Raw genomic sequence first — 552,097 nt, forward strand, 5'->3', positions numbered from 1 at the left:
ACCTAAACAGTCTTTTTTATCTTAATTTTTGTCTCCTTGTGAAAGGGGAACTGAGCACACCAATCTTCCTTCTCTGTTACCTCAGACAGGGGCTGGCACATACTGGTTGCTCCGTTTGTACTCAGCTTTAAGCCTCTGCAGGAAAAGCAAGCCAGGCACAAGTGACAAGCTAAAGGGAACAGATCCCACTGCTGTGGCACCTCTGTGCTTTGAGATATGTGGATGAAATATCTTCCCCCTGCGGCTCTGGGTCACCTGTGGCTGGGGGAATGCCCAGGAATGAAGTGACAGGGATCTCTGAGATCCTATCAGGACCACACTTCAGGCGTGTCTCTCAGCTGCATGGCCCCTACTTCCCCTTGGGAGTGGTTTGGAAACGTTTAACACGCGTTTTTCAGCTGGAGAATATGAGAACTGGTAACACTTACAGGGTGCTCAGGAATGTGTCCAGCATTAATCGTTACCCATTGTCATTCCCGAAGTAGGGCTGCAGCCAGAATCCTTCCCTCTCCAGCTCTCCTCCCCGCCTCTGACTTGTCACAGTGTCACTGCAATAGGTCAGATTGAAGTAGCTCAGCTCTCAGTTTGCATTTACATGTGAAAACGATTTGATGTAAAGGGCACTCGCGACTTTGAACGGTTAATCTTTGACTGTATGACAACACAGGCAGTTGGCTTGGACTCTGGTTATCGAATTACTAATTCATGCAGGAGCTTTAGTTCGCATGGCACTAAAAAGGTCAATCCAGAAGAGAGCAATAAGGAAGAGAGTAGTGTGGAATAACTTACCTGGAAACAAGCTTAGCAGACGGGTTAGTACAGTGAGGAGGAGGAGGATGTACTGAGGGAAACATCAATTCCCATTAGTTTCCCCTTGGCTAAAGAAGAAGGAGTTTTGAGAAGGAATCAGTGACTGATGGAGATAACAGGAAAAAAATATGGAGCCAAGAGACAATATATTAAGTGTAAAACCTCCAGGCTCTGATTTCGTGTGCTTTTGTGACATTAGCTGGAAAGCAATGTGACAAATAAATATGGAATTTGTGAGATGGGTTATGGTATGCTAGGGGGGGTGGAGTATGAGAAAAAGGAAAGGAAAAGGAGGAAAAGGAAAACTGTCTGCTACCCTTCTCTGCTAGAGCAGCATCCCTGTGTTACAGTCTGAGTTAAACGAGGAGGATAAGCCACCTCAGAGAGCTGAACAATTTCAAGATAAGAGGTGCTGGTGGGCAGAAAGTACCTCTGTAACACTGCTCTCACATCTTCCTAGATCAGCTGTGGATATCCTTTTGGATATCCAGGAAACCTCACTGTAATCACAGCATTGACTATTATCCAGAATTTTTTTTTATTCCCCTATCTGCCAAAATGCAGGAAGACTTGTCTGGGTTTAGCTACAGGGATCTACAGTTTGGGGGCCTCCAGGCTGAAGTTTTTCCTTCTTAGAGTAAACAAAACAAAACAAAAAAGCTTTTCCCTTTGAAATCTGTGTGTCCCCCAGCCAGCTGCTGAGACTTTGTGTCTCCAGTCCTCCCTCACTTCATTAACTCTCTGCACAATCAAGATGCCGCTGAATTGTGACTGCAGTGGCAGATTACAGTCCTCTATAATTACCAGGCATAGATGCAGCATCATACAGCCTTGACCTTTAGCCACAGAGCTCTGCTACAGACCTCTGCCCCAGCATTCACACACAAAATAGCAGCTCCCCAGAATAGCATCCATCAGGGCTGTGCACTGAAATGAAATACTGCCTAGAAATTCTGCTTGCTGCACATACTTGAGAGAAGTTGCATTCTATAGATTTCCAAGTTTAAGAGGGCAGGTTTCCACCCTCTGTGCACTCCAACATTCCTTGAGGAGCTGGAGTGCTGTCCTGAGCAGCACAGTGAATCTGGACCAAGCTGTTAAGCCCATGAGATGCAATGCAAGGTCAGCAATCTCGGTGTTCTGCTACCAATAAATATATTCATCTCTTCCTCTCCACTCCTCTTGCAAACTCCCTGCTTTGGTTATGATTTTCCCTTCTTGTCCTAGAAGTCCCTTAATATTGAATTCATCTGGAATTTCTATCCCAAAGCTTTGACTCGGCCAGTGCAGTTGGGAACTGCAAGTAGAGGACAAAGCAGGCAGGGCCTGGCTCCAGCCAGAGCTTGTGTTTCCCCTCCACTGACCATGATCCATCTGCTCATCCTTGTCAAGGGGCTCCCAGTGCCCAATATCCTACAAGATTCAACAGAGTTCAGTTCAATGACAGGGATAGATTTCTGTGGCTGCCCCATCCCTGGAAATGTTCAGGACCAGGCTGGACAGGGCTTGGAGCAACCTGGGATAGTGGAAGGTGTCCCTGCCCATGGCAGGGGGTGGAATGAGATGAGCTTTAATGTCTCTTCCAAAGGTCCCAAACCATTCTATCATTCTATGATTCTCAGAGAACCAATGATTTGTTAAAGTTTCTCCCTTGTTGCACAAATGCAAGGGGCACACTTAGGAAATTGGGGGTTTGTTGAGCTATTTCAAGTAACATGGTCCTTTGTACTTGTAGAGAATCTTGAATTACTATGACTGATTGACAGGATATAATACTGAATTAATTTTATCATGGGTTGCACAACCTCAAAACTGAGATGTTTCTAGACAACTTTTCTTTTAATAGAGAAAAAAACTAAACCAATTCCTACACGGATTCAATGATAAAGTGCTATAACATTAAATTCAAACACAAGTAAAATTAACAAAGCCATCTTGAATTTCGTTATAAATTTAAAAAATTAGATGCAGGATTTTTAGTCTGTCTCAGGGATAAAACATAATGAGAAGGAGCAAGTTCCTTCCATTAGGAGAACACTCTCTGCTATTTCTACCATTTCTACCTGGAAGAAGGATAGCAGGGCTGATGGGGAATGGTACTTGCTCATCACATTCCACTACCCCTGTTTTCTCTGCCCAGTTCATCCTGCTGCTCCATGGGCAATATAATTTTGGAAAACAGCTCCTTTTTCTGTAGCAAAGCAGGGGAGTAAGGTCTGCTTTAATGCTGATTAAGCTCTATATACTCCTTTACAGGGAAACTACACAGAGCCCGTTGCAGGCTGCTGTAACAGAGCCAAGGGGGAAAAAGCCAAGAGGAGCTCAGGCATGAGCAAACAAAGAAACCCACCACTTCAAGGATACAGGACCTTAACAACAACAACAGCAACACCCTAAGTTCATCAGCAGTTAAAACACAAAAGCCCAAACCTCACAAGGTGCTCAGTTACATTCTTTTCCTGCAGCATAAACCCTCGGTCGTGCAAAAATCCAGCTCTCCTTGAGCACACACACCACTGGCAACTGAGCCTCCTGTGCCTTCACTCCACAGCTGAGCCTTCCTGGGAACACCCAACCCACCTTGGAGCACCCCCCTGCAGCCCCCAGGACCCCCTGACCCACAGCCTCAATATCCCAGGGAATGTGGGGCTCAAGATATAAAGCTGTCAGAGTGTCCAAAGGAGAGCCATGAAGATGGGGAAGGTTTTGGAGGGACCATAGGAGGAGCACCTGAGGGCACTTGGTTTGTTCAGCCTGGAGAAGGAGAGACTGAGGGGCGACCTCATTCAAGTCTTCAAAATCTTCATGAGGGGCAGTGGAGGGGCAGGCACTGACTTCTGCTCTCTGTGACCAGTGACGGGACCTAAGGGAGCAGCTGGAGCTGTGTCAGGAGAGGGTTAGGTTGGATTTTAGGAATAGGTTCTTCCCCCAGAGGGTGGTTGGGCACTGAATAGGCTCCCCAGGGCAGTGGGCACAGCCCCAAGGCTGCCAGAGCTCAAGGATGATGCTCTCAGGCACAGGGTGTGACTCTTGGGGATGGTCCTGTGCAGGGCTAAGTGTTGGACTCGATGATCCTTGTGGGTCCATTCCAACTCAGGATATTCCATGATTCTATAATTCCCAGTTTTACCCCACACCAAATTAGACATCAACATTTTTCTCTTCCAGGCTTCCTCCAGGAAGAGTTAAAAACCACAGTAGCTTATCTTGCTTATGTTTTAGTAACATATGACCAAATACCTTCATACATAATAAATAAATAAATAAACAACCTTCTTTATCATGTCTGCACAGCCCTAAACCTCCAAGGTGGAAGAAACAACATTTTAAGCTTTCCTACTCATTTCAATACTGAGAAACAATGATTCTCCAGCAGGATCCTTCTGTCAGACAGGACATTCCTGAAAACATGTCAGGAAGGTGTCCTGTGCTAAAATCTCTTTAAATCCAACAAATAACCCATTAAATAAGTGGGTTTTTTTCCTTTAGACTAGACATTGAGAATGAGCTCTTTGATCTGTTGCCTCAAATTTCACTGTCTCTCTGAAACAAAAGAAAGAAAAAAGCCCACAATTTTTTACATGTCTCACAAGAGGACAGTATTCAGCTCAGACTAGAAATTATGAAGTCGTATATTTTTAATATTCCTGTCTAGCCCTCTGCAAACCACAGAACAATGCAACATCCATCATCATAAAAGCTGTGACAGTAAATTAGGAGGACAGCATATTTTGGGGCATTTTTAAAGAAAAATAAATATTCCTAATGGGAAACTTGAGAGAAATCATTAAAAATTACTGTGGTATACATCACAGGAGAACGAAATCAATTAGGTCTTAATCTCAAGTTATTTATGAAAGGAAGAATGAAAGAGAGCTTCTTTATTATAGGCATTTTTCTGACTGTTAGATTCTGTTGCAAAACTTCAATTTGCTTTGGGTCCTAAACAAAGTAAGTGAAACCTCTCAAAAGTAAAACAAATAGAAGTAAAATGCTGGTTTTGTGACATCAGCTAATGGTATTAGATAGAGCAGTCAGCCCATAATTATATATCTTTCATGCAGTTTAACTTAGGCCATTACATAATTAAATTTAGACCAATGAGCCCTCAAAGTTATATTTTTACATAATAACAAACAAGAAAATTATATATGTGCTCCCAGTAGCATTACAAGTTAAGTATAGATTTGGCACCACTTTACAGTAAGTGGGCATTCATTACTAATTCCTCTGGTATTCATTGCAACAACATTAGTCACGAAGAACTAATGTGGATATAATACCTGAGCACTGGGTTATTCCTCTAGAAATTGGAATTCTGGAACTCACTGGTGGCTCCCTTTCCCTGACATCACTGCAATGCTGTGGAGGACATGGCTGCTGTTGGGGGATTATGGGGAAGACAGGTTTAGACTGGATATTAGGAAAAGTTTCTTCCTGGAAAGGGTGGTCAGGCATTGGCACAGCTGCCCAGGGCAGAGTCACCATCCCTGGGGGGATTTAAAAGCTGTGTGGATGTGGCACTTGGGGACATGATTTATTGGTGGCCTTGGCACTGCTTCTCTTAGAGGGTTTTTCCAGTCTAAATGATCCTACAGACAGTGAGTTGGAGCCCCTCTGCTCTGGAGACAGGCTGGGAGAGCTGGGGATGTTCACCTGGAGAGGAAAAGGCTCCAGGGAGAATTCAGAGCCCCTTCCAGGGCCTAAAGGGGCTCCAGGAGAGCTGGAGAGGGACTTGGGACAAGGGCCTGGATGGACAGGACAAGGGGGAATGGCTTCCCACTGCCAGAGGGCAGGGTTAGATGGGATATTGGGAAGGAATTGTTGGCTGTGAGGGTGGTGAGGCCCTGGCACAGGTTGCCCAGAGAAGCTGGGGCTGCCCCTGGATCCCTGGAAGTGTCCAAGGCCAGGTTGGACAGGTCTTGGAGCAACCTGGGCTAGTGGAAGATGTCCCTGCCCATGGCAGAGGTGGGACTGGATGGTCTTTAAGGTCCTTTCCAACCCTAACCGTCCTGTGACTCCATGATTTTTTTTCATACCAAATTGCCTTGATAATTTCCTCAGCTATGAAATGGCACAGTCTGTCTCCAACATATTTCCCTGTCTCCTTCTGCCATGACACAATTCCAGAGGACAACCCAGCTACAAAACCAGACTCCTGTCCTAACAGTGGTTTCTGTTCAATTCCCTGACCACGGTTATATATCATAATTAATTTAATGACTGCTGAGGGACTTTTCTTTTAGACACCATTATCAGGTAATCAGAAGACTAGCCCACATTCAGACTGGACACCACTCCCCTGAGCACACTTTGGCCACGGTTTTATTAACTTTACCCACATTATCCCATAAGAGGATATAGGGGGATAAAAAGTGCTCACTTTAGGGACCAAAAAGTTCTAAAAAAACCACAGAAACAGGAAATAGAAATGAAAGTCTCCCCATTCTTCAAGCACAGCTTCAAGAGCTGCACATTACAGAGTGCATTAACAGATGGCCCAAGGAAGAAGGGGAAGGTCTTCAAAGAGGTTTTTTGCCATTTTCTACTGCCAATTTCTCAAGCCAGTTGCAGACTTGCAGTAATTCTAGAACCTCAGAGCAGCCTCCATGTAATAGGTGTTTGCATGAGCACCTTCCTATAATTATATGTTAACTAAAGTCTAGTCATTGTAAGATACTGCAGGAGATAAAAATATTTTAAAACATGAAGTCTAAAAATACAGCACTGTGACCAATTTTTTTTTAAAAAACAACCAAATTTCTGCAACTAGGAGCTCTTTTACATTTTCCTATCTATGCAACACAATCCTCAAGAAGTTCAATGCACTTTTGCTATTTTATATCATTTTGTATAACTGTGTGTACCATGAGAAAATTTGTGCAGCTTCATCTCCCTTTTTCTTCCTTTTTAGTCACTCTGCAGCTGGTAGAGAGATGATACACCTCGTTATCTTATTCTGTGGGTCATCTTAAATGGATATTAAGTAATTCTCCCTCCTACAGCTTTGGTACGGAGCCAAGGAGAACTAGGAAAAGTAAGATTCCTGACCTAAAAAAGAGGATGTTTTATATTCTCAACGTAGAAATGTGTTTTTACATAGAATCACAGGATGGTTTGTGTTGCGAGAGACCTTAAAGTTCATCTCATTCCACCCCCCCTGCCATGGGCAGGGACACCTTCCACTAGCCCAAGTTGCTCCAAGCCCTGTCCAACCTGGCCTTGGACACTTCCAGGGATGGGGCAGCCACAGTTTCTCTGGGCAACCTGTGCCAGGGCCTCACCACCCTCACGGGGAGGAATTTTTTCCTAATATGCATGACATGCTTCCTCCAACAGTTTTGTCACAGCTAAACAGACATTGCAAGTGACAAACAATGATCTCCCGAGGTACCTCCAGGTAGCTCAGGTGGCAGACAAGTTTCTCTTCCAGAGCCCAACACACCAGCACATCATTATTGATGGGCAGACTGGCACCACTCCAGGAGCAACACAGGCTCCTCTCTCTAAGTAAGGATTTTGGGCAAGAATTTTTGTGATCTTGATGTCAGTAGACACATATTTAAATGTAAACTTAGTTAATATTTTCAGACACACATCGAGTTTGTCTACCTACAGTATATTTGAAAGATTTTCATTAGCTTTGTTAACCAGGATCTATTTTTATTGCATTTCAGTTTGTGCCACTGTTAAAATAAACCCCCTTTATTCAGAAGGCTGTAGATGGGGAATGGTCCCAGCTGGGGTTGGGACTTCTCCAGCCCCCCTTGCCCAGTGTTGACCTGTGGCCAGGGCAGTGGGGGAGCACAGTGAGGGCATCTCACAGGCATCCAGCCCACCCCCAGCCCAGCAAGGAACCACTGAGTGACAAACTACACTGGCTGGAGTCACAGAGCTGGAAATATGACCCTGTGGGACAACCTTGCATCCTGATTTACTCTGGCAGTGAACAAGTGGCCAGTCAATGCTCCTGAAAAGATAATTACCCACCCATCAAAGCACACAGGCATGTCTGTCCCTCAAGTCAAGGGGGCAAACAGCCCTTCAGATGAGGCAAGCTGGGGTATTTTTAGCCATGGAGATCTTACTGTGATGGCTGTATCAGGGAACAGTTTCCTCTGGAGAGAGCTGCCAGAAACTTTATCCCTGCTTTTGTGTGCTGTTTTCCTTGTAAATCAGCTCTCTCACAGAAAACATTACACTAACGTGACCAATTCCAGATACTCAACAACAAAACCCCTAAAAAGTCTTACCCAGACATTCTCCTCATCCATCTGACCAGCTGAGTAAACTCAAAGAAGTAATTAATGACTTGCATACACATACACAGGAAAATATTTGGGTTTAAATAAATCCCCAGAACACTGTAACTCTCAGTGCTTTACCTTACAATGACTTTCAGCCCTTAATGAGGCATTTCTGTCAGATGAAATTAATGATGCCAGCAAGCAAACAAACACCATGTCTTGCACACCTAAACCACTGTGTGTTCCCCATGTGGGCTTCATTTCCCATAACGAAAAAATTCCAACCCTATGGAGAGGCTTTGTGTTCTGGAAGGACAATACAAAGTCCATGTGTTGACAAAGCTACACAGGCTCTGTGCCTTAACACCCCCAAACCATTTCAACATCTCTCCCCAACCAACACTGATTATTAAAACCTGCTCTACAGGCAGGTACAGAGCAGCAGTGAGAGAAGAGATGACCCAACAAATATGACCAATGGCTATTACCAGATATGTTAATCCTTGTAGAGTTGTCCCAGCAGGAAATTTGTCCCTCCTGAAGACACAGCTGACACTCGGGGACTTTGAACTCAATCAGCAAGTTTTTCCAATAAGAAGGAAAATTCCAGAGTTTGACCAGTGTTGGTGATCTCCAACTCTTTTATCTGATGGTAAATGCTTTTTATTTTGAAGTACTTGCAAGCCCAAAGTGAAGTCACAGCACTTTTCCCTTAACTCTAAACTCCATTAAGCTGCTGCTGCTTGTACAGGGCTATGCCTGTGAGGCTCCTGTTTTTGTGAAGTAATATTTTCCTGTACCATCTATTTTCTACCACAATGACTGAATTGTGGAGCTGAAATGAATGTCAGAATTGTTTGTTGGGTACCTTCTTTTCTCAGGTCCGGAAAGAGAGAAATTAGGTTTGCAACAGAGATAGTTTTCCATTTTCTGAATCAAAGGTTTCACATCATGTAAAACATTCCCAGACAGTGATTTGCTTCATGCATTTTCCTCAATAGTTATACTCCCAAGCTTATTTATACAAGAGAATCTCCATCTCAAATTGCCATGTATTTGTCCTGAAGATTTTGAAAATTCTATTTAGAGAGAATAAAAACATTTGGAAATATCCGCTATACAAACACAAAAGATTTTTTGAGTAGTGCACTGGCTTAAGGCTGTGAGATGAGCAAGGGGAGGTGAGGATGCAGCAGGTTGGTGTGGTATCCCAGACCCAATAACAGCAAAAGTGAGAGGAAACCAGGTCAGTTGAGATGTTGAGGACATCAGGAGGGCCAGAATATCAAGGAGCAAAAACCCACCTGAAGCCTGTGCTCTCCATCCCATAAAATACTCACATCATTCATTTCCTCACGAGGATCATCTGGGTGCCATGATTTTTAAGGAGGATCAGCTCCTCTGATATTCCCAGCCAGAGAGTGAGAAGCATATCAAATATACCTGTATATTTACATATACAGTTGGATGGGCACAGAGTAGGGATACACTATGGCAGCTGGATAAAGCCATCTCCCTTGAATTCCTGGGCATCCCTGCAGGACAAACGCCTGATTTCTGTGTAAAATACTCTTATTCCCTTCCACTCTGCCAGACAAGAAGTGGGAAAAGCTTTGGGGCTCTTTTCTGGTGGCTCTGGGTGTCAGTCCCACACCTGGGGACATCCCTGACAGAAGAAGTATCTTGTTGTGTCCTTCACGGATACTGAATTCCAAACGCTTTTTCTCCATGCCAAAACATCTTGCTGTGGCTCAAGGGTGAGATTACAATCAGGATTAATGGTATAAAGTAAAGCAGCTTTAAATGTATATATGATAATTCTCTGGATATGACATATGTACAGGAAATAATGCTCCTGAATGGTTCTGACTTCATGAACCAAAGCTGCATTTCTCTGAAGTCAAGAAATCAGAGACTAAGCAACCAAGGGGGAGAAATGCTCAGTTCCTCCTGAAATCAAAGGAGATTTGGGCATTGATTCTATAGGAAATGCCTCTAACTGTTGTAGTGATCTAGAACCAGATGAAAGCTTGAAATATAATCTTGCAGATTCAGTCTAGTAGACCATGTGGGTGTGTGCATGTCTGTAATTTATCACTCTGTGCTGGAGACCCAGGAGTGCACCACAGAGAGAAAGACCCTCCTGTTTGAGGCAGGCAACGTGTTCTTCCTGGAGAGCAGCAAGAGGGATCAATGAGCCCTCAGGAGAGCAGATCTACCATGGAGCTGAGCTGCAAAGCTTGGAGGATGCTGCTCCTTCTTGGAGTTCCTTTTACAAGTTCTGCTTTGAGTTATCTGTGGTCCAGATTTCACTTTGGTTTCCAGTAAAGCTCTGCTTGCTTGGTTAAAAAGACCTTTTTTGGGGAAGAACCCTGGTAGTCTCTTCCTCACAGCCGGCATTACCTTGCCTTCCATGTCCTCTACATTGTGTTGAACTACTTGATGAATTTTTGAAGATACCTATCTGGAATGCAACATATTTGTTCAATAGGTCTCTGTCTTCTCTGTGAGCAAAAATTAACGTTATTCCTATGTTAACTGAAACACAAAAAGGCTAAATGATCCAACGAAGACAGAGCACAAAATACAAGCAGGTCCCTTGTGTCCAACACAGGTCGCACAGCTGGAGGATGTTGCAGTGGCCAAAGCCCAGCTCACAAACATCCCTCTTCCAAAAAAACTGACCTTCAATCTCAGCCTAGATTAGAAAAATAAAGCAGAGATATCAAAGGTCAAATTCCAGCCTCCTTCAAGCACACTCAATCAGGGGTTGGGGCAACAAAGATTAACACTTGAAATGATTTTTACTATATTTTATACCACAGGGTTTGTGGGTACAAAAACATGACTTCTCCAGCAGTTTCAATAATTGTGTTATATTTAACAGTACCAAATAAAAACAGAACAGTTGGATCAATATTACACTCACACTTTATTCCATAAATAAACTCCATTGGTTTGTAAGCTGCTTGTTTTTATTTCCAGAATGTACAAATAAAGATTTAAATATTTTTGGAGGAAACATTACAGATGGTTTGAGTTTTGTGCAGTTTTGATGCAAATATACTTCTTGGCACCACTTCTTAATATGCCATTTCTATAAATACTGAATGCTCACAGAAGTGGAGTAAAATATATATTACAATGCAAAACATGAAAAAAATGTGTTATAAACAAATCTTTGAATATTGCTCTTTAATTGGTAATGTTGGTAGGTCAGTTCAATATATGAACAGAAGTAGAGTCCTTCAGAAAGCTGAAATATTGTTCCCTTTTGGTATGTTAAGTATTAATGTGAAACTGCCGCTGCTATGATTATGTGGTAATGCTATTTCAACTACTTTCTAAACATAACAAATAACAATATTCATTTTAATTTACTTCAAGGATTTCACTCACAGGACATCAATTAATAGAATACTTCAGAGAAATCAGTTTTCCACGTCTTACAAACTCTCTTCTATTGCCACAGAGAAGAACACTTTTCAAAAGATTAACATAAATAATACCGCCGTAATTCAATATTTGCATTAAAAATTCTTAAAATTATTTCCTCTGGGTAAGCTGACCAAAAGGTGATGCTCCGAAACAGCTGTGTTCCTTTTCAGGCTGTCTTTGATTACTTGAAAGTTGCCTTAAAATTTCAATTGAAATACAAATGATCTTTCTTCATTTAAAGAGTCAAAGATAAGAAAAATACCTCCAGGTAATTGAGATAACAGTTAATTTATGGCTTATCTAGCAGTCAAAGGCATTCAAGATCCAATTAGTACGATGGGCAAGAGACTCCTTTGTCACTCTGTGTTTCTGTGAAGGAGCTGGTCCAGTAATTGCTAAAAAAGAAGATGAAAAACAGTTTTAAGATACTGTTAAAATACATGAGGTGGTAGAAAACTTCAGTGATACGGGAGGTGAGATGGAATTGGCATTCTCAGACTTCAAATATACTCATTATGTTGTTCAAAAAATAACCAAATACTGCAGGCTTTTCCATCTCGGTCAGGAAGGGTGTTGTTAGAGGGAGGAATAGAGCATTTAATAAGGAGAAACTGGTACTTGTCTGCAATATGGAGCATGTTGGGAATGCCTCCAGTCTGCACCTGCAGCTTTCTATCATAACTAATTACTAATTTTTAAAAAATAAAAGTCTGAGGTGCTCGGAGAAACTTGGTCTAGTGGAAGGTGTCCCTGCCCATGGCCAAGGAGATGCTCTTTAAGGTTCCTTCCAACCCAAACCATTCCATCCTTCTGTGAAGGTTCAGCTGTTAATTCAAGTTTAAAGAAGTGCCTCAACCCAAGAATACAATTTAAAAGCCATCTCCTGCTCTCAGGGTTTGCACATGGTGAGCACGGTCTCCCCAGTGCTTCTACAGACCCATTTGCAGGGTTACAAAACTCTACTTGGCTTTCACAGTAAATCCTTACCTTTTTAAACGTCTCCACCCGCAGCCTGTTACTCTGCATGATGATCCTTTTCTGCTTTTCTTCTTGTTTCTTTTTAACTTCAGGTAAATTGTCATAAATCCTGTAATGAATTCAGAAAGTGAAGTTCACATGTCGTCTGTCGGACTCCTATGGGAAATGTTTGCCTTCGATGCAATATTTGTCATTAATGGCATCTCTAAGTACCTGAAGTAGACTTATAGCAGGGGAATTATAAATTATTAACAACAATGGTTTTATATTAAATCTGATTTGTTGAAAATCTTGTTGGAAATTCTAATATTGGAATGAAAAAAAGTAAAGAAAGAGATGTGATCAGGTTATCTCAATGCATCAGTGTAACTGCAGTAGCTTCTAACGAGCTCAGTGGAGTTGGTTCCAATTTATAGCAACATAATTCAAACCAGAATTTGGCCTGTACACTATTTCTTTTTAATTTATGTCACAAAATTAATACCAAGCAATCATTTCCAAGTATTTTTCTAAAATACAAGAAAACCATCATTATAAGACTGTAGACTGTTAACATTTTTTCACTGTCATTAGGAACTCTTTTTACCAGGAGAACAAAATCTTTCCATTTTCAAAATAACAAGAGTTGCCTTTAAAAAAGGTGACTTCTGGTCTGATCTTTTTCCATTAAAATCAACGATAAAATTCAAAGGAGTTTGGAAAGAAAGCTGGACCTTCCTTCCCAGCAGTCCTGTTCTTTGCATGCACAAAAAGCCTGTTCAGTTCTGATTTTTCCTCATGATATTTGGCAATACCGAGTTCTCGAAGGAGCCTGTTTGGGCTGGAGATTGTATATTGGAGGAGAGGAATGGGACACATATTGAGCACTCTTAAAATCAGGATAAATTCCACGTGGTGGCCCTTCGCAGCTTTCCTTGCTGCTCATGAGGGCACAAAGTGCAATGCAGTTAAAGATCAGACACCACAAAAAAAACCCCCACCAAAGTGACTGCACTGCTTCCACTTTGTAATTTCCTACAGGAGTTACCTGTTGGGGACTTAGTTTTCATGCCAGGCTGGCTGAAACTGGTAGAAAAGTGGTGCTCAAAGGGCAGGGTTGCACTAAATCTATCAAAGTGATACAGTGGAAGAAAACCAAGAGTGAACTCTAAGCTGGAGAGATTTTTACCTTTTAGATCTCATATGCATCTCCTTCTCAGGAATGTACCTTTCCTTTGGTTTGAAGAGGTTATCTAGCAGAGGGAAAACAAAGTTAATACTGGAGAAATCTGCATTTATTTAAATCTTAAATGTCCTGTTCCATGTAGCCATGATGTGCTACTGCTGGTTGAAGTTTTGAAAGCTTAAGGCCGGATCCAAACCTCCTCAGGTCAGTGGAAAGATATTTAACAGCTTCATCTGGAGCTGTGTTTGATCCTGAAGCTGCCCTACAGAATGAGGAGGTTGGATAAGACCCACAGCAACCACCTTCATTACAGAGTTCATTTATTTTAATGGCATATGGGTTTTGTCATTGCCACATGTAGCTGTGTATGCCCTTTATTCAGATTAAGAACCAGTGATGATTTCTGCTCTCTGAAGTGATCTGCCTTCCCCACATCCTTGTGCCACATTGCCATGTCCTCAACTGGTGTGTGTTGGTAACTGGTACCATCATTTCTGATTCAATTTACATCTGTCTGGAAGGGCTTTGAATAATTATGCCCAGTGTTAGAAGGAGGAAAATTACGTTACTCTTCTCTGATCAAATATGAAGAGATCTGTGATAATTCCAATCAGCATTTCCCCGGATAGAGGAAAATAATTACTGATCTTAGCAGTCAGTGATTCTCAAGAATAGGTGATTTTAACACCTTCTCTGCAAAAAATGGTTTCTGAATGGGAAAGGATGGTGCTCATACAAGGTGGGAGTAAGCTGTATCTCTGTGTAAACTTCACAGGATCATGGAATCGTGGAATGGTTTGGGTTGGAAGGGACTTGTTGTTCCACCACCCTGCCATGGGCAGGGACATCTTCCACTAGCCCACATTGCTCCAAGCCCCATCCAACCTGGCCTTGGCAGCCACAGCTTCTCTGGGCAACTCGTGCCAGGGCCTCACCACCCTCACAGCCAAGAATTTCTTCCCAGTATCCCATCTAACCCTGTCCTCTGGCAGTGGGAAGCCACTGCCCCTTCTCCTGTCCCTCCAGGCCCTTGTCCAAAGCCCCTCTCCAGCTCTCCTGGAGCCCCTTTAGGCACTGGAAGGGGCTCTGAGTTCTCCCTGGAGCCTTCTCTTCTCCAGGCTGAACAATCCCAAGTCTCTCAGCCTTTTCTCATAGGAGGGATGTTCTATCCCTCTAATCAAAAATAAAAGGGAGCTTTGCAACAGTTTCTGTTCTGAACTGGTGCAGTTTTCCAAGCACAATTTGAGAAAGGAGAGAGGCTGTGAAGCCTCCTCTGCCTCAGGACTAACTTTTCTCCACTCAGTAGTTGCCTACACTTAATCATTCTTATTAAATCCTCAGTACACACCATCAACATGCCCAATTTGCTAGGAAAACATAATTTGTCTTTTATTTATTAGTGTTTTAATGTTCATTTATATGTTGATTAACTCAAATAAACACTTGGATGCTATTGCTGTCCAAATAACCCTGAAACTGAAGGGAGCAGATTTTGCCTGTGACCCAGAAAGTCCTGGTGCAGGATTGAGGTCCAGGTGATTTTCTGGGAGCAGTGTGGATCCCAGCATATTCCAGAGGAGGCTCAGCCTCCCTTGCTGCTCAAGGTTCACACCTCATCCTGACAGCTCAGGGCTGCAGGAGGCATCCCTTCCCAACAAGGCATGTCCTCCAACCCGGAGAATGGCACAGGGTAAGTTTGAAATCACATAAAACCATCACTGTGGGTTCTCTGCAGTGCAAAACAAAACCAGGAGGCATTTAATGCTGCACAGCAAATCCAGGCATCTTTTTGTCTGTATGGTAGTATGGTCCTCAGTACTAGATCCCTGATGTCATAGCCAGTTCCTTGCACGTTCCCCAGTCCTTGGGCACAGAAGAGCAGCTGAGGGCACTAGAAATGACACCCCAGCACAAACCTGCACTGCCTGCATGAATTCCTCCCACAGTAAGTGAAGGCAGACCTCCCTAGGGGTGTGATACAGTCAGAGAGTGTGACTGACCAGCAGAGCCTGGGTTTGTATCCTCTCCTGTGCACTGTGAGCAACAGCTGCTCAAATTGGTGAATTTTTACTCCAGGAATTCTCAGATGTAGGTTTTCTACAATAAAACTAATTGTTTTAGGGATCTCCCCTCCTCTTTTTCCTAAATAAAAGCTGTTAATTGCAGAATCACAGAATGGTTTGGGTTGGAAGGGACCTTAAAGACCACCTCTTTCCAAGCCCCTGCCATGGGCAGGGACACCTTCCATTATCCCAGGTTGCTCCAAGCCCTGTCCAACCTGGCCTTGGACACTTCCAAGGGTGGGGTATAAAGACACATAAACACTTCCAGACCCCTGTGCACAGACACCAGAATGAGCAAAACCCACGTGGGGATCTGCAGCCCCTCGACCTTTTCTGTGTACAGCACCAAAAGCTAATCTGTATTTTTCCTATGAGCCCCTAAGACAGCCTGGGCTCTGTGTTGGAGTGCTGGGAAGCACCACAGAGGCCAGGAGCTGTGCAGGTGCTCTTCCTCCAGAATAATTCTCTCCTGATGGCACAGAAACGATCTCGAAGGGCATCAGACCCACCACTGCCCACAGTTGTGCCTGGAACAAGGTGTGTGGCTGTGCAGGGCTTTGAAGGAATGGATTTAAAAGGGAGTCAGGGGAAAATCCTCCAAGAAAATAATCAATCCACCTTGGTTACAAAAATATCCTTTGTGAAGCAGTGTGGAGTCAAAAGGCTACTGTCATGGCTAAACATTCATGGTGTCTCTTGGCTCCTCTCAGGTTGTTATGTGTGAGTAAAAAACACACATGCAAACATCAGGCAGAAATAAGGCTAATCCTTGAAAGATTTTAGGATTGGAATTCAAAATTTAAGTGAAAACTAAATAAAAACTCGGTATAAATGAGAAATTAAAAATTATGTCTGCCTTTAAATATTACTAATACTCAATACTGGGAAGAAAGTGTATTTTGAAGTGGAAGAGCAGCACACATTCAGAGCTATAATAACCTGCCAAGCACATCATACAGACCTGAATTAAGGTTCTTTCCCACCAAGCAAAGATCAAATGGGGCATAAGGTGGACAATTCCCAAAGCTGATAGTCTTCTGAATTGCATTTTAGAAGTTCTTTATCAAAGCTCCTTATCAAATTTCATAGCCTTGTATCACTTTTGGAGACAACTATTGTGAATGATAGAAAACAAGGGATTTCAAAGCAGATATCCAGCATTTCCAGAGATGCATCACAGTTAAATAAAGGTACAGATAGAGAGGCATGAAACACTTTGTTGTTGTTTTATTCAAACCACGTGAAACTACTGAGTTTCTGCTATTTCCACCAATCCTGTGTGCACCAGGTCTGACACTTCCACAGTGGGAGAAAGAAGCCACTTCAGCAAGTTGTAAATGAATGTAAATGGGTCAGCTTCGTAATACATTTTAATAAATGCTGAACTGCACCTCCAACAGGATGAGTAACTTCCCTGCTTGGGAAGTTAGTAAATGTTTAGACAGAGAACAGATGAAATGATTGTGTCGGAACCAGCCCCTGACTTCCTATTTACCACTAAATCATTGAAACACTTAAAAGAGAAAATCAGTGGCAAAATTTATCAAAATATACAGAACATACATACATTTTCTCCTAACACAAATGTAAATTCTCAAACTTTTTAGGACTTAAAACATGTGTTCGAGGATGTGTTGCCAGTCCCTGAAGAGCAGTGGTGGTTCTCTAATTTAACTGCTTTCTTTACTGAACTGAAAAAAATAATTGCCCGAAAGCCCATTTGCCCAGAGAAGTCCTAAGATACAAACCATTTTTTTAAACAACGCTTTTTTTAAATCAACAGCCCCCTAAAAAATAAATTAGGCTTGAATCTAAGATAAATGTTGAGGTGATGTTGAGATTTGCGTGCCCATAGCACTCGACTGGGAATTCATCCAGAGAATATAAAGCAGTGCCTACACCCAGGGGTGCTGCCCAAACTTTGCACATCCCATGCCAATGACTTCATGCAATGAATTCCTTCAGCTGCAGTCAACAGATGACATTTTGGTATTATTTATAAAAAATGCAATAAGCCATTAGTTAAAGGTTTGAAGGTGAGACTGCCTGAGCTTCTGCTCATCTCAGAGAAATGCTGAAGCTCCCAAGAGGTCCTTCCCCCAGGAGGACCCACAGGAAGGTGGTTCTCAGGCTTTCCAGCTGTTCAGGTCCTACTCTGTGGCTATTGAGACTTCTGACCCTCCTTAATACTTCAGTCTTAAAAATCACTAATACCTCTGAAAAAGCTGATAGGTTTATGAAAACATTTGCATACTAAATGAATTCTGGGGACGACACAGGAGATTTCAGTCCCCTCTGTCCAAATGCTACTTAAATATTCATGGAATTTATCCAGAAAAAAAAATCAATTAGCGTCTCACCTGGCCTTCCTAAATCGTTTTCATTTCATTAGAGAATATAGTCTTGAAAAGCATAATTTCTTTTATTTAAAAAATAGCAGTTAATGAAGAAGGTATGACAGAGCTTGGTAAATTCATCGAACTTTAAATAAATCTTCAGTAAAATTTGCACCAGCTTCTTAAAGCTGACTTCTTTAGCTTCAATTTCTAATCATGGCTGAAATCGGACCTTTTACTCCTGGGTTAAAAAGTTGAGGATCAAAAATTCAGTTTTCTGTTTGGCTGCTCCAAGGCCCCCCCGAAATGATCCCCAGCAAACTGACTGAGCCCCGTGAGTCACCCACTGTGAGACACGTTGTTTCCTATCACCCACACAGAAAACTCTCCATATTTGAAGATTTTCCAATTTATTGCCCACTTCCTTGCACAGGGGCTGCCTATTTCCTCCTCATCCCGAGGATGAGGTCATGGAGGGGACATGCTGATCACCCTGTTCACTCTCACCTCCTCCCCTTGTCCCCAGGGATCCACTATCACCCACTGCCAGTGACCTCTAGTGTGCTGCCGTGTCCAGCTGACTCACAGGCACTGACCTAATCCGTGTGATGAGCAATAATATCCCAAAAATAGGTCATTCCACTCCCTAATTCAATTACCTGGCTGCGGCTTAGTCTTTATTCAGAACTGTCAGCCTTAAACAAGACGCCAGTGCCCAAAGGATCAGTGGCACAACTGCTGGCTCTGAGTTTTGATGGTGAAAAGAGACCTGAGAAGTGACACAACTAAAGTCACACATAGGCTGCTGGTGGCTGCAAACATCTCATCAGCCACCAATGTGGCTGTGAAAACCACAAGGGTGTACCTTAGTGGTGCAGGATTATTCTCTGATTGCCACCTTCTGCTCCGTCAACAGTCTAAACAAAAACCTCCCTGGCACGGAGCTGCTCGAGGAACCTTGAAAACCCAAACCAACAGCAATCCTCACCCTCCAGGCTTCTGCAGCTACAATGAAGCTTTTTGGAAGAGTTTGGATCCACGACTGAGGAGATATAAACTTGTTTCCAAAATATTACTAAAGATGGAGGATTTGGATACGGATCCAGAAGAACAGAGCAGGCACTGTGGTGGGGTTGAACTGTAACATTCAACTTCTATTGCCACTTCCAATGAACCACCAGCCTCTCAGAGGTATGGAAGGTATGAAAAAACCATATGTGCCTGAGAAATTTTGTTAAACCTCTCAAAGTGCTTGTGTACACCAAGATCACAGGGCTGTTCATTATGCAGATTTAAAGGCCTATAAACAGCTGGTAGTCCTGTCACTGAAGTAATTACATTACGGTTTTGGAGATTTAAATCCAGTTATTTGAACATTGTTTCTATTCAGTTCGTCACAGTGGGATCTCTAATTTGCCTGACATAGTAAACAGCAGAGTAGTCTATCTTGGACTAATTAGCACTCTCGAATTTAGCAGTACCCATTACCCAGCACAAAGGCTAGAGTGAGAGTTGCAGGTTCTTTGCCTTCAAAGAGCTCTTGTGACGATAAAAATCTTCTGCAGGATAAACATTTTCATTTTTCTGAGATTACTTTCAGCACTTCGTAAAACCCAGCTCGTGAATCACAATTAAAAAAATGGTAAACAACTTGGGTTTCTGAGGATGAGAAGGTAAATGGAAAGTTCACAGATGTTGGTATTTATATGGAAATGGTGATGAATGCCAATTATTTCTTTCTCTTACAAGAACCTAAACTTGTAACAACACTGTCAAAACATAAGGAAACCATGCTAATAATTTCATATTACCAATAAAGACATTTTAGGCTGATAGAATAATCCCAGGTAGAGAAAAATCTCTGCAGATCATTGCTCTGGGTGTAAATTATTTTACTGAAATAAAAGCTGCAAGGCCAGAGAACAGCACATGTAACAAGCTTATTTCAGAGAGAAATAAGTGCAGCAAACTTGTCAAGCACTGAGGGAAACACCTCAGGCTGCAGTTTAACCCTCATTTACACCTGAATAAAATGGGCATTCACTTCTCCCTATCCTGTACCACCTTCCCATGTGATCACATGGAGAATTGGGCAGGGAATGTCCTCTTGTGGTGGAAAACTAGTTGGATAACTAATGTTAAAGTCAGTGCTTGAGGCAAGTGAGCTGCAGGGACTTGCTCCTGCTGCCCAGCCACAGATGGGCTTGAATCCATGCTGGGCTCACTCTGTCAGGGCAGTGGAAATTAAACTCATCAGCCAACCTGCTCTTACGAAAAAGACCATTGGAAAATGTATGAGGCTGTTCTGGCAGTGATCCCTGTGAACCTCAGAGCCATAAAGACCTTTACCTCCACAAATCCCAAACACATCAGGAAAGAGGAAAAACAAGAAAGGAGGAAATGATCAGACTGAACCAAGCAACTCCAAGATCACCCTCTGGAGCCTACAGGTGCCATCAATACGAGCCTGAATGCTTAAACGCATTTCCAGGTCATCATTTTACCCTCCTGGGTTCTTAGTTTCCAATACTGTTTCATTGTGTGTTGCTGTGAAGGAGCAGCCTGATTCCTGAGCCCAGGAAACCTGAGGGAGGGTTGCACTGGGCACAGATTCTTTGAGACTGGAGGGAGAACAGGGTGCCCAGAGAAGCTGTGGCTGCCCCATCCCTGGAAGTATTCAAGGCCAGGATGGATGGAGCTCTGAGCAACCGGGTCTAGTGGAAGGTGTCCCTGCCCATGGCAGGGGGTGGAACTGGATGAGCTTTAAGGTCCCTTCCAACCCAAACCATGCTATGATTTTGTGATTCTATAAACCAGTAGCACCAGTACCAAACAAAACCCCCATGGCTGTGGGACGTGGCAAATCAACTGCCCTGCCTGTACAGAAGTGTTTGCTGTCCAGGTCCCTTGACTTCTAATGGTGGCTGAGGTCTCATATGTGGTATGGACATGGCACCACTGGGAGGACATGAGGTAGGTCTCTGCCCTTTGCTGCCCAGTGCAACTGGACCATACTCTGGAGAGCAATGGTTATGATAACACCACACTGACCCTCAGCCATCAGCCCCTGTACCCAGCCTTGGTGTCACAGCTCACAACTCCTGAGTCCACAACTGGCTCACAACCAGGTATAGATGGAGATGGAGCTGGAGTCAGGACTTTCTGTCTTTGGATATACAAACATGTTTTTCCTCTTCTGGCTGCTTCGTGTCTTTCATAAACTCCAGGTTCTTCACCACTTGAAGAGCCAGCTTTGAATCAGGTCAGGGAATTCTAATTTTAATCCTAATTTAAACAAAAACCTCAAAATTTATTAAAAAACAGTTTCTTGTAAATCAGCTCACTGATCTCAATAAAACAGAGGGGCACAGATGAGCATGTGCAGCGACAGAGCAGGAGGTGACACTGCTGCTTGTGCCCACAGCTCCCCTTGCACCAGGGAAATGGTATCCTTAAATCACCAGGATTTGGGTGTCCACTCCCCACCTCAGAAAATGAAACTGTGCTTGCATCCCTTCCTGGAATACAGCTGCATTTTCCTTTCACTTTGGTTTTCAAAACCACACAGTTCTTCATTGCTTTAAAAGTGCATTTTACATGATAAAACGGCTACTCCAGAGATCACAGAATAATGATGACAACAAATGATAACTTCTCTCCCTTCCAGCTTTGGGGGCTGGCAGAAGGGAAGGAGAGGGCTGAGACATCAGGACAGAGGCATCCAGTGCCCTGGGTGAGCACGAGGGAGAAGGCCTTGCAGGAAACAAAGATCCCCCACTCTGGGTCTCACTGATGACACAAATCCTTCTGCACAACAGCATCCACCAGGGCAAATCCTAAAATATCAACTGTCAGGACTCAGAGCAAATTAAATATGCTCAGCACACTCCTACACAGCCCTCTGTACTGCAGCCTACAGAGCTGGGCTTTGTCCATGGATCTTGGATTTCCAATATTAACTGCAGTTCTGCTTAAATAACAGACATCTGACACTTCTGTCATTATAAAAATATTGGAATCTCAGAAACAGAAAATTACCTGTGGCTACATGAAGGCAGATCAGTTACAGAAACTAAAGATTCTCCTTAGACAAATTTGCTTTTAATCACCAGCCACTGACAGAGGGAAATAGTCATTTAGTTGAATAATTAATTAATATATTTCAATAGTATGCTTTTATTAATCATTAAACAAGCATAAAGACTAAACCTTCATTATAATTTAAGGAGAAATAGGTTTAGCCATTCTTTTTGTTTGTTTGTTTGTTTCATAAAGTGTTTGCAGAGTGGTTTGGGGGACTTTCAAAGATGATAAAAAAGGGGGGAGATTTTTGCCACTTCTTCTAAGATAGGTGACAAACTCCTGGCCTGTGCCATGGCTGCTGGAAGAGCTTGTAGCACAGCCTGAGTTGAGGACATCAAATATTCCCTTTCCTGAATCTTCCAGGTGTCCCTTCTGGTTGTTTAATGTTTTCAATTGATTTACTTTTCAGTGGAATAATGTATCTTCAAACAGGCACAGGTTTCAAATCAAGCTATAAAGAGGAATGCCAATCAATCAAATAAATCTTTTTCTTTAGTCAACTGAGTTAATTAACACCCAGATGGCAATTAAAAAAAAAAAAAGAAAAGGAAAAAAAGAAAAGAAAAAGAAAAGCAATTTAACATCTTGTGCTTAGATAATATTTACAGAGGAGCTATAGAGAGGGAGCTGCTCAGAACTGCTTTGCTCACTGGGTGTTGAGACTGTTCATCTCTGGGGTAATAAAACAACAAAGTCATCTTGAATCAGGAAATCACAGAGTTTAGATGCCTCGATTTAGCAGCCTTGTACACAGCCAGAGTTCTTTCACAGCCCACTCACTGCCATGGGCTTCCTGAGTCAAATGGTAAACCCACATCTGAAGCTCCTGAGAAGATTGGATTGGGCCTCCTAAACCCAAATCCCACCTTGTCTCTCTGCCTGTCACCCAAACTGGTCACCTGTGAGAGGGATGAAATGCCATTTATTGCTGTCACCTCCACAATTAGTATCAACTCTGAACATGACTGCGTGTGACAACAACAAAAAGTCCCCAAGGAGGTCTCCTCCTGCTGCCACAGACCACAGACCACTCCTCATTCCCACTATCCCACCTCTGTGCTCCTGATTCTTTCTGCTGGGAGTATCTGGACGGACGCTGGAGCACAGAGAGGTGAAACAGGAGCAGCAGGCCTCGTGTTTTTTCCACAAGTTAATATGGAAATACTACACATGTGGCAAGATTACAGACCCGCTGCTGGTCACAATTAAACTCACCACTGAGAGGGTCAGGAATGGTGTAGTGCTTTTTCCTGCTGGAAGTGGATGTTGAGGAGAGCTTGCGAACGAGCGCTCCCGGGCTGCTCAGAGGAGCATCACCCTGCTGGGCTTTCCTCAGCTGGACCATGTGTTCCAGTCTCTTCAGCCTTTCTTGGGAGCGAGAGATGAACTGAGGATTGTGGATTTCTAGGGCTTCCTAAAAGAAACAGAAACCCCACTTTATTTTAACATAATCCAAAGGAAGAAAAAAAGCGTGACAGGCATCAACATAGGTTCAGTAGGAGATTATTGAAGTGATGAAAATTGCTCATAGAATGGCTTGGATTGGAAGGGACTATACAGACCATCTAGTTCCAACTCCCTGCCATGGGCAGGAACACCTTCCACTAGCCCAGGTTGCTCCAAGCCCCATGCAACCTGGCCTTGGACACTTCCAGGGATGGGGCAGCCACAGCTTCTCTGGGCAACCTGTGTCAGGGCCTCCCCACCCTCACAGCCAAGAATTCCTTCCCAATATCCCATCTAACCCTGCCCTCTGGCAGTGTGAAGCCATTCCCCCTTGTCCTATCAAGTTTATACATTTATATGTTTTGAATTACATATTTTTATAAGTTATCCAATTCAAGTTCTTGATGTTTTGCCTATTTCCTTGTCTCACCTCATCGCTGAAGCAGCTTGTCACTGACAGCTCACAAACTTCCCTGTTTATTTAGATTGTCATGCAGGTCTACTAAGAAAGAAAACACTTTCCAGTCAAAGGCTGCTTCAACATTTAGGAATGTCTTGGGACAGAAGACAAGGCAGAGATTGCTCTGCAACATGTGCTGGAGTTAAAGGCAGGAAAGTGCATCTGCTGGTGGTGGTTGGTACCAACCTGGGGCCACGTCCACACCTAGAGCTGGTGCTTGTGGTGCTGGACATTTGGGACATTGGAAAGCTGTAAAATCCCCAAATTTTAACATGTTCCTCTGTAGGAATGGCAACTGGGGCTCAGAACAGGGAGCTCGGACAACCAGACAACCAAGTAAGTCTTGGTAGTGGATACAAACTACCAAAACTTCACTGGAAAGGAGAAAAATCGAGGAAACAGGAACTTCTGCCTGCAGCCAGTTCCCAGGAAGCAAACACCATCCATGGGGGGAAAACAACAAAAAAGGGAAAAAGGAAAAAAAAAGTGAAAAGGAAAAAGAAGTGAAAAGAAGTGAAAATGGAGGAAAAAAGGAAACAAATCGATACTTTACCTGCAGTGTCCATGGGGCTGCTGGAATTTCCTCCAGCTGGGAGTTGGTTTCTGGCCAGGTGAGCGCATTGTTTTTCTCCCCAGTCACACCTGGCCAGCGAGCTGTGGACAGTGTCACCCTCCTGACTTGCTCCCACTCATCCTTGAGCTCCTTTATTCTGTCACCTGAACCACAGAATTCAGAATCACCTTGGAGAGATTTAAATGTTCGTTAAGAGTGCATGGTTAATTTTTTATTGGGTTCTCCACCTCATTAGACTCAGAGGGCAATTTCTGAAATAAGAATGCCAAGGTGTTATTAACAGGCCTCATTAAGCAGAATAGATCAGATCTAATCATAGGTACTACTCCCTGCCCTGTGACACCCAGAGGATCTTTCACATTAAGCCAGAGCTCACACTGAAGTATAATTGTAATTAAACCTCTTGGACACTTAGATCTGTTTGCTGGTCTTCCCTTCCCAAAAGCAAGACACAGTTGCACCATGGAAAGCAAAGGATATCATGCTGTGACCTTAATAAATTGTTCACTCCAATTGTTTACTCCAATTTATTGCACAAAATAACATATTGTTATGGACTTTAATCACATATAATTTCCCTTTGACTACTTTGAGACTTTCATAAACAATACTAGGGTCTTTTGCTTTGCTGATACTACTGTTTGCTTTCTATCATTTCTACATATTCCTAAGTCAGTGGAAAGATTTCATGAAAAAATTAATCAACAAAGTTTAATATGCATTATAGCATATTATTATGAAAGCTGTCAATTCACATTGAGAAAAAGAGATTATTTGCTACAATTATAATTTTAATGCTCACTGGCTGCTACTCCTTGCACAAATTAGGACCAAAAGAGGCTCTGTGCTCAAAAATCAGAGTTGACAGGATTCTCATTTGGAGGACAGAATGACTCCAAAATAACAAAAGAACTTCGGAAGAGCTCCATATGAACTATTTTGAAAAGTCACACTGAAGTACTTCTTCTTTGCCAAATAAATTGATTTCTAGCACTAAGTATCTGGGAATAAAGCCCGTTACTGTTTTATTTCAATTTTTGGTTACAATAAACTTCAAATATTTTCCTCTTTATGACATATTGTACATATTATATTGTACTTAAAAAACATATTAAAATGATCTGTGTTGGGTACATTTGCCTTATAAAAGCCTGAGCTGTATTTCCTCCCTAATACTGTTCTTAGTAACATTTTGGAATAAACCTTGAAACCTGTGAACATGAAATTAAACTCCTCAATAAGCCAGGTTTACAGAGGTGTGGATTAACTTGGTCTTTGACAGATCTCAGTGGATCCTTCACTTTTTGTAAAACAAAACTCACTTCCAGTTAGGAAAATTTAACTTCAGGCACTGAGAGCAGAATTTAGGCTTCTCCCAGCTAAATGAGTGTTACATTCAGTAGCTTTATAGTCAATAATGAAAAGGTTTTGCCTACCTGTCTACAAAAAACTATTAAGAAAAAAAGGGTGTATGACCACAGCGTTTTAAGGAATAAATTTCTCACAAACATATTGATATTAAAGCCAAATTAATCTCAGTTTTCTTCTGCAAAAATATCTTATGCATGAATACAGCTGCTTGTGTCACCTCCAGTTTAGCTGTGAGAATAAATGTTGGAAGTAAGACATCCCAGCCGCTGCTGAACTAGAGGAAATTATGTTTTACATGCTGAAACCTTGTTGATAATCACAGTTCAGGCTGTTGAGTCAAAAAGAAAAGGTTGCAGAAGTGAAAGAAAGGTATCAGAACGAGGTTGTAAAAATAACCTCACTTCTGGTGCTTCTTGGTTGGACTGGGGCTGCTTGACTTTGCAATTTTAATGCTTTTTCAAGATTTTCTTGAACCTTCCTTACAAAGCAAGCCTATCCTTCTCATTTTAATCTTGTTTTCTATTAACCATAGCAATGTATACAGTCAGATTAGCTGATTGATCTCTCACCAGATGACTCATACTCTGCACTTAAAGCTGGACAAAAATGGCCTGACTTTCCATTATTTCACATTTTTCTTTGAGGCTGATCTCATCGTATTATTGAAACCATATTCCTGACAACCCCAGCAGGATTTGTACCTTACTTTTTAGGAGCTGGTTTTGCCTGTGAACGTTTTCTTCCGAGAGGATCCTTGATGATGTTTTTATATTGCACATACAGTTGGAGACAGACAGTTTTGGTTTGAGGATGCCCCGTGCTTGGATCTCTTTGGATTTGGAGGTGTCTTTGGAGGGATCTCTCCTTTTTGATGAGCCAGCAGCAGTGATTGCCTCTCTGGATGCTGCATCTGGAAGAATGCAGCTCCTCCTTCTGCTTCCCAACAGCATTTGTGTTCCTGTAAAAAACAGAAAAAACCCCACCCAAATCCTATATCATGGCAATACTACTTTTTTCACAGTCCACGTGATTTTTATTTCCTGCAAAACTGCTTCCAGGAACATATTTTAAAAGTTGTAACTGATACAAGTTTTATCAGGATTGCTGTGCAGCTGTACTGTAACAAAAAGTTATTGACAGAAATAATCACAGAGGGTATAAACAATCTCAGAGGGCACTATTCAGAAAAATACACTACCCTTCTAAAAAATACATACACACTCTGACGGACAGCATGGAAGAGTCAAGATATCTCTGACAAAAAACTGTGTTATGTGTCTTTGTCTTGCCTGTTATTTGCTTAAGAGGAAGGACATGGACCCCTTGGAGTAAGTCCAGAGGAGGCACCAAGATGATCAGAGGGCTGGAGCAGCTCTGCTGTGAGGAAAGGCTGAGAGAGTTGGGATTGTCCAGTCTGGAAATAAGAAGACTCTGGGGTGACCTAATTGTGGTCTTCCAGGACCTGACAGGAGCCTGCAGGAAACATGGAGAGAGATTATTTACAGGGCCTGGAGTGACAGGACAAGGGGCAAGGGCTTCAAACTGAAAGAGAGTAGGTTTAGATTTGATATTAGGAAAAAGTTCTTCCCTGTGAGGGTGGTGAGGCCCTGGCACAGGTTGCCCAGAGAAGCTGTGGCTGCCTCATCCCTGGAAGTGTTTAAGGCCAGGTTGGATGGGGCTTGGAGCAACCTGGGCTAGTGGAAGGTGTCCCTGCCCATGGCAGGGGGTGGGAATGAGATGATCTTTAAGGTCCCTTCCAACCCAAACCACTCTAGGATTCTATGATTTAAAATTGATTAAACCAAATGTCCATTTACAAAGGTGCATTTTAGGCAGAGTTTGGAAGGGAGAAAAAGTAGAGTAGCAAAAAAAAAAAAAAAAAAAAGAATATCAGGAAATTATATCCAAGAAATTAGGGACAGCATGGAAAGGGCATCAGGATCAGCAAGGAGAGAAAAGAGGAGCAGATGGGAATTGTTTAATGTCCCTGTAAGCCCCTGGGCAGTGGTCCCTTGTAGCAGCAGCCCCATGGCCATGCACACAGCACAACTCTGCTCCTCCTTTTTAATCCTGTGCATGAATGGCCTATTGGCATTCAGTTATAGGCTGGATCAGACCTAGAGATTTATGTAGGGGGGAATGATCAATGGCTATTTAAAATCTCTGAAAAAAAATGCAACTGAGACATTTAGGTGGTACAAGGGGAAAAAACCCAACTGGTTTCAGGCCTAACCACAATGCCAAACAAACCAGGTAGGGATTGTCCTACTCTATAATGTGGACACAAAACATTCAATAAATGACTAGTGTTTCAAATACAAAGACTTTTTAAAAGTAGATTTAACATAATTCCTTTCTCTGCTGACTCACTGTCAGCGACTGCTCCTTTCTAAACACTTCTTTCCCATGTCTTGGTTGAGGACAGAGGGAAGATTAGAAGTGTTTTTCTCCTCTGAGCCAATCCATGAGAAAGGATGAGATGGCACTGGTGGTATTTAAAAGCCTTTGTAGACATGGTACTTGGGGACATGGATTAGTGGTGGGCTTGGCAGTGCTGGGGCAATGGTTGGACTTGATGGGCTCAGAGGGCTTTTCCAACCTAAATGATTCTGTGTTTCTACGATTCTATGATTCTATCTGAGACACTTTCTTATTTTACAGTCATTCACTAAAGTCAGATCTTGCAGTGTAGCAAGTTTTCAGTTCACTTTCCCAATCCTTAACCCACTCAAAACAGATGAGAAATATTCTTGCCACAAAATGATGTTCTCCTATGCATTTTAGTGGTCTGGGTGGCTCTTTTTGACTACCCTGTATTTCTGAGGAAATCAGAGCCATTAAGACACAGCATTTACTGGTTTTCCCTTACCATGCAGATCAGAAAGTTTTGAACACAGAATCACAGAATTGTTTAGGTTGGCAAAGATCTCTAGGATCATCAACTCCAATCATAACATCTAAAGTTCCTCTCTGTAACTGTTCATACAGGGAGACAACTTCTCAGGGGATCCTCTAATGAGGGATCCCTGAAGATCAGCACAGACAGAAAAAACCCAGCCCTTTATTTCACTGATTGAGATGAACCCCATCCTAAGCAATTCCACAGCCTTACAGGAAACCTGCTCAAAGCAAGGAGGTGCATACAGAGCTCTCACATTCTGGGGTAGCATCCAAGCTTTCCCTCTCCTCTCTGATATAACTTATTTTTCTCCTTGCTTTTCATGCATTGCAAATATTTGCCTTATCTTTTGTCAAAACTGATCTCTCTTCTCAGAGGGAAATAGTTTTGATGCAAATGCTCTCAGCAGACTGGACAGACTCAATTCTGTGCATACACTCAGAGTTCATCCATATACAGTGACCTGTTCCTTCAGTCCCTGACTCATCCTGTGCCTGCAGTCACACGCTGTGTTGCCATGAATATCTTAGGATATATAGAGAGGAAAAAATATTGGGACAGATTAATGGGGTCATGGGCATCACAGAGTGTTTGTGGGAGAAGGTAGGAACATGCAGTGGGGTAGGAGAAGATGAAGAAAGCAGCAGGTAGCATTAACTGCAGAGGAGGAAGTCCTTTCACTAGGGCAGCCAAAATGTTAGATGGATAGAGGGGAAAAAAAAGAGGGGAGCTAAGCCACAGAAAGAACATGAATGGAAAACAAATTATCTCATTAAATCACCTTTTAAATTGAAAGAGTTTACTGGCCAGCAGACAACAGAGAGAAGAAGAAACTGGAAATGAGAAAAGTTTCTGCTCGTCCATGGCTACATCAAAGTAGGAGATAATTTGCCTTCATATCAAGAAATGGTCTGTGCAACAAATGTGTGTGTGTTGTGAAGCCAAACAGCTTCTTCACTGAGACAGTCAGACAGCTCAAAGCATGGTTGTGTCCCCAGGAGGGACTGTTTGCTGCTGCTGGGCATCGGTACCCAAAACTCCAGCTGGAATCGTCAGGGTGGTCAAAATGGGCTGTAAGGAAGAAGGATAAAACAGGAGAGACCAGAGTGAGTGAAGGAACAGACTCTCACATCTCTCCTCTCTAACTTCTTAGTATATTGATCTGAACAAAAGAAAGAAGAGTATTCACACTCCATTTACTCCTAACTACCAGACCAGTTATTTGTAAGTGGTGTAAGTGGTGTAAGTACAGGAACCTTCAGGAAGTGAGAATCAAGCTCCAAGAAATGCCTGACACGCGGTGCAAATGGAGACAACCCTCCCTCCCCACTGCACCCCTTCCCTGCTAAAAGAAATGCCACCAATGGCATTCACCTCACAAGGTCTGGGGAATACCTATAAAGACATGGATTAGGAGAGAAAGAAATGCACCAACAAAACTAGGAATGGGGTCTCAAATTAGAAAAAGTTGATGGATGTTTCTTGGTGTTTTGTGACAACAAAAGGATGTCTAAGAAAGAACTAAAACCAGCACAATTCCTCATGAAATTCAGGTATAAAACCACCACATTCCTCCTGCATGAAAACTGTCTTCCTTAGATCTTGTTCTAATATCATAACTAAATCTTAATCCTTATTAGATTCACAGTATGAGGGGATTTTTAAATTTTTTTTTAGTTAATTAAGGTGATAAAAAAGGTGTGTCTTGTTCTTGTCTAACACTGAAGGCAATCAGAATAATAACAGAGTCAATTTGCTAAATTCTTTCCTCCAACTCCCTCTTGAATTAACCTTTCTGTTCAAAAGGTGCACCCAGGTGCAGTGAATCCACAGGAAAACACAGCACAGCAAACCAGACAAGGGCTCCAAAGATCAGCTCCCTCATCCTCAGGGCAGCTCTCAATTACCTTCACTAACCAACACAGATGCAAATGATATTGAGAAAAAAAAAAAAGAACAAGGCAAAGGTACTTAAAGGTAAGATCACAATGTTTCACTCTGTACATTCTGGACCCATTTTTGACATATTGTGTGGGGAATTAGGACTGTTACTCTCATTAAGACTATCTGGAATTGTATATCTAAATCCCCACGAACAAAACTTGAAATGTATATGCCCCTCTGAGAGCAGCTAGAATTGCAACTGGATGACTAGAAATATATGGTTTTCCTATTATCCCAGCTGAAGAAAGACTTTAAAACTAATGAACAAAGACATGAAAGTGTAATGCTTTGGGAGATACAGGAGAGCAAAACTCAAAGAAACAGAGAACAGAATGACTCCATTAATAAAATTCAGCAAGTACAGATGCTAGTTGTAAAAGTTCAGGAGAAAATTTAAGGAACAAAGTCATAATTACATTTGGAGAAAGGTCATTTTTGTCCTGTGCAAGAAAGAAGATGACAACAGCTCAATTTTTAAATAATGGCTTAGTGAAAACCATACCACATTGGAGGAGTTAAAAATATTCTGTGAAACCAAGGGTAGGTTTTCAAAAACTCCTTAAAAAAAAAAAAAAAAGAATCCTTGATCTCTGAGAAAAAGAAGTATATTGTTTTACTGTAAAGTATCTTTTTACATTCTCCCTCCTCTCCCTTCAGGGGGTTTTGCTAACGGGAAGTGACCCTGCGTTACAGCAGGTTAAACTTGCCTTTCCTCGAGACACACACAATCCAGGCAAACATCCCCTTTGCCATTGTTACTGCCTTTTTTCCCCCCCCCCCTTTCACTTTACAACAGGATAATGCAGCTTTTCATACTTGCACAGAAGACTCTTCACAGTGTTTCAGTGGGGATTTTTGACGATTTGTGACAAAGTGCTCCTTTGAAATTGGCCGAAGTTCATTTTAGCAGCCGCAGCACCAGGAATCCTCCCCGACCACCAAGTCAGCCTGACACAAGGTGGCTGGGAAGGAGACACACAGTGCTGATCCACTGTGTGTCATTAATGAGATCAGACATCCCCACTGTAGGTAGGCTTTCCGTTCCAGACCACCCGTTGGGTTTTTTTATTTTAATTTAATAAAAGCCCCATGTCCTGAGCTGCTGAGCTCTTCTGGACCTCCACGGTGGGAGCCGATGCTGCCAATACCCCAAGCAGAGAGAGCAGCAGCAATTAACATTCCTCAAATATGAGAAACTTCTGCTTTCTTCAAGATTTAGACCCAGGGACGTGTAGGAGTGGGTTGTACAGAGCCCACACGTGCCTCAAGCAACGATCCCTAATCCAAAGCAAGACTCCCGATGACAAAGATGGATGACTCAATTCTTATCATGAATCAAGGATTGCCACAGCTAAGCCACACGATCTTAGACATGAGTAAACAGCCCCCATCATCTCGGCAGCCTGGTAACACAGAAAGATGGAAACACTGAGAGCAATGACAGTATTATTCGTTATTTCAGTGTTTGTCAAGGGATGCAAGATAGGACGGATAATTTATTTCTCACATCGCTGCCGAGGAAAAGGCATCACTTTTAATCAGTCAACAGGCTGCAGTTGGCAAGGAGTGCTACAAAATTCAGATGATTTTACTAAACTTTCTGCTGACCAGCAATGAGCCCCATGTCCCAAACTGCCTCCTGATGTTTGTCAAATGACTCATTTACAAGAGACAGCATCAGCTGCTGCTCAGCATTAGCATCCATGGAAACTACCTGAATTGCTGGGAATGTAGCTCTGCCCGTGCTCCCTATGCAAAATGTGATGCTAAACAAGGTCTTGATTTACCTTTCAACAAAAACCTGAGGTTGGATCCTGAGAAACGGGGCTGGGTCATGTCCTCAGCTCCGTTCCCAGAATTGTCAAGATCCAAAGTCAAGGTTACTTTGCAAGCTTGAAGCAAGAGAATCAGACAGCCCATTACTCCCAAAGAAAGTGTCATTGTACCTGCACTAATTCTTTTTCAAACAGCTCTGCCTGGTGGGGATAAAGCTTAATTATCTCAGCTATATCAATAAAACCTCAAGCTAAGAGTCTAGATTAAAAAATTATCTCTAACAAAAAAAAGGTTACCTTTTTCCTAGCTCTCTCTTTTGGGTTTTCTTTAAACCATGTTGACAGCTGTGGACGCATTTCTCAGAAGGAAAAAGGCTTTCTTTTGGCAAAAACTAATATTTGACTCTAGGAAGTTGTAATCATTTATAAGAGAAAGCTTATCAAGTGTACCTAGGAGCTGTTAGGCTTCAAACCTTATAATCAGTCCAAAGTAGGAAAGCTTCTTGATGTCAAGAAACTGTTTACAGAAGGCTTTTGGCAAAACTAGTGTAGTCCACACTTGGCTTCAGAGCAAACAACCCCATAACCAGCTAATCCACAACCCCTCACAATAAGCCTCTCCGTGGTGATGGCTAATTTATTTTCTCTAAACACTTCACAAATAACTAACTGACCTTCTTTCTTGGTGTCAAACAAGGGAATGACACTTATTTCAGGGAGGTCATGGGTACAGATGTGCTACTGAGGATGGGACGTGGCACCGACTCCAACTGGCACAGAGATGTTCAGTGGAAAGAAGGATTTGCAAGGGCTGCACCAAGGCTGCCACTTTGGTGCAGTTCAATGGCCTCAAGTTGCACCAAAGGAGGTTCAGGTTAGACATCAGGAGGCATTTCTTCACTGAAATTTAAGTTAAGTGATATAGTTCAGTGAGCATGACGGTGTTTGGTTAAAGGCTGGACTTGATAATCCTGGAGGTCTTTTCCAACCTTAATGATTCTATGACTCTATCAATGGCACCTGCAGGAGATCATCTTACACTCCAAATGATGACAGTGTATTGTTGCTGCAGAACATTTCAGTGGGCAGCTAATAATCCACCTCCATGATTTGATTTGACCGCTTGCACCAGTGAGCTCCCAATATCCAGCTGGTCGACTACAGTGTTTCCATGTTTTGCTAACATTTTACCCCTTTGCTTCCCATGAGCTGGGACAGAATAAAAGGAAAAATATTTCCTTTTCATTAAACCTTTCATAATTTGGAGGTTGGTCAAGCACCTGGTAATTATTTTCTCATTTAAGATAATCAGTCTTAGGTTTTAGACTCATGCTTTGAATCATCCTAATTTTTCTTGCCTTGTTTATTTGACCATGCTGTGCCAGACCTGTGTCTTTAACAGACCCAACACTCCCAAGCAACTGGTCCTTAGAGTGAGAGGATGTGTGTTCATATTGTTAAGAACCATGGAAACAGTTATTGAAAAATACTTTGAAATTTGCTGCTGTACTTATGAGACATTCCCAGTAACAGCCACGAACCAAAAACCTCGGAGTCAGAAATCCATGTTTGCATTTCCAGGATGTCATGCTAGAAGCTATCAGGCACTACTGTAATGACTCAAGGAGTAATCTGATGCAGTGTGATTTTAAAAAAAAAATGTTCAGGACGATTCAGAACATTTAAATGGTGATTTGCAGGGTAAGAAATGTATCGACCACTTGTTATTCTCATCATGTCCAAGGCACCTAGTTCAGCTCTTTCTGATAATTTACCGCAGCCAGGCTGAGCCAAGTATTCATTTCACAGACTGCAGAAGGGTTGTTCCTGGTTTAAACCAAGTGTGAATTAGGGTAAAATGAGGCCCTTTACTCCAGTGGCATAATGCAGTCACTGAATCCACATAGCCCATCTCTTTTAATCATTATTTTAATGATTCCAGTATTCCGTCTGCTGCCGCTTGCCCTGAGTGCTAACGAGTGACTTGCACCCTCCAGAGTCTTTCACTCCAAATTGTCTCACATTTTTACCAACTCTGACAGCTCCAGATAGAAATGTCATAGAATCACAGAATCATAGAATTGTGTAGGTTGGAAAAGATCAAGTCCAACATAACCAAGATGGAAAACAGCAGAAGAATCAAATCCTTAACTTTCACAAGCCAAAACAACTTGGATCTTCAGACAATATGAAGATCTTTGGGAAAATAATTCTAATTCATGTGTTTCACTCACAGAAATATGTTCCATAACATCATTAACAGAGCAGACATCCCTCTGTCTTCTTGAGAAACAATGGCCTTTCTATCCAACACATTCATTGCTATGTCCCATAACATAAAACTGAGCCTTTAATCCCCAAAAGACACCTGAAGGTGAGGAGTTCCTTCAACTGCAGCCAAATTATTTTATGATCATGCCCTCAGACAAACAAAAGCATCCACCAAAAAATCCCAAACAAAAGAAAAACCAGGAAAACCCAACCACCCCCTCAACCCTCCCTGACTGCTCCTTGCCTTAAACCACAGAGAAATCATTAAAGAACAATCATATCTATAGGAAAATAATCTCAGCCTGGGCCACTGTGACATCACAGTGACATCATTGAAAAACAGCTTAAGGGCAGCTTTGACTAACACAACTTGAACATCATCCATCCCTCTTGCTTTCATCTGTTGTCTAAGATCTCCAAGGGTATTCATTTATCCATACGAAGGGCAGAAGGCCACACAGCTCTTCTGAGTCCCATAGTTTAAATAAATGGAATAATAAATACCCCTCCACGCTGATCCCTTACTTCTCTTACACCCGAAGACATCATCACTCCTTCCTTGGTTGCATCAGATGATGGGGAAACCAGCAGCAGGTAACTGAAACAATGAGCAAAGCTCATGAGCTTGGTACTCCATAAATGTGAAAGGGCCCACCAGAGAAGAAGAGATGTCTTCTTACTTCTAAAAAATCAATAAAAAAGCTCCAGGATAAACACAGACAACTGCTATTGCCCATCACACAGGCTGGGGTCTGTCTCGAAGGCTGGCAGCATCTTCCAGAGTCACCCGGAACAGGACTGCCAATTCCCCACCGAGTTTTCTGCATCTGAAAGGATCGAATTCTCAATTTCTGAGTGTGTGACGCAGTACATGAAGGTCACATTGCAGTGTGACACAGACCCAATGACACAAAATGTCTAGACTAAGGAAAATTGACAGCCTCCTCCATTTTAAATTTATACCAGATGAAGGCAAACATCAAAGGAGCGCTTTTTAATGGGCTTTTTGGCATGTGGTGCTTTGTTCTTAACAAGTCGGCACCAGCTGCTGTGTCCATAGTGCCAAGTCAGTAACGTCCCTGGCCAGATTCTGGGCTGATGTAAATCAGTGTCACCCTTCTGAAGGCAGATATTTCTATTGGTTGACATCAGCTGAAGATTTGGCTCTCTGTGCTTAGCAGGTGCAAGCTAAAGTAAAATCTTGTGTGCCATATTTCATAATTCTCCTGTCTTCACCATCCCTGCTGCTGTACACATTCACAGGCTGGAGAGTTAATTGGCATCAGCTGGAGCTACTCAAGTTTCTATACAATAAATTCCATATTGTAAGGAACAGCTTTCCTCTAATTATATCTTGTTCATGTACATATATATATATATATTTATTATTTACACACACACACAAATCTTGTGCTCTGCCTTATTGCATGGTGACTTTCCCATAAACAGAAGATGAGGTGAGAACACCAGATAGGCCACATTCTTTCACCATAACATTTCAAATACTATTTAATAATGGAAAGTAAATACTACTTATAGTCTTCACATTTCCTAGTTAGCCCATTCTGATTACCAGGAGTACATATTAGTCTAAAGGTGATCTATAGGATTTTTGTGATGCACAAACATCTCAAGTATCAGGGGCTCTTCAATGTGTATTTAAAGCACAAATATATTTTTATTTTGCAGGTAGAAGTACCTCAAAGTCCCACAACACCAGCTGTTCTGCTTTTACTCCAGTAGGAGTATGTACATACATATCTGAGCACTGCATAAAGAAATTAAAATAGCTCTTGAAACAAATTAAAATCTAGCTATTTACCCCTTAGAAAACATGCTGCTGACTTCAGCACTTGTTAATAAAACTCTTGTCTAAGAAGGAAACAAGCCTGTAATCATCTGGGGCCACTGAACACCCCAAAAGCCCAGGTCCCATCTCAGTTTTCCCCCTTCACTGACTCGGGTTGTTTTAATTAAGTGAATTATGCTTTCAAGTCACCTGCCATTCTCTTTGGGAAAAGATATAAGCAACTCCATTACCAGCTCTCTGATCTGTCCTGTTCACTGATGTAAACGTTTTCTTCCCCTCCTGAGCATTTCATTCCGGAGTTCTGCAGAAGGAACACAGGCAATGCAACTCCCCTGGGCACGCCCACTGGTTCCCAGTGCCCACAGCTCCTGCTAACAACCATCCCCTGTCTGTGTCATTCACCTTCCACTGCTGACTCACTCATGAATCGTTAAGGTTGGAAAAGACCTTTAAGGTCATTGAGTCCCACTGTTCCCCCAGCACTGCCAAGGTCACCACTAACTCACATCTCCAGGAGTCACTTCTACACAGCTTTTAAATCCCCCCAGGGATGGGGACTCTACCACTGCCCTGGGCAGCTGGGCCAGGTCTGGACAACCCTTTTGGTTTCCTATTTTCCAGTCTAAACCTTCCTCAGCACAACTTGAGGCCATTTCCCCTTGTCCTGTCCCCTGTTCCCTGGTAGCAGAGTCCGACTCCCCCATATACCCCCTCCTGTCAGGGAGTTGCAGAGAGCAAGAAGGTTCCCCCTGAGTCTCCTTTTCTCCAGGCTGAGCCCCCCCCGCTCCCTCAGCTGCTCCTGGTGCTCCAGATCCTTCCCCAGCTCCATTCCCTTCCCTGGACACACTCCAGCCCCTCAATGTCTCTCTTGTTTGAGGGGCCCAAAACCGACCCCAGGATTTGAGGCTTGGCCTCACCAGAGTCCAACACAGGGGGACAGTCACTGCCCTGGTCCTGCTGCCACACCAGTGTTGATACATATCCCATAATCCTGATGTTTACATAGGAGTGTGATTCATGACATGCCCTTTTTTCATCTCCCCTCACCCTCCTTGACCATCTTCTGTATCTCAACATAGAGCTGAGGAAGCCAGCACAGCACCCACCATCCAAACTGGATTTACTCTCCACCTCGGTGGTTCTTCCTTAATAGGACTGCACAGCAGTTTTGGGTATGACAACAAAAGAAGAACAAAACTGTAGCTGTTAGCAGAAACTATTTTGGTTTAGAAAGTAGCTGATGTTTGTGAAGGTGCTCAGGTATCAAGAGGTTTACAGTTATTTAAGCTTAAACAGATAAATTCAGACGTTGGCATTTATAATCTTCCATAGAAAAGTGATGATACTGTTTAATCAAGAGGTCAAAAGGAATTTAAAGTTGTCCCATTTTCTTCTCTTTGCCCCTTTTTAATAATTCAACATAGAGCCCAGTAGGTAATAGATTGTAAAAGATGGATGGAAAACTAGATATTCATGTGGAATATACACTCACGAAATGTAAGTGAGAAATCAAGATTAAAAATGTTCCTGTCTTCAGCAGAAACAAGACTAATCTTTTCATTTTTAACTTACCTTGTATTTATGAGACATCAGCTGCAGACAGTGAAGGAAATTGCAGCATTCCCTGAAAAGCAGCGTTAGCAGGTTCTGACAGCTTGTTAAAAGCTGTGACCAAAGGGAGGGTGATGCACATCCATCACCCTTGACAAGGACCCCATGGAGCCTGGCCAGGGTTTCCTCTTGGCCATGCTCTGAGGTGGGTCCTGTGGCTCTCAGTGGGCCACTTCACACGCTCCTCCAGCTGCCCAGGGGATGTAAATGCTGGTCACTCACTAAAATAAACACATTTAAGTCCCACGACTCTACGTCCTCCCACAGTTCAAGTCTGACTTCACGTGTAACATGGATTTTGCAGCACTTGGAATTCACTTTCTTGCCAGATGATGGATGTAGACACCCAAAACAATGGAGACGGTAGAAGATACAGTCCATAGTGATGAAATCACAGGATCATATTCCATCCTTGGGATGCTACAGCATGAAACACGGCTTTGAACACTGAGTCTGAGAGATTTGGATTTCTACATATAATTATGAGCACCCATGAGCATAGCCCAAAATTTACATTTCATTTATAATCCTAAAATATCCTTTTCATATGTGGTACATGGTGGAAATACATAACTCTGGAGATCACCTGGAGGAGCCTCCTGCTGAAAGCAGGGCCTTAGATTAGGTTATCCAGGTCTATGTAAAGCCAAGTCTGGAATACTTGGGTTTGAACACGAAATAGTATGAACAATCCTGTAAGTAGAGTTATCATTACTTTAGTGAAGTCACACAAAAAATTAGGAAAAAGACATTCCAAAGAGGTTGTGACTCAACTGGCCCTTTAGGAGACAGAAAACCTGGCCCCAGCACCTGTAAAGCAGAGAAGTATTTGGGTGCTCATTCCAATTCAGATCCTAATAAAGCAGCCTGTACATCCTGGAAACTACATTTACAGATTTCATACACAGAAGTGTAGCCTTGAAAGTAATTTTTCTTCTTTTTTTTTTTTTTTTTTAACCATAGTGATGTTATTACCACTTGTATTTCTGCTGGCAGGAAGGTATTGCCTCCAGCTGCAAACCAATATAAACTCCAACTTTCTGGGTCATCAGAAATGTGATGGACAAAGTGCTTTCTGCAGTTCCTTCAGCCAATAAGATAACTATGTTAAAGTACTAACATGGTGTCAAAAGTTGTTTGCTGCCCCTTCTTTGCTAGTTCTTCCTTCTTTTTAAACATTTCATTTCACAAACATTTAATTGCATAAACATTTAGCAGATTAAAGCTTAACATGAGTGGATTTGAGCTAGTAAATACTGGAGGGAAAAATATCTAAAATAATTGGGAATATGTTGTCATATGAAATTTCTTCCCCAGAAAGGTGGAGTCCCCATCCCTGGAGGGAATTTAAGAGCCATGTGGATGTGGCACTTGGGGACATGGGCTAGTGGTGGCCTTGGCAGTGCTGGGGGATGGTTGGACTTGAAGGCCTTTTCCAACCTTAATGATTCTGTGATTAATCTCATATTAATCACTTCTCTCCCTCATTTGACCCAGAACTAAAGGGGACTCACTTTGTCACTCCTCCCAGGTTAAAATCATACCAATTGTCTTTCATTTTAACGAGCAGTGTGGATGTCTCTTGTGTTCAACCAGGTTTCTCATGATTGTCACATTTAATGGTTGATGGCAGTGCAAGACCTCATTACTTCAGTGATCCTGGGGAGAAAGGCTGTTGTTTTGCAGCATTATTCTGGTTGTTTATACAAATTTCACACAGGAAAGTTGTAGTAAGCTGATAAACACCTTCTTATATGTTACAAAGGGTTTGAGCAAGAGAAATATATATCTTTACATTCTACATTATTGCTCACACAAAAGGTGGAAGCAGTTAAAAAGGTAACACTTCCCATGTTTATTTACACCTATATTCTTATGTACACAAATGGTGGAAGTCCTTTTTCAGAAACCAGTATTTCTCAGCTTCTTACCTCACTGATTTCCTCTTTTCAGTAAAACTGTGGAACCATGAGCAGTGTCCCATTTCACTTTCTAATTGCTTCTGGTACAAGCAATTCTTCCATGGCCACCATGGTATTACCAAGCCCAGGGAAGGCTCAGTGTTATTTTATTCCTTGTTTCAGTGGAATATCACAGAGACACCTTAGATGGTTTTGAACAAAGCCTTGAATACGTGACACTCCCTATGGAAACTTCAGGAGGACATTGTTATTTGAAATTGGGATGTATGCAATGAAAAGCTTAATTTGATGCTGTCATCCCTTTACAGTTCTCCCTCCAACCCTTTAGCACCGGTTGGCATCTTCCCTCTCCTGCTCCCCCTCTGTGCCATGTCCCCCCCAACAACATGCAGCCTGGATTATGCTTGGAAAACACAAAGGAATATTTTCTCTCATGTGCTGCTCCTGCATCCCTGTAGCTGCAGGATCAGTGTCATTGATTTCAGGCATGGGAAAGGGAGAGCAGCAGTAACTTCAAGGAATTTGTACCTTGTCCAGCCCTCAAGACAAGATGCAGCTTCTCATCTTTTTTTCCATGTGCACACTGGGAAGATGAAGCTACAGAGGAATCTTAGGAAGTAGCTTATGTTCATACACTGACCCTTAGATCAAAAAGACCATATAAGAACAAGGTAATTGCAATTAAATGTAGCCCAAGGTCATGGGATACATGGGGGGTAAGTTTTAATCATTGTGCTTTTGCTGAAAAATAGACTTGCTCATTGACATTCCTCCCATCCACCTTCCCTTCTTGGAAAGTCAATAAACTCAGCTGTGGTTATCCAAATGTGCTGGAAAAAAGCTGCACTGTAAAATACCCAGTGCAGCAGGAGCTGTACCACTCTGGGCACCAAGCAATCCCCAGGGCACCTCTCCCTTCCCTAAGAACAATGTTGCAAAGGAAATTTTATGCTTGCAAAATGCTTGGAAATGTTGGAAACAAATATGTTCAAGATTTGCAAACCATTTACCTGGATCCACTAGTTATAAAACCCTGGGCTTGTTACTGTAGCCTTCTAAACTAAAAGCTGAAAACAAGAGCATTTTTGATTGCAAGGAGCACAAAACCGAGCTCAGTGCAGTCATCTTCTGAATTTCACACCTTGAAATTCAGCCCTTATTCCAAGAAAGACCTAATTATTTTCAGGGGATAAGCACTTGCATGTTGCTGGGAGAAAAAAAAAATTACAGTAATAAATGGTTAAAAATAGAGGTTTAGTGCAGAAAACACAGGTGGAGTTTTCCCTATCAGCTGATGAGCAGCATGGCAAACATTCATGGCAGTCCTGGAAGTGAAAGCTGGGCTGTGCTCTGACTCACTGTGCCTTTGCAGAAACAAGCATTACTGTTATCTGCTCACACAAAATCACTGTGGTGGGTCTGTTCCAGCCTGAACCTCTGCTCCACCAGACTGAGGTTTATGGAAATTACTTACCTGGCTCATCACTTGAATTAGGAAGTTGGAGGGAAAACAGAGTGTGAGAGCTGCCAGAACGCTCATCATCTTCCTTCTTTGTTGCTACTACGTTATTATGTCCTCTGGGTATATCCACAAATGCTGGAAGTTCTGAGATAAGGACACTTTGCAAAGGGTATTTGCTACCCAAACAGCCTTCCTTTGTTTTCACTTTATTAATTACCTTATTTTCTGTGAAGTCTGCACTCAAGTCTGATCTGAGTGGAGTCTTGTTTGCTCCTGGGAGCTTTGTTGGAGCTGTCTCCTCCATGGGCTCTCCATTAGCTATGCCATCTACTCCATCTGCTGTTAATCTGGACAAACTGCACTTTATATTGAAGGATAACGTGGATCTGTATGTTTTTTGGCATTTAATTTGAGGTTGGTCAATGCACACATCGAGGGACTTGTCTAAATAATAGATGGTACTTGGGCACCGCTGAGAAACCTGGAGGTGGACCCAGGAGAAGAATGAAGGTTGTACTTTCTCCATCCCATCACTGCTTTGAAGGCCCAAGCCAGTCTCCTCGATTCCAGGGTCAAAAAGCTGCTTTTGTGGCTCTTCACCTAATCTTGGGCAAGACCCAGAAACCTTTCCTGGAGAGGCACGCTGGTGTGTGTGGCCTGGTGGAGGCCATTGAGGGAGGAGAGTAGGGACTCTGCTGGAGGTGGGGGACACAATGCTGGGGTCCTGCACAGCCCCAGGGCCACATGCTGTGTCCCCAGAGCCCACAGCCACACGCCTGGCTGTCACAGTTATGGAGGCAAACCCGTTCTGCTGCTTTGGACACCGTTCTTCCTCCGTGACGTGAGAGTCCAATGGTGACTTGGTGTCTCCTAAAGATGCCTGAACCTCCAGTCTGCTGGCAAGTACCAAAAATGCTCTGGTAACCTTGACTGACCCATGGTTAGACAAAGACTGCTTCGTGTGACAAGCACTGGGCTGGGGGATCATGGACTGCATAGGCAAGGCAGGCTGCTTTCCTTTGGATTTATTCCCATCAATCATCTGTGAAATGATTACTGGTGAAGTCAACGCTGTATTTTGTGAAGAGAGAGATTCCTGCAAATGAAAAGATTCAAATTATCAACATACTCTATGTGCAACTGTTTCTCATCTACCGGCTATCACACCAGTTTTGTTCAACCACAGACAGTTTTGTTCAATATCTCTTGTTAATTTTCTACTCATATTAAATTTTTTTGTCACTTAAGAACACGTTCTTGAAATCAGCTCTGAATTGTCTTGCAGGCTTCAATGAAAACCATATCACTGGTGAAAAAAAAAATTAAAGTTTAAATTGTGTATTCCACACTATTATTTTGAGTATTTATTCTGTCGCCACATTTGGGATTTGTAGCTGTTTAAAAATGGACATGGCAAAGGCAAGTGCCAGTTTCAGACTCTAAACCTCTCTTTCATGATGGTCTGCTGGAATCTGAAGTACATTTAAATATATTATGGATCATTATGCATGACATCACATGGTGCAGAGAACCTGAGGGCATGAGGGTCATTGCAGCTCTACAACCTCATCAGTTATAAGCATGGAAAAACTTCTCCATGATCCCTCCCACAAAAGTGGTACCATTACTCAGATAGGAGTTCTGGGTACTATTTTATTTAATTAGATCCCTCTTGCTTATGATTACTTGGTGATACCTACCAATGATATAAAAACATCTATGTCCAAGATTGATTGACAGCGGCCCAGATTCATTTTCCCTCCACAACAATAAACATCTATCTTGATATTCCATATGTTACTTCACTTGAGGTGTCAAAGGAGGTGCTTTCATGTTCCAGCTCTCTGACAAAGAGTAAACCTGAGTTTAAAACCTCCTGCTATTATTATCCACGTGGCTGGTCACATAAGTCACACGCAATAAAGCATCTGGCCTAATCTCATTGCTGCTGTAAAGTGGCTGATTAGATTGCTCCTGCCCTGTGCTCCCAGATCTTTTGATCCTAAGAGAAATAAAAAACCCAAACACTGAATTGGCATGCAGGATCTGAGGATCAGCTCCATAATGAAAGCTCAGCCCATGTTTAGGTGCCATTTACTCCTGCTTGTTATGAGCTCACCCGAGTCCTATCTGGGGGTCTCTCATCTGATAATCAGTACCAGGGCTCAACAAGGGTTTCATAGAACATAATATTATTCAGACTGTGAGGGTGGCAGGTACCAGACAGGTACCAGGGTCATCCTTGTCAGGGCTTTGGTGCCAGAGCTGGGACACTGCACCAAACCACATGGGGAGATGATCTTTAAGGACCCTTCCAACCCAATCCTGAGATCCTATGAGAGCATTCCTGTGTTCCTGTCTTCTGTGCAGGGAAACACCACCGAAACTGGGCTCCTTTTTAACTCTTTGGAAGGAGCTGATTGGGAACCCAAATGGGTAGAGGTAGATCAAGCGTTTATTAACGAGGTGAAATGCCAAATAAATTTTATCAACTCTTTAAACCAGCTGCCTGTGGTTTTGACAATTCAATAATTTCACAGCCCCAGGGAAAGCATTTTCTTCCTTCTCTGTTTCTTTCATGGTTTGTAACAACATTTGCCTCATATTTTCTGCACTTCATTTACTTCTGCCTCCAGGTTTAAGACCTTTGCATGCCGTCCAAAACTCTCGCCTTCCCCAAGATTTCTACAGGGCACCAAAGAAGAATGTTCCTTGAGAGACTTTATTTTGGATGCATCTCTCATGCTCCAGTAGTTAATTTGACATTTATTCCTTTTGTTAAGGGCTGCACAGATGGAGACATCCTGCAAGAGTCCAAAGGCATGTCAAAAACGCTCCTGATTAGCTACAAACTCCTGCACCAGTATTTTAAATAATTTGCTTTTCCTTTTTCTGCTTGGATATTTGTATTATTTCCTCCTCCCAATCTTTGGCAAAGAAATGGATCCTTAAGGTTTGACCAGCAGATCCTTTGCTCGTTGGGAGCTTTCAAGCTTCACTGCACCCTGTGAGAAAAATCCGCACTTAACACAAAGTAATTGTGGGGATGTGAAAGCTTCAGGCTTTATCTTGAGAACATCTCAGGCAGAGTGTACTGATATTTGGGATGCCACTTGATTTAGTCTCCTGGGGTGTTTTTAACAACTTCTTTTCCCCAACAAAACAGACAATTTTCCCCCCTGACCAAGAGCGCACAGAATCACAACACTTAGCCATCATTTTATTTGGTTTTTCTGCTGCCTAAGCTAAGCCTAGCTAAACAAAACCAAGTCCAAACACACTGCTCAGCAATCAGTGATTGTTTTCTAAACCCTCATGCGTTCTGCTGACTGCTATCCAAACAGAATTTATTTATTTTACCTTGGTAGAGCTCGATGTTCCCCCCCCAGCCCTCTCCTGCTGAAGGCCTGAGCATGTCCTGTGACCGTCAGTGCTCCATCGCTTCTGTGCCACCCCTGGGGAAAAACACAGAGAAAGGAACATTATTTCCAGTGTTCTGGAGGAGATGAGTTAGAAAATGTGCTTTTAAATGGAGTGCAAGCAGGAGGGAAAGAGCTCCTGTAAATGATCTGGTTGCCCTGAGATCTGTTTCTCCCGCTTCTCAGGAGAGGCACTAGAACCACCCCTGGGATCCTGTTGCAAGGATGTGGACAGTCTCACAACGTGTTCAGGGCTGATCCAAAGCTCCAATATCTCTGCTTTTGATTTCCAAAGCTTCAGGCATGAGTGTGGAGGGATCAGGGAAGATGGGAAACGCAGATTCCAACAAACATCCCTTTTGTGCTGTCTGCAGAACAGGGAGCACAAACCAGCTCAGGAACGGGCTGGACACTGTGAGCTTGATTTCATTTGCACTAAGTCACCTTCACGTTTAAAGAACTGCAGTAATTTCAAGCCATATCACCAATTCTTTTACATCAGAACGTTTCTAGTTCAGGGTAACTATTACACCGGTACATCAGCCTCTGCTTTTGTTATTTTTTTTTGTTTTCTGTGAGCTCTACTCTCTCTGCAGCTTTTTACATGGAGCTAATTTCCATTTAACACACAGGCTGGGCCATTGCAATGATGCATTACATCTGCTGTCAACCCCTCTGCCAGAAATTACGTTACTTTCTATTTTGTATCAAGCATCCAAAATTAATTTTCAGAAATTCTCCATTTGGACTGAAATCTCTTGGCATTCCTGGCTGTTGCTTTACAGTAACATGTCACACCACTGCTAAGCGCTTTTGTATTATTTTTCTTTCACCTAGACAGCCTGCCACAGAAGTTTTTTGCTAAGTAGAATTTCAGTTTATATGTAACAATACATTAACAAAGGAATGTAACTCAGCTCCACTTCAAGAAGTGTTTTTTAAAGCATACTCACCATAACAGGCTTCATGGCTTTGTCTCCTTGGGTGAAGGGAAGAGGGGAAAGAAGAGATCAAGAGATCTCCTTCAGTCCCAACACATCTCAAAACACTTAGAGGATGTTTGATGAACCTTTTTTTTTAATAAAGTACACTAAAATATACTTTCACACTACTAGCACAACTCGAAGATGCCAATGGCACTGTGTTTATCCATAGCTGGCATGAAAAAAATAAGTTGTTTTTTGTCATTGAGCAACAGAGAGTCCTTAGCAGCAGAGCAAACAGCTGGACTCATTAGCCACAGCATGGGAAAAAAAGAGAATCCAGAAAACAGCCAGAGCAGAGGGCCCACGACATGTTTTTTTGGCAAAGAAATAATGCAGAGTTGCAATCAGTGAACCTGATCTAATGCTGGTAACTGTTGGCACCAAACATGGGCAAGATGCCCTTGGAGCACCTCACCTTGTCGTGGGGCACAGAGAGGAGCACAAAAACAGCAAGGGGAAAAAATCCATCAGGATTCACGAGCAGTGGGACAGGGATAACTGCTGGGGGAGCCTCGTGGAAAGGTTATTTTCAGTGTGTCAGTAATGTGATGAGTTACATGTGAATGCCATCAGGATGAAGAGCTGCTACATGTGCTGTCTTATTCACTTTTTAAAACAGCTAAATAGAGAATAACTTGCAGAGAAGGATAAAGAAGAAATTCTTGGATTGAGTTATGACAAGATCTTAAAAAATCCAAAATTTTGTTTAAAAAAACCTTATGTAATAAAGCAACAAATTCCACTGAGTTATCAATATTTTCCTCAAACGCTTTACAGTAAGAAACACACAGTTGTCTCGGATCAAGCAGGAAACTACAACAGGAGAACATCAACTTGTGAATGTCAACCAGTGCACAAGGAAATCCAGAGGGCTGGCCAGAGATAAATCAGATCCAGACAGGCTTCTTTTACCAGATGGTTTTCCATGAATTTCATTCAAATGTACTTCCAGCACAAAAGACTGACACTAAAAAGCCAAAGGAGAACAAGTTGTCAAAGTCCACATTGCAGATTTCATATAACAGGTAAAATATTCTTATCAAAGTAATCTCCTATGATTAGCAATAATCTGTAGGTAGAAACTTCCAATTTCCTACAGATCCCTTGGAATAGATTGGTTAATCCTTGCTTATCTGACTTTAAAAAGTAGCTGTTTCTGGAGCAGAAAAGATGGGAATAATTGAGGTGGGAAGAAGAAGAGGAGGAAATATTTACGTTCTTTTCTAAATCATTCACAGTGGAGTTTTGCACTGCCTTTTTTACCATATCCTGTACAATGACATTCTCATATTACTATAGGAATCCTATTGTTGGAAAACACTCAAACTTTTGGCAAGTCATTTGATCTCATTGCTGAGACAGATTAAATGGCATTGGTGGCAAAAGCACCAGTATTTTTCCTGATATTATTAAATCCATTCCTGGAAGCTTCACATCTGTTAATTCATGTCACCAGAACAAGCAAAGGAAAAAAACCTAAACCTTTAAAAAGAGCTTGAGTCTGTGTTTGAAATGAAGACGCTACAGGGAGCACAAGGCTTTAGCTGAGATGTGTCACATACCAGGTTTTCAAATTCTCCTTGCTGACAAAACACATTGCACTGGAACTCTTGTTACACAACGAAACGCAAAGTTCAGTTTTTCCCTGGTGCGAAAGCACGAAAGAAATGGCATTTCAAGTACTTTCCATCTCTGTGGGGAGCATGAGAAACTTATTTCTATCCAAGCTGAAATCCCGTGGATTTGTTTAACCTCCCCAGACCTTCCCTTCCCACCATGATGCACCTCTCCAGCTTGCACTAAGGGGAGATGAAACGAGGAATAGAGAAGCAACTGCTGGCAGGTGACCTTTGTCCTGTTACATCTTCCCTCTTTTTCTTTTTTTTCCCCTCTCAAAACACTGTTTGTTGAACCAAATGATAGGCTCCTTGGCAAGGCATCTGGACATCCGGCTCCAGACCAGGGTTTTCCTAATTACGGAGTGCAGCTGGAACCGATTCTCCCAGTCTCGAGTGCCTGGATCTCTGCCTCGGGCCAACTGGCAGCCGGCTCAGATAATGATTCAGAAAAGATGTACTTGTAAATCAGCTCGCTGAAACACAGATCGATTGCAAAGGTGAGGGTGCTGCTGAAAAACAGCGTCCTCCGAATATTTGGCGTGCACAGGACAGCCCAGTGTGGAGCCAGCTGAGGTTTTGTACAAAACTTGAGACACACAGAGAAACAGTCCATGGAAAATGCTGGTTTACCAGTGTTTCAGGTGTTTTCTAGACATATACAGGCTGCCTGCTGGGGGATGTTGTTTGATGATAACCTACAAGAAGGACACTGAGGGGCTGGAGTGTGTCCAGGGAAGAGAACGGAGCTGGGGAAGGATCTGGAGCACCAGGAGCGGCTGAGGGAGCTGGGGGGGCTCAACCTGGACAAAAGGAGGCTCAGGGGGGACCTTCTCTCTCTCTGCAATTCTGTGACAGGAGAGGGAAGCTGGGGGGGAGGTCAGGCTCTGCTCCCAGAGAACAAGGGACAGGACAAGAGGAAATGGCCCCAAGTTGCATCAGGGGAGGGCTAAATTAGAGTTTAAGGAAAATTTCTCGAGCAAAAGGGTTGTCAAGCGTTGGAACAGGCTGCCTGGGGAAGCAGTAGTACCACCATCCCTGGAAGTGTTCAAAAAACCTGTGGAGTGGCCCCTGGGAACATGGGTTAGTGATGGGCTTGGCAGTGCGGGGGAATGGTTGAACTTGATCTTAGAGGGCTTTTGCAACCTAAACAATTCCATGATTGACACCCAGAGTGACACTGGGCAGAGGTAGAATGACTTCAGACCACTGGCCCTGGCCTCATCTCCAGTTTTTGTCATGAAAGTTGCATATTCCATTCATTTACTATTCACATGCTGACAAATTTCAAATGTGTGTCAGCACTTCTGGTCTCCTCTGCTCTGCTCCAAGCCCTGCTTGCTCTGCACCGCTCACATCCCCCGTCACCGCTGAGCCACCAGCATCACCTCCCAATGAACTCCTCCAGAGTCTCCAGGAACCTCCAGCACTTCCCTCAAAATGCCATAAAACAGCACTGCAGAACATGAACACTGTCTGAAAAGAAGAAAACTTCTCCACTTTACAGAAAAATTATCTTTTTGGCTGAACTTAGATGATCATCTGTGAGAATGGTGAAGGAAGTTGGGCTCCCTCCCATGTCCATGGCAGCCAGGATTCCCACAGCCCCCTAGTCAGCACTGTTGATTATCCAAAAATGCTCAAATTCCCTATTTGGAACCTGGGAGCAAAAGGACACCACTGGCTTGGCTGCAGGGTCAGGCATCAGAGCAACCACCCTGTTAATACAATACCTTTAACATCATTAAACCTTCTTTTTAAAGCCTTTTCCCCCTTCTGTGCATTATTCCTACTGGAGGAAGTAATTTATACTTCCTTCTGTTTAAAACATTAAAACTGCTTAAATTTCCTTGTGACTTCTTTAATTCAAATACCTGAGGAAGCCTTGAGGACAGAAGTGTCATCATTAAAGATTCATCATGCTCCCTCTCAGAAAGGGCTGGGAGAGATCATCACTCGCTCCTTCAGATCTGAAGTGAGTCATCCAGAAAAACCATCCGGACGTTTCAGATACATCTGAGATGAAAGCCAAGGCAGAACGAACACCGGAACCAAATCCATGTCTTCTGGTCTTCTTCATGTGTCATAAAGAAGGAATATCATAAGACTGCAGAGACTGCTGTCATCTAAAATAGAACTGAACACTGAAGCTGAAGTTCACATGCTTGATATTAAAAGCGGAGACAGATGAATGCTGAAAATTCCAACTTTTATCAGAATCCCTGATGATATTAAATCAATTTATACGATATACCAGCAAATGTTGTGTCTACTTGTTAGTGGAGATAGTGATGCATCTCCAGAAAGCCTTGGAACAGGCACAGAATGGTTTGGGTTGGAAGGGACCTTAAACACCATCTCATTCCACCCCCTGCGACACCTTCCACTAGCCCAGGTTGCTCCAAGTCCTGTCCAACCTGGCCTTGGACACTTCCAGAAATGGGGCAGCCACAGCTTCTCTGGGTAACAAGTCTTGTTGTCCTTCAAGGACATTACCCTGAGCCTTCAGAAGGGATGGTAAACTCCAGGAAGAGGGGAGGTGTTGCACAGACAATGATCCAAAGGCAGTAGCCCAGTGAAGGTGGGACCGAGCGGGGCAGGGAGGCAGCCCCACAGCCACACGAGGATTTTACTCCCTTACAGTCCCACAACAATACACCTGACATTCACCTCTGAAGGATTTGACCTTTAACAACTTTCCTGTAAGACCAGGCAGCAATTTTCACCAAGATGCTTGAAGGAGCACAGGGTGCCACCCAGAGAGCTCAAACACAGCTAAAATCCACACAGTGCGTGCTCATCAAGAGAGGATGACACAGGGACAGTCTCCCAGTCCTCTCAAAGAATCTTTGCAGAACTCATAAGAAGTATCCTGCACATCCTTACAATGGAGGTCAAATGATTCAGGCTTAAAGAAGGAAAAAGCAGCTGCCAGCTCTTTATTTGAAACCTTTCTTGTCATGAAAAAAGCCAAACCAATACAAACAAGCACTTTGCCACAAAGGAAAGCACTTGAACACAGTGGCACAAAGATGACAGTGTTTTAAGGCAGCTTTGTTGGGAAGGCTTTCAAATCAGAGTAAGCAAAACAGCCTGAAATCATTTCAGCCTGAACAGGATTCATTATGTAAACAAACTAGAAAAATATTTTTTCTAAGATGTCAGGATGGATTTTCTTCTGTTACAAGTGGCATCGTGAGATTTTGATAAGTGAATTATCTTTCCCTGCTCACACACCTTGGAGCTGTAGCTGCTGCCTGCAGAGATGATTACAGGATCCACCATGGAAGGGACAAATGAGTCCTGCTCTGCTATCAAAAAGCCAGAAGTCATAAATCTCTCATTATCCTTGCCATTAGAAACGAGGTGCCCATCAGGGGGCTGGAAGGAGCACAAGAATTATATCTTCAAGTCCATGCAAAGGAGAAAAAGAAATGTGTTTTCATTATGCATTGCTATTATTCTTTATCTTCAGTTAATAATTTAAAGGGAGGAATCACCCCCAGCAAATCCATCACACACATAGAGATAAAATTAAGAAAATCCTTTACTTTCTCCCTTTTCTCTTTCTCCTCCTCGAAGTTTTATTTTTATTATAAATTAAACATTTATTTTGTTCAATTTTCAGAGGTGGGGGGAAGAACACAGTCCTACATTTCTTTAGGGACCATAGGCTTATGCTAACAAATCTCAGTCCCTAGAAGCAGTGACTAACTCACTGAACCTTCTAAAGCCCAACTGTGTGGACATAACTCAGGCCAAGGGCTCAAATGGGAGTGCATGGGAAAATTTAACTGGTACAGGTTTGATTTCTTCAGTGTAAACAACATGGGCTGTCCCTGGAACTCCCTGATGGAGCTCTGCTGGCATCTTTGTAAAATGTGGTAGGAGGGGAATGTGGAGCTCAAAAACAGGGTATGGAGGGACGATATCAAGAACTGGGGTGGATCGTGAGGGATAACAATGTTCAATAGTCAAATAATTCTCTTTCATAGTTTTTTTTTCAGCAGTTTCACTGTAGAAACGGAAGAGATGCCATAAATGTCACAAGTTCCTGTGTCAGGGAGAGGAAAAATTAGGGACAAGGAGCAAGTCATCAAGCTCCCCACTGCCGATGAACAAGAGATGTCTTGAAGTTCCGTGGTTCCTCCGCTTTGGTGGGACTGGCTTCCACCCATCCCTTTGTCCTGCTGAAAGCAATCCCATATTTCCATACATTTCACCAGGATCCTGTGAGACAGTTTCTGTAACTGAGACACAAAGATTTGGCAAAGCAGTCGGAGGCTGTGCATGAGCAGCAACAGAACCCAAATTCTCCTTGGAGAAAAGGAGTCCTCTCTGGGTAAAACTGGGAAGTTCTGGTTCCTGTATGAGGTGCTCTCTGCTCACACCAAGGCAAGGGGCAGCACAAGGGAGGTGACACTTTTGGTTTTTTGCCAAAATTCCTGTTTCAGGGCCATCCTATTCTTTTGGAAAACTGTACGAAAAAGTTATTTGGGATTGCCTGAACAAGCCCTTCTGTGGGGTCAGGAATCACAGGAAGGGGTTTTGTCCTGAAGGTGATATTTGGGACCACGTGGGACCAGGCAGATGGATGGCAATCAGAGGTGGAGATGACAGGTTGACAGGCTTTGAAAGTGTCTTCAATGTGGCACAGGAGGCAGGAGAGGAGAAAAACCAAGAGCAAGGCAAACTCTGGAGTTCCTTCATGTCAGAGATACGTTAGGGTTAGAAAAATTTGAATAAAACATTTAAATATGAACACTAGATGTGTCAGAAAAGAAAGCAGCCAGGAGATAGAGTCAAACAAAGGAGGCAAGTCCAAGCTAAATCCAAATTTAAATTTTCCGGTTTCCACTTCTCTCCAATATTAAGGCATTCCGAATACAATTCCTGCTTCAGAGCCTTGCACTGGGATTCCTTAGTACCTGCTGTCACATTATTTGGTTTATTGACCACCTAATGTCCTTTCAAAAGAAATTTAACTAACAGAAACATTTAGTACAGAAGGAGCTGATGGAAGGACTCCTCCAACCCCTCTCAGAGTCCCCTTCCCAGCACATCATTAAGGCACCCATATTTTAGGGTCCACGTCCATTTCTGGAAGTTCAGGAATGCTTGAGATGGCCAGAAAATTCTTAAGTGACTGTAAACATGACAAACACAATGCATAAGCAAACAAAGGAAAAGTAGTTCTGCAGCCAAAAAGTATATTTATGAAGAGTTATTTTGTGCTATTATGTATATTTATGTAAAGGTCATAACCCGCAGAGACTTTGATGGTACAAATGGATTCTGTAAATAAAAATTCCACCCGTGTTCCTCAGAACTGGTGGCAAATACAAAATGCACACATTAGCCCAGAGCTGCTTGTGCATAATAAGAAATAAGAGCTCGAGGTAATTGTTTGGCCTCGGGGATTCAATATTTCCTACATTTACCTACTTTTGAAAGAGCTTAACTTTAAGACAAGAAACTGTAGGGAGGACAAGAGAAAACCTGTGCACTGTCTCTTACGCATTTTATGACTCAATATATGTCCTGCTGCAGGGATTTTTTCATGATGCTTTGGCTTAACAATGGTATTTATTGATTTTTTTTTTTCCCTTTTAATACTCTTAATACAGTGGTGAGTCCAGAAAAATGATGTGTGCTGCGGGTACAGATGCTTTTGTCGAGGCATCAAAGCAGTGATTCCAACACACACCTCTATTACTCCCATTTTGTTCCCAAAACAAAGGAACAAGATGTTCACATGAGCCAAATTTGACACCGAATGATTTGTACGACAAAACTAAACTCAGTGGAGCACCAGCCATGCCAACTTTAACAGAGACTTTTCATGCTACTTCTGTGCAATAGAAGCATTTGGTTTTGTGTAATACTTGGGATTATTATTTCTTTCTGGAAAGTCTTTCCCATTAAGTGCTGTGATTACAGACATCAGAAACTGCCTGATGATAGGGGATGATAAAACCAGGTTAAAAAAGTCAGCATTCACAATAGCTAAGATTTAAATAACTATGAAGCCTAAAAAGTTCTCTTTCTAAGTCACTAGTTTGATCACAAATAAATAGTTTTATTTTGCATAATTTAAGAATTCCATGCAGCTCTCCCTAGCTTATTTGAGTTGCCATTGACCTGCCTCATTTCTAAAGCTAACAGCTCTTCACACAGCTGAACTTAGTAATTATTCCACCACATAAAACTTTTCAGTTGGTGAATTATTACCTACATTTACCTTTTGAAGGGAAAGTAAAAAAACCAAATCTCTATTCATCACATGCTTTTACCGCGCATCCATGACTTCTTTGATCTTGGAATTACCCCTTTTGAATTCCATGACAACAGGTTTAGAAACACAGATCATGCCAGAGATTAAAACAAAAACGTTGTCATATGTACATAAAACAGGGCATGGTGGATTTTGGGTTTATCACGAGACTCAACAGAAGATAATTGGCAATCGCCTTTTTCCTTTTCTTCTTTAATCACTCAGGCTTTCAGTTCAGAAATAGAGGTGCAGAAAAGCTTGGGATTGATGCTTAAACGTTAAAGCCCTCAAAGCTTTAACTCTGCATCTTTTAAATGCCGGAAAAGTAGAATTTTCAAGCTCTCTTTGGCTGTGGGTGTCACCTGGATGGGAAGGAGCCAGGTTGGGAACTGTCTGCACCCACCAGCCCCATCAGGCTGCTTTTCAAGGAGCACTAACCTGCTGCCTAGCAACCACCACAACTGATGATTGTTTGTATATTCCATTTCTTGTGCAAGACTAAAAGCTCAGATCCCAAATTATTGCATTCAGCAACATCAGAGCTGTGACTGATTGAGAAGAAAACGCATTTTCCTTTACTTGCTGCAGGTCTTCCTCGCTCTCCAGGGTTGCATTTGTAAAATATCCACACACGCCCCAACACACTTTGATGCAAGACCAATTGGAAAAATATTTCAATATGTGACTAGTTATTTTCAAAATATTCATCCTTTAGAGGATACTTCTGTGAATAAAGTCATTCACATACCTTTACATTTTAATGATGATGTCCCTAAGACTGATACAGGAACAAACACAAAGGGCCATGTTCTCCTGGGCATGAGGATGTTGCATAGCATGACACAAATGCGCTTGCAAAAAACTTGTCTCTGTGTTTTAGAAGTCCTGTTTTTTTCCTAACTATTATTATTTTTCCTAATTATTATTTACTGCATGTGAAACACTTAAAGAAAAACAAATGCACAGAACAAAAAATCTGACAATCCTTTTGCACTGTGCCCTCTGCTTGGATCAGATTTTAGCCTGATTTCCAAGAGGACTTTGATTTATGCCCTTTCCTTTTTTATGCCCAGCCTTGGGCTTTTGAGCTTGTGGCCTCTTTCAAACGTGACAGAAGGGTCGATAGCTCATCTCCAACGAGCTCCCCATGAAAATCAATGACTTTGTAGAAATGAGAGGATGCCACAGGGAGAGGTTCACTGGGTTTCCCGTGTTTGATCCATGGACACTCCTACCAGCTGGGCAGGACACATCCCTCATGGGGGGTGTTGCTCCTCGTCCTGGGAGCAACGAGGAGGGACGGGGGGCAGGTGGAAGAGGGAATGGCCAAGGAGACAGGGGAGGAGGGAGGAGCACCAGTGTGATATTTGGGTCTTGGCTCATGGGCTCTGTCACAGAATCACAGAATGTGCTGAGTTGGAAGGGACCCACAAGGATCATCCAGTCCAACTTCTGGTCCTGCACATGACCCTTCCAAAGAGTCACACCATGTGCCTGAGAGCATCATCCAAACACTCCCTGAGCTCTGTCAGCCTTGGTGCTGTGCCCACTGCCCTGGGGAGCCTGTTCAGTGCCCAACCACCCTCTGGGGAAAGAACCTTTTCCTGAGATCCAACCTAAACCTCCCCTGACACAATTCTGGGCAATTCCCTGGGGTCCTGTCCCTGGTCCCCCCAGAGCAGAGCTCAGTCCCTGCCCCTCCGCTGCCCCTCCTGAGGAAATTGTAACTGCAGTGAGGTCTCCCCTCAGTCTCCTCTTCTCCAGCTGGACACACCAAGTGCCCTCATGAAATGACCTCTTTCTTTTTAGCCTGTATTTTCAATTTAATATTTTTGCTTTCAGTCTCTAAATATATATTGAATCTCATGCTAAGATTATGAAAATTATGGGGCTTAAAAGTTGGTGCTAGAGGCCAATCTAATGATGCCATAACTGGTACCTTAGACATAATCATGTACAACATCTGTCCCGTTTAAAGTCACGTAGCAAATCACTACTAGTCACCCTCCTAAATATGCCTATGATAGGCACAGCATTGGATACCCAGATTTTATCCCAGAGAATACACAGAATAATGCAGTGAGAAGGAATAACTGAACAGCTCAGAGTAACCAAATGCTGAAGTGACCCCCTCTCAAAGGCAGAATTAAGTGGTTGTGGATGGTTCCCACCACCCCCACTTGGTTTGTCCCACAGTTGTTCTTTTCCATGACGATCTCTGATCCAGAGCCAGCACATAAACCATTAAATAATTTAGCTGCACTCTTCATCCAGCACTGCTCCCCAAGCCAAATCCTGGCCCTTCTCAGTTTCAGCATTTCCACTGAGTGCTTTGGGACAAGGATTGATCCCAAAGGTCTCTTCAGGTCCACCAGTTACACGAGAAAGGCTTTGCTGAATGTGCTTTCAAAAACCTCTTCGGTCATTATCGATATTCTCTCTAACATTAACTGCCATTAAATCCTGCAGCTGGAAGCTGCAAAATGACCTGTAGGACATTCCCAAGCATTTTCAAGCTTAACAAAGAGCATGTTAAGAGCTGCTGGTGACACCAGTGCTTTGGTGGGATGTGACCAGTTGATGGTCTGTCTGAAGCCCAGGGCAGTGAACTTTGCACTGGGAGTGTGCAGAGAGCCAGGATGCTTTGGCAGAAAAGAAGCTCAGGTGGAGTTTTCTTTTAGGAAAGTTTCAGCTGGAAATTAGGATATAAAATTCTACAGCCTGTCTACACTGCTACAGCCCTCAATTTTGACATCTCCCGTCTCCATTTAGGGCTGGCTTCCAGCTGAACTCTCTCATGATGCAACACGACTCTTCCCCCTCACCTTCTCAAAGCCAAGCAAAAGCACCAAAGAAAAATTCCTTGGAAAAAGTGGGCATGTTGTGGAATAGGCTGTAATTATTAACCTGAGCTCCTTGCAATGGACACACACTGTGCCAGTGGATTAGTCATTGCCAGTCACGTTAACTGAGTTGGTAATTCTTTGTATCAGCAACACAGTGCCCAGTTCTACCTGACTCCTGAATCCCGGTGCAAATACAGCTCCTATCCTTTTCCAGCCAGGGTGAGCTCAGGTAACTAACACATAACTACTGTGGGGACACCCTTCCCTGTCACTCAGCTGCTGGTCCCACATTTACCCACTTTAGAACAGTGTCCTGGCTGAATTCTCAGCCACAAACCCACTGCAGTTGGTGTGAGAGGCCAGGGAAGTACTTCGTTGCCACCAACTGTGCTGTCCCTCCTTCCAGAAATAACAATTACACTTCCCCTCTGAGCAGCACGTCCCCTTCCCCCTCCTTTCTACAACTACATCTTCTTTTTTCTCCTGATTTTCTTGGACCGATAGGCTTAGGTGGATGTCTTTATTGGATTACTTGGACTTAATTTGGTTAACTTGCAGGGGTTTTTTTAGGAAGAGATGGGCTTTTGGCTGTTTTGTTTGCTACTTTTTTATTTTGTAATGGACCTTTTTTACATCTGCTCAAAAAAGTTACCTTGGTGACTTTTATATCCAAAGGGAAAATGGAGAAGAGCCTGGTCTTTGCTGGGACACATATAAATGTGTGCTGGGAGCACTCCAAGAGCTGTCCCACCATGAGGAGGAAAACAAGCCAGTTTTATTTCAAACCATGGGCCATGGAGCTTAGTGATCCTGTATTTTCTTTCCCATAACACTTCCATGCAGTCTGGATGGTGAGAATGATAAACAGATGTGTACACACAGGGATTGAATCTAGAGAGCACTGCATTATTCAAGAGAATTGAGGAGAAAAGGCCAAAATTTACAAGAGCAGTATTTACTGTAAATTAAAATCCAACCATTTGCAGCCAACTTGAGAGAGAAACACTGCAGGGATACCTGCAAGGCCATTGGGTTAAAGATTTTGTCCTCCTTACACAGATTAAAACCCAGGCTTTCAGGATAGTGCCTTTTTAAAAAGCAAAAGAAAATTAAAGTACGCTCAGAAGTATGTATATTTTGTGGGTGCTTAGTGGGAGAGAAGTTATCTATGACATAAAAAAAATAAAACAAAAATTTCAACCACTCATTTTAAATAAAAGGGCAAAAATGTTTCTTATACTCTAAACTGAAACCACCATTTTGGAAGATCAGTCTGCTCTATGTCACACTGATTTAGAACCATCTTATTGCTCCAAATGTGTCACTGCATTAGTTAGAGAAATGTTGCAATTAACACCTTGGCCAGAAATTCAATGCTGACAGATATAAAAACGTAGATTTATATTTTTCATTCAACATTGAAGACAGTTTATTAATCCACAAGCAGGTGGATTTTTCTAATTTATCTAGGTCTTTTTATATTTAAATAAAATACTGAAATGAGCTCAAAATGTTTCTGTACCCTGGGTATACCTTGGTGTTTCTGCCTGTGGTAGCCATTGTAAGAACACTTGGGTTTTCCCAGGATTTCCAAGGTAGAGGGTTTGGGGTTTTGTTGTGGTTTGAAAGAGTTTTTTGTCTTTTGTTTTTGGGTTCCAACCCCCCCCCCCCCCGAGAGCACTACCAGGTTAGGTCCCTGTTGCTTTTTAAAAAGTAGTGTTATTGACTTCCTTGCAACTAGACAAGGAAAAGTTCCACCATTTCCAAACCTTATTCCTCCCAGCCTCTTCTTTTCTAACAAAGCTCCCAGTTAGTGGTTACTTATTGGCAGAGCTGGATTAAGGTTTTATATAAACTAAACCCAAATTATTCACGCTTGGATTCCTGGCATAAACTCCTCCTTCTGGGAGCCAACCCCAAGCTCCACTAGGCTGGGTCAAAACTACTAGAGGAAGAAGCAGGGAGGAGAGGTTATGTGGTGTGAAGCAGTGCTGTAATAAAATACAAGATTTCCCTGCCTGAAGAGTTCCCAATACCTGTGCCTGCAGCAGGTTATGATAACAGCCTCTGCTTTGTGTGAAGAAATAAACAGCTTTGTGTTCCTGACCTCTAGCACATGTAACCATGAAATCAGAGTGCAATTGTAGTTATTTGCTGCTTTTTAGATATTCATTTCTCTTCCCTGGTGCTTAAAAGGGCTGGCTGAAGGCAGCTTATACTAGATTAGGCTTCCACCACTTTTCATGCATTACAGACTCCAAAGGCATTTTTTCCCTCGCAGAAGGTGAAAGTGTTGAGTCATTTCTTTTAAAGATCTGTTGGGGTTATTGCTCATAAAATGAGAGGCAGCACTCAAGGCAGGGCTAAGTGAGGCACAGAGTCCAGCTGCAGCTCCCACATTCCCCTGGACTCAGGGCCCGGCTTTCCTCCCTCACTCTGCTCACCCTTCCCTGGCTTAAACCAGCCAGGCACCACCATCTTATCCCAGATCATAACGTGGATTAACAAGGGCTCATCGGGATGGAACCGGGTGCCAGGAATAATTAGGGTTTAAAATGCAAGAGCCTGGCAGGAAGGGATTGTCATTTGTGAAGCCAGTCCGTTTAATGGAGAAATAACCCATGTTTTACAGGAGCGGATAATTTGGCAGTCACAGTCTCAGGGGCTCAGAGACATAAAATACAACCTCATCAATGTGTAAGATTAGGAGTAATTAGCCCCTATATGGTAAAGTCATCAGTTGGAAACTCGACTCTGTCTGGGGACTTTTTGTAATGATGCCTCAGGGACAAGTGAGATGGGACCTCTGACTTCTGTGATTTGGAAGGGACTGAGACCTAATTAAATCTGCAAAGATGCAGTAACTGTATTAAAAGGGATTTTTAAATATGAAGCATATTCCCTTTCACTAAACAAACTAGGTATAATACACCCTGGAACAGGGAGAGAATTAATCAAAAGACACTGAGCCAACAGCTGCTGTGAGGCTGCCAAATGGAAGATGATACAGGATTATCCAGAATTGAAGAACATTTAATAAGAATTGAAGAATATTTATAAGAATTGAAGAATATTTATAAGATTTGAAGAATATTTGTAAGAATTGAAGAATATTTGTAAGAATTAAAGAATTTATTTTTTTTTTTAAGGATAAGGTTTTATTTCACTGTGGTGAAAATCAAGCACATCACGCTCATTGTAAACCCAAGAGAGTATGGTTTTTTCCAAATCTGTTTCTCTAAGTCCATAACTTATAATAAACATTGATTACATAAATAAAAGCTAATTCTCTTGCAAAAATAATATATAATTCACTTTTCACTCATTACAAAAAACCCCACATTTGCATAAAGGGGATTCACAGACCTATTATATTTCTGCTACTGAGTTCCATAAAGCACTTCACATCTTCCATTTCCTTTAAAAGGTTTGGCTCTTTGTACTGGAGAAATGAAGGATTTTAAGTGAGCTTCTCAGCAATGATTGCCTCATTTACATGATCTATCTTCTCCCAAGACAAAAAAAAAAAAATCCCTGGATGTTATTAACATTTTTCTACCATAACTCAAACACTCTGCACTGTGTCAATGAAGAGCTGGATCATCAAAGCCTGGAAGTTAAGAAGAAAAGTATTTTAAGGGCATGAACTAAGAGTGGACCAACAGAAATATACTGATGGTAAAGAGAAAAAAGTACTGAGATGACACATATAAGTTCACACACTTCATCATGCTGCTTAAAAAGGAATAATTAAAATGGCATCAAACTCATGTCTAGGCAGGTCACTGCTGGAAGAATTTGCCATTTGCCCAAAACCTTCAATATGACTTTTTTCTAAAGTCTTAGAAGCAATTTGATTCTTGCATGTGTGATGGTGGTGGGGCTATATTTTTAATGTATTTGTTTCATAAAAGAACCACCTTCTGCCATTTCTGCCTCGATTCAGTGTTAATTTCCTGAAATTATCCACCATTTGGGATTGCCTGGAGAACTGGGAACTCAAATCCATATTTCAGCTGAACTTGGTGAAAGGATATCAAACCAAACCAATGAATACATTATCACAGACAACACACCCACAGCCAGCTGTACAACTAAAACCATGTTATTAACATGAATACCAAGACAATTCACTCAAGAAAAAGCACCTCATGCAAACCAGCCCCCAAAATTAAAGAGGTCACCCTGTCACCTCACTGGGGATATGGGTTTGAGTTAATCATTCAGAGACTGTTATCATGGAATGATAAATTTGTTTGGATTGGAAGAGACCTTAAAGCCCATCCCATTCCACCCCCTGCCACGGGCAGGGACACCTCCCACTAGTCCAGGTTGCTCCAAGCCCTGTCCAATCTGGCCTTGGACACTTGCAGGGATGGGGCAGCCACAGCTTCTCTGGCCTATGTGCAGAAAAACTCAAACACTCCCATGGGCTGTGAAAATGAATCCCCCATCATAAGCATTGATAAATGGATTAGTGCTTTCCTTTAATTACAGCACATACATGAAATGGTTTCTCCCCTGCACCATTTGGTCAGTGCAGTTCCACTGGCAGCCATATGGAAAAATTTTTTGCAAGAAAAGAAAACGTAACCAGTTACTCTGTTTTTAGCAGAAGAGCATGATGAGCTTGATGGCCAGTCAATCACTGTGAGAAAAATCAACAGCAATCTAAATGCTCCGATATTTCAAGCCTTCAAGTGACCTTTCGAGAGGATTTCAGTTTGAAAATACAATATGAGGAAAAGCTCTGATTGCAGGATTCATCTTATATCCAAAGCCTTTACTAAATGTCTCTTGCTAGAAATGTAAAATAAACAGCTGGGGGGATCAAAGGTAGGGAAAAAATGAAAGAAAGTAAAGGTGGGCTGGTGCTTTATCTGGATCAAACTACATATATAAGTATTTGTCTTCGATTATGTGTGTTGGAAATATCCCTCAGCTTTTGGGAGGAGATCAATCTCTCCTCAGGTAGTCAGACAAACTGGGAAAGACAAGGTGGATACAGGAAAAAAAACAAGAAACACTGTCACAGGAAAAAAAACAATCCCACTCCAACAGCACAGTCCCTGTGCTGGAAAATGCAAGGGAAAGTAGGAAAATAGAGAAGTTTACTGGGAAAACCCTGGAGAATAAGGAGGAGGCTGCAAAGAAAGCCTTGCCCACCTACACCAGAACAGAACAGCACAGTTAATGCTTTTAAAGTTGAGAGAGTTTTCTTGGATGGTTTTTTTTCATGGGTTTTTGTGGGGGTTTTTTCATGGGTTTTTATGTTTTTTTCCCCCAACTAAAAGCTGGAGAAAAGTTGGTTATAAAAGCCTCTGTATTTTTGGTCAGAATGGAGAGAGAAAATCTCAGGTTTAAAAAAAAATAATTTGAAAGAACAGTGAAGACAAGGAAAGCTGCATTTGTACCTGAAGCATAAAAATAGCAACCAAAGCAATACAGTGTGTGAGTTCAAGTAAGAACATATAGTATAGAAATGCTGAGTAATCCAGAATGCCAGCTTAATTTGAAAAAAAAGATATGATATCACAGGCATCTCAAAAATATGATGGGATTAAGGTACATCAGTGGACAATATAAAAAAATAAACTCAATATAAATTATATGGAAATGACGAAAGACCAAGTTGACAAAGGAGCACAGCCAAGAACCAAGGAAAATATACAGTAAACCAGGTAAATAAATAAAATACAGCAGTGCCTCTAAATCCCCTTAAACACAGTTTGCATCCTAAAACAGCAGGACTATACTAAGAACCAATATTTTCCCAGAATGGCCCAGAAATGGGAACATTAGTGCAAAATACTGGCACTAAATAAGTTGGGACTTGTCAGCAAAAGTCAAAAGAGAGGGAATAGGGTAGAGATGGACAAGAATAACAAACATCCTGAAAAGATGCATAGGAAGAGATGTGGTAATGTTACGAGATAATTTTTCTGCACAACATGCAATGAAATTATGAACCTGAATGACCAGAATCAGGATAAGGCTGTAACTGGATCCTTGCTCTGGCCCAGTGCTGTTATTGTGTTCCCATCACTATATAAAAGACACTGTTGGCATCCTTCAGAAATAGTTAGGAAAATAGGACCTTAAGAAATAATGCAAAGATGGATTTGGAGAGGAGTTTTGTTGTTGTCTTGGGAATTTGGGGTGGGATTTTGTTTGTTGGTTTGGGGTTTTTAATTTGCTTTTTTGCAGGCCATATATACACAGTTAATTGTGTACTACAAGGATTCATGAATGTGAACAACTGCAGTGTTTCACCATGAGAGGACACAGTTTGGGAGAACATAAAATCAAAGAATAGTTTGGTTTGGAAGGGACCTTAAAGCCCAACCAGTTCCACCCCCTGCCATGGGCAGGAACACCTTCCACTAGACCAGGTTGCTCCAAGCCCCATCCAACCTGGCCTTGGACAACCCCCTTTTGACATAAAGAGAATTTCAAAGAAAATTCTACCCTTCCCAAGGAGTAAATTGATCCAATAACTCCATTACACAATTATTTATAGTGTATAAATCACGAAAAAAAACCCACAACAAAAGCAGTTCAGAGCTGCAGTTCCCTTTGATGCATATTTGCAGAGAAATTATATAAATTAACAAAACAGAAACGAGTTTAGAGGTTCCCCCTCACACTTACTGATGCCAAAACAACATACACTGGGCTGAAGAAGAAACCTCTGCTCTAAAACACAAGCTAAGCTGTTTATTGAAACAAAAAGCAGCAAGTCAAGGCTTTTGCCCATCCCATATTCTGGGATGAGTCTAGAGAGCAAGGTCAGAAGTTTAATATTCCTATTGATGTTAGGAAACAATGACAGATTTATTGTAAAGATTTGTCAGCAACAGCAGTGAGGTCACAGTGCCCCAAGACACAGGAAATGTTCATCTACCTGTACCCCCATTACAGCTGCAGGATAAACATTCCCTTACCCAAGCATTTGGCTTGAGAAAACATGTATTTACCTTACAAAGCTGCAATTCTGCATCAATATTCAGCTAATTGGAGGTTTCCTGTCATTAATTTGGATAATATCCATTCATCTCACATAAATAGCTTCTAGCAGCTTCTTTAATTTAACCTTGCTTTTAGCCTTCTTTTTTTTCCCTGTCACGCAACCAGTAATTCAGTGCTCACAAATGACCTCCCGTGCCACGGTCATGCCATAACAATCAATGGTAGGGTTTTCATAAAACAGATTAAATTCTACAGCACTGGCTTTGGTGAATCAGGAGAATGTGTTCCTTTTAGCTGCTCAGAGTTAATGTTTGATTTTTAGCTGAGTGCGCTGCGTTGGAAAGAGTAAACTGGGGACACATTGTATTTTTGTTACATATTTTTGTTACTTACATGGCTGAAATGGAAATAGAGCCATAGCATCCATGACACTAAAGCTGACTTTTAAAGATTTTAGCCTCTTATCTCAATACTTAAAATAATACATGAGGAGAAACTTCCCATGACAAAGTGTTTCTGTATAAATTTTGAGATTATTACATTATACTCTAATGATTATACTTTCTACCTTGTGTCACATCAGATCAGAATGAGGCAGAGCTGAGGATAATGTTCCCACAAAGATTTAGAGGTGGCAGATGATTCCAAAGTAAAAAATTACCTCCATCACAGCAAATCACATAACATGTTTTGTTCAACACTAAATTATTATTTGCCATTTAAATTAAGGATTGCAAGGGAAATTCATTCTGAGCCTTTTCCATTTCCCTCATATTCACAATTTGGCTAATGAACCAAGAAACCAATTAGTGAAACATCTCAATTTATAGCAGGTTGAGGTAATCCTTAGCCAGGGCACAGTTAAAAATCCTGCACTGTGAAAAGAAGACTTTTCATCTTCAGAAACAGTGCTGGGGAGTTAATGAGCCCTCTTGAAACAGAGCATCAGTGATGCCATTTATGGCTGCCCCATCCCTGGAAGTGTCCAAGGCCAGGTCGGAGCAACCTGGGCGAGTGGAAAGTGTCCCTGCCCATGGCAGGGGGGTGGAATGAGATGAGCTTCAAGGTCCCTTCCAATCCAAACTATTCCATATTTCTATGACTCTTTACAGATTTTATGATCCACAGCTCAGTCCTTCTTAATAGGTGTCTCAGGTAGTTTCTCTAATTATACATAAATGGCTCATTAAAGGGACAAAGAAACAGGAGATGGACTCTAGACCTGAGATTCAGAAGTGTATTTTCCTGTTCCCAAAACAAACCCATTAGCTGGGTGGGAGGGTGAGGCAGGGAAACAATAGAGGGTTCATAGGATGAAAGACAGCACATAAAGGAATAGGGAAGGCAACCCACTGCTCGAAGGAATTCTTTCCTCAAGGAGCTGCTCATGCATTTAGGACAACAAAAATGTTAATGTACTTTAATAAAGTACATTAAAACATAAGAGCCAGGAAGTGCAGCCAAGACATTCCCTCTGCTGTTGTCAAACCAGAGGAGGTAACATGGAATACAACCTTGTTTGCTAAACCCTATTTCTTCCATGAGGTTTCCATCCCATTGCCACTTGTTTTTAACATTGTGTTATGACCCTTGGTCAGACTGATTAAACAGATATATTTTTTCCTGGAGAAGATTTGTGCACAAGTGCCAGACATGAATCAACTGCTTCTTCCTCTATTAAACTGAGTCAAATCCTTACATCCTTACCCAGGACCCTAAAATATTTCCCATCTCCCAGCCTCCCTATCATTTCTCTCATATCTCAATCCTTGACATCCCGAAGTCAAATCCATTCTCACCTCTCCAGACATCAGCCCAAATGCAACTAACTGGAGTGTCTCAGAGGGGGAGACACCTGAGCTGGAAGAGGGGCAGAGTCATAGGAGTGTGCAGGGACCTCTAAAAGATATGGAATTTTTTGGAGACACTGCCTGAATGGAGGCATTTCCCTCCTGCAGCTCAGTTAAGCACTTCCATAAGTCATTTGGGAACAACTCATCCCATATTCCAGTAGATCTGTGTGTGCACTTCACAGTTTCCCAGATTTAGAGGAATTTCATTTCAACAGGAGAGCACTTCCAGAGATGACCCTCTGCTGATACCCCTTCTGGCAATCAGGCTGTGCAATCCCAGTTGGAAAAGCAGAGAAGCAAGAGAAGGGAAATACTTACAAGGGAAGTGGAGCCTGCTTGACACATTTGAGTGCCCGGGTTGGACACAATTCAGGAATTGTGTACAGACACACTCAGATCACTACAGACAGCAAGTGTAAGGAATAATTGGAACTACTCAGACATTATTGAGCTGCAATCAACTAATCTCTTGGGAAAGAAACCAGGAGTCACCAACAGCTTAAGGTAAACATCTTCTCAGCACGTGAGAATAGGGAAAAAGGAAAACAAGGATTAGGGTGTGTAAGGAAGAGAATGCATTATGGAAAATACAGTAGCAATAACATAATCTAGTGATGCCCTACAGTGTTGTGTGTAGTACTGATTTGTGTCTGTGAAATTTTAAGAGGACCTAAGTTGATTAGATATATTTGTTATTTTAATCCTTGATGTACTAGGTACTCCTATAGCAACAATTTGGGAATGGCCAATAAGCACAGGAAGCTCGTTTATTAAACTCAGTGCATCAATAACCACAATTTTGCTGAAAAAATATTTAATTCAAATGCAATAAAGAGCTCATCTGAGGCTTGGGCTCAATTTGATGCTAGGTGGTAGAAGTTCATCCTCTCCCTTTTCCTTAGAATAGTAAAGAAGAAGGAGAATGAACTTGACTTTATATACAGCAGTGGTAATTTATGAGAAGCATGAGACAGTAATTGAGCCAGGAGTAGAAGTGGAAGTCTCCCGTGACAGCCTGTAATTGTCAGAGCTCCAGTGAAATGCAGCAGACACGGATCAAGCAATATTTTGAATGCCTGGATGTACCTGCATCAAACCTGGCCTCCAGACCTCTGGAGATCTGCTTCTCACTGCAGTTTGGTCCTTCCACTTTAATACAGAAAACATTACCCATACATCTTTCTGGTTATTTCTCCACTTTATGCTGAAAATATTTCATAAAGAAGTGCATAAAAAATTCCATCCCCTTAGCAACTGGGAGACTCCTGCTTGAAGCAGTGATGGGAAAGATGGGGCTCTGGGAATGTTAGAGGCAAGCAAGGATTCTGTGGGTGTGAAATTGTTGGCAATTATGTCTGATCGCTGGCTGCACATGTTTTTGCTGAATGTGTTCAGACTTACTGTGGAAATTGGCCTGAAGTATTACGGAATTTTGGAAACCCTGATTAAAATAAATAGTGTTCAAGACACTTGTACTGTAGAGAGACTCCGGAGTCCAGGGAGAGCTCTGTATGAGCAGGATGTGTCAGACACCAGAACAACGAATTAAAGAAAGGAATCAGCTCAGGAAATATTATTGCTGGTTTCTGAAAACAAGCTGAGACGCAGTTGCTACCTGAGGAGCACAAAGGGGAAGAGAAAGAACATGGGAAGTAATAAAGCAGAGTTTGGATGTAAGAGGCAGAGCGGCTCACTGAAGATCCCAACAGTACATGAGCACAGGTGATTGAGACTAAATCACTCCACGACCCTCTAGGCTGGGAGGGTTGGAAAGGCAGTACCAGCACGTGAGAAAATCCCCCTTCCTCACTCTTCCCTTATCTGCCTCTCCCAGACCCAGGGCAGGACTTCATTTCCCAGTCTGTAAAACACAGGCAGCAGCCCAGGTTTCCTTGCAGCTCACTGAGCTGTTCCTCAGGTTTCTCCCTGCTGGCTCTTTCTGACCTTTCTGCTTCCCAAGCTCCTGGAAGGAGCCACTGAAACAGCTCTTTCACTTTCCACAAGCCTATCAACCCTGCATTCAGCCCTGTTCCCTTGGAGGCTTCCACAAGCCTTCCCAGTGCAGTCCTGTTCAATCTGGAAGAGGTTTGCAGGGAATGACAAAATTTAGGAGTCAGACTTGCCTCAAAGAGGCACTGCAGGAATCACAGAATCCCAGAATGGTTTGGGATGGAAGGGACCTTAAAGATCATCTCATTCCACCCCTCTGCCATGGGCAAGGGCATCTTCCACTAGCCCAGTGCTCCAGGAGCTGTGGCCCTGCCCCGTTGCATCCCTTACTCCTTGTTCCAGCCTCACAGGGTGAAAGCAGCATTGGAAATGCAAGTGGGGGCCCTTCTCACAACCCCCCATGGGCCCTGAGCAAGAAAATCCCCCCTGGTTTTATGGAAGAGGGCTCAGAGACCCCTTTACAAGCCCTCTTATCTTTCCACCTGCGAGAGAAAAGGGACCTGCAGCGGTGTTTGGCTCCCGCATCCTCCTCCCACGTACAATAACCAAGCCAGCCCACATTTCCCACAGGACAGAAGTACATGAAAGCTATTTCTAATAACTCAGCTGCTGGTGGAAGGCTTTGTGTGCTGCTGAGGGAGGTTTTGGCTGTGGGCAGGATGGCAGCACAGAAATTGTCATCAACCACTCAAAGGGGAGTCAAGAGACCAATGCAAAACTCGGTCTCCTGCCTCCACAGAGGATGCAAAAAGAAGATGAAACTTTATTTAATGGTCTTGTGGCGCCACTGTGAATGTAGGTATCAAGGAGACATAAGTGTGTTGTATCAGGGATGACTCCCTGGGCCATGGCTGAATGTTGTGTTTAAGGCACATCTTCAGCCCTTTGGTGGAGGAATAGGTTGTTTTCCCAAACATAAAAGTACTTCTCCTTTGAGCACAGAAGCATTTCTCTGTTACCTTACCCATAAACATTTGGATTAAGCTGCTGTTCTAAAATGTTTCTAGGTAATATCATGACAGTTTCCTTTAAAGTGTTTTATTTCACAGCTAAACTGCTGGCTTGTATTTCAAAATCTCAGCTACAAGGTTCCGCAGATTTTGGAGGGTCTTTAGGATTAATGTGCTAAATTTCTGCCTCTCACACTCTCCTATCTCCTTTTTTCACTCATCCTGCTCCAAGGCATTTCTCCAAGAAGGTGATTTTCCTTCCTGCTCTGGTAGAAAATGCGTTGGAGTTAACTAATTAAGTACAGTTGTACTGTACATCAAATATCAGTAATAATATCAGGCAGTAACGTTATGTCGGCTGTGAGAACAGGTTGCAAAAACATCATACCTGTCATACATCACTGGGATAATGATTTGATGCATCTGTGCTGTTAAATCCTTCCTTGGCAGTGATTAGCAAGCAACAGGGTCTGGCAAATATCTATGGGAAAGAGGATACTGTAATGGTGAAGGCAAGGATCCTCCCCCATGGGCTGTCCTTCCCTGGGTTTCTCCCAGCCACAAAATCTAGTGTGTCTCAGAATTTCAAGACCTAATCTGACCAATCCTAAACCAGCTTACGTTTTTATAGATGCTTCACAAGCTACAATCGTAGAATGATTCAAATTAAAGCCTTTCTCGAGTTTAGCTTTAATTCTGGTGGAATTAATTTCATTGAAGACATATTGATAACTTGCCTTCACTACCCATTTCGGGGAGTTAAAAAAGGGAAATCTTAGCTAAGCAAAATAGCAAAATATCCACTGATAGAGGAATCTGTGAGATGCTCAAAATGCAGTACATGCAGCCAGTGTTTCTCCTCAAGTGCAGAGAAATGAATAAAGAGATGTTTTTGTGAATAAAGTTCACAAAACTCTCTTGGAGCATGTAAAACCCAATACCCTGCTCATCAAGCTGTGATCTCCACCACATGTATAATACCTACAGTTCTCAATGCCCCACTTGTCTTCTAATGTCCACAATTCCCAAAAAATTGTAATGAAAAGAGGTAAAAAATATTAAGTATAATAATAGAAATATAAGTATAATAATATATATAAAAAACCCCTAGACATAACCTCCTATAAATTGTCAGTGCCCATGGCCAGGTTCACTTGGGCACTGGGGGATGCAAACACAAGACTCACATCCATCTCCATTAATATTTTTAGTCAAAGGTTAAAGAACAGTAAAACAAACTAAGCTGTCAGAGAAAACACATATTAGCATTTAGATTAACAGTTATTATCTCCATTTCCCATCACCAGACAACAGTGAAATGTGTGATGATGGGTTTAGATATTTTTTCAGAGAGGTTAAGAGGTCCCTGAATTCAAAGGGCTGGGAAACACTGGCCTGTGAGATAAATGGCACTGGCTCTGGCATGTGCTGTGTATCCTCAATACATCTGGACTCCAGTTGGAATTAAAATTCATATTGCAGCAGCAATTAAAAGACAGAAGTAGGTCATGAGCTGTTGTTCAAGGCAATATGCAGAGAGAAAAAGAAGACTGAAAGCAGAAAAAAAGGGAAAAAACCTGAAGCAGGCAGCATTTGCCTTAAAAAAAAATCAGCCTTGAGAAATTCTGAAATAAAAGATAACAAAAAGAGGATAAAATAGGGAAATAAGAGTTTGGGTTATTTAGTTATGGGCTCCCCAAGCAAAGATTGTTGCCAGTAGGCAGTTCTCAGGCTGCATAATGACATCAACTCTTTTATTCCACATGGGAAGGATTGTACAAGAGATCCATCCTCAATGCCCTCCCTGTATATCACACCCAGTGCCACGATGCACACTGGAGTGTCCACATCCAATTCCAGACAAAAGAAGTGAGAAGGAAATCCCATTTCTTCCATTCCCTTTTTAAAAATGGAGATATTCTGTGCAGTTACCTGCAGGCTGGCACAGACCCTCCCTGCAGACAGCTCCTCTGCTTTTGCAGTACTGCACAGTGTCACTAATGAAGGTCAGGAATTTACTGGGTGTCTCATTTTTATTCAGTCACATGAGCAAAAAGATAGTTGAACAAAATTTTAGCAAAGTGAGAACCAGCCACATAACATTGATTAAACCTTGTTTTCAGTATAATCTACCCTTAAAGGTGACCTGTTAACAAAAACTTACTACACACACAGAAAAATACCCCCTTCCTGTAAGGCTTTGCAGAGGAACATTGCCTGTTAAAGTTTGATACTATCAAAAAAAACTTTAAAATAACTTTAAATGCTCCTCCTCAGCACCCAAAAAGCATCAGTTGGTGGTTTCAGAAGACACAGCAGGCAGAAGAGTGTAGAGAGCATGTCTCTGTGTGTGGCCATGGGCTGTGCCTTGCCCTGCTTTCCCATGGGAACTCCCAAGCCAAGCCATGCCAGGTGTCTTCCCAATCTTCCCAGACGTTTTGTACTCGACCTCCCAACTGTATTTTATATGTTTGCATCTCTAAGAGACACCAGAAGTCTAAATCAATGGAAGCACAGAAATAAATTTAATCCATTAAAATCAAACAGATTTGAAACACAAACCCTGAGGTGCTTCAAAGCACCCACAAAGACCTCCAAGATCATTGAGTCCAACCTTTGACCAGCCCTAATCCTGACAAAGAGAGACATGAGAATGTCATGTCAGGGATCACAGAAAACACGTTTGTATGCACCATAAAAAACAACCCAGGCTGCTCCACATGGCTGCACACGTGATTTTTGATACCAAATGAGCTGAACCCTTCTGGAGCACATTTTGGCCAAGTTTTAAGGATTTTTCAATAAATTTGCATGAAGACATTGTGCAGTCAGTGTTACTTCCTGCTCTGTCTTCTGCTGCTAAAAACACTTCTCTTTTTCCATATGTTTATCCTGTGCTATACTACAGACACAAGGGAAATTGTATCCACATTCTCTTGACTCAATTCTTCAGCTTCCAGAAGATGGTAAAAGTAAATGGTAATAATTTCATCCCTGCTTATTGTGTGTTTGTTCTGCACCATTATGTGCTCTGTCCCTTATAAATCCTGCACTGATGGTCTTGAATCATCAGGAGAGGTTTGTATAAAGGCAGCAAAGGCATATTTTCAGTTGTTTGTGATACATCCCTATGCAGGAACCTAATTATTAATGGTAACATACTATCAACAAGATACAACACTCAAAGAGAGCTGTTTATACTTTGCACAGAGGGGAGGAAAGATAATCCATGTTCAAAATAGTGGTCATTGCATATTCCTGACAGTAGTTTCCCAAAATTTTCCCAGCTGCTCCCAGTGGAGCGTCAGGTGTGTGACTGACGTGTTACACCATCACAGGACTGTGATTAATGAGTGTTGCACATCACTGATGGAAATCTGAGGCATGTTTGAGCCTGGGATCACACATAGAGAGAGGTTTGAGTGTGACTGTCCTCTGCCCACCTCTCCCTCTCTGCAGAGATACAGAGGCAGAACCATCTCAAGAAACAAGAGCAATGTTTCAACACCCTTGAAACCTGCCCAGGGGGGACACTAGTGTGGGTTGTGCTGGACCACAAACAGGGTAAGGACTGTTACTAACTCTGCTCCTCCAGGCCTGGCTGCTCTCAGACTGGGATTTACAGCAAAGGAACACATGGAGAACCAGTAAAAACCTTTATTTTAAGAATGTGCATTGCAGTTTTACCTGTGCTGTTGCCACATGTTAAAGTGTGACATGTACAGTCACACCACCGCAGCTTTTCCGCTTCGAATCCCAGAATCATTGAGGTTGGAAAAGACCCCCAAGATCATCGAGTCCAACCTGTGCCCGATCCTCACCTTGTCACCCAGCCCAGAGCACTGAGTGCAATGTCCAGTCATTCCCTGGATACCTCTAGGGATGGGGACTCCACCACCTCCCTGGGCATTCCTCGTGCCACTAGGAAGCTGCTGATAAGCCTTTAATTAAGGTAGTTATGTTGGTTTAATCTTTTGTTAAGGTTAAAGACCAGAGTGAGTTATCCACGACATCTTGAGGTTCCCTTCTGCTGTGACTGTTCCCTGGTCACACACACACGGCACTGCTGTCCCCAAGGTCCTACACACAGCAAACATGGCAAGTCCCATCACAAGGACAGGCTGGACCACGGGACACATCTTCCTCTCCACAGCCAGTGTCCACACCATGCTGTGTTAGATGAAGTTTGCCACGTGGCTGTGACCTGGGGGACCAATCAAGTCAGTGGTTGATGTTCCCAGGACCACACTCCCAGACCTTGCTCAATCCAGACCCTGTGCAGGCTGCACCCTGGCTTTTCCAGTCCTCCTGCTTTCTCTGCCACAGTTTCTCAGCTGCAAAACAACAGCACACTCAGAAATTTGCTCTCACAGAGATTCCAACCTGTGGAAATAGCTGAGACTACACATCACCCCCTGCCTCGTGTGAGAAGCAGGGAGACATGAGCATCCTCTAATCCTGGAATCAGTCAGGTTGGAAAAGACCTCCAAGATCATCCAATCCAACCTTCAACCAAATACCACCAACCCTAACCCTAATGAAGAGAGACATGAGAATGTCATGTCAGTGATCACAGAAAACACCTCTTACACACACACACACACACACACACACACACACACACACACACACACACACACACACACACACACACACAAAACCCCAACTCAGGCTGCTCCACATCACTACCCACATGATTTTTGACACCAAATGAGCACATTTTGGCCAAGTTTTAAAGACTTCTCGATAAATTTGCACGAACAACCACCTCTACAGTTCACAAAAGGTAGAAAAATTTAAAATAGGCACTTGACCTCTGCCCGTTGCCAGAGGGAGATCTTTAAACAAAAATAGCTGCCTGTGAGTTTTTTTATACAATTCAATAAAGGAGAATGGATGGATAAAAAGGTACCCTCCAAACTGTGGTTATAAAATTCAAGTTGATGTGCTACCAGTGCTTGTGGGATTCTCCAAAGATTAGGAATTGACCACATGGGCAGGGTTCAGGGGACAGAAGGGAACTTGCCTGGAGAGACTTAATGCTCCTGCTGGGATTCTATATGGAGTAAGAGAAAGGAAATGCTGCTGCCAAGGACCACTCCAGTCTCTCCCTGGCAGCAGCTGCCAATCTGGCCTTCCAGCCTCTTGGCACTGGGGACATTTTACTGCCCCCAGCACTCTCATGTCCATGAGAGCCATGTAGTCTCAGCACCAAACTGTTCCTGCATCCTATCTCTGTGCAAATAGACACTGAGAATCCACTGTACCTCATTTTCAAATATAAACCACCAAAATCTTCACCATGTCTTTGCCAAAATCTTACAGTAGATGAAAGAAAATCAGCTCATTCTTGACATCCCACTGCAACCAAAAAAAAAAAAACCAAAAGGGTACTTAATACCAACTTCACTTAAGTTTTTTGATACTGTCTGGAACCATTGCATTTTTACTTCACTTCTATTTTGGCCCCTTCAGGGTGCACACAAGAGAATATTCCACCACAGGAAGCATCTTAACAGAGCAAGGACTGCAAAGGGTGACACCCATACCCACACCACCACTGCTGGCATCAGCACAGACACAGCTCCACAGCTTGCAGGGCACCACGAGCAGTTCATGACTATTTATACTTCTCAACACCATTGTGCTGAAAGCTTTTAAGTAATTAGTTTCCCTCATTAACAGATGCACTGCCTGGGGAAGGGCACACAGTTGCTCCCAAGCCCCATCCTGGATTACAGGGCAGCAGGACACGGGCTGGAAGGGGAGAGCTTGGAAATGCTGAGCTGGGCTGATAAAAATGGGCAACACAACCCCCACATCTAAACAAAAATGGGTTATTTCCACAGCAGAACTGCAGGTGTTATTTTAGCAAGACCACAAACCATAACAGCAGCAAAAATATTCACAGGACATTACCACAAATCCCATGTATTAAAATCAGATAAACAGCATTTATCAACATCACATTTAAGAGATACTTAAGAGATATCAGGTGTCACGGTGGTTTTTTTGCTCAAGTTGCAAAAAAAACCCCCTAAAAAAAGCAAAGTTTATATCTCTCATGGACCAAAAAGTGATTTGCAAATGTGGTCAACAGGGTGAGCAGTGCTATTCCACAACTCTAATAAAACTCGTGGGGTTTGTACCTTCTCCCTGACACATCTAATCCATTATTCCATTTTTCTCTTTCATACTTTCAGAGGGAAAACCGGACGTTTGGTAGAGTCTAATTTAATATTATTATCACTAATGCATTCAAACACATCACTAAAACCCGTGTTGCTAAAATTGCACTGCAGACAAAACCAGGTAAAACACTGTTATCTCCCTGGAAAAGCTGGGCCTTGTGCTACAGCACCTACTGATGGGAGGCTATTCAAAGCAACAGGATTACTTTTCTGAGTAAGGATTACTCCCATGATTAAGGAGTGCAGGATTACATCCATTGTTTGCATATCTGCTGTTGTTTACACATCCCTATTTTCACCTCTTGGATTTTTTTTTTTTCTTAAAACACAGGGCATTTAATTACTGTCAGCACTAGATATCATTATGCTGTACTTTTATCCCTTCAAAATTTTGGCTGGTTTTTGGATGCCAAATAAAATGCCTTTGTGATCAAAACAAAGAAAATAAAGCAGAAGCAGCAGAATCTGGACTCTGCAATTAAAAACAAATAAAAAAAGAGAGAAAGCCTTGTTATCCACAATCGACTCATTCATGATTCATTTCACGTTCATGCTCCTACCCGTGGCCTCTGCTCTGGGGAGCTGATTGTTTTTATATCAGTTTTTTAATTGTACCAAATACTGAGTTACCTGAGAGCTCTCAGGCACTGCTGACAATATCACTACTGGAAAATAACAGAACTCAGACAACTGAAACAAACAATACAGGTAGGTTTGCTGATAATGATTAATAAAGCAAAAGACTTGGAAGTTTTTCACTTTATAAAGAAGTGGTGAAACTTCCTTTAGTTCATCGCTGCCATACAAAATATATCTCCTTCCTCTCCTTAGGAAAACCACGTTACCAAAGTTTTTCCACTATTTTATGACACAACAGAATATCTAATTCATGGTAATGTTTTAATGCAGGTCTCAGTTCCTGTTCCCAACCCAGTCAGGAATGTATTTAACTGAATAAAGAGCAACAATACAAGTTACACTTTCAACAGGGAACTAACATTTTTTTATGGAAAATAAAACTCCTTTCAGATTCTTGCATGTGACACTGAATTACGTTAGTCTCAGTTTGGAAAAATCAGGCTTGGAACATAAATATACCTTATTTTAGTAGCATGCTACAGGGATTTGAAAATTTAATTAGTACAAGATAATTTAAGAAGGCTTGATCATAACTTTTGTGTCCGCTCTGTAGGTACTCCTTACATACTTTCTGGAGTTAAAATTAAAGGTATTTCCTGCCTTTTTAGGCTTCCTTTAAAATCAGAAAGAATGCAGAGTGTATTTAGAAAGACGTGTGAAAAGAGAAAAGAGTTTACAGCAGGCTCAGAAAACATCAGAAGTTGCAACAACTTACCAAAACAAGCAGTTTTCTCCCAAGAAGCAAAGTTTATGGTCAGGTACATCTGAGTTACAAAGGACTGTGTTCCCCCAGTCGGTTTTGCACAGGGCTTAACCTGGAAATCCAGCCGGGCGTGTCGGGCACAGCGGGGTTGCGGAGCTGCTCCCTCTCCCGAAGGCATCCCGGGCTCTCCAGGGCCAGGGGATGGGGACAGCCGCCACTTGTTGCGGCGGTGACAGGGAAAGCCAGGATGTGCCAGCTCGGGCTGCCGAGGGCATGAATAATTCACCCTCCCACCTCCCGCATCAACGCGCTGCTCTGGCAGCTCCAATGGAGCAATTCATTCCAGCCTTTGTCTCCGGGAAAAAGAAAAAAAAAAAAAAACAAAACAAAACACAAAAACAACTCGCTGGTTTAACAAGGGTTATCTGCGATGATAAAGCCTGGGCCTGCTGATTTATTTAGTCTGATTGGGGAGAATTTGTATCCCTAAATGCACGGAATACAAATTCAGCTGTGCCTCCTCAACCTGTTTGGCTGCAGCAACAATATCTGCCTAAGGCACATGAATGTTTCATTTTCTTCACTTCAATGTTGAACTGGGCTCCCTGTTTCCAAGTGCTTCCCGAGGAGATCTCCAAGTGCACACATATTTCTGGAATGACCTCTTGGACTTTTAAATAGCTAACACCTGGCTTCCAAAATGTTCCTGTTTCGAGTACAAGACATGGGAAAAAAAAAAAAAAAAACTACAATGAAAGCCAGCAAATTCATAATTCACTTTAAAAAAATAGCCATACATTGGAGCATTTTTTTAAAAGGTTTTGAAGGTGATATTTTAATTTTTATAGCAAGTATTTTAAATAATCAGCAGTAGCACTGTTATTTTCCTCAGCATTTGTCTGCAAATCTACAATAACTGAAAATAATAACAAAATAATCTTCCTTCTGGTTAGTTGATCATGAAACTAATAATTGAACACAACGAAGGATTTTTAATCAATTACCTATTTAGTTATATAACGCATTATAAAAAATATTTATATAATTTTATCTGACACTGCTAACAGCAGCACTGGAATATTGTATTTCAGCCTTCCTCTTCTAAACAGAGTTGTAGGAAAGAGTTATTTGAACTCAGTAAGGGAAAAAAGTCTTAAAAATATGTGATTCAAGCTGGTTTGCTCTCAAAAAAGATATTGAGAGTTAACTTGATTACAGTGCACCAAGGGCTTTACAAGGAGAAAATACTTCAGACAGAAGTACTTTTGAGGTACATAGTTTTTTGGAGACACTGATTACCTACTTCAAAAATGTCCTGAGTACACCGGTGACCTCTACATTTCTGAGATACCTTTCTAGAAAATATGCCTTTGCCAAACAAACAGCAAAAAAATGACTGGACTCAGAACTTAAAATGCAGGGAACATAAGGACAAATTCCTTTAAATCCTTTCAGCATTGTGTTGTGCTCATGTGGTTCATTGAAGTTTCCAGCATGTACCTTCCTATCAAGCTGCATGGAGTGATTTTAGTAATCTCTAAATCAAAAAAATTTGCCATGATTTCAAGATTTCACCCAGAGAACCATTACATTGTAATGCAAATGAGGCTGATGAATGTTTCATGGCAGACTTCAGAATGTTTGCTGCTGAGCCTTTCTAGAACAACCCAGGTAGATGCACTTTTCCTCCCACCTTTTTCTCATTATTCCAGTTTAGACAAGAAAGAAAAACAACTTGGGGCACAAGGACATGAAATAATTTGATGTTGCCTGAGAACTTAGAAGTAAAACGTATTTCTACTTCTGATATTCTGACTCTAGATTGGTTTAGACTGAGAAAAACACAAGTTTAATTGGTGTTTGATACAGATGGGACTGAGTGACTTTTAAGACTTTGATCACCGGCTTAAAACTGCAGCAGGGACAGAAGGGTTTGTGATTATCTGCTAGATTTTGGCACAAACCAGGATCTGCTGTTTCCTCCAGATTGCAGGTGCAGTAGGGTTTCGAGGTGGTGATTACAGAGATCACTGCTGAGGTCACCCCCTCCTGTGGTGGGCTTGTAACAACAGCCAACAAATATGTTTTCACCTGCACTAAATGTTGGAAATGACCTTTAGGATATGTGCAGCTTTGAAGGAAAGGTTATGCTGAAAGGGAGGAGATATCCAGGTAGATATTGGTCAACTCAGCCTTTGGAAATGTTTCCTGTCAGAGATGGAATTTGCTGCTTGCTCTGTCCATATAATGATATCTCTGGCTGCAGCTGGGAAGGGGATTATGCAGGTCAATATGAGCAGAACAGCTTCAGCAGGGAAGTTGGCATGTCCTGCAGCTCCTCCAGAGGTCTCCAGGTGGATGGTGAACAGGAATGAGTGCAGGAGGTAGAGAAGAGGACAGGGAATAGCTCTCTAGTGATGCTATGGGAGTTTTGCCTGCAAAAAAAAATGATTGACACAGTTGTAGCTCAGACTCCCTATTCAGACAATGTCACATATGCAAGTCAGTGACAAATTATGCTTGACTGTGCTTGAAAGCTACAGAAATGTTGAGTAGGACGAGCAGGAAGATGGGGCTCCTATCCATTGCCATCAAAATATCATCTTTTAGTGCTGTTGACAGTTTAATAGCTACTTCTGTATGTTGGAGAGAATTGTGAAGTACTGCCACTGTATTATTAACCTAGGCTGGAGCTTTCCTGCAAATGCAAAGCAAAAAACCACACAAATGGAGCTTCTGAAATAGTTTAAGATTAAAGGTGTGCTGTTCACAACATGAATAGGATCTCTCTAATTGCGTTTCAGGAAGACTCAACAACACCTTAACCCCTGATTACGTTATCATATATTTTCTGAGATCATAAATTCATTAAGGTTGCAAAAGACATCTAAAACCATTAAGTCCAACCATTAACCCAGCACTGCCAGTCCCTCCACTAAACCATGTCCTCTGAGCACCACATCTACATGTTTTTTGAACCTTCCAGGGACAAATTGATTCTATTCCATTTAAAACATCCAGATGATGAAATTCCATTCAAATCCAGCATTTTTAATTCATCTTTTTTTCCTCTAGGCAGCTGAGATGGGATTTGAATGCAGGGCAGCTATGCAGCCTCCTGCTGACCTGTAGTGCTCCAGTGGTGACTCTCAGAGCTCCATCCTTTAATAAATCTCCACTGCTCATAAAAAAAAAGCCTTTGTGCCAAGTTGCATCCATGTATGTAATTGCTTGAAATCATTCCTGGGATATCCTAAGCTGCACCATACCTTGGAAATACTTGGTTTGTACAGCCCCAATCTGTCACGGTTCAAAGCAGACGTGTGATATCACAGAACTTCAGCATATTGTGGAGCTGAGGAGGGACAGGGTGGCTGTGTGATTATGGAAAAGATTTGGGAATCAAGAGATTGGAGTGTGACTGTCTATTGATACCTTTAAATTAGCTATCACTGTAGTATCTGGTTTCTGTCAGGGTACTGCAGAAAATCAGTGAGATGCATCTCAGAGGTTGGTGAATCGATTCCCTGCTCTGCCAGGGGCTGACCCTTCCCTCTTGGCTGTCTCTCAGCTTGTCACCTCAGTTATTTGGCTTTTCTTTCTTCTTGTTCCTTGGCACCATTGGCAGGCCATGTGTTCCCTGTTGAGAGACCTATCTACAGCTGCCACCTCCCTGAGGTGACTGAGCTGGCTTTGGGACTAGATGTTCATCATTTGCCCTCTGTACTCAGAACTGGTGATGCTGCACCTTCAATCCTGTCTCCAGGTTTGGGCCCCTCATGACAAAAAAAGACATTGAGGGGTTGAAGCATATCCAGAGAAGGGAATGGAGCTGGGGAAGGGTCTGGAGCACCAGGAGCAGCTGAGAGAGTTGGATGGGCTCAGCCTGGAGAAAAGGAGGCTTGGGGGGACCTTCTGGCTCTCTGGAACTCCCTGACAGGAGGGGGGAGCCAGGGGGGATTGGGCTCTGCTCACAGGGAACAAGGGACAGGATGAGAGGAAACAGCCTCGAGCTGCACTAGGGGATGTTCAGGTTGGATGTCAGGAAGAATTTCTTCTTGGAAAGGGTGTTCAGGCATTGGAAGGGGCTGCCCAGGGAGGTGGTGGGGTCCCCATCCCTAGAGGTGTCCAAGGAACGACTGGACATGGCACTCCAGTGCTCTGGGCTGGGTGACAAGGTGGGGATCAGACACGGGTTGGATTTGATGGTCTTGGAGATCTTTTCCAACCTTAATAATTCTGTGATTCTGAGACATCAAATTGTGGCTTTTCTGGCACATGGTACCAGGAGGGGCAATGCTTCAAGAGGACTCAGGACAACACCTTTAACCAGCCCTGAGAGCTGTGGCAATGGGGTGGCAGACTTGCCAAAGCCAGGGTTACACATTCTGCTGTCTCATTACTCCCCATCTGGATTTTTTTGAAGTACCAGAAAAACAAAGCATTACAAAAACTTCAAGCTGTGAAAAGAGAAGTCAAAAGCCAGGATATTCCAAGTTAATGCTGACTCCTTAACTCACAACATTAACTCAGAGCCATGCCTGAAGCCTGGGCAGTAGCCTGAGCTCAGCTCTTGCTGGTATGTGTAACCAGTTGAGGATTGGCACATCTGAGGGGAACAGGGCTGAATTAAGAGACTGGATGTCACTGAAATGAGGAAAAAGAGGAGCAATCAAGAGACAGATTTCTGAGAAATTAGGCAGGGGAAGGGAGGGGAGAGAAGAGATAAGGTCATTCTGGAGAAGAAAAAGAAAAACTAAGGACACTGACAAATGAGGAATCCGAGAGTGATGACATGAGTTAAAAGGTGGGCAGGGAAAGACAGGTACCCAGACAGGGAGTGTGTGGGTACTGTGGAAAAGTAAAGACAACAGGGAATGAGAGGACAGAGACTTGGATTGGGCTCTGGTATCGATCTGGCACAAGGATGGGGACTGCAGTGGAAATGCAGGGAGAACAATGGTCTCTCAGAGAGGAAGAAACTAGGACTGGGAGAGACTGGAGAAGAAAAATGAAGAGGGGAAAAAAGCTCCTGTCTGGTGGCAGTGGACAGAAGACTCAGGTCATGTTAGACTTGTTCCTCTTTTGTAGGCAGAACAGGATTCCAGTCTCCATTCCTCTCCCTGCCCAAGGCACGCTGCATATTGATCGTGCTGGCTGAGTCCTGCCCTTAATTCCTGCTTATTATTTCAGAAATTCAAATTACACATAAGAAATAGAGATTAAAACAGTCATTAAGGCTGCAAATGAAATACCCCAGAGTAAGAAAATTCTAAGAAAACTGAGGGGGGACGTTTTTTGCTAACCCTGTGATATAAATATATATATTATATATATTGCTCTTCTGTTCAAGATCTTAAAGCATTTTGGCTCTTTGAAAATACAGACAGCTGGATACTTACATTTAATTAAATAGTTTTTAAGATAATGGCTACAGCAGCTTCAGCATAATTCACAGTTAAAAGCAATCAAACCCAAAATTCAAAACTGCTCTTACTCAAATATCTACCATCAGTAACAGCCTCTATAGTTCTCGATGAAATGGGAGCCATAAAACTACATTCCAGAGTTTACAGTTGCAATAAGTGCAGATTTATGGGCAATAAGAAGTGTCTGTGTGTACCTTCTTGTGCCTCTCATTTATTAGGCCAAAGCTGAGACATCCCCAAAAATGTCTTTAATTAGTTCAAACACTTAATTTAACAAAACAAGCAGTTTAAACAAATATAAACCACAATTCTCCAACCACCATGTACAGAAAACAACTATTATTTTTGCAAGATTAATAAAGTCACAGGTGATTTTATAATGACCTAATTAAAGCATGATTTAAACCTAAGGGCAAGGATGGGTTTTTTGCATCAGCACTGAATCAAGGGAAAGAAAATATTATGTTAATAAATACCACAGTACTGTTTTTGTAGAATTCCTCTATGTTTGTAATGTGTATGAAGACACTTTAAAGACATGCAGTAAAAACACTTGTGTAATTTTTCCCTTGCCTAGACAAGAACATATTTTTTGTTCTGTCATGTAATCTAAGAATTAAGAACAGGACAATGATGAGAGAAAATTGAACTTAGAAAGTTGGGGAAAAGAACTGAGAAGGGGACTGAGGGGATAGTTTGCTGGCTCGCAAAAAGTGACTAAATATCTATATGGAGTGTAATTAACTTTCCCTCCCTACAGTAGAACATGACACTGCAAAATACTGAGCACGTCCAACAACACAGAAATCAGTGGCAAACACAGAGACTCAGAATTTTCCTCAATACAAGTCAGAGCCCTTTTGGCTGCAGCCCAGTATTGGATCTCTAAAAAGCTCTCTGTCACAGGCAGGGGTTTTCAAGAGAGGAACATGGGCTCAGAATTCCCATAAGTGGACCTGACTATGAATCCTAAATATCCGCAGCCTTTTGCAGCCATAGAAGCACAGGATGGTTTGGGTTGGAAGGGACATTAAAGGTCATCTTGTTCCACAGCCCTGCCATGGGCAGGGACACTTCCACCAGACCAGCCTGCTGAAATTTCTTTACTTATCAGCAGACAATGCTCAAACTGGATTAATTGTAAAAGAAGAAGGGAGTGACACTGCAATTTTGCAAAATCACCAAGAAAACGTGGGTAGCAAATGTCTCTCTGATAAACATTCTACAGCAACAGGGAGATGAACTGTGTATTATTTGTCCTTCACAATGTTGTAGCAGTTTTTCCCACAATGGTTTCCTCTTATCATTATTCATTATATTATTTCTCTAAACTTCCCTTAGATATCATTCTGCGAAAATCATTATATTAAGAATATAAATAGTGATTAGTAATTTCAAATATTTTTTTGTATGGATTTTAGAATTCTAAGCATTGCTGAAGTATTTACTGCAGTTAAGGAGTTCTTTCCCAGAGGTCTACTACAACACAGGTGAAATCTTGGCTTTTTGAGAGGCAATAGGAGACCTACATGCAACTTTATAGGTGACCAGACTACCAGAAGCCTTATTTGCCCCCTTTTAATGCTATTCATTCATTACTCAGATATGAGGGTTATCTTTCAGACCTCCACAGTGTCCATCCCTATGGGCCCTCAGTCATTGTTTAATATTTACCGAGTAAATCATTAATAATAGAATCATGGACTGGTTTGGGTTGGAAGGGACATTAAAGACCACCCGGTTCCACCCCCTGCCATGGGCAGGGACACCTTCCACTAGCCCAGGTTGCTCCAAGTCCCATCTAATCTGGCCTTGGACACTTCCAGGGATGGGGCAGTCACAGTTTCTCTGGGCAAGCACCGCCTCAGCTAAAAAGACATCAAGGCTGGTGGTAAACAAGAGCGAGAGAAGAGCAAGAGAAGTTGCAGTTGCCTTCAGCTGCAGAAGAAGGACCTTGAGAGACACAGACCCAGCTCCTCATCTGACATCCACCACAGAGACCCAGATGGCCAAGGGAGACCCAGTGGAACTGCTGGTGTGGAACAAGGAACAAGGTGGGGTGACTCACATCAAATTTACTGTAAACTGTGCTAAAGAATAATATCATATTTACAATAGGAGAGAGAAACAAGAGAATTTGTTTAATAAGAAAAAGCTTTTGCTTTTTTGACTCATTTTTGTTTCTCATAAAATATAATAAAGAGACTCATAAATTGGTGTACCAAGTATCTAAACTGAGAAAGCACCTGTAATAGCCTTTTCCCTCAAGCATTTGTCTCCCAAGCTTTTTTAATATTTAAACATAAGCTATTTAATTGCTAACAAGCCATTTGATATTAATTGGGCTCAAGTAGCAAAATACAAATGTCTTCTGTAACTGGCTGTGCTGTCCATGAGTCGTGAATAGCAGGACTGCTGGACTGGGATTGTATCATCAGCACTGTATCACCAACAGTTTATCCTAAATAATTTAATGGGAATAAGGAGAGGGAGATGAAATTATGATCTCTTATGTAGATGCAATCATTTAATATTGCCTTTGCTTCCCAGAAGCAATATTATCCAAGTTTATCAGAGAATCACAGGATGGTTTGAGTTGGAAGGGACCTTAAAGTTTATTTAATTCCAGCCCACAAAGAAGACAGAGGTCCTACAATCAGTTTATGTCATTTGATGTAAGCTCTGCTGGAGTTGAAGTCAAATTCTGTGCTTTATCCTGTACAACATTTCTAAGGTCTTTCTTAGACAACAAATGTACAAATTTTGCTTCTTAACTGCACATTGCAAAGTGCTCATATTGGTCTTGATTAACCTCTGTCGTGGGCTATTAGAAATCTCTCTGTGACCCTGACAAATCCCAAACCACCTCACTTACAACCATCCTTCTTCATAGATAATTTTTCTGGCTCATTGCTCCAGCAGAATGAATTCCCTGCTCGCAGCCCTGTGCTGGCAGCTCTTCCCTGCTGCTTCAAACACAAACCATCACAGGGAGGCTGATCCCGGCCTCTGCTCCACCACTGGCACAGCCCTGGCTGCTGCAGGGTCATACCTTTCTCTTTGGAATTGCATTCCATGCCAGGCTTAATGGACTGAAACAATTCCCCTCTCAGAATCTAAAAGGAGACTTGATTTTCCTCTCTCCTCAGAGGTCACCTCTGTTGTCACTCCTGCAGAGAATAAAACACCAAACACCTCAATAATGGTCAAGGAACTGAAGTCCTGGGGCAGCCCTTGTGATCCTCACAGTAACCTTGTATTTCTGTCAACTTTGGTGAGAGTCACCCATGTTTTCCCAGCTTTTACCTCAGCAGTAAATTCTCTGGCACTGCTACATTTCAGTCTCCGTTCAGTGCCCGCCTTGATGAGCTGGGTTGCCTGGCCAGTGCTGCAAGACAGATGGGACTGTGACTCTCAGCTTGGCAGCCACACCAAAATAAATAGATCATTCCAGACAGGATCAACTTGATGTTTTCCCTTTCATATTTTCAGGGGCTCATTCAGGACTCTCAGAGGTCAGCCAAAAAAAAAAAAAAAAAAAGAAAATGTGGTACACATGAATTAGTAGCAAGCCTCTATAATATCTGTAAAATGTCTCAGTAAAATATCTTCTCCACACAGTTCACAGGATTCTGAGATAACCCCAGTGGGAAGGGGCTCCAGAGGGCTTAGGTCCAACCCCTGCTTCATCTCCAGAGTCAGACCTGGCTGCTCAGGGCTTTCCCCCAGCAGCCCTTCAAACCCCCAAGGATGGGGATGGCACAGCCTCCTGGACAGCCCATCCTGCAGCTCCTCTGCCCTCCATCCTGGTAAACCCACAGATCCAGCTGCTTTGCTCAGAAACACACAGATCTGCAGCCTGAGAGGCTGCACTGATCTCTAACACAAACCTACAGGATTAAAAATAAAAAAGAAGAGACAAAACATTCTGTTAGCCCACTACAACTTTGGAATTGCCTAGATAATGGAATAGCAGCAGATCACAACCTTAGAATTACCTGTGCTGTTCAGTTCTCCCATTACAGCTTAAACCCAGAAGTGATTATTTTTTCCAAATAAGATTATGAAAACACAGGTGCTGCCACAAAGTATGAGAGTAAGCCCAGGACTGCACTCTCACCTCTGAGCACCATGTCCTGCTGCTGAAACATTTCTTTGGGTCTGTTTTAGGCAGAACCTCTTCAAAACCATTCTGGGTGAAATCTTAGCCTCAGTGGAGCAGATGGAAAATCTCCCATCAGCTGCTGAAGGTACAAACCCTGTATCATCTCTGCTTTCCTGTGGGAATTTCTGAGGCTCCCAAGGTGAGCAGGGTTTGATTACTTTGTTGTCTGCAGCAAGTGGGTCTTATATAAAAGGAATTTACAGGCACAGTAACCTGCTTGACCTGCAACAACGAGCAACAAGAAGCAATTTCATTGTGTGTATGGGGTTGCACACCTTCCCTTTGGCCACTTCCCAATTCAGGTAAGTAAATTAATTCCCAGGTACAAACTTACAAAGGGCTCTCTTCACTTCTCGGTGTCTTGCTGCTTGATTTTCTAAGAAATTCATGATCTTCATAAATAATTCAAAAGGGAAGGATGAACTGGGAGATGACAGGAGTTTATCTGACTGCAGGTGTTGCTGGGAATGGTGTTTTTTCTGGAGCGTTCACAGTAATGGAAGATCTCTACAAAATCAAAACTTAAAAAGGTCAACAGGGTTGATGACTCCAGTTATGTGCTGGAACATGGGAAAACACAGCACTGAGAAGGATAACACAAATGTTATTCCCATCTCTAAGTTGTAGGTGACTGCATTTTAATTTTTGTCTCATGATAAAGCACATGAAAATATCTTCTGCAGAAATTATAGGCAGAGGGATTTGTTAGCTTAAGAAACTGTGCTGTGATTCCATCTTCAAATTCTGCTGCACTTAAAAGAAAATTATTACATGTCAGGAAAGGAAGGAATTAGTATTTCACAGGAGCTGGCCCACAGATTGTGTCCACTCAGATCAGTGTGGGAAGACACTTTTGGTCCAGAGGCCTGACAGCTCATTCTCATAGGGATATACATTTTTAATGAACTTTTGCAGTGTACATTTTCTTTGGGACAAAGTTCATGCCAGGTTGTCACATGAAAGGCTGATGGACCATTCAAGAGTGAAATATATATTAGAGGGCTAAGTGTGCGGTATTTTTATATATAAATGTATATTATAAAATATATATAATTACATAAATGCATTAAGTGGGAGATAAATATACATAACATACCCGTTCTGAAAACTTCAGGTTGATTAAACATTTTAATTTAATTACATACCAACAAAATAACTTTCAGCCTTGCAAACTTCTGTCTGTGGGTTGTGAGCCTGCTGTATATGGGGCTGGAAAGCTAAAGGGGGATCAGATCTGGGACCCCGTGGAACATCTTCCATCGGATCATGAAGGTAAATGTACAAATGCAAAGAAAAAAATTCCTTATCACTTTTTAAGACCTCACATCAATTTGTTATAGGAACAGAACAGGCTTTAACCTTGTCTGCTCTTGCAAGAGTTCTTTAATTAAGTGGTTCTCCTTAATGCACTGTTTCAGCTGCTGTTGGTATTGAGCAGGTCCTTCCCAGAGAAGCAATCACGGGCTGTGGGATGGGTTTACTCAGCTGTGGCACTTCTAAGCTGATTTAAGCAGTCTGTCAAAATTGAGTGAAATTAATTAATTCACTGGAGAGCTTTGCCTTCTCCAAACTTAAGTAAAAAGAAATGCAAACTAGCAGTAATCAGATCCACATTTTTCCAGGCAAAGTGATCTGAATTATTTTAATAATGTTGAAACATGTTCTGTTTCTGCAAAAAACAGGAGAAGGACAATGTTAGTCCTATCATCCTGGAATATATTTCCTCCTTAGTGGAAGCTTCCGCATTTTGGGTGTTTGGTTGCACCTGCAGACTCCATTTAACAGCCCAAACTGTTGCAGGGCTGTGAAGAGCTTAGAAAGAATGGAACAAAAGGCAATTGTAGCTGGATTGTGTCCATGCCCCTGTCAGAGATGCTGAAGCAGACAATTGCCTTCTGCTCCTTACTGAGGCTTTTCCAGGTCTGAAGTGCTCCATGGTATCTTGGAGCACAATTAGAGGTGGATTAGAGACAGTGGCAATAGGGTATTTTTGGTCTAATCTGCTCTCAATTGTTAATTCATTAAAGGAGTTCTTTCTCTTCATTATAAAATAAACACAAACCACATCTTAGAAATGAGTGGTTTCACTTCTTAGCTATTTAGTCCTGATTTTTTCCAACCATTTTCTTTTCATTTTTTTTTTATATTTTATTTTAGGAATGATGCCAGATACCAGGAGGCCTGTGAGAATAGGAGACAATCCCAGAAGAAACCAAGGTAGGAGCATGGCACACATTCCAACCAGGAGAGGAATGACCTCATCTTTGACTTCATCACATTCAGAACTGGCTGCAACGCCTCCATCCTCGAGTTTGTTTTACTTTAATACAATTGTCAAACTCTTCCACAAAAAGAGAGCAGAAAAACTACAAAGTAATCAAGCCATTTCAGCCAGAAACTGGGAAAAAGGGGGTTACAGGATTATTGTTTCATCTGAAAACCTGAGAAAGTTTCTAGTATCTCTGATAAAGCTCAAATTCCAGTACAGTGGTCCTATGGCCATGCCAGCATGGATTTGGTGATGAGATATGACCAGCTGGCTGTTCTTCTTACAGCCTTTCAGCATCTCACTGCACAACCACAAATCTTCAGCTTTTTTGCATTATTTTAAAGATACCCTTGATGTGAATTATGAGAGTTTGCCATAGAGAGGATTGCTATGGTGGATGGTTTCATAGACAAGTTGCAACCTTTTACTGCAAAGCAGACATTGAGTTGACATTTATTACATACTCAGCCATGATTTACAAGAGGGATTTTCCACCTTGATTCGGGAAGTTCCCTCAGTAGGAGCCATTTGGCAGAAGATGTTTCTTTTTGGCTACTCAGAGTGAATCTCTGTATAAATACATTTATACATAAATAAATAATTTCCTCCCTAAACAAGGGGGAATGGCTTTAAAGTGAAACATAGTAGGTTTAGATTGGATATTGGGAAGAAATTGTTCCCTGTGAGGGTGGTGAGGCCCTGGCACAGGTTGCCCAGAGAAGCTGTGCCTGCCCCATCCCTGGAAGTGTCCAAGGCCAGGTTGGACGGGGCTTGGAGCAACCTGGGATAGCGAAAGGTGTCCCTGCACATGACAGATGAGCTTTAAGGTCCTTAGGAAGAGGCAATAAAGCCCCTCTAACACTATCATTAGGAGCATACCTGTAATAAGGTGCAATGATCAGGCATCAAATCAGATGCCTTCTTGTCAGTGGGATTAACTCTGGTTAATTTAACTCACTAGTTGAAAAAAAACCACCTTATCTTTTAGAATAATAATGAACACAAGAAGATGTCCCAGTAATTCGTGACCAGCAGCCTCCATGCAAACCACCACTATGTGCTGAGCACACACAGGGGCAAAGATCTCTGAGGCACTTTGGGAAGAAAAGAAAGACAAAAATGGGAGAAACAGCAAGAAAAGGCAACAAGGAAACACCACTGAGGGACACAGAAAAGGGAAAGCTAAGAAAACAGTGCTGGTACAGAACACTGGGTAGAGGGGGAGCTGAGGTGAGTGGTCTCCTACAGCTCCAGCCCTGCTGGAAATGGGAAATAGGAGTGAGAACGTGCCCTGGAAACAAATAGGGGCTCACCAGAGGACCACACAACTCCATCATCACTGTCTCTTCCTAATGGAAATAACCTGCAGGACACCAAATATTGGCTCAGTGCTGGGAACAGAAGGATAACAAAGTTATCAGGCAGAGCCATACCTTTAACTGAGAGAGTGCATTTTCTGTGATTGCTTCCCAGACAATAACTTTTTTGGTTTCTGATGCCCCAGGTAGGGGAGAAAAAATGAATGCTATTACAGATGTGAAAACACCTGGGGTCACCACATACATGAGAAAAGAAAGGGAAAATAAATGCACCACAGGCAAAATGATAAGCAATAAATAAGTAATAAATGCACCAAAGGCTCAAATGGTAGGGCAGAGGTACCAAAGCACAGTTTATAGTAGTGTAATTTATATTTATAAAATTATACCTCTGTTATAGATTCGATCTACCTATATATATATAGATAGATAGATACACAAAATAAGGAAAACAGTCTTGGAGAGACCTTTGAAAATAGCTCAGATTTTGGTTCCCAAATGGGAAAAAACAGAAGAATAAGCACTTCACAGCAAATCAGAACAAACCCATGACATCTCTGTCCTCAAACCACTTCCAGGTCACCTGCTCAAATCCTGTTTTTCAGAGAAAAACTGTAAATCCAGAAAGTTGCCTTGTTTTAGCCACAAAATGCTACGCAAAGTGTCTGCTGAGCATCAAAGGGTGTTGAGTTCTGGACGACACCCGGTGAGGTGCAGCAGCAGATCAATCTGGAGCTCCTCGGCATCACCTTACAGAGGTGGGATCTGTTACAGGAGCTGTGTCAGAGCTTCTTTATCTCAGGCTGTATTTCCAGCTCCTTCTCCTGATAACAGTATCTCAAGGACTTGGACTATTACACTTATCTGACAGTGATAATCGTTTTCTCTGCAGGGAGTCCAGGATACACTCCCCCTCCTCCCCTCCTCCCAGCCTCCTCTTTGTTGATGCCTCTCCATCCATCTCTGCAGTTTCATGCCAGCTCCACCTCCCATTACCTCTTTCTGTGCGTGTTAATTTTTAAAGGCACCTATCTCTGTCTGTTAGTTCACCTCCGTCTGCAGTATCCCCTCATTTCACTGTAGGGTTGCCATAAAATCATCTCCTAATGCCTGTTTGCTGTCCAAACACCTGCTGTGTGTTCCCAGCCCAGCCAATCTGCATTTTGCTTTGCCTCTCTTATTCCATCCCTCCCCTGCTTCCTATGCTGACACTTTTTCCCTAATTATTTTATTTACCCATATACCTTTTCCACTGGGTGCTCCCATCTTTACAAATCCCTGTCACAGATTCACTTTCACTTCAAACTTCACTTTAAATGTATGCAAGAAGATCTTGAATCTTTGCCTGTTTCTGGGTGTAAATAAGGCGGCAGGATGTGCTGCCCAGTTTGTGTAGACTGATTAAGAGGAGCCTTCTTAATCTGATATCACCAACATGAGAGAGTCAACTGTGGCATTCACAGTTAAATGCAAAATTAAATGAGGACAGTTTATCAGTTTTGAAGGAAAATTTGAGAAATCAAATCATCCGTAATTACTTTTTTGTGTGAGAGTGCTGTAGGGGTCAACTGAGAAGTCTCCAGGTCTGATAGTGGACACCTTTGAACACAGTCTTGTTTCTGGTTGGCACCCCTCTGCTCCCACAACACAGCATGAAACTACTATGAAACAGTCAAAATGCAAAATTATCCTCAATTCTCAGAGAAAATAAAAACTGATAAAACATACATTAAAAAAACTCAACCTCCTTTCTTCTTCTAGGCTGTGGTTCCACATCTATGTCCTTTATGGTCCAAGGAAAGCTGAAATCATCCCTGAATCTGTGGGTGCTGCTGCTGCAGCATCTCCCCTGGAGCACGGGAGTGACGGGAGAGGCAACAGTTCCCTGACTCCCTTCTCACCACCAGCCTCTTGTAAAGGCCTCGATAAGCAACTTCCTCATGGATAAGCAAGGAATGAAGCTTGCAGCAGGTCCCAAGCCTGCTGCTTCCAGGTGTGACACCTGTACCAGCTCAAGTGAGCGGCAGCTTAGTGGGAACCAGGAGAACACGCCCTTGCTGTGAGACAGTGCTGCTGGAGCCTGGTCTAAAAGCCACTGGATAACTATGTGCCTGAAATGTAATCCCAAAGCTAAGGCAAGGGATGCATTTTCAGCCTTGATTTATTTGCAGGCCCTTCTAAATTAATCAGGGCAGGGAGCCCTCACCTCCCCGCGGGCAGCAGGGCAGAGGTGCCTGGTGTGGCAGCCACTCACCTCCTTCCTCCACATGGGCACAGCCAGGATCCCAGCCCTCCTGCCAGCAGCATCTCCTCACTCAGTCAGGACCTCAGGGACAAATTCTGCACCACTCCAATGAAGTCCTTCAGTTGTGTGTCCTGTATTAGTGCAGTTCCTCTCTGGAGCCAGATCTCCAGCCACCTCACCTCGCTATCCCCATCTCTTGCTTGCAACCCAAGGGGAGCAAGAGCAGTTGTGGTTCCTCCTGTCCTTCTTGCTGGAGTGCCAGCTGGGCACTCTAAAGTTTCCTAAGCTCTGTCCCAGACAAAAATCCTCCCTTGATTCTCCAGGGCCATTTCTGAGTTCCCTTAGAAGGATGCTGGCTGTGAGGGGCAGCATTAGCCTAAGGGTAAAATGTCTTCTTCAGGAGGAAGAAAGCCTACAGCATGTGGACTTACCAGCTTCAACTTCCTTGGTAGAGTTCTTAGGACTAGAGGATGGAGAAAACCCAAATTAGATAGGAGAAATCACTCCAAAGAGTCTCAAGAGCATTCTCTTGATGTAGACCAGTGCAGGAGCCCTGAAGAAATCCCCTTTCTCCCTCCACCTCTCTTCATAGTTCCCATATGTGCTCCCTCCACAGGATATCTGCCGGAAAATCCAAAGATGTAGACCAATCTTCCACGAGGAATGTGAAAGCCTTAACATCCTGCATAGCCAAAGGCAGAGGTGACAAACCTCTAAGAAAAGAGGAAAAGATCCAACCCCACCACAGAGAGCAACTCTGAATTGTGACAAGCTGCCATCCCAGCTCCCTAATTACACCTCTCCATTAAGTACAGCAGCCAGCAGCTGTTCTGAGAAGCTTTTTTTATTTTCTCCCCAGGAATTATTTCTCCTTGGTTAAACATGCTGGTGGATGGAAGGAAAGAGAGATTTTTTCAAAAGAGAAAGAGAAGCCACAGCTAAAGTTCAAGCGAGCTCAGCCCTCACATTCCTGGTAACATGTCTGCGCTCTGGGTTGCTCCTGGATGTCAAAATAAAGACTCTGAGTCTGAGCTTAATAATTTCCCTGGAGCACCATTGTCCTGCAGAGGCAGTTTGCCTCTCTGTTCTCCACTGCTGCCAAGGGAGAGGTGAGGGAAGTGAACCACTTTATTTATTGAGTTGCTTGTTGTAACAATTTAAACTGAGCTCAGCATCACCGGCTGCTGCTTTGGGGTCGGTTCCTGGAATTAGAAGGTTTCCCTTTAGATCTGCATAGCAGAGTCTCTCTGCTTTTATAACACAGCTTTGTCCCAGTTTCAAATACATCTTCTGACCTGAGAAAAGATTACTCCACCTTTGATACCCCAATTAAAATGGCTCAGGAGGGGGAAGGAGCCATTGATCCTTCAGCCCTCGTGCTGATCTGCTCAAAGTGCTGACTTATGCCCACGAGCACAAACACTGAATCACAGGGATCAATAAACAGAGCTGGAGTGGTGCAACTGCTGCAGGCTGCACGTTAGATTTGTACTGGCAATTACAGAATCTGGGTTGCCTTTACAACTGCCTCAACAAATGCCCTGTAACTCTGATCCTTCCCATGCAAAAAAACCCCTTAACTGTCCTTTGAATTGCCAAAATGGTACATTCATCTGCTGCTCTCAAGCAAAACATACCTCGATTGCTTGGTAAGTGCTTATAGCTCTGTGTTATAAACATTTTCTTGTTAAACTCACAGGTATTAAGACAGTTGTTCTTAAATCTACAGAGCTGGATGTGCTGTGTAGAGGAGGTTTATAAATGAATAAATGATTCATCTTTTTCCTTTCTGATGCTGCAGGCAGGCAATTAAATGGGATTGAACCTGATAGTTTAGGAGTCTGGAAGTTCTTAATATAAAAGATCACAACTACAAAATACTTATGAATTATAAAGGAGGCCAAGGGACAGACCACTATAGATTTTATTACTCTAATGGCGCTTTAAAAAAGTGCCTACAGGAGACAATATTGTGGTTTTCTTGGCTGGGACCTCACTGAAAAGGATCTAAAGGGTAAAGGCAAGTAGAGGAGGATGCGTGTCACATTTTGGGTGTGTTGGTGGAGAGTGAACACATCCTCAGATTGCTTTAATCTACATTTTCCTCTCTGCAAAATCAGAGGACTAGAGGCTGAAGTGAGTAAGTGTGATGTTTGTTGACTGTAAGACAAAGACAAAGTATCTTCTTCATGCTTAGATCAGCTTTGCAGGTCAATATTTACATCCCTTTGCAAGAGTCAACATCAAATATTTGGGATTTGTATTTCATTGGTAAATATCAATAGCAAATATTTGGTTAAAACATCCCAACAATTCTACTGCCTGCAGCTCAGAATATGATATTTAATGTTTTAAAAATCATCTTTAATTTTTCATGGGTTTTTTTGGCATGAAAAACCAAGCAAGTTGTCGTTATGTTTTCTGATTGAAACTCCACATTTTCAACCCATCCCAGCTTTTTCAAAATTGAATTAATTCTTTAAATCAGATATTCACCCAATAAGCCACATCAGCTCTTCTTCTGTGTAGGAATTTTATCTGTTGGCTTTAGAATACAAGGAAAACTGAATATGAGATCAGGGTCCATCAAATCACCGAGGAGAATCTTTTCATCTGATAAAGCTCCCCTGATTTGTTCTTTTCATGGGTTTTTCATCTCTTTTTTTCATCTTTCAAATAATTTTCATTCATTTACCAAAATTGTTGCCATGAAAGATTTCACCCATAGACCTGAGAGTTTTAAGAGCTGAATATTTTGCCCTATAAATTCCACTGCTTGCAGCTCTTGGGTTCTGTTGATTTTTCCCATGACAGAAGGTTATGTGGTTTTAATGGAATATTAGTAGAGTGGCTACACTAAATGCCATTCAAAACCTCTTTCAAATTGGTATTGACTGTGTTGAAATGGGACTATGCAGATATGGGAAATAGGTATGAATATTGCATTTTCATCAGAGGTGGAATTTTCAAACTGATAGAGAAATGATCATATTTTTCTGAGTGGATTTGCTTTTCTATACAAAAGAGCTAAATATGAAGACCACCAAAAAAAAGAAAATTCTAAGTAATTATCAACTATCAGCACATGTTGAAACACCATTTTGTTCCATGGCTGTTCCAATCAATACACTATTTATTTTCAAATAACCATGCACTGAGGACCATTTGGACATAGAGCCCATAAATACACATTACCTCATTATCGACCCTTTCTGGCCACTGCTGCATTATTAACATTGCACTAAAAGAAGCAATCAAGCAGTAAATAGTAGGAATTTCAAGCAACTCTTACATGGTTATTCTTCTCCCAAACATTTTTGGAGGGATGACGAGTTATCTATTAGGGAGGGCCAGACCTGAGATGTTGCCCCCAGGATTTTTTTTTCTCTGTGACATTCTTTACAAAGAAGAATATGTAACCAGCAAGGCAGTGAAATGGGAAGAAATACAATATTTGAAAAGAGGGAATGTACACAAGACAGTTAAATTGCATTTTTTATCCAAGGATTATCACTTGCACATACATGAGAATGCTGAACCTCAGTTCCAAAAAAACCCTATTGTTTTAATCCTATAAATCCAATTTCTGCAGTTGCTCAGTAGCCTGGAAAAGAAACCAAGCAGCCAAGCAAACCCTGGGAGCAGAATTGTTTCCTCTCTTTGCTCAGGGTAGTACAGCAACGTGCAGTGCCATCTTTATGCAGCTCATGCAGGGCAATGATCCTCCCCCGGTATTGTGGGATGACTGATGGCTTCCTCATAAAGGACGATCTACTCGGGGCAATATCAAAGGCTGCAGTGGCAAATTGCCAAGAGCTTGAGGGCTGCACCTCATTTGCATGTAAATTTACATCAGTTTTAAAGCCAAGAAGGAATGCAGGGATAGGACTTGAATATTTCTTGATGGGTTTAACAGCGCTGTGATGGCCAGGAATAACAACCTGGATGTGATCGGCTTTGTCACCTTTGAATGCTCTGATCTCAGTGCAGGGTGCTCAGCACCCCACAGGACCCCCACTGTAAGAGCCTGAGCTGCAATCCCTGATCCCCAAACCTTCACCTTTATGCTGTTTAATATCATTGCACCAATCCATCACCAAAGGCAGGTGTCGTGCCCATCACAGACCCGGGGAGTTCCATGCCCAAATCCTGCCCCTCGAGGTAAGCCAAGCCTAAAGCAACCTCACTGGTACCATAGTAATAAAATTGTTTGGGCAGGGAGACTGTATTAATGTGCTGAGTTTGCCAAACACACCTGCATGCCCATGATCTGTAGTAGGGAAGAAAATCATGAGCATTAGGCAGGTTTGAATTGGATACTGGGAAGGAATTGTTGGGTGTGAGGGTGGTGAGGCCCTGGCACAGGTTGCCCAGAGAAGCTGTGCCTGCCCCACCCCTGGAAGTGTCCAAGGCCAGGTTGGACGGGGCTTGGAGCAACCTGGGCTAGTGGAAGGTGTCCCTGCCCACGGCAGGGGGTGGGACTGGATGGGTTTTGATGTCCCTCCCACACCAAACCACTCTTTTATTCCATGACATATCTGCATTCCTGCATCACATTCACTGGGACAGGGGTGCAACTCTGGGAGGATTAAGTCCATTTTGCATAAAACCAATAAGAATTACAACAAGTGAGGGCAGAAGGTGTGTGGGGGTGCAAAGTGGAAAATTACTGAGGGAGGGAAAAGAAGATTGAGAGGACAGAGGCAGGTCCCTGTGCCAGCTGGTCTGCAGAGGGAGAAATTGGAAGGATGAATTCCAATCTTTGGATTTCAGATTTGGACTGAGGATAGGGATAATGCAGAAGCTTCCTGGCAGAGTGGGCATCTGACCACGGGAGCTGCAGTCAAGGTGATCTTCTGAGGAGCTGCTGTATTCACTTCATTTCCAAACCTTACATTCATGCTCCTTCTGTCAATAAAAATCCCTGCTTGAATAGATAAGCTGAAGCCCCGTATCTCATTAAGCCTGAGAATTCAATCCTCTGCTTCAAGCTCCGTGCTTCTATGTTACTTTATATCATTAGGAAATATTGTCCAAGCTGATCCCCTAAATCCTTGTATTAGCCAGTACAATTAAAGCTAATACAGAGGGAAAAATGGGAGCTAGTGGGACTTCTCTGTGGTGTGAATTCCAGGTACATCCCCACGTATGTAATTGAAAAGTGCACAAGCAACAAGTTGGAAATGAAGATACTTATAAGCCCTAAGTCATTCTATTTTAAGTTGCTTAAGAAAATGCTCAGAGCTTCTCAAGATGAATTGTGGAATACCTTGAAGTGAAACCATAAATCTCAGTGCTGTCACTCTTTTTCTCCGAGGAGTTATTAAATGAAGCATCCAAAATAAAAAGTCAGGCTGTTGAGCTTCCAGAGGTTTATTTCCCTGTCAGATGTAAACTTGGTGCCTTCTGAGTTTTAAAACAATGTCCTAAACACTCCAACCATTAGCAGTGATACTTAATGAGATTCTCAGATAACCCCTTAACAGAATATGTAGTGATTAAGTCAATTTAAATGATTCATCTCCACTGCAGCCTGTGAGACTTGTACATAACAGCCATTTGCATAGCAATAAAAATCTCCATCTATCCACACAGGACAGGTTTATAAGGATATTTCCAACCTTAATAATGCCTGCATTTGTTTGTTGGAAGTTTTTCTCACTACTCTTTTTTTTTGCCAGGTGCTTATCCCGATAAAAGAAAACAGGAGATCTCAGGGCAAAGTGCCACAAACGAGTCACTTAGCAGCATCATTCCCAGCCTGGCCGTGAAGAGCTCTCCCAGCCGAGGCTCCGGGGTGAATTTTACTTATGTGACATTCCTGCAATTGGTCTGTGGCCAGGGAATTACCATCAGCGCCGCACTTTGACACATGCATGCACCACATCCACACCCGGAGGAGCCGGGGATGCTCTAACGAGCCCGGTCCCAAGCGCGGTGTCAGCCCGCGTTAGCCCGGGATCTGAGCTCCAGCCCCGCCCCCGGGGAAGGGAATTGCTAAACTCCCTCCGACTTCAAAAGGTGCAAGATCAGATCCTTCCATCTGAAATAAATCAAAGGGGAAAAGCTCTGCCAAGCGAAGCGCGCTGGCAAGTTCTGAGTTTTCTGGAAGATCTCGTTCCCCGGCCGGCCAAGGCGACACCGCAGGGTTGTGTAACACCTCCTGCTCCCCCCCCCTCCCCCCAGACAATTAATGGCTAATTGAAATTGCTTCTCCCCAGCTGACCTGGAGCCACACGGATTAAAACAGATTTCTGGATGCTAATTACACTACATCATTTTTCCAATTATTCTTAAAAATTGGATTATGTACCGGGAGATGGGATGTTTGAAGCAGCCACTAATGAGCAAATCATGCATAAAAACTTGTTTGTTATGTTGGTGATTGAACAAAATAAGGTTGCAGGCATGAATTTGTGTCCAAACAAACAAGGGAAACCAAAGAGATTCCATGAGTGGCACCAAGCTGTGATTTTGGGATCTTCAAAAGCTGTGGTAAAGCCAGAGAATGGGTTTTTCTTCCTTTTTCTCTTATTTTCCAGTGATGGTTAATGCTATTCCTGGGTGATTGGGGCTTTCAGGGTATTTTCCCAAGAAATGACTGTTACCTAAGTGACCAAGTTTCTCATAATCCGTTTTCAGAAGTTGATGAGGAGCTTAAGAACATAAATCTGATTATCGAAGAGACTCCATCATTCCATTTTTCTAAGTGTTTGCCCCACATTTCTGATAGAATCAAGAGTAACAGAGCAATTTAATTGCTGCAAATAGTCCATATATTGCAGGAGCCAAAAGTCTTTGGATTCCCTGCACAAATGTTAAAAAATCTAGTTTTAGTCCCTTCGTACATTTCTGGCTGAACAGTTTTGCTGTGATTCCAGGGCAGTTCATGAGAATATTCCAAATGGGTTTCCAATCCCTGATTAAATCTATCAATCCATCTGCTTACTTATCTGTCTGATTGTCTTCCTACCTACCTTCAAGTGGCCATCCCTGCATGAAAAGATTCATTGCTAATTTATCCCCTACATTTTCAAAATTCAATTTCAGTGCTCTATTTTTTTTCCCTCATGGAATTAAGACATTTCCTGCTCCAAAAAAACAACCAGAAAACCCAACAGAAACCAAGCCATGTGTGCAGAATATAAAAAATGAAGATTCTGGGTACTTACTCCAAAGCTTCAGGTTTAAGTTTACAGATAGGAAGTAAGACTCACTTCTCATCAGTCCAGAGTGTTTAAATCAAAATGGGCTTAGCTTTAAATCTAATTTTCTGAGTATCATTCCTAACAGAAAATTCTGAGCTCTTTACATCATTTGAAATAACAGTTTTTTATTCTACAAAGGACATAAGTAAAAAAAAAAAGGCTATTCAAAAACTCTGGCTATTTTTAGTCCCTGGATTGATAATGCCAGTGAGTTGTGCACCATTCTTTCCTCATTCAGAAGTCTCCTTCCCATTCTTAAGACTTCCATTGCACACAATTTTTATAAAAATCTTGTATAATTACTGAGATAATTCTTTTTAGACGCCAAAATTCTGTTATAACTTTGAAACTTATGTCGCAAATCTATTATGACATTGAAAAAAAAAGATATATAGCAAGGAAAGAATGAAATCATGATGCACTTTGTAGAAACAGTCAATATCTTTGAGTCAATCTCCCATTTACATTTTTTAAACTCTTTTCTCTGGTAAACCTTAAGACAAGACTTCCATAGCAACAGAGAAAAGGACTAGCTCACATTGCAGGGAATGCCAACAAAATTGCAATAAGAAAAGAACAGTGGTAGATTATTTATTTTTAAGGTATTTGAATGAGGCACCGTTATAACCTCAATGGAAAAAAAAAATCCAGGGTTTTTCTTGAGCCTGGCCATCAATCAAAACTTAAATTATATATTCTCTTAATTGCTCTTTGTTATTCTCACAGTTTCAGTGGAGTGCAATGGTAGAGAGCAATTCCTGTTGGGTTGTTTGTTTGGGGTTTTTTTTTTTGGTTTAATATTGAGATAGAAAGTTTAGTTTCCTCCTGACTAAATCCTGACCCCTCTGAAACAGCAAAAGGAAAGTCAGAGTTTTCTGCCACCAACTTCAGTGGCCAAGGCTTGACCTAGAAGATGCATTTGCTTCATCACCTCATCTTCTGGGCTCTGGTACCCAGAGAACCATGTGAGTGCCCAGGAATGTGTCCAGAAAGCAGCAGCACTTCCCCAGATTTCATCCTGAATGTATTAAGGGAAATTAATTGGCAGCAAGAGCATAAAGGACTGCAGTGACCCACGATGGGCAAAGCCACAGCCCTCTGCAGCTCAGTGCTTCCATCTCCAAGCACGTCCCTGTCCTGCTGCACCAGGGGCAGCCACCAAGGCCCCTGAGGCTGGAGCTGAATTCCCAACAGGATTTTCTCTGATCTTAACACTTTTCTGGAGGTTCAGCAGCAGAATCCAGGCACTGGCACTGAGTTATTATCAGCAACTAACATAACACAAGCAGCCTGGTCCAGTAGAAGGTGTCCCTGCCCATGGCAGGGGGTTGGAACAAGATGAGCTTTAAGGTCCCTTCCATCCCAAACCATTCTGGGATTCTGTGGTGAGATTCCTTTGACTCAGTGTGTGGCACTGGCAGTGCTGGTTGCCTTTGACAGTGAGTTTTGGAGAAGAGCAAAGCAGTCCCAATAATTAAACACCTCTAATAAAATGTTTTGGGGGTCCTTTTTCCTCACTAATAATTTCAGTTTGCACAGTTTCAGGTTAATGACTGGCAGGTCTTGGGGTTCTTAAAGCTGCTGCAGGAATGGGAGCAAAAAGTCTGCTTGAACTGTATCAACCCTTTACCCGGGTTCACATTCGAATAATCCGCTGAGACATCACTTTCTACTTCAGAAAATGCATATTCCTTTCATTTCAGGATTTGGATGTTGGATTTTTTTTTTCCTTCTGAGTTACAAAACAAATACTTTCATCCTTTCTATTCCTGTGAACTGTGGATGACTGAAGGCAGGAAAGTAACACTAAGGAAACCATGAGCCTTTTCCTGTTTGTACCTGCCCAAATCCATTGACACAGAGTCATCTCTTGAGTTTTATTAAAGGCATGATGTCCAGAGGTTCCAGAGTTAGAAATCTGGCTCATCATCACCAGCATTGGGTGGTCTCTAGACCATCAATGGGGGTGCTGTCAGATCCCCCCCACTGACATGTTTTCCCACAGGATTTAGTTTTTCCTGTTCTGGTGACTTTCATGGAGCTCATTCCTGAGGATTTCTTCGAGACACATGAGATGAAGACAGTGGCACAGCATCAGTGTCAATGCCACCATTTTGCATCCACTTAGAGGACAGTCACCTCTTTTTTTCCCCCTCCTTCCTTCACTCTAGTATTTCTCCTCTTTGTTCCTAGTTTAGTTTTTAAATTATATGCTAAATAATTGTGTATGAAACCCCTACAAATGCTCTTTTCCCCTTACATTTTACCTTCTAGCCAACATTCCTTTTCTTACCTTTCCAGTCATACTTAAAAAAATTCCGCCGTTTGAGGCACTCACAGTTCCTGAGACTCTTAAAAAGGAAAAAAAACCCAGAAGAGCTATTGCTACCTGCAGTTCCTTCCCTGCATGTAACTTCTCTGCCCCTAATGTGCTCTTTCTTGTACCTACTGAATCAGAACTTGGCCAAATCAGGCCAAGTAGACCTGGAGCAGTGAGAGCAGGGCCCTACAAAGGCACGAAGTTCCCAGTCACCAGCAGGGGAGAGGTTGTTGCTGTAACAAGAAGTTGCATGACACTGGTCCCATCCAAGGAACAGAGCTGGATTTGCAGATGATTTTTGCTGACACACTGAAGGGGTATCACTGGCCATATAGCCCTCACTTGTGTCACTCTATTGCACTGACACCAGTGTGCTGCCACAGCTATTTTTTAAGTGGTTTGTAAGAAAAGCTTGTCATCAATATTTAAAATTAATTTTTTTGCATGAAAATTTAATTGTGTGCTTCAGTGATTTTAATCTAATCTAGTCAGCAATCTTCTCATGGTCCCAAAAGTCAGCGAGAGCATCCCAAGTGACCAATTTTTTCTTGCATTTTCTCTGCTTGTAACTGCTTTATCATTCAAAAATGTTTTGTTTAGAAACCCAAATTTACCTTATGCCTCGTCATTGCTGTTACATTGTGATTTTTATGTATAAACAGAGTGGACTTCAAAGAGCATATATAATTATTAATAGTTAATAAGAGAAATGGAAATAAAAGCTCCACAAGCTGGTCTTGTAGCGAGGAAGCAATTCCCTGCGCTTTGTGGGAAAGGCTTTCCTTTCTGTTCTACATCTTTCTGAGATGAGATGAGATGACTCTCTTGCAGGGACATAAAAACAACCTCCTGTTATTGCACTCACTGGATATATAATCTTCAAATAATGAGTATCAGGATGAAAACAAGTCCAAAAGGTATCCTGGAGCATTTTCCCCCTGTCTTGCTAAGGACAGCAGTTTTCCTTGATGAAGGGTTAGAGGCTCAGAGTCCCAGTAAGCTGTTAGCTGTGGAATTGAATCCACGATCCACTCCTGCTCTCCCCTGAGCTAACTCTGTCTCAAAATGAACCTGGGATATTGATGACTTCAAAGGAACTGCAAAAATGAAGTAACAAATCGTGATCAACCAACACTTAAACACTCTATGACACGAATAACTTTTGAGGGGGAAGATTTTGAGTCTGTAGTATTTTACTACAAGGTGTAGTGAAGCTTGCAGGGTCCTATGCCCACTGTGCACAAAGCAGCAGCATGGGAGAGGCAAAATCCTATTTATTTCCATCTTTGTTAGCAGTTATTAGCTCAGCAGGAGACGCTGTGTTTAATTTATCATCCAGCTCGCTGTGGGTGGTGGCCACAGGCAACTGAGCGGAGTGAACTTTTGACTCCAGCAGCCCCCACGAGCCCCAGGACTTGTGTGGTTTCCAGCAGCAGCTCCTCGAGGCCCCCCCGGGAACAGGTCCCCTGGTGCTGGGCAGTGCACAAACGTTTGTATAAACGACATTTCGGAGGGTGAATTTTCCAGTGCACTGCACCACACACTCATTGCCATGCAGTGGACAGACACAGCCAGGAACCAAGCTGTCTGTTATCTCCTCGGGACTCCAGCAGAAGTCCTTGATCAGAGGACAAATACCTTTGTATTTAGTGATTCCCTAATCATTCTCTTGGAAAGCTTTAACACCAGCATATGTCTTGGGTGATGGGATATTTATTTAGCTGTCTATATGGCTCTCTTCACACTAATGACATGCTGGTTTTCCTTCTACTTAATTAAGACTATCTTCAAAGAGACCCTTTTATAAACAAATTAGGGCTATCTGACTCAGAATTTAAAGTGGTGCAGTGTTTGATCAATATAATTGATTGAAGAGATCAAAATCCATCTCTGGGATACTCTGTTTCTGTCTTGGAAAGTTTTTAATGCCTTGCTTAAGCAGAGGTTGAAAGGCAGGACGGTCTCATGGCCTCCTACACCGTTAGCTGAACACTTTTAAAGGAAAGGAAATACCCCTGGAAAACCTTCCAGTGGAGCCATTGCCTTTAAATAACAGTGTGTGAAAGGGAGGTGGCAAACATGTCAAGATTTTAGAAAGATTTGGGATCATGGAGAAAATGATGCTGATGACAAGACAAATGCTCATGTGTTTTTAGCTTCCACAAGATGCTGTTTGGCAGCTAAAAAGGAAATCACAGAACCCTTTATTTACCCACCCATTCAACCATTTATCCATCCATCCATCCATCCATCCATCCATCCATTCATCCATCCATCCATCCATCCATCCATTCATCCATCCATCCATCCATCCTTGCCAAGTTGTGCACCAGTTGAACTGGAAACAGCTTTAATTTGTCTTTCATGTCAAAATTCAGATCAAGCACGTGAAGATCTATGTAGCTTCAGATCTACACTAGGAGATGTTCTATTAATTTATATTTCTTACATGGAATGATGACAGTGGAGTCATCAATCTCATTTGAGAGGCTTTGATATAGGACTTTTGAGGCTTGCCCTCATTACAAATGATGTAGGGATTGAAGTAAATCAATGAATTTAGAGAATTTTTAATTATCTCATCCAGAACACCTTCTCATATTGGTGCAAGCTAAACATTTTATGTGTATGTGTGAACTTCCTAACCAGGGAATCTCCATTTCTACATTTTCTTATCTTCTAACTTGTATTTAAAAAGCCTAATTTCACTGCAAACCCACAAGAAAATTCAGCCTAAAGAAGCAAAAATCAAGTACCTGAAGAGTTACCAGATACATAGAAATTACATCTTTGTCTCACTAATTCAATTCTGCCACCAAATTATTAACAGTAACTACCAATTTCACGGTGTTATCCACAGCTCACCAGTAAACTCAGTATTCTGAAAAAAAAATTAGTCATGTTTGCTCCTGAGTAGGCTTAGAAAAATACTTCCCATGTCTTGACATCTCTAGTCTCTTGTTTCTCTTTCTTTGCTAAAGGAAAATAAGAGTTTATGGATATACTTCCTCCATTTCCAACATCTGGCTGTAACAGAGGATTCTGGCTCAGGCTGCACTGGGATCCATTTCTACCCCGTGACAGCAATCATTTCACCATGATATTGATAACATAAACTTTTGGACAGTTAATTCAGTTCAAATTTATCTGTGCCAAGATATCAAGCTGATAATTGATCTCCAGCTTTGTTCTGCAGCATTAATTAAGTTTTAGAAGAGCTTACGGATCAATTTATTTGAGTTAATGCAAATCTGCACCTAGAACAACACAACTCAGATATTTATCACTCTGCTGTGATTCCCCTTTCATGCTTCAGCAATTCAGGTTTACGTCTGGTTCAAGTTTTTCTAATCTAAACTAAACCAGCATGAAAAAGCATTTGATTTCTCATTTAGATTCTCGATAGCCTTTTATTACAAAGATAATATCCCTTGTCCGATTTTAAATGGTAGAATTGTCAGGTCAAAAATAATGAATAAAAACGTTGCCACTCCAGAGTTTTTACAAATAACCTGAATTTTATGTCTTAGGAAAAAAAAAAAGTAAAAGCAAATTGGGGTTTTCCATGGACAAGATACTGTGACATTATTTAAATAGCATAGATTTGCACGTGGTTTCAGCTTGCATTTTAATATTTAGAGGGTCTTTAATGTATTTTAATGCACGGGGGCCAGACTGAAATCAGTATTTAGAAAGACTCTGCTGCTGTTGCTGCGCTGGGATGAATTACTTTACACAAGGTGGCTTTTCCAGTGGCTGTACCCAGCCCCTGCCTGTTATTCACCTCAAATTGACACAACAAACGTATTTCACATGCATAAGAGACTTTACAGCAGTAAGCTGGCAGCTGCCAGGCCCCTCTTGCAGGAGAAACTGCCTCTCCTGTAACCTCTGTGTACTGGGTTCAAATGGGGTGTCCTGGCTTGTTTCAGCCAGTCAGGCCATAATCAAGACTAATTTCTTTGCTCTGACAGCATTGACTTCAAAGGTATTTAAAAGTTGATGTGAAAAATTCCTCACCATCAGGATCTGACTTGACTTTGCTCTTGCAAAGCCCTTCAGGTGTGGGCAGAGATAAAAACAGCTTGGACTAAATCAAATCAGCTACAGGAGCATCAGGTTTATAGTGTTTTCTTAAAAAGCAAAAGGTGGTTGTTTTCAGGTGGATTTATCATAAAATCACAGAATGGTTTGGGTTGGAAAGGCCTTCAAAGCCCATCTTGTTCCACCCCCTGCCATGGGCAGGGACACCTTCCACTAGCCCAGGTTGCTCCAAGCCCTGTCCAACATGGCCTTGGACACTTCCAGGGATGGGGCAGCCACAGCTTCTCTGGATAACTTGTGCCTCATCACCCTCACAGAGAAGAAAGAATTCTTCCTTAATACCTAATCTAAATCTACTCACTGCCAGTTTAAAGCCGTTCCCCCTTGTCCTGTCCCTCCAGGCCCTTGTCCAAAGTCCCTCTCCAGCTCTCCTGGAGCCCCTTCAGGCACTGGAAGGGGCTCTAAGGTCTCCCCAGAGCCTTCTTTTCTCCAGGCTGAACAATTTCAGCCTGTCCTTGTAAGAGGATGTAGGTCCTGCACACGGATCCCTGCCTACAGAGGCCTTTTGTTACATTTTTGAGTTCAAACAAAGCTTCCATTTGCTTCAATCAGGTGCTAAAGAGTTACAACTACAAATCATCCCTCGATTTTCCCACAACTCCCTTTGCAGAGTCACTGTTTTCTCAGTTTTGTTTCAGACCATTTAAACACATTTAAAGCTGAGCTGGTCACAATGACCTTTCAGCACAGCGGGCAAAAATTCTGAGTCCAAGCTTTTCCCTGTAACCCCTGATTTTACCCAGCGTTGCACATTTCCCAAGTACTCAGTTCAATATTTTGCAGCATTTCTCTGGCAACAAATCTGCAGTATGGAAATTACCCATCTCCAAATTTTTGCTGGAGGCAACTTAGATTTATGCTCAGCCTGGATCTGGCGTAATTCGCTATCGAGCACTATAAAGGGCAGGATAAAAAAGAGTTTGTAGAACATGAACTCTCCCTACTTTTCATGGGAGGATTTTATGTACATTGTGTTATGCCAATGAGGTGTGATTTTTTGCATAATTAACAGAGCAGGATACTACTAATTAATCAGATGAGATACAAGCCAGTGGAACCCCCTTCAGCAAGAGCAGAGAAAATGTAAAAATTTTCCCAAAGGATTAGACCCTGGGGTTTGCAGAATGTGAGATGCCTCTGCCAAGCACTTGCTGTGAAACTGCAACCAGAGCCAGCACTGCCATCACTGAAGGCAAGAGTTAAAGGGAGAAAGTTTTCCTGAAGAAATTGGTGAGGTTTTGCCATGTGGTCTTGCCTTTCTATTTCACTACTTGACCTTTCCAGTGGGGTTTTTTGTTGTACAGCACAGCTCACTCATCCAAACCCCTATGTAGATTCTGCCTTGTATTGATTTTGTTCATTGTACAAAATGCTGACTGAAGAAATAGAATAAAACTCCACTCCCCTCAGCTTTTTACAACTGCCATTAGTTCAGGAAGGTCAGGGGAAAATGCCACAGCCCACCCTCCAAATGAGTGGTTGCTTGGGAACTGAAGGCTAATTTTCAGATTGTTACATACATCATGAGCTGCTGTTCAAACAGCTCCATGGCTCTGAAGAAAGACTGGCAAGACCAGCAAATTCAGGGTTTGGTTACTGATTTCGTGTTTTTCCTATCTGTGATAATTTTAGTCTGGATGTCAGGAGTGTAACTCAAGGGGGCCTCTTCACTTGGCTACACAGATCAATTGTCACAGAATCCCAGAATGGTTTGGGTTGGAAGGGACCTCAGAGCTCATCTCATTCCATCCCTGCAACAGGCAGGGACACCTTGCATTATCCCAGGTTGCTCCAAGCCCCATCCATCCTGGCCCTGGACACTTCCAGGGATGGGGCAGTCACAGCTTCTCTGGGCAACCTGTGCCAGGGCCTCACCACCCTCACAACCAACAGTTCCTTCCCAATATCCCCACTCTCCTTCAGTTCGAAGCCATTCCCCCTTGTCCTGTCACTCCAGACCCTTGTAAATAGTCTCTCTCCATCTTTCTTGTTGAATCCCTTCAGGCACTGAAAGGCCACAATTAGTCACCCCAAAGCCTTCTCTTCTCCAGTCTGCACAATCCCAGTTCTCTCAGCCTTTCCTCATAGCAGAGGTGTTCCATCCCATTAATCACCTTCATAGCCCTCCTTTGGATTCACTCTAACAGATCCATGTCCTTCCTTTGCTGAGGACCCAAGAGCTGGATACAGCACTCAACAGAAAATCAATTAAAGAACGTACCACTGCCTGCAAAGCTTCATAATTAACAAGTCCTTCTTTAGCATTCAGCTTGTGGAGTGGGTGGGAAAATAGGTACATTATGCAGCACTTTAATCTTCATGAATTAAGCTGCAATTTGTATATCCTACCTGGAATTCGAGCTGGATATTTTTTCCCCTAAATTATCTTAGCCATAGTGATGGCACAGATTCCCATGCCTATATTTGGTGGGGATTTTTAGTATGCAGCTTTAAAGCTGGGCATAAGATAGCTAAAAGCAAAAGCAAAAAAAATTATTGTAGCTTCCTCTGGCTATAATATCCAAGGGGAAGGACCCTCTTTAAAGCAATAAAGTGTTTTAGAACAGGCACGATGTTCTGAGGGAGATGGTGCAGTGCATCCTCTGCTCCTCCTCAGCTACTCCCAAACTGAGGGACAGACAGAAGGAAGAGCCCAGGCTACTCTGTCTTGAGCAAGTTTTTCATGAAAGAACATGTTATACCAAAAGAATCAGCAAAGAGACAATCCTTGCCTTTTCCTCCTCCTAAATTATAACCTTCCTTCTTGGAAAGGAAAACTCGGTTTCCTGCCCATGGCAGGGGGTTGAACCTCCTTTAACATCCATTCCAAACCATTCAGCAATTCTTGTTTTATAACATAAAATATTCTAGGGTGCTTTTTGCATTGTAGATTATAAAAAGTTGCTCTATTCTTTAGCTTTTATTGACAATTTTCTCCCTCTGGAACAAAGGACTAATTTATATTTTCCTGTTACTAGGCACATTTTTACAGTGCTTGCACAACTGCAGAAAACGGGCACCACAGCATTATTTTTATGTCTGGTTACTCAATTATTGCCATAAAAATAAGCTGTTTCAGAGATGTCTTTCAAAGTAGGTCAGGATAGAACAATATAAGCAAGTAGTCTGTAAGTACCTTTCCAAAAATAAGTGACATAGCCTGATTTGAGGGAGGTTCTGGGCATCTGAAGACCTCATTGGCTGTTGCACTGAAATTAGAGGATTGTTAATCAGGAGTGTAAAGCTAATTACTTCAGCTGCCTGCTCTGGAGCTGTAGGTGCTGCTGACAGATGGGCAGTGGTGAAGCAGCAGTTGTGATGTTAAAGGTGATAGAATTTAGACTATCCTGTTCTCTGGTTCTAATTATTTAGGGGAGATTCATCTCCTTCCTTGTCCAGGACAGTCTGTTGATGAAGCCACCAAGTGAGATGCTGAAAGATTTAATAAGATATTGACTGAGCTTGGGGGTTTTTTTGAGGAATGGATATTTTTTCTTTCAAACTTTGGAGTGTCATTGGGCATTTTAGGATCTCCACAGATCTGATCCTTGCTTTCTCTCTGTTTCAGTTCCCTGCCTGTAAAATAGATTAATCACATTTGTTCATCTCACTGGAGCATTGTATAAATTCATATATAAAAGGATTGTCAGATGTTCCTATATCATTTAACAGGAAAATATGGGTACCTAAAATAAACATCTGAAAGCCTTCCTGTCCAGGGCAGAGAAACACAAAGAATATTTTTCCATGCCAGCAGCCAGCAAGTAATTTTGAGTGTGAGTAATTCTTCCCTTCAGAGACAAGCACCAAACACATCCTCTGAGCTGTAGATTTAACTGCAAATGTGTAGTTATCAAGTGCTCTACCAAGTCAGGGGGCCCACAGGCTGAACTTGCTCATTAATCCAGGATTTGGCATAAAAGGGATCAGAAAATAGCACGTTTGTTTAATTGTTTTTTTTTCACTCTGATTCCTTTCAAGTCCATCCTTTCCCGTTAATGATGGTCTTTAAAGCATTTGGAGCCAGGCAGACACCGGGAATTAATTCCCCTGGGAATGGGGTTTGCTGGCACCAGTGTTGCCAAGGCTCACCTTGGCAGATGTGTTCCTAAAATCATGCTCCTAAAAGTGTGTGACTGTACTCTGGCCTTTCCTTTCCTGTTCTTGTTTTTTTTCCTTTATTTATTTATTTTTTTTTTTTACTTGATGATAAAAAACTCTTCCAAGCCTTGACAGCTGTGTGTGTGCTTTCAGGTTTTTTGAGTAAATGCATCCCACACACTCAAACCCCAGAGAATAATTAATAAGGCTTCATTTATTATACATCTGCATACATATAGTTATCTTAAACCTCTGATTTTTGAGCCAATAACGTTTTTGTTGTCCTGATGCTGATTTCAATGGAATTCCTGCTCTTGCTTTGTACTTCAACTACAGCTTTATTGCAAATGGAGGAAGGACAAGGAACTTACTCTTGCCTGTAGAACAGCACTGCAGAGCCAAGAATATCAGCTAAAATCTCTATTTACATTTCTGCAAAATTAAAACGAGAATTTTGTGTGGCTAACAATTAATAGAGGGTTTTTTAGGGAAGTGTGTTGTCAGTTTTCTGTATTAGAGCCACACAAAAGACTTCAAGGTCCTGGAAGTCTGAGTGAGACTTAATTAGGCTGAAAAGCTCCCTTCTGGAGTAGTTTTTCTCATGTCCACATGAGGATTAAGCCAATGACACCCTGGTACTGGGGCTTTTAAGAGGTTCCTTTACTAACTTACTAAAGCAGCATTATCTAATTTGTCTGGAGGTTTCACCAAGTTCCAGCTCATTGTGAACATTTCTATTCAATTATCAGCAATATCTCGACTTTTCAAATATTCAAAAGACTTGTGGAAAAGCCATTTACTCTTCTGTTCCCTCCCCAACTCCTCAATTCCTTACCAATCCCTCCCAGCCAGAATGAAACCAGGAATCGAGAGAAGAGGTCTCAGCTTGGGGATGTTTTGCAGCAAAGTCCTTCCTTACCTTGTCAAGCGAAATAATCATTGCACTGTCGAGCAAATGACATCTCCTGTTTCAGCCCTCCAGCTGTTTGATTTAGCAGGGGACTTGTGTAATTCAGCAACTCCCACTCTCCCTGCATCCAGCAGCCCCCACGTGCTGGGCTCATCCCACAGGATGGGCTGAGCCAGGAGGAGATTTCTCAGAGGTCAGTTTGCTGAGTTTGGAGTTAGTTTTCTCTTTTGCTGCCGATATTTTCACATCAACCCTTTCCCTGCTGCTCAAATGTAACCAGGGAGCACAGGTGAGGACCTGCACCCACCTCCCAGCCCACGGATCCTGTGGCTGTGTCCTCACTCCTCCAGTAGCTCATCCAGCCAAGGTCACTAAACCTGGAGACACAGATAAATGGACCTTTCTGGACCAGCAGGTCTTGCCTGCAGAGTACTGCACTGCCCCTCAGGACAGCAGGTGGGCTGATGTTTGGAAAGTGCTCTGACCCCACCACCAAACATCTCACAAAATGTGTCTTTTCCTTTTCTTCCTTTGCCAAAGGTCTTTTTTTCTCAGCCTTGATTTTAAATAGGAACAAGAAGGAAGTAAGAATAAATAGCCTTGACTTTAAATAAGAAGAATACTTTAAATAAGCCTTCACATTTCCCTTGGATTTGCTTCTTTCAAAATAAAAATCCACAAAACCTCACCTTTAAAGTACAGCATCCCTTTTTTTTTTTTTTTTTTGCTGCCAAATAAGGAAAAGGAACATTTTTGAACAACAAAAAAAAGCATACACATAATTTCAATCCCATTTATCAGTAAATGTTCTGTAGCAAGACATGCTATATTGGCTTTCAGGCCTATCAGACAAGGTATTAGCAAAAATTACCGTTGCACAGGTACTTGGGAAAAGCTTCCAGATCCTCATTACAGCATCTGATGAGTTGGGATTGTCAGTGCCCCACTGGAGTGCCGAATTGAGATACTTAAGGGGCTTTTTCCTTTCTTAAAATAGCCCTTCCAGGTGTCTTAAACTGAGATAAGTATGCCAAATAATTTATCTTCAAAGAGTTTGGCCTCTCAGTGTGAATTTTTATCATCCAGCACAAGTAAAATAACTTCCCAGTAATTCCTGTGGCTGGTGGATTAGCACTAAAGGCAGGTCTTCTGTCCTGACCACTTCATACCAAGATTAAAATGACTTGAAACCTTTCATTCTTTGACATTGAGAAGAAAATTTATGACAAGCCTGAAGTCTAAAGAAAGGTCATTTGTACATCACTGAGCAAGTCCCTCCCCAATAAGGGCCCTGCTGCCTTTCAAAGAGACACAGAAAGGTCTTTGAGTGCCTGTCATCTCTCAGAATAACAGCATCAATATGCAGGGAGGTTAATGCCTCACAAAGGACTTGGAATCTGCATATTACATTTATCAAAAGATGTGTAAATGAGCCATATAGGAGTCTCCTACAATGCCTTGCATAATTTATTCCGTGTACAATAAAGAGCTGATCAGATTTCACGCATGTTTACTTTTTGAAAGATAACTGCCGGGCGTGTTTGAAGGAGCTGTGGAATACAAATATGGTTCAAAGTAATGTGTTTATCTACCTGACATTTTAATCTTGAAAACTTTCTTATTCTCATTGTTTTGACAAAGCGATTCCCCTTTGTGGGAATAATCTCTCCCAAACACAAGAGGACTCGCTTTGTTTCAGACATACAAAATATCTGAGAGTTTATTAGATATGCAGGAGTGAAACAAAAGGCCCATAGTAACAGCATTTATATTTCTGATATGGTTTTATTTTCTTTCTAGAACTTTGAAGGAGAGGAAAATTAATTAAATCTGAAGCGAGATGCTGAAGTTTTAGAAATACTGTTTCATAACTCAGTGGCAACGTGCAGAGCCTCAGGCTGCAATCTCGCTCTTGGAGCAAGGTCCTTGACAAGTCAAGTTGGGCCCTTGTACATCCATTTCCTTCTCCACGGTGGCAAATAGCTCCTAATTTTAACTAGCTCACATTCATCCTCTCAGTCTGAGTATTAGCTAAAAGAAAAATGCAATTGGAACTTTTTATAGTTCAGTTTCACATCATAGAGGCATCAATTAGAGTGTCTGAGGCTTCCACCAATATCCAAACATTCCAATTTCAACAGATGGACCTTTCCCCCCACAATTCTGAATTTACCTTTGCCTTGTATTTCCTGGTTGTTATGTCTCTGTTCTCCAGTGTCTGGCAGGTGCAGGTGAACCTTTTCAGTTTTCTTTTTCAGTTATTTTCCAAAAGCTTCATTCTCACCGTAGGAACGTCTCCAGATCCTGCACAAGAGGATCAGACTCACTCTTTCCTGAGCACACCTTCGTATCACTGGAAGACTCTTCCCTGTATTGGATGCATCTGAGTTTCCCAAATCCTCCATGCTAGAGGAAATCCTGTTGCTGTCAGGGAGCTCAGGAGAGGAACAGACCCCTCTTTGTTTTCAGTTCAGGTGCTGAAGGCTCTTTGGAGCTGCTGTTCCACTCACTCATTTGACCTCCCCGCCCAATTCCTTTCAAACTGTGAGATCAGGTTTTCGAGCCTGCTGGATCTGAAGCTCCAGAGAGAGATTTTGGCATGCAAAAACTTCATCCCCAGCATGACACTACCCTCCCAAGTCCTTGGGAGCTTCGGCCAGCCCACGTTTCACCCCTTGTTTGTGGGGCTGCTCCACTGTCCCATGGTTATCAGGTATCTCCCACCAGTTGGGTTTCAAAGGCACGACCTTATTTTACACTTAGAGACTCTGAAATCAAGTATCCAACTGCAAAGCAAGTAGCTGTTCTTTTCAGCCTCAAAATTCTGATTTTAAATGATTCTTAAATGTCTTTTAGAGAGTCTACACAGCACTGGAATTTTGCAGAACTCTTTTCCTTAACAGGGTTGATAAGTAAGCCTGCATATATATATATTTACCATAAAAACCCTCTCTTTTCCTAATTTACTTCATCACAATGTTTCATCATCCTCATGAGGCTGTGTTTTTCTGCTTGTGTTGTGCCAAAGGAAACAGTGATGGCTTCAATAGGTCCAGAGCAACAAGCCCTGTCCCAGCCTTCATTAGGTGGAACTGGCTTCCTTCAAACACAGCCACCACCTCCTTCCTATGGATCATCTCATTCTCCTGTTGCAAGTCTTATACCTCTTTTTTTTTTTTTTTTTGTTCAGGAGACATGGGAATTGGGGTATAAGTAGCATTTCTTCATCTGTTCACAAAAGCTCACAAATGTGTCCACTTAATGTAGTTGCATGGCTTGAAAAATGCCAATCACTCCTGTCAAATAGATTTATGCTACAATATGAATATGTCAGTAACTCTTCATCTTTTAAAAAAAAATCAGATTTTTTTTTTTTTTTTTGCAGAGAGGGAGAGACTTCATGAGGAGTAGAATGACCTGAACTGGCAGCCATAGAAACCATATAGAGATAATGCTGTCCCAGGAGGCAAATTTATTTCTCCTCCAAATTTAGATGGCCTGTTAAGGTTTGCAGCTTCCTCCTCCAGACTGATTCAGTGGGAGATCATCCTTCCTGGCTGCACACAGACTTGGAGCTTCCGGACAACGCACGAGAGATTACACTGAACATGTATTATATACATTAAAAATAAACCCCTGTTGAGGCAGGAGCCCTGAAACACTTGCCTTTTATGTGAAAAAACTGCTACAACAGTGTTTTATTCCGGGAGCCCAATTGCCTCTGTGTGAGTCATCAGAGGAGTTAAGTCAGTGAAAACATTTGTGATAATACAATGAACCAGCAGAACAAGTTTTCCCACAATGAATGTATTCAGACAAGGCCTGTGTGCTTACACATGACGTACTCAGGGTGTACTCACAGCGAGCTGCAAGATTTGGGGCAGGTGTATGTCTTGATCCAGGAAGATGCTGGGCTATTCCAGGCTATTTTCCATGCTACAATTGAAACTGGCCTGGGAAAACCAAGCAAACAGATGAAAATACGACTTCACAGCTACAAGTCATTTGAATGGAGAAATACATTAATTCTGTTCCATAAAATTAGCAAGTTGATGATGTTAAAACCCTGGGATTTCAGTCCTAGAACAGTAGAGGAGAGAGGGTCATCTGGTGTGCAGTGGGCTTGGGGATTGTGGCTTTTGCTACCAAAGAAAATCTGGTTTTTCTGTCAAATTTTTTCATTTATAAATGTAATTTCTGTAATGGCACTGTACTTCTGCCTGTTAGGAATTATATAGCCCGGCCCCAAGATGCCCTTGGACCGAAGTTGGCATCCTGATTTATTTCAGAAGGGTGTCCAGGGAAAGGAAAGAGTTTTCCTGCCCCCTGGGAGCTGATGATACTCTTACCCCCCCCTGCTTTTTACACACTCCATTCCCAGGGCTGGCTGCTCCGTGTGGCCCTTTCCCCTCCGTGCTGATGGAAAGGCTTTCCCAGGAGCTGTGAAATGCAGTGTTTTGTTCTGCTCTAATTATGTTCTGGATCCTGGGCGGTGTTTCCGGGCTATGTCCGTATGTTCCTACTATCTGAGGAAACCAGCCAAGTGCTAACATTGGACAAGGAGCAGGGAAAAGACATCAAATCCAGGATTTGTTTTGTTCCTGAAATGAAGGGTCATATTGGGCTGTTGAAGCCCAGCCGTGTGTGAGGAGCAATTGCAGCTTCAGTGGAGAGAGAAGGTTTGTTCATAGAAATCATCATAATCCCTCAGCAAGTTAAATAAGCTCTGGGTAGGGTGCAGAGTGGGATGGGATCCCTTTCTCCTGTGCATTTCATGGGACATTCCCCACCCCTGGAAGCGTCCAAGGCCAGGTTGGATGGGGCTTGGAGCAACCTGGGCTAGTGGAAGGTGTCCCTGCCCATGGCAGGGGGTGGAATGAGATGAGCTTTAAGATCCTCTCCAACCCAAACCATTCTATGATTCCATGATTCTCCCTGGGATATCTGTGCTCTGACTGCAGCAGCAGCCTGGTGCTGCTCAGGCACTTATGGTGTGTCCATCCCAGGGGTGGCCAGGGATGGCCGAGGGGCACTGCTTTAGTTTCTAGTCCTCCTACACCTGAACTGCACCAAAAAAATATATGGACTTCCAAACCATTCTCTATCTTTCCCCATGAAAGAAGAACACACTCACTAAGTTATCTTTTAGTACATAATCAATGTATTTAAGTTCCACTGCTCGAGATTAATGTAGTCTTGTTCTTTTGCAAAGCAATAGGACTTGCAATATTTAATATGCATTTAACCGTTTAAAAATTAATTATTTAAAAGAATAAAATAACTACAGGTGCTTTATTATTATCTTATTTTATATCTATTTATTTATATATATCTATATCTATTTTATAATGAGATTAACATTCAGTGCTGTGAAAGATCTTCCACTGCAGATGATGCAGTGTTCCTGTGCTTATATTTACTGGGCTGTGTGTATCCAATAAAACATTAAATGTCAGGAAAACAGATTACTCTGAATTCATGAACTTATAACTGAGTTTCTTTCGAAATGCTGATGACATGCAGTTTTTACTCCTAGGTATGTCATGGGCATAGTCAGGTATGTGGCTTCATACAGTATCAATGTTATTTACAGTTATTTAATTGCTGCATCAGCCAAAAGTTTCTTCAAGCCTCCCCAAGCCTGCTGGGAAACAACAATTCCTTGTTTTTTCCAACAATCATGATGTGAATCAGCACCTTCTCACATCGTGGGACTCAAGGTGTGTGTTGGTACCAAACCACAACAGGTAGAGAGAAGGGATTGATATTAATTTCCACGAGAAGCCATGAACTAACTCCTCCTTGGCTTGTTGGATTCTTTTCATGGTTGAAATCCTGATGCATCCTCTGAGGAAAAGTAATGGCTTCTTGTCAGATAAATACACTGTGAACAGCTCCAGTGTAAATGACTATCATAAAATCAGAATAACTTCCTATTTTTCCTCCTTTGTTTGCCTATTAAAGAACAGGAATCTTTTAAAACTTCTAATGCTTTCAGAATTTTGAATAGAAAAGGGGGAGATTTTATCCCCTGGAGAGGATCAGCCATAAACACTAAAACCACTGAGCATTTTAAAACAAAGAGATAAGAAGAGCTTTGCTCTCACTGCTCTTGTGTGAAGCTTCAAGGGAATTCAGCAACAGCCATTACTATATTTAGGGGTTCTACTGTTTGACTTTTGTCTGAAAATACCTTCCTTTTGCACCTCTCACAAGGATTTTCCCTGAAAGATTCTGCAAATCGCCAAAAATCTCTGGGAAAAAAATGTCCCATTTCGAATCTCTGAAAAAGTTTTCTCTTCCTGAAACAATTTGGAGCATATTACGAATCCCAGGATGATAAAATGATTCTGTGTTTGCCCTCCTTGGACAAAGGCAGCTCTGTGCCAGGGAAAGAGCCAGTTGTGCAGATGGGGTGGCAGAGGACGACTGTTCCCTTCCCAAATGCAGGGTTGGGATCACAGCTCGTGCTGTGCTGCCTCTGGTCCCTGGGAAAACAACTGCTGAAATTCAGATCCAGCTGCTCTCGGTTGCTTATGTTTGCTCTGAATTAATATTATGTCACAGTGGGTTTGGATTTGGGTTTGGAGGCTGATGAAATGCAGAGGGAGGAGCCAAATGAGGCGTTGGATCTTCCTCGTCACAAAACAACCTTGTTCAAATCCCATCAAAGCACCTCATTGAATCCCAGGACTGGCCACAGCCCTTCACATGATGAATGCAATGAAATGGCTTTTAAACCAGAAATTTGGCCTCAAAATTATTTAGTTGCTGTAAATGAATCAAAACTAACCTATAAGCTCACTAATTTTCGGTGCTTTTAATCATATTTTTTTGTTCAAAAAGGAGGAAGGACTTTTTATTATCACTCATGGATTTAATTTTGTAAACTGCCTTAACCATGGCTGGTCTGAGTATATTTAGAGTATGCACACAAGTACCAAAAATGTCACTCAGGCTCAGGTTTACAAAGTCCTTCTTGCTAAGAATAAGACCCGATGCAGTGAGACATTAAGTTACAGCAAATGAGGGCAGAAGACAGAATCCCACCACTCACAGATCTTCACCATTCCACCTCAAAAGAATGAGAGAGAGTAGGTTTAGATTGGATATTAAGAAAAATTGTTCCCTGTGAGGTTGGTGAGGCCCTGGCACAGGTTGCCCAGAGAAGCTGTGGCTGCCCCATCCCTGGAAGTGTCCAAGGCCAGGTTGGATGGGGCTTGGAGCAACCTGGGATAGTGGAAGGTGTCCCTGCCCACGGCAGGGGGTGGAACCAGTTGATCTTTAAGGTCCCTTCTAACTCAAACCATCCTATGACTCTTTGAAAAGGAAAGAGTAGTTACTAAAATTGTAATGAAATGGACGGAACTGATGGACCTGCCAGTGCAGAAACCACGAGAAAATGAAGCCGAAGCTGAGTAGGAAATACAGCTGTGATCTGTTAATTGAATTAGAGATTCACATACTCTGTACCCATCTCATCTCATTAAAAAAAAATACATCTATATCAATTAAAAAAATTCTGTTGCCTACAAAGGGAATCTCTCCTGAGGCCACCCAAGCTCTGCCTCCTGCCCATGTATTGCACCTTGGCCAGTGTCAGTAATTCCAGAGACCTTTTAGTTGCCATGCCATTTTATAAAGGGCTTCCCTCTTTGGTTGTAGACACTTAACTTACTGCAAGAGTGATTTAATTTAAAATTAATTCAGTCTTTTGTGCAGTAACATTAATCACAATGACTTTATTTGTTACAAAACAGGATAGGGTGATTAAATTCACTTTCTTTTCATTCTAATTCAAAAATTAAATGAAACGCCAACTTAGAGGATTGTTTTTATTTATGGAGCTGGATATTCGAATATTTGTATGAACATGAAGGTTGTATGTCGAATATTTGGGTGAGAGGAGAAGGAATTCTAATATATATGTCCACTAGGAATTTTATCTTGCCATTTCCGTGCCATTTCCTTGTCATATTTGATATTATCTAACCATCACAAAGCTTTGTTTAGGGTATGTTTTAGTCATTGTCATGACAGAAGCTTATTTCTTTCTATGTCCAATTTACAGGGAAGGATCACAGAATCATAGAATCATGGAATGGTTTGGGTCGGAAGGGACCTTAAAGCCCATCTCATTCCATCCCTTTTTCAAGGACAGGGACACCTTCCACTGTCCCAGGTTGCTCCAAGCCCCATCCAGCCTGATGGATGAGGCTTTACTTGTGAAGGCACAAGTAATTCCAAGAAAACTCTTTCTGTTTTTCATCGACAATGTATAATTTTCTTTTTTTTAAGGATTATTGTCTGCCCTTTCTCCACATTTGCTATACAATGGTCCTGTACATGGGTTACAGCAAAACTGAGCTGACACAGGGGTGTTCCTGACACCAAGAGAGGGAGACCCAGCTCTCTGCTGTTTTTATCAAAACATTTAGATAAAATATTGTGCAGCTGTCATCATGTTTAAGAAATTCTTAAAACACTGATTCTTAAAACAGGCTCTCCATGTAACCTTTAAAGCAAAATAAATTGTAAAGAGCAGCAGGGATGAAAAATGCCAGAAGTAACTAATGCTGAGGAAAATAAGCTCCTCTGTGCTGGACTGCCTAAAGTGACCTGATTGATAGGACAAAAGCAAGCGTTAGACAAGATAATATGAAAGTAGAGCTTAACCCTATTAATCAGATTAAAAAAAAAACAACATGAAAAGGAGAACACATTCAGAGACTGAGAGAAAAACATACAAAATGCAGACAGAGTTGGTCACCCTGGCAGGAAATTGGACAATAATAAGGAGCAGTTCCTGAAGATGGAATTATTGAATTATTGCTGCTGATCACACAAGGCTCTTGTAAGAGCAGTGCCAGGGACTGCATGGCACATTCCTTTTGTAGTTAAGGAAAGTGCTGGTCCTTGGGGTAAATAACCTATGCAGAATAGTTGTGGCTGCCCCATCCCTGGAAGTGTCCAAGGCCAGGTTGGACGGGGCTTGGAGCAACCTGGGATAGTGGGAGGTGTCCCTGCCCATGGCAGGGGGTGGAACTGGATGAGCTTGACAGTCCCTTCCAACCCAAACCATTCCATGATTCTATGATTTAACTTGCACTGTTTTATCAAGTTTTACCCTGAAATAGCATCTCTCAGGGTTACAATGCCCATGGAGCATCACATTTTGAAGCCAGTATGTCCAGCTGGAGTGAGACACAGACCTGACCTGTCCTATCTGGGGGCTTCTGTCCATTACTTGGCCAAATTTGCCCTGCTGAGAGATGTAAACATGAGGGAACTGTTCTGTGTACAGTTTTGTTCTGTTAGAGAATCCAGACTTGGCCACAACACCCCCATCTTGTTCACACACGGGGTCAATCCCTGAATGGGACACTTGGACTGGATCTAGGAGTTAAAGGGCTGTGAGCAGAGAGGCTGAGGAGCATCACAGGGCTCTGGGTGTCACAGCATCAAGCCATGGAGTTTCCTCTCAGTGATTTTAATCCGTACAATGGCAGTGCAAGAGCTGTTCCAGCAGCTTTCCTTGTCTACACGGTCTGTGTTGCAAAGTACATTTAAAATTGATTTGCAGCCATCCCCCATGGGAGCAGGTTCACATGTACAAGCATTGCACCAGCAGCGCTTTTCCCTACAAGCCAAACAGGCTTCAATTCATGTGTTTAGCAGCAAAAATAGCTGTTGTGCATCAGTGGAGGGATTTCTCCCTGGGCAGGGTTGAAAAGTTTGTGTTGCTCCAGCTCCTCAAGTGCCTCAGCCCTGGAGAGAAGAGGGTTTGAAACCACCCCTGCCTTCTGGCATAGCTCTTTCTTGACTTCCATTTACTCCAGATCAAACTCTTGCTCTTCTCTGATTTAAGCTGTTTCTTAGAAACATGTTGTGCATCATGTTTTGGGAGATTATCCCCTTTGCCAGCATTCAGAGAAGCAAACACTTCTTTTATTGTGTTCTCTAAACTCAAACCGGTGCTTGCAACTCAGAGAAATAATTAGGTAAGTAGTTTGTGAGTTAATATATACTATTTTTTTCCAATCTCCTTTTATGCCTTGCCTAAAGTCCGAATTGACAGAAATTCATTGAAATTATAAATAAAACAGAATTAATTTTTCATCTCATGTATACCTGGTGTTTGTGCGTCTTTGCCACGAGATGCTATTGAGGCTGAGTTTAATATGATTTAATGAAGACACTTCCAGGGATGGAAAAAACATTTGAAAGTACATTAAGCAGCCTTAAACAGAACTTCATTCTACGTCAAAATAGCTGTGCTAGGAAGAAAACCCTTGGGTAGCATCTTTCTTTGGGTCACACCAAGGATGCTTGGTCATGGTCCATGATGGCCATGGCCTTGTATTCTCAGTGTCATTTGAAATGGGACCTCTTTGGTCTTTCTTTGGTTGAGAAAATCTCATTCTACAGAAAAATAAACCAGCAGCTGACATCAGTGCTACAGGACAGTTGTCTCCCTACAAGTTAAGATCTTGGTTGGACTTGATGACCTTGGAGGTCCTTCCCAACCTTAACGATTCTATGATCTTGTCAGAATATGTTTAAGCACCAAACAAATCAGTGAAGATTATTTATATGCTGAAAAAAAAATCTACAACAGAAATAAAGCAATGAAAATCCTACATTTTTATTACATGCAGGATCTGTATTTGGCTTATTTTTGTTGTGACTCGTGAAGCATGAAAAACGTGAGGATAATGTGTGTACACAATTGTGAAATTATAGCACAGAGGTCAGTCAAGAGGATTGTCTTTAGCTCCACTGTTATTTATCTAGAAATAAAATCAAACATAAACTTATGCATCACATTAAACTTTGTTTTCTTTTGGATAACAGACCATAAAAATATAGATTTATCAATATACAGAAAGATATACCTTGCCAAAGCAGGTATGGATTTAGACATTAGGATCAATGGCCAGTCAAAAGGAAGATCAGTGTTTAAAGAGCATTTAAATGCCTGTATTATATGAAAAATGACAGGATAAAAGAGCAGATAAAGGCTCAGGAAACTGGTGGAACTTTGTTCCCATTATAAGTACATTTCAACATCTGCTTGAAGAGAATGAGGATACCTTGAAGCATGAATGTAAAATCACTTATTCTATAAACTATAGGATCAAAACCTAGAAGTTCTTTTAAATCTGTTACAAATTCCTAGTTTTATTATAGGGTATTGTCCAAAGGAGAATTTTTATATTGGTTTGAAAGCATTTTCCAGACAGTGCAGTAGAGGGCCAAGGGTGCAGAGTTATGGTAATTAAATCACACAGCCACAGAATGGTTTGGTTTGGAAGGGACCTTAAAGACCATCTCACTCCAACCCCTGCCATGGGCAGCGACACCTCCCACTATCCCAGGTTGCTCCAAGCCCCGTCCAACCTGGCCTTGGACACTTCCAGGGATGGGGCAGCCACAGCTTCTCTGAGCAACCTGTGCCAGGGCCTCACCACCCTCACAGCCAACAATTCCTTCCCAATATTCCATCTAACTCTGCCTTCTGGAAGTGGGAAGCCATTCCCCCTTGTCCTGTCTCTCCATGCCTTGTCCAAAGTCCCTCTCCAGCTCTCTTGGAGCCCCTTTGGGCACTGGAAGGGGCTCTAAGGTCTCCCCATCTTCACAGGAGAGCCCTCTTATGTGGCTGAGTTGATTTAAACTGGTGGAGTAGCAGGTCTGACTCTGCTCATTCCAAGGCCATTTAATACGTGCAACTTATTGTTCAGCAAATCACACAAAACTTCCACTTTTAAAGTTGATTGTTATACTCAAATACTCTTATATACTTTATATATATACATACTTAAATACTTTTATAGATGTATATATACTTCTGTGTACGTATACTTAAATACTCAGTATTTAAAGGCTGAATAAGAGAATAGTAACAGCTGAAGTAGTAAGAGGATGAGGACCAAACTTACCTACTGATCTGCTGGAGATGAGTAAAGTAAGAGTATGGCAGCAAAAAGAGGAAAACATGAGTATACATCTCTACCCTGTGTTTTACCAGATTCCTTAAGCATAATGTATTCTCTCAGAAATTGATTTTTTGAAGTAGCTATGACAAAAAATAACCCATCTTTCTCTACAGGAATATTCCACTCCCATAACTTCCTTGGAAAATATTCCTTGCATCAAAACAAGTACTTAAAATACTTAAGTAACAGTGAGGCTCCCTTTGGAGTATTCATTTTTTTCTTGGCAGTGTACTCACTGATTTCAGCAGGGCTTTGAAATGATATTTGGAATTTCCCAAAATAATAGGAGTATAATGATGGGCTAATCATTATAGTCTGTAACTGTGACTCTATTCCAGTTGTCATTTCACCTTAGGACTGGGGTTCACTTTATAACCTACTTGGCAGGCTCCAGTTAACAAACAAATAATAATTCCTTTTCTGGAGAACTAATCACAGGTTTTAGCCTTTCCTAAGTGTCTGAAATGGATTTATTTACAATCCAGTTATTCCATTTCTTCTGTCACGAGAGATTTCATTCCTCAGCCGTGCCCATCACCCAGCAGCAGATAAGGGGTCCCTGTGACAGAGCTCTTGTAATGGAGCAGGACTGGGGGCTGTGATAGCAGCACTGACTGATTCTGCACTGAAGGGATGCTGCTCATCTGCCAGAGTGGCAATCAATCCACAGGAAGGCCTGTCATGGAAATCACTTCTATATTTGAAAGGGTTTTTTCTTCATGCTCTGCACAGAATTCTAAAAGCTCATTATGGAAATGAAAAATTAGCACACACTTAATTCCGTGCTTTTTTGAATTGAGCTGTCCCCCATCAGGGACAGCACACAGCACTGAGCAACAGCAGCAGCTTTTTGGGATCCTTGCTCAGAAATGGCACTGGGAGTTGAAGGATAAATATCTTCTCTGGATTGTCACTGCTTGGCAAGAGCAATGAAAAAAACATGGGTAGAGACCAGAGGTACAAAGCAGAAAGAGCAGACCTGAACTGATCCCTTGAAACTGGGCCTGAAGTGATCCCTTGAAGCTGGGCTTAGAAAGTTGGCAAATGTTTACACACACGTGCAATGGGGTTGTTTTAGTTAGTACAAATGTGTTTTGGTGTTAAGGTCCATCTGATTATACACCTGGTTTTCCTTGGTGTCTTGGCCACTGTGTTTACTTGGCCTGCAGCATTTTCTTAATAACCTCTAATGATAATTGAATTTGACCTTTATTTAATGCCAAAACTTGACTTATCTGCAATCCTCTTATTCTCCTTTTAACGTTTCTGGAGCTCTCATTCCTCTGTCAAAGTACCCCTTACTCAAAATGAACACATGTTCTCATCTATCCACAGATATATGAGATAGATACATATGAATATGGATATATTTTTGAGAAAAGAGAAGGAATTGAAGTTATCTGTACAAACCAGAGAGAAAGTCTATCAGATAAGCTCACAAAAGCCAGCCATGCATTCAAAATCTTCATGGGTCGTTTAATAATTAACTGGATTCTAAAAAGCTGGTTGATGTTGTTTTTCAGCTCAAGAGCTTGTGCTTATTTTAGGCACAGTTCAGCCTGTTTGTTTCGGAAGAGGAAACACTAAAACACAACCTGGAGGTTTTCTGCTTCCCTATGCAAAGGAAAATCATGGAATCATTAAGGTTGGAATAGACCCTCCAAGATCATCAAGTCCAACCACTCTGAAGAACAGAGTTGGGAGGGACCCACAAGGATCATCGAGTCCAACTCCTGGCCCTGCCAAGGACACCCCAACAATCCCACCCTGTCCCTGAGAGCATCATCCAAACACTCCTGGAGCTCTGGCAGCCTTGGGGCCGTGACCACTGCCTTGGGGAGCCTGTTTAGTGCCCAACCACCCTCTGGGGGAAGAACCTTTTCCTAATAAGAAGATTTATTTAATGTATAGATTTCTTTACATATTTATAAAAACAAAAAATTTAGCTAGAGTAAAAAGATAATTGAAATTCAAGCATATTTTTTCAGTTTATTCTTTAAATATGATTCCTATTTGCTGAAAACCCACAAACCATTAAATATCTGCAAGGAAAAAGAACTCAGTATGTTAAGCTGATGAATTACATTTTAAAACCTTACTTTAATCATAAGCCATAGTTATGATCAATGTGTGTGCTTAATCTGTGGTCTGTGCACAAATCCCTTGAAGAAAGGTTTCCCTTCACTGTAATAAGCACTGTTGTTGAAGACAGAAACTGATAATCAGAAGTAGCTGAGGAAAAGATTTGGCATTGTAAAAGCCCATTTCAGTGAGACATTCCCAGGTGTCCTCCATGGTGAGAGAGGGGCCTGTCCCTTCACCCAGCAGGGGCAGAAGAAAGCACCTTTCAAAACTGAAATCTCTATTCCTGCCTCAAGTCACTGTTTCCTGAGCAAATGCCCTTTGTCTTGAAGGAATGACATCACTTCCCAGTTTCCCAATTTGCCATTAGAAGCATTTAATTCCTCTAAGTGCAGGGGAGTAGCAGGTAATGTGCAAAATGCTTGTGCTATGAACAGTTCAGCAATCCAAGGGCAGATCCTGGAAGGGCCGCCTCAAACACAGGGATACAGGACAGAGGGGCAGGTTTAAATTCCTTATGTCAGCCCAGCCTAGGTCCTCAGCTTTTCTTTGGGATTTGATTGGATGTATTAGAGTGGTTGAGTATCTCTGCACCTCTCCACTTGTCTGTGCCTGTCACAGAATGGTTTGGGTTGGAAGGGACTTTAAAGCCCATTTCATTCCACCCCTGCCATGGGCAGGGACACCTTCCACTAGCCCAGGTTGCTCCAAGCCCCGTCCAACCTGGCCTTGGACACTTCCAGGGATGGGGCAGTCACAGCTTCTCTGGGAACCTGTGCCAGGGCCTCACCACCCTCACAGGGAAGAATTCCTTCCCAATATCCCATCTAACCCTGCCCTCTGGCATTGGGAAGCCATTCCCCCTTGTCCTGTCCCTCCAAGCCTTGTCCAAAGTCCCTCTCCAGCTCTCTTGGAGCCCCTTTGGGCATTAGAAGGGACTCTGAGGTCTCTCCAGAGCCTTTTCTTCTCCAGGTGAACACCCCCAGCTCTCCCAGCCTGGCTCCAGAGCAGAGGGACTCCAGCCCTCAAAGCATTTCTGTGGCCTCCTCTGGACTCTGTCCAGCAGCTCCACATCCTTCTCATGCTGAGGCCTCCAGAGCTGGATGCAGCCCCGGGTGGGGTCTCAGGAGAGCAGAGTAGGGGTGGAGAACCAGCTCTGTCGTACCGTTTAAATATCTATGGTGATAAGCTTTGTAGGTCAAATAATTTACAATTTTAAGCATATTCTTGGGATTTTGCAAAAGGGGAGAAAATTTACAATTCTAAACACTCTACATTATATGAAAACTTAATGGTTTGATTTTTTTCTAATACATCTTTTATAAATTCTCCTTTGAGAAGGGCTCCTAGACAGATTTCAACAAGACCCTGTGCTGTTCCTCTGCTCCTCAGCATGACATTCCCAGCATCACCTGTGCTTCCCATGGGCTGCACCCATTGGTAATGACTGCACTGGGAAAAGGGGTTGGAAATATCCTTCTGTCAAAATAAATTGTGGAGTGTATGGCAGGGCAAAATGTGTGACAGTGAAATGGGATTTGAAAGTGTCAGGCTTGATGTGGAATGATGGAATGAGTGTGTTTTCTCAGGAGACCATGTCACAGCCATGGTTAAGGAATGATGAACTGCATTGTGAAGAATTCTCATCCTCTCCTTTAAACCAATGTGGAAAGAAAAGCATCCCCCTCTTGGAGATCATTCCCTTCCCAGAAGCTGTTTACATAAGAAAAATGCATCAGGAATGAAATTCCAGGGGAACTTTTTATTCCGAGGGGGATTTTTCTTCTAGTTTGCTAAGCAGGAAGAACTATATTTGTATCAAGCAGAAGTTACATAAATGCTGGTCGAAAGGAAGAAGGGAGGCCTCCACAAGCCCTTAATTGAATCTCACACATAATTGCACACTCCCTGAACCTCCAGATCATGGGCTCCTGCCTTGGATCTGCAAGGGCTAATCCTCTCCAAGGGAAGAGGGGTGAGCCTTGTGTGGGAATTCCGTGACAGTGGTGCTTCCACACCCACAGGCACCAGCCTAAGAGCCTCTGCAAAGTGGCAAACAAAAACTCTTCCACGTTGCTCATGGTTCCCTATCTTTTCTCTGGAATTTTATGCTCAATTCTCATGACAGCTGGGAACCCCACCCCAGCTGCCCCAGTGGGATTTTGGGCTACAGCACATAGTTTATTATTTTCATATTTATTTCAAAATTTTACAATGTGAGGAAAAAGGGGAGCTTACAAGAAGGCTGGAAAGGGACTTTGAACAAGGGCCTGGAGGGACTGGACAAGGGGAATGGCCTTAAGCTGAAGGAGGGCAGGGTTAGATGGGATATTAGGAAGGAATTCATCCCTGTGAGGGTGGTGAGGGCACTGGCACAGGTTGCCCAGAGAAGCTGTGGCTGCCCCATCCCTGGAAGTGTCCAAGGCCAGGTTGGATGGGGCTTGGAGGAACCTGGGCTAGTGGAAGGTGTCCCTACCCATGGCAGGGGGTGGGATGAGATGGGCTTCAGGGTCCCTTCCAACCCCAAACAGTCTGGGATTCTATGAAAAACTGATGCATGGCCAATGGCATCCAATTTAATGGGTTTGGGGTTTTCTTCCAGGTAGTGGGCTTTGTCTGAAGCTCTGGAATTTTCATTCCTGGGGGAAAAAAAAAGCAAATAAGTGTAATTATTTAAATGAATAATTCGGAGGATGAGAAATATTCAGGTCTATCCAAATTTTATTTGATTGTTATAGACAACTGCATATTTGCCAACTCATATATGTGTTCATATTTTACCCCAAGGCTGTCCTTTGCTTTGTTTTCCCATATTTTCCTAATTCCAGCACTCATCTCTCAGCTCTGCAGAGATTATTTGCACTGAGATATTTTTAGGTCAGTTGTTTATATTCTTTTCATCTACTATTTGAATGTATATATGAATAATATGCAGTAGTACATATATGGAGACTGTATATATGTATATATACACCATATATAAATACTACTATATATTATTCATTTCCCAGGCATCTCCTTGAGCATTCCAGGATCAAACTTTCACTCCATGTGCCCAGGAAGAGAGCACAATATTGCACATCAGGACATTTGTGGGCAAAAGTACCATTAGAAGAAGTTTCTTTAAAAATACAGTTATTTAAAACTTCACATTTGTAACTTTGTTCCACTTTTCCAAGTAATAAAACAAAAAAGAGTATTTTAAGGTTCTCTCATTTGACACGAGGGGAATAGAGAGGATACAGAGCAAAAGTTATGATCTTTTTTCTTTAGTGTCCCAGATAATGTACTTTCATATCACTGACAATTTTTATAAGACTCTTCTTCCTTGTTTCCTGGGAATGGGCAAAGGCACATCACAGACTGAGGAAGGGCTCCATCATCATCTTATCCTCCTTCCAGCTCTTTCTTTGTTCCATATCTCATTGTATAACATCCCCACTGCAAAATTAGTCTGGGGCTTCAGACTATTATAACCATTAGGAGAAGCTCACAGAGCCTAATGCATCTCATTTTATGAGAAGTACTAAAAGCATTTTTCTGCTACATCCACAATCATTTTATTTTGCTGAGCATCAGTTGAAGGTGAGAAGGCAGAGGGAAATTGCAAAGCGACATTAAAATGAATTATTGTTTTCCTCTGTGCAGCCAATATTGCAAGGTCTGGCTTGGGGGACCCTTCCCATTAGGTTTAGGAAATATAATCCTCATCATCTGGTTTTGGCTGGGATAGAGGGAACAGTGTTGATAACACAGCAATATTTTGGGTTTTGCACACTCAACCCTGAGTCAAGGACTTTTCAGTGTCCCAGGCTCTGCCAGGGAGGAGCTGCACGAGAAACTGGGAGAAGCATGGCCAGGACAGGGGATTCAAAATGTCCATATAGGATATTCCACACCTTAGAACATCATTCCCAGTATATAAAGTGGAAGAACTGGCTGGAAGTCACCAATTGCTGCCGGGGGACAGGCTGAGAAACCCTGCTGGGCATCACTAGTTCATCTGGGGTTTTATTCCTCTCTTTCTCTCTTCTTTATGATTATTAAACCACAACACTCTGTAAAATATTCCTGGTTACTCTGAGTGAAATCTATAAAAGTTCTTTTAGCTTTTGTCCTTTAAAATAAATGTTTCAAACCCTGCCATGTCAGTCAGACACAGGAATAGGCAGAGTCCTTGCTCCCACTCAAAAGGAACTGAAGCCTGATGTCTTGAACATGTACATTAGAGATTCTCCAGCAATTTTATCATTCATATATCTTTCATTCAGCAGAGTTTGATCTGTCTGCTCCCCTCCCTGGAAATAGGAGGGAAAAAATAGAGCCACCTTAAACAGCAAGGTAGGGGGAAATGAATAGTTTACGAGTTGCCCTCCATATTTTCTAAAAAGCAAATTATTTCTTACATTTTAAGCTAAAATAAAAGTCGGGTGAGAGAGGAGACTTGGTAGAACTTTGACATTTCTTCTGGAGTGCCTTTGCTGTATTTATCCTTGAACATTGCTGTATTTGTCCTGGAACATTGATTCACTCCCACTGAATGCCCACATTTTAAGGGAATTAATGGATGTTGAATGTCAGTAACACAGTGACCAGGTCCCATTCAGCCATGACTTCCAATCTTAGTCCCCATCCCCATGTCATGGAGCATTTTTAAAATACTTTCAGAGCAGACTGAAGAAAAGGTCCCATTTCCAGCATGTATATCCATCAGGGATGCACAGCCAGTCTTTTGAACTTGCTTTTTTTTTTAATTAAGACACTGTAATTTTACAGTTTTTCAGAAAAAAAAAATGTACTTCATCTTCCCACCCTTATATCTGTATGCAAAAGAGAGATTTTTTTTTCTTGTTAAAGGAAAGCAAGAAATCAAAAGAAAGAAATTGAAGGGACAATTATAGATAAGTTCAAAAGATTCAGCACTAAAATAAGATTAATGCTATAGTGAGGAAAATAGAGATTTAATGTGTGATGCTGTCCATTGTTACAGTGGTTCATTGATAATGTTGGATTTTGCCAGAAGAAATTCAACGAGGCTTTTGCAGAAGTTTTACTTTTAATACCTTTCTTTAGTTACAAACTGCAGGGTTAGACCTAATTTTGCAAATATGATGCATAGATTTGATCTAACAAGGTGCTTTTGCTCTGAATTTGGGTTTAGAGGGAGACAATAATGTATATGGAATAAATGTACAACGTAGAACAGCACAAACATTTTGCAGTTCACTGATCCTGGTATTTTATTGCACATGGGCTGCAACCCTGAAGGAGAGAAGGGATCCAAACTTCCTGGGGAGCCACTTTTAATGAACAAGTTCATACCTTCAAAAGGGAAAGGGCTCTGTGAGGCAAACTTTTCAGAAATGTTGATTGCATTTGGTGAAGAAGATCTGAGTTAGGCTTTGGATTAAAAAAAAAAACAAACAAAAAACAAAAGAGAGATTTTCCTCTCGTAATCCTTTCAAGTGAGGAGGAATCTTCACAATAAAAAACTAAAAAAAAAAGACACATTGCTCTCCACGTGATACCCGAAAACATCTGCCATCTCCTGGGGGCTTGAGGAGAGAGAGAAAAGAAGCTCATGAAATATAAAATTACCCTGGAATCCATATTAATGACTGCAGCTTGTTTCCAGTGGGCTCCTCTGTACTCTTCACCCCGTGCCGTTGCTCAGGCTCCCCCTGAGCAGTTCTCTTTCCTTCATAGGAGAAAATCAGCAGCCAGGGAATGTTGGGAGAAATTGTGGGTTTGCTGCAGCAGGAGAGGATGTAATTCTTCCCTGTGAGGGTGGGGAGGCCCTGGCACAGGTTCCCAGAGAAGCCGTGGCTGCCCCATCCCTGGAAGTGTCCAAGGCCAGATTGGACAGGACTTGGAGCAACCTGGGCTAGTGGAAGGTGTCCCTGCCCATGGTAGGGGGTGGACTGGATGAGCTTTAAGGCCCATTCCAACCCCAACCAGTCTGGTTCTGTGATTATGGATGGAGACTGTCAACCAACCAAGTCCAAACATGGTGAAGGAGAACTTCACAGGGGCCAAAACAGCAACGTCCTTTTCAGTTTTGGATTCTTTTGTTGGATCCATACCTCAGCAAATTCCAGTTTCCCACCAAGGAAGCTTTAAGTGTAGATGTGCTGTCTCCCTTTCCCAGCTGGGAGGCTGATTTTTTCCAGTTGTTCCCTAGAGCTCACCTCCAGGGAAGCTCGTTGTCCCTGGAGATCCAACCAAAACCCAAGGGAAATTGAAAAGAATTTCTCCTAATTTGATCTTATTTTACTGACATATGCACAGATGTGGAGCTGTGTGTCCCAAATAGCACATCTATCATTCTGCTGTTGCTTGGATAAAGTTTGCCCTTAGGGACTCCCCAGGAAATCTGTCTTAAAATTACCAAACCTACCGTTTTCTGGAATTAGGTAGTTTGTGAGTTCCAAATGAGGAAGAAACTTCAGCTTCCTTCTTATTTTGCTTCAATTTAGCCAAGAATAAGAAAGGTGCTTTGAAACTATTCAGATTAAAGTTCCGTTAAAGCTCTGTTCTTTCCCATTTGGAGCAAATCCACTTCCATTCCTGGGATCATAGAATCAAGGAATCATTAAGGTTGGAAAAGCACTCTGAGCCCATCAAGTCCAACCATTCCCCCAGCGCTGCCAAGGTCACCACTAAACCTTGTCCCAAGCACCACATCTACATGTCTTTCAAATCCCTCCAGGAATGGTGACTCCACAACTTCCCTGGAAAGCCTGTTCCAGCCTGACAACCCTTCTGTGAAGAAATTTTTCCTAATATCCAATCTATGGATGTCCATGGAGGAAAACGGTGGTTTTCCTTGTTGGTGTGTGTGGAACTGGGTCCCCCAGGGGTCTCCCACTTTCTGTACAGGATTGTTCAGACTCACTTCTACATCAACCAAACCTGTGCATCTCCACAGGAAAACTTTACCCTTGCACAGGACCTGGAGCCTAAATGAGAAGCTCATCCCATGGGAAAAGCAGAATATAATTACTATATCCTGGTAACCAAGAAATTCAAAATCCTTATCTTCCATATCTCTCATCAGTAGATGACAAACAGTCTGATACTCTTTAAATGAGGGAAGAATAAAATCCTCCAGCCTCTTTAAGGTATAATCCTGTAAGTGTGAAGTCCAAATTTTGGGGGATTCTAGGTCTGAGTTCAGGGGAAATGGGATTTTATAGTACAAGGAAAAGCTATAATAAAACTGAAGAAATGCTTCCCAAAGTCTTTTTGCTTGGTTCAGGTAGCCAGCAAACCAGGGAAAAGGTGTTTTATTCATGTTTTAGAACAGGTCTCTCAACAGCCTCCAAAAATAATTGAAACAAGGTGTTCAGCTAATGGAGCCTTTGGAGATGCAATGGGGGCCTGAAGAGAACCTGCCATGGAGTGATGACAAAACCACAAGTTATTTATCAGGAAAATAACCAGACCATGACAGCACTAAGGACACTCTGACGCTCTCCTTCCCCTGCCCCTTCAGTCTGTCTCCTGTCCTGCTTTCCTTAAGTGATGGTTGGACAAAGCCTCAGGTGAGTTTTATTTTCTGATTCAAGTGAACAATACAAAGGATTAGACTGCAATTAGACAGATGTTCTTTTTTATGCCTCATAAACCCCAGATCTGGGGGCACAGCTGATCTTGGCTGTGGCAGGGCTCCTTCCAGATCCCCAAGTTCAGTTTTGGGTAAATACTCCTGCACATTTCACTGGAAAAAATGATCTCTCCCTACCTTGCCTTTCTGTCTGTATAAATGACCAAAGAACATATTAATAACACTTAAATACAGTAAATACAGTAAATACACATGGTAGCAAAGGATATGATCTGAAAGAACATATAAAACCAGTGCTGAACAAAAAAAAAGTCCTAAAATTTTTCTGCCTTCCAATCAACCTTTTATTCACACCATTAAGAATAACTTATAAGATCCAGGAGGAATGAAGACATGACACATAACCCTGTGATAGAAGCTGTGGTGCTACTGCCAAAAACGTGCCATGTGGGATTTCCTTGGTCTGCTCAGCACGAGCTGGGACAGCCTTGGATGTTGTGATGAGCCTGGGAAGGTAAACTGGCTTTGAGGCTCTTTTCCTACCCATTCCTGCTCCTTGTTATCCCTGTACTTCGTTACTCCTGCTTTCCCCAGGTTAGTCTGACGAGTTTCTACTGACTCTGATGTGCAGCAAGTCCAGCCCTAAGGATGAAGGCTGCAGGGATGTCTCCTGGTCAGCAGGAATCCTTGCACCTGGCAGATATTTGCCCAATAATGTCATAAAATAAGATGACAAAGGACCAATTACGCTGCTGCATCTAGACCAGGACAGCACCTGCTGAAAAAAGGCAGCAAGATACTGGGTGGGAAACAGGAGGAAGAAAAGATGGAGAATTACAAGTGTCATGAGAGGATTTTCAGGAAACAGCACAATTTAAGCTTGCTGAAATTTGATGGATTCATGACTAAATTCTGACTGACCAGGACAAGGATGCTCACCTCAAAGGTCAAAGTGAGGCAGAGCCATGACACAGGAAAAGTAAAACTGACAGTCACAGTTTGACCTTCAGAAAGGAAAAGCCAAAATAAATAATACCAGAGAAATCCTCTCCTTACATGCCCCAAAGCCACAATTAAAATAGTAGCAGAGAGCGCAATACAATTAAAAATATGCTGGTTATAACATTGTGACTGAACCCAATGCCTTGAGAAGAAAACTGAAGGCCCAATTCCTAAATTTCTTTTACTTAATGATGGATTTTTTTCAGTGTTCAAAGTGTATTTTTAATTTATTCGAATGTCAGAGAAATCACAGAAAATCCATCCACTGACCCAGATTTATCCATTCCCACGCCTGAAATTACATTTTTCACTGATAAAAGATAAAAAGCAATTTACTGTTTCTTGAACTTGGCCATATATAATAGATGATTAATTATTTTAAAATGCATTAAGTTTAAGCACCTTTTCATTCCCCTTCTAGGGCAAGAAGGCTGTCTGTTTTGTTGGTGATAGTATAAGAAAAAAATACATAAGAACGACTCCAGTAAAATCACCCTGAGGTTGCTTTCTTTCTAGCTGGAGTAGCTCTCTTTTCCTAAAATGAAGAAAAAAAAATTAGCAGTCATTTCCCATTCATTTCCTTGTGCTACTTTTTAAAAATTTATTTATTTCTTTAATTTATTGAAAAAAGTTCATGTGGGTCTCTGCTGAAATATCAACAAGGGTAAACACAGATCTTTAGGTTTTTCGAAAGGATAATAAGCCAATTTATATGGAATAATAGTATTACAGAACTCGTTATATTGCTGAACTGGAAGCATATTAATAGCTCAAGGGAGAGGATAAAACTGCTCTCTAATTCTCTGGAAAGATCCAGGGGCATCAGCTGGAATCAGGACAGGCTTTGACATCCGTGACTGGTGCCCCTCAAACCATGTGACACAGGGACAACAGCAGGAAATAACGACTGACTTGGCAGTTTTGGGGACAATCCTATTCAGTGCTTCTCCTGTGGCTTTTCCTGAGGAAGTTTCAGCAACTTCATGCCATTAAAAATGTGGAGGGATCAGAGAACTTTGTGCCACCAGGCAGCCTCGAGGCAGTGCCCCCTCACTCAGAGGGATGAAGGGGGTGGGTTTGGTTTATGGAACCAGGGCAGGTGCCAACGGGAGCTGTTCTGGGCGCAGTCACTTCTTCCAGATCTGTCACCTTGGACAGGACACTCCTTACCTGAAAAGGGTCTTGAATTCCTAATGGATGACATGAATAAGTTCTGTCTGCACACTGCCCATTCACCAGTAATCCAGCTCAATTTCCATGGGATCCATAAATCCAAATTGTGTGTCCAAGGTGTTGGACAGTGCTTGGAGCAACCTGGTCTAGTGGAAGGTGTCCCTGTCCATGGCAGGGGGTTGGAACTATGTGGTCTTTAAAGTCCCTTCCAACCCAAACCATTCTATGATTTGATAAAACTGCAGGTCAATATTTATTATTTTCCTCAAAGGCAAGAGAAAAGAATTGCAGATGGATAAAATAGGTGGAATACCTCTTTAAAATGGAAAGGAAAGCGAGTCAGGCAAGCATGCAAAATAGGTTCTTAGAACATCTGTGCATCAAATATATTTATACAAAGTGCTACAGTCAATCTTTTCCAGCTGAGTGTTCAGCAGTGCAAATATATATCATACCACAGTCACTGTTACAGGAAACAAGAGGAAAATTGTGTTGTCAAAAGGAAAGAAAATGCCAAACCTTACACAGAAAAATTCAGTGGTAAAAAATCATCCAAAGCGGTATCTGGAATAATGACATTAACTGAACTGGCTCCACTGCTTCTTTGAACACTTTAAATGGGTTCATACCAACTGAAGTATTTCTTACAAGTAATGATGATTTTATGTGTCTGTGTTTTCGTATCCACACTCATGTTGGTGATATATCTTGCTAATTATTGGCCTAAACGGGCCTTACTGGCTCGGGGGATGGATGTGCTCAGTGTCATCAGAATAATGGAAAGCTGATAAGAATATCTCCACTGCTCTGCCCAGCAACTCCAGCTATATATAGAGCAGGAGTGGGAACGGGATGAAAGCCTGGAAGGGACCAGATGAGTGAATCTCCTCATCCATGTTCATCAGTTCCTGGAACTCTCTAAATTCAGCCAGGTCTTATGGACCTTCCCGTAGCATTGTAGCCGATGAACGTTAATTGATGCATCTATAATTGCACCTAATTACTGACACTGAATTATTTAGTGTAGCAAGAGGGAGCATAAGCAGAAGTAATGGGATTAAATTAAGACAGGGAAAAATTAGGTTGAGTATAAGGGAAAATTCTCCGGCAATGAGATTCGTTAGGATGGCTCCCAAGGGAAATGTTGGGCACTGCTTTGCTGCAGACACAGAAAATTCAGTTAAACCCATATTCAGGAAATTACCTTGATAATTTGGTATGTCTTCGCCATTTTTAAATTATTGAACTCTTCAGCAACTCAACTGCTGAACAAGTTTTTGCAGGCAGTTCAGGTGCCAGCCAATCCTACCAGCTGATGTCTCTGAGGAGATGATTGCCCTCAGAGCGCTTCCATGAGAGCAGACCCTGTACTTATTCAAAGCAAGTTGTACTTAAACTTTACTGCAAAGCCAGCAATGCTTAACCTGTGGTTAAGTAGTGCTTAAACGCTCCCCAGGGTGGTAGTTAGGAGGTAGACAGTTATTTTCCCACTCTGAGATTATAATTATCTCCTGTTCTCCCCGGTAGAAATAAGCGATGGCAGGACATGAGGAGACAGGAGAACCCTTAATGCCTCCTCTTTCATCTCCTTTTATCATTTGACCTATGAGAAGTTAAGTGTAACGAGCTACAGAACAAACTGGGAGCATAGTAAGACATATGCAGAGCCAACTTTTATCATGACATGATTAATGATGTTGGAGAGTGCTGTGAGAGGCAGGAGAGCGAGGGAATCTAAACCAGGGAATGAAGACACATCCTGCTGCTTACCCTGTGTAATTCCACCTCAAGGCAGGCAGGGAAGTGTGAACCTTTACAGCTTTTTTTCATTAGAAATCCTAAATATGATGCCTTTTGAATTGCCTTAAACCTTCAATGCAATGACAGGATCTCAGAAGGCAGAAAAAATAGCGGTGTGGCCACTGATGCTTGCTATGACTATTCATCTTCATCTGTTTAGCAGACAAAGGAGTTATTTTAATTCATTTTCTTGCATTTAAGTTGTACATAAGCAGCCTCGGCAGAACTTGCGTGTGCCTTTGGAGGGGGGAGCTCAGCCAGCAGGATCTCAGGGGGCTTCCAGCTGGTCCCAGGCTGGAGATGAGACAATGCCCACTCCAGGAATCATCACACCCTTCACAATTCACAGCACCAGGATAGTTCCAGAGCTCATAGAATGACAGAAACTAGTCCATAGAGTTAAACCATAATATCATGCATGGCCGAAAGTAAAGGAGAATTGCTCGTATTTTGAAATGAAGTTGCAACTAAATAGGAAAGAAGGCACACTCAAAACCAAACAGAACAAACCTCATTGCTTTTGTGCTCTGCAGTGCTGGTAGAAGCTCGGATAAAAACCAGGAAAATGTTTCCAGGTGTTCAATATTCACACAGCTACTGCTGCAGAATAAACACCCATTATTCACTGCTCGTCTAAATGTACAGTGTGTCAGCAAACAAAAGTAATCCTAAAACCTTTTGCATTATTTTGCATTTCCTAATATTTACAAAAAAGAAAGGAAAACATCTTAATTCTTGTGCTCATTGCATGAGTTAACATTTCCTTCTCCTGAGTCACTGGCTTCTGCTTCTCCACAAGCTGACATTCAATGGGATGAGTCAGGTTTGGAGAAATATTCTGAATATCTCCTCATTTGTGAACACCAAGACTTTTCAAGGTCCAGAATGTGCTCACAGACTTCAGCTGCCCAAATCCTTTCCTATCTTTTCTCAGAACTGCTCCTGATCAATTAGAAAGCTAATTTAAAGAGCCTTTTTTAAACCTTTGCTGATGAACTTGAGCATGTGTCTGTGTAATTTATAGCAGCACGCTCTCCCAATTAATCCCCAGTCGCTCATTTTCAGTGATGCCACCAACGTCGCAAAGTTCAGTGATCTATGACTATTTCCAGAACTTATTATTCATTTTACCTTGTACAGCTCTGAGGGCCATGTTGCCCCTTAACCAGCAACATCATGTACCATAATTTAATTGCACTTACGTGGGGTTGGATGCACTTTCAGAAACGAGCTCTCACCACTGAGTGACTCTGCCTTTCATCTTTTGTGAACATGGAGCTCTGAACTTCCATGCTCAGATTCCCAATGGGCTGCACCAGGAAAGATGAGAGGAACATAAAAAACTTCAAAGATAGCTACTTGAAACTCTCCAAACTTGCATCTTTCCCTTTCTTGTCCGTTTTCTCTCACTCTTTTGGTGTAACTTTGTGTTATTGCTTTAATTTCCAGTTCCATTCTTTTTCTCCTCACATGGAGTGGAAACCAAGAGTGTTTTCTGACCCTGTAGTAGGTTCCCCCATGGTGATGTGGGAAAAATCTAAGCAAAAAATGGGTACAAAGATAATACATCACACACAGCAACCTACATTGCATGGCAACTACAGGTCAGCACCTTTCCAAATATTCCTCAGTTCTTTAATCCACAGTCCCAGCACTATCCAGATCATGTGGGTATGATGGAATTCAACCAAACTCAGGTTCCTTCAGCTTTTATTTGTGTTTTTGTTCCCCAGCCTGGCCTGGAGGCTGACAAAAGGTGAGGAACAATATTTTATGGCACTGGTTTCCCATCACTGAGTGGGCACCGTTTGATGCCAAAGAAGTCATTAGGAAGATTCCCACTGGTTTCAAACTGCCAGAGGGCAGGATTAGATGGGATATTGGGGAGAAATTCTTCCCTGTGAGGGTGGGGAGGCCATGGAACAGGTTGCCCAGAGAAGCTGTGGCTGCCCCATCCCTGGAAATGTCCAAGGCCAGGTTGGACGGGGCTTGGAGCAACCTGGGCTAGTGGAAGGTGTCCCTGCCCATGGCAGAGGGTGGAACTGGATGATCTTTAAGGTCTCTTTCAATCCAAACCAATCTGTGGCTCTATGAAGTTATGGTTGTAATGATAACGAAAGCTTTTTTAAACAGCTGCTTCATGGACCTGTGGGAAATCACTGGGGGAGATTCCCACTGACACCACTGAAACCAAGATTCCACTTCTGTTTCTCAGCTCTCCTGAAGTCTATTAAATAGAGTCAATAAAGTGCATCTTTCCTCCTAACCTCTAAAAGAAGCTTTGAGATCAGGTTTGGAATTAAGTACCTAATTAGAGCAACAATAATCAAAGACTGTAAATCCTTACCTATTAGCCCAGATGTTAACAACAGTGATCAAATATTGAGGGTTACAAATATCTCTGTGACTTCATCTGGCTTTGTTTGTACAATATTCTGAACAAACAGTAACAAAGCTTTCAAAGTATGATGTCATTCTGTGTCGTACCTGCAGCGTGTGGGAGGGAAACAGGGGAAATTTGCTGCTTTGAGAATGCAAAGCCCAATAACTCCCCTGATAACGAGGGGATTTATTTTTTCCATAACTCAGAATGTCACCAAAGAGCATTGTAATATTATGCAGTTATTCCCAATAAACATTTACAAGTAATTTAAAGAGGCTGTTTCAGAATATGAATAATTCTGCCTTAAAAGAAGGCAGCCAGGATTTGAGAGAGTTAATTTCCTACAGCTGATTACTAAAACTGAGTTTATTTTTACATTAGTCTGCACAGGATCATGCTTTTAATCACACTATTTTCCCTTTCTCACTTGCCTACTAGAAACCAGGGAATGGACTGAGATCCTACCAGAGTCTTGCAGGAAAACTGATGCAATTTTTGAAACCTTCAGGTTTTAAAACCCAAGAAAGGGGTGCAAAAGGGGGTTTGTTGTGTACACACACCACCGGTGACCTCTTGGGACAACCAGCACAGTCCCAGTGGTCCTACAGCTTGATGGCACCAGAACAAGCACTGGGATGCTCACATTCCAGAGGGTTTTTTTTCAGGATCAGAAGAACATTTTGGACTATGTTGGCGTTACTTATAATCTGAGTCCTGAGATGGAACCCAAAGAACATATTTCTCATTTTGAGTTCGGAATTGAACCGCCTGTTCTTGGCCTACTGTAATTTCATAAACATAAAAGATGGGTGAGCAAAGAGAAAAGAACTATTGCAAAGCTACAGTTTTCAAATAAAAGAATGTTCTTAACCACCATTTTCCAGCACACCAGTAGGTCTCTGCTTTGAAGGATCTGTTTAATTATCTTCTTTGTTTAAACCCTCGAGGGTGTCAATTCAAGCATATTTTAGAGAAGAGCACTCCCAGAAAATCAAAAACTTCTGCCAAAAGTCGATCTCACCTGTATTTTTAATTTACAGTGATGGGACTTTCAAAACTACATTTACTGTGGTTTGAATTCCACCAAAACATCTATCCTGAGGGCTGATGGAGGGGGGGGAAAACCATCACCTCCAGGAGCATCATTGGGATTCCAGCTCCATACTGAGCATGGAGCAGGGCAAACACCCTGTCAGCAATTAAGGAATAATGAATTGAAGAGAATAATAGATATTGATTAGGGACATTTATTTCTGATAAAATGAGGAGAGTCAGCAAAAGGCAGAGATGTTCAAATTAATTATAGCCCAAGCGATCCACTGAAACAAAGTCAAAGCAGTCATCTGAACTAACTGAGCCTGAGAAAGAGAGGAGGAGCAGTACCCACAGACACCCAGGAGAACTCCAAGGGAGAGGGAAGCTCAGTTTAACCTAAGCCTGAGTTTTTTCATGGCAAAGGTGCCTGGATCAGGCTCACAGAGACTCATTGTGCTTTCCCCCTTTCCCATTTGTGGTCATCTGGCTGAACACTATTCAACACAAAGGGGGTGAACACTGGGCTTCCTGTTCTTTAGCACTTGTTTAAAACAAAAAAACAACATACAAATTTAGGCCGGAACCTGCAGGGCAGTTTTGCTGCCAAGATTTTGGGAGAATGACCCGGATCCAAGAGAGTTGAAGAGGTCACTGCAATTGGAGACCCCTCTCCCCCAGAGGGCATGGAAGAGAAGGCAAAGATTGACTGAGGGAAGTGGAACCTTCAGATCCTAATCAAAGGGAGAGTGAGGGAGGGGGGATATGACCTGAACATGTGTGCTGGGGAGAGAAGGGAGTTTTGACAAGGATGAAAGAAGAAGAAGGGGAATGCTGGGGTTGTGCTTCCTGTGAGCTTCATGTGCCCTTGGGCTCTGTCCCCTCACCCATATTGTATTATCTATCAGTTTCACCTTAAAATTAATATTCCTGAGCAGAGGATAAAACATCCTTGCAATGTTTTCTTTTATAAGCTTATTTATTGTGAGGGTGGTGAGGCCCTGGCACAGGTTGCCCAGAGAAGCTGTGGCTGCCCCATCCCTGGAAGTGTCCAAGGCCAGGTTGGACGGGGCTTGGAGCAACCTGGGCTAGTGGAAGGTGTCCCTGCCCATGGCAGGGGGTAGGATGAGATGGGCTTTAAAGTCCTTTCCAACCCAAACCACTCTATGATTCCATAATTCTATGAAAATCCCAAGTAAAATATTCTGGAGATTGTTAGCCAATATTTTTGCTGTTCTAATTAGACTTATCAAATACATAAACCAACACATTTTATAATGAAAAAATATTTTCCACATTAGCAAATGGTCTTATTTTATCTCTTATATTCTTTATATAGAAAGATATAAAGGCTGTAAATTTGACAGCATGCTAACCTTTCATTAAAGAAAAATAATTATTACAGTACTCTGGGCCACATAAAGAAGAAGCATTTACTGCAATAAAATTACATGTTCTGCTGCAATTGGATTTTAATCCCATCTCTTAAAATTTTGATATATTTTAATCCTCTATTTATTTTTTAATTTTACTGTGGTCTCTAGAAAACTAATCAAAGTAATGATAAGCTTACAAATGGGAAAGCCCTCAAAGAGTGAACCTGGAGAGGGGGATGTCTATCCTGTGTTATTTCCTTCAGTAAACAACTGCCATCTCACTCAACTTGTAGTTCCTTAAATTGTAATTCCTCCAAATTATCCTGTCTTTGGAGCCTCCAGGGGAAATGTATCCTCCTCTCTCTCCCATGGCACACGTGGCAGAAGGCACTGCTATCTTATTTTCAGGGAAATCTCACTGGAAAACCAATTAAAGCCATTTCAGCCCAGGAAACCTCTGGGAATGTGCCCATGACAGCCCAGTTTTTCAGCTGCTGATAAAAGTTTTTCATTTTAAAACTGCAACAGCGACCCAAGGTTTTGTTACAGGCTCTGAAATCAGAGATGTTGGTTCTTGCCAATAACCATGTGCCAGACCTTGTAATTCCTTCACAGCCATAGGAAGGGAATGTTCAAGAAACTCAACTTTTACTCCCAAAAGGTTCCCTTTGTATGTGGGTAGTAGCAATCTTTCCCTTCAAAATTAACACTTCTGATACCTTTGAAGTTGTAGCTAATTTTCTACAGATTCTTTATGAAGAGTTTTTGGATGTACTTGGTTGGAGCCCTCATGGGACAAAGAGACATTATAAGAAATATTAAAGGGAAAAAAAAGAATATTTTTAAGATGAAATAAGATGAATGAGGAAAGGAATAAGTCTGTTATCCTTGGAAAGAATCAAGATATTTTTTCAAACACTTAATCCCCTGTACTTCCTTGAAAAAGATATCAAGGCTAAAACAAAGAATTGTGATTTTTACACAGAAAAAAAGCAAAAAAATCCCCTACTTTTGCTAGTAGGCACCTTGTGGCTTTTTGAGGTTAATAAGGACCCTGAAACAATTTAACTGCATTATAGTTATGCATATTCATAAAGATATGCCGAACAGATAACACAGCAAATGATTTAATTGAAAAATCAGCCAGTGTGAATGTTTTTTCCTATGAATCATGGAAATGCGACAAGATCTGTTAATTAACATAATCTCATTTATTTGACATTATTCTTGTCACTTAATATAATCTTCCTACAAAGAATGACAAATGGAAATTACCCAAAAAAGCAGAGGGAAAAATATAAATGGAGAAAAGTAGAAAAGGAAAGAATGCCCCTGGAAAATGTAAAAGGATATAGGTTACATTAACCACTAATACAGAAAAAAGGAATAGAATGAATAAGAAAAAAAGCAAACAGAAGGCAAAGATAAAGAAAAGGGAAAATGAGGAGGAAAAACCCCAGAACATTCAGAAAGTGCTTAGAACTTGTTAAGAGTAAGGGCAGAGCTGGAGAGATGCTGTTCGGGACCAGATCTGGCCCTAGTGATGAGAAATAAAACAAAACAGTTTAACTGCAGCATTTCTTTCACTGGGCTGTTCTGAAATTCCTGTGCATTTCCTGTATGGTTCATTTTGTCCATTAAAAATGACGGTTACAGAAATTTCTGGAGTGGAAGAGCCCAGCTTATACCAGCTGGGATTAAAGAGAATTCCCTTCTGTTCTGGACTTTGTTCTCTGTGCCACTGGTTTTGTACTTCATTTCCAGACTTGTCCAGCGTGTAAAATGGGTAGTGACTGTACAGCCTTTCCTTGGGAAAGTAGCTTTCCTGAAAATAAACAGAAATATCATGGCATAGAATTACAAATGCTGATGAGAAAGGGACTTGTGAGAGACAGCAAACCTGCACTGAATTATCTCCCTCATGTAATGCCCAGGCCTGTCTCCAGATCACTTGGCAGTAGAGAAGGAGATCATTTGAGAGGCAGAAAAGCAACATTAAACTGCTGATGGTGCTGTCACACCAACACTGCACTGAGGGTCTGCCTGAGGAACCACCATGGAGAGGAGAAGAGTCTGCTGGAAGGAGAAGGGAAAGAACTCTGGAGCACCGGGAGCGGCTGAGGGAGCTGGGGGGGCTCAGCCTGGAGAAAAGGAGGCTCAGGGGGGACCTTCTGGTTCTGCAACTCTCTGGCAGGAGGGGGGAGCTGGAGGGGGTCGGGCTCTGCTGCCAGGGAACAAGGGACAGGAGGAGAGGAAATGGCCTCAAGCAGGGACAGGGGAGGTTTAGGTTGGATATTAGGGAAAATTTCTTCAAGGAAAGGGTTGTCCAGCCTCTGGTAGAGGCCCCATCCCTGAGGGATTTAAAAGCCGTGTGGATGTGGCACCTGGGGATGTGGGTCAGTGGTGGCCTTGGCAGTGCTGGTGAATGGCTGGACTGGATGATCTCAGAGGGCTTTGCCAACCTAAATGATTCTTGGATTCCATGATAAAGAATCCAAACTCTCCCCTTCAGGAAGAGAATGTACAGTAGGAACCATTTCAGATACAGATGAAGGTATCAAACATGTGCCTTGCCTATGGAAAACTCCAGCACTCTCCTGTATGTTGTTTATGATCCTCATAAAACACTGGTGTTTTGAGTGTAATTCCACCTGTGACCTCCTCGTAAAGCACCATCTGAACTTGTGATGCTGCATAAACAACAAAAAGGAAATAATGCAATCCATCAAATGCTCAAGGCTGAAAACTCATTTAGTCCTAAATTACTTCTGTTACTATGACCATAGATATTTAAATGTGAGATAAATTCTTATAAAGTCAGTTGTTAATAGACACTATTAACTAAAATTTATATTAGTAATTGTAGATATTATTAAGTGTGAGAACTGATAAAAAAAAAGAAAAGCCTAATTGGAAAATGGAGATTAATTTCATTAGAAAGAACATAACGATATAACTTATCTTGTTTGGTGTCTCCAAATAACTGGACTTTACAGACAAATTGTTTGGAATGAATTTGTTCCCAACAGGTCAGGACCCACATCCTTCTGCAGAGCAACACCCACAGAGCTCACAGCAGGATAAATGGAAAGAAATCCCCTGGAATTCAGTGGGGATACAGAGATAGAAACCCCATTTTTAATGCCTTGGGAAGCAGGGAAGGATGCAAGATATATTTTCAAATTGTATGGGAAAGTAGATCTAAAAAAAGCCAAAGCTGACTTTAAAAACTAAAGAAAAATGAAATAAAATTCCAGCCTGGCAAAGAGACTCCACTGAAAGTACTAAACGTCCCTCACTTCTATGATTTATTTCACAAACACTTGTTAGCACAACTGATCAGTATTTGTAATTTTTCATGGATGTTTATTACCATACAATGTTCTTTTAAAATCCATATAAGCAAGGTGCAAGAAACAGACTGTGAGAGCTTTATGGCTGCTCCCTGCAAAGTCCCATTTGTCACTGAGACTGAAGGGAAATGGCTTGAAGAGCGATATCAGAATGAACAGGCAGAGGAAAAATAAAGAATTATTTCTTTATTTTGTTATTTTCCCAAGTAGAGGGAGAAAAAAATGAGGAAATACTTACAATATCTGTTCTGTCAATGACAAAATTCTCATAAAAAGCAAACAGTAACCCACAGGATAAACTACAGAGCTTTTTATTTCGCAGTATTTTCACTCCATTTAAATAGACTCTTGTAAATGTATATACTATTTTTACCAGATAAAAAACTAATTTCAACAAGGCCTGCCTGGAAACTGCTTTCATAGTCCCAGTGTTAAGCCTTGTACTTCTTTTATTTTATGACTATGGCTCTACTATTCACATTTTATTTTCTCCCTATGAGACCACCACACATGAAATAGGATTAAAGACTGAACGTTGGGAAGTCTGTTCTCCAGCCTGTGCCCTGACGTAACAGAACATCTCAGGGTAGTATTTGATCATCCAAAGGGAAGAGAAAGAGCTTTTATAGAGATGTAAAATCTTATTTTTAGCAAATTAGGAAAGTGTCCACTTTTCAAGTTCATTACTCATAATGGTGACAATACATTGCTCAGTGCTGGTGCCTACTTGATCTAGAAATAAAAATGAGGAATACTGGATCATTAGAGGTCCTTATGCTCTTTGATTACTGAATACTGAGGCAGCTAATTTTTTTTAAGTACTATGAGTGGCAACATTCACCTATTTTAGTCAGCTCAGACCTCATCTCTGCAGTTCACCAGCCCACGTGGCCTCAGCTGGGGGCAGGTGGAGCTGCTTTCATGGGAAACAGCTCCTCAATTCTTTTCAATCAACCTGTGATTACTGGAGCAAAAAACATTAATTGAATTGACTGAAATATTCTGGTCAAATGCTTTCCTTTTATATATAGAACAGTCTCAGCTGGTGGAAAGAGTTCCTCAGTACTGAGGGGGTCCTCAAGGACCATCTGGTCCAGCCTTCCTTGGTAAAAGCGTGGAAAAGAAAACTTATTTTGATTTCACAAAAAATTGGTTTCTAAAGTTTGACCAGTTTGATAATACTTATTGATGAATGGAATTTGCACAGTAAAGGTGGAATCAATTTTACTTTAAGATCTCAAGTGTCACTCCCTGCACTACAGAAGGGGAGAAGGACAGAGATGGAGTTTGCAGGTAGGACAAAAAAAATATAGGGAAAAACCCAAATGGAATTTATCAGTGTTTAGAACCTTATTAGTAAGTAAACCAGAGCTGAGGTGCGTAACAAAAGTGTCAGATTTTAAGAATTGCCCAGGCCTCCCTCAGCAGGAGGAGCTCCATGTAGGGTACACCTGCCCAGGGTAACTTTATTTGATAGAAAAGGATAAGTTGACTTATTCTACCTACCTGGCCTGTTTTGCACATATTTTAAAATGAGATGTATTATTCCCCCCTTTACTGATCGCTGAGGGAGACGAGATGAAAGCACAGACTAAATATTTACCATTTGTACTATTTTAGGTGGAGAGCTACATCCCAGCCAAACTGTTCTGACATAAATGGGGAGAACGGCCCTGGCCCTTCCTCTCAAATCAAAGTTGCTGCCATAAAGGCCAGTAAATTCCCCTTAAGGAGCAAATTTAGCCCTGAGAGCAGAATGCAGGGTCTAGAATCCACACCCCATCCCATATTGGATGCAGAATTTTTCTATCCATTATAACCGAAAACACTCCCAGCTTTTTGTGCTGCTCAGTAGACCACTGAGCAATAAGACAGAGCTCTTGCTTCATTTTCACCTATTTATATATTCCAGAGAACTGACTTGGGCTTTTATATCCCATCTTGCTCATCAAACCCCTCCGTATTTGTATAGCCAAACTTGCCACCTCTGCACCTGTGTAATGGTTTACATGAAAGCCAAACAGGATGAAGGAAAACTGGGGCCACAGCCCCAAATTGCAACACTTTGCTCTCCCTTTTCAGGGCTGTAACTGAACACAGAAGGTGAAATGGGGAAAGAGGTCAATTATTATTTTCACCCCAGCCTTTTGGTTCCTTGGTCTGTAACCCGAGCTTGTGTTTTCCTCAGGTTTATCCTCACGGCAAAGGCGATTGCTCAGCTGACACACAGTGACTTACAATTTATTTCTCTGGTAGCCTTACAGCTCTTCCAGCAGGGAAATTTTCTTTTCCATCCTGATTAGGGCCCTGGTTCAGTGGTGGGTTTGGCAGTGCTGGGTTAATGGTTGGACTCTATGACCTTAGAGGCCTTTTGCCACCTAAATGATTCTCTAATTCCTGGCGTCCAGTCAGTGGGGATGTGCTTGCTCAGAAATATCTGTGGTCTGTAAGTTCCTAGTGCCCTGCCATGAGCAAATATCGTGGTTTAATTTGTATTTTCACTGGTGAACTGTGGGGAAACAGCTTCAAAAGGTGACAGCTTTGTGAAGGAGGTGGTGTTGGGCACTGAAGTCTGTCTGCAAACGTTTCTCTGCAAATCAGAGAAATCGTTCTGAATCAGTAAAGCTACACATGTCAAACAGATGTGTTTGTGAGCGGAGCCAAGTTGGACATTTCTGTTGCCCACCAGCACCTTTGCAGGAATTAAGGGAAGAATATTTGTGCAGCTCCTTGAATCCTCAGTTCTGCTGCACAAACCCCACGAGTTAAATTGTTTCTGCAACATTATCACCAGAAACCTCCTTCTGCGGGGTGCAGTGAAACCCTAATAATGTCCTGCCTGGGCCCAGGATTTCACTCCCACGTTGATGATCACTCCTCAGCACATTCTTCAGTCAATTACTGGGGCTCCTAATTGCATTTCTGTGTAATCCGTTTGGATTCATTTGTCAAACACAATTTTGAGACGCGCCGTGTCAAAGGCTTTAGTAAATTCTAGATGCTTTAATGCACCTCCTTCCCCTCTCCCACTAATTTAGAATTTAATTAAAAAAAAAAGAATCATCTTTGCTTGGCACGATTTGTTCTTTGCATACCCATGTAAGTGATACTGTTTCTAAAATTAAATACAACTGTGATCCTTACAGAACCTCCAATGTTTTCTCTGAGGAAGCACGACATCTGAGTCAACAGAATTTGCCTTGTGTGTAAGAGTACTTTAGATCCTGAGAGACCCTCTATCACACAGCTCCTATTTGAAACCACAGAGCAAAACAGCATGTTATTATTACATAGTTTTTATTTAGTTTTATATTTTTTCTCTGTTTGGCCCAAATATACACAGCTCTATAAAAAGCGAGATCAGACTTTTTTTTTTCAATCATGAGTGACTATCTGTTTTATTAAGCTAAATATGACAGGCTGGTTGCATAAATCTCTCCCCAGCAGAAGATATTTTAACTTTAATAGATAAATCATAGAATCCCTGAATGGTTTGAGTTGGAAGAGACCTTAGAGCTCACCTCATTCCAACCCCCTGCCATGGGCAGGGATGCATCCACCACATCACTGATGATTTATCCCATCCTGATAACCCTGAGATAAAAGGGATGAGTGTTTTCTGTGCTCTCTTCTTTTCCCACTGGCCCAGATGACCAGTTTCAACCAGGCCCCAACTCCTTATAAGTAGAAAACTTCTATATAAATTCCTTATTGGTATATTTTTTTATTTTTATTGTATAATCTGACTTGTTCTTTGAGACCTGCCAGACCTGAAGACAACATTCAGTACCATGATGGTTTTTCTTTGTCTGCAAGTATCTGCTGAAAATGGGATAACTATCAAGGTGAATTGGATCCACCTGGTTATATCTGTACACTATTTAATATTCCACTTAACACCTTTTTGTAATTTTGTTCTGGAATTTAAACATTAGCCAACACTTTGTCACTGAAGAGGTTGCTTATGCAAAGTATTACCAACTTCTGTCAAAACAACTTCCAGCAAATACTTAAAAACACAAAGAATGAAAAAACACCTGATATTCATTAGAACTCCAGTATCTTTACAATGCAGGAGAGGAGAATCAACACCACGTAGCAATGGAAGGTCTAGTAAATAATTTCCTATGTACCAGTTCATATTGACTTATAATTATAATTCACAGGAGTGCATTCCTGCAATCAAGAGATGGGGATGCACAGCATGAAAAAACATTTAGCACCGAGCAGACTGCATGAATAATTGCCTGTCAGAGTGGCTTATTAAAGGGGAACTACAATTTTACAAGACAATTCTTGTATCTGCTTGTCTGATCTAAAGACAGAGAGCTATATAAATACAAAGAGTTCCAGGAAGAAATATTTCTTAAACCCCTGTTGAATTAAAAGTTGAGTTTTTAAGGCACTAAAAGAACAATCAGAATGTGACAGTTTTGATACACAACCAAGCACAGCTTTTTAAATTGGGAAGTGAATCCTTTGTGTTCAAGGCAGCAGGCAGGGAGATGAGGGGATGGAAGGGTGGCTATGGAAACCACCCTCCCTTACGTAAGGAAAGGCACCTGGTGATGTAATCCATGGAATGTCCATGAGTGTGATCCAAGAGTCCTCCTGGAGCAGAGGTGGGATCACCAGCAGGCACGCACTGGGATCACTGGAGTCTCACAAAATGACATTTTCCCTCTAAATGCTTCAGCAGGTTTGGCAACCTCCAACAAGACCCTTGTGTCCCACTCACCCCCATCTCTTCAGGGCAGGGGTGGGATCTCAACATCCCTTGTGTCTGTGGGAGGCAGGAAGCTCCATATCCTGGAAGGGCTAATTTTGCTTTATTCTCCCCATTAACAAGTTTCACTTCCTCCTCTTTGGCTGAGGCTGAAGTTCTTAGAGAGCAGGCAGGCTGAAGTTAGAGAATTAAACTTGAAACACAATCTTCCCCTCCAGTGCTATTTTAAGGAGAATTAATTTATAGAAGCCCAACAACCCAAACCAAATAAAGGTGTCACAAATGAACCCGTGGCCTTTGGTGAAAATCCAGCTTCATACATCTATTTCTGTTTTTAAAAAGCATCTTAGCATTCTTTATTTTATGCCTTTGAGGTGATTGGGGTACACACCTTGAAAGTGGAAGACAATAATACTTCATTAATATTGTGCATTAAAAAATAAATGAAAATATACTATTCTATGCCCTAGGAACAGCACCTGCAGCATTGCTGGAGCCAATAATTTTTTGTCAGGCTTGCTTTAATGCCTGTGATTGAGAGATCTAAAGTCTGAAACCTGTTCACCAAAGAGCTGGTCCAGAGATAAAGCCAATCAAAATCAAGGTGAGCCTTTCCACTGGTTTCAGGGAGCCTGGACCAAGGCCAGGGTTGAGAGGACAAAGGCAGCAGCTTTGAAAATGCTGCACAAAAATATCTTGCCCTTTTTTCCAACAACCACTGCTGAGACTTTAAGCTATGTCATGGTCTCTGTCTGGGTGCTGAGACTGTCACAGCAGTGGTGGGTTTGATAATGGTCCTAATTTGGCTTTTCCACTGGGGAAATACACCCAGGCAATTTATATACATAGTAATTCAGCATAGAAATCATCCCATGGAAACATCTCACAGTCGTCGAAAGAAAGCTTTGCTGCTTTCCAAGTAATACACTTGATAATGTTTCACTTGAAATAACTTCTTTTACAACAATTTGAGAGAACTCACAGCTGATGGGTCTCTCTGAGAACATTCAGACTCCAGGGATTTAGGGTCTGTGTTAGAAAAAATTATTATCAGCTCTGAACATTATAAAACTGACATAGTTTCCAGCAAAGGTTGTAAACAAATTATTAAGACTCTTTGTTCCGAGAAATACATTAAAAACAGTCAAAGTAAAAAAAAAAATAAAAATCATTTGGCCAGTGAAAAATCTGTCTAGACAAAGCTTCCATTATATGATTTAACAATCCCTGGCAAATGCTGCTTAAAGATAAAATTGGATTCCTGTCCAGAATATTAATACTTTTATTGCAGTTTACAGAAATATGTGTATTTTAGAGATAAAAGTACATATTCATATACAGATAGATGATGAACATTGAAAATGGACTGGAACATAGTTTGTTTTATCAGTTATTTCTCTCTCTGTCAAACAAATAAATCATTGTTTTTCAGGTGGAGGCTTCTGATGAGGAGGAAGATTTTTCTCATTTTCAGACAAGGGCTTCTGTATTTCCATCACCACTGTCAGAGCACGTTGGTGAGGAGTTACTGTGGGTGACACAAACAACTTATGATTGCAGAGTGAGGGAACAGCTCCCACAACTTCCTATTTCCAAATGGCTCCACAGAAATAGTTTGCAAGCCGAAGTTTGGGCACAGCCAGAGCGAGCTCAGGAATACAGATATGGGCTTGATTGTGTTTGACTCAGCTCAGGGCAGCGTCCTCGAGAAAATAAAAAAAAAATAAATAAAAAAGTGATGTTTTTCCAGCGTGACAGGAGAGAATTTGGAGATGTTTTTCTAAGTCAGGCAAAAGGAAGGCACAGAGTATTAGATCAGCTCCTGTCTTTTTTTCCTAGGGGTAGCGATGCACCAGTTAATGTTTGGCAGCCAATTGCAGGGTAATTCCAAAATAGCTCCGTGCTCCAGGTGGAAAACTGAGCCTGACTACCCACCTAGGCCTTGTGCAAAACACAGGCAATGCTGCCTTCACTTTGCCAGAATCCTGGATCTTACATGATTGGAAGAAAAATTCGTGTAGTTTCACAGAATCACAGAAGGGGTTGGGTTGGGAGGGACCTTAAAGATCATCCAGTCCTACCCCCTGCCATGGGCAGGGACACCTTCCACTAGCCCAGGTTGCTCCAAGCCCCGTCCAACCTGGCCTTGGACACTTCCAGGGATGGGGCAGCCACAGCTTCTCTGGGCAACCTGTGCCAGGGCCTCCCCACCCTCACAGGGAAGAATTTACAGAAGATCAGAGCAAAGAGTTGAGTCCTTGGCTGGTTTTTTGTCCCCAGCTGAATAAATAACACCTCATTTTGGAGAAGCTGCTTTGAGCTACTTTAATCATTTGTGAGCTGCAAGGTTCAATGGAACTGTTTGGACTTTTCCAAATGGAACTGGATCTGTCATGCCAACCCAGCTGGAAGGTTTGGAGTTGCCATCCCATCATCTACCCTGAGAGGGGCTGAACTGCAGACTCCATCCAAAAGCAGGGGAAGAGCAAAAGCTTTTGTTCTATGGCACAGCTGGGAAAGTCTTTTAAAAGGCTCTTTAGGAAACCAATTCTGCTCAGTAGGAAAGCCTGGCAGTGCAGTTGTCAAGAAATACATTTAGAAATCTCATTTTGGAGGCATTCCAGCAGGCAGGGAGAGATAATGGGGACCACTCGCCCCCGGCCCATGACTATCAGTGCTGCACAATTCCCCATGCAGGGTTTGCCAACTGCTTTAGATCAATCCTCTGTCAAAAGCAATGTCAGCTTCTTACACTACATGCAGCCTCCTGGGCATCCTCCCATCCCCTCTTAACTTAGTCTTGTATGGGCCCAAATGGCTATAAAATTTTGGTAGAAAGTCGATAGAATATTTTTATTTTTTCCTTTAAAAATTTAAACTTTTTACATACAGGCCATTTCCGTCACTCCTGCCCTGTTCTTTGTTTCCACAAAACCATTTTCATCGTCGCTTCAAACACTTTGTATTTCAGTAACTAGTTTTTCCAACCTTATAACAGGTGCCAGGACATCATGTTCTTCCACTGTCATTTCTCGTTGTCATCTCATATCGTTCATCAAAGGCTGAGAGGGAACATTGTCTGCAGGCTGAGGAAATGATAAAATCTAACCCTGCCCCAGCTAACGTGTCACTTCTGGCCTTAGGAAAATCACATAATCAAGAGGTGCCAGAAGTGCTCTGATATTCTGAGTTTCTCAATTTCTGAATGCCTGTCACATTTTAAAAAGCTGGGTTTAGCTCAGCTGTTGTAAATGGAGATACAGAAACCTTCCTGTCTCACAAGAGAGAGTTAATATTTGTTCAGTGCTTTCAAAATGTTAAGTGCTACATAAGTGCTAAGCATTATTACCAGGAGTAATGTATGTTTTCATCTGCAGCTTGTACTCTTCTACCTAATCATTATCTGGTTTCTAATAAGCAACAACTTTATCAGAATGTAGTCCCAGAAAACATCTTGCTTGCTCTTCTTGGAAAACGTTCTTAATTTTTATTAGGAGGCTTGAACATGTGTCAGGTTTAAAATCACAGATCTGTTGGAGTTGATGAAGTTAAACTTTATCAGCTTTCTGGGAATGATTCATCCCTAACTTGTTACATCCAGCATTTTTTTTTTTTGCTGGTTACCTCTGAATTTGCCAAACAGGATGTAAATTGAGTTCATAATCTCATTTTGAGAATAGATATCAAGTATATGAAAAATGTACCTGTAAACACTGAACAGAAAAAAACCCCACAACCACATAAACCTTTATACTGTTGGTTTTTTACACCTATTGCAAAGAGCAACAGGTTGTCACAAATCAACAGTGAATTATAAGCTAATCTGTAGTTTAGATTAATTTCTACTACCCTTTCCCTTACCTGCTTTGGGCTTGACTGTAAAATTTGTCATGATATTCCTGAGCTCTTAATCAGGGCTGTGAATCCATTGCTATTAATAAGGGTGAAAGCCCAGCTTGTGTAAGGAACTGATGAAAAATTAACTTTTCTGTGCTTTGGAGTTTATAATGTAACACCCAAGAGTGTGAGTGTCTCTTCCTCCTGTTAGTAGATATTTCAGCTGGAAATAAAACAGTCCATATAGATTGGGTGAAATTCTGGGCTGCAGTGAGTGGGATAAACCTGCAAATGCCAACAGTATTTCAGCTGCCTCAGTCCTGCAGGAATAAACAACCTCCTGAGAAGGTGAAGGGGGGGGGTTATTACACTGCTCAGGACCCTGCAGGGAAAGATCTCCTGAGCAAGGCAACCCTTCTGTCCTCAGTTAACTCCTTATTTGCCAATGTCCAAGATACACATCAAATAAACTGCTGCTCAAGGGGATGCTTGGGATGCTTTTGACAGGAGGAGATCTACTCTTCCTGTAAATGGCATTTGTGCAGAGCACACAGTGATAGTGACTGCCCCCTCCCCATAAAATCTCATTGCACTTTTCCCTGGAGGATGTAAAATCTTACATTCTGCCATGATCAGAAAACAGATTTTCCCCTTTTGTAGAAATGAAGCCACTTACATTTATTGTAGCACTGTAAAACTCTCTTCATTATAGAGCACAAGATGAAATGCCAGGGTATAAACTAAGTTGTATCTATAATAATCACATCCTTCCAGAAACACATCGCTTTGGAAACTCCCGTGTATTTGTAAAGAGCACCTAGAGATGTTCACACATTTGCATTTAAACACCCAACCCACTGAAGAAAACTTGTTTATTAAATCACTTTCAGTATAGCACAGTCTGAAGGAACATAACTTAGGAAAGAATCACTTTTTTTATGTACAGCCAAGCCCCATTTTTTAGGCTGACACACAAACAGTTTAATAAAAAAATATTACTTAAAAAATTAGTATCTTTAGCACCTTTTTGAACTGAGTATCTTTACCTTCTCTCTGCAGGAATAATTACTTATCCTTTAAATTCCTGACAGCCCCATAATCTCTGGATATAAAAATTCAAATGCAAGAAGGAAGTAACTGTGGATTGAGTCAGCAGGATGGAAGGAGAGATGCTCTCCATAACCCATCTGAGAGATCCCAAACCAGTGCAATCAATGCAATATATGTCACAGTAGCTAAATAAATTCAAACGCTGCCTTGGAACACTTCTGCTGGCACAGGAAGTTGGTTATCACAAATGTCATTACCCTCTTGGAAGAAAAGCTTAAGACATATCCACAGGTAATCAAAATGCTTCTGTAAAAGTGAAAGGAAGAGCAAAGATCACTGAGCATCCTCAAAAACACATGGGCAAGGCCTGGAAGAGCACAAAATTTCCCACTATCGTCAAACTTTGTCCAGGTTTATAAATGCCACACCTTGGCTGACTGAAGCCAACAGTAATGTCAAAGGAAATGCAGTTTTGTCTTCTTAATTCCCCTGAAAATGGCCCAAATGCATCTGTAAGACATCCCCAAAATCACAGATATATCAGGTATATGTAAAACCATGGCTGAAGTAACACAAACTTATAAACATAATTTTATGTCCATTCTGACTCAAAGCAATATATTGTAAAAAACAGAGTATTTATTAAACTTGTCTTTCCATCAGGTACAGAACCCTCTTGCTTTGTGAATACCCAGACATGGAACACAGGCAGTTTTCATCAGAGAAATGATCTAGAGAGCACAGAGGTCATTCACCCCAAATGGAAATTGTACAGCAAAACTAGATGATGAGCAGCTGCTTGGAAGCAATAACATCTTCAACACAATATATTTAACAGAAATAGAAAAGCCAAACAGTTATTTATTAAAGTTTTTATAAGTTCTCCACATCTCCTGGGAGGAATATTTCCAAGAAGAATTTGCATTGTGTGTGCACAATAACTACTCATATGTTTTGACTGAGAGTGTTGTATTTACTTACAAGGCCTGATGATGAAAAATATTATTATTACAAAAACCTGTGCTATTTAACTGAGATGGAACAAACATTCCCCTTGTGTAATTATATGCAATAACTATGAAACTAATCTTGATCATATCTGTACATTTATGGAGTATCTTTTATTTATTGCAAATCTATCTCAGGCAGGGTAACAGTTCTGTTTCCATTCATCCTTTTGAGAAGATACTGCGACAAGAATTTCAAATATCATCCACGGCCAAATACTGCATTTGGATTTCCTGGAATTAATGTTATGAAAAGGAATGTTTCTGTGCTCCAAGAGAAGTGCCTCCAATGCAGTGTGATGCATTGAAAAAATAAGGTGAGAATCCAAGGAGTTGACATAAGGATGTGATAAAACTTTCAGATTTTATGGAAAGAAGCATTTTTTGGTTTCCTCTTAATAAATGAAAACCATACATGCACAGTGTGAAGAATCATATCCTGCCTAGGCATGTAAAATATGTCAGCTTGAACATTTTACTATTTAATGAAAAATGTTTTTCAGGATAGTTTATATTATGTTTGCAAGAGAAAAATAAAACTCTTCTATTTTCTCACTATTACAGTCCTATGCCATTACCATTTCTTCTTAGCTGTAAAAAAAACAGCATTGGGATATTTATGCTTGGTGAATTAGGAGTATTTTTTTACTGGCTATCAAAATTTTAGTGGCATTAGCTCTATTTGTAACAGGTTTTCATTAAAATGAAAATGTGGGAAGCAATAAAATGAATATGGACCCTCATCAACATCAGCGAGGCTTTATGGTGGTCTTGGGACCAGTTGTGTTGTATTTGTTACACATCATCATCAGACAACAGGACAAACCTCTTTTTTCACTGACATCAAAATAAATTTTGCTGTTGTATGGATTGTATGGACTAAATATGTAGAATATGTAAATAATTCTTTAGCTTTCATTTGATTGAATCTGGTGTTTCCTGCCTTAGGCATGCACTTAATCTTCAGGTCCCACTTAGTACAGGTATAAATGTAAACTGAGACTAAGGAGTGCCAATCTATATAAGAATTAATTTAACCCCTGATTAACACCCCAAGAAAGCACATTCTTCACGAAGGGTAAACATGGTCCCTTACCCTCCCTCAAAATAGAAACAAACATCACAGTTTGACTTCCAGATTTGAGGTCCAGAAAGGAGAAATGAGCAACAGCTCATTTATTAACTAATTACAGCTATCTGCAATGCTCAATTAACATCAGTGTGCTGCTTTGTATCCCCTGCTCACACCCCCAAAGCCACTGCAGTTCCAGGAAAGGAATCTAAATGAAAAGTCAATCAGCTTCCCTGCTTTACAGATTGTTACATTAACGGCCTTAAAAGTCTCTAAACCATCTAATGCCTGAGCAGTTTCTACACCTTTGCTGCATATATTTAGGAGCACCACAAAAAATAACGCACCAGTTGTATAAAAGTGTGAAACATTAAGTGTTGGAAATAAACGTTATTGCTGCACTGCTTTTCCACTCCACTTTGTCTTGTGTGGAAAAGCAAAGGTGACTATAGGCACAGAGCAAGTACATCCATTATCTCAGTTAATTCACTTTGATTTCCCTTACAAAAATAAACCTGTGAAATCAAAGAGCTCACTTGTAAGTTGTCTTTGGTAAGGCTCAAATCATTCCTCCATTAGCTCAGGATAAAGATGATGAGCCACGACTTCGAAAACCTTTTGATCTCCTCACTCCCAGGCAGAATGAATGAAGGTGCAGGAGTTTGCTCTCTCCCAGTGGCCTTTGGATTCTGCAGGACAGGGGCAATGAAATTTAGATTAGTTTGAACATGTAGAGGATGATCTGGGAAACTAATCCCAAAGATCGGCAAAGGAAAGCTACATGAAAAGAGGAGCAGACTCCTTCAGGTGTTTGAGAGAATATTTGATCTCAAAACCTGACAGTAAAGAGAGCTGTTGCAGAAACTCGCCCTTTGCCATCCCACCAAAAGAACAGGACAGATAAAAGATTCAACCCCGGACCTATTTTAATCCTTAAATTTGTGGTACAGAGCTTCCCCTTTGGCTGAGGACTAATCCTTCCAAATTACAGCCAGTCAGACATTTCCTCTCTCCTTATTTCTCTTAAGTGTTATCCTTCTGTTTTTGTTGACTTTTACACAGTTTATTTTCTATATCCTAAAGGCTTTTTAAAAAATTTTGTTTTTAAATCACAGTCCTCGATCTCTCCAAGATTACAGAGGTTTTGGATTTAGGTCTAGAAATCAGAAAGTTTATAATTTTTACAGCCCAGGAAAGATTTGCTCCGAAAGGTGTGCTCAACATCCAATGATTTGAGTTAGAAAGGACCTTCAACACTATCTTGTTCCACTCCCTGCCATGGGCAGGGACACCTTCCACTAGCCCAGGTTGCTCCAAGCCTCGTCCAACTTGGCCTTGGACACTTCCAGGGATGGGGCAGCCACAGCTTCTCTGGGCAACCTGTGCCAGGGCCTCACCATCCTCATACCCAACAATTCCTTCCCAATATCCTACCTAACCCTGCCCTCTGGCAGTGGGAAACCATTCCCCCTTCTCCTGTCCCTCCAGGCCCTTTTCCCAAGTCCCTCTCCAGCTCTCCTGGAGCCCCTCTGGGCACTGGAAGGGGCTCTTAGGTCTCCCTGGATCCTTCTCTTCTCCAGGTGAACACCCCCAGCTATGCCAGCCTGGCTCCAGAGCAGAGGGGCTCCAGCCCTTGGAGCATCTCCGTGGCCACCTCTGGACTTGCTCCAGCAGCTCCACATCCTTCTTGTGGTCCCCCCGAGCTGGAGGCAGCTCTGCAGGTGGGGTCTCATCTGAGAGGGGCAGAATCCCCCCCTCCCCTGCTGCCCAGGCTGTGGGATCAGCCCAGGACACTTGGGGGTTTGTGGGCTGGATCGTGCCCAGCCTCTCACCCACCGGCTCCCCCAAGCCTTTCTCCCAGGGCTGCTCCATCGGTTCATCCCCAGCCGGCATCGATACAGGGGGTTGTCCCGACGCCGGTGCAGCACCAGCACCTGGCATTGTTAAACCTCACGACGTTCTTACAGGCCCACTTCTCGAACCCGTCCATGTCCCAAACGCAGAGTCCGCCACAACCGCGAAACATCCGCAGAAAGCCCGTTTTAACGCCGCACCGCTGCGAAGGAAACCCTTTTTGCGCAGGCACCGAAACTTTCCGTCGGAGCACCACCAGGTGCACCTGGAATACAATCAGGGAGGCACCTCCCCGTCCCGCTGTCATTTGTGCGGGAGCCGGGCGTGTTTTCCCGTCGGTGGGAGCCGCAGGGCTGGTTCCCCGAGCGTCCCCCGGGAGCGCTCCCGCATCCCCGGGCGCGGGCGGGATGCGGAGGGCGGGCGGCCCGGAGGGAAGGGGCGGCCGGCCGGGCTCCGGCTCCGCCCGCACCACATGATCCGAGAAACTTTTCCCGTCCCGCGGTTGGAAAATGGCGGCGTAGGGAGCGGGGCTCTCGCATCCCGGCGCCGGCGGCTCCCAGCGCCATGACCCGCTGGGTGCCCACCAAAAGGGAGGAGAAGTACGGCGTAGGTGAGGACACACCGCCCCCAGCCCGCCTGCTGCCCCGCGGGGGGACCCCCGGCCCGGGCCTCCCCCATCCCATCCCGTCCCATCCCATCCCATCCCTGCCCGGCTCCCCCGCTGCGCTCCCCTGGAAGCGGCAGGGATGGATCCTCCCCTCCGGGGCCGGGATGGAGCGCGGTGCCCCCCGTGTTCCCGGTGTTCCCGGGACCCCCCTGGCGCGCTCCGTGCGCCCCCCGCCTGCCGGGACTCGCTCCCAGGAACTTTTAGGAGTTGTCTGGGAGCGAGCAGCGCTCTAGCTGGAAAAGTTGCCTTTCCCTTCGCTCCGCTGTTGCTGCCTCTTCCCGAGCGCTGCTCGGAGTAGAAAAGGCTTGGGAGTTGTTTCCACGTCGGTTTCTTTCCCCACCTCGCTGGTGGGAGCAGAGCAGGATACGCTTCCCAAGCTGCATCCTTGGTTGCCGCTGGGAGCCCACCCTGTGTCCTGTCCCTCTTTTGGAGGTTTTGAGGCTCCCAGGGACGGGGCTCTGGCTCTGCGGGGAGTGTGATGTTCATACAGATGAGGGGTTTCCCTGCGCGCTGCTCTCCGCGGATCCATTTCGTTCTCTCCGCTCCTTCCGTCGCTCCCAAACAGAGGGGGATTGTTCCCAGCTGGTGGTTAAAACATCTCCGCTCTAATTAAACAGCACCAAAGCCCCGTGGGTTTGGGCAGGGCTGTGCCGAGAGGCCCGTCCTGAGTTTAAAGACGTTTGATTTCGAGCAAAAGAGTATTTTTTTTTTTTTTTTTTTTTTTTTTTTTTAGGGCTTGCAGAGAAGAAAACTTTAGTGGCATGAATGAGCGTTTGTCTTGGGGAAGGAAATAATAAATCTGACTATTCAAATTGGAGAGGCGAAATTCAGTGTCCACCACAGTTCTTGGACTGGATTGATTGTGAAGAAAAACTTTTCATGTAAACCTACGGATAAGCCTTGTATAAATGAAGTGAGCAGGAAAAAGAGAGTTTCTGGGTCTAAGGAGAGCCCATGTGAATTATAGGGATGAATTTTAAATTCTGTCTGTATGTCCCGAGGAAACATGGCACAGCTTTTAAATGCTTAGCAAACCCCAGTTACACTGTGTGAGACCCAGGAGTAATTTCAGTGCTGAGGATGCAGGACAACTGTATGGAAGCAAAAGTGTTGCTGGTGGCAGTCGCTCATTAGGTTCCCAGATTACCTCCTCGTGGTGTGGGATGGGTGTTTGGGATGATAAATTGTCGTGTAGTAGAAGTTGTTACAAACCACTCGAAAGCAAGTTCCTCTTCTGCAGGAACTCGTGTCTGCTGCTGTGGTGGAGGCCACTGCCCAGACCTGGCTTTCCAGGAATCCATGTCTTGGGAGTGACTTTGAAAGGATGAGAGAGAAAGAAGTGCAGAATAAACTGAGTAATTTAAAATATGCTCTAGGTAAATATGGATCTTCAGCGTTGGAGTTTGTGTAATAAGAGAACTAGACTTAACTGTAATTTAAGAATAAAAAAATCACGTTTCCCAGTTTGAAAACGCACAAGGCGATGTGCTCAGCTGGTGTTTAGTTGGTATATTTTGTTTGTGACCAGAGAAGTTTGTGGTGGGTTTGTAATAGGATTGTTTTTCTTTCATAGTTTGTTTTCTTTTTCCTGCAAATAAACTGAGAGGGACTGTCTTCCCCAAACTGGGGTATTTCTCTGCTGAATCACAGGGGTGTGAGAGTTGAAAGTTGCCTTGCAGGGAGATAAAATTGGATTTAGAGTTAATTGAACGTTGCAATTCACTGGGCTGTTTTGGGAGGGATAGATTCCTTTTGGTGTCGCTGGGCTTCCTCCTGAGGAGAATGAATATTCAGTTTTGTTTTATGTGTTTGGTTATATGTGTTTGTGTTCTTAAAAAAGGGCACCTGTGTACACTGCGAGTCTTCTGATGTTTTATTTTTTGCTGCTTGTGAAATTGGAGGTTGTGGAGAATTGATGCCACAGTTACACAGTCCCAAACAGAATTGGAGAAGGCACTGTTAAGCCAAAAGTTCTAACATAAGAATATTTTTCTTGCTATTTGCCCTGACCAATCCTGCAGACTGAGGTTGACTCAGTATTGTCTGATAGTGAAACAGAAACATCTTCATGTTCCCAAAGAGTATTGTTAATTGAACTGCCATCTTAGTGATATGTAATGTATTCTGTGTGGATCTCATCAGTCCATATAAATATCTCCAAGGGGTGTCAGAGGATGGTGTCAGACTCTTTTTGGTGATGTGCAGCCGTGGGACGAGGAGCAATGGCCATAAACTAAAACAAAAGAAGTCCCACCTCAACATGAGGAAGAACTTTGCATGGAGGGTGGCAGAGCACTGGAACAGCTGCCCAGGGAGGCTGTGGAGTCTCCCTCTCTGGAGACATTCCAACCCCAGGTGGATGTGTTCTGGTGACCCTGCCTTGGCAGGGGGGTTGGACTAGATGAGCTCCAGAGGTCCCTTCCAACCCCAATAGTTCTGGCATTCAGTGTGCACGCTTCCCTAAAGCAGAAATAGCAGGAAGGTGTGTTCTGTTGTGATTGTTACTTGTGTCACAATAGTGAGAGCTCAGAACTGTGGGCATATATAGAGAGATGTTTATATTTAAAGAGATGTTTATATATGTGTGTTTATATACAAAGAGATGTTTATATATGAAATATACACATGTTCATGTCATACATATATTTACTTTCCCCCCTCCTCTTGGCTGGTATATTTCTGTGCACCACTGAGGATTTTTAACATATCCAGTCCCGAACATCTGCTGGCTGTGATGCAGCTGGAATAAATTAAGGCAACAATCTGTGCTGAGACCGTGCTAGGACACAGGTGTGTTAAGGAAGGCTCCTCCTGCCCAGCCCTTTGCCCTGGCACAGTGAGGTCTGTGGTGCTGCTGGATTTCCTGCACTCAAATGAAGTGAATTTGGTGTTGTACAGAGGCATTATCTCAGCAGGCACTTGTGAGCATGACTCAGCTCCGCTTCCTGAGAGAGTTCAGGGGAGGCTGCACAAGGGCTGGGTGTGGGTATAATGGGATAATATGGTTATTAGATTAACATATGGGGAGCCCTGCGAAACAGGAAAACCATCAGCTTAATTGGAGAAGGTTTTCCCCGCTCCTGATGCTGCGTGTCCTTCTCCTTCCTCTCAATCCTGCCTTTCATCTCCCTCCCTGAGCTGGGGGGATGCTTATGGTTGTGTTGAGGGGGCCCTGTGGGTGTATGGTTTCCTTAGAGGGGACATCAGAGGCTGTTGGAGTCCCAGGACTTCTCATGTCTGCTGTGTCCCCTCGGTGGCACCAGTGGCTCCGGAGTGTGGCTGCTCAGTCTCCCGTTTCCTGCTTTTAGCGTGATGTGAAAATTGTAATTTTGGTGTTCTTCCTTAATGAGATGTAATGAGCTGCTTTGGCAACTCTGTGAGCCTGAACAAAGCTTCTGAGATAGCATTAAGTGGTGGTAGTAGCTTCCAAATCCTCATGACTTCTGCTGTTGTTTGACCCTTTGCCTTTGGGCTGAGAACTGCGGTGAGAGGTAGAACTGGTGCCACTGTGGTCTTACTATAAATACTGTATTTAAAATGCCTTTGTGTCCAAAGGTTTGAGCCTATATGGGGGAATTAGACCATTACTATGATAGTTTAATCCCTTTTTTTCCCGTTTTTTTTTTTTTAATGAATGGTGAAATAAAGAAATAGTGTCCTTGGATGGTTGGATGTGGAAGGAGAACTTCCCAATTATGGGGCTTGTGAGCCCTGTTGAGATCCTCTTAATTTTCAGGCTGGGGTCTCTACTTTGTTACTCCTGATGAGAACATGGATAGTTGTGCCCTTGCTGTAGTCAGTAAGTGTCTCTGCCTTGTAGGCAAAGTGCTCCTGTCCTTGGACAGCTTCATGAATCCTGTGTCCAGTTCTGTCCCCTCACTGCAGGAAAGACATTGAGGGACTGGAGCATGTCCAGGGAAGGGAATGGAGCTGGAAGGGTCTGGAATATAAATCCTGTGAGCAGCAGCTGAGGGAGCTGGGGGGGCTCAGCCTGGAGAAAAGGAGGCTCAGGGGGGACCTTCTCCCTCTCTGCAACTCCCTGACAGGAAGGGGGAGTTGGGGGAGGTCGGACTCTGTTCCCAGGGAAAAAGGAACAGGATGAGAGGAAACAGCCTCAAGCTGTGCCAGGGGAGGGTCAGGTTGGACATCTGGAGAATTTCTTCATGGAAAGGGTGGTCAGGCATTGGAAAGAGCTGCCCAGAGAGGTGGTGGAGTCCCTATCCCTGGAGGTGTCCGAGGAGCACCTGGACATGGCACTCAGTGCTCTGGGCTGGGTAACAAGGTGGGGATCGGGCACAGGTTGGACTTGATGGGCTGGGAGGGCTTTTCCAGCCTTAAGTCCACCCTGTGCCCGATTCCCACCTTGTCACCCAGCCCAGAACACTGAGTGCCATGTCCAGGCATGCCTTGGACACCTCCAGGGATGGAGACTCCACTGCACTGTGTAGGGTGGGTGTCTATATCTACATTAGTTTTAAAAAAAAAAAGAAGCAAACAAAAAACCAACCGCCAAACAAATCCGTGCCTCTCTGTGCCTCACCAGTTGAGAGTTCCTGTATTTTTCCTTGTTACTGGTGAGTTTTTGTTGCGTGTCATGACAGGACAGATCATAACTAGCCAGATTTTAGATGTGGACTTTGGCCCCACTTCACACTGAGGGTGTTTTAGTGCCTCTGTGAGATTGGGAGAGCTTTTCCAAAGGTGTATATGGAAGTATCTTCATACCAGGTACATAGAAATACATGTTTGTTATTATTAGGGGAGGGCTGTGAGGAGTTGGTGAACTATGTGGTGATACCATGATCATGATACGTATTTTGCAACTGAGTTTTGCTCTTTGAATGGGGGAATAGGAATTTGGTAATGCTGGTGGAAGCACAGGAAGTCCTTCAGCCCAGCACTGCTGCTTCACTTCTTATGCTCCAGGGAGGACTGTGGTGCTGTGGGACAGATTTAAGGCTTTTGTGGAACCCTGGAGTTGTGGTTTATGGCTGTGGTGAGTGGTGGTGGCATGTGGAGACTCTTTTGGATTAAAGTGACCTTGTGTATGTGTATTCATGCCTTAAAGTAGGGAAGAAAAAATTTAAGGAAATTGGAAAAGATGCATCTTAGAAATGCATTTGTTTAATTTTAGTGCTGCTGTGTTGTGAGAGAGGTTTGGAGCTGCCTGGCATGACAGGACAGGTACCTTTGCAGTGTTAGTGGCAGCAGGACCATGCTCTGACACGTCCCAAACCCGTAGAGTGAAAATGAAAATGCCCATGAAAGATTTGCTTCCTTATTGATCAGTGTTTGATCGGTATTGATCAGTCACTCTGACTGAGCACATGCAGCCTCAGTGTCCTAGAGACAACAAACCCCAGGGACACCCAAATTAGGGCTTTATTTGTGGTATCCTTCTCCTGTGAGGAAAGGCTGGGAGAATTTGGATCGTTCAGCCTGGAGAAGTTGTGGGGTGACTGAATTGTGGCCTTCCAGGACCTGATGGGAGCTGACAGGAAAGATGGAGAGGGAATTTTTACAAGGGCTGGAGTAACAGGGCAAGGTGGAGTGGCTTCAAACTGACAGTAGGTTTAGGTGGGATATTGGGAAGGAATTGTTGGCTGTGAGGGTGGGGAGGCCCTGGCACAGGTTGCCCAGAGAAGCTGTGGCTGCCCCATCCCTGGAAGTGTCCCAGGCCAGGTTGGACAGGGCTTGGAGCAACCTGGGCTAGTGGAAGGTGTCCCTGCCCCTGGCAGGGAGTGGAACTGGCTGGTCTTTAAGGTTCTTTCCAACCCAAACCAGTCTGGGATTGGTCTTTAAGGTTCTTTCCAACCCAAACCAGCCTGGGATTCTATCTTTTCAACACCTTTTTGTTGCCTGCTTGCTGAGGGGATGCATTTCCACGTTCCCCCATCCCTGTCACCCCATGAAGCAGAGGGAAGGGCCTGGTAGCTGAAACACGCTCTTTCCTACATAAGTGACCTTAATTTGACTGCAGGCATGTGCTCAATTACTCCCAGTTTACTCAGCAGCCACTATTGTTCTCTATCAATAAACACTTGTTGCAAACAACAGATTGGAGAGGGATAAAGATACCGGATAAGTGTGTACTCCTGTTTGTTTTCATCCAGGTCAGCAACAACATTACAAGCTGGGATTGTTCTGAGAAATGATTAGGGATTTACCAGGAATTATTACTCTTTTTTTCTCATAGAGCACGTACTGACTTCCAGTAGGCAGCCAGCTCTGTAATACAGAGCTTTTATTTAACTCTCTCTGCAGAGAAAGTTTTCAGTCAGTTTAGGGATTTTTTTTCAGCTGTTAGTTTTGCTCTTGTTCCTAGAAAATAGAAGGGGAGGGAGAGTTTTCACAAGATGAGGTTTCACACCATGCGTGATACACAAGAATGGCAGTGACAGTAGGTCCAGGGGCTGATTTAAGGTTTTTGGTTTGGTATTTCCATCCCTGGAAGCATTCAAGGCCAGGTTGGATGGGGTCTAGTAGAAGGTGTCCCTGCCCATGGCAGGGGGTGGAACTGGATGGTCTTTAAGGTCCCTTCCAAGTCAGACCATTCTGTGATTTCAAGTAGCACCTTGGTGGGTTTGAAGTTATCCCCTTTATCTCTAATATTATAAATGCTTGACTTGGGTGCACTGAAACAATGCTAATTTTGGGCTCTTTACCACACTTGGCACGGATTTCTTTGTGCTCTAAGTGCATTTTCCTTTCTGCAAAGGCAAAGTTTGCACGGAAGGGGAAAATAAACTGGAGGTAACTTAGAGTCAAAGCAACGTCTCCAGGAAGCCTTTCTGTCAGCTGCAACTGCGGGTGTAAGTGTTGGGATAATTTTTCCTTTAAATATTTGTGTTTCTGGGGTTTACCCAGTGTTGGCTGTAGGGCACATGCAGAATATGCTTTGTCTAATCCTTCAGTGCAGCCCTGCTGGACCGAAATCCAATACATCTTGTTAACTACCTGTAGATGTGTCCAACTCTAGATAAATAGCTGAAAGCTGACTTATATTAATGAATGGAAGCTCCAGCAAGGACCTGCTGCTAATCCAGTCTTAAGGTATTTACTCTATCAAAGGTGTCACTCTTGTCTCTCCTCTTTGACTTGCTGCAAGTCCAAAACTTCCACAAAGCATTCAGTGGTGCTGCTCTTCATTATTATGGTTCTCCTTTGACAGGGAGACGGACCACTGAAAAATTAACTTTTTTTATTTTTTTTTTAAACTTAAAAACATTTTTAATTCTGTTTTCTAGCCTGTGGTAGCCCCTAAGGCTGTTCTGACAATAGTAATTTTCTGAGTAAGGTTTTAATCAACTCCTTAACGAGTTATTGGAATACTTTCCTCCTTTAGCTTGGGGGAGTATTGAAACCTTGCCCTGTCTAAACTAAAAAGTGTTCAATAAGAGATAATTGTTGTAATTCTGAAACTTTATTTCTGTTTTCAGGCTGTAGTTGAGAAAACATTTGTATATTTCTAGTATTATTTGGCCATGTTTATGTAACTTGTGCATTAAATCTGATTTCTGATGTAAAGATTTGTAACACAGAAAGCAGCAGTGGCTGAATTTTAATTTTGTCAGCAAAAATAGGAAATATCTCTGGAAATACTTTTGTGCTCCATGTAGCTTTGTAACTAAACTGAAATAATTACACTGAGAACTATTCTGTGTAATCAGGGATCCACATACGTAACAAAACAAGCAGATGGATAAATAACTGAGGTAACTATTGCCTGTGATACATGAGTTTTGGTGGTTTTTTGTATAATATTTCTCAGCACTGCTGCTTTGTTTCCAGTATTGCTGATGTTATTTCTACACAGACCTTTTTATAACATGTTTTCAGAGGTTTGTGGTGGCTGATTTTGCCTAAGGGTGTTGGAGTAGCAAAATGTCTTTCTTTTACCCAGTAGAAAATACCAACAACTAAGTGGGACAGGGTTTGCTGTGTAATTTATGAACATGAATGGCAGTAAAATTGTACATAATCAATGTATGTGCTTTTAGGCACTTGGGGTTTTAAGGCACTGCGTTCTGTACATCTCTACTCTTGCAGTAGCTGTGTCACACTGATGTTTGTACTACACAAATTATTCAATATTGAGATTGAAAAGCTGCTGGAGCAGCTCCCAGGCTGAGCCTGGTGCAGGGATTTTGGATTTTGGGAGAGCTTTGTGTTGTTCCTGAGGAGTCCCATGCGTGGAAGGCATTGGTGGTGGGGTGATGGGGAATTGTCTCCCCCGTGGAGGAACCTTTTGGCTTGACCTGAGGAGTTCCTGGCAGAGCTTCCTGGAGGCACAGCTCCTGGGCAGCCTGGAAAATGTCCCTTTGGCAGTGCAGGTGGGCACTGGGGTGAGCACAGAGACTGAAGTGCTCCCAGAGCCTCTTCAAGCATCCAGATACCTCCTGGAAGTGCAGCCTTAGGTGTTTGTGTTTGCTCTGCCTGCCCTGTCCTCCTTATCCAAACAAAGCACGGAAGTACCCACGTCACTCCCTTTGCAGTTGAATGTAATAAAATAACATCTGTTGAGGGAACCCACAAGGAGCTGAGGAGGCCAGACCATACCCAAACCTCGCTCTCAAGGACCTTCAGCTGGGCTTTCCCAATTTCCATACCTGGAATAAAAAGAAAAAAAAAGAATTAAGGAATAACTTGTCAAGCCTTGGTGCTGGTGGTGCCTGGGATTCCTGAATCGGGAAGTGGGCAGAGATACAGGATCATGGAAAGCTCCACTCTTACCTGTGTCTCCAGCAGCTTGCCTGCCTCCCAGCTGGTGCTTTAGCCTTTAACACCCTCCTAATGGTACCAGCTGCTCTGCAGGAAAAAATCTTGGCAGTAGGGAATGTTTCAGTGGATGGAGTTGGGTCCTTTTATTGCCTCAGCTCAGTGTGTGTAGTATCTGTAGCAAAGGCTGTGCATCAGAAATAAAGTGAAAGCAACTGGTAATGCCAAAAGTATTCCTGTAGTAGACCCTGGAATAGGAAATATCTCAAAGCTGAGCCAGATGGAAGTCACTGATGATAATTTGAGTTTCTGAGTCTTGAGGCAGATGGTGAACAATTTAAAGGGATGCTTGCTTTCAAAAAAAAATCTGCTGTGCATATGACTGCAGTGAGCAAATCATGACCCTGGCATGGCTCTGGATTATCAAGGCAGTGGTTTGGAATGCCCTATAAATACTGTGCTCTGAAGGAGGGGTTGCACTGCAATAGTGACTGCGTGTAGATATGGTTAAGTGTGTTGCTTGGGTGAGGAAAATTATAGATAAGGGTCTGTGGGAACCTTTAAACCTTCTCTTGACTAAATATAAGGTTAATCTCTCAAAATAGGAGCGTATGAATGAAAATTGGCGTCAAAATGGCAAGAAGTGGGGTTTTTTTACTTTAATTGTTGTTTTTTAAGTAGCAGAAAGAGCTAAAAGAGGATATGCTTGTCAGCTTTTGTTTGACTTGTCTTTGACTTTTTCCTACTGCTTTGGGGTGGTCTGGGAGCATTTTTGCTGTTTGGCATCAGTCTGACTCACTTGTAGCTCTAATATGGAAAATAATGCTTACACTCAAGCCTTTATTGTGCTCTAAAATGAGATAGTGGTGGTGTTACCTGGTGTCTGGCCTCTTTTTTCATTATATCTCCTCTTTTATCCTTATACAGAAATGCCCCCCAGTTTTCTGCAGCCATCTCCCATCATCTTGCCATCCCTGCTGGAATTCCTTCCGTCCCACTCACCTGGCTCCCCCTGTTTCACACTGGGGGGAAATTGTACTTACAACTGGGGTAGATGGAAAGCTTGAGCACTGCTGTCCTCTCTGCCTCCAGCAACAAGCTGTACACTCTCTGACTCATTTTGCAGGCTGTGGAGGCTGCATTATTTCTTATGCCTTGGGTAGGGACCCTCATCCACCTCCCTGTGTTGTGCTGCCTCAGTCTTGCCTTTATTTTTCTTACCTTGACTAGTAGGTGTTGGTGTGTCTCCATCAATCCATCACCTTCCTGAGCCTTCTTTGACAAAGAATCTTAGGTGGAGTAGACTTGAGACACTGTTTATTTCCTCCTGGCTGAGGTTGGTGTGTCTTGTGTTGTGCATTTGATTTTTGGATTTTTTTTTTTTTGGCCGTGGATTGATCTGTGAAGTTTCCAGTGTGAAGGCTGAGTGGTATAACCAAACCAGTGGTTTTACTGATAGTGTTTTCAGTAAGTTGGTTTAAAAAGAAGGTGGTCTTTGGCTTTTTATTTTTCCCCTCGTTTACTTTTGGAGGTATTTTGGGCTTCCATTTCAAATCAGAGTTAGTCTGTAGAAGGCATGTCTTTGGTATGGCAGTTTCTACCTCTGTCCTTCCTTGGCAACCTGTCAACAATGCCCCTGTAGCTGTTGACAGCCTTTGTTCCACCTCTGTGTGACCTCCATTGGGCTGTTCTGCACTTTTTTTGATGCTGCTCACTGATGGTTGGGCATAAAGAAGCCAACTTTTTGTCGTGGATGTCCCAGGCAAAGGGCAGAAAAGCAGCTTCCAAACCCTGTAAGACTGGGACTACCTCACAAACACAGCAACTGGAATTGGCTCCTTTGGAAAATGGATTTAGTGACATCTGACAAAGCACTGGAGGGGATTGAAGCAGTGGATAAAGATCCCTTTCCCAGGGGTTTCAGTTATTGAGCTTTTCTGGTGAGAAAACAGTTGTTCTTGCTCACAGGTTAAGTATCTGTTCTCATTTCCAGCCACTTTTTATGGTGCAGAGGTATTTTTTAGTTTCCACAGTGTGTGAGTCAAACAGGACAAAACACCAACCCCAGACTTTTGATGGAGAGCCAAATATTCTTTTGGTATTTATTGCATTACACTTTGTTTATGTTTGTTTGTTGGTTTTGTTCTTGAGTGTTTGACTGGAACTAAGACTCTAAAAGGATTAAAAAAGCACATTAGATGTTTATCTGGATAATAAGAGCATCTGCAGTTACATTGGATGGGATTGCTTTAATGCTGAGCATTAGTGTCCTAAAGAGCTCCATGAGGTGCTGATGGATGAGGAAATTTGTTTTATAAGGTCTTGGTGTGTCTCTAAAATGTTGATGATGGTAATTGGGATTTGGACTCTGTTTTGTCATATCTGATCTCTCTACTGCTGTTGGGATGTTGCTGTAGATAGCAAGCTTTAATATGTTTATGGTAGAGCTTTCTTTAAACCAGTGCCACAGCCAGTGGGAAGAGTGTCCTATATTAGCTAGTGGACTCAGCATCCTTGGAAGTGTTCAGAGAACATGGATATGGCACTTGAGGACATGGTTTTGTGGGGAACATGGTGGGTTGATGGTTGGACTTGATCTTACAGGTCTTTTCCAACCTTAAGAATTTTATGATTAGTAAGGGTTTTTTGGGGAAAGAAATCCAAACCTTCTTTGAGAAGCAGTTTAGTCTTTGAGGAGTGCCTGAAGTAGCTGGAGTGGGAATTCTTATTCCTTAAAAATCAAGCAGTGGACTGGATATAGCCAGATAAGCACAAGTTACTAAAGACTTGTGAGAATTCCTTGGTTATGGTGCCTCTCACATTTTTGGAAGTGTTGTGTGGGTTCAGCTCAGGTTTGATTTTGTAGTTGAATGTGTTTGTGAAATGATTTATTAACACATTTTTTAATCAATCACTTGTGCTGCAAAAGAGGCCTCTGTTTATTTACTGAGCTGTGATAACTGACTGATTTAACTGGTTCAGATTTATGCCTTAAACACAAAGTACACTTTGGGTTTCCTGCAACAGCTGCTGGTTGCCACAGTTAAGAGAGCACAAAGGTGGATGTGTTCTTGGCTGTAAACCAGTAGTTTAATACTTTTAGGGCTTGAATATTTAAAATATTGGGATAGCTGTGTAAGCTTTTACAGTCCAGGTGTGATACCATCTTAACCCAGCATGCTGATCTGGAAGCTGTTCTTAAATCAAGATATAAACTTTTAAGACTAGAAGTTCGTGTATGATGTTTGTAAAATAGCATCTTGGTGCTTCCATAACATTTACATAAGGAATGTGAAAAATATAAAACAGTTCTGGGGAGGGGTAATAGAATAATTGCAGCTTAGGTGTTCAGGAGGTGGGTGGTGATAGCAATGAGAAATGACTGGGTAAATGTAGTGAAAAGGAAAATATTGGTGATGGTTAATGAAGCCTTGGGCTCCACCACTGTGTTTCACTTCTTGTTGCATCTGCACATCGCAGGGTTTCTGTGTTACCTTTGCATGCAGCAACACACTCTTGCTTTTGGGGCACTGTGAAGTTGAAGCTGTTTTTCTCTGGAACACTGAAGGCTCTTTAGCAAGGGGAGTAAGTTGGATTCCTACAGGAAAATGGCCCAAATACTCTCCCACCTTTTCCCACACTCCCTTGTGGATGTGAATCCCGCTGCTGAGTGGCCCTGGTGTCTCATAGGATGCTTGCACCAAACTTAGCCAGTGCAAGTGTGTGTTAGGGATATATTAAAAAAGAGCTGGTTTGCTGGACGTTTCTTGAGTGTATATTGTGCTGGCAATCATTAGTTTGATTTTTTTTAATAGGTTTGTTTTGAGGGAGAGGTCCTCAAAGTGGTGGATGAGTTGAGTAGTTGAGAAATAACCACTGTTTTTTAGATTAATGCAGTATTTTTACAGTGGGGAAAGCATGTTTTAAGGTGAAAGTGGTTGTGGAGACAGGATATGCTGCCCAGCATAGCACAAACTTGTGCTACCAGTTGGAGCTTGCCAAATACATTTGAGCAGAGTTTGGAAATCATGACAGGGAAATATGTCTCCTTAAGCTGTTGTTTCCTATGGAGCAGTGCTGGGAACAGCACTGGGCTGCTCCTCCAACCAGGAGCTGGCTCTGCTCCCCTTCCTTGGCTGGTGCTGCCCTGGGCATGTGCTGAGTGCTAATGCTGCACCTCTTTTCAGGGAACACTTGGATTGATGCTGGGAAAATAACATGACAAAGAGAAAGAAAGAATAATCAAAATATTGGTTTTTTTCTTATAATAGCAGGTTAGCAAGTTACTGCAGGTTAGTGGTACCTTAAACACCCTCCTGGCATTAATAAATGTGACCATCGGTGGTGTTTCTAAAATACAATTTCTTTGGGTGGTTATGCTTAGGAAGAAAGGTGTTACAGCCCTGAGCTATCCTGAATTACCAAGGGTGATTTTGAGGCTCAGGGGAGTAAGGGACGTAGTTGTAAAGGTTGTTTCTGATATTTCAGTGGGTTGAGGGGTGTCCTACGGATGGGGAACCAAACTGGTCAATCAGACAGGACTCAACAGCTGCTGGTGGAAAGTTCTCACCTGGGAATTCCTGTATACATTTGTGATTGGTTGCTGGGTTACATCAACTTTTAATTAAAAAATTAATTTATTGTAATATATATATTAAGATTATTAATTAATTTAAATAATTTTTAAAAAAGAGTTGGACTTAAAGATCCTTGTACCTCCCTTCCAAATCAGAATGCTCTGTGATTTGACTAGAAAAGGCTTTAGAATTATTAAATTAACTGATGATAAAGTTAAGGGTTGCAGCTATAAATGTGGGTTCTTATTGTGCACAAATTGTGGAGTTCAGGTGTCTGGAAGGGTGTTCTTTTACTCAGGTTTTTCTCACTTCCCAGAAGTTTATATATTTATAGAGAGAGTAAAACGTGATACTGTTTCTTAAAGAATGGTAATGTTGTATCATTCCTTCTCCTTATTTCTTGCTGAATGAATGTAAAAATTACTGTGGGTTCAGAGGATTCCCTTTAGATGGGAAACATAGATTTGTAGGGATATGAGCTCTCTCTAACAGCTCCAGCAGCTCTGGTGGAAGGGCTGGTGATGAGAAGGGGACTCTGCAGCCTGGAGTGAGCCGGACAGTGACCCTTTGTTAGGGCCAGTGGCCGAGCCAAGTGCTCTGAAAGCAGCACAAGGCATGTGATTGCTCTCTGGCTTGGAGAAAAACAATTTTTGCCTGTTTTTTTTTTTTTTTTTCAAAATGCTGCTCTTATCTTCCAGTGCATTCAGTGCTGCTTGACTCGCTGCCATGGTTACGTTTCCCCGTTAATTCTGGTCTAAGGTACAACTTCAGGGAAAGTGTCCCTTATTTCCAATTTCTGCAACAGCCTGGCTGTTTTGGGAAAGGGAAATATTGGTGGATCAAACTGTGGCTCTTAGCAGGTCGTTCCTCTCTCTAGTGTTCTTTTGGAGGAGGCAGAACGAGTTCCTCAGGGATTATTTGACTCAGGATCTGCTCTCCTACTCTGTCATTCTTGCTCTTGGAGACAGCCTGAAGGCCTGAGAGACAAATAACATGATGGCAAAGAAAAACTGAGCAAGGTTTGATGTGGAAAAAGCCTAAAGCTCGTTTATCTCTCTTCCCCGCTCCGTGAGCTTTTCTAAGAAAGCAGCAGAGGAATTTTGATTTTGTTTTCTCTTGTAGAAATACCAAGGAGGAAGAAGAGTAGAAAACATCTTCCCATCACCTCATTTCCTCCTTGCTTTAAGCTCTTTGCTCTGCATTATCAGCTCTATATTGCAGGGAATAGTGTCATTTTTCCCCTGTTTCTGCAGCAGTGCAGTAGCAGTCTTATCATGTTGAACTTGATTTTTATAGTCATGGAAATGACTGTTAAAATATAGCTGTGACATTAAGCTCTCTGCTGTAGAAATGCTTAATAAAAGACACTCTCTTTGCAAAATTATGTTCAGTGCAATAGAAACCTGCTGCAGTGGCAAGGGAGGTGCTTGAAGAAACAGGGGACTGATGCCTCAGGTGGTGCTTTGTGCCCTCCTTGAGCTCCAAATTGTGCCTGTGGGGGCTTTGACGTAATTTGTGCTGGTTTATCCTGATGCTCTGGATTGGGAAGGACTTCAGGGTTTGCCTGCATCGTTCATGTGACTCAAATCCCTTTTCAGCTTGTGAAAGGGACTGTAAGATTGAGCTTGTGGCATTTGGAGATGTTGCACCTGTTAGCAGAACATGAACTAAACCACAGGAAGTTCCACCTCAACATGAGGCAGCACTTCTTTCCGTGGAGGGTGGCAGAGCACTGGAACAGCTGCCCAGGGAGGGCAGACGGGGAGTTTCCCTCTCTGGAGACATTCCAAACCCACCTGGAAGCATTCCTGTGTCACCTGCAGCAGGTGACCCTGCCTTGACAGGGGAGTTGGACTGGATGATCTCCAGAGGTCCCTTCCAACCCCAGCACTTCTGGGATTCTGTGTCTCAATTTGGGACTTTTCCCTAAGGCTACACTTGCTGTCTGTAAAGTTGGTGCTGTCACCATCACCCTGAGGTTTGGAACAAGCTGGACTCCTACAGCTGCTGCCTGAGGGACAAGGTGTCAGTGCTGGTGCAAGGGAAGGGGCAGGGACATGCAGCGGGAGGCTCAGGAGCCAGGAATGGGTGTGGAGCTGCAGCCCTGCCAGTTTTGGTCACTTATCTCCTGGGGAACCTCAGTCCAGTGATCCTGATGTTAACTCATGGCCAGTTCATGCACATTTGATCCTCTGCCACGCTGACCATGCTGGACTGCCTCCTCTTCCCCTCCGGTGTTTAACTCTTTTCCTTCCCATGGCCAGCACACAGCTGGATGTATTTCCTCCACAGCAATATTTACGGTCTGGCAGATTTTGCAAAGGCTTCGGTAGAATTGTTTTGGAATTCCAGTTCATTAAAACCAAGTCAATTTTGAACAGTTAAGGCTCAGATGCTCTCCTTGCCTTCTTTGAGGATGTTCCCTGTAGCCCCACCACAGCAAGAGCCAAGTTACAGCTTCCTAGTGTCCCCTGGTGACACGTAGGAAAGCCAAGGGAACATCAAAACTCATTCACTTCGTGATTCTGAGTTACCAGAAGACAGATGCCAAGACATCTGCCACTAGATAGTGTTTTCTGTTAGTCTGCATCAGCATCTTGCTTTTTCTGCAGAGCCAGTGTTAAGAGCTCAGGGTGATGTGATTCCTTCTTGCATACAGGGTGTTTCAGTTAATGGACTTCTTAATATTAAAAATCAATTTGGATGTTCTTGATTGTGCTTCTTGTTAGCTGTGCATTATGGCACATTAATAATGCTGTTAAAGTCAATAATTATATATATATATTTATTTTAGCATTAGTTTCAGTTTTACACCCCCAGTACTTTGTGCTGAAGTACTCGGAATACTGATTAGCAAGAAGGAGGAGGGAGAAAGCTGTTAAACAGTGAGTTGGCATCTTACTTCATTAGCTCCCTAAAAATAAAGTGTCTGGTTTAAAAGGGAGAAGGAAGAAAAGCAAGAACCTGAACTTGCTCCTTGGTAATCTTGGCTTGGTCCAGGACTCTTTTATTTCACAGAATCACAGTATCAATTACATTGGAAAATCCCTCCAATATCACCAAGTCCACCCTGTGCCCAATCCCTGCCTTGTCCCCCAGCCCAGAGCACTGAGTGCCACATCCTTTTGTTCCTTGGACACCTCCAGGGATTGGGACTCCACCACCTGCCTGGGCAGCCCCTTCCAATGCCTGACAACCCTTTCTGTAAAGAAATTCCTCCTGATGTCCAACATGAACCTCTCCTGGTGCAACTTGAGGCAGTTTTCTCTCATCCTGTCCCTTGTTCCCTGGGAGTAGAGCCCGAGACCCCCCCTGGCTCCCTCCTCCTGTCAGGGAGTTGGAGAAAGTGAGAAAGTCCCCCCTGAGGGGGGGAGGGCGGTCCACTTTTAATTAGTGCAGAAAGGACAAGTGTGCATCTTGTTCTGTCCTACTTGAGCTCTGCCTACAGGATTCATCAGTAAAGTGGTTATGTTTCTGGAAAACAATATGACTCAAGTTTGGGGATTTCCTCAGCTTATTAATTCATGTTGGGTAGTGATAAGACACCAAATGTGATGCAAAACATATTGCTCCCCTGTGCTGCCATCTGTTAGAAAACCTGACATGTCTGCTTATGTTTAGAGAGGCTTGGTGGTCCTTCATTCTCATTGTGTCCTCATTTGGGAAGAGGGAAGACAGGCTGTCACTACAGGGATTTCAGTTTGAGGGATTCCAGAGTGCGGGTTCAGGGTTCTCTCACCCTTGACAGATGCCCTGTGTAGTTCATGGAGGAGAGACAATGCTCTCAGGCTCATGTGGGAATACAGTTCCAGATGAAACCAGGTGTGTTTCAGGAATTCACTGCTCAGGTGGAGAAGGGGTCAAAGGAATAGTCTTGCCTCTGTAAGGGAAAATGAGAATAAATCCTTACTGTCTACTTGAACTTCTTGGATTTGGTCTAGACCTGCAGTAAAAGTCACATCATAGATTTAATCAATAAGATGTAGAGTGTAACTGGGGAGGAGGAACCACAAGCTGTGTTTTCTTTGTAGGCTTGGTGGTAACTGTTTCAGGCCTAAGAATTTCTTCAGGCTTCTCCTCTCTTTAGGAAATTGATTTTTTTGGTAATGTTTGGATAACAGCATAACTGGAATATTGAGAAAGAACTGTGCATCAGGCTTGGTGAGACCAGGAATGACAAAACACAAGGTGACTTCAGATCTATCCTTGATTAATGAAATAGTCATCTTGAACAATTCTCAGGTGCACCTCCTGACTCCAACACTTCTTTTTTCTTCTTCCTTCTCCTTTGATCTCAGTTGTAGGAATTAGAACCTCATCTAGGTAAGTAGCAGAGGACTAAGGAGTCTCCCTAATACTGAAAGCAACCACTTCACTTTAGGGAAAATAGGAGTAAAACCTTCAGGTATCTTTGATTTGTAGTGCTAGAGAATTTGCAAAAGACTGCTTTCACCTCTGCATTTTCAGACTACTTTTATTGAAAAAGCACAGTTATGATTTGGGGATTTTTTTTAAAAGACAGTGTAAAATAAAGCTGTTAAATGTAGTTTGGTTTCTTTGAGGAGTGTGGAACGATTAATACAGCCCTTAATGCAAAGTAATTCCAGGGAATATTACTCTCTAACATCTTTATGGTATCTTAAGATATCTCACCTTTGATACAGTCAGAGAAAAGCTCCTTCACTATAAATTGATGTTGCCTTTGTTTTGCTTTTTCCTTTTTTTTCTCCTTTGTCACCTCTTTAATTCTTGTGTTGCCATCCTCCTTTTTCTAATGTGTGCAGATTAAGGAGTGCAGGTCAGGAGAGGTGTTTGTTTTGTATTCTTTAACAGTAAATGGGGGTTTAGTGCAATTACTGTAATGCCCTGTTCATTGTTCCTTCCTTTATCAACCCTTAGAGTTGAAAAAAATGGCTCTTTCTGTGCCCACACTAATTCTTTGCTTTTGGCACTTCAGGGCTCTTGTGTCAATGTGATTTGTGGTTGTGGAGGGAGGAGGAGGAGTAGGGGAGCAGGGAGACCTTTACCTGGAGAATCCCTTGGCTGGAAGCACAGCTGAGGAGGAAAAATACCTTCAGTGGCCTGAAACCTCCTGTCCTGGGTGAGTCATCACACCTGTGGCTTGGGAATGAGTCACTGTGACTTTGTTGTATTTTCATAGAATCCTAGAATGGTTTGGGTTGGAAGGGACCCTTAAGACCATCTCTTTCCAAGCCCCTGCCATGGGCAGGGTCACCTTCCACTAGCCCAGGTTGTTCCAAGCCCTGTCCAACCTAGACCTTGGACCTTTCCAGGGATGGGGCAGCCACAGCTTCTCTGGGCAAAGTAATTTAAATAACCTCCCTTGAATAACCTCGAAGTCCATTGCTTGGCAAAGACATGAACTTATTTTTACTTTTCTTCACATAAACACATCAAACCCACACTGGCAAATCCAGCCCTTTCCGGGTGTCCTGCAGCCAACACACAGCTCTGCTGCCTTCTGACTAACTTGGTTCTAAAAGTGGCTGAGGGCTTTGGTCATATTTTGGTGCTTATCTACCATTTGGGGAGTAATTTTAGTGAATTTACAGGGCTGCAACACTCAAGAGATGAATTTCATACCCGAGGAAATTGTCATGGCAATTTGGTATGAAACAAAAATCATGGAATCACAGAAGAGTTTGGACTGGAAGGAACCACAAAGATCATCTTGTTCCTGCCCCCTGCCGTGGGCAGGGACACCTTCCACTAGCCCAGGTCGCTCCAAGCCCCGTCCAGCCTGGCCTTGGACACTTCCAGGGATCCAGGGGCAGCCACAGCTTCTCTTGGCAACCTGTGCCAGGGCCTCCCCACCCTCACAGCTAAGAATTTCTTCCCAAAATCTTATCAAAACCTCCTCTCTGTCAGTGGGAAGCCATTCCCCTTTGTCCTGTCCCTCCAGGCCTTTGCAAATAGTCTCTCTCCATCTTCCTTGTTGTCTCCCTCCAGGTAACTCACCCTGGCTTGGGCTCAGTCATAAATCTTTTGATGCTCAAGGAACCACGTTCTTTATTTTGCTCTGTGTTGTAGCAAAGGTGTTTCTGGTCTATGAGGTTGTGTAACTCCTTTGTCAGAACTTGAGCCGTAATTCTCAGTTCAGGCACGAAGGGGAGGCCTGATGTTACCTGTTGTAAATATTCCTAATGCTCCATTTAGCTTAGAGCTCTCCCAGCTGAAAGTCTGTCATGCTGAGAACTGGATTTTCCAAATTAAGCAAAACTTAGTTAAAAGAAAAAAAAAAAAAATTGGAAGTTATACTTCAGGTTTTTAAATATTTTAAATGGTGCCTCTGAATACAGTTGTTCAAACAAAATATAAGCATTCCAGTTTCATGCTTTACTCCTCCAAAATTTTGTTTTTTCCTTTAATTAAAGCCTTGTTGTTTGCTCCAATCAAACATTTTCTGTCATAACATCTTTTGATGTCACTGTACATAAAAAAAGGTACCCTGAGAGGGAGTTATCTGCTGCCTTGCATAGGAGTAGGCAGTGCAGTGCAAGCCTTGCTTCGTAATCATAGGGTGGAATGCACTTTATAGTTATTTTGGTTGTTTGTTTCATGATCTGTCAATGCTGCTGCAAGCCAAAAATGTGATTTATTTTTTCTTGCAGACACATTTTTCAGACATATATATTTTTAAAGATAAATCATCCCTCCATGGCCATTGCTCCTCAGTCAGTTCAGGGCAGTGGGAGCTGTCTAGGCAGTAATTACCACTTGATGGCTGTTTGTCATCATCAAAGGGTTGGTCATTACAGTGAAGCTCCTGGTACATGACCTGTGTTATGACAGACACCAGTTAAGACTTTTGGGCATAAATTTTAGTGTCTTTTGTTTGTAGCTGCCTTTGATCCTCAGTGTTATTCCATTTAATGTTTGAGCAGTGCTTGGCTGGAGTGTGAACTGAGTACAGGACTAGTTGGAATCTGCCATAATGTGAATTTTTCCTGACTGGGATGTCTGATTTGAGGCAGTGGGATTGCTTGTCGGGGTTCTGAAGGTTGAAGACTCTCGTTGGATTAATTTTTGGATGTATGAACATCCACTGGTCCTCTTGATTTGTGAGCCCTGAAGAGATCTGAGTGAACACCCAAAGGGTGACCAACCTTACAAATTTGGGGGACTTAGGACTGTGTAACTTTGTTTTCCCTGGTATGTACAAAAGCTGAACTGAAAACTGATGAGTGTTATCAAGCAGCCGGTCCCATTTACTCACCATGGTTGTCATCCCTCTGCTCAGAGCAGTTTAAAATGGCAATTTTTGTTAATGTGTTTCACAGAAACCTCTTCTCCTGCAGAATAGCAGTTATGGCTCTCAAATATCATGTGCCAGATATCTGGGAGGGAGGGTTTATCTCTCTTTAATAATGACAAAATTAGCAAAAACATTAGAACAGGAATAGCTTGGCTTGTTGTGATGTCAATAAAAACTCTTATTACTTTTTAAAAGCCTTCATTTAAATACTGCTGATATTACTCTCTGCAGTGCACCCAACCTTTATTCCTTTTACCCTGCAGTATCCTTTTATTCCATTTATAATCTTACACTATACACTGTGTTTTGTCTGCCAAACTGCTTTTTTTATTTATTTACCTCTTAACATTAAAGTCTGTCAAACAGGAGGAGTTGTATAGAGAAAAAGACTGAGACAGCCCTTTAGGTATTTGTTTTTGGTAACACTGTGAGCTGGGATTCGAGAAGTTCTGGGGAGAATAAATAGTAACTCCTGGGGGTTGAAAAGGGAGTCAAGGCCATGGTTGGGCTCTGTGCCCCGTCCTTGTGGTGGGATTAGACCTTCTCACGTGCCCACTTGGGTGTTCCCTGCACTTGGGGCTAAACTGATTATCAGATTTGAGGTCAAGGAAGTATTTTTTTTCTCCAGTTACCAGTTCTTACAGATGTAATTTATGTTGTTGATCTGTGTAATAGGGCTTTCCCCTGCTTCTTAGGACTGCTTGGGATAGGAGAAAACTGGGCAGGTGAGGGAAGGTGTTTCCTGGGTCTCACTGTTTAATTTATAACTGTGGCTTTTGCTGTAAGTTTTAAATTTGAGGGATTTTGTTTTGCTTTATTACCTGTAATGGGTGTGGAATATGTTAATGCTCTACGAACTCTTTTGGTCTGAACACTGGTGAAGATTTCCTGGGAAGGAGAGTCACACCTAATTTATCCAGGTCTTTCTGTTCCACTTATAGTATCCTGAAGTTCCACTGGAGCACTCCTGAGCAGTGCTGCCCACCAGCCCTAGAAGCTGAGGTAGAAAGAAAAGCAGTGGTTATCTGAGTGGTGGTAGGAAGTTTGGTTGCTGTTGTGTTCCAAAAAATGCTGTGATACCCTCAAGAGTTATTACAAACAATAAGAAATTCTGATTCTCAGCTACTTTTGATTGATAACCTCACTGGAGGGAGTAGCTGCAGTTGCTCATTTAGACAGAAACTTTTGTGGATCCACCTTGACTAAAATTCTTTAATTTCAGTCTTATGAAATACCGGAGTCGCCGCCTTGGGTCATGAGGACCCTACTTGGTGTGGGGAGATTTTGTTTCCTGCAGAGAGTTTGCTCCATATGAAACATGAAAATTGAGCTTTAGGAATCGCAACTGTTTCGTTTTTCAGATTACTAATATTTTTTTTTTCCAACCAAACCTAGTTTGCAGTGTTATTTGTCAGAAAAATTTCTGCTAAATTTCAGTGCTCATGAGTTTCTGGATTTTCTCTTGGGAAGGGTAGGGAGGAGTGGTCTCTGAGTTACTGGTTTTTTTTAATTGTAATTCATTATATGGTGGGTTGATGCAGTTCCCACTGGAATTCAGGAATCCTGGAATCATGTTTTTAAGTATAGTATGCATGCAGTAAACTAATAAAGTGACTGAGAAATGGTTCTTTAATATTTGTGGTGGTGATTTGAGTTTTAGAAAGACATTTTGTAAGTGTTCTGCGTGTTGAGCTGACAGTGGAAGATGTTGCAGTTCATGACAGAACTGCCTAAAATTTACACACAGTGCTGGAAGATGGGCAAGTACAACAAAAATTAATTGATTGTATTGCTATGAAGAAGCAAAGCCTTACAAATGGAGTAAGGGACAGCTTTAGAAAGTGAACGTGTGGCTTTTTTGTTACAAGGGGAAATATTAATGGATTTAAGAACTTGGCCAAATTTTTCTTTTTTTTTTTTTTTTTTTTCTTTTCCTTTACAAAATGATTGAGAAAGGCAACAAGGAGTAAGAAAAACAATTATGTGGAGAAACAAAATCCTAGAAGTTGTGTTGCCTTGCATGTACTGACAGCAGTGTTTCCCTTGTCCAGCTCTCTACAACTATGATGCCAGGGGACCTGATGAACTTTCCTTGCAAATTGGGGACACCGTGCACATCCTGGAAACATATGAAGGTAAGGCGGCAAAAACTGAATTAAAACCAGTATTTTTTCATGACTGCATTCCTTTTTCTGTTCATGACCTGATGGGATCAGGTAGTGAATTGCTAATTTGCTTTTTTAAGGACAAACCCTGTTATTTCTAATGAACACAGAATTAACTGAGTCAAGCCACGTGTGGTCGATGACCTGGTGAATAATCATTTCCTTTTCTGGGGGAGATGGATGTTCTCACAGCTTTATTTGTATGGATTGATTGTAACTTCTACCCTATGTTAGCGAAATGATAGATGCTTTTTGGATACTCTCAGGTAATGCAAAAGAACCTGCTGCTAAAAGGAGTTCAATCTGAATTTGAAAGTCACCTGGGTCCTAAATTATTTATGTCTCTCATGTAAGAAGGGTACATGTGTTACAGTGCCCTGCACTGATTTCAGGCTTTTCCAGATGCTTTTCTTGTTTTGATATGAAACGGTAGAAATGTTCCCTGTACCAAAACCTTTCCTCCTTGATCCATGTAAAAGGGAATTTGAATGCTGAGTTTGATAATCAACAGGATGTGGAAATTGTCACAACACTTTTCAGCTCTTAATTCAGTACCGAGCCAAGCAAAATACAGCTGTTTTATTATATCCTTGAGTTGAAATTTTATGGCATGATGCAGTTTGGAAAGGTGTAAGGAACATATAACTAATCTCTGTGTGGTTTAAAATCCTGCAACTTCTTTTTTCGTGTGGAAACGTGATTTATTTCAATATATTGATTTTTTTTTTTTTCTCAAGACATTGATCTTTTGGGAAATCTGTGTGACAAATTTGTTTTCGATATTGGCTTAATTGGATTTTTTTATTATTATATTTACTGAAACAATGTTATTTCAACAAGAGTAACAAGCTCTGCTCATCAGTGTACAATGGAATTTTCTCATTATTCCTGGGCTGGCATTTTCTTGGAGTTGAGCTTTGCTGCTCCAGTGCCAAGTTTGTCTCTGAGCAAAGCAATGGTTCCGCTATCTGACGTTACAAGCTTTAATAAAAATCTAATAATGCAAAGATTTTAAATGCAAATTGAATGATTTAAATATTGCACAGCTTTGTACTTTTATATATAAATAGATTTATTTAATGAACGTGGGAGAAACTCTGAAACCATATCAAATGCTGACTGCTGCCAAGTAAGTGGGACAGTGGAGATGACTCACTTTTCCTCTGGACTGGAATAATGGGAAGACCTCCACACTCCTCTCAGGGCTTCAAGCACATGGGATGAGGTCATGTTAAAAGAAATGCAAATAAGTCAATGTTCTTCCAAACGTGCTTTACAGTGATTACTCATTAAGGCCCTGCTGTGATGGGAAATTAGATCCCATAATTCTTATCTCTCTTGTTCACAGAGCTGCCATTATTAGGTGATTATTTGAGCTGTTTGATCTCTGAGTTCCTTGGTATAAAATCTGTGTAGGTTGTGCCCCAGGAGGTTTCATCCATATCCAGGTGTGTGCCTGGGAACTCACCTGCCCTCAGTCCTGCCCATCCCACTGCTGTCCAATCTCACAAAAACCCCCCTAATTATATGAGCATGGGACAGAAAAGGTTTTTGAAGACTCAGTGTTTCCTTTTTACTGAGGATCTGGGATTTTGCTTCTCCAAGGTCTACCCCTTTTCCCTGTATTTAAGGCTGTGGGGAAAACAAATGGCTTCTCTCATGGCTACCTGCTGTTATCATGCATTCTGCTCCTCCCACCCTGCTGGAGATTTGTTACTATTTTGAAATAGTTCTCTGCAATAATTCTTAAGAGTAGTTTTGGAGACTGATGTGTCTGTAGGCTTTGAAGTGGTAGATTGTAGTTGGTTTTTTTTGTGTATTTTTCCCTCTGAATCTGCACTGTTTTCAAGAAAAGCTCATGGGAAATCCTTGCTCAGTTGGTTTTCTCTCTGCAGACACCAGAGGATGAGCAGTTGGGAGGGCTCAGCCCCACATCCATGGTCTAGAAGAGCTGTTTTAAGGAGAGACAGGGGTCTGTAGGAGAATGGAATGGATTGCTAAGATGAACTTTGACTGTGTGTGGAAAATAACATTTGCTTTTTTAACTATTAGTACAACTTATTTTGGAATTTGTTTTTATTATTAAACAAAAAACCTGACACATTAAATTTTAATCAAAGAAATTGTTCTTTTTTTTCCTCCAGAATGCAGGAAAAAAGTGTTCTTTTTCATATACAAATAATATGTAGATCCTATAAATTTGAGGTGTGGTGAGAACAGCTTCTGTTTTACAGGAGTTGGGAGGTTGGAAATGAATGTGCACGTTACACTGTTAAAGTTTGTGTTCTTCCAGAAACCAAAGTAAAGATGAAGCTACTTTCTAGAGTAATTGATGTTGAAAGTCAAATTAATATCCTTTCTTTCAGGAAGAATTTTAGATAATTTATTCTTCAGTTAGAAAGAATATTCTTACTCCTTCTAACACAAGCCTTAAGGAAAGACCAAACAAAGCTATATGAATTTGTAAATATCCTTCATTTTGTAGCAGATATCCCAAAACAACTATTTGCCACATTCTGGGTCAGTACTTGCCAGATCTTTATTGTCTTAATTCTGTTTCTTTACGTTATTTGATGGAATGGGCAAAACCCCATGATCAGTAAATGTGACATATTAAGGTGAATGCCTATGAAATGTAACAGAAAATCAACCTCAAACCCAAGGTTGTGTGTTTGAGCATCAGTTGATTTCTAGTGCTGTTGTGAGAAGGGGGTTTGGGTTCCCAAATATGGATTTTCAAATAAGTTATTCCCGATACTTTGAGAACGTTTTAGTTCTTGGTTGCAGGGTTTTTTTGTTTGTTTTTTAAATGCAACAAATACTTTCTCTGTGTAACTGTTTAGTAAAGAGATGCATCATTCAAGAGTAAGCAAATATTTGAATGTCTGTTGCAGCTTTAACAGAGAAACAAGTATTTCATTGGTCTCTTCCCTTAGCTGAGCATTTATGTGGATCTGTATTTCCAGGCATTATATCCTGTAATATTTGTTAGGGGTGAGGCCTGGCCTCAAACACTTCCAGGGATGGGGCAGCCACAGCTTCTCTGGGCAACCTGTGCCAGGGCCCCACCACCCTCACAGGGAAGAATTCCTTCCCAGTATCCCATCTAACCCTGCCCTCTGGCACTTTGAAGCTGTTCCCCCTTGTCCTGTCGCTGCAGTTCCAGATGGAGAGTCCCTCCAGATTCCTTGTAAGCCCGTTTGGATACTGGAAGATTGTTCCTCACATCTAATCTAAATCTACTCTGCTTCATCTTAAGGCCGTTCTCCTTTGTCCCATCCCTCCATACCCTTGTCTCAAATCCCTCTCCAGCTCTCTTTGAGCCCCTTTAGGCACTGGAAGGGGCTCCAAGGTCTCCCTGGAGCCTCCTCTTCTCCTGGATGAACAGCCCCAGCTCTCTCGTGTTTTTGGGTAGTTGATTAGAGATGACTTCATGGGTTTAAATGGCATGAAGTATTCATGTGTATTCATGGCAAGCCCCAGTGCCTCCAGTTGAGTCAGTGAGAGCTGCATTGGAAATTTTGGCTCCCCAGTGCACAGCTCCAGGCTGGATACCCGGCACCAGCTCCATCCAGATGCCAGCTGCCAGGGAGGAGCCTGGTTGGACCTGCCTGGCCACACTGGGACCTGTGCAATGAGCAGGAGTGCAACCAGTTCTCCAAGGCAGATTTTGGCTGCTCTCTTATCTGTGATCCTTGGAGCAATTCCTGCTGGCTGCAAAGCTCCAGGAAGCAGAGGTTCAGCCACGAGGAGCTGTCTTTGCTACGTGGTTTTTAATGAGTGTGGTGTCCTGAGGCAGCACAGAAGATGGGGTGGGAGAAGACATACTGTGACTGTGTGTTCCTCAGTTTGTACAGTGCATTTGGGCAGAGTTACGGTGTTTAGCAGACTCTGGAACTTCAAAATGCTGGTTTATTCCTATAAAACTGAGGGAATTCAGTTATTTAATAGGATTGGGATCTGTGTGTGGGTTTCAGCCAGTGGAGTTAACGGTGGCAGAAATGTTTTATCTTCTCTGCACCTGTGCTAGAAGCTGGGAGTGTTCATTTCAGCAGCAGCTGTCGTTGATATTCTTCTGAAGGCAGTGGAAATGTGAGGCCAGTGCAGCTTCTGTGGGGTAGTGAACTGTGATGGCTGTAGACCCCAAATCTAAGAAGATGGCACTAACCTTCCCCAGGTGAACATGGGGGATGAGCTCCTGGTGGAGCGTGAAGGTGATGAATCACTTTACCTCTTGCTGCAGGAGAGCAGACTGAAAAATCCCATATGCTTGAGCCTTTAATTTGTGCTTCTAGTCCCAGAGTGTGCATAATGAATTTATCAACATGTGTTGACTTCACTGAACTTTCTTCCTGCCTCAGCTGTTACTGGTTGCAATTTCTCTTCCACATTTACTTTGTGATCTCTCCATCCTCACCCAGAGATAGATGCTTTGCTGTACAAAACCCCTGTTTGCATGACTCAGTTTGCATCCAGGCTCAGTTTTCCAAGAGGGCTCCTTGCTTTTGTATTTTGATGTGTGAAGAATAAATCACAAAGTATTCTTGTGTTCTGATGAGATGGCTAAAGGCTGATCTACATTTGAGAACTTGCAGTTGTGCAATTTCAGTAGGTTTTAAAATTGAACCAGTCAAACAGCACATTTTTGTAAACTTAATGCTCTTGAGGTGGTTTTTTGTTTATGTTGGTGAATTAGTAATTAAAATTAAGTGTAGGGTAATTAAACACATAATGTAAACATCCATCTCTTGTCATGTCTTGTCCATCAGTTTGATCATCATCACTGGGATTTTTACAGCTTCCCAGATTACTTTTTTTATGCAGGATATTAAACCTGTAGAAAACTGAAATTCAGGTGGGATGTGCAGGGGTGAAGCATCATCAGAAACCTCGGTGCTGGGAGGTGACATGAATGAACTTTTTCATGCTTTTTCCCTTTTTCCCTTCTAGGTTGGTACAGAGGTTACACACTACGGAAGAAATCCAAGAAGGTGAGTGTTGCCAGAGCAAAGTGCTCATTTTTTCTCCTGAACAGAGATGAATTTGTGGCATTGGATGTGTGGATTTGTGGAGATCTTGTGTGCTGGTCAACACGTGTCCACTGATCACTGTATTCCCAAGCTCTGCTCAATGTGAATTTTTCAGGCTTAAAAAAAAAGAAAAAGGAAACTTATTTTAGCAAAGCTCAAAAGGTGAGTTGTATATCCACCTCTGGGGGCCCAGCACAGGAAGGACATGGACCTGTTGGAGCAAGTCCAGAGGAGGCCACTGAGGTGATCAGAGGGATGGAACAGCTCTGCTGTGAGGAAAGGATGAGAGTTGGGATTGTTCAGCCTGGAGAAAAGAAGGCTCTGGGATGACCTAATTGTGGCCTTCCAGGACCTGAAGGGGCTCCAAGAAAGATGGAGAGAGACTATTTACAAGGGTCTGGTGTGACAGGACAAGGGGGAATGGCTTCAAACTGGCAATAGGTTTAGATGGGATATTGGGAAGGAGTTCTTGGCTGTGAGGGTGGGGAGGCCCTGGCCCAGGTTGCCCAGAGAAGCTGTGGCTGCCCCTGGATCCCTGGAAGTGTCCAAGGCCAGGTTGGATGGGTCTTGGAGCAACCTGGGCTAGTGGAAGGTGTTCCTGCCCATGGCAGGGGGTGGGACTGGATGAGCTTTAATGTCCCTTCCAACCCAAACCATTCTAAGATTCCATTTTTGTGATGTCAAGGTATATTGGTCACTACATGTGCTTTAATGTGCACCATCTTGTTTTCTGCAGTAACTGATGTACCAAGTCTTTGACTCAGTAAAAAGTTCAGAACTTTATGTTCTAGTTGGTCTACTTAGAGCCTGACACTTTTTAAATAATGTATTACTGGTGAAAGCCAATTGCATCTTGGAAAGGGACACGGAGCTCTACAATGGGATTTTTCAGCCCTTCTCTGGGAGAAGGGGAGGAATCTTCAGCAGTGTAATTTCAGGCTGCAGTTTAGAGCAGCCTTTCTGAAAAATAAAAAGAAAGGGAAACCACACAAATACTGGTTGTAACGTCATGTTTTATTTTTTGAGCATTTTACTTTATAGTAGTAATTAACCAGAATTAAACATCTTCTGGTTTTGCTGCTTTTTTTTCACTAAAACACCAAAAATGTCATGTTTACCTCCAAAGGTGTGTTTTTAGTTGCTCTGTATGTCTAAAAGTACAGAGCTGAGTTGTGTGGTTTGTCCCACCCGTTTCTTTACCGGACCTGGTTTTCTGTTCTATTTTGATATTTTCTTTTTTATTTTTTGGGAATACGTTAAATTTCTTACAAACTGTGTTTTACAAATGTGCCTTGTACAGCCTAAGAAGAAATTACACGTTCTTCTTGGCTTAAATTAAGTCCACGTGTTGCTGCACTTCTCTGACTGCCACTAAATGCAGTGGCTTTTATTTATTTATTTTATAACTGGGATGAAAAAAAAAACCACCTTCCTCTTCCTGTGCCCCCAGTGGCTTTTTAAGAATTCCTATTTTTTGCATTCCCATGTGATAAGAAAACTGAACTTATACCTTGAACGTGAGGTGGAGGAACTTGCTTTCCCAGCTTGACTTGAATTATTTTTTAATATGAGCTTACGTTATTTTAAAAATATTGTTGTATTTCTGGAATCTTGATTGATTTAGAATATTTTTTTCAGAAAAGCTGAACTGGTGTCTTGCAGTATTGGGTGTTGAATTGTTTTTTGGCTTGTAGTAGTAGCAGTAGGCTGGTGGTAGGAGACAATTTGAGACCAGAAGCAACATCTTGTAACGGGGTCAGAAAGCTTGGTAAGATGTGAGGAAAAGCAAGGAGTGGAGGTGGGTTCTAGACAAAACGTCATTTTTTGAGTGGATTATGTAAAATCATCTCTTTCACACTGTGAAAATGAAATCTGTCTTAATTATCACCTGAATATAATGATCCAGGGACCTGGAGAATTGTGGCAAACTGTACTTCCAGTAGGGGAGGAAAAGCCCCTCTGTGGGCCAATTCTGACAGGGTGTCTCTGCTGTTTCCTTCAATATTGTGAAATTTAATTTAAAACCACTTGATCTGTGTTTGCTAAGGTTGCAATAACACCTTCTTGAGAGGACATGCAAAGTGTGTGTCAAAAAAATTCCAGACACAACTACTGTGATGTTTAAGAGGATGTGAATGGCTCTGCAGACCCAGCAGTGTCTTGGCATATTTTTAGGTAATAAACACAAGATGTTGCGTGCAACTGGTTATTTAACACGTTTCTTTCCTCTCCCTCCCTCTCCAAGGGCATATTTCCTGCCTCCTATATACATCTGAAGGAAGCAATCGTTGAAGGCAAAGGGTAAGTTTGATTTGAAAAGAACGAAAATCCATTTTCCTATTTGTATTGATGTAATTTTGGTGTACTGACAAGTGACTTAGACTCGTTTCCAGTTAGTCAAGGAGCTGCTGATGGAAAATGTGTGTGTTTGGTGTTTAAAATGTTTTAAATTATTAACTCACCTCACGTGGTAGGTGGTGTCACGTCAGCAGAGCTGGATAGGGCTGCCTCGAGCTAAAGCATAACCTTCTCTCTATTCGTGGAATTAATAATTTATCATTTCTCTTTATAACTTTTATTACTGTCTAGACTAATAATTACCTAGATTAACTTCCTCCATTCCTCCATCCCTGCCTTCTGCTTTAGTCCAGTGTCAGTTTTCCCAACTTCTTTTATCTTGCAGCCCTTGAGTCTTATGGCTTCTGTCTGGTGCATTAAAGAGGCCTTTGATATGAGACACCTTTCTTTTATGCACATGAAATTGAAGTAATTTCTTAATTCTTCTTCAGTTAATCTTGTAGACTGGTCTCCTTGCTGAAAACCATTACGCAGGCATTGTTTTCTGCCTTACTGAGAAGTTATTTTGTGTCCTCTTCCCATCCCTGGCATGTTCAACGCTAAATATTTGATCTGCATTTATTATTTAACAGCTGTTCAGATCCTAATATGTCAAATCTGCTTTGCTGGACATGCATGTAAAAGTTTCTAACATTGATATCAAAGTTTAGTTAAAAAACAGGAAAAAAACCCAACGAAATCCCAGAGAAAAAAAAAAAGTGAAATTATTAAATAATTTCCCAGGTATGAAATGGAGTGAAACAGGATTAAAATATTTTATTCCTTTGTGCCTGACTTATTTTTACACACTGTTAAATATGTAAATGATCAAACTTCTAATCATGAGATTGCTGCATAATGACATCTTTCTCCCTGATTACAAAACTGCCTTTAAGTACCCTACTTTGGAAATATTAAAAGATCTAGTTGGTGTTTCTTACCTTCATGGCACACAATTTTAAAACGAGTCATACAGAAACTTTGTGGTGAGAACTCGAATGCCTGAGTTTTCATTGCAAGACCAATATTTTGAGGGAAAAAAACCAATTACAGATGAGTATTGTTGCATTGTAGGTTGTGTATATGTGGCTTTTATCTGGCTTCTGGTAAAATAAATGTCTCGGTAATAGATGTTCTGGTAAGGTGTGTCTTGATATCCTTGTGAGTATGGAAATAAAGAGAGGTTCGAGAAAGTTTACAAGGACATGAAGTGATAGGACAAGGGGGAATGGCCTTAAAATGAAGAAGGGAAGGTTTGGATTAGGTATTGAGAAGAAATTGTTGACTGTGAGGGTGGGGAGGCCCTGGCACAGGTTGCCCAGAGAAGCTGTGGCTGCCCCTGGATCCCTGGAAGTGTCCAAGGCCAGGTTGGATGAGGCTTGGAGCAACCTGGGCTAGTGGAAGGTGTCCCTGCCCATGACAGATCTTTAGGGGCCCTTCCAACCCAAACCATTCTGTGGTTCCATAGTCTCAGCCCATCCAAGTACCATTTATGTTGTGTCCATACTGGTTTACCACTTCAGTATCTCATAACATCATCTTTTTGCTTATAAATTTATAGTAAAGGATGTTATTTTCAACCTTGTATTATTGTCTTTGGAAATGAACAGTTCCTTCTTAGGAATGGTTCTGGATTAGATGATTTAGATTGGACATTAGGATAAAAATTTTCACAGGAGGGGTTGTCCAGCCCTGGCACAGCTGCCCAGGGCAGTGTTTGAGTTACCATCCCTGGAAGTGTTCGAAACATGTGGATGTGGCAGTTGAGGACATGGTTTAGTGGTGAGCATGGTGGTGCTGCTGGTTGGACTCGATCTTAAAAGTCTTTCAGACCTCAAGTTTCTGTGATTCTCTGTTCTCACTCAAATGTACTACTTAATTCAGCCTTTTTTTCCCTCCTCCTCCTCAGCCAACATGAAACAGTGATCCCCAACGAGCTCCCCTTGATTCAGGAGGTCACCACCACGCTCCGGGAATGGTCCATAATATGGAGGCAATTATATGTTGTAAGTAACAACTGAGGAAAACATTTACACTGGTAATGGTTTATGGGAAGAGTAGTGCTGGGAAGGGAGAAGAAGGAAGGAACTGCTAATGCTGAAGGAAGTATTAATGCAATTCCCTTTCTCTTACTATTTCTAGTGACTACTTGTAGTATTGAAAAGCTCTTCAGCATCTTCTCTGTTAAAGCAAAAAACCTCTGTAGGGATTCTCTTGCATGTTTTCTCAAATCCCATATATTTATTGTGCAGAATCAGTTTTTTAGAGTGTTACCTTGATCTAGGAATAATTTGTTAAGGAATTATGACCCATTTTGCATGGGGGTTCTGGAATACATTGGATTTTTAAGATGTAGACAGATTTGGAATAATCTAATATATAATAATATTAATTAAGAAAATGGTTTTCATGGCAGTCCTTAAGGCTGTCTATGTTATGAAGTAAATGAATATTTAATGTTGAGTTTGCAGATGTAAACTTAAACCTTTGTAAAACCATCACTGTAGGTCTTTTTCCTCTCAGTATTTTTGTACTTGAAGTTAATTGTTCCCAGTCTATCCTGACCTTTAAGTTACATACCTGATTATTTTCGTATGCTAAGGTTCCAAGCACATAAGAATATATTCCTAGAAATTTATAGTAATAAGCATTGATAGTCTCTCAGATGGGAAAACAGGAAAACACAGATGCAAGTGCAAATAAGTAAGGTCAAGAGTTTAAACTTAACCTAAAAGTGCAATTCAGATGCAAAGCAACACCTGCTGTGAGATTTAAGGTACCCTGGCTCACACTTCTCGTGCTCTCCTGTTGCAAGGTCACTGTAACAAGATAATGGGAACATGAAAGTCTTTTATTTAAAGTTGGATTTAATTCGGAGTCTATTTCCTATAAATGTGTTTGAAATCTTCTATCATAAAAGTGCAAGCTGGGTAATGAAGGCACCAACTGGAAATGAAGATGTTTGTGTTGACTAATGTGGTTTTTAATCACACCCATGAAAATAAAGATTAGAAATACAGTGTAATGGAAATGATGCAGTGTTGTAGAGTAAAGGAAGGATAATATCTTACATGAAGAGAAGCAGATTGTATATTAAAGAGAGAGCTTTAACATGATGTTATAGTAGAGAGGTTGTGCTGAGGAGCAAGGAAGAAGTAGGGAGGCAGAAGCAAAGCAGGAGGAACAGAGTCTCAGAAGGGCACTGAGATCAACCTTGCCCTTAGTTCCATTGCCATAGAATCATGGAATGGTTTGGGTTGGAAGGGACCTTAAAGCTCATCCCACTCCACCCCCTGCCATGGGCAGGGACACCTTCCACTAGCCCAGGTTGCTCCAAGTCCCGTCCAGCCTGGCCTTGGACACTTCCAGGGATGGGGCAACCACAGCTTCTCTGGGCAACCTGTACCAGGGCCTCTCCACACTCACAGGGAAGAATTTCTTCCTAATATCTAATCTAAATCTTCCCTCCTTCAGCTTAAAGCTGAATTCCCCCTTATCCTCGCACTCCATGCCCTATGGGCTGATGAGGACACTGAGAATTACATTTTGATCTGATGTCCCTCTTAGGGGATTATACTGAGTATGAAGTCTGGTATTTCCTAGTGTCAGAGAAATTCTGCTTTCTGTTAATTTTTAACATCTCATTTGTCAGCCATTTATTTCCATGAACACATGTGACAGCTACACCTTTTGGAGTGAGTCCAGAAGAGGTCATGAAGTTGATTAGAGTGTTGAAGCATCTCTCCTAAAGGGAAAGGCTGAGAGAATTGGAAGCCTGGAAAAGAGAAGCCTTTGGGGTGAAATATTATTGTGGCCTTCTGGGACCTGAAAGGAGCCCACAAGAAAGGTGGGGAGAGACTATTTGCAAGGGCCTGGAGTGACAGGACAAGGGGGAATGGCTTCAAACTGACAGGGAGTAGGTTTACATTGGATTTTAGGGAAAAATTCAAGGCAACCCTTGTCACAGGTTGCCCAGAGAAGCTGTGGCTGCCCCATCCCTGGAAGTGTCCAAGGCCAGGTTGGACAGGGCTTGGAGGAACCTGGGCTAGTGGAAGGTGTCCCTGCCCATGGCAGGGGGTAGAACTGGACGAACTTTAAAGTCCTCTTCAGCCCAAACCATTCTAGGAGTGTGATCCATCATAAAAAATACTTCAGTGCTTTGCTGATAATTTTGAGTTCAGGTGGTGCCAGTGGCCTCAGTTTGGTAGCTGAAAGGGTTCCAGTCCCTGTCACAGCTTTACTCTGGGTAGGTAGATCACTTCATGAGTTTGTATTTCAAGGATTAATTGCATGTGGTCAGCTACCAGAAAGAGCACTGGTGCAGTGGGATTGCTTTATCAGGGGAGCTTTGTTTTACTGGAGGTAGCTGGTTTCAAACTGGGTAATCTGCAGACTACACAGACATTCCATGTTGTCCATATCTTGCGTATCAAAACCCATTAAATGGGCACATTTATGCCTTTATTCAGTTTGTCATTCGAGTTTAAATATTGAATGGATACTCAGCTTTCATTTCCACAAAGCAGAGGACGTGGCATGTTTTCCCTCTCCCCAGTATATGATTGCCTGCAGCACTGAAAATCAGGAGCCACTTTCCCATTTGGATTTGTCTGTATTTAGCTCCCAGCCATATGTGCCTCTTACGTCTTTCTCTGCTACATTACAGAGCTTTTAATAATGGGTATTTTCTCTCTGTGAAGGTTCTCCCACTATAATCAAGGCAGCTTTGGGATAATCTGAACAGACTGAAGTCTTTAAGTTTCACAGTTAGATATCCTTTTTCTCAGAGTCTTAGAATCATTATGTTCTTTTCCTGCATCTTCTGCAGTTTTTCTTTATCTCTTATATATAGTGGGGAATTTTGTTGTAATTATTTAATTATTCTTAGGTTAGCTGAGTGTTTCTAAGTGAAGTTTGTATATACTGCTGGCACTGTTTAATATCCATAGTTCCAGGCTTTAAAAATAATTTAGGTACTTAACTTCCTATGAGGTTTAATGTTTTCCTAGTTTTTCACTGTCCTTTAGCTGTTACCTGTACTGATGTACTTGACTTTGCACCCTGAGGGATTTTAAAGTGTTATTCTGAAGGTTTAACTAGGGAGGGGAAGGATTCTCCAATCTGTTGCAGATGGACTTTTGCAGAACTTGAGCCTCTTGCTGTTAAAATGCACCATTTTTAGACCTGTTCTGCTCAGGACAGAGAGTCATTGAATAAAGTTACCTGTGAATATTCCTCTCAAATGCCTGAATACAGCATGACCCAGGTTTTAAGGTGTCATAAACACAGATTTTACACCCATTTAGAGCCCTAAAGCTGAATGTCAGACTCTCTGTATTCGGTGTTCTGTGCTATAAAAAATTTAAGCTCCCATTTTAGAGCTGTTGTAGACTTTTACCCTTTAAATTCATGTTTTATAATTGCAATTAATTCTGTGTATTTTAAAAGGGCTTCAAAACTAACTTCTACCCCTCTTTTCCCTCCCAACAGCAGGACAACAGGGAAATGTTCCGCAATGTGAGGCACATGATTTATGATCTCATTGAGTGGAGATCCCAAATCCTGTCTGGGACACTGCCCCAAGATGAGCTCAAAGAACTGAAAAAGAAAGTGACTGCCAAAATTGATTATGGCAACAGGTTTGTGAATGGTATTTTCCAAGTTTTTGTGCTTTTATTCCTGTTTTTATGGAGATGTGATAGTTGTATATTAACAGCTCTGTTAAAGCGATGTAAAGATTGAAGTTGATGCAGCATCTTTGTAATATGTAAAGTGGAATCCATATATCTCTCTCATGATGATGTTATCAATTTGTTATTTTTAAGGGCAATTCAAAAGTGCAAGTTTTGCTTCCATTCAAAATATAACTTAAATTCCACTTGCTTCTGCAGCACAAACAGTTGTGGCCCTCTCAGCACCACCAGCTGTGTGTGCCCTGGAGTCACTCAGCTAAATGTGATGGTGAAGGATTTGGCTCAGAAGCATCATTTAGCTCAGTGTTCCTCTATTTCCATGGTATCCAGCTGGTAGCAGAAGATTAACAGACAGATTTCATAAAAGAAAGTATCTATTTAGCAGAAGAGAATTGAAGTTGGGAAGGAAATATTGACCAAAACCTGTAGTTTGCATATGTTAGGTATTTTAGTAATGTATTCTCTCTGCAAACAGTCTGGATTTAAGCATAAGTTTTTAAAATAAAAGTTGTCTATACAGTTATAACTTTCCATTTTGATCAAAAATGAGAAATCTTGTGTTGCACTTCAGTCAGGACATTATTTGAAGCAGTGTATTGAACACTGAGAGAGACAGTATTGTAGTGCTCCCTTCCAGTCCTACCTGTTCTGTGGGATCCTGTAGTCCTGCATACCTGGGGACTGAAAAAGTTTTCACCAAACCAGTCTTTAAATCCTTTGTGATGTAAATATCTCATCAGATTTTAGCTATTCGTGTTAAATTCCTTAAGAACTGCCAAATTTGCAGTATTTGTTTGTGCACTTTATCAGCAAAAGCTGTGATTTAAAAAAAAGAAATGAAAAAGATACTCAGTGACTGGATTCAGTCAATAATTATCATTTATAATCCAAGATATGGATGACTGTACCTCTGTACTCAATTAACCAGATGTTGTTGGTATTATTTGTTTGGCTACTGTATTTTACCATCTGTCCAAGGAGTTGGTAAAAGTTACTTTGAATAACCTCCAGATGCTCAGCCTTCAAATACAATGGAACATCTTGTGCTGTGCTTTATATTCATGATGTTCTGATGGACTAATTAAGTGATCAGAATGTTCTCTGGGGGGTGCAGGAGGGAGGTGAATTCCAACTTCTAAGTAAATACTCACAACTGAAAGATAACATATGTTTCTAATAGTCCTACATTTATTGTGTCTAAAAGAGGCATGAATGGTGATTTCAGTGTCCAGACAGAAAGAATTCATTATGTGTTTTATAAATACAAAATGATCTTTAAGGTCCCTTCCAACCCAAACCATTCTAAATGTTTTCTGTTCTAATCATACCCAACCTTTTCCTGATTTGTGAAATACTGATTTGTAAATAAGATTTGTTTCTATAAATAGAACCAAAAGTTTTTTACAGCATGTTGTCAGAATAACTGAGGAAGTAAAAATGGCCTTAGGAATCTGTATTTTTAATATCTTTCTGAAATTGGGTCAGGTAATTTTGTTGTGAAAACATCTTTTTTTGTTTGGTTGCAAAAATCTGTAACTGGGACACTTAGGAAAAAAAATCCAGCTTTTTCCAAGCATCATTTGCAAGTTAAAGGATGAAACAAAGAAATTGAATCAAAGTGTTTGCTTTGACTTATTTGACAGTCTGTGCAAACGTTCTTGTCCCATTGGTGTTGTAGGCCGGGTGATGAGCCTTTCCCTGAATTCCTGAGGTACCATTTCCTCTGCTCCAGGCAGTTCCTCCTGTGGAAAGACCCTGCAGGACTGGCAGTTCCAACACAAGTGCTCAGTGGGTGTATCCTCTGCTGTGGCTGCTGTCCAGGAAACAGTAATAGGGAGGAGCAAGACTATTTTGGCTGCTTTTCTGTTTGCTTTCAATGATGAAACTGTTTTCTTGCTAAAAAAAATTCATCTGGGAGCTTGATATTCCAGGGATGTTTGAGTTTCATGGTGGCTGCAACCAGTTGGGAGGTGTTGCTTAAAAATCTTCTGCCTTCACTCTGCAACTTGAGTGATGTTTCTCTCCCCTTGAATTAATTCAGTGCAATTAATTGGAGGGGTTTGTGTGTTGACCATGTTCCAGGCTTTAACACCTTCAGGTCTCCCTCTGTGCAAGAAGGGATGAGGAGGGATCCCTTAAGTTGATGAAACTCATCTTTGTCTGCCACAGCTCCTGTTCTTTAAGTGCTTTCAGGTTCTGTCCAAAGGGGATTTGCTTTCAGATAAACCACCAACCTCTGAGTGAATTATCAGACACAGCAAATTTGATTTAAGCTCGTTGATCAAACATTTCAAACCCACAGTTACAGCAGCTCCATCATGAGAGCTGAGTGCAGAGTTAGAGGGAGAAAATAGGGACCTGGTGGATTGGGATGAAGGTGAGAAGGTCAGTCTTAGGGAGAGGACCTGACTTTTTTAATCCTTGGTTCTGCTGCCAGCACTGTACCAACTTGGAAAAATGTGAAAGGTCTGTCCTAAGACTGGTTTTGATTATGACAGAAACCTTTCTGTCTGCAGAAAGTAATTGTGGATGTTAGCACCCTACTGACACAAATCTGGCTTCTGCTTTAAAAAAAGGGAAACAATTCATGCCTGTTGGGTTCTTGTAGGGTTTGGGTAAAACAGGAATTTGCTACTTTGGAGGAGAAGATGGAGTGGGATGGGATGAAAGGAACTGCCTGTGGTGGGACTATAGTGGTTGGTTGTTGGATGAAGCAGAGGAGGAGACAAAATCTCTTGCAAATTTAGTTGTTTAAGACATTACTTCCCCAACTTTTCTGCTGTTTCATTTACATCAGTTCTCTCTGTGCTGTGGGAATAAGTGATTTCCAGCCAGGAATGCTTATCTCCAGTGTTGGTGACATGTTAAATTACATTATCATGTATCAGATAATGTGTTTTTCTCTCATATGTCAGGTGTGCAAGTTAAACACTTGGCAGGTGATTTTTAAGCCTTTATTTGAGCGCTGTTAATTCACAAGCATATTTTCTTGTTTGCTTAGAATTCTTGATTTAGATCTGGTGGTTAGAGATGAAGATGGCAACATTTTGGACCCAGAGCAGACCAGCACCATTAGCCTTTTCAGAGCACATGAAATAGCTTCCAAGCAAGTTGAAGAGAGGCTACAGGAGGAAAAAGTAAGATATACTGAGCACTGTGGCTTTTCTCTTTCAACATAAGACTGTAAACTAATTGGATGACTGTTGTTTTTAGCATTGCAAATGCGGAATTTGATATTTTTGTAAAGAGTTATCAGGCTTAAACATTTTGTAAGAACTTGTCTGTCTTAGGCTGTTTTTTTTATCTTCCTTTAAAGGATTTAGTAGAATTTATGGTGGAGATCTGTAAGTTTGTGGGAAAGAAATTGTGCTGTTTCCTTTCCTGTCTTTCTTGGTGCTCTGTACCTGTCAGAAAAACAGCAGGCAAAGCAAGGAACAAACTTCCTGGATTTTGTCAAGTATATTCAAGGCTCTATTTTTTCCTCCATTTTTTTCTCTTTTTAATAACTGAAGACGTCTCTTCCCTGTTGTTTTTTTTCTTTTACTCTCTCCTTATGGTGTGGCACTTGAAGACAGATCCAGAAAACGCTGTCATAAATCCTGATATAAACAAAGATCAAGAAGTAGACACTTAAAAAAAAACCCCTTCTTCTGTCCTAAAGGTTTTAGGAAAGTTTTATAGCAGTAGAATATCTGTTAGGTTGAGTTAAACTTTATTTTCTTCTTTTCTTGAATTGCAGTCTCAGAAACAGAATATCGATATCAACAGACAAGCCAAGTTTGCTGCCACCCCTTCCTTTGCTTTATTTGTAAATTTAAAAAATGTGGTCTGTAAAATAGGAGAAGATGCTGAAGTCCTCATGTCTCTGTATGATCCACTGGAATCAAAATTTATCAGGTTAGTGCACTCCTCAGTGTAACCCCGAAGCTGTGCTTACTCAGTTATAGTAGTGAGGTAGTTTTGGGGCTCATGAAAGTCAGATTTCTGTGAAAAACATAGGCAAGTCCCTGGGTTCATCTGAGTTTCAGGGTTGTGCTGTTCCTCATCAGGCTGTCCTGTGGTTCCCCAAGAGCAGATCTCATGTGAGAGGTGAACACACCAGCAAGGTATGAGCCTCCCTTAGCTGCAGAAATTCTCACACTCTGTTACTGAGGAGTTGTTTGCATTATAAAAATATTATACACTAAGGGAAATGCCAGCTCTCCACTACATATTCACTTGTTCAGGATAAGCAGATGGGGTTTAAAAGAGTCTTCTGTAAATTCTGAAGTTGATTTTATCTGCTTATGTTAAAGGGCATGCAGTGATAGGACAAGGGGAAAATGGCTTTAAGCTGAAGGAGGGTGGGTTTAAATTGGATGTTGGGAAGAAACTGTTTCCTGTGAGGGTGGTGAGACCCTGGCACAGGTTGCCCAGAGAAGCTGTGGCTGCCATTGGATCCCTGGAAGTGTCCAAGGCCAGGCTGGACAAGGCTTGGAGCAACCTGGTCTAGTGGAAGGTGTCCCTGCCCATGGCAGGGGGTGGAACAACATGGTCTTTAAGATCCCTTCTGACCCAAACCGTTCTGTGATTCTGTTGTTCTGTGAAATAAAAAAAAAAAACAAACTCACAATACTGTTGTTTTTTTTTTTTTTCAGTGAAAACTACTTGGTGCGATGGTCGAGCTGTGGGCTGCCCAAGGACATCGACAGGCTGCACAACCTGCGTGCCGTGTTCACTGTGAGTGCGGCCTGCTCTGAGGGCGCTCCCGGCGGTGACGGGGGGATACGATCTGTGTGGGGTTACCTCTGCAGGGAGTGTGGCTTCCCACAAAAAAAAGGCTGGAGAGGGACTTTGGACAAAGGCATGGAGAGACAGGACAAGGGGGAATGGCTTCCCACTGCCAGAGGGCAGGGTTAGATGGGATATTGGGAAGGGATTCTTCTGTGTGAGGGTGGTGAGGCCCTGGCACAGGTTGCCCAGAGAAGCTGTGGCTGCCCCATTCCTGAAAGTGTTAAAGGCTGGATAGGACGGGGCTTGGAGCAACCTGGGCTAGTGGAAAGTGTCCCTGCCCATGGCAGGGGGTGAAGCAGGATGGACTTTAAGGCCCCTTCCAACCTGAACCAGTCAGGGATTCTACGCTGGCAAAGGCTCACGTGAGACATTTCTCATAAGTGATCCACCAAACATTCTCAACACCAGGCTAGAACTAAAACTGCTCCTCAGATTTTTAACTTATTAGAAATGGTTTGGCCTCCAAAGCAATTAATTTACACAGAAGTCAAGATAAGATGTTTATATGCTGTAACAAAACCACTTTGCCCTAGTGCCAGAGGCTTGCACAGCGGAGGCAAATTCTGAGCAGCAAACCTTCTGCCTACTGAAATGGAACTTGAAATCCTATTATTATGATGTAACCTGGTGAAACGACTCTTTCTAGGACCTGGGCAGCAAAGACCTAAAGAGAGAGAAAATCAGTTTTGTGTGTCAGATTGTAAGAGTTGGCAGAATGGAGCTGAGGGACAACAACACCAGGAAACTCACGTCCGGACTGCGGAGACCTTTTGGGGTGGCAGGTAACTGAGCTGAATCTGTCCACATCATGTCTTCCTCAGAAATTGGGTGTGTGAAACTCCTGTGGGGTTGTATAAACTCAGAGTTGTTCCAAATGTAATCAGACTGATGTATCAAACAAACTACTGTAGCTTCCAGGACTTGTGTTAGAGGTACCAAAGGTTATTTGCAATGTGGTGTTGTTGTTCCATAGGAAAATTCTGAGATTACATAGTTAATAATTCTATCCTTCTTCTGGGTTGTTGTGTTGCTTCTAGTCCCCCAGGGTGTTCCCTTTACCCCCCTCTTCCCATGTTGATCTCTTAATTCAGTACCCTTTGTTTTTCTTTGCAGTGATGGATGTTACTGACATAATTAATGGGAAGGTTGATGATGAGGACAAGCAGCACTTCATCCCGTTCCAACCGTAAGTAGGAAAGAGTTTAAAGAATAGCAGAAGGGAAAATATTAAGAATTCAACTTTGATTTTTAAAAAACAGTCAATATTCTGAAATTAATTTATTTAGTGAGGTATTTTATCTTGAGTAGTACGTGCTAATATATCTTCTTTGATTATTTCCCATTAGTCATAACTTTTGGGGTTTCTTAAGTTTGAGTTTAAAGCCTGCATTCCCAGTTTTGCATCACTGTTTTGTTTTTATTTAAAGATGTCAGGGTGATAATGTGTAAGAGGTGAAACACTTAAATAAGTTCATTCTGAGTTTATCTCTGCCTGAGATGGATAAAGACCAGCAGTGTTACCAACATCCAGTGCAGGTGACTTCTGTGGATTTAGTAAATTATAACATTTGTCTTTTCCTTGGTAGGAGATGGAATTTCATAGCCACAGTAATGAGAATCAAAACAAAAACTGGGGATTTGAAGGATGGCTTGATAAACCTCCTGCAGTATCTTCTCATAATTCAACTTTATCATGCAAGACTTTTACCAGAAACCTTAAATATTATGGTGGTTGGATACACCTGCTCACAGAATCAGGGAGACCAGTGTCTACATGGACTTGGTCTTAATTCTAGTTATCTGAAACCACAGACCTTCCCACGCTGACTCTGAGCTTGTTGACGTGGAATATGTAGATATGTGCAGAGAAACTGCTTTTAGAAGCAAAAGCTTATTAACAAATGAGAATGTGTGGGAAATACTCTGTTCCATCCATAGATCATAGGAGTTTTTATTGTTCCATGAAGCAAGGAAAGGTAGAAGGATAAGGCAAATAAAAGTGCATAAAATATGGGTGTTTAGTTTTCCCATTGTGGGAAATGCTGGAGTGCCATCTGTTCCAAAAGGCAAAACATAATTATGGGACCTAAGTTCCTTGATTAATACACTAATGGTATTCAGAGGGGGTTTAATAATATTAAAAAGAAAGGAAGCTTGAAATAATGTTATCTCAAATCAACTTTATTTTGAAAAATAGGCCTAATTCAGGAAGCCCTTGTGGTTTGAAGGTGTAGGGCTGGTGAGAGGACTGCAAGACATGCAGGTGCTGCAGAAGGTGTTAATGAGAAAATCAAAGTACAATTCCATTTTGCAAGGAAACCATAGGTTTTTAGGGAAGAGTAGCATATGTTTATTGCAAGGTAAACAATAGCAACTTTAATTTTTAGTGAGTGTGGAAGTAAGCAATGAGAATGAACATTTGTGTATCAAAGTGGATGCTAATGGAACATCTAGTTTTCTGCTCCATTAACACTGATTTATTTTTTTCTGTGTAGACAAATCAGATTTTTGGAAAAGATGTACAATGTGATTTTTTCTTTTTTCTTTCCCCCTGTAATAAATTAAAACATTCTTCTGAAAAAGTATGTTCCAAAGAACATGAATAACGTGGAATCGCATGCTGAGCGCTGGTGTCGTTATTTCCAACGTAGGCTTATGCTGTTCATATGAGCCACATTTTTCTCCTCATTCCATGCTTTGTTTCTGTTGTACCACACACAATTCTGTTTTCACATCTTTGTTTGTTTGTATTCATTCACTAGCCACCGACACAATGGCTGTCAAAGCACTTGGCGAGATTACTTCAATGCCACTTAATGCTGCTGTTTATTTACAGTTCCCATCTTTCCATTTATTCCCCAAGTTTAACAGAATGTTTGGGTTATCTGCTTTTCTCCTCCTTTTCCTGTGAGATTTATGGTAGCTTTTCCTTCAGACACCCTGCACTGCTGCTTTACCTGTGGAATGGCAGAGGTGACCCTGGAGGTGTTGCAGGGCCAGCCTGCTGTATATATGTATTTATATTAAAGGGCAAACTGCCTGTGTAGGTTTTCACTGCTTAACTGGGGGTTCTGAGGTGGGAGACCTTCCTCTGCTCACGGAGGAGGGCGGTGGGTCTGTGCATGTCCCTGAGGGGAGCAGTAACACGCCAGGTGTGCTGTACTCTCTGGTAGACCAGCGTTCTTCTGATTAATGATCTTCCTCTGTCTTTCTTGTCACCTTTCCTGTCCTCTGTCTTGCGTTTACTAATAAACACTCTTTGTCACAACTATGATACGATCTTTTGTGTTCCCTTGTCACTGTGACTTCTGGTTTTCTGTGCCCCTTTGTTTCCTGGTGTTGGTCGTCATGTGCATCCTCCAGGCTAGCGTTGGATGACGCCATTCGACACAAGCAGCTGAACATATCATCCCGTTTTTCACCCAGGGTGGCAGGGGAGAATGATTTCCTTCAGACTGTTATAAACAAAGTGATTGCTGCTAAAGAAGTCAACCACAAGGGTCAGGGTAGGTGCCCTTCTTTATCTACACCCCAGTGCCTAAAACTGCTCGTCTCCTGATTTGCAATGCGATGATGATTTGAATTTTAATTGTTCACTGCTCTTTGGTGACAGAAAAGGTGTTGGCATGACTTGTTCCTCTCTTCTCACCTTCAGGGCTCGTCCTAATATCCCCCCATGCCCTACATCTTTTCCCCCTCCCCCATGTTGACTCTACAGGTTGTATCACTGTTCATCTCTTGGATATCTTTATGTCTCTACTGGAGCTACTGGAGAGATGATGAGGGGTCTGGAGCATCTCTCTTATGAGGGGAGACTGTGGGAGCTGGGCCTCTTTAGTGTGGAGAAGAGAAGGCTGAGATGGGATCTCATCAGTCCATATAAATATCTCCAAGGGGTGTCAGAGGATGGTGTCAGACTCTCTTTTTGGTGATGTGCAGTGATGGGATGAGGAGCAATGGCCATAAACTAAAACAAAAGAAGTCCCACCTCAACGTGAGGAAGAACTTTGCATGGAGGGTGGCAGAGCACTGGAACAGCTGCCTAGGGAGGCTGTGGAGTCTCCCTCTCTGGAGACATTCCAACCCCATGTGGATGTGTTCTGGTGTCACCTGCTCTGGGTGACCCTGCCTTGGCAGTGGGTTGGACTGGATGATCTCCAGAGGTCCCTTCCAACCTTAGCAATTCTGTGATTCCATGCTGGAAATTATGACTCAGGAGTTGGCCGTTCTGCCCTTGAGCTGTGGATTTTGGCCTCCTCATGTCAAAGGAAGAGATATATATTCTCTTCCTTCTTTTCCTTTGCCCTATTTTTCCACTCTGCAGCTGCACTTGCAACATTTGGCTCCCTCCCAGGAAGACCAGGGCATTGTTCCTGCAGCACTGCCCCCACCTGAGCCTGCAGGTGGTGAGGATGGAGCTCGAGCCCTCTCAGACCTGCAGTGGTACCTTCTCTTAGGGGCTGCTCAGAATTCAGTGTACACAGCTGGCATGAAACTCAGCTTCTCAAGTCTGGGTTGGTTTGTTCTTGTGTGTATACAGAACTTCATGATTTGTCCAGTTATTACTGGCTTCAATATTTTCCTGGGATTCTGGATTAATACAGAGTTATGCAAACTAATGCAGAGTTTTCCCCAAACACTGTGTTTCACTGTATCACTTAAGCCATATCTGCACAAGAGACCCAAGGAAGATTATATACTTTTTCCTGATTTTTTTTTTTTTTTAAACTAATTAATAGCAGATAAAAATCTACATAAACCTTATTTTTGAATTATCCTTTAGCTAAAGAAGAAAATTCAGATCTGCTTTTCCTCCCCTTGTTTTCACATACAGCCAGTGTGTATCAGAAAGGAGGAAAAGTTTCAGCTTTTTGGATTCATTTCAGATTCTTTCTCTAAAAAAAGGAAAGAAATGCCCAAGCAAAGAGGGAAAGATTGAGTTGTTCCTTACCCAGTCAGTGCAGGTACAGTTGCTGTTTGGTGAAATAGCTGCCGTCAGAACCATCTCTGGCAGCAAGTCAGCACAGAGCCTTTTACAGAGATAACACAGAGGAGACAGCAAGCTGCCAACTGTGTACAAAATGAATGTACAGTTAATTGTGGTGCAGGATAACCCACAATTTGTTTCATAGATGAATATTTTTGGGGTGTTTTTCATAGATTTTAATTTGAGGATTTTCCTCTGCAAATTGCTGCTGTGATTATTTCATGCTTAAACTTGATTGCCAGTCACTTTACCAAGTGAAAGACTTTTTTGAGGTTGAGGGTTTTTTTTATTTTTATGGGTTTTTTTCCATTTTGGCATCTTTCTTTTTACTGTACCAAGCATGCTTGATGTTAGTTGGCAAAGCAGCAGCTTTTTAGTGGCTTCTTTTGCTTCTGAAGAGAAAAATATCAACTGTGTAAAGCTGATGCTGTAGATTTCTCTGTGCTCAGAGCAGTAAAAACAACTTATGGGGTGGTGGTGATGAATCATTTTGGGGTAGGGATCTGCTGGTATTCCTTGGTTATAATACTTTATTTTTCCATGCAAATCATTGTTGCCTCTTTTCTTTTTTCCAGTTCAGTTTCATTAGAAACACTGGAACGTAATCAGACGTGCTTATATGTGCTTCACTCATATTTTTGCTTGAAGTGGCAGGATTTTTTTGAGTGTTTTAAAATACTTTGTGTCCTAAATGTTATCTTAATGTGTCTTAATTATTTTAATATTCTTACATTTTTTTCAATTTGTAAAAAGAAATCTTTAGGAATAGATCCCACCAGTTTAATAATTGTGGGGTTTTTTACACAACAGGTTTGTGGGTGACTTTGAAACTTCTTCCAGGAGATATCCATCAGATTAGGAAGGAGTTTCCACACTTAGTGGACAGGTCAACAGCTGTGGCTCGGAAAATGGGCTTTCCTGAGATTATTATGCCTGGTAAGCCAGTATGAATGAATGCTTTGTTATATTTTAACCTGCTTTAAATGTCTGTATATATGGAAAGTTTGGGGAGGAAATGAAAAAATAAAAAATTTGACGTATGTTGCACATTAGAAAAAACGGGTCATCAAAAGATTTTGTCTCCAATAAATGTAAAATATTTAGTAATACCTACCACATGTGCTGCATCAATAAATGAAAGTAACACTCCCTCCAAAAAAAACATGAGATCCCAGTGGCTGTGGAAATTCTCCTTTTTTTCCAGTGGAAAAAAAACCTATACAAAGTGCACGCTTTATATCATCCCCATAGCAAGGGCACATGTAAAACTTATCTCTTGTGATGAATCCAAGCCTGAAACAGTTTCGGAGGAACAGGCTTGATTTAGAGATATGCAATTCTCTTAAGGTTTGTACCAGATTTAGAGAATGTATTTGAAAGAAAGCTGTATCATCTTTATTTAATATGTGTGTTCAGAGGATGTTTAATTCAGGTGTTTACCAAAAAAAAAACAAACCCACGAAATGGAACGTGGTGCTTCTCAAAATAAAACCTGCCACAAGCAAGAGCAGAACCTGCACTGTCCTCCTCAGATTGATGGACTCTAGAGGATCCATAAGATGTTTCCAAAGCCCATCCCAGTTCCAGGTCTCCCTGTGGTTGCTGGCAGATGTGTTTGTCAGGTGTTTTACTCTCTATCCTGTATGGTGGAAGTGCCTCAGCACCTTGTTTTGATCATATGCTGGCACATAAACCATCTGCCTCGTGAAATTATTGGAAATCCCTCATTTCCCCAGTTCATTTTCAAAATTTCAATTGAATTGGGGTGTAGCTGAAGAGCATTTTAAGACATAAAGCTAAAAACAACCCTCCCCTGCAAACCCCAAACCAGTGAAAACATCAAACCACTTCCCCATGTAACAAGTTTAACAGAACTCTGTAGGCTGTTAAATATTTTTAAATTGCAAAATACCTGTGCATGGGCTAAATTTACAGCTGTGTGAAAACTCATTCTTTCAAATGAGTAATGAAAATTGTGTAAAACTAAAACAGGTGGAACTGTGGTGTTTTAAATGTTTTGCCATGTGTAAGTCTGATTGATTGTTGTTTCTGTGTGTCACTGGTTTCACAAGTCACTGGGTTTACTGTGAAAATTGTGCATCACTTTGTGCTTTGCTCTACCTTTCAGGTGATGTTCGGAATGACATCTATGTCACCTTGGTTCAGGGAGATTTTGACAAAGGCAGTAAAACCACAGCAAAGAATGTGGAAGTTACAGTGTCTGTTTATGATGAAGATGGCAAGAGATTAGAGGTATTAAAGTATTTAATGTCTGGGGATTTTGATTTTGATACATATCTGTTTAAGCCTTTTCTACATCTTTTTCTGTACTTGTCAGCTGAAGTCCCAATTTTTATTTTCAACCACACTTGCTCCTTTGTCATAATTAAATACATCTTGCCATATCAGTGATGTCCTTTGATATTAATTTCATGAGGAGCTTTGAGCAAGAGCCATTCTGTCTTATTTTGACCTACTTCACTGATTTTTGTGTTTTGTTTTGTTTATTTGAATGAAAAAGACAAGTTTGAGACATACAAACACTTTCTCTTTTGTTTGTGTTTTGAAGAGTGTTATTTTTCCTGGTGCTGGTGATGAAGCCATCTCAGAGTACAAGTCAGTGATCTATTACCAAGTAAAGCAACCTCGCTGGTTTGAGACTGTAAAGGTATATAAACTCTTAAAATAACTTCCTCTGTGTGTTAATATGCATTAAGTATATATTTCAGTGAGAAGGCTTGAGAAACAAACCTGGGGAGATTCAGTGCTGGTAGTTGTGTTTAGCAGGACAGTTCAACTAAGGAAGGCTTTGACTTTTATTGCATGTTGAACTTTATTTCATCCTTTGGTCAACTGTTGTAGGGGCCCTCCAACATCTCTTTAGGAATGGTTTTGCTCTATTTCCATGGAGCTGACCTAGAGAGGCAGAATATTAAGGTTAAAACACAATTGCCATAGCGTTGAACTCATCACTGTTTTGGGATCTGGCTGATTGTGCTTTAAGCATGGTCCATTTGCTTGGCTAATGACCTTTTTACTTCAATGCCAAGTTTGGATATTACAGAGGAGGCTGATGTTGGCTGCATAAAATACATCCTGTTTGGCTGTAGGCAGGGGGAACAGGGTCTGTGTGCTGAGAAGGGACTTAGAGCTACTCCCCACAACGTCGTTTTGAGTCCAAAGGTGCTTTTGTTACGTCTGTGCACAGAAAGTGGCAGAAACCCAGATGTTCTGCTGGGATTCTTAAACATTAATCTTTTTGGAAGTACCAGGTGTCTTGCTGGAAGATGCCTAGGTGAGATTTTGGGTGCTGTACTGACTGTTTCCTTCCTCCATCCTCTTCCCCCAACGTGTGAAGGTCGCAATCCCCATCGAGGACGTGAACCGCAGCCATCTGAGGTTCACCTTCCGCCACCGATCGTCACAGGACTGTGAGTAACTCTTGTCACTGGTGCCAAAATCTCCTCAAACAGGCATAACATTCCCAAGCTGTAACTGACTGTTGCCATTTTAGTGCAGGATTAAGTTTCTTACCTGCTTATTTTATGCTTCTTTTCCGCTTTACGCCTTCCTCACTCTTACCTGTCCACAGCAAGTTTTTCCTTTCCTGACCATTGTTTTCTCCAAATCAGATGAAAAGGAGTAAATGGAGTTTATTGCTAATGGAATAAATCTTTCCATTAGTGACTCTCAAAGGGGTTGTGGTATTATGTCTCTTAGAGTTAGGTGGGTAGGGAGTAGTAAAAATATTTACCAGTGGTTATGTGAAAGAGTTTACAGTTAGCTTAGCATCAGAAATTAAAGACTTTGGGATTATGAAGTTTGATTAATAAAATATTTACTTAATTCAGAGGATGATAGTTGCTAAGGAAAACAATGTGCCAAAGTCAGTGTCATAAGTGTCAAAATTATGACTGTGTGCTACAAATTAGTAGAGTTAGAAATGTTTTTATGACTCAAATATTTAGGTTGGCCACAGTCTAAATAATAAAAAGAGGTTGTTCCTTAGGGCTGCAGGGCTTTCTCGCAGGCTCTTTGGACTGTCTCAGGTTGATTGCACTTTCCTTCTGGTTTTACTTCTTAACTCTGTGATCTGTGCTTGTCCTGTTGCTTTGTTTTTATTTAACTTTTGACAGTTGGTTTTGAACAATGAGAGCAAACAATGCATTTTCTAGTTCACGTTGCTGTAGAGTGGGTCAGTTTTCAGAAGCTCAGGCACTTCAGCTGTGTAATTATGGATCCAGTTTCTGTTTTGCATCTCATGTTCCCCCTTCAAATGTCTGTTGTCAGGGCCCTGAGATCCTCAGTGCTGGTCCTTAAATCCTCATTCTTGCTTCCAAACACTGCTATTCTTCTAAAAAACCTGAACTTTCTAAATGCGTCACATTACAGTTTTATTTTTAAAAAGCTGACTTAATATAAAGCTTTTGGAAAGAACAGATAATATAGAAATATGAAGCATCTGGTTACTGTTGGTGTGGTCAGTTGATGTGTTTATTTTGCATTTTTTTTTGGTTCTATCTCGTGTTTAGAAGACTCTCCTAATTCCTTGTACACTTTGTTCATAGGAGAATCTTTGCTGTGATCACCCACGTCTTTAAGATTTAGGTGTACTGTCTGTAGAAGTATCAAATACTTAATTATGTGGTGATTTGTCTTTTTTCTTTTTTCTAACAGCCAAAGATAAATCTGAGAAAATATTTGCCCTGGCATTTGTGAAGCTCATGAGATATGATGGGACAACTCTGAGAGATGGAGAACATGACCTTATAGTTTACAAGGTAGGATTTTGACTTTCCATAGCTCTGCTGACTGACTTCTGTTCCAGAATTCCCCAGAAAAATGTGTTCTAGACTGTTCTGTGGATCAAACAACTAAATAGCAAGTACTGTGCAGTTTGTGTGTGTGGCAGATTGAGGATTAAAACTTGAATATGTTTTTTCTGGGCACGTTTTAATTTCAAAGGCACTTGTTACTTAGTTCCATGTAGGTTGGGAGAAGTTATTTCTGTAGTCCTTTTAAATAATTACATCGTCTTTTATCTTGGTGCTAAATTTTTGTTGTTAAAGACCCACTGAATAGCTCCAAACCTAAGAAAATCCACTGTAAATGTTGAAATTTTATTATTACCAAAGTTTTTACTAGATATTTTCTCATGTTGTGTTTAAAACATCACTGCAGGCAGAAGCCAAGAAGCTGGAGGATGCCTCGACCTATCTGAGTCTGCCTTCCACCAAAATAGAACTGGAGGAAAAGGGACACTCAGCAACAGGGAAGAGCATGCAGAACCTTGGGAGCTGCACCATCAGCAAAGACTCTTTCCAGATTTCTACTCTAGTTTGTTCAACAAAACTTACCCAGAATGGTGAGTTCATGGAACTGCTGGAGCTTCTGCTCCTCACAGTAGGAACTGAGTTCTGTGCACTGACTTCCCTGCCTTCTCCATCCCCCTTCCTCTGTGAGTGGATGGTGGTTGTTTGTCTTGAATTACATTGTCTGGGTGCAGCAAAAGCATCTCCTGAGTTTGTGTGTTATCCAGCCTTTGTTTTGCTTTCAAGCAGTAAAAGTCTCTGAGCAAACAGAAGAATCCCAAGTTAAATGGGAACAGGGATGCTGTTTGCCATATAGCTGAGACTTTTATCCTGAAATACACTGCAAACAGGCTCTGTGGGATTGCACTTTTCCTTGGCTATGAAGGACAGCACTGAGGGAGAGGGTGAGTTTGCTTTCAAGAGGAGGTGATATCACAGCTCTGCTCCCAAATAAGCTGGTTTATGTTATTTCCAAGGTGCAATACCCAGATCTTACACCCGAAGAAAGCTCTGATGTTTTCTCCTCTCATGCAGAAGGGATGTTAACATGAGAATGTGTTGCATGGAGGTCACTCTTAGGTTCACACACGAACACAGGCTGCTGGCAGTGGAGTTGGCATATTTTGCTTCTTTTAAATAAAACTTGCCTTCTCTACATTTTTCCTGTGTATTTGTCAGCTGGCTCAGTGCATCCAAAGGCTGGGGAAGTCAGAACTGATGGCAGCCACCAAAGCAAATATTTCACATTTGCAGACTGTGCCCTCTGTGCAATTTTTGTGCTTGGTTGCCATGGAGTGATCCCTTGTTCTCGTGGCTGCTCCAGCGGCAGACTGGGAGTGTGGGTGGGTCATTGAGCCAGGAGTGAGTCATTCCAGGGAACAGGATCGCTCTGTCGTGACTCAGGAGAGGGGATGGATCAGCTGGGAGTTGAGCTTGTGCACGAGGGGAGCTTGGGATGGGGGGGTGGGTGGGAATAATGATGAGATTGGCACATTAATGAGTTTCCCTGTGTCCAGGGGGAATGCCACTGACAGGGAATGCCACTGCTCGGGTACAACTTTGGAGGCAACTCCGAGTTTATTGCGGGGTTTCCAGCGGCACTTCCCGAGTGTTCCACACGCAGAGCACATCGGATCCACTGCGGCCTGGCAGGCTCAGAGCCTAAGAGGGCGTTTAGCAAAAAATTGGGATATGGTTTTAGGATTTCAGAGCAAAGATGGGATCGTAGCTCCACAACAACACACTGGGAATGGGGGCTGTGGAACACAGGAACCAGCACGTGGGATTGAGCTGCTTTTTGTGATACTGATGTTGTTTTTCCCCTCAGTCTTCCCTGGTGCTTGTTAGTAATTAGAAGTATTTCATGGTGGTCAATATATTGATGTTGCCTTCACAGGGCTATTGTTAAAATTAAGACTGAGCATTGTTTTCAGCCTTAATTTACATGCAGTTTGCTTTGAAGGTCTGATCTTTGTTTAGTGTTGCTGTTAATTATGTTGCCTGTGAAACTTTTCCTCCAAGTTGCCAAAGTCTTGTCTTTTCTTCAAAGTATTGTGACATTGTTAAACAAGATCACCACATGTCCTTGAGTGGTTTAGAAAAGAAGCAAACAAAAAAATCATCATTAAATTCCTCCCTCAAGTATGAGTTTTCATCTGAAAGCTGGCAGTGCTCTTCACAGGACAATTTCTGAAGCCGATTTTAAGTTTTGTAAAATTGTTGTTTAATAATACTCCTTTAATTTTCTTAAAAATAAGTCAGTGAAAATACGTGATTATCCTCATTTACCAAAATGTTCAGCCAAAACACATTTTTCTCCTTTTGCTCATCTATAATAGTTCTTTCTTCCCCCCTGCAAGCATCTTAGAATTGGCTTTAAGACTGAATTTTAGTAATTCTGAAAGTATTTGAATAAATCACTTTGCTTTTTCTACGTGGTATTTGATGGTGCAAAGTACTTCAGTTCTCTATAATCTTTAAAGTTATTAATGTTGCTTTCATTAGTCTCCAAAATAAGAAACTGGTAAGAATTCAGCTTTTTTTTTCCTTTTTTTTTTTTTTTTGAGAGAACAATATATGAAATATCTACTTAATTAACTTGAGCAGTTGTCAGTGATTTGAGGCAAAATATAATAGAGAGCACATTCCATGGCCTTTTCCTGGATTTTGCATTGAATTTTTAGGAGGAATAGTGATGTAAGGCAAAGAGGAGAAGCCCATACCCCCAGGGCCTGTGGAGGTAAATCCTGGTGGTGCCTCTTCCAGGACTAACAGGATGGATGTCCTTTTATTAACAGGGTGCTGAGAATAGAAACTGAAATTGCTGGAAAAATGTCCTGTTTACCAGTAGCCAGGAGCTGGTGCTCTCCCCATGGATTTGCTGTGGTGAAGGATCCAGGGCACCTCTAAGGCTTATTCAGAGAGTTCCTATCTTTTCTTTTCTGCCTGAAGGACTCAAAGCTCTAGATAATAGTGGCTGTTACTTAACTGGAGTCAGGACTTTGAGGAACCAAGGAGACCAGGCTTTTGGAAAACAGTTAAGAGGAATTTGGCTAAGTCAGCCAGCACAGCTGATAATTAAAAAAAACCCCAAAACAACACACAGTGTGACAATTCAGGTGCTGTAGTGGCATAAAAAGTGAAGCTGTAAGTATAGAATTAAAATAAAAGTCGTAAAATGGAAAATCAAATGTTAAAGAAGAAAGATAATTTCAAAGAACGGGTGGAAATTTAATTTGAGTGGAAGTATTATCTAACTGCAGTGACTGGGCTTTGAGAAGAATTTGGGTACATCTGTAGAGAAACCTTTGCATGGATACAGGTCAAGGAAAGTAGGTAACCAGGAACTTGGGCTGTTTTCTTCCAACTGTAAGTGCTATGCAAAGAACAATCCCATATGGAGTCAACATAATAATAAATCACATTAATAAAGCAAAGTTGTTCTTGGGTACTTGGCATTCTGGATGTTTGTTTAAACCCTTTGCAGTTGGAAATCACAGAATCCCAGACTGATTTGAGTTGGAAGGGACTTTAAAGCCCATTCAGTCCCACCCCCTACCATGGGCAGGGACACCTTCCACTATCCCAGGCTGCTCCAAGCCCTGTCCAACCTGACCTTGGACTCTTCCAGGGATGGGGCAGCCACAGCTTCTCTGGGCAACCTTGTTCTGTCTCCCTGATGTTTTCTAATCTCACATTTCACTTGACCTGGGCTGACTGCAGTATTTTAATTTACTGCATTCTTTCACTGTATTACCTTACACAGACCTACAAAAAGAGTGGGATTCACTAACTGACTGGTGCTTTGCTGGGGTTTTAGTACCTGCACTAATAGAGTGAATGCCTATTTTTTTCTGTACGCTGTATCTTATTTTTCTCTTCCTGGAAGTTGGGCTGCACTGACATTTTCTGTTCACATATGTATATTCATTTAGCATTTGCTCTGTCATCACGCTGAGAGTACACGTGGATTTGTTTTCTTGGGGCAATCCATGATGCTCTTTGGAGATTGTCTGTGGGCTGGCTTTTGTTCAGATCATTTCTTCTGTCAAGCTGACTTGTTAGAAGTCAGACTGGAGCCAAATTCAGTGGTGGAAAACTGATATAAATATACTCATGAAACAATTTGGATAACTCATGGAGGCATCTTTGCTTTCCTTCCAGAAGGAAATTTCAGAAGGAATTTTTCTGTTAATGTTGAGTTTCTAAGACTTTGGGTTCAGGTACAGACTTGTAGGATATATTAAAAAAAAATGGGGGAATGGGGGACTTGGATTGTTCAAAGCTTTAATGTGGTAAAACACTATTTCTGTTCCCAAAGAGATGATGAGAAGGCTTGGTTTGAGTGCTGCTGAGAGAGGAGTCTGTCCAAGGAGATCTGCAGCTCTTTCCACTGGAAATCATTTTATTTACTGCTTAGAATGAAAGATTTTGGGAAAATATAAAAGCTACTTTGGGTCTTTGCAGATAATTTCCAGAAAATACTCTGCAGATTCATGCTTTGGTAAACATTGTGCTCGTTATTTTGGAATTCTGAATAAAAGAAATGAGGAGGTATTGGTTCAGAGAAACTGCCTGATTGAAGTTACTTTGGGCAGAATTCACATAATAATGAACCATTTTGGGAGGTGGTTAATGTGCAGTAGTGATCCAGGGGCTGAACTGAAGACAGGCAATCTTTAAATTAAAATAATAAAATTATTTAGTTTGGAAGAGACCTCGAAGATGATTGAGTTCAGTCTTTTACTGAAGGCTTCCCCTGAGCCTGACTTACTGCTGGTTTGTTTTGTGCCAAAAACTGCCCTTTCATGGGGCAGGGAGGATTTTTTTCCCTGAGGCTGCTCTGGTAGGATGAACATGGGGGTTTTGGGTCTGTGGTCAGTTCAACCTCTCAGCAGATGCTGGGGTGGGTTTGCCTCACTGGGGCTCCAGTGTGGGTGTTAATATTTTCCAGCGTGCTGCTGCTTTGTAGGGGAGCCCCAACCGTGAGTTCCTCTGGAGTTTTCCCTGAAGGAAACTTTAAAGTGACTAACAGGGAGAACTTGCCTTCTGTATTCCCTTATTTCTCAGGGAATGTTTAAGTGACAGGATCTTAATAATGCAGACTCTGGGGATAAGCCCATTTGCATGATTTGATCTGTACCCTCAGTGTCCATCACTTGAGAGCAACCCAGCAATTATTCATCACACAGCTTTCCACTGAATTCATTTAGTTTGCAACTGTTTGCCTTGCATTGTGCCTTATTTTCTTTTCAGTTTATTCAGTGAGAGCAAAGAAGCTGGAAACATTAAAGCTGGGAGAGTCACTGCCCTGTAGATATGACTGTGTTGGTGGCTGACTAATTTCATTTTGGCATCTTTTTCAAAATACACAACTGTTGTGTACAACAAATTAAAACCCAGGGACCAGACTTCCTTGGCCTAGATTTTCATGCTGATATTTCAAAAGCTGGCTGCTTTTCTGAAAGCCTTTCAGAGTTCTGTCATGGTAGAAGGATTGTACAAGTTTTCTGCAGTGTCAGAGCACACCAGAAATATGTTGTTGTCCAGTGGAAAAGGCTGAGGTAAGGAGGTAAAACTGTTTGTCCTGAATGTGGTTATGGAGAGTGAGGGAAGGTAAATATCCTGCATGATATAATTGGTTTTCTTATTCCTAGTTGATCTCTTGGGACTTCTGAAGTGGAGATCTAACACGAACCTGCTGCAGCAGAACTTGAAACAGCTGATGAAAGTTGATGGTGGTGAAGTGGTTAAGGTAACAAGTTCATTTCTTTAAAAACAAATTTGGTTTCTTTAAAAATAAACTTGGTATCATAATTTTCCTGAATCCCCTATTTTGAGGTATTTGTTTCCCCACACTCTCCCCCTCAACCTCACTTGCATATTAAATTGCAGCCAGGTATCTCAGCCTCCAGGAGGCTGATGCCCCTCTCCCTGCCCTCACAGAACATTTTAGATATTGAGGACTGATAATACACACAGAAAATGCACATTTCTGAAAATTTACTTTGATTTTTTTTTAGCACTTTGGTCAGTTTTTATATACAGATACATGAAGGCAAAAGGGATCTTTCTTTGCAAGATTAGAACATCTTGGAATTCTTATATGGTGATATTAAATGTGTTTTTAATATATGGATGTGCAATGCAATCCTACTGTGTGTTGCTGTTATTTTTTTGTTTTTAAAATACTTCTTCTGGAAATATTTAGCTGAGCCAAGTTATTTACATTTGCCAAGGCCGCTGAGTGATTGTAGGGTTGTACATAAAGCTGTGGAAAAGGGTAGGCTGGGACTTTATTGAATGTGTTGTAATAAATCAAGTCTGAAAGAGTGTCAAAAGATGTATTGGGGACAGATGACCCTTAAGGGCCTGGAGTGTTGTTTCCTTACATCAGTGGATTTTTATTTGGTTCATAGGAGCATAATGAATGCCTCAGCTTGGAGTAACTTAAACCATCTGGGAATGCTGATGTTCCTTGCTGAGGGTGGTGAAAGTGGGATCTCACACTGTCTGGTTCTCGGGAAGGTTCTACCTGTTGTGGATCATTTGACAGGAGCACACTGGACACTGGTACTGGCTCCTGCCAAGCACTGTCATGGCTCTGTCATCTGTGATTTTCCCTCTTCTCCAAATGTGACACCTGAGGGGGTGTGGCAGGTTACTGTGGGATGGGGGTTGGGGATTTTATCAGGAGGAAGCAAAAATGAGGTTTAAGTGAAAGCAGTATCAGGAAGTTCTCCAGCTGGTGTGTGCTCAGGACTCATGGGCTGATATTCCCTTCTCTCTGTTGCACAGGGATCTGAGCAGAACTGGATTCATGCATAGGACAGAAGAGGGAGTGTTTAATATTGCTCCCATCACCATTTTTATGCCTTTTTTTTTTCTTTTTTTGGAAGACCACTGTTTACATTATCCATCTGTCGCAGGATGTTTGTGTAGCCTGCTGTGTTGCAATATGTAGTTTGTAACTGGTCCTTTCTATTCCTCCAGCTTTTTTTGTCCTTCAGGTTTTTAAATACATGGTACAGTCTATGTATATTAAAGTATTGATGTGATAAAATATATTCATATTTTCTGTTAGACTGTTTCTTAAAACTCCCAGTAAAAGGCCTTTGCCTACTGGTGTTCATTTATTGCTAAGTAGAGATCAGCCAAGATACTCACTCTGTGATTTACAGCTTCCATACACTGTGGATACAGTCAATGTTATCTCCCTTTCCCAGAGGTTTCAGCTCCATTTGTGCAGAGAGTCTTTAGAATATGAGAATGTAAACTAATAGTCTAGAAATTATTCATGCTACCTGAGAAATGTTGTCCTGCCACTTCACACAGCACAGGCATCTGCTCTGTGCCCTTCTTGCTGTTACATCAAGTCCTTGGGAACAGATTTAAAACTTGAACTCTGCTAATGAAAGTCAGTATTTGATACCTAAATGTGAAATGGGGACTTGATCAGTCATGACAAGGCCTTCCAACCATCCTTTGGATTCAAGGGGGCTCCGTGTGTGGGACCTGAGAGTACAACTTCTCTTCAAACCAAAGAGGAACTTCTCCTGTCAAGGCTCAAAACTTTACTCTTTCCTTCCTGCCAGTTGGTTAAATCACAGTCACTTAGAATTGCAGAGTCATTTAGGTTGGAAAAGACCTCCTAAGATCACTGAGTTCAACCTTCAGACCATGGAGTCCAACCTTTAATGTGCTTTAATTGCTCGTCTTCTTTAATGGAGCGAACGAGACCACGAGAAAGCAACTGGGGTTTTTTTTACCCCCAAATCCTGTAGTGAAATTATGACCTGGATCTCCCCGAGGACTGAAGTCTAAAATGAGCTGCCAGAATTTTGCTTTTTCTGGTTTTTCATCCTCAAATATTAGTAGCATGAATTGTGGCTGTATTCACTTGGTTTCAGTTTGGCATTCAGTTGCTATATTGAGGTTAAATCCCAACATTTAATTGTAGATTTAGTAGATCAGGTGAATCATATTTGATCCAGAAGACCCATTGCATAGATACACATTTTTAAAGGAGGAAGCTGAGAGTCAGGCCGATTTTTTTTTTTTTTTTTTTTTTTTTTCCCATCTCTCCCACAGGGTATATAATCTCTTTGCAGCTGCAATCTCAGGAATCAGTTTGCTTCTGCTGGTTGAGATGTTCTTCCCCAACTGCACCTTGTCCTGTCTACAAGGCAGAAACTATTTTTGCTTCATTTTACTTCGCTGTAGGGGTGGTGAGGCCCTGACCCAGGTTGCCCAGAGAAACTGTGGCTTCTCCATCCCTGGAATTGTCCAAGCCCAGGTTGGATGGGGCTTGGAGCAACCTGGGCTAGTGGAAGGTGTCCCTGCCCATGGCAGGGATAGTAGAACAAGATGGTCTTTAAGGTCCTTTCCAACCCAAACCATTCTGTTATTCTGTGATTCACTGGAGCCCAGAACAATCCTCCTTTCTCAACCGCAGCTAACCCGAACTGAGGCTGTGATCCATCCTTACTGTGCCTTAGGAGCCTTTTTGTGTCAGCTGGAGGAACAAACTGTTCAGACACAGAACCCTGTGCTGATAACCCTGATGAGTATCTCTGGGCTGTGTGTGGGTCACTGGCTGTCACTGGGAAGAAATCCTGGAATTACACAGGTGTAGAACAACTTTTCTCCCTCTGCTTGCCTGGAACCCCCAACACTAATCTGCTTTTCCTTTCGTGTTGCACAGATGAGGGTGCCCAGCCCAGGGGATGGTGAAGACCTTCCTCTGTAGGTTTGGGGCTGGGGCAGCAGGTTGTGTGCTCTGCTTCCCATGCCTGCATGTGTGATCCCGTTGGGAATTGTGGCTCTGAGTGGGTGCAGCCCTGAGAAGGGGTGTGCTGTGAGCCTTCCCTTGCTCAGCTCCGAAGCTGTTGAGGATGACTGGATTTATTGGCATGACACTCAGTTGCTTGTCTGGTTTGTGCTCTGAAATATGACATTTTCAGCAATGCATGATCCTGGTGACTCTGTGCTGGGTCTGGAGTTTGGGAATACATTTTGTTGATTCACTGTAATAGATTAAACTCCTTGTTCAGCTGTACCAAGTGTGATTTCTGACTTTTTTTTTTCTCTTTGAGTGATGGTGTATGTATAGATAATCAACTTCACTAAAAAAATAATTTGCTGAAAAGAAAAAATGTGAAACTTTCTCCTTTTTTGCTAACTTTTAATCTTTGTAAAAGTACAAATGAAAGCAAATATAGCTGTAGAAGCTTTTGCAAAATCCAAATTGTAATTTTTTCTTTTAAAATCTGATGAGCTGTGTATTTATTTGTAGTTTCTTCAAGATACATTGGATGCACTTTTTAACATCATGATGGAGAATTCAGAGAGTGACACCTTTGACACTTTAGTGTTTGATGCTTTGGTAAGTTTGCATTGGGGATGGACTGAAATGTAGGTACTGAAATGGTGAATAAATGCAACAAACACGGTGTAAATGATGCAATAAAGTTTACTAATTAAGAAGATCTTAACTGTTAATTATTATTTAATTCAAATATTATATTGGAAGGTTCAGTTGGACTTTATCCAAGGGGGGTTGGATTACATCATGTCATCCCCCCCGAAAATAAGGAAGCAGTCAAATCCAGTTGTTTTAGTGGGTGAACAGCGGAATTCAGGACAGAAACAGAAAATCTGTGCTTAGAACAGAAAACTTAGTTATAAGCAAGGAGTTTTCACAGGGAAGAAGAATATTTATATATTAGGAGGATAATCAGGAGCCAGAGGCTGTGTTTTTAGTGTCTGTAATGTGTCTTCTCTGAAAAGAAAGGTGACTGGACAAAATGCAAGATGATTTTTTTCTTAGAATAACACAATAATTGTGCTGTATTTTCAGGTATTTATCATTGGACTGATTGCTGACAGAAAATTTCAACATTTTAATCCTGTCTTGGAAACCTACATTAAGAAGCATTTCAGTGCTACATTGGCCTACACGTAAGCAGGAAAATCCAGTTTTCCTGATGTGGCTTGGATAATTTTCCCAGATAATGTCGTTTAGTTATTTGTTTGTGTAGGTTAGTTAGGAATGTGCCCACAGAGCTTGGGAGGGTGGGAGGTTCTTGAAGAAGATTGGATGTGTTTCTTGCAATAATGTTGCTAAAACTTTGAGTCATCTGCAAGGCTGAAGTCTTGATTGCGTTGTAATGATGAAGGGAATGATTTGACAATTTCAGGAGTGTTTTTGAAAGGAAAATATAAGCAATCCTCACACTTGAGAAGGAAATCATGTCCGTTTAAGATGCTTTAAATAGAGATGGTTTGGTGCATTAAATTGACATTCTACCCTGGATTATCCACATTGGTGCCAGTCTGGGGAGGAAGCAGTGGAGAACAAAAAAGCAAAAGTCCATTATTTTTGTCGTCTTAAGCGTTTTATGACAATTGGGATCTTTGCTGCTTCAAAGATGTGTTAGTGTGGGTATCTTTGTGGTGGTGATGGGAAAGCAAATCCAAACCAGGAAACCCGGGGTGCACTTTGTTGTAAAGTGTCTATTAAGTGACCAGAAAATGTTTGAAAATATTGATTTAAAATTGTGGAGAATTAGAGAATCATGGAATCACAGAATATCCTGAGTTGAAAGGGACCCACAAGGATCATCCAGTGCAACCCTTGGCCCTGCACAGGACACCCCAACACACACAGAATCACCCAAGTTGGGAAGAGTTCCAAGATCAAGTCCAACCTTAAGCTCCTGCCCAAGTTTGCTGAAGTAAGAGAGGCTGCACTGACAATATCAAAGTGAATGCTTGAAATTCCTGGGCAGTTTTCTCCTATTTCAGCAAATCCCCAGATATCCAGATTTCTGTCTGCTCTGTTGTTTTCTCTTAGGGGAGTATAATGTTGTACTTGTTTACTTCTCCTGAGGATGTTGGATCATGCAGTGGAGCTGGGATGATTTAAAATGGAATTGCTGGTAGTGCCATTAAAATCCTGATTTATATTCATTGGAAGGGAGGTAGCTGAAATGGGATTATTTTGAAAATTGTTTCACTTTCGAGTTTGATAGGCTTCAAAATGGGGAAGAAGAGAATTTCCAACTGGTTATATACATTTTTGAGACATAAATTTCACAAATTCCAGCCCAAAATCCATGGGAAAGCTTTGTGAAGGGAAAGCCTTGTTGAATGAAGAAACTCATATTTTGTGTGTTAATGCTAACAATGTGTTTGTACTTCAATTAATTATTGTTATTATTTTGATCATTACTTTTATGTATTTATAAATATTATTTTGACTATTAATACATATAAAATTTATTTCTAAACATTATGTATTTATTATTAGCAAGTGCATCTGTATAAAAGCCTAAATCTGAATATTCCTAAATATCCAGCAGAAAATAAGTCAGGTGTTGTATTTCTTGTATGTCATGCTCTGATTTTATTTTTTTTTCAAGAATAGGTTGCAGCAGAAGCAAGAACATAATGAGTTTATTAGTTGCATAATTAATTCTGTAACTTTTGTGGGCACATAATTTTTCTTGAAACCTTTAAAAATCCAGACTCTTCTCCGTGAACATACTTGTAACTGGAATGTGGTTTTGTATTTAAACAGCAAACTGACCAAGGTTTTAAGAACATATGTGGACAATGCTGAGAAGAGTGGGATCACTGATCAGCTCTTCAAAGCCATGAAAGCCTTGGAATACATCTTCAAGTTCATAGTCCGGTCCAGGATATTGTTCAATCAGTAAGTACAGCAGATGCTAAAACCTCCTGTAATGCCACTGCCAGTATTGCTCAGAAAGTGGCCAGATTTCATAATTGCCACAGTTAAAGTTGCTCAGAAATACCTGAAGTTGTGATAACTTATTTCAGGAGGTTTTTCCCTATGAGCCAGGCAGGTTTCCTTAACACAGGTATGTGTTTCAAGTAGCAGTGAACTGGTAAAATCATGATAGTTTACCTCTCTGAATGAATAGAGCTTGTCATTATTTGAGGAAAAGTTCTGTTACTGTATTGTGTTTTATACACAAATGTTAAAGAAGTTATAAACCAAGCTGATGATATATTCAGCCTCAGATTGAGTCATTTTACTGCTTGTTAGCCATGGTAACAACCTTATTACAGGGGATTTATGGAGAGCTCTTGTGTTACCATCCCCACCAACCTTCCTCTAATTTAGACATTGTAATTTATTTCTGGAGGACTTCTGCTGTGAGATTCATAAAATACTGGATGTCACTTCCACTGTTGCAGGTCCCACAAATCACTTTAAAACAGAAAAAAAAAAATAAAAAAAAATTACCTCTTGCTGCAGATTAGATTTACAGACAGTATGACCCTCTGGAACTGGCTGTGGGATTTCCTTGTGTGAAGCACTAATTCACAGCTCTTCAGTGTTGGGAAGACTCAGCTCTCAATGCCAAGGGATTAATCAGCAAAATTACTGAATGCTGGACGACACCGTGATTTGTTCTGCTGTAGGATTAAAGTCCTGCCTGGGGTGTGTGATCTGGAGTGATTGTAATGCAGGAGTGTGGCAGTGGGCTGAAATATCACTGAGGTTCTGCTGAGAAATCACAATGAGCAGACTGAGTCTTTTATTAAAAAATATAACATATTTTTAACTTGAGGAATATGGTGGTGGACTGAATATATGGAGCATTTTAGCAGTGGAATTGCAGGCAAGTTTCAGTTCTGGATAAACACATAGAAGCTTTGTTCATCTAGTTAAAGGCTGGTGGCACATCTATTTGTTCAGTATATCAGGGTTTATAAAGTGACCTTTAAAAATATCTTTATTTGATTTCCTCAGTAATGATCCCAGTGGTTATGGTGTATTTACAACAGTCTTAAAATTTTGAAGGCAGTGCTAGAAGGGCCAACTTGGTGTAATCCTGGTTCTCTCAGAGCTGCAGTTTTTGTGCATTACAAGTATATTGAATAAATACCTGTTATTAACTGACAGCAGGAACACATTTGTGAATACCTTGTTTATTTTTATTACAACTTCCTTTTTGAAAGGCAAAGCTTTTTGTCTGAAGCACTTTGATTTATTGGACTGTCAAGTTTAGTTACGCTTTGTGCTGGTATTAGTTTCACCTCTCTAATCTGTTCAGGGGGACAGTGAAATCCATTATTGAAATTAGGAGTTAATAAGTTATTTGTCCTGCATAACCCCCAGTTTTAGCCTAAAAAGGGAAAATAGGAGTTTGCAGTGCAAAATAACACCATTTTGTGGTGGTTTTTTTTTTTTTTTTTTTCCTGTAGCATTCATTTCCTCTGGGTCCTGGTTAAGTAGCCTTTTTTAATATCTGGGGCTCCCAAAGGTTTCTGAACACAGCATTAAAAATGATCCACATTAGTTTGAGTGTAAAGCAGCAAGAACATTCTGAACTCTGGGTTTATCCTTAGAAAAGCCCTTTTCCTGCTGTAATTTGTGATCCATCATGATGTAGCTTTAGAGTGGGTATTGGGAAGAAATTCTTCCCTGTGAGGGTGGTGAGGCCCTGGCACAGGTTGCCCAGAGAAGCTGTGGCTGCCCCTGGATCCCTGGAAGTGTCCAAGGCCAGGTTGGACGGGGCTTGGAGCAACCTGGGCTAGTGGAAGGTGTCCCTGCCCATGGCAGGGCATGGAACTGGTTGAGCTTTAAGGTCCCTTCCAACCCAAATCATTCTGAGATTCAGGGGTCTTGAAACATGAAGAAATAGTACAGTGATTGTACCTAGAAAGCCCTGGGTGTGGTGCTCTTTGGGAGCTGCAGACCGTAATCAAGACCTTCCTGCTGGGTTTAATTCCAGAATGAAATGGAGGAAAGTAGAGGGGAATTGAACTTTTGTTGGGAGCTGCTCTAATGGGTCTTGGTGTAAAGGATTTGAGGGGGTTCAGGGACAGAGCTAATGGAACCAAGGATGGCTTTGGAAGCCCAGTTGTTGTTGCATGAAACTCTTGGAAGCAACCAGAGCTGACTGGGTAAATAGGGGGTTTTAGTTGGGGAAGGAGTCGTAGAATCATGGAATGGTTTGGGCTGGAAGGGACTTTAAAGCCCATCCACTTTCACCCTCTGCCATGAGCAAGGACACCTTCCACTAGCTCAGGATGCTCCAAGTCCCATCCAGCCTGGCACTGAAATTCTATCTGATGTTTATAAACACCCCTGCTTAGATTTAATCTGGATGCCAGATCCCTTTTTATTTTGGTCATGATAAGTCTGTGTAACCCTGACACAGGTGAGTCATACACAGTGCCACAGGAGGAGAACAAGTTTTAAAATATTTATGTGGAGCTAGTGGTCTTCTCCCCCTTGCTTTCCGCTGAGAATTATCTCATCCTACACCTGAAGCAGAGATAAATCTGCATTTAAAATACTCTTGAGAGTTTCAGGAACACTCATTCCTGTGCTGTATCAAACCAGTGGACCAAGTTCTTCAGCTTGGCTGTACATTTTGTGTCTTTGGTGTTGCTCAGTGATCTCTGAGCAGTTTTTATCCCCCTGAAAGCATCTGACAGAAAGAGAGAGGGGGGTCTCTGTGGGCAGATGAGCTCTGAAGATTCCTGCCTGAAGGCACAGGGACCTGCCTTGTGAGTTTGAGCTGTGGATTAGTCATTCTTCTGTGGCAACTGTACTGACTGTTTGGGAAACTGAGCCTGAAATTAGTGGTGGAACACAACTTAACTTCAGTGCTTCCTTCCCCCAGGAAACAAAAGGGTGTTTTTCTAGCAAATAGTGGGTTGATGGGCTTTTTCTTTCTTTCACAGAGTTTAAGGTCACTCACCTTAGGCCACTGGTAGATTTTAATGCTTGCTGGCAAGTTGTCTGGATGCTTTGTGGCTTCATCATGGGAGAGCTGCTTGGCAGTGGTTCCCCCAGACATCTGCAGGGTGGAGAGACACTCTCCCACTGCTGTGTGGGCTCCTGGAATTGGGTCACTGCTGAGGGATTCATCATGACTTGAAGGCTGAAACAAAAATCCTGGATGTGGTATTTTACCATAGGAAGCTTTAAAATAAAAATCTCTTGCTCCTGCCTGGCCCAGCCTGGTCAGTCTGTCTTGTCTTGTGAAAGAAATTTTTTTGCTTCAGTGAAGAAACTTGTAGAAATTCTTGAAAAAATGTGACACAACAAATGGTCATCTGTCACTTGAATAGAGTTTTTAAAAAGTGGGTTTCCGCTGTGGTTGGATTGGGCTTATGAAATGTAATTCTTTTTCAGACTTTATGAGAACAAAGGAGAAGAAGCTTTCAGGGAGTCTCTGCTGCAGCTCTTCAAGTCCATCAATGAGATGATGAGCAGCAACTCTGATCAGACTGTCATAGTGAAGGTTTGTACTTCCCACAGCTCCATTTTGGCTTTACTTTTGCACCTAAACCACAATTAGGCAGTTGATGAAGTAGATGCTTGTGTTGTTGCCCAAAAGCTGGTTTTACCTCAAACATGTTTAATTCTTGGTGCTGGTTCTAATGAAGGGTTTGGGATTATATAAGTAAGGTACTTCCAAGTAAGTTTATAGAATCCTAGAACCATTTAGCTTGGAGAAGACTTCTAGGATCATTGAGTCCAACCTTTCATTGCTGCAAATACTTTTCCTTTTAAAAGAGAACTTAGTTAAGGGGTAAATGACATTTAATTTACCTTAATGTTAAGATCGTACAAGTTATTTTTAAAACGTTACCTTTAAGATACTGATGACAACATAGATCCTCCTATGCACTTATTTATGTCTGAGGCTGTTCCAGAACTGCAGTTTAGTATCTTAAGCCCTAGTACATATTTTAAATGGAACATTTAAACAGCAGTGAGTCAGACTGCAAACCTCACCCTCACCCCTCATTCCTCTTCTTGTGTCCCTTTAAAACAGCATCTACTTTCAGTAACATTGACTGGCTCATGGAATTGGGAATGTGCTCTCTGACCTCAAATGGATGTTGATATCAAAGAGCAGAATCACTGGATTGTAGGACTACTAGATCTTTGTATCCAGAGGAGGCTGGATACAAAAGTTTAGTGAATCTTTTTCATCATGGAAAGATACAGAGAGTGTCATAAACGTGTGTTTGATGAGCTACACCTTGAACTTCTCCATGTGGTTCCAAGTAGAATTTATAAAAAGATTAAACTCTTGACCCAACCCTGCTGAATCACTTGAAAGATGATCAGAAAGGGACTAAGAATTGGGAGAGAATTTGGGGATAGTTTGATTCCTCCTGCTCAGGTGTGCAGGGGTTGCAGAGAGAGACAGTGGGAAAGTGCTGTGCCAGTGCAAGAGGTTCCTCCTGAAGGGAACTGGGAGAAGTAGAGCAGGAAAACTCCTGAGTCAAAGACCCCAGTCCTTTGTAGCTGAGCACATGCAGGGCTGGGGCTTGTAGTGCCATGCTGAGCACACAGCAAAGAGAGTGGGGATAAAGCAGCTGAGTTGGAATGTTTTAGGCAGAGAGGCTGAGACTGTATCATCTGATAATAAAATAGGGATATTATATGTTTCCACAAAGCTGTATTTTCATTTCATTGACAAAGCATTAGTCCTGAATGGAAATTGGGAAGTTGGAGGCAGCAGCTCAGAGTGTGCTGTTGGGGGTTTTGCAAATAGGATGTTTTCAGATTATGAGAATGGAATGTAATATTTATTATTCCGAGGCCTGTTTGCAGGACCTGCTTCAGGAAGGGAGATGCACATGGGCTTTTTTCTTTTTTAACAATTTACACCTTGGGGGAAAAAAAATACCCTAAAAAATGGATTTGGTTGTGTTCACCTGAAATGCAGGAAGAAAAACTTCCTGGCAAAGGCTGGAGAGATCACACTGCAGTGTGTTGGTTCGTGTTCAGGACTCTGCAAACTTGGGTAGAGCACATCTCCTGAAGCACTGACAGACGAGACAGTGTGGAGTTGAAGTGTACTTGAGGATGCCTTTCAGAAGCCTTGACAACCTTTCATTCAGTATTCATTGCTTTCATCTCCTTTGGACTCTAATTACTTTGCTCTTAGAACACATAATTGTTGGTACTGGCTTTTTGCAGCTTGTGAAATTGCTTTTATTATGTTCAGGTATCCACTGAAGGACTTCAGTTTGTGCACTAATGAGAAACGTGTGGTTCTGTTACCGAGAACAAAACTATTGAAAAGGTGAATAAATGTGTTGGGTTTTTTTTTTTTTGAGAGAGTGAGTCTGGATTCTGTGAATCCTGCCTGACCAAGCTGCTGGAGTGCTGGGAGGGTGTCAGTAGCCATGTGAAGTGGACATGACATTAGAGACTTCACTCAGCATCTCTGTCATGACTCGAGTAGGTACCTCAGGACAGTGCTCAGATGGACCTCCCAGGACTGAGTGGGCTCCAGTGAGAGCTGGAGGGCAGACAAATATCAGGAAGAGGAAATAAATCCCTGTATGATGCTCTGCTTGGAGCTGGCAGTTGGAGTTTGGGCAGGACACCTCGGAGTCATCAGTAGCAGCTCTCCAGAGGCATGAGATCCATGTGCAGTGGCAGGGAAAGCAGCAGGGTGTTGGGTGTGAGCCAGAGGGATGAGGAGGAGATGGCAGGGCTGTCATCTTGTTTGTCAGCTTTGATGCATCCTCTTACTGCATGCCAGGTGCTGTTCTGGTGTCCATACCTCAGGAAGTAGTTAAAGGGGTACAGAGGACCAGGATAGGGAATGGTGCACCTTCCTGGCAGATGAAACACTAATTTCCTCTACTGTGAGATTTAGTGTACAGCTTAAAGTAAGCATAGGAATTTTTAATCTTTTCTGAAGCTTGTTGTTACAAGGGGTTGTGGGGGCAGCAGATGGACAGAGCACAGGCCCTGGGATGTTCTGAAAGGATGGGGGGAGGTGCAGCCTGTAAAGGAGGGGAATGGACACAGTGACTGCAAATGGCATCTCCACGGCTGGTGCTGGAGACCAAGTGCTGGGCTGTGCAAACCATCAGTGTGGCACAGGGAATGTTTCTGAGGGCTGTGGAGATGATCCAAGACCTGGAACCCTTCTGCTCTGGAGCCAGGCTGGGAGAGCTGGGGGGGTTCACCTGGAGAAGAAAAGGATCCAGGGAGACCTGAGAGCCCCTTCCAGGGCCTGAAGGGGATCCAGGAGAGCTGGAGAGGGACTTGGGACAAGGGATGGAGGGACAGGAAAAGGAGGAATGGCTTCCCACTGCCAGAGGGCAGGGTTAGATGGGATATTGGGAAGGAATTGTTGGCATGAGGATGGTGATGCCCTGGCCCAGGTTGCCAAGAGAAGCTGTGGCTGCCCCATCCCTGGAAGTGTCCAAAGCCAGGTTGGATGGGGCTTGGAGCAACCTGGGCTAGTGGAAGGTGTCCCTGCCCATGGCAGGGGGTGGAACTGGCTGGTCTTTAAGGTCCCTTCCAACCCAAACCATTCTGGAGTTGTGGGATACTCTGCTGAAGTTTTATAGAAAACTACTGAAGATAAGCAGATAATTCCCAGTGCCTGTGTTGTGCAGGAAGATCAGCAAATCCAGCTGTAGTAGTTTTAGGCTTTTTTCCACCGATTTTTTTATATATATTGAGGAAGTTAAATATTATATACAAAATAAGTCTGTTTGGGGAGATAAGAAGTTGCAAAGACCTACACAGAAAATTAAGGTGCTTCGCATTAAAAGAGACAGATGCTTGATTCACACATTTCACTGTTTCTGTTTCTCCTTACAAAAAGTGGTATCTGTCTCCATAGTTTATCAACAAGAAGCAGAGCTGGCATGGGAAAGTTTCCTTGAGATGTTCACAGCTTTTCTCTTTGGGTGGATATACTGGATTTTTTTGCTGTCTGTAGGAGAGTAGCCTTCAAGCTGACACTAAATGACTGACTGCAGTCGTGGGTTCTTAGCAAGAATTCCTTTTTATCTATTCAAATATTTATGTCCTTGTGGAAGCTGAGTTGTTTCTGACTGTAGCTCAGGTCTTGAGTCACTTAATGTTTTGCATTTAAATTGCCTCTTCTTTTTTTTAATTTGAATTTTTCAAGGCTTCAAAATAAAAGCTTTCCTAAAAAGAAAACTCTCTGAATTGTACAAGGATTTAAGGTTGTAAAGCACAAAACAGAGACTGGGAATTTGTACATCTTTTAGGATTATGGATGTTCAAAAATCCTTAGGGGAGAATTTATGGGGGTACATGTGAATATATATATGTATATATATTAAAAAATATATATATATAAAAAACCAAACATTGTTAAAGGGTTATTTTAAATTTGAGTGGTACTATTTCAACTATGTATTTTTATAATAAATAGGCAAAATTCCATGTATTTTTGGAATGTGATTTGAAAATCTCTTCTGGCACTTTACTACCATTTATGCCTCTTACTTCTTTTACGTCTTATAGACTCAAAAATGTTGAAATTAGAATGTTGAGGTGCAAGAATGACTAAACCCCACTTTCCTCCCAGGCTATAAAGGCAGCAATAATCAGTCCTGTAGGTTTGAATGTGAGAAGGTGGAATGGTATAAATGACAGTGTTCAAAACAGCACTGAGTTTGGGATTTGTAGTTAAATAGTTATAATTATTTGGGGTTTTTTGGTGTGTCCCTCAGTGCTGGCTGCAGTGGGGACAGGCATTTCAGGGCTGCCTTTTACACCTGTTTTTTTAAGATGTTCAGTTTTCCAAAGTGGAGAGGGAAATTCCCACAGTGATCCGAGCTGACAGAGGTTTTGGTTGTCCTCTAAATAAAATTTTCCTTGCATGCTGAGTGGGAGAGAGCTGCAGTTACAGCTTGGGAAGGAGAGATTACACTTGGTTTTTTCAAACACCAGTTTGATTTTAAGAGTTCCTTGCTGAACTGAGATGTGCAGCAGTTGGGATGTGCATGTATTTTTAACGGTTCCAAATGTAAGGAGCCTTCCTGGGTTTATTCCTGTTTTCTGCTAATTGGTGCGTGATAATTATTCCTTAACTTTTTCCTGTTGGAGCATGAGCTCAGCTTAAGCCTGTTCAGGATGACTGGGAAGACACAGGCTGGGAGCTGCTTTAGTTCTTGGAATGATTTGATGGAGTGGGTGTGTGTGTTTTGGGGGTATGAAATGATCCTGTGTGTGACCATGAAGAGCTGGGCTGGAAGGTGATACCGTTTCACTAAAGGGAATTCTCTTGTGTGGGTTTTTTGGGGTTTTTTTTTGCATAACTTTTGTCACTTTTAACACATTTCTCAGTATCCACACTCTACTTTTCCCTATTCTAGTATTGAACATTTATTCCTAAAAAGTATTTAAATGAAGACAGAGAAATACCTCACAAGCTTCTGAGGTACCTGGGAAGAAAACAAGAGACTGCAGGGCTTTTACAGTGGGTTGGATACTTAATAATCATCATTAAAAATTAGTTGAAGAATAAAATACAATCATGGACTGAGTTTTATGTGTCTTTTAGAACCTTTTTGGGGAAGCACTTCTAGAAGAGATTTACTTGTGATCATGCTTTGGGCTGTTTTACACTGAATTCTGTGCCAAAGGTGCTGGTTGGGAATGAATAACTGGGATGAAAACTGTTTCATTTGTGGAATAACTGCTGGGGACTGGGGCAATTCAAAAATATATTTATGTGTCCCTGGATATTGTTTCATCCTGCTGCTGACTGGCTTTATTTGGCTTTAATAGATTTGAGTTTAATAGAAGAGCATCATGTGTAGAGAGCAGGTGCTTTGTGTTGAATGACACAAAAGATGACAATTAACATTAAAATAATGTTCAAATGGAGTCTGGTAAAACAAATTTATTGCTTTGTCAAACAAAAGAGTTCTTAAGAATACACTGCATTTGGCAGAGATGTTATGCTTAATTTTGAGACGAGGCATGTGCTGGTGGAAATGAATGACTTTGGAAAATGACAGTTTTAAATGAAGTGTTTTGGCTTTTATGGGGTACAAAGAGAGGAACATAAACCCCAGACAAAACCTGGAGTGTATTTTTTTAGAATACATTTTGTTTCATCCTTTGCAAATGTTATTTGTTCAATCTAATGACAACCTTAAGTTACTATTACTGTTTTTTTAAACAACTACTGCCAAGAAGCTTTTGTGACTGTTTTTTGTCGTTCCTTTTATACATATTTTTGATATTCCAATAAATAAATGAAGCTTACTCTTATTTTCCATAGTTAATATCTGCAAGTGTCGAAGTGGAGGGTTTTGAGTTGGTTTTTTTTTCCCCCTCTCAAAAAAAATTGCAAAAAAAAAATTCATTTCAGAATAAAGATAAATGAGATCAATTTTGAGTCATAGGAACTCCTCAAACTTTTAGGTCTGAGCCATGTGCTGGTTTTCCTCTTGGTTGATCCCATTCTTTACCCATTTTTGTCTCATTAAACCTGGCTGGAACTGAACTATCAACAAGAGCTGTGGCCAGTACAGTGGACCCTTCACTGGTGTTCAGAGGGACCACTGCTGGGAATAAAACTTCCATTGCACTTGATCTTATTTATTCTGGAATTCTTAACGTGTCTGAAGGGTTTTTTTCTCCCAGCTAATGTTTAGAAACAGCCCATCACCGACTTTGTTCCTTCAGCGCAAATGTTATTTCACTGCCAGCCCTGAAGGAGTCTGGGAAAACACAATTAGCCCTTAAGTCATTATAAACCCATCAATGAATTTATCTTAAAGGTTGCAAAGGGTGGCTGCTCCACTTTGAGAGGTGGTTGTGATGATTTAAGGAATAAGTCGCAGTTATTCCGTGCAATGATTAAAACCTGGGAGTTATCATCCTCTGGATTGGCTGTGCAGGGAACTGTGGCCATCAATTATTGCTTAATTTATTCTGTTTAAGGCAAAGCTTTGACTTTTGTGGCCCTTATAATTTTCACTTGGTGAGTTTTATTTCTTGGCACACTTAATTGGCTTTTTTTTTAGTTTAGGAGGGGATCCTCGAGGCACTGCACTCATGGACTGAGCACTTCCATAGGCTGTGCTGGCAGCTGCTTTTAATGGTTCTTTGCATATGGATCTACTTTGGCTGGATATAACTCCCTTTATACACAGATATGACATGCGTAAAGGAGAAATTAATGGATAATTTGTGAGTGTATGGTCGGGAGAGGGAGAAATCAGGGATGAGACACAACATGGAAGAGCACTCTGGGTTTGCTACAGGCTGCCATGTCCTTGCTGGTGTCGTGCAGAGCCACGTGAATCACATCCTGGGAAGAAAAATCAAATTCCAACAACACCCCACAGTCAATAGAACACTGAGTGTACAAAGGAATTTAACTCAAGGAAAACATATCCATTATTCATACAATGCCCTGTCTCGTCCTGCTTTCTCTCCTTTTCATCCTTCCCCTTTGCTGCTTTATTTGTGTGCTTTGTAGTAGCGAAAATTAATGATTTTGTAACTCGATAAGGGTGGTAATAATTTGTCACTTGTTTTCCACAAAGAGAGAAGCCCCTTCAGGCAGTAAAATTTTTATTGCAGCCCAGCTTGAAACTGTGTGTAATTATTGACTGTGTGTGTGAGACTGAGGTTTCCAGCTTTGTGTGTTCGTCTTGTGTGATCACAGGGAAATTACTGCAAAAACCTGTTTGATTAAAAATTAAGATTCTCTGTTATTGTGTTTTTTCTAATGCTGTTTGGAATATTCAAATTCAGGCATCGCTGTGTAACTCTGAAGTGAAGATTTTGTCTTAGTTTGTCATGTACTTCTTGCAGAAAAGAGGAAATTTGAACCTCAGTCCAGTGCTGATCAAGAGTGGAAAGCAATTAATTTAAGTGGGGAAAAAACCCAACCAAAGTACAACAAAACAGATGCTCATTTGCTTTCTCTTGATGTTATTTGAGAAGGCAAGAACAGGGTTTTTTTATGTGCTGAATTTCATATTCCTCATTTCTGCATTCCAGTATCCTGGGAATAACCAGCATTGCCATTGAGCTGCTCCTAATAAAAAAAATCATCTTTCAGCTGCAGCTGTAACAGAGTAAAATCTTCATTGAGAGCTGCTCTTTCCATGATTTAATACCAACAAAAAGGTATTTTTAGGAGCCCTTTGGATTAGACAGACAAAGGTTTAATCATGGAGCTGCAGAGCCTCGTTGTCTGATCATCTTGTCATATAATTGAGCCAGTTTAGGTGGCAAATAAGGGAATATACTTCCACAATTTTCTTTAAATGCTAAGAATTAAACTTTGATTGGTTTGTCCAGAAAGTAGAACTGAGGTTGCTTCTAATTGTTGTAACTACAGGATGTTGCAAATAGTGTTTTACCCACCATCCATCAAAGTGTTAATTTTTACGCCTCTGCCGGCGCGGTGTGAAATTTTAATTCATGATTATAAAATGCAAGCTCGAAATTTCAATTCAGGATTATAAAATGCGAGCTCCCTTTTAGGATGTGTTACTAAACATTTATTGCTACATGCATTTGAATGATAAGCAAATAAAGCCCCGGCGCTGAGTGAGCTTTATAACTGGTCATTAGAGCCCTCATCCATCACAACACATGAGCCTGCACATAATGGCCCCATTTGCATAATTACAGTTCTGAGCCTGATTTGGGAGCGTGGAAGGAGTCCTTTAAGCATACGTGGGAATGTTTGATCAGCAAGCCTGACAGTTTCTATGGACTAGGAAGAGGAATGGGAGCGCTTGGAAATTTGAAGCCCAACCCAGCGACAGGTTGGGTTCGCGCTTTGAGAAGTGGTCACAAGCCTTGCTGGCTGCTTGAAGTTCTCAAACAATTGACTTCTTGCATTCAAGAACTGTAGAATTTGGTTTAAAATTACTGGGGTTGTGGCAGGAAAATGTTATTTCAAGACAAGTGGTTTTTTATGTACGAGGCGACACTCCTTGAGTCTGTTTCCTCATGACTGTTATACCTGTAGTAAGTACTGATCAGAGAATTTGTCTGTCCCCAGACTGAGGTGTAAAGTATAATCACTTGTCACAGAGAATCCCAGAGAATCCAAGAGTGGCTTGAGTTGGAAGGGACCTTAAAGACCATCCAGTCCACCCCCTACTGTGGGCAGGAACACCTTTTACTAGCCCAGGTTGCTCCAAGCCCCATCCACCTGGCCTTGGACACTTCCAGGGATGGGGCAGCCACAGCTTCTCTTGGCAACCTGTGCCAGGGCCTCCCCACCCTCACACCCAAAAAATTGCTTCCCAATATTCCATCTAACCCTGTCCTCTGGCAGTGGGAAGCCATTGCCCCTTGTCCTGTCGCTTCAGGCCCCCCATGTCCCCAGTCTCTCTCCAGCTCTCCTGGATCCCCTTTAGGCCCTGGAAGGGACTCTCAGGTCTCCCTGGAACCTTCTCTTCTCCAGGAGAACCCCCCCAGCTCTCCCAGCCTGGCTCCAGAGCAGAGGGGCTCCAGCCCTTGGATCATCTCTATGGCCTCCTCTGGCCCCTGTGTAAGGAATGAATCATTCCCCCTTTTGAGGCAAAAATACATCTTTAATCAAACTGTTTGATTTTTATCAACCAAATACAAAGGTTATTGTATAAGTCTGGCTGTTGTGGTTTATATTTGAATTACTGTGGGCTTTTTCTTAGTCTGGTGCTCAGTGCACACAAGAACTTGAGGAAAGTCACTAAAAATATAAAGAAACACACCCCCCCCCCAACTTCATCTCTTTGAAATGATTGTGCAGACTAAGTGATTTTTATCTGGAATATTACTGGAGGTTTATTCACTATTCTTTAACCCAAAGTGCATTCTGACATACTTGCATGAAATTGCTGGGCAGGAGTTTTTAACTGCTGGATTTTTACTCTTGGTGCTTGTAAGACAATGTTTACTCTAGGAATAAATAAATACTGACTAATTGTTCCTAAAACATGGAAAGGCAAAATGAATTAAAATTACTACGAAGAGTTAAAATATTAAGCATCTCTTTGCATCTTCTGAATTCTTTGTGAAATTCTGTGGTGTGAAATGGAGGGGCAGCTGCAAGTTCAAGGGGAAAATTAGGAAGAGCTGCAGTTCCATGAGTGGCTACCAAAAATTTTCTGCAGGGAAAGATGATAATTATGCCTTTTTGCTTAGTTTTTAAGTAGTGGAGTGAAAATTAAACCCAAATAACTGCAACCTGGCTGGTGAGGAGAGTGGGAAGGTGCCAGACAGGAGATGGGAATAAAGGGATTAGAGAACTAAAAGGTATCTGTAACATGTTGGAAGGAGCTTTTAAGTCCCTAATTTTGGTATAACTTGTCAGTTTTCCCAGTTTACAAACCTTTCATGGCTCTTCTTTTAAATCTGTTAAACTTAAGAGTTTAATTTTCATTGATTTTTCAGTTTAACTGATTTACCCCCAAGAATATGCTTGAGGCCAAACCACAAGGGTTCAATGAAACCAAAGCAACCTACTCATACGTGGATTCTCTTCTTGCAGTTTCCATCCCTTTAAAAGACATTAATTTCAGTCTTTTTTTAATTTCTTTTTGTTTTTTTTAGGGGGCAGCACTTAAATACTTGCCAGCTATTGTCAACGATGTGAAATTAGTGTTTGATCCAAAGGAGCTCAGGTGAGTGGAGTTCATTAAATCTGAATTTCATACAGATCTTTATTTTTCTAATATATATTTAAATCTCTCTCTGTATAATACAGTCATCTGAGAAATTTTATTACTTTGGTTTTATACCCTATTTTTTTTCCTTACAAATAATTATAGGGCTACAAAAAGAATCTTTTTTTAAAGTATGACATCAAGGTTTGACAAATGTCTGAGGAACTTTGCAGTACAATATGACATAGCAAGAATTATCAATCAGGCAACTTCCATCAAAACTCTTAAGCTGCCACTATGAAGCTTCACTTTTTCAAGTATAAATTTAATGTAAATAATATAATAATAAATAATTCAGTCCATTCTGTTGCTGGATCAGTGTTTCAGTAGCTCATAAACACAGAAATGTTGTTGGTAAATAGAAAGGATAATCAGATGTTTAATTAAAAAAAATGGAGAAACCAAATAAAAGCTCTTATTTCAGGAGAACTTTTAACTTTAAGAGATAAAAATAGTTTATCTTTCATGTGCTATTACAAGGCATTTGAATTGAATAAAACCCTTTTTTAGCTTAATTTGATTGCACAAACCCTTCTGCATATTGTCTGGTTTTATTTCTGTGGGCTGATATGTCAAAATGAGGAAAATAAAGGTAAAATAGAAATGAAATAGATAAGTATAATCTCAGTCTAACATTTCAGTGGCATAAGGAACCTGGCATTTAGATTCTTTTTACCTGTCAACTGTGTTACATGTCCATTTATACCTCCTCTGGGCCTGGGAAGTACATTTTTATGGAGTTTCTGGACTAACTTTGGTTTGTGATAGCAAAAGTACGGGGAAAATAGACCAAATGAAAATACCAGGACTTTGCCTGTTTTACCCCAAACTACAGTTTTTCTGTGCTATTACAAATCCAAATTACAGGTAAATACTGAGAGGATTTAAATTGAGATTGAATTAGAAGTGAAGGCTTAACAGGAAAACCAAAAACCCCAAGATTTTAGGAAGGGATGCAAAATTACTGAAGAGTCTTCTCTATGTTACATGGGAGCTCAGCTGATAAGTGTGATGTTACCTTATCTATTAAAATGTGTGTGCCCCTGGGTTTTATTTACTTATTTATTTTTGTTGTTGGTAGCTTGTAAGATGAACTGTCACTTTTTAATTTTTGGTGTGTATAACCATGGATGTGAGGATTGAGGGCAAGCAGAGACAATGAAAGTTAGAAATCTGAAACGTGGGAGAAGGGTGTAAAACGGAGATAGAAGGGAGGGGGCAGAAGAAAAGGCATCAAAACCCAAACAAATGTGCTGAAGGCAATTCATGTTTCTCTGACTTTCCTGTCAAACTCTTCTACATCTCAAAAACACTGAGTTTGCTTGTTCAAAAATATGAAGTTGTGTATCTTGTCCTTTGCTACTGGATGTTTTTTATGTATTTTTTGAGAGAGCTTAATGTGTTTTTCCTTTTCCCTGTGTGTGCAGCAAGCTCTTCACTGAGTTCATCCTCAATGTCCCCGTGAGCCGACTGACCATCCAGAAGCTCTACTGCCTGATTGAGATTGTCCACAGCGACCTCTTCACACAGCACGGTGAGTGGGGCCCGTGTCACCACCAATCCATGGCTTTATTCAGTGTCCCCAGACCTCTACTCGTGCTGCTTTGGCCTTCCTGCCATCACAGTGGGGTGTGGAACACGTTAAGGGTGTTCCATTAGAAGGACAGGAGTTAAAATCGTGGAATCCCAGAATGGTTTGGGTTGGAAGGACCTTAAAGCCCATCCAGTTCCACCCCCTGCCATGGGCAGGGACACCTTCCACTGGAGCAGGTTGCTCCAAGCCCCATCCAGCCTGAACGTGAGGAAATGCCAATTGACACTGTGGGTTACAGATCATAAAAGAACTGAAAGCAGAAACTTGGAATTTGTTATTTTAAAAGGGCACCAAATAACCATGTCCTTGGCCTCTGTTGTAACTTTAACTGCCGTGGGTTTCATCAAAACTATTAATTCAGCTTTTGTGCTCAGTGAAGTTCTGTGGGGGAAATGGAGGTTTTTGATGTGCTTTCTGTCTGAAACATCATGTTCTCCCTTGAAGCTGTTCCCTGACTGAAGTAAAGCAACACATAAACCTTTCAGAGTGTGCTGTTCATCCGTGTTTTATTATTTTCTCCATCCATGCTTTGTTATTTTCTGCTTTTCGATTAGTGGGCTGGTGAAAGATAAGTTCAAGCACTTGTCCTGCAGATTTCCTCATTTAGGGTGAAACCTTTTATTCTTTTTTCTACCTGAGTGCAGATACCTCACCAAGTGTTTGTGTGCTGTCAACGGGAGTTAATGAGGGAGCAAATGGGCGTTGGTTCAGTGAGAAAGGAGATTTGAAGGGATGCTTTGATGAGGAAAGCTGGGACCACATGATGCAAAATGCTGATAAACTTTTCTGATTCCAGTGTAAAGAAATATTCTTGGTGGTTTAGCTTTGTACTGGGCTTATACCAGATCAAGTGGTGATGAGGTAAGAATGAAGCTGAAAACCAGAGTCTGCCAATTGTCACCACGTACTTGTTGCTTGAGAGTATAGAAATTTGGGAGAAACAGCAGGTCCAAACTTGATCTTCACTTTGGAGATCTTTTGAAATTATTCAACCCATAAATGGGGCTGGATTTGCAGAATAAAGCAGAGGAATGCAGATGGGTTTGCTGCTCTCATAGCCTGGGTAGAATGGCACTGATGTTTCCAAGACTGCATTAATGTTTGCTCTTGCAGATCTGCACATCAGTGTTATTCCTTTGATTCATTAATTCTCAGCTCTCTCTCTGTGTAGTAATTTTCCCTTCTCCTGACTGTTCTTAGGTTGCAGTGATTTTTGGGGCAGAAATCAGTAATAAAAGGTATCATTCTTTACTGTCTTGGGTAGGAGAAAATTGAGATAACCAAGATAAACTGAGAAGTTATGACTATAGAACACACTCCTAAGAAAGGCACATCATGGATTTACCACTCTAATCTCTGACTTCCCTTATTCAACCAGTTTAATTTTGAGGTGGAAGAGGTTGTGTGTGGCTGCTTTGTGTTTTTAACCTGACTCACACTCAGCTGTTGAGGGTGCAGTGAATGGTGTAGTCCAACATTATTGAGCTCCTGAGAAATTTAGATGAATCTGTTTTAACAGGAAGGTGATTAATCTGAACTCAGGCCAGGTTTGCTGACAGAGCAGAGCTGTTTAATGGCTATTAGATCTTATCAGGAGGCTCCTGACAGGGGTTTTCCTGTCACTGCCTGTTAAAAACTTCTTAAATCTGATGTACTTCAGTTGGGTTGTGATGGGGATTCCAGGCACATCTATTAACCCAAACCATTCTGGGATTCCATGATTCTCGTGGATGTATGGGGGTTTTTGTGTGTCAATAAACAAATTATTTTCTTAAAAGCTTCTCTTGCCACTGGTATCATGGAATCAGACTGGTTTGGGTTGGGAGGACCTTAAAGCCCATCTCATTCCATCCCTTGCCATGGGCAGGGACACCTTCCACTGTCCCAGGTTGCTCCAAGCCCCATCCAACCTGGTCTTGAACACTTCCAGGGATGGGGCAGACACAACTTCTCTGGGCAACCTGTGCCAGGGCCTCCTCACAGGAAAGGATTTCTTCCCAGTATCCCATCCAACCCTGCCCTCTGGCAGTGGGAAGCCATTCCTCCTTTTCCTGTCCCTCTATCCCTTGTCCAAAGTGCCTCTCCAGCTCTCTTGGAGCCCCTTTAGGCACTGGAAGGGGCTCTCAGGTCTCCCTGGATCCTTCTCTTCTCCAGGTGAACACCCCCAGCTTTCCCAGCCTTTCCTCATAGCAGAGTGGCTCCAGCCCTCTGATCTTCTCATGGTAATTCATCATCATGGTCCTTCTCTCCAGAGCTCATGTCTGAAGAGCCACTTGTGCTGGGCACCTTTCATAAACGCTAAAATTCACTTGAAAATAAATTAACCCCCTTAGCCACAGCCCTTTTTAAATTTAGCTTCTTTTTTCCCTTGCTCTGTGGGTTGAGTTCATGACTAAAATGCAGTTGACTCCCTCTCCTCCTTCCCATTGATTCAGGAATTTCAAACTGATAGGGAATACTTCCATATAAGTAGTCAACTAATCCTGTATCCTGTTGTGGAAATGAGATTTTCTTTTCTAAAAGCAATATGCTCTACAGGATTGTGGAATTGATGGAGAGCTGGCAAATGTACAGAAAATTTCATCAGTAGATTTCTGATGGAGAAAAATACTCTAATTCTGTATTTTGAGAGGTCAGAGGAGACTTATTTGTGTCTCCAGAGGAGTTAAAATCCAGAAATATGTGAATTTGTGAAGCTTGGAGGATTTGGGGGTGAGAGGGGTGGGTGTGTGAAAGTTTGCTAAAGGATCAGGCTTGAAGATGTTGAGTGATGGATGATTCAGTGTGAAATCTGAGGAGTTTGGGACCTTGGATGAGAATGGACTATGGTGCTGTGGTTTGTGTATCTTTTAAAAAAAGATGTAAAATACAGTTTTAAAATTTATGTATCTATATTTATAAACATAAATATGAATATGTAGTAGTTATATAAAACAATTACGTTTCCATATAGAAGTAAATACATGTATAACTAGGTGATATTTATCCCTACCACAATTAATAGCATATAAAATAACAATATAAATGAGTGTGGAACAGTTTTATAATAACCTAATGCATATTTTCAGTTCTACACATGTAAGTGCTCATGGTTGGGAGTTAAAGTGTCTTATCCTTGCAAACATCAAGATTTTGGATTATGTAAATAGTGATTTGTCTGATTTGTTTTGTCCTATAGAGTTGTTTGGATTCTCTGCTGCTTTGTTTTCCAAATGACTTCCAGCTGATTACCAAGTGAGCTGTGGAGCTGCTGTTGTCTGAAAAAGAAAATCTAGGGATTTCTCCATGAGGAAGTTTAGTCTATTAAATATTGGTAGGCAGCAGATAGCATTTATAAGAGTTCTTATTGTTTAATTATGACCAAAATTACATCTCTATTTCCATGCTGTGTAGTGGAAATGAAGTTACTGAGCACTGGTTTAATTTCTTTGGCCACTAAATGAACCATAAAATAAAGAATCTCCAAAAGAGATGCTTTTCAATTGACACAAATTTATTGCATGTATTTACCTTCAGCACAGTTCCTGTGTCACTGCTTCAGTGAAGTCTTTGCTTGGGTGCTCCTATGTTGATAATTCCTCCTGAGCATCCTTTTTATGAAGATTAATATTTGATTCCCAATGCCCATTTCCCTGACATTAATCACCACGGGTTGGACTTGTGCAATGGAACAGATATGGAATTATTGTTGTCTGTAATCACTGTGCATCACACTCGGGAGCTGCCTCCAGAGCTGCCTTGAGAGCAGGAGAAGGATGTTCTGGATTATACATTTATCAAGGTTGCCCATTAATCAGGGCTGGAAGGGGGTTGTGACAGGCAGGCTGATGCCTGCCTTTCCTCCTCTGGACTTCCAAGTAATCAACATACAGTTGATCAACTCAATGATTTATAGAACAGTTCGTAGCAAAGATGCACTGAAAATCTCATGTTCCCCCCCCCCCCCCCAGGGGCTATTTCCATAGCACTGGATTGGTTCAAAAATCAGAGCATCATGTAATTGTTTGGGTTGGAAGGAACCTTAAAGACCCTCCAGTTCCCCCCTGTTCCACTATCCCACGTTGCTCCATGTCCTGTTCAACCTGGCCTTGGACACTTCCACAGATGGGGCAGCCACAGCTTCTCTGGGCAACCTTATTTCTTATCTGCCCAGATGCTGAGTATCATGAAACTACATTTTGATTTTAGGCCTGGCTTTCCCATTGGCAATATTTATTCCTTTTTCCCTACTTCATAGTAAGCTCCATATCAGTGTTTTCTCCTTACAATAAAAGTTCCACTGGTAATTTGAGTGCCATGTTATCTTCAGAAAGATTTCACAGATTTGGTGCTTTCAGGGTCCTCTGGCTGTTGGTTTTGTTGGTTTGCGGCTTTGTTGGTTTGTTCTTAAAAAGGATTTCATAGAATCATAGAATTGGTTAGGTTGGAAAAGACCTTTAGGATCATCAAGTCCAACTGTCAACCAGCCCCACCACTGTGTTCACCGCTAACCCATGTCCCCAACTGCCATATCCACATGGCTTTTAAATCCCTCCAGAGCTGGACACTCCACCCCTGCCCTAGGCAGCTCTACCAGGATTGGACAACCCTTTCCAGAAAGGAATTTTCCCTAATATCCAACCTGACCCTCCCCTGGCCCAGCTTGAGGCCATTTCCTTTTGTCCTGTCCCTTGTTCTCTGGGAGCAGAGCCCAACACCCCCCCCCCGGCTCCCCCCTCCTGTCAGGGAGTTGCAGAGAGTGAGAAGGTCCCCCCTGAGCCTCCTTTTCTCCAGGCTGAGCCCCCCTCAGCTCCCTCAGCTGCTCTTCCTCAGACTTGGATCTTTCTCTCAAATGCCCAGCACACCTTGACCCTTGGTTTTATTCCCGTTTTATAACCAGCAGGTGCTCCCAGGTGGATGCTGAGGAAGGCAGAGATGGGAACTGAGGAGCCTTGTCAAGTCCACTCAAGGGAACTGATTGTTTGTGTGGGTTGTGTAACTCCAGACAAAGCACTGTGACAAATCAATTAGTGTTCCCTTTCTCAGAAATTCAATCTGAATCCCTCCCCCATTGATCAGGGCTGACTCCAGGCAGTCCAGCTCAGAGGTGACACAGCTGCAGCTCTGCCTTCTTCATGCTGCAGATATTAAATTGATCTTTACCCTCTCTACTAGTGGGGCTTAGCAGGGACATGAAACACTCTCAAACCTCTAATTAGGGGCCTTTTAGGTTACTAAAGATTGATTCACCTCTCAGGCTTTGCCAAAAGCATGTTCTGTGCAACAGGACACTGAAGTTCTTCCTCTCCCCTTCCCCTCCCCTGCTCTGTGGAGTTTTGCTTAATTTGCTCTTTTCTTTCCGTGTCAGTCCAAGACTAAGGGAACAGCTTAGACTGAGGTTTTACGAGTACAGAGGTACAAGGTTGAGATCACTGAACCAGGCCATTCCTTGGGTTGACATTTATATGGGTAATTAGTAATTAATTTAGACTTGGTGATTCCTGGTATGTAAGAACAATCTGAGTACGTGAGGAAGGAAGGGGATATTTTGTGGATAGGAGTGAGTGGTCAAAGGCTGGAGGAGTTCAGAGGCAGAAGTTTCTAAGGTGAAGTGAGGTTTTGGTTGAAAAGCAGGTGGCTGGAAATCTGGAATTTACCTTCTTTTTCCTGATTTTTGTGTCTTACATAAGCACTGTAAGACAACTCTCTGCAACTCTCTGGAGTTACAGAAAGCTGTGTATGTAACCTCCTGTTTTGTGTGCAGACTGCAGGGAAATCTTGCTGCCAACCATGACAGACCAGCTCAAGTATCACTTGGAAAGACAAGAAGATTTGGAGGCTTGTTGCCAGTTGCTGAGTAACATCCTGGAAGTGCTGTACAAGAAAGACGTGGTGAGTATTGCACAGTTCTGTGATGATCAGCACTTCAGTGATCTCAGTAAGATGAATTGAGCAGGTAGCTCCTGATGACTTGGATTTTATTTTTATTTTTTAAACATACCCCCCCTCAAGCAGTCTCTTCTAGCTCTTTTATGTATCCAGGGATGAGGATGTGCAGTGTGACATCTCACACGACACATCCAATACAGCACTGCCTGTTTCTGAGGCACATACAGTACAGCTTTTCTGGTTAGACAGTGAGTAAATAGGTATTTTTAGGAGCTCAGCCTTCCCCTTACGTGGTGTGTGGCCTCTGCCAGGTGGAAAACGTTTTGTTTTGGTGTTTTGTTTTTGTATTCCCCCATGAGCATTTTGGGAAATGTGCTTTGAGATGTATTGTTCCTGACAAGGTACACGGACATGCGGCATGTGTAAAAGTCCCTTGTTTTGCATAATAGTCCCCTTTTTTGCCTTCTCTTGACTTCAGCTAACATACAAATATCAGTGCTTTGCTGGAGAGCTGCAGTGATTTAATGCTCTCTTAAAATTTGGGCTGCTGCTGCTGCCTGAGCCTTCATTCCTGTGTGGAATCATACGCTAATTCAGTTGGAAAGGACCTCGGGGGTCAGCCACTCACATCGTATCTGGCATCTTATTTAACTGTGGTTTTTGGGATTGCTCTGATTTTGTTGCTTTTTTAAAAGCAGCTCTGTGTGACTGCTTCAGAGAGGGGGTTGTTTTACAAAGGAATTTGGTTTTGGCAGCTTGGCTGCTCCTGTCGCTCTTTGTTGGCTGCATTTCTCTCCATGGTGGGACCTCACCTGCAGCTCCACCATCTCCCAGGCTGTTCCTGGCTCCAGGACCAGCACCTGTGTATATTTGTACTGGTGAAGGATCAGTCTTCAAATACATTTTTCATATATAAAGTAAAAGATGGGAGCAAAGCTCATCTGCTTCTTTCTCCTTGTTGTGTTTTTGACTTCGGGTTTTGCCCATCGTTCTGCACAGGGTTTCTGGGCTTGTCCTTAAAACCTGGTTGCAGTAAATATTTCATTTTCAACTCTTTCAAAAATAGTGGTGGGTTGCTCCTAATACAGAAATACTAATTTGAAACAACTGACTGAAATGGGCAGTTCCTTAATGAAAGTTTTGCTTTGCTTTTCTCTTCTAATTGAGCTGTTGCAGAACAGCCCCCTCCTGATCTGGTAATGCCTGTGGGGTTTTGATGGTGGAAAAAGGACTTGGGGAAAAGAAAATTAATAGGTAACTTAATGTCATAGGCTTTGCTGTATTTCCAGGGACTTGCTTTTCATTGAAATTGTACCAGTACATGTTAATTTATCAGTAACATGTGTTAATAAAATAGACTTTGTTGAAGTGGGAGACTTAATTTTCTGCTTTTGATCAACAGCAAGTGATGTTTTGATTCATTTTCACAGGACAGGTGGATTTAAAGTTCAGTTGTCTTGGTGTCTGTTGTATGTAGTTACCACTAATTTATTCTCTTTCCTTAGGGGCCAACACAGAGACACGTCCAGATAATCATGGAGAACCTTCTGAGGACGGTGAACAGAACAGTTATTTCCATGGGACGCGATTCCGAGCTCATTGTAAGTGTCTCCTGATGGAAACTTAAATACCTCTGTCACATCTTTGGGAACCTGCCTGTAATAGGATTTAAATCCCAGCTGACCCAAAGCAATCAAAACCTACTGTAACTGTCTGTGCACTCAGGAAGCTGGAAAACACTGGCTGCTCATTTTCTCCCCCCCTGCTGACACAGGGGGAGAAAAAAAAACTTGAAAAGTATCTGTGGGCAGGTGATGAGCCAGATCTGAGATATCTGTGTTCACCAAGATGATGGATTGTTGGTAATTAGTCAGCTGAGAAGGGTGGAAATGAGAGACTTGGCTGTTTGTTACTGCATTACAAGCATTTACTTGGCCTTTTTTGACTGAGATAACCAAGCTGACAGTATTCAAATTATTGAAGAATAGAGCCCTGAATTATGATGTTCTGAATACCTACAGGAAGGACTGATACCAGTCACACTGTTGTCTTACCACTGTGACTTTAAAGCCTGACACTTGAATTTTTCAACTGTTCATTAATTAATATTGGTCTAAATAATGAATAGGATAGTGAGGCCTATTGATATCTAAAATAGGGACAGATCTGAGTGTGGGTTTGGGAGTGTCACTGTGTGTTTTGGGGGGTGTCATTGTGTATTTCCCTTTATCTTGTATTCTTTCTTTGGTGTCTGCATCTGGCAAGTGATACATGTACTGGTCTAAGTGGCCCAGATCTGTGATGCATCTGAGCCCTTGTCCCTCTATTCTGCACCAGTTTGGTCTGGTTTGGTTCAATACCCTGATTTCTTTCTTAAAAAGGGGTTCATTGTTAGTCAGATCTGAGTCCTTTAGCAACTTGTTTTTTTGATCTCCTCTTTCCCTTCCACTTTAAATTCTCTGTGTAATTGCACACAGTGATATGTGACTTTTTAGAAGGCTCTGTGTCCTCAGCACCTCTTACTTACCTACTGCTGCCTCTCTGCTTGGCACATGGTGGTGCTTCTGTTGCAAAGATGCTGCAATTTAATTTTGTTCGTCATCCACCGACTTATTTTTGGTCTTCCATTTTTATCACTGTAGTTTCCAACAACAGTTTTTGTTTTAAGGAAGAGATAATGGGTCAACAGATCCAAGAAATCATAGAATCCTAGAATGGTTTGGGTTGGAAGGGATCTTATAACTCATCTCATTCCACCCCCTCCCATGGGCAGGGACATCTTCCACTAGCCCAGGTTGCTCCAAGCCCCATCCAGCCTGGCCTTGGACACTTCCTGGGATTGGGAATCCAAAACCTCCCTCGGCAAATGGTTCCAAGTAGATCATTCTTACAGAATATTCCAGTGCTGGGATTCAGTAACAGGGAAAGGAAGTCGAAAGACGTGTATGTTATTTTAACTTCTTCAGCTAACATTCAGTTAGAATGTGAATTAATTATTGTTTTGATGAACATGATTCAAATGGCATTCAAAAATGTTAATTATGCCTTTTGCAGTTATCACATTAGATCTGAAAACTTCTGTTTGTGTTTTAATTAAGTACATTTGTATTAAAAATATCCCTGGTGCTCATGAGCACAGCCTGGAGTCCCTCCATCTGCAGCCTCTGTAATTAGTTAATGAGTACTAACAGGAAGGGTACTTTCAATGAGTACTTACTCCTAACTTAAAATTCAACCTGTTGCTGAAAGGAGGCCCCTGTGAGTAACCAGTAACAACTTATTTTTGTAGTGTCAGCAAAGCAGAGAGAGTAAAATGTATAATAATCATAATTAGGAAGCATAACCTGACTTCCCTTGGATCAGATTTGGGTTGAAATGATAGGTTGACTTTTCTGTTTTTAGTTTTACCTGGAACTTAGAGAATTAACCTTTCAGGAAGAGTAAGAGGAAGGAATTCTAAAAGTAAAGGGTCTTAGAGGCAAAGTACAAGTAATGATAACTTTTTGAAAAGAAGTAAAATACAGGACATAACAATTTGTTTATTCTATAAATTTAATTGTATTGCTGTCCTAAAACTGTATGTTTTCTCCTTGGAAACATCCTCAGTGATACCATCTTTATACAAAACCTGATGTTGCATAATCCAGTTTATGAGCAGTGGAGGATTGTCAAGAATTTAAGTGCTCAAGTGAAAATGTCTGATGACAGGAGGTGCCTTTTTTAGAGTGTTGAACTGGAAGATTCTCCAACAGTTTCCTTTGGCCTCAGACATTTGTTTTTTGGAATCCTTAAATGTAAATTCCTACATAAAATAAGCTGTTTTTTTCATATACTTCCAAAAGAGAATTACCTTGAAATCATATAGACCAGCTGCAAGGAGAAGAACTAGATATTAAATGAAACAGGATATAATTGATGGTTTGGAATCTGATTTGACCATAATTTTGGTAGCAAGACAATTTCTAATCCTCATTGTTTTAGACTTTTTTTTTTTCCTCTGGAAACCTCAGTGGTGGTTTTTACTTGATCTGTTTGCTGAGCAGAAGGTTCTGTGTTATTTTATATTTATTATATGTGTATTTATTATTATTATTGGTGGAGGGAGGAGCAGGATGCAGGCTGTGGGTGCTGAGCTGTCTCCTGCAAGGTTGCTGCTCAAAGCTGCCTGTTTGAGGTTAATTTTGCTCCTGCCTCGAGCTGCTCCTGCTCCTGGCACAGTGAGAAGTCACCTTGAACAAAATCACGTCTTTCATGCTGAAGGATGTGTTGCCTGAAGAAAAAGTAAATTGAGCCAAGATCCTTGAGCCTCTGGAAGGATGATTTTAAACCAAGATTTCCTTACCTTTTTTGAAGAATGTTGGGTTCCAGCATTCTTCAGTGTGAGGTAACAGTTGTCCTCCTTCAATACATCAGGGCTAACCAGACACGATGGTGGGTCCAAAGGGAGTCCTCCTCATGGTCAGCAACTTGGAATGTGCTTCATTTACAAAGCCAAGAAAACCAAGGTAGTTCCTGAACAATGTAATTTTAAAAAGGAAATTTCCTGGTCTAGTGGAAGGTGTCCCATGGCGTTGGAATGAGATGGTCTTTGGAGGTCTCCTCCAACCCAGAACACTCGTGATTCTGTGATCCTGTGCCATGGCAGAGTGTGGGACTGGATGGTCTTTCAGGTCCCTCCCAACCCAAACCATTCCATGGTTCTGTGATTCAATTCCCCAAACCAAGCTGGGATTTTAACTCCCCAGAGTCTGTCCTGAAGAACAGGCTCTGAACATGTAGTGGTCTGTGGGGAACAAAGTCAGTGTGAAAACCTGCTGAGATCAGGGAAAAAATCCTATTTTGCATATTCTTGGGATGTGTGACTAGGAAGCAGTGGACAGGAGAGGCCTTGATGGCTTTACTGATGGGTGAGGTGTTTCCCATGTCACTTCTTTCCCTCCTCTGCGCTTGAGGACAAGGATGTGGTGAAACCAGGACAGAAATGGTGCAGAAGTCATCAGCAAATAAAGGAAGAGATTTGTGGTGAGATGCAGAAGCCATCTGAGGTCCATGTGAAGGAGACGTAGAGGTGGCCCTTGGTGCTAGTGAAGCTCTGTGGGATGCAGGTGACACGGGTCACAGGGAAGAGAGGCTGGAGGCAGGAGTAGAGAGTGTGGCTCTGATGGGGGGAGTGACTTCGGGACAAATAATCAGTCAATCCAGGACAGTGGTGGATTGTCCATCTCTTGGCACCTTTCAGGCTGGAGGCCTTTCTGAAAGGCAGTAAAATACAAGAGCAAATCTATATAAAATATGAATTATTGAGAGTCACCGGAGAGAGTTCTGAGGCTACAGTTATTTAGGAGTTGAAGCTGTTTGTAAATTATCTTTCTGTGCCTTAAAATCTGTCTAGTTCAGGGTTAATGGATTCCAAAATGTTGATGAGAACTTCATTTTCTTCACTGGAATTCTTCAATGTGAATATACGTTGTTTTACTGAATCACATGTTTTTTCTTCTCTTTCAAAATCATTTGAAATTACATCCTGCAAACTAAATTTCACAGCAGGTGAAGTGGAATTTGGATGATGGCTTTGCTTTTTTTTTGTGTTGTCAAATCCTCACCGATGCAGTGATGGGTAGAGACCATTCCCTACCAACATTTATGGGAAGAAGCTGCATCCTCCTAATCAAATGGCCAGCAAATTTGTAGCTCTCCCCTTATTTTAATGAACCACAGATGTATTTTGTGGTTGCTGAAATATGAAAATTTTTCATGCCGTTCCTTTCATTTTCCCGGATTGTGTTGGTGGATTTTCAGTGGCAATCCAGTTAAATTCCATACATATAATGTGTGCTGCTACCCAGATCCCAAAGAACTGGGATAATCTATCAGCAGATTGGAAAGTCCGTGAAAAATGACCCTATTTGATTTGAAAAAGTAATTAACCTTTAAAACATCAAGTGAGATTAAAGGCAGGGATGGTAGTTTTGCATCTCAGGCAAGAAAAAGCAAACACTCTGTACCCACAGTAGGATTTTCCAGTTTTAATCATGATTTTTTTCAGTTTATCCTGATTTTTTTTAAACTGTTTTTTACAGTGATTTTTAATCTTTAAGAAACCAAGGGCTACTCACAGGGATGGTGTTTCCTCAGAGTTCTAAACCAAAGGATGGAACTGTTGCTTCGTGGAAATTACGGACTCAAATCGCAAGGGATATAAAATCACTGCAGTATTTATTGGCTAAAAAGTATTTTGAAGCAGGAAATGGGAGAAGTGCAGATAGAAAATCAGTGTATGAAGTGCAGGGGACTGTCAGTGAATGCAGCAAAGCCACACTGGAAGTAAAAACGCATTTTCCTTGTCATAACCTCAGAGATGTTCTACAGGAGGGTGAAAACAGCCTGGTCAGTCACATTTAACTAAAAGCTCTAAAGAATTAGGGTTGGGTTTGTTTGTTTTTTTTTTTTTTCTCTTGGTGTCTATCTGACCTGAACCTGAGTGATTCTAAAGGCAATACAATATGATACATTTTACACACTTGCAAAAACATTTTATTACAAATTACATGGGAGGGTAGGAGAGGACACGAGATGCCGGGTGGGAAGCCAGACTCGATGGATGTTTGCTTTTCCCGGTTTTTAAAAAAATGTAAAAAATTAAAAATTTGCAACTTCTTTAAGAAAATAGCCTGGACATGGACAGAACACGCCATGAGAACGTTCCCTTTCAGCTCTTTGTTTCACCAGTCTGTCATTCCCTCTCTTGTTTTCCGGGATTCCAGAAGCTCTGGATGAGTCAATAACCACACGGAAACAGGTTTGGTGTCACGCACAAACAGCTTCATGGGCAAAGCTACTGAGGTGGTGACACTACAAGGATTTTGGAACTGATTGCCACGGAGAGATGGTTTAATTTCTTTAAAAAACCCAACACTAGGCATGTGAGCACGGAAGAGTTCATGAATTATTAACATTATTTTAAAATAATACTGGATACTGCTGTGTTTTCCTTGTTCTGTCTGTATTTGAGATTTCTTTCACCTTAGGGAAAACGAAATAGTATATTTTAGTTTGGAAATATTCTGAACCATGTCAGGTGGGCTGTCATGTAAACAGTTCTATATTTTTAATTAAAAACAATATAAAATACATGAAACACATTTTTTTTTCCCATGTGAAACAATGGCACTTCCTTCCTGGTACACAGGATCACCTTCCTAATCCTTCAACTTCCACCAAAGGATTCCAGGATACTTGTTTCTGTGCAAGAACTCGTAGCCCTCTTGAAGTTGTACTGCAAAGGTGCCTTTATTCCATTAAAACAGACTGAAATTAATTTTGGGCTGGCCATGGACATCATCTGCATTCCCAATTTAACCTCCTTTTCTTGCTCTTTTGGGGGGAAAAAGCAACCCAGTTATTTTCCTCCATTTTCCTTGTAGTAATGGGTTGGCTGCTGAGCTAAGAGGAAAAATAGTGTCAAGGAAAACCCTTCCAGCACTTTTAGTGTGTGCAAACTAAAGATCACATTTCTTCCACCTAAAGGCTGAGGAATTGGTACCTTAAAGCTGCTGCAGGTGATGCAATTTCAGACCCCAGTTTGTCACATGACACTCAAGTTATCTGAAATCCTTAAAAAATCCCCCAGAACAAAAGACAGCAAGATTCCCACTTGCTGGCCCCTTCTAACATGAGGAATTTTTCCACCCATGGTCATTTTAGATGCAAGTTTAATGACAGTAGCAAACACTTAAAGGAAAATGCTGCAGTGTATAAGTCAGAGCGAAATTTAAAGTGCCATTTAAAAAAGGAAAACCAAAATAATATTAGGAAAAAAAACCTGCTTCACATCTCTCCCCTAAGTGTGTATCAATTAGCAAGTACAATTAATAGATCGAGATATAAATTATAATAAGTTGGGAAACCCATCTGAGAAGCTTAGTAAATAAATAGCATTTAAAATTCCAGCTCCTTTCCAAGCAGGTTTCGTCACGTGCTGCAGACTAGAAATTTCCTGGCGCCTTCTGCAATAGTGGAGAGGTTTTCCAAAGACTGTTACAAAAAATACTAAATTATGGCAAATGCCAACAATTCAGATTATGGTTGTTCTGTTTGTGGGGTTGGGTTTGGTTTCCTGTGCCAGAATGTGTCATTTAGACCTTTTGGGTACCAAAAGTGACATCGAGATTGTCCTGTAGCCTTGACCCTGTGAGCTTGGTGAGGTTAAAGGCCTGTCCTGATTTTGGGAAGTTTCTGGAGATGAGCAACAAACTGGTTGTTCTGGTGATGAGGACACAGCTAAATCAGAGATGGTGTGGAAACGTGAGAGCTTGGTTGGAGTCTGCGTCGCATGAAGGCAGGAACACACAGTCAGGGCTCGGGGACGTCGCGGCCTCGGGCCACAGGAAAAATTGTGCTTTGTCCAGGATTTCTGTGCTGAAAACTGCACTCCCCAATCAACATGGATCTGTAAAACTGACACCACTGCAAACATAAGGCTTGCTTGTTTTTTGTTTTTCCCACCTACCCCCCAGAAGGCTTTAAAACAAGGTGATGTTTTGGAGCGGACGGGAGGAGCCTACGGTTTAACAGGTTAGAACGTGATGCTTTCAGATCTGAGGGTGGGGAAATAGTTTTGCTTTCCATCTCTGTCCAAATTTCCATTCAGGTTTTACATCCCACATTGGCAAACTGCAAATAAAAGTGGGCAAGGTGTTCCCTGACCCCTTGCTCCGGTGAGTCCAAAGGTACAAAGGCCTTTTTGGTACATACGGTGAGAACTGGACGCTGCCGTTGGCCAGGAACCCTCCTCGATCCACCAAGATCCTGTCAGAGATGATGGATAAAACTCCAGATATTTTTCAAAGAAGGCCTTGAACTCCACACTTGGGTTAAAGGAACCAGAGTTTCCATCTTCCATGCTTTTTTGATTCAGTTTTGGATTTTTGCTTGGGAGTAGAGGAGTAGCTCTCCTGAGAATAAGGCAAAGGTGCAACCTGAGTTTCCTCAATGGGATGAAGTTTTCTCAAAACTGGCTGTAGTTTGTCTTCTTGCTGTTTAAAATCCAATTCCACACTAGAAATGGGAAGGAAAAAAGCAATCAGTTATTAATTGTGATGATAAAAATATTTCAATTAACCCACCATCCAAGTGTTTAATTTAGAAATTGGAGTAAAAAAAATAAATGTTTAAGTTAAAGGGAAGGGTCAAAAAAAGGACATTGTGCAAAAGAAAAGTGGGAATGAGATTGTTCAGCTTTTCCTGCGGGTTAGGAGGGCCTTGAGGATTAGGGGAGGAATAATTCCTCCTGGGGAGGAATGATCTTTGAGGGCTTCCAGGCTTGATTTTCCCTCCTGTCTGGGTACCCTGGGAGCAGCCAGCCAGGCATTGCATCCTTGTGCTTTTGGAAAAGCTGATGGGTTGGCCATAAGCAATTGGACAGTTTCTTTACCTGACCTGTTTCTTGCCAGTTTTACCCTGAAATTTCAGTAAATTAAACCAAATATCACCAAGCTACTGTCATATGTATAGAGTCATATACATGTGTGGGAGAATAAATAAATTAAAAAGCAATTCTCTTGCAGAGCAGCCTTGCATTTAAAAAATAGGCTGAAGCTCTAAAATCCCCCTCCTGAATTCTAAACACTGTGTTGGCTACAAAATCCTGCCAGCAATTAAGAACCATAATCAAGATGGAATTACAATCCCCATTCCACCAGGATGCTACAGAGGGCTTTGAGTTAACCTTATAAATCAAAAGAAACATGTTATAAAATTCAGGAAAAATCCTGTCTGATGGTGGAAATGGAATTGGGGCCCCTCAGAAATACCCTGGAACTTGATGGTTTTGATTGGTTTGTGCAGCAACCTCTGGCCACGTTCTGCACTGAGGCTTTTCCCATCTTGTGCATCACATTACAGAATATTTTGGGTTGGAAGGGACCTTTAAAAGTCCTCTAGTCCAACCCCATTTTAGGGGGACCCTGGATATGAGAGGATGGATTGAAAAGGGTGAAATTAAGGGAATTTAGACACTAGGGTTCATTTATTTCCTCCCTGCCTTTTGCTGGATATTTTAAACATAGCAGGTCGTGGCTGTTGGGCACTTGAGAGGTTCCCTCAGCACAACTCCACCTCCACAGCTGAGGGGTCTTCGGCTTTGCACTGGCTGCCTTCATCATTAATGTGAAATTGTTGTTCCTGGACTTAAATTCACTTTGAATTAGTAATAAATGTGTTTTCTGAGCTATTTCTGCCCTTCCTTGCTGGGCACAAACCACTGGAGAGGTGAGATCTGCTTCTTCAGGCCTTGTGCTCCCAGTGGAGTTCATCCAAAAAGAGATTTTAAAAGATTTGTTACTACTACCCCTGTCTGGCCTAAAGAGTAAGGATCTAGTACAGAACACTTAAAGCCATTTCAGAGGAAATTCATGGGAAATGTTGGTGCACAGCCTTTGTAAACTGAGCACAGAATATCCTCTAATACAATCTGCTGACTTAGGCAGGGCTTATTTTCCTCTTAGGCTGGAGGAGAAGGAATCAAAGATGCTGGGAGAATGATAAGGACAGTTTTGTACTTGGTTTTATTAAGACCTGATGAGTCTGTCTGGAAGGACTTCCAGGGAAGCCGAAGAAAGGGATGCTGGAAGGGTGTGAGGGCTTTTTGCATCTAGCTGTGCCTAGTTTAGTGTTTGGTTGGTTTTGCATCAACCTGTGCCTAGTTTGGTGCCTGGTTTAACTGTTCAATCCATCCCTAGCAAAAGTGTCAGCATTTTAGTGATGTGGAGTTATTTGGATAAACTTTGTAACAGCAGAGAAGAGAGATACATTAGGTAAGAGTGCAAATATAAAAAGTATTTTGCCCAGCATTGTGTTTTTAGTGACTAAAAAGCCATTTGAAATCAAAGAGGATAATTTAAAAATTCCCAACTCTGTGCTGGAAGTGGAGAATCTTGACTTTGCAGGAGGCAGCTGTTGGGCATCGTGTTCCTGCAGAAGCACATTCTGACCCTACTGATTAATATCCCTCCTTGTTGATGACAGAACAGTGTTGTCTTCACTGATAACACATTCCTGTGTGCACTTTAGCTGGCAAAAAGCAGATTTTTAGAGAAGTGCAGCATTAATTCAGCAGGGAGATGGGGAGATCAGTCCATCGGGAATGTCCCAGCACAAAAATGCTGTTGGTGACACAGCAAGGAAATCTCAGAAGGAAGGAGATGCTCTTCTAAGAGCTCTCTAAATCTCATTTAAAGGGCAGCATTTGGCTGGTTTGTTTCTCAGGATAAATTTTTTGGGGGAAAAAAAAGACCTTTTCAGCTCTGGCACTGCCAGAGTTCATTTTGACTTCTTTCAAGAGTTATTCTTGCAGGGGAGCTCTTAAGAGCTGCTGGAAATTGCTGCAAGAGAGAAATTGTTATAAAAACCCTTTGCTGAACAGAGTAACTTTTTACATAACCAATTTCTATTAAAGACAGACCTCAAGAGAAAAAAAGCATCTTAGTTCCGGACCATCTGACAAACCCCATGTTATTGCCATTTTCAGCTCAGGCTTTCAGCCTTTCACATCCAAATGAAATATTTTGCTTCTGAAGGGTATAAAGAGGCTGCATGAAAAACATCCACGTTATTTCAGCATTTGGAAGTGTAAATTTTGCAGAATAATTGATTGGTGTCTCTCAAGATCAGTTTATCCAGCTTTAGAGGTGTTTTAATGGACTAGTTCCCTTCAGGCAAATAATCTGTGTGCTTAGGTTTCAGTTTAGACCTGTTTATGCTGCAGTAACAAGACGATTCTTTAATTTTCTTCTTATTATTTAATTTTTCTTAAAATTTTTTTAAAAATTAAAGAACTACTTATTCTTTATTTTTTTAAGGTATCCTTCTAAATTAGCTATAGCTCACTTTATTTTTACTCTTGATATCAAACATTAATCGCCATCAGTCTTCATTCACAGAATCCCAGACTGGTTTGGTGAATCCCAGACTGGTTTGGTTTGGAAGGGACCTTCAGGATCATCTCATTCCATGGGCAGGGACACCTTCCACTATCCCAGGTTGCTCTGAGCCTTGTCCAACCTGGCCTTGAGTACTTGCATGGATTAAATTCAGAAAGAATTCATATTTGTAGGAATTATTGATAGTTTTGTTATAGAGCTGAAGATCTTTCCAGATCTTTTGCTCCTAAATTTGATTTTGTCACCTGTCACAGCTCTGACATCCTGTTTTGCTCAGTGCTATTTCTGTCCCTCAGTATCTATAGGTGTCCTCCCTCCAAATGACCTTTTCCTGAAATATCCTCTGTGCCATGTGCCTCTTTTCACTTTCAAACTTGGGTTTTGTCCCATAAGCCTCCCTGTAATAACTCTATTAACTTAATTATCCAGGACTCTGTGTTCTCCTGCTGTTACACACGGAGGTGAGAATTATCTGCTTCAGAAGCATTTTTTCCTAGATAATATAATAATATTTTTCAAGAACCTGACAATTGTGAAGAAGCCTGACAGAAACAAGAGATAAATCCATTATATAATGCCAGCAGCACAAACCTTGGCCTCACACACCTGAGTAGGACATCCTAAAGCTTCTCTTAATTACACTATTGTTAAATTTGGAACATTGGGTCAGGGTTTTTCCGTGTTCAATGCCTGTCTCAAATTCTTCCTCCAGTGCAGAGCGATAGGCTGGTTTTGTGAATGACTATAAACAGGAAAATTCTATCTGTGATAAATGCTTTGGTTTTCTGGGTTTTCTCCCCAGAATAACTCTGTATTTACAAGGTTTACAGCCAGAACTTTACATTTTAGGGCAGTTGCCTGTATATTGGTATTTCCATTGATGTCCTTCCCATGAAAAGTTGGCCAAGTAAAACCAAATAACAGCTCTTTGAGAATTTAATTTTGATGTGCTCATTAAACACCAGCAAGAACTTTGTAATTAAGATCTCTGTAATCCCTTCACAGTGAGAATGGTTTGGGTTGGGAGGGATCTTAAAAGATAATCCCATTCCAGCCCCTGGCATGGGCAGGAACACCTTTCCCTGTCCCATGTTGCTCCAAATTCCATCCAGCCTGGCCTCGGGCACTTCCAGGGATCCAGGGGCAGCCAGAGCTTCTCTGGGCAACCTGGGCCAGGGCCTCACCACCCTCACAGCCAACAATTCCTTCCCAATATCCCATCTAAGCCTGCCCTCTGACAGTGGGAAACCATTCCCCCTCATCCTGTCCCTCCATCCCTTGTCCAAAATCCCTCTCCAGCTCTTCTGGAGCCCCTGTCAGGGACCTGAGGAATTGATATGGATTTTCTGGATTTCGCTTTGTTTTTTTAACTATTTTGAGAACTTAGTTAATTTATTTTTTGCATGCAGGCAGCAGTGAAGCTTTGCTAATTTAGTTGCTTTATGAGGGATTGAAAGCAGAGTTTGAGGAGTGATAACCATTGGGATTAAGCATATGGACTGTGGGAGGGGATCAAGCAATAGGCTCAGAGGTAGGAATGGGTTTTCTTATTTTCTAGCACAGTCACGCATTATTGTCATGAATCCTTTTAAGACTGTGAGATGCTGATGATCTGTTGGGTACTGCAGGATTGCTGAATCAGAGGGATTCAGATTCAGGATTAGGTTGCCGAGGATTTGATCAGGGAATCACAGAATCCCAGAATGGTTTGTGTTGGAAGGGACCTTACAGCCCATCAAGTTCCACCCCCCTGCTGTGGGCAGGGACACCTTCCACTAGCCCAGGTTGCTCCAAGCCCTGTCCAACCTGGCCTTGGACACTTCGAGGGATGGGGCAGCCACAGCTTCTCTGGGCAACCTGTGCCAGGGCCTCCCCACCCTCACAGGGAAGAATTTCTCTAAACCTGCTTCTGTCAGTTTGAAGCCATTCCCCCTTGTCCTGTCCCTTCAGGCCCTTGTGAATAGTCTCTCTCCTTTCCTGAGGACTCCTTCAGGTCCTGGAAAGCCACAGTCAGATCACCCCAAAGCTTCTCCTCTCCAGGCTGAACAATCCCAGCTCTCTCAGCCTTTCCTCCCAGCAGAGCTGTTCCAGCCCTCTCATCATCGTGGTGCCTCCTCTGGACTTGCTCCAGCAGCTCCATGTCCTTCCTCCACTTGTCTGTTGTCACCTCCAAGGCTGGAGCCTGCAAAGACTCCAGGCAGCCCTTCCCACTGCTCTCATTTCTGGTGACACCCCTTCAGTTCACCTTTTTGTCCTGCAGTTTCCAATGTTAAGCTCAAATCCTCCAAGCACCTACAGAGCAGCTGAACTCTTTGAATTTAGGTCGAGTAGGTGAAGCAGGAATTAAAGAATTTCATCCTGTCTCTTCCTGGGTCACGTTAATTGGATGACATGGCATTAGTTCATGCTACATCTTGGAAAAACAGGATCCAGATAAGCACTAATCACTTGGAAATTACCTTAATGCACTTTCCAGCACATTACATTTCCTATTGCAACCCAAAAATCCCCAAAGCCTGGGATCCAAAGCCCTGCCAGCATTAACAAACCACTGAGATCCATTTTTCCCACTAAGTATCTTACAGTCTAGAGATAAGATGAGAACATATAAATTAATTAATGTAGGTAGGAAATAAAAAGGTGATGAAAATGACTATTCTAATCATTTAATTACCTGATTTTATTAGACTGTTGCAATCTTAGGGATTGATGCCTTATGTTCACTTTGTATGGCCATATTTATTAATTTTAATAATTAATAAATTAAATATCTAATGTGGGCTCTTTGTTAACTTTTAGCTTTATCCCTCTATTATAACTCATTTCTTTTGCAGCTCTTATACTGAATTGCGTTTAATAGATTCTAATAATACATTTTCTGTTGAATAATGTCAGTCCACCTTAGATTAATATCAAATAAAAATACAGCAACATAAATCAAAATTTCAAAGGAGTAAAAAAGCAGCCAGAGTAATAGTTGGTACCACTTTGGGTGATTCCTCCCCTGCAAAGAACAATAGTGCAGAGTTGAATTCTTGTTCTCCATAGGCAGAAATTGGTTGGGATTTGATCTCCTAAAAGTTTCCTTCCAGAAGCCAAAGTAGCCTTGTAAAAGCTACTGAGTATTCCTGACCTTTCCCACTAAAGGGAAATCCAGCAGGAATCCTCCAGGATGCTCCTTCACAGAAGTAATTCCTGCTAAAGGCCTAAGAATATTGCACAAAATATTACAGAGGAGCCCCGTTTTCTCCTCCAGATTTCTGCTCAAGGATTAAAATTCACCCAGGCTGGGAAATTAAACAGGAGCAGAAAGGGCAGTTCCAGGAAAAGATAATTACAGAATAAACCAGGCTGTGGAGATTTGAGCCCACGTGGGTTTTGGGTGTTTCAGATTGATACAGGGACTGCATAATAATGCAATTTCTTCTTAGTAGCAAGATTTTGCTTCATTTCAGTATTTAAGTTGACTTTATCTTGGCAATATATACCCTGATAAAACTTACTTTAAAAATGTCAGTGGTGCATCAACATTAGTTTGTAAATTACAGACGTGGACATTTGTCTTGTGTTTGTAGAGGATGATTTTGAAACTGTTCTGTGACCTTGGGTTATGAGATATTGATGCTGATAGAGAAAATGATAAAGTTGTTTTTACCATTTCATCACATTTTTGGGTCCTATTTTAAATACAGTCTGGAAATGACTATAAAGACACGATGCTGAATAATTTTAGTGACAGTTTTAAGTCTGTGGCTCATCTGATGCAGTGGAAGAAAATATCAGTGACTCTTGTGTCTGGAGCTCCAAGTTCCTGAACATATTGCAGAAATAAGCAGAATTTTGAGGAAAATAGAGTATCTAAATGTGGATGTTTTTCTTTTCTTCCTGATTTCTAAAACAGTTTCAGGCTTTGATACCTTTTCTTTTTAATACTGTTTAATATTTGATTATCAGTTTCCCACTTACTTAAGAAAAATGAGAAAGTTTTCCTTTTTTTTCTTTAATACTAAGAAATATGTATTCTTTTCAATATAAAGAAATGTAAAAAATGTAAAACAATGTAAAAGTAGATTTGTAATCTTAGCAAAAATTTAAATTTAACATGCAAAATAACTATTGCCAAAAGGAATTTTTACTAACAGTATTGATGTTTTTGATGCTAAAAACCCTATAAAGTACAACAGGGGTTTTTTTGTTGCCTTCTACACTGTCTCTGGCTTCTGTGCTACGTTATATTAATACTCTGAAAATTCATCTTGAGGGGGAAGAATTGAATTCCATGGATTTCCACCTTCTCACCTGTGCTGTACCTGGCACTGCAGGATGCAGCTGGGTAACCTAATCCTTCCTCTAAGATCCTGTTTCACTGCAGTTTAAAAATACAGATTTGAAACAGCTCTGAATTTTTTTTTTTTAATGTTAGAGAATTCAAAATTGAACCATATTTAAACAACCTACACAGTCAATTACGGCAAACTGAAGGTTTTCTCTTTAAATTATTGATTTGTGCAATCAAGGCTTTGGTTATATTTTTATTTAAGTCTTTCCTATGTATTATTTGGACAAAAGAGCTCAAGACTAAGGACCTCCTGGTGTGACAGGGATGTTTCCTCAGGATTTTACTGCCCCTTGAACAGTTTAAGGTGAGCTTTAATTTTTGGTCCTGAGAGGTGTTTTGCCCTGAAGAGAAATCGGGTAACTGTGTGCAGTGTTTGACATGTGAACCCTTGGCAAAGGTGCATCTGGGTTTAATTAACATCCTCACTAATGAACTGCTGCACTCTGAGGTGTCAGGGAGTAGCTGATTTGTGGAGGAGCAGAAGTTCCTACAAGACAATCTGTCTCAGTGCTGGTTTTATCTGTGAATTCCTGTTTTATCCCTTCTGGCTGCTTATCTTGTCTCAGTAATTCACTTTTCTCGTGGTTCCCTGGTTTGCAGCGTCTCTGCTTTTAGGGTTTTTTGCCTGCAGCACTTGTTCTCCTAAACTGGCAAAAAGCTGAGCTGTTTTGTGCTAAAACCTGCCCTGCAAACATGGCTTTAGGCAAATGTCCACTCCAAAGGCAGTTGGGGTGGGAATGGAGAGCTGGACCCGCCTGTTCCACCATCTCCCATGAGGGAAACACTTCAAATCTGCTTTTCTGGAGTTGTTTCATTTGCAGGGAGCAAAGGAACCTTCAGGTTTCATTCTTTAACTTGAAATCCACTGCGTAGAAGTCAAACTTTGAAAAAAAAAAAAAAATTCTAATTGGATTTTGTTTCGCTAATGAAACAAGAATAATTCCCTGATGGATTTGTGCTGGGTTGTACCTCCAGGCTGCCCTGAGCCAGAAATTGCTCAGGAAAAGGGAGGCATGGGAGGCTTTGCTTATTTATATGCCTCTAAACATGGCTTTAAAGGAGGAATAAAGAAATTAATTGGTTCCTGCCCCTGCACAGAACCCTGTTGTGGTTGGGAAGATGGAGCTGAAGGTTTCCATCCTTTTTTCTCCTCACTTCTGTGCAGTGAGGAGACAATACATAAATAAATACCTTCAGCTCTTCTGTGTGAATCAGACTGAGTAGAGAACTAAGGAGTGAGGGGGGAAATCCTATACTTTTCAGTCCTTGGCAACATTTGTGCCTTCCTTTCAGTTTGTACCTCCACTGGAATTGTCACGTTTGTACATTTTCATTTGTGCTGTGGTGCCTGATTTTGTGACACACTCTGAGACACGTTTGTTTTCCTCCTTCCTGCAACGCAGGAAAACATTCAGTTGTTTTTTTAAGCCTCTAATGGAGAAGGACAATTAAGTTGTCAGTATGAGACACATCATCAGACTCATGATGGCCTCATGTCATGTTATTCCCTCACTGTGATACAAGGACATGCCAGAAAAAGGCCTGGGTAGGAGTGTCAGTGTATAACAATCAGGGAATCCCAGAGTGGTTTGGGTTGGAAGGGACCTTAAAGACCATCTCATTCCACCCCCTGCCATGGGCAGGGACACCTCCCACTGCACCAGGTTGCTCCAAATAAATCCAAGCTGGCCTTGGACACTTCCAGGGATGGGGCAGCCACAGCTTCTCTGGGCAACCTGTGCCAGGGCCTCCCCACCCTCACAGCCAAGAATTCCTTCCCAATATCCCATCTAACCCTGATTTTACTGCTAAAACTCTCTGGATTTAACCTGTATCTGGTTCTCTTTGTTGTACATTCCCTGTCTCTGAACGATTTCCCAAGTCCAGTTGTTACTGCTATAAACATAAATTTGGTGTACAGAAGTGTACAAAAGTAAATTTGAAGTTCACTTGTTGGTCAGAAAATCCTAAATATCCCAAAATCTTGAAGCTCACACCTTGTAGCCCCTCACATCCCAGAGCTCCAGCAGCCCTGACCACGAGCATCTATTTCTGATCTGAAAATTCAGACTTACACTTGAATTTTATTAATTAGGCAAAGTTAGATTTATGTTGTGTCGATTCGAAAAATCAAGGCCAACCACTGAGCCTTCATTAGTGAATAAATCATGGCTTTCACTCAGGAAAAAATGGGAATATTAATATTTTGAACCTACCTGTAGATAATACATGCACTGTTCCTGCACGTGTCGCAGTTCGCCGTGTCCTGACCAGTCCGATACGAAAGCCTGGAAAGACAAAACATGAAATCATTAAAACCTAATTTCTTTTAACATAATTCTTTTGTTTTCTATGATTTTTTTTCATAATAATCATAACTTCAAGTTTATTTTTTAAATTTTAATATTGAATACGAAAATCAAGCCATTTAGGAAACCAGGATCACAATCAGCATATTCAGATTCAGTAAATTAATCTTTTGAAGGTGGATTAATATTTTCTCCACTTTCATACTAAGCAAACTTAGCGTGGAGCAATAAATTAAAACACATAATGCATTACATTAGGAGGAATGTATAGGATATAATACTGCAAAATAGGATATATTTAGAAATTTTGTACCTCTCAGTGAAGTCTACTTTAGGGATGTTTGTGTCCTAAAAGGAAGAAAATGCCTTTTCCATAACATTTCCTGTGCTCATCCAGCCTGCAGCTGTGCTTTGTTGTGCTCTGGTTTGAAGTCTCTTGCAGCAATGACTCTTCATTTACCTGTGATTGTCTCTGATTTGGTCAGTTTTAATTAAAAAGGGCTTTTTAAGGTATGCAGCTGCTTTTTTTCTACACATTAAAATAAATAAATTAAATTAGAAAGAGCGCAGTTACCTGTCAACATGAACGTCCTGGCAAGTGAGTTTAAAATGAAAATTCTGAAGTCAGTGTTTATGCATAAGTACTTAGATATTTCTTTGTAAAAACACAAATTTAGACTCTTTTAAAGTTGTTTTCAGTTTGTTAAATACAAACAAGCATCTGCAAAGTTTCTCCATGGTTGTTTTTAAATGAAGTGGGGATGTGGGGAACTTTGAAGATGTGGAAGATAGATCCAGTCAGGATTACTTCGGGGAATGCTACTGAAGGTTCTACCCTGAAGCCCAGGACCTTCCTCACCCAAATTATTCGATTGACCTCAAATAATTCAGTGTTGCTTTGTTAACAGGGGCATCTCTGCCCCTTCCCTGCCCATGCAGGGGCAGAGAACCTGCTCCTCTGCTTCCTTGCCAATGTACAGTAATGAACAATCCAGCAGTAGGAAAAAAATGGCCTTATTTTTTATGCGACGAAATACCCAGCCTATATAACATCAAGTGTTAATGGGAAATTACACCCAAACTGTTTGATGTGCCTGGCCCTAAGATGAGAAATCAGCATTTCTGAAATGCTGCAGGCTGGTTGTTTAGCTTAGAAAATGATCAGCTGGTGCTGACAATGTCAATTTTCTTAAATATTTTAAAGGTTTAAAGATGTGAATATGGGTAGTTGGAAGCTGTGTTGTAGCCAGGTGCTCTGGGGCTCTGGGTACAGCTCTTGGCACTCTGGTGGATGGACAAAAGTTCACAACAGGGTAAATCTACTTCTTTTAAGACTTCTTTCCTTCTAAAAGCCAAAGGCAAGGTAGAGTTCTTGCTCTTCTAGATGATTATTTGGCCTCAAAAGTTGCTTTTTATTTGGAGGAACATGCTCAGATTACCTAAATTTTAACATGGCGCCAAAGGCAAATCATAGAATCATGGAATGGTTTGAGTTGGAATGGACCACAAAGATCATGTAATTCCATCCCCTGCCATTGGCAGGGACACCTTCCACTAGCCCAGGTTGCTGCAAGCCCCGTCCAACCTGGCCTTGGACACTTCCAGGGATTCAGGGGCGGCTGCAGCTTCTCTGGGCAACCTGTGCCAGGGCCTCCCCACCCTCACAGCCAAGAATTCCTTCCCCATATCCCATCTGACCCTGTCCTCTTTCGGCTGAGCAAAAGAACTACAAAGCAAAATGTCTGTATTCTGTGCTATTTCTGATGGGGGAAAAAAACCCAGCACTAGTTTATATTTGCTTGTACTTATTATGCTCTCTCAGAGCAGAAGCAAGACCTGTTTTTCATTTCCCCTTTTAAAAACCTTTCAGAAGTCGACATTCAAATGTCACTACTATTAAACTTAGACTTGTAAAATGGTTTTTTTTCCCCAAGCTATTGATCAGATACTAAAAGCTCTTACTAAAGATACAACATTTAAAGTCTACAGATGAGTTGGTGAAGGCCTTTATTTACTGAGGATATAAAGAATAGTCAATAGTTGCCCTCAGAGGAACGTGCATGACTCTGTGAGGGCCTCTTTATAGGTAAAACCATAAACATACTGTGGTAGGTGCCACATTCTTTTGTCTTTTTGTTTAAAATTGGTTTCCAGTTGGGACATTTTCATTCATCTCTGTAAGCCTGCAAACAACGATTCAAATTAGTAATTATCTGGCTTGTAGATTAACAACCTCCTCCTGTGCCAGTCTCTCCTCCTTCCACACAGGTTTCTGCTGATCCTGTTCAGCCTCTGCTCTGCTGCTTGAGAAATCATTTAATAGTAAGAGCTTTTTAATAAAATCTTCAAGTTCTAGAATCACAGACTATTTGGGTTGGAAGGGACCTTACAGCCCATCCAGTTCCACCCCCTGCCATGGGCAGGGACACCTTCCACTAGCCCAGGTTGCTCCAAGCCCCGTCCAGCCTGGCCTTGGACACTTCCAGGGATGGGGCAGCCACAGCTTCTCTGGGCAACCTGTGCCAGGGCCTACCCACTCTCCCACCCAACAATTCCTTCCCAATATCCTGCCTAACCCTGCCCTCTGGCACTGGGAAGCCATTCCCCCTTATCCTGTCACTCCAGGCCTTTGTAAAGTCTCTCTCCATCTTTCTTGTAGCCCCTTCAGGTCCTGGAAGGCCATAATTAGGTCACCCCAAAGCTTCTCTTCTCCGGGCTGATCAATCCCAACTCTCTGAGCCTTTCCTCCCAACAGAGCCGCTCCATCCCTCTGATCATCCTGGTGCCTCCTCTGGACTCACTCTGGGTCCGTGTCCTCGATTGTATTTTAGGTGCTCTGAGGGATTTGCTTCACAAGAGCAAGATTTCTGGCAGTGGTTGGTAAAGGGAGCTGGTCAGATCAGATGCTTGCAGTGAACCCTGATAACTTTATTTTTCTTTTCTCCCCTCATCAGAGTGTTTGAGACCCGGGGTGGTCACTGAGGACTGAGGTAGGACTGAGAACAGAGGAGAAGGTTTTGCCATAAGCTGTAGTCCTGCTTCCATAACTTGCAGTGGCTTCGAAATCAAATTAAAAATAAGGTAACAAATCAAATTAGGTTAGTGAACTGTCTTCCTAAAAGCTGATTTTTCAATAATTTAGTTAAATTACTTTGCCCAGAGAAGCTGTGGCTGCCCCATCCCTGGAAGTGTCCAAGACCAGGTTGGACAGGGCTTGGAGCAACCTGGGCTAGTGGAGGGTGTCCCTGCCCTTGGCAGGGAGTGGAAGAAGATGGATTTTAAGGCCTCTTGCAGCTTAAACCAATCTGTGATTCTATTATATGATGATCTTTAAATGCACAATAATTCCAGATTTTCATATACTTAAAAACATATTTGCTAGTATAAGGCAGCCTCGTTAAGCTGATGAAAATGGTCCTTTGATATAAGGATTTAAAAATGAGATGATTTTTGCATGATGAGTTTGAAATCCTGATTTCTCAACTGACACATTCAACTCTGCTTGTTTTAGCATCATTGTCATTCTCAAGCTCCACTGGTTATGGTGATACATTCGTTTTCTAGTTCGATGTTATTTTTCATTAAATTTTCTTAAAGGAATATTTTCTTCATTGAATAATTTTAGCTTTTCAGAGGTGATTTTGTACATATTTAGTAATGTTGTCTTCTTTGAACCACCCTGTTAGAATTCTCTGTAAGCCCCAAGAACACCCCATGGTGTCCCAGTGTTTGGTTTCCATCAGGCAGTTTCAGAGCTCTGTGTTCTGGGAGTGTGTTAGTACAGTATAAATTCAATTATTTCTATATAAATTAATTCTGTTGTTGATACCCCAGGGCTTTGGACTTTTACTTTCTTGTTTTCACATAATTATCTACATAAACATTTGCATGGAATTCATCTCCTTCATGCCAGCAAGGATTTCACTGTTGGCAGAGCACTTCCATGTAAAATTTAGGCTGATTTGCAGTGCAGAATTCCTGAAAAATAGAGTTTCTATCAGCGTTAACTGCTAGAAACAGTTTGTGAGCAGAGTCTGGATACCAGGATAAGGAGAACAGAGTTATTCCTCTTAAAAAATATTTGGAAGGCATTCCAGTGTAGGAGAGTCAGGTTAGAGACCAAAAACTTGGTTGTTCTTTAGTCGACCAGTCATTATTTTCAGTAAGAAGAAATCCCTTAAAATGGGAAGTCTTTCACAAAACAAAGATTCCTACAGAAAATCTGTCATCTTTTTAGAGAAATGCAAGTTGGTTTTGGTCTGGTTTAGATCCAAAGTGGAATTCTTCCCTTGGAACTGAGGGAGATGCCTGGGAGCCAGGAGTTCCCTCCGAGCTGAGACTCCCTTGGGCATTGTGCTTCACCTAAAGATAATCTCAGCACTAAGCCTTGCAGTTTGTTGTATTAATCTTAATATCTTGATTTTGGGAATCCCTCACTGGTTTATGTATAAGGATATGACATTTTTTAACTCCGTGCTCAGTCTCTCCCTTTTTCCATCCATTCTTCAGGATGGTTCAGCTTAGTTGCCATGAGGTTGGGCTTGACCTGTCTGGTGTGAGAGTTGGATGTACCTGTAATCCCAGAATCACAGAGTGGTTTGGGTTGGAGGGGACCTTCAAGATCAGCTTGTTCCATACCCCTGCCCATTGCAGGGACACCTTCCACCAGACCAGGTTTCTCCAAGCCCTGTCCAACCTGGGTGGTGGTGCTGGTACCACAGCGTGAGGGCACCACGTGCCAGCTTTGCCTTCTGACATGAGCTCCTCCTCAACATCTACTTCTGACTTCAGGGATGGGACCCAAATCTCAGCCTTTCCCCTATGAACCAGCAACCTGGTCTGCTGGAAGGGGACTGGGAACTCCCCAGTTCTTCCTCAGTGATCATAAAACAAAAAATCAGAAACATAGAAGGGATCATCAAAGAAACATCAGAAAGATGTTCTAGTTTATATTTGGGGAAATATGCATCCTGGGGGTGCTGAAGGAGATGTTTTGGTTTAATTAGATTGCTTTCCAAGTTAGTTGGCTACAACCTGTGCTACCTTATGGGTTTTCTTTCCCAAAAAACAATGAAGAAAATAGACTTGAGTAACTGTGAGGTTTTCTTGTTTGGTTTTTTTTTAGTCCTATCAACACAGCAAAGTAAACGTGTTACTGTTCATTCCTGGTTTGATGGGATGGATGTTGATCTGCAAGAAGGGAACTACAATGTGTAATGAACTTCTCTAGGATTCATATTATTCCTGTAGTTTCCTACTACTTCAGATCTAAAGCGTGTTGATGTGCACTAAGGAGAAGTCGGTACTGCAGTAGCTTCATCTTTCCATACCTTACATCCTGGATTTTCTGTTTTCATATGGATGTGCAGAGGTGGGCAGGTCATAGAATCATAAAATCCTAGAATGGTTTGGGTTGGAAGCTCATCTCATTCCACACCCTGCCATGGGCAGGGACACCTTTCACTATCCCAGGTTGCTCCCAGCCCTGTCCAACCTGGATTTGAAAGTCTTTCCCCTTGGGAAGGAGATCTCATCTCCACACCAAGTTTTCCACATATTTTTCCTATCTACATTTACTATTATTTTCAGGAGGCTTTCATTTTATTGCAGGTTTGGTTTTTTTTAGCATTCTGGGCACAACCTGAGCTTAACCTCAATTAACACTCCCAAGTATTAAAATATTATAATGAAGAGCAACCATTTTGCTGACATGGACTGGCAGTAACTAAGAATAGGCTGCAATTTTCAGAGCAGCCTAAGGGGATTACACCCTCTAAATCCCTGGGAAACCCAGAATTTGTGCACTTGCTTGAGGCTTTTTTATTTAAATACCAACTGTAACATCAAAATCTTTGCATCTGAACATTATTTTGCTTGTATAAATTAGAGACAATCTCTCGAGCTGAGAGAGGGAAGCTTGGATCTGTGTGTGCTGATTTGTTTTTAAATGGACGCCTATTAAAAACAAAGCAAAAAAGCAATTTAGAAGGCTAGATCTCTTACATCTGGATGTCCTCCCTTTTCTGCTGGGATGTAGGGAATATTTGAGATTAATTGAGTTCCTTCATGGCACAATTTTCCAGAAGTGGCTTTGCCTCAGAGTGTGTTGATGCTCTGATGGATATAGATCTGGATGATACTTGTGCTCCTCACACTTTTGATGTATCATCACCACCAAGGAGGATAAACAGACTTCGAGAAATTTTCTTTCTTGATGTTTTTATTACAATATAGTGAAACAAATGATCTGAAGCAGGCAGGGGGCCTTTGAAGTGCTTTGGAAGTGACAGTTCTGGCCGTGCTGAACAGCTGAGGAAGTGCAGGCCATGGTCCTGCTTAAGGCTTTGTGTAAATGGGAATTATATTTCCTGGTCCTGCTGGGACTGTGTATAGCACAGCTAGTTAAACACACTAATCACAGACTAGTTTGGGTTGGAAGGGATCTTAAAGATCATCTCCTTCCACCTCCCTACCATGAGACAGCTTCCACTAGACCAGGTTTCCCCAATTCCTGTCCAACCTGGCCTAATGTTCCCTGTCTGTACAGAATAATGCTTTAAAAATCAATGGTTTGGTGGAGAACTTCTTAAAACCTTTGTTTCCTAAAGTATTGCAGAGCTAATATTGTTTCAGGAGAAAATTAGCAATACTGTTATTAAAATCATTTGCCTTTTGGCAGAATAAGATCACTGTGCCATGAGTGGTTTAGTTGTCCTTATGACTTCAATAAGTCATGTTTTAGCCACATAAAGTGCAGGAAAATCTCTTGTATGTCCTCTGTAGGTTAAAATAAATCCTGCTTAGCCACAGAGGTTTAGTCTGACCTAGGAAAGATTTACCATTTTAGCTCAATGGAAACCTCCTAGAAATGCATTTGTGTCAGCAAAATCCTATTTCTGTAGGATGAAAACCTCTACTTCCCTTAAAAACTTCTGTTCTGCCACCAAACCAGCAGGTCTGTGCAGGTGTAAACACCTCGGGTCAACCTTTGGCTCATGTAAAAGTGTTCTGAAAAGTCTCTTGCCCAGGGGAAAAAAATTTGTTTTAGCCTTTCTGCTGCTGTGTTTTCATTAAGAAGATAATTATTAATTAGCAGTTTTCATTTATAGATGAGAGTGATTCAGCCCCAAAAACTCAGGAATGATGATGTCCTTTGATCAATCACCTCGAGGCTTTTCTGCTGGATGGAAACATGGAATTGTTCCGTGTTTTTCAGGGATCTGGGGAGCTTTGGGGTTTTTTATGGTTTTCCTCCTTGGTTTCACCTAAAAATGTTTCTATTTTCCCCGCTTTTGTTTTCTATTCTCCCTGTTTTCCTTTGGTTTTGTTTTCCCCTGGGAGTTGGGAAGCCCTCAGAGAACAAGAGGTCGAAGTGATCCCAGCTTATGTGCCCCTGGCTGGTTTTCTTTAAGGAGTCACTGAGGATTAAGTAAATCTTATTGAACAGAGTTTTCCTCTCTCCAGCAGACCATCTCCGTGGGCAGGGACACCTTCCACTATCCCAGGTTGCTCCAAGCCCATCCAGCCTGCTCTTGGACACTTCCCCACTTGAATACTCTTTCCTCTCTCCCTTCTTATTGCAGGGCTGATGTTATTGATTTGGTTTCTGAAAATGCTCTGCAATGTACAGCAGCTCAATGGTGACATTTTTCAGGCTGTTTCCAAGACAGTAGTTTGTTGTCTTTTCCTGAATCCTGACAGTTGGAAGCAGATGACTAATTTTCTTTTTGAGGTATTTGCACTGTGGGTGTATGGCACGACTCCCACGACAGCAATTCAAGTGCTTTCACCCTGTAAATACATTTTGTATTATACTCAGGTTAGTCAGGGAGTGTTTTTTTTTAAAAAATAAATACTTATTTTAATAGGGCCGTTGAATGATTTAAAAAACCCACCGAGAATGGAGAGAATTAAAATGTATTTCAAGTGAAATCACGAAATCTTACAGGAATTAGGTGGATACAAGGTTTTGTATCTCTCTTGAATATTTGTGCCTCTGTTGTCTCATCAGAAAAATCAGGAGGATAATTAAAATGTCAACTCTTTGTATTAATAATAATTCAGGGAATTTGTTTGCTCTGGCTGAATAACAACTGCATTGATGGTGTGTAATTGTTAGGCCAAGCACTTCCAGGGGTTATCTGGGAGCACATTCTGGTATTAGGCTAAGATGAGGTCTGTTCCTTCATCCCAAATCTCTCTGCTGTACTTTCCTCCCAACCTCAGGGTGTTTCCTGGGTGCCCTGAGACTCCTGACCCTGCAGCTCATCGTCAGATCTGCTGCACCATCCGTCCTTTACTGCAGCTTCAGTGTGGTGATGTTCCTTTTCCCACTTCCCATTGCTCTTCCACCCCTAAATCACTGAATTTTAAGATTAATTTTTTGGAGTAGCTTGTTCAGGGGTGAAAACCCATCCCTGCTGCTCCCACCCTGAGCTGAGCAGTTCTTCAACTACTCAGGCTGAGTAACTCTTAAAACACAACTCCTTGGATTTTGCTTGGCTTGGACATTTCAGTTAAGTCCTGCTCACAGGCACTGTTTCTCTAAAGGAGGAAGGATGAGAGAAATACAAATCTGGGGTATTTTTTCATTGATTCAATGTGATGAAGATTTCAGTGCAAGCTCAAAAACCCCGTGTGCATTATATCTCTAAGCCTACATTGGCTTAAAATAACAACTACAGCAGCCAGGCTTGTTTAAAATTAAGAACAGGGAGCACATTTGCTGGCCACTGATCCTGCAACTTGTGTGGAGCTTGTGCCTGGTGTCCAGGGAACGACTGGACATGGCCCTCAGTGCCCTGGGCTGGGTGACAAGGCGGGGATCGGGCACAGGGTGGACTCGATGGGCTGGGAGGGCTTTTCCAGCCTCAGGGATTCTGGGATTCTGTACTTGCAAGGATGGGAAACTTCATGGAGAAAAACATCATCAGGAAGGACCCTGGAAGTGCTGAACTCTTTCTGTTGCAGCTTGAGATGGTCTTGGTACTTTGTTTTCTCATCTCCTTAAATAATGATATTTGAGGTTTTACTGCAGTACAGGAGAATCCACAGGGCAGAACTTTGGCAGTTGCTTGAGCTTTGTACACAGCTACAGATCCCATCCCTGGGAATTTTTTCTGAGCTTGCATGAATGACAATGAAGCAAAGAAGTGCCCTCTAATTTACCAAAGAAATGAGCTAAGTCATGCCAGGTTCAAACTACTCCAGAGTGTAAACTGCCTTGTTAATGCCAGAATACCTCTGCTGGTCTCTAAATCCAGCCTCTCCTGAGGAATTACTAGACCTCACACACCTTCTGTGGCTTCAAACTGAAAGGAGGTGGATGTAGATGGGATATTGGGAAGAAATTGTTCCCTGTGAGAGTGGTGAGGCCCTGGCACAGGTTGCCCAGAGAAGCTGTGGCTGCCCCATCCCTGGAAGTGTCCAAGGCCGGGTTGGACGGGGCTTGAAACAACCTGGGCTAGTGGAAGGTGTCCCTGCCCATGGCAGAGGGGTGGAATGAGTCCTTTCCCACCCAAACCATTCTGTGATACTTGAAACAAGACAAAAAATGGTACTATTCCCTCATCCATTGTTCATGCAGCGAGTGGTGGCGAAAAACATCCCCTGTCATCATCCTGTCAGTAAAGAGGGCTCAGCACAGCTGGGCATGTTTGGAGATGTTTCCAGCCTCCCTTGGAATGGCACTTTTCCTTCCCAGTCGACCTGTAACACAACTGATCCCTCCACTGCTGCTCCATGAGATGCAAAAACCATCACCACAAACTGTCACGGAAAGCTCAGAATTGTCCCAGTTTCACTCAAGTATTCTACAAACTGCTGCTTTTCCCAGGGCTTGTTTATAACATGGAAAAATGGTTCCGTGACAGGGAATTTTGTCTTCATCTGTCTTCAAAATTTCTCTGTTTGGCAAAGCTCAAAGAGAAGCCCATAAGAGCTATGAAACAATGTAGGAACTTCAGGTTTTTTAAGATCTGAGTGAGAACAGTTCCTGGATCTGTAATTAAAAACCCAGCAGTGACACAGAGGTGGGATGCAGGGAGGATGGATAGATCCAAGCCTGGGATGTCCCCACTTAAAAGAGAAGTTTTCCTCAGTCCACAGACCCCAGAATGGTCTGGGTTGGAAGGGTCCTTAAAGACCATTTCGTTTCACCCCCAGATCTGAATCCAGCTCAGCTCTCCATCATCTCTGATGTTTCTTTACCTTCATTTCCCTGGGTATGTTACACAGGAGTTTTTTTAAGACTGAACTGCATGTTCATGTCCCAGATCTGGAACCCAGGCTAGCTGGACCCTCAACAGTTTAAAAACAAAACACTTCCATCTTCAGACAAGTCTTCTTCCTATTTTTTCCCCATTTTTCCCCAGTCAGGATGAGAGATAATTGTAGCTCTGTGTAAGCACAGGGGCTCGGGAACAGCTGTCAGTTGGAACTCTGTTGTTTCATCTCCTGGTGAACGAACCGCAGTGAGAAATTTAACACTGGAAAGCTCCTTTTGGTCTCATTTTTCCCTGCTTGCACAGGCACCTGGCTCATGGCTCTGTCTCTTTGCATCCTGATACTGCCAAGAGCCAAAATGCAGTTATTAAAGGATTATTCTAATTGTGAAACCTGGGAATTCAGTACCTTGTCATCCTTTTTTAACAGAAGACCGATTTAGCAGGAAAACTCTTCTTGCAGGTGTTTTGGGCAGCTTGGTGACATTGGAAAGCTCCTGATTCCTGGTAATTCCTGTGGATATACTGAGCAAGAACACTGTTTGCTTACACTGGTTTTAATCCTTCAGTATAAGACTTCACCAGTGTTTCCAGATTTGAATTGTGGAAATTTGCTTTTCTTGGCCTTCGTGTCCCTATGCTGGAAAAGTCCTGAGCCTTAATTTCCCTTCAGAGCTGCTTATCCCGACTGAAACAGGGAAGTGTGGTGAGGAATGACATTTCATCTTGGTTTTAAAGTCCAGTGAATTGCAACCAGATAGAAATCAAATCATTTTTCTGAGCACTTCAAGTACTTTCCCTTTGAATTGTGCCAGTCCAGTGTATGCAGATAAAAAGCTGGACTATATTAGTAAAGTAAGTTATATTTTCTGAGACTCAGAATGTTCTTAGTGTCTTTTTTTTTTTTTTGAGAAAACAGAGTATTAAGATCAAGTAATTTTGCTAAAAAATTTTTTTTTTATCTTTTTTTCCATGGACTGGTTGTTGGTAAGGGTTCACTTTTCCTTTTCATCCATCATTTGCTTGTTGAAAACCTCCCACCATTCTATTCCTCACAAAGGATGGATATAAACTGGCTGTGACAGCAGGATTATTTAAGTGCTCTCTATCTTAAATGTTATCGTAGCCAGGTACTCTGAATTATTACACATTAATGCTCCAGGATGTCTGTGAACTGTGGAAGTTTGACCTTTTTATCCACTCTGACAATCTGATCTGAAGCTTTGATTATCAGCAACAGGATAAATGTGTCCAACTCTAATGAAAAATCCTATCAAAAATATAAATCTCATCACGTTTTGAAGGCCTGTGAGTTACTGTGCTCTGAGATACTCATGTTACCTGCCCTTGTAGATCTAATTCCAGAGTGATTTTAGTGAGCTAATTCAGAAAAAAATGGAATATGAGGTTAAACCTTGGCTGATCCTGGATCTTCTCCCTTGAATGATACTGCATCTTTCAATGATCAGTCTTAATTAATCAGGTTTCATTTATTTTTTCTCTGAATAAGGGAATTTGAAGGGCTCAAGGGTGGTCATGTGGACTGACAGCAGGTGTTGAAATAATTCCATGAGGAAATAGGGAGTTTTGGGATATGATGGAATAGTTCCAGTGAGGAGGTGTCAGCGTGCTGGGGGAAAGCATGGAAGGGCTGGTTTATAACTTGGAAAACCAAATTTCTCATGGTGAGGGCAGGTAAATGGATTTTTGTGGCATCTTAGCCCTGATCCTGCTTTGGGAGAAGGGGAAATGAGCATCTGAGGGATGAGCTGTACTTGGGGAATGAGCACAGGACAAGGGGATGGGATCCCCACAGGCAAAGAATTTGGCTTAAAAACTGCTTTAGGGACCTAAAAGAAAACATAAATGGTCTTTGAATGCATTTTGCTTGGTTATGCTCAGAGTTTAGTGTGACACATACCCCTTTTTGCCTCACAGAGCACTATTAATAATTAGAATTAACTGTACACTTCCAAGAAGAGAGGGAATAGTTGCACAAATGACTTTAAGAAAAGGCACAGAAGGGTGTTCTGCTGCTGTTGGAACTAGAAAATAAAAACTGCTTCTAGGGTAGTCAAATGCTTCACTTTAACACTGATCTCTGTGGAAACAGCTGAGAAAATGGTAGGAATGGATTAGAATTTAAAAAAAACCCCAACAAACACTCAACCATTAGTGGCCCAAGGATCACAAGATCCACAAAGTGCTAATCTGTGCAAAAATAACTCCTTTTCCTTGGCTAAGGAAGGTGCATCCAAAGAGATGTCCTGGCTCTGCCTTGGGAAGGTGAATTGTGACAATCTCCAAGGTGTTTTGGTGTGTCTGTGTGTGGGAATGAACTGTAAATGATGCACAATCTGAAATACAGCAACTCCAGAGAGGGGAAAAATGAAGGATTTAGGTGGTGATGTCAGGAGGATTAGTAAAAGGAATGTGAGTGCTCCAAAGGACAGGCAGGATGGATGAATATAAAGATCCCAATACTGGAAATAAAGGCATTGATCATAGTCCTCTTCCCAAGGGCTGCTGTTACAGACTCCAAAACCTGGTGTCACTCACAATATGACACAATTTGTGCCTCACAGATGGAACGTGCCATGTTCTTTCTGGTTTTCGTGTCTTTATTTGCAGAGCAGCTGCCTTCTGCTGTTCAGCTTATCTAGTGCTTCCCTCTACTTCCAGGTTTGCTCTTAGAAATGGTTCTGTTAAACCTCTCCTTTGCCACATCTGTAATTAAAAAAAACCCAAAACCAAAGAGGGGGGAAATCCCTGTCACATCATTTCTGAACTGGTACGTTCCTCCCAAAGGCTGGGCTTTCAGGGGCTCTGCTCTTGTGAACTCTTTTAAGCCGCCTTCTTGTGTGAAATAAGGAGCTCCCTGGGTTTTGGGGATGTGTGGATGGATTGAGCAAGACAGCAGAGGTTGTTCCTGCCTTTATTTGCTGGGTCTCCTTGGGCTGAGCTGAAGAGCTGGGCTGGCTCCTGAAAGGCAGCAAAGCAAACAATCTGGGCAATAATTGCTTTGGCTCTCTGACTTTCTCCTCTGTTGAGGCAGAGGAGAAGTTTATGTGACCTTGGGGATGATTTCTGGCAGTGCTGGGAAGGCAGTACTTGGGTGAGGATGCTCCCTGCTCTCCCCTTTGGTGAGACATCCATCCAGACACAAAATACTGGTTTATTTTCTGCTTAGGAATGAGAGTAAGAGCCACAAATATCCCTTAGTCACTGAAAAGCATGAGCTGACATTTAAATTCCCTCCATAACAACATGTTCTTTCAAAGCCTCTTCGAAGGAGTTTGTTGAGAGCTCTTTGAATTCCTGAACCACTGCTGACTAATAAATGAATATAAATTATCTCTGAAACAGGTTCATTTAACTCTTGTCTAATGTGTAGCATTTGGCCTGTCAGAGTCAAAATACTGTGACTTGGTTTTGTGTGGCAAATTGAACACTTTGTTTATTAAAATTACTGATTTGTTGTATAATGAGGAGGGCCAACATTTCTGTTCCTTTCCACAGTAAGGATTTAAAGGGCAGGTCATTGTTGTTCTCCAGCAGCAAAATATTTTTGATTATGTGTTCATCTTGTGTAATACATTTCCTAGATGTTATTAGCAAGGTTTTAGAATTATTAACTTGCATTTATGCTTCACACAGAGCAGAATTTGGCTTGTTAAATTCTGTATCTGAATACAGACAAATATGTCTATAAGTGATGTAGATTGCTAATAGTTTCTCATATAAAACTGGAGCATAAAAATGGGTTTGTGTTGTGCAGCTGAACCCTGCATCATGTAATATTCAACATTTTTTTTAACTCTGAGCTTAATTGAAGCTGCAGCTCTGCACTTTCTTCATGCCTGACTTAAGGCATCCAGCAATATCTGTGTTTTGCTGGCATATAATTTGGTTTTTTCGTAGAAGCTTCCACATAGAAGGTGGAATTGCCACTTTGCCAAAGGTTTAGTAAATAGTGATGGAAATAATACAAAATTTTACTAATTTCCTCTGATACTGGAGGGGTCACAGGCTGGCTGTGTTTCTCCTCCTCAGGTGGCTTTTCCCTTTCCTTCAGCAGAGTTGGGAGCTGGATGTTGTTGCTAATTGCAGATGATGTAGCACTGACATTTTGGGAAGTATAGAGAGATGATGCTGCTGCTGTCTTCAGAGATACTGCTACACTTCTGCTGGCATTGACTCATTTAGTGATGAATTGCAGTAATAGCAGTTCAGGACCTACAGCACATTAGTGAAAATGAATCCACTGAGCACCAGTCCCAGGGCACTACAACAGCACTTAAAGAGCACTGATTTCCTTAAAGGGAGAAAAATCTGATTAAGGATTTTAGCTGTGCCTTTGTTTTTTGGGTTTGTAAATTATTTTTTTAACCAGCAGTGTGTTACTTGTATTTGTTTCTTGCAGTGTGTTGTTCTAAGGAATTTAATATACATAAGAAAACCAGGAGAGGTCCATAAACACAGAACATTCCTTCCTGCTTTAGCAGATGGAAGACTCTTGTATTTTATAATAAACAGAGATGGAGCAGTAGCACTGCTTTAATTTCTTGATATTAGCTGACCTAACACTTGGTTATAACAGGAAAAAAGACCAACATGCTGAAATGGAGAAGACACATAATAATTTACCCAGTGCTGGGTGTCTGTGGCAAAAATGTCGAATGAATGCAGCAATTGGAAAGAATTATTCTAATAAAAGGATGGGGCAGCCTATTATTGAAAGAGTTGTCTAATTTGAGGGAATGGGGATAAAGACAAGCTTCATGTTAATGATGTGTTGGTGCTTTGCAGGAGAACAGAGTGTTCTCCCAGCTCTGGAGTGTGATCAGGGGAGAACAGCAATGGCCTGAGCATAATCTCCTCTGTTCAGCCTCCTTTAAAATCACCCAGCAGCTAGGAAATGAGGGATCTGGGATGCAAGGATTCCTAAAACAGGAGAAAATATGCAAGTTTGCATCTTCTTTCTTTTCCCTCCTTCCCCATCTCGACACCCTTCCTGCCCAGCACGGAGGGGGCATGTTTGGGTCATGTCTAGAGCATATGCAGGAGCAGCTGGAAGTGGTTCCAAGTACACAGGAGTGCTAATAGATAGGCTCTTTTCAGTCAAATATAGTCTTGTAGACTCTAATGCATAAGTCTGTGTGTCTAAGAGGCTGTATAGATGTTCTGAACTGGGGTTTATGGATAGTTTCACTATTTTAGGGCTAATACAGCTTTGCCAGGTTGAAATTATTTCAAGAGAGTCATCAATAGTTTTGTGCCAAGGGCATGCCCCTAATGTTGGCTACATTAAATAGCTCTGCTTCTGTCAGGGCAATAAAAAAATAGGTATTTGCTGCACCTGTTGCTGTGCTGTCTTTGGGAAGAGATAAAAAATGGCTGTATAATTGTCTGGAGGAAGCAGAGGTATTTATAGCAAGTGGCTTGGTGGGTGGGTGTGGGTGTTCCTGCACACAGGGTTCTCGGGGATTGGGTGATGAGTTGGGATGAAGAAAGAGTTTTTCTGTATTTTGGGATTTGACACGCTGCTTGACACTTCGGTCCAAATCTCCTGCAGTTTCTGTAAGTTAAGGAAGGCAGGGGAATTATTCTGAATAATGATTTTAAAAAATTGAACCATAGAGTCGTTTAGGTTGGAAAAGACCTTTAAGATCATTGAGCCCGTGTGGCTTTCAGCTACATCAAGAGACTTCCTAGTCTGAAGATCCAGGACTTGATAAGGTGCTGATATAGATAATTGATATTGATATAGATAATACTGTAAAATTAACTAAAAGCACTGAGGCTGTGTTGACAGCAGTGTCCAACAGCTGAGAGGACTTTTCAGTGACAAACGTTTTTAGTTTTTAGGATTAACGTGATTTGTACATTCCAAAAGAAAGAGTTACATTAAAGACGTACCTTTCTGGCTCAAATGAAAACATGGGCTGCTTCAAGTAGCACAGGCTGTTGGGTTCTTAATTTTAAAATCCTGATCTCTTCTGACAAATTGTGATTTAATTGCAGAAGTAGTTAAAAGCACCCAAACAGTGCATATACATTTTGAGGTGTGTTCATTGAATAAAGATGAGGGAACTAAGGTGAGTCAGTCTGCAAAATGCTTGTTAAGGTTATGTAATAGAGGGATTGAACTGTCCAGGCAAACACTAAAGGTTGTACTGAGTTACAGTATTTATTTAATGCCTTATAGGTTGATTTAAATAATGAAAATAGGGATAAACACAATTTTCTTTCCTTCTGCTTGAGTTTATTGTGTTGAGCTGTGTGAATGCTGTAAAAAATGCTTTGATATTCAAAGTTTTCATTTCATTTCCTTCTGAAAGAAATACCATGAAAAATTCAGAAGGTGAGAGTAAACCAGACAAGATTCATATGCCATTAATGGAATTATATTAAGAGTTGTAATTATATCCCTTAATCTTAAAAACGTAAGTCTCTTACAGAATTAAGGTTTTTCTGCTGCTTTTCATGCCGTGTGAGGAATTATGGTTAATGCAAGTTGCTGATGTGAAAGCATCCTCACTAATCCTGTTTGGAGAGCGGCTCATTCTGTGCTCCAAGGAAAAGGCACAAGATGTATTACAGGCCCTTCATTAAATAATTACTTAATTAGATCCCAGGACAAGCAGATACCAATCTGTGAACAGTGCTGGCAGGTTTCCCTAGGATCGGCCTCTCAAAAGCAGCAAAACTTCACGTGGGAAGCACCACGTGTGCGGCGGCGGGTGCGTGTTGACGTCAGCAAGTTCAAGGGCAGGATTGTTAGAAAAGACATTTTAAATCAGCTTAAACTCACGCAAAAAGCTTCTACTCACCCTTCTCTGTGAGCTTCTCCTTTCTCGAGCTCCTGTATAACACCCAACAACACCTTTATGGTTTCCTGACTAGAGCTGATCAAGCTTTCCATCATCTGAAGCTGCGCTTTCAAGTCCACAACTTCGGTGTGAGGCACGATTTGTTGGCATTCCTCGCTCAGAGCCACGGCCGCCTGGCAGGGCCGGCCCTCCTCCACGGGCGAGACGTTGACCTGCAGGGGCTGGTCATTACATTCGGTGGCCGGGCACCGCGCCCGCGCCGCGCACGCCCCGGCATCGCCCGCCGCGGGCTGGACACCGTTCAGGTGCACCGTCCTCCTCCTGTCCTCCTCGGCACACGGCGACCAGTCGCCGAGGTTGGGCAGGTTGGGCTGCGAGGCCGGCAGGTAAACGGTGGCCACCTCAGTCTTGAAGACCCTCCCGTGGTGGAGGGGCTGGGCGGCCTCCTCGCCGCTCAGCCGCGCCGCCGCCGCTCTCCCCCGGCTGGGCGGCCGCGCGGGCTCGTCCTCGGCGAGGTCGGCCAAGTTCGGGAGGGGAGGAGGAGGCGGCTCTTTGGGAGAACTGTGCAAATCGCTGCTTTTCCAGGCCTCGGCGCCGTCGTCGTGCGCGCCCGCGTTGGCGCGCTCCGAGACGTGGGAGATGAACTCGGCCGTCTGCAGGCTGCCGGCCTTCCTGCCCCACGGAACGGCCTCCGCCGAGCCCCGGCCCTCCCTGTCCTTCACATCGATCAGAAACCCGTTGTTCTCGCCCTGCAAGGTGTCCACGGTCGAGGCGCTTTTAAGAATATTCCCTTTTTTCCGGTCCAGAGGGAAGGTCTGGTAGCACTTTTTGAGATCGGGGGAAGTCTGAACTCCTGTGCTCTTGGTGACGTTGGGGATGGACCTGCGGGCGGGCACCGTCATGTACTTGCGATACGCCGTCTTGTAGGCGATGGCCTTGGCGTCCCTCTTGTCGGGGTCCTGCGTGCTGGAGGTGGAGGTGGACAGCTGTTTGTCCCTCTGCTCGTTCTGGGCCTCGCAGATATCCTTAAACCTCACCTGCAGGGCTTTGTTCCGTTTCTTGATCTGCCGGTTGGGATCCAGCGCGTATTTCATCTCCAAGGCCAGGGAAGCCGCTGGCTCGACGTCGCTGTCCGAGGCGGTGAGTAAGCATTTGCTGGGCTCCTTACTCACCATGATGCCTGCAGCCAAAAACAGTGCAAAAAGCCTCATATTACAACACAAGTGCTACTTTCCCCCCTCAGGTTTGCAATATTTGGGCCGCTTTCCTACTTTTCCCCCTCAGGTTTGCAGTTTTTGGGCTACTTTCGTCCGATGCACCTGAAATGGCTGCCGCTCGCAACCGATGTGCTTGGCTCCCTAAAGTCATAGTCCTTCGTGTTAGATTTTGGGTTTTCTAGAGAATTCTGCTTTTTGTCTTGTCTTGTGAACACCTGCTCCTCAAAGGGGAGGATTCCTGGCAGCAGGAGCTTTTCCAGCCCCCTTTTCAGAGGACAGGGATCATGGCTGCTCACTCAGCACTTGTGCTTCCCTGCAAATCAGTACATGCTCCCAGTCCCGGAATTCACCTGACAGTTAATCAAAACTCCAGGGAAAATGAAAAATAAGTGTCTTTGTACAAGTAAAGAAAACTCTAGAGCTCTGACCAGCCTTAATTCTTCTTTAGTGCAAATGTTTAGTAGCAAGAAGTGTCACACTGGCATTATTTTTACTCTGGGCTTGCTTACCAAACACATTCTCCTGTCTGATGTATTCAGTGTCTTGGCAAGAAATTAATTGGTCGTTAGAGGTGTCGTGATTTGGATTTTTATAAAAATTTACCTCATAGCCAAACCTAAATATAATTTAAATATAGATTAATTATTGTTAGCAACTGGTTGGTGCTGCTCGATGTGTAGAATTTATGAACTAGTGAAGTTTGTGGGAGAAGTCAGCAGTGCATCAATTAAGGGTTTGCTTCAAATGCAAACCAACTCATCCTTTCCTTGAGGCAGTAAATGCCTTTATGATACAACTGCTTATCCCAAAGGATCCTAAAGCACTAAAAAAACCCTCAAAACCTGTGATGATTCGCAGAAATTACTTAATCTGCCATTGAAATATAAACACCTCCTCAAGGACGAGAAGATGCCAAAGCCCCCCCCCCCCAAACCCCACAGCTCTGTGGTTGTTCAGATCACAAGGGAATCTGTAGTAGCAGGATAGTTAAGATCTCATTTTTACACCTCATTTGAAGTTGTCATTTTTACTCTCCTATTGCACAAATTTCTCCCTGAGACTTGCTGAATTACCAAATTCCCACTTAATCCAAATATTCTGCATGTATCTCCTACTTAACCACAGATGGACCCTCAGAGGGACTCGGAGTATGATGTAAAACGAGTAAATGGACTTTCAGGTGTATTTAAAATAAGTTTTTAATTAAAATTCCTTTGTCTATTAAATAAAATATGTGGAACTCTTGAAGAGTTAAGTGCCACGATAGCATATGTTTTATAAAGCACAGGGGAGTCAATCCTTATGACTGGTCTATATTTAGTTTTAATTTAAGAAAGCATAATGGGGAAATTATTTTCAGTGGAAAACTGAATGTTTATGAGTTTTAAAGGCAATAATAACACTTCCCTAGAGATATTAAGACACAAGATGTGCATGGTTGGATGTCTGGATCAAAAGATCTCATGCAAAGGTGTCATTACTTAATTTTTTTCTTCACATTGTAATTCCCTGGTCCCAGTAATTTTTTAACAGGTAACTGAAATATTCTAGAATCCACTTAGTTTGCCTTTTCTATGTGACTTGTGAGGCTCAGGTAGAGCTGAGTGAGCTGCACTTGTTTGAGGAGGGGAAGTTTCTGTCTGGCTCTGTGTAATGTAGTGGAGAGTCTGTAGAAGAAAGCAAAAAGAGGGAAAATGCAGGACAAAAGTGTTCAAATAATGGATTTTGAGGTTGCCAAACTAGTTTTCCTCTAGACGTGTTATATATACAGGCCTAGTAGCTGATACCAAAGTGACCAAGCTCCTGTTTTTGGGGAAAAGAATGAAAGATGAGAATTCTAGGGGGAGGCCTGAACATTAAATTGGAGTAGAGTTATCCTTTTGTGCTGGGCTGGGGGGGAAAGATGAGTTATCCCTGTGCCTTTAATACATGGTATACAAATACAGACAGATTTTGAAGGGAATAAATTGACTATATATGAATGTCAGGAATTTTTTGTTCCCGTTGAAACCCTAAATAAGGAGCTTTGTTAGGGTCCTGTACTGGCTGTGTTAGGCTGTATTTTAATTATAAACTCGTTTGTGAGTCAAGTTATGGTTTTATTTGAGAGAAATTCTGCAAACAGAGCCCCACTGGGTCCCAAAGATGGGGATGGTAGGAAATACAGACATCCATCCATCTATCCATCCATCCATCCATCCATCCATCTAGAGCAGGATTTTTGCAATGTTTTACTGAAGACTGTGCTGTGTAAGATACAAACCTGATTCATTAGCTTGCAATTGGACACACATCAGCTTTAGACACTAAAATATGTTGTAAAAACTACTGTCAAGCCCCCAAACTCTGCATTTCCAGTCACGTAGAACTACTGGAAGCCAATGTTCCAAGATGGTCTGGTAAATTAATGAGTTTACCAAAAACTAAATACAGGAACATAAAAGCCATTAGTGTTCAAATCTGCTAATGTGAGTTCCTGCACTACCAAAAAATTGCAGCAAAAATGAAATGCTGCATTTACAGAGATGTGAAATACTCAGTAATTGCTTCTGAGAAGAGAACACATGTTTTTACCCAAAAAAAGGCTTAAAAAAATTGACTCTTAGCTCTGAAAGTCACCCATTACAGCCATCTCTGAGGATACCTCAGAGTTGTCAAAGTGAGTTTTCGGGCACTTGGTTATTTGACAGCAGGATCCGTTAACGTGCAATTTATTTTCAAGTATTGGCTTGATATTTCATGAGTGCCTCTGCCCTGTCTCAACTTTCAGGTTATTTCACTACCCCTTTAATCCCATCATTTTTGGGGCTGCAGGATCACTGGGTTTGCTTGGAATGACTTAACATGGAGTCTCTAACCCAGATAAAACCAGGAGCCCGGTGCTGTTCTCCGGAGTAGATAAACGGGGAACTGTATTCTGCAGTTAATTTTAAGCATGTCTTTAATAGCCAATAAATTGATTCTTCACAAAATTGCTTGTCTCCCTTTCTCAGTCTCCCAGGCCTGATTGATTTAGCTGATCTGGAGTTTTCTATTCACACCAGTAGCTTGGAGTAATAATTTCATAGATATCTGTGATTAAGAATGACAACAACCAAAAGAACTTGATTTTTTTCTAAGCCTCGCTCGGCTCTCGGTGTCTCCAAGGGGAACTCTCTGGGCTCAGCTGATAAAAGAACAGCTGAGCAAAGAGTGGATAGTGAGTTAAACACCTCACAGGGAAGGGTTTATGTAATACCTCCTGTTTGGTTTCAGTTTTGGGTTGGACAAGGTGTTGCCTCCAATTTTGAGTAACTTAAAGCGTCATCTCCGCAGGATTTTTGGATACTTTCGGATACTGAGTTTTGCAGTTTGCATGAGCACAGACTTTGTGGGTCTCTCTGTCAAGCTTTGAATTTGAATTTTAGTTGCAGATGCCAATGACATACACATAATAGATTTCAACTGTTTGTCTGTAGTTACTCCCAACAAACCCTGATTTGCTCAACTAAATATTTAAGTTATCACACAGCTTACTTTTTCAGTTTTTAGCTTTGATTTGTTTATAAACTTCTGGCTGATTACCCTTAAGGAGTGTTCCCCTATGTTTGAATATGGAAATAAACTATTAAATAATAATAATTAAAAAGTGATGCACAGAGAAGCCTTAAGTTAGTATAAAATCTTCAGGGGAATTATGGAAACCAACAGTCCTGTTCCAGGGTATGTCAGCAGGTAAAGTTTAGGTACAAATCTTTGCAGGACCTTCACTCTGCATCCAAAACTCTGCAAAGTCACTGCCCTGGGAGGGGGAATTACAGTGTGGAATTTCCAGACTGGTTGGTTAACGAAGGAAAAAGAGATTTGGAGCTCTAATTATATTATTAAATGTAATTTACATTTTATTTCTGTCAGTTTTATGCTCCAGAAGCAGACTCACAATGTGTTAATACAGACTGGACCTAAACTTTGCACGTTCCAAATGCAGATGGAAGGCACAGATTCCATGTATTCCTTGTGTTCTCAGACCAAATGAAGGCTTTGGAGATGCAGCTGAAAACAAGTGTGCACGTGTTAAGAGCACACAGGATTTTGTGTATGGCTGTAATAGCTTAAAATCATGCAAAGGGTTGCAAATAATTGGCCTTTTCCGTGTGAAGGAAGTGATCTGCAACATCTTTGGGCTCCTGAGTATATCCAGGTTGTGCTTCCTTGTGAGAGATCCCTGCTGCCTCACTTGGAATTTTTATATGCCTAAATACTACCAGAAAATGCTTGTTTTTCAAAAACTACTTGACGTCTGTAAGTCTTGTTAGTGTATACATAGGGTATCATACAATTCTATTGTTAAAAATAAAGATTTGAAAGAAACTTAGATTTACTTCGTATAAATAAATACAATATGTTAATTCTAAATATCCCATTCATTTTGACTCCATTAAATTAGGGGTCTTTTCATTCTTTAAAAAAAAAAAATCTTAAAAATCATATAGTATTATCCTAAATATTAATAAGCAATGTCCAGTAACAAGATAAAAATGCTGGAAAATATGAATTAGCTTTTAATTATTAGTTGTTTGCAGAAAGTTTGCCTGTGCTACAAAGTTTTATGGATTTTTTAATACATAAGGACTGAGGATAAATTATGACTTGCAGATAAATTCAGGGATGCAGGTGTGCCCCGTTTTTGTGGGGTAAAAAGTACTGCTGACTCTTATTAGGAAAAGTGACGTGGTGGAGCAGCCTGTCATCATTTTATCACAGAATTGTTCATGGAGAATAACAGAGTTTGCAGTCCTGCTAAATGTCAAACTAGCATTTTTTTAACTCTGTTTGGAAACCCCGAGGCACCAAACTTGAATTTTCTCTCTCTTGAACCTCCTTATTTATTGCTCACTACTGAAGTCATTCTTCCTGCTGCATTTCTAAGTGCCTTGGAAGTCTTTGCTTTGGAATAAACAGGATCATATGGCATTTGATTTGTCTTTTCTCCCCTCCCATCCACTGGCAGGCTCTGGAAGAATGATGTATAAAATCATATCCCAGTTAATGGCTGAGATACCCAATAAATGCCTTTAAATGCTTTTGTGAGCTTCAGCTTTAGAACTAAATGGCAACAAATAAAATGTATGATTTAATATGCCTGGAGAATTTTTAGATAAAACAGGAATCTATTGGAGGATAAACTATTTAAGAATTTCCTTACGAGCCAAACCAGCTGAATGCAGCTGGTATATGCAATTTTCTCTAATTTTGACATCTCTACTGTGCTTTGTGAACACAAATTTTAATAATACTTAGGTTTTGTTGCTTCCTATATTGTGCATAAAATTAAAAGGAATCCATTCAACGTGATAAACTCCTGGAAAATAAGGGTTATGTAGAATTTTGCAACGAATAGTACCATTATCAGGAGATTTGCACTTGCATTAAGAACAGTGCAGACTTATGGGGTGAATTAATAACTATTAACTTCCTACTGGAACAAATGCAATGTCAGAAGATACTCCCTGCGAATTCATAGTGTTCTAATGCCAAACATTTGCTGGGATTTAGTGTTCTGGAAAAAATCATAGAACTGTTACAAGAATTATGTTGCTTTTTCTTACTGTGCTCTGCAGCTTATGGAGAATAGGAGGAGCAAAGGTTTATTAACATTATTTTGCCATGGAAATCTGGGCAACTACTTGTCTGGGTTCCAGTGGTGCTGGCAGGGGAAGGATGTGCTGGGGATGTGTTGCTGAGAGAATCACTCTCAGTTCTGCTCTCACTACACTGCACTGTCTTCCAGGAGTCCAAAAGCCACACTACTTTCACTGCAAGGCTTTTTCATTTTTATGGACCTTTCTGTTAAATAATTGAAAGGGCAAGCTGTTAAAAACAAGAGCTTAAGGACAGTTCCTTATCTGCATTACTGGGGAATGCTCAGTGTTAATTGTTCTGAGTCTACATCGATTGGTTTTGTGGGTGTTTAAGGAAAAAAACCAGCCAAACCACAGGGGAAAAGAGCAGTTCTGCTCCTTAGCTTTGACCAACAGGTCTTAAAACTGTTGGAGCTCTGGAGAGAGGGATCTGAGTGCTGGGGATTGAAAACAGACTCACAGAATGGTTTGGGTTGGAAGGGACCTAAAAGGACATCCAGTCCCACCCCCTGCCACGGGCAGGGCCACCTTCCACTAGCCCAGGTTGCTCCCAGCCCAGTCCAGCCTGGATGTGAATACCTTCAGGGATGAGCACCTACAGCAACTGCAGCTGCTTTTCTTCCTTTATCATAGATTTACAAATGTTGGGTAAAGGGGAAGAAGGAGTTGCAGGTTCCAGCTCCAGGCTTGGATCCTGCATCCTTGATTTTGCTGTGAGGTATCGGAGAGGCACCACAGCAGCACAAGAGATGCAGATCAGAGCATTCCCCTGGGAATGCAGGTGATCTCATCCTATGGAAAGGGTGTTGTGTAGCCTGTGCTGGAGCTTCCTCCAAATGGGAGATGACAGCCAGGAATGACTTCCCTGAGGTCACTGGTTGGAAGGCAGCAGAGCCTTGTCAGCTTGTTCTGCCTGGATTAGGGTTACAGGCAGACAAGCTTGGGAGGGTGTGAAGGTGTGTTAAACAACTCAGCTGGGTAATTTAGGTCTAAAACCTGACATCATTAGTGGGATATTAATTGGGGAATAGTCTCAGTCAAGGAGTGTATTTGCTCTCCAGTGCTGTCAGCAGGCACCATGAAATAAAGGCTGTGTCATTTTTCACCTTCTCGAGGAGCACATTCCTGAAGTTTCTGGTTTAAGCAGGTTCTGGCTCTGCTGGAATTGTGAATTATCCATGTACAGCTGGATCTGAGTGTGCTGATTTTGGGGAAAGTGCACAGATCAATCTGACTTTGCTACAGCAAAGGCTTGTACAAAAATGAGTTTAGTTACCCAAAAAGAGGGATACAGGTAGAGCAAAAAACTGTGCTTCGGTTGCTGTGCTGCAGGGGAATAATGGTCCCTAATGCTGCAAATCTTCATGAAAACTGGTTCTAAGATGCTTTGGAAATGATGTGAAGGAAGAGCCAAACTCTGATGTGAGGAGAAGTTATCTTAAGTATGAACATCGGTGTGAATGCCCTGAATCTCAACTCCCAGACCCTCAAGTTCTCATCCAGCATGAGGACTCGGGAGCAGGCTCGGAGTTGATGGATAGCACTGGTGCAAACAGCTCATTCTAGGTCACCAGGGAACACGTTTTTTGGTTCCATGTGGGAAGAACTGTGTGGAGAATGAACAGGGAAGCAATGAGAGCAGGCAAAGATGGTGTGGAGATGTTGAACACAATGCTCCCAGGTTTTGTGGACCTGGGACAATGTGGAATAAGACCTTAAAATAATCATGGTGTCCCTGCCTGTGGCAGGGGGTTGAAAACAGATGGTCTTTGAGACCCCTTCCAACCCAAACCATTCTAGGATTCTGTTGTTCTGGATTTTAGGATGGGTTGTTTGTGATATGGATGATTAGGAAGTGCATGAAATAATTCAAGACCTTGTTAAGAATATTTTTGTCTGAGTTATGTACTCTGCCTGTGAAGCTGCAGAATGGTGGCTGAGAACTCCCCTGTTATTAATGAGAATTGGGTGATAACTCCAGAACTGTCTGGATGAGGCACCACAACCAGACAGATAATTTGCATCCCCTTTATTGTGGCTTTGTGTGCTTTTATCACAAGGTGTGAATGCGAGAATGTAACACATTATTCTCACCGACTTGCTCAACTAGAACTACCTAAAATACACAGATTCCTCTGGAATTCAGCAACTTAGGCTCAGTCTGCGAGAAGGGCTGTGTGTTATCAGTGTTACCAGGCAGTTCAGGCATAATTTCTGCTGAGTGACTCTCTCCAGCAGTGGGATGTTTTATCTGTCTCTCTGTCAGCTCCTCAGAGATATCGCTGTGTTTTATTTGCCGATGGCCTTGATACACAAAAATGTGTTAAACTGATCCACAAGTTAAATTTCTTTACTTGTGGATGTCTCCTCATTCATTTCTGTTGGCATTTGCAGAGAATAATGAATATAATAACAAAATGGGCACGAACAACCCAATCACTAATGGTTTGAAGGAGACACTGGGCTCCTTGTAGATAAATACACAAACATTAGTGATTTTACTGAATCCTCTCCTCTTCCTTCTCCCAGGAGACAACTAATCAAACCAAAACTATTTTTCGTGTTCCTAACTTGAAAACACAGCCCTGAATCGACACACCTGCTTAAGTGGGTTTGTACTGAGAATCAGAGAGTCCCTGTTCCAGTTTTTAAAGTCATTTCCACCATGGTTGGGCTTTATAAGCTTTCACCTGACCAAATCCTTCCAAGCAACAGGATCAGAACCTTGGCACGAGCATTGGGAAAAAAGAAAATGGAAGGGATGAGGAAGTGAAGGTGTAAAATAAGCAGAGAAGGTGGGGAAGTGCACAAAACAAGCAAAGCCTTTTTTTTAACTTGTGACAATTCCTCCTCACTTAGACCAGATGGATTGAGCTTCCAGTGCTTTTGTTTTTAAACTGGTTTAATTTTGTAGCTGTGTGGGCTTTATTTATAGGCGTGTTACAGCAATCATGGGCAGGCAAAAATAACACAACTTGCTTCTCTTCCCCATGGATGTCATAAACATGAGGTAAGGCTGGGGTTTTGTGAGATGTTTAACTCACTCTTTTTGATATGGGCTGAGTCTGAGACGAGGTATCAGCGATGTGCAGAGTCTGGGGAATGGGACATGTGGTGGAGCTCCAGCACAAAAATCTCTTGTAAGGACACATATAGAAGTTCAGATCTGCACCCAAATATAGCAGGACTTGGAGGCCTTCAGCTTTTAAATCCACCTCTGTTTAATTCAGACTGTGAAAATGTCCCTTACCCTTCTACGCTCTGTATCAAATCCAGCAGATTTAGCTGGAAAAACTACTTCTGGAGTAAAATCCGGCAAAGTGGACACCAAGATTTGCTGTTTGATCACTGAATTGTTATTTTTACACCCAATTCTCTTTGCCTGTGAGACTCTACTTGGATGTGGAGCTGAAAAGCAGCTTTAAGGCTCTGATCACCCCGACACGGGGCTGTGCATGTTCATGAACAAGGTGAGCTGTTGTCAGTATTAAGGGATAAGTTTTCTGCCTGAATGTAGTAAAATTGTAATAAATAACCTTCAAAGTGAGGATGTGCTACGCTACAGTGAATTGAGTGCATTCTGTGTGGTCAATAACAATTTAAAATTGGCAGTATCTAATGAGTCGTACTTGTGTGTGTTCATAGGTTGTACAGCATTTTCTAAGCAAGCACTGATTTTCAGAAGCAACTCCCACTGAATTTACCACTCTGAGATGATTTTTTCCCCATAAAATATGCTCATGATCTCATTTCCATAAAGCCTATTTAATTTGCAAACTGATTAGTAAAAATACAAAGGGGGTAGGGGCTATACAGTAGATTTGTTGCTTACATGTTTTTTAATATCTCACACAAATTCTCAGCAGTTCTTTAAATCGTGGCTGTCAGAAAGCAGAATATTAACAGCTAGTTCAGATAATCACGTGAATTTTTTATGCTCTCAGATATTCTGGATTTACTATCATTTCCTCAAGTGTGCCTGAATTATGGGACCAGACATCCTCAGTTCTGCCTGACCTGTGGTCAGAATGGCCTTGAGACATCACAGCTCAAGAGCTTTGTGGAGGTATCCTGACATTTTAGCCTGGATTTTTGGCAGGCTCATAGGTTTTCCCTGGCTTTCACCACCACATCAGTCACGGCAAAGGATTGGCGTGGCTAAGTTTGGCTTTTAAATTCTGCAGAACAAAACATCAGTGTTGATATTTCCTTGTCCTTTGCAGAGTCTGTGGTTGAGTTTGGATCTCCAGGTAACTAATGGTGTGCTGGGGTGACCAGTAGGGTTTGGGCACTGGTGGTGCTGGTCAGGAAGATGATTTGGCAGCTCTTGGGCTCCTTCTCTGTGTTCATCTCCACTGAACTCTGCTACTCTTTGTGTCCCCTCTGATTTAATTAGATATCAATTCTAATATATAATATTGTATGTGTGTCTCTCATGCAAAAATGCTTCGTCAGTGCAATAGTTAACTGGGAAAAAAACCCACAGTGATGATCTTATAAGCTATTTGTTTGTGAGCTTAATTAGTAGAAGAGTGCATTGAATATTAGGTGCTGGCCCTCTTGATAAGGAACTAACACTTTCTCTTCTGGTGCTCTTGCCCAGCTGCTTTTTATGTGTCAATCTGAGGGAAAGGCACTGATTCCATTCAAGATTAGAATTATCTTGAGCATCTCGTTAAAAATCCACATCATTAATAATGATGGAGTCCTAAAGAACACACATTTTTCATCAAGGGCATCACGACATCCTTACAAAAAAAAAAAAACCAAAAAACTGATTTAATATCAGCCTTCCCCATTCTGTGAAGGCAGGATGCTTTCAATGCAACATCACCTTAAACTCTGGAGCAGGAATTTTATTTTAGAACTGTTAGAACAATTCCATCTGAGCCTTTGGATTAGCAATATACATTATGGATTTCTCCTGAAACCAGGGACCATATGCCATCACTGTAAGGCAGAATATCCACCTCCAGGTAGGTGATAAATCAGTAATATCTGAGCACTGAGATCTTTTCATCTGAATCTGAATTTCTAATGCCAGAAGAAAATCCAGCTTTTAACTTAGAACTGGTATTTGTACTGGGAGAGAACAGATCATTGTAGTGGAGACAGAGCAGGCTCGTAGGACACCAACAGGCATCACACCAAGAGTAAGGAAATACGTTACTCTCCCTGCTTTCCTATTTTTACTATAGGTCTGTTCCCTTGAAATTCTACATTAAATTCATCTGAGTACATGGCTAGGACAGTTGCATGTCATGTGATTATTTTTATTTATTTATTTTTAGCTAGTAGTTTTTCCAGCCAGCAGCTTGATTTTAACCTTGGTACATGCAGCATTGTAAATGTGAACGGTGAGCACCATGGAACACTTTAAGAGAGGGAATAAATTCCCAGTTTATATCAGACCTGACCTGTTACTGGTTTGCCTTTTGTTACCACTTGCCAACAGGGAAAAAAAAAATTGGTTCTCAGAGGCTGGAAAAAACAGGTCTTCCCAAACTTCCCGATCCTAGAGCCTAATGAGTTAAATTTTCCTCCGAGCAGGATTTGAGCTGCTTAGACACACAAGGTCAAACGGAACCGCTCCATTACCTATTCTGACTCGTGCAGAGAGGGGGCACAGCTCCTTTGGGACAGAGCCCTCGGGAGACGGTGACATAAGCAGGGAATATATTCCCTGCTCCCAGCATTGCAAGATGTCCCTATTTTTCTGGGGCCGGCTGCCCCCCCGCCTCCCCCAGGCTGATCCCGGCGAACTGCAGTCCTGCATCCCCTCGCTGCCGTAACTCCCTGTAAACATGGCATTAAGTACAGGCGTTGAGGTCACGGGAGAGGATTTGCACTAGAGGTAGGGAGGCAAGATGGAAATGCAGAGCGGGAAGCTTGGGATGCCTTGCAGGATGCAAGGACTGTGACTTCAGGGATGGATCCCTGCTACCTTTTGTCCCGTTTTCCCACGGCGTTTTCGCGGCATCCCCAATTTGTGCCGATGGTGATGAGGGACTTGGGTGTATTAAATCGTGAGAGCCCTGCGTCTCGATATTCACACTTCACTGAATAGCAGCAGTTCAGCCCCCGAGGAGGATTTTTGGGTTGGTTTGGCTTTTAATAGCAAGTTAAGGGATGAACGCATCCGATGCTCCTCCATCGCCGCGCTGTGCGGACACTTCATTAGGACGGCTGAAGTTAATAAGCAGCGGTAGTTCCTCGCCATCAGCCATGTGAAAAGCTAAAGCACTTCGTGCATCCTCCGAAAATCCTCCAGCTACACCTCTCCCCTCCCAGGCACCGCTGGAAAGGGAGCAGGGAAAGAAAGGCTGGCATTTTGCTAGATCGGGATATTCTCTCCTTCTCTGTCACGAAAGTTATTGGATGCAGGAGCTGTTCCCAGGCAGGCAGATACGCTATTGCATAACGCTGGCGCTCAGCGCCAGCCTTTATCCTCATCCCTACGAAGTTTTCCGCTGGAAAAACCAGCGGAGCGGGGGGGGGTTTTGGGTCTGGGGGCGAGCGAGCCGCGGGCAGGGCTGTCCCTTACCTTATGCTTCCTCACGCAGAAGTGGCGGTCTGGGCGAGCATCTCCCTCCCGCCGCCGGGGCGAGCTGGGCGTCAGAGCCTCGGCGCATCTGCCGCGGAGGAGCCGCGGAGCCGCCGCCGCCGCGCTCCCCGCTGCCCTCATGGGCTGCGGCGGGGGCTCGGAGTCCGGGGGTCCCCTCGGCCGGGTCCCCGCCGAGGGGAACTTGTTGAGCGGGACCGGCGGGCGTCCCCCAGCCGGGCGGGAGCGGGGAGGAGGAGCCGGGGGCCGGGCTGGCGGCGGGGGCGGGCGGGGGAGGTGGGATGGAGGGATGGAGCGATGCTCGCCGCGCGGGGTCCGCGCAGAATGAAGGGGGGAACCGGGAATCCGCCGCTCGCAGCCTCGCTAAAAACCCACAGTTACTCCTCTGTTTCCTCGACGCGTGGATTCGTTAATAATAGATTCATACACACCGTCCCCGAGCACCCCGGTTTTCTAGTTGCGCTACGGGAGCACTGGAGCAGCCGCAGAGTGGGTGATGCTGATCCATGGGGAATCTCAGCGAAGCACTGGGTTAAAGCTACACGGCTGCGTTTTATTGGGAGGGCAAGTGTTTGAGGTGCTGAAGGAATAGATGCTCCCATTTGCTTTTAAAGCTCGGGGAAAATGGATGCGAGTTCAGAGCAAAGCACTTTGGTAGAGCAGCCGGGATTGATAAATGCGATAATGGGCTTAAAACTTCAATCCCATCTTTCCTCATTCTCTCTCAGACTACTTTGTCTTTTTATAAAAGGTTTAGTTTTTCATGGCAAAAAAAGTTGGAAGTTAAATGGGTCGTGTGTATTTAACCAGACTGACTGACAGAAGATGTCACGAGAGGCACAGGAATTGGTCCGAGTTGGGAAGCGGTGGGTCGGTCTCCTTTCATTCTGAGAATTCCAGTAGTTTTGCTGTTTAATACTCACCTAAACCAGGTGCCACCAGGTACAGGCCACAGTTTCTCTGTGGTGGCACCGTCTTGGCCATGGGTGGCGTTGGTGAGGATTGTTGATTTTGGGGTTACTGAAGCGGCCCCTAATTTGAATTGGCAGCTGAGAGCGGCCGGACGAGCCCGAACCGCCCCGTCAGTGCCAGGGCTGACAAACACCTCAGCGCAGGAGGGAGGGACACCCGGGCTGGGCACTGCACGAGTCAGTGCATCCACAGGGCAGGATGCAGCAGAATTCCTGGCTGGAGTCCTGGGTGTCTTTCTGGAGTTAATTAGCTGGAGCAGCCCATTGCAGCAGGGAACACACGGTGCTGCCGCAGCGGCCGGAGCACCGCGCCGGGGCCAGGCTGGGCAGGGGAGAGAGAGAGCCCCCCAGAGCGGGCAGGGACATCCCTGTGGGCACAGCTGCCACACAGACATCGGCGTGGAGATGGATCCACAGAATTCCTTGCTGATTAAGATGCAGTTCAGCTGTGCAGGACTGGAGCAGAGCAGTGTTCAACAAATCAGGCAGTCAGCAGAGGGCAGCTAAGTTGCTCTCCCTGCCTGTACCTGTCCAGGTATCCGACTGCCCTCCTCCCTCTGCTCCTTCCTCTGCAAGTTTGCTGCTGATCCCTAAAAGAGGGTGTCCAAGGGGGTGATTTCTGCATCAGCTGCTGCTCTGCCCTGGGGTAGGGACTGTGGGCTCCCCAGGCCAGTGGCACAGCTTTGATCACACTGAAGATCTCTCGTGGTATTTTATCAGAGATTCTTTGTCCCCAAGACATCAGTGGGAAGAATTAAATATCGACTTGCTTGTTGATAGGACAGCAACCACCATGCTTTTGCCTTTTTCCTTTCTCTGCTTTTCTTTCCAGCATTGCTGACTTGCTGTATTCCAGGTCCTCTGTGGATTTCTGTGTACCAAAATAAATGTGTTTTTTGGCTGCAGCCTGTACACAGACGTGGCTAAAATTACATGGTAAGGTGAACATGTTTTAAATAACGTGTGCTACTTGCACAGAGCAAATAGATCAGTGGTAGGAGATGCTGTTGCTTTTCCCAGGCTGAAGATGTGACTTTGTACAGACCATGATTACTAGAAGAAAATACTCGATATCCTAAGTGACTTGAAAGGAGAATCTCTCTGACAGAAGCAGCAGTTAAACATCATTCTTGTCTTCTCCATAATGATATTTAGAAGCTGTTGTCTCAGGGCTGATTAGCCTTGCACAGCATTATGCATATGCCCCATTTATAAACCATACAGCATTTTCTGTAGATTTTTAGGGAATTAGAAAGGACTTTCTAGTTTTGGACCAGATTCACGTGTAACTACTGACACCATTGGTGTGCCCAGGGATATTTCAAGTGAGGGTCTGTGAAGCATGAAGTGTTTCCTGGTTATCGTGGTTCACGTTACTGTAAAAGCACATAGAAGTAAATACACTGGGAACTTGGAAATGCTTCATCATCCCCTTTGCCAGTTTTTTAGCCTTTAAAAATGCTGAGCACAACTGTTGCATAATGAAATGTAGTGTCAAAGCAGCACTTGAGAAGGGGGAGAGAGGTCGGGCTTCAACCTGGGAGGATTCAAAGAGAAAAGAGACAGTTCATTTTAATTGTTTTAGATTACAGATTTATTGCTCCCTAATGGAGTGTCGTGCGTTCCCAGGTTGCCTTTTTCTCCCAGTGTTTGTCAGGGAGGGGTGAGCACTGCTCAGGGCTGTGATGGTGTGTTCCCATGACACGGGTAGGTGGGTGGGTGGAAGTCCTGCCTTGGACTTAAGGAGTGAGGGAGAAAATAGTATATTTGAGCATATATATATATATATATACATATATATTTTTAGTGGTATTCTCTGTGGAGAAGTACAGCAAGGGATCCTTCTTCCACACCGCTAATTGCATAATAAATTTGGGGAGGAGTGTGTACTTATAAATGTTAATCTAGCACAGACTGATGTTATAGACTTCAGATTTTCCTTTATTTTTTTTCTTAAATTCAGCTTCTGGGAGAGTGTGAGGAGACAGGGCACTACTGAATGACTGAGGTGCTGGTGTGGGAGGGTCAACCTGTGCCCTCCTGGTTGGCAGCACCAAGGTCTGTCCTCCCCACACTCAGGTTTTGGCTCAAGGGCTGCTCCTGGGGGGCTGGGTGTGCTGAGCTGGTGTTCTGTGTGATCACCCTTCACTAGAATGTGCAGGTCCTACAGTGAAATGCTAAAATGTAATTTTCTGGAACAGTCTATGAAGTTCTTTGAGGAAACAAGCTGGAATCCAGCACATGGAAAAGCAGGTGGCAACCAGAGCTGGAGTTATCACCGGCTGTTCCAGGGAGCGCCAGCGAGGGGAAGGCGATAAACCAACACCAAAGGGCTGTTCAGAATCAGCCTGAAAGCTGCTGTTCAAACTTCCCCTGGTTTGAAACACTGAGGGGCAGGTTCAGGGGTGAGTTCAGGGCCCTGTGAGTAGGGAAGAGCCAAGCAAAGGACCAGCATCATGTCCAGGTGTAGGATGGGCTGGAGATGCCCCTTGGCAGGCTCTGCTGAGCTGCTGATGTGTCTGGGGCTCAGGAAGGTGTCAGAGCTTGGGACCATTCCTGCAGGGCCTGCTGTTGGATCTACCTTCAGTAAATTAGGAGGCAAATAAATTAAGTCCCAACACTAAATACCTGAGGTAGGCTCCAAGGGATATACACAGTCCTTTAGGACCAGGCTAATTTGTCTCAGAACATTACAGACTCTGTTTTAGGTGAAAGAAGGGTGAAGTTCGCTGGATTTGAAACACACATGTGGACAATGTTGTGTCTTTTCTCCCTATAGTTGCTTGGGCCCAGTGCTGTCACCCAGTCTTTGCTAAAAGCAAGTATTTTGACATTGCTGAATTAGGTGGTTTTTTCCATGCCTTTGGATGACATCTGCCTGGCTTCCTGGACTACATTGGTTATTTGTTTATTTACTTATTCCAGCCTGCCATTGGAAGAAAAATGGTGGGATGTTAAATATGCTTCTCTGCTCCAGCTGAGGTGGAGGCAAACTTGGCTTGAATTTCAAACAGGTCTCCATGCAGTCAAATCCTTGGAGGTGCTCCTTGCTTTGAGGAAGGATTTATTCTGCTTGGCTGTGATGCCAAAGAAATAAGGTGTCTCAGAGTCCTGTTCAGCAAAAATTTGAGGGATTTGATGTAGTGTCTTGCACCATGATAAGTTTTTTCCTTGAGCTTGGACAATTCATTTGAACCTGTGCTGTTGTCTTTCTTTATCTGTTGAAGATAATCATTATCTTTATCTTTTGAAGATAAAGTGGATTTCAGCCTATGTGTGTAATACCCATAATACCTGTGTGCAGCTAAAATATTAACCATCTCATTGAGGGAACTGCTCTTTGTGGGTTTGCTGCTCTAAGAAGGAAAATGCTGAGTAACCTCATTAGCTCTGATTGTTATTTCTGTGCTTTGTTGAGGTAAGTAGGAACAGGATTCGGTCCTCTCTCTCAATTTCTCTTTAGAAGAAAATATAACAGCATGTCCCAGCAGTTAAAGCTGAGATTTTGAGTTTCAGTTGAATGGTGTCCCATCAGGAACCCAGATTGCTGTAGATGTTTATCATTCATACGAAGAAAAAAATCTGAATTTTCTTGGAATAAGAGTGGGAGTTTTTTCATATTTTCACTGTGTTTCTAGTCAGAAAAGTTCCTTTGCAATACACAGATATTTTTGGGAAGGGAACTAAAGTGGTGGTTGGAAATCCTTGTTTGTTCTTCTGAGGATGAGGATTCTGATCTCTTGTGGTGAGGAATCATTTGTCTGATCAAGATGTTCTCAGTAGGTGCTGAATTCTGCCCTGGTTCCATTATCATGCAGCTTGTACAGTGTGGAAATAAATGAGGGGCTGGGAGAGTGTGATGTATGAGACCCTAAATGGCTGCATTTTGTTCAGATTTGAAAGGCAGTTTAGCTTGTCCTCATTACTGATGACTTGTGCTTTTATAACCCTTCTTTCTGCATTTCAGAAATCCTTTGTGCCCATCTGAATAATAAATCACCCTGTTTGATTTGCTCAGCGAGAGCAAATGTGGAATTACATCCTTATTAAGATGTCTCAAGAAACTGGGAGTGTGGGGGAATTTTTTTTTAAAGGAACATTATGCCAACTTTGTTAATATTTTGGTTTGTCTCGTTTATTTTATTACTTTTCCAGATTCCAGGGATTTCTCTCTGACTGCTTTATGGCAAAGGGAAAAAATACTGCCCTGCTTAAAAATAAAAAATCTGATCAGACTTCTGATTGCCTTCAGACAAATGGTTTCAGATGTAAGCACCTAATGAAATTTGAAATGAGCATGAATTCCATCTTAAAATTCAAGTTATGGACCAAAAAAAAGGCAGATCTAACAAATAATGGGGATACTGCATCTGCTTCCTATTTGCTCTGTGGTGGAATAATATATTATTTATACAACATTGATTTCATTAGATGGAGGATTTAATGCAACTTTTCTGTCAAACTGGAGAACATTCAATGTTATAAAGTAATGTAAACTCCCAAACCCTCAGCAAGGTTTTCTCAGTTGAAATATTGAACTATTTAAAATTTGAATAGAGCATAAAAATATAGACTTTTATATGCTTTTACATGTTGCCTTAAAGTTAGAAGCCCAGAGAGCATCCTGGTCCTATTGCATAATGTTTAACAGGAAAAACAAGCTAAGATTAAATGTATGAAGCAAGTGAAAAATGAAAATATGAAATTATGGAAGAGAGAAATGAGTGACCAGAGCAAGTAGATGTAAATCGAACACACCATTTCTGCAGGTGCTCTGAGTCTAAACCAAAATTAGGGATTTTGGCTATAATGTTGAGAAATTAACTCTTTAGCAGAGTTTCTAAAATCCCTAAGCAGACACCAAAATCTAATTACCCTCAATAACTTTGATACATGACACAGAGATGTGGTGGCAGTGAATAAAAAGGGATATAAAGGGGCAGGTTGCAATATCATGGGCACCCCAAATTTAGCCATATGCTCACAATTAAGAGCTTCTACTCCTTTATTTATTTTTTTTTCTAAATAAAATGACCTAAACTCTTAGCTTTTGCAAATAAGAATATGTTACATTCATGACTGACTGTGCAGACACCTAAATCTGTTATGCGTTAAAATATATGTGACTAAGTTTTAACTCAGGAATATAAGAAGATATTTTTAAAGTCTGAAAATCCTAAAAGCACAGGTTATTTAAATAAGTTGTGTTGTGCAGGAGCCTGATGATAAATATGGGAAGCCTGATAATGACATTAAATGAGTTTACAGTTGACAGCAGGAGCCAAGTGAAGTCCTTCTTAATCCGTGGTCTGTAGCTCTTCAAAATACAGTTCAATGAAGTGTCTCTGTCCTTTATAACTTCTGGGCACTATATTAAAAACCATTAAAAGCAACACCACATTTTGATTTTCTTCAATTTTTAAACAATTTTAAATATTAATACGTAGCAGCAGTTGAGGAGCATAATTAGCAGATGCCTTAAATCCATGGGTGTCCATCAGCATTGCAGGAAAGCCCAGTAACTGAAGGGGCTCTTGGGAAGGAGGGAGAAACCTCTGAAACCACAGAAATACATTGATAGTTTTGATAATACTGTGAAACTTCCTCAATTTGCTTCTAGGAATTCAAAGTGGTGCCCTAATATTTGAGTGCCTCCACATCCCTCCCTTGTCACTGCCCTTCCGCCTGAGCCTGGATGGGGAAATTTTTTGGGTGAGAACTGGAATGATTGTTCCTTGTCTACAAACTTTACTTGACTTCATGCATTCCCTTGGTGGCCTTGCCTTTGCTGCCTGGCTCCAGGACTTTGGGAGACACAACTTCCAAGTTTTTCACTGTATGTGGAAAATAAATGCCACAGTTAAAAGTACCATCTCATATTTGTTTGAAATTCATCTCCTGTTCACTCCAGCAGCTGCCTCCTGTTTTTAAACCTGTGAAATCTGGAACACCAGCTGTGCACTCCTTTTATCCACCACCACTCTGGATTTGGAAATCTTGGAAAAATATAGATCCCCTCCCTCTCTTCTTGGAAGAATCTGTGACTTTGTGGCCTCTTCTCAGGAGGGAGCTTCTCCAGCTCCTTCTCCTGGAAGCACAGACTGGTTTGGGTTGGAAGGGACCTTGAAGACCATCTCATTCTATGCCCCTTTCCACCATCCCAGGTTGCTCCAAGCCCTGTCCAACCTGGCCTTGGACACTTCCAGGGATGGGGCAGCCACAGCTTCTCTGGGCAACCTGTACCAGGGCCTCCCCACCCTCACAGGGAAGAATTTCTTCCCAATATCCCATCTAACTGAACTCTAATAAAAATCTCTCTCCATCTTTCTTCCAAATCCCCTTTAAATACTGAAAGGCCACAAGGTCTCCCTGGATCCTTCTCTTCTCCAGGCTGGGATTTTGGTTGCCCTTCCCTGTACCTCCTGTAATCCCTTCTGTCTCCCTCAAGCTGTGGAGACTGTTTATTTACTGAACTCAGTTTTTCCTTCCCTGTGAGTTGCTGTAAATCCAAGTTTTCCTTGAAGGCTGGTAGGAAACACCACCGGGGCTTTATTTGTGAGCTGAGCTTTTCCTGGGGCCGATGAGCTGGGCTGAGGAGCTAATGAGGTTTGTTTGGATGTGTAATTCTGTTATTTCACATCAATTACCCAGTGACAGATAAGCTCTGCAGGAACTGATTATCTAAATAAGGGGCTTGATATCTTGGGGGAAAGCTGCTGGGGACTGAAGGTGATGCTAAATGGACAGGGAGTGACATCATGTGACTGATGCTTCACCTCACACACATTTTTTGGTGGCTGAGACAAGTTGGGGGGAAAAAGGACAAACCCCTTTCTCTTGTCACTATAAAATCACAGTGGTTTGGGTTGGGAGGGACCTTAAAGCTCATCCCATTCCCACTCCCTACCATGGGCAGGGACACTTTCCCCTAGACCAAGTTGCTCCAACCGTGTCTTGATATCCCATAAGAGCTCATTTAATAGGCAATTTATGATGTGATGTTTTTCATAAAATTTTAATTGAACTTGAAATTATCTTTTGGGGTTTTTTTATGTTTGTGATTGTTGGTGATTTTCTTTAAATGAAAACTGTTTAATTTCAGGTGTTATCCAAAATTACTAGGTGAAGATTACGGGCTAGAAAAACCCCAGTGACTGGAAAAAGCAAAATGCATGTTAGTTTTTACATTTAATAAGGAAAAAAAAAAGAGTTTTAGTAATACACAGGGATGCAATGAGTACTTCCCTTTTATTTATTCATGTTTATCACTTGCCTTGAATTATAAACATATTAATTCCTACCTACCAGTTAATGACTTTGGGTGATGTTTGTACTCTCTTTATGCAGAAATTGCCCATATACCTCACAGTTATAGGAAGAGACTTAACCAGGGTTATTTCTGTAGCCTTGAGAGACTTTTGTCTTGCTCTAAGTCGCTTTTCTAAGGTATTTTTAAAGCATTTTTTTATAATCCTTTTTTTTCCCTCCCCAACAGATGAGGAGTATTTTCAGCCATACCAACAGAAATCTTTCTTACTGTTTTCAAATCTGATTTTTGCCAAATGTCAGGAGTGGGATGAGTCCTGTAGGCTCTGCCACCACACAGGATTGGTTTATTCTCCTGCTGTTGTTTCAAATGTTACACCTAAAAAAATTGTGGTTATGATGGTTCTAAATGCACAGAAATTATGTCAGGAAAAGTACTTTCAAAATAACGATACTATTGCAATAAAATAGGAATAAAACATTTCACTCCTGTTTTGAGAACTGAAGATGGGATTAATTGGGATTTTTGAGATCTCTCAGGTGTTTTGCTTCTCCAGTTTTTCATATTTTTGGTATATCTAAGTAGTACTGTATCATATAGAAATATTTGAATTCTATAGTATTTTAATCATAGAATCACACAATGGTTTGGGTTGGAAGGGACCTTAAAGTTCATTTAGTTCCACCCCCTGCCGTTCCATTGAGCTTTTGCTGTGCACTAGTTTGAATTTTATTTATTCTTTCTTAATATTTGTTTCACATTTTGAATATATATCAAAGTGACTTTGCCTCAGTTGTGCTGTTTTGAGAGGATTTAACTTGGCAGAGTCTGGGATGGGAAATCCTGGGGGGGGTCTGGGCATGGAAAAGAGGTTCTGCTTAGTCCTGTTACTGCCCAGCTGGGAGGAAAAAAAGGAGAAAGGGATGTGGATGATGGAATATCCACATACATTTGCTTGGAATGATGTGGGAAGGGTGAGCTGAGCTCTGTGGACCAAACCAGCCTCTTCCCACCACCTTCCCAGGCACACGACCCGTCCCTCTGCTGCCACTGCAGCCAGAAAGGTTGATTTGTACTTTGGAACGTTTTAAATCACTGATTTTAATCTTGGTTTGGATTTAATTGCTTTTTTCAAAGAGAGATTAGTTCTCATTTAGGTGTGGATTTGTAATTAAAAAACATCTCTCAACTTAAGTTGCTTTTGTTGCCCACACGCATCAGCCACACGTGTGGGAAAGCAATTACAGAGCTGAATATACTGAATGTACATTTAATCCTGGTGTTAATGTGAGGGGCATTGTCAGAACGTGATAAATGACTTCTTATTTGGGAGGGGATTTACTTTTTTCCCTTCTGATTTCTGCCAAGACCAAGTTGGGAGGAAAAAATGAAATTCAATTATAATTCGAAATTTATTTCGGTGGTGGAAAAACAGCACTTCAAAAGGCTTTGTTGTTGCTGGAATATAGGGAGAGTGTTGGATATGATGAGGAAAATTACCAAAGCATGTTTTACACCTTAGAGGTAGTGAGTTGTTCAATGGGAAGTTATTCCCCTCAGATGTTTTAGGTGGGTTTTGGTGGGATTGCAAGCGTAGAAAAACCTGAATTACCTTTATCTGGAGTAGAGCCACCTGCTCAAATATTCCATTCCTTCCTTCAGGAGTTGGAGGATATCCCTGGAAATGTCCAAGGCCAGGTTGGACAGGGCTTGCAGCAACCTGGGCTAGTGAAAGGTGTCCCTGCCCATGGCAGGGGGTGGAACAAGATGAACTTTAAAGGTCCCTCCCAACCCAAACCATTCTGGGATTCTGTGACCTTGTTTTTTCCATGAAATGGAAGAGGGAATGAGATGTCCTGGTTTTAAAATATTTAGTTTGTTTCTTGACTTCCAATCTCTGTTATTGATCTAAAGTCAATAGAATAAATTGAATTTAAAAAGAAGAATTGGGGGGGGTGGGGGGGAGAAATCCTGTTTCCACACTGTGGTTTATTTACTCCAGGAAGTTTGTCCTTTACCCAGCTGATAGTCCCCTTTTCTCCTGCTGGTGTTGGATTTCTGCTGAGTTCAGGTAGGAAAAGGATAAAGAACCTTTTATCGGCAGCATCCTATTGGAGCTTATTATGCTGAATGTTTTGGTCATTGTTCCAAATCTTAATAAAAAAGGGTTTAAATTAATTCAGTTTTCTACAATAGAAGTGTTCATCTCCTTTTGCTTAGATTGCATGTTAGAGATTGATTTCATATTCTTTTCATGAGATACCTTTGAAGCTCTTCTGGAGACTGTTTAGCAAGAGGTTGTCTGAGAGAATCCCCCAAAGTATTCTGAGTTACTGTGAGTTTAATAAGAAATAAAATTCAAATTTAATAATGTTACAGGAAGAATTGGGTCATTTTTGGAGACTCAGCCCACATATTATCATTTCAGGTTCTGCAGAGGAGTCCTTCCCTGTTCCCTTTAATTAACTGCAAAGTATTAAACAGGTCTGTGTTCCTTGAGAGTGTATGGAATGGAGATGTGGCTGCTCCTCCAAATAACTGCAGGAAGTCTCCCAGAAAATAGAGCAATCTGAACTTTTGGCTTTTTGTTCTTGAAGGGAAACACTTGGGAGTTTTTCCTGTGCTCCTGGAAACCCTACATACATTGGATAAAATGGAACAACTTGAAGGAGTGAGGCAAAGTGAGATTGTCTGTGCAAGAGGCAACCTCTGTGCATAGGACAAGGATAAAACTCTCCTCCTCTGCTCTGGATCCAGGCTGGGAGAGCTGGGGGTGTTCTCCTGGAGAAGAGAAGGCTCCAGGGAGACCTGAGAACCCCTTCCACTGCCTAAAGGGGCTCCAAGAGAGCTGGAGAGGGACCTGGGACAAGGGATGGAAGGTCAGGACAAGGGGGAATGGCTTCCCACTGCCAGAGGGCAGGGTTAGATGGGATATTGGGAAGGAATTGTTGAGTGTGAGGGTGGTGAGGCCCTGGCACAGGTTGCCCAGAGAAACTGTGGCTGCCCTGGATCCCTGGAAGTGTTCAAGGCCAGGTTGGACAGGGCTTGGAGCAACCTGGTCTAGTGGAAGCTGTCCCTGCCCATGGCAGATGGGTGGGACTGGCTGGTCTTTAAGGTCCTTTCCAACTCAAAGCAGTCTAGGATTCTGTAAAACTTTCTGGTATACAATTCCTGTGGGATAACAGTCCTGATATTCCCATCTGTCCCCAGATGGGAACAGAGAGCTGGAAGCTGGATGCTGGATCCAGGTTCTTGCAATGGCTCTGGTTCCATGGCCAGCAGAACTCAGCCCACAGCTCTGCCACAGCCTGGCCTGGGACCCCATGGAAATGCTCTCTCTCGTGGTGCTTCTGGTTTTGTGCCTCTGGCATGGGAATAATGGGATTTCTCCTTCCTCTGGTGACTCCTGTTCTAACTCTGGACCAAAGCTGTAACCTGTGCATTAGCAGGAGCTCTGCTCCTCCAGTCCTCACCTTGCATCTCTCCCAGAGGAGCACAGGGGTGATTTGGGAGCCAGATTCCAAGGGAAGAGGCAGGTAAGGTGAGGATATTCCAGTAGGTAGGGAAGAGCAATCTCACTTCTTTGAAATCCCCTGTTTGCTACTCCTGGGTATTAATCTGTACAGCTCCTCTTAGCTGTCAATGTTGGGACAGAAATTCTAACTGGAAATGGATCCTGTCTGGAAATTGTATTTCTCTTGTTTACTGTGGTGGTGGATTTGTGTAAATACTGTTAATTTTGGTACTCTAATGTTAAATATCACGGAAAATTGAACTTAAGTTAGAGAAGTCATAATGAAGGACCAACCTGTTATCAGCAGTGCTTCTGTATTTAATCAGTTTTCCTGCTCTTTGGGGAGGAGGGAATGAGAACATTGCCTGTGATGGGGATTTCATTTTGATATCATGCAAACGTGAAGAGAGCCCTGTCTTTATTTTTACCACTGATGAGAGCCTGGCAGTAATTCCTGTCTGCAAGGACTGTGTCACCTTCTGCAGCCCTGAAAGCTGAGAACAGCACATCCCATCCTGCTTCCCCATCAACCCCCTTCCCATATCCACTGTTGTCTCTCTCAAAAATTTGGTAAGGGAGCAGCCCCCAGGGTATAGTGTGATGGTTTATGCTCTAAACAAACCAAAGGTGGGAACTAATTAAAAAATGCAAAAGCTTCCCCCAGGAGACTTCCTGCAAACAGCTTTTTAATCCAGGGATATCCAAACTGCATGGTTTTATCAATTAAGTTTTGATTGCACATATTTCTTATCTTTCAAGCTCACTGAGCCCCTCAATAAACCAGTTGCTAAATAATTTATGTCACAACAGTCGAATGAGAAGCAACAAAAGTGGAATAATTTGTCTTGAAAATGGCTGTTGCTTTTAGATTCGTGTTCATCTGGCAGCATCACCTGCCTGGTGTGAACAGGGGGTTCATTTAATAGATGATAAATCCCCCCTTAGTATTCCCTTGATTTGTCGTGGGGATACCTCAATGCAGTGATTTGCCTGCTGCAGAGCCAATATCCATAATACCTGTAGCCATCCCAGTTCCTGGGATTGTTGAAGGCATTTCTAACACAGGATGCTGCTTATCTTCACTTTTTCTAAGGTATTTTGCAAACTTTAAACTCTTTGCCTGGTCTGCACCAATGTCATCACTTTATTTACCTGGCTTTCAACTTTCATTGTGTTTGATAAGTAAATTGGAGTTTCTGATTACATTAGTTTTGGTTTTATTTTAGCTCCCTCAGGGATTTCTTGAGAGAGACTTTGGACAAGGGCATGGAGTGACAGGACAAGGGGAATGGTTTTAAAGTGAAAGAATGTAGGGTTAGATGGGATATTGGGAAGGAATTGTTTGGTGTGAGGGTGGTGAGGCCCTGACACAGGTTACCCAGAGAACCTATGGCTGCCCCTGGATCCCTGGAAGTGTCCAAGGCCGGGTTGGACAGGGCTTGGAGCAACCTGGGCTAGTGGAAGGTGTCCCTGCCCAGGACTTTAATGTCCCTTCCAATCCAAACCATTCTGGGATTCTATGAAAATGTCAGTGACATCTCTCTGCTCTGCTGTGAGTTTGAGTCCTTGGAGCCCTTCCTCAGAGGTTGCTCCTCTCTTTGGAAGCTCTTCCTCAAAAAGGGACTGATAAAGGGACCCTCCAGCTCTTGTTCCTTCTACATCTCCTTCCTCAGCCCTCCCAATATGTCCTGTTATCACATGGAATGGTATGAAAGGCTTTGAGCACCAAGCAGCTATAATTAAAATAAAAATAAGGCATTCTAAGTCCCAGAATGGTTATATTCCCACTTCAGTGCTGCATTTTTGCAGAATTTTTAAAAAATATATTTGTATGTAATTTCCTTTTTATTTTATCCTATTTGAATATTGGCCATTGCCATAAATACAGTTGTTTTCTGTATTTTATGACTACATTTATAATTTTATTGCTAGCATTAATAGATGTGTAAACCGAGATACCTGGAACAGATTTATTGAGGGCAGTTCTCCAGAGTTTTGGTGAAATGGTGTTTAGCATAGCAGGGGGAGAAAAAAAATGGGGAAAGGCAATTGCATTTAGAAAACTAGAAATAAATGTCTTGACCTTGAGGACAGTTAAGCACCGTGGGTGCCGTGGAAGAGCCTCCTGTTCAATCCTGGCACTGTGTGGAGCTTTTAAAAGCAAAGCATTTTTGGTTAAAATGGACTTCTTTGAAGAAGAGCCCTAAAAACATGATAAATGTTGTTGTTAAAATGTCTCATTAATTTTTTGCTTGCTTTTTATAGAAGTTACTGCAAACCACTTTCAAAGCAGGGAATGCTTTGTGTGTATTCTCATTGTGTGGATTTTGGAGTTTATAACCAGTGAACCTTTTGCAAAGTGAATTCCAGTTGAGCTCTTGTAATCTAAGAATCCCAGAATGGTTTGGGTTGGAAGGAATCTTAAAGCCCATCACATTCCACCCCCTGCCATGGGCAGGGACACCTTCCACTAGCCCAGGTTGCTCCAAGCCCTGTCCAGCCTGGCCTTGGACACTTCCAGGGATCCAGAGCTTCTCTGGAAGTCCATTCCAACACCTCACTACCCTCACAGGGAAGAATTTTTTCCTAATATCCGGTCTAAACCTACTCTCTGTCAACTTTAAGCCATTCCCTCTTGTCCTGTCCCTCCAGGCCACTCTCAGTAGTCCCCCTCCGTGTTTTTTGTGGTCTCCTTCAGGTACTGGAAGGCCCCAGTTGGGTTTGGGTTCTGGTTGTGATCTCTGTGAAGATCCCTTTCTCTTCTTCTCAGAGGTTTCCCTGGATTCAGAGCTGTGGGGCTTTTTGTCCTGCTGTTTGGGAATATAGGATTTTCCTTCTAATGAAACAATAAGCACAAGTTCCTTCTGAAGCAGCGGATCAGAACCCATGGAAGTGTTACAGCACAGGAAGCTGTCAAAGGGAAATGGTTGAGTACTTTTACCTTGCTGGGGCTCACTGGGATTGGGAAGGATTTGTCAGAGTGATGGAGAGCTGTTCCCAAACAGGGCAAGGTGTCTGTAGGTTTGGTCCTCTGTTAGCATTTGGTAGTTGAAAGAAGTTTGGAAACTTTTGGACAGGGATTTTTTGCTGGGAACCAACTGAACTACCTTCCCCAAAAATGGTATTTCAGAGAATCATGGGATCATTTAGGTTGGAAAAGCCCTCTGATATTATGAGGTCCAACCATTCCCCCAGCACTGCCAAGCCCACCACTAACCTATGTCCCCAAGTGCCACATCCACATGGCTTTTAAATCTCTCCAGGGATGGGGACTCCACCTGGGCAGCTGTGCCAGGGCTGGACAACTTTTTGGTGAGGAAATTTTCCCTACTCTCCAACCTGAACCTCCTGGCACAACTTGAGGCCCTTTCCTCTTGTCCAGTCTCTCATTACTTGGGAGAAGAGCCCACCCCCCACCTGGCTCCAGCCTCTTTTTTCAGGTGGCTTTTTTTCCCTGTGGTCCTCAAGCTAATTTATTTCAGTAGAACATGAAGTAGGAAGCTGAAAAATGAACTTTTGTTGCATTTATGTCGCATCCACAAAGTGATTTGTGTTAATTGCAAGAGCTTTTGTCGACTTAAACTTTTATCTGAGGAATGTTTTGCTTCTTAGTTTGCCACGTAGGAGTTGTGCTAAGCCATTCCTGCAGGGACCCAGTGTGGAGCTGACCTCTCCAGTGTTCTCTTTTATGGAAAATGCCTCATTTGTGTTGCCTGGAAGAGCTCCTGAATACAGCAGTTTCCAGGAAAGGGGCTGGGAAATGCAGACTGGGTAGGGACTGCTCTGCCTTGGGAAGGGCTGAGCCCGTGGGGTGGCAAAAGAGGGGTGGGTAGATCCTGTTTTCCTGATGGTGCAGGATTGGTCTCCAAGACAGGGAAAGCTGGGAGCTTGTGAGTCCTGGCAGCAGCAGAATAGTTCTGCTGTGCCTGAGGGAGGCTCAGGGGGGATCTGACAGTGCCCCAGGGTGTCGAGATGCCAGAGGCAGATTCCTCACTGCAGTTCCCTCCATCCTTGGAGGTTTGAGATCCAAGGGGGTGAAGCCCAGAGGAGCCTGGTCCAACCATGGAATAACAGAGTCATTAAGGTTGGAAAAGACCTCCAAGGTTATCGAGTCCAACCTGTGCCCAATCCCCACCTTGTCACCCAGCCCAGAGCACTGAGGGCCACGTCCAGTCATTCCTTGGACACCTCCAGGGGTGGGGACTCCACTACCTCCCTGGGCAGCCCCTTCCAATGCCTGAACACCCTTTCCATGAAGAAATTCCTTCTGATGTCCAGCCTGAGTCTCCCCTGACACAGCTTGAGGCCATTTCCTCTTGTCCTGGAACCCTGGAGCAGCAACCCTGGAGAAGCCTCCTGAGGTTCCTCCTATAGATCATTATCCCAGTAGGACACCAGGATGCTGTTCTTTGATGCCCCACCTGTGAAGATGGAAAATGTCCTTAGACCTTTTGCACTTTTCAGGAAAATCAGGTCTTTTTAATTCTTTCCTATTTTGGAAGCTGGGCAGGACCTGATCATCACCATTGAAGTCTTATAAGAAATTTCCTTTTAAAACAAGTTTTCAATTGACTGAGACTGAATTGTAGAGATCAAATCAGGATCTATAAAATATGTTTTGAGGCAAAACAAGATTTTCAAGACTAAATAAAGTGATATTTACCTATAAACTCTGATATCAGTGTTCTGCATTCTGCATGGACTTATCCTAAGTTGACCTAAAAGAGGTTTTGCTGTCTAGGCAAGCCCTGAGCTCCTTAAATCACATCAAATAGAGGAGGTGGCACATCTTTTCCAGGAGCTGTGGGAGCAAAATTTATCAGTGAAAATACCTTCCTGCATCTTGATTGGCTAAAAGAGGCTTTATAATAATGTTTGTGGCAGCAGGAAAATCCCCAAGTATTTATCACTCCCGCTATTGCAGATGTTCACTTGTGTTTCTCAAAGGGAAAAGACTCCCATGTTTTATTCCCCGTGTTCAGAAAGGCAGGATTTGGCCTAAGGAAATGGAAAACAGTGGACATTCAGTAAGAAAATGTGATAAATGGGAACATTTGATACTTGTTTGTATTCTAGTGGTGAATTTACTGACAGATTTTCTATTCCAGGAAAAGAAATGTTTGTTTTAATACTATGAGAAATACATGTATGAATTTATATACATATATATATATATATTTATGGACCTGAGGGGGTTTGCTTTGTTTTGGTTCTTTTTCCTGCTCTTGCTGGTGTGATGCTGCTGGTAAAAGCCTCAGGAATCTGTGTCAAACTCCCTTTGGGATGCACTGAAAACTGCAATTCCCATCCAGCTCATTAAATATTACACAATATATAATATTCTTTAAAACAAGAAGTGATGGGAGACCCTCTGCCTTACCCATGTTGGGTTGTATAATATCTTTATACTATAAATTATATGAAATATATTATTTAAGTGAGCAAACTGATCTGCTGACAGATTGAATTTTACATTTTCACAAACCAGTACCCTTAGAAGTTACCAAAAAGTTGAAATTTGGGACATTTTAGAGGTGGATTTTTATCTTTTGAGTCGATAAATGGTGACAATTTAATTTGTGGCTTCTAGAATTGGTAGCAACTGTTTTTTAGTTCTTTATTTGTTGCTGATGTAGAGAGAATACATGTTGTAAGCAAAGAGAAAACTTCATTTTTATATCTTTACAAACTGGTAATTGTGAGGGACTTTTAAACCCTTTTCAACAAAATAATTTCTGTGAAAACGTTCTGAAAGCCAAAATGTTGATAGTTCATTCAAGTGGTTTTGGGGTTTTTGTTTTTTTTAATTTATTTACCCATTTATTTATTTAGCTGTGTAGTCTTTTAAGGACATGTAAGGAGAATTTTTTTGAAAAAATAAATCTAATTTACACTTTTTGATCATTCCTGAGCATGGAAAGAGGGACATTGCACTGAAACATCCTTAAACTCAATGTATTTTTGATTTCTCTTAGATTTTCTCCTATACATAAGGAGCTTAATATTCCCAATTTAAAGATTTCCCTGGAAGAAAATGCACAATACTGTTTAAAATAGGATACTTTATCCCTGAGGGAGAAAAGTGTTGGCATGTGTTGTCTCTCCTTCAGGGAATTCTCTTCTCATTCTGAAATTCCTCAGTGTTAGTTTTACTTGTGGGGTTTATTTGATATGAAAATTTCCCTTCTTGTACCTGTTCAAGAGCCATTTGAACATGGATTGTCTTATTTTAAAGATAATTTAGGGAAATAGGTACTTTTGGAGCTTTCATGGGCCTCTTCAACTTCTCCTTCAGAGCTCAATGGTGCAGAAATTAGAAGCAATTTTACTGTTTGGAATTTCATGTTCTTTTTTTTTTTAATATAAAATTAATTTCTGAATAATCAGGCATTGTTTCCAAAGGAAAAATAGACACTTTGGTGTTGTGTTTAATTTGGTTTTCTTTTAATGTGGCTGAATTACCATCCTCCAACATGGGAGCTGGGTCTGGCTTCCCTTATGACAGGCTTGCAGATACTGGATCCCATGGTTTTGCTTTGGGAATACTTGAATCATGGAATAGTTTAGGTTGGAAAAGTCCTTTAAGATCATCAAGTCCAACCATTCCCCAGCACTGCCAAGGGCACCACTAACCCATATCCCAAGTGGCACATCCACATGGCTTTTAAAGCCCTCCAGGGATGGGGACTCCACCACTGTGGAGTCTCTTTCAGGGCTGGACAACCCTTTTGGAGAAGAAATTTTCCCAACATCCAACCTGACCCTCCCCTGGCACAGCTTGAGGCCGTTTCCTCTCATCCTGTCCCTTGTTCCCTGGCAGCAGAGCCTGACCCCCCCAGCCCCCCCTCCTGTCAGGGAGTTGCAGAGAGTGAGAAGGTCCCCCCTGAGCCTCCTTTTCTCCAGGCTGAGCCCCCCCAGCTCCCTCAGCTGCTCCTGGTGCTCCAGCCCCTTCCTCAGCTCTGTTCCCTTCCCTGGACACGCTCCAGCCCCTCAGTGTCCTTCTTGTCAGGAGGGGCCCAAAATTGACCCCAGGATTTGAGATTTGACCTCAGCAGTGCCCAGCACAGGGGGAGTAATCACTGTCCTGGTCCTGCTGGACACACCATGGCTGGCACAGCCCAGGGACCACTGGCCTCGTGCCCACCTGGGCACCCCTGGGCTCGTGTCCACTGGTGACCAGCACCCCTTTTCCCCCAGGCAGCTTTCCAGCCACTCCTCCCCCAGCCTGGAGCTCTCCATGGGTTGAGATGACCCCAGGTGACCCACTGGCCTCAGTGCAGCTGGTTTGAAAAGAAAGAGTGAATCCAGCACCCCAATTTTTGGGCAGGAGAGACATTAATTGTAATAAACTGCTTACAAAGTGCAGTAAATGTGCTCCTCTGGTGTGATAGGTTTGATTATCCTGCTCTCCGTGTGGCTCCCTCATTTCTGAGCTTTGATAGTAAAGAAGGACGTGAAAGACTTCAGGATAAACCCTGACAGTGTTTCAGTGAATAAATAGCTGATAAATGCCCAGGGCAATAGCAAGTCCCTGATGTTGCCCTTGCAGGACTCTCTGTATCAGTGTGGCTTTGCAATTATTCCTATGGTTAAAATTAAAATTGATTTTTTAGAGAATTAGATCCCTTTTTATTATGTGTTGCTTGGAGTGCTGTAGATGATGACAGTGGTCTCCAAATCCAACTAAGGATTAAGAACCAGCTTAAGTCTAAAATTTAATCATCTTTAGCTATTGCTAAATAGTTAGTAGACCACATTAAAAACACCGTGAGTACAAATATTGCCTATAAATAATTGCAAATTTTATTAGCATTGTAATTAAGAGCGTGCTGGCTGCAGATGATACCTCACTAAATGCAAAGAAAATGCTGAAGGGTGAGCAAGTGACTGATAGTGCACTTTTTTTCCTAATATTAAGTAGATTTTCATACCCAGCAGGGACTTTGAACAGTGTTTATAGGTGAGGATCTGCAGGTAAATGTCGTACCGGGGGTGTCTGTGTGAGACAATGTTGGATTAAAAGAACAATAATGTATCAAAGAAAGAAAGAAAAGGGGGTTTATTACCTAGGTAAATACTGAGACGAGCATGAATCATTGTTTATGCAGGAAAACAGGAATAAGTGTTGGTTAACTGCTCAAAGACCCTCTCAGCACCACTTTGGGGGCTCAGCATCAGCTACACAACATTTCACAAAGTTCTGTGATTTTAACTAAAACTTAAAGCACTACAGAATCCCCTCCTGTTCATGTTCCATTAGTATTTCCTCCAACACCCATTCCAGATTTTTACCAGGCTTTCCTATTGGCATTTTAATTCTTGCACGTGGACTCAGAGTGTTTCACCACCAGACATTAAACTTTCATGTTCCTTTCCCATTCTCACCATGCTAATTAAGAAGATATTCTTGTGTAATTATCTCTCCCTTCAGTGACTCATCATTTTCCTGGCTGATGGGGACAGCCAGAGCAGCCTGTGCTGCTCCCAGGGGAGGGCTGGACTGCCTGGGCAGGAGCTGGGATGTTAGAGGGGATGGAGGAGGGACAGGGGTCACCAGGAGGTGCAGAGGATGACAATCAAATTCATCCACACCTCTGGCTGCTCCTGCATTGAAAAATGAGAGTTCAGATGTGTTTGCAAGTTCAACAGTTGATCTTCATTAATTTACTCTGCTCTGGAGAGACTCCTCCTGCAGGGCTCTGTGCAGCTCTGGGGATCCCGACATGGGAACCATGTGGAGCTGCTGGAGCGAGTCCAGAGAGGCCACGGAGATGCTCCAAGGGCCGGAGCTTCTCTGCTCTGGAGCCAGGCTGGGAGAGTTGAGGATGTTCTCCTGGAGAAGAGAAGGCTCCAGGGAGACCTGAGAGCCCCTTCCAGTACCTAAAGGGGCTCCAAGAGAGCTGGAGAGGGACTGGGGACAAGGGCCTGGAGGGACAGGACAAAGGGGAATGGCTTCCCTCTACCAGAGGGCAGGGTTAGATGGGATATTGGGAAGAAATTCTTCCCTGTGAGGGTGGGGAGGCCCTGGCACAGGTTACCCAGAGAAGCTGTGGCTGCCCCTGGATCCCTGGAAGTGTCCAAAGCCAGGCTGGATGGAGCTTGGAGCAACCTGGTCTAGTGGAAGCTGTCCCTGCCCATGGCAGGCAGTGGGACTGGATGTGCTTTAAGGTCCCTTCCAACCCAAACCCTTCTGTGATTCCGTGATTTTTGTTTCATACCAAATTGCCCTGACAATTTCCTCGGATATGAAATTCATCTTTTGAGTGTTGCAGCCCTGTCTGTTCACTGAAATTACTCCCCAAATGGTAGATAAACACCAAAATATGACCAAAGCCCTCAGCCACTTTCAGAACCGACTCTGTCAGAAGGCAGCAGAGCTGTGAGTTGGCTGCTGGACACCTGGAAAGGGCTGGATTTGCCAGTGTGGGTTTGATGTGTTTATGTGAGAAAAAGCAAAAATAGGTTTGTCTTTGCCAAGCAATGCACTTGGAGGTTATTTGAGTGTGTGTGAAAAGACACCATGAGAAAACAAGTTTTGTCTCCAGCTCTCCCGAGTGTTTCTGAACCGTCTGCAGCACCGTGAGTGCGGTGATGGACTGAGTTCCATCTGCAGCTCATCTTAGGCAGCCAGTTTAAAAAATTTATAATTCTGACTAGTGCTGGCACATCCCTTTGATTGATGACATCAATAGGGGAGACAGGACTGGATGTGGGCTATTGGATGTTTTCTTCCAGGCCCATCGACGGCGTTTGTTGTGTCGAGCGCTCATTAGAGCCTGTGGTGACAATTAATGTTCAGATTTCTGATATGAGCCCTCCTGATTTCCATTTCATAGTAGTAAACATTGTCTTTGTGCAGCCCCAGCTTCTATTCTTGTCAGAGTTTGTTAGAAAGTGCTTTTGATGTCCTGGAACAGCAGCTCTGGTGGCCTTTCCCTTTCTTATTCGTGGAGTTTGCACATTCCTGACAGCTCCCATCAGGTGTCTTTGCATCATGTTGAAAATGTCCCACATGGGCCAAATCAGTTCTGGGGGAGTTCCATGAGAGAACAGCACATTCCAGGAGTGCTTATCTGGTGGAGGTTGGGGATTAGCCTGTAACTAAGAGGGCTCAGAGCACACACAGATAACCTGGTGTCATTTGGGCTTTAATCTCAGTTGCTTGGACTGATGTAGAAAGAAATATTTTAAATTGAAAGTAATGCTGATCTTAAAGGCAACAATAAAGGCTCTGTGCCTTAGAAAGGAGAGAAAATTCCTTCATATTCTCTTGGGCTGGGGCACAGAATAACCTTGGAAATGGCACTGAAAAGGGGAATTTAGAGTTTTATCAAACCACAGAAAGAATCACTTATTTTCTGAGTCATTCTGTGGGGTTTTCAAATTTTTAATGTTTTTTTTTTTCATCAAAGACCAGAAAAGACCTGGAAATTATTAACAGGCTTTTAGCAGATATTTAGAGAGAGATGATGGACAAGAAGAACCTATTTATGGGATCTTACTGTATCTAGTAGCCATAGGAATGGGTTGGATTTGTTACTACCACACCTTGACACACCACAAGGAAAGATTTAACTTTCTTTTTGGCACTTTTTACTTTTTCCATGGTTTGAGAGAGATCTGGTTGGTTCAGCTCTTCTACTTTTATGAAACTTATTGGATTTTGGTGGGGTTTTTTTTAATCATCACAATATCTGAAAATACCACTCAGTGAAATTAAAACTCGGGGTTTAGCTGTGGTGCTCAGTGTAATGATTTTTTAAGAGATTTCTTCCTTGAGCAGAGTATTGACTTTCCAAATGCAAATCCTGATATTGTGTGATATTTTTAGGAGTGGTGTTTATTACCTTGCAAAGCCTTTAATGTCAGAGCAATTTTTAGATGAAGAACATGTTGCAAAAGCTTCAGTGCTAAACCCATGAAATTGGAAATGGAAACTTTTTGAGATGTTTCTTTGTTTTCTTAACAGAGTTTTGCATATTCACTAATGAATTTTAATGATGGAATTATATCTACTACATTGTGTGGGGCTCTCAAGCAATATTATGTTTCAATAGCAAGAAATATGTTGCCTTTTCTTAAACAATTGCCTTCTTTACTTTTTTTTTTCCCCAGGGGAGTTTTGTGGCCTGCATGACAGCCATTCTAAGGCAGATGGAGGACTATCACTATGCTCATTTAATCAAGACTTTTGGGAAGATGAGGTCAGATGTTGTGGTAAGTTTAACTTGGTTTATCTCTTCATAAAATAGTTCACCTTCTGTTTGTTTTTTTTCCTGTTATTGGTCATTAAGTACCCTTGTGAAATGTCAACAAAATGTGTTTGGCATTATAGAATTAATATAAAAATCTTTATTAAAGCTCTGGAGCTGTTCAAAGCATGAGACACTGGATTTGAAGCAATTAAAGCATGAAAAAACAGGAGTGATGAGACTTTTGTTTAAGGAGAGAAGAATATTAAATAAAACTTACTTAGGAAAGGAACTTTCAGTGTTTAATCTTCCAGATGTCCTGCTTTCCTTTGTTTAAGTAGCTTTTACACAGAGATCTGCTCATTTTCCCTTTTATACAAACCATTTTAACCTTAGAGGTGCCCTTAGTTGTTAAATAAGCAATAATAATTGAAATTTGTCTTCTCAGAGTCGTTCAGTGGCCTGACTAAGGCAACAACCCAACTTAATTAAAGCATAATAGAAGGAGCTTATAGCTGAGGAGATAACTCTGTAATAACCTAAACTGTCTTTGCCATATGGCTGCAGAGGGGACACCAAACTCTTGGCTGAGCTCCATCAGTTAGTGGTGACCCAAAGCTGCTCAGCTCTGTCCCATTCCCCACTGCCATCCTGGGAATGCTCCAGGCAGTCTCACCTGGATTTTAATCTTTGTTCAGGTTCTCTTCCTTCCAGACCCAACAGAACAAACCCAGGGTCTTTCCTTTGTGTAAATTCTTTATGTTTGGACTTTCCAGTTTGTCTTTAATTGTTGTTCTTCTTATTTCTACCCATATTCTGCCAGATTTGAGCTCTTTGCCCCGTGCCAGTTTTCAGATAAGTTGCTAAAGCCTCTGTTTGCACCTGATCTGGCATCACTGAGTTACAGAGCTGATGATTCCAGAGGATGAAGACAAAGTCCTGCTGCAAAGAGCTGCAGATGGGCATCACTACATGGAAAGGGCTTCCCAGTTACCCTGCTGTGGCATCTTGGAGCGTTTACATGGATAGTCATTTGGTTTTCCACTAATAATAAAACATTCCCAAGCTAAATGTAGCCAGTGGAGTGAAAATACTGCTTTTTAGCAGACAGAAAAGACATGAGTGTTAAGGTTTATCAAGCCAAATATTTCTCTATTTTTAAAGCATTTGGCTCTGGAGAAGGAAGTCTGATTGCAGGGTTTTACATGAGGAAAGGTGAAAGCAGTTTGCTCTGAAAACATATTGAACCCAGGCAGCAAATAAGTGCCACACAGTCACTCACAGTGCCCTGCACTGGTGGGATGGGGAGGGGGGTCAGGGAGAGGTAAAACCTGTGGGTTGAGATAAGAATGGTTTCATAATTGAAATAAAGGAAAATAAAATAAAAATAAAATCATTATTAATGTAATAATGATGATAATTATGATTATGATGATAAAAATAGCAACTAAAAGAGAGGTAACAAACAGAAAGGGAGGAATAAAACCCCAGACAGACCCGTGCTGTCCAATAAAATGGTTCAGCACCCACTGACAGATGCCAAGCCCGTCCCCCAGCAGTGATTGGCAGCTCCCAGCCAGTTCTCCCAGTTTGGTTGGGAAAAAACCCAGTTGACAGAACAGGCATGATGTTCTGAGGTGTGGAATATCCCTCTGGCCAGTTCAGGTCACCTGTCCTGGCCATTCTCCTCCCCAGCTTCTCGTGCAGCTCCTCCCTGGCAGAGCCTGGGACACTGAAAAGTCCTTGACTCAGGGTAAGCCCAGCTCAGCAAAATCCCAAATATCAGTGTGTTAGCAACATTACTTTGATCCTAAATCCCAAACACAGCTACTAGGAAGAAAATTAACTCTATCCCAGCCAAAATCAGGACAACATGTAACAAAAACACGCAGAGAGAAAAGTGCTGCTTAGGAAATCTGGGATTTTTCTAATGGCAACGAAAGTGTTCTGTTTAAAATCTCTCTTTTTTGGTCTAAATTGCCTGCAAGGTGCTTCTGTAGGTCAGATCTTCCTTGTGAAAAACAGAATTAGTATATATTTGAAATTTGGAAAGTGGTCTATTTATAATGGGTCCTTTTTAAGAGTTTGATTTATGTGCACTCAGTGCTCTGGGATTCAGGAGGAATCACTTCTTTCTTCTGTCCTGACTCTGAATATTCATCCTGCATGTTTTGGGGTTGTGGAGCTGGAATTGCTCTGGACTGTTAAAATCATATTTTCCATCAGCATGTGAACTGTTTGACTCCCTGTTTTCCACTGTTGTGCTCCCCTGTAATCATTTGTTTTAGCAGGTTTTCTAATCCAAACTTGGTCAGTTGCTGCAACACTTTAATTAAATGTACCTTTTAAATGTTTTAATATTGTTGTGTAAATGATAATATGCGTTAATGGAAACTAAAGTACGTAGTAAGCTGGTAAAATATTAAGTGAGTAATATGATAAGAGTAGAAAATGCTACCTTAAACTGACTTTAAATACAATAAAAGAAGATGTGCAGGTATAATGGCAGAACATTGGTAATGCTGTAAAAAAAGGAAACTTCAGTGAGTAAACTGAATTTTCTTTCCTTTTTTTAAAGCACAAATAAAACTGATTGAGTCATCAGTGAGAACAAAAAGATGATACAACCCAGTTTCTGTGTTGAAGAGAAAAGCTGACACAACCTTTTCAGTGAGAGCCAAACCCAGGAATTTCTGTTCTCTGAAGTATTTCCTCACAGATGACATTTCAGTGTTACTGTGAAAGCCACCTCTTGGTCACTGGTTTCTGTTTCCCCATCAGAACCGAAGCTCTGTCACCTCCTTTAGTTCCTCTCTTGGACCTCCTGTTTTCTTCTCTCCTCAGTGGTGGGATGTTGCTGAACTGGACTGGATGGTTTGGATGGGAAAAACACCTTTCCCTGCCTCTTCATTTGACATTTCTTGGGGTTTCCATTTCTTTATTCCAGCAGTTTTTTTGTGAGCCACTGTCATTTGACTCACCCATTAGAGTTTAAATCCACAAGTCTTTTCATTTAGTCCCAGCATCCCTGGCCATGGAGGTGATAATTACACCTCCTATTCCAGAGTATTCATTTGAATCACAAAGCAGTGATTTAGGACTGAAATTAGATTAAGCCAAACAGAAATTAATAGGTTTTTCCTGAAAAAAATGACAAGAAAAGTGAAGCTGTGGTTGCTTCTTTGCCATGGGAGACCCTTAAATCTTTCTGTGCTCTTGCTCAGCCAGGAGATGGAACTGCTGGAGGAAACTTTATGGGCTGTGTGATGGTGGTGTCAGGTTTAGATTATTATAATGGTCATATTTGGCCTCAAAAGCCTTCTAAAGTGTGAGGCAGAATGCAATAAAATCAGTTTTTTATTCCTCTGCAGAATATAGTGTTTAGATTTATTAAGATATGTCCGTTCAAAGAGGAATTTCCAACTTTAAGGTCCCTTCCAACCCAAACTGGGCTGTAATTCTGTGATTCTGTGAAATCCAAACCTGTGATTCTGTTGTCATCCTGAGAGGAAACGTCAGCCAAGATCAGTGAGGTTATTTCTGGGACTGATTGATTTCTTTCCTCTTCTTACTTGATAAAAATTATTTTTATTTGAGACATCTGCGGTATTAGTTGACAAAAAAAGTATGTTGATGTTTTGCCACATGGAATATCTCAGGGTGAGCTTACTCAGTGGATGGGAATTGGGAAGGATTCTTACCTATTCTGGATTAAGCTTCCTTGGGATATTAAATATGATTTGTATTTGTAGTTGGAGAGAGACCAGGAGTTGCAGCCCTTGCTCCTTTAATACAGGTTTTTATAATTTTTTTATATTCAGAAGAATTTGTTCTGCTTCCAGATATACTGAAAAAAGTAGATTCTACAGCAACCCAGCATGCCCTAGAAGTTTCTCTCTCCACTTCCACCCCCTAGAAAAGCCCTGGGTTTTGCTCATAACATGAGGTTAATTCATCCAAACCATTTGCTTTTCTATAAGAAAGATAAAATGGCAAAGACAGCAATGTTCTGAATACATAAACCACAGGTGAGCATGAGGAGCTTTATATTTGATCAATAATTAGCTCAGTTGTTAGAGAACATTATTTAAAGTACCTGAGTGAACATGGGGTTATTAAAATGTAAATATCAGTAGATTAAAATGTAGAGCTGAATCAGCAAAGTAGGTCAGATCAGACGTGGCAGAACCTCCAGGGTCAGGAACGAGCCCCAATCGTCAACAATGTAACTCCTCCACCAAAATACATGAAAAGTGAGCAGTAAAATCTGCAGTTGGATCTCTTACATGAAGGTAGATTTTACTGAGCTCCTGGAGAGCATCTGGCCTGAGTTTGGCTTTATACAGTGGTGACACCTCTTGGACCACGAGCAGTTCCAAAACATCATGATGTGGCTTAGTGGGCACATTGGTGTTTGGTCAGAGGTTGGACCTGATGATCTTGGGGGTCTTTCCCAAGCTTAATAATTCTGTGATTTTATGATTCATTGGGTAGCAGGAGCTGGGATGCAAAACATCCCAAAGCAGCCCTCGTGCCGTGCATGTGGCAGAGCCCAAGACCCTGGAAGTTCATGTTGCTTCATGGAGAGAGAATGTTCGGGAGGAATGGAAGGACAGGACAAGGGGCAGTGGCCTTAAACTGAAAGAGAGTAGGTTTAGTTTGGATATTGGGAAGAAATTCTTCCCTGTGAGGGTGGGGAGGCCCTGGCACAGGTTGCCCAGAGAAGCTGGGGCTGCCCCTGGATCCCTGGAAGTGTCCAAGGCCAGGTTGGACGGGGCTTGGAGCAACCTGGGCTAGTGGAAGGTGTCCCTGCCCATGGCAGGGGGTGGAACTGGATGGTCTTTAAAGTCCCTTCCAACCCAACCATTCTATGATTCAATGATTTGTGATCCCAGTGTTGTGTTCTCAGAATCCCTGCAGCTCCCTGCATCCCTCTGACTGGGGATCTCTGAGCCAGGAAAAGCATTTTAACAGAACAGCGAATCCGGAGATAAAATGTGATGAAGATACCATCTCTCACACATGGAGAAAGACTGATGAGAGCAGCAACTTCAGATTTGTTTCTCACTGAAAAGGTTACATAAAAAGCAGTCTTAGTTAAAAGTCCAGTGAATGTAACATTTTGGGGTTTTTTTTGTAGGCATTTGACATTTTAAAGATAGACGAGATAAATACCATTGCTGAGAAACTGAATCAAAGGGAAAATATTCTAACCTTGGAATAAAAGTTCATTTTTATCTCTGTGTGAAGTGGATCAAGGACTTTCTGCATTAAGTTCTTTTTACCCTTTATCTCTCTCTCAGCATTTGATATTGCTCCAATTGTCAGATGGCAACTGCAGATTCCTAAATTGTAGGAGATGATTTACATTGTAAAGTACATGAGGTTTCTGGTCCAAAGAAGTGTTTGTTTATATCTGTGTAGGAATAAATTGCTTTATGCTGCTAAATTAACTTTTGTTCTGGGACAGGTTGTCACTTGCAGAAGGAATTACTGTTGCTGCCTTTAGGGAGAGTCTCTCCCAGTTTTGGGATGGCCAAACTATTGCTGTGCTCTACCCCATGTCAGGGCGATGGGCACCACCACACTTATGGATCCCATTTTTAGCTAGAACATGTATTTATTTTAATAAATAAATAATCTTGATTTCAGGAGGATATTGACAAAGGGAGGGAAAACTCATCAACTGACTCCAGGAAGTATTTTCAATGTAATGATAAGATTTTAATGAATATTTAGCTTTTTTTTTCCTTCTCTTTCCATGTCCCAGTGTGCTTTTAACAGCTTTCTAAGAGACCCCAGGCATGTGTCACAACATGTGTGTCACAATACAGGCTGCCCACAAAGGGACTGTGAGACTTCATAGTATAAAAAATAATTATTATATATAAAAAATATAAAAATATAATGTGTGTATAGGTATATATAGATATGTATAAAATTATTTTTTCTCAGATGTTACTCCCTTTGAGATAACTGATGAACCAGTGGTAGGTCCTGAGTCATCCCCATGGGCTGTTACAATGTGGGATTAAAGTTGTTATAATTTCTGACAAGTTTAACTGGAATTATTGTAGGATTTATGGACATGATGTATAAATATGCTTTAGTAGGATTTAGGTGTGTTTTATATGAATAATGGCTTTTTTATGGAGCAGAACCCGAGGACGCCTTTGGAGTGTGGTCATTAATAACTGCCACCATCCCGTGGATTTCTGTGATCCAGCAGAACAGCCTTCTCCAAATATTTTCTCTCCTTTTAGGATTTTCTGATGGAAACATTCATCATGTTCAAGAATCTCATTGGGAAGAATGTCTATCCCTTCGACTGGGTGATAATGAACATGATGCAGAATAAGTGAGTACGGAGGGAAAGGCTCCCTGGATTTCTGGGCTGGTTGGGTTTGTGTTGGAGCCGAAACCACGGGGTTGCTTGGAAACAGTAAAACACAAAGCTGCAGCCAGCCTGGGCTGGGCTTTTCTCCTTCTCTGATGCAAAGAATTATTTAAGAACTGGCTTTGGAGGTGGCTGAGCTGTGTTTTAGTGACCTGTTTTAGGGGTCCCCAAATTAAGGGTGGCATCAGCCTGAGATCCCAGATTTTGGAGCCAACAGCAGGTGCAGTAAGGTTCTATACATACCTTATAACAATTAAATTTAGTCTTCTCAGGATAAATGATATGTTTTCCATATGACCTCAAAACTGGTTACTGGATGGAGTTGTATGTTCAGGAATATTTTCGATGATGTTAACAAAAAAGGGCATTTTAAACCCAGATTCCACCATCACAGTAATACAGAGAAAGGCTACAAATGTTTCTAATGCTTGTTTTTTTCCTCAATAATTGCAGCTGTGTCATTATTTAGCATTCCTTTGTGCAGTGTTTTATGCTGGTGACATTTTATTAAGTGTGTCAAATGCTTTTATGTGTACTGAGATGAAAGTATAAGGCAAAAACATTATATTTACTAGTTGCCTGGAGAAATCTCGGCTGCGTTCACTGGTAGCGACCACGGCTATAAAGTTGTCAGCGTTTACTTCTATAAAATCCTGAACCACAGTTATAAAAACGCGCCATAACTTTAATCTTGGTTTCTGAGGTCTCCTTAACCGCCTCCTAAAATTCATTCTGAATAAATACGAGGCAGGAGATTGAGCCATATTTTGGGGTCGTCTCACCGGTTTGGGATTCTCCCTCGTGTGTGGCCACAGCTTGGGAAGCACCTGGTGTTTGAAATCAGGAGCCCTTGGAGAGCAGCTCATGAGGAACATCTAAAGCCCCTTGGGTTTCTTTCTTTTTTTAGTATTTTCCAAAGTGATTTTACTTCTCCAGCTGTCTCAGGAGCCTTGTTGCAGGTGCTTGGGAAACCCTCACAGCGTGTGTTACCTGTGTCTTTTGGAACAGGAGAACTCCTCTGGGCTCAGGGGGATTCTGTGGGAGATTGAAATAGGGTTGGGAAGATCTGTGTTTTGACACTCTTAATATCTTGACTGACATAAATAAGCAGACATGTGGCAATTACAGGGATATGAACAATATTGCAAAGAGGATTCCTTAAATTAGCCAGCTCTGGGGTCCCCAGTACAGGAAGGATGTGGAGCTGCTGGAGCGAGTCCAGAGGAGGCCACGGAGATGCTCCAAGGGCTGGAGCCCCTCTGCTCTGGAGCCAGGCTGGAAGAGCTGGGGGTGTTCACCTGGAGCAGAGAAGGCCCCAGGGAGACCTGAGAGCCCCTTCCAGTGCCTAAAGGGGCTTTGGGAGAGCTGGAGAGGGACTTTGGACAAGGGCCTGGAGTGACAGGACAAAGGGGAATGGCTTCCCCATGACAGAGGACAGGGTTAGATGGGATATTGGGAAGGAACTGTTGAGTGTGAGGGTGGTGAGGCCCTGGCCCAGGTTGCCCAGAGAAGCTGTGGCCGCCCTTGGATCCCTGGAAGTGTCCAAGGCCAGGTTGGACAGGGCTTGGAGCAACCTGGGCTAGTGGAAGTTGTCCCTGCCCATGGCAGGAGGTGGAACTGGTTGAGCTTTAAGGTCTCTTCCAGCCCAAACCACTCTGTGATTGCATTATCTTCACACTATTGCCAGATGACCTCTCAGTGTTTGTTTGGGTGGGGATTTGACCTTGATTTTTATTTTAAACTGTGAAATTATGGTCATACAAATGAAAGAGCAAAGGAGCAAAAAGAGCCTCTCCCTCACCATCGGTTTTTCCTTGAAGCACAAAGGGCACCTTTCCCCAGGCAGTTCCTCACTCTGAAAATTTGGAGCAGTACAAAGTGTGGTGCAGAGATCCACAGTCAGGGCTGGGGCTTGGACTTTTGATCCTTAAAAATAGTCTTGTCTTTATCCCACACTGAACATCAAGTCCTGAAGAAGCAAAGACGGGATGTGTTGTTAAGATCTTAGATTCTTCCTGACTAACCTCGGTGCCTGTAGAATATCTAAGTAGTATTTAAAGTTAAAAACTTTCTTAAGTCTCTGTGTTGCTGATGAATATCTGCAGAAGTGCTGAAGGGGGTTGTTCATCCCTAATTCCCTCGTTCATTTTCATTGCACCGGCTCGGTTGGAAATGCTCCTGAATTGATTTCCTTGCTTTTCATTTTTCCTGTTGAAGTTAATGTGGTTTCCAAAACCAGAAAGATGCACTGTAAAATACCTCTCTTTGTCCATCTGCTCTGTTTATTTTCACCCCTATAAACTTTTATTGAAGAAAAGGAGACAAAATTTAAGAACAAATTCTGCCTTTTAAAGCTGCACCATCTTCTCAATAGAAATAACTTGGAATGTGCAGTTTTGGGTCGTTCTTGGAATCATGTCCTGCAGGTCGAGTATTTCTGTGCCGTGAGCCAAAGAAAGTGAGCTAAATTTTAACTATATCCACAATTTCATTGATATCCCTGCATGGAATTTATCTATTAGTGTGAAACCACAGGAAAAAAATAAAAATAGCTGGAAGAGAGCCCCCTCTTAGAGAGATCAGACTCTTAGGAGGTATCTCACCTTTGTGGCAGAGATAGCTCAGGCAACTCCTCTCCATGCAGTGGTTTCCTTCCAGATTAAAATACAGTGGATTAAGCAGTGGATTAAAATATTCTGGCTGAGATGAAGTTGTAGCTATGGGGGAAGAGGGGAAACGGAGAAATGTGGGAGAACAACTGGAATCCAGGGAATATTTGCAAATATAAGTTTAGTTAAAATTTAGTATTACAATTTTTTGAACTTCACTAGCAGGATAAATATATGTAGATATGTGTATTATATATTTCATGCTGGAATGAATACAAAAATTCCTCATATCCAGTGAGGTAATTGTTCCTTTTTTGATAAAATATTTACTGATTATTCTCTAATTTAATTTAACCAACATTTATCACTTTAGCAAAGCAATTCATTGATTAAGAGTCCAAGGTTTTGGTGTCACCAATCTCATGGAATCCCTTGGTTTGCCACCATTGTGTTCAAGGTGACATTGGTTTGCAGATGGCTGGTCAACATTTTTGGGGTAAAAGAGTTTTTTTGGGGAGTAAAAGAAGAGAATGTTCAAACTGATGCAATGGTTTTTCCTTTCAGTGTCAAATTTTGGTCCAAATCAACTGCTGGTTTACTGTAAACAACAATATCCAAGCAACAGGGATGGAAAAATTCCCTGATAAGAGGGTGACAGAGATAGATAATGGATCATAGAATTACATGTAGATATATATATAATAGAGATAATATGGATAAGAGACTATAGAGCATGTGTTTGAAACAGCTGCTTCTAAGGAGAACTTGGAAATAGCTTGTAATTTTATTTAAGATACTTGTCCACCTTTAAATTACAGCTGTTGTAAGGTTTGGATGTGCCCACATTTTCAGGGTGAGTTATTCCTCTTAAGGTAAAGGCATAACATCTGTATTTAATAGTTTCAAGGAATCAGGTTTTCCTGTGTTTCAGGATAGGGCTGGGAAGTGCTTTGGAGGCAGATTCTTCATTCCAGGCATCTCCTGCAGGAGAACACACCCGAGGAGTTTTAAATGTGAAAGGAGTTAAAGCAAAAGGCAGGGACTTTGTATTGTTTACCTTTCCCCCTTCTAAATCATGTTTCTGAAATGTTTCAGGAATTGTTTTTAACTTTTGTCAGAAGCTGACAAGCCCAACTTAGGTTCCTCCTAAACACATAACTCACAACATGAAAGCAATTCCTCTCTACGCTTTCGTAAATGAAAATAATTTAGTCTTTGGTCTTACTTTTGGCATTTGAGACAATCGGTTCCTTTGGTAGACCTTATGATATATTAATTTGTAGCTACTACTTTCATCTGCAGCTGTTCCACTGGAAGCTGAGTTGCCTATGAAAAAGGAATTTGATGTTTTCTGTTCTATTTTTTGTTTCTAATGTCCACATTTACATAAAATACCTGTTTGTTTTGCCTTTTGAAGTCGGAGAAAAAGGGATGAGATGCTTCTCAGTGAAAATGAGGTTTCTTGTGCCTACTAATTTTTCTTCCAGAGGAAATATATCTGGCCCTGAGGAGGGAATGTAGTGGGCATTCCCTGCTTCTCACCAGTGCAATATTGGTTTTGCAGGGGGCTGGGGGTTTGTTTCCTCCTGGAAACTTGGTGGTTGTGATTTAGTCTCAGATGGCAACTAAAATACCAATAACCAGTCACTCCTTACCCCCATCAGGAGGAGGGGAAGAGAACTGAAAGGTGAAAAGTGAGAAGGTTTGAGATAAGAGCACAGAATCCTAAAATGGTTTGGGTTGGAAGGGACCTTAAAGCTCATCCAGTTCCACCCCTGCCATGGGCAGGGATACCTTCCACTAGCCCAGGTTGCTCCAAGCCTTGTCCAACCTGGCCTTGGAACACTTCCAGGGATGGGGCAGCCCCAGCTTCTCTGGGCAACCTGTGCCAGGGCCTCCCCACCCTCACAGGGAAGAATTCCTTCCCAATATCCCATCTAACCCTGCCTTCTGGCAATGGGAAGCTATTCGCTCTTCTCCCTCCATTTATTAGTTGAAATAAAATGCAATAATGTATAATAATAATAATCACAGTAACAACAAATGTAATTTAAATGAAAATAGCAAAGAGAAAAGCAAATGAAAACAGTTGCTCATCACCAACTGACTGATTCCCAACCAGGCCTTGAGCAGCCACCCCCTCCAACATCCCACCCAACTCCATGTGCTGAGTATGATTCCACATGATCTGTTGGGATCAGCTGTCCTGGCTGTGTCCCTTCCCAACTCCTTGTGCTCCCCCAGCCTCTCCCTGGTGGGCTGAGGAGAAGAAAAGGCCTTGTCTCTGTGCAAGCCCTGCTCAGCCATAACAGAAACATCCCTGTGTTATCCACCCTGTTCCCTGCACAAATCCAAACCACAGCTCCACACCAGCTACCGAGAAGAAAATTAACTTTACCCCAGCCAGAAACTTCATGAATTTTCTGCGTGAAAGCCAAAAAACATCTTGCAAAGAGGAGGATGCAGGATGAGGAAGAGAACGCCGGATAAACATGTACCTTTTTACTGTTCCGGAGTGTTTATTTTTGGAGCTTCCAGGGAAATGTGGGCTGTTCTGCTCCCTGGTTGTCATAGCAGTACCTGTCAGATCTATCCTGTGCTCTCAGAATTAACTCCAGTGATGGCTGTGACCATCCATCAATAGTGGGCAAACACTGACGTGCTGCAGCAACTGGGGCAAGTTTTGCGTAACTCGGAGCCTTAAAATCTAGTCCAGGCTTCAGCAGCCTGGGAGTTATTCTTCCTGACAGGTAACCCAAAGCCAAAATAAAATTGGGGTTTAGATTATGAAAATTTGGTTTAATTGCAATATTCTGCTGGGTTTTATACAGGCTTATTGAAAAAGAAACAAAACCAAACCCACTGATGGTTTTAATAAATGTATGAAAATGGGCTCTTTGCACTTACATAATTGACCAGTCAAGTTGCATTCATCAAATAAGTGCAAGTGCAGAAGCCCTTGTTTAAAAATCCATCCCAACTCCTGATGGATGAGGTGTAGTTTTCATAACAGGGAAAAAGAGACCAAGAAGATGATAAAGATTCTGGATTGAAAACTGCAGGAAAAGCAGGAACACACAGAGTTCCACGGTTTATCAAGTAATGTTAGGTGTGTGGGGCTGGGGTGGAGGAAGCAGAAAAAAAATCTTTAAAATCATTGTTTTGTTTTCCAAACCACTGCATGGGTTCAAGCCTGTGTTAATTCCATGTTCAGAGATATTATTAATGGCTTCAATTTGCTCCAGGAGAGGTCTAGGTTGGATATTAGGGAATATTTCTTCATGGAAAGGGTGGAACAGGCTGTCCAGGGCAGTGGTGGAGTCACCATTCCTGGAAGTGCTCCAAAAGAACTGAATGTGGCACTTGGGGACATGGTTTAATGGTGAACACAGTGGGTTGATGGTTGGACTTGATGATCTTGGAGGTCTTTTCCAACTTTAACAACTCTATTCCATGATTAGTAGATGTGACTTGAAAGTCTGAACTTATATCTGGGGCACTGATCTTTAAAATATTTCCTCAATTTATGTTTTTTTATGGAATGTGGTAACTGCTTTACATTTCTAAATTGAAATAGGAACAAAGAAAGTGTTTGAAATGTAGTTATAGTTTAGGAGGACAAAGGATTTATTGTTTCAAGAAGAGTCTGAACAGTATGAAAAGTAGAAGGAGTAGAAGGAATTGGTATTACTTTTCCTGACTATTAATGCATTTCCTACAGGACTGTGCTTACTTAGAAAGTTTAAGAGTCCAGACATGCAGCTTGAACAGCAAAATAATTTTAGTCCAGGCTGGAATGCAACAAGACTTTGAATGGGAGCAATTTTCTTTTTCCTTAGTGCTGAATATTTCTCTGTATAGAAAAACCTCCCCCTATTTACCATGTATAGATTGAGGATAACAATTTTCAAAACATGGAACTTCCTTAGGGACCAGCTTTTAGAATTAACTCCTGTTTCTCAAAGTTTGCTTTTCACCTGTAAATAAAAGACACAAATGCACATTGATAAAACCATATAAAATTTCTGTACGTGGAGGGTTGTTTTTTTTTTTGCTGTCCATAAAACCCGGTTGCATAATGTACTGACCTTTTCAGGACAGACCTTGCAGGATTTTTGCTTTAGCATTGTACCTGTCAAATTAACTGGACCTGGGAGTAAAATGAATGTACTTGACTGTGTTTAAAATAACAGGGGGATTTTTCTTACTGAAAAGGCTCCAATTCCTTGAAGGAATATTCTTTTTTCCCCTTGATGGTTTCCATTGCAGGAGGAAGGGAAGCACCCTCTGCAGCAGGTTGATTTATCCCATCCCAGAGAGTTAGAAATGTTGTCCCTGACAAAGGTGTGGTTGTTACTATATATTGATAACATACATCAGTGTTGTGGTTGTGAGAATTGATGAACATTTGGGGGGTTGGCAGCTCACTGCATTTAATGATCTGTTTTTCTCCTTTATTTCTGTAATCTGTGATAACTTTTGCTGGAGAAGTCATGGCCTTAAGCTGAAGGAGGACAGGGTTAGATGGGATATTGGGAAGGAATTGTTGGGTGTGAGGGTGGTGAGGCCCTGGCACAGGTTGCCCAGAGAAGCTGTGGCTGCCCCATCCCTGCAAGTGTCCAAGGCCAGGTTGGACAGGGCTTGGAGCAACCTGGGCTAGTGGAAGGTGTCCCTGCCCATGGCAGGGGAGTGGGATGAGATGATTTGTAAGATCTTTTCCAACCCAAACCATCCCATGATTCTAAGCTGAGTAGCAGCCAGTGAAGCTGCCCACACTGGGGGTGTGAGATGTCACAGTCCCTCCCAGCTCCCCCAAACATCTGCTGCTTCTCTGAGCACTCCTCCCATCTTCTTTGTCATGGTTAATCCCTTCTGGGGTCTAGAATTGAAATAACAATTTCCAGTCCTAAAATAGTTGCCATGTTGATCGTAATTATATCACCTTCATTAGGGGTTTCATGGGTTTGCAGACGTGCTGGTTTTTGGGCAGATGTCCTGCAGCAGAGTGGGCTTGGGCTGGTGACTGTATCAAACACCCACTGTGACACTGCTTGTTCTGGATTTTATTGTTCTGCTTCTCTTGCTAAACCTATTTTTCTGTCCCTAAAGCAGGGATGGGCTTTGCTGTCCTCCCGAGGATGTAGATCTTGGTGCCAGGGCAGCTCCATCAAACCAGGTGAAGGCTGTTGCAGGTGTATTTCATCCTGAGCACAAAGGGAGAAGGTGCTTTAGTTTTGCTTCAAAAATACCACCTTCATTGCTCAGGAGCACTTAACATCTTCTCAGAATGTTCCTGATATACTCTCTGACACCTCAGCCTTTGATTTGCCACAAGAAAATTACAGTGTCTTGAAAGGGATTGTGTGTTAGGGAACACCTCTTTCTGCACCAGAAAGAAACAGAAAAGGATAAATAAAACAATCCCAGGTGCTGCTGTTCTTGAGTTCAAGGGGGAGAAAAAGTGAACTTGGAGGTTTTTTGAGATTTTTTTTTCTTTTATTTTGGCACCTTGCCAAGTTTTAAGTAGCAAGGCAGTCCTGAGGTTTAGGCATGGTAATATTCCTGGTCGTGGAGTGGTTGTCCTCCTTGGAGTGGTGGTAAATTTATCCCTTCAAGACATTTTGAAAACTACATGTGCCTTAGAAACCTTGAGAATGCAGAGAAATATATGGATTTATCACAGAACCATGGAATTGTTAAGGTTGGAAAAGACCTCTAAGATCATTGAGTCCAACATCAACCCAGCACCACCACCATGTTCACCACTAAATCATGTCCTCAAGTGCCACATCCGTGTGGTTTTTGAACACTTCCAGGGATGGTGACTCCACCACTGCCCTGGGCAGCTGTACCAGGGATTGACAACCCTTGCCATGAAGAAATTTTTCCTAATATTCAATCCCCTGGCACAACTTGAGGCTGTTCCCTGTCATCCTGTCACTGTCATTTAGAATGCTGGGTCCAGGGGACATCCCATGTTACTGCTGCAGGTTTTCCATACAGGATTATCCACGGGGGAATTACTCGTAGGAGTGGCTCCTCCTACCAAACTCCATTTTGTCCTGCTGCTGGTCTTCCTTGGTGTATTTTACCAGCTCTTAAATATCTGTTGCAAACATTTAATGAGCAGTTGAGAGGTCTGTCATTTCCCAAAGTGGCTGAGAAATGGGATAATTTTAGAGAAAAATAGGGCACAGGAGCTGCACAGAGTGAAAGAGGCAGCTTGGATCAACTGGTACAATAAGATAATACTGAAAATGGCTTTTTCTTCTTCTGTTTCTGGAACCATCTTCCACAGGATGCTGTGAATGTCTGGTTTCTTTTGTTTTTAACAATACACTTACAAAGCCAACTCATTATTTTGGATCCTTGCCCTATTTTTTCCCAACTTGTGTATGTTGAGCATTAAGAGCTCCTGGGTTTAATACATTGTTTGGAAAGAAAGCTGTAAGAGGTTATTAGACTGTGTGTCATGGTAATTCTCTGTTGAGAGTCTAATTGAGAGCTGAAGCAGCATTGCCAAATTAATTTCAAATGGAACAGAATGATTCTGATATTATTTTCCCTTCTGGAATCTAAACCTGGGTTGACATCAAGGTACTTTGGGATGACTGTACTCATGAGCATCATACCAGCTAATATATTTATCAGTTCGAGTTTTATGCTATTTTTTGGTTGTCAAATGATGCAGTTCAAGAAGAATTCAATATATTCTGCACTAAATGATGGATAATAAGATGTTGTTACATATTTTTGTTTGTCTGTTTGTGCTCTAATTATTTCAGGAGTAGCAGAAACCCTTGGCAGATTACATTTCCTCAGATAAATTCTTTAGCATAAGAGTTCCTATAATTTAAAATGTTCTTAAAATTTTCTGATTACAGCTGAAAGAACCGTAATTTTAAATTTTAAATTTGATTTTATAATTCTAATGTTCTTTTTTTCTGTTGCTGTCTGAAGCCACCCCAAAGACCCTGGTGTGTAGATACTCAGAGTTTCCTGGTGTGGACATACTCCAAGTTTAGCTCTCTGTAAGATGAGATCCTGAATGTTTGAATTCCCATTATTGTCCCAGTGTGGGTGTTTGGGATGAAGGTGCATCTGAGTATTTACTTTCTCATTTTCTGGAGCCTTTGGGACCATGTTCCTTCCAGCTTTATTCTGCTTTGCCTGGCTCTTCCCATTCAGTTTTGATACCAGATCACTTTCTCCCTGCAGCACCACATTTCTTGGGACCACCTGGATTTGCTGTCTAGGAACCCACAGGGAAAAAATATCAGTTGTAAATGTGACAAGAAAACAAGACTGTGAGAAAATGATGATGGTGAGAATCCAAAGAAAATCCTGGTGGCACTTGGGGCCATGGTTTAGTGCTGGGGTAACAGTTGGCCTTGACCTTAGAGGGCTTTTCCAACCTAAACAATTCCATGATTCTGTGGTTATGGGGAAAACAACCTTGGCACCTAAGCCCACCTGGATGTGCTCTTCCAGTATTACTGGGAATTCTGGTGCCCTGGCAGCCTGTGCTCCATCCACTCTGCACATTTAAACACCCCCATGAGGGGTGTCCACGTCACACTTCCAAAGATGAAACTGCTGCTCCTTTTTAGCACAGAATGTGTGTCGAGAACACAAATGTGTGAATCCCCATTTCTTATAAAAGCAATGGCATGAAGTAGGTAATTAAATCAAGCTGAAGGTGTTAAATCCCAAAGCATGTGAGCAGGACTCCATTTTTACCAACAGTAAAAGTTAAAGTCACGTGATGTCTATTTTTAATGTCTGTTTTTACCAGGGAAGGTGTAGCAATTTTCACTTAAAATCGTTATTTTTCCACATCAGTCTCAGTTAAGTTAATGCTATTGCACGTTTAAAAATACCTGGTGAGTGAAATATGTGCTGCTTTTTCACACTTGAGTTTTATTAATCTTTTCCTCTTCCAGTATTGTAAAAAGCCCCTCAATATTTCAGTCTTTAGAAGGAACAAAAAATGGTTGTTTGGATGTTATAAATGGAATTTCAGGCTTAAGTGCTTTTCTTGGCTATTCCTCTGTAATGCAGATTTCTGTAGTTACCTTTGGACTGTAAATTCTATGGTTTTGACCATCAATTAGTGACTTCATTTTTTTCAGCACTCAGAGGTAGGAGAGAAAATGGCCCTTTGGCTGATCAGTCATATTTTTAAAAGAATTTTATTTATTTTTCCAGTAAAATAATTTGCTCTGCACTGTAATTCTCCTGTTTTCTTTAGATAAGTATTAGAACAACAGAAATTCATGCCTCTTTTCTTCTTCCGAAGAAACAAAGGAGAAACCAAGCCCTCTGCTCTGGAGCCAGGCTGGGAGAGCTGGGGTGTTCACCTGGAGAGGAAAAGGCTCCAGGGAGAATTTAGAGCCCCTTCCAGGGCCTAAAGGGGCTCAGGAGAGCTGGAGAGGGACTTTGAACAAGGGATGGAGGGACAGGACAAAGGGGAATGGCTTCCCACTGCCAGAAGGCAGGGTTAGATGGGATATTGGGAAGGAATTGTTGGGTGTGAGGGTGGTGAGACCCTGGCCCAGGTTGCCCAGAGAAACTGTGGCTGCCCTTGGATCCCTGGAAGTGTCCAAGGCCAGGTTGGACAAGGCTTGGAGCAACCTGGGCTAGTGGAATGAGATGGTCTTTAAGGTCCCTTCCAACCCAAACCATTCTAGGATTATTCTTGGAGAAGGTTGTAACACTGCAAAGGAAAACAGAGTTAAATCCATGCTCCTCTCCTTGTGTATCAGCAAACAGTGCAGGAAATACTGAAGTGTGTTGATTCCTCTTGATTTACTTTCCCTGGTCAGATCAGCGTCTGTAACATTCCCAGGTTATTCCTTCTGACTGCCTTCCATCAATCACCTTTTGATACAGGAGTAAAAAATATTGGGAAATAATAAAAGCTCCAATATTGTCCCTTGTGCTGTACCAATCTCAAGAGCCATCAGGGAAGAAATGGAAGAAGGACTTTTATCGTTGCGGGTATGAGAAGTCAGGAGGCTTTAAACGTGAGGGATGAGGGACAGAAAAATTTATCAGGCTCCTGGAGAAGTTTAACCTTCACATGCTGAAGCAGTGAAGGTGGCTGTGTAGCTCTAGATGTAAAGAACACATCGGGTTATCAGACTTAAGAATTATTAAAGGTTGTTCATGGTCTTTTCCTCTTTTTTTTTGCCTGGGAGATGCTTTAGGACTGATAAGTGTATACAGAACTCTATCCTTTTACTCTCTACCCTTTCAAAAATCTCATCTGCTTTATTTTGCCATCATTTGGTGAAAAATAACAACTGGTTAGCACCTAAAGAAACTTCCCAGAGCCTTCTGGGCTGAGCTGGTTTTAATTTTGGGAACACCAGTTCCCATTTAAGTGTGGTAAGGTGAGCAAGCTTCCCTCAAAGTGGAAGGAGTGATGTTTTGAGCCACTTTCCTTTGGCCTGGACAAGCCCAAGGACAGGGAAGGGTGCAGCTGTGATGCTGGGAAGCTTCTTGGCTTGCTGTGTGTTGAGAAAGTCTTTTGTCACCTCAGGGGGGACCTTCTCCACTCTCTGCAGCTCCCTGACACAAGGAGGGACCCGGGGGGGAGGGGAAAGTCAGGCTCTGCTCCCAGGGAACAAGGGACAGGATGAGAGGAAACGGCCTCAAGCTGAGCCAGTGATGTTTAAATTGGAAATAAGGAACAATTTTTTCATGGAAAGGGTTGTCCACCCCGGCACAGCTGCCCAGGGCAGAGGTGGAGTCCCCATCCCTGGAGGGATTTGAAAGCTGTGTGGATGTGACACTTGGGGACATGGGTTAGTGATGGCCTTGGCAGTGCTGGAGGAATGTTTGGACTTGGTGGTCTTAGAGGGTGGTCTTAGAGGTGTTTTCTGTCCTTAATCATTCTGTGATTCCATGATTTCCAGTGAACATGGCAGGAGGAGCAGCTTCACTAAATAGAGATTTTGTACCTATTAGAAAATAGTACTTTATTGTTAATATACGAATTTTTAATAAATCACGAGTATAGTGACCAGCATAGTTATGAATTTACTACAATTTTGATAAAATATACCTAAAGCCCTGTTTGTTTTTATCTTGCCAGCACATCCCTTTTCTGGGTTTCCATCCTTTTCAGTGACTGACAATTATGCAGCACTTTGGCTTTCGAGAGCAGCAGGCTTGATGCATGAAAAGCCAGTGAGGCCTTTTCTGGGGTTATTAAATTTTAGGATCAGAAATATTTCATGAATGGATTCTAGAAAACAAGCTTTTACAGTTGAAGTATGAGAAAGTACAGCCAGTATAGTAAAAAGTGGAGTTTTTTTTTAAAAAAGGAAAGAAATTATTCATGCTCTGATGTAAGAAATTGTGCACTCTGATTATAGGACAGGAAGAGTTTAAAGTATATTTAGAGAGAAAAGAGGTGCCAGATCATTGGTCATCACCAGTATGAGGGTTTATATCACTGACTATGAGGTCTGAAAATCACCTTCTCTCTCCCTCAATGGCATTGCAGGCATAGGTTGAGCTAAGCCATTCCTGATGGACGTGTATCCTTTTCCATTCTATGGATTAGTATTCCAGCTGAGCAGGCAGTAAAACAGAGATATTGGTAGATCTTGGGATGAACAGATTGAAGTGAGAAGTTAAATTCATTATTTTTGAGCATTAACCAAAGTGGGAGTACCCTTAATATACAGGTAATGGATACATGTAATCATTGGTGGTAGAAAATATCCATCCTGGGGCACCTGCTGTGCAAATCCTGCTCTTTGAGTGGCTGATGTTTAAACTTCCAAGGTGTTTTTCATTTGGGATCTTCAAAACAATACTATGAAAGATATGAAAAGCAAATGTTTTCCTTCTTTAAATTCCTTGTATGTAAACATTCAGCAAATGCCTGTTGAGCTGGGAAGGGTTTTTATTGTTACTGTCAGTGTATTCAGAGATGTGTTTGTATTTGCTCTGCCAGGGGGAGGGGCTTTGCTCTCCCAGCTTTTCCGGTTGTTTGTCCTGCCTGTATGGGAAAGGCTTCCCCTTTTTCTGTTAAAACCAGCCCTTCAAACCTTTTCTATGCTCCCAACCTGCATCCAGAGCCCACTCCTGCTGTGGGAAGGACTGAGCTCTGCAAATGCCTTTGCTGTTCCTCCTCTGACCTTTCCCACCCCCGCTTGACTGTTTAGCTTTCCTAAGCCTTGCCTAAGCCCTCGCCTTGAGATTTGGGAGAGCATCAGCCTGGCCTTTGTGGGAGTTGTTTGCTGCTTGCCAGAGACTTCAGTAAAATACAAAAAAAATTAAATAAATATATGGCTGCTCCAGAAGGTGGGAAAACTGTCATTTTTCAGGTCAGTGTGATTATGAAAAGTCTCTCTCTTTGCAAGTGGCTACAGAGAGAGCTGAAATGGAGCATCTGCTCCCTGATCCCATCTCTGCCTGTGCTGGGACAACTGCTGCAGTTGAGTTCAGAGCTCCCGGGTGACAGACACACCTCCCTGTGACACACAGAGCTCCTCTGGTGCAGCAGCCTCCCCTGATCCCATTTGTTCATTTTCTGACAGTTTAATTGCCTTTGGCAGCCTTTGTGCTGGCTCAGGTGTCACCTGTCTGTCTGCAGCTGGTGCAGAGCCAGCACTAAAGCCCTGCCTGGTGCAGGGGCTGTGTCTCCTGTGCCACAGCCAATTCCTGGCGTGGGGATCGCTCCAGATCCAGACTGAGGGGAGAGGGACCCTTCACCAGGAACTGGAGTTGATAGTACAAGGAGTAATGGGCACACGTTGAAAGGGGGGAGATTTAGGTCAGGTATTAAGAAAAGTATTAGGAAGAGATTTTTCACTGTGAGCGTGGTGAGACCCTGGGACTGGTTGCCCAGGGAGGCTGTGGGTGGCCCAACCCTGGTGGTGTTGAAATCAGGCTGGAAAAGGCCTTGAGCAGCCTGGCCTGTGGAAGGTGTCCCTGCCCATGGCAGGGGTTTGGGTTCTACATTAACAGAAAACTTAAAGAATCACCTTTGTGATATTTCTTAATGCTGGGATTTTCCTTCTGAGAGCTCAGGCGTTCGGTGATCCCTGGGTTTGCTCCTCTCTGTGTTTGATGAGGTGGATTTAGTTTGTTTGCCTGTAGCTGGCCCAGTCGTGCCTGAGGTATGCAAGGTGTAACAGGAGTACTCAAAAAAAAGATGTAGGAGAAGGTAATTGATGATTTTCTGTCACTTCACTGATAAAGATATCCAAGCAGAAACATTTCTGGGATGAATTTCAGCTGCGTGTTCCCGTCAGTGAGTTTTTAAAGGAGGTGTGAAACTCCCATGTATTTGTGAGGATCCACTCTCCCTCCCACATTGTTGTCTCATGTTCTTCCTGCTGGACTGTTTTACCAGCCAGAAACCAGGTTTCATTTTTAAAAATCAGAGTATAATTACCAGCTGTCAAAGCCAAACATGTTTTTTGTAAGTTCTTCTGGAACACGGAATAACTTTTTGTTTGTCAAACTATTTTTGACAACATCCTTCTTCCACAACCACTTCAGTCATGTTTCTCAAGGAAAAGTTTTCTTAAGGAAAAATATTTCCATATTTGAGATATGAATCATAGTTATTACCTGATATTTGGTGTCATATTGAGATGTACCTTCTTCTTTTGATACAGCCCCAAGCACTTTTTAGGCTTACAGTTATGCATTGAGCACTTGCCACTGTCTTGTATCCTAAAAAATGCTACTTCTTAGCCAGAGTTTTTCCTGATCTACATAAACCTGTAGTTTTCAGTGGTTTTGACAGCATCTAAGGATTTTATTGGGTTTTTAAAAGAATTATTCTTCATCTTTTCCCAATTTTCCAAGCGTTTTTACGGCAGCAATGCCAAGAAGCGGGCGTGCTTTTCCAGGTGAATACTGATGGAGGGGTGTAGAGAGGGATCATTGCATTGTCATTCCTTGCCAAATTCATTGCTGGAGTACCTTGGTGTAGCAAGGAAATGATACAAATGTGTGCTGAGTTTGGGTTTCCTTCAAATGACACTTCTGTGTGTGCAGCCAAACCTCCAAAACTCATTTTTCACCCTCACCATGTTCTAATGCTGCTGAGGGAGGGGGTGAGGGGGCTTGATGCTCCTTGAAGAATGTGCTCTCAGCTTTATGATCTGGAATCATGTCATGAAATCATACAATCCCAGGTTCTAAGGGGGCCTCAAGGATCTTCTGGTCCAACCTTTGTTGACAAAAGCACAGCAGATCTCTAAGGAAGGGAGTTTGGTTCTCATTGAAGAACACGTTCTCAACCCTTCTGTAATTTCTCTTGATATCTGAGGACTCTCATTCTGCAGGGAGTTATAGAATCCTGGAATGGTTTGGGTTGGAAGGGACCCTGAAGCCTGTCCAGTCCCACCCCCTGCACGGGCAGGGACACCTTCCACTAGCCCAGGTTGCTCCCAGCCCAGTCCAACCTGGCCTTGGACACTTCCAGGGATGAGGCAGCCACAGCTTCTCTGGGAAATCCATTCCAGGGCTTCACCACCCTCACAGGGAACAATTTCTTCCTAATATTCAAACTAAATCTGCTCTTCTTCAGTTTGTACCCATTACTCCTTGTCCTGTCACTTCACTTTCTGATGAACAGTCCCTCTTCATCTTCCCTGTAGGCCTCTTCAGACACTGGAAGGTGCTCTGAGGTCTCCACACAACCTTCTGTTGTCCAGGCTGTAACAGCCCCTACTTTCCCAGCCTGTTTCCCAGTCCCCTTATCAACTTAATGGCCTCCTCTGGACTTGCTCCAACAGTTCCATGTCCTTCTTATGTTGGGAACACCAGACCTGTACTCAGGAGTCCAGATGGGAATCCATTTCTTCATTTCTCCTCTTTTCATTTACTATTTTCTGGTGTAGTCTAATGTTTTCCAAACGGAAAAAAATCCACCACTCTATAAACTCTTGTCTCTTGATTACAGAAGGTAAAAATCTCTCATTTGGTGCTGAAAACACAGTTTATAATGAACATGAATCACAAACAGGTATTAAATGTAAAAGCCAAGGGACTTGTGAATGGTCACCAGCTAGTCAAGGGCGATGCAGGTTTTTTAAATTCTCTGTATTTCTGAAGGGCCACTGCACCCTTTGCTGTGTGTTCTGGGTGATCTATGGCATCACCCAGTGCTTGTCAAATACCACTCAGAGCAGGCATTTGGCTTAGTTAAAGCATCCTGATGTTTTTACAGCTTCCTATATTTTAGATTCTGCCGAGAAAACTGACAAGGAGAAATGAGGAATTTATGAGGAAATCGTGAAAAATTTATGGTGACTTCAGAGATTTATTCATCCAGCACATAAAGTGTGGTTTAACTTCTGACATCGGAGCTGCTAATGGGCAGTTTGAATATAGACTAAAACTGTTGACTGGTTTGTATGAATATGCAGATTGCACACTGGATTCCATCCTGTGCTGGGCTTTGTATTTCACAGAATCATGGAATGGTTTGGGTCGGAAAGAACCTTAAAGCCCATCCAGTCCCACCCCTGCCATGGGCAGGGACACCTTCCACTAGCCCAGGTTACTCCAAGCCCCGTCCAACCTGGCCTTGGACACTTCCAGGGATGGAGCAACCACAGCTTCTCTGGGCAACCTGTGCCAAGGCCTCACCACCCTCACAGGAAAGGATTTATTCCCAATATCCAATATAAATCTACCTTCCTTCAGCTTAAAGCCATTCCCCCTTGTCGTATCTATGCACCAGCTGATGGACTTCTAACTTAGAAGAGTTCGTTTCATTGTTAGTCAGGATTTCAAACTCATTGTTTGTCTTAGAAAAAAGTCATGGAATAAAACCCCTTAGGAGAAAACTGGAGTATTGCCAATAACAAACTTAGACCACATCCTTCAATATCAGATCTTTAAAAGAACGCCCAAACCTCAACCCAACACTCACATGCATCTCTGAAAAAAAAAGAAGAAAAAAGCAGGGTTGGTTTAGATATTTATTTTTTAAGCTTTGCTGGGCAGTTTCTGGATATTATCTTCACAAAGCAGAACTCGGTGTGTGGACATATGAGTCCACAGGGAAAATAATAGCATTTTCCTCAGCCTCATTTCAGTTTGACTGTTGCATTAATTTCCTTTATAACTTCTGACATCTGTAGTACGAATTGCTAATTTGTTTGGGCTGAGAGTTAGCAGGAAAAAATGACTCCACTGAAGCCAATGTGTAAAAACACTGTTGCATTCAGCATTTTTGCCATGGTTCCCCTGCCGTGGCCGACTCCTCCATTTTTCGTGCTTAACCTGGATTTGCTTGAAACTTGTAAACTTTACCCGTACGTGGAGTTTGGTATCAGAGCTTGCTGTTCTCTCTGCTGTAAAATATCTAATCCCTTTTACTTACATGTTTCTCTTAAAGCTGTTCTCTTGTTCTGACATGGAAATCCTCCCTGTGATGGATGAAATCCAGCAGTTGCCTTGATCTAGTGTGGAGACTGGGATGGGTTTGTTGGAGCTGATAAATAGGGAGGGTTTGGATTAAGACACCCTGCAGTGGGTTTTGGGCAGAGGTGTGGGTATGGGGTGAGCAGTAGGGCTCCAAGACTGGGTGATTATGGGAGTTAACCCCCATATCTAGAAAAGCTCTTTCCAATCTGTCAGACAGAGCAGTGTCTCACAGAAAGCCTGTGGCGTGAGATAGCAACCAACCACAATTGTCCTGACATAGCCAGCTTGAGATGAGACAAAATTTACTGGTACACACAGGTTTTCCAAGCTTTTCAGGTAATTCAGTTGAAAATCTGGAAGGGCTGAGTTGTGTTTTGTGGATAGGAGTGTTAGATGGCAAACAAATGCTGTCAAAACATGGTGGGAGCCTGTGGGAGGTTCTTCTGAAGTAGAAGGGATTCACTGGGTTAAGGAATAGGATGGGACAAGGGGGAATGGCCTTAAGGTATAGGAGTATAAGGTATATAAGGTATATAAGGTATATAAGGTAAAATGGTTTAGGTTGGATATTGGGAAGAAATCCCTCCCTGTGAGGGTGGTGAAGCCCTGGCACAGGTTCCCAGAGAAGCTGTGGCTGCCCCATCCCTGGAGGTGTTCAAGGCCAGGTTGGACTGGGCTTGGAACAACCTGGGCTAGTGGAAGGTGTCCCTGCCCATGGCAGGGGGTGGAACTGGATGGGCTTTAAGGTCCATTCCAACCCAAACCATTCTGCGATTCTAAGGAAGAGCAGAAGGTCCTGTTCTCTCCCTCTGAATCATGGGAGATGTCCATGCAGCTGTAAACATGGCACTTGTGCATCCATGGCATGGTCAGAAGGGATGAATGCCAGAGAATCATAGGAACATGTTTCCAATTTAGGTTGGAGAAGCCCTTTCAGACCATCAGGTCCAACCATTCCCCAGCACTGCCAAGGCCACAGTACCCCATGTCCCCAAGTGCCACATCCACATGGCTTTTAAATCCCTGCAGGCATGGGGGCTCCACCACTGCCCTGAGCAGCTGTGCCAGGGCTGGACAGCCCTTTCCATACAGAAATTTTCCCTAGTATCCAACCTGAACATCCCCTGGCACAACTTTGAGGCCATTTCCTCTTGTCCTATCCATGTTCTGAAAGTGTTCCTACCAAATCACTTCCAGCTGTGTTATTAAATGAAATCACAGTGGTGCTGAACCATCTTGCTTTAGGGTTTGGGGTTTTTGTTGCCTCCTCCCCAGTGCTCTTTATTAATAAATGAATTCTCTCCATGCAGTGAATAAGCCTGTTTGGGATGTAAGTACTGTAATGCACCTTACAGAGCCAGTGCTGGATTTGGGAATGCTGCAGGATCTGTCAGGAGCTTTAGGCTGCAAAGGAGCAATCCTGAAAAGCCTTTTCTAAAATAAAAAAGGGAGATTTACGTGGTTTGGTTTCTTTATGCCTGGAGAGAAAATCACCATGTAAAGGTTTTGTCTTATTTTCTACTTCTGTATCACTAAATTTGATACATCAATTAGAAAATTCAGTGTAAGGATGAACTGAAGATGCACCAACAGTAGAAAGGGTTTTCTGGTGCTGGTCACTATGAAGTTTGTCCATTGGAACACTGTAATAACAATTTAAATGTTATTGATTTGATCATTCTATGGATCTGAATTTCCCTACACAAATTCTCCTTCAAATTTCACTGGGTAAAAATTTGCCTCTTTGTTGCCTTTTTTTTTTTTTATGTTTTTCCCCCTCTGGATATTGATTAATTGCTGTGATTTATGTATTTATTTACTCTTAGAGTGCTGCATTTTGGCTGTTGAGTGCATGAGCAAACAGCTCATGATACAAACATTGAATCATGGAATGGTTTGGGCTGGAAAGACCTTAAAGATGATCTTATTCCTCCCCCTGCCATGGGCAAGGACACCTTCCATAGACCAGGTTGCTCCAAGCCCCATCCAACAATGGCAGTTGTGATTCTAAACTTTTATTACCTTTTACAACATTTTATTTTTCCTTTTTTTTTTCAGTTGTAAAATGCACAGGAAAAATAAATACCTACTATTAAATCTTACTCAACCCTTTTTCCCCTTCATACTAAAACTTTCTTAGATTATTCTGTATGTCTTGGTTACACATACTTAAATTTCCAACCTAAATTTATAAGGTATTCTTATTCTACTGTGTAAGTCTCCTAATCTGCAAATAATAGGATAATTAAAAATTCATGTTTATGAAAATGACTTTTTTTTGGTGGTATATTTTCCAAGTCACTTGACAGCAGTGGCTCTTGGGCTCCAGGTGCACGTTGTGTCCTTGGGCTCTCCTTGCCTGCAATAAGCAATTGCTGTGACCATTGTCAGCTTACAAAACACTTCCCTTAAACAATTCCTTCTTTCCCTGATCATAAATTCCCTGGCTCTGGGAGTGCTGTCTGGATGGGGGGAATGCTGAGGATGCTGAGCTGGGGAAACTGGATGTGGAGTCACCCAAAGTGCAGCTCATCCATCCAAGGCACAAATACCTGGCATGGGTTTTGGTTATTTATATCTTAGTCAAGACAGGTCAGAGATTAAAATGAAGAAGGAAATTAAAACCTGGGTTTTGAAAAGAGCAAATGTAAGTTGGGCACAATGTCTGACTCCACATGTCGTTGGAGGGGTGAAAAATGTGGTTTTTCCTTGCTCTGTGATAGACAGCAAAGGATGGGATGGGATGGGATGGGATGGGATGGGATGGGATGGGATGGGATGGGTCTTGCTGTGACACTCACATAATCATGGAATGGTTTGGATTGGAAGGGACCTTAAAGACCATCATGGCAGGGACACCTTCCACTAGCCCAGGTTGCTCCAAGCCCCATCCAGCCTGACCTTGGACACTTCCAGGGATCCAGGGGCAGCCACAGCTTCTCTGGGCAACCTGTGCCAGGGCCTCACCACCCTCACAGGGAAGAATTTTTTCTCACCACTTCTTGTATTCTCGTTCCTTGGCACTGACCCTCATGCCCTGAACATTGTGAACCAGAGTAAATTTTTTGCGCTATATGTTTATCTTATTTTAAACCAATTCACAAATACAAAAGTAGGATGGTCTAAGTGAATAATTTCATGTTTTGGCTGTTTTTTTTCTCTTTTATCAGTAACAGTGTAAATACTTCTCTTTTATTTTTCCTCATGGAATTTCAGTGCGTTATGTTGATGTGAAAGAGCTTTAAAAAGTAGCACTGAGTTCCTCTAAAAAGTTTAAAAAAACCCCAAACAACCAACAACTAGTAAAACCTGCTCATCTCTGCAAAGATTTATGTCTTTTTGTACTTGAACTCATATTCAGGAGTTTTGCTTTAGGATGGCCACGGAGTCCAACAGAACTGCAGGAAAACTATCAAGGAAGCATATTCTGCCATGTGGATTCAGTGGGTTAAGAAGGACATGATTTGTGAAGGTTTCAAATTTTAACCCATTTTTTTGGAGTTTCTCAGTTCGTTTTGGAGTCTGAATTATAGCAAAGATAAGAATAGGGACAGATTTAATGTCAAAATTCAGGTATTTCAGAACACCAGCTCAGGGAATTTATGCTGCAGGTGTCAGGAGTGTCAGCAGTAAAGTCAAGAAAGCAGCTTCCATTTTAAATGGGATGCTGCTCATTTCTGGATGTGCTGAAGGCTCTGATAGACACAGGCTTCACGAAAATGGGCATAAATTGTACAGACAGATGTTGCCTTTGGGCCCATGGGCTGCTGGGAGGAGATGTACTATGGCAGATGTTGAATAAAGGGTTTGTAGCCTGCTTTGAGGACCCCCCCAGGAGAATCAGAGGGGTTTTATTAATAGGTTTGTAATTGCTTCCCATCCTTGAGCACACAGGAGAGCAGTGGGAACGTGGTCATGCACCAAAGTGTCTCTGATGAGGTGTTGTGTCGTCAGATTGGCTGCTGCTAAATTGGGTGGTCTCAGAAAATGATGTGAGAATAAACACCAGGACAATATCTCCTGGCATTATTTAGGCTCACAGGGGACATTCTGGCTCCCTGCAACTTCCTGACAGGAGGGGGGAGCCAGGGGGGGAAACGGGCTCTGCTCCTAGGAAACAAGGGACAGGATGAGAGGAAACGGCCTCAAGCTGTGCCAGGGGAGGTTTAGGTTGGATATTTGGGAAAATTCCTTCATGAAAAGGCTTGTCCAACATTGGACCAGGCTGCCCAGGGCAGTGGTGGAGTCCCCATCCCTGGAAGTGCTCAAAAAACACGTGGATGTGGCACTTGAGGACGTGGTTAGTGGTGAACGTGGTGGTGCTGCTGGTTGGCATTTGGATTTGATGATCTTCAAGGTCTTTTCCAACCTTAACAAGTTCCATGGTTCTCTGATTAGTAAGGATGCAGTTTGGATTATTTTAATTTGCCTTAAAATTTTACTTTTCTTCAGTCTTTGAGCTGATTCCCAAGACTGAGAGGGATCCATGATGTTAACTCTGACCTATTGTTTTCCTAAATCTCATGCCAATATAAGTTGCAAGAAAATCAATTATTTCCTTATCAGGAAACCAGTATGTGGTTTTCTATTTCCTATAAACATTAGTCTGAAATGTGCTAATGACCTTTTTTTAAAAAGCATTTTATTATGATACCTAGTTTGGCATAGTAAAGGATTTATTTTTTATGTGCTGTTTGAAGTTACATATAAATTCAATCTTCCATTCACAGTCCACTTACTTAACTGAGTACTTAATTTAAAGATACTTTTGGCTTGAATTCAGTTAACTTAAAATTATTTTTGAGATAATTGCAGCACAAATATCAATGACAAACAGGCCTAATTTGATCTCATGTGCTATATATATATATGTATATATAAAATGTTGGTTTTACATTTTAATCTGAAAAAACATACACTGGATTTGTTACTCAAACAATTGGGCATTGTGGGTAAATTAAACTTTCCCAACTTGTTCAGTTCTTTCTTTGCTAAAGGGCCTTTGTCAAAGATGCTTTGCTTGCCATAAAGAGAGATTCACAGTGACAGTTTTATATAACAACAATAATATTAATTTGAATTATTTTTGTAAGAAGCTCAGAGCATCTGGGGGAGATCATCTGCATTATGTTGACCTTACAGATGTTCAAGTTGATTCATAGAGGAATGAAGTAATTTGCCTGTACCCATGCAGGGAACAACCAGCAGTGAAGAATAGAATTCAGATCATAGATTATTTTCACATGAATGTTCTGCACCATTTTAATAACCAGTGCATTTTCTCTATGAATATTAACCCATATGTCCAGCTGAGAGAACCCAGTTCACATCTTGGGTGAAGAAGTTGAAAATTCATTCCAAGTTTTATGCCAAATTAAGGAAGGTCAATGTAATACTTAGTTTTGTAAGGTGTAGGCAAACATTCACCCTGAACAGGCCATAGGGTTATTTACTTTTGTGGAGTTTAAAGTTGATGGTCATAGAATTGTCACAGGATCACAGAATGGTTTGGGTTGAGAAGGATCTTAAAGACCATCTCATTCCATCCCCTGCCATGGGCAAGAACACCTCCCACTATCCCAGGTTGCTCCAAGCCCCATCCAACCTGACCTTGTACACTTACAGGGATCCAGGGGCAACCACAGCTTCTCTGGGCAACCTGTGCCACGGCCTCCCCACCCTCACAGGGAAGAATTCCTTCCCAATATCCCATCTATCCCTGCCCTCTGGCAGTGGGAAGCCATTCCCCCTTGTCCTGTCCCTCCATCCCTTGTCCCAGGTCCCTCTCCAGCTCTCTTGGAGCCCTTTGGGCACTGTAAAAGGACTCACAAGTTCTCCCTGGAGCCTTCTCCTCTCTGAGCTGAACAATGATCCTTCCTGATCCCCATCTTGCTGCTGGAGGTTATCACTTCCAGAATATTGCTGCAAAAAAGCACCTTGTGTAAATATTCCCACTGGATTCAGGCAAAAAGAGCTGGGATGGTTTGTATGGTTTAAATTAACCCAGTTGCTTTTGACTGACACGGATGGTGAGTGCTCTGAGGAACCACTTTGCTTTGAGCTCCAGAGCAGGAACGGGGAGAAGGTAAAGGGTGGGAGCCTCTTCTGTTTGCAGAACCTTCTTTAAGCCTTGTTCAGCTTTAAACTTAGAACATAAAGCCTTTGGAGTGTGGGTTGTAAATCCAAGGATAATAAACGTCAGCCTCATCCAAACTTTCTGCAGAACTGGTGTTGCTCACAGTTGGGCTGGATGTACTTTGCCACATGAGAGCTGGGTAAGGATTCGGTTGTCAGCACAAAGGTTTATTTCACCTTTCTGCTATAAAAAGATGGATCAGGCAACGTGTGTTGCATTATCAGATTATCCCAAGAATTGGAGTGTTTTGCATGTAAAGCTTCAGTGCTGATAATACTGTGCCAAACGAGTAGGAACGAACAGATGCTGAGTAAATAATCCCATTTTGTTGTTATTTGTAATGAATTTGTTGATAGGAAACAACTTCTCTGTCTGTTCCCATCCTGATAATTTGATAACCCATTTGTATTATTTAAGCTGTGTATTTTGTGAACACCAAGGCCGAGTCATTTGTAACAGGAGCAAGATGTAGGAACCACTCTCCTCAAGTGTTTTTTAAATTGCTTTGCTTGCAGCTACAGAGTTTGCTGGAAAGAATGATTTCTCATTCTGAAATTTCCGAGCCTCAGGAGTGGTCACAGAGCTGAGGAAGGGACAGCCTGGTGATTTAAGACTATTTAATGCCCCGCTTGTTGTGGAACAGAGCACTGGAGACCTTCCTGGTCTAACAGAACATATCACTGCAGTTCCTTAATGCCCTAAACCAGCAAACTGATTTATCACCTATTAGGTCTTATTAGATCCCATTCAGTAGGAAAAATGAACTGCTGGAGCTGGGTGGCAGAAAATTAATTTGAAATAAATGTGATACACTCAAGCTTCTTCAGTTCTTCTCTCCAAGTCCCCGTGGCTGGGAAGCTGGTTTTCCAGGTTGGACATGGTTTCTTGCAGGGAGGGATGCCGTGCATGCAGGAACACAGGATGATGTAAAACTGACCTGTTAGAGACAGGTGGAGCTTTCACGTGGTGACTTTACACATTTATAATGTAGATTTGTTAAAAAAACATTTACAGTGCCCTCCTTACACATCTCCTTTGGTGCCTGGAGGGGCACAGGGGAGCAGCTGGCAAGGGGAGGGCACGTCTAAAGCTGTGTCAGGGAATGACATCATCTGGAGAGGGGGCTCAAGAGTGGGGTTTTATTTCTTCCAACAGCATTTCTTCCCCAGGAGAAGCCGTGGGGAGCCACTGTAAACCTTTTCCCACAATTTCAGTTTCTTATGAGTTTAAATCTGTTGTTTAAAACTGGAGTTGTTTCTGTGAGTGGTTGCCTGACACGTGGGGAACCTGTTGGAATGAGTCCAGAGGAGGCCACAGAGATGCTCCGAGGGCTGGGAGACCCTCTGCTCTTGAGTCAGGCTGGGAGAGCTGGGGGGGTTCATCTGGAGAAGAGAAGCTCCAGGGAGACCTGGAGAGTCCCTTCCAGTGCCTAAAGGGGCTTCAAGAGGCCGGAGAGGGACTTTGGACAAGGGCATGGAGTGACAGGACAAGGGGCAGTGGCTTCCCACTGCCAGAGGACAGGGTTAGATGGGATATTGGGAAGGAATTCTTGGGTGTGAGGTTGGTGAGGCCCTGGCCCAGGTTGCCCAGAGAAGCTGTGGCTGCCCCTGGATCCCTGGAAGTGTCCAAGGCCAGGTTGGATGGGGCTTGGAGCAACCTGGGCTAGTGGAAGGTGTCCCTGCCCATGGCAGGGGGTGGAATGAAATGGGCATGATGAAGGTCCTTTCCAACCCAAACCATTCTGGGATTCCATGATTCTGTGATCAGCAGAGTCCTTGCACTGGCCTGCCAGCACTTACAGGCTTCCCAGCCCAGGTCCACAAGGTTTTTGATGATATTCCCCTTGGATGAGGAGTTTCACATGTTGTGTCCCTCCCTCCCACTGCTGAGTCCAGTAATCCTGTCTGGGTACCTGGGCAATGACGTGTCCATCAACTGCTCTGCACATGAGAAGAGAAAATATTGAATTCAGCTGGAGAGGAGGAAGGGAAGCACAGGTGTGATCAATCAGCCCCTTTTGGGTGCTGAGACTTCTTAAAGAATGAGAAGATGAACTACCAGTTTTTTTCAGAGGCAGCAGTGAAAATTACCTTTGCAATTCCAGCTGAATGAATGAAGTTTTATTTATTCCATAACACCAAAGATAAATCACTAATACTCTGTATTTTGTTTGTACATCATCATATCAACATTTTCCTGTCCCAGGATTAAGATCAGTTGGGCTTGGATTTGTGATTTACAGGTTTCACCTGAGGGCAGGAGAGTGGGAAAATCAAAGGTTGGAATTGCATGATGTGCAGGGCAGGGTTTTAACATGGAAAGTTCTTCTGATGTACAAAATGAGCTCAGTACTAAAGGTTTGATATTTCAAAGATGTTCAGCCCCCTTTTAGTTCCAGCTCAGCCAGATGTGTGTCCTCACTGGGTGGGGCATCCCCTGCTCTCTGCAAGAGGGACATTGAGGGGCTGGAGCGTGTCCAGAAATGGGAACAGAGCTGGGGAAGGGTCTGGAGCAGCAGGAGCAGCTGAGGGAGCTGGGGGGGCTCAACCTGGAGAAAAGGAGGCTCAGGGGGGACCTTCTCACTCTCTGCAACTCCCTGACAGGAGGGGGCAGCCGAAGGGGGAGTCAGGCTCTGCTCCCAGGGAACAAAGGACAAGGGGAAATGGCCTCGAGCTGTGCCAGAGGAGGTTTAGGTTGGATATTAGGGAATATTTCCTCACAAAAAGACTTGTCCAACATTGGAACTGGCCGCTCAGAGCAGTGGTGGAGTCCCCATCCCTGGAAGTGCTCAAAAAACATGTAGATGTGGCACTTGAGGACCAGGTTTAGTGGTGGTGGTGGTGCTAGGTTGATGATTGCACTCCATGATCTTAGGGGTCTTTTCCAATCTAAATGATTCTATGATTCCATATGGATCTTTGCAACACATGTCCCTGACTCCCTGCAGCTCCTGTCAGAACATGTGCTGTGGGACTCATGATGTCTCGAGGTTGTCCTGGAGATTTTTGGCTTATTGAGCTGCCTTGGAAAGCAAACACCCCCAATCTGTTCCACCTTTGCTAATTCATATTAAAAAAAAAAGGCGTATTTCTCCACTTAACCATCATCTCTTCACATATGAACTGTTTCCTGAATTTGCCCAATGTTTATTTATTGTCCATGCTCACAAATCTGACCTTTTGAAACGAGTTCCCATCCCTGCATCCCCAGGGCAGGATGTCCAGGGAAATTACCAGACATTTTATTCCTGTTGTGGAATCACCCATCCAGATTTGTGCTGTCCTCCATCCTCATTGTACCCAATACAGGAATGAGGTTAGAAATTATATATGGAATCATGGAATTGTTTAAGTTGGAAATATCCCCTAAAACCATGGAGTCCAACCATTAACCCAGCAGTGCCAAACCCACCCCTAACTGTGTCTCCAGGTGCCACTTGACTGAGTGCTGTTCCCATTGCAGTTGTCATTAATTTAGGCAAATCAAGGTGCTAAAATGTTCTTGGGATTTCCAGCCCTGTCCCCATAAATGTGTTTTTAAGTAATTTTGAAAGAAACCAAGTGACACCCCAACTTCCTGTGCTGCACAAAGCGACTTCCCCAAAAAATCTGTGTTTACCATAACCTAAAGCTCCTTGGCAGAAGTGAATTTAAACAGCTGTGATCACCCAGTAATTACAGTTTGTCACAGACTAATATTTACTTCTTTGACTAATTTAAAACCCATTCGTTATCCTACGTCCAAATTAAGAACAAAGCCCCGTGTTGGTCCCTGGATGTGTAATTGCAATTAGGATGGTCTCTTCCAGAAATAATACATGTAGGGTTAATTTGGACCAAGAGTTGTTTCTAATTCTGCCTTTGTGTTTCTGTACAATTAAATTATCCTGCTGTGGCACAGAGAAAATCACACTTATTTGGAGCTGGGCTGGAACGTGGTGTTTTTAACGGAAGGGGTTTTAATGAGGCTGTGGAACGAGGGCTTGGAGCCTGGATTGTTGATGAAAACCAGATTAGTGATGTTTGCTCATTCCATGAGAGGTGAGAGGCTCTGATCGGTGTTTGTGGCCCCAGTTGTGAGTGAACAACTTTCCTAGAGCAAATTAGATAATTTCTGATGGAAATGTCAACTCTTGAAGGGCTGAATCACAGGAGGTCTCTGCATAAGTCTCTGTTCCTCCTTTTTTTGTGGCATTTGGCTCTCAAACATCTCATGACTCTTTGGGAATAAAAATATCATTTTATCGTGAATTACAAATTTGAGTGAATGTGCATAAAGGAACATACTTCCCATTGTGGGAACAGCATTTGAATGGTGTCATCACTCAATACTCTCTCATGGATTGTACTAAATCACAGTTTTTGAGGCTCTTTTGCACCTTCATGTGCTGTGTGTAGGGCAGAGTAAGTGTCTAACTTTCAATTATAAATAAAGTGAGAATTTCTCAATTCAATATAGCAAATTAAATATTAAGATAGATATAGATTTAGAAAAAAAGATGATAAAACCCCTTTCACTGTTTTCTCCAGTAAAATTTAAATTAACCAATCCAAACAGCAAGGGGGAGAGGCCATTCTTTCTAGAGAAAAAAGAGAAGACTTAAAATATTGGGGAAAGATCTTAATCTCACTTTTAGTGTCTTTTGGGTATCAGTTTTCAGAGATCGGGGTTTGAGTGTGCTGACATTACAGCTGAAATTATGTAAAATCTGGACAACCTGTATATGCCATTCTGCCTTTAATTTCTCTCCTTGCATATGGAAAAAATCCAGAAAAATGTGCTTTTTACCTTATATAAACCTTAGTTGAACCCTCCAGTTGAGCAGTGCTGGCCTACAGAGCTCCTGGCTGCTGCCAGGCTTTTTCCATAATATCTGCTGCAGATGGACTTGAAAATCCTGGCAGGTCTCATCTGTGTGAGCATCAATATCCATTGGAAAAGCAGATTTTTTCTTGCCCTTCACGAGTCATTGCAGTGCCAGTGGAATGAGATGGTTTTAAGGTGCCTCCCAACCCAACCCATCCTGTGATTCCATGAAATCAGGTTCTCTGGAATTCCTGTTATGAAATATTTTAATTCCATTCCGTCTCTTAATCCTGAGGAAGCTCTTTAAGCTACCAAATTATGCTAAGATAAAGGAACTTTAAAACTATAGAAAATTACGTAGCTTTTGAAATACAAACAGTAGTTTAGAGCACCACAAGACTAAAATTCCGTTTCTGACAGCTCAGTTTGTGAGGCAGAGCAACAACCTACAGGGGCTGCTCTAAAGAATCCTCACCTTGCCAAGGCAGAGCCATATCACAGTTTGCTTTAATGTGGACACAGCAATAAGGGCCTCTCTAAAACTGTGTAAAATCTGTTTACTTGCAGTTTGAAAATTACACTTATTTGGGAAGTTCCTGACTCCAGCACACGGAACTCCATCAATCCCGCAGTGCAGACGGGGCAGTGCAGTGCCAGGGAAGTTAATTTGGACATAGGAATGTGGTTCTGAGCCTCACAAGGACAAGCCAGCCACTCCCCTCCCAAAAATCAATGCCACTGGACTGATTTCCCTGCACTGGGTCAAAGAAGAGTTGGGCAAAAGGCCCACATAACATTTATGCACCATTTATGCTCTTTTTATGTTCTCCCCTGGCCTGAATTGCACGGTTTGGCTACCTCTAAATGGATAATTTATAATGCCAATGGCACTGAAAGCCAGCAGCTTCTCTTGGAGCAGACTGTAATTATTTTATGGGCTCATATAAGCAAAAAAACTAAGTGGGGAAAAATTCAGACCAGCCCCAATAGGAGATTTTCTCACCCAGAAAAAACTTCCTAAACCAAATGTTCATGGTGACTTTTTTCAACCAGTGCCTGTGTACAGAGTAACACCTAAAGCTGTCCTCATCTTATACAGCATAATGTCATAGAACCATAAAATTACTTGGGATGGAAGGTGCCTTAGAGCCCATCCAGTCCTGGGCAGAGACACCTTCCACCAGCCCAGGTTGCTCCAAGCCCCATCCAACCTGGCCTTGGACACTTCCAGGGACCCAGGGGCAGCCACAGCTTCTCTGGGCAACCTGTACCAGGGCCTCACCACCCTCACAGGGCAGGATTTATATCCGCAAATATATTTCGTGTCTTACTTATTACCAAAAAAATTTAGCACCACCTTTGTCCCATTGACACACTTGGCCATTTTTTATGACCCCGGTTGCATTTGACTCTTAGGCTTTGACTTCACTGGGCAGAAACTAATCCCAGCTGTAAAAATTCCTGGGAGGACTGGAATGTCTGAGCCAGCCCTGGATCCTCCCTGGCCTTGAGCCCATCCCAGGGCTGCACTGCAGCCCCCCTGCACAAGAGCCCCTTGGTGTGGTGCAGGTGATCCCTGTTTAAATGCATCTGTTTGCAGCGTTGGGAATGTCCCTCTGCTGCCCTTCAGTCCTGCTAGAACAGAAATAAGCAACATTCTTGATGTTACAGTGTTGTTATCTGCCCTGCAAGCCTGGTTTTTGTGCTGTATCATCCCTGTTTCCATGCACAATCCCTCGTTTGTGAGATGATTTAACCCTTTCCCCATGAGCCAAAAATCCCGCTGATAACCACGGAGCGGACGGGCATCGTGCTGGGAGGATTTGTGTTACTGGCAGGTATTGAAGCATCATACTGAAGCATTTATTCCACTCCTGTCTCATTTCTACAAACAGGAGGCTGAAGGAGAAATGGGAAGAACAGCAAAGCAATGATCTTATCCAGAGCCTGGGTGAGGGGAGTGAGAGGCTGTGCAGGAGGAGAGCGACGTTCCCGTCTCGCCTCACTCCCTCCCTCACACACCCCACTGCCTCCTTAAAGTGGTTTGTGTCACTTTAATATCTGAGAGCCACACTTTGGATCAAACACAGGCTTACCTAAAGCTCCAGCAAGACTTTTTTACTTTACCAGCATTAGTGTTCCCTTCACAAAGCTGTCAGCCACGTAAGCACCCGTGGAACAGCAAAGCAGAGCAGCTGCTGAGCTTTAGCCTGCTCATTTCTTACAAGAAATCACTTTTCAGCCTCTTCCCAGGGAGAACACACTGCCTGTATCTGTCTGCTGGGAAGCTGGATCCTAGTTTTGTGAAAGTTCTGCTCTGTGTCTGTGATTCCTTGTAGTTAGAAAATAAGGTGTAGGACTGGAAGCCAAATTCTGCTCCCATGGAAACTTTCTGCCATCAGGCATCACAGTGAAGTTCACATTTTGGGTGATGGACAGAGAGAAGGGACCTCTGAGCACACCTGATTGGTGACCCCAGCACTTAAGAAGTGCTAAAGAAACCTTTGGACATCTTCTTCATCTGCAGACCACTTTCCTTTTCCTCATTAGTATTCTTTGGCGGAATTGGATAAATTAAATCCTGCAGGAAAAAATTGAGATTCTTTTCCAAGCAACCTCATGATGTTTGTTTAGCCGGGTGCAATTGTCTTCCCAGTTGATTGCAAGATTGATGAAAATGCCAAAGAACCTGAAATGTAGCAGATCAATTCTATTGATTTATCCATAATTAGCTAAAGTAGCCTTAATCACCTCTAGGTATCCATGGAAATGGGGAAGATGCAGCAGGCCATGCCCTCAGTACAAAGCAGGGGAGGTTCCTATGCTGCAAACTGTGAGACAGTCAAGTGTTTGACAACCTTTTGCCAAATTCAGTCAGAACTTTGGTGCATGGCAGGAAAATTTATCTGTGGCATCCTTTCCCATCCTTCCCATGAATTAATTCTCTTGTAATTATTTCTCTTTCCAGACTGAATATTTCTGTGAAAAGCAGTGCAATAGGAAAAAATCGTCTTCTGCTTTATTGATTTTTACCTCTGCAAAAACTGGCTGAATTCCCACGTAAGAGCAAGTGAAAACAAGAACTAAGATGACAAGTCAGGTCGTGAGGCCCTGGCCCAGGTTGCCCAGAGAAGCTGTGGCTGCCCATCCCTGGAAGTGTCCAAGGCCAGGTTGGACGGGGCTTGGAGCAACCTGGGCTAGTGGAAGGTGTCCCTGCCCATGGCAGGGGAGTGGAACTGGATGAACTTTAAAGTCCCATCCAACCCAAACCATACTGTGATTCCATGATATTTCCAGAGGGGAAGGAGGTGGTGTCTGTTCATTGCAAAGATTTTTGTATTTTATTAAGCATTTCACTCTAATGAAAACTACTTGTTTAATGTCTCACCTGATGGCAGAGGTTTATTCCAGCAGTACTGCAACAAATTCCATGTTTTAAATCACAAAATCTCATGCAAGTTTGTGCCAACTACTATAATAGAAAGAGTCTCTTTGAATTCAGTGAGTCTTCTTCCTTTAGAATATTAACTTTTGGGTAGTGCAACTGTAATGCTGTCCACTTGCAATAGATGCTATTTTCCCAGCATTGTAGCCCTAGCTAAAAACTCCTAAATTAAATTGTCTTCCAGCATTTCCATTAGAAAACACTATTTCTGGGCTTTTATTGCCCTGCCATAAAATTCTTTAGGTGGTAAAATTTAGTGCATAAGGTTCTATCCATGGCTGGGGTTATATTTTAGCTAAAATTTCAGGAGACAAAGTTTACTGGGGCTTTTGAAAAAGGGTGTAGAAGTCTAAAGCTGCTTCTTTCTTGAATCTGAAGTCATCCAGAAACCACAGCATAGTCCCCAGAAAAGCATTTGAGAAAGGAGGAGAGCAAGGAGTCAGGTTCAAGGAGGTCTCCATCTCCAAAACACGTCTGGATACAGCCCTGAGCACCTGCTTCAGAGGCACCTTCCACACTCAACTTATTTTTTTGTTAAAATAACCCATTGTGCCTCTTACCCAGCCCTGATTATTGGTAGTCAGCCCACAAGTTTGTTCTTCAGCATTTTGTAACTCACAGTTATTTTTCATTCATCTGTCCCCATTGTTTCAGAGGACAGCCAGCCCAGAATATAAATGAGGGAAGAGCTATCAGTGATTATAGATAATATGCTAAAGCTGTTTCTGAAATATTTATTAGAAAATAGGTTAATAAAGTGACATGGAGCACCTGTGCTGGTGTGGAGTCCACATTATGAGAAGATTATGCTAATGAGAGTATTTAGTAGCAAGTCTTCTTTGGGATTACTCAGTGTTATTATCATCCTCAGCCCAGGAATGGAATTCAAAAGGCAGCAAATGATCAAGGATTTAGTTTCTTCTTTTTTTTTTTTTTTATTTAAAGTTTTGCCTGCTCTTTAGCCTGCTGAATTAGAGGATGTTGCAAGGAGTCTTTTAAGCACTTTTTAAATATTTTTCAAGGGAGAGAAAGGAGGAGACTGGAGAAAGGTGTGTAAATATAAAGAAGTGTAAAATGGAATTCATTGAAAGCTTCATTTGGGCTGGGCAGTTGTGAGGTTTGGAGGTGGGATGAGGAGCAGCTGAGGGCACTTGGTGTGTTCAGCTGGAGAAGAGGAGATTGAAGGGAGACCTCACTGCAGTTACAGCTTCCTCAGGAGGGGCAGAGGAGGGGCAGGCACTGAGCTCTGCTCTGTGGGGATCAGGGACAGGACCCCAGGGAATGACCTGAAGTTGTGTCAGGGCAGGTTTAGGTTGGATCTTAAGGAAAGGTTCTTCCCCAGAGGGTGGTTGGGTACTGAACAGACTCCCCAGGGCAGTGGGCACAGCACCAAGGCTGCCAGAGCTCGAGTGTTTGGATGATGCTCTCAGGCACATGGTGTGACTCTTGGGGATGGTCCTGTGCAGGGCTGGGGGTTGGACTTGATGATCCTTGTGGGTCCCTTCCCATGTTCTGTGATTCTGTGAGTGAACAGTATTACATCAGCAGTAAATAAAAAGGAAAGAAAATTTGGAAAAGGAGAAAAGTGTGGGGAGGTGCAAGGATACCTTCAGACTTGCTTGTTTTAATGATTTTTACTTTCTGTGTGAGACACTGCTGAGGCCCCTCAAAGCCTTGGGGCAGTTCTGGACCCCTCAGGACAAGACAGATATTGAGAGGCTGGAGTGTGTCCAGGGAAGGGAACAGAGCTGGGGAAGGGTCTGGAGCACCAGGAGCAGCTGAGGGAGCTGGGGGGGCTCAGCCTGGAGAAAAGGAGGCTCAGGGGGGACCTTCTCACTCTCTGCAACTCCCTGACAGGAGGGGGGAGCCTGGGAGGGTCCGGTCTCTACTCCCAGGGAACAAGGGAAAATGACTTCACTTTGCACCAGGGAAGGTTCAGGCTGGATACTGGGGGAAAATTCTGGGTTTAATTTATACATATTTAATTCCTGCTGTTGTTTAAAACTGAATTGCTTTGCAAGACTGGCGCTACAGGAGCATGTGAAGGTATTTGAGGTGATGCTGCTCGAGGAAGGCTTTGCTGTGCTATTCATGCCTTACTGAGCATTTGTTCAGGTTTGGGTTTTGCACTGGGATTTCAAGGTCTAGGTCTGCTGTTTCACACACAGCCTGACAAGATAAGAGGGGTCTGTCTCATCCAAGCACACTAAATTTGTCTCCCAGAGAAGCAAAAGCTCAGGCATGGAAAGCATGATGATGTGCAGGAAGGCTGATGAGCTGTAATAAAGCATTCATTATCCTTCCATCTAAATTAACTGAAATGACATCATAATAGTGCCTTTTAGAACCTCACTCCAATTTCCCTCTCTTTTATCAAATTATCAGCTAAACTGAAATTATTCTAAGCTGTATCTCTGTATTCTTGTTTAGATGATTATTCTGTCATTAGGGAAGTCATTTGTCCCTTCTTTTTCCCTCTCTTTTGATGTTTGCTTAAGGAAAAATGCTGGGGAGGACATTCCTCGTTTCTATTGTTTCATATATTCTTGTCATAAATATTTTGCATAAATACTTACAGTGTAAATGCAGATCCCTGGCTAATTAAACAAACTAAATAATGTAAAAGAATGGCATAGACTTTAAAAATATTTCTACTTTTGGCATATCTGTCTAGATTATTTCTCCAGAACAGTCATTTGCAGAGCAGTTTGATCTGTGTGTGTTACCTGATGTGAGGTGTCCTGTGTCCACTTTTCTTCAGCTCCTTTGACTCTTGCAAATATTTTTTATACAATGTGAGAAGCTGAGGGAAAGAAAATGGGGCACAGAATATTTTTAAACATGAGCAAATCAGGGCACTTGACTAATTAGGAGAGAGAATGGTTGGATAAAAAATGACTGTACCTGAGAGAGGAAAAAGAATGAGTTGTTTGGCACAGTGACTCCTGTTACATTTATAAATTGAATCCCTTTGTCCCTTCTTCATTTACAATTGTCATTGGAAGTCAGGATTTGATGTATGTTCCCAGCCTCCTGGAGTCAGTGAGGTTGTTTGTAGGAAAAAAAGAACCTTTTGGAAAACTACAGCATCAAACCATTAATTGTTACACTATTTGGTGGAGCAATCTCTGAATCTACAAACCAATTAACCACCTGAGGGCCCCGTGAAAGGGAATAATCATCAGTAACAGGAAAAATACCCACAAGTCAGCGGTTGCAGTTGAAGCTGGTCCATGGAGCAGCAGCATATTATTGGATGTATTGACTCTGGACTGAGAGTCATAAATGAGGGGAAATTACTGAAGAAATTACTGCCCAGGGCAGGACGAGGGGAATGTGCCCAACCAGGTCACAGATATTTGCTTAATCTGGCTTTTGGGTTTGTTTTGTTGAGAATTTCTGCCCTTTATGACCTGTATTTCCTAACATCCAACCTCTGCCATGGTTTCCTCCTCTCCTGTCCTCTCTCACCTGAGCTCTCCCCATATTTTTGTGTCATTCTTGAGGGGTGGTGACTTGAACTGAACAATATTCCAGCCAAAGCCTTTCCAGGGCCAAGGAGATGGGAAGAAATAGTTCCTGTCTCACAGTGGACCCTCATCCTAAGACAGCCCTGACCAAGCTTTTTGGGACAAGATGGCACTTGGAGTTCTGCTGTTTTGCTGCCCAGCAGCTGAACATCCCACTGCTGCAGCCTTTCCCTGTGTGTCTGCAATTCCTTCTTCCTGCTGGATCATGGAGAACTGCAAAACAGCTGAAGAGGGACTTTGGAAAAGGAGTGACAGGACAAGGGGGAATGACCAGAGGGCAGGGTTAGGTTGGATATTAGGAAGGAATTGTTGGCTGTGAGGGTGGTGAGACCCTGGCACAGGTTGCCCAGAGAAGCTGTGGCTGCCCCATCCCTGGAAGTGTCCAAGGCCAGGTTGGATGAGGCTTGGAGCAACCTGGGGTAGTGGGAGGTGTCCCTGCCCATGGCAGGGGGTGGAACAAGATGGACTTTAAGGTCCTTTCCAACCAAAAGCAGTCTAGGATTCTATGGAAGCTCTAAACACAGAATAAGAGGACAATCCCTATCTGAAAGGACCAGACTACAGGAGAAGAGGCAGCAGAAAGCTGTGGATGCACTTGGGAGTCATCCCCATCCTCACTGATCCCCTGGGGCTCAGCACACACAAACCTTGTGTGTCCAGGACGTTAATTTGGTTGTTTGGTACATTCTTATGCCCTTTAGCAATGGTCATTCTTCCTCCCACATATCCTGAAGTGACTTCCTTCCCTAATCATATTCCTTCTATTCCACTCACATCATAGGAAATGTTAATTTCCTTCTTTTAATTGGGTTGATAAAGTCTTTTGTCTAACAAATCTTTTCCAATACCTTAGAAGTAGGTTTTGTTGTTTTACATGGCAGCAGAGAACATTGTGTTTGCTTCCAGTCTCTCAACTTCTCTCTTTTCCAAGGTTTAACTTCTGTGGCTCTTCCTGACACAGATAATGTATTCTTTTGTTAATTGAAGCTGAATTTCAAGAAAAGCACTTCTTTTTATTCACATGCAACTGGAAACTAATCTTCATTATTAATTACAGCAAGATAAGGGAAGGCACTGAGGGTGATGCTCCATCTGAGTATAGGGGAGAGTTTTGATCACTTGTGTGTTGGCCCAGTGATGTCCAAGTCCACCTTTCATCCTTGAGTGTGTTCCAGCAGACAACTTCTTTATTCTTCAGTACAGAACTTTGCATTGTTTAATTCTGTCTATTTTGAAGAGCCACATTTCCCTCCGTTTTTTCAGATTTTCTGACTTTGAGAGTGAAGTTGCTGAAAATTGGCAGTACCTGCTTTGGAGGAGGATTAAAGTAACATCTGGGATGAGAAATAAAATATTTCTGCTTCCTCTTTCAAATTTTGTTTAGGCATAAGCCTGAACTGTTTTTCTTCATGGAAAGGGCTGTTCAGGCCTGGCACAGCTGCCCAGGGCACTGGTGGAATCCCCATCCCTGGAGGGATTTAAAATCCACGGGTTAGTGGTGGCCTTGGCAGTGCTGGGGAGCAGTTGAACTGCATCTTGGGTCTTTTCCAACCTAAATGATCCCATAATTCTGTGCTCTTACTTTTTCCCTCTAGCCCTGTGTCCACTGTTATTTCTTCTCATTCTTTTTCTCCAAGTTGCAGCTTGTTCTTGGGATGCTGCTTGAATCCTCCAGGTGTCCAGCCTTCTCAGCTGACACCTCTCCTCACTGTTGTGTGGGTCTGTAGGAGAGGACAAGGTGGGCAGGGGGCACAGAGTGGTCTCAGTGACCTCAGCCTGGTAGAAAACTGCATTTATCTAAATCCAGCTTCCCCTGTTGGCCCCATAAGAGCAAAGCTTCACCCCAAGGTGAAGGGGGAGTGCTGTAATGGAACCTCTCTGCTCTTGTTGTCCCAACGTGCTCTGGAACTTGCTGCTTCTCATTGCCAGGATTTTATCACAGACTCTTTCTTTTCCTGTGGCAGTCACAGAACAGTCTGAGTTGGAAGGGGCAGTTCTTTCAGTACTGGTTGAAACGGGCATAAAATCCTCCTTGACTGACATTTGATTTGCAAATGAAGATATACTGCAATAATAGTAATAGTAGTAATAATAATAATAATATTGTTCTATTGACTTTTACTGAGACTTCTTCACTTACCTGTGTTACAAAGTGTTTTATCCAGGAACAGAAAGACTCAGTGTATAATCAAATCAAATCAAAATCAAATTGGAGGTTGAATAAATAATTCAAAAATCAACACTGCATCTCCTGTCTGGATGTTCTTTTGTGGAATTTTGGAGGAGTACCTGCCTTCCTAAAGCCACCTGGGGACAAGGGCAGCATGTGGGCTGGGATGGGAGGGAGTTGTTTAATTCCAATTCCACTTGTGTGCTCTGGTCCTTCTCCAGTTGCAATGTACAGTAGAATCTGCATTATTTGTTCTTTATTGGTATCCACTAGAATGAATATAAGGGAAAAATGAGTTACAATTTAAAGAAAACCAATGGTATATAAAGTAATGAGATTGTGCCAAAGCTTAATTAGATGGAGTAGATTGAATACATCACAGTGATGTCTTGAGGCAGCAGAATTAAGTTGTAGGCACAGTCCTTCCTGAGTTGGAACCAGTTTTATATCCATGAGGAAAGGAGCCTTGGATGGCCCTTCCCACCACATTAAACTGCTAATTCTTCTGGGAAGATTTATTAATCTCATTGTATTATCAGGCTTTAAAAGCACAAACCAAACCAGGGCATAAGTCAACGTATCAAACTGGTGGTTGTCTGATTACACAGATAACTGGGGTTTCAATCTTGGTATGTGCTACAGCTCAGTAATTGAATCATAGATCTCAAATACATATATTTTAGATCAGTGCAGTGTTATTGTGTTTGCTGCATTCAGCTCATTTATAAAATCTCTTAATGAAGTTGTTGCCGCTGACAAAGATGCTGAATAATGGGCTGAAGTGCTGGTCCTGAAATACATCCTTGTGTGTGCTGGGTGCAAGGGCAAAGATGTTTCTGCCATCTTATCTATAAAGGGAAGTATTATAAAATATAACTACATATATGTATGTATTTAATTTTATATGTATATATTTGTTAATATTTTATAAATACTTTCATATTTTAAATTCTTTTGTATTTTCTTTTCTAAATTTATTTTCACTCTTCCATTATGCTACTCTGGGAGTGATCTGACTTTTTACTAGATACATCCCTATGACATCAAAATTTTTCCTTTATTAATTTACTTAAATACATAAATAAATAAATAACCTCTCTGAGGATCCCAATGCCTTACTCTGTCAATTTATATAAATACATAAATATATACATAAATGATGTCTTGGCAAAATGTTGCCTATATATAAATATATACTAAATAATCTCTTGGTAACATAGTGCCCATATAGAAAGATATATAAATAATCTCTTGGCAAGATGTTGCCCGTGTGTTTGCTGGAGGCTTCATTTCTCTTGGGTTACCCGAGTTTTAGCTAATTATTAATTATTTTTAGGAGAGATCAGTAGGTATCTTAAATTCAGTAAAAGATCTTTCCAGCTGCCTCTTGTAGTCTGTTTTAAATAATTCTGGTATTTATTTGTCAGCCTGTAGGAAGATTAAGTTTGTTATTTGAATTCAACAGTGAAATCTCTTTTTAAAATTGCTGTTGGGGTGGGGGAGAAAAGCTAGTTCATGTCATGAGAGGTCTTCATGTTGTTGGGACTTTGAGGAGACATAAATCTCCACCACAGCTTCCCAGAAGACAGACTCATTTGTCTGGGCATCAGCTGGCACTTGCAAAGCATTAATTCCAAGTTTTCAGGAGGACTCCAATGTTTGTTTTGAAAATGGAGATCAGGCAACCAAAGAATAATATGTTTATTTTTCAGCACCATGAATATGTAGCGACCTACTTCTCCTGTGCCATTTGGTTTTCTCTTTACAGCTTGTCAGGCCAACTCCTGTTGCAATTTAAGAAGCATTTTAGAGACTCAATAAGTACAGAGGGTACTAAATTAGCATTTTGGAAGTAGAGCAGTGAACAGTGTTTTGAAGATTGTCCTTCAGCAGCATTTCTGTTCTGCCACGAGTAAAATGTTTTCTGCCTCGTGTTTAAAAATGTGTTTTGTTTCACCTGCAAGTTAAAATACAACCAGTTGCAGGTCTAGTTTAAATACAACATTGAAATGTTGTAACTTTAAAAATATATATATTTTTCCTAATAAACTGAATTTTTAATGCTCTCTTGATTATCGTGCGGTATTTTAAAGACAAGTGATATCATCCCAAACATTCCACGTGTTGCTGCATATGCTAATTTACTTGATTAATTTGGAGAATTAATCTGCATAGAATTCTGTGTGGTGAGATCACACTGCTTTTCCAGTAACAGCCTCAAATTTCACTTTCCAGACAGACTCAGAATTTTGTCTAATTGGGATGCCAGATATACAAAGGTACCCCAGAAAAGTGTGTAATTATGTAATTTTCTCTTGATCTTTCAGAGTCTTCCTGAGAGCAATTAATCAATATGCAGATATGCTCAACAAAAAATTCCTTGATCAAGCCAACTTTGAGTTACAGGTAAGAAAAAACCCACCAGTGTCTTGGGGACTGATGTGAATGTCATAAATTTCTGCCCTAAACATTGTAATTTTGATGATTTTATGTGTTGTCCCGACCACTTATCCCAGTGAAGCTGTTTCAGGTATTTGTGATCCATTCTTTTGAGTCTTGCCATGCAATCCCAGAATCACAGGATGTTTTGGGCTGGATTTACTTGACTCATCAAAACACAATGAATTAGGATTTGCAGGTGGGAGATATTTCATGGAAACACAAAGACAACGAGGAGATGTGTTAAGAATTTATCAAGAAGCACCATCTCTGTGGTGTCTGTTATTTTCTCCTTTAAATATTTATGTGCATAATTTAGAGACTTTTAAGTTGTTTTGTAGGTGTGCAGGAAAACATTTCAGAGAATTAATGATACCTGTTCTTGTCATTTTGGGGGCTTTCAGCTTTGGAACAACTACTTCCACCTGGCTGTGGCTTTTCTCACACAAGAATCTTTACAACTGGAGAATTTTTCAAGTGCTAAAAGAGCAAAAATCCTTAACAAGTAAGTCCTGTTCGTTATCTAAATCAGGGGCAAGAACTCAAGGTCTATTGATATAATTTTAGTCTAATTTCTTAGCTAAATCTATTCAAATTGAGATGCAATCATGGTGTAATGAAAGGTTGGTTTTAAAAACATGAATCAAGTATTGCATGTGTTTCTACCCTCAAATCAAGATCTAAATTACATGATTCATTACTGATGAAGACAGTATTTTATGCTGCAGGATGTTCATAAAGTCAAGACTTTCCAGAAGTATTAACATATTATAAAACTGCATTTTTAAATCACTTTAGCTTCGTCCTTATTCTAATCTCATTTTACGTGGGCTCTTTATTGCTTAATCCCTGACGGCCTTTTCAAGGGAATTTTTGTAACTACAGCCAGTTTCAGTGTGATATCCCTGAAGAATGGCTTTGGATAACTGCAGCCTTGTCTGCTTCCCTGGTTAAAAGGGATTACATTGCCTGGCTCCACACAGGGAGCCTGAACTACCCCATTGCTATTCAGAATCCCACAGCAAAGGAAAGCTGTCAAAGGGAAAAAAAACAACCTGGAAATCAGGCTGGAGCATGAATATTTTGTTCAATCAGAGAATGATTAAGGGTGGAAAAGATGTCTAAGATCAAGTCGAGCCATTAATCGAGGCCACTGCTCACCCATGTCCCCAAGTGCCACATCCATATGGATTTTAAATCCCTCCAGGGACGGGGACTCCACCACTTCCCAAGGCAGCCTGTCCCAGTGCCTGACCGCCCTTTGAGTGAAGAAATTTTCCCTAATATCCAACCTAAACCTTGCCTGGCACAACTTGAAGCTGTTTCCCTCTGTCCTATCAGTATTTCCCCCTGACTTTCTTTGGGGTTCCATAGTAGTGACCTTATCATTGCTTAACTAAACACCAAGCAGAGAAAAGCCACTTGCATGGTTTCAGACAGATGTGTGGATTCTTTTTCTGTGTCATAATATTTGGAAAGAGCAGCTGTAAAAGCAGAGTGTTCCCATAGTCAGGTCACAGGTACTGCACAAAAATGGGGAATTTCAAAGCTCTGATTCCCTGAGCAAGTGCAGCTCAGGCTCCTTGTGTGCACAGTTTAGATGGAGAGAGAGAGAGAGAGAGAGAAGATGCATTTTTGTCACTGCACCTTCTAAATTCCAACCTTTCTGTATATTATTATGATAAGAGAAATCACAGTGACAATAGGGACAGTTCATCACTGCTGCAGTGACTTGAATTTAAAGGCTTTTTGCTTTCACTGTGTGAAAGGCTTTGACCAGAAAATTCAGGGAAGGCTCCACATCCCATCCCTTTTTTTTGGCAGTTAAGTTTTGCCCTGTAAACTCAACCACTCCATCATGAGTTCTGAGGTGCTTACTTTGGAAGCTGTGCTTTACCTGAGCCTTGAAAGAGAATTTTTAAGCTCTTTATCTTCTGATACACCTTCTATGACTCTTGGGCCTTCCTTGATGAAACAGGAATATTTACAAGTTCAGTGAAAAAGTGGTGTCAAACAGAGCTCAGGTTTTTGGGCTTGTGCTGTAAGTATCATAAATAACTTTAGAGTTACACGTTTGCAGAAAGAAATTGAGATGGTGTTGTAGAGCCAGGTAAATATATTTTAATTTAATTTAATTTTATGTAGAATCTCCTTGCACCCTCCACCCAACACTGGTGTGCACCTACATGAAGATTTTAGTTCAGAGCTGACCTGAACAAAGAGCCAACAGCTGAGCTGTAACTGGGCTGGAAATTCCTGTCAAATATGTTTGTGGACTGATAATCCCTCTTTGTCAGGATGGGAACGTTAAGCAGAAATCTCCTTTGAGTGATTTTTGTATTAAGCAGAGCAGTATTTCGTGTTGAAGAAATTCAAGAAATCAACAGACATTTCTCACTGCTGATAGAAGTAAATAGATTAAGTTGTTTGAAGTGGTTACTTAATGAAGTTTGCTAAATTGTAAATCTTTGTTTATAATGAATTTACAAAGTGTTATTTTCAGTGTAATCATATTTTGGAGACAGGAATCAAGACTATAAATTCTTCGAGATGCAATAAATGTGTGGTCTGGAGGCACTGACTTTCATTGCTGTGTGAAGCCACTACCAGTTCTGTGCCAAAAGGGGTAGAATTAATCAGTTAATTCAATATCACGCTCACCCATCTTTTTAAGTATATATTTCAATTAATATGCCGAATATTTAATAATTAAAATTTAATTATTGTAATTTGTGTGTTTTGCTAAACATTGCATTTAAGCATTAGGTAATAACAGATTCTTAATGATGCAGAAGATTCTCTTTAATCCACATTAATGACAGGGTGTCTCACTGTTATCCCACAGAAATCCTACAAGTTGCCAGATATTACAGTTTTGCTCATCTTGTTATTTAAGTAATGATCTTTAACTTACAAATATTCCATGTAGCAAATACGTTCTTGGAGCTCATTCTGGTTCATTACTGAAGGCAATGGGATGTTTTTCATTGGTTGAGCTTTTCTGGTATTAATGTGGAGAGGGAGTGGAATATAAAAATATCCCTGACTGGAGATGTGAGGTGTTGGTGGCACCAGCTTTGGAGCAGGGTTAGCAGGGATGCTGGTGGATGGGCTCTGCCTGGGACCACGGAATCATGGAATTGGTGAGTCCAAGATCATTCCCCAGCACTGCCAAGGCCACCACTAACCCGCATCCCCAGGTGCCACATCCACAGGGCTTTTAAGTCCCCCCAGGGATAGGGACTCCATCCCTCCCCTGGACAGCTATGCCAGGGCTGGACAACCCTTTCCAGGAAGAAATTTTCCCTAATATCCAATGTAAATGATTACAGTTAATCTCTGTAAGCATCCCTGTGTCCCCAGGGAAGGACAGGTAGTGTGAAAATAGTTCAGAGAGAGGTTTTGCACAGGTGAATGTTCTCCCCTTGAGAAGTATTGCTACAGAAATAGGATTTTAGGGTCTTTTGAGGAGAGCAGGAAACCCAGTTTGAGGAACAGAAGGTGCTGATGGGTCACCAAGGCTTCGAGCCTCTGTCTCTTCCCTTTTCCAAGGGGTTCTCCAAAGTTTGATGTTTGCAGGTGGCCAGGTAATCTCAGGAGTGTAGGTTCGATTTGAGAACCTCTTCTGTAATTTTCCATATTTCTGAATGCTGATCAGATTTTGAAATTGGATTTATCTGCCTAAAAGTATTAGATTTATTTTATTTTAATGGTGCTCTTGTTTTCCTCTTTCAGATATGGTGATATGAGAAGGCAGATTGGGTTTGAAATCAGGGACATGTGGTATAATCTGGGTAAGTAGCCTGAGCACCTGTAACATATTGCTTTCCCTCAGTGTTCTTATAAAGCAAGGACTATTCCTGGAAACATTCAAGGCCAGGTTGGATGGGGCTTGGAGCAGCCTGGTCTAGTGGAAGGTGTCCCTGCCCATAGCAGGGCATTGGAATGAGGTGATATTTAATGTCCCTTCCAACCCAAACCATCCTATGAAATGAACTTGGTTTCTCTTGAAATAATGGTAGACTTCCAGAAGGCTTTTAAAAAGCAGGTGATTTAAGAAATAAATCTGCATATTTAATTCACCATTTAACGTTGTTACTATTTATGTATCTTCTGTTTTTTCATGGTATTCAACCTCTTGCTAAATACAAAAAGAAATATTATGGTGATACCTCTTGAATGTTTTTTTTCTCCCCTTAAAAATATCCATATATATATATATGTCTACACATAAATACACACTTGCTTGTAGATGTAGTAAGAGGGAGTGTAGCAAAATGTGTCCAAGGGTTATCAGTAACTTAGCCTGGAAATTCATCTTAAAGTCTGATTTGCAGTCTTGTTTGGTTGCATCAGAGTGACTCAGGGAAGAATGGGAGCTTGGACCTCTCTGGAGTTCGTAGGTAAATTCAGCATCTCTGCCTTTCTCCAGCCTGGGCTGCTCTGTGGGTATAATTTAACTATATGGGATTGAATTTCCTGAGAAACTGAGTATTTACGGTGACCTGAGTGTACTCATCTGCCAGATTTCATTTTCCTGAGCTTAGCAGCACAGACACTTCAGCTCTTCTGAATTTTATCAAAACTTCCTTAAATTATCAGAAATAAATGCATTTGCCACTTCACTTCTATCTCTGGCTGAGCTGTTGTTGCTGAGAGTTGAAAAAACCCAGCATCTCTAAGAGAAGGGAGTGCCAAGGGTTCATAAGTATTTGATATCACAGAATTTGCATCCTATCTGCTGGAATGATGAGAAAAGGCTTCTGAGAGCAGCTGAGTTCACTTTTTATTAGAAGCATCTTTCGTGAATTAAGTGTCTGGAGAAGAGATTAAAGCTTAGTGCACAACTGATATGGGACTTGACAGACAGGTAATAAAATCAGTGTCGTGCCTGATGCTGCATATCCAGCACAGGATCCTGGCAGTATCTTTGCTAGTAATTAGCCAAACCTTTCCCTGTTCCGGGCCCACAGTCCTGTATTCATAGAATCATGGAATTGTTAAGGTTGGAAAAGACCATCGAGTCCAACCATCCCCCAGCACTGCCAAGGCCACCACTAACCGCTGTCCCCGAGTGCCACATCCACACGGCTTTGAAATCCCTCCTGGGATGGGGACTCCACCAGTGCCCTGGGCTGGACAACCCTGGCACAACTTGGGGCCATTTCCTCTCCTCCTGTCCCTTGTTCCCTGGGAGCAGAGACCAACTTCTCCCCCCAGCTCCCCCCTCCTGTCAGGGAGTTGCAGAGCCAGAAGGTCCCCCCTGAGCCTCCTTTTCTCCAGGCTGAGCCCCCCCAGCTCCCTCAGCCATCCTTTATCCTGACTAATTTCTTTTACCTCTTTAGATTCTTAAACTTCTCCCAGACTTTACTGGACTGAAAGTAGGAATTTTGATGTGGAGTTTTCCATCGGCTGTTCTTATCTGAGGTTGTTCTATCCAGGCTGGGTGTGTGGAGTGCATTGTGCCTTTTACATTGCCTGCTCTTAGACAGGTTATTTTGTCACTCCAGGGATCACTTCTTCACCATTAGCAAGGGTAATAATTTCCCCTGGAGTTTTGGGAATCGACTGGCACAAGGGGTGGTGTTTTCTCCAATATTTCTTTCCGTGCTGTCGTGAAAGCCTTTTATTTTCAATGGATTTTTTATAAATGGAGATTATCCAGGTAGATGCCTCTGTGACCTCCTCTAGCTTTGATATCTGTGGTTCTCTTAAGACCTGGGATCATCAATGCTGAAATCTCACATCATGAGAGAGTCAGGAAATTGCTGCTCTTCCCAACAAAAGCTGGGAGAGGAAGGTAAATGGGATGCAGGACCCTAATCCAGGGCAGCCTTTGTGCTTCTTCTTGCTTTTCCTCATCTTTCTCACAGATTGTCCATGCAGATCATGTTTAACTTCTGGCTCTTCACCAATCTCATCTATGTCACAGCATCAATTAAGGAAAAAATTCCCACTTCCCTCTGCAGGGGAATCGACTGGGGGGTGCCTGACACTCTTATCTTATAAGTTGCACCGCATTAGTCAAATTAGTCATGTGTATGTTCAGAAACTAAATCAGAAGTGAAAAGCTGGAATTCTGGAATGTGCTTGAGCACGGAATTTTTATGAGTGTGCCGTTGTGCATAAGATACGATGAAACCAAACCAACCTGACTTTTGATTTATGGATTAACAGGTATGGATAAACCTCAAAAATTACTGTTGTGTCTCATCAGGTTTTGTCCCTAAATGCCATGATTAACACATGATGCCTGCTGAGTTAAAACTCCCCAGTTGGGAACAAGGCAGTCCTCCAGCTATAATACACATTTAAAAGTATAATTTATTTTCTGAAATTAAAGAGTAAAATACAAATTCTAAAAGTTTTTCCTTGCCTCCACGTTTCTGCTGCAGTGGGGGCTGCAATGGCCACACCTTCCTCTCTTTATAAATAGAAGAAAAAAAGAGAAGAGCATTTATAGTGCAGAGCAGCACTTTATAGGCTTTTTTCCTTCCATATCACAACCTGAACTTTAAAATAACATGTTATTTTGAGCCACTGTTTTGTTGAAAGCAGAGCTGCTTAAACCTTGGTGAGACATTAAGTACCAGAGATGCTTAAAACAAGCCACGGCCTTTGTCTTGGAAATGTAGGAGCTCAAACCCCACACATTTAAAAGCATTACCTGATGCAATTTTAGCAACTACAACCCAACAGTTTGACATGAGGTCACGTGTCCAGGTTTGCAGGGGCAGTGTTTTCAACAGCTCTGTGGTAAAGAAATTGTAATGCCATTTAAAATCATATCCTTGTGGAAGAGTTGGTCAGGGAAAAGCAGTTTGGAAAACATCACTTCGATTGTTGACGTCTTAACCAGCTGGAGGCAGGTGGAAAAGTGGAATTCCTGAAGGTGGATTGGTGGCTGGTGGTGTCCTCCAGTGAGCTCCCAGCATCCAGCCCATCCCTCCGAGTGCTTGACGTCACCAAAGGTGTCTTGACAGAGACGTTGATGTTATTGGAGGGAAGGCCAGGCTTAAAAATAGCCCTGAACTTTGGGCGTTGCATAAATAAGAGTCACTGCAGATAACACTCTCTGGGTTAGTCATGCATGTTCTGAACAACCCAAGGCAGAGGTGAGCCTGCTGGCAACTTAGTCAGGGGGGTTTGTGGCCCCAATTTGAATTGGAAGAATGTGGGAGATGAGAATCACGTTACCCAAAAAGAGAGCACTGGGTTGGTTGGTGTGGTGAGCTCTGTTCCTGCTGTGTGAGCATGGACAAGGCAGGACACGCTGCAGGGGGAAGTCTTTGCACATTCAAAGGATACTTTTTTTTCACATGTGGTTCTTAAAGCAGCTGCACAATTTGGTTTTCAGAAGAGAGCCCTCAATTTTCTTCCAGCCTTGTCCCATTTTGAGTCTCTGTGGAGTTCCCACACTCCCCCAGGGAAAAAAATGGGGAATTCATTGTTGGGTTGTTTATCAGGAAGTGCTACCGGTGCAGGCAGAGCAGTGGAGGCTCCAGAGGGCTAGAGGAGAGTCATTGCCTTTCCTTCTTTGCTCCCATGCTTTCTGTTGTGGCACAACATCACACAGGATCATGTCATCATAGCAAACACGTGTGTGTGTTGTCGCATCACCAACATGTGGTGTAGCATCAGGTGGGTGTCACCAGGGCTCCCAGTTCATGGACTTCCCCTGGAGAATAGTAAACAGGATCAAACATTTCAATCCTTCATGGATTTTCAGTTCCTCATGTCTGCAGTTTAAAAGCTGTTTGCTACTTTTCTGAGGGAATCCCTGTGCTCCAAGCCATGGAAAAACCCACCGTGGCACAGGGAGAATGTCCTGACACTGAATCCGTGCACAACAAATAACTTTTTACCATTATTTGTGTTCTGACATATTGGCTCTGACAGTCTTCAGGCATAATACAAGAAATCTGTCACCTGAGAGGCCAAATGTAATAATACTTGTAGGAAGAACCGAGGAAAGCTTTGCTCCTCTCACTTGATATTCCTCACCAACAACCAGCTGTGCAGCAGCACCCAAAATCACAGTTTTAGCTGAGTATTAATTTGCCCTGATAGAATTGCTAATGATAATAGGATCGTAAAGTTTACCAAATCAAGTAATTTAAATTACATCTGCTAAAAAAAAAAAAAAGTGGTGTGTTTTGTTAGTAAAGGATTTCTTCTTGATTACATTTGTTGAGATGTATGTTCATTCTGGTCCAAAGTGAAACTACTAATTAAAGACTTCACTGGTTACTGTCACAGTGCTGTAGTGCAGTGGAATATAAATGGGTTACAGTCTGTTTCTGTCCTGTACCACTGGTAAATGCAATGGGAAGCAAGAGTCTGAGGAAGCTGAGGGCTCCTTAAATTAGCTGAAATCCAAAGAAGTCTGGTGTGAAGCACAGCAGTGGACTCATGAGCAGTGTGTGAGCCTGACGGGGGACACCCATAACATGGCATTGGTGAGAAAGGGCTCCTGTTGTGTCCTGAGGTTCAAATTAATCCTGCTACTGAGAGAGGAATTTATTTATATTTTCTGAACTTCTGCCAAGGAGTACTCTGCCTGGAGCTCTGTGACAGTGTCATCCTACAATGGGAGTGGGAAAACACCAGCACAGATCCACAGAAGCTGTGGCTGCCCCATCCCTGGAAGTGTTCAAGGCCAGGTTGGAGCAGCCTGGTCTAGTGGAAGGTGTCCATACCCATGGCATGGATAGGGATGATCTTGAAGGTCCCTTCCACTCAAGCTATTGCATGGTTCTGTGATTTTTCCATGGGGTCATTTAACAGCTAATTTGCAGCACTGCATTCATTTAGCTCAGAATATTAACAGTACTATTTTCTCCTAGTCCAATATTTACTAGGTGCCACGTTCCTGTTAAGCTCTAATATCTCTTGCATGTGTGGAGAGTGTAGCAGGGAGGACTGGGGGAGGAGCAGCTTTCTCTGGGGAAGATAAATGTGAAATCAAGTTTGCCAGTGAACTCAGCCCCTGAGGAAAGGAGGCATATTGTCAGCTGGGTGAGCTGGAGTTTCATGTCTCGAGGCCCTGTAAGTCTGCACTCATGGTGACACTTTGATAGACTGACACAGAGAACATTTTGTACACTCTGGAAGACACAGAAGTCTAAATAAGTTAATACAAGTGATGTGCCTTTTAGCCTTCTTCCCTGGCAGCCATAAGTTGTGTTTTAAAATAAACCCTGGAAATTTAATAGTGTGAAAATTCTCAGTGGAGAATGTGGTAAGTCCCAGTTTGACAAGTGATTTGACAACTCTTGTTAATTTGGGTTTATACACATCACATACCTCTCCTCCTGTGCCATAAAAAATAATAGGAGTAATAATAGTAATAGTAAGAGTAAAAATGAATAATAATGAAGAAGGAGGAGAAGAAGAGAAAAGAAGCAGAAAAGAAGGAAAGAAAAGAAGAAGAAGAGGAAAAAAAAAGGAAAGAAAAGAAAATAAGAAGAAAAAAAGAAGAAAAGAAGAAAGTAAGAAGAAAAGAAAAAGAAGAAAAGAAGTGTTTCAGTAGAACCAGATATTAAAAAATACTTTGTTTTGCTCCATGAGGATTTATTGCTACAGCTTTTGTATCTTCTACCAACATGAGTGGCTGTTTGTTAACTCTGAAATGCATCTTTTCTCTTAAAGGTCAGCATAAAATCAAGTTCATCCCGGAAATGGTGGGACCTATCCTGGAAATGACGCTCATACCGGAAACTGAACTGCGGAAAGCCACGATCCCAATCTTCTTTGACATGATGCAGTGTGAATTCCATTCCACCAGATGCTTCCAGAGGGTAAGGAGAGAGAGCTCCAGACGTTTAAAGTTTGTGAGAAAGGTTTAGCTGGTCTTTGACAAAACACAAATATTTTTGGTCTGGAAGAAATAATGTAATTATGGATTTGCTTATTTTCCAGAACTCTTGAGGGGCTGTAGAGTTTTCAGCTGCTGGTTTTAAATTGTTATTGAAGGAGAAATTTGCATGTGGTAAATGAAACCCTTCGTTATGGTCCAAGAGCAAGGACAGGTGTCTTAAATTGTCACTGTGACTCACAAAAAGGAGTTTGGTGCTCAATGAAATTGGACGTAAGGGGAGGCTCATAATGTGGCAACAGAAACTATACCCTCTAAGGATTTATTACCCCTAGGATCTTGTAATTTTGATGTTCCTTACCATTTTATGGATTTTGAAGAGGAAAAATGCCATCCAGTCACTGTCAGTGCTTCTTCATGCTACACAAGCACTGCAAAAACTAAAATATTGAAGTAGCATTTTTATTTTAACGTGCTGAGAGAAGTCCTTGAATACTCACACACCTTCTTATCCTGATAGCATTGACTTCTGAAAGACAAGTTTCCTCACATCATTCATTTGACCTTCTTTCCCTTGAAACTTTGCTTATGGATTGAGTTTAAGACTAGTTAGGCCAGGTAGGGTTATGGAATAAGCCAATGGAGCTCCTACACACTGAAATCTCTGTCAGTTCAGGATATGACCTTGTGAATTTTGCAATAAAGTTTGACATGTATTGTTTGCTTTTTTCCCCTTTATATTGGCAGTTTTCTTTGTTGGATGAAAAACTTTATCCTTTTCCATACTTTTTTTTTTTTTTTTTGGTGAACCAACTCTTAATAAATCTGTAGGCAGAGTAAATGAATATCTGCGTGGGGAGACTTTAGCAAGGGAAATGGCATCAGCTTTATTGCTTTGATTTGTTTTGTGCTGGATGGTGTGTGCAAAGGTTGTGAACTGTATTTTGGCTTCATCCAATTACTGCATAATCATTCTTTCTTATGTTTGACACCAGTGATACTGTGAAGATTGAAATGCTCGCTGGGATGCCATTTAACCAGTTTCCTGTCAGATGCTCTCTTTTGTTGCTTGTCATTTTTTATTTGTACAATTGTATAGATCATGAAAAATCCGAGGGTGACTTTATAGCTAAATTTATGGCCCTGTGTTTTCCTGACAGAAGGAAACCAGCTTTGTGTGGAATAGTTGGGTGATTTTAATGAATGAATGTCTTAAATATTTCACTCAATTTTTTGTTTTACCTTTTGAGAAGAAAAATGCCTCATGTTAAAGTCAGAGATGTCTTGGGTTGTAGGTACTCAACATCATATTTCCTGTGGCAGTGCAACCTTTTTCTTTATGGAGGTAGCATTGATATGACAAGTGCAGAGGTAATAAACCTCTTTTCAGTGGGCTTGGAGTGAACATTTCCCTCTAACAAGGAGTAATCAATCTGTCCATTTATGGTTTTGCAGATAATGGAGTGATAGAGTTTGCTGAGTATCTCAGATTGGCCTTTGTGGAATGAAGATCACAGGCTTGTAAAAAGCAGAGAGTTGCAGAAAAGTCCAGGTTGGATGGGACCTCTGACAGTAACCTGGTCCAAACTGGGCCTTCTCTTGGGTTATCTGGGGCCCTCTGAAGCTCAGTATTGAATATCTCCAGTGAGGGTTGTTTGAGCATTTCTTTGGGTGACCTGTTCCAGGGTTTACTCCTGGTCTAATGGAAGGTTTCTCTCCCCATGGCAGGAAGTTGGAATGAGGTGGTCTTTAAGGTCCCTTCCAACCCAAACCATTCCAGGATTCTATGATGAAGACTTTTCTTTTTATATGTGTATGAAATTTCCCTGGATCAACTTATGCCTGTTGCTGCTTGTCTTGCCCCTGTGCACCTTATAAGCAGAGCAACTCCATCTCCTCTCTAAGCCCCTGTCAGGTGTTGGGTTTGATTTTCTCTAGGCTGAACAGACCCAGTTCCTCCAACTGTTCTTCAGGCCAGGTTCCCCAACACCGCCCATCTTGGTGAGCCTCCATTAGACCATCTCCAGTTGATCAGTCTGAGCTGGGGGAGCCACAGCTGGATGCAGCATTCCAGCCATGGTTCAGATAAGCCTGTTGGTCCTCTGACCATACCCTTGTCAGTGCAATCAAGGACACATTTTGTCCCCTTTGAAGGGGCACACTGCTTGCTCGTGGGCAGCTTGCTGTCCACCACATCCTTGTCCTGGTGTTTGCAGCTCTACCATCCCAGATTCAGGACTTCCTTAAATTTTACACAATTTCTTCTTGGCTCTCTCTGAGACTTCCAGAGTCATTGAACCACCACCCTTGGAGATCAGCAGTGCAGCCCCTTCCTCCACCCATCTCCCAGTTTCTCTGTCCAGTCCAGATCTTACCAACATGTCAACAAGTGAGAGACTTGTCACATTGTTAAGGCTGAGACAACCACAGCTCTTCATCCATGAGCAGATTTCTCACAGAGGGCAGTCAGATGTGATTTATCCTTGGTAAACACTGCGTTTTCCCAGTCACCTTCTTTCTCTTTGCGTACCTGGAAAAAGCTTCCATGAGGGAATTGCTCCATGGTTTCCTCAGGAACTAAAGGGGGTCTGTAGATTCCCAACTCATTTTTCTGTCTCTTTTATATTTAAGTGATAGAAATAGATATAAAATAATTTTTTAAACTATTACCAGTACCTGGGCAAGCTTTCATGCTTAATGGGTCGGTGTAATGTGCTGCATTATATCCTTTATGTGCAAGTACCAATTATCCTTGTCCAAAGAGAACTTCCAAATGCAATGGTTGGCTGCTGTTAAACTAATCTGCCAGAAATCCAATTATCTAACCTTATTAGTCACATCAACGAGGGTTTAGATTGGCTCCACTTCTCCAGCAGATGTAGAAACCTCATGATTTGTGGGGGAGGAATTTCAATTTTTTGCAGGCTGTGATGGTTTGTGTGATAAACAGGCAGCTTTCCCAATGGTGGTTTTAATTTCAGTAGGAACTGGGTTTGCCTGGTAAAACCAGTAACAGACAGGAGGGGTGTTTTTGTTCTTCCACTGTCTATAGCCCTGAGAAAAAACAGATAAACTCCTCTTGTTTCACAGAACTATGTTGAGGACTGAATTAAAAGCTGGAGCTGCCCGTTTTTGTCCTCTCCCTTGAAGGTGCTTTGAAGCCCATATAAGGCTTCAAAGGAGCCTGTACCTCAAAGCATGAATCCAGTACTAAAGTCAGTGTGGGACTGAAGCTTCCCAGTAGAAGAAAATGCCTCCTTCCCCACTCTGCTTCCTCCCCTTGCCTGTTCCAGTAGCGAACCCTCCAGATCAAAGGGAATATCTTGGAACCATGGGAGCGATCAAAGAGAATTGGTTTGATTGTTCCAGGCCTGGTCAGGTGAATGTGATGGATCCTGTGGTGACAGCAGGGGGGAAAGCTCATCATGGAACAACCATTCAACTGGAATGTGGAGTTTGGAGCATGGAAAGCTCCTGCTGTTGCTGCCTGTTCCTCCCAGCTGTCCCTTGCTCAGGCTCCATTGGTCCAGTTCCTCCCAGCACTCCTGGTTCTTTGCATAAACTTCACCTTACCTTTCCTGGACCTGTGTCATTACTGATGTTGTGTTCTGCTTGGTTTTGAGTTGAACCCATTCCCAGGAACATGCCAGTGCAGGAACTGGAACAAATCAGAATGTGGTGGGAATGGGAAGAGGTGGTGAGTAGGTTCTGCCTGTCTCATGGCACTGTATCACAATACCAGTTCTTTTAACTGATCTGGTACAAGTTAAGGACTAGAAGTAGCTTATTGTAAGAACCAAACCAAAATATTAACAGAATAATAGGGAGAGGGACTTGGGACAAGGCTGTGCAGTGACAGAACAAGGGGCAATGGTCTTAAGCTGAAGGAGGGTAGATTTAGATGGGATATTGGGAAGAAATTCTTCCCTGTGAGGGTGATGATGCCTTGACACAGATTTCCCAGAGAAGCTGTGGCTGCCCCATCCCTGGAAGTGTCCAAGGCCAGGTTGGACAGGGCTTGGAGCAACCTGGGCTAGTGGAAGGTGTCTCTGCCCATGGCAGGGGGTGGAATGGGATGGTCTTTAAGGTCCCTCCCAGCCCAAACCATTCTGATGCTTTTATAAGGTAAGAGGACGATGGTTGAGTCAGAAGCTCTTCTCCAGCCTGGCTTCCCAAACATCAAGCAGGAAGGAAGGACCTTTATCCTTCAAAGGGAAATCACTACCCCCTGTAGTGATGAGCAGGAAGAAATTAGAAGTCCCATAAGTCTGATTTTCGGACTGAACCACATTACTGAGGAGAACCATCAGTTTCTGGTGGTGTTCCATCAGTGCTTTCAGTGTACAAGCTCCGCATGTGTCCCTGCCCTGTTAGACTAAAGAGTTGTGAAAAATAATGATCTGAGGAAAGAGCCCTAAAAATGCAACAACACATCTGTCCTGTTTTCTGTGAGTTCTGGGAGTGACACTTTGCACAACAGATCCATAGCAGAAAAGGTAGGAAAATGATTTAGAAATGCATAAGCAATGAATGCACAATGCAGAATTATATAGAAATGCAAATATATGATGCATTGTGCATATGATTACTGAAATAAACACATAGGTGCAGCCGAAGTACCTCTAGCTAACATTCTGTTGTGAAGGGAATTAAATGAGTAAAGGCCAGAGGAAATAAAAAAAGAAACAATTTTAGTTCATTTTTAACAACAGGAAATCTCAGTATCATCAAGATGGTTATACCAGCGTTTTTATTTTCAGTGTGATTTCATGCTGGTTATTGATGAATTTCGAATTGATTTAATTCTCCTTAATAAGAATTTCATGGTTTAGCTGAATCTCTCTTGACTTTTAGAACCTATAATTCCTTATTAAGTCTTTTTACCACTTTTGAGCCCTGTGTTAACCTCCCTTTCCCCGTGCTGTAGATTTGCAGCCAGAACACAAGTTAATGACTCTCCAGCTTTTTGGGATGCTGCAGTTTCTCCTCAGTGATCCCACTGAACGTGCAAATTCAAATAACTAATCCCCCCCCAAAGGATTAGTTTCAATAAGTAACATTTTAAATTGTCTGCAGTTGAAATGTAAATGTGTAAGTTTTTCTTGTGTTCTGGCCTTTTGGAGAATATCATTATTCCTCCCTCACCCCACCTGAAGAGCAAACACCTCAAAAATCATCTAATTTAAATGGCTGCCAGATCCATTTGCCAACTGGAATGCTGTGGAAAAATAGGAAAGGGAACAGATGAAACTGTTGGGAATTACCACCAACTTGCCTAAAAACCTTTGAGCAAAGTTTTGTGGTCATTCTGTCTCTACATTAGGGCTAATTTCTAGTGGTGTGATCTGTCACTTGAATTTTACAAGGCAAATTCATTATTGCCCCGCAACAAAACGAATTTATAGCAGCTTGGAGGATTGAGAGTCCTGCTCATCTCCAGCCAGATTCAATTGTCAGCCAGTCTGCAAGTACAGCCTGGCCACACTGGAGGTGAACCCAAGTCCAAAAGCAATTAGTTGAGTTGACATGAGATGACTTCCCTTGATTTATGTGCTCCAGATGAGAGATTGTAACAGACAGATCAAGCTGTGGATTTGTTCCTTGCTCAAGATCAAACTCTCACATCCTAAAGAGAATAAAGAGAACAATAAAGAGAAGCTCAGATCTTGATCAACTGCAAGGAAAAGTGGATAATAATGTCCAGTAATCTTCCTAACATCACCCCTCAAGCTTTCACTGTCAGCACAAGGATACGAATCTGATTCCTTGATGGTGCCAGATATTCCCACTAAGCCTCCAGAAGGACCCTCAGCAAGTGGCACTGGCTGTAATGGAAACATTGGAAATTTGGCACTTCTTCATTTGAGAGTAAATTCCATCCCAATAATTGCAAGCCTATTTTTGCATTAAATTTAATCTAATGCATTAAAAAAATTATTGCATTAAAAGGAAAAAAAGAGAAAAGGAAAAATTGAGAGTTTATCCACAGATACCAGGTGCAGTGTCCCAGAACCAGTAGCTTGAGCACTCCAGGGTCACATTCCTACTCCCATCATGGACGAGGATAAACCTCCAAAGCTCCATAGACCTCAACTTGTGTTGATAAAACATTCCTCTATGGAAATACCGTAGAAGGATGTTAAATAACATTTATTCATCTGACTTGGAAAGACCATAGAAGGAATTTAAGCTGATGTTAAATAGCATTTATTCATCTGACTTGCATGATCTGCATCACAGCAATTCCTTGAAAAGTATCAAGAATGACTGAAGAGCAAAGATATTGTTAATAATCCTTAAAACCCCAGAAATGCCACAAGTCTGACTCTGTTCAACCCTAGAGGGTCATTAGGGAAATGGCCCAACAAAGCATGGATTTACAGAGATTTAAGTACAACTGATATCAGGAAGATACTCAGGATCCTGTATGACAAATGTAATTGCTCTTCTCTGTCTGAGTAATCTCCTGCTAAAAAATACATCACCTAAAGGGCTCACACTGGCAGCAAGTGTCATTTTTCACACTGGTCTAGAAGCTCAATTTCTTTCTGGGTTCATTAGAGAACATGAATTTTGTGACTTCTCTGTTTCATCATCGTGTTCTTCAGTGTTTCACTTGACACGTTCTCGTGCTGTGGGAACAAGTTTCAGCCTGTGGTGGTTCTGAGAGTGGGTGGATTGCCTTTTCTGTTCTGCCTTTTGTCATTTGCCTGTCAGTTTTTTAATAACGGATTCATTGTATAAAAATCCGAATTTCACGTCACTGTTGGTTCATTTCTTCTCAAGGGAAGTAGTGAGGGAGCGGGACAAGTTATCCAGAAAGGATATCCTGATCATCCATCCATGGAGATGGTAATTTCTTGGCTAAGCAAACCACAGTTGGCCTGATCCAGTGTTGGCAGTAATCCTGCATCACCTGAGAGGCTGCATGGAATGGCCTTTAAGATCTTTTCCCAGAGTTTCCATGACTCTCTGGATCATTTGGGGACCAGAAAAGCACCTTTGAAATGTTTCAACCTGAGCTTTAGGGTCACTCATAATAGTAAAAGTTGCTTTAAGATGGACAAGTTGTTTGGATACTTAGTTGATTTTATCACTGTCTGCATGATACAATCTGTAGTTTGAGTTTCCTGACAGTTCAACTGACTTGTGCATGGTTTTATCCTGTATCCTGAATTTCCTCTGAGCGCTGGGGGAGCAGGACTTGTTCTGCCCTTTTTCACCATGAAGATTTGTAGTCACTGAGCTCAGAGCACAGCCTTTTTTTGCTCTGGTGTAACCCAGTCCTGGTGGGCTGCAGGTAGTGTGTAAACATAAATTTCCCAATTCAAATGCAGAGGTCAAAATGTCTGGGGTTGCACATGAAGGTGGGAAACAGCCTGGAGTTGCACCAGGGGAGGTTTAGATTGGAGATTAAGAAAAATTTCTTCATGGAAAGGGTTGTCAAGCAAGGTTGTTGGAAAGGCTGGCCAGGGCAGCCCTCCCATCCCTGCAGGGATTTAAAATCCATGTAGATGTGGCACGTGGGGACATGGGTTAGTGGTGGCCTTGGTAATCCTGGTTGAACTCAATGGTCTTAGAGGGCTTTTCCAACTTCGGTGATTCTCTCATGCTGTGAATATTACTGCAGTTAATGCTGGGAAGAACATGGAGACTTGGAAAGGGAGGCAAAACTGGTGTCCTGGGTCAGACTGTAGATTTTCACATTCCTGCTGTTGGCCCTGTGAAGGTGATCAGAGGTTGACTTGCCCTGACGCAGAGGAGTAGTTTGTCATTGTCACAATTTATCCAGCAAATCCCTCATACCAGCGTGTATTTCTCCTTATAAAGGATTTTTCTTAGCAAAGCAGGAACTTCTCCACAGTCCTTGGCCATGTTTCATGTGCAGATTCACAACTGCTGGGGTCTTCAGCAGCAAAGGACTTGCAGGAGAGCGGGCAGGTACCCCCAGCAGTGAGGTGGCTGAGATGCTTCTCCTCACCCTTCCCTGCTGCAGGTGCAGGGTTTCCTCCTGCTCTGCCCAGGTTTACCTTGCAGGAGGAGGGGGTTTTGGCAGAACCAAGGGCATGGCTGGCTGGTACTTGGTGGAGACATTACAACAACCTCTGTTGGCTGAGGTGAGGCTGTGCAGGCAGAGTTTAAAACGCAGGGTACGTTGGCAGAACGAGACTGATGGTGGACATAGCTACTGTGCCTCAAAGTGATGTAAATTAGTTGGTGAAAAGCACTCTCTTATAGAGGTTCATCATTATACAAGTCTCTTGGCAAGGGTCATCTCTTAACTCCTCAATGAAATAAATATGCCTGAAGAATTTCCCAGTGTGGACTAAAAAAATCCAGTTTCTCTTCCTAACTAAGAGCAGAGGGTCAAGCACTGATCTTTTCTCTCTGGTGACCAGGGACAGGACCTGAGGGAATGGCTGGAGCTGAGTCATGGCAGGTTTAGGTTGGACATTAGGAAAAGGTTCTTCCCTAGAGGGTGGTTGGGCACTGAACAGGCTCCCCAGGGCAGTGGGCACAGCACCAAGGCTGACAGAGCTCAAGGAGTGTTGGTATGACACTCTCAGGGACAGGATGGGATTGTTGGGGTGTCTTGTGAAGGGTCAGGAGTTGATGATCCTGATGGTTCCCTTCCAACTCAAGATATTCTCTGATTCTGTGATCAGAAAGTCCATTCCTTTCCCATTGGAACATTGTGAGCTGTTCATATTAACTGCAGATGCAAAGCACATCTCTTGACATTTCCAAAATGTGAGAATGCTTTGTTCTTGTGCAGGTGGCCCTTTGCTTCTCCTCAGAGTCATTAAGGGGCTGCTTAAGCAAGTGACAGTGAAAAAACTTGGTGTCAACTGTTCTTTCAATAAACTCCCACTCTGAGTAATGGGCTCCCATTGCTCTGCCAGGGCTCCCAGCTCACCCAGCTCTTCTGAGGTCCCTGGACAATAAGTTGTGGCACTAATCCTGTGAATGTCTGTGTTTAGTTAATGAAGAATTAGGAATTAGATGCCTAAACCAATTCCTTACAGAGCAGCAGACCTGAAGTGAACCTCCCTCCACTAACAGTTCACATAATTCCTAACCTGGGCCCTTAGGGAATGTAACAGCAACAGTTAAAACCCTCTGTAATCATTAAAAATCCAGGGAATTACCCAGTTTGCATTTAAACTATATTCTAATGCCCACTTAAGTTTGCATTCTTTTATTGTTGCCCAAATAAAATTGCTTTGGAGTTGTTTGAAATTAGTTCCTTCCCCTCTCCAGTGACTTATTAACAGGTTTATCAAGTTGTGCCCCACTGTGAGTCAGTGTATGTGTGCTAAAAAGGGGTGTCAGTGATACTGGGATGTGCATCCAGCTGAATTATCCAGCCTCAGGTGTTCTCTCTCCTCTCTCGCAGAGTTTTCAACAATTTTTGTTGCTGTCACCTTTATTGCAGGGGACATTCTGTACAGGGGACATTCTGTACAGGGGACATTCTGTACAGGGGACATTCTGTACAGGGGACATTTGTGCAGGGGACATTCCGTGGCTTTGTGTCTTGTTTTCCCCTGCCCTCATTCTTGTCATTAATCTCCTTATTTAGTTTTTCACAGTATAAATATTTACACTTCATTTAACAAGGTGCCCAATGATTTCTTTAACACAAAGTCCTTGTAGGGCGGTTCATGGTGGATACTCTAAAACCAGAGCCTGCAGACTCCTAAAGTCAATCAGGCTTTCAAACAGTGGCTGAACATCTCACCAAGATACCCAACCAATCTGTGAAGCACCGAGGCTCCAGTAATAAAGTGCAATATTTGCCATCTGATTATTTCCGCCTGCTTTGTTTAATTACAGTTCGAAAATGAGATCATCACCAAACTGGATCACGAAGTGGAAGGAGGCCGAGGGGATGAACAGTACAAAGTGTTATTTGACAAAATGTAAGTGTTGAGATTTATGTCACAGTGAAGTCAGGAGAGAGAGCAATCAGACTACAATGAACTCTGTAGCCCAGAAATAATTAAAATCTGCTAACGATGCACAATATTTAAAATTGCACCTGAGTCAAGGTTTTTCCTGCGTGGGATTAACAAGGCAAATGTAATTGGTTTTTTGCAGTCTCCTGGAGCACTGTAGGAAGCACAAATACCTGGCTAAGAGCGGGGAAACTTTTGTGAAGCTGGTTGTGCGTTTGATGGAGAGGCTCTTGGACTACAGGACCATCATGCACGACGAGAACAAGGAGAACCGCATGAGCTGCACCGTCAACGTGCTGGTAAGCAGGGATTCCACCAGCTGGGATGATCCCTGTGCTTGGAATTTTACACCTTGGGGTCAAACTGAGTCTCTGGTGGGATTCTCGTGGAAATCTGAAACGCTTTGTGGTTTTTTTTCCTGTTTTGATGAAGGCAAATGTATGAAAATGTGGGTTATTCCTTCTTTAATTGATTCTAGGGGAAGATTTAAAGAGAAATGTTGTAAGGAGGGTTGTTCACTGACATTTACAATGGATTTGTGAACGACTTTATGCAGAACACTTGACATGCAGAATGCTGGGATTCTGTGCAGTTTATTCCTGAAATATTCACACATTTGCAATCCCATTTGTATTCTGCTTTCTGCTCAGCCTCCGTATTCAAATTTTTTGATGAAATTTGAGTTACTATTTCATTCACAACAGGAAAAAAATTCAGGTTGTTTTTGTCACTGATAGGAAATTTCCTTCTTAAAATTCCAGAAATTCTGCTCTATACACAAAACTTTATCCCTTTGGACTCGAGTTGGAAGCAGTAGAAGTTATCCCTCATAGTACACACTGGTGGAAGCACTGGAGTATTAAGATTTTACAAGCCTAAAATGAGCACATATGGAAAATAACTTTTAGAGACCCCCATATTATAGTAACTAGATTTGATTTTTCCAATAAGACTCAGCATTAAACTGTTTTCCACTAAGGCTTCTGAGATTTCATCCCTCTGTATTGCCATGAAAGCTTTTATTTTGCTTTAATGTGTGGGGCACAGCCAGTGTTTATGGTTTATGTGATATGGCTGATAGATTTTGTGCAGGAAAGAGCTGAGTGAGTAGTTTGTAGCTTTTGTTTTGCACAGAATGCAGCTCGTGCAGTGCAGCCTTAGTGTCGCCCCATCAGCCACAAACACAGCGGTGCCCACTGGAGCAGGAGAGGGGATCAGGACATCAAACCACAGACTGGGCCTTTATATTTAGTGTGTTTTCCCTCCCTGTGCACATCGAAAAGCATCATGGGAGAAGAGGAGGGACGTGGGGAGTTGTCACCGGCTGTTGGGTTGCCCGCAGAAAGGTCATCGCGTCCTCCCGAGCGGAATTGTGTTGGAAAATCCTGCCAGTTCACACAGGCAAGATGGGAAATAGGAAATCACAGACACCACACGCTCTAAGCCAGTGTATAAAGCTGGGAAAATTTCCTTAGGAAGGTCAATTTGTTTCTCCTTGCTTTCACCAGAATACTCTGAGTCTCTTCCCAGGAATTCTCGCCATCCTGATTGCAGGGGACTCATGGCACGCTTGGGGTTGGGTTTTTCTCCAAGTGTCTCCAGCAGCATCTCCTGATGCTGATTTTTGGCATCTGAATTTTTCAGGGTTTCCAGATAATACATTTTGTGGGTCATTTGCTGCTGTCAGGTTAAATCACCATGAGATCCCCTGCACAAGCCTCCCGCCGGAGTCAACAGGAAATGCCGGGAAGTGTCGTGGGCCAGAATTTTCCTTCGTTTTCAGTAGCCATGATTTAAAACTTCAGCTTGATTTTAAACTCCCATTTGCCCTCCAGGGCCAGCTCAGCCCTTTCATCATTCTCCAGGCACCCTAAGTGAAATTCATGCCTTTGCAAAAATCCAACCATGGGCTGTTACTCGGCACAATTCCCACCTGAGGTCTCAGAGAGTTCTTAATTGGGAATTTAATGATGCAGAGGCTTTCCTGGGATTAAGTGTGTCTGTATTGACGGGAGTTTAAGTTGGAGGGTTTGATCTGCATTTGAACCAATGCTAATGGGGAAGGGTCTGGAGCACCAGGATTGGCTGAGGGAGCTGGGGGGGCTCAGCCTGGAGAAAAGGAGGCTCAGGGGGGACCTTCTCGCTCTCTGAAACTCCCTGACAGGAGAGGGGAGCTGGGGGGGGAAGTTGTTCTCTGCTCCCAGGGAACAAGGGACAGGACAAGGCCTCAAGCTGTGCCAGAGGAGGTTTAAATTGGATATTAGGGAAAATTTCTTCATGGAAAGGGTTGTCCAGCCCTGGCACAGCTGCCCAGGGCAGTGGTGGAGTCCTAATCCATGGGGGGATTTCAAAGCCACCTGGATATGGCACTTGGGGACATGGGTTACTGGTGGCCTTGGCAGTTTGTCTTTTGAGTTGAACTCAAAACCAGTGAGTGTTTATGTCAACTGAAATGGTAAAAGCCTGGAATAATCCATCATTTCCTCTGTGAAATGTGGAGTTTGTCTTGTATTCCAGTTTGCTTTGAAGGGAACTGTTTTATATTGAGTTTACCCATGTCTTAGTACTGGGCTTGTGCATCTATTAGTGGCTCCTTAAACTGCTTTAATTTAGCATTGAAATATATTTTAATTCAGGGAGGAAGAAACTGTGTTGTATTTTGTTTTCTTCAATATGTTTTAGCTTTTGGAAGTGAACTTTAAATTAGATTCAGAATTGCCTTTAATATCTCACCCAGTTTATCATACTTTGCATTTACAGTATTTGTACTGTTAACTAGTTTATCTCAAAGCCAAAGGCAACCAGAGGAGAGCAATGCTAATGTTTGGCATATGAAACCACAGAAATAACACTAATCTAACTTTTTATTTCTGAGGAAACCATTAGAATTCAAGAGCAGATGATGTATTGCCCAAGTCAGGTTCGGAGTTTTAAATCCATGGAACAACTGTTGCTTAAAAATTATGGTTTTTGTATATTAAAAAATTTTCAAGTGAAAATGGTTAATGATGTGTGACTTGCAAGTGCCGGAAGCAGCTTTCTAGCGGTGCTATTCTTGCAAATTCTTAACCTTTGCAATGAGACATGAGCCCTAATCCGCTGCAACATGAAACATCACAGCATTAGACTTTGTAAGTTAAATAACTTGTGTTCCAGCACTGGAGGTGAATTTCCCTTTGCAGTTTGGAGGCTGATGTTACGCAATTATGAATTTTTAATTTCCAGCATGTTCTCTGTACGTTCCAAACTGAGAAATCAAAGAGTTTGTAATGAAATTATGTTGGGTTTGTTTTTTTTTTTTTTTTTTCCAGAATTTCTACAAGGAGATCGAGAGAGAAGAAATGTACATAAGGTTTGTAAACATGACTGGTGACAAACTGCCTGATGTGCTCCGGTGTAATTGGGGAAATTGAGTTCCTATTAAGGAGTCACTTGGGGGCTGAAGGAAGAGAAGTAATGAAAAATCATACCTTGACTGAACCCGAAGTAATTCAAAAGCTTATCTTCCCTGAGAACACCGAGTGCTGGAAGTTGGAGTCATGAGATTATCTTTGTCCCCTTTCTCCAACTCCTTCGGTTTTATTCCAGTGAACACTGAAATACTTAGGAGTGAATATTCTTCTTTTTGTGGAGAAAATAAAGAAGTAAAAAGAAAGCTGAGTAAAGAAATAATGGTACAAAATATGTGACTTGGGGTAAAAACAACAATTAAATAATATCATGACTGATGCTTATTTTAAAGCTTTCAGGAACCTTTCAAAATCTATTTGCACACAAAGTAAACATGGAAATGTGTTGTTGTGTTTTCTGTAAACCTCAGGGTTCCTAGTCCTCCATTTGTACTGTGGTTTAAAATTGACTACACTGTTGTGCTAAAATGCTGAACCTTGTGTTTGTAATGCTACTTTAGGTATCTAAATATTTTAATTAATTCATTCTCACATGCTTGTTACCTTTTTGGAAGAACTTTCACTTGTGAACTCAGCTCCTGTTGTTTTAGCAGGTTACAAAAAGAGAAGAAAGTGGCAGGATTGATTACTGTGGACAAACATGGGAGGTTATGAGTTGTAGGTCTGCCCTACTCAGCATCCCTAGAAACACAAATTGTCTCTCAGTGTCACACCCCCACCCAAACTCTCTCCTATTTCTGTTAACAAACTCTTAATGAATATAAAAGTTGAAAGTATTTCCACTGTTTTTTTCAAAATTCAATTTTAATAGTTTCGTGGAGGTTTTTTTAATTGTTTGTAAAAATCTCAACAAACAAATGAAGAGAATCCCCTGCCAGAGGTGTGATGATATTGAAGTTAAAGAAGAAAACTTTTATCTGTCTCCACAGCTGAACTGTAAGAGTGCTTTGTCTTGCACAAAATCTCTATTGGATTCCTCATCACAAGTCATTAATATGGTGGTGTCTGGTCAAAGGTTGGACTTGATGATCTTAGAGGTCTTTTCCAACCTTAATGATTCCATGATTCCCTAATTCTCTGAATATGCATTGAAAAGAACACAAGGGAAATGCAAATGGTCCCAAAGGTTGTTTGCACGCAGAAATAGAAACTTTAAATAATCCCACGAATATTTAGGTGTTTGAAGATGGACTTGAACCCTTGTAATCTTCAAAATAAATTATTTAGTCACATCTTAAAGCCAATCTTTTGTAAATATCATTGTTTTTCTTCCTTGCAGGTATTTGTACAAGCTGTGTGACCTGCACAAGGAGTGTGATAACTACACAGAGGCTGCCTACACGTTACTCCTGCATGCAAAGCTCCTGAAGGTAAAGCCCAGAACACATCCCAAATTTGGTAAATCATGTCAGGAGTAATCCAGAGAGGTGTTTGTCACTCAGAACATCTGCACTTTAAACTGTGAGCTGCAGCTCAGGGCAGGGTTGTCTTTTGCCCATGTAACTCACCCACGGAGGAATTAATGTGTGGTGGAGGCAGATCTTGATCTGGAATGGAAGTGTGGTCAAGGCAGCACCGGGAATTACAAAGTGCAAAGCTGAAATCTCTAAAGTATCATGGTTGTGTAATGTGTGGAAGCCTGTAACCACATATTTTAGTAAATCAGCTCTCCACGGAATCTTTGTGCAAAGGCAATACAAGGGAATATTACAGCCTGTTCTTGGCTGTCTGTAATGGATTCAGTTTCGATTTTGGAAAATTAGGGAGAGATTCAAATGGCCTTCTTTCCAAGTTCATGCTTTTAAAAGGTACCTATAATTTTAATGCAGTATTACACAGTTTATAGCACATTTAAAGAGGCACAACAATATTACTGTTCTTCAAGGAATGTTTCGGTGGAACCTGCAATGTATATTAATAACATGGTATATGTAGAAAGTACATGACATAAAGCATTTGAGTTTTTAACACTATCCAGTGTCAGCCAGAAACATAATGAAACTGTATTTCCTAAGCATTAATCTCAGTGAAAACTTCCTGGATAGATGATGTTGTTTCTAACGTGCAGCTTGTTCATGTGGTTGTGTCACACGTGTGGGAGCAGGTACCAACCATGTCCCCCTTGTTATCACATACAAAGATAAAGATGCTCCTCTTGCCAGCACTTGTGTCATGAAATCACGTGTCTAATGCAGCCCAGTCATCACTGAAATACCAGCAAGGGGTTTTATTTCTTAATTTTAAAAAGCAGTTAATGGGAAAAGTAAAAATGTAAATGTGATAAGAATTAGCATTTTTGGAAGTGTTTGCTTTAGTCCCATTCATCTTCCTCATATTTTATCACCCACAGTGAAATCTTTCTCCCTCAGGGGGTCCTGGATCTCTTTCCACTCCCCTCAAGGACTGTAGCACCCAAGGTCATATGGGGCAGAGAGTCAGGGACAGAATAATTGAGGGGCTGAATGGGGCTTGGAGCAACCTGGGATAGTGGAAGGTGTCCCTGCCCATGGCAGGGGGTGGAATGGGATGGTCTTTAAGGTCCCTTCCAACCCAAACGAGTCTGTGATTCTGTATTATTGCAACCTGCTGCACTATTATTGTTATGGTGCCCCACTTGATAAAGAAAATTTATCTCATTCTAAGCAGCCAATTGTTCTTGGCAATCCTGGATTTAATTTAAACAATCCCAAGTGAAATGCAGGTGTAAAAAAGTTGGAAAGTGGAAGGTGTTAAATGAAATACTTCTAATGGATGCCAATGATTCCTACGAGTAAACTGAATCCAAGCCATAATTAGACTAAATATGATGCAGAGCATAAATGTGCAACTTAAATTAAGACACTTTGAAATGTATTTACTGTGTTTTAAAATAATTAGAGAAAGAAAATATCAGGAATGGCTCTGACACCTCCTTCTCCCAGGCTGGTGCAGTCGCTGCCCCTGGGCAGGAGTTGGAGCGAGGAACTCACCGAGTCTGTGGCTGGAAAGGTCTCTCTTGTTCCCACAAGGGACACAAAGCAGGACTGACAAACTGTGCAGTGCTTGTTCATCACACTTCACAAGAATGAACCTTTTAGACAACATAAAGGATTCATTCCCTTCCACAGGTGCTCATTTTCTGGAAAAATGATGGAATAAACCCTGCCAGAAAAAGTCGTTCAGACTTTTAGCTGTTACGGCTTGACCTCATTAGTTAGTTTATATGACCTTAAATTAGAGTTTAGCCAGTTTTAGCTTTTCTTAGATAATGTCTTCAAAGACCAGATGAGTATCTTAATTTACCCCTTTGAATTCACTGGGAAGAAATATCCATTTTTCCTCTCTTATAATGCAAACTGATAGAACATGGCAAATACAGGGGCAGGATTTGTCACAGGCTTTCATCACTGAGGGGATGTTTGTTTACAAGTATAATTATATTATAGTCTGGAATTACTTTGTTATTAAAATGTATCAATCTATCCATCTAAATTCTTGTTACTGCCAGTAGTTAGCACTGGATGGAGGGTTCAGTATTGCTGGAGGAGCAGCAATATTGTGGTGTGTGTAACTAAGCAATTGAGTTTTTTTGTCAAACCTCGAGTACAGGATTTTCAATGACACTCATCACTGGCAGATATTCCATCACACTGATTTTAATGGGATCACATTTAGGTCAAGACTGAGAGTGTGAGAGAATTTCACCTTTAAATTTGCTGGAAGGCTGTGCTTGTGGAGAGAGAGATGCCATCATATTCTGTAAATTACTGCAAGCTGATGAAGCACACTCAAGAAAAGAGACTTTTGTTGTACTTTTAACCCATTTTGTCAAAACTGAGATGTTCAAAACTAACAGAAGATAGTTGTTCTTTGCATGCTGGAAAAAAAAAAGCCATTGTATTGCAGGCTACCTGAGGTTTGTGTTGCTCAAAAACACAGCTTTGCATTACAAGGGTGTCAGAGTTGTCTGTAGGCCCAAACACAAACACTTTGACCAAATTAAGAAGTAATTGGGTGAAATTTAATAAGATATAAGAGGTAAAACTGGGTGGTGTAATGGTATTTCTGGAAATGAATCTGTGAGTTTTAGGCTGGATACTAGGGAGAGATTCTTCCCTGTGAGGGTGGTCAGGCCCTGGCACCGGTTGCCCAGAGAAGCTGTGGCTGCCCCATCCCTGGAAGTGTCCAAGGCCAGGTTGGATGGGGCTTGGAGCAACCTGGGCTAGTGGAAGGTGTCCCTGCCCATGGCAGGGACTGGGACTGAATGGACTTTAAGGTCCCTTCCAACCCAAACCATTCCAAGATTCTGTGATTGACATCTTTGCCTCGCTCCATTAGGCATTTACTGGAAGAGCAAGAGCTACTAATTGCAGACAGGCTGGATAAAGTTAATTGTGCTTTTCCAGCCCTCCAGACATTCCCTCTGAGTTGTAGCCATCTCATTTCCCTACCTGCAGTCCTTTTGTGTTGATGTATCTTGGCTTCCAGGCTTCTCTCAACATGAACTGCAAATGTTCATTGTGTCCCCAGGGGGTTGTGCCATCAGCAGGCCAAGGTCAGTCTCATCAACCTCGCCCAGGACAGGAAACTACCTCCAGAAGCTTCCTTCCAACTGATAGATGGAATTAGCCTCCAATTACAGCATTCATAGAAATGGTCCTCGTGCCCAAAGAATCCAAGTGCACAAAACCCCTTTGTTAGTGCATTAGCTGTGGAACCATTCCTTTAAATAAAAAAAAAAAAACCTCTATTTTTAGCCTCATGTTGATGACATATCACTTTTGATTTGCTTTCTCTTTTCCCTTTTTTTTTGTATGATTTAGTGGTCAGAAGAAGCATGTGCAGCACATCTTACCCAGCGGGATGGATACCAAGCTGCTACTCAAGGACAGTTGAAAGATCAACTCTATCAAGAAATTATCCATTACTTCGACAAGGGCAAGGTAAAAAGGGAAGAAAAAAAGTGCAAATATCTTTCATTGCTTTTCTCTCTAACTTATAAATTAAATAGTAAACATAGTTTGCATCCAGTGACCTTCAGGAAGCACTTACAGGTTATGATACTAAAAAAAAGTCAAAAGAAATCAATGGTACAGTTACAAGTGCCATGTTAAGGGTAAATATATGTGCATATGATGCCATGGAGTAAATAAAAAAGTGATGCATTTAATTTGGGGGGACCTTTCTGGCAGTTCCAGGAGCTAATACAATCCTTCAGCTCCCCTTGTTTTCTTTCATGTACACAAATAATTCCCTCAGGGGATGGATGTCTGTTGTTCAATATCATAAATATTCTGAGATGGGAATATTTCATTCCAATTGCATCTTTTAATGCCAAGGGAATTTGCATTTGGCATTGCCTGGTGGGAAGGGGAGAGTGCTGGTGTGAGAGGGGAAGGGGATTAATGTGGTAGACAAGGATGTATCAGTGTTTGGATATTTCCAAAATGTTTAAGTATAAAAGTAAGAATCTCTTTGTCACAACATTTCAGAAATACGAACTTGGGTTTTAAAAGTAACCTCTGTTGCATAAATGTAGTGCAAACAGAAATGCTAGAACTGCAATATGATCCACCCAGCTCATGTTTTCCAAGTAAGTTTTTAACAGAATCACAGAAGTGTTTCCATAAATTCACAGAATCATTTTGATAGAAACCATAATTTCTCTCACTTTGATAGAAACTTTGCTTAAAGAGTCAAATTTTGTAACTTACCTTAAGGCAATATTTAAAAGTTGTTAATAAGTGGTGTGCTAAAAGTTGTGATTCTGGACTGGGATAAGCAATGTAAAAATAATAATTGTAGACTGTGATAAAAATTGTAAAAACAGTCATTGCAGAGTGCTGCACGAGTGGCTGAGTGGGGCTGGGGCTGGTGGAGGTGCCTTAGTGCTTGGACAGCATTGGTTTTTCCTGCCCAAAAAACTTTACTACCCTTTTCCCAGTGGATAAGGAGAATCTTGTAAGAATTGGGGTCATAACTGACTTAAAAGTCTATTTTAATATCACGTTCCTCTGTGGAAAGGAAAACCAGAAGCCTCCTGTTTTTATTTTGTTGGTTTATGTCTTTATGGCTTCCCATTAGTCCTTTATGGTGCTGGTATCAAGGAATTGCTCTTTGAGCACCAGGCCAGTGGATTTGAGCTGGAAGGGAGGAGCTGCAGCATCCTTTACACCTCTGTAGGACCCAGCCTGCCTCAGAGCTGTCCCTCCTGTGTCTGGGATGGCACTAAGGATGTGTTTACACACACAGCAGGCAAAATACCTCCCGCAGCTTTCAAAAGGAATAGCAGTGGAAATGCTGCCCTTGCCGTTTTCCTCGTTGTTGGGTTAAGAACTGAATTTTCGTCATTCTCAACGTTTTTGGTGAACAACCATGTGATTATTGCTCAGGTTGCCAGCAACCTGGTCCAGTGGAAGTTGCCCCTGGCAGGGGGTGAAATGAGATGGTCTTTAAGGTCCCTTCCAACCCAAACCATTTAGTGGTTTATGATTATTCCAGTTCTTTGCATAACTCCAGCCATAGGACTCCTGTGTGATTTTTGTGTGTGTGTGAGGAGATGATTCATTTCCAAAGTGCTCCTTCCTAGTTACAGATAGTCCTTCCCTCATTTTCTGGTCACTCAAGTTGGTGATAATTTTTCATATTGTTCAATAAAAATTGAAATAAAAAAATCAATATACACTGAGAATATTCATCTTACATGAATTTTCAAATGTCAGGAAACTCCAAGTGGAGGTTTCCACTGTAGAGTGAAGGTAATCCTCTCATTTGGGATATTCTGACATTCAGTTAAATCAACTCCTTACATTTACCTGTGCAGTGTGCAAATGTATTCCAGCAGCTGCTTTAACCATGATAAATAACACACCTGAAATAGTATTTTCTGTGCCTTTTTGGAGGACTGTGCTGATGCACAAACCAGTTTGGGGAGTTTTGTACCATAATCCCCCAGCTGTGTCCCTGCCTGGCAATTCACTCCGGGTCGATCCCACCAGTTTGTTTTCTCTTCCCATAAAGTTAACAAGAGATGTCAAAGGAAGGTCACCTCACCCTGGACAGCTATAGAGCTACTTCCAGGCTTTTCCAGAAGCTCAGGAGTTTTCTTTTAAAGTTCTGGGACTGTGTGTGCCTCCTCTGCCCCAACCTGCCTAATGGGAACCTGTGAACATGGGAGGGAAGGAAGTCGTGGTGAGAAACATTATCTAGAAGAAAGGGAGGAGAGGGATTTCCTGAAAGGTAACACTTGGTTTTAAATCATTGGCTTTTTGGTTTTTAAAGGATTGTGTAGTTCAGCCTCTCAAAAATCACAATCCCTTTCTCTTAGCAGAGTTATTTCCCAGTGGGAACATATGGTACACTTGTCAAGTGAAGACAAACCATGAGGCTTATTCCCTAAATATTGACATTCATGGTGAGGTGGATTTAGAGGAAGGTACAATTCTCCATACACAGACTGGAACAGAGTGAACCTCTCTGTTCTAGACCACAAATGCTTGAGAAATTCATAATTTAATAATATGGAGTGTGAGCTTGCACTGAAAGCAGGAGGGTGGCACCTTATTTTGGCTGAGAACAAAACACTGACCCTTACCACAAGTATCCCTGTCATTTGTAGTTTGAGATCCAAATAAGGTTCTTCATTTTTGTTTCTATTTTTAGTCTATTATTATTAGGAAGCTTGCTTTTTTCCCTATGTTTGACTTTTGGTCCTTAAACCAACCTTCTGTAAAGCTGAAATACACCTTCAGTGAATGAGCATTTTCAGGTGCAACTTCTACATTTTGCTGTTCTGCTTTATGGTTTGATTCCTCATTAGTAATACTTTATTCCTTCCTTTTTCTAAGCTCTTTACTTCCAAACTGCAAGTTGTGTCCCTGATCTAGGCATCATTTTCCCTCCTAGATTATTCTTCTTCACTGCATTGCGCTCTCCAGTCTCATTCCATCTCTCTTGGCTTTTGCCCTTAAAAGGCTTATCCTCACTGCTTATCCCAGCAGTCAAACCCACCCTTTGAACTGCTCTCAAGTGTTTGCTTTCTCTGTGTTTTCCTGAAGCTTTGTGATTTCCAACAAAGCCCTTAATCCAGGGACTTTACTGAAAATTGGTAAGTTGGGATATCTCAGGGCGAGAAGGAAAAATAGCGACGGCAATAAAGGGATGAGGGAAAGGGTGAAATTTTGCCTGTGTGGAGTGGTTTTAGTCAATGCTAATGAACTCCTGAAGCCAAGGAATACTCAGTGTCAGTGACAAAGATAAGGTGTTATTTTAAACAGGCTTCTGTGGTCTCTGGAGCCATAAAGGAAGCAGCAGCATTGTTGCTCCTGCACGGAAAAATGCAGGAACAGCGACATGTCTCAGGTTTGCCGGTGGATACCGCAGTCTGTAAATCAGGACGTTTTCCTCTGCTCCTCCATAAATTGAAAGTGTTGGTTCCAAGGAGAAAAAAGTAAATAAATGCACACTGCTCATTTATTTCTGCTCCTCCTTCCTCCTCCCCTCCAGAAAAAAACACCTTTTACTGTTTCACTGCAGCCAGAAAGCACAAAATATTTGAAATTACTCAGTAAATGCCACACTTTGGCTTAAAATGCCTGTTCTTTCTGGCTCGTGGGATGGCATCAAATGGGTTTTTCTTCCATCAGACAAGAGAGTGGTGAAGTTCACCTGTCTGCCAAAAATGAGCACAAGGCTCCTGGCCAGCTCAGATCCCACATCAGAGTGTGAGCCCATCCTGAGGGCTGTGAAGGACAGACAGTCTTTGGAGAGGAGAGATGTGGTGTCTGAGTGTGTTCCAAATGAATATAGTTCTTTGTTTAAAGGGTTTCCAACCTGGCAGAGAAATACTGCGTTTTAGCATTTTATTTAAAATATTAAGCTTGCATGTTGGTTAATTAACACTATCTGAAATTTAATCAGCTTGGAATGTCCCTCTCACATCAGAATATCCATGATAATATTCTTATCCCAGACTATTTCGTTGCTGCTGACCATTAACTCAGCAGGAGCTGAGAAATACCCTGAGATCCTCCTTTGCTGCTGTTAACCTCAAAAACTAAATTGGGTACTGTAGTTCTTTATGGGCAACAAGCAATCCAGCTTGTAAAATAAATCACCAGGTTTTCCCTAAAAAAAAAAATCTCTTTCTGCATCTTCAAAGTCTTTCCCATAACAGTTTGCAACTCGTGTCCACACGGCTAAATTTGGCTACACACATTTTTCTTATGCTTTCAGTTTAAAAGAAGCATTTTGCTTCCACTATCAGCAGCCTCTCTCTCTGGTCCCCTCTCCAAATAAATTGTTTCTCACATTAATGAGTTGTACCTCGTACAAATCCTGTGTAGTAGCTCCCCATACGACTCATTTCTCCACAAGACCTGCCATGTCCTGGGCAAACCCGGGAAACCTTCCAAGGCAGGAAATCTGCGAGGCAGCAGATTGGGAGTTGCTGACCTTCAAGAATATAGATTTCATTTCTCAGGATCCTGTGCCACAGCCCTGTGCTGTCCTCACCTGAATAAATTGGCTCTGGAGTAAACAGCTGAATTTTTCAGAGGGTTGTACAGGGAATTTGAGACACACAGTTCCTGTTTCTTTTTGGGATGTTGGAAAAATCACTGGCTTGAGTTTGGTTTGTGGTGATATTGGAGGTGTTGTGGTCAAGCTGCACAAACAGCCAAGGGAAAAGCCAGGTAGTTCAGGAAACAGCCTGAAGTTGCATCAGGGGAGGTTTAGACTGCATATTAGGGAAAATTTCTTTATGGAAAGGGCTGTCCAGCCCTGGCACAGCTGCCCAGGGCAGTGATGGAGTGCCCATCCTGGAGGGGATTTAAAAGCCGTGTGCATGTGGCACCTGGGGACATGTTTTAGTGGTGGCCTTGGTAGTGCTGGGGGAACAGTTGCACTCGATGGTCTTGGAGGACTCTTCCAACCTTAGCAATTCCTTGATTCTATAAACCTATGGACTCGTGGACCTCTGGAGTTCAGGACACTTGACATGGTAGAAATTGAGGTCATTCTGAAGCCTTCTCTTCTCCAGGTGAACACCCCCAGCTCTCCCAGCCTGTCTGCAGAGCAGAGGTGCTCCAATCCTTGAGGCATCCTCGTGACCTCCCCTGGCTCCACTCCAGCAGGTCCATGTCTTGGTTTTGCTGGGCTCCAGGGCAGCAGTGCAGGTGCCAGTGTGGGACAGGCTCTCTGTGGTGTAACCCCAGGGCTGCAGAGCCACAGTGACGTGATGTTGCTCACCCTGAGCAATACCAGTGTGGCATTCCAGCCCCCTCAGCTCCAATCCTTCCCTCCTCTCTCCCAGAATCCAGAATCCTGTACCTCTTGATGTTCAGGTGCACTAGCTGGTGTTCCATGGCACACAGCCTTAGCACTGAGCTGGGGCTTTATGTTCCCAGACGTGCTTTGGGAACGTGTTGAGGTGTCTGTGCTTATCCAGGATTCAGTGGAAGAACCCAGTGAGTTTGTTTACAGTGTCAATGCAAATCTAAAGTGATTTAGACTTCCATTTATTTCCAGTTTTGTTCAGCTCCAAAGCTGTTTGCCTGAGATCATTTATAAATATTTTCATAATGGAAAAGAGAGTAGAAGTGGTTTGGTTTTGGAGAGGGACTGGTTAAATCTGGAACACACAAGGCAAGGGAAATGATGGTAACACCGTTGTCTTTGAAATGAAAATATGCAAAAGTTATGGATGACTGAAGTTCCAAACAAAATGGCAATCAAAATGAGGAAAGGTTAAGTGATTTTGAAAGGTTTCACTTGCTGACTTACCAAACAACTGAATACTAGTTCAGTTTCTATAATTTGGTGGAATATTACTCGTCTGAGTCAAAGTTAACCCAGTATGTGAAAATGTGCTCCTCTTTCTGCAACTGCGCCTTTACTATTAAATTCATGTTAATTTTTGTTTAGAAATAAAAATATGTTCTGTATCATCATGCTAGATTAGACCCATAACATGGATAAAAACATTCAGCTCCTTCTATTTGCAAAGATTGTGTTGCAGAGCCCACAGTCTGCCTTGTAATTTCCTGCAGACGTGATCCCTCATTACCGTGATTGTAATTAGTCCTTCTGATGAGTTTTTCACCTTCAAGGCACTTCACAAACATGAGGGAGCTCATGTTCATTCCAGTCCTCTTCCCTGGATAAATAGTATTCTGAACCCTGTTGTAGAAATAAGAGAAATCAAGAGGAGGGGTCGAACACCACAAAAGGTTAACGCAGTGCCGGGTTCTGCTCCTCATGAGCATCCACCGCTTTTTTGTCTTAAATTAAGTCACCACTCAGCCTCTGTTTGCCCCAACATCTGCCCATTCCTTTTTTGTGGAACTCAAAATCTCCTGTTCCCTCACTCAGTGTAGTCTGTAGCCATATTTTCTCTTCGAGAGCATAAGTCTCTGTCCTTTCTTCTTGCGATCTCCTGTAACTATTTTTCCTTGTGCAGCTCCCTGCCTCTCCAGGCTGCTGTATTCCAGCCCTTCTCCCTCAGTTTGCCAGGACAATCCCTCAGTCCATCCTTTGCCCTCCCCTTGAAAATTGGCTCCTTGTTTCCAGGGAGGAGCAGGGATGGAGACCAGTGGGACCCGAGCCACATCTTGTTTTTGTGTCATTGGTGTGTCACACACGAAGACTTACTGAGGTTTCAGCCACACTTGGATTCAAATTTCCAATTCCTAGGAGAAAAAGGATATTCCAAGTCACAGTGAGGAGTTTGTGCCACTCAATCAGAGGTAGCTGTGCCCTGCCTGACTGCTCAGCCTGTGCTGGCAACAGTCTCCATCACTGACAGTCGTACAAACTCTTAATGTTTTACTCTTATTTTTTAATTCAGCATCTAGAACGAGGAATTTTCCTAAAAGTCTTATTTTTTCCAAGTTTTCCCGATATACTAAGAAATGCAATTTCAACTTGCAGATCAAATAGCAAAATTCACCCGACATTGATTTTGGGCTTTAAATGGTGGGATTTCGTTTGTGTGTTTTGGGGGGCTTCTGGATTTTGGGGTGTAAAGTATCTCCTATTTACACAGTGCTTTAAAGTGGATGGGATTGAGGGTTCTGTATGGGATGGATGCAGGAATCAGTTGTGTGCCTGAAGGTTTCCCCAGGGCATCATTCCTCTTCTCTCTCCCCACATCCACCTCCCACCATCTTTGGAATTTGTGGTGGTTCATCTCAAACTCCTCGTTCCCAAAGGCGGCTGGTTTTGGGGAGCAATGGGGAATTGTGTGTTCAGCCCTTTCCCTCAGCTCTCTTTCATCCAACTGCTTTTTGCTGCTGCATCTCAGTATTTCACCAGGACAAGGAACATGTGGCCTGGTGCTGAGAGGAGAATTAGGTGGTTTGGACAGAGGATTTAAATTTCAGATGACAGCTAATACAATCTAAATGGATTTATAACTCATTCTGAATCTCATTTTTTAAATAAAGTGAGGTCAGCAATGCCAACCAAATTTCATCAGCAGAGGCAGATCATCAAGTATGATCTTAGATAGCCTGGTGTGCTAATTTAAGCATATTTTTGGGTTTGAGTGGTTCTTTATCTTTACAGCAGGAAAAAAAAAAATTAAAAATGCACATTTAAAACCATTCTTGCTGCTCCTCATTAAGATTGTTGCCTTCTGAAGAGCTGAAGGGTATTGTTAAATTTCTTTGGGTCAGTTGAGATGGCTGCTGAATTTCATGGTTGAAGAACGAGAGGAAGAAGAACCATTGGAAATATAATGAGTATTTGTTCAAAGCAATATCTGCAAATTGCCTGTCCTGTCTAATATAGATTATAGATATTAGAGGGAGAGAGAGGTGATTATGAAGTATAATCAATCAGCAACATTTATCCAAAGTCCTGTGGGTTTCTTTGTGGACAGGCTGTGTTTACACATTACTGGGTCTCTGGTTGGGCTGGCAGGAATCATTTTGTTTCTGAAGCAGTTCGATCATTTGACTTGATTTGCATCAAGTAAATTTGCATCCTCTGCCAGGGAAGGTCATGGAGATGTCCTTGAGTGCTGTTACATGGCACATGCAGGACAACCAGGGGATCAGGTCCACCCAGCCTGGGGTTAGGAAAGGCAGGTCCTGCCTGACCAACCCAATCTTCTGTGAGAATGGGACCCACCTCATGGATGAGGGAAAGGCCGTGGGATCTGAATGAGGGGATTGAGTGTGCCCTCAGTCAGGTCACACGTGACACCAAGTTGGGTGGAGTGTTGATCTCTGGAGGGCAGGAAGGCTCTGCACAGGGATCTGGACAGGCTGCATCCATGGGTTGAGGCTGGTGGTAGGAGGCTCAAAAAGGTCAAGTGCCGTTGGGTCACCACAACCCCACCCAGTGCTCCAGGCTGGGGCAGAGGGACTGCAAAGCTGCCCAGCAGAAAAGGCCCTGAGGGTGCTGGTGACAGGGGCTGGACATGAGCCCAGGTGTGCCCAAGTGGGCAAGAGGCCAATGGCCCCAGTGCCAGCCATGGTGTGTCACAGGCCCAGGGCAGGGACTGTCCCTGTGCTGGCGCTGCTGGGGCACCTCCAGTGCTGGGGGCAGTTCTGTGCCCCTCAGACCAGAGAGACATTGAGGGGCTGGAGCATGGCCAGGGAAGGAAACGGAGCTGGGGAAGGGTCTGGAGCACCAGGAGCAGCTGAGGGAGCTGGGGAGGCTCAGCCTGGAGAAAAGGAGGCTCAGGGGGGACCTTCTGTCTCTGCAACTCCCTGACAGGAGGGGGGAACCCAGGGGGTTTGGGCTCTGCTCCCAGGGAACAAGGGACAGGATGAGAGGAAACAGCCTCAAGCTGTGCCAGAAGAGGGTCAGACTGGGTATTGAGAAAATTTCTTCATGAAAAGGGCTGTCCAAGCCTGGCACAGCTGCCCAGGGCAGTGGTGGGGTCCTCATCCCTGGAGGAATTTAAAAGCCCTGTGGATGTGGCACTTGGGGACATGTTTTAGTGGTGGCCTTGGTAGTGCTGGGGAATGGTTGAACTCAAGGTTCTTTGAGGGTTTTTCCAACCTAAACAATGCCCTGATTCTGTGATTCTCTCAGCACAGACATGTCTAGCTCTGCCACAGCTCTTTGGCACATCAGATGTGCAGTGTTTTCAGGCATGTGACACAATGCATTTTGTGTGTTTTATTCAGATTTGGTTTATTCTAATGTTGTTGTTTAACCAAGGTATGTAATTCAGTTTCTTTGTTGTTGTTTTATGATTTTTTTTTCCCTGACAGATGTGGGAAGAGGCCATTGCCTTGGGTAAAGAACTTGCAGAACAGTATGAAAATGAAATGTTTGATTATGAACAACTCAGTGAGCTACTGGTAGGTTTTTTTAATGACATAGACACTGCAATAATTTGTTCAGAGTTGAATTCTTAAGCTTGTAAAATTATATCAAAAATCCTATAGTTATGACAGTAAAACACAGAAATAGATGCCAGTTTTAGCTTTGTTGGACCAATGTTGATTAACTGGCTACCACTGGAGTGCCTGAAAAAGATTGAATTTATTTTTTTTAGCTGAAAGAAAAATATTTCAGTAATGTTAAGCTGATTTATTTGGGGTATAAAAGGAAATTTGGAATTTAAATATAAATGGGAACATGAAAAAATCCCCATTCTTTCTCAAGTGTCTTTCCATATTCACATTTCTTTTTTTAGGTATGAATAATCCCCAAGCATTCATGTCTAGAGTCAGTTATTTTTGCCCTGATGTTACCCATTCATTATGCCTGCACCATTTTTTTTTTCTCCTGTTCTCTTCCAAGAGATAAATGGCAGCTGTCACTGTCCTTCCTAAATGTCCCAACCATTTCCGTGGGAGCTGGGACATGATTCCAGTTTGGTTCTGAAAATGCTCAACATTCAGGTTTTTGATACATTTTACCTTTGCACTTAGAGTATATTTTCCTTAAATTCTTTGAATTCTTTATCTGCTTCCTCTATCCCAGTCTGTCTGAGCTGGGCATTCATCTGGTGTTGACATGATTTAAGCCTAATCAGCAACTCAACCCCACACGGCCCCAACTCACTTGCTCCTGGTGGGACTGGGGAGAGAATCAGAAGAGTTAAAGTGAGAATAAATAAATAAAAAAATGGGTTGGATGAAGAGAGGGAAAACAGTGAGTTCATTCCCCACTTCCCATGGGCAGACCATCTTCCATCCCCGGGAAAGCAGGGGTCTATCACACGTGATGGTGACTTGGGAAGACAAACGTCATCACTCTGAAGATCCCCCTGTTCCTTCCTCTTCCCACAGCTCTACGTGCTCAGCATTACAACACATGCTCTGGGATATCCCTGGGATCTGTTGGGATCAGCTGTCCTGGCTGTGTCCCTTCCCAACCCCTTGTGCACCCCCAGCCTCTCCCTGGTGGGCTGAGGAGAAGAAAAGGCCTTGTCTCTGTGCAAGCCCTGCTCAGCCATAACAGAAACATCCCTGTGTTATCCACCCTGTTCCCTGCACAAATCCAAACCACAGCTCCACACCACCTACCGGGAAGAAAATTAACTCTACCCCAGCCAAACGCAGCCCAGATGACTCAGAGCCATCTCCCCAGAAGTATCTCCATCCCCATCTCCCCAGAAACTCCATTATTCTGTGGCCTGCACTGTTGTTCTAGGGATTTGTTCAGTAGAGAATATTCATTTTAGTATAAAAGGAATTTGGTACAGATTGTTCCTCAGCTAGAGATGATTGTCATGTGTCAGAAATGATTATTCACCAGGGGGTAGCTACTCTCCGAGTCCCTCAGTTTTAATTTTCCATCTCTTTTATGCTTGAACATGGGAACATGAACAGTTTGTCGCAGAGGCAGCTACTCTTTCATTATCCTACTGTATCCATTTTGGAGGAGAAGTTGAAATTAACACTTTATTCATTGTAGCTGATGGCCAGTGATCACAGAGTGATAGAGTGGTTTGGGTTGGAAGGGACCTTAAAGCTCGTCTCATTCCAGCCCCCTGCCATGGGCAGGGACACCTTCCACTAGACCAGGTTGCTCCAATCCCTATCCAACCTGGCCTTGGACACTTCCAGGGATGGGGCATAATACCAAGTTATGTATTTTTCACCATTTCTCTTGCGTAGTAAATACATCAGTGTTTAAGTGACATAATTCCAGGCAATGGTTTAAACCAGGTATGGATATGGAGTTTCTCCCTCTTAGAAGAGGGGAAACCCAGAACTTCCAATCCTCACACCAAACAACTGAGTTTATCTGCTCTTTATTTATCAGTAAAGAGAAATTTAGAGAGATATCACAAAAATTAGTCCTGATGTGCTTTGGGCATTCATTCCTCATATCACAAAGATCAAATTCATGCTCCTGAGTGAGTCAGGTCTCACATACCCCATCAGCTTTTCTTATTGCTGCTGCTGAATAGCTCTTTTTTTTCTCCCCACAATAAAATTTAGAAGTTTTTTGTTCTTTCTGTTCTCCCTCTTGTCTCTTTTATTCAAGCAATATTAAATATCAGACTCTAAGACAATTGACAAATGACAAAATAGTTTTGCTACAGATGAGCTCAGAAATACACAGCAGATCTGGGTCTTTGTAGTCTTCTTGCCATTTACTGTTATCTGTTGTGTGGGAGCAGCAATAAACCTCCCCCCAAATCAGGAGTCATTCTCTTTACAGAAATAATAGACTAAAAATAAGTTGATGAACAGATCTTGTGAAGCTGCTCGTTTGTTATTATTTCATCATTTGAGATGAAGAAGTATCGGTGTCCCAAACAGATGGCGTCTGACACGCGTGTGTTTATCCCAAAATTTACATTTTCCTGCAGTTCTCAACTGCCTGCTTTCCATATGCAAATTAAGAGTTGTAAATATGGAAGAGAAGTAGTAGAAAAATTTAATGAGATGTAAGAGCCCCAAAGTGACAAGTCAGCACTGCAGAGATGAGCTTTGGTGTACTTGGCTTTATTGTTCCGGTGTTTCGGCATTGGAGGTGTCACAATTGGGAATTCGGATTGCCTTGCAAATTCTTGGCCTTTATTGCAAGTGAAACATTGGATATGGAGCAAAGAGGTTCATCAATATGGAGATATTGGATATAGAATGATAGGGTTCACCAGGATGAGGTTCATTGAAATGGAGATATCGGATATGGAACAGTCAGGTTCACCAAGCTCAGTATAAAAGTAATGGCTCCAGAGTCTGGTATTTTAAAATGTCACCATGTATCTGATAAAGTGGTGAGGAAAAAGAGGCAGGGGAAATGTACATCTTTAGTTTAGAGATACACATAAAACAGATCCAGATCTTAAGTGTAAGGAATCTCCCTAAAGTTCAGGCCATTTAAAATTCCTTCTGTTTACTTTGCAGAGAAAGCAAGCCCAGTTCTATGAAAACATTGTGAAAGTGATAAGACCAAAACCAGACTATTTTGCTGTTGGATACTATGGCCAGGGATTCCCAACATTCATAAGGGTAAGTGTCCATTTTTTTTCCGTAGAGGTCAGCAAGGTTTCTTGCTCTGGAAATTTCTCTTGGTTGTGGAGAAAACTGTCTGACACTGGCAGTTGTTTTTAGATGTATAAAACAAGCCCTGTTTTTTCTTTTCCAGTTTCTAATATGGAATAGTTGAATTTTAGTAGAGATTTTTTTTTCTTCAGACATATCCAATACTTTCTATTTCTTCAGGTTATCACTAGAAATTAAGATACATCACCCAGTTCATCACTCAGGGTTGTAGCCAGCACCATCTGAAATGGTGACATTCTTGCCTGATAGGTTTTATATATATATATATATATATATATATATGGGTATAGTAGAGAAGTTTTTTGTATGTGACCCTGTTTTCATGTCAGAGTCCTTTCCAATATAGTCACTAAAATGAAGTTGACTATTAGAGGTGTGTGAAACCTTTAATTACAATTTTTTATCATTGATTTGCCTGTGTCATGTGTCAATTTAAAACATGTGTCACTTGGTTGATGCCAGGAATGTAGTTTTAGTGGCATTTTAGATTTTTTCCCCACAAAAATAAGCGTTTTTATGGGTTGAATTAGTGGCTAATAAGAGTGGAGGATTTAACACTTCTGAATTGCATCTGTATCATGATCCTCTGGCAGTTGGTGAATGGGAATCACCCGTTAGTTATTTACTCAGCTTTTCTGGGCAACCTGTGCCAGGGCCTCACCACCCTCACAGGGAAGAATTTCTTCCCAGTATCCCATCTAATCCTGAGCTCTGTCAGGAGCACAAAGCACAACCTTCCCTTTAATTGCTGTGATCAACAGCCAGCAGGAGACCAGGCAGAGCAGTGTTAGTCTGATATATTAATATTAAACTGCTTTTTCTCCTCACGACTGAATGGGGGCTTTGTAAGTTCAGGAAGACACTTATAAGAGCCTTGTGGATTGGTCAGCTTATAATAAATGAGCAATAAAGCCCCTGAAAAGCAAGCTATTAAGTGCCTTGCTAATTGAGAAAATCCAAAATTCAAGCTTTTCCTTCTGTTCCAATATTCCCTGTGAATTACAAGTATATATACATGAATTACACTTATATAGAAACTTCTTAGGCATCTGTTATTACCATTTTTTCCCAATTTGAGAATATTCTTTCATCTGCTGAGCATTTCAAAAGGCACCATTGCAGAATTAAACCCAACTGGGCAAATGGAAGCTATTCCAGGTTTCTACCCCGAGTCATAACACCCTTTCTTATTAAGTGCTGTATAATTTTTTCACCAAGTGCTCACTTTGAGATGAATAATGAGGTTAAGCATATTCAGATGCAAATTTTATCCAAACTTACTTTAATATGTTTGATCAGTTAAAAGTGTGCATCATCTTTTGCGTTTTTCTTTAGAATTGAATTAAATTAGTGTATAAAGGGACTGTGTAAATGTATCTTAATTTTCTTTATTGTTAAAAAACCCCAATACCTATGAATAGAAAACACCTAATTTTAAAGTTATGCTGTGTGCAGACAACTTAACAAAGGCCAAAAAATGGCAAAAATCTAATACATAAATATGAATTCTGTATCAGTCTTTCTAAAAGAGTCAGTATTTTTGAATCTTCCTCCTCAAATTGGCATAATTTTATGTTTATAGTTTTCTCTGCTACTCTTGCTTGCTCACCTCAGTGCTTTTTAATATTTTTTTTATGTATGAAAAGCCTGATTCAGTTTATGTGCCTGCATTCCACCATTAGCTGAGGAAGGTGGAGGAGAGGATTTAGAGAGGGAGGTCTGAGATTTGGTAGAAATAATTTGTTTTAATATATTTTCAATGGCTACCAATTTTATAGCTTCTTGAGATCACGTTTCAGTTGATTTTAGTGTGGTTTATACATATACCTAAAGGTAAGTGTGTGCTTAATGATCTCAGCACTGAATTGGAGGCGAGAAAACCCATTTGTGCTTTACTGAACCGGCATAAAATATTTGTAAACTATTGATTATACCACAGTGCGGGGAATGGGAAATTCCTCGCTTAACAGCGCTGGAGTCAGCGCTTCTGGGATCCCAGGTCCTTCCTGAGGCTGCTGGTTTTAGCAGGATTTAATGTGTCAACTTGTTTTCAGAACAAAGTGTTCATTTACCGGGGCAAGGAGTACGAGCGACGGGAGGACTTCGAGGCGAGGCTCTTGACGCAGTTCCCCAACGCAGAGAAGATGAAGACGACGTCACCGCCGGGCGATGACATCAAAAGCTCCTCTGGCCAGTGTATCCTTGGGCTGCACCCTGGGTACAGCTGTGTGTCCAGCAGCACGGGGCAAGGATTTGTGGACTGAGGGAGCACCCTTGTGGGTGACCCGGGGGTGCTGGTGGGTGGCCAGTTGTCCACAAGTCAGCAGTGCCCTGGCAGCCAGGAGGGCCAACCCTGTCCTGGGGGCGTCAGGGACAGCATCGCTGGCCGGGCCAGGGAGGGGATTGTCCTGCTCTGCTCTGCCCTGGGGCAGCCTCACCTGGAATATTGGGGCAGTTTGGGGTGACACAGTATAAGGAAGATGTTGAGCCATTAGGGAGTGTTCAAAAGAAGGCAGTGAAGATGGTGAAGGGCCTTGATTTAAGCCGTGTGAGGACACTGAGGGCACTTGGTGTGTCCAGCTGGAGAAGAGGAGACTGAGGGGAGACCTCATTGCAGTTACAACTTAGGAGGGGCAGGCACTGGTCTCTGCTCTGTGGGGACCAGGGACAGGACCCAGGGAATGGCCTGGAGCTGTGTCAGGGCAGGGTTAGGTTGGATCTCAGAAAAAGGTTCTTCCCCCAGAGGGTGGTTGGGCACTGACCAGGCTCCCCAGGGCAGTGGGCACAGCACCAAGACTGCCAGAGCTCAAAGAGCATTTGGATGATGCTCTCAGGGACATGGTGTCACCCCTGGGAATGATCCTATGCAGAGCTAAGGGTTGGACTCAATGATCCTTGTGGGTCCCTTCCAACTCAGCATAGTCTGTGATTGTGTAATACATGAATTTTGTTGTTCTGTCCTTTTTTTTTTGTGTTCCTGTTGAGCTGCTTGTTCTGTGTGACTTAAATTCACTTTTTACTTCTTAACTCCCAAATTCAGATATTCAGTGCTTTACTGTAAAGCCAAAACTGGATTTACCATCTAAATTTCACAGGCCAGTGTCAGAGCAAATCATGAGGTGAGTTTGGGGTGGTTTTGTGATTTTATCAGTCTCCTTTATAACAAACTGGTTCTTATTGTATAATGAATCTGTACAAAGCCAAGGAAGGTGGTAATGGTGAGGACATTTCATGATAGTTCTTAATACTGGTAGAGATTCCAACCAACCCATTGGAAAACAGTGATCCCATAAGCATTTTATATCTATGCATAAACTTGTTCTAATACTAGAGTTTAGTAGCAATTCCTAAACAGTGTTTGATTTTCATTGTGCTTTTGGGAGTTGGAACTAGATGGTCTTTAAGGTCCCTCCCAACCCAAACCATTCTGTGATTCCATGATTCTTTTCCTTTCTTTCAGTTTCTACAGGGTGAATGAAGTCCAACGTTTTGAGTATTCACGTCCCGTTCGAAAAGGAGAGAAAAACCCAGACAACGAATTTGCGGTAAAAAATATTAAAGAACATAGACTAAACTTTGGGTTGGATTGTTTATTCTCCTCTATTTTGAGCATCTGAACCATTCACTATCTTTTGGTGTTTGAAAAATAAATTCTGGGTTTAAAGTGATTATTTTTCCTAGAATTTCAATTAAACCTATTTGTCATGTTCTGTTTTATACCAATAGGAAAAAAATGGGCAAAGCTGTATTTACTGCTGTTTTGAGAAAGGATTTTAAATTGCTACACCTGAAACAATAGATGTGTCTTGCCAAAACTTCCCTTGCCACGAATATTCCAGTCGGGGATGTAAAAATCTTCTTTCACTAATACCTTTTTCTTTTTTTTTTTTTTTATCTTTTTTTACTGAAGCACATGTTTAATGGTCAGTAAAACTCCTTCCCTGTGAGGGTGGTGAGGCCCTGGCACAGGTTACGCAGAGAAGCTGGGGCTGCCCCTGGATCCCTGGAATTGTCCAAGGCCAGGTTTGACAGGGCTTGGAGCAGCCTGGAATAGTGGAAGATGTCCCTGCCCATGGCTGGGGGTGGGACTGGATGGGGCTTTAAGGTCCCTTCTCACCCAGGCCATTCTGGGAGTCTGTGAACAGTAACAGTCCAGTAAAACCAGTGGATCTTTCCCATAGCTTTCTCCTTTCATAAGAGCAGTTGTTCTCTGCTAAGTCACATCTCAGTTATGAATCAGTGCTGCTGCATCTTCCCCACAAGCAGATACCATTTGAAATTCCCCCCTGGCTTTGTAACATCTGTCGTGCTGTGGTTCCTTTTCCTGTTGAGAAGGTTTTATGGCTTTGCTTGAGTTCAGAGCTGTCCATCTGATAACGTGGGGCTTCTGTTCCATTCGCAGAACATGTGGATTGAGAGAACCATCTATGTGACAGCCTATAAATTACCGGGGATTCTGAGGTGGTTTGAAGTCAAATCGGTTTTCATGGTAAGATCAATTCAGCTGTATTGAGATTGCCTAAAAAAATGGGGTTTTTGTAGAGCCAGGGAGCATTTCTGTGTCTGTGTGACTGTGCTTGAGTTCTGTGGACAAGGAGGAATCGATGGGACTGTACCTGGCACCCTAAGGGGAACCTGCTGATTGTTGTCTGAGGGGGACTCAAGGAATGCTTTGCCATTCCTGAGGGAAGGGAATGCAGCCAGCTCTCCTGGGCCTTAGGGCAAGGGCTGATTAAGTTCTTGAGCACTTTTATAAAGTGTTTGTGGCTCCCAGCAGGCCAGTACAACCCTCTTCATTTTAGGCAACCCGAGGTGGTGTAGGGGAACCCTGCCCCATCCTAATGAATCAAGCCTGAATTTTATAAAAGAGGATTTGGGTATTTTGATTGTCATTTATCCAAAATGTACCATAAATCAAATGCATTGTATGTGTCTGCTTTTCTCACCATTTGTGATTAAAGGTTGTTTTTGTTTCTTCTCCACATTTGGCTAAATATACCCTCAGCAACCTCACAGAGTAACTCCAAATTACTCATTTCTCTGTTCAACCATTTAGACTGTTTAGATAAGACATATCCATTAAACGCCTTTAAGATTAAATTATTCTTACACAGCTGTAATTTTTAAGGAGCAATAAAAACATTGTTACTGCGGTTTTTAAATCTCTCTTGTGAGGCTTATTTTTAAAGGAAAAGAACAATTTGCATATGATTAATTAAAACCTTTTTCATTGCTCCATTGAGGTTATGTTGGACAGTTGTATTTGGATGAACAGAAGTAATGCAGAAAATTACTATGGTATCTATAGTAACAGAATATGAATGTGATGTGTGACAGTAATAGGCAGCTGAATAAAACACATTGAATTTTTAATGAATTTTGTAGTTTCAATATAATCCTGATGGAGGAGATTGTATTTAACCTCTTGAATGCAAAAAGTGTTGCTTGGAAAGGCTGGCAAACGTGGTGAAAATCTCTTTTCCTGACGAGCCCAGAGCAGAGCCTGGCAGGCAGTTTGTGTCCACACACCCCTAACTCTCTGCTTGGCATCCAAATGGGCAGAAATCCTGGGAGATTTGGTGAGTCAGGATTATATTAGTTGTACAGCTGAAAAATGATACCAGAGTGGAACTTCATACTAAGTGGGAAGACAGCTATAGATAACTTTTGACCTCCTCTGGCTTAGTTACTACAAAATGGGTATTGACTTTCTGCAAGATCCCTGTCAGCTAAAAGGCTGGGAGTGGGATCATGAGGTTGCATCCCTGTAATGCTAAATTGTGATTATGGATACAGATATTATTGATCTTTTACTAAGCACCAAGATATTCAAGCAGCTTTTCACGTTTCATATTTTATTGATGGAACTGGGATATCTTTAAAGGAAGAGGTGAGATCACATCAAATCAGTGCTGGGAGAACTGAGTAATTTAATAAATGCAGTGTATTACGTTACATAACCCATAGGAACATGCAGAATTGCCTTAAATCTATTGGCTTTTAAAATTCCTTCTGAGTACTTTTACCTAAACCTTTTCAGTCTGTTCATTATCTGCCAGAAATCTGTGGCCCACATTCATTATTCTGTATCTGATTTGGTTTAGCTGGACACAAGTAGTTTTAGGGGAAAAAAATTTGCTGAGGCCAGCCAGTGAATTAGAAAACTGGATTTGGACTCACACTTGGTTTTAAAAAGCACAAATTCTAATCTCTGTTTTGTTTTTATCTTGTAATTTTGTAGTGGTGCAAATGTATCAGGAGAGTATGTAATTCCTGGCCCAGAGTGAGCAAACTACTAGAAGAAGGCTCATAATTTACTCATGTAATAAATAGCTTTCAGTAAGTGCCAAAGCCCAGTTTATAGTAGTGGGAAGTGCAATTCTCCATCTGCTTTTAAAAAAGTAGAGGGAGGGTTATAGGAGTAGTGAAAGAAAGGAGAATGAGAGAGAAAGAAAGCCATGATTACTGCTGCAGAAGAGTCAGAGAAGCTCTGTCAGCTCAATGAGTGCTAATTTCTGTAGATGCTCAAGAGCTTTAAAAGCAATGGTTCATCAACACATTATTGCATAATTACAAACCCATTAATACAAATGACAGAATCCTAAATTTAGCCTGTAATGTGCACAACAGTTCTTGATCTGACACATCTTCAGATGTGGAATATGGCTTTACTCTCACAGTCCCAACTTCCCCCGTGGCACATTCAGCTCTGTCCAAGCCTGGACTGCTCCCTGTTCCCAGCAGAAACATCGGGCTCCTTCCCCGCCTTCCAGAATAATTCACCAGGCAGGCTGCTAAAAATGCTAATTAAAACATCCTTGATGTAATCAGCTGGCAGGTGTAAGAGTAACAACTAAAGAGATTTGATTATAAGTGGTTCTCAGAAACAGAGTAAGCAACTGATAGCCAGGTAGAAGCGCTGCTTTGTTTATGTAGCATTTATGTAAATGAGGGTGTAATCAAATATACACTTGCATTTTCCTCACAGGCCTCAATTAACCTTCCTTTTCTCTTCCTACCACATCACCTTTTTAATATAAGCAGGCTGTGTCTTCCAGTGAGGACTGTCTACACTCTGGGTCACTGCAAATTAGTAATTTTTAGCCCGTTCACTAATACTTAAAATATTTTAATTCTGTTTTTTTTTTTCAACATGAACAACTGTCGTTCTGAAAGACACAGTTTCTGGGCATAAAAAAAAAATAGCTGCAGATCAGTCAATTAAAATAAGCAAGTTTTAGACAGTGTAAGAGCTAATTCACTCCATGAAGACATCTGAGGAGTTCTCTTCATTGAAGTCCAGGCTGTGGGAGAAAGGAAATGTCTCCCTTCAGTTCTCGACATTCTGATGAAGAAAATGACCTCATGGGAATAAGCCCAGCAGATTGCTTAGATGTCATCTCTTCAACATATTAAACTTGATGTCCTTGGAAATACACCAAAATAATCACTGCAAAAATATCTCCTTGATTTTTGAGCTGCTTAGGATTACATTTTCCATCAGAAAATCCACGATAGAGTTATCATTTCTTTCTTGCTGTTAACGTTAAGCTGGATCTTCTTTGTGCTGCTAAAACTCACCGACCCTTAATCGCTGATGTTCTCCCTAATCCTCCAAAAACCTCACGTGGTTCCTACCAGAGCCTTTCTGAATGTTGTGCTGGGTTGTAATCCATCCTGCAGCAGCAAAATGCATTTAACTTTCTCCACTGATACTGATCATCACACCAGTTACCTCAGTATAGAGATACCAAATATCTCAATGCCTGAAATCGTCCTTTCTGATAATTACTGGTCAAAAATCATAAATGCTGAAATTCCTGAACTGTTTCTAATTGTGATGGTTTAATGAACAGCCATTTTAAAACTCTGCTCCTGGGTTAAAACCTTTTGGATTGATTTTAGGTTGAAATCAGCCCACTGGAAAACGCAATAGAGACCATGCAGTTGACCAATGATAAGATCAATAACATGGTTCAGCAGCACTTAAATGATCCAAACCTACCCATCAACCCCCTCTCCATGCTGCTCAACGGCATCGTGGATCCTGCAGTCATGGGAGGCTTCACAAACTATGAGAAGGTAAGGGCAGAATTCCCTGTCCTGCAGTGCCTCAGCTGGGCCCCAGCACGAGAAGGGCATGGATCTGTTGGACAAAGTCCAGAGGAGGCACCAAGATGATGAGAGGGCTGGAGCAGCTCTGCTGTGAGGAAAGGCTGAGAGAGTCGGGATTGTTCAGCCTGGAGAAGGGAAGCTTTGGGGTGACCTGATTGTGGCCTTTCAGGAGCTGAAGGCGCAAGAAAGTTGGAGAGAGGCTATTTACAAGGGTCTGGAGTGACAGGAAAAGGGGGAATGGCTTCCCACTGCCACAGAGCAGGGTTAGATGGGATTCTTCCCTGTGAGGGTGGTGAGGCCCTGGCACAGGTTGCCCAGAGAAGCTGGGGCTGCCCCATCCCTGGAAGTGTCCAAGGCCAGGTTGGCCGGGGCTTGGAGCAACCTGGACTAGTGGAAGGAGTCCCTGCCCATGGCAGGGGGTGGAATGGGATGCACTTTAAGGTCCCTTCAAATCCAAACCATTAGGGGATTCTGTGATTCCCTAATTTTCACTTTGGAGCTGTTACTGCTATTTTGCAGAACTTTTGGGTCCATTCATTTATCTTTGCTGTTTTGCATTCTTCTGGCAGCAGATGTTGATCCATTTTCTGAAATTACTGCCCCTTTCTCTCCATTTAATAGGCTTTCTTTACTGAAAAATACATACATGAGCATCCAGAAGATCATGACAAGATTGAGAAGCTGAAGGATCTCATCGCTTGGCAGGTAAAAAATCTGAAGTCAGGTTGGTCAGGGCCAACTGCTGTGGAAAGGCAGCTTAGTGTCACTTTGAGAAAATCCAGACCTTAAACTCCTCACCCTGGATACACTTCTTTACCATTTAAATCCACCTTGGAACTTGAGCTAAAGTGCATCTTTTCAAATATGCCATCATTTCTCATTTGATAAACCTGCAAGGAACAAACATGATCAGCCTCTTTCTCTTAAATTCCTTTTTTTTTAAGAACCATAATACAGTGAAAATCTCCATCTGTATCAAATGAAAAAACATTTTTCAGGGCAAACAAGAGACAATCCAGTTTTGTTCCATAGTCATATACTGGACATTTTCCAGTGGTCTCAGGGTAATTTTATGATAAGTGAAAAAATACCAATATGGTTGGAAATGTTTTTTCCCACAGAAGAAGAAAGTGAATCATTGTCTTTTTATATTCAATTTGGTCTTTATAACAAAGGGAATAATTTACATTCCTGTAGGTTTCAATCTTAGAGGTGATAGAACCAAAGCTACAGAATTCAAAAACAAAATATCCTCTGAAGGCCATAAAACTATCAGTGAATAAAAACTCTTTTGGTCTGAAAAAAAAAAATATGCATTTATTAATTTATTTTCTTATGAGCTTTTACAGAAGGTTAGATTTTTATAGGCTTTAAGTTTTCTAGAGAAAAATAATTTGGTCCCAAAAGACTGACTTGGTGTCAGCTCTCTGAGAGTGATACTTCAAATGAATTTACAAACACACTTTTCCTCAGCAAAGATGCACTTTGGTGGCATTTGTGTATTAAAATAATATTGCAATTTGGAAATATATATGGCAGCTAATCACATTGAATTTGAATTATCCAGTGCTTTTAAATACATGGTTTCCCATCAGTTTTGTAGTTGCAAAACAATAGGAACCAGAAAAATAGAGAGAAGGAATCAAAAATCATTTTTATATCTGAAAATTCTTGTCACTAAAAGCCCTTTCCATGCTTGTAAATGTTTGATATACATTTGGGGTATCCTCAGATTTAAACTTCCTCTAACAGTATTTCAGTTTTCAGCACACAGGGTTGGATTTGACTCCCAGGTGTTGGCTGTTGTTGGGAGAGGGAGGTGTGTGGAAGCTTTGGAAGGGAGGCAGGGGCTGAATTCATCACGGGCTGACAGTGATTGAAAGCAAAAATGAGTTTTCATTTTTCACTAATGTGGGGCTTGGAGTTTGTAATCACACAGAGATTTTCTCAGTGCTGTATAAATCAATCTGGAGATATGAAATAGTAGGAGCCTGACAATCCCATTATCAGCTGACCACTTAAATTTAATTTTTTACTATGCCCTTACCTCTTTCTCCATCAAACTGTGGAATTCATGCTCTTCAGGATATTATCCTCTTATAAGTCCTGTGAACTTTTAATGCACATTTTGGTTCTGTCTATTATTAATCCAGATAAATACCATTAGAAAAATACCATTTTCATCCACCTTGGTTCTTTTCCAACTTAGGAAAAACTGTTCCCATGCAACTGCACCACATCAAGCTGATCTTTTATTTTAACATGAGGATAATGAAATGATTGATTGAAATTAAGGTAGTGAAATGAATGATTGATGACATTTAGCTAATGTATTTACAGCACAGCAAAACATAAAAATACCATGGCACATAAAAATCTTGTGCTGCTTCTGCAGAGCTGAAAGAACTGCTGCATACAAAAAATGTATTAATGATCGTATTTTATGATATTTCATATTATGAAAGATTGTCTTTTAAGATTAATAATTCAAATCAATGTAGAGTTTTCATTCTTTTCAGCCAAGCAGATCAAGATTTTTTAAAAAGGAAAAAAAAAATCGGGGAATAATTTGAAGTTGCAGTGGAGCTTGATAAAATTTTAACATCAGGAAACAGGAGAGTTATGAAATAAGTAAGTGCTTTCTTGAGCAGGTTTCCTCTCTCATTCACCTCATTCATTTCTAGCTCTGCTGCTTCCACCACTTTTGCATTCACCTCTCCAAAGGTGAGGGACACCCTGGATGGTCTTTTCAAATAGAGCCTTTAGCAAGCCCAGCCCTTTCTCCAAAGTGAAGAAAATTGGCAATATCATGAATGTGGCAAAATTATCTCTCTGTCTCTATTGAAGATTCATATTGGTTTAAAATTCCATGTCGCTCATCTCCACATTTCCCTGTGTTAATGCCTGGAAAGGCTTGTTGGAAGATGTTGGAAGAATTTTGAAGTAGGTAGAAGGTGGTGAAGCAGAAATGGTAAAACAGTCAGAAGGTTCTTCCTGCACTTGATAATTGTTTCAAGGATTGAGTGGTCTTGGACAGGGAGACCAAATATCCCAACTCAGCAGGCTCACAGTTGTTCTGTAGCAAAGCCATGGAAAGTTTATTAAATTTCAGGTTCTGTTAAGGAAGAGCTTTTCTTTTTCTTCTTTTTCTTCTTTGGCTTCTTTGGCTTCTTCTTGTTCTTGTTCTGCTGCTGCTGCTTTTTCTTCATCTTCATCATCTTTTTCTTCTTCTTTGGCTTCATCTCCTTCATCATCTTTGTCTTCTCCTTTGTCTCCTTCTCCTCTTTTCTCCATTCTTCTTCTTCTCCCTTCTCCTTTCTCCTTCTTCTACATGTTTTATCCTCCTACAAATATTGTCATTTAGTTCATGTTGCTTGATTTTCCAAATTGGAGGTGGCTCACCCCTGGGACAGGCTCCTTAGAGCATTTTCTCCTCATAAAAATGATCCCAGAGTTGAAACTTCAGACCCCACCTGTGCTTCACCTCAGTAATTCCATTTTTTTAAAAAAGATTCCGTTTAAAAGGTCAACAGGTTCTTTGAAATGAATGAGCCAGGTGACCACTCACCACTCCAACACAGGAGGGTCACAGTGTGGCCTGATAATTATGAAGATTTAGAAATTCATTTACTTACGCAGAGCAAGGGAACTTTCTGAAATTAATGTTTATTTTTTATCGAGTTCAAATCCATGTGGCTGTAAGTAAAGTGACTGTGTTAAAAAAAAGTCATTATTCTTCCTTCTCTTTGTAGTCCATTTAAATAGTGCCAAATCCCAGAGAATCATCTTGATAAGATTCCTTGAGTTTGTTCGTCTGTAATTCATCTGTGTATTTATTATTCTCCTTACTAATAAAGCTGTTCCCTCTGATTGCTGCTCAGTCTTATTAGAAAAATCTGGGTTTAATCAGTATTATGATTTAATTATGAATTATTAAGGAGAAGCCTCTTAGCTTGATTGCTGCAGAGAATATCTAAGTTAGAATCAGGGCACTGTGTGGGCTGGAATGGACCTGGAAGAGGAAATATTTTTCCTGAGCTGGAGGTAGAAAACTCTATTGGTGTGTCTGCATAGCTGTGGGAATGAAAATATCTCTCTTAAAACATTTCCAAAGGTCAGCTACACCTCCACACTTTGAACTAATTATATAATCCTGGGCTGGCGTGGATATTTTGTGACAGAAGCCTTGAAGATAAATTATTATTTTCAGTTACAGAAGAAATTAATGTAATTTTTTTCCACTTCTGTTTTTTTCCCATAGAAAATAAAATAATTTTTCTAAGGAGAACTATATAGATAGAAAATTGTATGTTTTATTAATCAGTATTGCTCTGCAATTAGATCTGGCCAAGGATGTAGCTCATCTGCAGGTTTAGAAGTAGATTTTATTAAAGAAAACTTACAACTATTTTCCTCTTTAAGGTTTTATTCTCATGAAACGGGGAAAAGATTTGATTTTATTGACCCGGTGTGACACTCATCATTCCTCAATTTGCCATTTTATAGTGTAGAATGTATAGGAGGTGGGGAATAGGACATCATAGGAGGGTTTGTGCTGTCTGGTAAATCCAGCTGGGCCTCCAACATGGGATTTCTGGGGAGAACTAGGGGTGTAGGATTTGATTAACAGAGAAGATGGGAAATCATGAATAACAGATTTTTGGATCTTTTTTATCGTGTTGTGTCTCATACAATGAACGATGACGATTACTATGATGATAATATAATCCTTCTTATTGTCATTTTAATATTATTTTTATTTTTAATATAATTTTTATCTTTATACTTGTCATTATTATAATTTTTTTTTTTTACAGTTTTTACTGTTGTTATTGCTATTATTATTGCAATTATTACTACTTCAATTATTATTCCATGAGATCTTTTACTCCCATGTGGGAGTCCTGCCCTAACTCTTCCCTTGGGAGGGACTGGGCAGGGTGAAGCAGCCAAACTCTGCTTTCCAGATCCCGTTCCTGGCAGAAGGCATCCGGATCCACGGGGAGAAGGTGACAGAGGCCCTGAGGCCATTCCATGAGAGGATGGAGGCTTGTTTCAGGCAGCTGAAGGACAAGGTGGAGAAGCAGTACGGGGTCCGTGCTGTGGTGAGTACCTCCTGGCTTCATCCTCCCTTAATATGTGGAATTCCTTTAAATGACAGCCAGTTGTGTATTCCTGTGCCATGACTCTCACTGGTTAAAAAAGCCATGTCAATAAAGCATTGCCTGGTGGTTCTCAGTGGTCATCAAATTATGAAATACTGAGAGGTGATAAGAGATGTAGAAAAAGCTTTGGGGCTTCCATTTCTGAGCACGGGAACAATTTCTGAATTGCCTGACTCTGTTCCTTAAAAGTCAGGGCAATTCTTCAATTTTGAAGGATTTGGGTTACAAAAATACATTAAAAAATTGCCACTTAACATGATTCTTCTAGAGCTGAATGTCACCTTTCCATAGATGTGATTCCCTTAGGGATGGAAGGGCTCTGCAGTCAATATGTCCTCTGGCATCACCCTAAATGTGGGCAGGCATTAAACAATAACTCCTACTTAATGAGCTTTAGAAGGACTCAAATTCATGCTTTTCTCACTTTAACAAACTGTTTTCAGTTGCTGCTTCATCTTCAAGGTACAACCAGAATTTGGTGGTGTTTCCATTGGGGGTTTGTTCTGCTTTTGAGCATTACCCAAGGTGGAGGAAGGCCAAAAGCCAGCAAATAGCTTTGTAATTGAGAATAGAATTGATAATCAGTCAAAAGCCACATGGATTGGGTGGTATTGGATGATCACTTTTGCCTGAGGAAAAGGAGGCTCAGGGGGGACCTTCTCACTCTCTGCAACTCCCTGACTGGAGGGGGGAGCCAGGGGGGGCTCAGGCTCTGCTCCCAGGGAAAAAGGGACAGGATGAGAGGAAACGGCCTCAAGCTGTGCCAGGGGAGGGTCAGGTTGGACATCAGGAGGAATTTCTCCTTGGAAAGGGTGTTCAGGCATTGGAAGGGGCTACCCAGGGAGGTGGTGGAGTCCCCATCCCTGGAGGTGTCCAAGGAACAACTGGATGTGGCACTCAGTGCTCTGGGCTGGGTGACAAGGTGGGGATTTGGCACAGATTGGACTCAATGATCTTGGAGATCTTTTCCAACCTAAATGATTCTGTGATTTTCTGATTCTGTCCATAGCAATGACAATTTTTTTAGTGGGAACATTGAGATCTTACAGGGAACATGCCAGCCTTCATGGTATCCTTGCAACTGGTGCTCCGTTCGTGGTCCTTCAAATCCTGTCTAAAATATTTATGAAAATGTTCAAATAGTAATTTATTCCCTAGGAGAACAGGAATAATCAACATTAGTGATAGTTGCATGTCAGTCACTTCAATAATATAATATCCATTTACATCATGAGGGAGATGACTGGAAAGTCATACACAGGTGGTGTTATCTCTAATTTCACTCAACCCACAGGAAGAATTGTCAGCATTGATGGAGTTTTATCGCTTCTGTCTTCCTTGTACAAAGCCAATTTACCAGTAGTTGACAGGGTGGAAAATATACCTGTAATTAAACAGCATGAGATTCTTATTTGTTGACTGAAAGAGTTCAATTATTTTATGCATATATCAGTTATTAATGACTAACAAAGCTTGGATAAATATTCAGAACTCTGAAATTGTCTGAAACAAAACCTAAACTTTAAGGTATTTTCTTCTAAAACTGGATGTCACTCTGTAAATTGGCTCTCCTGACATTTTTGACATCAAGTTTCTCTTAGTGTGTTTTTACTTTGTGGTTTTGGGGTTTTTTTTAAACTCCATTTCGCTTAAATATGTTGACAGGGCAGTCTCTTTGATTGCAGAGATGGATTAAAAAAATATTTGTAGAAAGCTCCTTTTTAAAGACCAGATGTAAAAAAGCATTTAAATAGCATTGAAATAAAGGAATTGTGAATATGCTGAGTTGGAAGGGACCCACGAGGATCATCGAGTCCAACTCCTGGCCTTGCACAAGCCCGTCCCCAGGAGTCACACCATGTGCCTGAGAGTACTCTTGAATTCATGGAATATGCTTAAAATTCCACATGTGCCCATGAGGACCTAAATATTTCTTCCTAGTCCTTTAAATAAATTTCCTTTACAATCTCTTTCTTAGTTGTTAAACACGAGGTATAAATATAACAATATTTAATATATATTAAATAACAAAAACTCTACGTGGAAGGAAAGCCATGGGACCTTCCCACATTCCTTTTGGTAGCCAGATGTCGGTGATATCATGGTTTAAGAGGTAAGATGTCGTGTTTCCTTCCCGCAGCTCTCCAGCCTGGAGGACAGGCGGGGCAGTCGGCCGCGCTCCATGGTGAGGTCCTTCACGATGCCGTCGTCTTCCAGACCCCTCTCCGTGGCATCCGTGTCTTCCATCTCCTCGGACAGCACCCCCTCCCGGCCTGGCTCTGATGGGTGAGTGGGAAATGCTCATCCAGGGCTTAACCTTGGGTTTGGAGGGTTGTCATCATCCCCAGATCTCTGGGCTGTCACGATGTTACTCCTTCCGATCCTCCTGACTCCTCCCGTGTGGCGGCAGGACGTTTGTTTGGTCTCAGAAGTGTAAGGTGTTTGGTTGGGTTGTTTCCCAGTGAATTTTATCCCAGCTTTGGTTCATAGTATAATAATAGCCTGCAAACTAGAGTGGGGTGGGGGTGGTGGTCCACTAAGTTGCTCATAGGGCTGGAGCACCTCTCCTGTGAAAACAGGCTGGGAGAGCTGGGATTGTCCAGCCTGGAGAAGAGAAGGCTCTTCCAGTGCCTAAAGGGGCTCCAGGAGAGCTGGAGAGGGACTTTGAACAAGAACATGGGGTGGCAGGACAAGGGGGAATGGCTTTAAAATGCCAGAGGGCAAGGACAGATGGGATATTGGGAAGGAATTCTTGGCTGTGAGAGTGGTGAGGCCCTGGCCCAGGTTGCCCAGAGAAGCTGTGGCTGCCCCGTCCCTGGAAGTGTCCAAGGCCAGGTTGGATGGGGCTTGGAGCAACCTGGGCTAGTGGAAGGTGTCCCTGCCCATGGCTGGGGGTGGGAGTGGAATTGGATGGTGTTTAAGGTCCCTTCCAACCCAAACTTTCTATGAATTTTTTAAGTGCCAGCATAATATTGGGTAAAAACATCAGCCTATATGGACATTTATCTCAAGATGTCCTGGTTTTTAACCAAGATAAATATAATGCCCTTCTTTGTCCTTTTTTACAAAGTGAAACAAAACCCCCTAGGCATTCAAAAAAAACCAAAAAAAAACCCCAAAAAAACCCACCAAAAAAACCCCAAAACCAAAAAAAAAACCAAAAAAACCCCACAAACAAACAAACAAACAAACAAACAAAAAAGAAACAAAAAAAAAAACAAAGAGGAGACAAATTACCCCTTTTAGAGTATTGCAAGTGTATTAGTGCAGCAGTGATCTTTGGAGTCAGTGATGAGAAGCTTGTGCAGCCAACCCTGTCACAGTACCCAGGTGGAGCTCAGGAGAAGGAAGGGATTAGTGTGGCAATGGAACTGCTCAATCACTGCTGCTCACTTTTGCTGCCAGAGGAAAAGCTGCTTATGGCAAGATTGTACTTCAAGACTTATCAAGATATTTCACATGAGGACTGGGAATTCTGTTGATAAGCCCTGTCTCACAGTCACATCCCTCAAAGAACAAAATAATCTGTTTGCTGTCTGGGCTTTCCATGCAGCCTCAGAAGTCCCTTCTCCTTCTTCCTGCCCCGAGGCATCCCTGTAATCCAGAAATGCAATATTTGACCTAGGCAGCAGTTTTTTAAAGCCTCCTGAAGAGCTGCTGACTTACAGGGATGTGCTAGAAATGCTCATGTCCCTCGTGCACCTTCAGAGGGGAGTTATTACCTGACTGGAGACTAAAAGCATCAAGTAAAATTAAATACAGCACCTAAGGACCAACGTGGTGCTGACCTTGATTACAAGCAGTTTATTTGCCCATTGGGAAGAGCTGCAAACAGAGCACAGTTCAGCCTCTAGAATGTATACACAGGGAGCCATGGTGGAAATGTAGGACAGCAGAGATGAGCTTGTGTTTTGACTAATTCATCCACAAATTCATCTTGCTGGAATTTACAGGTAACAACCATCAAAGGTTAATGGGCAACTTTATTTTCTCTCAGAAGAAAAATACTGATTCTTTCACTGCCTGCCTCTACTTTTTTCTCTTTTTCCTTTCAAAATCCTTAAATGTATTTTTCTTTCTAACTGGATATTATTTACTCAAGTTTCACCTCTCCATCTTAGCTTTGGTGCAGTAAGTCTCACTTAGCAGTTTGGGAGGGTCTTAATATGTAAATACACACAAGGAGTCTACTCAATTTGTATTTTCAAAAGCAGCTCACAAAGATCCTGCTCCATCTCAGCTCCTGCTCCAAGCCCAGGACAATACAGGAAAATATAATGAACAATTATTAGCATTGTGAAGATCTGAAAAAATACTCATTTGCTTGATCAGTGGAGGAGGAGAAAAAAAGTCATGAGATGTAAATGATACCATGAAAGACTCGAAAATTCGTGTGACTGTTAAATCATGTGGGTGGTTTGGCACTTCTCACCTGGGAGAAGTTCCTTCATGTACCTACCATAGTTGATTTGGTTTATGGTCAGTTCTTCTCTCTGCTTTCCACATCCCCCCTCTTCACATGTTAATTTTTAGAATAGAGATTAAGCTAAAAAACCAAATAAAAATGAAGCCAACAGACTGTCTTGTCCAAATCACCCAACTTATATTTTATTTTATGCCATCTCCATCTCCTCCTGCTTTGGAGCTTTTAAACACTAAAGACTCAAGGCAGACACTGACATAGGATGTGTTTTACAACTTCCAACTCTAGGTATAAATAAAACTGACTTTAAAAAAGGACCTTGGGTTTATTCACTACCTAAAACGGGACTTAGAAGTACAAATCTGAGCACTTACACTCAGTGGTTGGAAGGGGGGGAAGTCCCAGGGTGCTGGTGGGATTTGTCAGCTGTTGCAAGTCCTGATGTTCTTCCAGTTGGAGCACGGTGTGCTGACCCATTTTATCATGGATACATTGCCTGCAAATAATTAATAGCCCTAATAATAGTAATACCTGGAAGGGAAGCAATTAATCATTGTCTGAAGAATGGTAGTTCCTCTTGTAAACTTGCAGTCAGCCTGTGAGGCTCTGGAACCGCCCTCCAAGCCAGCCCAGCTTAGCCTAAAATATCCAATTCAGGTGGCTAAAAGGTGTTGGGAGAGCTGTTGGCTGCTCAGGGCTCTGTCACTGAAGTACTTTGTGGCCCTGGGTTCCCTGTCTGTAAAATGAGATGGATAAACCCTGTGGGTTTGTTCCCAACCTGTGTGATTTTGGCTTTGGTTCCGAGGGAAAAATGGCTCAGGGGCTGCTGCTGCAGGTTCTGGTTTGGGCATCTTCACATCAAATGAGTTAAAGTAGGCTGCAAGCTGAAGGGCCTTTAGTGCTTCAGATAATAGCCAAAAATAATAATAATTTGGGATATTGCTGCTGGATATTGCTGCTAGTGGAGGGGATTAGGATAATGTCACTGCAAATTGTCTGAAATAGGAATACTCTGCTATTTCACAGCAAAGGCTGTGGCCTGTACATGTTTCCCCATGAAATGGGAAATGCTTTTCCAATGTTAAAAAATGTCTTTTTTTGGTTTGGGTTTGGTTTTGTAATGTGATGGTTTGAGACAATCTCTTAAAATCTGGCAATGTCATTTTGTGTAGGTATGATCTTAGTGGCTTTTTGGCATTTATAATATAAAATAAACCATAACATGGTTTGTCCAGCTACGAATGCCCCATCCCTGGAAGTGTCCAAGGCCAGGTTGGATGGGTTTTGGAGCAATCTGGGCTAGTGGAAGGTGTCCCTGCCCATGGCAGGGAGTTGGAACTGGATGGTCTGTGAGGTTCCTTCCAACCCAAACCATCTTGTGATTCTTAAACACAGTGTACAATTATCTGCACTTTTAGTGCTGATTTCAGCTGGAATTTCCAACTGTCTGCCTGCTGGCACACCTGCCCTGGTGCCACAGCCTGGATAGTGGGAATGCTGAATGAGAAACTCATTTTTTACATGAAACTCAGGAATTTGTGCAGCCACAAACAAGTAAAGTCACTACAGAGCAGGGAAATCTGCACCACTGATTCTCCAGCAGTTCTGCAATGAATTTTATTGCAAGACAATTATGATTGTTATGACCTTCTGCCCCCTCCTTCTCTCTCTGATGAGTTTTCTTGGCTTGGCAGAGAGTCATTAACTGGAGGGAGACTTTGGGAAATATGTAAATAAAAATTAGTTGTTTTGAAAATAGTGTTTTATGGAGCTAAGCAACAACGTTTTTCTTTAGGTTCGTGCTGGAGCCCCTCCTGCCAAAAAAGATGCATTCTAGGTCGCAAGATAAATTGGACAAGGATGACCTAGATAAAGATAAGAAGGAAAAGAAGAAGGAGAAAAGGAACAGCAAGCATCAAGAGATATTTGATAAAGAATTTAAATCTACTGATATTTCTCTGCAGCAGTCTGAGGCAGTGATCCTTTCAGAGACGGTAACTTTATTAGCAAGTGATGCTTTATCTAATTCTGAGCGGTGTCCTTTCTCTGTTGAAATAAAAATGTTGATTTTTATTATTTGTAGACCAGAAATAACTCTCAGGGAATACGTTGCAATGTTAATATATGTGATAATGAAACAAAAATACAGATTTTATTTACAGTGTAAAAAGATCATATGGTACCTCATGTGAATATCTTAACCAAAAGCTATATGTGTCTATTTGATAAAAGGAGCAGGTGGTATATCACAACTGAACTAAATGCTGCCATTTTAGCAGCCTTTTGAACTGCTGGTTCCCAGTAGATGGTGATGGGTTTTCTCTTATTTCAGCTGAGTGCTGCAAGACAGTTTGGGGTGGAAATATTCCAAGGTGACTCCTTGCACGGCAGTTGCATGTTCACGAAGGGTTATTTTGAGCAGAAAATCGTAAGCGGTTCCAGCGGTGGCTGTGTGTAAGAATATTAACAACAGGCCATATCTCCCTTAAACCCTCTCTTCTTGGCTTATATTTAATTCACTGAAACTGTCCTAAAGGCTTAGGTAACCTGAGAAGTTTGAGCTCTGAAAATGAAAGCAAAGCTGGAGCAGGGAGTGCGTGAACCAACCGTAACCTCCAAATCTCTACCTGGACACCTGTTTGGAGGCCAAGAGTTTAAAACTTGCCTCCCAGAAATAAATGTAATGTTCTTTGAAAGATTTATGCAAGTACTTGTAGAGCCAGCTTTTCACTTAGCAGAGTCTTCCTTTGGTGGCTGTGTCATTTACATTGGACTTTGGAAATTATTTCTCTCTCATCTGTGGTAACTGGATCCTTTAGATCTTTCTGTTTGGTATTTGTGGGAGAATATTGTTTAGCTGTTCAGCCATAGTTACTTTGTTTTCTGGGTTTACTCCTCCTTTCCCATCCAGAGATAAGTTAATCTCTCAGATGTGTCTTGTAACATCTTAGAAAATCAGAGTTGTTTTGTTTGATGTGCCCAGTCAAAAAATTCTGATAAAATCCCTTGTGAGGGTCTTGGGCTTTTCCCCTTTGCAGCCAATGAGTTTTTCCATTGACTAAATTTTGGATCAGCCCTCATTTGTTTAATGGAGATTCCTCCTGCCAAAGCCAGCCAGGTGAGCATCATTACAGTGTTTGCAGACATTTTGCATAAATTTCCATGTGTCTCATGTTTCTGACACGATGCCCTTGGCTTGGCACCTTGCAGCAGTTGTGTTTTGACTGATTGAGCTCTGCCGTGGCAGGACTTGAACTGGCATCTCCCAGGATCCCAAACCCACCAGCAGAGCTTGTGGGTGGAGAGCATTAGTCACAGAAGAAGAAAATGGTATTTCAGGGCAGCTGAGTCAGTTGGACCAGATGGGAGGCATCCAGAGATGCTGGGGTTGATGTCACTGCCAGGTCACTGTCATCTCAGAGAGGTCTTGGACATGGGCAAAGATTGCTCGTGATTGGAAAAATATAAATGCCAGCTGGAAAGGAGGGCAGGATAACCCTCCAGGGCATATTCCCATTTGTCATCTGAGGAGCAAAAATCAGCAAAGCCCAACGTGGTTTGACTCAAGTTTTCTCCTCTTTCCAGTCAAGAAGCTTTTGGTGCATGACTGGTGTGAGTAATATTCCCCTGGTTATGGAGAGGGAGGGAAGTTAAATGTCAGAACTGGTTACTTACAGTTACTTTGAGCTCCTTCAAATCCACAGATCAATAATATGAAAAGGAATTTACTGTTGAGAGAAAAACTCTCCCTTTTCAACATCTCCAAACTGCTTGATGAGCTCCAAAACGGCTGAGTCAATTTTTAATGCCTGGTGTTAGCGAGGCTCATCTTCTCTTGTAGGTGAAAGAGAGGAATTACTCCTTTGAGATCAGTTTATCAGAGTGGTTGTCCAGTTCCCACTGCTGTCTTCAGGAATTTTGTACAAATAATATCAAGGACTTAAAATTTGTGTCAAAAGTTTCGCGCTCTGGAGACGTCCCTTGTTAATGATATAAAGGGAAATTGTTATGGTGGGTGGGAATTCAGCTTTTCCATTGTTTAACATTGATGTTCAAATTCCCTTTTTCAGTTGAAATTATTCCCAAAGCACTGTTACCACTGTGTTGCAGGAAGAAAAAGACGTTTTGGTTCCTCTTGCCTTGGGAACTTGGAAGCAGAAAGTTTGCTGAATTAAAAAGAGGTGATGAAATGGAGAGGGAAAAAAATTAGGGATTTTCTTTTCCCCAAAAATTTGGAACCCAGATTTGACTATAAATGGAAATTAAAGATTTAAAGAGGTTTTAAAGTGAGATTTTAGTAATAAACTACTATTAGTTAGTAGATTTTATAATAGTTACTGGAGTCATTCTGCTGAGAATTTTAGAACTCATGGTACTATGGCTCATTCAATTACGATGTTTCAGTTATTTGGTGAATTTTCTAACAGATTCTTATTTCTTCTACAGTATTTGGGGGGGTTACAGCAGAAGATAAATTTACAGAGAATATCAAGTGAGAAAAATGTCAGCCACTGGTCGCCCCATCTCTGCAGAGCTTCTGCTGCTTTTTCCAGCGATGATGTTGTCTAATGAAATGAGTGTTTCCATCACTGCCATGGACTTACTTAGGAACTTCTTTTTTTCTAATCAAATGAATCATCATGGAATAACATGGGGATGTTCTAAAACTGTGGAATTATTTCATGGGGCTTTTTCATGTGCTTTGAAAAGGAGCATTCAGAGGCTGTTTTCTCTAATTGTATGGCTTAAATACTCTTTTCTAAATTTCCAGTCAAAGTGAATTTATTAACTGATCAAACTCCAAGCTCTAATTACATAAGATAACAAAGATGAATTAAGCACTTCAGTGTGTGACTATGATCAGTAATATCTTCATAGTTTTCTAGAGATTTATTATCTTCTTTCAAGTATCACATAAACTTCTTCAAGATAAATTTTCTTTGCTAATTCTTTGATCCCACAAGCTGAGAGCAAAGCTAACACTGGAGCCAGGTAGTTAACAGAGCATTGAAGGCTTGTGTTAGAAATCACAATAACAGGCTGTACATCCCATTGATTTAGTGGTGTCTGACATCACTCACCATTGATCTTCCCTTCGTTAGACCAAAAAAAAATTAGCCATGGGTCCATTATGGATTAGTGTCTCCAAAGGGTTCGTGTTCCCCAGCAGCACTGTGATTTATTGAAGCTTTCAGAAGAGGCCCAACATTGTCAATCACAGAAGAAGGTAAAATTTATTTAAGTAGCTACGGAGCAGGTTAACTTGGGAACATGGTCCAGTTGCTGGGTTTTTTTCCTCTTGATTCTGGAATGTCAATTTTCCTCATCAATTCATGTGTTTTCCTTAGTTGCTTTTTTATAATTAGATACCTCTGAAAAAAGCGATTACTTTGCTCATCCATTCTACTGAAAATATGCTTTGAAAGACCTTGAAAGAAGAAACTTTTGGAGTCTTTAGGACTTGAGTTTTCGTATCAGGCAAATTTCAGAAAGGTCACCCTGAGGTCTGGATGAACTTTCCAAAAAAACGTCACATACTTTATTGTCATTCATTTCTTATAGAAGGGTCTTCTTTACGCAAACCCTTTTAGGGTTTGTCTTCTGGAAATAAAAGGAAGCACTTACATGTCATTTCAGATTTCTCCTTCACCACATAATTCATAAAAACCCCCATTGTGTAATGACAAAATTCTTCAAAAAAGCCTGAATTGCTGCTGGCATTTTCTAGGTTGTCCTAATGCAGCACCTTGGGAGTAATTCCCCTCTTAACTTCAGGCTACTGCTCCATTTTCTGGGATCTGTTGGAAATAAAACATTCCTTTTTTCTCTGTGATTACTGTTAATCTGGGGGTGGGTAAATGCATAACATCAGTAGAGCTCAGGATTAAACTCAGGAAGAAGAATCACCTTAAAACTAAAAGCATTAGTTGCTCATCAGATTACAAGTATCATTTCAGGGTTTCTGATGGAAAATTTGAATGGACTATGAAGCATCCAGAGCAAAAAAAGGGATGTTTCAGTGAATTAAATAGAAGCACTACCAAGAAAGTGTTTCTGGACAGATGATGTCTTCCTCAGAAGAGAGTTTCACCCTGCAAATGGTTAAAGAGATAAATTTTAAGAAGGAAGTAGAGCCACGTGAGAAGAAAGAAAAGATTTTGAGGGACGAGTAATCTCGTGTAAGGCTGTAAACTTCCATAGCTGTTACTAAGTGAGTGTTTGGGGAATTCAGATGGAAGTTGCAGAGCCTCTCATTGCTTCTGAAAAATATGCCAGGGTATGGGGAGGGGTGTTAACTTGTGATTCCCTGGGAGAAGGGGAAACACTTGGAGCTGTGAGATACTGCACTGAATCAGCAATATGGGGTGTTAGCATTGCCTGGTCGTGTTCAGGAGGAAAACGTAGCAATCCCAAGGTTTGCCACTCAGTTACCTGTATTTTTTTTTTTGTTGTCTCACTGGTTTTGTCCCCACCCAGATCAGCCCACTGAGACCCCAGAGACCAAAAAGCCAAGTCATAAACGTGATGTCCAGTGAACGGCGTTTCTCCGTGTCTCCGTCGCCTCCCAGCTCCCAGCTGACCCCGCCCCCCATCACCCCCAGGACAAAGCTTTCCTTCACCATCCAGTCCAGTAAGTCTCTAATTTTAACTAAACTTCCTTTTCCTGGAAAAATTCTGGTTGGGAGTCGTGTTTCCTTAGCATTTCATTGCACCTTGGTTTGAGCTGAATGGGTAGAACAGGAACAAGAACTTGCCTCTTAACCTTGTGCTCCTTGACTTTGCCAACTAAAATTATTTCAATATTTTACCAAACCAAGCAAAATTTTTCCACTGAACAAGTTTGTTTTCAAGTTATCATTAACAATTATTTAGACATAGAGTAACTATCAAAAATCAGTGTTCTACTTGTTTCTATATAGGGTGTTTTAGAGCATAAAGGCTCAAAAGTCATATTTTTTTTTTGGTAATTGTACCTTAAAAGAGCTTGTCTTTGATACATTGTGAGTACAAGCCAGATGGGAAAATAAAGGTCAGTCTTTTTGATGCGTTTTTTGTTTGACATTGACATCTATCACTCAGTTTTTCTGTAAAATATCATCTGTTTGCTCCAGTCTTCAGCAAACCCAATTGCAAAGCTGGGTGCAATCCAACACCTATTTCTTTCACAGTACTGGTTTCCAAAAACTGTTATTCAGAGTTTTCAGTTGCCAGCATGTGACAAAAAAGCAAAAAAAGATCTTTTGGATACATGTACCCAAATCCTGGTACAATAGTCAAGAGTTCAGTGTTAGCAAAGAGGAGAACAGATGATGAGTTTGAAGAAAAAAAAATCTTGTTTGATGTTTTTTTATCCACTGTTTCTGATACTTGAAACCCTTTCCTTTAAATAGTACCCCAAAACGAGTATTTTGATAATGCTGAACTCTAACTCTCTCCCTTCTTTACAGTTTTATAACTGTATAATGTATATATAATATATAATAATTATAATTATATTTATATTTAATAGGTTTATGTTTTATTTTTAATAGTTTTATGTTTTATTTTTAATAGTTTTATGTTTTGTTTTTAATAGCTTTATGGTTTTTATTTACAGTTTTATAAATCTATTGATAAACTGGAATTAAAAAAGACTGGAAGTACAGAGAAGTAGAGGATATATACTCATGGAAAAGAAGTGTTTAATTGGATTATATGTATATGTTTTATTAATACATTTAAAAAATTATCTGAAGTCATGTATTTCTGACAATATTTACATGCTGGGGATCGATGGGTGTTGTGTAAAGTAGGATCAGCTTATTTCAAAATCCGTGGCACTGCTCCATAATCATTTGAAGAATTAGGGTGATAAAATTTCTTAGGAATTCCAAGGATAAAGAAGTTACTTCAGTGCACAAATGGGCTAAAAGCAGTTAATGGGTTGCTAAGCAATCCTGGCTGCTTGTTAGTTGGCAGTTTAGGAGAGTGGAGTGTAAAATGTGATCATTAGGTTAAGATGATAAAAAAAGTCCCCTAATTGATCTCTTGCCAGCTCCGAGATCTTCCCAGTGGCACATGTCCAGCAGGGAATGAATAGTCAGAGCACACTCCTCTGATGAAACACCTTCAATAATGACAGCAAACCAAAAGTGTTGAGTAATTATTTATATAGTAACCGTGTTCAGTTCAGATGGATTAAGCAGGAGAAAATGAACAGACTTGTAGAAATGGATCTTCTAGAAACACAACTGAAAATTCCAGAAGTTTGTGTTCAGTACCTGTTTCTGCAGAAGGGGAGAAGTCTGCTGGATTGCATTAAATTATTGGAAAGATCAGTTAGGGCAAATAACTGTTTTTCAATATAGAATATTGTTGTTGTCTTAAGTAGTTTTCCAGGCTAAATGCAAATATTGTGAATGTATATTACAAACTGTTCATGTGGATGGAAATGCTCTGTCCACATTTGCAGGGATTTATTGCTGTCTTGCAACAGAATGAGGTTGGGAAGGTGTAGGAACACAGCAGGGGCTGCAGAAAATCAGAACTGGAACAGGAGCTGGGAATGTAGGGAAAGGCAGAGAAGCAGAATGGACAGTTGGGGTCCATCCAGATTGTTCAAGTAGAGTTGACTCCACACCTTGTTTCTTCTACAGCTCAAGTGAAAACATTCCTCACCTGCCTTCCCATGGATCTGCCAAAGATTTATTAAAAGAAACAAAGGATTTGGGTAACTCCTAACAAAATTGGTGTTCCCATCCTCTTGTAGACCTCTTAGTCCACATGTAATGGCTTAGATGAAGCTGGAAGTTACATCATGTAAGAAGTTGTTATATCATGTTAATTGAAAAATTATCGTGTAAGATGCAAAGCTGAAGTGTTCAGGGCAGTTAAATTCACTTTATTTTTGGGTAATAGAGTATTATTTTACTCACTTTCAGTTTCCACCCAAGGACTGTCTACAGTGAGACCTAAAAACATGGCTCGTTTATAGTAAATATGGAAAGAAGGTTTCTCTTTCCAAAGCAGGATTCAAGTTCTGCTAAAGTTACAGCTAAACACTCTAAAGAAAATGCATTTCCCAAACATTTCCCAGTATTTTCCTAAAGTGCATGAAAACACCAACTGAATAAATGCATATATAGATCTAGATAAGAAATGTAAATAGTTATATGTGTAGTTGGGGGTGAGATATCCAGGATGTGTGTTAAGGAGTTGTTTTGTGACATTAATGGTCTCAAATTGTGGTCTTTAGATGTGCAGAATGACAAGAAAATCCAACAGGATAAAAAGGGAAGTTCATTTACAGCATCAATATTTAGTTACAAATGCATGGGGTTGTTTTCCAACTATGTAATGACATGAGCTTAGAAGTAGATTTTCATGTGGATCCTTAAAGGAAGGGGAATGGGGAAATCCTCTGTGTGTGGAAAAGGAAGGATGAAAAGCAGGAGCAGTAGAAAAAAACATAAGAAATTCAGGTCCTGGAGGACAAATAACATTTTTCAGCCTAATGGAGGAGAAGGCACTGAAAGTTTGAAGGAAAATAATCTTCTTTCAGTATAGTGGAAAGTTCAAAAGTATGAAGAGTAAAATGAGAGTTTTCAGTGCCAAATCAATACAGCCACCTTAGAGTTAAATGTTGTTAGTGAGAGGACATTTTAGAGAACAAAAAAATCACTCATTTAATAAGATATTGATGTGAACTTTGCGATAAAAATATTTGCATAAACAAGACCTCCACTTACTTCAGAAATCACCCCAGTAAAATAATAAAAAAAAAACTTTCTTCTTTTCCTCAATAAAATTCCTTGACTTATAGGAAATAATTTCAGTTTCTTATCTTGTAGAGATCACAGTGGGTATGAAAATGACTGAATTACCCTGAAATACACTGTGGGTGGATTCCTGCCCAAAAACCTATGTATCATTCAGGCCTCAGTAAACTTTATTGTCCCTCAGGCTATTTCCAGCATGTACCTGGGAGGATTTATCTGCTAAGAAAAGGGAACTTTTTCCTCTGCAAACAGGAATAATAAATGTTTGGTACTTTCTCGTGCGTGATTTTATTTACTCAGCGACTAATGGCTGCTCATTTATTATAGTTACCTGGAGTCTGAAAGTTTTTGAGAGAGACATAGTTAATTCTGGGCTTTCATTTGTGCATTTTATTAACAAGAAGCTTTTATTTTACTGAAGGAAGGTCAATAAAGCCTAGTTTGATATATTTGCTTAGTGCACTTCTCAAAACTTTTAATGTACAAGGTGAAAATGCAGAGCTTACAGCTGAGAAAATTATATTTGCTGAACTATTAATATTTTGCTATGAAATCTGAAGTAAAAATTGTTTTCTGGTAAAAATAGGGGGTTGTTCAAGTATTTTGAGGGTATTTTAAAATGAGCCCAATATGACTCCACAGGACAGCTTCCCATTGCCATGGGGCTGGTTCATTTGTTCTGCTTTCCTGTAGAATTCCTCATTAGATGAGCTGTGGTTAATTATAGAAGCTGTGGAGAGCAGGCAGAGAGATGCATGTGCAGCGTTATCACAGTATCAGCACCCTAAGGACTGGCTCAGGCTGGAGTTTTGGGTTAGATTGGCCTTAAGCTGAAGGAGAGGAGATTCAGATTGGGAAAAAATTTTTCCCTGTGAGGGTGGTGAGGCCCTGGCACAGGTTGCCCAGAGAAGCTGTGGCTGCCCCATCCCTGGAAGTGTCCAGGTTGGACAGGGCTTGGAGCAACCTGGGCTAGTAGAAAGTGTCCCTGCCCATGACTGGGGTTGGAACGGGATGATCTTTAAGGTCCCTCCCAACCCAAACCACTCTGTTTCTAGGATTCAGTTGCTGAAGGAGTTAACTAAGTGTTGGTTTTTACAGATCTGGAACTGAATGGAATGTCCGGCTCCGACATCCCCGACGTTCCTCCCCCCCTGCCCCTCAAAGGAAGCACAGCCGACTATGGGAACCTCATGGAAAGCCAGGACTTGATCAGCCCGACGACCTCCCCCCCTGCCCACCAGCGGGTGAGTCCTCAGGGAATCATCACTTCCTGCAATTTTCTTTCCTTTGTCCCTTGAGCAATCCCAGGTGAAACAGGATCCTACTCCTGGATGTGTCAGGACATCCAGAGAGTTCTGCAGTTGCAGTGTCTAGAGTGTGAGGGAGCAGCATCGACCTGAGGGAGAGATTGGGTTCATTCTAGTGAAATCTAAGCCAAATGCTTTTAGGTGTGTTGGTAAGGGAGCTTTAACCAACAGGATACATTCTCTGCAGCAAATTAGATTTAATAGCCTTTCAGTGCTGTCTCAGGAAAGGAAATAAAACATGTTCCTGCCATCTCTCCTTTCTAGAGCTCCGTTCTGTTGATGTTCAATCGCTGCTTGTTTCCCTGAGGCAAACACACACTTCCCCTTTGAGGGAAGGAGCTCAGAAACTCCTCATCATCAACAGCCTTTTGAGCTTTCTGAAGAAAATACACTTTTTCAACTTTGTTTCCTGTAGCCTTGAAGCTTTTAAAAATAATTTGGTCTTTTTCTTTAAAGCAGCACTTTTGAAAAGGGCCATTTATTTTCTTTATGAAGAGAGAAAACAGGTTTAAAGAGGTGTGGTGAGTTGACCCTGGGTGGTACCCACCAAAAATGCTCCATCACTCCTCAGCTGGACAGGGGAGAGAAAATATAATTAAAGGCTCATAGATTGAGACAAGGGCAGGGAGAGATTACTCACTGATTACCATCACGGGCAAAACAGGCTCATCTGGGGGAAATTAGTTTAATTTATTACCAATTAAATCAGAGCAGGGCAATGAGACCCCAAAAGGTCACAAGTCCTGCCATTGAACATGGGAAAAGTGCTGGCATCCTCTCACAGAAACTACCACAGCTTTCTCACACAAACCCAAACCAGAGGGTTTTCTGTCCTTTGACTTTGAAATCTCTTACTTTGACCAAGCTGTTATTTTGTGGAAACTGATCCTTCTTTGTTTGCAGAGGTGTCTTCCAAGAGTTCTCTGAAGTTCATCATTGCAATGAAATTCTGTTGAGTAATTTGCTTTTCATGGCTAGAGAAAGCATTTCTGGTCTCAGCAGAGAGTGTCAGGCAGGAATTTGGTTTAACTCTGGGAATAATTGTGTTTAACACAGACTATCCCAGTGCACAACAGTACACAAGTCCAGCTTTTTCCATGGTTGAAATTATAACTATTTCTAATAGTATAACTAATTTCTATTGTAGCAGGAATTCAGTATGTATAGGCTAAATAGGAAAAAGCAGATGTAGAAGTACCTTCAGGAATGTCAATAGTGTTATTCAAAACACCATGTTTTACTCTTTATGTGCATTTACTGAAAAATTCTCTATTCCCATCCTCTCTTCCATAGTTGTTCCCCATGGCTGGGTGGTTTTAGTAAATATTTTCACTTTTCCTCTCGTTTCCATCAAAGTAGACTAAACTTTTAACCCATTTCCCTGGTGTCTCTCTCAGGGACCAGCTCTCGTTTGTCCTGAATTCAGACCTCTAAGTGGAAAATTACAGCATGTACAGCAGGGCTGCCAGGAGGGTTGTCTGAGGAATGCATCTTCAGGAAGAAAGCTGAGAAATTCAAATTAGGATTCAAATTTCTTCAGCTCCTTCCTGCATGAGCTCCAGAGTAGTAAATTCATTTTCTATTATGTAGTATAATGTTTAGGTCGTGGTGGTAGCTCAGGATTGCTTATGTAAGTTCAAATTTTAGCTAAAAAACACTAAACAGTGGTGAGAAATAAAATCCCAGTCGTCAGGGTTTCTTTCCCTTCCCTCTGAGGCTGTTTGAAGGAGTTTCCACTCCATGGAGAGATGTTGGGCAGTTATTGTACGACTTCCAAATGCCATCTTGCTGTGATGGTTGGAGACAACTCAAGTCCCAGCCTCAGCCTCGTGGAAGATGTGACCTTGGGCAGCTCCTGGACCTGCCATGAGCAGAGTTTCCGCATCATTAAGTGGAAGTTCATAAAAATAGTGCCAATATACTCCCTTGGGGGTTTTTTTTCAAAGTTTTAGTCAGGTCTTAATATTTTTGTTCTTTAGAACCTTAATTTTTTCAGACTCCTGTCATTTTTTTTAATGTGTTTTGTCATTGTAGACACAGACCCTGTTTTTTAACATGCGGTGTTGAAGGGCCTTAGAATTTAAGCACAGCTAAGAAATGCAATCAAATATAGGCTACATCTCCTTGGCTAACTGTCCAAAATTTACATCTTCTTATCTAACTGTCCGAAATTTTCTTCAGCATCTGTATTTTTATAAACTTTCCAAGATGAGGGAATTTAGTTTCAACGTCTGGAAGAAGGATCTAAAGCAGATTTGTCGCAAAACCACATGTATTAGTTTTAGAATTCATTTTAGAAAAGGTTTCTAATCTTATAACAATCACTCTGTGCCTTTATTTCATCAACCTTGTAGGAAGGAAGCTGTTAAAGAACATAAAGAAAATGAGTAGTGCTGGACATGAAAGATCAGATGAGTAAATTCTTATTGCTGCTGTGATTAAATCCCACTCCACGATTTTAATGCCTTATGTTTCATGGGTCAAATAGCTCCATAATTCATAACTTGATCATTCTCTGCCTAGTAAACTGATCATCCTTTAAATTACACCAGCTTTGTATCAGTGAAGAAAAATCAGTAAAACATATTAGAGATAAGATTATCTTGGTAGCTTTTAAACTGGAAATATCTCCTTGTGTGAGGAATTACTAGATTTGTCACTCTGGTTGTCTTGCAGTGGGTTATGAAAGCCAAGTGCTGTAGTGAACTGAAAGCAGGCAGCCAGAAATGCACCAGATGCTTCAAGTCAAACTGCAGGCAATAATGTCATTTAATGTCTGAGGCAGCAGTCTTAGATTATTTGGAGTCCACTGTTACCTTGGTGGACCCTAAAGTCTTTTTTCCAAATGATCATCTCCTTATAATTTCCCGATTGTCCCCCTACTCGCTGTTAACCGTGAGACCCTTATAAATATATTTTCTTGCACCATGTGATTTGTTCTGCTAAAAATGTTCTTAATAATATATGAGAACATAAAAAAAAAGAAGCCTATGACTCCTGCAAGGATTATTATTACATCAGGGGATTCCTTTAGGCACTTATCCTGCTTTATGGGTTCATCCTCACCCTTGCATACAAATCAACCGCTTGCTTTGTATTCACGGCCAGAGGAGAGCTCAAAGAAAATAGACAAAGGAGCACTTGGGTTTGTGATATTGGCTATAACACTTACTAAGGATCAGGTAATGGTTGGGATGAGAACACCTCCATCAATCCAGGCAGAACTTGGAGAGGAGGAACGGCGAAGGCTAGAGCAGCGCGTGGGACGAGGAGCGGAACGGTCTCGTGCGGTGCCTGGTTTGACTCTCTGGGATGCTGTTGTATGAGGGTTATTCAGGCTGGTTATTCAGATATAATGGAATAATATATCCTAATATAATACACAGAAGGAAGAATCCAGGGGGATTTTCCCCGTGTTGCAGTGCATGTGCTGCAGAGCTGAAAATTATCTCCTGTATCAGCTGCAGTGAGCAAAAAGTGACCTTGAAGGCTCCAGCAAAGTGTCATCCTCATGACAGAGACAAAAAAGCTGGAAACCAGCTGAAAGGATGGAGGCAGCAGGTAATTAGGGAGCACTGTGTCAGGATTTGCTATAGCAGCCTCCAGTGGAGGGGCAGCAGCATCTCTGCTCTCTGTGACCAGTGACAGGACCCAAAGGAGCAGCTGGAGCTGAGTCAGGGGAGGTTTAGGTTGGATACTGGGAACAAGCTCTTCCCCCAGAGGGTGGTCGGGCACTGTCCGTCCAGGCCCTTGTCCAAAGTCCCTCTCCAGCTCTCTTGGAGCCCCTTTAGGCACTGGAAGGGGCTTTCAGGTCTCCCTGGAGCCTCCTCTTCTCCAGGTGAACACCCCCAGCTCTCCCAGCCTGGCTCCAGAGCAGAGGGGCTGCTGTGATCTGATCTGAGACACCGACTCGAAGCAATTCCATGTTGCCCATTTTGGGGAATCATTCACATTGCTCAGGGTGACACACAGCAGGTGAAAGAACACCAAGTGCATCTCCACAGAAGGATCCTTAAAATTCTTTTTTTTTACCTGAGCACACTCCAGGAAGGGCTGTGACACAGTGACATGAGACTCTAATAGATGATGTACGACAGCAGGCTTCAAACAGTCATTTTACACCAGTTACCTGCCAGCTTTTCCACATAACTTTGCTCCCTGGGTCAAACAGCCAATTAGCTTAAACTGTCTGTAATTTGATTCACATTAGTAGAGTTGGGCTGTTCTCTCTGCTGGTGCATTATTACCCTTTCACAATAGGAGTGTTATTCTGCCAGGACCTCACACTATAATGTTATTTTTCATTGCAGATATTATTTTTCATTGCTGCTTGTCAGGCTGCTCAGCTCTGTGCTGAAGGAGCAACTCGGAATCTGAAAGCATTTACAGTCCTGGATAGCTGATAGTTTATTTACATCCCATTTCTCCTGCTTCTGACCTAATTAGATCCATTAATCCTTCCAACTTAAGAGTGCTTCTCATTGGATCTCCAGAGCTTGTTATATTGATGACCATGGAATTTCAAAGAAAAATAGTTGCACAGGAAGAAATTTCATGCAGTGCCACAAGGACCAGTTTTAGGAATCAAATTTGTTTGATTATTTTTGTGTTTTCTGAATGAAAAACAATTTTGCTTCTTCAGAGGAGAAAAAAAATGCATTTTCTCATCTTCTGTAATTGATTTTTACTACGTCCTGAACGTGCCCGGTTGCAGTGCAGTTCATATCTGGGAGAGAACAGAGACAAATGTTTTTGGACCTGATTCTTTTCTGTCTGAGGGAGAAAAAAAAAAAAAGCAAACAAATGGGAGCAATTTCATGTCTGAAGCAGAAGGAACAGATTGTTTCTGTGTTGCAGATGTGCCTTTTACATAAGGTTTCTGCTTCCCCTGAGGTCCCCGCGAGTCAAGGATTCTGCCCAAAATAGGTTGGGATGTGAACCAGCCTCTGTCAATTTGTCAGAAAGGAAAAAGATGCTTCAAGATTCACAATTAACCACTGAGATATAAACACGAACTTGGCAAAGCAGCTCTTAATTAAATGTAAAATCAAGGTAAACTCTATTTTTATTTCAAAGTTTCTAAGGGGAAGCGCAGCAAAAATGAACTTTATAAGCCTAGTAATGAGTGTGGTATTAAAGGGAGAGAGGAAGTATGCTGGAATTTCATCCTGTCCTGGAATAAAAGGGAGGATGTATCAGCCCTGGGAGCCGTGGCTGGATCTGGAGTTCCATAGTGGCATGTTTTGTGGTGCTAATTCCTCAATAATGTCGCCCCAACCAGCCTCACACATCCTACTTAATATATTCATTGGTAGCTTATTATATAAATGAACATGTGCTAAATTTATCCGACTTTCTAATGGAAATTGTAAATTCAATTATAATAATTATCTACCTATCTCTGTTATTTCTTTCTGCCTAATTTGCTTGCAGAATCTGAGCTCTGGTAGGTTTTGAGCTTGTTATTTATAGCATATATATTTAGCTTATTCTCATTGTATCTCTTCTTCAGAAGCAGGTTTTCAGGGCTGATTTGATTGTTCTCTGATCAATATGAAGGGCTCATTTGGTTGAGAAATGCCTTTGATCTAATTGAATTGAGAATTATTGCCAATGTAGTGTTATTTAAATTCAAAATGGATTTTCACAAATGATGCTATCAGCAGAGTTAGGGCTTTTTTTCTGGTGATAAATATGAAGTTAAAGAGCTCATGTGAGAGCAGAGCAGAGCAAAGTTTTATATTTTGGAATATATTTCAGAGGGATACCTGGTTTACTGAGCTATGGAATGAATGTCATCTTCATGAGGAGCTGTTACCTGTTGTACACTGATGTTCTGCAGACCACCAGTGATTCCCAAAGTTTGGACAGAGCCCTTGCCTAGATACAGGACTGTAATTAAGCAGGTTCTCAAATATTTTGAAACCTTCAGATCACAATTGACAGTCCAACTCTTATTCAGATGCCTTAATAGGGATTCAGGAAGTTAACATGCCAAGTATTTGCTCAGGTAGAGGAAATATTTAATGGTTCTGACTGTAACACTTCAGAGGCAGATCAGCAGTGGCATTTTAACTAAAAGCCAAACAAGTCTTCAGTTTTGCATTTAGTAAAATTAAATTCTTACATTATCTGTTTTTCATATTTATCTGTTGACCTGGTTTTCCAACTCAGAGGTCATTGTGTCCCACTGGAAGTCAGGAATAAGTAGTTCCCTCTTTGGAGTCTGCTCTGGAAAATCACAGAGTCATTTAGGTTGGAAAAGACCTCTGAGATAATCAAGTCCAGCCATTCCCCCATCACTCCCAAAGCCAGCACTAACCCATGTCCCCAGCTGCCAGATGTTGATGCCCCTTCCCCCAGGCAGGCAGGGGAACACATCATTCCAGGCAAGGCATCCCGGCTCCCATGCCTTGCTCTTGGTCCAGAGTTTCTCATTTCAGGAGCAGATTAAACCCAGTTATTTCCAAGGTGCCAGGTCAGGAAGCATTTTGGAGCCAAGGAGGGAGGTGAGAGCGGGCACATCCATGCAGTGGTGCTGCTGGAGAGGCTGGGAAATGGAGAGTGGATGGAGCAGAACGGAGAGACAGGCTCAGGGCATGGCTTACCTGGGGGTAGTTTGGCATCCCTCTTCATTTACCATAGAGGAGGAGTGAGAAAACTTGTAAAACATGTGGGAAAGTAGTTCTGTCCAGGTAGGATACAGGAAAAGTATTCCAGCAAAAACCCCAGCCTTCCTGGCTCAGCCAGTTTGCAGCCTTACCTTTCTCTTTAGTCTGTGCTTAGTAAAACTATCTAGATTTGTAGCTTCAAGTTATCTTAAAACCTGCTTGAAAGACGGTGTTTAGTTACCTTAGAGATGCTTTTTCCTCCTACTCTTACACATCTCTGTAAACTCTCAGTAAAACTCCCAGTCACAAGATTGCAGGAGCATTAGGAGGAGAGGCTGAGATGTCCTGGCATCACCCTGAACTGCTCATCTTTTTGGGACAGCATCTTTGAACAGCTTTTAAGAGGAACAGTCTTGTTTCTTATGCTCTTCCACGTGGTTTATCAGTTGTTTATATACCAGTATCTTCCTGATATTGAGAAATGATGAGTTATTTTGTCCAAGCAGTGCCTGCAGTGGAGTACTGCAGGTGTTTGTACTGCTCTTGTAGCAGTGACCAAAGAATTTTGGCAGAGTTGGTGCTTGTTGGGCTGTGAGAGTGTGTGAAGCCAGCAGTTAGTGCTGGGTGGGTGAGGCAGGACGAAACACAAACAAGTGGGAATGGAAAAGCATCATTAGGTTTGGAGGAAAACAAAAGGCAGTGGCTGAGGAGAAGGAGAATCTTAGGGAAAAACAACCCCATAGCAGCATTTCTGAGCTGTGATGCTGCAGCACAGCCTGGGTGCAGTGAGGGGAAATCTGCACTGCCTGCACAGCCAAAATCTGTAAAATCCTGCCTGCAAAGCCTGGGAGCAAATTGCAGTGTTCTCCAGCTCCTTCTGAAACAGGTTTTATCATATGTATGATTTAACATTATAAAAAAAATCTTAATTTCCATAATGACTTTTTTAATTTGTCCAATTAGCTGATGATTCTAACCGGGAGTGCTCTTCTGTTGTGTGATACATGAAACGATTTAAAATATATGTATGTGAACAGTCTGCAGTTCTATTTTGAATATTTTAATTATAACCCTGTGTGTGATGGTAAATTGCGACTTACTTATCTCTTTAAATGGTTTTAAATTGTTTCCCTTTTCTCTTTTTTTTTTTTTTAAATGATTTCTGTTCTAAATGTGCAAAATCCAAAACATAACGGAAAAGCAATGAAGCCGTTGCTTCAGCTTAGTTTTTAAGCTCTGAGTGCCTGGGGGCTGAGGCAATCGATACACACCAAGGAATCAATATCCTATCATGATATAAAGTGGGGAATTATAAACTTCTCCAGTGCTTTCGAAAGATTTTTCCTGAAATATTGAGCTAATTAATCCTGAACCCTTGAGAGATTTTTTTTTTTCGTTGTCAAAAATAAAAGTTATATTTAAAACTAGTGGCTGAGGGCGTTGGGAATCCACAGCAGCAAGTTCCACGGAGAGGTTTTTGTGAGTCAGAGGCTGCAGACTCACCTGTTTTCTTCCACAGTTATATATGAAACAGAAAATGTTTCCAAACTCCGTCCTTTGCTAACATGATCCATCCAATTTGGTTTCTTCCAGCACCTGCCACCTCCTCTCCCCAGCAAGACTCCCCCGCCTCCACCTCCAAAGACAACTCGGAAGCAAACGTCAGTTGACTCTGGGATTGTCCAGTGAAGAAGGAAGCAGGTTCTTTTTTCCAAAGATAAAGCTGTAACAATTCATTTCCCTAAGTATTTTATGGTATATAATGTTTACCTCATTCAGGAGTGCAGTATCTAACATGTAGTGCAATGACTCTAACTCCATAAGAAATCCATTTCTAGCCATGGAACCAACACTACATCCCCCCCCTTCTGGGAGTTATTCCCTCCCATAACTTGAAAGAAATCTGGATTTCTACTTGAGACCTGGAATTGTCCATCAACTGACAGTACCCTCTTCCTAAACCTTCTCCCTGCTTCTGAGTGATGCCAGGCACAGAGCTGGCTGTGGAGATTCAAATGAGAGCTGAATATTTTGTATCTAAAGTGTTCAGGTAGCTCTGGAGTTTAAACTGAGCTGAGTTTTTGTACCTAATCTTGGTGTATATAGGAATTGATGACAATATTCACATGGAATTCAGTGCGCATTGGAGGAGCTTCACAGGGAGGTGAAGCTTCTGTAGGATTTCCCCAGGTAACAGGGATTTGAGCCCAGGGCTAAAAATCAGATGCAATTTATTTGCGAAATGTGCCTTCTCTTTAATTGGTCTGTGTTACAAATAATCCGATTTGGCCACCTTGGCCACAGGGATCAAGTTTAAAATCTCTGGTGACAGGAGGAAAAGTGGCAGCAAAACCTCAGCCCTGGACACGAGGAGAGCAGACTCCAGGTGCTCAGGGAATGAGGGAGTAAAGTCCTCTGGAAAAATGCTTTTGCAGGTGCTGGGGTCCATCAGTGCTGCTCACTTTTCAAACGTCACCTCCTAAGGGCACAGGGGCAGCAGTTCCCAAATACTGGAAGTCAAGTAGGTGAAGCTGAAGGCCAGCTTGGCTGAGCAGGGATCTTCTCTTGGCTATAAAGTGGAAAAGGAAGGTGTGTGCCCAGTGGAAGCAAGGTCAGGTGACATGGGAAGAACACAGAGATGCTGCTCATCACTGTAGGGAGAAAATGGCCAAAGCTCAATTGGAGTTGGAGCTGCCAGAAATGGGGGGACAATAAAAAGGGTTTTTTTAATACATTAATGGCAATAGGCAGTATAGAAATACCATTGGCCCATTCCAGGAGGGGGATGGTCACCTCCCAAACAGGGACACAGACAAGGCAGAGGTGTTTAACACTTTCTTTGCCTGACAGGAGGTCATGATGATGGGGAAGGGCCTTAGGGGAATCCATACGAGGGGTGGCTGAGGGCATGTGGTGGTTTGAAGCACTTGATCTGTTCAGCTGAAGAAGAGGAGACTGAGGGGAGACCTCACTGGGGCAGTGGGGAGGCAGGCACTGATCTCTTCACTCTTGTGACCACTGACAGGACACCAGGGAATGGCTGGAACTCTGTCAGGGGAGGATTAGTTGGATCTCAGGAAAAGGTTCTTCCCCCAGAGGGTGGTTGGGCACTGAACAGGCTCCCCAGGGCAGTGGTCACAGCACCAAGGCTGACAGAGCCCAGGGAGCATTTGGACAACGCTCTCAGGGACAGAGTGGGATTGTTGGGGTGTCCTGGGCAGGGCCAGGAGTTGGATTCGTAGTGGGTCCCTTCCAACTCAGTGTATTCTGTGGTTCCATGATTAATGGGCTTTATAAAATTAGTCATTGTTGATCAGCCATTGCCATTTTCGTTCAGTTGGATCTTCTGAGTGTCCATCACAGGGTACATCAAGGAAGCCTTGGAGCTGCCGACGGGCACGAGCGTGTGGGAAAGGAACGAGTAGGCAGGTAGGAGACTCCTGGTCATTCTGAACCCAAAAGCTGAGTACAGGAACGGGAAGAGCTTTTTCCTTTCTTTAATGTGTAATATTTCATGTTGGATTAGGATGAACTGAATGGAATCACTTTGTCCTTGTGCCATCATTCTGTACAGTGTTTGTATATATGATGGTTTTTAGAATGTTTTCATTTTTGTGGTGCCTGCTTTTCATGTAATAGTGGATTAATGTGCCTGCAAAGAATGCCTTATGTATTTTTAATTTCCTAAGAACTGAAAGTGTAAAAAAAAAGAAAAAAGCATTTTTTTTCAGATATTAAACTCTGAGAAATATCAGACAATGGTGGGATGGGGTTTTGGGAGGGAGGAAGGAAACTAACTTTATACTCTAGTGTTTTTTATTGTCATCACACTTTTGTTTTTTACTATCTACAATCTTTTTACTCTTACAGTAGATTGTTTTTAAATATACCACTGACTCAAAAAATAAAATATTATTTTAAAAACTTGTCTAAGAAAATGAATACATTTCCTGCATATTTTTGATCCTTACTGCAGAATTTCAGGAGCTGTTGCACTCTATAGAGGGCTATATATACACTTACCTCTTTTCAGAGTAATTTGGAGGGGAACTCATGATAAAGCTGAGAACTTTCATTGTGCTAATGTGATTATTCCTACAGGAAGGAGCTAAAACATGCATCAGCACTAAAACCACCCATCTCTGTGTGCTGTCTGTGCCCATAATGATAGCTTATATATCTTTAAGTTATCTGTTGCTGAACTCTTCAGAAAACAGATGAGTTTTAGGTAATATTTTCCACCTCAAGTACCTGCTACATGATGCAAGTTGCAAGCAGAAGTGACTTTATACAGCAGTAAAACAATACTGTTGTTACAAAGGCAGAAAAATTGTCTTTTCATAAAAAGTGGATGGAATGGTCAATTAGATATTCTCATATTTTTGCCTTAAACCACTGTGTCACTTTGGATCAAACAAACACACTTTTTCTTGCTATAAAATCAACTACTAGAGCATCTCAGAATTTACTGTTGGATACCATCCTCCAATTCCCTTTGTTTTGTTAATATAATCTCTGTTCAAGAGGAGCACTCAGGGAAGGATTCTTGGCTACAGTCAATCAGGTACTCGTTCTGTAGACAATCAATAATGTATTACAACTTTAATTCTATAAGTCTCTTATTTAATTGAGGATTGCTTTAGAGACTGCTCCTGGTGCTGCCTGGGAGATGTGCTGGGATGCTGGTGAGTTTTGCTCTTTTCTGTTCCATTTGCCTTCTAAAGGCTGTGAAGAGCTTTCCCATCGACCTTTAACTGGATGCCTGTAAATTGCATTTCTGATAATGTGTTTGTTTTTGCTCATCCTTTGCAAATTCCTGTGCTCATGCAAGTGGTATAATTTGGCCCTGTGAGACTCCTCGAACAAGAGCTGCACTTTCAAATGGGTCTTAACAGTACAGACTCGAAACCTCATCTGTGTGTGTTTTACAAATGCACAACCTGAGCCTGGGAATTGAAAATCAGACTCTCAGATTCACTCAGACCCAAATTGTCAATCTAACATCTTCTGTAACTCATTGCCCTCCTCAAAGTGTGGTGAAAACACACCTCAGCAAATTCAGAAAGTCATTCAGTTCCAGGCTCTAAGCAGTGAACAGTCCTGGGAAGGCTGTTATTCCTCATGGTTTGCTCTCTTCCTTTGTATTCCAAAGTTGGGTGTCAGAGCACCCCACTGCCATGGGAATTCCTTGTCACATTGTTTGCAATTCAGCTGACCTAATGCAGAAGAGCTTGATATGAAACAAGACAGAACAAGGTTATTTGATTTTAACCAACGTGGTGGGATCTCGTGTGTCTTTCATCTGCCCTGTTTCTGTAGGAATTCATCCCTCGATGGCTTCAGTGAGTCTTTTGCTTTCCCCACCTCAATGCCTCGAGTGGACATGGTGGGATTGGGATGACCTGGTGTATTTATCACTGCTCTGTCCTCCTGCCAGCTCTCCTGGTGCCTCCACATCCACAGGTCCCCATTCAGACTTCATTCAAATCAATATTTCTGCTTGGAAAGGTGACTCCCTCCATCTCCTCCATAGCAAAGCTTTTCCAGGACGTCAGCAGGATCCACAGGGGCCAGGTTTTCACCATTTAAATCAGGAATTAACCTCCCCTCAAGTACTGTCTCTTTGCTCAGACTTGAGAGCAGCACCCCAAGGCTTTCCAACACAAATTTACCTGAAACAAAAAACTCAGAAGTGTCAAGTTTCAATGTAATATGAGAAAACATATTTCAATGGTCAGGAATTTTCACTTCTTGAAAAGTAGCTTGAATTTACTTAGTGAAAGTTAACTCACAGTGCCAATATAAAAAAGAGGAGCCCTCAATTCCGTTTTCCTGAGTGGTAGTGCAGGAATGAGAGGGTGAATTTTTACAGGTGCACAGATCAGTTCTCATCAGTCCCCCACAAAACCACAAAAGATTTGTTTGGTTTTTAATCAAATTTCTTTTCAATGGGAAGCTCAGCACAAAGGTCACTCCTTAAGCAGGTTTCCATAAGTGACATTTATGATTACTGAAATGTCTCTGGTGGTATCACAAATTCTGAGGCTAAAAATGTTTTTCAATTCAGTTTTGTCTTAACAAAGGCATTTTTCTTTGCCTTAGATGTTTGTTGTATGTGACTTTACAGAGGAAAATGATAAAACATTTGCAGTGCATATGGTTATGCTTATGGTATGTGAATGAGAGATTCATGGGAGTGCACATATATATGTGTATTCATGCACACACATCAAAACACACATTTTTAATGTAAAATATCTAATTTTATTGTCTATTTGAGGTGTCCACCTTCTAGCTTCACACTAGACATCTTCCCTATTGATTCATGTGGCCTTTTTGGGAATCATTCTATGCCAGAAGCTTCATGTCATGTTGTTGATGCCAGTGGACCTGTGATGGATGTTCATAATTACCCAATTTTGCTAAAGGTTATTTGTCTAAACAAGTCATTTCTTGTGTATGTATTGACAAAATCAGGTGAAAAAAGCAGAAAAATTTCTTACAAAGGTTACAGCTGGTTTGATGTTTAAATCTATGTGGACCAGACTATGACGGTACATGGTGTAACAGGAGTCACCTTCTTCTGATCTGGGAATTACCATCCTGGATTGGGCTGTGGAATACTTTTGTATGCTTTTGGAACAAAACAGCAAGGGCTGGCACAGCTGCCCAGGGCAGGGGTGAAGTCCTCATCCTGGAGGGATGGGGAGGGATGTGTGGATGTGGCACTTGGGGAGGGGGTTTAATGGTGGCCTTGGCAGTGTGGGTGAATCGTTGGGCTCAATGATCTTGGAGGGCTTTTCCCATCTAAACCATTCTGGAACTCTAAACCTGAAGTGTTTTATTTCCAAGCTGAAGGCAAATGAAAGGATGGCAGAAGTGTATTTAAATTCAGTGCAAGACAGGGTGCAGACATGGACAAGAGGTTCCCAGGCTGGAGCAGGTCTCCCAGGAGGATGGATGGTGAACCTTCCTGTCCCTCAGCATTGAGCTGTGGCTCCTACATCCCTCTGCACACACCAGGTAAGGCAGTTTTCAATCTGCATCTCCACTTGGCCTTCTAACAAAGCAATAAATTATAGAAAATGCCCATGAAAAACAGACCAGGCACTTGAGTGATGGTGAGCACTGAAATTCAGTGTTTTCCTCTATTTCCTCAGTTTTTAGTGGTAATGGGAAGCGTGAGGTCCAGCTGCGCTGACATTTCAATTTCCTCTTGTTCTCCTTTTGTACTTTTCATGGATCTAAACTGAATTTCAGGCTTGCAATTGCCACCTTCTTGGGGATGCAGAAATGTGTGGATCAGTCTAAATACTTGGTTATTGTATAGGATCTATCCAGCTGTTCTCCAGTGAGGCTATTTATAGGATTTTTAATTTCCCTCAGGGAGGGTTTTATGTGTATTCTGCAGACATGAATAATTACTGTAAATTGTGTTTCTCTATCAAATGACAGACTTAATTTTTTTTCATTTCAAGTGTGCGTGTCATTGTATTCAAACTCTTTAATGAGAAGCTGCTGAATTAAATAACTCATTTAACTGGCTGTGGGCTGGTGTACTGGGGACATGTACACCACACCCTGATGAGGGGTGGGCTGGAATGGTGACTCCATTCAGTCTCCTGTTGTGTGTAGCCAAGTGGTTTCCATTCCCTCACGCCACCTTTTTACAGCTACACATGATCTGTGGTTTTCCAAATCCAATCTGACCACCCCTCACTACTACCCAAGCTCCCTGTCAGCCATCCCAAACCTGCTGAGATTTTATGGATGGTGATGTGCTGCTATTTTGGGTTGAATCCACATTGGTTTGGCCATTCTCTCAGCTTTTCATTGCACAGTTTGGCTCTGATGCTGTTGAACTTCTGTGTGTTGCAGCACAAACTCTTGCACAGCCAGGGAACTAAACAGGAACACGGGCCACAGCAGATTAATGCTGCAGATGGAACTTCATGTGCTTCACTGACAGCTCCTGTTCAATCTCTTTATTTCACAGAATCATAGAAACATAGGATGGTTTGGGTTGGAAGGGACCTTATAGACCATCCAGTTCCACCTCCTGCCTCCTTCCACTAGATTAGGTTGCTCCAAGCCCTGTCCAACCTGGCCTTGGACACTTGGGCTTCACCACCCTTATAGTAAAGAATTTCTCCCCCATATCTAATCTAACCCTACCCTCCTGCAGCTTAAGGCCATTCCCCCTCGTCCTATCGCTGATTTTCAAATTACTATTACGAAGCTTCCTCTGAGTTGGAGCTCAAGGCAGAATTGCCTAAGATCTCAGCACGTTCTCCTGGTATTTTCTCACCTTGCTAGGTGCTCCCATTCCCATTTTTCAGATGGTTTTTATCACTTAAAGTGTTTGAATTTCTTGTTTGTCTGATGATTCCTAATAAACACCTCTTTTGGTGCTTATTAGGCTTTTGGGGCAGTATCTGCTTGGTCCTCAAAGGTGCTGCCTTGTGTTTTGCCTGTCACTCACTCACTGCGAGTCCAGTTGCCTTCTCCCACGTTCTTTGGGTGACCCCTCACATCTTACTAAAAAGCTTAGAGCCTCTAATTGTCCTCATTATAACCAAGAACAAGAGTTGTCTGAGCTTTGGGAACACCAGCCCTGTGTTCAAAAAACTTGAGGATGTGGCACTGGAGAGCAGGGTTCAGTGGTGAACGTGGTGGTGCTGGGTGATGGTTGGGCTTGAGGATCTTAGAGGTCTTTTCCAACTTAAACGATCCTATGATTCTGTGATTGTCCTTTCTCACACATTTGCAGACCAGGAGCTTTGGCTGCTCAACAGATGCTTGAAAAGATGCTGGTTCTGCTGTTACTGGAAGCCGTGGCCCTCTGCCAGTGGCATTAGAGGGGAATGTGTGGTGGCATCAACACTGAGGGAGTCCTTCACAAAGAGAAAGTGCAGACAAAACCAAATGTGGCCCTGCTTTCCTATCAATAAGGCTTTTTTTATGTGTTGTCCTGTTGTTGGCTGCTCTTCCAAGTTTTGTTTTATTCTCCCATGGCTGTGCTTAAATTTCCTCAGCACTGCAATCCCGATTTAAACTGAGTTTTCTTTCTCCATCGTTCCTGTGAGCAATGGCAGATCACTGCACCAACAGCTGAAAACTGAGAAAATTAGCTGCAAAAACTATCTGGACTGGAAAAAAAAAAAAAGAAAAAACTTCACAGGATATTAAGGAACCTGTGGGAATGAATAGGGACCCAGGCACCATTTTGGAGCAGCAACACACGTGCTGTGTTGAATCACAGGCGACTCATATAGACATGTAACAGTGTGACAGGTGAAACAATCCCACCAGCGCTGGTCTAGGCAAAACATTCCTTAGATTAGCATGAATTATGCAGTTTAAACCACTTATTAACATCCAATTTAACATTCCAAGCATTGTGTTGGGAAGTGTGTTCTTGCAGCAAGAGAAGAAGGCACTGCAGAGGGCAGGAAGTTCATTGAGGCTCTAATTATTGTTTCTCTGAAAATTAGATGTGTTTTCCTGCATTTTAGTCTTATGTGCTCAGAATGTCACAGAGAAAAATCCAAATAAATCAACCACAAATTCAAAAATTTCCAAAAAGAAAATGCCTTTTTTCAAAAGATGAAGCAGTTGCTTGTGTTACAGAGGCCTGTCCAAAGATATTTTTTAAATGATATTGATATCTGGTTGTTAATAATATCTCAGTCTACTGGTTATAAACTTACTTCCATCAGTTTATTACTGTGTACAGTTGGTAAATATATTTGTTGTTCCTTTTTCCCAAGCAGCACACTATTGTTAACTTGCTCCTTAGAGGGAAATAATAGTAAAGGATAGAAATACAAGATTTTTTTAAGAAGTTTCTGTTTTTACTGACCTCGTGGTCCCTGTGGAGGTGGGCAGAGGTGTGTGGGAGGTTACAGGTTGCTGCTGTGCAGTGCTGTGTCTGAGCAGGCACTGGGGAACACGAGTATGTGTCCAAACAAAATAATCCTTGGGCAGAGATGGGACACTTCTGAATCTCCCATCGGGAGCACCTGGAGAGAAATCAGTGTTTGTTCTGGACTCAGCTACTCCAGGGGGCTCTTGAAAAGTGACTTTAGGAAAATTAATTTCTTTTCTCCGATGTGAGGTTTTCTGGGACATGGTGTTTGTGTCAGGTCAGTAGCAGAAATCATGTCTTATGTTAGGCCAGGACTCTTTAGGACCTGGAAAATGTGAAGTGGTTGTTTGTTTGATGGGAAGCAAAGGCTGGAGCACCTCTGCTATGAGGAAAGGCTGGGAGAGCTGGAGGTGTTCACCTGGAGAAAGCTCCAGGAAGACCTTAGAGCCCCTTCCAGTGCCTAAAGGGGCTCCAAGAGAACTGGAGAGGGACTTGGGACAAGAGCATAGGGTGGCAGGATAGGGGGCAATGGCTTCCCACTGCCAGAGGGCAAGGTCAGATGGGATATTGGGAAGGAATCCTTCCCTGTGAGGGTGGTGAGATCCAGGCACAGGTTGCCCAGAGAAGCTGTGGCTGCCCCATCCCTGGAAGTGTCCAAGGCCAGGTTGGACGGGGCTTGGAGCAACCTGGGCTAGTGGAAGGTGTCCCTGCCCATGGCAGGGAGTTGGAACTGGATGATCTTCAAGGTCCCTTCGAACCCAAACCATTCTGTGTTTCTGTGATTTTCTCTCCCCTGTCCTCCGTGCCTCCTGCTCCCCAAGCAGCTCCAGGACAATGCCAGCTGTGTCAGTGGGGACAGGCTGATCCCACAGTGGGCACCTCTCCTGTCACACCACCCTGGAGAGGGGGATGCTCTTTGCTGGGACCACAGCAGAACCAGTCTCTGGCAGTGTTATCTAAGGCAGAGTTACTCAGTTCAGCGGGGACACTTCCCTTTCCTGCAGGCCATTGTAGTACCATGAAAAAAAAAAAAACAAAATCTCTGTGTGGAACTTGTTTTTCTCCAGAGTTCCTTGTTTCTGGCTGACAGGGAGCATTAGCTGGTGGTAGGAGCTAATTGGAAGTGACCAGTGACCCCAGAGCCCCGTGTGCGAGCGGGAGCCTGGATCCCTCTGCTCTCAACATTCTGACGTTTGCATTTAAGATGTTCTTTTTTTTTTTTTTTTTCCCCTCCTCTTTCTCCTTCCTTTCCTTCCACGATTTCTTTTGTTTAAAGAGGAAAAAAAAATTTAAAGGGAATAACTGGAAGGTGCATTTTAGAAAAATGAGGGTGAGCAGTTTTCACCCACCTCTGTTATCCTGTGGGCCAGAGCATGGAGGCGGTTTTTGATAGGAAAAAGGGGAATGGCATCCCACTGACAGGGGGCTAGGTTAGGTGGGATATTGGGAAGGAATTCCCTCTGAGGGTGGTGAGGCACTGACACAGATTGCCCAGAGAAGCTGCCTAATCCCTGGAAGTGTCCAAGGCCAGCTTGGATGGGGCCCGGAGCAAACTGGTCTAGTGGAAGGTGTCCCTGCCCATGGCAGGGGTTGGAATGAGATGATCATCAAGGTCCCTTCCAACCCAAACCATCCTGACTCTCTCTTTGGGTTTCCAAGGGGTGAGCTGTCTGTGCCTGGCACTGTTCTTGCTGCCCTGCCCTGCCCTCCATAATCCCTGTGGGTTCCTCTTGCCCCAGAGCAAGGGCTGAGCTCACATGTCCCCACGCTGGAGCCTTCATCAGATTTGGAAATGGCACCTCCCAGCTTGGACATGTCCCAGAAAGCCATGGGGACTATTCCCAGTGAAGATGTGGGGCTGTAGGAAATTTTTTTCCTGGCAAAAAGTTGGTGTAGTTGTGGGGCGGAGGTTCAGGGGGAACCTCAAACTGCACGGAATGGGGTTTGTCATTCAGCCAAGGATTTATGAAGGCACACATGCTGTCAAATGATACCTGTGCTACATTCTGCTGGTAATAATAAATCAGTACAGCCATTACATTTTATTTTCACTGTAAGAAAAATAAAAGGCAGGAAAGCCATGTGCTCACCTGTTTCACCAGATAATTTACCTGTGGCTGAGCTATAAAATGAGTGTCGCTTGCATTTCTCTTCTCTCTTAACACAAAATGATGGAGCAGGGGAAGGCACCTTCAGGCAAGAGCAGAGCTAGTGGGAAAACAAAGTAGAGCACATGCTCCTGTTGTGTTTGCTGAGGAATGATGTGAGTGTTTGGCAGCTCCCTGCGTGCATTGTGGGGAGCAGGGAAGGGTGGGCAGAGGGGGAGTGGGAGGGAAAGGCTGACAATTAGGGTAGCAAAAAGTAGCTGAAAAATTTATCCCTGTTTCCCAACCTCTGGATTTGCTTTCGCATGGGGGAAGTGAAATGTTAAGGTGCCGTAGGTCAAAAATTCATTTGTTTCGCAGAATTTGTGCCAGAGTGCTGTTTCCTTCATTTGTAATAAACTGAAACAGCTGTGAATGCACCATCCAATAAAACCACAATCACCTGTGCGTGTCATGGTCTTGCAGGGATTTGGCTGTATCCTGATGGTGAGTCAGAAATCATCTCTAAAATAATTAATGCATCATTCTCTGCCCATAAAGAGGAGCAGCAGACTACATGTGCTGTTAAATTCAATAAATCCTGTACATTTTTGCCCACTTTCTCTGATCGTGGGTAATGCCATCTCTCTGTGTGTCCCCTCCTGTCCCTCCTCGAGCTCAGCTGCTGGTGGTCAAGCTCTGGGGTAGGGGAGAGTTTCTGAGATAAGATTCAGCATTCAAGAAGGAAAAATATTTGCCTGGAAAAGCATAAAACCCTAAAGGAAAAACAATAATCATAAGAAGAAACAGCAGGGAAGGGAGTTCAGACAGAAAAATTATGACCTTTGACATCCCTCTTTTGAGGAGGAAAGAGGATTGGGTTGGTGTGTTTATCTTCCCTAAATTCCCACTATCACAGGGTGGTCAGTGTTTAAAATCCCAATATTTAAAACAAGGACAGTGGTACAAATGTCCTGTCAGGGTGTTTCTTTTTGCTTACCATTAGAAATACTGAAAAGACAGCTCCACTGTAAATAATTGTATTTTGAATACTAGGTATATATCCAAATATATATATTTGGCTCAAGGATTAAGGATATTTTCATTAGGAAACACCACTAATGAGGTCTGGGTTTTACTTGTATTATAGAAACTACTACCTGAGTTTTCTAGATAATGTTCCCCTAAAAACTAATGCTTTTGTTTCTTCTATCTCCTCAGTCCCGAATCTAAGGGGTAAATGGGAGCTAAACTTTTAAAGGTGATGTTGAAATTGGTGTTGGCAGCTGAGTCTTGCATTATCTGCCTGTGAATTAATACACAAGGTTATGTGTTAGTTGCTGGTTTTGGGGCTTTTTTACTTTACCTAAACCAGCCCAAAAACCCCCAACCTAAATTGAGCTCTTTGGATTTTGATAATGACACAGCTATGCACATCTACATTGCAAAAAAAATCTAAGGGTATATAAATAGTGCCATTTCAGTCCTCTGGGGAACATGTTAGTGTTCTTACAGCTCAATCCTTCTGCATCTTACATCATCCTCTTCCATGCCTTACATAACTCTGCTCCTCAAACCCCACTAAAACCAGCTGGATGCAGCAAAATACCCCCTGGATGATGTGCCTGGTAACACCTTGGCCTCCTGAGGTTGATGGGACATTTTCATTACTTTATTGTTCATAAAGCTGTATTTTATTCAGGTTTGTTTAGGTATTGGTTTGGGGTTTTTTTAATGCCTATAAGGTTTTTTTAATCTTTATTGTTTTGTTCGCAGAAGGAAAGGATTTAGAGAAAGGGCCACGTGTAGAGCTATAGGACATTCAGCCCTTTGAAAACCATGTCCTTTCCTAAATTCATCCCATATAACCCCAAAATTCCCAGATTTGGGAATCTCCCCTTTCTGAGCCACTCAGGGGGAGAGAACATCCCATCCCCCTGACCTGAGGAGCTGCTGGGTCAGTAATTAAAGATGCCACTTCCATTCTCTGTAGCTTCACGTCCTGCTCCTTGCTGTCAATATGATCTCTAATTTCTATGTCTTTCCATGACTTTTGCTGTCTCTTTTCAACTGAACCAAGACTTATAATCCCCTCAGCCCTTCCATTCTCAGTGCAGAGCTCTCCATCTACCTCTCAGCAGCACAGAGAGGTTGCCAATGCAGAGAAGGTGGATTTAAATGCCTTTTCACTGCAGTGGATTTGATTTTATCACTCTAGATGACCTCCACTTCCCAACACTTTGCTCTTATCAGGCACATTGTTGCTGTTCAGAGAAATGAGATTCAACCATTCTGACAAAGTTGAGGGGGAAACTGGGGTTTGAGCATTTTGGGGTTTGTTTTAAGCATTAAACCATTTTTCCTTCACTCCTTTGTTTACAGGACAGTATTTGTTTGATACTATCCTGCTAAAAGTGCAACCCCAACGTAGCATTGAAATTCAGACCCTGAAGTAGATCAGCCTTCCCATTTCTCTTTTAACTTCAGCCTTGTCAAGCTCTATTATTCTCAATCCACTTTGACAGTTCTGGGTTAAAAAGACATCAATTACCCTTTGAAATTACCCTCTCACTATAGGATTAGCTCCATTTCTTCTGACTTTGGAAGTTCCTTGTGCTCAGGAGATATTTGGGAGGGGGGAGGATGCCCCAAAATGCTGCATTTATAACCATTTTATTGCACTTGACTGGCTGCCTCAGAGATGGCTGTGGCACTTGGTGGCAACTTTCCCTCTTAACCACATAAACACTCATTTTAATTATTAATCAGACTGGTTTGTGCCATTTTATTGGTGCCATTTCACTCCTCTTTCAATCTGTAAAGCCTTTAAATGCGGAATTTTGTCACTGCTGTATAACTATAGGCAGCTCTGCTCTGTGCTGTGCACAAAAACATATCCCAGTTGCAGAGGTGACCTCAGAATTCTCTCTTCCCTAGTAGAATATCACCGAGACCTTGGCAAGTGTTTTCATTTTCTTTGGTTGGTTTGTTGTTTGGCTTTTTATTTATTTATTTTGAAGGGAAAAAAAAAAAAAGATAAAGGAAAAATAGGAGGGAGAAGGAGAGAGGAGAGGGAGAGGAGAGGAGCAGAAAGGGCTTCTCCAGGGGATGGTTCAGCAATAGATAATTAAAAATGCCTTCTGGAGGAACCTCCCTGTGCATCTCCTGTGCCCAAAATGACTTTATGAAACCCTGTGTTTCCACGGGGTTTAAGTGGACGACAGGCACAAAACTTCAGCTGTTTTATGACAAATAATGTTTTATAGCTGAAGGGGTGTGTAGGTTTGAGCAAAAGCCATAAGTTCTCTTGTTCCCCCATTTCACCCCTTCATTTCTGTCTGGCTTTGACCTGTGTGTGACACGTTCTGCTGTCACAGCCTCCCCTCCCCAGCTCTGCTCAGGCTCTCCTGCATATTTCCAGTGACAGGGAATGACTCAATACTGGAAATGTTGCCGTTTAATTTCCAACTGGAAAACGGGGAATGGAACTGCAAAGCAAACACTGTGACCCAACAGCAGAACTGTCCTAGATTCTCACATCTTGTTTGGAAATTTTGTGACAGCCTTATTGCCCAAGGGTCCAACATAATCACTTCTCAGTTCACTGATATGCTTCCTTTCAGCATCTGCACTAAATGTGTTTTTATCCCTCCTGCGTGTAAGAACACTTCTTAATTTTTCAGATGCAAAGGAAAAAAAATCCCACCTCAAGTGTAGAATGGCTTGAATTATACCACTTATTTTAATTTTGGCTGTAAAAAAATGCTTTGAAAATTATTCTCTCCACCCCCTCACCACCCAGATTCTTCATTGATGATACTGCTTTTCTGTCTTTCATAAACATTGGGTTATGAAAGCCTATTTTCTACTGCCTTGACTAAAATAGGACCTTCACATGCCCATGACCAGTGTGGTGTTTTCTCCTCAGTCAGTGATTTGCAGCAAGTTTAAAAAGTAAAGAGAAGATGAGTGAAATATTTGATTTGTATCAATAGGGGGGTTTGTTTGTTTTTTTTTTGTTACCACAATCACATTGTGCTTTCATTTACTTACAACTTCTGTTGTAATATTTGCCAAGGAAACTTGGAAATATCTGGAATATCATCAGTTGCAAAAGTTAGTGGTGGCACCAGGAAGGGTGTGAGGGACTGCAGGATCTTCCTGGCACCAAAGAAAGTCCTGGATGGAGGATTTTGGGTGCTGAAAAATCAGGCTGATGATGGGTGAGCATGTAGATATAGAAGATTATATATTCTTACTTACATACATGTAAAAACCCACCTGAGTGGATGTTGCCTGTTGTGTTTCCCTGTGATCTGTTGTTTCCCATCTGTTGTTTTAATGGATGGGCTCATTTTGTATCTATTAGATTTCTCATAATTTATCTGAATTTACAGTTTTCCAGTTCTGGGAGAAGGGGATGTAGCTGTTATTTTTCATATTCTTTTCTTTTTGCCTTTTTTTTAGGGGATGCATTGCTATGTACTTTCTAGGAAGCACAGATCTATTTCAATTTTGACCTATATATCCTGTGCCTTGATTAGTTAAGAACACTAAAGCACTTTGGAATCTTCAAATTGGCTCTTAAATTGCAGACAAAAAAATTGAAAAAGCTCTTTCTGTTGCCTTCTCCTACAGGGCAGCATCAAACCTGACAATGATCTTTGCTCCTGGAACATAAGGAGCAAATTTGAAGGAAGATCTAAAGCACTTTTAAAAGCCATAAGCAATCAAAATGCCTTTCTCTAGCTACATGAAAATAATCCTTTTTTTTTCCAAGGGTAATTATTTATTTATTAGGAAGGATTCAGAGAGGAGTGAGTTATTTAGCTGATGTAAATAATTAGTTTAGTGCTGAAAATGAGACCATGCTGGTTTAGCTCAATTAATGTTTTAGAAAACTTCATTATATGGTCCAAAACTTTAAAATATTTCCAAAAAAATATTTATACCTGTGCCTGCATGTTGTTATGGCATGTGCACGTTTGGATATTCATGGCAGCATCATGCAATTATCATATCCTAAATAGTCCCATCCCGAGGCATCTGCTGCAGCCCAGCACTTTTTAAGCTTTCCACTTTAGAGACATTTCACCCAGCAAGTTGCCTTGAGGTTTATTTTAGCTCTCTTTTCTCCGTTTTTCACTCCATTTCATCGGTTGTAGGTTCTGCCTGCACTGAGCTTCACATCTGTCTGTGTCTCATGCACTGTTTGCTCCACTTGCCCAAGAAAGCAGGGACTTGGTGAGGAGCACCTGGCTCAGATTGCAGAGACAAAATGTCCCTTAGAACCTTCTCTGTACAAACACCATCAGTCTGGAGCAATGAAGCAGCTCTGAGCAGTTGCCACGTTTGAAGCTGCATCCCCAGAGTTTCTTATTCAGCCCCCACTCAGGAGGCCCCAGTGTGTCTGTCTGGAAACCAAATGAAATGATTCGTTATGAAACATTGCTACCAGTGTTTTAAACCCAGAGATATCCAAGTTTTTCATACCAGTTTTGCTCTCCCAGACTGTTAAGATAAGAGGGAAGGGAAGGGGATAGGGGAGGGAATAGTGGAGGGGAGGGGAGGAGAAAAGAGAGAAGACAAAGGGAAGGGGAAGGGGAAGGGGAAGGGGAAGGGGAAGGGGAAGGGGAAGGGGACGGGGAAGGGAAGGGAAGGGAAGGGAAGGGAAGGGAAGGGAAGGGAAGGGAAGGGAAGGGAGGGGAGGGGAAGGGAGGGGAGGGGAGGGGAGGGGAGGGGCGGGGAAGGGAAGGGAAGGGAAGGGAAAAGAATCATTAAGGTTGGAAAAGCCCTCTAAGATCATTGAGTCCAACCCTTAACCCAGCACCACCATGTTCATCACTAAACCACGTCCCCATGTACATAAGAACTATTTTAATCTTGCTTTTGATATAATTTTTGCTGGGTTTAGTGTCACAGCCCTGGAAGCTGCTGCTCCCGACTGAGTTTGCCACATGATTTTGAATTCACTCAGACACTCCTGTGCCATCTCTCATTTATTCACTGGATAAACACCACCTGAGTGTTTCAACCCTGCATGAGTGAAATCAAAAGAAGGTTTCACATCAACCTCAGTGGGAAAATAAGCTGGCTCAGAGTGCTCCTGCACACTCAGCTGCATTAACTGCAGATCTTGGATCCACCTGCTCTGGTACTGCAAAAACACCACTTTTGGAAGTTATTTTTGAAAAGCAGTGACTGTAAGTGCTCTGGTAGAGGCAGGGAAAGGGCATTTTAATGATTATATTTCATAACCATCACTGATGTCACCTAAAATCTGCACTCTTTTCCCTCACCTTGAAATCAGTGGTACATATTAAAGTAGCTTTAGTGGTCCTGGAGTGGCCCAGGGTTGTACCAAATGTGTCACAGAATCATTAAGGTCGGAAAAGGCTGCTAAGCTCCAGTGCAACTGTTCCCCCAGCACTTGCAAGACCACCACTAACCCATGTCCCCAAATGCCACATCCACTAGTTTTTTGAACAGAGCTTGTACAAAGGCAGCAACTGATTGCAGAGGGAAAGCAGAAGAGTGGGAAGAAAAGGAAGGAATTGGAGTTTTAAGTGTTCAAGGCCAGGTTGGAGCAAGCTGGTGTAGTGTAAGGTGGGGAATGAGATGGTCCGTGAGGTCTCTTCCAACACAAACCATTCTGTGAAACGGTGATTTTCCATCCCAGACCGATTTCTAGTGGTTTTGGACTGAAATGCTGCTCTAGAACACATAGGGAGATATGGGAAAGCATTATCCAGTCGGGAAAGATAGTAGTGGAGAGTTGTAAAGCAACAGATGCTTCAGCAGCAGGAGGTGAGCTGTCCTGGAGGAGGGCTGGGCAGGAGGGATGGTGGGTCCATCACACAAACATCAGGAGGGGAAGCAGAACACAGCATAAATCCAGTCGTGAAATTTTGACTGATTGGGCTTCTTCCTTGTTGTGGGAAGTCTGGATGAAGAAGATTTATCTCTTCAGTGAGATTTAGTTCCTTTTCTGTCTTCATTCACGACATCCCCTGGCACTTCACTCACTGCTGGTGAGAGGTGTCCCCCAGGAAGGGAGATGCTGTCACACAGACATGAGCTACACTGGGTTTGTTGTGACCCCTGGTGAAATCTGTCAGGAGAAGGACCATTGTCCCCAGTTGTCTGATGTTAAATACATTCCTCTTCCAGCTGCAAAAGAATTATCATTATGATCAATGTTCATGCAGTGCTTTGTGGCTGGGGACACCTGTTTTTTGGCAGGTGCTTTCTCAGGATTGTGTGCTGAAGATCTCCTCTGAAAAATTTGAGGGCAGCCAGGGACACTGTTTCTTATTTGTTAGAATGCAAAGTGCAGCCTCCCCTCTTCCCTGATTGGGATGAACTGCAGAACAATACAGGATTAGCTTTGCCTGATAGTGCCTCACACAATTATTTCATCCATCATTTCTGTCTTCACTGCTCTCCACGTCTCAGAATGTAATTCTGGAAGGGTTGAAATTCCACGTTGCAGTCTCTGCTTTGTTTCTGGAAGGGTTGAAATTCCACGTTGCAGTCTCTGCTTTGTTTCTCCTCTTTTTCCCTGTTTGCCATGTGAATTGGCCACAGACAGCAGTTAAGACCTTTGGACACTTCCAGACAAACTCCTGTTACTACAACAAACAGCTGGCAGTAGTTCCATCTCCTGGAAAGCTGGAAGGCTCATTGCAATGTCTGTGAATGGCCACAGACTTTTGTATATCAGCAGCTTTTGCAGAGCCAAGTTCTTGCAAACAAGTTGTGGAAGCAGATATTTGGCAAAGCAATTAAAATTTGTGAGAACTTTATGACTGTCAGTCCAGGTGTTGGGCTATTTGACTCTTTTGTCCAGTCCTAGTGGGAAATGCCTTCATTTTCCAGTGCTTCCAAGAATAATTGATGTTACTGTTCCTGATCAGTTTTGAAATCTCTCTTTATGGATGTTATTTTGCACAATTTTTTCCATTCTTTTCTGTGGAAAGTAGTGTATTCAGCACAATCTCATGCTCAGGCTGTTGGTATAATTTACCTAAAGAAATGCAAACCAAGTTGCTGCAAATCACAGAATCATATTTTAAAGGACATCACTGCCATTGCTTTACCCAAGTTTGGGACAAAGCACCCTTTACTTCTCATCTGAGAACATTTTTTAATGTCAATGCCTTTTCTAACTGGCTTCTCATTGTAATGATTTCTCCTAAATTATTTGACAGGCAATGAAAATCCACCACTGCTGAAATCCTAGAATTTTCCATCATCACTGAACCTTCAGCCAGCTAAACATCACCTCAAAAGTCGTGGGCTCCCACCCCTGCTCCTGTCACAGAAGTTTTCTACTCTCTGTCCCCGAAGAAAACTGGAGGAAGACTGAAAAACTGTATTTTCCAAGGTAATTTCTTTAATATGTACTTTTCTAGCTGCAATTTCAGGCAGAAAAGATGTCCATCCCCATTTCTGTGGGCAGAGGAGATGCATTAGGGATGGACAGGGATGGATGGGAATAGTCAATACCTGCTTGCTGCAGACAAATGGAGTCCTTCATGGGACTTGGTCTAGGAATAAGTTCAAATTGCTTTTCTGAGGACATCTTACTATTAAAAGTGAGGAGCTGAAGTCTTTGGGAGAGTGTTTTTCCAGTTGTCTGCCACTGCAGGACAGAGCTGTGTAAAATACAGTTGTACTGGCTCGAAGAAGTTTTGTTTAGAGAGATGCAAAGGTCACAATTAAACTCAAAACATTGCAATGATCCTAATTATGGAAATAAATGTAGGCTCTGCTAAGAGGGATGTACCACTGCAAAAATCAATGATGGAGTGCAGGATAAATCACACAGTCCTAGAAGCAAGTACAAAGGACTCTGTAATAGAGACACCCTGTTTGAAATTATAATCTCAAATAATTTAGGCACCTCATTTGCAATTGTATATTGTTTTCAGGCACTTCCAAAAATTCCTGAAGCTCTCAGCTGTTTCACAAAGGAATGTCCTTCATAAAGTGTCTGTGACACACTCAGCCCATATGTTTGTTGACATATGGACTCTGGCTATCAAATTTAAACCCTTTTTGGGGCTAAACACAGGACTGTGATGTGCACAATAAATATTGATTCCTGTTTTTCACTTAACACAGAATAAAATAATTGCATAAAGCCCTAAAGCCTAAAGCACTGATGGATTTTTCCACAGGCAAAGGCAGACAAAAGAACACACAGAGTTTTCCAGCAGCACCCCCAAGGCAGCAACATCACCTTTTTTTTTTTCCATGGAGGTTTCAGTCCAGGCATTTTCTGCTTTATGTGCAGAAGAACAGGAAAAAGGAACAGTTGATGTGATGTGAAGAAAACCTGTGATTCTTTTAGGGGTTTTAACCAGCATCCTGAATTCTCCCTAGAAAATCCTGATGTCTTTGGCCTGCTAACCCTGGAAATGTGCACAGGCTGCTTCTCCAATGCTGTGTGATTTTCCAGTGCATTGCTCTCCCTAAAATATGTGTAGGAACATTTATTTGCAGAAAGACTATGAACAAAAATAAAAAAACAAACAAACAAACAACAAAACACCTATGGCTTGTCCAGCAATCTGTGAAAGTCTTATTTGATTACTTGCCATTCTGTTTGTTTACTTGCTCGGCTTCATCATAAAGTATTTCCTACTAAAACTACAGAATTTCTGTTCAGATCTATTTTTTTAATTATTTTTTTTTCTCTTTGGCATGGGCTCTGATACTCCAAACACTAATTTTCTCCTCTCTGCATTGAAAAACTGTTCTCATGGAGCTTTCTGGTGAGATCCTCTCTGCTGGTGGTGTGGAGCTCTCACGGGGTATTTCAGCTTTTGTTTTCAGTAGGAAAAAAAAAGAAGGTAAAAGTGAATTTCAGGCCTCTGCTATGGCTGTTCTGGCACAGTGATTTTCGCTGTATTACCTGATTTATTGCATGTTCCCCTTGCATTGCTTTGGCAGTGCTGGCTTGTTTGCTCAGAGTGCCCAAACACATGGAAAAAGAAGGATATAGGTCCTGGTTTGGTGGCATCACTGGCATTGCTGCATCACTACGGTATCTTGAAGCTGTATTTGTTTTTAAAGTGAGTCTCCAGAGCAGGTTGGATATCCAGGCACTGCTGCTGGATGTGGTCCCTCCCTGCAGGCAGTGGATGCAGCTCCATTCCCTCCCTGCAAGCAGTGGATGCAGCTCCCAGCCCGTGGTGATTCTGCCGCTTCCCTGCCCAGCCTGAAATAGTTTTTCCTGCAGGAAAGAAATCCACGTTACAGGACACCATCTCTCTAATTTGACAGCCTTATTGGCAGCCCTTGCTGTGAGGCCAAGGAGCTATGTGAGCAGGGATGCTGGAATTGCCATCCCAGCCCCTGGAAGTCTCCCTTCGGTTCACTGGGAGCGCGTTGGCAGCAAGGGCTGGAGCAGCTCCATCAGCCTCTGCTGGGTGTCTGTCAGAGTGGAGCCAGGCTTAATAAACCTGCTCAAAGTTAATGCTAGACCAGAAGAAAATGTGCAAAACAGAACCTTGCCTTGCCTTGCCTTGCCTTCCCTTTTTCCTCCATGTTTTCTTTCCTCCTTTTCTTTTTCGTTTCCTTTTCCCCATTTCCTTTTTCATTTCCCTTTTCCCCTTTGCCATACAAAGAGGCCAGTTGGTAACAGGGCCCATAAAGTCCTGTGTTCTCCCCAGTATCACCAGCTGTGAACTAAAATATATGGCACCTTCCCCTGGGATGTGATTAATTATTCTTCATTAGTTATTATTATTTTCTCCTGAAAATCTCAATTAAATCAAGCCAGAACTGAAATACTAGGAAAAAAAAATAAAAGGGGATGTAGTTACACTTGAAATTTATGTCAGGAATCAGTTGGATGCAGATTCCTGGAAGTTTAATTTGGTTTGTGCAGTGTTGAAGGACCTGACTGTGTTTTTAGCAGCATTTTGGGTCAGCTGGATGTAACAATCTCTGCCCAGGCCTTATGATGACTCAGCAGAAACCCCAGGGCTGCCCTGTAAGGCTGTTCTGCTCATCTAAGACTCCAGAGGATTTTTGGATGTTCAAAAATTTAGGCTCATACATTTTGGCAATATAAACAAACTCAGCCCACCATTAGGAATGGAAGACTCAATTATATTTTGCTGTTATATTTAACAAGAAAGATGCCATATAAATTAGTAAGAATGTGTATATACACAGTTTAATAAAGATACTCACACCCCCCAGAATGTGGAGTTTATAGCCTTGTGCAATGTAATTATGTTTATATGAGTATGAGCATCATAAACTGCAGAGAGTCACATGGCACTGGCTGCTGAGGCTGTGTGTAACTCTGCTGATGCACAGGACCACAGCTGAAACACTGAACATCACCCTGCAACTGTGTCACAGGGACCAGAGGGGAAGGTGGTTTGGTTTGTTCGTATTTTTGAAGTGAAGAACTGGGAAAAAACCCAACACAGGATTCTCCCAGACTGGTACTGCTCTGATCTGCTGTTTAATCATGGAATCCTGGAATGGTTAGGGTTGAAAGGGGACCTTGAAAATCATTTTGTTCCCCCCCTTGCCATGGGCAGGGACACCTCCCACTAGCCCAGGTTGCTCCAAGCCCTGTCCAACCTGGCCTTGGACACTTCCAGGGATGGGGCAGCCACAGCTTCTCTGGGCAACCTGTGCCAGGACCTCACCACCCTCACAGGGGAGAACTTTTTCCTAATATCTCATCTAAATCTATTCTCTTTGGGTGTGAAGCCATTCCCCCTTGTCCTTTCACTACCTATCCCAATGAAAATTCCCTCTCCAGCTCTCCTGGAGCTCCTTTAGGCACTGGAAGAGGCTCTAAGGTCTCCCTGGAGCCTTCTCTTCTCCAGGTGAACACCCCCAGCTCTCCCAGCCTTTCACCTTTTTCTTCCATTAAACACTTTTCTCCTTCATTTATTCCATCCACGTGAACTAGATGATCCCAATGATTCCTTCAACATCCCTATTTGGTTTTTTTTGTCCCTGGCAGAGGAGAGGAGCTGGAAATGGGGCTCTCCCAGTGCCTCTCTGGGCTTTCTCCTGCTCTTCAGGCTGCCCACAGCGTATGAGCCATTCAAAGAGTAGAACAGGCTCTTTCCTGACCTCGACAACCAGTCAAACAACCTCAGAGACTGAAGACAGACCCCACCAAAGGCCTGTTAACCCAGGTTTTGAATCCTGTAGGGATTTCAGACTTGTTTGGCTTCAAGACTTGGCTCTTTCCCAGCAGAGCAGCGGCTGCAGTTGATGCCCCGGGAGCCTTGAGCACAGGATGGGGTTTTTTAGCCTCTATTGCAAAGCCTGAAATTTCTCTCTATTTCCTTGTGTTGCTTCTCTGCCCGTGACCTAAATTATGAGGAGAGGATATTAAGCCTGGATTTTAACTTAAGAGCTGACTACACCCACAGGAGGAATTAAAGCCCAGTGTTGTTCTTTGGTTGAAGGTAAGCAAGCAGTGAAATTGTACTGGGTTCCTTGTTTAAACTGCTGCCAGAAATAGGAAATTTTGAGCAATATTTTGCTCTTCTTTATTGCTCTTTGTTCTCTAAAACTGGTCCAATACCCCCACCATATTTCCATGGCAAGGGGTTGGAATGAGATGGGCTTTAAGGTCCCTTCTACTCAAACCATTCTATGAATCTGTGATATTTAGGCACAACACAGTCCTCATTTGACTTGTCGGTTTGTTATTTTGTAATAAAATGTCATCTTGCCTTAAATTCTTCCCCCTTCCTGCTTGCTATTAAACCTGATTTCCCCCAAACCAGCATTTGCCAGTCCTTACTGGAATTCCTTCACCATTAAGTCTGTGGGGTTTTGGGTGCAATGTCACTATTGTGGTACCAGAGAAAGTCTTGGGAAAGGAATGTGGCAGAGCTCCAACTTCTTGGATGAGTCCTGAATTGCTCATTGCTATGAGAAAGTGCAAACAGAGATTTTACCCCACCATCCATCTGAGCCTGGCTTGTGGCTACCTGGTGGCTACCAGTGCTCCTGCTGTAATTACTGAATGTATTCTTCCTTAAAATAGGTAAAAAATATCCAAATTTAAAAACACTGAATCTAAATAAATACTCTCAGTCCTTGAATAACCCCATCTCCTTTGATTATAGATCTTCTCTCTCTACTCAGACAATTCTTCCACCTGCTAGTAATAGGCTAATGTGTCCTTGGCTGAGGAGTGAGGTACTTTAATGCTCTGTGACCAGCCTTTACTCTTGCAGGGCACATTTGGTTGGTGTTGGACCGTGAGTCACTTTATATTGGATTTATCTGTGAAAAGAGTTATTTGATTCCTGCAGGTTCCAGCCTGAGTTTATCCCGTGTCAGAATTTCTCCTGACACTGCTCATGGACAAGGTGATAATCTTGTATCTGAAGGCAAACATATAGAATACATTTCAGTGATCCCATGGAGTGGTTTCCCAGGCAACTGTAACATCTTCATCCCCAGCAGGGTGCAGGGCTTGCCTGGCCAGCTTCCCTCCGTGCTGGAGAGCCTGCGCTCCACAGACGCGCCTCGCCGAGCTTCCCGGAGGCTGGAAAAGCAAATGTGCTTTGGATGAGTTTGAGATATTCCCTCTCCAAGTTAAGGTCATTCATGGGGCTGGTATTGTCCAGAATAAACTGCTCAAGACACGTAGCCTGGGCTACAACCCACTGGAGTGGGTGATGGATTCTGGGAACACAGGGAAAAACTGCTCTCAGGGGGCAGAGACAGGCAGGTGAACCAGGAGCTGCCCCTCTCTAAAGAGAAATATGAGTGAGACAAGAAACAAAAACCCCACATGGCTGAAATTAGGAAGGGGAGAGGAGAAGGCCCCCTGAAGAACTGTCTGGGATGGTCTTATTGTGGCCTGTCAATACCTAAAGAGGCTCTGAGAGAGCTGGAGAGGGAATTTTCACTAGGGCAGGTAGTGAAAGGACAGGGGGGAATTGCTTTAAACTCAAAACCAGTGGGTTTAGATTAGATAGTGGGAAGAAGTTCTTCCCTGTGAGGGCTGGGAGGCACAGGTTGCCCAGAGAAGCTGTGGCTGTCCCATCCCTGGAAGTGTCCAAGGCCAGGTTGGACGGGGCTTGGAGCAACCTGGGCTAGTGAAAGGTGTCCCTGCCCATGGCAGGGGGTGGAAGGAGATGATCTTCAAGGTCCCCTTAAAACCCCAAACCATTCTGGGATTCTATGAAAACATCACTTTATGCAGCAGAAGAAAACCATAGTAAATACATTTTGTTTTGGTTCGGAGTCCATTCATGTGGAAAACAGGACTGAGCACAGAAGGACAGTGGAGAACATGACACTGCATGAACACAGTGTGCTCCTCTTCAAAACCCCTCCCCAGCACCTGTTTGGGCTACACCACCCCCAATGTGTCAGTGGGGTTTGTGGGGAGGTTCTAGGTTAGAAAATAGCCCTGGGATATGCAAAGTTCTCAGAGTCTGTGTCTCCCATCCCTGACGTGTGGAACAGAAACATCCAGTTCAGAGCTTGTGAACTGCAGGGACTGCAAACCGATTTGATGTGGCTCGAGAACATAGTTTGGCACTGAAAAAGGAGAGGTTGACTCTGAGATGCACCAAGAAACCACAGCAGGGCTGAGCTGTGAATTGTTCCAGGGGAATGGGAAAACTTTGGGCTGAGCCTCTTGGCCACGTTGTTATCAGTGTCAGGCCCGTAGCGCAGACTCGCCCCGAGGGCACACACTGCAACACTTCCACAGAGCACATGTTGAGAGACTCTGCCTTCCCATCAGGGACCTGCAATGAGTTGGATCAGAGTATTTTTAGCTCTTGTCCTGTTGGCTCAGGCAATGCTGATATTATGGAGTTTGGCAAGGCAGGGAACTGTGGGGTTATTTGAGTTTCAAGGGATCTCTTACGAGTAATGTGGTCGTGTCGTTCCGGCTGCGGTAACTGGGACTGTGGGAGCTTCTCTTCCTTAGCTGCTCATTCATAATTTGTTGTGCTAGTTGGAGCATCTCTGATCTCTTGGGGCAACGAGGAAGGGCAGGAGCCCTGGGCAGAGATCCCTGAGCTGGTGGACATGGTGCTCATGAAGCACCAGGGGTAGCATCACCTTGTCCCTGGGGCACATCCTTACCTCCATAAACCCTGGGGTCCCACCACACCCCTTCAGTGCTGAGGCCCAGCTGAGTGGAGCACATGGTGCTTCCACAATGTTAACTCAGCTGTGCTCCTTGCCTGCTGCAGAGCCAAGTCCTCCAGCTCCTGCTGCTTCTTGGATTTAAAATGATGCCCTCAGCCCTTTGAAAGTGCTGCCCTGTCTCTCCTCACCCCTCACAGCTGGGACACGCTCAGACTTTATTGAGAAGTGCAATACTGAAGTCCAGCATGTTACTTTTGCAGTGTACTTGTGAGCTGGGAATTGGGTTTAAAAGCGTGAACCTTCCGTGCTCAAATGAAAGCAGGGGCTGTCAGCGGGCAGGGGCTTGGGAAGGAAGAAAGAGGCACAGGGTTTTTGAGCACTATATGTTTGCTCCTGGCAGTCAGAGCAGTGCCAGGCTGAATGGAGAGCTGCTCCTTTTCATGTACTGTGCCTTCAGAGCTTTTCCTGTGAGACCAGAGCAGTGAAACTGTGGTGAGTAGCTGGAGAATATCCACTGTCCTGTCACGGGGAACAATCCTGATCCTCAGCATCTGTGGCCTTTCCTGTTCCTCAGAGAGTAGGTTATATGAGCTTTTCTAATATTGGATTTTGTGTTTATTCCTACTAATCTGTACTCTTGATTAAGAAGCTGATTGCCTCCAAAGTTGGCAGCTGTGAGGAGGGGTAAAAATCCTGAAGACCCTGATGCTAAAAGGGGAATTCAGATGGTGGAGAGAGGAGGAGAGGTGAGGTTTGCGATTTAGGTATTGATGCAAGTAATAGAAGAATAAGAGAGGCAGATATCAAAGTATCATAGAATCACAGAATGGTTAGAGGTGGAAGGGACCTTAAAGACCATCTCATTCCACCCCTTGCCATGGGCAGGGATACCTTCCACTGTCCCAGGTTGCTCCAAGCCCTGTCCAACCTGGCCTTGGACACTTCCAGGGGTGGGGCAGCCTCAGCTTCTCTGGGCAACCTGTGCCAGGGCCTCACCACCCTCACAGGGAAGGATTCCTTCCCAATATCTAATCTAAACCTACTCTCTTTAAGTTTGAAGCCATTTCCCCTTATCCTGTCCCTCCAGGCCCTCGTTAAAAGTCCCTTTCCAGATACAACTTCTTGAGGAGTTACATCACACACTGAAACATAATTGGGCACGAAGAAATCCTTGCACAGAGCAAGAAAAATCCAGTCAGCTGCAAGAGGCTTTCAGTGAGGAAACTGCAACTTCTCCTGTCTTTTGGTGTGTGATATTTTCGGATGAAGCCTTTTCTAAGGGGGAGAGAACACGAGGGGAAATCAGGCTCCTTGGTCGCTGGTGTTCAGACAAAAGGCACGTCAGCCTGGGCACCAAAATGTTTGACAGCCACATTACCTCTGCTGCTTGAGGACCTTTATAAGCAGTGATAGTCGCCAAGAAATCATCCAGGCCTGGCATTTTCAGAGGCTACAGAACAGGCAGGCTCAGAGTTTGATTTTATCTTCCTACCAGCAAATTTTAAAGCTCGACATGACGCTTGCTCTAGGGCTGAGTGCCTGTTTGTTTTCTGTGTGGTGGGTCATTATGGAGAAGATCCCTCCTTTCAAAAGGCTTTTGTGGGAAAGAAGGACTCCTTCAAAGAGCCTGCAGTATCCTTGTTTATTTAAGTGGCACAGACAAAGAGAAAGAAAATAGCAATGAGCTAAAAGAGCACCAAGGACAGATGGAAAACGCTCTGCATTTTGGAGGAAAAAAAGGTGTGTCCTCTCACCTCCTCCAAATGATGAGAGCTGTTCCAGATGCAGCCACTTATTTCCTAAAGGTACTTTAGGTCTCGTGTCACAAATTCAAAGTGGCATCTTACCCTTCTCCAGAAATGCCAACAGCTAATCTGGGGAACAGCTGAGATTTCTCCCTCGCAAATGTTTGCCTGTTCAGAAGGAAATTGAGTCACCTCTGAGTTGTGATTTGGAGATTTTTCTCATAATTCTCTGCCAAATGAGAGGTAACTTTTCTTCCAACCCAGCTGATCAGGACTGTTTGTGGAGGCAATGAGCCTGTTGACAGATGTTTTGCATCCAGCTGACCTGTTTTCCATCCTGAAGGTCACTCTGGATTGCATAAAATCCTGTTCAGGTAGGAGCAATTCCCCCCTTTCTGTGCAGCCTGTAGGTGCTGAGTATCCGGATGAGCTTTCAGCATCCTCTGTGTCCCTTTCTGCCCTTGCAGTTGTTATGGGTCTGTGGGTTTGTGTCCCACATTTTGCCTTCCCACATAATTCCTGGGATAGCAGTACTGCCAGCTCTGGCTTTTGCCCTACGTTTCTCCCTTCCTTCCGTTCCTAATTGACAAAGTGCTGTTGCTGTGACATCCCAAGGACTTAGAGAGCAGCAAAAAATTGTTTTGTACTGAGATTCTGTAGGTGAAAATACACAAACTTGCTTGAGACAGAATATTCTGCTGGCATCTTAGCATAATAGAAAATACTGGGTATGTTTTCGTTGTCTTCCTTAGCCTTATCCATGAGAGAACCTTGAGATACAGAGCAATAACACACATAAAAAATTGCGCCCTTCAAAGCCACCCAGCTCTTCCTCCCTATTCCTTACTATTTATAATATTTATGTTAGTTTTCCTTGACTCCTTTAAAGTCTGATCCCTTTAAAGTTTGATCTCTCTTTCTAAAGTCACATCAGACTTTCCTACATCCTTTTCTCCTCACTCTCCTCAAAAAACTTTGCTTTTTCTTGTCTATCTGGGCTCTTTTCTCTTTCTGCCTTCTACTTCAACAGCTATTCAGACTGTCTCAGATCATCGAGATCTTTGTTGCATCTGAACAGAAATTGGGGTTTGGCTTTGACAGGTGTCTTTTTAGCTCAGCACTGACATCTTTTCTTAGGCAGCAACTTCCTGCAGGATCTATTTGAGACGTTTCTGAGTGCATAAATTACACTGGCATGAACAAATCAGCGCAGCAAAAATGTTAATTACTGCCAGTTTTCCCTTGCTGAGCCTCCCCTTAACGGTTTGAGCAACTTTTGTCTGCTCTGCTCTTTTATTATTTTGTCCCTCCAGATAAATTATCAAATGGCTTTAACACTTGGTGGTGGTGCAGAGAAAGCAAGGAGAGCTTGTTTTTCATGTTGTGCTTCATGCAGATTGTTTCTCTGAAGGCGTGTGAGGGAACCTGACCAAGAACGCAGGAGATCTGTAAGTCTATAAATTGCTGCTGTGTTTAAACACATTTTTGGCAAAAACCTTATTCTTGCCATTCCACGTGGGATGTGGCACGAGTGTGGTGGCATCAGCAGGAGTGGCGTGGATGTTTGTGGCCTGGCAGGGGGTCTGTGAGGTGCCACGTGCTGCGGGATGTAGGAGACAATGACGTTTGGCATCACTTCCCATCATCAGTGTTTGACATCAGCAGCAGCTCTGCCCCGTGCTGGGAGTGGGATAAGGAAACTCAAGATGTCTCTGCCCACACCATCTCTGTGTATGTTGTAACCAAGAAAAGGAATATGTATAATTAGAGATGATGATTTAGATTTTCAGATCCTGAGGATGGTGACTATGACACAGTGACAGTTCCTGGATGAGGTGGGATCAAAAACGTGACTTTAGAGCTGAATTGTCCTCCTGGCATGGGAGGATCCAGCTGCAGCTCCACCCCCTTTGCTGTGACAGTGACATGCACAGCCCTCATGATGCTGAAGTGCTTTGAAATGAGGTGGAAAAAGGGATCCTGAGGTTCACAGGATCGGTATGTCCACAAATCTTGGACCTGTTCCTCATACAACCCTTGCTGCTCCCCTCGTGCCTGCTGTGGAAGGGGGAAACCCAGGAAACCCAGGCACTGCTGTGGAGGGGGAAGCAGCACTGGCAGTGCCTCTCCTGCCTTTAATGCCTTTTGATTTTCTTCCTCTTGTGGATCAAACCTGTGAGTCAGAAGGTGCATTGCTGGAGCCTTGACCACTGCAAGCTCAGGCTTAGAAGGGAGTGATGTCTGAGTGGGATTGCATTAAAAGTAGGTTTTTAAAAGGAACCATGTATCTTTTAAGCGAGGGCTAAGTGCCAGGGCTCAGTTAGGAGCTGTCCCTGCCTGCAGGAGCTTGAGCAGTGTGTCCCTGACAGGACTGTGCTCTGTGGGCAGCAGCTTTAGCAGCCAACATGAAATTCAATAAATGTGTCCCTCCTTCTGGAGAACTTCTGAAGCTGAAGCAGGAACACAAAGCTGTTTATCCACAGCAGCCAACACAGGCCTCAGTGGACTGGGAAAATATGCACCTGACCTTTGATGAGACTGTTGTGTCCTCCACAGAGAGCGTGTGGTGAGAACACCTGGATGGCACAGGAGCCAAGGAAATGGCATGGGAGCCAAGGAAATGGCAGAGAGGACAGTTCCAGGCCACAGGCATGAGTGCCACGTGCTTGGGGACTAGTCAGAGATGGTCAGGCACTGCCTGTCAAATATCCAAGAGCAGGAGGGAGGCAAGAGCTGTGTCCACCACAGCTGCACTATTAGACATTAGAACCCCTTACCCCTGTCAGCCAGGGCCGGGCTCTGTCTGGATCAGGGAATGGTTGGGTTGGAAGAGATCTTAAAGATCATCTAATCCCACCCCTGCCATGGGCAGGGAAATCTTCCACTAGCCCAGGTTGCTCCAAGCCCTGTCCAGCCTGGCCTTGGACACTTCCAGGGGTGGAGCAACCACATCAAAACTGAGTTTAAGGGGAATTAGAGACAATGCACAGAAACAGTCAAGTGTGCATCTCCAACAGCTCCTCAGCTCCTTTGTGCCTCTGCAGATGAGATCCCAGTGGTGCAAGCAGAGGTTTGGTCGTGTCCCCTTGCTGGCAGTGAGAACACAGCAATAATGACCAAAGAAATAAACCTGCTTCTGACTCCTGTTTTTCTTCTGTCTTCATGTCTTGCTGGGATTTTCTATTATCACTGAGCCAGGAACAGATTCATATGCTGGGAGCAGGATTAGTTTCCATCTTGCACCTTGCAGTGGTCTCAAAACAAATGGTTTCTCAATGTTCTTGAAAGCAACAAAAAAATTGAGCTCGGAGCAAAATGTCCTGGAGGCTTTCTCCAGAAAAGCCATGCTGAGGTTTCACTGGGACCATCCCAGAGGAAAACAACAAGATTTCACACCTTGCCTTTATCCAGAGCATGAGCCTGCTGTTCATGTTTGGGGTTATACCAATGGACCACAGGTTTTGGTGTGTTCATCAATTTTGATTGTTTTGTTCCCTTAGCAAAGTTAATTTAAACATTTAATTAACATTAAAAATTTAATTTAGGTTGACTGCTGTGATGGGGGAAGGACATATCATGTTCTAAAGCTTATAGGCCTTTTAAGCTCATTAAGTTGCAAAGTTTGAGAGGCTCATCAGCAATTTTTTTATTGTTCCATACATTTTTTGTGGGAAAACCAGAGGAAAGCAGTAACAAGGTTCAATACACTGTTCCTTTAACAAAGAAGCAGGAGGGAAGAGGTGATGCCATGGGCTTTGCAGGCAAGTGGAAGATATTGCTGCTAATTTGTTCTCCTAAAATGCAAATTTTATGGATGCTAGGAGTTTTTATTATGGTTCTTAATGATTCCCATGACCTGTGATACCTGCCAGTGAACCTTAGCTGGGAGCAAAGCCTCCACCTGGGTGCCCTGCAGACAGAGGAGAAGCCAGAAATGTCAATTGCCACTTGTTCTGTTAAACCTGATTTCCTCCAAACCTGAAGTGGGAATACGTAGAATGTATCTGAATCTCCATATACACTTTCTGCATGCAAATCACAGTTGTGGTGTGTTAAATTGCAGCCTGAAGAGCCAGAAAAAATAAACTGAAAGAAGGGAGAAGCAAATATGAGGGATTGAATCTTCAGGTAAAACCACTTCTGTGTGTCTGAGGGGTGGGCAAACCCCTGGAGCCCCGTTCTGGGGCGGTGATGTCTCAATAATTCTTACTTGTCTAAGTGCCATCTGCATCACCAAGGAGGTTTAGGTTGGATATTAGGGAAAATTTCTTCCCAAAAATTATTGTCCAGCCCTGGCACAGCTGCCCAGGGCAGTGGTGGAGTCCCCATCCCTGGAGGGATTTAAAAAGCCTGTAGATGTGGCACTTGGGGACATGGGTTAGTGGTGGCCTTGGCAGTGCTTGGACTTGGTGGTCTTGGGAGCTTTTCCAACCTGAACTCTTCCATCTTTTTATGTTTTTTTTCATGTGAAAGCTGTTTGTGGTTGGTCAAAGCCTTTGAAAATGTGGAATCTTCTCTTGGATTTTATGGGGGGAAAAACCCAAACATTACTTGGCTGTCTTCTATAAGAGCCAAGTCCTCTGGACCACATGAAACATCTCTAAGGAGCGTAACCATCATCTTTTTTCCTTCCTCAGAAAGTCACACAGGAGCTCTCTTCCCACGATGTTTGAAGTTTCCATAACATGCTGCTTTGCTCCAGGTTCTACAAAGCTTCATCCTTTCTGAGGTCTCCCTGGAATCCCCTGGGAGCTGCTTGATGGCCTCACTTGGTTGTCCTCCTGTCACCAGCTCATGCTGAAGATGCCTATGGAGAGTGTCTGTCCACCTCTCAAGCTTGTGAGCCAGAAATGTGGCCTAATCCTCTTTTTTAGAGGGATGTGATAAAGCTGAGCACAGGAGGTGCTGACCAGGCACAGTGGAGGGTCACCAGGAGGTCAAACACTCATGATTTAAAAAACCTAAGTTAGTAATGCATCAAAGTTTAAGGCTGAACATGGAAATCCTGAACTTCTATCACAAGCCTGTTCTTGTCCCTCATCTTCACAAGCAGAGTTGTGTGAAGGTTAATTTTGTATGAAAATGGAGTTAAACTAAATGCAGATGCAGTGAAAGCTGACACCAAACTAAGCTTGAGCAGAATCTGACCCAAAGTGCTTTTCTTTGCAGCAGAAACACGGACTAATCCTCTTATCCTTGGAGGTCCTGTAGAGTGGGAACGGGAGGCCCGATTCAAACCAGAGGATTTTCTCTCTGAATAAGAGGACACAGACTGAATATGCAAATAGTGAAATGTTCTCCTGACGGGTTTTCTTAAGGGATTGCTGACTGCAGGGTTTAAATGAGGCTAATTTATCCCTATTTCTATAGCCCTGCTGGTCCTGAAGGATCCTGAAGTACTTCACCAGCAACTACAAGCACGTCCTTTTTAAAAGTCATTGAAGAGTCATTGGATTATGTCAACCACTGACATGATCAGCACCACCCTGGACAGTGGGGAACAAATTGTCAATCACAACCTGGGATCACACCATGAATTTTTCTGTGAAAACTGGTAAAGACCCTTACATGCCTTTCTCCCAGTCTTACCTGAAGATCTTCCAGCTCTCTGCCTCCTGGAATTAGGTGCATCTACATCAGGAGACTGACTCTATACAGATAAAAACCACACAACCCCCTAAAATGACACACAGTTAAATTTGTTGCAGTAACAAATTATGCTCTCAGACAGCAAACATTTGCTGCATTGGAAATGAACACCATTTATTAATCCTACAGAAGATTTGATTGAATAAACTTAATGTCAGCTAAGATATGTCTGCGTGTAACAGAAGAAATAAGTGTCCACAGAAATTTAGTTCAAAGAAAAACACTTAAAATTTGGGTGCATTAGAAACCATGCATGTAAATAAAAAAAGGGAGGAGAAAAAGAAAAAATAATATATATATATTGTTCTATATTGTGGCTGGTCTGAGTATAATAAGATTCTTTAAGAAACTTTCTACTTAAAGTGCAGTTTTAGTGTTTCTCCCTCGCTGCCAGGCTTTCCAAGGTCTTAACCTGATCTATTGGAAGTGGTAACAAACTCTCGAAATGTATTTTTGAAATCCTTAGACCTTTGCCCAGGTTTGCTGTGATGATCCAGACGTAACAATAAACCCTCCTGAGAGACATTTAATGGGACACTTAAAAGTGAAATCACTCGGTGGTTCGGTAATGGCAGCTGAACGTGTGTTCTTGCCATTTGCCCATTTAACAAGAAGAAAAGGCCAAACAAGGGCCAATTAGTCATAATAAAATCAGCTTTGATGACATTTTCACTCCTGAACTCTGGTATAAAATGGTCATCTAAGAAAGAACTGAAGGGATGTGTGAGGAATTTGGTAATAGGACTGCATGTACATACAACACGCTCTCCTGAGTGAAAAATGAGCAGGTAAAGACACTGCTGGTTACTTGGTTTATGGAGAAAATATGCTGGGTTTCTGTGTTTTTCTCTGTATTCACCTAGTTTTGCTTGATTTTGGTTCAAATTTTAATTAATCTCATCTTTTCTTTGGAGTGTATGCAGGTTAAACTTTGTTTTCCTTCTTTGGATCTCAATGACATTCGTGTGCTCGGGTTACCCAGTTGGCCCTTCCAAGGTAAGTCACACTCCCTGCTTACTCCAAGATGAGATGCTTCATTTATTTTAAATTACAATTTTATTTAAATTAGTTTTGTTTATTTGAGTGCTTCTTTGTTGTTGTTTTGGGTTTTTTATGAAATGAAAGAAGTTCCTTGTATTAAAGCTATTGGTTAATTATCATTACCTAATTTCCCTGGAGTATAACCCAATTTTTGCTTTAGTTATTAATAAAATATGCAAGCCTCTAAAATAATCATGTGAGAGATCCAGTGCATATTTAATGTGGAGTGTGGGGAGCTGAAATATTGTATGGAAGAGAAAAAAACATAAATCTCTTCATTTCATCTAAATTCCTTGTCTATATCAAATAGGTACAATTTGATACATGTATTAATTTGACTTGTTTATAAACCAGTTAATTTATTTGTCAGTGGGTAGGTAAAGTTGAAATTCTTATATGAAGCTATGGAGAATTATTGCATAGAATCAGGAGCAGAAAGTTGATTGAACTATGAGAGAAAGTAGAACAGTCTGTAAAGCTGAAGTGAGTAGGTTAGTTAAATATTAATATCCTTTCCATGACAAATTGCTGGCCAAGCCACCCAGACACTATCCAAGACTTTCCCAATGTGGAATGAAATATTTTATTTCTAATGATGACCAATTTCCCTCCTTTGGACAAAGCCTTCCTTAGATCCCTGTGTTTTATTGCTGTAAATCACCTCTAGGAGCCACAGTTCATATTTCTGTGTTTCCTCTGGTGTGTTTTGCATCATTATCTTTTCATTAAGGTGATCTGCTGCTGTCAGAATTTCTGGCTACTGGTTATTTTATGGATGTGAAATCCCTGTTATCCTTAAAGTATCCATTGCCTGGCTCATCTCTCTGTTTTACTTCTGTAAATGCTGAATCATCTTTCATTTCTGATCATGGATAGTTTGGGCACAGCTTGATCTGAGCAGCCACTTTTCCTCCTGGATCTCTGTATGGCAGTGATATCATAGGTAAAATTGAGTTTAATTATTGCAATTCATTGAATTTATTTATTTGATTTCAAGATAACAGTCATTTTCTCAGTAAGGGAAGTCTAGGGAGGTAGCAGCTAAAAATTCAAAGGGGAATTTCTCTGTGCCTGGGTTGTGGGTTTTTTTGTAAAAAAAGTGTTTCTTCTTGTTAGGGAGAAAAATCAGTCTGAGGAAACCCCTCATCTGTGACAGAAGGGGCTGGGACTTGCTCTTGGTTGTTAAGAATCATTAAACAAACAAAAACAATATAAAGTACTAAACAATATTAAATAAAAGCAGTAGAATACTGAATTAAAGCTAGTAAATCTAAATTTTATTCCAGTGAAGGCAGGGGTTAATCCTGTGGCTTTGCATGGAACTTATAGAGATGGAAGAGTATTGTTTTTAGATATATAATCAACCAGCTGGGAGATCAGGATATGGTGAAAGATGCACACAGCCACTATAGACATGCCAGGAAATGTTTTGCTTTTATAATTCAGTGATAATTCAAATGCAATTTAATGTAAGGGCAGTTTAAATCTGGAAAAGTTTCTATGTAGTTTGCATTTTTATCCTGTAAAGTGCAGGTAGAAGGAATGTGTCCAGAAACCTACATGGATTTTTATCCAGAATTTTTAAAATTCCTATTACTAGATTTTCATTATTAAACTTTACTACTACCACAACCACTCATACCTACTGGAAACCTTCCTCTCTCAGATTTCTGCTTTACAGGTATTTTTGTTTTCTCTTACCTGTCATTTAAGCTACATAACTTCACACAAGCTACGACAAGATTCTATTTCATTGTTCACTGAAAAAATCTCATTTTACAGCAATAAACACGGATGCCATTCCAGGGAAACTGTGTCACATGTCACAAGTGGTCACCATCACAGAAAACAATTCACATCATACTGTGGATGTAATTGTATCAGTATTTTATACCAGGAATGCAGTGAAGATTTCTGGAAAACGATGAAAAAAATCTGATTTTCAGTTTGAGAAATCCCTAGCAAATAACAGTTCATCCTTGTCATAAACAATAAATTGTTTTTGTGTTTCTACTTTGCTTTTCATAGCGAACAAGCCCTGGCAAATACACAAATCCATAATTCTACCTTGTCTTATCTGTCTTTTTTTTTTTTTCCCCCTTGTTTGCTTGTTTTTTAATCTCCAGAGCAACAATCCTTTTTATTTGAATTGCCAGCTGTATGGAAAATCTGATTATTGCCTGCTCCTGCTGAACAGCTGCTTAGCCAAGGTGGGCAGGGATGAAGAACTGGCTCTTTTAAAGCCTCACCTGGAGACACCTCTCGACAAAAGGTCCTTTCGCAACGGCGTGGGATCGGGAGTTAAAAAAACTTCCTTTCGAAGAGCAAAGTCATGAACAAGTGCCCCCAGCCACGGCCCCCATTTTGACATCTGATGTTTAACTTTGTGCTTAAAGAGTTATTTTGATGCTTTTCTAGGATCAGACCAGCCCGTGTCCTCAGCATGTAACCGGGTGTTTGTTCCCGAGCGCTCGAGCCGAGCGGAGCAGATGGGATTGCTCGGAACGGGCTTTGTTCCCAAAGTTACAGTGTCATAAAGTTTTGTCTTGGAATGAATGTTTTCAGTTGGTTAATTCCCCTTCTTTGTAAAGCTACAGATTTAATCAAGTTGCTTTTGATTAATACCAAGATAATCCTATGCTATGAGTAGCTGTGTGTTCTCAGCCTGTGGGGAGGACGGAGAATATTATTCCCAAAATCTCTCCTCTCTGCCATACAGACAAACACAAGGCAATCCTCTGCTTTCCTGTCCCAAATCACATTTACTTGAAGGTAACTGCTCTGGCAACTTTAATACACATTTAAAGTACATTTTATTTCAGATTTCCAAAGATATGAAGGGCCACTGATGAAAGGCAGAATCAGGCCCTACTTGTAACTTCCACTGGCTTTTTAATATAGTTATTTAAAATGACTTTAGCAGGGAATAATCTCTGAAGACGTGTCAGCTCATTTCCAGAAGAGTCCTGGGAAATCACTGTAAGGCAGGGTATCAGCACTGCTCCCTGTGCCTCAGTTAATTGACTTCGGTAGGCAACACACAGCTGAGGAAATGTGCCAAATGTGGGATTTTTTTAAATTTCCTGTTAAAAAAAAAAAAAAAGAAAAAGGTAATTTTGTCTGAAAATAGGTAAATGTGGGATATAAGAAAGGTCATCTGCTGAGTTACACATGTGTGAGTTCTACCTTGTGGCTGTTTCCTCCAAGTGCTGTGATGCTGGCTTGAAACGTGGCAGAGTGCCCATGCAATTCCTTTTGCATTCAAAGCTAAGATACTAATAATAAATCAATAGATGGATGTTTTCTAATATTTCCCTGTTAAAGATCATAACCCAGGAGATCATTATTAACCCTACAAAAAGGTGGTTTGGTATCATCACCTCCATGGTGCCCAATCCTGCATTTTGTGCCTCTGAGCCCGTGGGGAAAAGTGACCCGATCGTGGAGCTCTTTTGGTGGGATATCAGGTTTCTGGATGATTCCTGGCTGATTCAGGGAGATCAAACACACTCCTGTCTGTGTTTGTCCAAATTGAAAGGTTTAATGCTTCATATTTTTTAGAGCTGCTTAAACACTTGGGCTCCTTTGGGGTAGTGCTGGTCTCTAGGTTTCTTAGCTCTTGCATCTCTTTGTCGAGTGTCTCCTAGAAAACATTAAAAATTTATAAGGAAAATGTCAGATATTTGTTATTCTCATGAACTCTGTCTCCTGTACTGTGAAATGAGCAGGGAAAGAGCAGTGACACAGGAATTCCACTGCAGCAGGACATTTGTCCTGTTCCACTCTTGGCTGCTGTGATTTTGGCCATAGCAGTCTCTTGCAAATACAATTGTCCAACTCCAGCAGCATCCAGGTCTCTCCAGAACTGCCCGAGAAGCTGTGGCTGCCTCATCCCTGGAAGAGTCCAAGGCCATGTTGGATGGGGCTCGGAGCAACCTGGGCTAGTGGAAGGTGTCCCTGCCCATGGCAGGGCGTGGAACAGGGTGATCTTTAAGATCTATTCCAATTCAAAACATTCTGGGATCCTGTGATTCCATGATTCCATGATTCTGTTCTGCATCTGTGCACAGCTGTGGGGATGGAGATGTTTTGCCACAGTGCAGCTTCCTGACATGGCTCTGTCCTACTCCTTGCAGCTCACATCCCAACTTAATTTTCAGGAAATAAAAAAAAAACTGGAACAAATTCAGATTTACGTTTTCCTTGGGCTTTCACATCTATTTTTGTTAACATTTTTCTACATAATCAAATACATTCCTGCCTTGGTAACCTGGGATGAGCAAGGTTGTCTGGAAGTCAACAGAGCTCTACATGGAGCTTGGAAAATCAGCCTCTTCCCTTTCACTTATTGTGCAGGATGAAAGTAACTCGTTTAGTGTTTGGCATTTGCCTTGGAGCAGGGAAGGGATGCAGAGCCAGGATCCTGCTCGCACAGACCTTCATCCCCTTTTATTGAAAGGATGGGCTGCAAGAAAAAACAGCTTCTTGGCTGCAGGAAAAAGCTCATTATTTATGATTTAGCCATTCCCTGACAAGCCACTCCACCTTGAGGGATCTGCATAGACAAAAAGATCGTAGGAGGAGGCCACCAAGAGCCATAAGTCTTGTACTCACCTAAATCACACTGAGCAAGCCTGGAAAATGCAGATCATGCAGCTGACTTGCAGGAGTGGTTCTGTCACTGCTGGGCTGATCTTGCCATCACCACCCACTGAAAACTCAGGGCTGCCACTGATGAAATGCTGAACTCTTCCCTGAACTTTAAAGGTGGCTTTATTTTGGAAAGAACAGAGAGTAACATCAGTGATCTCTGTCAGAAAATAAGGATCTAAGGGTGCTATTGCTGAGCACATTAATTTTTATGCTGACAGAAACTGGAAATGTGGCATAAGATGTCTCTTTTTTCAGTAAAAAGAGGACATAAGGCTGGCAATAGGGATGTAAACCTACAGCATAATTAATGTACTGCCAGGAATTACATTCCTTTCTGGAGAACAGGGATTCATTACACTGTGAAAAGATATTTTGTTGACTTTCTTTACTATTTTTCTTAGTTAACTTAAAAGAAGGAGAGAAAATAAGAGAAATAGAGGGTGGGAAGAATAATGCTTTGTCTAGGGATTGAGGAGCAAATTGGGAAGTTGGGAATGGCCTGGCCAGTCTTGGCCTTTGATAGTAATTCAGTCTGTGACCTCAGACAAATAATTTATACTGAATTTCTGCTACTGAAAAATAAGAAACTGTTTCCATCAAGCCATCTTGAGCAAGCAGTGTCATGACTGACGGATTTGGGAAGGGCTTTGGAGATGTTGGGGCAGAGAAGGGTGGTTTCCACAGCTGGAGGGGCTGGGAGAGAGATGTGAGCTCTGCTTCACCATCAGTGTCACCTCCAGCCTCCCCTTCAGCATGGGATCAAGCACCCTCTGCCCATGTCCATTTTGTAACTCTCAGGGAGCCCTGTGGATCCCACATCCAAGCCAATTCCCAGGTTCATGGCCTCTTTTCAGCAGCGCTGTCCATTACTCCAGCTCCAGCCAAGTAAATGGTGCTGGAATGAGATGCTCATTCCCCACCGAGGCTGAGAGAGAGGCATCCTCTACCCCTGCACCTTCAAAGAGCAGCTGCTGCAGTTTGTTCCATCTTGAGCAAGTAATCCATGTATTTTCTTAATTTTTGACTGTGCATCCTTTGGTAAAACAGATTAAAATGCATTTAAAGGACATCCAGAATCCATAAGGATTTTTTTACCTTACTTTGCTCTAACTTGTATCCACCTTTGGAGGCTTTGGACATAAATTTCCACTAATGATTGCCTGTCTATGGGCTGTGGGAGCCATCACTGAGCTCAGCAATCACTACTTTGAGCAGCCCCTGTGTCCTGAGCCCTGGGGTTGGGATGAAGCTGCCCGGTGGCTGTGGGAGCTGCATCCCCATCCCATCTCCACACCTGGAATGGCTCCTTGCAAAGAGCTGGACATGTTATTGCCTGTTTCCTGCTGCTTTTCTGCTCCCTAAAAATAATCTGTGCCTCTGAAGGAGGCAGCTGAGGTTCCCAGTAGGTGAAACTCAGAAGAACAAATCCAATAAAACATGAACGAGCAAAATCTGCCCGAAGACAAGAAGAGGAATTAACATTTTTTTTTTCTTCTTCACAGATTATTGGCAAGAAAGGCAATTAAATAGCCTGATGTAATAGCATCCAATTAACTTGCAAGACTGAAAATTCCTTGTTGTAATGACATACCAATACTTGGTTTTCTGATTACCAAGCACATATTGGAGTATATATATCACACTGAGATTTCCTAATTTGCTATTATTTGCCTGTAAATGGTAATTTATTACCTTAAAATACTGAAAATGAGAAAGGAAGAAGTCTCTTGCTGCTTTTAGCTCTGGGTATAATTTTGACCTTAAGAAAGAACAAGACAGATATGAGAGAGTATATTAGATGCTATTATTACCCTAATAAAATAGAGATAAAAATCATAGTGCAGAAAGACTCTGAGACAACTATTAACCATTTGTCATAGAAAGAAAATCAAAATTTAACTTATCAGATAGTCTGGCACTTTAAAGATTCATCATGAAAAATTACTTCTAACAGTGAAGCATTTATGCAATATGTCACTGATGAGCTGTCTGCTTAAATGTTTAAAGAGTTTGGGAAAAGACTGAAAAAATGTCAAAGATACGCTTTTTATTAGTCTGGCAGAGAGCTTCACTGTATTTAAATTTATTTTTAAGAGTGAAACACTATGGCATTACATTTTTCTTTGAGAAAACAAGCTGAGCTCATTGTTCTACCCCAACGTGAGATGGTTGGTGAACACAACCAAAGTGAGGATGGAGCTTTTTCCCTGAAAAAATGACGCAGCTGTACATCAGACATCACCCCAGAGCCCGGGGAAATTTTGCTGCCTTTGTGGCAGCAGAAAGACTTTTTCTCCTAATCCTCTCCTGGATTCGAAGTCACTGGGTTGATTATGCTGGAAATGAGGCATATCTTAACAGCTTGATCAGCTGAGCCCCATCTCCTGGAATCCTTCGGTGTGAACCTTTCAGGAGACATAAAAGGGCTCAGTGTGAGCAGAAATGAGCTGTCAAGTGCTGCTCTCGAGGTATCACCCACAACTCATTGGGGGCAGCCGAGAGAGGCTGAGCTCCTCGACGGGCTTTGGCTCAGACGTTCAGGGGGAGGGAATGTTTTGTGTTCGCTCCTCACGGCCGGTCCAAGGAGCCCGGAGAATCTCTATGGCAACCCTTGAGCACCTCACAGCAGCTCTGTGCTCTAACAGATTCCTCTGCCCACAAAACATCCTCACTGATCCCTGTGGTTTGTGCCCACTGTCTGCTCCAACCCACCAGCTCTCGATTCAGGCACCAGAGCTCAGCTGGCACTTCCAAACCGCAGCCAAATGTGGAGCTGGAGCTCCACGAGGAGCCCAGGCCACTGTGGTTGGCTCCGTGTCTTCATTAGCATCTTAATTAGCAGCATGACACTTGGATGAACCGAAGGAACTGGGGAAATTTATTGTTGAACACCGAGATGTAAATACAGGAGTCAGCATTCCGGAGTCATTCCAGTCCCCTCCCCACTGCTTTGCTGTTTGTTTTAACTAAAAACTACACTAGCAAGGAGATGGTGGTTATGCATTTGCAGAGGTTGCTTTTTCCCCCCTTTATTTTCAAGTAAAAATCATAAATTAAATGAAAAGAATAAATGGATCTCAACTCATAGAGGGAGATTATATACAAATAAAATGACCACTGGGGGGGGGGGAATAATTTCCATTTAGTGGTATTTGCTCTTTTTCACTGACTGTTTCATGGATAATCCTCCACAGTACTGTTTTAGAATACTTTTATAGTAAATGAAGACCCAGGGTCATGATATATTTTGGTAGGAGCAATCTCCTTTAGTAGGAAGCATCTCCTTTCAGGTCATAACTTTAGTTGTCTTAATTTTGAACTGTCACACTGATTATATTAATGATTTATTTTTTTTTGTGGCAACTGAATAGCAGTTGGGGTGACCTTCCCAACTCAGAAAATGTGAGAGATATCACATGTTCCTGGTTTGAAGGCATAAGGGCTTCTGCCTCACTCCTACATATTTTGGATTAAAGAACCTGGCTTTTTGGATCACCTTTGGGTTCCCATTGTTGTGACAAGGGATGTGTTTGACTCTGCTGGTCTTTCTGCTTTGTAGTTTTAGTCAGGTCTTCAAATTAATTATTCCTTCCTGTTGAGAATGTGGATCTCATTATCCTCCTGGATGATGGGAGCAGCACAGTCACGAGCATATTTTGTGCTCCTCAGCCATGCCTGGCAAAGTACACCCTGTGAAATGCCACTTGGTTTCATGTTTCTCAGTTTTTAATTCATTTTCACGTGGCAAAATATGGCAGAAATAATTGTTGCATGAGACACCATGGCATGTCAGGAAGGGTGGTAAGCCATCCATCTAATTAGGCAGCAATTGGTGCTGGCTGGAGTGGCCATAACGTGAGGAAGCCATGTGGAAGTCAAGGGGAGAAGCTGTTTGACTGCTCATTATTGACTCTGTGTCATGTTTGGCATCAGAAATCATGCAGAAAGGGGGTTAATCCTGAGTGCTGGAATCGAGCTGCTCTCATATGTCTGCCCTCAAGATGTGCAAGACAATTGAAAATCCTTTATTTCTGTATCTGTCAACAAAATAGCTCAATTGCAAGAAAGCAAACTTAATACAATATTTATATTGTCTTGTAAAGACTCAGAGAATGGTTTGGGTTGGAAGGGGTTCATCCCACCCCCTGCCATGGGCAGGGACACCTTCCACTAGCCCAGGTTGCTCCAAGCCCCGTCCAACCTGGCCTTGGACACTTCCAGGGATGGGGCAGCCCCAGCTTCTCTGGGCAACCTGTGCCAGGGCCTCCCCACCCTCATGTCAGTTTAATAATAAAATTTAATAATTACAGCCACTTGAGGCAATGTAGGAAAATTGGCTGGAGGAGCCATTGGAGTGATTTAAGGCCAAATTCTGATTGCTGGACTTCATGAATTATGCCAACTGATGCATGGAGATCCTGTTGATTACTTTACACAGCCTTAAAAGAAAGAAGACAAATGACCCATGTGGGTAGAATTGGGCTATAAAAAGATAAAAAATAAATTTCTTTTCCCACTTGCAAAAGTGGGTTGGTTTTATACTTTATTTGCTTTTCTGCAAAGACCTGCAATAATGTAACTGGCTTTCTCATAGAATATTCTGAGCTGGAAGGGATTCACTGGAAGGGTCCAGCTCCTGAAAGAGGCATCCTCATGGATGTTTCTGTCTTCCAGCAGCTGGGCAAGCTCCTGTGTCAGAGCACAATCTCCACTTCAAATAGATGCAACTCAACACCACTAAAGCTTTCAGCAGCCCAACCAGTTTCTCTATTTTTGTGTCAAGCTGGCCTTTTTCCAAGCTTTTGCCACCAAACCATTGCTTCTGGAGCCCAGGTGCTTTGTGATGCACTGCTGGAACTTCACATTTTCCCTGTGTGAGGAAGGTGTGTGAGGATGAGCTCTGCAGCAGGATCAGCTCTGCTCTGTGGTGCTTTGCTCTTTTGCATGTCAAGCATGGTGCCAATTTGCATATTTGGGCACTTGAACTTTACAGATCACTCCTTATGATCAACAAATAAGGTGTCATTTACGTGCTTGTGTTAAGGAAATGAGTTACATTTCTCTTCACAGTGTTCTCAGGATGAAGTCAGATGTTTTGGCACAGTGCAAGCTCTCATCCCCGGCTCGTGCTGTTTGCCTGTCACCCAGGCTCTCCCTCTGAGCCTGTAACTGCTTAATTAATGATCCCATAGATGCTATAGGCTTAAAAAACTTGATGTTTGGGTCACTAGCTGAAGGTGATATTTTGCTAAGCCATATTCAATTATTTAGTTTTTTATTTATATAAAATACCTTGTATTTTAGATTAATATAGTCATATAGCATTAAAAAAGGCAACAGAATTTTTAAGGATCTCATGGCTGCAGACAGTTCCATTTGAGAAATTAGAAGAAAAGTGCTTGTTTCAGTGGTTGCAGAGTTAGTGGTGGAGTATATGATGTAGTTGTTCCTTAATGGTTATTAATATACGAGGGTGGGGAGGCCCTGGCACAGGTTGCCCAGAGAAGCTGTGGCTGCCCCATCCCTGGAAGTGTCCAAGGCCAGGTTGGACAGGACTTGGAGCAACCTGGGCTAGTGGAAGGTGTCCCTGCCCATGGCAGGGAGGTGGAATGAGATGATCCTTAATGTCCCTTCCAACCCAGTCCATTCTGGGATTCTGTGATGCCACCACACCATCTGCATTAACTTATTAAAGCTCCTCCCCTGCAGCACAGACAGGGCAGGGAGAAGGTCCTGGCCCCTGGCACCTGTAGGGCAACATTTCACTTCATAAGAATTCCCCAGTGCACATCCTTTTCCACATGAGCCACCTTGATGCCCATATGTCTGTGACAGCACCAGAATCTTCCTTTTCAGCTGTTGCCAGTAGCTTTTATCTATGGCAATATTTTTTTTTAATGTGTTTCCAGCAAATGGAGCAATTTTATTTTGTGCAAACTTTGAAAGAAATTAATCTTCCTCATTATCATGGAATCATGGAATGGCTTGGGTTGGAAGGGTTCCCATGTGTTTCATACCATTAAAGCACATACACCTGATATGGAGCCATTAAAAAATGGGCCCATTTCTCCTTTCTTTTTGGTAGGAAACTTCCCCACACCTCCTGTGTCACCTTGGGCAGGTTACTGAGTATTTCTACACTTGGGTCTTGAAGGAAAAAATCATGAACTTGTCCTTTTTCCCTTCCTTTGTTCCATTGATGAGATTTTCTGCTCCCAGGGCTAGTAGACACTTTCCACTTGGAATTTGTGTGGCATCCAGAAAGACCAAATTAATTAAGAGCAAATAAGTGGTGTGTCAGCACTACTGTAGTGCAAACAATAACTAATTGTGGGAATGATGTGATGGCATGATGGAGGAGATTTACAGAGGAGAGAGGAGGGTCTAAATCTGGATCTCTGAGTAAATTCCATATTTTGGAGATGTATTTTGTCCTGCAACTTGCCTAAGAAAAAAGTTACCAGAGAGGTAAAAGTCCATGACATCTCTATACTTTGATTTTTCTTCATTTCTTCATGATCATGAGCTGAGCTTTTTTTCATTTCGTGGGTCTAGGGATGGGAGATGTGGCACTTTTTTCCCCTGAAATTGCTGGGGGTTAGCATTCCATAATTATTTTTGTCATAAAGATGAATCTCATCCTAAAAAAGTTGGAAGCTAACAGCACCTCTGCTTTGATATATGAATATTACCACTTTGAATGTTGGAATGGTTTATGGTTTTATGACTATGAGACATTTCTTAGTCTCTGATTCAGAAACACATTTCCTACACATTTTAAAGCAACTTTTGGTCTTTGACTTTTTTTTCCTATCTTTTTTTTTTTTTTTGGCTTGCCTTTGATTTCAAAGTGAGTTTAAGAGATTGTAGGATTTTAGAGATATTCATCACAAGATGAGTAGTCACTTTTAGCCACCTCTAGTTTAATACCCTGCAGTGTCAAGGAAGGGCTGCATCGCATTAATTCCCACAAATTCCAGCTCAGAAATCGTGGAGCAGCTGCAATGTGAAATAGTTAATGTGTGTTAGGAGGTTTTTTAAATCTACCCTCCTAGCTGTACAAAGATCATGCAAATGCCGTCTTTGAGAGAAGATATTCACAGAACTGTAGTAGTTTCTGAAATGAAAATAGTATTGTTTTATTTGGAACGTGTTTCTGCTCTCACCCCCAGCCTCCCAAAGCGCTGGTGGCTCCGCGCATTGCAATGAGCTGGTTAAAATACGCTGGGGAAAAAAAAAAGCAGGAAAAAGGAAGACTGCCCTCTAACGTCAACAAAACCAAGCAAAGGGGACTGGAAAGGCAACACAAGGAAGGGGGGGGGGGGTTTAGGATTGGCTCTGGATAAACAGCATTTTGAGTAGAAAAGTAGAGGGACATTTGAAAATGTGGGTATTTCAAAAGCATCAAGTGCAGCTGAGATGGCAGGACCCAGAAAAAGCCAAATCAGAGCCTCAAATGCTGTTTGTTTTGCAAATCCTCCCCCAGATGAGGCTCCAGCCATTTCCTCGCTGCCTTTCACAGGATGCAGCTTTGGTGTGATTGAGTCTGTGAGGGGAGGGCTTATGGGCAAGTGGGTTTATTTTAGCAGCAAAATCAGCTGGCACTGGGTGGCACAGAACGACCTGGAGCTACTCTGTGGTGTCAGTGGGGCAATGAATAGCTCAGAAAAGAGGGTCCATGGTTTTCTGGTGTTGAACACACAAGGCAACCCATCAGATGATGCAGAGCCTTGAGGAATGTGGCTGTGAAAACATCTCAGCAACAGCATAACCTCACATTTGTGGGACAGGAGTTGTCCTTTAGGGGACAGCAGCTGTCACTCAGACTAACCAGGGTCCAGCAGAAGGTTTCTTTAAGACCAGGCTGGAGAGGGCTCTAAGCAACCTTCTAGTGGAAGGTGTCTCTGTCCATGGCAAGGGTTTGGAACCAGATGGTCTTTAAAGTCTCTTCCAACCCAAACCAGTCTATGGTTCTGTGTGTCTGATTTTAGAGCAGTAAAGTTACACCATCCCATTGCTGTCAGCTCCTCCAGCTGCCTCTGTTCTTACAGAAGATACTTCAGGAGGCAAAAAAAAAAAAATAAAAATAATAGTACCATCAGCAAGAAAAACTTCAAGTGTTAATTTATGGTTGTCTGAAAAGCTGAGCAGGGAGGTTGGACCTGATGATCCTCTGTGATCCCTTCCAACCTTACCCATTTCTGTTCTCCATGGAAAGGCAGACTCTAAATATAAAATATTTCATGATATGATAGCAGTTGTCAAAACACACAGATTATAAAATAAACATGTAGTGGATCTGTTAGCACTTTTTATTGCAAAAAATGTACTATAAAAATGCTGAAGATACCCCAAAGAAATGAAAAATCAACAGTTGCATTATGAATCAAAGATTATCGAACACAGGGCATGAGTTGGGTGTGAGGTCTTGCTCTACTTATACACACACATTTTTCCTGCCCTTCTGTGATTTCTACACCACCATATTTTTGGAGTTGGTTTTCCATTGCTGACCAGGAGCAGATTTCTGGGTTGTTTGTGGTATTTCTGATTTCACATGCTGGTTTCCCACCCACTGCTACTTATCCACAGAGAAGGGTTTGGGGAATAAACATGAAACGTGTTTCCACAAACCCTCCAGAGTGCAATGCTTAATTTTATGATCATTCAGCCAGCTCATAGGAATATACACAGGGGAAGAACACCAAGGTGGATGTAAATTCAAACATGATTGAAACATCAATCACTTACTCACTCAGAAATATTTACAGTGGGTTTTTAACTTGACAAAGGAATAATGAAACATGCATCCTAGGGGGTTTTATGGGCAAATTTTAGTCCAAACATTTACAATTTATGCAGGAATTGTTTGCTCATCAAGTATTGAAAAAGGCCGGGAATGAAACAAAACCCCAAAGGGGCTTGAAAATGGTCTGGCCAGAAATATTCTCCAAACAGTTTTCCATTGGAAAATGCCAGATCATAAAAGATGAAGCGATCTGTGGAAATCAATCAATCCTGACAAGTCACAGCAGGGAAGATTTCCTGCCAGCTGTCAAACTCCCTGCTCCTCTCTCTTTTAAGTGTCAGATCAATGATGTTCACCCACCTGAGCACCTGGACAGGTGGTTGGGAGCTGCCACATCCCATGTCCTCCCAGCTTCCCCATGTCCTGTGTCTCCCCAACCCTGGAAGCCACGAGGAGCTTCAGAGCCATTGCAGTCCGGTGTCACTTCGACCTTTCTGTGAAGCTGAATGACAAATTTCCTCTTTTGAAGTGACATGTGCAAGTGTGTTTGGTTTTTCCCATTTATTAATGTGTATTTTTAATGTCAGGAATCCTTGCACTGGTGTTTCTCCTGTGCAAGAAAGGAGAAGTAAATCCAAGCTGAAAACTGTGGCATAACCTGAAGAAAAGATCTCCCGGATTCACAAAGCATTTGGACTCTAAAAGACCAATCTGGCTCTAAAAGACCAGCACATTTCTTGAAGTCAATAAGTGTTTATTCCTTGTTTTTCAGTGGTTCTCAGATAATCCAAAGCAAGCTGAGCCCTCCTGGTGCTAAAAAGAGAGAGAAGTGCCAGCCTTGGAGAGCTGCCACATGGATTGGCCATTCCCAAACTGCAGTGCAGGTACTCAGGGTGGGTCAGGAGGCTTTCCTAAACCTCATTATATCCTCCATGGAGGGATTAGCCCTGCAGCTCCTGCACCTGCACTAATTTAGGGGCGATGGGGGGGATACAACAGTTGGGATCCACAGTTAATGGCCCTGCTGGCTCTGCACCCAAGATGCCGGAGGTGTTTCTGGAATATAATAAGCACTTTGTTGTTGGTTTTTTTTTTTTCATTTTTGCTATAGCATGGTGTGTTTCCCAGACATAAAGGAGGTGTTCCAACGCATCTTGGCATCAGTTTTGGGTACATATGTGTAGGCTTAAGATGCCCGTTAGCAGATGGAGCTGGTGCAGATGGCACGGCTGTCACATATGGGGAGGAGTGTTTGAGTCCTTGGAGTAGGAGTGTGATGTTATTCTCAATCAGAGGGGTCAGAGTAGCTTTCACTTGTCACTCAGGATTCTTGGTACCTGTTATTTCAGGCTGGAAAACTCCGTAAATATCACATGTCAGGGCTCATTGCTGGAAGCTGGAGAGGGATGGGATTGTGAGAGGCGTTTCCAGCTAAGGCAGCCTGTGTTCTGTAAGTTATTCCTGATAAATGCTGACTAATTGTTATCTCCTTTTTAATAAATCCCATAAGGAGAGATGCAGCTCCCCTCCACACAGCTATAGGCTGGTTTAAATTAAGATTCAGGAGAGTGATGGGAACATGCCATTACTGAGTGTGTGGGGAGAGCAAGGAAATACTGCCGTGCTCTCGCTTCCCAGAAGCAATTTCTAACCTCTCTTTCCAAACACAAAACCCACTAGTGGGCAGAAACCAATATTAAATCTGTCATGTTTTTATTTCCTTCCAACATCTCTGTTTGAAATCTAAACTAACTTGCAGAGAAAAGCAAGGAGCCCTCTAACACAGCAGAAACAACAAAAGGCAATAAAACATCTCTGTGCTCTCCTGACATTCCATAACCTGTTAAAAGCAGAGTATTCCACGGCAGTGACTGAGGGGTTTTATGTCTTGTATGGATTTTCTTCGAATTTAAATGAAGGAAACCAAATAACAAGGAAGATTCTTCCACTTTAATAGCTGCACGAGTGGATTCTCTGGGAAACGAGTGGGATAACTTTTATCTTTTCCTAATGAAAACACTGCCACCAGCTGGTTAATAAATGGTTTTGACTAAAGCTTTACATAGAAAGAATTATATTGAATTTTTAAAGTCGATGTGATATTTTAGGTCAATATGTTTTCAGAATAGAAAGTAATTAATTGTCTATATGCTCCATTAGTCAAATAAAAGTACATGATAATAAAGCAATTAATGTTTTTTTACCTTAAGTAAATAAATAAACAAAAGTGGCCACTACATGAGGTACCTTTAACATTTTCCACCTTCATGGACTGGTGTGACCATCTCAGACTCCACCACGGCTCAGACACCTCCAGGTTTCATAACAGACTATTTCTAATTATTAGTGAAATTATTTGAATTGAGGCCACTTGAAATCTCTTAAAATGAATTTGCTTTTTCAGATTCACGTGTTTTTTACTGATGCCCAGCATTCTGTCGAGTCACTTCTCATTGGAGCTGCCATAAACCCTGGCAGCTCTGTGCTGTGATGGCAGCATATGGTGCAGTCATGGTCTTGGTGCCAAGACTTTTTGGGTGGTGCCACAAAAGCCATCAACTCTTGGCTCCTGATTTTCCTCAAACATCAGCAGTGGCTTCGTTCAGCAGCGCTGACATTTCAATTGCCGTGTTTTTACTCCCACATTTGAGACAATTCATGTGTTCAAAATGATCATTTCAGGTTTTCTGCAGAAAAATGCAGTTCAGCTTTTTTAAAGTTGCCATAACAATCACAGGGAAGAGAAATCTTGTAAGTAGAGGTTCAGGCTTGGAGGAGTAATTCTGTGCTGAGGAGGGATTCCCAGTTGATCTTATGTCGGAGAGAAAGTGGATATATTGGATGTATTGCAGTTCCAGACATTGCCAGGCCAGCAGTAGATGTGTTTCATACTGGAGAACATAATTTTCCTTGCAAGTGATGATCTCCATTGGCCCCAGACTCAGGTAGTGACTTTTTGTGTTTGTGGTTTGTTTGTTTGTTTTGTTTAGGTTTTATGGGATTTTTTTTTAAATCTCTTTCAGCAAGTTGAAGCCATGACGAATTTTGGGGCCCCAGACTTTGACCTGAGGAGAATATTTGTTACCCACCAAACCTGAGTTATCACAGAATCATTTAGGCTGAAAAAGACCTACAGGATCATCAAACCCACCCTGTACCTGATCCCCACCTTGTCCCCCAGCCCAGAGCACTGAGGGCCATGTCCAGTCCTTCCTGGGACACTTCCAGGGATGGGGACTCCACCACCTCCCTGGGCAGCTCCTTCCAATGCCTGAACACCCTTTCCAGGAAGAAATTCCTTCTGATGTACAACCTGAATCTCCCCTGGCACAACTTGAGGCCGTTTTCTCTCATCCTGTCCCTTATTCCCTGGGAGCAGAGCCTCCAAATTTCCAAATTACCAGCTGCTTCCAGTCAGTTTTCTTACATTTCTTACTTTTCTCACTTTATTAGCACTAAGTCCCAATGATTTTTTTTTTAATTTGTAGCAGAAGCCATAAATTTTTCATTTTAAAATTAAGAAGAAAAATGGCACTTGCTATACATGGCAGCATTTGAACTGAGCTATAAAATAATAATATAACAATAATATAATAATATAGCCACATAACTCTCTCTGATGTGCAACAGAAGCACCACTGGAAGCTGTATGGGGTGGATGGGATCTGCAGGTTATACAATATTTCTCCTCCCAGATGCTTTAGCCAAGAAGGAGGACCCCCAATCCAGCACAGCCTCCTGCAGAGAGGTTGTTCCAGGCACAAGGCTCCTGCCACTGAGGGAAAACTCTCCACTTTGATGGAATTTTTCCTAATTCTTTCAGGACTTTGAAAAATACAGTGGGAAAATATCAACAGGCCCATGGGATGTACAAGTACTTGCATAATTCCTATTTAAAAGCTGATTTTTCCACCTTAAATTAAATGAACCTTTTAATTTCCTCCTGTGTGTTTAGCACTGTCACACAGCATCACCTTATCCATAATTAAGGCTGAATTAATATTCCCACTGAAGCCAGCCTGAAGTCCTCACATCACACATTTAAACAGTGGATTCTTCCTCCAGCTTTAGCACAGGGAAGTTGGGTTTTCTTTTAAAATATTCAAAGAAATATTTACTACTTTGCTCACGGTTTTGTTCTGGGCTTGTTGCTGGTTGTGTTGTAGGATACCCATCAGGGATCTGCAGAGGATTGTTGGAGGGCACCCAGGAATTCCTGCTTGTTGAACTCCCCTTTCCCACTCATATCAGCATGTTCCTCTCACACTGTGGGGAGCCTCTTGAAGCTGCTCTGTTACCTTCACAAATGAAACAAAAATTCAATTACTGGAAAGATCAGCATCCATTGCTTTGGTGCAGCCAACCAGTGGAAGAGTTTTTATTGATTTCTTCAGAATGTCAATATCACAGTAGAAACACTGCAAGAGAAACAACCTTTTCTTTTCTCTTAACGTGCATACAAGCATAGAAAAATGGAAAATAAACCCTCAGACCTCCTGTTTTGAAACAGAACTTTCAGCAGTGTGCACTCAGAACAGAGAGGTGATGCCAATCCTCAGATGCTCCTGGACATGAATTAAAACTTTCCATCCATGGATGAAAGTTCACCTGTTGATGAAATCTGTCTAATATTCAAAGTCAAAGATCCAGAACACCTGGAGTAATACTTTAAAGGTTTAGATGGGATATTGGGAATAAATCCTTCCCTGTGAGGGTGGTGAGGCCCTGGCACAGGTTGCCCAGAGAAGCTGTGGCTGCCCCATCCCTGGAAGTGTCCAAGGCCAGGTTGGACGGGGCTTGGAGCAACCTGGGCTAGTGGAAGGTGTCCCTGCCCATGGCAGGGGGTGGAATCAGGTTGTCTTTAATGTCCCTTCCAACCCAATCCATGTGACGATTCTCTGATATGTTGATCTTAAAATCTCTCAGAGTCCCTCTATTAATAATTAAATTGTGATTACTTGCTACCCCTTAAGGATAAAGTCTTAATGAGGAGCAGAGCAGATCTCTGACTGTGATACCAAAAACTTAGTTGGCAATTACAGATCTTGGTTTCTATCAGAGTTGAGGTTTGTTCTTAACATATGAGATGGGCATGATTGTCTTGAGAGCTCATTAGGCCTAAACTAATACTCCTTGCCATCAGCAGAAAGCTGAGTTGGCTGAGAACTGGGTCAGATCTTCATCCATGTAAGTCCCTCCACTGAACTCTTTGCAGATATTTTCTTTACTTAAAAGTAATTCCAAGTTTGCATTAAAAATATTTACTTCTTGTACTCCTAGGCTGTGATCTTTATGTTCTATTTGTATGTATTCTTTATTTTAGGTAAAATCTTCCATTAGTAAAGGTAAGAACCAAGACAATAAAGGAATTTAAAACTCAGAACTTTTAAAGCTAATTAGATTATCGTGGGGAAATCAACATAATGCATTTTTTTCCCTGCATATACTACAGGTTTCTGCCAAGTTTTACTCTTACCTTAATACTACCAAGACTTAAATCAATTTATGTTGTTACTTTTAAAGGTGATAAAACTTTAAATGACTCCAAGTCTTCCATGAGCCCTGTGGTTTCCAACCACAGGAAACCTGGGAGCTCCTTGTGATGTATTATTCTCCCTAAAAAGAGCATGTGCTGCAACCCTCCGTGATGTGAGACCAAATTAATTGCTTCTGTTGTTCCTTGGAAACAAACATTTCTCTAATGATCCAATATCTCATTAGGCAGCACGAAATTACTGGTTTTGCTGAAGAGTGGTTTGCCCAGGGAGGACCTCCTCAGCACCTGATTTGTCGTGAACTGATGGTAGGTGTGGTGCCTTAAAACATCAGAAAACTGAAATTATTTTTCTGTGCACCTTCCACACTCTAAGTCTCTCCTATTCTTCATATCCACTGACATGCCTGAGTGGGATATCACTGTTCAGCAATAACAACAAACAGATTCAAGTCCATCAGCTGCAAAAGGTTTCCTCTGGGACGGAATTCAGGACATAAAACATTTCACAGCACCGGTGCAGATTATGTCATGTTCTCCCAATAGTCCAATTAATTTCAATAGACCTCTTGAAAAATAAAGTAGTGCCAGTGGAGAGAAGAAGGGAGTCATCTCCACGAGTTCACAGAATCACAGAACATGCTGAGTTGGAAGGGACCCACAAGGATCATCCAGTCCAACCCTCAGCCCTGCACAGGACCATCCCCAAGAGTCACAATCTGTGCCTGAGAGCATCATCCAAACACTCCTGGAGCTCTGTCAGCCTTGGTGCTGTGCCCACTGCCCTGGGGAGCCTGTTCAGTGCCCAACCACCCTCTGGGGGAGGAACGTTTTTTCAATATCCAACCTAAACCTCCCCTGACACAGCTTCACCATTGCAGGGTGAGTGTAAGAGTTAAATCCTGTTAAACTCCTGTATGGAAACTCTCCTCTGGGAGGAGAAATTTCTCTCTTCACTGTACTGTAATCCTGCCTTAGAGGGGAGGATTAGAGGAGGATTAAGCTACAATGAACCAAGGTCACTCTATTCCCCAGTGACAGAGTTCACACAGAGATTTAGTACAATTTGGAAGGCACCCATTGACTTCCTGCGGCCACATGGGTTTATTCCATCCTCCTGAGCCTGCCTGCATAGTCTCCACCTGGGAGCTTCAGAAACATGGCTTTAGGGGATGATCCTTAAACTTTCTGATCTCTAAGGGCATTGCTCTTGGGATGGCCACAGGAGAGGCAGGATCTCAGCTGGCTGCAGGCAGCTCTTTCCCTGCTCTGCTGGCAACCAGAGGGAGGATGGAGCTGTAGGTGCAAACACAGACACCTCGGGGAGGAGGAATGGCAGTTTCACTGTAAACCTCTTTGTTTTACTGATTTCACCCTTTGATTTCTTTTTTTTTCCTATTGTCGGGGTCTATTTTAAGGAGGTTCAGGGGGGACCTTCTCACTCTCTGCAACTCCCTGACAGGAGGGGGGAGCCGGGGGGGGGGTCGGGCTCTGCTCCCAGGGAACAAGGGACAGGATGAGAGGAAACGGCCTCAAGCTGTGTCAGAGGAAGTTCAGGTTGGACATCAGGAGGAATTTCTTCGTGGGAAGGGCTACCAGGCATTGAAAGGGGCTGCCCAGGGAGGTGATGGAGTCCCCACCCCTGGAGGTGTCCCAGGAAGGACTGGATGTGGCCCTCAGTGCTCTGGGCTGGGTGACAAGGTGGGGATCGGGCACAGGTTGGACTCCATGGTCTGGGAGGTCTTTTCCAACCTCAGTGATTCCCTGATTTTGGAATCTGATACATAAGTTAAAATATATTGCCTGCAGCAAATAAAGATCCAGATCTCATTCTGAAATTTAAATTATTCCACAAGCAACCAAAAAACTCGTCTTTTGAGTGTAAAACTCGTTCCAGGGAGATATTTAGACACCTGCCTAGATCATTCCAGAGTCTAATGTTACCACTCAATTAGAGAGTTTCTTATCAACAAAAAGTAATTGAATATTTGAAGTCAATTAAACAGATGAAGTCTAACTCAGGATATGAAATGGCCAAATCTAAACTGAAAATGTGCTTGTATATATGAGGCAGATAAGTACATTTTGCTGGTTTGAATTACCTGGTAACTTGTGAAGTGTCTCAGGGTAATTACACTTTAAAATTGATGCTGGTGTCTCTGACAGGCTGGGTATATATATCTTCTAAAGTACAGATTACCAGCACATTGGAGAACTCTGTGTTTTACCATAGTTTATTAGGAGCTACACAGTAATACTAATTGCAGTTATAATTGCCATGAAGTCTGGTAGAAGAAACAGAGCATTCAAGGCATGGATTGCAATTGTTCAGCGCACACAGAAACGAGTGGGGACAGATTTTATATTACAGAAAAGCTGGTGTGGCCCAGGAGGACACATCCTGACTGGAGCTGCTCACGTGGGCTGGGAATGGTGCTTGGGGCTGGTGCAGCCACCTCCAACTCTTCACTTCAACCTCAGTCAGCCCAGAAACCATCCACGTATATGGGGTTGAACCCACTTTTGGACTGAGTGTGTTGTTGATCCTTCAGTTGATCCCAGCAGAACTTTGGATCAGATCTCCGGGGCAGCAACATGAGTTGTGCAATATGGACTGTTTAATATTCATGTTTCTCTACAGATCTCATTAACTGTCCTCACATTAACTCCCTGATGGACAGGGTAATTGGATACTTTTCATTTTACAAAGAGAATATGTTGACCTTCAGTCAAATTCAAACAGACACTTTAGGGGAAGATTTAGAGTGTTCCTCTTGGAAAATGAAAATTGTAGTGTGTCAGGCATTACAAATATCTTTATTTTCTCTCAGTTGTTTCTGAGGCTTGACTTCTGATTCAGCACGTTAACACCTGCAAGAAAAGCTGCTTTCCCAATGTTCTTGGCAGATTTCTGCTCGGGATTATTTCAGATTGCAATGTTTTGCTTGCTGATAAAATGTAAATAAACCCATAGACTCCTATTCCCCTTTGATAAAGGAATTAATAGAATAAAAGATGAAATAGTCTTTCTTAAAAGATGTTTGCATACATTACACAGTTGTGAAGCTTTCTGAAGGTTGTTCATACAAAATTGAAAACAAAGCAATGCTCACTGATGGTTTGTGTTGCATTTTAGCAGATTACCAGCTAAGCACCACGTTATGAGTTGGCATCTTTTCCCAAGTCCTCCTTATGGATACCTGGTCAATTTTAAAGACAGAACAAGACTACATCTCCACATTTAGAAAAAACAGCGGGCTAAAAGCCCATCTGACAAGCAGCAGAAATGACAGTAGTGTTTAGCAGAGGCTTCTCCAAACAGAGCTGTTACTCCTACAAAAAATTCCTGACAAGCCCTGAACAAATATTCTCACAGCGAATCGACTTCTGAGTTACATGAACCAAACACTTTGAAAAATGCTGTGTGTTGACTCAGTCAAAGGTTTTCTCCACTGTTAATAAACTCAGCTCTTTCAGTCCTCAAAAGAGCTATTTCTGTGTTCTTCTGTGTGTCCTTTGTGTTCTCATTGCACAAATTTGTTAATACAGGAGTAATCAGTAAACTCTTACATATTTCACCAATGAAAAGCCTTTCCAAGACTACAGTGGGCTTTGGAGCAGCATCTTAAAATGATACCTTAGGAACGAAAATGTTTTCCCTTCAGACATCATTCCAGATCTCCCAGGCTAACAACCCCCACTGGCTTCTGTCATGTTTCCCATGGTAACATGAGCTTTTAGAAGAGGGAAAGAACTATCCTGAGGGGGAAAAATAACAAGAAGAATGGAAAATACAGGCTTGTGAAACCACATGTTTCCCAGTGACTAAACAGAGAGGGTGTATTTCCATTATGTCTTTCTAATCCAGGCCAGGAGAGGCTGCAGGCTTCCGTATGTCATCGCACACGTCGTGCTTCAAAAGAGGTTTCTGCTTCTTCTCCCAAGTGACTCCTTCCTGACACACAACAGCAATAAATGAACAAATTTGGGGGGTTTGATGTTATGAGTCAGAAAAATAAAATCCTCCAAAAGAAAAGCTGAAAGAGGCTCCAGAGAAGGTTTAGCCGCAGATCTTGTGTTGCCTCCAAGCAAAAACACATTCTTCTAAATACCAAGTTAGACAACCATCCTGCTGTGGCAGCAGCCAAAAGCAGTGCTCAGGACTGGAAATGAGGAGGTCTGGTCTGTCTAGACAGCTCCTGGAAGATCAATTAGGAATTCTCAACGTGTCTCTTGTTGGTCTCATTTTGCCTCATTGTCAATGGACAAGAACCGGTTGGTGGTTTATCCCCCTGCAACAGCCTCCCTTAGTCATCTCTTATGTTAAACAAAATCAAATCTTTCGGCTTTTTCACAAAAGGCTTGTTTTTTTGGAGGTCTGTTAGGTGTCCCTGCTGTCCTCCAACCCCTACAGCTCATCTCTGACCTTTTTTAATTATCTCTTAAATTACCTCTTAAACATCTTTTTTGTGGCAGTCACAATCCTGGCTCTTATTTCATATCCTCTCTCCTCCAGTAAGTCTTGAAGTATCACTGCATGGAGAGCTACTGCCCACCTGAATTTCACCTTTCTGAATGTTTCCCATTTCCTCCCTTCCCTACAGTAATCTTCAGTTCTGGTTGGTTGAGTTCTTTTATATTTTGTAACATTAAAATTTTTACATCCAAGTCATAAATGAAAATACCGAAGAAAATTAGGTAAAGAAGAGATTCCTGAGGATGCACATTGAATATTTCCAAGTGTAAAAGAAGAACCACAGCATAGTTAGGGCTGGAAGGGATCTCTGGAGTTCTTCTAGTCCAATCCCATTGATGAGTTATTTTCTCAGGGTAGAAAATGCCATTTTTTTCCAACAAAACCCCAAATAATGGGAGTCCTGCCATTACTGCCAAAGATACCATAGAGCTGGAGTTATTCGCTATTCACTCAATGAGTTGTTTATATGAATGTTGTTCCACATCACCAGTGCTCTTCTGCTTGCTGAGTTCCTGTCGCCTTCATGAGTGTTTGAGAATCCATGGAAATGGTGCTGTGCTGATGTCAGCACTCAGACACATCTGTCTGTGCAGGGAATTCCATAAATAGCACATTTTGGGTGAGCAGCTCCAGTGCAGCCCAAGACAAGAGGCTGACACAGACTTTTCCAGCTGGATTGGAATTGATTGGTGGCAGAAGCTCCAGGCTTTCCAGCTCATGCACAAGCAGCACAAACATGATCATTGTGTGGATGGTCAGCCTGGGGTGAAATGAGTCCAACCTTCATTGCTCACCCTTCAATCCCAGACTTTGTACAATCCAACACATTTCCTTATGGATGGACACAACACTTTTGTTTGGTTGGTTTATTAACTCCCACAAGAGCTTATTACAATGTTCAGCAAATGACACTGGAGGATAAACAATTTCACTTCCAAATGAGAGTCCAAAGGAGGACAACCAAGATGGTGAAGGGCCTTGATTTGAAGCCATGTGAGGACACTGAGGGTACTTGGTGTGTCCAGCTGGAGAAGAGGAGACTGAGGGGAGACCTCACTGCAGGTACAACTCCCTCAGGAGGGGTAGAGGAGGGGCAGGCACTGAGTTCTGCTCTGTGGGGATCAGGGACAGGACCCCAGGGAATGGCCTGAAATTGTGTCAGGGCAGGTTTAGGTTGGATCTCAGAGAAAGGTTCTTCCCCAGAGGGTGTTTGGGCACTGAACAGGCTCCCCAGGGCAGTGGGCACAGCACCAAGGCTGACAGAGCTCAGGGAGTGTTTGGATGATGCTCTCAGGCACATGGTGTGACTCTTGGGGATGGTCCTGTGCAGGGCTAAGGGTTTGACTTGATGGTCCTTTTGGGTCCCTTCCAACTCAGTGATTGTGTCCTTTCTGTGATTCTGTGATTCTGTGCTGCTTCAAAACAACAAGACATGAACCATCATTAGCTTTGTTTTTGTCTTCTTCTCTTTCTGCTTTTTAAAGCTTTTGCACGTAAAGCAGCCAGAATCACTCCCATATTTTGAGGCAGGTGACATTTCTCTATCAGATGTTCTAGTCATTGATGACTCCAGTAATGCTCTAATTATGTGTAGTGAGTTGTCTCTAAGTGCTGTATGAAAACACTCCCTGCATCATTACCCACCTTGTTGTTTACTAAATGTCTTTTATAATCCTACAGGGGCCCAAATGAAGGTTGTGTCAGTGATTGCAATCGGAATTTCTATTTTTAGGGACTTATAATTCAACCATTTATTTTCACTTCAGGCTGAAATCTGCCATACTGATTCTCAGCTGAGACTAAACTTAATTACTAAATTTAACAGAAAAGTTTAGCGTGGCTTATAGAGCTTGAGTGTGGCTTTTTTAACACTAAGGGAGGCAACATTTTCCAATACCTTTTCTTTTAACAGACTGGAAGACTTAAAGGAAAGATCTTAAATCTTGAGGTGCAGATTTTAGTCTAGATCACAGAATCATAGAATGGTTTGGGTTGGAAAGGACCATTAAAGACCATCTAGTCCAATCCCCTTGCAATGAGCAGGGACATCTTCAACTAGACCAGGTTTCTGGTCCTCTACATGTGTGGACAAGAGAAGGGGTGTGGACATCACCTATCTGGACTTTTGGAAGGTGTTTGACATGGCCCATGGTGGGGTTTTTTGCCACAAATCTGAAATTCCCACTAACATTTACAAATCATTCCAAGTCGCTCATTTTGAGGGGAATAACACAATGTTGCTTTGGGTCCTCAGGAATTATTTCATTTGTGGTACGTGTTGCCGGGCTTTTTGCAAAGTCATTGCAATTGAAAGCCTTTAATTGCTCAGAATGAGGTTTACTTTGGTTGTCTCCCATGAAGGTATAAAAGAAAGAAAAGTGAATTTCTAGAATAGAGTGTCATTTTCACACTGTGCACAGATCACAAGCTTAACTGTGAGCCAAAATTATTTAAAAAAAATGACTGTATTAAACATTCAGGTTTTTTTTTTTAAAACCCAATTTTGAAAAATCCCTAAATAGATGGAAACTTCAATTAAACTTGTACTGTGATTAAAAGTTTTATTATAGCCCTACTCCAGCTCCACAGCAAATCTAAAATAAATTTACAATTTGAACATAACACAAAGAAGTTATTGGTTTTTTTACAGGCATACACAAATGTGATTGGTTGCAAAAGGATATGTGTTGCTGGTGGAGTAATTAGAGTGGCAATTTGACACGTTGGCAATGTCTAATATTAGTAATATTTGGTCAAGTGTTATAAACAAACTAGAAATAGTCTGGAAGGATCATGTAGTGGCTGACTCAGCTGGTGCTTCCCAGAACATTTCTCATCAGTACATGACTACAGAGTCATTTTTGGGAAAACTTGATGTAATTTCTCATAATTTTGCAAAGGAATTGTGAGGTGGAGGGTTTCCACTCGTAAAGCACTGCTGTGGTGACCCGGTGGGAGCCATTTCACATGGGGAAGAACAACAACATGTGCTGAATCCCATGGAATGAGAGTGCTCTGGAGAATTATCCAAGACCAGAGACCAGCAGGATCTCTCCATGACAGTTCAGTGCCCTTTTGAATCCACCCTGCCATTCAAAGAAAGCCATGGCTGGTGATTTCACATGGGAAGAGATAATAAATATAATAGGAAAAGGAAAAGGAAAAGGAAAAGGAAAAGGAAAAGGCACAGGCTGCCCAGAGAAGCTGTGGCTGCCCCATCCCTGGAAGTGTCCAAGGCCAGGCTGGACAGGACTTGAAGCAACTTGGGCTAGTGGAAGGTGTCCCTGCCCATGGCATCATCAGACCTGGGTGATATTTAAGTCCCTTCCCACCCAAACTGTTCCATGATTCTATTAAAGAGCTACTGTAGTTTTATTAAGAGTTTTCAGTAAGTCAGTTAAATTACATACCAGATTAAATAATTTATTTAATTATCCATCTTAAATTTTAACCAGAACTTTCAGTCATAGCCCTCACATTTAAGCACTGCCCTTCTCATCCTCCCCTCCCCCCTGAATTATGTAGGTTTAGTTTTCTCCAGTGACTTGAGTAATAACATGGTAGTACATTTTACAACAAACCTTCCATTATCTCTTTGTTTGTTTGTTTCAAAATAGATTTATAAAAATGTTTTTCTGAGTGTTTCCAATTACAAGAGAAATCTGTACATCGTGTGGGTGCCTCACATAATTCACCCAATAATCTCAGCAGTCAATTAAATTTTAAATGTTTCTCCATTAAATACTTATTTTACCACAGTAAATAATTTAATGTGTTTTCATTTAAAAGTGTCTCACATCACAAAGTTTTCAATCTTCTTTTTTTTTTTTTTTAATAAAGTCACACCATCCTACTTCTTGAAACTGAAATAAAAGAACTTCTGCTGAAGGATTTTTTGGCTGATGCATTTGCTGCTGTAACTCTGCACATGGATTTGCATTTGCCATCTGAGTAATATGGAAAAATAGAAGGAAAATAAATTAAAAAGCAACCCCTCAAACCTGAGATCAATACATAGAACTGAAATGCACCTACATTTTAACAAAACCCTGAATCAATTCCTATCCTGAGTTCCTATCCAAAATGTGTATCTACTTATTGTCACAACTGGTTACAACCAATATAATTCAAATCATGGAATTCCTCTGATGGACTTGGATAATTATCCAGACCCATCTCCTTCAGTGATGAGTCTTTCTGTGCTTGTTCTTACCAAATAATGCTCTTAACTTTCTGTTGACTTTGTAAAAGAGAACTTCATTACAACATAAATATAATTTAAAAATCTGATCCCTGGGAGTTTCCTTTTATAAACAGACTGAAAGCTGAGGTTTCTGCAACCAGAAGTCTGCCAGGTGACTTTGGTGACAAAGTGGGAATGGATGAGAAAAATATTTAGGGAAGGGTGGGAAGGATATTTTTATCATAGGATTCTATAATGACTATAAAATATGAAATTTTAGAGTGAAAAGACAGTATTGCATATCTGGTATCATGGACAGCATTTCTTTAGCAACTGAATAAGTTGGTCTTAAATAAATGATGCATGTTTGGGTGTGTCTACAACAGGATGGGGCAATGCCAGCACAGAGGATTGTCCTTGTCTGGAGCAGATCAGAGAATCCCAAAATGGTTTGGATTGGAAGGGACATTAGACATCATCCAGTTCTGATGATGCCATGGGCAGGGACACCTCCCACTAGCCCAGGTTGCTCCAAGCCCCGTCCAGCCTGGCCTTGGACACTTCCAGGGATGGGGCAGCCACAGCTTCTCTGGGCAACCTGTGCCAGGGCCTCCCCACTCTCACAGAATTCCTCCCCAACACCCAATCCAAACCTACCCTCTTTCAGCTGTTCAGGATAACCACTTTTATCACCACCAGCTTTGCCTGTTGCATGACTCCAGGACAAATACAAATATTTCTCTCTCCTTTTTCCTCTTTTGTGCATCTGATCTAGAGCACTGGAAACCTAGACAATGCAGGACTGCAAAAATTCTAACACACATCCCTCTATTTGCTTGGAATTGATTGTGGCACATGGAACAGGACCCTGCCCATTAAGATGCCTTTAAATATCCATAGGCTTTGGCCAACACAAAACTTACAAGTCAGGGTGGGAAAGGTCAACACCAAAAAGTTACTGGTGCTAATTGTTAACAGACTTTTGCAGTTAGGTAAAGTGGACTAGAAAATATTTTGCAGTCAAATATGTGCTGGGAATTAATCTCATACATTTATCTCATTGATTTCATAGCATGAGTTATATTTTCTGAACATCATTCTTGGGTATAAAGTGCTTATCCCTCCATCATTGTCTTCTCATCCCCTTTTTTGTCACAGGCCTCACTGGCCTGGATTATCATAAACTCTTTGGAGCTGGGATAAGTGTTTGGACAGCATCCAGCATGGTGGGACTGCTCTGGATTGGAGCATTGTCACTGTGAAAACAATACTCCATAGCAATCATGTGCAACACATGGAAAATTATGATAAGAATGTCTTTAAAGCCCTTTAATGAGACAGGATTAGGAATAAACTGTTGTCCTGCAGAAAACATTATCGAAACTTCATGGATATTGGAGCAACTTAAAGGAAATTGCTTATTTCTAATTAGCTTGCATTAATTGAAAGCTTTTCATAAGCTAGTGCTACATTAAAGGAAAATCTTTATGTTGCCATTCATAGCCGTTGTCCTTAGGCTTTCTCCTATGGAATAACTGCAGAGGTTTAGAAAGCATCATTTCGAAACACTTACTTTAAAAATATTTGGACTTAAAAATAAAACAATGTTCCCTGTAGATAAAGCAGAGGAATTGATTAACAGGGATGAAAGGACGTTTCTGGACGAGGTCCCACTCTGTCAGCAGAAGGGTGTTTGGGGAGAGGATTATGTCCCTGTCTAACCCAAAAAACCACTGCTGGGCAGAACTTTGGAATTTCAGGCTTGATGATGTGCATCAAGCAGCAGATTATTCTCTTACACTTTCTACACTTAGTAAACACTTTGCAGTGCTCCAGGTGGAGGAACACAAAGACATCAGCAATATTTTTGAAAAAAACCTTCATTTATTTATATTTTTCTTCAGATTTTATTGGTGTTGGCCAAAGAACCACTTTGGAAATGAACAGGTTGTCTGACTGGATCATATCCTCTTGTGTTTGCTCGCCCTTTGGTATCTTTTTAAATCTAGAGACCTTGGCACTGTGGTTGAAGATTCCAAGGTTAATTTTCACTTGGTTGGTGGACATCAGAATTTCAGTTCACCCAGGGATACTCTTGGAGTGAAGGCTGTGGCTGGGATATTTTTCCAATATATTTTTCCAATATATTTTTCCAATATATTTCCTGCTTTTCTCATTGCTTTGGCTGTAGGGGGGGAGTTCTGCACAAATGGGAAAGCTCATTTTATTCTCCTCTCACACAACCAAAAATGACCTTGCATGGTGGAAAATGTAGCTGAGGAGTGAAAAAGGGGCAGACTGAGGAAGTGGCTTGTGACAGATGATGCTTCTGTAAAGTCTGAAACAAACTGAGGTTTGAGGTTGCTCAGAAAGTAGAGCTGATGAGTAAACACTGCTAATAAGTAAAGTAAATAAGTATTTGGCTGTATGGGAGTAAATAAGCTTTACAGGATAATCCCAGACAAGGTTTTAATAGTTTCTGTGTGCAGTTTGGTATGCAAGAGGGAAACAGGAGAGAGCTGGTCTAAACACAGCTCCTGATTCACACCACTGTGTCCTCAGCTCCCAGGCATCTCCACCCTCGATGGAAGCTCTGCACAGACCATCCCATGTAGTGACAACGTGTTTTCTTCAGCCATTTCTCTTCATTTCTCCTGTGTCCTGGCTGGAACACCTGCCCAGGCTTCCCCCAGGTGTCACAGTGGCATGGGACAGGCAGAGATGTCCATGTCCCTCTCTGTGTGCTGTGTCAGGGGCACATAAAACAACCTGATGAAATCCTCCGGAGAATTCACTTCTTGGCCGTGAACCTCCCTGTTTTGATGGAGAGATGAACTGATGGCACAGGAGGGGGCTGTGTCCTTCCTGTGGGTTAAGCCAACAGAGCAGGGCAGTAAATCTGTCCCAGTGTATGAGAAATGTGTATTAACTGCTTGATTTCAGCACCTCTGAACTCCAGCTCTGCAGTGCACCATGCCCATGACTGAGATCTGAGCAAGAGGGGTGGCATCCTGTACTGGCAGGGGTTTGTCCCCTCCACCCTCCTACAGAGGTCCTGAGGAGCAGGACCTGAGGAGCTCCAGCCCAAGGCAGCTCCTTCCTTACATCAGTCACCTTGCTGTTTCTCTTTCCCAGCAGAGCCAAGTCGCCTCTATCAGATCCTGAGTGCCAGAACCGATTTTGGGAAGTTTTCCATCTCTCTAATTAATTAAAAACAGCTCCTGCAACACTGGTGTTGGGCCTGTGTTTGCTCATGATAAAAGCCATCCATTGTCTCTTGAGTGTTAAAATGGAAAGTGTAGGTGTTCAAAGGAGCTTATCATGGAATGGTTTGGGTTGGAAGGGACCTTAAAGCCCATCCAGTTCCACACCCTGCCATGGGCAGGGACACCTCCCACTATCCCAGGTTGCTCCAAGCCCTGTCCAACCTGGCCTTGGACACTTCCAGGGATGGGGCAGCCACAGCTTCTCTGGGCAACCTGTGCCAGGGCCTCACCACCCTCACAGTGAATTTATTCCTTACATCTAACCTAGATCTATCCTCTTTTAATTTAAAACCAATCCCCCTTATCCTGTCACAACAGTTTGGTAACCAAGCTGTGTTTTTAGAGCAGGGAGATGACCTTGGTTGGGCTTTCTAAAGAATCCCTTACCTTAGTGAGCAGCACATTTGGTTTGGTGGAATAAAGTAGTATACACAAAAATCGAGCAAAAGGCAAAGAGATCCCACAATGAACAAGAGGAAATAGGACACAAAAGTGAAGTTGTGAGTGCACAAAACAGGTCTCTTCCAGTTGTTTTCAAAATGCTCTGAATATAAATACAGGAGCACCACAGGGCACCTCCAAAGCAAATATAACCTCACAGAGGGTGTTAAATTAAAAGCAAACATGAGCTATAAGCCCTTTAGCTGAGCATGGAGAAGTGGAAGCTCCTACTCTGGACTGCAGCCAACAGGCACGAGGGGCAATGGTCCATGTGCTGTCCATGGAATTGCAGAACACACCATGGAGAGCAAGTGGGTCACTGCTGCATAAACTTTCATGCATCCATTTCATGTGCTTTCCTTCCTGTGCCTGCCTTCACACAGAACCCATTAAGTGATGAAAACTGTGGATTTAGGATTTTGCTGGTTTGGGTTTAGTGTTTTGGGGTTTTTTAATTTTCTTTTTGCTTACACATAAAATAATTGTAATAGTCCTTAAAAGCTGGTTTTCTCCTCTTTAGCCACCTGCTGTAACAAGTATGTTTCAAATGCAGTATTTTCTTTAAGAATAGCAACCTCACTGTTCAGGAGGTTTTGGCTGTGCAGCTGGAGTGCTGAATTCCTGCTCCTGTGAACCCTTCATGGTTATATAAGATTTTGTTTAATGTTTGTTCAGACAACCAGAATAGAATGATCAGCTCCAAACTTAGTGGTTTTTTCTTCATTATTCTGTACATAAGGGGGAAAAAAAACCAATCAAGAGACAAGAACTGAACTTTTTGGGGAAAAACTTCTTGGTAGAGACTTCCTACCTGTCTCACTCCAGTGGCAGTGTCGTGATTGATAATGAATAAGTTATAAATTCCATAAATACTTAAATTTTTATACAGCACAGTCATACTACAAGCAAAAGGAATGACTTATTTCTATTCCTGGATGGTGCTGCCCTGTGGATTCCCAGTGAAACAGGGTCTGAAGCTGTGGTTTGTGCTGCCAAGGAGTGAGCAAAGTGCTGAGCTCTCTTCCATCTCGTGTCCTTGATGCAGGTGGCCACATCCTTGTTTCTTTCATCTTTCATAACACAAAAGGGAATGCCGTGGGAACACACTGGCTGTCTTCCAGTGCGGGAGATCTTGCACTGAATTTACAAAGAAGACTTTGGAGGGAAGATTTTGTGTTTGCTTTGTCACGTCCTGCCTGGGTTGGCCCTTCCTCTGAAAGGTTCTGCTCTGTTCTTCTCCCACAACGTTCAGAACACAGGAAGTTGTTGTTATTCAGATCACTGCCATTCAAATCCCTTTCTTGACATTAAGAAATTACATTCGGATATTCTGCTGAAGTAAATCTTAGATCACAGAATCACCGAGGTTGGAAAAGACCTCTGAGATTATCAGGTCCACCCTGTGCCACCTTGTCACCCAGCCCAGAGCACTGAGTGTCATGTCCAGTCCTTCCTGAGACACCTCCAGGGATGGGGACTCCAAACCTCCCTGGGCAGCCACTTCCAACACCTGAACATCTTTTCCATGAAGAAATTCCTCCTGATGTCCAACCTGAACCTCCCCTGGCACAGCTTGAGGCCGTTTCCTCTCATCCTGTCCCTTGTTCCCAGGGAGCAAAGCTCGACTCCCCTGGGCTCCCCCCTCCTGTCAGGGAGTTGCAGAGAAGGAGAAGGTCCCCCCTGAGCCTCCTTTTCTCCAGGCTGAGCCCCCCCAGCCCCCAATGTCTGCATTACTGTGATGTAGCATGGGTATCTCCATCACTCCAGGCCTCCTCTACAGCTGTGACCCAACAGGTCACCTCCCAGCTGGGAGGAGCAGAGAAGGTCGGGGTGGGCTCACCAGGGCATTTGTTTTATCAATTGCATTTTGTGTCACACTGTGCCCCATCATCCCTACAGGCACATTATGATTCTCAGCAGTTACTCAGTTTTATGAGAAGGAGAATTTGTGGAAGAAGGTCAAAGAAGATTAATAAGGGACAAGGTGTCTAATAACTACACAATAGTAGACAAAAATAGGAGAATGATCACTGCTCATACTGTGCTGTTTGATCTTATTACCCTGCATTAGCAGAATTCATAATTTAAAACTTTAATAAACTCCCAGCCTCTTTGGGCCAAGATATATGTTGCTGCTGGTTTTATTAGCTACATAATAGGAAGAAGCTTTATGCAAAGTAATTACCTTGCATAAGCAAACACCTAATCACTCCAGGAAAATTCTTATGAGGAACTAAAAGGGACAAAATCAGATAAACTGCAACCTTGAGACAACGTTTTCACCTTCAGGTTTATTGCTGTAGGGTGGAGGTCACACTCTGTCTTGGAACAGATGTCAAGGAAATGGAAGGCCCCAAATATCAAAGTTCAAATATCATGGAATCATGGAATGGTTTGGGTTGGAGGGGACCTTAAAGATCCTCCCATTCCAACTCCCTGCCATGGACAGGGACACCTTCCCCTAATCTGGGTTGCTCCAAGACCCATCCAAATACAGGGCAGACATCACTCAAAAGCTGAGAGAGGTCATAATCTACTGAACTCTCTTTTTCTCTTTGTTCCTTTATGTTTCCTACAGCTTATTAACTCTTGATTATTGCCTTAAGGTGCAGTGGGTTATTAATTAGTCCATGAATACCTGGCAATTTTCTCTCCTATTACACAGCATTTATGTTTCTTAATATCCCTTTTCATGTCCCCCAAGCTAAAGCTCAGGTGTTGGATGCACCAAACATCTCCTCCCCACTGCAGGTGCTGCTTGGCTGGGACAGGTATGGTAGGGAGGCACAGCTGTGACAGCTCCTCTGCCTTTGGCACCTATGGACAGCAGCTTCTTCCCTCTTTCCCATCTTATCTCAATGAATTTGGGGTTCTTTTTGCCTCAGATTTTGCCCCACAGCTCCTTTTTTCCCAAATACTGCAGGTGAAGGGGATAAGGAGTGATGAGCTGGGGCTTGAGAAATATGCTCTGAACCAGCTGTGGGGTTGGGTTTGATTTCCCTGTAGCCTCTCCCAGCACCAGGGGAGTGGGGGGCAGGCAGGTAGGCAGCAGGTATATCTTTTCTGCTTCCAGCTTGGCTGTGGGAGAAGGACATGGCAGAGGATCCAAATCCCAAAGGGCAGGCAGTGAGTCTCAGTGCCAACCTGCCTGTGCAGGGAGGCAGAGCTGGAACCATCAGGTTTGGAGCCAAAGCCAGTGAGCACCTTCACTGGAGGCAGAGGGAAGGATACACAGCATGATTTTATGTTAAATCTGCAAAGCTTTAGCTGGAACAATCACTCCCTTGTTAGCAGAATTTGCCTGTGCTGGGTAATGCTCCTGTGTGCTGGTAGGGAAGGGACTGGCTGGTTTGTGCTGGCTGACAAATCCACCTGGATTTGAGGATAACGAAGGAGGGTCAGCAAAGACTATAAAATGATCATATTATTCAGTTTATAAAAGAAAAGTGGGTGGCAGATGCTTGTCATGTCAAGAATGCTGCTGCCCTGACATGCATTGAGAGCAGCTGGGTAGATCAGCACAGGAGGGGTTATGCAAAAAGTGTGGAGTTCAATTTCCATGCGTTGTTTAACTTACTGAAGCTAATTCACTTTTCCACCTGCTACTTAATTTAATTTCCACACATATCATGGCTGGAATACAGCACCATCCTGCCAGAGATCAGGTGAATATCTGAAAAATAAAATTACAGAGAACACTGATTGCTTTATTACAGGTTTTACCTTTTTTTTTAAAAAAAAGAATAACTGTTGAGGGGATTGTTGATGATTTAAAATGTTTTCACATTTTTAGAATAACAGAGCTGGTATCATGATACAAGAGAACCATAACCTCTGTGTGTCCTTGCAGAATTTCAGTGTTTAATTGGGGACTAGCAGAGTAATAAAAATTTGGAAAAGGTAAATCCTTTGCACTGACTCATATCATGCAAATATTTTCCTTTTGGGGCTTGAGCTACTCTGGGTTTAGGTTTTAGCAGAAATCTGAATTATGTTTTTGTTACATATGGTGACAGTTTGGTTTTGTGTGTGTGAAAAGGAAAGTTTTAGAGAATCTATGATTTTTTTTTTTTTTTAAGTCTTGTTTTGTAAACTTTGGGGAAAAAACACCAATTAAGATATTCTTAGTCTTTTAGATGTAAAGATATACTTTTCCCAGTTCAAAAGTTAGCTGCCACGTTTCTCACCCTGAGGTGTTCTGACACAGCTAAGAAAATAAAAGAATGATGAACAACACCATGGAGCTTTTAACAAGGAAATGTAAACTAGTTAATGGTAAGTAATGCAAAAGTCTTACACTGTGATAATATTCAGTAAAATGTTTGACTAACCCTTGGATTAGTGGGTTAGAGTGGGTTTGCACCGTGGTTTGAGCACCCAGAATATGTGCAGTAAGAGATTGTAAAATAAATACCTGGAGTTTTGGCTTTAGTTCCATATTTCCCATAAAATGAGAGATTATTTTTGTTGGTTTAGCTATGGTGAGTGATCTGATGTATTTGCACAGGTGGTATCTGTGCACAGACACTGTCTCTGAGTTTCTTGGTGCTTAAGACAGTGTGGTTCTGAAGGTCATGGAATCACGGGTTGGTTTGGGTTGGGAGGGACATGGAAGATCATCTTGTTCCACCCTCTGCCATGGGCAGGGACACCTTCCACTAGCCAAGGTTGCTTCAAGCCCCATCCAACCTGACCTTGGACACTTCCAGGGATGGGGCAGCCACAGCTTCTCTGAGCAACCTGTGCCAGAGCCTCCCCACCCTCACAGGGAGGAATTTCTTCTTAATATCCCATGTAAATCTCCCTTCCTTCAGCCTAAACCCGTTCCCCTTGTCCTATCACTACGTGACCTTGTGAAAAGTCCCTCTCCAGCCTTCTTATAAGCCCCCTTTATGCACAGGAGGTAATCAAAGCAAGAATTTTCTCCCCTTAATTCAGCTTTTGCAGGCACCCAGCACCAACCCCGTGTCTTCCCTCCTTGGTAGCCCAGGTGTGTCCTGGGGGACTCCAAATCAGTCCAGGGCCCCCATCCTCCCTCACTGGGAATGTAAAGCAGCCCATAAGTTCTCAAGCATCACCCCAGGGTTGTTCACTGCAGGCTGCCCTGTCTCTGGGGAGATGGATCACCTCTTCATGACACCCCATCCCATCCATCAGCACAAGAGCCCAGGCATTCCTGAGTGTGCTGGAGCTCTCACACCACGTTACACCAATCCATCACCACTCCAAGCTGGTGCCCTAATGATGTATTAGTGTAATAATCTGAGCAAGGCAGCCCAGTGATCTATTACTCAAAAGATGGCACCATTTATGGGAGGAAGGTTCCAGGAAGATATTCAGTATAATTACAGCCTGCTGGCTGACTTTTACCAGTAAGAAAGTCAGCCAATGTTCCCAGTGGATAATGGGAGCTGCTTTGTGAGCCCAGCTTGGAAATGTTGGTATTGAAAGGGGGTTTTTGTTAGTGCAGTGATTGTTCACTCCTGGTCCATTTTTAATTTGATCATTTGGTGGAAAAATCTATATATCAGTCCCTCTAGAGACTGCCATGGGTTCCTTATAGTGATTTATTTTTTTAGGGCCATATTTCTATTTCTGCTATTTTATGCATGTTCTTCCTCAGTTTTCTAACCTGCATTACAACAATAAATATAATAATTATTTTATGTTATAAAAATAAATATTTATAATCATAAATATTACTTGTAACCCGTCTGCAGAAACAGCCCTCATTTGTTTCACTTCCAGGCTGTTCTGTGGGACTTTGGTACCTTCCTGGTGCAGTGTCATATGAGTCAGTAAAAATTAAAATAATTTTGCTCTCTCATTTTTTCATTGGTTGGAAGTCTTCTCATTACAGGAAGAAAATAATATTTCATATTTATAATGAGCACTATACTTTTGCACAGTACTATTTGCCCTGTTAAATCCCAGCTTTGTGAATCTCAGCTGATCTTGCCTTTTTAGAACCACAAATTATTTGTGTCTCATGAGGACAAATTTAAAACATTTCAATGAAGAAAAACTGTAGGTTGTAGAAAAATTAGAAACAGAAATTAGCCAGTGAACAATAGTTCTTTTTATCTCTCTGACTTCTGTGAGTCAGTGAATCCCATTTCTGACGTGGCTTGGAGAGGCTGGAATACTGCAGTGTGAGGAGAAAAATAGAGCTGAGGCATCACCTAGACACTGAAGGGCAATAAAATAATTAACCAGCCTGGGGGTGGTTTTAGTCCCTTTCATTATGAAAGTTTTTTTCCAAAGAAATGTATGAAATGATGCTTAACATTATAATATCTATAACAATAATTAATATCACTGGTGCTTCTGTCCAAGGCCTGGCTGTGACTTTACAGGCAATTAATTCCATGAGGTTGGAAGTGTTAGTGCCATCCTTTATGCAGAGATCCAAGGAAAAGAGGGCCTAATTGGCTGAACCAAATCCATTAAATAAGTGGGAGGTGGGATCTGTGATTTTGAACTGTGTTTTAGGGACTGGTACAAGATTATGGAGCAGGAGCTGCCCTGCAGGACATGGATCACACCCTGTGATGCCCCTCTCCGGAGTGTCCATCCCTCCATCCCACCTTTGTGCCGGGATCTGAAGCAGCCCAACAAATGTCTTGTACAAAGATGGGTGGGAAGAGTGTGAATTTGTCACTGTGGGGAAGAGAAGGTGGTGCTTTGAAGGGAAAAAATAGCCCTTGGGGAGTTTAGGAGTGAGAACTTGGGCTTTATGTAGCATCAGGAACTTACTGCACCTGATGCACAAATATTTTTCTTAGTGATAACATCCTTCATTCCTTTGCTGTAAAAAAGGTTTCGCTGAACAACCCATTTTGTATTTTCCTACCAGTTATTCTGGATACAGCAAAACATGGTCTAAAATAAATAAATCTGTTGTGCCAGAAAGCACGAATTCTCCTCAGAGTGAAATCACAGACCTGCTGAACCATGAATAGGATTTCAAGTTGATTTTGTATCACTGGATTATTTGCAGGAACTACTGTATTTGTGTTACAACGTGCTTTGAATCAACATTATTCGTTATTTACCTTTTTACTTTTATTTGTATTTTTGAACTGCAGTGCAAAAGGTATCTTTTAAAAAAAAGCCTGTAAAGAGAAAAGACTTTTTTTGGGATTATCAGCAAATTCTGTGATGTACAGTTGTACTGTACATCACATGTACTGTACCTTTCTACAGTACTGTACAGGTACTGTACAAATTCTGTGATGTACTGCTGGTTTGGTCCTTGTGTTCAAAGTGCTGAACTTGAGCATGATTTATGATGATAATATATGAGCAACACATCAACAGAACAGGAAACTCCAATCTTGACTGCAAACCTTCTCTTTTCTAGATAATTTTCATGTATGATACAGAAAATTCCTGTGTACATTTTTTGTAATGATATAAATACATTTTCATTTACATTCATGATATAAATACAAGATTTCTGCATGATATAAGTGTTTATCAGTTATATCAGTTGCCTGTTACAGCTTTTCTACTTTCAGATCCTCAGATAAGGCAGCAATAGCTCTTTAAAATATGCAAAACAAGTGCAAAATGTTATGTCAAAATTTCTCTGAGGCTTTGTTAAGGGTCAAATACCTTTGCAGAGCAGCAAAGACAGTTTTGCAAGGAAGCAAATCCCTCTTATCCTGTAACAAGTGCAAGGCAGCCACCAGCAGAAGGTCATGAACTGAACAATATTAGCAATACTCTGTGCCAATGAAATGAGGTTGGATTTATTGCAACTGTTGATTTGTTTTTACACCTCTTGAAAAATCACAGAATCATAGAATGGTTTGGGTTGGAAGGGACCTTAACGATCATCTTGTTCCAATTGCCATGAAGGGTTAAATGAAGAGTTGAAGGTGAGTGGTTGAAGGTACAAACACTGCAAGCAGAATTTTTTTTTAAGCTCTCGGGTGATCAGTAAAATTCTCATGAAATTTGACTCAGTCTTGAGAAAATGGGTTAGTTTGGGCTTGAAACAACTGCCAGAGGTGGTAAATCCAAATACAATTGCATGGTAGTAATGAAAGTGGAGAAACTACCAGAAAATGGAACTCTCTCCCATTTTTTAGCTCTCAAAAGAAAGCCAAGAGCCTCCAACCTTCTGTGAACTCTTCTCCCTCCAAGTGACCAGAACAGTGTTTCCATGTGATGGTAGCAGCCCCAGGAATGTTGGTGCAGACTCATCTCTGCTGTAGTTTCCCTCTGTTGTCCTTCAGCACATTGTGCAAACTTCTGGACAGATCCTGCCTGCAGAAGGGAGCACAGCAGCAGGAAAAGGATGAAGAGCCAAGGATGCTCCAGCCTTTGGTGGGGTTTGGTAACCCCACCCTTTGCCTCCAGATACTTCCTGAGCACCAGCTGCAGGAATGAGGTTGGACTGTGAACATAACACCACCAAAAAGATTTTTTTCCATTATTTCAGCGAAATTTGGGTGGAAATCAGGAATGTGGACAAGCTGGCATCCCTGGCTGAGCAGATATCCAGCTCTCCACTCTGCCCAGTTCCCAGCTGGCAACCTGAATCCCTCTTCCACTCTTTGATGGATGGGCTTCCTGGCTGGAGAAACAAATGGGTTTTGTCCATGGTCCAGCACAGCAAGACAGCCAATCTGAGAATAAATCACTGAGTGTGATGTAAACACTCATAAAAGCCCCTCAGAACCAAAGCAGCTCCTCGAGGAGACATTCCCTGCTCTGTCTTTCCATTAAACAGGCATTTTGCAGTAATGAATAACCTACTTAATAACAAATGGAAAACACCAGCCCTGCAGAATCAATAATGGGGTTGCTTTGGGATCTGTTGCAGCATCAGATGATGCTCCCAGAACACTTCCCTCTCTGCTGCAGGACTCCCAGTGTGTGGTAATTGCCTCTGGGAAAACCACCAAGACAGGGACCCCAAGGAGGTGGTTGGGAATTTTGTGACAAATGTGATGTTTTCACTAAAGATGAAGAAGAAATCTTTCATTTTCTTTGTTCTTATACTCACAAACACACGAAGTGTCCTGCTCTACAGCCCCCAAAAACCCTACCCCTGAGCTGTGATTTTCATTTAGGTACTGACTTCTGAAAGGTTTGTACTATTATTTGGGCCACATAGTCATAAACAAGCACCTTATTTACATATAATAAATTAATTAATTTCCATAAAATTAATACAATATTATTTCTTTACGTTTTTCCTCAATAAAAGCAGATAGAATCCTGTTATGTCTGAAAAAGTTATTTTAAGTGGTTTTAGATATTTGTGAAAGGTGATAACCATAATTTAGGGGTGTTTTTTGAGGTCACAGTATTAAAGCTGGCTGGAGTTTTAGGTGGAAATAGGTGAAACACAGTACCAGTAACATATTAAACACTCTGGTCTGAAAAATATACAGCACATGCAGAGCATAAAATCACAGATTTTGCTAAACAACTCAACTCTCTGGAATGGAAGAAAAAAGTATTTAATTTAAAAGAAGGTAAATAAATCAACGCATTTTCCACTTATTTTTTATTTTAATATAGATTTTCCTGGCTGGCTCTTTATACTCCAGACATTAGGGAAGGCAGGGAGAGCTTGCTGGAGCTGCCTCCTGGAATATTGCTCCTCTTCAAATTGCTGGTGAGTGATTGGGATCACCTTTGCTCCTTAATGAGGCTGCAGGGAATTTGTTTTTCAATACAGCTCCTTCTGGATTCCAGGTCTTAATCTCTGATCATTTTAATGAGAAAGAAAAAAAATAAATGACCAAAGTCTGAGCAGTGTGAAGGAAAACTTAATGAAGAAATGTATGATCTTGTCATGATGTGAGGATATTAATACTATTTTGTGCTTGTGCTTGTCAAGCTGGAATATTTTACCCAGAAAGGAGCAAAACTAAGCTATATTTTTTTATATAAAAGCATCAATTTGTATGTGCAGCTTATAAATTTACAAGGGACAATTTATATATGTCTTTGGTAAACTTCAGAAATGTTAAAACAAAATATTGCTGGTGGCTCCTCATTTTTTAATTTCTTTTTTTTTTTTTTTAATGAAGTCCTGGTTTTCTTAAGCAGAGATTAATTCTTTCTCAGCTGAGAAAAGAAGGAGCTGCTTACTGAGGAATTAAACACACTCATTTAAGAAGATAGATGGATGTTATATGCAGTCTTTGTTGCTACAGGCCATGTCTTCTCTTTTCTGTGCTCATCACGTGCCCAAAAGTTAATTTTCTGTAGTTGCAGCTCCTTTGCTGTTTTCAAAACTAATTTCTACATCTGCTGGTAAAAAATAGACCAGGGCTTTAGGTGTTAAACATGAACTGAAATATGAGAAATTTCCTGCAAACCATTTGTGAGCAACCTGGGGTAGTGGAAGGTGGCCCTGCCCACGGCAGGGGGGTGGAATTAGAAGATTAAATCACTTATATGTGGTAAATATCTGAGCTGTTCTAGTGAGTTTTATAATTTGACATCTGCTGATGCTAAAACCTTCTGTATTTAGAACCATTTAGAACCTTTAGGTTGGAAAAGAGCATCGACTCCAACCATTAAAGCACTTCCAAGGCTTTAATGTCCTCAAGTGCCACATCCACGTCTGTTAAATCTCCCCAGGGATGGTGATTTCCATGGGCAGTGTTTGAGAACCCTTCCAGTGAATAAATTTTTCCTAATATCCAACCTAACTTTGAAAAGCCTTGGGTGGCAAAGTCTATGGAAGACCAGAGAGGAGCCTCTCTCACCCTAAATTCCCATTAATTGCAGAACATGAGCACTGATACAAAGTTACAAAGGTTGTAATGTCTCTTATCCAAGGTAGAGCAAGTGAAATCCAAATTACTTGTTGTTTTTTTTTTTTTCCAATAAATGAAGGAGAAAAGCTTATTTTTCATATTAAAAATAAAAAATAAAAATTAGAAACTTTTTAGAAGTTTCTAAAAGAACACTCTAGAGTTTTGAGCTTTTCATTAAATAAGAATTGCTCTTACAGCTTTTGTTAATAGACGGGCAGGAAGAAAATGAACTGATTGCATTGAATGTCCAAAGGCAAACTTTGATAAAGGTAGACAAAAAATAGGATGAAATCCAAGCCATAAATGCTCATGAACAATCAGAACAGCATATAAATGAAACAATTTAGCCATGTAAAGAATATAAATCCAAATAATCAGAACACAACACCTAAGGATTTGAATTCAATGCCAGAACCTTTGGTCTATGCAAATTCTATTATTTTGAGACACAAAAGGTTGAAATATGTATGTAACGTTTCTCTTCTTGAAGCCATTCTTAACACAGGGTCATGGAAAGGGGCTCCCTCACCTGTCAGGAGTTAGATATCAAAATAAATGAGAATACAGTGTGAAATTTAAATATGGCAAACCAGTGAATTTGTCTGCCTTCTTTTGAAGAAAAGCATTTCAGGATTAAACCATAATTGCTGACATTATATGAATTTTAATTTTATAATTAATTTGATTAATTGCCACAGACTGACTGACCTGGAAAATGTCCATTTGTTACCTAACTATTGTCATTATTGACCTGAAAACTGTAGCTAATATTTATTTATTCGCTAATAATTATTATACCAAGTAAGCATGGTTGTATTGAAGTCAAAATAATATTTGGATTTCTATTTATGATGTTTTCTTTCTGTTTTGATAAACTCTGAATGCTTTATTTTAGATGACTTGGTTGTTCTTTCTCATCATGTCTTTGTATTTCACTCTCTCCCACTTCTTATTTGAAATGAGGGGAGTTTATTCCAACATCTGATATTTCCAGAGAAATCAAAGTGACACTTTTGGTGCAAAACACCCACATTTCAATCAGCTTCATCAGGAAAGTATTGAAGGCTTTGTTGAGGTGAATTATTGTATTTAAATCTCCCAACCAGCCTCTGTAAACTCCACTCCTTCAGGTTTACTGTAACTATTTCAGTAGAGCAATAAACAGGGAATTTATTCCCACGATGCAGAGGAGCTAATCCATGAGGGATGGTGCTACGAAGAGGAACTGTGATGTCTGGAATTCCTTTTTTTTGCCAGGACATTTTCAAAAAATGTAAGGTCTCAGATAGACTCGTAGTGATAAATAATTGAGACTGGAGATAAATAATTGAAAGCTGGAGAGACAAGGACATGTAGGGACAGGACAAATGGGAATGGCTTGGAACTGACAGGTAGATGGGATATTGGGAAGAAATTCTTCTCTATGAGGGTGGTGAGGCCCTGGCACAGGTTGCCCAGAGAAGCTGTGGCTGCTCCATCCCTGGAAGTGTCCAAGGCCAGGTTGGACAGGGCTTGGAGCAACCTGGGCTAGTGGAAGGTGTCCCTGCCCATGGCAGGGGGAAGGACTGGATGGGCTTTGAAGTCCCTTCCAACCCAATATCGGTTAGAAATCCACCTGTCTTTCCTGCTGGGTCGCTAACGCACCCCAGTTTTTGGGCTTTGTGGCACAGAAGGGCAGGATGGGTGCCCGCAGCAGGAGGAGGGGGGCGGACACCCCGCAGCTCCCGGAGCCGGTCCCGGTGCCACTAGATGGCATCGCCGGCCCACGATTGACCAAACCCGCCTGCTTTTCCCTGGGAATGATGCCGGGATAAGTCAGCGGCGCTCCCTGAGCTCCAAATCCCGCTCCTCAGACGACTCGCGCTGTTTGTCGGGCGTCGCTGGGAACGAGCGCCTCGCCCGGGAGATGAAGGACGTGAGGATGGAAAAGCTGCTGGAAAAGGTCCCGTTAAGCGACGGCAGCGTTTAAAAAGTGTATCGGAGACTTGCCAAAGACACAGCAGAGCTTGTGCCCAGAATCAGAGAATATCCCGAGTTGGAAGGGACCCACAAGGATCATCGAGTCAAACCCTCAGCCCTGCACAGGACTATCCCCAAGAGTCACACCATGTGCCCCAGGGGATCATCCAAATGCTCCTTGAGCTCTGTAAGCCTTGGTGCTGTGCCCTCTGCCCTGGGGAGCCTGTTCAGTGCCCGACCACCCTCTGGGGGAAGAACCTTTTTCTAATACCCAACCTAAACCTGCCCTGACACAACTTGAGGCCATTTCCTGGGTCCTGTCCCTGGTTCCCACAGAGCAGAGATCAGTGCCTGCCCCTCCTCTGCCCCTCCCGAGGAAGTTGTAACTGTGGTGAGGTCTCCCCTCATGCCACCTTGACATGCTCCTTACCCTGTCAATCCAGGTGAAATGCTAAAGAAATGGAAAAAAGGTTGTAAAAAGCTCCACATTCTGTAACAAGAAGTATTTTTCCTGTGGGTTAGAATATCATCAAGGAGCTAAATTATGTTTGGGTGTTTACCAGGGATTGCTGCTTCCTAGTAAAAGGTTTCCTGCAAAGCAAAAAGAAGTCAGCATTAACAAATATGTGGTTTTGTGTCCTCGGGTGTCAGCTCAGCTGAGAAGGGGACAATTTAATGAGCTCTCTGTGGGCTTGTAAATTGGTATGTTTGGAAAATATATGAAACAAATCCTCTTGTTTGCATGGTAGATGTCTACAACTTACACAAAAATTCAGCCAACCCACATGAAGTTTGCCACGAGGCACTAGACTAACACAAATAATATCACTGCTGCTCTGCTTCAATATGATGGATACAAACACAAGTTACACCTTTCCCTGACACACAGACAAGCAATGCCATGGAAAACAAAACAGCAACATCCACAGGCAGCCATGCTGGTGATACCTGGAGGTCAATTTGCTGCTGGATGTCTCCAGGTAATCACTGACAGCAGGGAAATTAAATAACTTTAATGTTAGGGGTCAGGTTGTTTCCTGAGTTATTTTCATTGAAATGGAAGGAATATTGCCACTCACACTTTTGAGATTTGAAGGCAGATCTTCTATAAATATGCCTGAAGTAACTGATATTCAGATGAATGCCTTGCCAATGGTATGAAGGCTCTTTTTAATTCTGCAACGTGCATATGTGCTTGCTTACCTTTATCCCTTTTCCTGACTTGCTGGTAATTTCCTTGCTACATGATGAGGCTCTTGGGGTTATGAGATTTTGTTCATTCAATTGGAAGAATATAGAAGGTGGGGTCAGCTGGGTCTGGTTTTCCCAAATCCATAGAATCATAGAATCCTAGAATAGTTTGGGTTTGAAGGGATCTTAAGATCACGTTGCTCCACTCCTGGTCATAGGAAGTGATACTTTCTACTAGCCCAGGTTGCTCCAAGCCCTGTCCAACCTGGCCTCGGACACTTCCAGGGATTGGGCAGCCACAGCTTCTCTGGGCAACCTGTGCCAGGGCCTCACCACCCTCGCAGGGAAGAATATCTTCACAATATCCTATATAAACCTACTCTTTGGCAGTGTGAAGCCATTCCCCCTTGTAGTTTCTCCCCATCTTTCTTGTGGGCTTGTTTCAGGTCCTGGAAGGCCACAGTTGGGTCACCCCAAAACCTTCTCTGTTCCGGGCTGAACAATACCAGTTCTCTCTCACAGCAGAGCTGCTCCATCCCTCTGACCATCTTGGTGCCTCCTCCGGACTTGCTCCAACAGGTGCACATCCCTCCTGTGCTCAGGTCCCACCCGCCTGTTACTCCCAAATCCTCGCCGTTTCCCCAGGAACCCCCACCCCCCCCTCCATCTCCCCATCTCCCGTGTGCTCCGATCCCGTTGCCCCCGCACCGGCCCGGCTCTGCGGGGCGGGGCGGGCCGTGCTGGGGCGGAGGGGCGGGAGGGGGTCCCTCGGGGGGTCCGGCGGCGGCGGGCGGTCCTTAAGCGGTCTTTAGGAGGTACTTAAGCGGGGGTCGGTCGGGCCCCGCGCTGCCCCCGCACAATGCACCCCTTCGGGCCGCCCGCGCCGCCGCCGCCGCCGCTCGCCCGGGACCTGCTGGATGCCGCGGGATGCTCCGCTCCCTTCCCGGCGCCCCGGCCCCCCGCGCATCCCGCCGCCAGCCCGTCCCTGTGGCCGAGCGGCCCCTGCTCCCCGTGCCCGCCCGCCGGGGCGGTGCTGCCGCCGGGCCCCGCGGGCGCGGGCCGGGGGTGGCCGGGGGTGTCCCCGCTGTCCCCGCTGTCCCCGCTGTCCCCGGCCCGGCCGCCCTACTCGTACTCGGCGCTGATCGCCATGGCCCTGCACAGCGCGCCCGGCCGCCGCCGCACCCTCAGCCAGATCTACCAGTTCGTGGCGGAGAACTTCCCCTTCTACCGGCGCGGCAGGGCCGGCTGGCAGAACTCCATCCGACACAACCTCTCCCTCAACGACTGCTTCAGGAAGGTGCCGCGGGACCAGGACGACCCGGGTAAGCACAGGAGGGCACAGGCTTAGGACAAGAGGGCACGGGCTTAAGCTGCGCCAGAGAAGGTTCAGGTTAGACATTAGAAGAAATTCTTTGCAAAGAGAGTGTTTGGACATCGGAAGGGGAAGTGATGGATGATTGCCCAGGGAGGTGATGGGGTCACCGTTCCTGGAGGTTTCCAAGGAACGGCTGGACGTGGCACTCAGCGCTCTGGGCTGGGTGGCAAGGTGGGCATCGGGCACAGGGTGTACTTGACGATGCTTGGATGTGGCACTCAGTGCCACGGTTTAGTAGACAAGGTGGTGTCGGGTCAGAGCTTGGGCTCGATGATCTCAGAGGTCTCTTCCAACCTCGTGGATTCTGTGATTCTGTGAAGGGCACCCCCGGACGGCGGGAGCCCCGATGGATCCTCCTCTCTGCTTTGCAGGCAAAGGCAACTACTGGACCCTCGACCCCAACTGCGAGAAGATGTTCGATAACGGGAATTTCAGGAGGAGGAGGAGGCGGCGGGCCGAGGGGGCCGGAGCGGCGGAGGCGGCCGGGGGCGGCGGCGGGGGCGCGGGGGTGGCGTGTCCCCCTGGCCCCGATGCCACCCTGTATGGCCGCGCCGGGGGCCAGCCCTGACTGGAGCCCCCCGGGCGCACCCAGGTGCACTGAGGCACGAGAGAGGAGTATTTTTGTAACGTGTAAATGTAAGTTTTTATATAAAATCGATAATTACAGGGAGGTGCGGGAGGACGGGAGGGGTGTGGGTGCTGCCTGCAGGGCTGGCTGTGGATGCTGCTTTCCCTCCTTTTTTCACTGTCTCGTCCCACCACCTTGGAAAGGCTTTAACCTCCTGCCATGCAGGTGTCCAGTGTGGTTTTCTCACCTTTCCATGGCCAGGATTAAAGCAGAGTTCCCTGCCAGTCATAGCCCTCCTGGCTTGGTTCAGGAAGGTAAGTGATGGGTTTCAAGCCTGGATGTCCCAGATATGCCAGGAGATGCTCCAAAGAGACAGGCTGAGAGGGCTGGAATTGTTCAGCCTGGAGACGAGAAGGATCCAGGGACACCTTAGAGCCCCTTCCAGTGCCTGAACTGGTACCAAGAGAGCTGGAGAGGGACTTGGGACAAGGGCCTGGAGGGGCAGGACAAGGGGAAATGACTTCACACTGTCACAGGGCAGGGATAGATGGGATATTGGGAAGGAATTGTTGGGTGTGAGGGTGGTGAGGCCTTGGCCAGGTTGCCCAGAGAAGCTGTGGCTGCCCCATCCCTGCAAGTGTCTAAGGTTGGACGGGGCTTGGAGCAACCTGGGCTAGTGGAAGATGTCCCTGCCCATTGCAGGGAGTGGAACTGGATGGGCTTTGAGGTCCCTTCCAACCCAACCATTCTGTGACTCTCTGGTTCTATGACAGAGCCAGAGGGATGTGCCCTCACCCCAGCCCCTGCTCCCAGGGAATATGAGGCTGGCATACAGCTCACCCAGCCCCCCATCCCCTGCAGTGCTCCTAAATAAAACTCCTTTTTTTCCCCCCCAAAACACAAGCTCATCTTTGTGTCAGCCTGTGGAGCTGACAGAACTTGTACAAAGAATTCCAGATTTAATCAAGCATCTCAAATTAAGCCAGGTCCCTGCTGAGGAGCTCTTTAATTGCTGGTTTTCCTGCTCGTACCTTTGCCCATCTCCTGTGGGGAGCTGGTGGCCTGTGGTGTGGGTGTTCTGGTGCCACTCGACCTCTGCCCCCAGCACAGCCCCTCACACACCCTATGGCTTCCAGAGGCACCTGTGCTTGAGGCTGCCATGGAAAACACCTTGGATTTATCCACAGCATTTCATAAAAGTACTTTTTAGGAAGCTTTGGGAAAATGCAACGTGGCACCAATGGGCTGCAGCCACGGTGGTGAGGTCTGAGCTTTTTATTTAATACTTCAAATGAGAGGATTTTGGTCAACCCCCCCCCCTTTGCTTATTAATACCTGGTGCCTGCTCCCTGCTTTTGTTTTCCTCTTGTTTTTTGAAGAAAACAAATACAAACTCTTGCCTTTCCTTCCTGGCTCTCTGTTTCTTCCTGCCTCTTCCTCATTTATGACCAAAATACATTTTTCTTAAATAAAAAGCTAAAAATATTATTGTTGTTTCTTACAAGAAAATAACCCCAAATAGAAACCTGTGCAATTAAATTTTTTTTTGTGCATTATAATGGGGCCATGCTGACAAAAAATGCTACATAAACTGTCTAAGAACCTAAAGCATTTCAGAGATTCAAGCTCCTGATGGAAGTGAAGATTCAGTTGTACAGGCCAAGTTTTTCTTGGCCCCAAATGTAATACAGTGTATTACAAAGTATCTGGTTTACAAATACCCAACTTTAGTAGATCTGGAGTGAAGGAAAGAGCAAACTGAACTTACCAATCAATATGCTGTGTAGGTTTATGTAGATAAATTTATTGTTTATTAATTCCCTTTTTGAAAGAAAATCTTCATACAAAAAAAAATCACTTTTACATAAGAGAAATCACTATTGTGAACCACCTTTTAAAATATTTCAGACAGAATCTCTTTGTCCATGTTATTATTTTCCAGGGGTATCGAGTAAGAAGACATTTAAATTATAACTGTTGTTTCTTTTTTAAAGTGAGTAGGATCCTATCAGAGGGGTCACGCTGCCTTTGGACTGTGATATTCATTCTCCAAGGCATGGGCACACACTTTTACATAGGAAGGATGGAGAAAACCCTGGAAGAGCCAGAGGAGCCTTTCCAAAACACAGTGAAGACACTGAACCTCAGAGCTGGGCAAGAAATTATTTCACTCAACCCACATTTTCTTCTGCTTCAGGATACGAAGTTCCAGATGCAACTTTTTGGGCTGAGCTCTGTATTTTCACCTTGAGACTGTTTCTCCTGGGACAACATCCCATTGCAGGACCCTGGAAATGCAGGAAAACACAAAAATGAAAAGCCCAGGAGACTGCAGGTGCTTCAAGCTTTCCCAGAAAAGCCTTTGTTAGTTCACCTGGGTCCTGCTTTGGGGAAATCCATGGACAGTTCAGTGAAAGGATCCCACTCCACTGCCAGAACCTTTCTTCAGAGACTGTTTAAGGTGATGATTTAATGTGTACATGGAGGCCATCATTTGTATTTCTTTGTGCTCCTGTTGTTCTCTAATTCTATTTTTGTGTCTTGAAAAAAAAAAAGGAGATTTTTTTAAATAAATCAGTCATATGGAGCAGGGAATTTGTAATCCCTGTAAGAAAAACATGGCTTGAGGGAAGAACTGCATCAGGTAATGAGGCTCTGGGCTAATTGGGCAGTGAAGGCTTTAGTGGAAAAGGGTGACGGGATGCTGGGATGGGTGGGATCTGTAGTCCAGCCTTGCTTGGGCCAGATTCCCACGGAAGCCCAGAAACAGCCTCATTGGCGTGGGTTCCTCAGGAGGGTGTCTGAGAACAAGGAGCCAACTCAGGAGCTCGGATGAGGCTCCAAGGAAACCCATCCGCTTTGGAAATGCAGAAGGGCTGAGGAGCTGGGCCTTTTCACTTGGGGAGTTAAATCAGATGTCAAAAATGAAGTGTCCCTAAGTGTGCAATGCCCCAACAGCCTGTGACACACACCCCTGCTGCCACCCACACCCCTGCTGCCACCCACACCCTTGCTGCCACCCACACATTTACTGCCACCCACACCCTGGATGACTTGCCACTGTTATTCCGTGTCTGTGTGAGCTCAAGGAGTCAAACATGAGTAAGAGCACAGGATGCTCTTGCAGTTAGATGTAATTTCTGATATCTCCTGTTCTTAGATACATTAGAAATCCAGTGGAGTGATTCTTGGGGTGTGCTGTGTAGGGCCAGGAGTTGGACTCGATGATCCTGATGGGTCCTTTCCATCTCAGCATATTCTCTGACTCTATCCTATAACTCTTGCTGCAGCTTAGAACATATTGGTTCCTCCTGTGGTGTCAACTCTGCAGGGATGGGTGTAGCATCAAGGAAACAGCATCTTTTCACCATTTCCCCCAACAATAAACTGTAAGGGTTGAAAAAGCTTCACTAGTTGAGGGACTACCCAAAGAGACCAATAAATTGTGTTCATGGTTCATTTCACTGGAGAATTGGACTTATATTAATGCATTATGGAAAAGCTCAGGAAATAACACAGCACTCTGTGCTGTGCTTGTCACAGGGGAAGCTGCAGCACTGGCAAGAAAACAGCAGCCTTGGTTCTATATTCAAGGATGAACCCATGGAAATGAGGATCTAGGCTGTTCCTTTATCCAGCATGATAATTTTGATGATTTCTTTACTCTAGACTAACACTGTGGCCTACATAAGAAAGAGAAGGGGCTGGCAAGCACTCATAAGTCATGTTTTTGGGAGCAGGCAGTGATGCCCAGAGTGCAAGGTTAATCCATGGTAGGTGGTTGGCAGGTGATGTGCTGAACATTTAATTCTTGGGCCGTGGCTTGAGCCCAGCTTTAGGTCTGAAGCCAAGCAGATTGGAGGGTTCACCTCTACTCTTAGCACACAATAACTGTCTTCACAAAGAACAGCCACCCATCTCTCACCATCCCTGGCACATTTTCCTCCCAAAAAGGGCTGGACTAAGCTTGGCAGTGCAGACTGGCCTCTGACTCACAGGGGTGAAGGGGATTTTCATTGCGTGCAAACAGTGCCTGTGGGGTGTCTGCTGAATTAACTTGGAGGAATGGAAAAGAAGTCTGATGGCACATTCCCAAAAAAAACATGGGGTGTGTCCTTGCAATGCTCACTGGCTGGGCAGGGAGAGGCAGACAGTGGCTGGAGAGATGGAAGTTTCATTTCTTAAGAAATTAGTCTCTGAATTATTTTACTGGGTTTAATTTCTTATATTTTAGTCTTAGTTATATTCAAATCTAGTTGCAAAAGCAATAAATCTCTATTTTTAGAGTGATTATCACTTAGGAGGAGCCCATAATAAATGCAAACAGGATGTGATAAATCAAATTTATTTCTACTTTTGATTCAATTTTCCATGCACTCCAATACTTGCATGTGATTCATCCTTGTTAAGCACCATGACTTTCCTGTGCTTTACTGGATGACAACATTGCTTCCCAGGATTTTTTTTGTTGGCAAGACAGAACAGGGACTATTAAATTTTCTACAGCTGTACTGTGTGGGGAAAATCAATACATTATAAGGTTTCCACATTCCAGTCACTGCCTTGGAGTCAGTAGGGCAAGGGGTGAAGGGAAAGCAAGGTGTCTGTACTTGTTACATAAAAAATAACAGGAAACTCATCCTTTTCAGGAATTGTCTAGAATTCCATGCTGCAGGAGGTGGCAATTCTAGTCCTGTAGAAAAAACCACGGACAAATATGGAGTGGAAGCAGGTTGAATGTGAATGACTCGTCTTGTACGTTGCAGCAAATCACCTCTGCCTGGTGTATCTGCTTCCTTGGGATTGTGTCCTGATTCCTTTGGTGTCCTGGTGTGTCCTGATTCCTTCAGTGCCCTGGGAGCACCCAGGGACCAAATGCTGCTTCTGGCCAACATCATCTCATCTCCGTGTGCTCCCTGGGTGACATCAAGGTCCTGAATCTCCCTGATGAGGGTCCTGGATCTGCTGCTTTTGGGATAGCAAGAAGTGCCACTTATATGGCACAAGAGAACCCCCAGTGTGAATTTGGGGTGTTTATCCTGCTCCAGACATTCAGCTCTGGGATTTCTTCCCCGTGAGGGTGGGGAGGCCCTGGCACAGGTTGCCCAGAGAAGCTGTGGCTGCCCCATCCCTGGAAGTGTCCAAGGCCAAGGTTGGACAGGGCTTGGAGCAACCTGGGCTAGTGGAAGGTGTGGAACTGGATGATCTTTAAGGTCCCTTCCAACCCAAGCCATTTTGAGGTGCAGGCACCCAAATTTACCAAGCCCAGGTGTCCTTTCCACTCTGCTCAGGGGCCCTTTGAGGTGCTGAGCTGCTCTGAACAATGTTCTGAGCTTCCTCCAAGAGCAGGAAACTTGTGGAGGGGACCAGTTTCAGTGAGTGCTGAATGAAATACTGCAAAACTAGGGAGAGTAGAGGAGAAATGGTATCATGAAGTAGGGGAAAAATTGAATTATAATAAAAACACACCCTGGTATTGGCTCCAAGATCATATGGCTGCAATAGGGACCAAACCCACTCTAATCCTGCCTGCAGCAGTAGCATTTAAAAGCCCAACTCATGTCTACCAAAAAGGATTAACATGTTTTTTTCACTGATTTTTCTTTCAAAATGGTAACACAAATTAGCAACATTTTTCCTTCTTTTAAGGAAAATACTTATCACCTGTACAACCACATGGAAAAAAGGAAGATTTCTTATTTCAGGGTGATTTCTCCTGGGCTTGCTGAAGGATTTCATACTATTATCTTTGTTAACAGCTTACTTTGTTTCCACCTGTCAAGTTTTGAGAGAACTCTTATTTTATTTTATTTTATTTTATTTTTTATTTTAATTTAATTTCATTATGAGCTAAGCTTGCAAAGTGTTGCTGCTCATGCTGAGCCCAAAGACACTTAAGGCTTGTGAGTTTTCCGTCATTTTGTTAAGATGAACTTATGAATATTTCTTCAGACTGAGGAAAGCCAATGCAAAACCATTCCATGTGAAGGCAATTAATCACTAGTGAGGCTTTCTGACATCTTCACAGCAGATGATCAGCATAGACTGCTTTTAAAATAAACTTAGTTTTTTGCTGTTGATTTTTAGCTGGGATTTTTTTGCCTTGAAGTGTGTGGTGAAAGATCAATATATGTTATCAAGCATTTTATGAAATGTCTTCAAACTCTACCCTGGAGCTTCTCCTTTATATTAAGACAATTTTCCTACAGTTTGAATGTAATTAATGGCTATTTAAAAGCTCTTTACAGTGCCCACGTGTTTAGGTGAGATTTCTGTAAAAGGGACTTGCTCAGACCTTGTAACACGTAAAACAGGAGCAAAAAGAACTGACAGCTCAACTTCAGCCCCTTTTTCCTCTCTGTAGTGTCTGAAAGAAAAGCACTATCAAACAAACAAAAAATCACACATGGAAGTTGTTTGGGGAAAAAATGCCCTTTCCTGTAAGTGTGTCTCCAGGCAGTATAAAAGCTGTGTTGGTTCAAAAATGTGTGTTATATCCACGCTGAGATGCACAGATGCTGACAAGGAGATAAATTGATTCTTCAATCATCCTGTCCTTATCTTTTTTTTTTTTTTGTAGCCCCTCCAGGTTTTGGTTTGCACTCAGTTTTTGTCCAAAGCCATTTATCTCAGTGTTTGACTCCTGCCTGATCCCTGCTCCAGTGGCTGGGGCTGCCCAAGGCGCCCATTAACCCCCCATTCCCAACCCCTTCCATGCTCTGCTACCTGGGAACCTCCTCCCTGACAGGCCTTGGGGCTGCCCGTGGAAAGAGAAACAGCTTTAAGAAGGAAGAAGAGGTTTTAATACCATAATTGAAGGTTTCAGATTCATATGAGCCCTTTAAAATGACAGGCTTCCTTTTTTTTTTTTAAGTAACACATCCCATCCCTTCAGGTTCCCCTTGTAAACTTGCCAGGGATCACAGCATTCCCTTAAATTTTTTTTTCCCTCACTTTGGTTTCTATAACAAGATAAGCTTATCATGGTTTGTTAAGCTACAATACATGAAAGAGGGTTTTAAAGCTGTTGATTCAGGATAGGAGAGAAGGTAATCACAGTTTCTTACTCCCTGTTACATGTAGGCTTAGAGGAGAGATTTTGGCCTGTTTTAGAGGAGGATATTGTTGAGGAAATCACACCTGTTAAGAATAAGATGTGCTTAAATTAATTCCCACTGAAGCTGTGAGATTTCACAGAATCACAGGATGGTTTGAGTTGGAAGGGACCTTGAAGATCATCTCATTCCCACCTCCTGCCATGGGCAGGGACACCTTCCCCTAGGAAAATATCCAGTATTTAAAGTCGAAGAGTTGCTGAAAGCAATTTCCCTGAATGAAGTTATACCGTGAGTAGGTGCATTGGATTCATCACAAAAATTAAAAACTGTGAAAATCCTCACAGAAAAAAAGCTTTAAAACTGCTCCAATGCAAGGAGGTGAACAAGATACTGCCCCAGAACCCTTCAGCTCCATTGCTGCTCCCTTTTAAGAGTACTCAGGGCTTTTATTTTAAGTAATGGCTGTTATTCAATTAATTTTTCTTTCAGCCATCAAGTACCAGCCATTGGCAAGACTGTAGTAAAGGAGAAGAAATTTTCAGGTAATCTCCCTTTTTAAAGACAAATCTGTACATGCAGAAGTCAAGGCTGCTGGCAGGAAAAGGCCAGTGTGAGTGTGGGCTCTAGGAAGCTCCTTACCCCAGTCCCCTTAAACTGTACCACAGTAAAGAACACTTGACCTCCTTATGTCAAAATTTATTCATGGAAAGGCACATGCAAGGGAGTGGGAATTGTTTTCTGGGTGAAGGATAAAAGCCTAAACTCTTCTGGTGTCCTCTGTTCGCTCTCAGCTGTTCCTCTGCTCATGGTCCAGCCCAAGTTCTCCAGACCTGAACCATAAAGGACATCCCAGATGAGGAGTGGTGTCAATACTATGATATCCACTGGACATGCAAATAGACTGGAGATTTCCTTTTCTCCCGGGCCACAGACATCATCCAGTTGGCCTCATATCTCAGGTCCCTCTCACATGTCGAAGTCCTCAATGCCCCATTGATGAATGAGTTGTAGAGTGCAGAGGAGGCCATGGAGATGCTCCAAGGGCTGGAGCCCCTCTGCCACGGAGCCAGGCTGGCAGAGCTGGGGGTGTTCACCTGGGGAAGAGAAGGCTCCAGGGAGACCTTAGAGCCCCTTCCAGTGCCTAAAGGGGCTCCAGGAGAGCTGGAGAGGGACTTGGGACAAGGGCCTGGAGGGACAGGACAAGCAGGAATGGCTTCCCACTGCCAGAGGGCAGGGTTAGATGGGATATTGGGAAGAAATTGTTCCCTGTGAGGGTGGTGAGGCCCTGGCACAGGTTGCCCAGAGAAGCTGTGGCTGTCCCATCCCTGGAAGTGTCCAAGGCCGGGTTGGATGGGGCTTGGAGCAACCTGGGCTAGTGGAAGGTGTCCCTGCCCATGGCAGAACGAGATGAGCTTTAAGGTCCCTTTTAACCCAAACCGTTTGATAATGATGATGGAGTTTGACTGAGTGTCAATACTTGGAGTCAAAGATAAATTGATGTAGCTCAGGCTTTTCCTGTCATTGCAAATTGGGGCACAATGGGTATAAATTTCCAGTAGATTTTTTTAATTTGCATAGGTACAGTCCAAAAAAAATTCTAAACACTGTAAATGAAGAAAAGCAAACAAGAAAAATAAAAGATAGCCAACTTCACACTATTACAGATACCAGCTCACATTTTTTCTGGGGAAAATGGAACCTGGAGTCTGGATCCATGTCTGTCCTCAAGTAGAGTTTTCTTGGGTTTGCCAATACTGTGGGATGAGACAACTGCAATTTGTAAATCCACCTTTTACAGTGCAGTGAAAGACCAACCTGCTAATCCCAAATAGTCAGAAAATCGCACATTTGGCACACATTACATTAAAATATTTCTTTGTTCTTAGCTGTGCAAAGGGTTTCCTTGAAACACTGAGTCAGAGCCATGGGTACAGGGGAAAGGTGATTGGACTGCTGGGACACAAAGTTCAGCTTTAAAAACATGAAATTTTGAGGATGCAACCTTAATCTTTGCTTTAAAAATATAAATCCATTTTAATAATGTACCTCACTTTTAATAATTACATATCTTTAAAAACAACATCACTTGTGGGTTTTATCCACCTAAATTTAAATGGAAAGTTCTAACAGGGATTTAGTGACAAAGTGATGTTAACACTTCATTTTAGCACTCAAACCCAGGGATATTAAGGATACAAAATAAACTGGCATTTTCTATCTGTATGACTCATTAACACTTCAAGTTTCTGCTCTTAGGATATAATGCTTTGTTTCATAATGATACATAAGTGACAAATTTTGATACTTTAATACACTATTCTCTTCTTCAACAACTAATTACTACAATTAACTTCTTGTGTAGTTAATTCCTTCTCCTCCCATCTTCCAGCTACATACTGTGAGAACAAGCAAAATACTGAAAAAATATTTGTGCTTTTTCCTTTCAGTCCTTGAAAGGGGGTTGCAGAGGAACAACCCTTAGCTTTGTAACCAGGAGGATTATTTAGACTTAAAACTGACTTAAAATTTGTCTGGGAACCATGAGGAACAAAGGCTGAGGGGGTTCAATGAAAGTCCCTTTTTGTTGCCCGGACTGTGGGTGTGAGGACAAAGCTTCACCGCTGTGGGGAGGAAAATGGGATGGGTGTTCCTAAAAAGCTAAAAAGGATAAAATGCATCACCTGATATCTGAGTCCAACAATTCTCTACAACCAGAAATGCTATCCCTGGCATAATTTCACCAGTCTCAGGGGGCAGTAGCACTCATTTTTCAGGGGGCCTAGTGGAGCTGCAGAGCTGCACACCTTTGGCCAGGTCACTGCAGCTGAGCTCCTTCTGCTTTTGTTTCCTTGCTCTTTGAGTTTCTGTACTACTTTGTAATGTGACTCAGCAAGACAATTCTGTTTTCTGGGGATAATTCCTGTGTTGCATCTTGATTCCTGCCAGATCCTGGTCTGCCCAATCCTGCACACATTTTTAGGCTTATTGTTTCTCTCCTGCATAAAGTCACAGTAAAGTTGTATTGTTATTCAAACTGAAAGAAGGTAGATTTAGATGAGATATTAGGAAGAAATTCTTCTCTATGAGGGTGACACTGGCACAGGTTACCCAGAGAAGCTGTGGATGCCCAGTCTCAGGGGCTGTGGTCCATCATTTCCAGTCTTCCCAAGGTTGTTTCCATTCTGGGAATTTGTCAAGGACTTAATGGCTTTAATAGGCTCGGCAATCCCTTGTCCTCTCAGAGGTCTGATGTGGTGCAGCTCAGGGGGCTGGAGGTCTCCTTCATAGAATTATAGAACCATAGGATGGTTTGGGTTGGAAGGGAACCTAAAGTCCATCCAGTCTCACCCCCTGCCATGGGCAGGGACACCTCCCACTAGCCCAGGTTGCTCTAAGCCCCCTCCAACCTGGCCTTGGACACTTCTAGGGATGGGGCAGCCACAGTTTCTCTGGGCAACAAGGGGGAAGAGATTTTCATGAGTATGAAATTTTTCACTCCTTTGAGCTTGACACAAATTCTGTATTTGCAGTTTCCTTTTTTTCCTGAGCACCTAAAAAAATAATTTGTCTCTCCAAGGTTTCCCGCCTGTACGTTTTGGAAAGTTTAAAATGATTTTGTAGCCTCAGAATTGGGTGGGAAGACTGCAGAGCCTTAACCTTGTCCCTGCAGTGGGTGTCAGGAGTGTCACAATGTCCCTCCTTCTAGTGACACATCTGACCAGGACACCCCACTGGGTGTCTGCACTTCTCATTGCTGGGGTATAATCTTACAGACAGATATTTTTGGGGTCAGATGTTCCCTAAATGCATCACATATTATTCAGGTTTGACATTTATCATGCTGGATTCTGGAAACAGTTCATAGCCAAGAGTACAATGATGACTTTTATAATTCAAAGTGACCCGAATCATGACAATATCTTTTACCAGTAGCCATCAATTTTCACTTCCAACAGCTTTCTCTTGCTGTCTATAAAATAACTCAACAAAGGGGGTGAGATATTTCATCCCTCTGAAATTTTATCACACTCTGGAGATCCTGAAAATAATCCACACTCTCCATATTTCTCACTGCAAATGACAGCAGAAACTCATTAATTCATCCTGTAAAGAAATACAGGTAAAACTATATTCACTCCTCCTGCTCAGAGAGGTGATGTGATGCAGGAGACTGGAATGACTCTTGAAATTCAAGATGCTTTTCATTGCATTTATATTTTACTGACACAACTAAAGTTGCTTAAATGAATACCTGTTGCTGCTAATGCCACAACCATTGAGATTTTGGTCTTCTGTGTCACATCCCTTAAGGCAAAACAGTTCTTTTCACAGAATCATTTGGGTTGGGAAAGTCCTCTGAGATCATCAAGTCCAACCTGTGCCCAATCCCCACCTTGTCACCCAGCCCAGAGCACTGATTGCCACATCCAGTCCTTCCTTGGACACCTCCAGTGATGGGGACTCCATGCCAAGGCAGAACCTTTGAATGACTGTGTCTTACCCAGAAGATATTTCCAGCAGGTATCAGTGAAACCAAAACCCAGGAACCTTGAAGCAAAGAGTAAAAGCTGTCTCTTGAAATTAAAAAAAAAAAAAGAAAAATAGACCACTGGGAGTAGAGACGTGGTGTGGAAAAAATCACCCAAAAGCAGCTGGCTGTGAAATCAAAATCAAACCAGGAAAGGCATTAGTAGTTGTGGTACCAGGGTGGTCCCATTAGAGGTATGGTGTTGTTTTGATCTTGATGCATTTTGTGGAAGAAAAATTATCCAGCAGCAAGGGTGGAATTCCTAATGCAATATTTCATTAGGTCCCCTTAATGAAAGGGACTGGAAAACAGCAGAGTGAAAAAGGTCTGTAGAAATACAAATATGTAATGAGGAGCTGACTCCTGCCCTGGAAATGAAAAGGTGACAGTGGAATCGAGAGCACTGTCAGCTTAAATGAGGCAGTAATGGCTTTGGCTGGTACCTCCAGGGCTTCAGAGAGACTCTCTCAAGATAATTCACTGTTAATTAACTTTCTCTTTCCCCAGAGGATCTCAGTGCCCAGTTGTTTTTAGACTTACCTAGATAATTGGGTTTAATTCTCTTTCCTGAGTTAAAAGTCACAAGTGGGAGGTGAGGGAGAGAGCTAGGATTTCTCTGCAACAATGTGGGCAAGAGTAGGTTGTAAGGGAATTTCTGGGAATAGAAAGGAGCTTGTGCTATTCTGCAGTGATTCAAAACAAAAGTCTAATAACACAACAGACTTATATCCCTCAGTGTTACCTTTCTCTTTTCCTTGGCTGTAGTACTTTGGATTTCTTTAAATGATGTTAAAGTCTTGTTTGAGGAACAACCTTTTGGGAACACTTTGTGAGATGGGTGCCCAAAGCTGAGCCCTGGGGATTTGCTGTTTCACATTTCCTTTTCTGTTGGAAATACACTTTGTTTTGTTGGTTGTTTTTTACTTTTTTCTTCAGTACCCCATAAGAAATTATGTAATTGACATGGATTTTTAGGAAACAGTCCTGCTTTGTCAATATTTTGGATAGGATTCATCTCAACAGCTGAATTAGGCTCATTGCTGAGGCTGAGACAAGATGCTTGGGGTCACCTCTGCCCTCTAAATGTCTTGTTCCTGCAGTTTATTGTATCTTCAGGATGGGCAGTGCCAGGCAGGCTTAAATTTTAGACCTGACTGAGGATATCAACCTGCTACAGGACAATTTCACGTGGCCTTCCAGGGCACAACCATATTTTCACCTTATTTCCAGAGACCACTTGCTGCCCCTTGCCTTTCAGGATCATTATTTTCCATCAAGGTGGTAGCTTCTCATTTTAAAGCAAATATTGTCCTTGAAAGCAGCCACTGCCACTGATAAAATGATGCTTCATTGAGTTATCTCCACAAGCACATGGTAGAAATTGCTGGGGATAAATTACAGACATTAAAGCCTTCTAATGACCAGACTTGGGGTAAAATTAGCTTTGTTAATTAGTCCCAACACCAACCCTGCAGAGATGGCTGCTTTCCCTGATACCCTGTGCTGTGTATGTGCAATTACTGTCTGTCTGCATGGGGGGAACGGATTCAACCTGAAAGAGGGGAGATTTACATGGGATATTGGGAAGGAATTCTTGGCTGTGAGGGTGAGGAGGCCCCGGCACAGGTTGCCCAGAGAAGCTGTGGCTGCCCCACCCCTGGAAGTGTCCAAGGCCAGGTTGGACAAGGCTTGGAGCAACCTGGGCTGGTGGAAGGTGTCCCTGCCCTTGGCAGGGGGTGGAACGAGATTGTCTTTAATGTCCCCTCCAATCCAAACCATCCCATGATTATGTGACTCTATGAGAGTGGTGAAGAAGTTCCTGTCATCCCTTGAAGAAAGAAATACAAGTCACAGCCAAGGGAAATAGATAAATAAAAAATAAAGTAGGAAAAAATGGATTTTACAGATCACAAGTTAAAAATATACAGCTTGAATTAAAATTTTCTATTAGAAATAGCACAGAATCATAGAATTGTTAGAGGTGGAAAAGACCTCAAAGATCATCGAGTTCAACCATTCCCCAGCATTGCCAAGGCCACCACTAACCCATGTCCCCAGGTGCCACATCCACACGACTTTTAAATCCCTCCAGGGATGGGGACTCCACCACCTCCATGGGCAGCTGTGCCAGGGCTGGACAACCCTTTCCAGGAAGGAATTTTTCCTATATCCAACCTGAACATCCCCTGGCACAACTTGAGGCTGTTTCCCCTCATCCTGTCCCTTGTTCCCTGGCAGCAGAGCCCGACCCCCCCTGGATCCTCCCTCCTGTCAGGGAGTTGCAGAGAGTGAGAAGGTCCCCCCTGAGCCTCCTTTTCCCCAGGCTGAGCCCCCCCCAGCTCCCTCAGCTGCTCCTGGTGCTCCAGACCCTTCCCCAGCTTTGTTCTCTTCCCTGGACATGCTCCAGCCCCTTATTGTCCCTCTTGTCATGAGGGACAATCCCCCCTCCTATCTCATTACTTCTCCCTTGCTCATTAAATCCTTTGCCCTCTGACCTTAAACTGTGTAAAGCACTTAAACAATAAAACATTTTTAATGAAGTTTTTTAATATCAGCTCCAGACCCCGCAGTTGTCACATCCTAAGCAGTGAGACAAGGAGATGGTGCTCCAGTGTCCTCCATCACCACCTCCCTCCTCTCCAGCAGTACCAGTGAGCAGTGATTCAGACCCAGACAGCCCTTTTTAGCTTTGCCTTCCTGACAGCTGGGAGTTTTTTAATAAATAAATGCTTTTCCCAATACAGCAGAGCCACTCCCCTTCCCCCCAAATCCGCTTCCAAAACCGTGTAACCAGAGGGTAATGAGAGCACTTGGGGAGAAAGAAAAAAAATCAAGTGGAAAGTGGAAGGCATCAGCAATAAGCCAAATTCTGAACAAATGAAAGCAGAGTGGTGCAAAGTATTTATAGAAACAAAAGTCCTTCCTGATCCTTTTAGAGCAGGAGCCTGCACAAATTGTTATGTGACATCCACCCAGGAAAAGATTTATCCCTAAAGCAATTGAACTCCAGAGTCACACATATTTAAACCACATCCACATCTTTTTAACACCAGCACCATACACCACAAGTTTAAGGGGCACCTGTCAGATCACTACTCCAATTATAAATGCATATTAAAAGCTCTTCGGATCTGGCCTGGTACATCTCATTTGTTTTTCTGAATAATTCCTTGGATTTTTTAGGTTTCCAGCACTGTCAGAACTCTGGAGTAAATGTTCAAAACCTAAATACCCTAAAAAGAGTGTCTCTGAGATCAAACTTCAGCTAGGAATATCCTCTCAAAAATCTGCTGCAGTGAATCCATCCATCCATCCATCCATCCATCCATCCATCCACTGGTTGTGAGACCTAAAATTGGTGGTTTGTGTTTGTTTATTTGGGACAATCAAAAGTGGATTGCTCTTGAAGTTATTTTTTTGAAATTAGCTGGCCAAGCCCGTAGGATTCACCCAATCATGTATAAAAACCAGTTCTAACCCCAGGGCCAGCTGGGATTTGTTCTCGTGTGATTTACATCTCACCAAATTACATGAACCTGGAATCACCTGCTTGGAGAACAGCTCTAATTCCCATTTTCCCCCCAAATCTGGCTTTATCAATCAAACAATAGGAGGTGCTAAATAGGCAGCTTGTGCTTTCTGCTTCTCCACCAGCTCCTCACTCAGAGCAACACCAGCTATGGCACAAGTTTGACTTTCAGCTCCCAAGGTCCCTGTGGAGCAGTTTTGTGAGGAAATCAGCTTGTTTTAGGTGGAAGGGCTGAAACTGGAAAGCTTTGGCAAAGGGAAGGTAAGTATATATGTCTCAATATATTTATAATGTCCTTCTTTCCCTATTTGAAAAGCTTTTCATTAGTAAGAGATGAGCAAAACAGTAGTGAACTGAGTCAATGCACTTTTCAGTGTATAATTCTTGGTGCAGAACAAACAAGAAATTGTGCTTATTTCGACCTTCCAACCAGGAATAGGAATCTGAAACACTCAGTGGTGTCAGAGGTAGGTTTGCTAGCACACTCCTTTATTGGGAATTATTATTATTGACTTTGGGAGTCAGTAATTGCACAAGTTTCTCTCTGACTCATTTTTAAATTGCAGAAATCTTTGGTTTCTCAGTGAAAGTTGCTATGAGGAAGAAGGACAGAAATATTATTAGTTTCTTATTAAAACCTCTCACTGGTTATGAATTAATCTCATAATTTCTGAAACTTTTCGGATTAGAAACACTGTAAAGGCTGGTTTATAAATGTATTCCTCTGACTCCCAGTTTTCCCTCTGCTTTCCATCTGGTGTTATCTTGATCTGTGTTTCTGAGCTGAAAACCCACCACAGATGCCTGACTTCAACCCAGTCATTTTCAATTTATGCTGTTCTTGTGAGCAGGAGAATTTCACTTTCTGTGATCATTTCAAAATGCTTTAAAAGCTGATCCCTGTTTTAACAGCAATTTTAGAATTTCCCAACTTTATTTCCTAAATAATTGGAAGGTAGGAGTAGAAATTTGAAAGAGCATCAAGAAAAACTGTTCTTGAATCTTCTGTAAAACTGAATGAAATGAGATCTTGTGTATTGGGGTTTCATGTGGTTTCATGTCTGTTGGCTTTGCTTCAAAATCTGTAAGAGATTCATGGAGAACTGAGATTGGAATCTGGTTTGTGCTTCACAAGAGGTTTAGATAGATATATAAATTCTTATGTATAATATAATGCATACTATAATATATATAATGTATAATACAATGCATGATGTATTATGAATGTTACAACATACTATATGTAATATGTAATTACATCTTATATATATTATTTTATATTTTTCTGTTATGTTCTTATACATAATATATATGAGTACCTGGCCCTTCTTGCAAGATGAAAACACGCCTGAAGTCAAGTGTAAAGACATCTTTTTAAAACTGGAACACATTTTTGGCAAGACAGGGCGATAAAGTGTTCAATATTTCATGTCCCTCTGATTCCCTGTGCTTTTTGTTCTATGTTCCATGATTCTAATGTTGCTTATGAAATGCCTACAATGCTTTGGGAGCTCAGGGCCATAAAAATTAACTTAAGGAGTTTTATTTATTGTCATAAAACCCTTTTCGAGACACTCTGTTACTGTTTCCAGAAGGAAGCTGATATATGTTCTTTTCTAGTTGTTAATTTAGGGAATTGTGACAGGACTCTGTAGGCAGCTGCTGAAACCACACCATGAGTGTGTGACTTGATTTCTGGCTCTGAGTTTGCTCCACTGTGCAGGGCAGCTTCATTTTCTCTCTAGACTTTGAAAGAATTCTAATTTCACTGCAGCTTCCCATGAGTGATCCTGTTGGGTGGTTTTCCAGTGCCCTGCGAATAAATCAGGGTTGTGTTTTTTTCCTGGGAGGAGGGCTCTGAGTAGTGTGTGTATGGAACAGTCAAATAACAGATGATGTAGCACCCACTGGGCTGTGGGAGACTGGCTATGAAGTGTTGGGTTTGATTTCCATGGGCTGCAGGGGAAGCCAACCCATCCCCTGACAGCTTCTTCTGGTTTGAGAGGGTGCAAGGGGGCTGAAATTGCCCTAATTCCAGCTCTGGATGTGGTTTCCACCAGACTTCTTTCCATTGGCCCATCACAACTGGGCAATACCAAAACAAAACCACTGAATGATGTCGGGTTTTACGCTTTCATTGGGTGGAGGAGCCTTTTTAAGGGGGTTGGAGAAGAAGCTGTTGCCCTTCCTCTCTGCACAGAAAGGATTTGCATTCCAAAAAAATTCAGTTCTGGAGATTTGCCTTCAGTGCTGCTGGTACTTCTCCAGTCCTGTGTAAGGGCAGGTTAATTACAAAGAAAAATAAGCTTAAAGAAGCTTTCCCAGAGGTTCATCTCATCCTGAACAAGCTTTTAAAAACTGTTCAGTGAGACAGTAGATAGCACCTCGTATTTCAGTTTTAAAAGCAGGTATTTTTGAGTCATCTCAGACTCCATCACCCCCTCAGCCATTTAGACTGTAAACTGAACTAATACCAACTTACTGTCACCATGAAAACAATATGTCAAGGTCTACACTGCCACAGATTGTACAGAATGAAATAAAGTCTTATTAAAAGACTGTGCCACCTATTGCAGGGTACATAGTGAGGTCCAGCTTCCCTTATAAATACCATATAGCTGGAAAATTTCAGGCAAAATCCTGACAGCTTGCTTTGCTGCTTGGTGTTCTGGAATGATTTAAAGCCTGGAATGTGTCCTGCCTGGTGGAGAGCAGCATTTGATTAAAAATGTCCTGCAGCACTGGTTCATGACTGTTATTGATAGTGCCATGTAAACAGTCCTTTGTTTTTTCCTCTTGTCAGAATTACATGCCATGTTGGAATTTACTTGTGACAACATAACAAAATACTGGCACTTGTTCCTTATAGCTCAAAACAACAACAAAAAAGGCTAATAGAGGGCCCTGCACATGTCTGCATCCTTCCAGAAGGACTCCTGAAAGGCAAAGTTGGTATGAGTGACGTTATTTTAGCACCACTGTTTTTCATAGAATCATTGATGGTTTGGGTTGGAAAGAACCTTAAAGACCACCCAGTTCTGATGATGCCATGGGCAGAGACACCTTCCACTATTCCAGGTTCTTCCAGCCTGGCTTTTGACACTTCCAGGGATGGGGCAGCCACAGATTCTCTGGGCAACCTGTGCCAGGGCCTCCCCACCCTCACAGGGAAGAATATCTTCCCAATATCCCATCTAAACCTAATCCTTTTCAGTTTAAAGCCATAGTAGCAGTGGTATTGATCTGTATCTCTTGTTCTCTAATATTTTGACTCTAAATCAATACTAAGCTTGACTAACTGAAGTTAGCCTTGTGGTGCCTCTGTGGAGACACACAGGAATGTGACAGCCAGACACTGTCCTGCCTCAGGTGAGGAGGAGTAGGAGCGTAAAGCAGAGCTATTTGAATTTACCTTTTCTCACAGCACAACAGCAAGTGCTGGTTTGCTCTGGGAGGTGGAAGGGGGATTCATCCCTGTCTCCTCCTCTTCCAACATAATTCTTAGTGCTCAAACTGATCATGTTTGCTGTAACTCAGAGCAAAGATTTATCACTTCTTTATCACCTATTCCAGAGGAGATGTTTTTGCTATTTTGAACCCATTTTGCCCTGTATCCTCTATTACAAGTGGCTGTTTATAGCAGAAGGATGATGCTGCCTATTGTGCTCCTGCCATTCCCAAGCAATCACACATTTTACCTTGTGCTCTGAAGGTATCACTTGCTGTAAACATTTAGACATAAAAATCTTGTTTGGGTATTTTCCACAGTTGTAAAACCCATCAAGATTCCTGTACTCCCTCCCAGTGTAACAGCTGAAACAGCTTCAGACTGTTTACTGTCAATATAATCCCATGTAATAATATTTTGCTGCCTTTTCACCTCTGGCCTAGGCACCAAAATACAGAAACATCACAAATGGTGAAGGAGTTCATAGTGCTGAAATGTTACTTTCCTTTTTCTGCTTCAGGACTCTTGATTTTTTGATGGAAAACAGATCTCTGGCTGAGGGGAAGCACTTGGGAGGGAGAATTTGGTTTGGTTTGCTTTACTTCAGCCCAGGTGTGTTGTAAATCTGTGTGTGGGCTCCTAAGGCTCAGCTCACTCGGGTGATGCCTGGTGGCATTTACCCTGATTTCCTCCAGATGTACCAGACTTGTGGGCTCCTTTACATCCTACATGACATCCTGGGTGGATATTTGATACCTGGGTAAATCAGATGGCATCAGACAGCAATGAAGCTTAGATGAGTAGCACAGTCCTAGAATGAAAACCTGCTTTCCCCAGGCTGGAGCATTGGTTGGGGTTTGAACCTTCTGAATCTCTGATGTTGAGGTGAGATTAAAGACAATCTGAAAAGCTCTGAAGTGACTCTGAGGGCACTGAAGAAGGAAAATGACACATCAGAAAAGTGGCTTTAAGCTGAAGGAGGGCAGATTTAGATGGGATAGTAGGAAGGAATTCCTCCCTGTGTGGATGAGGAGGCCCTGGCACAGGTTGCCCAGAGAAGCTGTGGCTGCCTCATCCCTGGAAGTGTCCAAGACCAGGTTGGATGGGGCTTGGAGTAACCTGGGCTAGTGGAAGGTGTCCCTGCCCATGGCAGAGGGTGGGACTGGGTGGGCTTTAAGGTTCCTTCTAGCCCAAACCATTCTAGAACTCCATGAAAATGAGAGATCTGGAAAACAATTGGAGATCTGGCTGCTACCTTCTTTTGCTCCCACCCAGTGATCACATGTGTGATCACATGTGTGATCACTCCTCACAGTTCCCTGACTCATTTCTTTTTTGTCCAAGACAGGAATTACTTGATGCTTAAAACTATTGATAATGTGGCTGGAGCCAAGGTGAAAGAGCTGGAAGGTGGTGACAAATGACTGTCATAAAAGAGCTATTTAATTTACCTTTACTCAGAAAATTCCTCTACCTTCTGGTTTTCCAGTTTCCTTAGAAACTAGGATATCTGGAGATTTTGGTACTGATTAGAAAAAGAATGACAGTATTTCTGTGATTTTCTGCCTACTGAATGCAATGCATTGATATGGAGGTCAGGACCTTGCTTCATTCTATCAAAAATATTGCAGTGCTCAGAAGTCCCTTGTTTGATCTTTTAGTTCAGTTGCTGAAGTGAGTTTCAGAATAGGGGAAGAAAATTTCTATATTGGTAATGAAGAAAATCTGTTTTACAGGACTGGAAAGTCAAGTTTAAAACAGTTCCCTCTTACAGATGGGGATATAAACGGGATATTTTTTATTTCCATGGAAATATTTCTACAGTTACTTCTATAAAGCTGCTACCTCAGGGTAATTTTCTCTTTATTGAATTCATATTTTTATGTCCCCAGAATGTTTTATTTCATAGTGGGAAGCTGAGAGCAAGTAGGAGTGTGCACATGTCTGTGGGCTGTGACAGTAACGTCCTTCCCATGTCTCACCCGCAAAAAAAGGGAAAATAGCTAATCTTGATGCAAAATGCTGAGTAAGTTAAAGCCAGAGTGGATGAGAACTTGTAAAGGCTTTAAATAGCTCTGAGTTTCAAACACATTAATTGAAAATCACAGTATATTTCCATTCTGGTAGAAAAGATCATCACCTCCTGGAAATGCTGATTTCTCAGAAGTTCAGTGATGTGTCATGTCCCATCAGATACAATAATGCAAGTGCAACATCTAGAACACCTGAGAGTGCTGAGCTGGCAGAGAGACTGGACAGCAGGGGCAGGGTGTATGTTCCTGCAGAGATAACAGGTTCTTCAGGGATACAAGATTCCTGCAGAGAGACCCCCTGGGCTCTGAGTATCACCCCATGTGAGGGGCTGCAGCTGGAGTGGTCCCCAAATCCACTATTTGTCTGTGTTGCTCAGGTTTGTTAACACACTTTGTCATGAAACAAAATCATATTTACTGTGCCTCTTAATCGAGTCTAATCCAAACCTGCAATTATACTTTGTTATGAAGTATTTTAAGAGAATATTAGCAGACAACTGTACCCCTTTTTCAGGGGTAAGAAACACTTGTTTGCTTTGGTGGGGGGAAGGAGCAGCTCTGGAGGAAACATCTTTGTTCAGCCCCCTTTGCACACCTGTTCAATTACTTGTCACTCAAGGAGAAGAGAAAACTTCAGATCTGAAGTCACATAATCACTGCAAAAACCTGTTGGGAGAAACCAAATACCTTGGGAAGAGTTGCTGCTGGCCTCTTGTAGGGTTTGAAGTGCTGAGAAGTGTCTGAGAGAGGTGTCAGTGCCAAGATTAAGAGGAAGTTTCCTGAGGCAAAATACTTGTGGGTCTTAAAATGTTTTCTTTTGCTTTCAGAAAGTACACTTGTCCAAATGTTTCCCACATGGGCTGAAATTCTAGTTTCTCTAGGACAGTATAATTTCATACCTGGCACCAGAGGGTGAAACACATTTTGGAGATGGGCAGGAGGGGGGAAGTGAACCTTGGAGTCAAGGGGTCTATAAATCCTGATGTTTTAGCTCAGAAACCATTCTGACTTTATGCTCCAGTGAGCACTATTTTCAGAACCTTTACTTACTTGTTTTCCTCTTTACCTTGGCTTGTTTGAAGTGCCATTATATCCACTTCTGCTCAGTGTTAGTCCTTTGTCACTGGAGTAATATCAAAACAGAAGTGCCAATCTCAGATAAACAGAGGAGAGGTTTTCAGCCAAACTGCTGCTACTGAAACTCTTCTTTATTTTTCTGGCTGTCATTTGGACAGGCTGTATGCTGGAGGGGTGAAAAAAGCAAGGTGTTTTTCTCCATGTGATCTTAGGGACCAGCAAACCCTGAATGGGAATGTCAGGTGCATTTTCCCACTCCCTGGATGGGTTGCAGAGGTGTGTGCAGTACCCAAGCCCCTCTTAGCTCAGGCAACACCAGGGCTGCCACTGCCTGCATAAAACATAGCTTTGCATGGCTTGCAGAGCAGCTTTGGTTCCCCATCACACCATGATTTTGTTGTAGGATTCTTTGTTTTAAGATCTGCTGAGGAGTTTTGGGTAGTGTAGTAAACTCTACTACAGCACAGTTTGCTAAAGAAAAGTAAGAAAGAAAAAAATACAGAGAAAAATACAGCCTGTGGGTTAATGAAACTTCCAATCCTTGTGAGAGCCTCTGGCAGTGCATATTTAAAGTGCTTAATCCAGCCACTGGAAGCAGAGCTCTGCTGGGCAGCACTTGCTGGGCTGATTCTTGAGTCCTGACCTTACAGCATTCCTCCATCCTTCTATTCCCTTCCAGAATTTCCTGTGCTCTTTCACCCCTTTCCTGGACCTCAGTGACCTTTGCTGTTTCTTTATTCTTCATTTCACACTCTTATGTTCATCAGAGGCTCCTGTAAGCACCAGAGTTTAAACTTTACACCCTCTTGTTCTGGGGTGCTCTCGCACTTACCTGAGTCTCCTACTGGTGGGTAAATTCTTTATTATACACTTTTAAACACACTGGAGACTTTTTACAAAATTTAGTCACAGAATTTCTGAACTCTTCAGCATCCAAGGGCACTGACATGGGTGATGCTGTTCCATTATACTCCTGAAATGAGTCTGCTCTCTGAAGAGCTGCTCCCAAGTACACTGTGGCTCTTGGGGTCAGTGTGAGAATCCATTTATCCCCTTAAAACTATGTAGATGATTTTTCAGGGGCATCCAGCTCCTCTGGGAGTTATGGTCAAGATGTCTTGGATGTATAATGAGGTTTTTCTAACAGTATCACTGTCTTTGAGTGCCTTTAATACTCTTTTTTTTTTTTATATGAGCTATTTGGGTTTTGTGCCTCATTTCAGCTGATTGATGGCTTAGCTGATAAATTTTGTGTGGTTTTTGTTTGTAATATTTATCTGTGAACTAAAGGAAAACTCTTCTGAGTCAATTTTATAATAAGGCTGAAGCAGATTTGATGTCTCTTAACAAAACATCTAGGATGGGAAAATCAGCAGGAGTCCTCCTAATTTTTTCATGCCTATACACAGGAACTATAAAAGTGGTATAAAATGCAACAATGGGCTTGCAAAAGCCAACTGTTCAGTTCCCTGGATTTACAGGAGAAACCTGAGTGTTCTTCAGCTCACTGGGATGTGAAATAACAGCCAAGTTGTGGGGATCTGGCTGGTGATCTGATCAAACACTGCCCAACCTCCAGGCAGGAACACCACCAGGGGATACCGAACCTCCCATGGACCCAACGTGCTCAGGGTGGGCTGGGAAACAACTCAGCAGTGAAACTCTGAGGACAGGGGGCAGTTAGTCCAGGAGAATGGTAAATTCTTGGTGATTTACCATGAAATGGTTTGGGTTGGAAGGGACCTTAAAGCTCAACCAGTTCCACCCCCTGCCATGGGCAGGGACACCTCCCACTAGCCCAGGTTTCTCCAAGCCCTGTCCAACCTGGCCTGGGACACTTCCAGGGATGGGGCAGCCACAGCTTCTCTGGGCAACCTGGGCCAGGGCATCACCAGACTCACAGGGAAGGATTCCTTCCCAATATCCCATCTATTCCTGCCCCTGGCAGCTGGAAGCCATTCCTGCTTGTCCTGTCCCTCCAGACCCTTGCCCAAAGTCTCTCTCCAATTCTCTTGGAGCCTCTTAGAGCCCCTTCCAGTGTCTAAAGGTCTCCCTGGACCCTTCTCTTCTCCAAGCTGAACAATCTCAATTTTGCCTACAAGCCTTGAGCTTGGAATTTTGGGAAAACCAGAATTAAACCCAAACTGTTCTGTTGGAGTTGTACTCCATTTAGAAGTTCATAAACAAGTTAGTAATATTTAATACTGCCTATCACATTATTCAGAGTACATTTTTCATATCTTGGCCAAAACCTGTTTTAATGGATTGAGAGACCCTTTCCATCTGGTCACATCTTGGCACCATTAGGTGCTGGGAGGAAAAAAGATCCCTGTCCCATCCTGACACTGACAGATTGAGTCCTTTCATTTGCTAGACTTTCAGTGTAAGACCCACCTGACATTTCCATGAAGGAATGTACTGGCTTCAATATCTTCCTCTAAAAAGGATTTGGAGGAAGCAGCTCCCTGCAGGCAAATTCCCCATCCCTGAGCAGCACCTGCCGCTGGGGGAGGAGGAGATCTTGCCTCTGCACAAAAGCATCACCTAAACCTCTTTACATTCATAAATATGTCCCACATTTACTTGTGTCTTGGTTTGATGTGCTATGAAAACTCACTAAGTGTTGAAAATAGAGGGGTTTATTTTTTTTCAGCCGTAATTAAATCAACTCCACAATGTTTTCACATCAGAGGGATCTTCTTTTCTTTAATGAAATAAAGAAATAAAACCATCCTTGGCTTCAAGCTGTTCCACAGCTGAGAATGAGAGTGCTCTTAGCCTTAATGAATGCTAACAAGCACCTACAGCTGCTTGAGATTTCCAAGAGAGGAAAATCTCACAGACTAAATCCTCCTTCAAGATGCTTTATGACTTTCAGATGAACATATTTGCCTTGAAATTCATCTTGGGCACCACTCCATGTACACAAAGTATGTTTGTCTATACTATTTTTACTTTCAGAATTACCAGAGAATATTTTATATATGAAGAAGAGGGTTTCTACACCCCTTCCAGTGTGTGGTTGGCACTTCTGAGCTTCCTAGAGAAAAAAAATTTGCTATTTAAATTATTTTGGACACATGTAATAAATCAATATAAATGATGAAATAAAACTCTGGGCTTTATTCTTGCAAGTCCCTGCCAAGGAACATTTTCTTGGAGTAAATGATGACAACCTCTTTAGAGAAAAGAGGGATGAAGAGTATGATTTACAGAAGGGGTCAGGGTTCTGTTCCCTGGCTCTCCTTTATTGAGGAAAACTAGAAGGTTCTACCCTGTTCAGGTCCTTTCTATACCTGACTGTATTTTACCTGGTGCACCCCCTTTGATTAAGGACTTTGATACTCTCTTGTATCCTGTAGTGTCCTCTCGGCCTCACCTGTGCTGCTCAGCAATGAACTGCCTAAAAGCATTTTCAACTTGCATATCTTTAAAAAATGGCTGAATAGTCACCCCAGAATTCACCAGAAGTCACAGATCCTTTTCAGTAACCTTTTCCTTTGGTTTCAATAGTGGAAATTATTTCCAGATTAAAAGTACTCACCCTCTGGCTGTTGAAAAATAATTTGAATGCACCCTCCCTTGCAGGATCCTTTCCCATCTGTGGGCATATTTCATTCATTATCTCATATTAAACCCAGAGATGCCATTAAAATCTAATATACTGCACAACATTTTGGATCTGCAGGGAGCACTGGGATAGTTGTAACAGAAGCGACCTAAAATGGCATTTAAAACTTGACTGGTGTGTCCATTTAAATGTGGGTTTGAATGATATCCCTTTGTGTTGTTTTCTCTCCTGTGCTAAGTTTCATTTCAAGAGGGATGAAGAGTCAGGGGAGAGAGGGGGATGAGTAACTACCAAGATGGTATCAGTGAGCAAAGTTTAATGCTGAGAGATGGGGCCCTCTCACCTTCTCATATTCACAAATGACAAATGAAGATGGATTATTATGGATTACCAGTTCTCTTCCCTTTATTGCTTTATTACATCTAACATGCCATGCCTTGAAAATAGTAATTTATGGGCTGAGAAATGTTATAAGTTAAACTGTTCCTTGAGAGGTATGTTTTCCAAGTTGCTCCAGCTTTACAGACACTACAGGTTTGTTTTTGTGGGCCCTTCAGTGTTGTTTTTCTCTAGTTTTCTTGGGGATTTTACAGCAGCCTCAAGGCCAACACATAACTTGTGTTATACACCATGACCCTTTTCATTTATCCTCTTTTGCTGTTGTTTCCTCCCTGCAGACAGACTATGAAATCTGACAAATACAGGGGTTTGTTCTTAAAAGCTTATTTCTTAAATTCAGGTGGTAAAACATCCATTTAAAATACTGTGTGGAGGCTGCAGCCCCACTGGCCCAGGCAAGTGTCACATCCCTTGGATTGTGACATTAAAAACCCTAACCCAGTTACCTGGGTGGGGTGTGTTGAGGGACAGGTGAGGACCTGCTGCTTCACACAGTTCATAGAATCCCAGAATGGTCTGGGCTGGAAGGAACCTTAAAGATCACCCAGTTCCACTCCTGAATGGGCAGGGACACCTTCCCCTATCCCAGGTTGCTCCAAACCCCATCCAACCTGGCCTTGGACACTTCCAGGGATGGGGCAGCCACAGCTTCTCTGGGCAGCCTATAAAAATATAACAACCCTCAGAGTTACACAGCACTTTGATACCACTTTTCAGAGCTGTTGGGACCTTTTGCAGACAAGGTTCACTAGGGCAGCTTGATGAGCACAACTGGTCTTCATGCATAACATCTCTGTTGAGCTTGGTCCTGCCAGGATCTTCTAATTAAATAGGTCCTTTTTGTGTAGTTTCAGTGTATTTATAATGCAACAGTGATCTAGATCTGGTAATAAGTGAGTTTATATATAAATATTAGTGAGGATCTTGACCATGGGTAGTTTGAAATGTTTATAACTTGGCTCACGTGTTTCTTAAGACTGGTCTATATTCCCTTAGGACAAGGAGAAATGGCTTCAAGTTGCACCAGGGGAGGCTCAGACTGGATATTAGGCAGAACTGATGCACTGAAGAAGTGGTTAAACATTGAAACAAGCTCCTCGGGGCAGTAGTGGATTCCCCATCCCTGGGAGTGTTCAAAAATTAGTGAATGTGGCACTCTGTGATGTGGTTTAGTGGGTATGGTGGGATTTGGTCAGAGGTTGGACTTGATGATCTTGGAAGCCTTTTCCAACCTTAATGATTCTATGATAACTGACCTTTTAATTACTGTGTTTAAGCACTTGTGGGTTTTTTGTTCAGCAGTATATCAGTATGGCAGGAACAATCTGAGGTGATGCAAATGCATAAGGTGTCTATTCTCAGTATTTTTATATTAGTTCAATTTAGGTAGCACTGGATTTGTTTTGATTTTTGTTTACTTCTCCCCAAAAGCTGCAAAAGTATCTGGAGAACTTCGCAGTTGAAGCAAAAACTGCTCTTGGCTCTCTCTAATCCCTGTTATCTTCTCCTTAAATGGAGGTGGGGAAAGGAAGTTGAGATTAGTGGGGATATTTTGATCCCCATCTGTTTCCCCTTAGAGGATAAACATGAAAGATCCTCATTATTGTCATTTTAATTTGTTCACAGCTCAATCCAAATCCCACTCAAGTCAATGAAAGTTCCTGTTCTTTCCTCTTTCCCCTTACTTTCCGTAAAACTGGAAGAATGTTATTCCCAACACAGAAAGATACAGCAGGAAAGCAAGTTTTCAGTCATTATACTGGACATGCTTCTGCTGGAAAGAGTCAAAAATCACAGAAAATCTTGGGAAGAGGCTTGAAAAGTCAGACTAAAATTCTGGGAAGTGATTAATTGAGCTACTGCAAAGTTAAGGATCATGTGGGGGCAGGAGGTTCCCACCTGGGCATTAGAGATGTGCCTACTCTGTGTCATCCCTGTGTCATCACTGTGTTTTTTACCAAATTGTTCAGTTGCCAGAGTAAATTTTCTTTTTTTTTATTGATGAGTTGGATCGTGGAATCTTTGAAAAGTTCATTTGTTGCCTTAGCAACAAATTTGAAGTTGTCTTTTTCTTGCATTGAACATGTGCTAACAGAAAGAAAGAATTTTCCTCTTGATTTGCTCCAGCACAGGTTGTTGAACTATTTCCTGCACCAAATAATGGTGTGTAGAGACCAACAGAATTTGCATTTATGATCCAGCTGTGATTATTTGGCACTTTATATGAAATGTTTTTTCTTCTCCTTGCCCTGACATTTCGTATATGAAACCCTCAGATCTGTAAGGGGGCCACAGGCAGATGATGTTCAGGCTGGACCCCGAAGTCCTTAGGAAATCAAGCTGTGGTTTTATTATAATTAATATTTTTCTTTGAAGTTCCTGTGCTTAGGAACTGGTTTTATTGGCACTGGCAGCTTCCTCGGGCACATCAGCACATTGATGCATCACCCTGTTTTCCAAAAGTCTGGGATCACTTCCCATCATCTCAGTTCCTCTTCACTGGGTGACACCTGTCTTCTCAAATAATCCCATTTAGCAGATGGGAGATGAGTCTGATCCTTAATATGTGAAAACACACAGGAAAGTAGCCAAAATAACCTGGAATTTTTTTGGTGACCAATGCAGGCTCTCCAAGGGAAAGATCACTCAGCAGAAGCTGAGAATCTTAAATATAACAAAGTTTTCCTGAAAAGTTCCCTTTAATAAATAATGGTTTTTTACTGTTCCTTTAAGTATATTTTCCATATGGTTTTTGTTTTGTTTTGTTGTTGTTCTGGAAATTTACCTCTTTTAATACTGGGAATTAACCAAAAAACCTTTTCCAGTGCATGTACAATTAACCCATCCAACAGGTTGGCAAAGGCATACAGTGCTTTCGGAAAACTCCACAAAAGAGTATGGCGTAATAAACACTTGAAGAAAAGCACAAAGATCAGTGTTTACAAAGCCATAGTGTTGTCTACTCTCTTGTATGGTTCCGAATCATGGGTCATCTACCGCCACCACCTGCGTCTCCTAGAACGCTTCCATCAGCGCTGCCTCCGTACAATCTTAAACATCCACTGGTCAGATTTTGTGACCAATACATCTGTTCTTGAGCAAGCAGCAGTCACAAGTGTAGAGGCCATGCTGATGAGAACACAGCTGCGATGGGCAGGGCACGTCTCCAGGATGAAGGACCACCGCCTCCCTAAGATCTTGCTCTATGGTGAACTTGCCACTGGCTGCCGCAAGAGAGGAGCCCCGAAGAAAAGATTCAAGGACTCCCTGAAACAACATCTCAGCCTTGGCCTTATTGATCACCATAATTGGTCCACTCTGGCCTCAAATCGGGAGGCCTGGAGACACAGCATCCATAACGCTGCGGAAACCTTTGAGAACACACGCAGGATCACTCTCGAGGAGAAAAGGCAACGCAGGAAGAACCGTGTCTTGCGGAATACACCATCTAAGGAGTCTCTCTGTTGTGCCTTTTGCAACCGGATATGTCTGTCACGTATTGGCCTCATAAGTCACCAACGTGCCTGTAACAAATGTGGATAAAGCCTTCCCAAATCTTCGTTCGCGAAGCTCAGCCATGATCATGACAATTAACCCATCACTCTGCTGCACCCCCTGTGCTCATTCCCAGGGCACCCACAGAGCTGGGGTGTCAATTAGAGCCTTAAAATTAATGTATAATTTCGGTAATGTTTTTAATTCGTTTGGCTTTTTGGTTTTCTTTTTTCCTGTATCTCAAAAGAAGGAGGGGAAATATAACATTTCTTTGCGCATAGAGTTAGGACAGGTCTCCCTGTCCTTCCCTCTCTGTTTCACTGTCCCATTCACAGGAAAATAAAACAGAAAAGCAAAGCCAAGGCTGGCAGTGAATCCTAGGAAGGAGCCTGCTGCCCTCTCATGGCTCCCGAGGCAAACAGCCTCAGGAAAATGGGAACAAACACCAGAGAGGATCCCCCTTATTTTCCTAGAAAAATTCTCCTTTAGGCACAGGAGCAGAACCCAGATGTTCACCTGAACAGGAAGGGATAACTCAATGTCCTGAATTATTGCAGCAAATGCTGTTTTGTGGGGTTTTATGTCCTATATTTCTCATTCTTCCAAGAGGTTTTGATGTGGTTTGGCACCTGCTTCTCCAGTAGAAGGCTATTAATGCCTGGAGTTCATGGCCCTGAGAGAACTGGGTGATTCAGGATTGTTTGTGTGTCTAAGGCTGGGTTGGATGGGATTTGGAGCAACCTGGTCTGTGATGATGAGATTAAAAGGTCACTTATCAGGTAAGTGGCTTCCATGGCTTTGGAAGCACCTTTTCCAAGTTAAATTACAAAATAGAAGAGTTCTGGAATTATCCACCTCCTGAGGAGAGAGCAGGTGGACCATCCAGGACAGGGCTGGCCCTGCAAGGGAAATATGTGAGATGAACAACAGCAAGCAAAGTCCAGGTGTCTGCTGGCTGAATTAAAAGCTCAGGAGAAGGGATTGTGCATCCTCCCATCAGAGGAAATAAAAAAGAGGAAAACACAAAAAAGAAAGGATGCAACCTAATCCAACCTTGCATTAGGTTTTAGGATATCAAAAAACAATTGGGTTGGCTCTTGCCAACCAGGCAGCCTTTGGAATGAATGGAGCTGTGCTCAGTGCACTTATCCTCCTAATGAGGACAAATTCTGGCAGTTTCCCCTCAGGTGAAAAGGGAAAAGCTTGCACTGTCAGCCTGATGCACTCCTGAAAGAAAAATCAAGCTCTCATCTTATCTAAACCTGGGGTAATTTTACACATTCATCACTTGCCAGTAGCTGAGTGTTGCTTTTCAGCAGGAGCTGTGTCTGAGCAGGTCAAGGGAAGAATTCTGGCTGAAAGATGAATCCCTGCTCCAACATCAGATTCCAGCTCCCAGCTCAATGGGGCCAAGGCAGGGTGTGACCAACGTGCTCCTTGCCTTGTGCCCCAGGTCTGAAGGTGGCTCAGAAAAATGCCAAAAGCTGAGCTTGAGTGGAGAGGAACAAGAGGTGGATTATCCAGCAAGGCAAACAGTGGCTCCCACCTGTTTCCCTTTCTTCCTTCCTTTTCTCCTCAAAGGAAAAATCCAAGGCAGTCCCTTACTCCCAATCTGTGCTGACATATCCACAGTGGTTACTCTGATTAAATAAGTGACTTATTTTTCTCTGGCTAAATAAATCCCTTGAATGCATCTATGATCATTATTGAACTACAGGCTTTAAAATAATCAAATATAACATGAACTTGATAATACATTCTCACCTTGCTTTCTGTAGGGGAGTAGGACAAGGAGGGATGGTTTTAAACTGAATAGGAAAGATTTAAGTTAATTAGGAAGAAATTCTCCCCTGTGAGGGTGGAGAGGCCCTGGTACAGGTCACCCAGAGAAGTTGAGGCTGCCCCATCCCTGGAAGTGTCCAAGGCCAGGTTGGATGGGGTTGGAGCAACCTGAGATAGGGGAAGGTGACCCTGCCCATGGTAGGGGGTGGAACGAGATGAGCTTTAAGATCCCTTCCAACACAAACCATTCTGTGACTCTTTTTATGCAAGATCTACTTTAGCTTTTTGGTTCACTCTAAAAGTTTCACACTAGATAAAAGTTACACCAAATGCAGAAACAGTAGAAATGCAGAATAAAGGCAGCTTTTCCTTTGAAACCACGGAAGATCCGCAATACCCAGTAAATTATCAGTCACCTTAATGTTTAGCAGCAGCTGAAAACATTTAATAAGACACATTGCAAGCCTCACAGCAGGCAAATGCAATAATTTCTGATGTAGGCACAGCTACTTGACAGCACAGCAGAGGCTGCTTAACTTCACAATTACAGAAAAAAGAGACAGTGCAGCTTTGCTGTTACCCACAGGCAAAGAGACTCAGTCAATAAAACCAATCCCTGTCCGCCAGGAGCAATTCTGCTAAAGAGTCATCCTGCTCCTGCTATTTAAAAATCTCAGCTGGTAGGAGAACTGCCAGAATTAACAATCAATGTTCTAAATCAAGCACAGGATCGCCAACACGGTAATGATTTTTACTATAGGGAATTAAAAATAAATATTCCTCTTGCAGCCCTGAGGCAGGTTTGGGTGGTGGGTAAAAGGGAGGAGAGCCTGAAACCAGGATGACCGGGAAAGTATTTCATCAAATCCAAGAATGGTTTGGGTTGGAAGGGACCTTAAAGTCCATCTTGTTCCACCCCCTACCATGGGCACGGACACCTTCTACTAGCCCAGGTTGCTCCAAGCCCCATCCAACCTGGATGGAGATGCAAAATCCAGAGGTACCAGGAAGCCAAAAGTGAGATGGACATGTAACTCTTCCAGCAAGTCAACCCACAACTCCTTAACTGTCTGCAGGGAATTTCTTATATTTCAATTCATATTTAATACTTTTAAAACTTTCAGAGTCTTTCTGTGTAGATTTGGTTGGAAGGGACCCTAAAGCTCATCTTGTTCCACTCCTCTACCATGGGCAGGGACACCTTCCTCTATCCCAGATTGCTCCAAGCCCTGTCCAACCTGACCTTGAACACTTCCAGGGATGGGGCAGCCACAGTTTCTCTGGGTGACCCATAAATTATAACACCCCCCACTGCACACAGCGCTTTGCTGCGACTTTGCAGGGCTGTCGGGGCATTTTAGGGAAATGCAGGGTGAAAAGCTGGTGGTGGGTCTGTGTGTTCCCTTCTCCTCACGTGCTTTGTGCTCCCCCAGCTGAGGTTGGGTGAGTTCAGCCGTGCAGGGATGTGCAGCCCCTCCCGGGGGCACCACGGGGAGCTCTCGCCTTCCTCGGCCTCATCCCCCACTGCTCCATCTCTATCAGCAGCATCTGACACACTGACACCCTGGCACGAGGCAGAAAGGGGGGTGGCACAGGGCTGAGAGGATCATTTTGAGCTTGAGAAGGGAAATCCTGTCCTTAGTTTGAAGTAAAACATTCAGACAGAGAATCTCAAGGCAGCTTTGTTAGCCACTTACAACTTCAACTCCTATTTAAGTTAGATTTTTTAGTGTTGTGATGACTTTGATCTGTAGTTCACATCAAAGCAGGGGAGTTCCTGTTATCCAGTGACTTTCCAGTGCCACGTGTCCCCCCCACCTCACAGCTGCAAATATCTGCATGCAAACGGGAGACCTCCAGGCTGATTTTTAACAGCCTCATGCTTCAAACAGGCACACAAAAGTAGGATTTATTTTGTTTTTCGGCTCTTTCATAGGTATTAGTGCTTCAGTGCAACAGAAATTCCCAGGCAGTGGTAAACCACTGCTTTCCAAAGCAGGAATTCTTGCTCCTCCAGTGTTATGACTTAATTTCTCCGTGAGGGTTGCTCTGAGTGTGAGTGTGCTGTGAGATGGATGCTGGCTGGGCCCAACAGTGACAGCTGAACGCTGAAACTGTGTGAAAATTTTTGCAGCCAAAGCAAAACTGGCAAATGTTTGGCTTTTTGCCACT

At 42.3% G+C, this 552,097-nt stretch overlaps 5 protein-coding genes and 1 long non-coding RNA gene across 11 annotated transcripts; 3 read left to right on the forward strand and 3 right to left on the reverse strand.

The window, feature by feature from the left end:
* Positions 1-10,970: 10,970 nt before the first annotated feature.
* On the reverse strand, positions 10,971-76,296 carry C8H10orf90 (chromosome 8 C10orf90 homolog). Of its 2 annotated transcripts, none has more exons than XM_032695414.1 (9): positions 76,074-76,296; positions 45,026-45,120; positions 41,678-42,761; positions 26,678-26,929; positions 24,580-24,743; positions 23,336-23,534; positions 13,642-13,705; positions 12,483-12,582; positions 10,971-11,890 (listed from the first exon to the last, which is right to left on the reverse strand). In XM_032695414.1, the coding sequence occupies exons 1-9, from the start codon at positions 76,237-76,239 to the stop codon at positions 11,852-11,854; spliced, it is 2,163 nt and encodes a 720-aa protein (XP_032551305.1). In that variant the 5' UTR covers positions 76,240-76,296; the 3' UTR covers positions 10,971-11,851. The 2 variants fall into 2 exon arrangements, with proteins under 2 accessions (XP_032551305.1, XP_032551304.1); XM_032695413.1 differs by having other exon boundaries at positions 24,580-24,767.
* Positions 76,297-154,075: 77,779 nt separating this feature from the next.
* Positions 154,076-157,842, reverse strand: LOC116790521. The gene is made up of 2 exons (XR_004358387.1): positions 157,553-157,842; positions 154,076-156,276 (listed from the first exon to the last, which is right to left on the reverse strand). It is a non-coding gene; the product is annotated as an uncharacterized LOC116790521 (long non-coding RNA).
* Positions 157,843-157,928: 86 nt separating this feature from the next.
* On the forward strand, positions 157,929-440,297 carry DOCK1 (dedicator of cytokinesis 1). 2 transcript variants are annotated; one of them, XM_032694686.1, is made up of 52 exons: positions 157,929-158,051; positions 180,731-180,814; positions 185,795-185,835; positions 188,120-188,175; positions 190,121-190,217; positions 193,702-193,850; positions 196,906-197,041; positions 197,644-197,801; positions 198,542-198,623; positions 199,324-199,459; positions 199,791-199,863; positions 202,041-202,183; positions 204,475-204,600; positions 205,793-205,917; positions 206,234-206,332; positions 207,023-207,095; positions 208,342-208,445; positions 208,846-209,029; positions 214,133-214,230; positions 217,771-217,860; positions 218,335-218,435; positions 220,057-220,191; positions 223,657-223,765; positions 233,836-233,906; positions 235,376-235,482; positions 241,286-241,413; positions 242,916-243,011; positions 313,321-313,422; positions 319,661-319,755; positions 360,226-360,304; positions 360,742-360,842; positions 364,073-364,131; positions 369,989-370,137; positions 379,992-380,077; positions 380,256-380,412; positions 383,425-383,465; positions 384,803-384,893; positions 388,326-388,445; positions 397,728-397,817; positions 400,827-400,931; positions 403,040-403,181; positions 404,026-404,104; positions 404,446-404,530; positions 405,388-405,474; positions 408,891-409,067; positions 409,722-409,805; positions 414,068-414,205; positions 416,406-416,551; positions 420,484-420,682; positions 425,166-425,319; positions 429,545-429,690; positions 437,958-440,297. In XM_032694686.1, exons 1-52 carry the CDS (start codon positions 158,006-158,008, stop codon positions 438,051-438,053), a joined length of 5,655 nt encoding a protein of 1,884 aa, XP_032550577.1. In that variant the 5' UTR covers positions 157,929-158,005; the 3' UTR covers positions 438,054-440,297. The 2 variants fall into 2 exon arrangements, with proteins under 2 accessions (XP_032550577.1, XP_032550578.1); XM_032694687.1 differs by having other exon boundaries at positions 202,104-202,183; positions 437,958-438,053.
* On the reverse strand, positions 247,863-290,643 carry INSYN2A (inhibitory synaptic factor 2A). Its single transcript, XM_032694688.1, has 4 exons — positions 290,436-290,643; positions 277,054-278,233; positions 259,905-259,976; positions 247,863-250,467 (listed from the first exon to the last, which is right to left on the reverse strand). Exons 2-4 carry the CDS (start codon positions 278,226-278,228, stop codon positions 250,284-250,286), a joined length of 1,431 nt encoding a protein of 476 aa, XP_032550579.1. The 5' UTR covers positions 278,229-278,233; positions 290,436-290,643; the 3' UTR covers positions 247,863-250,283.
* A 2,946-nt stretch (positions 440,298-443,243) lies between the features above and the next one.
* NPS (neuropeptide S) lies at positions 443,244-475,719 on the forward strand. 4 transcript variants are annotated; one of them, XM_032694936.1, is made up of 7 exons: positions 443,244-443,387; positions 456,527-456,702; positions 466,486-466,620; positions 469,236-469,300; positions 470,543-470,726; positions 471,736-471,817; positions 473,989-475,719. In XM_032694936.1, exons 5-7 carry the CDS (start codon positions 470,629-470,631, stop codon positions 474,196-474,198), a joined length of 390 nt encoding a protein of 129 aa, XP_032550827.1. In that variant the 5' UTR covers positions 443,244-443,387; positions 456,527-456,702; positions 466,486-466,620; positions 469,236-469,300; positions 470,543-470,628; the 3' UTR covers positions 474,199-475,719. The 4 variants fall into 4 exon arrangements, with proteins under 4 accessions (XP_032550827.1, XP_032550828.1, XP_032550829.1 ...); XM_032694937.1 differs by lacking the exons at positions 443,244-443,387; positions 456,527-456,702 and adding an exon at positions 460,488-460,768; XM_032694938.1 differs by lacking the exons at positions 443,244-443,387; positions 456,527-456,702 and having other exon boundaries at positions 466,320-466,620.
* Positions 475,720-517,921: 42,202 nt separating this feature from the next.
* On the forward strand, positions 517,922-521,549 carry FOXI2 (forkhead box I2). Its single transcript, XM_032694968.1, has 3 exons — positions 517,922-518,384; positions 518,809-519,073; positions 521,203-521,549. Exons 1-2 carry the CDS (start codon positions 517,922-517,924, stop codon positions 519,003-519,005), a joined length of 660 nt encoding a protein of 219 aa, XP_032550859.1. The 3' UTR covers positions 519,006-519,073; positions 521,203-521,549.
* Positions 521,550-552,097: the final 30,548 nt, after the last annotated feature.

Source organism: Chiroxiphia lanceolata, chromosome 8, assembly GCF_009829145.1.
Source record: "Chiroxiphia lanceolata isolate bChiLan1 chromosome 8, bChiLan1.pri, whole genome shotgun sequence".
NCBI lineage: Eukaryota > Metazoa > Chordata > Aves > Passeriformes > Pipridae > Chiroxiphia > Chiroxiphia lanceolata.

Coding starts and splice junctions, on each gene's coding strand:
- C8H10orf90 (XM_032695413.1), bottom strand. CDS start 76,239: ATGCCTTCGGGAGAGGGAGCAGCTCCGCAACCCCGCTGTGCCCGACAC. Junction 45,121..76,073: donor GGAGAAAACTGCTTGTTTTG/GTAAGTTGTTGC, acceptor GTTTTTCCCCAG/GGGTGGCACAGAAGCGATGG. Junction 23,535..24,579: donor CAGCCCCATGGACACTGCAG/GTAAAGTATCGA, acceptor TGTTTCTTTTAG/GAAGCCCTAGAAATCCACAA.
- DOCK1 (XM_032694686.1), top strand. CDS start 158,006: ATGACCCGCTGGGTGCCCACCAAAAGGGAGGAGAAGTACGGCGTAG. Junction 185,836..188,119: donor TACGGAAGAAATCCAAGAAG/GTGAGTGTTGCC, acceptor TCCCTCTCCAAG/GGCATATTTCCTGCCTCCTA. Junction 384,894..388,325: donor TGCATGCAAAGCTCCTGAAG/GTAAAGCCCAGA, acceptor TGTATGATTTAG/TGGTCAGAAGAAGCATGTGC.
- INSYN2A (XM_032694688.1), bottom strand. CDS start 278,228: ATGGTGAGTAAGGAGCCCAGCAAATGCTTACTCACCGCCTCGGACAGC. Junction 259,977..277,053: donor GGAGAAGCTCACAGAGAAGG/GTGAGTAGAAGC, acceptor TTGTCTTTCCAG/GCTTTCGTATCGGACTGGTC. Junction 250,468..259,904: donor AGTGCATGTATTATCTACAG/GTAGGTTCAAAA, acceptor TCCCATTTCTAG/TGTGGAATTGGATTTTAAAC.
- NPS (XM_032694936.1), top strand. CDS start 470,629: ATGTCAACCACTGACATGATCAGCACCACCCTGGACAGTGGGGAACAA. Junction 470,727..471,735: donor GAATTTTTCTGTGAAAACTG/GTAAAGACCCTT, acceptor TTTTCTTTGGAG/TGTATGCAGGTTAAACTTTG. Junction 471,818..473,988: donor ACCCAGTTGGCCCTTCCAAG/GTAAGTCACACT, acceptor TTTAATCTCCAG/AGCAACAATCCTTTTTATTT.
- FOXI2 (XM_032694968.1), top strand. CDS start 517,922: ATGCACCCCTTCGGGCCGCCCGCGCCGCCGCCGCCGCCGCTCGCCCGG. Junction 518,385..518,808: donor GCGGGACCAGGACGACCCGG/GTAAGCACAGGA, acceptor TCTGCTTTGCAG/GCAAAGGCAACTACTGGACC.